The following is a 567,645-nucleotide window of genomic DNA, read 5'->3' on the forward strand; positions in this document are numbered from 1 at the left end:
GTGATCCCAATGTGGCCCCTGCTGTGGCCCCGCCTGCCTACTATCAGCAGGCAGGGGACCCCCATCCTGAGCCCCTCTCCCAGAAGGGCTGGTGTTCAGGACAGGTGGGGCAGCTTCACCTTCTGGCTGTGAGATGGTGTCCTCCCTACCCATTCCTCCACGGCTCTGCTCTGGGAGGCCTGGGGTCTGGGTTTGAGTGCTGGTTCTGCTGCAAATCCCCTGCACAGCCTTAGGCACGTTTACAACTCAGTCCCTTCACTTGCACAGTGAGAGGTTGGGCAGATGTCTCTGCATTTCTTCCAGGTTCATGGGGGTGGAGGAGGGCATGATGAGTCCACCCCACTTTAGATCAGTCTTCAAACCTAGGAGGTGCAGGGATTGAAGGGCTCTCAGCCTCCCCAAGCCACTCTGAGAAGGCACAGCTCCCACCAGCTCCCACAAGCCTCTCTTCAGGACCCTCCTATACCTCTGAGCCTCCTGAGACCTGCTTCCTAGAGAACAGCCAAGTGCAGGCCACCCACGCCCAGGGCGGGAGGAGATGGGGTGAGAAGCCTTTTTTTAAAGAGAGCAATCCACCCTCCAGAACTGTGAAACATTAAATTTCTGTTGTTCAAGAAGAAAAAAAGGTGAGCATGTTGGGGAGACAGGACGACACAGGTCTCTTTTTGGGGGTATGAAAATGTTGTAAACTTGAATTTGGTGGGTTGCACAATTCTGAATATACGAGTACTTCAAAAACTTCATGGGAAGATTGTATTATCTTTTAATTCTATTTTCCATGAACATTTTGAAGTACCCTCATTTTAAAAACTGGTGTACTTTAAATGGGAAAATTGTGGCTGGCCAGTTAGCTCAGGTGGTTAGAGTGCAGCCTTATAACACCAAGGTCACAGGTTCAGATCCCCATATCAGGTGCCGGCTGCCAAAAAAAGAAACAGGTATGCTGTATGCTATGTGAATATCTCAGTGAAGCTGTTACCACAAAAGATTGGGGGAGAGGTCTGCCTGGCTTGGAGCAGCAGTTGTCAAATTCAGTGCCTAGCACAAGCTCTACAGAAGATTCTGATGTCAAGTTGTGGGAGCCCAGCTGAGGGTTGGGGGCAGGGGCAGGAGGTGGAGCTCTGGGGAGCCCTCAGGGAGTGGCTCAGACCTACTTGCTCGAGGCTTTGGGTACTCCAGGCACACAACATGGATTGTGCACAGGGGTTGTCCTGGCAAGGCTGGGGGTTGTCCTGGCAAGGCTAGGGGCTGCTCAGGCAGCCTGCACAGTGGGGGACTGGGGTGAGGTGCTTAAAGAAGGTGGTCAGACCTGTCAGGCCCTTTAGACAGTCACAGCCAACTTGACATCACACGGGAATGTTTTGTTCAATTATTTATTTACTGTGGAGTTTTTTACATGCAAGAACCCAAACTAGAGAGATGGTACTGGAAGGAGAGCCAGTGGGGTGGTTGGGTGCTCTGGTGTCATTCTGAGTCGTGTATGCTTTGACCTGCCCTCCAGAACCAGCTCTGCCCACAGAAACACGTGACAGTGACAACACCAGACTTCTGGGACAAGTGGACAACGAACCAAACACATTCTTCTTTTCAATAGCGCCCCCAGAATCCTGAGAACCCTCACAAATTAAGTGCAAACTTCAGAAAATAAATATCCATTCCCCCTTCTCCAGGAGAGCCTGGAGGTTTTGTACACAAGAGAAGCAGTTAAGACTCAGGGGTTGACAGCTGCTCCTGGGAGCTGGGGACTACAGGAAAAGCCTGGCTTGGCCCCCCATGGATATGAAGGGCTGGAGATGGGCACTGGGAGCAGCAGGGGCCATAGGTGGATACACACTTCTCCATGGGTGGGGAAGCTTGGCTGTAGCCTACATGAGTGAGCTGGCCCGGCCTGGCAGTGCAAAGCTGAGGCCAGGCTGAGGGCAAGCATTCCTCACGTTGCTCTTCCCAGGCTGCCCGGGGGCTGGCCTGGCCCCAGGAAGGCCCATGGTCCACCCCAAGCCATCCAGAAGGCTGGCCCGACTGAGTTGGAAATGTGCTCAGGGATCCAGGGGAGGCAGGAAGGAACAGGAGGGGCAAGAGCACGGGAACCGAGCACGGCCGCCCTGTGCGTGCCTGTGGCCACTGGGTCATGCAGAACCCTTGCTACCACTCTCCCAGCTGGGGGCCTCAAGGCAGAGGAATACTGCTGCAGCAAAGGGTTCTTTCCTCCTGAGGCATGGTGACAGCACAGGCCCTGAGACCACTGGGTGGGGAAGGGAAGGGCAGTGAACCAAGGCACAGTCACTCCACTGAGGGGGCTGACAGACAGGAGGACAGACAGAGGTCACCTTTCTCTCTGGCCCAGGACAGCAACAAGCCCTTTTGGTTCCAAAACCCCTTGTCCCATGCACACTGATAAGCAAGTTGGTCATTCTCTTAGCCTGGCCACAGCTGGCCTGCTTGGTGCCTGGGGACGCCTGGGCAGGACCACTCTGTGGCAGGCTGGCCAAGGCCCACCATGCCCTGTCTGTATGTAGTGCCATTACCTGCTGCCCACTGGCCAAAAAGGCAGGCAGGAGGAAATGGTTAGTTTTCACATAGTAGCACACAATGAACACAGAAAAGGTTAAACACATCCCCAAGAAAATATTTTGACAAAATAAATATTTTAACCTATAATCAGGTATAATTAGTGCTTATAAGGAATCCCAGCAATAATTTAGTATAATTAAGTACATACTGTATCTGTGATTTCTAACACTTGTGGAGAGGCTGGTGGCTTGCGAGAGTCCAGCTTTCCTGCCAGGGCTCTGCTCCCTTCCCTAATCAGGAGGCCTGAGGACTGTGCTCCCCAGATGGTGACAGCCAGGGGGAGGGGAGTAGCGGGGAGGTAGAGCTTCAGGACAGGATGTCCCTGCACGGGCTGAGTGGCACCCCCACGGCGCCTGACCTGTACTTGCTTCCAGTGCAAGCCTCAAGCTTGTGTCAGCTCAGCCTACAGGTAGGGGCAGGTGGCCTCTGGATAGGATGTGTAAGCAGGAGGTGCTTGAAAGTCAGACCAGAGGGGCCGCTCCTGGTCAGGAAGGCAGGTGACACCTGTCTGCATGGTCAATGGCCTTTTGCCAGTCCACAGTAGTCCACCACCACCTGCTGCTCATGGGGCAGCTAGGCCTCTCCAAGCCCCCTGCCTGGCCGACAAGCTGGGGTTGAGTGGGGAAAGTTCTGGACATGGGTATTAAAAATAGATTTGCTGGGGGCTCCAACCTCAACTTCATGCACTGCAGGAGCCCCCTCTTTGTCTCAGAGCCCTCAGGCTCTTGGCCTTGAGGATGTTCCCTTGCCTCTGTTCCCTCAGAGGACGCCCAGCTCTGACCCTCACAGATACAGCTCCTCCAGACCATGCCAAAAGGCTAGGGTCTCTGGCTACACCTTGGCCATCCCAGCCACCTTCTCCGTAGCTCGAGTCAAGCCACAGGCTTCAGAAATCTTGCCATCTGAGCTGACCTCAGGGGGCTCTGCCCTTGAGAAGCGCTGAGTGGGGAGGCGCAGCCTGACCAAGGGTCAGGGAGCAGAAGTGGAGGCGTGGCACGTGCTGTCAGAGAGGGCAGGGCTGGAATCAGGCTAGCCAAGCTCCAAGGAGGAATCTGAATGTCCTCTGAGGAACCTGAATGTGACATCCCCAGCTGGTCCTGCCAGATGGGCCCCAGGTAAACCAAGCTGGAGGGGAGCTAAACTGAGTATGGGGCTCCGGGCCAGGCAGTGCCCCACTCCCCACTGGAACTGCTGCTGTTGCAGCTCAGCATGGCCCCACCTGTAGTCCCAGTCACAAATGTTTCCTGGTGCCTTCTTGCGAGAAGCCAAGCATCTTCTACCTGCTCAGGCTGGCACTCCTACCAGGTGGAAAGGGCTGACCTCACCATGGGTCGGGAACATGTGGTGGCCTGGGCAGTGCAAGCTGGAGGAGACAGGAGCAGACTCAGACCCAGCAAGTGGGGTCCCAAGACTCACAGGTGGTGTGATGCAGCTGCAGCAGCAGCAGCATTTTCCTTCTGGGCAACAGCAGAATGGGGGGACAGTCGCTGGCTGAACCAGGGCTTGGGTAGAGCCATAAGTCCCTTGCCCACAGCCAGGAGACACATCAGTGAGGATATGTGACAGGAGCAGGTGTCACCAACCACCACCTGGGCCCCAGGCTCTTCAGCCTTCAAGGTCGGCTTGTGGAGAGGGTGCAAATTGGTGGCCAGGGGACATCTGAAGTAGGAAGAGGTCAGGCGGTCTGGACAGTCTGTGTGAGGAGGCTGAGGCCCATGCCAGGGAGCAGTGCAGGAGCCTTAGTGTTGCTCTGGCAACTTAGTCATCTGGAACCTCCAAGCATGGCGCAAAGCTGTCTGCTGCTGGGCCCTGGAGGTAGAGTTGCAGAGGCTACCACAGGCCAGGCCAAGCCCCAAGTGTGGCATGCTCTCAAACCTGCAGTGCCTTCCCAAGCAAGCCCCCTCCACAAGCCAGGGCCAAATGTACGTGGTGTGAGTGTGCAGTGTGGTTTACGGTAGTGTTATCCCACCAGAGTGCTACGTGCCCGCTGTCCCCAGGTTGCATGCTGCCCTCCCAACTGCCCATGGCTCTCTCCCCACACCAGAAGTGGGCAGGTCCACCTGGGGCCCCTTGGTCCCAGGCTCAGCACTGGGTCAGCTCAGGCACAGGGCCTGGGCTGGCAACTGAGTGAAAGAGAGAAGGTCAAAAAGGTGAGAGGCCCACACATGGGCACCCTACTGAGCCTTCCAAAGTGCCGACATGCCAAGTGCCACAAGATGACACAAGGAGACCAAGCCTGTGGGAGCAACCAAGCCCTGCTCTTCCAGAGGCGGCAGTACAAGGCCCTTTCTGGAAGAGAGGGGCATAGGAGGGCAGGCACGCCCAAGCAGCTCTGCTGAGCCAGGAAGAGGCAGTGCACATGTGGAGGGGCCGGGCCTGCCCCACTTCTCCATGGGCGGGTGACTGGAGGGAAGGCAGTTGAGGGGGACTGCTCAGCAAACAGTGCCAAGGAGGCTGTCCTGCCTGGGGCTGCCCACTCTGCTGCTCTTCCTGGGAGGAAACACAGGCACAGGGAGCCTGTGGGGGAGGGGAGGAAGGGCCTCTGGCTGCAGCCACACTGTCCCATCACCCAGAGAAAAGAAGGTGGCTAAAGCTGGTCCTGACTAGTGGGAGACCTGGGAGCAAACACAGTGGCATTTCCACGGAGACACAGGTGTGCAGGCCGCATGGGGCTTGGGGATAGGAGGAGTGGCCAGTGCCTGGTGTCCACCGGGGGAGTGAGTGGTGACTGCCATCTGGGAAGGCAAACCACAGACACCTCACAAGGCGAAGAGGGCATCCTCCGACCGTTCTGGCTTCTTCCGGCCAGAGGGGTTTGAGGCTGGGGAGGGGGCTTCAACCGGGGGTGAGGGCAGGTCAGGAACCATTTCAGCAGCTTTGGCTCTTTCTTCAAGGAATTTGTCAAACTCTGCAACACAAACCAAGGCAAGGGCCAGGGTTGGTGGGGGGGCATGGCCTACCTGCTCCCCAAAGGGCACTTCACTTGTCCCCACAGGGGTCACCCCAGCATGAGCCCCCACCCCTCCCAGCTCAGGACTGCACCACATTGCCCTGGCCACCCGCCAGAGGGAAGCAGGGGTGGCAGTGCCAGCAGTTAGACCCAGAGCCAGGGGTGCTTCTGGACCCTTGCTGCCCGGGGACTAGCCTCAGGGGAGTCACCCCCCTACTCCCCAGCCTCAGTTTCTTCCTCTGCCACCTCCAGAGCAAGAAGAAAGCCCAACTAGGAGGGGGTGGGTGGGGAGGGCCCATAAGCTACTCTGTGGGAAGGGTGGCCCTACTTCCCAGTGAGTGGGGAAAAAGTTGGCTATGCCCAGCCTGAAGGCCCTGCAGGGGAAGGCTCTGGAAAATCCAGAGCACAGAGCACCTTGCCCCACTGCTGACCCGCAGCTTTGTCCATTTTCCAGATCAGCACTGGGGACAGAGCAGGGAGAGCCAGAGGGGCCAGCTCCTAATTAGACTTGGCAGGCACATCCCACCTACCCCACTCTCGACCACCAAGAACTGCTAAGGAAGGAGGTGGGAGGGGAGGGGGAGCGCTCTACTTCCACATGGCCACCCAGAACTAGAAAGCCAAGTTCTCTGAAGGTTCTCTACCTGCAGATCGGTCTGACCATGGGGTCTGGCAGGCTAGGAGGAGGGGGCAAGGTGGAGCAAGATGAGGTGGGGAGACAGGATGGGAGAGGCGGGGTATGTGAAAGGGTAAGGGGGTGGTGGGGTGGAGTGAGGGGGGCCCTAGGGGATAACAAAGCCCCCACTGTTCCCACCAACCCATCAACTGAGGCCCAGGCGTGGCACCCTGCCCTCTCCAGCTCAGCAGCCTGAGGGTGCGCCCGCACACACCTGTGAACTGCATAGTATGTGTCTGAGCTGGACTGAGCATCTGGGGGACCTGGGAGGGCAATCTGCACCCACTATTCACTAGCTCCATGACCTTCTGAAAGCCACATGTTCTTCCCAATCTACATTTCCAAACAAGAGAAATGGGAGAAATGACACTTCCACATCAGCACAAGGCCTGGAAGGAACTGAGCCACCCGTGAAGTCCATAGCTCAGGGCCTGGTCCCAGCAGATGCTTTGGCAGCAGTGGCTCCATGGTAATCGGGGGCCAGCCCCAATGCAGCCCCCAGAGCCAAGGGCAGGAGCAGCAAAGGGGGACTGTAAGGACACCGGCCAGGCCATACCTTCACTCGTGACGCCCTCCTCCAAGTCATCGCCCTTCTGTGGGAGGAGCAGAGAGAGCAGGATTAGGGTCCGGTCCCAGCCCCACCCACCCAGCCACCTCTGCCCACCCACAGCCACCCCAGGGAGGCACTACCCATGACAGCCCGAGCACCACTTCCTACTTTTCCCCATTTCCAGATTTCTGTAATATCAAAGTATTGCTGTTACTAGAGAAACAGAAATTTTGTTTTTAAAAAACAAAAGGAAACGTAAAAAACCAAATAGGTTGTAGATTTTGATCCTCCCGAACGGCTAGAAAGAAAAATGGAAAAATGGTACAGCCTGGTTTTCTGGCCTGGGCTGCAGAGGGCAGGACCCCACTCATTGACACTCTTGAGGCTTTGGGGAGAGGCAAGAAGTCTGAGCTTGAGGTACCCCCAGGGTCTCCATGGGCATTGCTCTATGCAATGTCCACTTGCTGCCAGCTGCAGGGGCTCTGGGAGGACACTCTCCACACCAACGGCTGGGAACTGCACAAATCCTGGACAGACCACAGCCAGGAAGCTCATGGCACAGGGCCTTCCCCTTTGGCATAGAGGCTCTGTCCCTCTGGAAGCTATGTCCCACAGCCTCCTGGGATCTGCCCCGGCTTCTTCCTGTAGCCCAGATTCTGTCATTGCTGCCAGCTTCTGAAGAAGCCACAAGGTTCTGTGCACCCTTAAAAAAATTAAAATGGATCACACTTGATTTTATTTGGAGAATGCAGTGGTCTCTTGATTCACGTGAAAACGGCCAGCTGGGGAAGTAACAAAGCCCTGGGCTGGACAAGGAGGCCTGAGCTCCTTCCTGGCTCCACAGCTGACCTGCTGTACAGACTTGCTGGAAAGGTACTGGGGTGTCCCTTGTAAGGTGAGGATTTGGCCCTTCTTGCTTCGTTTCTGTGAGAGAAACTACTTCTTTTCGAGGCATCCCTTTGTGAAAGAAATCTTGGGGTGTGTTCTTCCTCCCCTGACACCTGGGTGGCTGCCTCACCTGGCAACGAGCATCTTTGGAAAGCCTGGCCTTCTGAGGAGGTGGCCCAGAGCAGTGAGAGGGCCTGAATTGAGGTGTGCTGTCCCAGTGTGGGAGGTGCCTAAGTCACCAGCCCACTGACAGCCAGGCTGACCCTATGTTTAAACAACCCAAGAGGCTATTCTGCTTGAGGGACAGGGCCTCCAGAAGAGGAGGCAGCTAAGAGCAAGAGATGAGTTGTCTCCAGTCTGGGGGAGAATCCAAATAGCCCACAACCTTGGGGCCAGCCACTTCCCCTCCCAGAGTGCACTTCTTCATCAGCCACCTGCCAAACCCCACCCTGCCCCACCTGCCTCCAGGGCCGCTGAGAATGAAAGTGCCTTGTAAGGAACAAAGGAAGGGACCCGCATCCTGACCAGTGACTGCAGTTCTCCTTTCTTGGGACCTGTTGCCATTTTCAGATTCATAATATCCTGATCTCTTACAATGGAGACAATGGTGTTTGGGGCAGGGATTCTTTTAAATAAAAAATAGAAGATATCAGGAAGGGGAATGATAGCGAATTAAAAACAAAACCAAACACCCAACTCATCTGTGAGTATATTTCACAATTTACAGAAACAAAAACACAAAAACAAAAACTCCATTTCCCCCCACCCCCCAAAAAAGCCAAGCACACACATACATTGGAAATTGAAAAGAAACTGGGGAGAAGGCAAGTGTGTGTTTTGGAGACAGCTAGAGCTAGGTTCAAATAGCAGCTCTGCTCACACTGGCATGGACGTCACCGCAGGGCTGTGAGGGGGAGAGAGGCTGTGCCCAGAGCTGGCCCCCATCACAGCTGGCCTCCACAGGTAGCCATGGGCTGAGCTGGAGAGGAGGGTGAGCTGTGATGAGCTGCTGGCTGCAGAAGCTGTGCCTGCCCCAAACTCCCTCCTCCAGTGGGGGCGTGACCGTTGCCAAAGTCCCTGGAGGCCTGTCCTCAGAAGAGCCTCTGCCTGGCCTCTCCACACCCCACACACAAAATATAAAAGTCAAGTCTCACCAGGTCCGTCCTGAGCCACACCTCAATGTCGTCCATGACAGAGGGCTGCGCAACGGGGATCTATGGAGCGGCAAGCAGCGGGCCAGGCAGCCCCACACAGCCAGCAAGAGAAGATAGAACACCGGAACAAAGGAAATCGTCAAAAGCAACCCAAACAAAACCAAAATGTACACAGAGCAAAAACACAATGGGCAGGGCACACATGGGCAACACAGGGCAGCCACGTATGAACAGCAGGTGAGAAAAGCAATGGGGTGCAAATTATAAGCAGCAGACTGCCCGTGGGGCCACAGAGGGAGGGGCAGTACGTGTTCTTGAGATGGATAACTTTTTGACTACATGTGCCTGCCCTCTCATGGGGTCCCTCAGCCCAGGGCCGTGAAGCACCTTCTAGTCTCAGGGATGTACTGGTCCTGCCAGCTGACTTGAATTCGTCAGCTGTGACAGATGGAGGAGAACTGACTGCCTGCAGTCAAGCCCAGCACAATGTGTGACTTGGAGGACCAAGAGGGGGGCCCTAATGTCCACGGGAGGCCAAGGGGCAGCCTGCCCAGAGCAGGTGCAGTGCTCAGGATGGCAGCATAGTGCCAGCCCTGGGAGACGTCGGGGGCTCTGTCTGCTCAGTTGAAAGTATTTCAAAATGTCCTAGGGCACGTCTGAGTGGAAGAGAGGGACACCCAGGGAGACACGTGCTCCATGGGCCTGGGTGTGGCCTGGTGGACAGAAGGCAGCCACATTTTGCCACCAGCAGAAATAGCAAAAATAAGGGCTTTGATGACAAAATGGACTGCAGGCTTTAGTTTTCTTTGTGTCTCTTTAGGGGAAAAGAATCACGAAGCAACCCTGAATGCAACAGCTTCCTTTAGTCTCATCTTTTCTTCCCGGCTTTCATGGCTGTCTGTGTCTCAGTAGTCAAAGAGAAGTTGCTCCACTGAGAACCAGGGAGAAGCAGCCAGGGTGCAAGGAAGGTGACTGGGCTCCTGAGCAACGGAAGACATGCCTCAGGGATGCCTGCGCAGTTGCCACGCCTGGGCCACCAATGCCAAGGACCTCGGGGGCAGAGATTCTGAAAAAGGCACATGGCTAAAAATATTTCAGTTGCTGTGTAATATGACGTGATAAGAAGTAATGGTAACTTTTAACTGCCTAGAACCCACATTAATGAAATGTTGGCTCCCAGCCTAAAGAAATGAGGTGATGGCCCTTAATGAAGGTGACCTGCCTCCTCGCCTACTCTGCATCTGGGAGGCACCTTCCAAGGGTTCACTTGCAAGCCCACCATTTCTAGAAAAAATGTCATGATCTAGAGTAAGAATAAAATTAAAATAGGCAGTAAAAGGATTGCCTCAATGTTTACCAAATCTAAAAAAAAACATGACCTTAACAAAGGAAAAGGGCCAGCCCATGGCTCACTTGGGAGAGTGTGGTGCTGACAACACCAAGGCCATGGGTTCGGATCCCTATATAGGGATGGCTGGTTAGCTCACTTGGGAGAGCGTGGTGCTGACAACACCAAGTCAAGGGTTAAGATCCCCTTACCAGTCATCTTTAAAAAAAAAAAAAACAAAGGAAATTGACATCTGTTGCCAGTGGGTTTGGAGGTGGGGCACCATGTGGAGCCCGAGAGCATTGAGCAGGTGTCTGTGGTCCACCGCAGCGCCTCTCTCCCTCCCTCAGCGAGCTCAGCCACCCCCTCACTCTGAGGAGCATGCTCTGTGCCCTAACTTCAGACTTAACATGGGCGACCTGCACGGGCATTTTCAGAAAGGCTCAAGCCAACCACTGATCAGATTAGGAAGAGTCTGCCTATGCTGCTATTTTATTTCTTTGACTTAAGAATGCTGAATTGAAAAAACATCAGGGAGTTCTTACCCTGACATGGATCCTAGGGACAAAGAGCACGTGATTACTCATGGGGAGAGAGATATGAATGCCCAATGGATGTGCCAACATGCCTGAGGCTGGCACCAACTTTCCCCATCAGAAAGCAGCAGGGCACACAGGGGCAACCTGTTATTCTGCACTTGTCAGCAGGCCTTCTGCCTTGACACGTTCCTGTAACAGGAGATGCCAGTTTGCATGATCTTGTGCCTGTAAGTCAGAATGCCTGGCCTCTGGGAGAATGCGTGTCACACCAAATCCCCAGAACTGAAGCTTAGAAAGTCAGCCGCATCTCCAAAGAGAAAATAAACCCTACAACAGCTGTTGCCGTATACACTGGTCCATTCTGCATACCTATCTCGCTTTGGTCTGCCCAGGAGAAACAGAAACTAGATGCACTGAGTTTTTCAATGTGTTCCAAAAGCTTGAAAAAAAGACATTAAGGAGTCATGGGGCCTTAAATCTTCAGATTTTCTTATAATTTTTTGTTACTGTTAATAAAATAAATCCTTTGAGGCCTGGGATCATGTTCCAATTTTCTTCTTTGAGGATTAATCTTGAGAGCCAGCATGCTCAGAAAATAAACGTTGACATTTGAGAAAAATGTCGAAAAAAATTCCCCAAAAGCTGGATCATGGGAACACTGCTCTTCCCTCCCCTAGAGTTTTCCAAACAAGCGGTATGCTTATGGGATGGCATGCTGCAGACGCCACGCTAGCAGCCAGGCTGAGGAGGGAACGCTGGTGAGGAGTTGTGCCGGGCTCGCGGGCAGTGTAACCTGGGGCAGGCCGCTTCTCTTTGGACTCCAGTTTCTTCATTGGCTAGCTCCCGAGCCTCTTCTGTCTTAAGAAGCCTCAGCGATTTGGGTGGAGAGGCAGGAGCAGGGGGCAGGGGCTTGGGCAACAATTGGCCTCGGTTTCCTCATCTATGAAATAAGGTGATCGCTAGGTTGTATTTAGCTCTCAACACTCATGACTCAGAATCCGTTAACTTACAGGTTGCTGCTTCTGTTTTCTAATTCAGAAGCCCAGGGATGTCAGAAATTATTAGAATTGACTCATTACAATATAGAAGGCACTTGGCCTCAGGGCCTGAACCACTGTGGACCAGGGTGTTAGTTAACAGTTAAGCTTCTATAAGGCAAGGCAGGGGTCAACTTTCTTGTGTGCATACACAAAACCTCAGCTATTTCAACCTCCTGCCCTTGTAAATAAATGCCTGGAGTATTACAATAGGGTAAAGTTCCTCCTAGTAGTGAAAGTGCTCTCAGATACAAACTGAACATGCACACTGCTATGAAAACATGAATAGAAGCTGGGAGGGAGGAAGAGGAAGCTCCCCTCTCCAGGCTGGTGGGCGGGAAGGGAAGGGCCCTGGCTAGAGAAGACGGCACTGAACTGAGGCTTTGGGACGCTGTCTCTGCCCTGTGGCTGTGGGCAAGACACCAGGCCCCTGGGAGGCCTCAGCGTCCTCATCTGTCAAGCACAGAGCTGGCCCGGCAGATCCCTCAGAAGAGTGAGGCTCTGCCATGCCATGGTTTTCACACTTCCTGGGCAAAGATCCAAGTTAAAGGCTGGTCCAAGGGGTCTGAAGAGGAATGTGAGTTGGAGGAGGGAGACAGAAAAGAAGGTGTGAAGAGAGAAAAAGAAAGGGAGCTAGCATGGAACACCCTCCAGTAGAGATCAACGCCTAGAGCTAACTCCCCCTGAAGACAGGCAGGCAGGCTGGCTCAGCTGAGGCAAGGATAAGACCAGCCCCGCCCATCTTGGGTGTCTGAGGAGAAACAAGCATCTTGGATGTCAGCAGCGGTGGATTTTGATCTGAGGGGTGGGTGAGCTGCCCTGCTGTCAGCTGACTCTCACTTGGAACTGCAAGCAGGGCAGCTCTGCCTTATGGGTCAGTAGGGTTGCCTGCCCATGGGGAGAGGTGCTCCCACTGGCTCGGCCATAGCCAGCACTCTTTGTGACCCTGGGCTTGCTGTGTCTGGGGGTACTCCCAGGGTTACTGATCATCCGTCCTGAGCAGGAGGGGCCTTGGGGGTCTCCAGGTCTGAGTAGGGCATCCCACCTCCAACCTCAGGCCTGGGCTTTGGCAGCAGCACTCTTTTTACTAACCTACTTCTGTTCTTGTTTTGACATACATTTGTTCACATCAGGATGTCTTCCTGGCTGCATCCTGCACATGGGAGACAGCCCTGGCTGATCAACAGCCAGGAGAGGCCAGAGAGGGAGAGCACAGCCTAGCAGTCTTCCTGAGAGTCTGGCTCCCTGGCGCTGACTCAGGACAGATCATATTCCTCTTCAGCTGGCTGTGAACCTGGTGCTGTTAGTTAACTTTTGTGTTGGGATTTCCAAACACCTGAAGTCCCAGGAGAGTTAAGGTCCCCGTCAGATGCTCCTCTGCAGCTTCCCACAGCTCCAAGCCCACAAGGAAACCTACCTGTCTGGTTTTAATGCAAGAGGAGTAATTGCTGTAGCTCAGGTATGCTATTTCCAGAGAAGGTGTAAAACTCCCCCTAACCAATGGGAGGAATAATCTAAAAGCTTTTGGTCTCACTCAATAGTACAAAAAGTTTCCAAATAAAGAATTTGTACTCAGGAGGTTTGGAAAGACTCAGGGTTTCTACACTATGGGAAATAAGGCAAAGCAATTAATATACGTTGTTTTAATGACAAAAATATAAAAAATAAAAAATAAAAAACTGCAGTCAGGCAAGCAGACGCTGGGTTAGAGGTTAGTTGGGTTTGTTTCTGCGAAGTTGGAGACTGGAGCTCTACGTGGGGACAGGGCAGTGGGGAGGCAGCCTGTGTGGGCGGAGCCAGGCGCTGCCACCAGCTGCCAAGGCCACACTCAGGGTAGTTTGTGTGGGCAGTATCCTTTTTTGCAGGATTAATAAGCACAGGACACACAGGCTGGATCTTCCCAATTTGGACAATGGAATGGACAGGGTCTCCAAGATTCCTGCTCTAAGGTCACCCACAGATGTGGGCAAGGGTCCAGCCTGTCCCTGAAGAAGCAAATGAGGGACCAGGGCCAGCCCATCTCTCTAAGAACGGCCTTGGGATCTGGTGCAAGAACTGCCTTCTCATCCAGAGCAGGAGTGTGCTGTTGCTGTGACAGGTAGAGGGAGACCTGCCTGGCCTGAGCCTGGCTGTGCAGAGGGCACCAGCGCAAGCTGGGTGGCAGGCATACAGTCTCACCTCGATGGTTCTAGGTGGTCCCTCTGGCCCAAGTCCTTGCTTGCTGCTCAAGCAGGTGGCTCCTATGTTGCCTGCAATCTGGGACCTGCTGGCCCCTCCCTTGGCCATAGCCTGGCACCATATCCAGGCATGGCTACATGTCTCCCCCACCCTACCCCACTGGTTTCCTCATCTTTCCTTCTCTGCATTCTCTCCTGCTCTGGCCCCACCACACTTCTACATAGCTTTGGGCTCTGTTAGAGGTGAAAAGGCCATCCCAAGGCAAGTGGACTGGGAGGCGGTCACCCTTTCTCCCTGCAACAGGCTCAGGGCCACCTGAACAGACAGGCAGGAGAGACCCTCTAAGGTCTCTGAGCCAGAAAGCTCTATTACACGAAAATTAACTGTGTTTATGACATTGAATTCCCCTGACTTTGTTTTCTTTTTCTTCTGTTCCTATTGTATTTGTGTATTTCTTTAAGAGGTTTCACAACCTTTTGGGGGACTTAGTGGACACAAATAAGTACATTACAAAAACCCATTGAGCCTCAGACTGCCAAATTCACAGCCACTGGGCTAGAGAGGGCTTCTCTGACTGGTCAGATGCTTTGAGTCTGTTCTCTTAGAAATGTCCCCTCTCAAGCAAAAGCCACAGTAACTGGTGCTCATCCTGGAAAAGTGAATGCTGCTGAGAGCTCCAGAAACAGGAAAAGGAGAGAAGGGGCCCTCCCCTCACCCTCGCTAATGCTGCAGACCCTTAAGGCCCAGGGGCATGGACCTCAGCAGAAAACCAGAGGAGGTGTTTCTGTGACTTAAGGAGATTACACAAAGATAGGATGGGAATTTTGGCACCCCCATCAGCAAGAGAGAGTGTGGCCTTGTACTGTCTGATTCACAAGGGCTCAGCAGTCGCAAAAGGAAGGCGTGCACTGTTACACAGATGAGAGGCTGGGGTGGACAGTGGGGCTCGGCTTGGCTGGTGATTCCTCACCATTCCTTGGGTTATGAGCCAGCTGTCTATAGGCTCCAGGTCAGAGTTCCCACCTCTACCTCTCTTCCGGGCCGAGGACAGAAGAGTCCCAGAAAGAAAAGTCACAGCAAGACCCATGATAAAAAAGTCAATAGTGTATACTGTGGTAATAGAAAAGTCACTGTTCAGACTTGGTTGTTTGTCATGTAAGGAAATGTGACTCGATATCCCTACTCTCAACGCCCAACCCCCCCCCCCCCCCGGCATGTCCCTCTTACCTGCCTGGAAAAGAGAAGTTTAGTAACCAGAATCCCAACAGGATAACATATACCGTGCCGACTACTCCTGCATACCTGGAAAACCTCCATGAGATCACAGAAGGTTGACCAGGGCTGCCTCTCTTGATTAGGGCTACCAGGAACGGCAGGGGTCAACTTTTCATCTTTTCCTAAGCTCTTTATTGCCTTTTCTTAAATGATAAAAGTATCAAAAGCTAAGATGACTAATTTATTTGGATTTGATTTGTGGAGATGCAGCTACAGAATTCTCTCCCCTTCTATCATGTGTCCTTAATTTCTCCCTTGGCCCAGTTTTCACTTCCAGGTCAGAAAAACTTGGGATGGGACAGGTAACCTGAAGCAATGCACATGCCAAAGTATATGTGTGCACACATGGACGCACACAGCCAGCGTGTGCCCTGACGCCCTGAATTGCTGAGGCTGTGGCCACGGCATCGCCCACTGAGCAGCACATATGAAAAGCAATTTGCCTACCACCATATGGAAAACCTGCTAGAGTCACAAAGACCTTTAAAAACAGGGAGGCAGTCCAAGCCATATACCAAAAGGGTGAAGGATGGGAAGTCACCCACATCTTCTGGACTCGGACCCAGGCCTGGACACTCCTTGGCATGGACAGGGCAGGCACTGGAGCCAGAGTGGGGAGCAAATGAGGTCAGCCTGGCTGAGGGACAGGGATGCTCCTAGGCCAGGCCAGGGCCAGCCAGGAGAAGAAGAGTTCCTCATCAGGCAGTGTGCTGCCAAGCCCCCAGCCTGGCTCTCTAATGCCCTCCCTGCATTAGATCGGAAGACATTCGAGGAAATGGGAGAAATAGAAGCATGGCCATTCCATAGATTTTGGCCATCCCAGTCTCAGGGGTTCGGGTGACACTGCCCACCCGATGTGTGGAAAGACAGGATGCCGAGAACCCAAGGCCAAAGCAGGGGTTGGCCCAGCCAGCTGGCTCTTTTGTGCCCCCTGGCGGCCAGTGAAGAGGGACACATGCCCTCAGATCAAGTTGGCTGGGCCAGCGGAGAAATAAGGAGTCCCTTCCCCCAAGGGTGACCTTTCCCACGGAAACCAGGCCTCAGCACTGCTGCCTGCCTGGACCCATTTGGACAGGGGCTGCAGGAGGCCAAGAACTGATATTTGGGAAGCAAACAACCCTTTGCAGACCTCCCTGTCCAATGTACAGATGAGTACTGCCCCCTGCTAGCCCAGCAGAAGGACCCTGACAGGAGTTCCAGTTGTTGTGGGCAGCTGTCCCAAGAGCCCTACTCCCTTCCCCTGCAAACTGACGTGTTCACACACATTTCTTAGTTGGGCAGAAAAGGGGAAAATCTCATGAGAAGCTTTAAGACACAAATCCTTTCCCCTTCAGTACTCAAATCTCACAGAAACAATGGCTGCACCTGGGGGCTCAAACAAGCACCATCCTCCACTTCAAAGTGCTCCTTCTCTGGCTTTACTCCCTCCAGACACGGAGCTTCCCAGAACACCTTCCTAGCTACCACCCAACTGCTCCAGCTCCCCAAACAAATCTGACCCCCAACTGCCCTCTAAGAGGTTGGTACTGTTTTGCTAGGCCAGCTACAAATGCTCACCAGAGATGTGGCTTAATCAGCATTTTCCTTCCTTGTGAGGGTCATGATTTTGTCAAAGTGCTGCCCACCCCCAGGGCACTGTACCATGTGAAGACAGATCCTGTCTGGCCGTAGGAGAGTGCTCAGGGCCACCAGGGTAGGAAGAGAAGTGGAGCTGAAGTCGGACACTCCTCGGATCAGGTCCCTGCTTGCTGTCTGCTCTCTGGGTGTCCCCCAAACCATCTCCCACCTCTCTGGATCTGTTTCCTCTTGGGCATCATGGTAAAGCTCACATAGGGTGTCACTTCACAGGGTGGGGTGAAGATTCCATGAAGCACTAACAGATGGCACACCAGGTCTCTCCCCCAGCATGTTCTGTCTGCTCTGTGCAAGCCACCTTCTGCAGAATTATCCAGCCAGTTTTACCAAACTGCCTGACTTTCCCTCCAGAAGACTCCAGGCAGAAAAACAGAGTTAAAGACCTACCATTTCTGAGCTCTGTTTTCGACTGTCTAGTGCAGTAGTGAGTCCTCCTACAGCCTGGGGATCCTCGTAGGTTACTCTGGAGATGAAGCAGCATAAGCAGAGTTAGTTCTCCCCCAGTGGTCACCAGGGGTGGGACGGGACAGTGACCTGTAATCACTTTCTATCCCATCGTACCTTCCTTAGACATCTTTGGAAAAATGTTTCCTGTGAACTTGTCTTTGGGCAGAGGCTAGGGGCTCATGCTATCTGTTTTCCTGTAGCTAAAGCTACAAGACCTGGGTTCTAGCAAGCTCAGCTGCTAATCTTCTCTGAGATCTGGTATGTTGTGCACCTCAACATCCCTGTCTTGAGTAACAGCACTGGTGCATCTCTGAAGCTCAAGTACAGGATGTCAAAAGTGCCCTGGAACTCCTGAAAGGGAGGGGCTAGATAAAGGCAAAGTATTACTAATTCTTATTTTATAAGCAACAGCCTCAACAGCATTGGGAAAGGAAGGTAGTCTCTAGGATTGAGGACTGTCACTGATTATGGAGGGTGTCTTCCTCTGCTTTAGCTATATATTTTACAAGCAACTAACTTTTGCTGGTGAAGGGTGCATAGGGCCTTGGGTTTCTGGTCATCCTGTTGAGTCCTGAGCAGGATGCAGGGAGCTGAAAGCACCAAGATGCTGGATCCCTGGGAAAGGTGGGGAAAAGTGTTTCTCACTCCTCACTCCTCTCTAGGCTGAACAGAAAGCTCAAAGCATGTTCATTGCCTCCCTGAGATGCCGGAGGTGTCTATTTTGGAATAAACTCCCCCAGTTCCATATGGTTCATCCTTGCCAGGGCTGCTGTCAGAGAAGTCTCTGCCCTGAACAGTTTTTAGGCAGGAAAATCTTGCTGCTAGGAACCTATTTCAGTCCCTGCCTCTGAGCTCCTCTGGCAGATGAGGGGATGGACGACTCAGTGTCTGCAGCAGCAGTGTGGGGAGGAAAGAGAAGAGAAAATAGTCTCTTGTGACTGACAGGAGAAATCACACCACAATCAACCTCAAGGTCGTGGGTAAGGTAGCATTCATTCAACATATACATCTAATGCCAAGTCCTCTCAGCCATATTTTAAAGTTCCTGGCAGTAAAGTTCCTGGTAAATAAAAGGCCTATCTGTGTTGGCCTGTGACCTCTTTGTGTTGGCTTCTTTAGGTTGGTCAATCACTCCCCGCCCCCCAATATCTTTAGACAGCTACTGGAAGGGGCCCCACATACGTCTTGCGCTGCTCAGCCAAGGAGTTCCCTCTCGTCTGGGCAAACATGTCAAAGCCATCACGGGGATTACATTGCTGGAGTGAACTGAGGGTGCCACTGACGCTCTCTGTCCCCAAGTCTGTGGCAACAAAACAAATGAGCAGCAGATGAGAACAAAATGTGGACTGTGGACTTGATGGAGGGCTCCAAAGCTAGGATGCCGGCAAGTAGGTTAAGGTTCTTTGGGGGTTGGGGTGAGGCTTTCATCAGAATTCTCAGTGTACAACATGCAGGAGGAGCCAGGGCAGCCCCAGATGGAGGACAGAACAGCTACTGCCCCCCAAGCTGCTCTAAGAGGGGAGAGTCATCATGGACAAAAAGGAGATTGCTGGTGGCAAGAAGGCAGGGACCAAGGCCACTGCATCTGCAGACTTCCCACAATGCCCTTCTCAGGTGGGCCCTTCATGAACTCAATCACAATGTCTAAGGACCTGGGTCATTAATTATTTAGCAAATATTTCTTAGATACCCACCATATTCAGAGGTAGATCTCAAGTGGACCAAATTGAATCTAATGTGGTCCTTGGCCTCAAGAAGTTCACTGAGTGGGTGGGAGACAGACAAACAGCAGCAGGGCTTGGCTTGCGAAATCGGGAAAGACCGGAAACCACCACAAGAGGGGTCTTTAAGGATGAGTGGGAGTATGCTGGGAGGAGACGGGGAAAGGCAGGTACAAAGGCACAGGTCTGGAAGTCCAGGATGTGTGAAGTGAGCAGTGCTTATGGGGAGAAATGAATGGAGGAGGTGCCTGGAGAAGCAGGTGGGAGATAGCTGGCAAAGAGCCTCAAATGCCAGGAGTTGGTGGGGAAAACACAAAAAGTTTTTAAGAAGGGAGGCAGCAGAATCAAATTTGAATTTTAGATATTAAATCTGGTGGCCATATGCTGGATGGACTGAAGGCAGAGAATCTGTTCCAATAGAGAAACACTGGCTACAGATATGAGATATTGAGAAGCTGGAATTACAGCAACCAACAGGCCACTAAATAAAAGCTTAATTCAACTGAAATGAAATTAAGGTAGAAAGAGAAATATCAAGAAAAAAAGAAAACAGAAAAGCAAGATAGAAGAAAGAATTCTGAGGGCCATGCTTATTAATTATTTCAATATTATAATTTTATTTGTTATCAACTGGTATCATCCAGAATAACTGAAGCATGTAGAGTCATATACACACTTTCAAATTGAACAGACTATGGAAAAGTGGAGTTTCCTCTAAGTTTCAGACAATGGGCCATTTTAGGTTGATTTGATAGTGTATGTAGAGGAGAGCAAATATGTCAGTGCAACCCCTTTCTGTTTCTAAGCTCACTGCAGACATCACCAATCAATCAAGACTCGGCTTCTAAGCCCTGATGTGGCTTCACTATCCTTCTCGAACCTGTGTTCCAAGCAGCCAATGAACTGAAACCTATTGGCCATACTTGGTCTCATTAATATTGAAAAGGAAATCACTTCAACCATAAGGAATATTCCAGATAAAACACGGCAGGTTACCTTTCTTTACAAAGGAAATGACTTTCAATTCCTTGGAACTTCCCCCACCCCTGATTTCCAACACAGGTTTGAACTTCAAACTTAGAAAACGAAGTTATGAACTAAAGTTGGGACAACTGGCCAGGACTCAGGAATAAACTTTCATGTGGATTCCCCAAAAGGCTTTCTTTCAGGGCTTCCAACAAAGAGAGAGAAGTGGCCTGCAAAGGAGGCTAGTGGTAGGGAGGCCCTTTCTGCCACTATGAGACACTCACCCAAGCCTGCAAGCTGGGAGGAGAGGGAGGATGGGGGCGCCGTGTTCCCCACCATCGGGCTCACCACAGCTGGAGAGCCCGGCCCCAAGTCTATTAAGTTGTCTTCAGTCACTTCACTCAGTACCTGTCAGAACACAAGATTGGCAGTAAGCCCCAGAACATTGTGTCAGGCTCTGAGGTGGAAGTCAGCAGGCAACCGCAGTGTTCTGAGTGGAAAAGCGTCAATGCTGCCCCAGTACAGTGTGCTGAAGCACACTCCCTCCCCCACCGGGCGCGAGAAGGCCTTGGCTGTCCATGAGCCCTTGCCCACTGGCCTCCTCCCCCTCCTCACCTGAAGGAGGCAGTGCTGAGTCACCAGTGACTGTCCTGGGAGCTGTAGACTTGGGGCTTCCTTGCCACCCTCCTGTTAGGGTGCCTGCTAGCTCTTCCCTAGTATCCCATCAACCAGAGCTTACTCTTCAATCACCCAAATATTTTAACCCCAGTAGAAAAACTGGAGGTGAGGCCAAACTGAGGCAGGTCTCCTAGCCTCCATAATGTGGAGGGGGAGGCCTGGCCTCAGGAGATGAGAAAATTCCGGAGGAATACTTACTCCATTACTGGCATTTTGAACTGATCGGCCCGACCTGTATCGTTCGAATCTAACAGGGGAAGAGAAAGCAGAAGTAAGGAGGGAGGGATGCCCATGCCGTGTCCCTGCGGTGCTGCTCACTGGTCCTGTGAAGAGCTCCTGGACTGAGCAGAGTCAGAGGCTCCTGGGGAGGAGGAGGCAACCGGGGGGAGTGGGCCCACACACGCACAATTCTGCCATGCCTTCCTCTGCATGGGGCTCCCCTAGACGATCAACCTTCCTGCCTCTCACACAGCACCCCAAGTTGGTTGTCAGGGAGGGGGAGTTGGTTGGCACAGTGAGGAGGCCACCATAAGCACCCTCAGCTGTCTTCTCACATACCTGGGCCGAGAGATCTCCTCTTGCCCCGAGAGGGGAGGCTGGTCAACCACTTTACCTTGGGTCATCTCAAATGTCTATCTTCAAAGCTGGGCAATAACTGCAGACCCCTCCCCATTTCACAGAGCTGTGCTGGGGAGCAATTAGTTAGTGCTGCCAAAATGCCCCCAACTCAACCTTTGAAGGAAAGGGGGCAGGGCACACATGGGACAGGCACCAAGAGGAGGAAGACAGGCACAGGGCCCTTGCTTTGGCCTAATAGCTGCAAAGAAGTTTGGGCCAACCATGGAGGGGCTGTTGGGAGGGCAAGGTAGGCCTGTCTGCAAGGCTCCTCTGTACCCATCTGCTGGCTGCAGATGGGACTTAGCTTTGAGCAAGTGCAGGAAGCCTCTCCTCTCCCATACCCAAGTCATCCTCATCTAGGCAGGTGAGAGCAATGGTGAAGTGTGTGTAGGGGTGCAGGAGATAGATCATACTCTGCATATTAAAACACTTCAAAACACCATGGGCAAGGAGGTAGCTAAGATACTTTTTCCAGATGAAGTCGGAGAAACCAGCTTTAGTGAGGCACGTGGCTCCACATTGTCTCCCAACTTGCTGAAGTCAATGCCTGGTGACAAGGGATCCCCAGAAGGGATGATCTGGTTAAGCAGTGTGTCTCCACTGTGGTTTTAAGAAAGACTTATGTGGTTTTTCAACAGTGGTTTAGAAGGAGAATAGGAATATTAATATATCTGAAAAAATTTTAATACTGGGTACTTATCTCATACTCTCTTTGAGAGACAGTTAGTCTTATCAAAGGCACTCTAACCAGGACGGCACCTCAAGGCAGCTGGCCCCAAGGTTTGTAATGTTGGGACTGTAGACTCTTGGGTGAAAATGCCCACATTAGCCACTATAATCCTATAGGTTTGTTTGTTTGTTTCTTTCTTTGTTTTTGTCAGCTAGCCAGTACAGCTCCTATTATCCTCTTCTAGCAAGGGCTTAAATGGGCTTAACAGGTTAAAATCCAAGCCCATTTAATATTGAGAAAATGGAACCACATGGTAAGACAAAGGGGCCTCAGGCTGGGAGTCAAGGCTCTCAGATCTGCTTCTGTTCTCCAACTGACACACTGGGGGCCCCTGGGTGACTACACACTCTTACTGCAGAGGTTTCTTCATCTGTCAGAATGACACAGAGCCACCCATCCCTACTTCTATAGTTAAAAGCTGAGACAAAGCCTGGGGTTGTGACAGCCACATCAAAATCACCCTTTAAGCCCTCAAAAAGTAATGCAGATGCAAGTATCTGCCCCACTGACCCTAACTGACTCCCAATCAATCCACACAGTAAGCTGTGAGTCAGCTGGTGTGCCAGTGGGGGCCAGGACCTCAAGTCTCCAGGAAAGTCAGGCCACTGTCCCACCCTCTCAGGCAGTATCGCAGTATCTTTAAGGGGAGATGGTTGGCCTGCACAAGGTCCTTTCTGGTTCCAACATTGGGTCACTCATTGGGAAAGCCTGAGGTGCACTCGTGAGGATGACGAGATAAGAACTGTTTTTGCCTTTCTTATACCTCCTATTTAAAACTAGGTCTAAATAAGACTTCGTCCTGAGAGAAGGATTTGGGAAAGGAAAAGAATTTGCAAATTTATTACCTCAAACCCAAAAATGATTTGGCTGCAGAAGGAACTGAACTGAATGTGTGTATGTTTCCCTAAGCAGCAGCATTCCAGCACTTATGCTCTGCCTGCTTCTCCTGAATGCCCTAGGCACACTGGCATTTGCAAAGGGCAAAGCTTTTTTTTCTTTTTTTAAAGATGGAAAAGAGGAAATCATTTTTCTTCAGAGATTTTTTTTCCCTTTAATTCTTTTCAAATTGAAACGATCATCAAAGGAGCAGGTGCAGAAGCTCCTAACCCAGACCCCCCAGTCCTACCCCTCCCTATGGCTGGGGGTGGTAGGGGCAGTGGGAGAAAGACAGATAGAGGCTTACAAAGGGCAGAGCCTCATTCTGCATGTCAACTTCCTGCTGCTTGCTCTCAACAAGTAACCAGCATTTCCCTGTTTTTCTGATGAGTATTTTCCAACTCCTCCCCCCCCCCCCCCCCCCGTTTATGAAAGAAGCCACTCTGTTATGGCAATAATCTTTTCAAGGGAAAAAAAGAACTCTGGCTCCTACCTCTCATATCGGAGGAAAACATTGTTGAGGTCATCATTGACGTGCAGCAGCTCCTCGGTGACCTCTTCATTGGACACACGGGAGATGAGCTCCACGATGCGCTGCTGCATGGCCCGGCAGGTCCTGTTCAGCTCCTAGAGAACACATGCACAGCTGCAGAGCCTACTGGGTATGTTCTGGTCACATTCTACTTCCTTTGAAAAACTGTACTGATTCTTAAAAGTCACAAAAGGAGTACATGCTTGCTCATAAAACCAGATGTGTGCAGAATGCAAAGCAGAAGGCCCCTCCTCAGGCCTCCGAGGAAACAAGTACTTTTTTAGTGCAATAGACAAATGTCCATACATACATACATACAGCTGGATGTACATCAGTACATGTTTGTACAAATCATTTTTAAAAATACAGAAATGTAATTCTTTACAGCCTGCTTTTTCTCTTCAACAAAATATTCCAGACACCTTTCCCCCTTACTTTGTATAGACTGCCTTGTTCCTTCGTGTATGTATCATAACATATTTTACTATTCTTCTATTGTTGTGTATTTAGGTTGTGGTCTCTCTTTTTTTGGCCAACCCAAATAATGCAGCAATGAACATTTGTATGCACACATGCTTATACACTTGGGCAAGCACTTCCATAGGAAGAGTTCCTCAGAAGCAGAATTTCTGGGTGAAGGGGTATAGTCATTTAGAATATTGACTGGTAATAGTAAACGGCTCTCCAAAAAGACAGTATCAGTTTACTTATACTCCCAGGACCAGCATGATTGCATTAGGTACATGTTGGTGGCATGGCTGTCACCTTGTGAGAGCTCAGAAGCTCAGCAAGCTCCCACAGAGTTCCATGGCTAGCCAAAGATGATATTTGTGCATCCCAGTCACCACTGGAGCCCTCTCTACCCTTAGAAGTGATGTCCCCCTGAAGACAGAGTCTAGTCACATTATGGCCTGGCCTCCATGAGCCTCACCTCCTCCACAATGCAGCCCTACTGATGCTCTTGTTTAAACTGCTTGTGAACTTCCTCAAATATCTGCCAGGCTCCTTGCCATCCTGAGGAGGGGACTGGCAGCCCTGCCAGGCTGGCCGCTCAGTATCCCTGACCACAGGAGCTGCCTAGGAACAAAGTGCCAAGTCCCAGGACCATACAGGGTAAAAGCAGAGGCAAAATGCTGTCCCCACCTACATGGACACTGGAGGGAGCTGAGGAGCCAGTGAGTTAAGGGGCTAAGGCATAAAGAAGTCCTCACAGCTCAACCTCAATACCACCTCTTTTGAAAATGTTTCTGGTGGAAGTAACTATCTATTCACAGCAGACACAGGCAATCGCTGTTTAAGTTCCTCATTTTGTGTCACAATCTGACTAGCTTGGCTGGAAGGTCTTCCCTCCTACAAAGTCATAAACTCCTTGAGGGGGTGTTGTCACTCATCCACTGTGGATGCCCTTCAGCCCTGCACCGAGCCACACACAGTGAAAAAGCCCAGTAATCATCTGCCAAATCGGATCACCAAGGTGGTGAAACAACAAAGTAGATAATGGAGGGTGCCCCTTCCACATGTTCCTGGGTACTCTGCCCCACAACACGCTCTAGAGAAGATCTCTCTCCTCCCTGTTTCCCCAGTACCCATGCCTGACACATAGGAGGCACTCCCCAAGTGCTTTTGAGAGAATTAATTAATGAAGGTAAGTTGCATTCCTTCCATCTGTACTCATCCAAGGAATCAAGATGGTGTTCCCTTACACACACACACACACACACACACACACACACACACACACACACACACACACACACACACACACACACACACACACACACACACACACACACACACACCACTTCATTGCCAAAAGGACATGTGTGGACTGATCCTGCAGGTAGGAGCAAGGTGAGGACTCAAAAGACCTGTCCATCATAGAGCAAATCAACTCACAGCCAGGCAAATGCCAGGCCTGGCTAGCCGGCTTCTGTTGTTTCTCCTGCCACGGCTGCTCAGCCCTCATTGGCTCCTGCCCTGAAAGTGGGGGCAGCAGATGAAAGAAGCCTGGTGCATGTGGCTCAGACCAGAATCATCCTTCCTACCCGACTAGGTGCTTCGGGTGACTGCTTCCAGGAATCAGCCCAAGTCACAGCAGCCCAGCTGGGTAACATTCCTACCAGCAGGAGAGATGCAGAAAGGAGTAGGGATCAGAAGGCTAGGGCTGGAGGGGGCAGGAGAGGTCAAAGATAGTTGATGTAGGGTTTCCATTCAGGCAGTCTTGGGAACCTTGACTCTGAACCCTTGGTCCCCCCAAGCCACCAGCTCCTCACCAATGTTCTGTCTCAGTTATCCACATAAGCTCAGTTTTCTTGCCAGCACTCTCAGAGGATGGGGAATTCTTGTTCATCTAAAATCTAATTTTCCCTCTCTAGGACTCATCCCAGGCCCCAGTGAACCAGAAGTAAGCATTTACAAACATACAGACAAGTGTTAGAATTGATAATAAGAGAGGAACACTGGAAATTAATTGCAGAGGACACTAATATCCAGTAGACAAGGTGCACATTGTCTTTCACTGTGAATGGCTCCTGTCCCAGACCAGCCAGAAGAGAGGCGCTAGGGAACCTGGGCCTTGGAACCTGCCTGGTCTCGGTTAGTGAGGGACTGCTGCACAGTCACTGCCACGGGTGCTGGGGACGCTCAACAGATTAAACCCAGTCACCACTGAGACAATCACAGTACACATCCTAATACAGAAATGAAGTGTGCTCGTGAGTGATACTAAACGGTAAGCCAGGCCCTCAACACTAAAACAAACACGAAAATTTAAATGTCCAAACTCCCAAAAGAAGCAATCACATTAGATCATGGGAAGGATTCAAGCAGCCAGGACTGAAATGCACGATGTAAAACAACCATAGTACTTCTAATACATTGTTAAAGTGCAGTGAGCATCTACTTAGGGCTGACAAAGGAGCATGGATTTAAGTTAACTTGAAAAGACCACCCTCCTCTGCTACCTGAAAGAACAAAAGACACTTGGCCGACACTTGGGCAGCAGATTTACCCAGTGCTTTGGAAAAAACGCTAGAAGGAGACCTGGCCAAAGAGCACAGGATGGAAAAGTGGGAAAGCTGGAGCCATGGGCAGGGGAGGCTGGGCAATGGGACAGAGGAAAGAGTTGAGTATCTGCCTCTCTGCTGTCTGCCACAGACCCTTCCGGGGCCCCTGAGCATGTCTCCTCCCTCCCTGGATGTGCGTATGCCTGGGTACATGAGGACTGGCCAGGCAGTGTCAGAGCTCCTTCTCCCTCCAGTACTCCAGGTGTCTGTGGAAAATCTCTGAGCAAAAGAATCTAGAGACCCAGCTCAGGGTCCACTCCCTCTAGCAAAGGCAGACCCCACCAAATAGGCCCAGTACAGAAAAGTGGGGCCTCTGTCTGGTGCTTGTGGCCAAGCAGCAAGCTCTGGCTGCCCTTGGGTGGGTATGGAGAAGGAAAAAAGTTAGTCACTTCCCATCCAAACTGCAGGCCAATTACAAAGCACAGGACCTGCAAGTCAGGGGAGCGTGCAAGCACGTTGTGGGAAACAGGTGTACGGTCTCCCCACCTAGAGCCCTTGGGCAATCTTCAAACATACCTCAGACTTTCCAGGATAGCAGGTGGCCTCAGGCGCTTGCCACACTGCTCAGGGGCTCCTGAGAAGTCAGCCCTCTGCCTGCAACATCCCTTACCTTCTTTTCCATAAAACAAACTCCTACTCATCCATCAAGACTTCAAGGTATTTCCCCACCCCAGTATTTCATCATAAAAATTTTCAAACACATAGCAAAGTAGAAAGAATTTTACAGTGGACACTCTATACCCATCACTTAGATTCTACCATTAACATTTTACAGTGCCAGCTTTACCTCATGTCTCCCATTTATCCATCTCCCTGTCCACCCAGCATGTTTTCTGGGAACCCCCAACAGCCTCTCCCTCCTCAAGACTCCAGATAGAAGAGGGCAAGGGCTAAGCTCAGTCTCCCCCACAGAGCCCTAGCCCCAGCTGGGTGCTGGTGACCAAGCACGGGCAGCAAGAAGCCCATGACTAGATACGCTCTCCAAGCCCCCAGTACTCTCTGGGCCTGCTTCTCCCTATGTAAAATAAGGGGTTGGACACACAAGGAAGTTCTGCAGAGTGCCATCGAGGGGACTCAGCAGCCTTAACAGCATGGGGGCACCCCCTTCCCGCTGTAGCAGCCAGGGAAGCGCTGCTTTTATCTATTCTAAACATTGCCGTTCACTGTAGAACTCTATTTGTGGAGGAAAGGTTCCATTGCTTTCAAAAAATGTTTGGGAAGTGCTAGGTGATTTCTGAGGCTCTAACACTATGATCTTGGCTTGAAGGAAGAATGAGACCTAAGGACATACATAGAAAGTAGCAATCTCATGGACTCTCAGCACCAGAAACACCTGCTTTGGCCCTGCACTTGCTGCCTCTCTCCCCACTGTCCCCAGCCCCTCAGCTCCAATCCTGGAGGAGCATCCCAGTGGCTTTCCAAAGAGCTATGCCTAAAGATAGACCCAAAGACTCTGGCCTGTGGCTACTGCATCAGAGATCTCCAGGGGTCTCTGCACAGACAATGTTTCCACCTCCTGACTTCAACCTTTTAAGTTACTGTCTCAAAAAGAAGAAAAAAGAAGAGACAAAAGGCAAGAGGAGGATCAGTCATTCAGATTTCTGCCACCACCACACCAGCTGGCTGCTCACGTGGCAGACTCAGCTGGGAAACTGTCCTTTGCTTCCCTCTCCTATCTCCAAACCACTCAGAGCGACTCTCTTCTGGAGTCTCAGACACAAGAGCCTACAGCTTGCCTCGGTCACTCTTTCCACTGTGCAACAGCTGGAAGACTGGGACAGGAATTTCCTAAACGTTAAAGATTTCAGCTTTGGCCTCCTATCTCTAGCTCTCAATAGAGGGGAAGAACAGCTGGTCACTCTGTGCAAAATCCCTCCATCTATCAGAACACCTTATCAAATATCCTCTCTTTTCTGTCTCATTAATTCCAATGCCTTTATCTTTTCCTCAAGAGATATTCTCATCCCAACTTCATAAAACAGTCTTTTAATCATCTTTACGGGTTTCCCCCGAACCCTCTCCAAGTTTGAAGGAACACAGAATAATGTCCTGAAGATCTGTTTTTCTGTTGCTGCAAAGGAAATGGGAGGAAGAAGAAAGTCCTTGTTGACTAGAAAGGGGTAATAATGAAGTTAAACATGTAAAATAAACTAGATTTCTCTAGAGAAATGGCCTTAGTCATTCTGTCTTTGTTGAAGTGAGAGGCAAGAAGCAACAGGGGATGCACCATCTTCTACTTGAAGAAACAGTGAGCAGAACAGCTTCTTCTATTATCTGATAACTGCTCATATAAGAACATCCATTTTTGGCATCATTGGATTAATTAAAAGTTATTATCGATTGAAGGCAAAGCTCAAAAGGCTAAATTGGGAGAGACAGAGGGCACTGGGAGACAGAATCAGGATCTTAAAGATCCCAGAAAGCTGGACTCAGGCTGCAGCCAAGGGCATGCACTATAGCAGGGACAGATGCAGAGTCTCGTACTTCAGGTCCAGACTCAAGTGTTCATGTACAAGATGAGGAAGATATGGCTTAACAGCCACACAGGAGATGGAGCAGGGTTTTCCATTTCACAGAGTCAGCCTCTTATGAAGAAATGCCTCTTCATCTACAAGGTGGGCTACATTCAAGGACCTACTCATGTGAAAGAGGAATTAGTTTTGTTCTGTTGTCTAAGGAGACAGACCAGGGTCAAAGTTACAGGGAAACAGACTTTACTTTTCTTTTTTCTTTTGGCAGCTGGCCAGTATGGGGATCGAAATCTATGATCTTAGTGTTGTAAGGCTGCGGTCTAACCAACTGAACTAACCGGCCAGCCCCGAGACAGACTTTAGCTCAGTGCATGAAAGGCCTTTCCAACAGTAGTCACGGAAGCTGCGATATACAGGGGACTCACCTGTGCCCTGCTCTGTGCCAGGACTTCCAAGATGAGAGTGACCAATGGAGGAGAAGCAAGCTCAGAGGGGGCCAGTGACTTGCCTGGCATCACCCAGCCAGTTGGTCAGGGGGAGGGCCAGGATGTGAACCCAGTGATTCATAAGCCTGCACTCTCTCTACCTGCTGTGCTGTTTCCCAAAGTCTGAGACATTGGTTTGAAAACAGAAGTACTTCCCTGAGCTGCCGTGAACAGCTGGTCATTGGGGCTGTGAAGATACATCAAGTAGGCACTAGACAAGATGCTGTAGAGGAATCTGAGCATGGCTGTGGAGCTGGACTAGCTGCACAATGGTCTCTCCCCGCTCAGACAGTGAAGGATGTGACACTTGGCCCGTGAGGAGGAGCTGCTGTGCTCACTCAGGGCACCCTGCCTCCATTTTCCTCGGGGGCTCCAGCTAAGCTGACAGCACAGGGTGTTGAGAGTGGCCTAAGCCTTTCCTCTAATACCAGCCACCTACCCACATGCCCTCAGGCAAATGGCTCCACTACCAAGCTTCCTGTTTTTCCCACCTGCTACTCCAGCCAGGCTGTAGGAGCCTTCGCCTGGAAGTGCTTTGCAACATGCAGGAAGCAATCAGGACATAACCTGCCCACAATTATGATGAGCCACATCAGTGGATCCCGGGGCTGACACCTCCAATGACCTCTCTCCCCATCCCCTCCACCTTCTACCCAGCTATTTACACTCAAGTCGGGAACAGCTTCTGTTGGCGGGGACACTTGGGTTGGTGACAAATGTGTTTAATTTCGCAACCCTGGCCAGCACACAGAGCTCTGGACTGCTTCCGCCCTGAGCACTCTGGCTGCCCTCCAGCTCGATTGTGAGGTCCTGGGGATGCATTCTGATCCCAGCACTTTCCAAGCAGACTGTGGCCTTTTTCCATGTGGAAGGCTCACTGTTTAGTGCAGCTCTAACCCTTGGGAGACCCTGCCTGCTGGCTTCTGACTGCCAGGGAAGGAGAGGAGGGGAGATGTCAGGGATGGCTGAGGCATGAGACCACCAGTCAGGAAGCCCAGTGTGGCCCAACTCCCAAATCTCCCATGCTTGAAAGGACAGCCTCCCACTGACACCCAGAATCATTCTTTTTCTGTTTGATTTATAAGATAGCAGTGAGGGCTGGTAGGCTTGGAGCTGGAAGAAAACAGAGGGAAGGAAAATGTCATGGGAAGCAACCTATTTTTGAAAACTGTGAGCTGACGCCAGGAGATTAGGTTCTGTTTGTCTTGGCTGATAGGATTGTTTAAAAAAAAAAAAAAAAAAACTCCAGTGTCTCTCTCTCTCTCTCTCTCTCTCTCTCTCTCTCTCTCTCTCTCTCTCTCTCACACACACACACACACACACACACACACACACACACACACACACACACACACACACACACACACACACACACACAGTATTGCTGCTGTCTGGCTCTGCTCTGGCTGTCTGGAAGCATCCTGGCTTTGTTCAACCCACCCCCTGCTGCCAGGAGCTCAGCTCCGTCCAGAGCAAACCCCCCATCAGCAGGAATTTCAACGCTGACACAGCACAAAGCTGCCTCAAGAGGCCTTTTCAGTTTCTGGACTGACCTCAAATTCCTATGCATCTGGATAATGCCTGGCAGAACCCCGCCCGCAAGCCAGGAATGGAGCCCAATGACGATGCATTAAAGGGAGGCTGGGTCCCATGGAGTGTGGCACATGGACAGTTGGACCCACTGAGCTGAGGCAAGCTTGGTCTGAGGCTGGTGTCAGCAGTGAGGCCTAGGGACTGGCGGGAAGCCACTCAGGGATACTCCCTGGGGCTGGGCAAGGGTACCTTGTCTCAGCTGCAAGCAGCTGACACTGTGGTTACATGGAGACAGCTGTTCCGCTTCCCATCTCCTGCACTAAGCTGTGAGCTCCTCCCGAGCAGGAACCTCAGCTCATGCATCTCTGTGCCCCTAGGGATGTGCTCTGTGTTAGGCCCAATGCAGGCCTCCATCTATCCTCATCCCCATAGGAGCTGACAGCTTTGGAGTAGCAAGGGGGCACTACAAGAAGCAGCCTGGGACCAGGCCGAGCCACCCTGGGTGTGCATACTCCTGAAGGGTGGGGCCATTAGAGCCGAGCCTTCACAGCAGGCAAGTGTGTGCCAATAGCAGGGTAGGAGGTATGGCATTCAGAGGGCCAGGACTGACAACTGGGTGCTGAACAAAAACAGCAGCAGCAGCAGCAGCAGACACATGGAGAGGCATCACACCGGACTGCCCAACCAGCACCCTGTGCACCCAAGCAGCAGAATATCTGGCACCTGCAGTTCACAGCATCTTTCTTCTACCCCTCCAAAAAGTCGCCATTTCTACGGGCAGTGCCACTGCCATTTTCTGCAAATGCCAGAGTTGTCTGAGGCTGGGTCAATGGCTCTGGACATGGCTGGCCTGGGAAATGGGCCTGAGGTCGGGTACCTGACTCTAGTCTGAGGGTGGGACAGCAGGCTGGCCTGTTCCCGGACCCTTTTCTGCTACGCTTCCAAAATTTGGAGTAAGAACAGGAGCTTCAAACTTTATCTCAGGCTCAGGAATATCACAGGGGTAAGGCTCTACTAGAAGGGTGCCTAAGTGCAATCAAGGCTGAAAAGGCCTGCTTCAGAATGTTTATGACCTAACATTGAGGGACCAAAGCGATACACAAAATTGTACACATAGTATGAACTCAACTACATTTAAAATAAACAGAAGAAAGTATAAAAGAAAAGACATCAAAATGTCGACAGTGGTTATTTGTGGATGCTTGGGTTAAAGAAAATTATCATTTTCTTCTCTGTCCTTTCTTTTTCTTTTGATGGTCATGTATTCTACAGCTGGCATTTTATAATCAGGAAAAAAATATTATGAAGGAAGATAAAAAAGAGAGACGGAAACATGAGGCTGAGCAAGAGCCCATGTGGACTCGGTGCCTTTTGACAAGAGGGCCACTGGACCTGTCCTGCCTCACTGCTGCGCCTAAGTGGGGTCCTGCCACAGTGTGCAGCAGGTAAGCTGATCTGTGCTCAGGCCCAGCGCTTCCACAAGATGGGGTCCTCCTAACCTGCAGCAGCTCCAGATCAGACGAGTCCTCTTGCCCAGGGACCATTTCTGTTAACATTTCGGACATAACTTTCGTGTTTCCTCGGACAACGTCCAGTTCGCTCCGCAGCCTGGCAATCTATTGGGGGCCACAGGGAGGAAAGCAGGAAGGAGAGGTCAGTCACCCTGTACCTGGAATATCAGAACCAGCTAGCTCCTCAGGTTGGTGACAGTCCCACTCACTGAGATCTAGGTCACCTTTCCAAATGTGTGCCATAAAAGTCTTCTTATCTCCCTCCTGCCTGTGAGGGTGATGGCAGCTCTGAGAACTCAACGGGGAAGCAAGGCCACCACAAAGGGCCCTGGTCACCAGAAGCCTGTCATTGGTGTTGTGCTACCCATGACACTGGGGCAGCACTGTGCAGTGAGAAGCGCTGGGTCAGGAGTGAACTGAGCTGGTTTTCGATCTCGGCTCTCCCACAACAGGACCTTGAGTAAAAAAGAACTTAACCTTTCAGGGCCTCCGTTTCTGCTCTTTAAAATCCAAGTGTAGGAATACAAGAGCTCTAAGGTCCCTTCATGGCTGAGATCCTTTTCCATGAACCTCATAGTTACAGATTCTGTCCCTAGGAGTTTTATAATCTAAATACTCTGATTCTCTGAGAGGTTGGCCAGTGTGCAAGAATGAGGGAGGGGGACTGAGAGAAGACCACAGGGGAGACTCCCTCCTCCCCAGTTCCCTAGCTGGTAACACGACCCCTTGAAAACTACCCAGTCTGCCTACTTATCAGCGCTCCCCAAAGCGCAGACCTGAGCCAAGGCCTGAGCCTTCTCTCCTGCAACAGCAACACTGTAAACCCTCTGCCCTCTGTCTCCAGCCCTGTGCTTCGGATCACCTCCTTCATTCTCTAAACCCCTCGAGACATCCCTGTGGAGGCCACAGGGACCTTCAATGCACAGTGAGGCATCATAGAAGAATCTGCACAGGAATGCCTCTTCATCCCAATACATGTTGGAAGGAAATCCAAGAACTGCCACAGGACACTGGAAGGGGCCCTAGAAAACCCTGTGAGCATGGGGCCTCTACAGCAGTGGCAACGCCCAGAGCTTCTCTGAGCCTCCGTCTCCTCTCCTATGCGAAGGCAGGAATAATAGCCCACATCACAGGGTGGCTGAAAGTGCCTGAAGGGCACTGGCATGTGCACGCTCTTTACTGCACATGTGTGGTTCCCGTTCCTGCTCAAATGTCCAGAGAGCCGGACTGTGAAGTTGTTCTTCCTGCACTGTGACCCAGCTCAAGCAACACCTCCTCTCCTCAGTGAAGCCTTTTCTGATTCTCTCTCGCCCTTCCTGAGGTAGAAGCGACCATTCCCACCTCCTCTTTCAGGCCCACTCCCTGCACAGTTTCCATCGCAGCAGCAACGGCAGCCTTTCCTGGGCTGATGAGTCCTCTCAGCAGACCCTTCACTATTTAGTGCAGAAAGCCTGCTGGGTTGAGTTCTGTACCTGCAGCATAGAGATAGGGACAAGAGACCTCAACCAATGGTCAACCAGGAAAATAGTCCAGGTCCTGTGAGGCTCTGCCTGGCTCTGCTTGGTGGATGGCCCATGGACCTCCTCCAAAGTTCTGGCTGAGAAGAGGTTTCTGGCCAGGGAGGCCCAGGACTGCTACAGTTAGCAACCACGTGGGCTCTGAAGTGCTGGTCCCCTAAGCCTGGCTGGGTACCTACCTGCCTGCCTCTGTGTCCATTCTCCCCCAGGGGCAACAGGCATAAGGGCAACATATCATCTTCTCGACTGTGCTGGCTGCTGGGAGGGCCTTTCCTGAGCACCCAACGCACTGACAGCGACTCAGTGAAGTGCTCATGACTGTCTAACTTCAAACAATTTCTGCCTTCCCTCAGAGCAGAAAGGGCACAGTTCTGCCCACAGATACAGCTGGAGACTTTCTAAGGGAAGGCCCTGGCCAGTGTGGGTAACGAGGAGGGGCAGGGATCAGTGACACAGGCCCACAGGTAATGTAAACCTACACTTAGCTGTGGGTTTGGACCTCCTCCCCCAGAGGTGCACATAGCACTGAGGTGGCCACCATGAGAGCCTCTTCCAGCTGTCCATCATGCCCACGGCTGCCCTGTGGGATAAGAGGGAAGGACTGTCACCGTTCTACTTAAAGGAAACTAAGGCTAAATGTTCTGACAGAAGCCTCATGGTGAGCAGCAGAGTGGCTCAGGCCCAGGCCTGTATGACTAGCAGTTCACTCCTCCTGCCTGCATCATGCTGCCTCCTCAGAGCTGGGAGAGAAGCTAACAGAACGCAGGCCTGGCACAGTGCTGCCCTCCCCTGCACTCAATCGCTTGGCCCCTCTGTTTCTTTCTTTTTTTAAAATTATTATTAGCATATTCATTATTACAAATCATACTTATTCTTTATACCCCTTATCCAACCTCTCCCCTTCTCTCTCCCCCTCCCTGTTGGCCCCTCTGTTTCAATGAGTTTCCGAATGACATTGTCACAAACAGTAAATAAGGATTTCAAAACATAAACATTGAATAGATTTTTTTTCAAGTCTGACCATTTCTCAAATTTTAACTAATGGGAATTCTATAAATCCATCTAAAGACCAGTCACCACAATTCATCTAAAAAAAATCCAGTTTTAGGTTAAAACTGCATTAGCTTATTGGGAAGTAGCCCAGGAAGGTAGGCAGGCACCCTGCTGATCCGGTCACTGGCTTCTGATGATGTCGTTTCTTACAGGACAGATCTAAACCTGTGTGATAGACAAGCCCATTCACAACTCAACTGCATTCCTATGCTTTTCGCCTCTCTTTCTGCCACTGTTTCCTCCGCCACCTGGGCTCCACACAGGACCTACTCTCCAGTCAAGCTACCAGCAGTTCCCTGAGAGAGTCCTGCTCCTCTGCGCCTCCACCCATGCTGATGCCACTCCTTGCATGAGACCTCAGCTGACAAAGCCCCACTCCTGTCTCAGGACCCTCAGTGTGTCAGCTCCCTGAACTGCCTTCCATGCACTGCTCAACCCTGGGCTCACAGAGCACTTGGCTCTGCTCCCCACCACAGTGTGACCACATTCTAGCATGACTGTCCTGGCATCATCTGTCTTCCCAAGGGACTGAGCTCTTCCATCTTTGTAATTCTGACACCCAGCACAGCGTCTGGTCTGGGGAGGCCTCTGTATGTGTCTCCTGGAAAGGTGAATGAGGATGGTCAGCTGAAGCCCGGAAGTATACAGCTACCTGTTCGGAACTGGCCGTGATGGGGCCAGTCACACTCAGAGCCGGGGCCTGCGGAGATGAGTAGGGAGCAGGAGGAGGCGAGGAATAGGAGCTGGTTCTTGTCCTCTGCTGCGACTGGGACCTGGGCATGGTTGCAGCTGGATCCACTTCAGGGACGCTCTGGCACAGCAAAAACAAAGTCCACTGTTCACTTGGGCTGCCTGTGCGGCTGGGCCTGACAGCTCTCCTCCCCCGCCCCCTGCCCAGTGGCACTTCCCAGCAGAGCTGCCTGCAGAAAAGCTGAGGCCCAGCTCCACTGCTGCCCCAGTGAGGCTCACAGAACCCCTCTGAGCCTAGCCTCCCCATCCATGAGGTGGGGCCACCACCGACTCCTCCCTCTACTTACCTCACAAGGTGTGTGTGACAGACAACCAAAGCAACTCAAAGTGCTCTGTGAGCATTCTGGTCATGGTTCCCATTATGAAGACCACCTCAGGATCCGAGTGGAGGGGGGGCTTGTTATTAAGTTTTGGTAATCATGAATCCTTATTTGGTACCAAAAGATTATATTTTGGTCTTTACAAGTAGACTAATATAAATAGTAATTATGCAATTTACCAAATGTTCTTTGTAATTATAGGAACAACACCACTGTTCTGTCATTATTAGAATAATAAAACAGGTTATGTTTACTCCACTAAGCATCGTGAGTGGTTTGGAGGGATCATGATGAGAATAATGCTTTGGAAAGTACAATTCCTGTGCCTTTCCTCCGAGCCTCTCAGATCGCCTCAGGAACTCTGACTCATGTGCTCAAACGAGACATGCACAGGCACGCTGTCCTTCTTGAGGTCCCCATTTCAGAGATGGGCAGATGGGGTCAGCGAGGCAAAGTGTACGGGGACAAGGTGCCTCTTGCGGATCCTGGAGCTTTCCTGGCTGTCTTCTGGGCTAGGAGCTGATTCCCATCCCTTAGAGAGACTAGCTCCCCTGCAAAACCACGAATGGCATCACCAGTGTGCTTTCAATTCTGAAGCACAGAGCTGCCCTGTCCACAATGTTCCACTTACTGTTGACATCATAAGAGCTTCAGCGGGATGTCCCTAAATGGGCCGTTTTTGGGCCTTGAGTCCCAAGGTTGACGGAATTCAGGACTGGATTGATGTTGAATGCTCATAGCTCAAAAAAAAATTTAGATCCATTTGACTCGTACAGTTGAAAAAACAGAAAGCTTTTCTTTGCCCCATGCTGAGTAACATCCATCCCTCTGTACTGCTCTAAGATGCTCTGGTGCTCTCAGGCAATGAGAATGGGATTCCCACACCAGATTCTATGGGCCTCTGAAGAGCAGGTGCTAATGTCCCTCACAGGATGGCTCCGCCCAAGCAGCCATTTCCATGAAACCGCCTGAACTGATCCCTCTATTATACTCTTCCTTAGTCAGTGTGAAAAGCAGGGAGGGAGGTGGGGGAGACACTGCTGCCACTTAATCACCAGTCAACCAGCTGTCTCACTCTGCATTCCCCTTGTTATTAAAAGAAATGCCCTCGAGCTTTAAGAAAGCATGATGACAAGCTGAATAATTCAAAGGGAGCAGCAGAAGGATGGTGGCAGCAGCTTGGCTCACCCATTCTGCAGTAGGTCTTTCTAGAAAATGCCAGCTGGAAGCTTACCCGCTGTGGTGTGTGAATGGGAGACAGAGCGTCCAAGTCTGCCATGGGAAATTCAACCCCTTTCCTCTTCAACTCCTCATATATGTGCACAACGCCGGTAAGATCAGGACTGCTTCGAAAGGCATCAGCCCACGCCTGAGAGGACAGAAGAAGGACTGTTAGGAGCGTTTCTCACTATGTCTAAAAATCCAAAGCAGCTCATGTCCTCTCTGAGGCCAACACTCTCCTGCACTCAAATGTAAATTGCACTGGAAAACCTACTCTGTTCCTCTCCTCCTGCAATCGCTGCCACAACATGGCTGGTGAATTCCCGGTTTTCAATGGTGCTGCTGAGCGTGAACAAAAACACAAAACTTAATTCAGCTTGTATTTCCTTGGAGAGGAGACAGAGAACACCCCATGCACTCTGGCACATCTTGAAATGCCAGCATTTCCCTAATCACAAGGAAATCAATTGTGGGGGTGGTTTAGCTGAAGGGATGGAAGGCTCAGCTAGTGGCCTCACGGTAGGACACGAGCCCTCAGTGCAGGAGCGCAGTGGTGGGTCCTCATGCACGTTCATCATCACACTCTGCCCTGACAGCTTATGCTGGTGGAGGCGGGGACCATGGGCAAATTGAGCAGAAAGGAAAAGAGAAATTTATGTGTGACATGCAATAAAGGCTAACTCCAGGTTTCCTCATAGATCAGAGACTGCTAAAGCTGGAATTGCCTAGCCCAGTCCCGTTGCTGGCAGGTGAGATGACTGCAGCTCAGGGGCAGAAGAGCTCGGAGGGATCCACACATGGGCCCATGGCTGGAGTGCTCCCAGCCCCAAGCTTCTTCTATTATGTCATGCTGCCAACAGTGGCAACATACCTGGGCCCAACTCAAAAAACCCACTGGAAAGCACAACCATTAGATTCCCCTAAGTGAAAACACAACACGGATAGGAAAGAGCCCCATTTCTATTAATTCATAAAACTCTTAAAAGTTAAAAAAAAAAAAAAAAAAAAATTCTGTTCTTTGGAAGTTAACAGAATGTATCAAAAAAAGAAGTATACCCAAAGGGCTCCCCAGAAACAAGGCCAACCAATCCCATGCTGCCCTGGTCACCATACGTACCCAGAGGAGGCAGCAGAGCCTCCAGTGCTCATGGCTCCATGACCAAGTCGTAATCGTCACAGCACTTAACTGCCTCCCTGGCTCCAGTAATGCCTTCCAACCAATCCCGAGGCAGCCACAGAAACTCTATCTCTAACCAACAGACCCATGCAAAGTTAAAAGGTCAGTTTCCAAAAACCTTCCTTAATTAAGACCAATGCATCTCACTTACTACAAAGAGTACTGTCAGCCTGGCTTTCCGTCATCCACTTATTTAATTTGCATACTTGGGGTTTTAACACCGTCGCACCAGGGCACCCCTCTTGGCCACAACTTCCTTCTGGATTCTGAGGGGGGCTGTAGGTGCCTGCAGAGGCCCAGTTAGAGAACAATGCTGCCTGGCCCACCCTACATGTCCCCCCAAGGATGCCCCAGAGCCCAGCCCCCACCAGCTGCCTGGCTGACTCCACCTGACTCAAAACCCAGCGGAGCCCTGTGACTCTAGCTTCAAAATGTTCTAGCATGTTAGTTTAGGGTCTCAACTTTAGAGTCTGAAGACCAGTTTTTCAGGCCACAGTGGGGGGCTGGGGAAGAAACAGCACAGCAGTTCTTCCTGGTGCCACTTCATGCTTGTTTCTGTGGGAGTACAAACAGCTCCAGGGCTCCTTTCAGTTCATCTGGCCCTCTACCTACCCACGCCAAACTGGAGATAATAAGAATGACAATTAAGGAACCCCACTCTCTTCAACTAGTGGATACTTCCTGGGGTCACTGCCCTTCCTGCACGCCCACAGAGATGCCCAATAGCTGTGTCTGCACCGTGGGGTGAGGAGAGGAGGGAAATGTATGTCCTAAAGTGAGCCAATCAGATTCTCCTCCTCCCATGAGCTTGGCCTGGGAGGTGGGTTGTTCTCACTGGGTAGGAGAAACTGTCCTCTATAAATGTGGGCCCTGGGAGGCAGCCATGTGCCAGCCCAGGAGCAGGGGGCAGAGACAGCCTGTGTTCTCAAAAAGGAGCAGCTGGTGTGTTGAGAGGTGCAGACATATAAGTAGAGGATTAAGAGGGCCTTCCTGATCCCTTCTGTTGCTTCTCAGGCCCAGTCTCACCTCTGGCCTGGGTGACCTGGGCTTCTGGGAGGCCCTGCCTTGTCATGACAAACTATCCTCTTTGCCTAGGCAGGCTGGAGATGGCATCTGTTATTTGCAACCAAGCAGTATTGGCTCATGCACCCCTTTCCCTCCTGCCACAATCCCAACCTCTGTCTGGGACCCCTGTGCAGTCTGGGTGAGGTGGCTGCTAACAGAGCATATGTTCATGACAGTAATCTCTATTGAACGAGATTCTGATGCCAGCAGAGGAACAAATGGCGGGGGGGGAGGAGCTTTAAAAGGACAGTCATATGTGAAAATGCTGAGGTGAGAGAAATCCAGAGATGCTATGTGTCCCAGAATCTTCTTGGGTCTTGCCTAAATAACTGTGCTCCTGTCTCCCTCTACACCAGGTCAGACACCTTTAGGAGGCACACACTGAGTCCTACCCTTGCGCAGAGAAGGCAGTCAGTCAGCATTTGTCGGGGTAAATTGAATTCCGTTCTCACGGTTACTAAGCATCTTTATTTTCCTACTTCAGAGACCAGAGGAAAGATGGCCACTTAGGCTGTCAACAGACTGAAGTGACAGTGACAAAGGAGGGGCCCCTCTGGAAGCCTGACCCAGCTGAGAGTCTTCCCCAGGGGAGATGTGGCCAACCTCAGGAGGTCTGGTCCACTCTCAGAGTCCCTAATCTGAAGCCCAGGGGTGGCAGAGAGGATAGGAGCAGGCTGTCCTCCCCAACAGCTGCCAAATCAGAAAGTAAAGGGATGTGGAAGCACTGGTACCCTCTGAAGGGCCCCTGTCATGGAAGCTGGTTAATGACCGACTGGCCACCTCACTGGAAGCCATGCTCTTTATAAATTCCCTCTTGTCTTGCCTGTGGCTACAGTTATTAGGGGGCTGAAAGACCCAGAGGGATGTCTAATGGAGGGAGAAAAGAAAGAGATCAATCCATGCTTTTATCTGCTTCATTCCTTTAGATTGTACACGAAACCCCAGACTAAAACCTTACACAAACACGAAGCATATGCTATTCATTTCTGTATCCCTCAAAGTTTTAACAAAGTATTGAATCATCAAATTTCAGATCAATAAACAATTGCTGATTTAAGCTATGGATTCTGAGGTGCCTTTGGACAAAAGGAGGCTTCTGTCATCTTCTGCTTATGCCCCCAGACCAGAATTCCTGCTTCCAGTGACAGGGAAGCCTGAGAGCCTGCCATCCACACAGAATCTGGCCAGAGGCCCAGCCGCCAGGCCTCTGACACCTCTAAAGAACACAGTACCTCAGCTCCTTCTGGCCTTCCTGCCCCCACTCCCATCCCCACCCCAATCAGCTCACTTTCTTCGGAAAGAAAAACCTTCAGTGGAAAGAGAATATTTTTAGATTCTATTGCTGGGGCATTGGGGAAGAGGGGCAGGGCAGGGGAGGCGTGACCACACTGAGGTTACACTACCAGGATGACACCATTCTCTTCTTGAAAACAATGTCAAGGGAAAGGCTGAGGGATGGCATAGAGCAGGAGCACCCTTCTTATCTTCTCAACAAATGGGACAACGTGAAGAAATAAAAAGGAACACATGCCAAAGACCAGCCAAGGGCTCTGTGAAAACTTAGGGGTGAAAACTAAAGGTTGCCTGAAGCAAAGCCTCAGGTAGTCAAGGGGTTGGAAGTGAGCATTGGCAAGTCACTAACCAGACTGCTCTGCTCTCAATGTGTCTACCAGGGAAGCCGGCTCTATTCCAGAAGAGCAGACGCCCATGGTAGGGGGAAGCCAACCAAGCCCTCGCTCCCGTGTCAGGTAAATAGCCCCAGAACCATACTGCATAGGGTCCACACCCTGGGCTCAGTCTTGCAAAAAACAGAGGGTGCACTTCTTCGGGCATTCTGAAGAGGAGGGTCCTCTGGAGTACACGAGCCTGAGGGGCTGTCTTTTTGGGGGGGGCTGAGGTGGCTTTGGATGACTACAAGGCAGCCAGAAGACACAGAAAGCCTCGATGAGAGGAAGATGGAGTGCAGAGGGGAAGGAGGGACAGGCATCAGCTGGATTCTCGTTACAGCAGGCCCAAGGGGCAGCAGAGACAAACACATACCACTGGAAATGCCACTTCTGTGGCCAGTCCTAGACTGCCCACGCCTGTGGTCAGCACCGAAGGAAGGGAATCGGAGGGATGGTGGGCCAGGTGGGCAAATGCGCAAAGACAAGCTCTGTCACCCCCTTCCCGACAGCCACAGGGAGAGTTTAGAAAAGCTGGTTTGGAACCCGACCTCCTCCTGCCCCTCAACATGCCGGCAGCGCTGCTTCCATCCTCAGGAGCAACCAAAGGGCAATGGACTCAAGCCAGAGGCTGGTAATCAGAGTCATGGGTTCCACCTCGGCTGGGAGTCCCAGCCATGCTTCATGGGCTAGAGGGGCTGGTGGGCTTGGCTGTGTCGCCCCTTCACCTTAAAATCTTTTCAAATGCCAACACTCAATCTACTTTTCTGGAATGAAAAGTTTAGAGCTGCACCTCCCCCACCACCCCCTTAACATTCAAAAGCCGGTTCAAGTGCCTCCCAGCTAGGGCCTGACCCTCTATCATCTTCAGACCTTCGTCTCTCCCGTTAAACTGTGGGGTCCCTGAGGGCCCCACAGGGCCAGGACTGACCTGGCCCCACTGCCTGGGCAGCTGGGTTCCAAAGGACTCCGAGAAGCATCCTGATAACAAGGATGGTGAGGAAGATTCTCAATGCTCCAGCACCCACACTTTTAGCTGAACCTTTTTTCAGTCTAGCCATATTTATATTATAGCCTACTACCTACTCATGCATTGGCAAGAGAGCCAATGATCTGTCATCCCCCAATTCTTGTCTCATGGTGGGAGCAGCATGTTCTCTCCCAGGGGGAATTATCAGACTCTGGGGAGCTTGTGCAGTTTTAAAAGTATATTCAAGGGCCGAGCCCGTGGCGCACTCGGAAGAGTGCGGCGCTGGGAGCGCAGCAACGCTCCCGCCGCGGGTTCGGATCCTATAGGAATGGCCGGTGCACTCACTGGCTGAGTGCCGGTCACGAAAAAGACCCAAAAAAAAAAAAGTATATTCAACATTCAAATAAATCTTTTTTTTCTTAAAGGAATTTAAAAAAGTTTGACCTGATGCAATACCACTCCACACTCATCAGATGGGCTGGAATGAAGACAAAAGGCAGGGCATGTTGGTGAGGATGTGAAGCAACTGAAGCTCCTGCCTCTTGGTGGGAGAGAACACAGGAGAGCTAGGCCAGCCCATGCCCACACCCGAGCGACTTCACTCCAAGGTATTGGGGTACAACACGAGATTGGATCATTTCTGACCAATGAAAATGACAGTTTCATGTATTCGACTTAACGTATACTCAATAAAAATGAATACATATGTTCACCAAAAGACGTGCTAGATGCGCATAACAGCGTTTTTGGTAACAGCTCCAAACTGCGAACACCAAGTGCCCATCAACAGTGAGAAGGATAAACACACGCAGGACCTAGCACAGCAATGGGGGCACAGGGAACGAAAGACCCACAATCACAGGCAGCCACTTGTGCTGCCCACAAACGCAGCAGAGCCAGTCTCAACAGAAGAGACAGCACCGTTGTAGGAGCATGTGTGGATAAAGTTCAGGAACAGGGAAAACTCATCTATGCTGTGAGGAGTTAGGTGAGGGGTCATGCAGGAATGTGAACTTTTTGGGGGGCTGGTCATATTTTGCTTCACAGTGTAGGGGCTGGCTACATGGATATGTTCAGTTTGCAGAAATTTATCAAATTGTACACACTTTTATGTGTACATATATTATAATTCTGTATTATATATATTATAACCCTGTATATATTTTATAATTCAATAAAAAGTTAAAAAAGAAAAAGAAAGAAAAGAAAAGGCTGAAGACCCTATTTATTCATTCGGTGTACCCCATTACAGAAACCAAGCCATCCACCAGCTCTGAATGCTGCCTGCTTTTCTCTGTGTGGGCTGGCCATGACCAAAGCTGAGGCTCTTCATGAACACTGCAAAACCCAAATAGAAGGAACGCTCCCCAGTTAGGTCATCCACCCCCCACATGGGAGTACCTTTACCTAAAGCCCCTTGCGTTTCGCAGCTGGACCGGGGAGAATGTGTCCAGGCCAGATGGGAGCCTGCAAGGTGCCTCAAGGCCCTGTTCTGCTCAGGCTCCATGGGCCAGGTGCACCCTGCTACTGCCAAGCCAGCAGGGGGAGGCCTCGGAACATGTGTATGTGCCACTACACTGCATGGGCTGATGTCTTGGGCTCAGGGCTGAGAGCAGGAAGGCAGGAAACCTGGCTCCATTTTACAGATTAGGAGGTAGATGCCCAGAATAGTTACCATACCTGCCTGAAGTTAGAAGCAGTGCTGAGTAGAAGTTGGGAGGAGCTGGAATGTGGGGAGGTTGTGATCCCCATGGGAAAGCTTCAAGGTCAGGATGAGTATGGGGGATTGGGTATCCTCCAGGGAACAGCTGGGGGCCATAGCCAGTGCAGACACTCTGTCTGCCCTTAGACAGGGTCCCCACAAGGTTAGCAAGGGCAGTGCAGACAACAACCCTCATGATTGCTGTTCTTGCTATGGGGCAGGCCAACCCCCGCACCAGGCCTCAGCCAGGCCTCAGGTAAGGATGCTCTCACCCCAGAAGTGTTCCTTCCAGGTCTGCAGCCACTGTGGGCTCTGTGGAGAGCTATCTCCGCATAAGGGGTTTGGGCTGGAGTGCCCCATCTTTAGTGAGAAAAAGCCACCATTAGTTTCCCTGAGATAAATTCTTGGAGGTGTTAAGGAAGGGGAGCATAGTCCCAGAAGGAGGGATTGGGGGGGATTGGAGGTAGGAAGGGTGGAGGGGAGGTAAAGTGCATGTGTGTGCATGTGTGTGTGTGAGAGAGAGAGAGAGAGCGCGCACAAGCGTGAGCATGCAAGATGCCAGGTGGGCACGAGGTGACAGGGACACTTCAGCAGAAGCATGGGGGGGGCTCTGCTGTCACCCACACTCCTCTTCCTCAGAGCTTCAGCGAAATACACTCATTCACTAATTAAAAATAAATAAATAAAAACTTATCAACACCCACTCCATACATTAATTGCTCTAGACCCTGGGGACACCATGTCCCAGGCACCGGAGAGTAAGGCAGACAATAGAAGTTAGCAAGGCTGGTGCTCGAAGACCATAACAGAGGGTGATGTGAGAGAGAGCTCATCTGAAAGATGGACAAGAGTCAACTGCTGCAAGAGCTGGGGAAGGACTTTTCAGGCACAGAGAGCAGACAGAGGGAACGGGCTCCTCGGCTCAGGCCTCTCGCTCCTCCCCAGCTTCACATCCCAACACCCCTCTATCGCACTGCCTCCTGCCTTCCAGCCCCACCCCCTGCCTGGTGGCCTTCCTTGTCCTTGCTGGAGCCCCACTCCAGCCCTGGGTTGGTCTCCCCTCTCCTCTCGATTCCTGCAGGACCTCGTCTTACCTCTACCACAGCATTAATTCCCCGTGTTGGATGTGCTTGTAGATTATATGCCTTTTGCCCTGTCACCAGGGTGCTCTAAGATTCAGGTCTGAGTACACCCCAGCTCAGAACCCTTCAGTGGCTTCCCACTGCCTACAGGACCCAGCACCAACTCCTCAGAACATGCAGCCACAGCCCCTGACCATCCTCTGGCCTCATCTCCTGCCTTCTCCCCTTCCCCACTCATGAGCCTGGCCCAGACATTATTCATTATGTTCTGTTCCCCACGTGATGGTTTTAAAATATGTCCACAAATTCTTTGACCCTCCTCTCTTCAAGAGGTGGAATCTAATTCCTTCACTCTTAAGGTTGGACCTGGTGACTCCCTTCTAACAAACAGAATATGACAGAAAAGATGGCATGTGACTTCCAAGACTAGGACATCAAGACCTAGCCTTGATGTCCATGTGGTAAGAAACTCAGGCCTCCTGCCACCACTCAGCAAGGAACCATAAGCCTTCTGCCAACAGCCAGGTGAGTGCATCATCTTGGAAGTGGAGCCCCAGCCCCAGCTGAGCCTTCTGAGGACTGCGGCCTCATGAGCCCCCAGGCCAGAATCACCCAGCTAAGCCGCTCCTGAATCCTGGCCCATGGAAAGCATGAGATAATAAACGTTTGTTGTTTTAAGCTGCTAAGTTTTGCGGTAACGTATTACAGAGCAACTAACAATGAAGACATACCAAATGTGTCAACTGCTCTCTGATGAACATGCTATTCTCTGCCTTTGATAGCTCTTGCACTCTGACCTTTCCCCCAAGCTCTTCATCATTTTTCAGAGTCCAACAGAAGTGTCATCTCCTCAATGAAACATCCCTTAACACCATTTCCACCTCTTCACCCCACCCCACTTCACCTGCCCCACGGTTGGCTCCTGCCCTGCAACCTCACCAATGCTGCGCATGGCTCTGACATGGCCCTTCCTACTCCACATCGTCTTAGTGGCCTGTTGAGGCCCCCTACCTGCCTTGGTGGGCAGCAGAGGCCCAGGTACCCAGAAAGCTACATGCAGGCTCTGTCAAACGGTTGAAGAGCCACTGATCAGGGTTTCATTTCAGTGAGATAAGTGTATTGCAACAAATATTTAAAACCAGAAGCCTCCATTTTTTCCTCCAAATGGTGGGAGAGCATAAGGACTAATTCATAAGAGGTCCCATCTTACTCCGTTCCAAAAATTGGGCAAGAGAAGCTGACCCACCTGGATCAGAGCAAGCACTTTGTCCTGTACAATGGTGGGAGGGTTGTTCCTGGGAGAGATGATTTTGACCAGAACACTGTCGATGAAATCTCGGTTCGCCACAAGGATGTGGAAGCGGTGGCCACAGTTCTTCACACACGTCTCCAGCACCTGATGTGGAGAGGGAAGGAGAGAGGGCAACACTGTGGGAGCTGGAGATGCCAGGCATTGAGAAGGGCACCACCCCATGTGACTTGCTCCTAGATATCTTTCTGACATGTCACCTCTACAGCCAAACCTAGATGGCACACGCATTCCCACACGCTAATTCAGTCATACCTCTGGGGATGACAGCAGTCCCTTGCTGACTGAAGTCTCCTGTCCCTGCACAATAATCAGCCAATTAGTTGGTAATTGAGGCACCAGTCTTGCACAAGAAGGATGCTGGTGTTTTAATGGGATCAAAATGACTGAGCAGTCCCTGAAAATTAGCATTTTAACTCCTCTCTCCGGGCCTCTGGGTGTGAGGCATTAGCCAATGGGACACAGTCTCTGTCACAAGAGGAGGCTGCTGTGACAGCTTAAATCACCTAGTGAATGACTGAGCCTTGTATGTGAGGAAGTGCGTGTACATGCACACACACCTCACATATACAACCTGCTTCTGCAACCCCACCAACCCTGCACATGGCTCTGGCATGGCCCTTCCTACTCCACACTCAAATTGGCAATTACAAAGGATTTTCTACCCTTGACAGTTTGTGGGCCTCAGCCGCCAGTTGGCTTTAAGGTCCATGTTCAATTTAAACCCTGCCTGTTTCTCCCTTGTCCTGGAAAAGGAGTTACACAGAAAAGCAAGATGCATGGGTTCTGGCCAGACGGCCAGTGTGGGCTTAAATCTTAGCTCTACCACTTTCTCCATGAATGGCCCAGGCCTAGTCTCTGAGCCTCAGTTTCCTCATCTGTAAAGTGAGGACAATGAATCCTCCCTTGCAGGATAGTTGGGAAAATTGGAGAGAATATGCTTAAAGCACCTAGCAAAGTACCCTGCATAGGGTAGGGGACAATAAATGATGACTGTCATTATATGACTACTATTCAGAAGGCCACTGTACACACTCAAGTAAAGGACAGCTTCTTATTCCCCCCCAGGACAGGTGAGAGGCAACTTGGAATTCAGAGGTACCAACCAGGAGGGCCTCTCCAATCTTGAACAAAGCCCTCTGAACCTCCCAGCCCTCTGTATACTGATCCACAGGATCACCTGGCCCTTCCCCTGCCCCCCGCCCCCTGCTGTGCCACCATTGACTGGCTGGGGAATGTCGTCAGCAACAGGGACCATTTCTGATTGCCTCGGTTATTCTCATTTGCCCAAACTAATCTAACCACAGGCTAAATTATGCAGCCATTCCACAGGGTTGAGTTCACACAATTGGGCTTCACCTTGACAAAGCACGGCTGTAAAGGCATAACCATAACATTGACTAATGCTGACTACATGCCAGCACTATGAGAGATCTCTCCATATAATACGTAATCTCACTCAATTCTCACAACTAATTAATTCTCCTTAAGTGGACCTTATTATCCCATTTTTTAAAGTTAAGAGGCTTAGGGAGATGAAGAACTAGTCTAGATACAAATTGGTGGTCAGTGCCAGAAGCAGGAAGGGAATTCTGATCAGCCTTCTCTGGAGATCTGCTCTCCTCACCCACTTCAAGGCCATGAGGCCACTCCTTCCTCACAGCTTTGCCCCCCACAGAGCCACATCAGCTGAGAGTCCCTCAGAACACAGGCAACATGTGCTAGACTTCTTGTTCCCTCATTTGGTCCTTGAAATAACCCTGTAAGCTGGGTATTATCCCATTTTAGGATGAGGAAGCTGAGGCTCAGAGATGCCATGTAACTTGATCGAGGCAGGGAAGGAGAGGGCGTGGAAGTTGGGGGCAGCAGGTATGGGTGGGAAAGAGAACTGGAAGGAGAGGAGCAGGGCTGATGCGGCAGGGCAGACCATGGCTCTGCCTCCACTCTCAGGACAGCAGTGGACAGGACACACTTCTCACCTTTAGGGAGCACATCCTACATTTTCCTAGACAGCAGACCTCAAGGTCAGTGTGTTTTGCCTGGCCTTGCAAGTGCCCTGGACAGAGAAGCATGTGCTACAGAGCAGCCCCAAAGCCTGTCTGAGCTGGACTTCTTTCTTCCCTGAGCTGGCAAGGCCATTTCGGGCCAACCTGCCAAAAGGACCTCTGATAGATCTGTCCCTGGGGGTTGTAGGGCATGAAAAACACAGTGGCAATTTCCCAGAACGTAACCAAAACCCATGGAGTAAGCAAAAGGGGCCTCTGAGCAATCAGAAATAGATGTTTTGGGCTGACCCCGTGGCTCACTCGGGAGAGTGCGGTGATGGGAGCGCAGCAGTGCTCCCGCTGCGGGTTCGGATCCTATATAGGGATGGTCGGTGTGCTCCCTGGCTGAGTGCGGTGCGGACGACACCAAGCCAAGGGTTGCAATCCCCTTACCGGTCACAAAAACGACAAAAAAAAAAAAAAAAAGGAAAGAAAGAAAGAAATAGATGTTTTGAGTCCATACACAAAAGCCCAAGCAGAAAGTCCCTCAGGACCTCTTACTAACTTCTATTTTGGGTAAATATTAACAATCTTGGAGGGTACAGATATGAAGTTAGAAAAGGGCCACAAGAAGCAGGAGGACTAAGAGCCACTAACAGGGTAAGTAAAGCAATAAAGGCAGACAGGAGACCATGCAAAGTGGCCAGGCTGGGCCTTCAGTGCAGGTACAACAGAGAGACTTGTGCACAGTGCACAAGTCTCTCAAAGGCATCGCTGGATTTGCAGTGAAGATCTGACCATCAGGAAAAGTCAAACAATGTATAACATACCCTGCTGTAGGAAAGCAAGTAAAGGCAGTCTACTTTAGAAAGATTTCCATCCAGTATGGTTACCATGACGTTGGGTGTGTAAAGGGAGAAGTTTTATATAACAGGAAAATGCACTGATGGCTTAGGGCTTATTCCCTGGTGAAAACTCAAATTCATTTTGGACATCGTTCTGGGTATAGTGAATGCTGTGGCTCAAATTCTGAGAAAAAAAATAAAAGCTTTCAACTCCCTGTTTCCCAACTGGTCTTTTCTCCTTTATTATCCAAATCTCAATTCCCTAGCAGAGAAAACTCTCCTAATAAGTCTTGGGTTTTTACTTGGGCAAAAAATCCAACAGTTTCCCTGTTTTAAAAGGAAACATGTTCTGTTTGGATAAATAACCCACTATTTCAAACCTACAGAGAAGGCGACATGCTGACCTGTTATAGTTTCTATTTTAAGAACTCACTGTGGCCCAGATTTTGCCACATCTGAAAAACTGTTAGCTTTCAAGCCAGAAATAACACCTGTGAAGTCATCCTTTTTAATTCTCTGACATCTTAAGGAAGGGCAAAAATCTAGTCTGTTTCTTTCTGAAATGAGTTGCTTGGTTGACTTTTTCAACAACCTTCGCAACTATTTTCAGTTTTTACCCCATACAAAAGACCATGTTACAATGGCAATCCACAGCTCAGTACCTCACTAGCTGTGAAGGTTACCTCTCGGAGCCTGAGTTTTCTCACCTTTATGAGGGGCTGGGGGATAATAAAATCTATTTTGGAAGGTGATTGTAAACATCTGAAATAATATCTGAAAACTCTGCAGTCTCAGGCAGGTACTTGTTAGATGGAAGTTAACATTTTTACAAAGAAGAAATTGACACCTAGAGAAGCAGCAGGCCCCCAGTCTCAGAGCAGGCTGGCGGCAGAAAGGGACCCAGGTTTTCAGTCTCTCCACTCTGGGCTTCTCTACCTGACAGAGAAGATAAAGTGTTGCCCATACCTTATCTTCTGCTGCTCTACATTTACCAAATTGAAGCTCACCACCTGTTTCAGAAGAGGGCAGGAAAACCCAAGGGCACTACCAGAAGGCTCTGCTGAAATCCAGCAGCACAGGCACCAAGCCACTTGGAGGCTGTGCTGAGTGGGCAGAGGGAAGGCCTGTGAGTGGGACAAGGCTGGGAGCACAGAGTTTCCCAGATGCTTTCCCTCCCCCAGGAGCACAGCACTCACTGTTAACGCCAGCATCACTTCTCTGTAGTTCCTGTTTCCGTTGAGCCGCTTCTTCAGAGCTCGAATGGCATCCTTTGGCCTAGAGAAAAGGACAGATATATTAAGATCTTCGTAAATCCCATTCTGAGGCACTGTCCTACAGATTCACTCCCATTTGCATGAAGTAGCATGTATACAAGGTTGTATGCTGCAGCAACCTTTTACATTTATAAACATAAAAGAATAGAAACAAATTGAATGTCCATCAATAAGAAACAGGTTAAATTAAATCATGGCTCATCTGCACAATGGAATACTATGCAGCTGCAAAAAAGAGTAAACACTTTATACACCAATAAGGACCAAACTCAAAAGATGTGCATAAAGTCATTCGCAGAACAGTGCATGCGGCATGCTACTATTTGAGTTACAAAAAAACAGCAAACACATACATAACACACATGCCAATATAAGGAAGAGAATATCTGGAAAAAGCCATAAGAACCTGGTTACTGTGGCTGCCCCTGTGAAGGGAAACCTGTGGCAGAGGCGGAGAGAGGTTTCTGCAGGCCTTCTAAATTTTGTATCACATGCAAGTATTATTTATTCAAAACAGTAACTAACCCTTTGTTGTATGGATATACTGAAGAGAGTTTTTCCAGAGAAACCACAAGGCAGACATAGAAAAGAAAGTGGCCAGGTCCTGTCTTAGGTCTGCATGTTTGGTTCCTCCTAGATTTCATGGAACTCCTTTTCCCAGAGAAAACTTAAGTGAGTTTCCTCAAAACCCAAGGAATCATGTGCTTTTAGGTAATAGATCTCATGTGGATTCCCAGAGGGAATATTATAGAATCATAGGCAAGTCCCAGTTTACAAATGGGCCATGTTCAAAAGCTTGTTCATAAATTGTCGGGAACATGGAATGAGTTCTTCCTTAAATTACTGTTAAACCTGAGAGTTAAGATCCCCACCACCCTCTAAGCACACCTATTACATGCAGGTCTTGTGTCTAACATGTTATTTAATTTATTCTATCCCAGGATTCAACAGAGTTGTGGGACTAAGAGCTGCCCCTGGCATGAAGTCCCTGCCCCCTGAGCTCCATCACCCTGTGCTCTGGGGAGCTGCTGCCCTTTGCTATCACAAGTGGGCTCTCCCCTTCCACTAAATGATGTGTCAATATACATCAGTCGTTCCTAGATTGTATGCCAGGGACCTCTTATTCCCACAGTTCTAAAATATTTATATTCAATTTACCAAATGAAAAGTCCTTTCAGAAGTGTGTGAGGAAGTCAGGGGAGGGGAGGATGAAAGCTCTGCTAATTGGCCTAGCTTAGAGAGAAAGACACAGTAGCAAGGCAAGCAAGTCTTCTGGAAGAAATTTTAAAAACATCCTGAATCACCTATTTCCCATTCCCAATGTGAAACATGGCTGCCATGCAGAAAATTTGGGGTCCTGAGTGAAAGGGCTGATGGGAGGAGGAATGGGCCCTAGTCAAGTGTGTTTGAAGCATGGCTGCTGTTTCCAAACAGGGATTCTGATTTCTGAAAATATGACTTGACCAGCTCTCTGCTTTGAGGACTGTTTGTGGTCTGAGCTAGTGAAAGTCAGCCTCCACTGGCCAGGAGCATGCACTGATTTCCTCTCTCAAAGGCTCTGCCAAACCACGGTTATCCCTGACCCACATCTGCCATCCCTCTCAGTCCAGTCTCTTTCCTCTCCTCTTGAACCTCCATGGAGCAGAAAAATGGGAACAGCTTCTGAGGGCTGTGGTCACTCTGGCTGGCAGAGTACCAGCACACTCAGAGCTCTTCTGGTGTGGGGGCCTCGGTGGTGGGAAATCAGACAGTCAGAAGGCTCCTGGGTTAGATTTAAAATGAAAACTCATCCACAGGCTGTGGAAAGTGCTGCCTCAGAGTGACTGGGTGAGCACAAAAGCAAGTATTTATCTCTCTCCCCAGGGGAGAAGCTTCAGAGAGGAAGATCAAAGTCTTGTCAGAGGAACTGCGAAGTTTCGAGGAGCTGCAGCAGCTTAGACAGTGTGGAGCTGGAAACCAGGAGAAGGGAGAGAAGCTCGAGTCAAGAGCCAAGATGGAGCCGGAGAAAAGGGTCAGGAAGAAAGAGTGTGGGATGGCACCAAACCCCGGCAGCTTTCAGCAGAAAGGTCGAGCTGTTCGGCAGTCCCCAGGGCCTCATGACCTGGCCTCTGGCCCATATTCACCCTCCCCAAAGTCTCCTCCAACCCCAGACTCCTCAGAGCCCTTCTCTCCAGTCATGTGAACTCTTCACTGTTTTCCAAACAAGCCACGTGCTCCAGCCACAGCCTTTACACCTCTTTGTCCTTCAGCTCCAGAACCGCACTTCTGAGAAGGTTTCTCCTCTTTACCCTCCAAGAGGACATGGCTGCCCCTCCGCCATCACGCTGCATACTTCCCCCCAAGCCCTGGCTATTATCTTGCTCTGCCGCATTTATTGGTTCCTCCTGTGTGCTCTCTCCAGCTTAGAGGCTGGAGCACAGACAAAGACTCAGTGAGATGGGGAAGGTCCAGAGATGGTCCTGAAAATGACCTAGGTCAGTGGATTCTCATAAGAGCCACATATCAGAATGGTCTGGGGAGCAATTCCCAAATCCACATGCTTATGCCCTAATTAGGTAGGTCTGGGGTAATGCCTGACAAACAGGGTCTAAAGCATTCCCAGGTGGGTTATTCAGCCAGGCAGTCCTGGTTAATGACTGAGGGACTGCCACGGAAGGCCTCAAGCATCAGCACTCCTCAGGCTGGGGGTGACCTCAGCCCTGGACATTAGGGAAAGCCCAGGGAGAGGCCTGTGGGGCAGTTCACCAATCAGCAGCCACCAGGACCACAGCCTCCTAGAGGGAAAGCTCTGCATAACTACAAGAAGTGCAGGCAGAGCATGAGTGGCTGGTGCCAGGTGAACCTGGGCTTCTATCCTAGCTGTGCTGTGAGGCTTTAACAAGTGACCAAACCACTTGGGGTCTCAGTTTTCTTAACATTAAAACATACCATCCCTACTTTGTAGGGTTGTTGGGGGGCTGCATGAGATGATGCAATCCAGGGCTGGGCCCAAGGCCTGGCACATGGCGAGTGCTCAGAGAACGGCAGACAGGGTAAGGGCAATGAACCCACAAAGATCTTTACCAAGGACTAGCCAGATAACCAACACCACAAAAATAAAAGTGATGATGAAAGTCATGGGTAATGGAAATCTTTAAGGGATTAATAGCAAATCCATATATATAGCATAGATATGGGGATATATTTGCATAGCCAGATACTTTATATGCGAGAGTGCTTAAAAAAGTTCATGGAAAAATAGAATGAAAAGATAATGAACTTTTTCAGGAATTTTTTGAAGACCCCTTGTATACTTATTCTTTAATCCTTATAACAACACTACTAGATAGATACTTTTATAAGTGAGTGAACTGAGACACAGGGAGATGAAGTAACTCAGCCAGGGCCGCACAGAAAAGTGAGTGGTGACCTAGGATTCCACCTGGGGGAATGGCTCCAGGCTCACACCCCTAATTCCACTACAGTATGCTTCCCATGTGTATGTCACAAGCATCACCCTCCAGCCTGGGGGTGTCCACCTTCCTCCCCTGTCATCCACCTGTCTCACCTGGCTGATGCCCTGGGATCTGTAAGACTCCACTCATGTGTCACCTCCTCCAAGAAGCCTTTGCTGCCGACAGCCCCAAGGCTGGCCGGCTGCCACTGCGCTGGTCTCTCTCGCTAGCTATGTAACTTCTCTCTCTCTCTCTCTCAGCACTTGTCGCACTGATATGACTGTTTTCATGCCTGCGTTCCTCATGAGACTGAGTGCCCTAGGGACCTCATTCATTCATTCATTTATTTAACAAATATTTATCAAGAGCCACTTACGTGTGTACTGTGCTAGCTGCTAGGGATAAAACGGTGAGTAAAGCAGATGAAATTCTGCCCTAATGGGGCTCATAGTCTAGTGGGGGTTGTGGGGCAAGACAGACACTAACAAACACCACACAGATATAGAAGTTTAAAATGTCAGGAGCGGGCCGGCCCGTGGCTCACTCGGTAGAGTGCGGTGCTGATAACACCAAGGCCACGGGTTCGGATCCTATATAGGGATGACCGGTTCGCTCACTGGCTGAGCGTGGTGCTGACAACACCAAGCCAAGGGTTGAGATCCCCTTACCGGTCATCTTTTTTAAAAAAAAAAAAAAAAAAAAAAAAAAAAAAAAATGTGAGGAGCATAAGTATAATACAGGACATTATGAAATCCTATCATGGAGACCTGTCCAACCTGGGAGGGAAGGGTGTCAGGAGAATGAGATTCAAACCAGGCTCCAGTGAATGATGTTAACTACTCAGACAAAGAGAGAGTGAGAGGGAACAGAAGGAACAGTGGGACAGAGGCCCTACAGTGAAAGGCACAAAGGAGCGAAGGAGCGGATGGGGCACATTACCAACAGCCAATTTATGGGGGTTTTAGGAAGACATTTTGACAGTCACCTCACGTCAGAGGCAAGGACAGGAAATCCTCAGCAATCACTGAGGTGCTCTCACTCAAAAATGCAGAACAGGAGTTTAGGCCACTTCAGAAGGAAGGTGTGACCAGGCCTTCTGTGAGGTGAGGATTTGAAAAAGGACCAACCCCCTCGCAGACTTTGGAAGGCGGCTTTAGCCCCTTTGGAATGAAAAAGCTCCTGGGTTGCTGGGCTTCCTACCCTGAAGCCATATAAGATTTGAGCAATTCACTGGAAACTAAGTTGCAAACATATTGGTATACAACTCAAATTTTTGGAGAATTTCAAACTGGGTATAGGAATGTGGAAAATTCAAGAAGCTGAAAGATCAGTGGGACTGAAGGGCCCTAAGTGGAGCTGCAGAGGGGCCCAGGTCTCCTCATCAGGGTTCTTAAGGGTTTTATCCCTAAGAGCCTGAGAAGGCCCAGAAAGCTTATTAGCAAGGGAGTTACTTGATGAATTCTACTGAGGGGAATGGATGGCGGGAAAGGGCCAAGGCAGATGTCTACCTCCAGAGTAAAGCACAGACCTTAGAGAATGATGCAGCTGACCTTCACTACCTTTCCAGCCTGATTCCATACAACACCCCCCACCCCTACCCACCACCCCCCCCACCCCCATGTCTCGCTATTTAACACGCTGGCCCTTTTCATCCTACACTCAGCAACAGGGTACACTTCTCCACCTGCCACCTTGAAGCCCCAGACCAAAGCCAGCTCATCCAGGAGGCATATGCACCTGCCTCTCCCCTGAGTCCATGGCACTCTGCCACAGCCCCAGCAAGTCTTCCCAGGTGACCCTCAAGGGCAGGCTGGCACGTTCACCTTGGCATCCCAGAGCCATTACAACGCCACCAGTAGAGGTCAATAAACACAGCTGGATGGCTGGATAAACAAGTGAATGAGTGGCGTCAAAGGATGTGAGCAGGAAAGGAGCCCAAGTGGATCTAAAGGAAGACACTGGTTCTCAACAACTATTTGTGTCACATCTGTGTGCCAGGCACCTACATTTAGCTGGTGAAAATATGCTACCTTTCACCAAACACTCCCACTGCCCCCAACTCCAGAGTCACGTGTGCAGTCACCCTGTCAGCAGTCCCCAGGAGCTTGGCCAGCAGCTGGGATCTGCTCCTGATCTCTGCTCCCCAGCCTGCTCCACCTCAGGAAACAGCGGTGCCACCCTGTGGCTGTTCAGGCCCCAAACCCTGCAGTTATCCTTGACTCTTCACTCATATCCCACCTCAGCAAATTCCACTGGCTCTACCTTCTAAATATATTCAGAATGGAATCATTTCTCATTTCCTTCTCTGCCATCACCCTGTCCAGCCAGCCATCACCTCACACCAGGATTACTGTGAGAGCCTCCTAACTGGGTTTTTGCTCTGCCTTGGCCTGCCCCAGCCAAGACATTCTGAAGACAGTAGACAGTGATCTCTTTACGATGAAAGTTAGACCAGACCACTCCTCTGCTCAAATCCTCTGATGGATTCCCCTCTCACCTGAGTGAAAGCCAGTGTTGCTTTGCTGCTTACGTACCGGCCCTGCATTTCTGGATCCCCACCACATCAATGCTCTCATTTCTGGGCACCCTCTTCCTCGATCATTCTGCTCCAGCCTCACTAGCCATCTTGCTATTCCTCAAACACACCAGACACTCTCTGTCCCAGCTCTTCTGTGCCTGCTGTTCCCTCTACGTGGACAGTTCTTCCCTTGTATAATCCTCACCCCTCACTCCTTCGTCTCCTTTAAATTTTTGTTTAATGTCACCTTCTCAGTGAGACTTTCTTTGATTGCTCTATTTAAAATTGCTAAGTCCCAGTCTTCTCTCTCCCCATCTTCCTTCCATAGTCTTGTCCCATCTGACCAGGTTACATGTTTTTTTTTTGTTTGTTAGTTTGTTTTGTCTTTTTCGTGACCAGTACTCAGCCAGTGAGCACACTGGCCATTCCTATATAGGATCCGAACCTGTGGCGGGAGCATCGCATGGGGTTGGCCCAGGTTACATGTTTTAATTATCCTTCCCACTCCAGACTGCAGCTCCCCAAGGGGAGGGAGACTGTCTTGTCCACTGCTGTGTCCTCAGTACTTACAATAGGGCCCGGCACCGGATAGTCACTCAATGAATGGTTGTTGAATAAAAGCAGGACCAACCTGACAGGCTTAAGGGTGGTAGGTGGCTTAAGGGTGAACACCAAGAACTGAGAAAGGCTTCCCAGGACGATGGGTGATGGGGGCACACGTACCCTTCCTCTGTTTCATTGATGATGTCGCAGATCTCCATGTTCAATGTCCAGTCCTCACTTTGCAGGGAGCCATCTGTTGCCTTTTCTGTGAAATCAGAGAGAAAACTGATTTACATTTCTCCTGGAATAAGGAGGACCTGGCAGGATATGGGAAGAGATCAGACCACCACATTTTCTTTCCAAGCAAATGGACTGAGCCCACAGAGCCTTCTGAGGGTACTGCCTTCACAACAGAACACCTGGGGACAGAGCTGAGCCTGAGGGCTGGTTTCATAACACGGTCCTCCATTCTCCACAAACTCCAAATTGAAAAGCTTATGACACCTAAAACATGAGGATGCTGGGCCGGCCCGTGGCTCACTTGGGAGAGTGTGGTGCTGATAACACCAAGGCCACGGGTTCGGATCCCTATATAGGGATGGCCAGTTAGCTCACTTGGGAGAGCGTGGTGCTGACAACACCAAGTCAAGGGTTAAGATCCCCTTACCGGTCATTGTCTAAAAAAAAATAAAATAAAAAACATGAGGATGCTAAGTTGATGAACCGACGGATTCTGGAGTCAAACTACCTGGGTTCAAATACAGGCTCTACCACTTGCCAATCATGTGATCTTGTACAAATTACTTAACCTCTAGGTGCCAAACAACAGTATCTATCCCATCAGGCTGTTATGAAAATTAAATGGGTTAATATATAAAAAACACTGAGAATGCAGCCTGGCACACAATCAGTCTTATGTAAGTATTTGCTATTATAACTGTTAAAAATCAACTGCAGTTGTTAGAAACTACATCTCAGAAAAGGGGGAGGAAGAAGGAACCATCATTTAGTAAACCACTGTAGGCATAGTATTGGGTGCTTCATATACATTGCTCTATTTCATCTACAAAACAACCTTCTGACCATTCAATGGGGGAAAGGAAAACCTTTTCAATAAATGGTGCTGGAAAAACTGGATCTCCACATGCAAAAGAATGAGGTTGGACCCTTGTCTTATACCATATACAAAAATTAACTCCAAAAGGATCAAAGACATAAACATAAGAGTGAAAACTATAAAACTCTTAGAAGAAAACATAAAGTTTTCATGACATTGGATTTGGCAATGATTCCATAGATATGACACCAAAGACACAAAGAAAAAACAGACCAATTGAACTACATTCATCCCTTGGTATCTGAGGAGGATTGGTTCCAGAACTCCCCTTGGATACCAAAACCTGTGGATGCCTAAGTCTCTCATATAAAATGGCATAGTATTTGTATATAACCTACACACATCCTCCTGAATGCTTTAAATAATCTCTAGATTTCTCATAATACCTAATACAATGTAAATGTTATGTAAATAGGTAAAATACTACATTGTTTTTTATTTGTATTATTTTTTATTGTTGTAGTGTTATTTTTCCCCCCATGGTTTGTTGAATCCATGGATACAGAACCCACAGATATGGAGGATCAACTGTGCATAAAAACTAAAAACTTCTGTGCCTAAAAGGACACAACAAAGTGAAAAGGAGACCTATGGAATTGGAGAAAATATCTGCAAATCATATATATAATAAAGGGTAAATATCCAGAATATAGAAAGAACTCCTACAACTCAACAACAAAAACTATCCAATTAAAAAATGGGGAAAGGACTTGACCAGACATTTCTCCAAAGAAGATATACAAGTGGTCAACAAATATATGAAAAGATGTTGGACATCACTAAGAATTAGGGAAATGTAAATCAAAATTACAATGAGATATTATCTCATACCCATTAGGATGGCTGTTATAGAAAAAACAGAAAATAACAAGTGTTGGTGAGGATGTGTAGAAATTGGAACTCGTGTGCACTGTTGGTGGGAATGTAAAATGGTGCAGCCGCTGTGGAAAACAGTATGGTGGGTCCTCAAAAAATTAAATATAAAGTTACCATATGATCTAGATCTGGGAATATACCCAGAAGAACTGAAAGTAGGGTATCAAAGAGCTATCTGTACATCCATGTTCATAGCAGCATTGTTCACAATAGCCAAAAGGTAAAAACAACCCAAGTATCCATTGACAGATGAAGGGATAAACAAAATGTGGTATATACCACACATATAATTGTTACATACATACTATGGAATATCATTCAGCCTTAAAAATGAAGGCAATTCTGGCCAGCCTCCAAAAGAAAAAAAAAAAAAAGGAAGACAATTCTGACACACACTACAACACGGATGAACCTCGAGGACAGTATGCTAAGTGAAATAAGCCAGACACAAAAGGACAGATACTGTGTGATTCCACTTATATGAGGTACCTAGCCAAATTCATAGAGACAGAAAGCTGAATGGTGGTTGCCAGGGGCTGGGGGAAGAAAGAATGGAAAGTTAGTGTCTAATGATGTACAGAGTTTCAGTTTAGGAAGATGAGAAGGTTCTGGAGATGAATAGCGGTAATGGTTGTACAACAATGTAAACGTACTTAATGTCACTGAACTATACACTTAAAAATTGTTAAAATGGTAAATTTTATGTTATGTACATTTTAGCACAATAAAAAAGTCACCCTAAAAGAAAGAAAAAGTATACAGGTACATAAGCCAACGGACTGTGGGGTTGGTAGGAATAAGGAAGTGAGGATCAGAGATCATTCAGGCCTGTTGCCTCATTTGACAAGAAACCTAAGGCCCCAAGAAGAAAAGGGAATAGTCCAAGAGCTCAGGATCATCAGTGGCAGAGCCAGGACTAGAACTAGGGTCTCTTGACTCCCTGCCCCCTCTGGGCTGTGAGCTCCCTGAGGACAGGGACGAGGTGTGTCTTGCCTTCCACTGTGATCCCAGTGTCCAGCACTTGGTAGCTGTGCAATACATTTATGTCCGATGAATGATCTCTAAGTTAGTGGTTCTCAGCCCTGGCTGCACATGAGAACCACCTGAGGAGCTTCTGGAGCGTACCAATACTTGAGCCTCATGCCCCAGAAGTTCTGATTTGAGTGGTACGGGGTGGGACCCAGGCATTAATAATTTTCAGAAGCTTCCTGGGGATCTAATATGCAGTCAAGGTTGGTAACTACTGTTCTGCATCATGCTCTCTCTAGCTGGCGAGTGAGAGACAGAGACTTGGTAGTTTTCTCTGGGAGTTCACACAGTCTCTGGCTGGTTCTCTCCGGCTTATCTTATCATCCTGCCTGCTCTGCTTAAACAGGCATCACGTCTGTTACAGTGCAGTGGGGTGCCATTAATTCTCTCTGCAGGTCCTTGGCACCAGGGTACAGGTATTAAAGCACCAAGAGTGCTGTGGTTGTCTTCTGTTACAGCTCAGGCTGGACTGCATCATGAATGTCCGCCTATCTGCCTCCCTCATGATAATGACCTCTGAAGGCAGGGCCTTAACCATCTCCCTCTCCTCAGCTGCAAGGATGGTGCATGGCACATCTGAGGCTCTTGTCCATCTTCAGTAAATGACATTGGGACTGTGTGGCTTTACTTCACCTTAAAGTTACAGAAAGAGCTGCTTCAGAGTAGTCTGCAGGCTGCCTGATCTACTTTGTTTCCTTCTGGCCCTGTTATCTTCTTTTTAAAAGGGGTGAGGAAAGAGTGGGACAGCTGTCATAGAAAAGAACATCTGACCAAGTGGGGAAGAGTACTTGGAATTCATTCTCTTGTCTCTCCAGCAGAAGGGGAGCACCCACAATTAACATTCACAAAGCATGTTAGGATTCTGAAGCAACAGGCAATAATGGTTCTGTGGAGAATGCTGGGATTGATTTTTCTTTCCACCTGCTTTGCAGATGCCAATCTGCCTCACTAGGCATAGAGTCATCCGGAAGATTCATTTCATATTATTGAGGAATATTATCTGATGAGCTTCCTAACCATCTAAACCCCTTTTTCTTCTTTCCCCACACCCAGCATGGAGCACCCCTAAATGCCAGGCCTTTGTGCTGGCACCTCTGGGCCCCTACCCACACTCTTGATTTGGGGGGAAAGAGATAATTTGGCCGTTTTCTTCTTCATTCTTACCAAAAGGATGTTGCTGAATGCAAAATGATAAAACCAGCCCTCTATTGCCTTCTGGTGCTGGCTGCCTCTGAAGTCACTATATTTAACATCAAAGTATGGAAAGCAGCAGCCAAGAAACCAAGCCACTGGATTGTGGATTGTGAGGCTCCTCCCAGCAGGACTGTCTTAGTTTTCAGACTGCATGGGAGGAAGGGTAGGCAGAAATACCATGTTCATCATTGCTGTCAGGGTCAAGGCTTTAGGGCATCCTGGCCCAGGTCCTCCACCAAGCAGAAGGTGGCCTTTTCTGAATGGATATTATGCCATGGCAACAGCATCAGGATGGTATGCTCCTCAGGATGGTATGCTCCTCTTGTATTGAAGGTTTAGTGGGAGCTATATCTGATTGCTCCAGCACTGCCCCAGCCCCTGGTCATATCACCAGAGAGGTCAGCAGTTTGCCACCAGAGTCACTAGTGTCTTGATCTTTACCCCTGAGGGCTGGCTGATGGGAATGACTTGTCCCATTGCTCCCCAGAGCATTCTGCTGTTGCACCAGGTTTTAATTTAGGGTTTTTTTGTTTGTTTGTTTTTGCTTTTTAAATGATGACCAGTAAGGGGATCTTAACCCTTGACTTAGTGTTGTCAGCACCACGCTCTCCCAAGTGAGCTAACTGGCCATCCCTATATAGGGATCCAAACCCATGGCCTTGGTGCCATCAGCACCACACTCTCCCAAGTGAGCCACGGGCCGGCCCTTTAATTTAGGTTTTGATGATTTACGTGACAAAAGAAATGAGAGTGGACTTTCCTTTCCTCTGGCCTGGGGACAGGACCAAATTAGGGAACCCACATTGAATGGCCTAAGTTCCAGAGGCAATCAGATACAACTTTGTTCCCATTTGCTGGGAATTCTTTAATGAAGCGAAAAATAAGAACTGATTTGAGCTCCTTTGCCAGCCTTACACCCCTCATCTGTTTCAGCAGAGCCAAATACCCACAGTTGTGTTTGTATAGCATTTCCAGCAAAGTGAAAAGAAAGAAGCATTCTTTTGGGTTGGTTCTTTATAACCAAAATTAATACATACCTTTTAGCTTGAAAACTCAGAATTCCAGTTATTGAATAGAAGGCGCTGACCCCACGGATAAGTTATCATGCCTTTGAGCCCCTTCCTGGTATTATTAGAGGAAGGGAGAGGGTGAATATAAGGCTAATGGATTCTGCTTCTAAGCTGAACTTGGAAGTGAGGTTTCATTGATTTAACATTTCCTCTATTAAGCCTCCCAAGTCTGTGTCCCTTGTGGCCCTACCAAGGTGCAACCTTGGTACTTTCTTCCCCCTGAGTGTCTGTTCCACAGCCTGAGTTGTGAAGAGGACCAATGACTAGTGCTCGATGGCCCCCTTACCAGCTGGCCCTTCCCCTTGCTGGCTCAGAAGGGTCACAAGCCCAGGCCTGCAGGCAGAGCTGCTTCCTTCAGGATAAGCCTCCTCCTGGGGAAGCTGCTAGATTTTTCGCCATGGACATGCCCCTTCTGTGACTCCGGTAATGAGTCACCCCCCCTAGGAGTGGACACCTCAAAGGGAAGAAAAGAGGAGGGGGGTATTCAGAGTGTGGCAGGAAGAACAGGGACAGGAGGTGCAGATCATTTCATTGCTGCGGCCTCCAACACAGATGGGTCTTTTCCTGCCTCAGGGTGAAGCTGTCTGGAGCACACTGCTGTCCCAGTGGCTACACTGTGCCTGCCCTTCTCAGCCTTGCCACTTACCACCCTGGCTTGCCTTCTCCTGGGTTGCTCTGATTTCCCTTATAGTCCCAGGGGTGCTGCTTACTTTGTGACTTGGAAGCTTTTTTCCATATTCATGAATGGGCGGGGAGGGGGCGGGCCTCTCTGGGGCCTATCTGGCTCTTAACCCTAGCTGATGTACTTTCTCACCCTTCCTCTCCCTCTCCACATGCACTTGCCTCATCTTGTAGGCCACAGTCAAGTACTGCCTCTGTACCTGCCAGACTGGTGCCATCTAAGGATTTTGATTAAGATTTTCCCAACTCTGCCCACTCCTCTGCATCACATTCATCTGAAGGCAGATTCTCACAAGTTGTGTGTGTGTGGCGGGGGTTGCCTTTTCAAAGGTGTTTGAGTGCCAAGTGTGACGAATAAAGAGGGTAAAAAAGTCAGGATATATCCTTTCTGGTAAAAAATGAGCGATAATTAAAACAATTAGGCTTTTTTATGCAGACTGATGGCTGTCGCACAAACATTTTGAGCAGTAGCTATATTTTTGGAGTGTGTAGTCACTGCTTTTCAGTACAGCTTTTGTTTGGATGTGTGAGATCTAGCACATTATGTAAAAAGCAAGTTTCACTTCTCCATAGCTGCATCCGGTAAAACAAGGACACTTCCAGTTTCTACAGAGGTCATCTATTTCATTAAGTATCAGTGGAAGTGTGGGTTGTACTTAGCTTTTGTTAAAATGGTGGTGATGGCATCCCTCTCATCAATTCAGAGTTAGGATGCGGCAGTTTCCAAATTCATCTAAGATATCAACTTCAGCTCTAAACTGAGGCTTTGCTAGCAGGTGGGGCAATATCATGCAAATGATCAGGCTTTAGAGAGACAGACAGACCTGAGATCAAATATTGGTATCATCAATTCAACTACAGGATCCTGGCGTGAAGTTTTTATTTCATTGTAAGTTCTATTTGCATTTCCCTAATGACTAGTGAGGTTGAGCATCTTTTCACATGCTTATTGGACATCTGTATATCTTCTTTGAAGAAATGTCTATTGAAGTCCTTTGCTCATTTTTCATTTTTTATTTTTTTCATTTTTTTATTTTTATTTTTTTTTAATTTTTTTTCTTAATTTTATTTTGTCAATATACAATGTGGTTGATTATTGTGGCCCATTACCGAGACCTCCCTCCCTCCTCCCTCTCCCCCCTCCCTCCCAACAATGTCCTTTCTGTTTGCTTGTCGTATCAACTTCAAGGAATTATAGTTGTTATGTCTCCCCCCCGCCCCCGGTTTTTGTGGGTGTGTGGGTGTGTGTGTGTGTGTGAATTTATTTATTTATTTTTAGCTCCCACCAATAAGTGAGAACATGTGGTATTTCTCTTTCTGTGCCTGACTTGTTTCACTTAATATAATTCTCTCAAGGTCCATCCATGTTGTTGCAAACGGCAGTATTTCATTCTTTTTTATAGCTGAGTAGTATTCCATTGTGTAGATATACCACATTTTCCGTATCCACTCATCCGATGATGGACATTTGGGCTGGTTCCAACTCTTGGCTATGGTAAAGAGTGCTGCGATGAACATTGGGGAACAGGTATACCTTCGACTTGATGATTTCCATTCCTCTGGGTATATTCCCAGCAGTGGGATAGCTGGGTCATATGGCAGATCTATCTGCAATTGTTTGAGGAACCTCCATACCATTTTCCATAGAGGCTGCACCATTTTGCAGTCCCACCAACAATGTATGAGAGTTCCTTTTTCTCCACAACCTCGCCAGCATTTATTGTTCAGAGTCTTTTCGATTTTAGCCGTCCTAACTGGGGTGAGATGGTATCTCAGTGTAGTTTTGATTTGCATTTCCCGGATGCTGAGTGATGTTGAGCATTTTTTCATATGTCTATTGGCCATTTGTATATCTTCCTTAGAGAAATGCCTACTTAGCTCTTTTGCCCATTTTTTAATTGGGTTGCTTGTTTTTTTTGTTGTAAAGTTGTTTGAGTTCCTTGTATAGTCTGGATATTAATCCTTTGTCAGATGTATATTTTGCAAATATTTTCTCCCATTCTGTTGGTTGTCTTTTAACTCTGTTAATTGTTTCTTTTGCTGTGCAGAAGCTCTTTAGTTCGATATAATCCCATTTGTTTATTTTTCCTTTGGTTGCCTGTGCTTTTGGGGTCGTATTCATGAAGTCTGTGTCCAGTCCTATTTCCTGAAGTGTCTCTCCTATGTTTTCTTTAAGAAGTTTTATTGTTTCAGGGTTTATATTTAATTTTTTAATCCATTTTGAGTTGACTTTAGTGTATGGTGAAAGGTGTGGGTCTAGTTTCATTCTCCTGCATATTGATATCCAGTTCTCCCAGCACCATTTGCTAAAGAGGCAGTCTCTTCCCCAGTGTATAGGCCTGGTGCCTTTGTCAAAGATCAGATGGCTGTAGGTGTGTGGGTTGATTTCTGGATTCTCTATTCTATTCCACTGATCAGTGTGTCTGTTTTTATGCCAGTACCATACTGTTTTGGTTATTATAGCTTTGTAGTATAGTTTAAAGTCAGGTAGTGTTATGCCTCCAGCTTTATTTTTTTGCTCAGCATTGCTTTGGCTATGCATGGTCTTTTGTTATTCCACATAAATGTCTGGATAGTTCTTTCCATTTCTGAGAAAAATGTCATTGGAATTTTGATGGGGATTGCATTAAATTTGTATATTACTTTGGGTAGTATGGACATTTTCACTATGTTGATTCTTCCAATCCAAGAGCATGGGATATCTTTCCATCTTCTTGTATCCTCTCTAATTTCTCTCAGCCGTGGTTTGTAGTTCTCATTATAGAGATTTTTCACATCCTTGGTTAACTCAATTCCTAAGTATTTTATGTTTTTGGTGACTATTGTAAATGGGCAGGCTTTCTTGATTTCTCTTTCTGCATGTTCACTATTGGAGAATAGAAATGCTACTGATTTTTGTGTGTTGATTTTGTATCCTGCTACTGTGCTGAAGTCATTTATCACCTCCAAGAGTTTTTTTGTAGAGGCTTTAGGCTGTTCGATATATAGGATCATGTCATCTGCAAACAGGGACAGTTTGACTTCATCTTTTCCAATCTGGATGCCCTTTATTTCCTTCTCTTCTCTGATTGCTCTGGCTAGTACTTCCAACACTATGCTGAATAGGAGTGGTGAGGATGGGCATCCTTGTCTAGTTCCTGTTCTTAAAGGAAAAGCTTTCAGCTTTTCCCCATTCAGGATGATATTGGCGGTGGGTTTATCACATATGGCTTTAATTATGTTGAGATACTTTCCGTCTATACCTAACTTATAGAGGGTCTTTGTCATGAATGAGTGTTGAATTTTATCAAATGCTTTTTCAGCATCTATAGAGATGATCATATGGTCCTTGTGTTTGATTTTATTAATATGGTGTATCACATTTATTGATTTGCATATGCTGAACCAACCTTGCATCCCTGTGATGAATCCCACTTGATCGTGGTGAATAATTTTACGTGTGTGTTGCTGTGCTCTGTTTGCTAGTATTTTAGTGAGGATTTTTGCATCTATATTCATCAAGGATATCAGCCTGTAGTTTTCTTTTTTGGTTATATCTTTACCTGGTTTTGGTATCAGGATGATGTTTGCTTCATAGAAAGAGTTTGGGAGACTTGCGTCTGTTTCAATCTTTTGGAATAGTTTGTAAAGAATTGGTGTCAATTCCTCTTTGAATGTTTGGTAAAAGTCTGCTGTGAATCCATCTGGTCCTGGGCTTTTCTTTGTTGGGAGCTATCTCATAACAGCTTCAATCTCCTTTATTGTTATTGGTCTGTTCAGGTTTTCTATATCTTCATGGCTCAGTTTTGGGAGCTTGTGTGTGTCCAGAAATTTATCCATTTCCTCAGATTTTCAAACTTGTTGGCGTATAGTTGTTTATAGTAGTCTCGAATGATTCCTTGTATTTCAGATGAATCAGTTGTAATGTCACCTTTTTCATTTCTAATTTTTGTTATTTGAATCTTCTCTCTTCCTTTTTTTGTTAGCCATGCTAATGGTTTGTCAATTTTATTTATCTTTTCAAAAAACCAACTTTTTGATTCATTGATCTTTTGTATTGTTCTTTGGGTTTCAATTTCATTAAGTTCTGCTCTGATCTTAATGATTTCTTTCCATCTGCTAACTTTAGGTTTGGATTGTTCTTGTTTTTCTAGATCTTTAAGGTGAAGTGTTAGGTTGTTCACTTGCCATCTTTCCATTCTTCTGAGGTGAGCATTTAATGCAATAAATTTCCCCCTTAATACTGCTTTTGCAGTATCCCACAGGTTTTGGTATGATGTATCATTATTTTCATTAGTTTCAATAAAGTTTTTGATTTCCTGCTTGATTTCTTCTTGGACCCATATGTCATTTATGTAGAATGCTGTTTAACTTCCATGTGTTTGTATAGTTTCCAGAATTTTGTTTGTTATTGATTTCTAGTTTTAATCCATTATGGTCTGAGAAAATACATGGGATAATTCCAATTTTTTTGAATTTGTTGAGACTTGATTTATGACCTAATATGTGATCTATCCTGGAGAATGATCCATGTGCTGATGAGAAGAATGAATATTCTGAGGTTGTTGGGTGGAATGTTCTGAAGATATCTGCCAAGTCCAGTTGGTCTAGAGTATTGTTTAGATTTCTCTGCTGATTCTTTGCCTAGATGATCTGTCCAATATTGACAGTGGGGTGTTCAGGTCCCCTGCTATTATGGTTTTAGTGTCTATTTCCTTCTTTAGGTCTAATAGAGTTTGTTTTATAAATCTGGCTGCTCCAACATTGGGTGCGTACATATTTATGATTGTTATGTCTTCTTGATGGGTCAGTCCTTTTATCATTATGTAGTGTCCCTCGTTGTCTCTTTTTATGGTTTTTAGTTTAAAGTCTACTTTGTCAGATATAAGAATAGCTACTCCAGCTCGTTTTTCTTTTCTGTTTGCATGGTAAATCTTTCTCCATCCTTTCACTCTTAGTCTATGTGAGTCTTTATGGGTGAGGTGGGTCTCTTGAAGGCAGCATATAGTTGGGTCCTCCTTTTTAATCCAGTCATCCAGTCTGTGTCTTTTGATTGGGGAATTTAAGCCTTTTACATTAAGAGTTGTTATTGAATAGTGTTGATTTATTCCTAGCATTTTTTTTATTGTTGTTTGGTTGTCTTAGGTGTCTTTTGTTCCTTGCTTTCTGATTTACTGTTTGTTTTCTGTGTTTGTTGGTTCCTTAGGTTGTAGATAGCCTTTTTGTTTGTTTGTTTTCTCTTCATGAATGCCATTTTTATTATACTAGTGGGTTTAGATTTTTCTTGGGTTTTTATGGCAGTGGTAGCTATTTTTCAGGAACCAAACCCAGTACTCCCTTGAGAATTTCTTGTAAGGGTGGTCATGTGGTGGTGAACTCCCGCAATTTTTATCTGAGAAATAAACTATTTGCCCTTCATTTCGGAAGGATAGCCTTGCAGGGTAGAGTATTCTTGGCTGGCAATCTCTGTCTTTTAGTATTTTGAATATATCATCCCATTCCTTTCTGGCTTTTAGGGTTTGTGATGAAAAGTCTGATGTTAGTCTGATTGGGGCTCCCTTATAGGTGATTTGATGCTTCTCTCTTGCAGCTTTTAAGATTCTCTCTTTGTCTTTGAGTTTTGCCAATTTGACTATAACATGTCTTGGAGAAGACCTTTTTGGGTTGAATACATTTGGAGATCGTTGAGCTTCCTCGATCTGAAGATCTGTGATTTTTCCTATACCTGGGAAGTTTTCTGCCACTATTTTGTTGAATATGTTTTCAATGCAATCTCCTTTTTCCTCCCCTTCTGGAATACCCATGACTCAGATATTTGAGCGCTTAAGGTTATCTGACATCTCTCTCAGATTTTCTTCAATGCCTTTGATTCTTTTTTCTTTTTTTTTGGTCTGCTTGTGTTATTTCAAACAGCCCATCTTCAAGTTCAGAGGTTCTCTCTTCAACTTCCACAAGCCTGTTGGTTAAGCTCTCCGTTGTGTTTTTTATTTCAATGAATAACTTCTTCAGTTCGGCAAGTTCTGCTACATTTTTTTTCAGGGCATTGATTTCCTTGTACATTTCCTCTTTCAGGTCCTGTATACTTTTCCTCATTTCATCATGATGTCTAGCTGAGTTTTCTTGTATCTCATTCAGTTTCCTTAGAATTATCACTCGAAATTCCTTGTGGTCATTTCAAGGGCTTCTTGTTCTATAGGATCTAGAGCTTGAGATTTATTATCTTTTGGTGGTGTACTTTCTTGATTTTTCATATTTCTGGTATCTTTTCTTTGATGTTTATTCATTGTGGCAGGGGGTTTCACAGTCCACAGGTTTGACACTATTGACTGACTAAGATGTTGCTGTGGTTGCCAATTTGGTATGGCTACCTCAGTGACTCCCTGTTCCGTGCGCTCTGGTCCGGGCTGCTAGGATGCGCCGAGGCACCGCAGAGCGTGTGGTCTCTGCAGAGCTTCCCCTTCCCCTGCAGAATGTCTCCCTGCTCTGTGCTCGCTAGGCTGGGCTTGGGATGGAGCCGGGTGGCGGTGGTGAAGCCTACCTGCTGCTGGATTGCGCGGCAGCAGCGTGGACCCTGTGGAGTTCCCGCCTCCCCTGCTGGACGTCTCCCCGCTCTGTGTGCACTGAGCTGGGCTAGGAATGAAGCTGGGTGGCGGCAGTGAAGCCTACCTGTTGGATCACGCAGTGGCGGCCCCGCAGGGCGTGTGGTCTCCGTAGAACTTCTGCTTCTCCTGCTGGACGTCTCCCTGTCTTGGCTGCGGGTTGATTCACTTCTAGCTCCAGGGACAGGCGGGTGGGAGTGGGGGTCAGAAGCTGTGGTCACCACTGCAGCCTGGGGTGACACACGCTGGCTCAGGCCTCCATGTTTCCACGGCTGCGGCTGCGGCTGCGACGCAGGCTGCTGCACACTGGTGGGTCGTGGTCACGGGTTGGGGGAAGATTCCCGGTTCTCAGCAGGGTAAAGACACCCTTTCGAAGCTGTTCCTTTGCGCTGATTCTGCTACAGCTGCATCTGGCGCGGGCCTCACGCTGCTTCTACTAGTGGCGGAAAAGCGGCAGGCAGCTCTCCTCTTCCGCCATCTTGACCTCCACTCTCGAGACTTTGAATTTTATACTTTAGAGTTGATGCTGGAATGAGTTAAGATCTTTGAAGTTCCTGCCGCCCGTCGTGCGGACACGGTCACCGGCCCTAGGAAGATGAGTTTGGTAGGTTGGGAAGTCCAAGGTCGAGGGCGTGCATCTGGTGAGGGCCTTTTTCTTGGTGGGGACTGTCTTCAGAGGCGGCCTGTTCCACATGCAGCAGCGGCGGCGGCAGATGCTCTCCCTTTGCTAAATGATCATGGCACTGCTGAAAATCAACTGACGATATATGGGAGGGTTTATTTCTGGGCTATTTTATTCCATTAGAATACATGTCTGTTCTATTGCTTCTCAGCCTTTTGGCTAAGATCAAGTATAGAGTACATGTCTGTTCTTATGCCACTACCACACTGTTTTGATTATTGTAGTTTTGTGGTAAGTTTTAAAATCAGAAAGTGTGGGTCCTCCAACTTTGTTCTTTTTCAAAGTTGTTTTGGCTATTTAGGGTACCTTGAAATTTCGTGTGAATTTTAAGATGGATTTTTCTATTTCTGCAAAAAATGCCATTAGAGTTTTGATTGGGATTGTATTGCATCTATACACCACTTTGTGTAGTACTGCCATCTTAACAATATTGTCTTCCCACCCATGAATACAAGATGCCTTTCCATTGATTTATGTCTTAATTTCTTCCAGCAATGTTTTATAGTTTTCAGTGAGCAAGTTTTTTGCCACCTTGGTTAATTCCTAAGTATTTTATTCTTTTTGATGCTACTGTAAATGGAATTGTTTTCTTAATTTCCTTTTTGGATTGTTCATTGTTAGTGTACAGAATCACAACTGAGTATTGACTTTGTATCCTGCAACTCTGTTAAATTCATTCATTAGCTCTAACAGTTTTTTGTGATATTTTTAGGGTTTTCTACATATAAAGTCATGCCATCTGCAAACAGAGATAATTTTACTTCTTCCTTTCCCGTTTGGATGCCTTTTATTTCTTTTTTCTTCCCTAACTGCTCTGGCTAGAATTTCCAATACTATGTTGAAGAGAAGCGGTAGAAGCGGACATCCAAGGGCCTACATATACTTTTATAAAACCTGATCATACACTGGGAGAGCAAACAAAGATGGAGAAGATGCATTTGAGTCCTCATTCCAGAAAAGTAGGATATCTGTTGGAGGGTGAAAACAGGAACCACATAAGGTCCAGAGGACTTTGCAAGCCTGGTGGAAGTCACCTCAGACTTCTCTGGTCTGGAAAGGCTTCACTCTGGCCTACCTGCCTGTGTTTAAATACTGTCCAATGTCCTCTCCAGGGCCTCCTTTGCTACCACCTCCAAGAGATGTCCTCTGACAGGTTCTAGCACCTCATGGTATAGTCCACTCATGAGTACATTCTTGGCCCCCAACTAAACTTGAAGCTGCTCCGAGGCAGGGCATCTTCATGTCCTCAAGAGGATCTGACCTCAGCTGATAAGGACCCTTCAGAAATAAGATGGTTGCTGTAAACCCTTCGGAGGCTCCTGGGTGACAGGCACAGGACAGTTTCACAAGATTAGAGCTGGGCTCTCAGCCATTCCTGCATTCTTCCCTTAGACTTAGAAGCAGGAGAAATGAGTATCATAGTGGAGGCTATGAGTGGGGTGTGAACTCAGGCTTTGTTGTGTCCTAGTTCTGTCAGTTACTGTGCGACCCTAGGGCAGTCACCTAACCTCTACAAGCTTTTCCGACATCTGTAAAATGAAGCAATAATAGCAGTCTCTCACATGGTTGCCATGAGAGTAAACTAAATAACACAAGGAAATACCTGACAGAGCTTCTAATACACAGTACCTCTCCTCCACAGGCTGCAGTGGCCATTGCTATCACTTCCACTATCATTACACTTCATCTGATAGGGGCTCTGCCAGCACCCTCCCCTCTCAGACCCCTCCTTCAGCATTCCCGTGTCACCACTGCCACCTACAGGTAAACAGCCATCACAAGCTGTGCTTACCAGATTCAACGCCATTGGAGCCTTTCAGATTTCTGGGTTTCTGAGCTGAGACAGCTCCATGTCTAGAAGCCACAAGGGGCTCCCATTCCAGAAGGAAGCCCCCAAACTTGGTCTGGCCCACCTGTAGGGTGAAGGAGCAGCCACAGGATAATTTCCTTAAGAATCCAAATGTTAAAACTCTAAGAGGTCTTAGAGACTATCTAGTAAAAAGATTTCCCACGAGTCACATTTCCTGGACCTCAAGAAGTGGGGTGTGTGGGGGAGGAGGGGCGCAGTGTTGCTGCTAGCTCCCCATGGGCAGCTTCTTGCCCTCAAAGCTACCACTGAACCACTGATCCCAAGTCTTCAAGGAAAGAGCACTCAACCCTTTCACAAAAAAATGGAGAAAGGAGAAGGAAAACCACTGCTTACCAAGCATACCACATCCAGTTTGGGCCAGGTTCTGTACATACTCATTTATCCATCCCTTTCCCCTCCAGGCAGGTTTGTTCTTTCTAACAGGTGAAGAAAATGAAGCCTAGTGGGAGAACTAGCCCCATAGAGCACAGCTGGGAGGTAGCACAACCACATGATCCAGTCTTCCTGGAAGACCTGGCCTTGGATCCCAGCCTGTCTCCAGACAGAGGGCAGTGGCAGCAAAGAAGACCCTGGCCTCTACAGCATACTGGATGCAGCCTACCTTCCTGATTTTGCAGGTGAAGGCTAAAGACCCTTGGCTAAGAAGTATAAAAGAGAGTGCTGGTGAAAGGGTCAAGTTAAATTAGATGCTGGATCAATCTTTTCCCCTTGTTCTTCTTTTTTTATTAATAAAATTTTTATTTTGGAATAATTTTAGATTTACTGAAAAGTTGCAAAGATAGTACAGAGAGCTCCCATTTTCTCTAATGTTCCTTCTCCCAGTTTCCTCTAATGTTAGCATCTATAACCATTGTACATTTGTCAAAACTAAAAAATGAACACTGGTACAGTATTATTATTATTTTATTATTATGATTTCTTAAAAGACAACCAGTAAGGGGATCTTAACCCTTGACTTTAAAGAATGACAAACTTACAAACTCTCCAACCTATTCTCCTGTCTGGAGAGCTCAGTTCTGAAGGGCAGCTCTGTGTGAGCCCCAACTCCACACCCTGCCTCATTAGGGTGCCACATCCTCCCACTCCCCAAACAAAGGAGCCCTTCAGGCCAGCCAAACAACAGAGAACAGTAGCTTATTAGCCACACAGGCCAGAGGCTGCTGACCAAAGTTCTTTTTTAACTGGAATTCCCTTGAGGGGGATCCACAGATTTAAAAAGCATTTTGGGTATCTTCTCTAGAATCCAAGCCACTGATTTGATATATTCTCTTCTTTGTACTTAATGGAATATCTTGTGTGTGGAGTAAATGAGAATGCAGAAATGAGCTCGGGAAGAGGTTGAGCTAGGGCTGGAATGGAAATCGGCCACTGAGGGAGGAGGATGGTGCCAGAGGGTGGTCCCAGCCTAGCAGGCTACTCACTAATGTCAGGCAGGTGGACCAGTTGACTGAGATCAAAGGTCCCCTGGGACCTGGTACTCAGATGAGAGCTTCTGCATTAAAGCAGAACAGATAAGTGTGAGTGGGGGGGGAATCACATGCCTTGTCTTCCTCTTCTCCATGCAGGATACTTTGCCGCCAGTTTCTTTTCTTCCCTAGAGTGCCTCTCAGGGCTGCTCATCTTGCCTCCAAGCCCACCAGTCACCACCAGCACTCTGAGAGGCCAGATGAGGTGTGCCTTGTTCTAGCTGCTCCTGAATACAGATGCACACCCAGAGGAGATGTGAATGCCACTCCTTGGGGAGAGAGAATGTGCAAGGCCATCTAAAGCCTTCCCAGTTCAATTCAAACTTTAACTGAGAGGTCTCTCCCTGCCTCATACTGGGCTGGGCTGGGACAGAAATAAGCAAGATAGAGCCTCTGACCCTGGGGTCACCAGGCAAGAGACCTGCAAACAAACAGCTAGTACACAGTGTGATGAGTGTTGTTATCACAGGGGTGTGTTTAAAAAGAAAGACAGGTGGGCCAACAGATGAAGAAGGATTCACAATGCTGGGGGGGCTGTGAAAGCTAAGAAAAGGACCTGGCAAGACGGAAGACCAGGATTTGGAGGAGAGGGGATTGCTGCGGCAGTGTGGATGGTTGGTAGGGCTGGGCCATGGTGAAGGGGGTGGTGAGGGGTGAGTCCTTTCATTTTCTGTAAGGAGTCTGGGCTTTTGGAAGTAGGCAATAGATGAGGCTTTTCAACAGGACTGACAAGAATATGTGCATTTGAGACGGGTCACTTTGGTAACAGCATGGGGGTTGTACTGGAGTGGAGAGATGGCAGAACAGGAAGCAGGGGCAGGTTAGCTATCATAACAGCTCAGTGAAAAAAGGAGATAGGACAGTATGTTGGTCAAGGGCATCGTTTTGAATTTGACGGATTAGGGGTCAGTCCTGGTTCTCTGTGATCCGGGGCACATTTCCTATAGTCTCTGAACTTCAGTTTAGTCATCCATAAAATGCGCAAAACAGTCATACCTCCACACAGGGTGTAGTAAGATTAAGTGAGTTTGCGGTGTGAAGCATGAAACCTGGAACCTAGAACATAGGGAGCAAAAAATATGAACTACACTTCTTAACATATGCATTAGGTGTACTGGACCTTGGGAAAGACAGAATTCCAGTGGGAAAGGCAGAAAGGGAGGGTGACTTGTCTCCAAGGCTTTTACTGCAGGCTCCAGGCAGAATAGTGAGGTGACCACCCGAACTCCCTCCTGGAGTGTGGGCAGAGAGGACCATGACAGGGCTGCATTCTGTTGGCCAGGCACCAACCAGCCTATGAGGCCAGCCAGAGACTGCAGGCATCACCACGAACAAGGCTTTCTGCCTCAAAGAGCAATTACTAAATTCCAAACCAAGGGAAAGATTCTCAAAAGTTCCCCAGGGTTCATATCTGCTGTGCTCATTAAAGCCTGAGTGCTTTGACTAACTCCTGCAAAGAGCTGTTCTTCAGATCTAGGTAAAGAGAAACACTCTCCTTACCACCATCACAGCATTTGCAGTATTCAAGGGCATTTGTGGAGAAATATTAGCTGTTTTCCCCATCCAGAGGCCTAGTCTTAGGAGGAATAGCAGCCAATGATAATAATAATAACAATAATAAAAACTCACGTTAAAATAATGAAATTAAACTTTTACACTTAAATTAACTTTTTTTTTTAAGGCTAGTCAAATGAAGCAGTGGGAGTGGAGAAGGAACAAAGAAATCTGTAACTGCTTGTGGTCAATTAGTTGTAAACACCACTGCACTCAGACCAGCAGACCAGCTGATGTGTTTTTAAAAGAATAATACCCACTGGTAGGAAGGTTACGGTGAAACCAGAATATTACATTATTGAAGGTAGCATACATTTTAGAAAAAAACAATTTGAGCAACAGACTCAGAGACAAACCATAAAAGGTTCTTATCCTTTGACCTAATAATCTCTTTAGGACTCTTAGCAGAAAGAAACATATCACAGAAAAAAGCCTGAAATCCCACTACTAGGTATACACTCAAGAGAAACGAGAATATACGCCCACACAAAAACTTGCTCACAAATGTTCACGACAGCATTATTCCTATCAGTGAATAAGCGTAAACAACCCAAATGCCCATCAACCGATTGATGAATGGATAAACAAAATGTAATACATCCATAGAATGGAATATTATCCGACAATAGAAAGGAATGAAATTCTGATACATGCTACAACATGGATGAACGTTGAGGACATTATGCTAAGTGAAATAAGCTAGTCACAAAAGGACAAATACTGTGTGGTTCCACTTGTATGAGGTGGCTTGAGTAGTTAAATTCATAGGGACCAAAAGTAGGATGGTGGCTGCCAGGGGCTAGGGGGAGGGGGTTATATCTAATGTACAGAGTTTCAGTTTGGGAAGATGAAACAGTTCTGGAGATGAGTGGTAGTGACAGTCGCACAACAGTGTGAGTGTACTTAATGTCATAGAACTGTACACTTAAACATGGTTAAAATAGTAAGTTTATGTTATGTACATCTTACCACAATTTATAAAATAGGAAAAAAGACCACATATTGTATGATTCCATTTATAAGAAATGTCCAGAATAGGCAAATATATAGAGGAAGAAAGTACATTAAGTGATTGCCTAAGGTTGGGAGGGGTGGGGAAAATGGGTTGTGATTGCTATTGGGCACAGAATGATGAAAATGTTCTAAAATTGATTGTGGTAATGGTCACACAATTCTGTGAAGATACTAAAAAACACTGAATTGTACATTTTTAAATGGATGAATTGCATGGTATGTGAATTATATCTCAAAGTTGCTGAAAAGGGGGAAAAAGGCTACCAGGAACACACTCAGTATAGTATCATTTGAAGTTCTTAAAACTTCTCAAACATAAAATACCAAAGTGATGGTTAAATAAATTATGGTATATGGACTCAGCTAAATATTACATAGCCATTATAAATAATAATAATAATAATTATTATTATTATTAAAATCATATAGAAACATTTAAAAGTGTAAAGAAATCAAGACATGAAATTGCTTTAAAAAAAAAAAAAAGGATGCATCTGGATAATGCCTGGAAAAGGAAAAAAGTGAAAATAATGTGTTGAAGTACTTGGCTTAGAGGCAAATCTTTTAAAAATTTTTCTGTTAGCATAGGCTGTCCTGAACACAAGCAGACTTTTTTCCTGAATACACAGACTGTTTTTTCTAAGGATAAAAGCCCTCCAACCCAGGTATGTCTCAAAAGGCATTTCATCCTGACCAGGCCTCTCTGCTAACTCACCCTTGTCCCAGAGGGCGTTAACCAGGGCACCCAGCCAGTAAAGGAGGACCAAACAGAGCCAGTCTGGGCTGGCACAGGGGGAGACGCAGACATAATATACACATGTGATTTACATTCCAAAGCCAAATACAACAGGGTTCTGAATCATCTGGGAAATTGCTCCTATTCATCAACAAAGAAAAATCAGGAATATCAACAGTGAGAACAAACAGGAGAGATTACATTTAAATATAACCATATTTAAATATGAAGAGACCCAACACAAGCATGTATTCCTGCTTGTGTAATATTCAGAGCTAACAGAACTATCACACACAGGTTGTGTAACTTATTAACGACAATGTGACTTTAAAGACTAGTTCTAACTGGGTCACCTTGAATAATACAAAACAAAGCTTGCCAAGGGAAACATGTAAATAAGATGATCAAAATCCGGCAGGGAATAACCATTTCCTAGCTATCTGGAAATTTTATTGCAGAAAAAGAAACATAATTATCTCTGTAGCTTCTTCACCACTGAAAAAAACAGCAGCATGATAGTGCATTCTTCAATGGGGTGGAGTCCAGAGAGAAAGACCTGAAATTGTTTTCTGCACATCACCAAGTCAAGTTGGTATATGGAAAAAGTTTACCACAGGAGTAATGAGCAGAATACCCACCACCCCGTGAAGCACAAACCGCACAGGACAAGCAGCAGGGCCTTGGACAGAGACTTCTCTCTCTCCCTCCTTCCTTCCCTCCACCCCTCTCTGAGGCCAGGACAGATCCGGTTTTGACAAAGAATTCCCAGCACAGCATAATGTGTCAAGTGAAACCTTCCCGAGAGAACATGCTGGAGCAAACAACCATTTGGCCTCATGGAAAGCCATAGAAAACACTGTGAAACCTTAAACTCAGTTGGATGACTAGATATTTTATGATATTGAGAATTATGGTTAATTTATTTTAGATGTGATAATAAGCTGTTGATTATACTTCTTTTAAAAAATTATTATTGAATCAAAATTGATTATACATATTTTGGGGGTTCAACATTGAGATATGTTGATCAAATCAATATTACTAGCATATATATTGGTACAAATCGTAATTATTCTTTATGCCCTTTGTCCAATCTCTCCTCATCCACCCTCCCTCCCCCCTCCCCCCCTAATTACCCTAGATTTCTTCTCTCCTTCTGAAAGAATAATGGTTACTCTATTGATTTGTTGCCTAGATGATCTGTCCAATGCTGAGAGGTGTGATCAGGTCCCCCAATATTATCATAGAGCAGCTGCTTCTTCTGTCACTCTGAAATGGGCTTTGCGGAGAGAGACATCCTCTTCTTTTCTTTATCTCTGCTGCTGACCCTCTTTGTGTCAATGCACTCCAGTGGCTGGCGGACCTCGGTGTGGTGGTTGTGGTGTCTAGACACTTTCATGGCAGCCATGGTTATTGTGATGGCTGTGGTGGGTCACCCAGATGGAGGTGATGTTTTTAGCATGCTCCTTGGTGCTGGCAGTGTGCCTGGTTGTGGGGAGTATCTGATGCCCAGCTCCAGACCTCAGGTCCCTGGGTAGGCCCCAAGGAACAGGCATGATGTACCTGTTTGTGGGAGGGGGGTCGAGTCCCCTTACCTGTGCCTCAGGTCCCCAGGCAGGCCCTGGGGCACTGACATGGTGTGCCTGGTTGTGGGAGGGGGGGTCTGGTCCCCTTCTCTGTGTCTTGGGTCCCTGGGCAGGCCCCAAGGTGCTGGCACAGTGTGCCTGGTTGTGGGCAGGGGGTCTGGTCCCCACTCCAACCCCAGGTGCCTGGGCGGGCCCCGAGGCACCAGTGGTGTGAGTGGTTGTGGGCAGAGGTTCTGGTCCCTCGCTGCATGCCTCCAGCCCCCTGGCGGGCCCCAAGGCACTGGTGGTGTGCCTGGGCCAGAACTAATTTTTTGTCCTTTGCTTACTTCTAATACAGGGGAACTTCCTGTGGGAAACAGTACTTGAGCTCTGTGGTTGAGCTACATTGCTGCTTTGCTGCTGTTTCCCTATGGAAGGCTTTTTGTGCAGCTCAAGGTTTAATGGTTGACCTTATAGGTACTTCTGGCTCTCCAGGACTCAGTGTATCTGGGTTGTGTAGAAACTATGATCCAGGCCTGAGTTTTTTCATCAAACTGCATCCCATGCAATTCTGCATTCCCAACCAGTTTCCTCTCAGTGGTCCTGTGCTGATTTGGGGCAGATCGGCTGTCCTTGCTGTGTCCCAGTGTTCTCCCAGTGGGCCCGTCTCCCCCACCACCCATGCTCCAAACACTTCCCATGGGACGGGCCCTGCACCAGTCCCTTGCGTTGACTCACTGGCCTCTGCGTGGCTCCCCTTTTTCAGCTGTTCTGGCTCCTCGCTCCTGAGTGGGTCCACAGGAACCCTATTAGTGGTCTTGCTGTCCTGGGGGCCACCAAAGCCCTCTTCTCCCCTGCCTCCTCCAAGTAACTCCATCTGAAGGGCACAGCTGCAGCTTCTGCCAGCTCCTGCTCCATGCACTCAGGAGCTCCAGCATTAAAGCGGCCGCAGCCTGAAATGTTCAGAGCAGTGTTTTCTTTCTCTCATCGTGGTTTCTCCCCCTTCATGAACTCCACAGGTCTCTTCTCCTCTTCCCCTCAGCTCCAGCAGCCCCAGCTTGGCTGATGTTACATTTTTATAGTTGTAAATTGGTTGATTTGTGGGAGAGAGTGATGCTGGGGACCATCTATTCCACCATCTTGACCAGAATTCTGTTGATTATACTTTTAAAAAAATTCCTTATCATAGGGCTGGCTGATTAGCTTAGTTGGCTTGAGCACAGTGTTGATAACACTAAAGTCCAGGGATCGACTCCTGTACCAGCTATTAAAAAAAAAAAATTCCTTATCTTTTAGAAATACATACTTAGATATTTATAGATGAAATTAAATGAGGTGTGGGACTTACTGCAAAATAATCCAGGGTAGGAGAAGTGTGTGGGGTTATAGATGAACCAAAACTGCCATGAGTTAATAATTGTTTAAGCTCAGTGATAAGTACATGGGGGTTCATTCTAACAGCCTCTTTCCTTTTGTATATATTTGAAATTTTCCATAATAAAAGGGGAAAAATCAGTAGGAAAAGGCATAAAAGCATTCATAAGTCTGACCCAGCAATATGCCCCTAAGGAAATATTAAGGGGAAGGGGAGAGCTGATTCTGCAAAGATGCCTAATTGAGAAAACCTCCGCTGTTCCCAACAAATGAGAGGATGGTTAAACAACAAGGGTACATCAATAAGGCAAAAATGCTACGTGGCTTTTAAAAATGATAAATACTTCAGCCTGGTCGCTAAGTGGAAATCGGTATGGGAATGCTAAGTGGAAAACGGGCAGCATAAAATATTACGTGCATACTCATCACCACAAGGTAAGAATGCATGCTCACATAATAGAAAGGGTCAAAGAGAACACAGAAGGCCACATCCTCCCTTTAACACTCAGCTCCATTGCCTCCTCTCAGTAAAGGCCCCAGCCTGCACAAACACACACCAGCTGAATTAACTGTGCTCTTCTGGGATCCCACAACCCTCGTTTGCTGACTCTCCTACGGCCCCTTATGCTTGCGTAATGGCTCCTCATGGACCTGCCTTCCCTGATAGACTGTGAATTCTACCAGCACACACTAGGTATTCAGTAATGTTTGTCGAACAGAATAGAACATAAAATAGCTGCTGTCTGTGTCTCAGGTTTTGGGGTTTTGTTTTGTTTTTTTTCTGTAGAGCTATTCCCACCCATAGTAACCACTCAGGAAAGGCATTCCTCAGTGATTATCAGAGAACAAACAATGCTTCCATTTCTGATTCATGAAATGCTTCTGCTACCGTGGGTGTGTGAAGCCAGCAAAGCAAAGCAAAATCAAGCAAATTTCCTGTCCAGATCCTTGCTGGACCACAGAAAAATCCCATTTTGTTTCCCAAGCTTGTAAAAAGACTCATTGCTATGGTTCCTCATACCAAGTCTGAAGGTATTTCCCAAGTACGGCTCAGAGAATGGGCCTTGCCTCAGCCACTTGAAAGCGGAACGCTACATGGCTGCTCTCTGTGGCTGGCACAGCGGTGAAGGGTCAGAGCAAGAACACAGCCTGGACCGTCGCCTCTCAGCACCTTTGGGCTGGGAGTTGCTCCATCCAGACTGGGGATTGCACTTGACTTTAAAGGGCTTCTATGGGCAGGGTCCTCCATGCCATGCCCCCTGGTTCTTAACCACCCAGTCTGGATGTTCTCCATCCCTTCTACTTAGAACTGCTTTGAGCAGCAGGCACTGGAGGTGGTGGTTTGATAAGGATATTCAAGAACGCAGGGGAAAAAAATCCATAGATGATCATTTTCAGAGCAGTAGTTTTTAACTTTTTGGATAAGATGTTAAAGGAAGAATATAATCCCTTTGAGAATCTAGTAAGAACTTTCAGAAAAAGTGGACACACATGCACAATTTTGCACACTTTCAACAGGTTCTTCATCAACCCCTGGCCCCAATCAGATATCACTCCTGCCCTAGAGCACCTCAGGAGCTTTAGCTATAGCTGTCAATATGAACACTGAAAGACACGGCATGAAGTTCCACAACAGCAAGGCAGCTGTAACATGTGAGGTCCCTACAGAAATGAAGTGTGGCCACTCTCTGGGAAGGGGCTCTGTCCCTGTGTCTTCATGAAGACCACCAGCAGAGATGCACAGAGCCCATGCCCTGGGCACATAGACACTCAATTCCAGATCTCCAGAAATGAGACCACCAAGCCTGACATCCTCAAGGCCATCAGACCATGAGACAGTCTCTTTTTGTAGCATCAGGATGCTGACTCTCTGCAGGGAAAGTGAAGGTAAATGGTCAGGCTCCCTCGGGTGGTTTGGGATCTTGCCAGGTATGACCTAGCCTGTTTGATGTAAGTGTTAACTGTGCGTGTGCGCCCAGGTGTTCCTTGGCTATTGTCTGATGTGGATGCGCGTAGGCACCCAGTTATTCCTGGGTTGTCTGGCTCACACCCAGATGTTCCTGGATTGTCGGACTTGGGTATAGGGGACTAACAGCTCTGATCCACAGGCCGCCCCTCGCTCCCACCCCTGGGACACCCCCAGGGGGGCCATAAGGGGGCCACTACTGCTTCTGGAGGCTGTTGTAAGTTGCTGCTGCTGCTGCTGTGGAAGCTGAGGACTGAGCTTGCATTGGAATGAATCTGTCAACTCTGTCAATGGCTCCCAGGATCTTTTTCCAATTACCTAACTCGTGACCTGTAGGTGAGGGGTCTGTGACCCAGACTGGTGACCTAGCCTGGCATGTGAGATGTCTGTGACCCAGCCTGGCATCTGAGGAATCTGTGACCCAGTCTGTACAAGGGTTTGAAGGGTCTGAGCCCTAGCCTGACACCCTCTATACATTATGCACAGTCATTTTACCGAGGATTTCCTTAAATGCTCCAGAAAGTACAGTACAGAGACCTGCCAACACAAACTTTAGCTCATTTTCCTAACAGAAGCCAAAAAATTGGTCCTGTTGAACTACCAAATCAGATACTCTTGTGAATATGGCAGAAAAGGGGATCCAGCATGTGTAGGACATGATTTCAAACTTGGCAAGGGCAAGGAAGGACACAGAGAGCCCCCATGACAGACATACATCTGGCAGGTCCTTCCCAAAACTCTGAGACTACTGAGGTTCCCATGTCTGACCAATTCCATCCCTTGTCCAAGAGATAGAATGTCCTTCCCAGCAGCCTCCTGCAAGCAGCTCTTAAACATGCCACAAGCGTTCTGAAGCAAGCTTGATCACATTACCCCCCTGGGTCCAGCCCTTCACTGCCTCTCCTGTGATGGTGTAAGAACGTGGATGTCCTACTTATTTCCAAAAGGAATTTAAGGTAGTTTTAAACAATAGTTTATACCCAAGGCAAGGAAAAGAAAATAAAGGGAAGACTGGAAACTGCATGAAATAAAATGAGAAATTTTTACCAAGAACCAGAGAGAAGATATTTACTGCAATTAGACACTAAATCAGGTCTGGACTTCCACTGACTGAGCAAAGGGGAAAGACAATGAGTTTTACAGTCCTGACTTTCTGAGTAAAGGCAGAATAAAACGTATTCCATTAGGAGGGGGGTAATTTTCTCCCTGACACTATGTTTTGAGATTAATTTATTGCAGTCATTCTTATGTTAAGGAATAAATAACAGCATAATATATAATGTATTCAACATGTTTTACATAAAATACAAAATGTTCTTCCACTTGCAATTCGTCCCAGTTACTTTTATACACATTCAATCAAACCTGACTTCACATCCCCAGAACACACCCCAACCTTCTCGTTACTTATCTTTACTCAGCCTGTCCTCTTTTAAGCCTGCCTCTTCTACAAAGATTTTCTCCAGTTCTCCTAGTCAAAAGAGGTCTTGTCCCACCACACTTCCCATGCCACTGTATTGCCAAGCAGGGCAGCGCACCACTGAAGCAAAGTCATGCAGAGATGGGGGCAGGATCTTTGGAGTCAGACAGACCTGAGCTCAAATCTGATTCTGCTGGTTAATGGCTGTGTGACACTGGGCAAGTACCTAAATCTTTCTAAGCCTCCATTTCCACATCTCTAGAAAAGGAATAATAATACCTACACTTTGCAAAGCTTTTGTAAGAATTAAGTGAACACCTGTAAAGGTCTAACGCAGGGCCTGGCGCATAGGAGCCCTCAATAGAAGGACTGGTGGCAATAGCTGCCATAGAGACTTGGGTATCTGTCTTTTCTCGCCTACCAGAAAAGGAGCTCCTTGAAAGGCAATATAGTGAAGTATCTTCCAGAAGATCTTACACATAGGGAGACTTCAACAGCAGTTTCAGAGTTGTCTGAAAATCCGACTATTTGGAATTACATCAGGGATTCTGACACATAGTCGATCCATACCAGACGTAGGTCCAGATACAAAGCTCCTAACTCCCAAGCCATGTTTTATCCACATAATGTTGCTAGCCCTTTGGGGCTCAAGTACACTGACCTTCTCTTCCCTATCGGAAAATCATTCTTATCATAAAGGTCTCCAACTAACCATGCAAATCACATTACTACAACCTGAGGTAGCCACCTTACCCAAAGATCCCATTCAAGGGGAGCTAGTGTGTATTTAATTGTTATGAATGTATATCACTGACCAATGCCTTGATGAACTACATATAAAAATCTGTCAGCCCTTGATGGCTAATTTGGTATAACTCGAATACTGTGAGTTCTAATAACTCACAGGAGACTACTCTAGTACTTACCAGCTACATGTCTTCCACACTCATAAAACAACCATAATTACCTTTCATGGGTGAGATGTTCCAGTAATTCTTAAGTGACTTAACCCTAGAAAGCCTATGGAAAAAGCTAATTTTAAAGAATTTTTGTTTTAAAAGTAGGAGACAAGACAAAGAACTTATGAACCTGCTTTTTAACAAATATGCCAGAAAACATACATCCCTTCATTTCCTGGGGATATATGCATTGCAATGATGCTGTCCCTGGACAGTGTGTAAAACTGTTCCACAAACAGTTGAATCTTCTATTTAGGAAGCTCCCTCTAGAACTAGCGTGGCTATATTGTGGGGGGAAAGCCAGTCCTCCCTGGGGCAGGCAGAGGGTGGGGGGTACACTTTGGAACCAGACATAAGATGAGAGTCTCACTCTGAAATATTGGGATAAGTTGTTTAACCTCCTTGGGCCTCAATGTTCTCATCTATAAAATGGGGATAATACTATTAATGAATATAGAAATGATTCTCCCATTTATCGTGCATCAGAATCATCTGAAGAATTTGTTAAAAATACAGATACATGCTAGGCAACAAATCAACAGAGTAACCATTACTCTTTCAGAGGGAGAGAAGAAATCTAGGGTTATCAGTGGTGGGAGGGGGAGGGAGGAGGATGGGGAGAGATTGGACAAGGGGCATAAAGAATAAGTACAATTTGTAACAATATACACACTAGTAATATTGATTTGATCAACATATGTCAACGCTGAATCCCCAAAATATGTATAATCAATTATGATTCAATTAAAAAAAAAAATACAGATACATGAGTCCCATCCCCAAAGATTCTCTTTCAGTGCATCTGATATGGGGCCAGAAATCTGTGGGGATTTAAATTATTTTTCATTTTTAATTACATAATATGTAAATACATTTCCCCCTTGTAAAATATTAAAACATTACCTTATCAGTTATGATTGCATTCAGCTGCAAGCAATTAAAAAGAAACGAACAGTTGCTTAAACAGAAGACGGCTTATTTTTCTTATGGAACAAGAAGAAATCTAGAAGCAGGCAGTACAGAGCTGGAGGAGCCACTCAAGATTACATGAAGGACTCAGGATCTTTTTTCGTCTTGCTCTGCCACCACTGGCCCGAGCCTTCCCTCCTTAGAGCTGCAAGGCGGCTGCTGCTGTACCTGGCAGAGCCTGTGAAGCATGTGCAAGGCCAAAGGACTTTGCCTTTTCATTTATGAAGGGGTGCTCTCCCTAGAAGCTTCTGCCTCCAGCTCATAGGCCAGAATTGGGTCATACAGCCACCCCCAGCTGTAAGGGAGACTGGGGAAGAGAATTTTTTAGCTGGGCACGTAGCCACCCTGTCTTGCTACACAACTATTGCTAAGTGACTACGCCAATTTTACTGTCAAAGCAATTCATAACTAAAGCCAAAACATTTCATTATTTTAGTCATACTAAGTTTCCATTTGTATTGTCAGGGCTAGGGCTCAGACCCTTCAAACCCGTTGTACAGACTGGATCACCAGACCCCTCACATGCAGGTCCATGCTAGTAACTGGGAAAGACAACACGAGCTCAGTCCCCAGCAGTAGCAGCAGCAGCTTATAGCAGAGGTGGTGGCCACTTGGGGCATCCTTGGGGCACTGGCAGCAACAGCCTCCAGCAGCAATAACAGTCATCCTGGGGGTAGGGTGCACTGTGGATCAGAGCCACTCGTCCTTTATACTTAAGTCCATAACCCAGGACTCCTGGGTGCACATACACAATTACATTAGACAATAACCAAGGAACACCTGAGCTCACGTGCATATTTACATCAAATGCTCAGCAAGATTCTGAACATCTAAGGGAACCCTGACCATTTTCCTGTATTTTCCCTACGCACCCCAAACAAAATCAAGGTTCTGTCAGTAAAGAAGAAATGAGGAACAGGTATTGGGTACCTGTTGAGCAGTGTCTTCTCCAAGTACAGATAAGGATTGTGTTCCCTTTGACCCTCTTTCCCTCTGATCCCCATCAATCCTGACCTCATGGCACTCATAATAAGCTCCCCAGGAGATTCTGATGGCCCCCAAGCATCATTTTGAGGACCACAGCCACATTTACAGGACTTATGCAGAAGTTTAGATCTGGCTTTAAAGTGTTCAGCCTAGTGGAGCTATATAGGTGTCCAATGAATATTTACTCTCATTTTCTTTCATCCCCTACAAGTCACCCAGAAAACCTAATCTCATTTGTTACAGCCACATCTCAAGTTTGGCCCCAAATGGCCTCACTCAGCAATATGACACTGGGATGTGGAAAATTATTGGCTTGTTTTAAAAATCAAATCCATCCTTCAAAGGATGATGATCTGCCAGCCTTGACAATATTTAAAGAATGTGACTTGGGCTCAAAATATGGATGAAGCATGAGACCATAACTGAGATGACAGCATTGTCCCACAAAGTACTCACTGACAGGAAAGGCTTGCTCTCATTCCCTGGACACATTCAACTACTGAGTTAGGAAAAAAATCTGAGAAGCAGGTAAGTGTGCATCGTACATTAAGCGGGAAAAAAAAAAATCAAGATACAAGTTATATGTGCAGTTTTATATTAAAAGTGCAAAATTCCTTTCCTCTGAAAAGGAAAAAAGCCTGGAAGGCTAACCTCTAATAAGGTAACAGTAGAAAATATCTTAGTGGTAAGAGTAATTAGGTCTTATTCTATTTTGTTTAGGGGGGATACTTTCCAAAATTTTCTACAAAAAATATGTATTTCTTTTGTAACCAGATTTATGATTTTTCAAAAATCTATCAACCTGTACAGTCATCAGGAACAAAAGAATAATTTTTGGAAAGCATTCAGTAGGTCGGCTCATCTAGCTCTATGCCATATATCTCATCTTAGCTGGGTTTTGTGTAAAATTAAGTGGCAAATAAGGAGGACCGCAGCTAAAGCAAGGGCATGACCGTCTATGTAGGGCACCACGACAAGACTGCCGGCTACAATGGTAGCATTTTAACTATCTGAACCCATTCAGATTTAACAGGGGAAAACATTCCAGAACGAAACACAGGCTCAAGGTCCCTGTGATTTCCTAATGGAGAAGCTGCAAAGAGAAATGTGGGTTCATTACTCAGCTACCGTGCTGCACTCAGCTACTGCACACAGCAATTAGGGTAGAACTCGGGGCACCATGTGCACAGCATACAAAGCCAGCCACCCTCTGGAGGAACCAAAATGCACAAGACCCTGCAACATGGCAAGCAGCCAGCTATGAAGAAAAGTTTTTCCAATCAGGGTACATTCTCTGCAAACCCCTGCCTGCAATTTCCTCAGAAAGCCTCTGTGGCTATCAAACAAGCAAACTAAAAAATATATTAACAGGCAAGATCTACGAGTTGGATGTTGTTAACTTTGGAGAGGCAGCTGAACTGTGAGTAGGGTCTGGAGAGTTAACTCCAAACCTAAGGCTCCATTCTCTATACATCCTTCCCACTTTAGCAAATGTCTACAATCTGATAGCAACTAACAGCCTTGGCTGAGCTTCTTCTAAAACAAAGCGGCTCCCAATTATTAATGACTCCCTGATTTAAACTGAGTCTGCTGCATTCTGAGCCTCTTTTTCCATATCTAAATGGCAGAAATGTGGCCTCCACATCCACCTTACTGCTTTTTCCAGTCAGTAGATCCTGAGCTTGCTGAGCTGTGCTTTACAAGGCTCAGTCATGGTGCCTGCTTTAAAGGCTTATAGGACTGAGAGAGCAAAGGATGGCGTGTCTGGAAGCCTCCTGGTCCAGGGACCCAGGGAGGGTCACCTCCCTTCCCTGGGTCTCTATGGGCTCTAACACACTGCGGAACTATGTGTCTGACCACACCATCTCTAAAGTCTGTAGTGATGGTGCCATAATGCTCCAAGAGACTTTAGGACGTAAGGCGTCAAGTCACAAGTGATCAAATATAGTTGGCAAATCAACATAAAAAAATTCAACCTCAGCAGAAATTAAAGAAAGGAAAATTTAAGTGAAATGCACTTTCACCCATTAATTTAGCTGAGTTCTGAGGAATGATTCAGCACTAGTAGAACCTATCTTGTGCAACAGTCCTACCTAACTGGTCTCCGAGGAGGAAGACCATCCCCTCCTGCCCTGCCCAATCCATCTCCACCCAGCAGCTAGAGTGACTCTTCTAGAATGCAAATCTCATTATGTCACTGGTCTGCTTAAAATTCCTTTACGGTTTCCCACTGCTGTGAGGACCAAGTTTACATTCTGTTGCCAGGCCTTGCTTGCTCCTGCTCTGCCTTCCTCTCTAGTCCATCTTGCTCCACCTTTCCCATTGTCCCCATTGGCCTCAGCTCCCCCAGGTCCCTGCTCTTTAGCAGCTTTGGGCATTTGCATATTCTGTTCTCTCTGCTTAGATATATCAAGGACAGTCTCTCCCCACCCTCCCATCTGCTTCTGCTCTAGTTAACATTTAATACTTTCATTTTCTTTCTTTCTTTTTTTTTTTTTTTGGTGGCTGGCCAGATGGGGATCCAAACCCTTGACCTCGGTGTTACAATACCATGCTCTATCCAACTGAGCTAACTGGCCAGCCTACATTTAACACCTTCAGAATGTGGCCTGAAACCTTTCTTCAATTGGAAGCCTTCCCCAACCCTGTCCCACATACTAGTGCCCCTATCCCAACCTAGGCCAGGTTAGATTGGGTCCCGATAAAGGCTGAGCAAATGTAAAGCGGTATAATTTTTTTGGAGAGTAAAAACCTTAAAAATGAGTGTTACATTTGACATGGTAATTCTATTTAAAGGAATTTACTATAAGTAAATAATCTAAAACACAGGCAAAGATTTAAGCCCTAAGATGTTTATCACTGCATTAATTGTTACAGAAAGGGGGAAAGAAACAGTCTGAATGTCCAACATTAAGGGAATGATAAAGTAAATTGCAATATATCCACATGATGGAACATTATGTAGTCATTTAAAATGATATTCATAAGCTTTAAAAATTTTTTTAAATGCTTATTACATATTAAATGCTAAAACAGGGTGTAAAATTGTATCTACAGCATCATCTCTGTAAAGAAAAATGCATTAATAATACAGGAAGGAAATATGCCAAGATGTTTATAGTGGTGAGCTTTGGGTAGTAGGATGATGAATATTTTTCTCTACTTCTCTGTATTTCTCCATGCTTTCAAGGGGGAAAAAAGGCTTCTTGAGAGCCTAAGTTCAACCTCTTCCATTCTTCCACCTTGCTCTGAAGCTGCCTCATACAACAAAGGGTCAGAGTTGAAATGGCGTCTCCTGCCCCTGCAGCACTGACCTCCCATGATCCTTCTACTCAGGGTTTCCTGAATCATATCACATTGTGACAAATGCCAAGGAGAAGAAAGGACTGAGGCAATCTGTCCCTGTAGCCCCAAAGGATAAAGGAGAACACTGCCTGGCAAACTGTCCCTACTCCAGTGCTGCATATTCCCAGAGTTATCTGGCCACCCCAAAGCAGGCTGTTCCACATGAGCCCTTCCTCCCACACAAGTGTCATAAAAGCCTGATAAATTCATTCCCCTGGGTTTGTAACAGGTATTCCACTATAGTCCCATTAGAGGAACACTAACATTTTCACTTTTATCTTTGGTAGGAATCAGCCAATGAGGAAATGGCAGCCTGTATGTCAAAAATCCACCCCCAATGAATAACCAGCTACATCGATCCCATCAGGCTCAGATTAGGGGAATTTCACAGGTATGTATGGTGAGGGCTAAAGATCTGTAGCAAATGAGGGCAACTACACACCAGCCTGATGAAACAAAGGTTCGTTCCTGCTTCTCTGTGTCACCACCGGGGGAGAGCCTTTCCCAGTGATTGAGGACCCCATGTCACGCAGGCTCTGCATCGCCTGCTGGTATCATGCGCTCTCAGCTCACTAACAGCTTTCTAAGGCTGACAAATGGCCCAGCGTTGACACATAGTGCACATGTTACAGTCTCTTTCCTGCGGGCTGTAGGAATGAGAAAGTGCAAGGATAAATGGCACTAAATAATGCAGGGTTGAACACCACTCATGCAGGAGCATCACAAAGGACATTTAAGAGAGCTGCACAGTGGAGGAGGGCATATGGAAAGGTTAACGCTCCACACTGGGCTCCAAATCATAGCTCTTAAGCTTAAAGGCAGCTCCTGCATTGGTCTCCTTCATGTCTCACCAGTCCACCTGCATCTGACACTGCTTAATAGAGAATTCCACTCTAATCCTGCCACTCACAGAAAAGTCCCAACTGAGGTCCACACAAAGGCAGTGCCACATGCTTGGCTGGGATATTGCCATATGGCAGGTCTGCGTCAGAGGGCTGAACACACTGCCACTGAGAGCAGAGACCTCATTCTGTGTTACTCCCTCATACCCAGTATGGTACAGTAGAAAGAGCATCCAGGACAGGCAGGTAGAAATGAGAGGGAGGCAGATTTCCGACAAAATTAAGAAAGACCTTTCTGTTTAACTGGAGAAGAGGCCAGCAGTGGGATGTGCTGCCTGTGAGATGATGAATTTCCCATCACTGGAGATATACAAGTCTGGGATGGTAGCCACCTGGCAGGACACTACATGGGATGACTGCTGTGCCAGAGATATTGCTCTTGGCAACTCACAGGGCTCCTTCCACCTCTGAGACCTTGGGTGCCTTTGATTTCAACTGGAGTGGCCCAGAGCTACTTTCCTCATTGGTAACATAAGGCTGACCACAGTTCTGCCCCTGACTAGGACTCTACACAATAAATGACAGCCAGGAGAGGCACTGGGGAATAAGGGAGCCATTCAACCCTCCACTGGAAGAGTGATAGAGTACTCTCGAAGAAGCCAGTGAGACTCAAGATAGCCACAAGGTTGCGAATCTCTACAGATTCCACTTCTACCTGCATACACATAAATGCACAGGGACACATTCCAGCAAACAGATAACCATAAACCAACATCATCTAACCTTTAGTGAGCCCTTATAATATCCTAGATGCCTTGCCCGATTATTTAATCCTTACCATAAGGTTAAAGTACAAATCTTTCATTCTCATTTTTACATACTAGGGAAGCGAGGCTCAGAGAAGCTAAATGACTTGCTCAGACTCACACACATGGCAAGCAGTAGGATCTGGGCTAGAATCCAGTTCTGTCTGACGTACAAATCCAAGTGCTTTACCAAAAAGTTATAATGTAGCTATTCAGTAATGGGATGAAAGTGATAAAATTAAGACCCTGATATGCAGACAGCCTCTAAATGATGTTTCAACCCAATACTGAAGTATCTTTCATCTAAACTAAACCTTTCACGAGGCTTGCAAAGTGAGGCCAGTCCTGTGGTGTGACTTTTCTCTCCCTAACATTCCCTACCTTTTGGTGTCGAGACTAATACCAGGCAAAAAGCTAGCAGCTGGCTTTTAGAGCTAAAAAGAACCCTAACTTTCATCTGGTTCAAGGCCTCCCAGACAGGCTGTGGCCAGTTGCTGCCTGCAGTCACCTCACTGCACGTGTGGCACACCACAGTCTGCCGCCCAGGCTGCCTGATGCCCCCTCAGTGCTCTTCCCATCATGCCACACACTAAGTGTCCTAAAAATCCACAACTAAAGGTTGAACTTCTGCATAATGGAGTGTTTAAGAAAAAAAAAAACACAAAGGGCACTGAGCCACTAAGTCAAAGGACAATTTAATTCCTCTTCCAAAGTGCTGGCCAGTTAGCTCAGTTAGTTAGAGCACAGTGTCATAAGACCAGGGTAAAGGGTTTGGATCCCCATACCAGCCAGCTGCTTAAAAAAAAAAAAAAAATCCTCTTCCCAGGGAGGACTAGTTTTCAATGACTAATCATTCAGCAAGCATTTTTAAGAGAAGACAAGTATGTACTAATTAGTACTAATACTTATTCAAGCCTTTTTTGTGCCTAGCACTGGGCATCATGAAAAACAGGCCCCCAAAGTAATTAAAATCTAGTTTGGAAACCATTTTACAATCCCTAAAGAATCAATGGATCCAGGCGCTGACCATCAATGCTGCTAACATTGCAAGGAGAAAAACAACCAGACATTATGTGCCACCTGTGAAGTCGTCTTGTCAAAAAATTTAACCTGAATTTGATCTAGATCCAACTTATGATTTACACGAAATATAGAAGACAGAAGAACAAGTGAACATGTTAAACAATACTGCAAACATAAAATCAGCAAAATCCAGACTACCGGAAATACTATAGGGTAAATGATCTGGTTTCTTCAACAAATAAATTGCAAGGAAAAAAAATGTGGAGGCGGAGCCTATAGATTAAAAGAGATGTAAGAGACATATCAACCAATTATAATATTAGATCTTCGGAGATCCTAATCAAACAACGAACCTTAAAAAATATATGACATTATGTGACAACTACAAATTTTGAATAACTGAATATGTGATACTAGGGAGTAAGTTTTTTTTTTTTAGTACAACCATAGTATTATTATGACTGTTTTTTAAAATAGCTATTCTCTTTTAGAGATATATCCTGAAAAAATATAATTTGGGGGACTTACTTAAAAATAACACGGGCAGGGGGAGGGAGTAGGTAGGCATATTGACAAAATATAGTAGGCCATGAGTTGAAGATTGTTGAAGTTATATAAAGGGTATAGAGAGATTTATCATACTATTGTCTCTATTTTTAAATATGCTTAAACTTTTCCATACAGAAAGCTTAGAAAATAAATCCAGATTTGAAGGTAAGATTGATACAGTCAATACTCTCAGAGAAAAGTTAAAGTAAAAACTACAGAGCACAGATTATAAATGTAACAGAAGAATAGGTAAAGAAGAGATTCAAACACAATAAACACATTTATTGACAGCTTACTACATATTGGGCTCTGGAGCTGGCTCTGTACCTCAACTTCTTCATCTGCAAAATAGGAGTGTTAAGAATTCTGCTTCATATGGTTGTTACTCAGGTGAGATGAGCTTATACACATCAAGCACGTGAAAGAGTGGCTGTCATACAGCAAAAGTACTCAATAAGTGGTAGCTTTATACAACCCTATGCAATAATTATTATTAGAACCATTTTATAGATGAGAAAACTGAGGCTCAGAAAAGTAAGGTAACTTGTCCAAAATGTCATGCTACCAGCAAGAGGCAGAGCTTGAATTCTAGAACCAGTCCCCCTACCCTCAGGACTGAACTCCACTTAGTATCACGGCCTATGACTGGAGAGAAGGCTTTAAGGGAAAAAATGAGTTGTGACTCTCTGAACAAAGCGTAGAAATAAGGTAAAGCTGGAAGAACTAAGGAAGAAAAGCACTCAAGACCCTCAGAAAAGCCATTCCGATGAAGTTCAAGGCAAATTCTTCTAATTAGAGACTGGTCTCCACAGCTGTCATTAATGTGACCTCACTAATTCAAATAAATAGCCACAGGGTTTCAGAGGGAACAATTTTAACTCTGCTTTCCATAATAAGGATTCTGGATTACAGCCCAAAGCTTTAGCTAGTTAAGTGTGCAGGTCAGTCTCATAAATTGTTTTCTTGGCTGGATCCCAAGAAAGCCAGGCTGTCATTCCAGCAACAAGGTGATCGGTTTTGCATTCCTACCCAAAAGGGAGCCTTCTCCACAGAGCTTGCAAATCATACTCATAAGATCTATAACACCAGGGTTCTCAATCTTCCACTAAAATCTGTACTAGTGTTTTATTTAGGGAAAACTATACCATTTAAGATGCCTGTCCAAAGAAGGCACCCCAGAACATATCCACAGAGATCATTTCTCCAGTAAGCAGGTAGCAAAGGTCACTTCAGTAGCAAAGCCTTCTATGTTTCCTAACTGCCCCTTCTCTGTACACCTTGTGGAGGGGCTACCAGCCCCCTGAAGTTCCTGTTCCAACTCAGAAATTCTGCTCTTCACATAATGGATGGGGCACCACTGAATGCAAGTTTCAGAGGCTTTTGTGGAGATAAAGAGAGAGGACTGGTCACAGTCGAAAGATGCTATTCATGTCTTTGCTCTGCCACAGATAACTAACTCCCCTGTGGCTTCCCTGTTTATAACGGTGGATAACAAGGAACCTCATTGCACCATGAAAATGAAACACACATGAAAAAGCTAGACAGAGAGCTGAGTATTGGTAAGATTATGCTGACTCCCCTTAAGCCAGAACTGGATCACATCTTTCAGGATAGGGATTCTAAGCCAGTTAGGTTATACCCACAGGTAGCTCTCCACGCCTTCTCCTGTGGGTCTCTAACCTGTCCACCCCCAGAGGCAGTAGGGAACAATGGAACCAGCATAGGCAGGGGGCTGGTCAGGCCCGGGTATGATTTCCAGCTCTGTCACGTTATCTTCAAGTTTTCCATTCCTAGCAATTTTACAGTTGAAATGGATAAATAAACCCTGTCCACTCACTATCTCAGCTGACTGGAAAACAAAAACCCACATATAACCTATGAACCGCATTTTGCCTTAAAAATTTCAGCTTCTTTCCCACAAAAACTTAGCACAAAAGAGTTTATATGAACTTTTTCTAATTTGAATTTTCTTCCTCATCCTGCTCTCTTTACTTCTCTCTATTACAGGTGCTAAAGAACATCAACAAGCTCCTAAAATGAGAGGCAGAGAGAAGGCAGGAGATGTGGACAAAGGAGTCTAAGGAAAATTTGTAATCCTGATCGCTAGCTTCTTAAAAACCAGCACTGCCTTAAAACAGCAGACAGAGAGGTAAGGACCAGATGACCCTAGTATGGCTGATCCAAGATCTGCATGTTCTTTTTCATGAGGCCACATAGCAAGGTTCAATAAATAACAGCAGTAATAAAAGTGGGGGTCTTGGGGTCAGGCAGACTTGGGCCTAAAGTTCTGACTCTGCAATTTATTAGTCTCAAGACCTTAGGCAAGTTCATCAATTTTGGTTTTAAGTCTAAGTCATTTCATATGTAAAATGGGGATAGTAACTACCTACTTTGCAGGATTGCTATAAGAATCAGGAATAATATATATTTAAAGGATGTTTATAATAATAGCTACCATGTATTAAAAGCTGACACTTACACTGTCCCATTTAAATCTTAAAATAACCCTATGAGGGAGCCATTATGACCCTAATTTTTTCTTTAATTTTAATTTATTTATTGAATCAAAATTGATTATACATATTTTGGGGTTTCAACATTGAGATATGTTGATCAAATCAATATTACTAGCATATATATTGGTACAAATCGTAATTATTCTTTATGCCTCTTGTCCAATCTCTCCTCATCCCTTTTCCTCCCCCTCCCCCCTCTAATTACCCTAGATTTCTTCTCTCCTTCTGAAAGAATAATGATTACTCTGTTGATTTGTTGCCTAGATGATCTGTCCAATGCTGAGAGGTGTGGTCAGGCCCCCCAGTATTATCATAGAGCAGATGCTTCTTCTGTAACTCTGAAATGGGCTTTGTGGAAAGAGACATCCTCTTCTTTTCTTTATCTGTGCTGCTGACTCTCTTTGTGTCAACGCACTCCAGTGGTTGGTGGACCATCTGCGTGGTGGTTGTGGTGTCTAGCTGCTTTCGTGGCAGCCATGGTTATTGTGGTGGCTGTGGTGGATCATCCACATGGAGGTGATGTTTTTGGCATGCTCCTTGGCGCTGGTGGTGTGCCTGGTTGTGGGAGGGGGGTCCAGTCCCCTTCTCCATGCCCTGAGTCACCAAGCAGGCCCAAGGCGCTGGTGCGGTGTGCCTGGTTGTTGGAAGAGGGTCCAGTCCCCTTCTCCATGCCTCAGGTCCCCGTGTGGGCCCCAAGGTGCGCGGTGTGCCTGATTGTGGGAGGAGGGTCTGGTCCCCGACTCCATGCCTCGGGTCACTGGGTGGGCCCCGAGGCACTGGCATGGTGTGCTTGCTTGTGGGGCAGGGGTATGACCCTCATTTTTAAAGATGAGACTATGGAGGCTCAGACTAAGTAATCTGTCCCAAAAGACACAGTGTTGGTAAGCACTGGGGTTTGAGAATAGGACTTGGGTTTGTCTGCTACAAAGGTCGTGTTCTTAGTGCCATTACAGTGCCTGCTGCCCAGCAGGTAATAAAGAAAAGGTAAAATTCCGGGCCAACTCCGTGGCGCACTCGGGAGAGTGCAGTGCTGGGAGCGCAGCAGTGCTCCCGCCGTGGGTTCAGATCCTACATAAGGATGGCCGGTGCACTCACTGGCTGAGTGTGGTGCGGCCAGTCACAAATAGACAAAAAAAAAAAAAAAAAAAGAAAAGGTAAAATTCCAGCAAAGGCTTTCACCAGCTTTACTCACAACAGCCCTGGGATGGGGGCATCATCATTCCCATTTTACAGGTGAGAACCTGAGGCTCAGACAGATTAATACTCCTAGAGTTAAACAAACAAACAAACAAAACCCTTATCTTTTAGAGACATATATTTAAGTATTTATGGATAAAATTATACAGTGTCTGGAATCTGCTTCAAAATAATGCAGGGTGAGAAGGGAAGGTGATTAGATGGAACAAGACTGGATGAGCCAGATGTTGAGAATTATTGAAGCTGAGTCACGGGTACATAGAGGTTCACTGTACTGTTGTTCATATTCATGTTTATCTTTGAAACTTTCCATAACAAAAAGATAAAAAGCAAAAACAAAAAATCACCTCATCTCCTGGAGAATGCATAAGGCAGAAGTGGGTCTCCAACTGACTAGGGTATGTTCTGTCCCCAAATTCTGAGTCTCCTCCAACCCACTGTAATAATCCCTTTAAAGCACCCCTCCTTTTTACCTTTCTTCCAATAGGGTCCAAAGCGCTGCTGATCTGAGGTGGGGAGTTAGGAGAGCAAGGAAGTCTCCATTAAGGGCCAAATGATGGCAGACCAGCCTGCTGTAGGAATGTGGGGGAGGGCCGGCCCACACTGCCCTGTCGGGGCAATCCAGGAAAGGCCTCGAAAAGGCAGCAGAACTTGGGTGTGGAGAGGATGTGGGTGATCCATCTGAAGGAGAATGTAAGAATACGAAGATGGAAGGAGGGAAGGGGAGCACCAAGGCTGAGCTGCCTCCAGGCCTCTCTCCCTCATCTTTCTTCCCACAGCCTACCCTCCACATTGCCCAAGGATGGTCTTCCCCCAAAAGAAATCTGAGTACATCTTCCCCCTTCACGTTAAAAACCTCCCAGAGCTCTCCACTTAACTCCAGATAAAGTCTATACTCCTTAAGCTGATCCTCAGGGTGACTGTCTCTAACCAGCCCTCACTTCCACCTCTCACCCCTTGCAGGGTCCCCCGATGAATACCCAGAGCCTGAGACATCTAGCTGCCTCAAGTACACAGTTCCCTTTTTTCTAAAGTCCTCTCTTTCTAGTATGCCCCTCCTCCTCCTGATGAATTCCTTCAGGAGGCCAGCTCAGATGTCGCCTCCTTTGTGAAGGCAGTCCTCACTCTGCCCCAGCTTGGCGCACATCCCTCTGTTATCAGAGCACCCCACACTGCATTTGTGGGTCTGCCTCCCGATGAGAAGGTGGGCTCTAGAGCAGGGAGAGGCAGTGGACAAGGTGATCAGTACGAGGTGGCTATTATCACTATTAGTGACATAAATAATGTGGCCCCTAGGCAGACAGGCAGGGGCTGAGCTAGCCATCACAGTGCCTGGCATGAAGCGGCTGCTGGAGGAGACTGCCTGGTGAGTGGACAGGTGACAATGGCAGGACTCTCAGCAGAGGGCTCCTTCCCGACCTTGGCTGAGGCAACCTTGCTGCAGTGCCCTTCATGTGTCTGTAAAGCCCACACTGCAAGAGGCTAATTTAGTGCCTAAAAATGCTGTAACAGTTTCCTTCAAAGGTTCCAGACAAATGGAAAATGATACCGACAGCTTGAAGCTCCCCTCACCTCCATGGCTGAAAACCTAAAGAATATTTATGATCTGTGGGATCAGAGATTTGGTGTCTTAGAAGCAAAGAAAGGTCACAAGATGAACTAACGCAGACCATCTGCTCTTGGGCGGGGAAAGAAATTCCTGTATTCAGAGTTAGTCTCCCCAGTGCACCAGGCACCTGCTTCTCTTGCGAAAATCTACAAGCCAACACAACGATTTTTATTTAACTTAGAATAAAACCAACATCTCCTACAAGGAGGGGTGAAAAGCTGAACACAAACATGCAAACTAACAGGCAGCTAAGGAAGCCTTCTGGTGGGGAAACAGGAGGCCCTGAAAACACAGCCCACAGCTCTCTCTGGAAAGGGGCACTTGTGCTCTCCATATTAAATGCTTAGCGACACGGCTTAACAGAGGAGAACAAATGCTCCTGGAGATATTTGCATGATGGTAGTGGAGAAAAACTCATCAGGGGATAACGCTGGAGGAGCTCCCCTCCTCCTCCATTTTTCATAGCCCTCCTGCTCCTGCAATTCCCAACACCACGATTCTGACATTCCAGCAGATGTTGCCCACTGCCACTGCAGACACCACACCAATCTTTCATCCTTGGGGGCCAATGGAAGTGTAGGATTTCCCATTAATCAGGGTCATGGACACCAAAATAGCTCATTTGACCTTTGCAAATACCAAAGGGTGTGTTCAAAGCAGAGACTGGCAAAAGGTAATGCAAAAGTCTTTAGCTTTCCTTTCAGAGATAATTTTATACAGTCTTTAGCCAAGAAACAGACTGCCAATAGGAACAACAAGATTAAAAATTAGGTAAAAACAGTCAAATTGGAAGCGAGGTAGTCACCAACATTTCAACACACATTCGTGCGTGCGCACACACACGCACACACATTCCTTGATGACTTATTTAAACATACATTAAAAAAATATACAGCTCAGGCTCTCCCGGCATTGGATTGAAAACAGTGTCAAACTGGGAGCTAGCAGTTCTCTAAGAGAACACTTATACTTCAAAATAAACATGGATTTCAATGTGGAATACCAGTTGGACTCCATCAGACAATAAAGAGCTAATAGCGTCACAGACCACAGATCTGTTATTTGATGAGAAGACAGACCCTCTCTTAGGAGACCCACGGTACATGGGGGCAAACTCACTATTAAGCTTCATCACATATATACCCATTTTTTCTCCATAGCCTGTAAATCTTCGTCAATCGTTGATATTTTGGAAGCAAAAGTGACCCCTTAATATTTCATGGAGATTTTCTTTGCCTGGCTATAATTCAGCACCACACAAAACCAGATCCTAAGTAATACCAATGAAATGCAGGACTCTGGGTTTTTTTCCATTTAAAAAAATAAATTACTGAAAACTTGAGGAACAGAGAAAAGAAAAAAAGCTATTCACATAAGCCTGCCATCACCCTAATTCAATTTACTATAACATCTTTATTGAGATATAATTTACATACCATAAAATTCACCCTTTTGAAGTGTACAATCAGTAAATTTTAGTATATTCACAGAGTCGTACAACCATCACCACTATCAAACTCCAGAGTATTTTCATCATCCCAAAGAGAAAAACTGTACCCATTAGTAGTCACTTCCCATTTCACCGTCTTCTTAGCCTCCTACAACAACTAATCTGCTTTTTCTCTCTATATAGATTTGCCTATTCTGGATATTCCGTATAAATACAATCATACAATATATAGCCTTTTGTGTCTGGCTTCTTTCACTGAGCATAATGTTTCACCTATCTCAATTTTTATTAGCACTTAGGTTTCCTTCCCATCTTGATTTTGTATATTTAAAACCTAATCCTTTGCTAACATTATAAAGCCAAGCCTAGTATTTGCTGAACAATGAGTTACTGACCCTAACCCGGGATTGTGGGTCCAGAGACTGAAGGAGGCTTGTTTTGCTTTCTAAACGTCAGTCTATTATATTGGTCTAATTTTAACAGAAAGTGCCAAGGGGTTAGAAAGGTGCTAAATATTACTACCCGCTCTCAGGACAACCCCATACACTAAACACAGTCTTCAGCAAGGAACAGGAAAGAACTCAAGAACAACAGTTTGGCTGGCCTATTAGCTCAGTTGGTTAGAGTGCAGCCTAAAAAAAAAACAACAAAAAAACCACACTGATTTAAATAGGAAGAGCTACCTACCATCCATTAAGCTCTCTGTTTTGCAAATGTTATGGGCCATATTGTGCACCCCCAACCCCAAGCCCTAACCACCAGTACCTTACAATATGACTCTATTTGGAGGTAAGCTGTTTAAAGAGGTGATTAATTTAAAATGGGGCCATCGGAGTGGGTCCTAATCCAATCACACATGTGAGGAACAACCTTATGAGGACACAGCAAGAAGGTAGGCATCTGCAAGGAGAGAGGCCTCAGAAGCAGCCAAACCTGCTGACACCTTGATCTTGGAATTCTAGCCTCCAGAACTGTGAGAAAATAAATAGGTAAGTCTGTGGTATTTTGTTATGGCAGCCCTAGCAAACATCTCATTTAATGTCCACATACACACTTTTAAAAGCAGGACTTTTATCGCCACTTTACAGATGGGGAAGCTTAGGCTCAAATGGGTTAGTGTAGCTGGGACTCAAAGTAAAATCTGTCTGATATCAAGGCTTTTGTTTTTTCAGAAAGTACAACATGCTGTAATTTAATTTTAATCATTTTTGTAGCATGAAGGGTCATACTGTTAAAATAAATAAAATTTTTGTTGTTTTTGAAAGACCAATATATACTTTTTCCAGAATATAACTAGATAGAGTCCAAATTCAGAATTCATTCATTTCAGAAACATTTTTAAGAAAGGAAAAAAACACATTTAATGAGTCAAATGCTTTACATATATTATCCAAATTGAATTTGAAAACAATCCTAAGAGATATGTGTTAGTCATAATTGAGGAAACTGAGGCTCAGAGACATTAAGTGACTATATCATGACACTGTATTTGTTTCAGTAAGTTCCCCAGTCTAACAGTTTCATTTTGAAAGACCAACTGAACTAAATTCTATTCATCAACCTTTCACTGAGACTTGCAATGTTGGATGTTCTGGAGAGCAACATGAATGAGCCCTAGCCCCACCTTGGAGGGAGTGTGCAGCCCATCTAGGAAAGGCGACAGCCCTTCAGGGCCACTGACAGCCCCTACAGAGCTTCTGTGCAAATCAGGAAAAGGCGCCCTCTTCTCAGAGTAGAAGCAGTCCCTGAGCCCAGCCTGCTGAGAAGCCCTGCAGCTCTGCTGCTCTGCCTTCAGTCCACACTCCCTCTTGCTAAGACTGAGATCAGCAGAGTGCACAGAGAGAGACAGAAGCCCCAGGGAGTGTTCATTTCTTGCTTCCCTACCAGCCACCTCTCCTTGCATACCCAACCTCCCTCCTATACTCCTATGGACCAAAGCAATCCATGATCTGTGGTCATGCTGACTCTGGAGAGAGGAGTTGGAATACAGAGACAGGCCTGCTCACAGTCGGTAGTGGGCAAAGACAAAAAGTGAGAGTGCCAAGCAGGGGTCAAAATGCCAGAGGGGGCCACATGAGGAGTAGACTGTCCCACAGACCAGGTGAGCCAGGAGTCCAAAGTGGGTCAAAGCCAAGGGAACATCAGGGCCTCAGAGACACCTTGCTTTAAATGCTCTTGGGGACCCACCATGGGGGGTTTCATGCCATGCATTTCTCAAACAGAGGTGCCTTCTACCCCAGACAGCTGCTCTTACCACCTGCCACTAAGGGTCCCCAGCTTCACCTCTCCCCAGTACTAGGTGATACTCGAGATTGGGGAGCAGCAGTTGTGGAACTCCTGGCCCACTCTCCTCAAAAAAAGAAGCGCACAAAACGTTGGAACAAAAGGTGCTGCAGGCTCTAGCACCAAATGAGCAGGAGCAGGAGAATCAAAAGAGAACAGATTCAGTGTTATTTAACACCATTGTCCTGGCCCACATAAAGTCACCCACTTGTGGCCCATGGCCCACTTGGGGAGTATTCTTCTAGTTTCTGGCCACCCTGGACTATGCACCTTTTCAGGCGCACCACTGGCCCCTGGACCTTTGCTTCTGTCCTTCCCACCCCAGGATGACTCTCTCCTCTACCTTTTGCTCACCTAGGGAGATATTGCTCCATGTGCAAGGCGAGGCTCAGATGCCACACTTACTGAAATGTTCTCTGATCACAGAGCCACTGTCCTCACCACAGGTGTCCCAATCACTCCCTGTGAACTTCTTCCAAAAAAACTATCCTGGCACAGATCAGATTGTAGAGTTGGAGGGGTGTGTGTTTATTCTGTGAGACTCTGAGCTGCTGTAGGGGGTGCTTTGTAGTGTTTATTCTTCTGATCCAGTTGGGAGCCCTTGGGGGCTGGGACAAGCTCTTGTCAGAGATGAAGCCTCGTGATGTGACATTCCCTGCACTGGGTCCTATGTTCTGCTAGAATAACCTTGCTTTGATTTTATTGTATCTGTTTATTTTTATTATTTTTATGTTACTTTGGATTAATGCTAAGTGACACTAGTTTTCAATTTACAGTAGCGACAGAGGTCCTTTAAAAGTAAATTTGGCCTAGTTAAAAAAAAAAAAAGTGAGTCCATATAAAGAGAATAATCTATAAATGACAGCACAGGTGGCTCATGGAGAAGGGAAAACCACAAAGGTGGTCCCCAGGAGTGAGTGGAAACTGGGAGATATGGGAAACCCCAGGCCAGAGTACAGGGAAGAGAAGTCAGATGGGGAAAAAAAATGAATTGATATACACTTGATATACTTCATAAGAAAACCAAAAGGAAAATGGTGACCAAAAGGGTTCTTAGAAAAAACTTTTCAAAGCAAGTAAAGGTCCTGGAGAGCCCAAGGATATAGGAAGAACAGTCTTGGCACCTGCACCAGCAGGCATATTCCACCTCTGCATTTCCATGGGAATGTGGTGTTTAGGAAGGAAGTTAGCCAATGGCAATGAGCTTTGATCCACAGGTCTCAGACGGTTTTCCCTAAAATAGCATAGCCCAACAACAACCAAATGCCTCTTCCTCTCTCAGACGTGTGGAAATGTACAAGATATCCAGCACTGATGAGGGTGTAGGGAAAACAGGCGATTTTGGGCTCTGATGGTAAGAAGCTAATTTTTAAGAATACATTTTTGGAGGGCAATTTGGCAGTAACTATCAAAATTTCAAATGCTGACACAGGTATTTTACTGAAAAACAAAACATACCACCTATGATACTGATGCTCTTCCCTCCTCCAGATACACATCCTTAACTTAGGTTCTACTTGTGTGCTTCATAACACATCCCCAAAAGGTATGTACCCACCTCACACCCAGTAGATGACTACTATCAAAAAAATAGAAAATAACAAGTGTCGGCAAAGATGTGGAGAAATTGGAACCCCTGTGCACTGTGGGAGGGAATATAAAACGATGCAACTGCTATGGAGAAAGTATGGCAGTTCCTCAAAAAGTTAAAAATTGAATACCACATGATCCAGCAATTCCACTTCTAGGTATGTACCAAAACAACTGAAAGCAGAGACTCAAACAGATGTTTGTATATCCATGTTCATAGCAGTACTATTCACAATATTATTCACAAAAGGTGGAAACAATCCAAGTGTCCATCAACGGATGAATGGATAAATAAACTGTGGTATATACGTACAATGGGACATTATTCTGCCTTATAAAGGAAGGAAATTCTGACATATACTACAACATGGATGAACCTTGAGTATATTATGCTGAGCGAAATAAGACAGACACAAAAAGACAAATATTGTATGATTCCATTTATATGAGTTATCTAGAGTAGTCAAATTCATAGAGACAGAATAATGGTTGCCAGGTGCTGGGGGAGGGGAAAGGGTATTTAGTGTATAGAACGGGTATAAAATTTCAGTTGGGGAAGATGAAAAAGTCTGGAGTTGGATGGTGTTGATGGCTGCCAAACAGTGTGAATGTACTTAATGCTACAGAACTGTACACTTAAAAATGGTTAAGACGGTAAATTTTATGTTATATGTATTTTACCACAATACAAACAAGTCTGAAGAGAGTCATTCTGTGCCCTTGAATGTGAATTAATCAGGAAGTAGGAATCTGGTTTTATCAGTCTTCCTTAAAGGTGCTGGAGACGAGCAGGAGTGCCCCAGGTCACTTTCCAAGGAGGACAGAGAAACACAGTCTCCCCAAAGGGGCTTATGATCTACTTGGGGAGTAAAGCCCAAAGTGTCATGTGGCCCCTGATCTAGGAGGAAACCTGTGCCCAGAAGCATGAACACAGATGGGATATGGAAATAGTCCAAACCTGATCTCACTGACCTGTCCCCAGCCCAGCACCACACAAAGCCAAGTGGGATGGGGGAAAGCATGCAGGCTATGTGTGGGCCTCATTGGACTTCAATCCTGTTGGTTGTATGATTCTGAGAAAATCACCACAGAGATAAAAATGCCCAGCTCACAAGGTTGAGGGTTAAATGAGACAAAACTTTAAAAGGACACAGCACAGGATGGCTGGTTTGCTCACTGGCTGAGCGTGGTGCTGACACAGCACAGTTCCTGGCACAAGCAGGTGCTCTATAAATGTTAGTTCCCTTCCTTCCATCCCACACAAGGGCACCTCCTCTTGTGCCCTGCATGGTTAGCTGCCCTTAGGGCAGGCATAGGACATTATTCATCTTCGAATTCAAAAATCCCACCCCACCCTACACGATACATTTAAATAAACATTCAGATAATTATTAAATACATATAGAATATAAGTGCCACTGCAGTTCAGGGGCTTATGGACCAGCTTTGAGGCAGTGGGAGGATCTGAGCTAGGTCTCGAAGGATATATGGATCTCATGGGCATGAAAGAAAAAGGAAGGCCATGCAGGGGCAAAGACCATGCTCGGCAAGAGGGGAGCAGGAATGACAGAGTGCCTGTAGAGGTCTGCAAGAAAAGCGACAGGAAGAAGCACAATTAGTGAGGGCCTGGAATGACAAGCTATGTTAATAAGTCATTCTAAAGGAGATGCGGAGTTCCAGAAGGTTTCTGGTATCTCCGTCCGAAGTCACAGAGTATGGAAAGAGACGGAGAATGGGAGAAAAGAAACCAGCTGGATGGTACCCGCCATGGCCCAGGCATGACCAGGGCTGGACTAAGTGAGAGGAAGTACGAACTAAGAAGAAGAAACAAATGCTAAAGACAATATGAAGAAAAACAAACAAGAAACCTTCACACCAATACTGAGCTCTATAGCCAAGAGAGGCCCACAGAACCTCCACGGCACAAGGCAGCCTCTCCATCCACCTGCTCAGTCCCTTCCTGACCTTCTTTTCTTTTGCCATTGCTCACCCTTGGAGCAATCTGTCCTTGTGTTCAAAAAGTATTCATGAAACTAAAATGAGTGCATCTCATGGTCACCTTGTCAGAAATGTGCCACTACAAGTGACATTTTCGGGTGTCAGAGCATCTGCTGGTGGATTTGATTTGCCCAGTTGACAAGTGAGAAGACTTTGACACGAACAATTATAGAAACAAACTCAACCTAGAATCTGGAAATCAAGCTGTTCTCCCATCTCTTCCATCACACTCAGCAGACAACATGGTGGCCCACTGGCAGAGGGCCCTCACTTCTCACACCACAGCAGCTCAGGGGGACCAGCAGGACCCCAGACTACATGACCTGTCAGGATGGCAGGTGGAGAAAATAATATACATAATTTCTCAAGACTAGAGGAAGAAAGCAGGAAACCTCCTCAAAATATCACTGGGAATCAACACAAAAGAACACTACTCTATGACTCCACTTACATGAACTTCTATAGCAGGCAGAACTAACCTAAGGCAATTGAGGTAAGATCAGTAGTGGCTTCTGCAGGTGTGTTAGAGGGGAGGACTGACTAGGAAGGGGCATGAGGGAACTTTCCGGGGTGAGGTTCACAGTCCGGTCTGTGTATTGATGGGGGTGGGTTACAATATGCATGCATTTGTCAAAACCATAACAATTAAGATTGGGGGGGGGCGGATTTGTGAATTTCACTGTAAGTAAATAATACCTCGATGAAAAACATTAGAAGGTATATATGAGTATATTAGGGCACTTCAAAAAGTTCGGGGAAGGGCCGGCCCATAGCTCACTTGGGAGAGTGTGGTGCTGATAACACCAAGGCCAAGGGTTCAGATCCCTATATAGAGACGGCCGGTTAGCTCACTTGGGAGAGCGTGGTGCTGACAACAACAAGTCAAGGGTTAAGATCCCCTTACCGGTCATCTTTAAAAAAAAAAAAGTTTGGGGAAAAACAGAATTAAAAGATAATACATGGGCTGGCCAGTTAGCTCAGGTGATTAAAGCATGGTATTGAGAACACTGACGTCCAGGGTTCAATCCCTGTACTGGCTAGCAGCCACAAAAGAAAAAAAAAATACTGAGAAAAGATAATACAAATCTTTCCATGAACTTTTTGAAGACTGAAGACCCCTCATGTGTGTGTATACACACACAAAAAAATATATACACAAGTATATTATATATAGCATGCATGCATATATGCAGATACATACATACACATATACACATATATATATGCATGTATTTATGCATTACATATAATACACACATAAATATTTGTATATACATATATGTGTATATGTGTATGAATATGTGTGTGTATATGTGTATATACTGGAATCATAAGAAAGTAGACTCTCCTATGGAGGGCTAAAGGATTCAGAAAAACTAAAAGCCACTTTGATTTGGGCCTTAAGCGTTAGGCCTGGGAATGAACTTGGAGAGCCTGTTGTTCAAACTGTGCTCTTCAAATGAGTAACAGGAGATATGACCTACGTAAAGTCACATAGCAAATCAGCAGCAGAGCAGTGACCAATCCCAGCCTTCCCAGGTCCTAGCCTGGGATTAATTTCTTTGTTCTGGATTGGTGCCAGAAAAAGCAGATAAAACAGAAGACCAAGGTGATTCTATCACCTAATTTCATTTAAGCCATTAAACCTAGAGCTAAATGGCAACCCCCACCAAGCCCAGTCTAAATCAGGAGATTAACTTTCAAACAATAAAAAAGTATTTACTTTCATGAGGCTGAGTAAAGAAACGCCCCTCCATTAAATGGCAAATTTACTGCTACCTTGCTTAACCTCCCTGCCCACAAACAAATATCCAAATGACTGGCAGGAAGCTAGGAGCTAAGTAGAAAGACATGGGGGATGGAGAAAATATTTGCAAAATATACATCTGACAAAGGATTAATATCCAGAATATATAAGGAACTCAAACAACTGTACAAGAAGAAAACAAGCAACCCAATTAAAAAATGGGCAAAAGAGCTAAGTAGGCATTTCTCTAAGGAAGATATACAAATGGCCAACAGACATATGAAAAAATGCTCAACATCACTCAGCATCCGGGAAATGCAAATCAAAACCACATTGAGATACCATCTAACCCCAGTTAGGATGGCTAAAATCCAAAAGACTATGAACGATAAATGCTGGCGAGGCTGCGGAGAAAAAGGAACTCTCATACATTGTTGGTGGGACTGCAAAATGGTGCAGCCTCTATGGAAAATGGTATGGAGGTTCCTCAAACAATTGCAGATAGATCTACCATACAACCCAGCTATTCCACTGTTGGGAATATACCCAGAGGAATGGAAATCATCAAGTCGAAGGTATACCTGTTTCCCAATGTTCATCGCAGCCCTCTTTACAATAGCCAAGAGTTGGAACCAGCCCAAATGCCCATCATCGGATGAGTGGATACGGAAAATGTGGTACATCTACACAATGGAATACTACTCAGCTATAAAAACGAATGAAATACTGCCATTTGCAACAACATGGATGGACCTTGAGAGAATTATATTAAGTGAAACAAGTCAGGCACAGAAAGAGAAATACCACATGTTCTCACTTATTGGTGGGAGCTAAAAATTAATATATAAATTCACACACACACACACCCACACACAGACACACACACACACGCACACGCACACAAACCGGGGGGGGGAAGAAGATATAACAACCACAATTATTTGAAGTTGATATGACAAGCAAACAGAAAGGACATTGTTGGGGGGGAGGGGGGGAGGGAGAAGGGAGGGAGGTTTTGGTGATGGGGAGCAATAATCAGCCACAATGTATATCGACAAAATAAAATTTTTAAAAAAAAAAATAATAAATAAATAAAGAAAGAAAGAAAGAAAGAAAGAAAGACATGGGGGACTCACTGTGGAACCTCTGCAAGTCTCCTACTGTGATTCAATAAGAAATATATATTTGGTCTTTATCCCTGGTTCCTGGTACACAGCTCCTAAGATTCTTAAGAGTCCCCAGAGTGATAAGAGTGTTTTTTTATATACTAATGAAATGGCTGGTGTTTGGGAGCCCTTAGATAGCCTCAAGATGAGGACTGGTTGCCAGAAAGACCAAGGCAAGTTTAGAGGGTTGGAACTTTTAGCCCCCCACCCCATCTCCAGAGAGGGGAGAGGGGCTAGAAGTTGAGTGAATCACCAATGGCCAATTATTTAATCAATCACGCCCATTTAATAAAACCTCCATTAAAATCCCTAAACTACGAGGTTTAGAGAGCTTCCAAGCTGGTGAACACATGAGGTGCTAGGGAGGCAGCAGGCCCAGAAAGGTCATGGAAGCTCTGTGACCCTTCCCTCATACCTTGTCCTATGCATCTCTTCCATCGGCTGTTCCTGAGCTGTATCCTTTACAATGTAAATGTAAGTAAAGTGTTTTCCTGAGTTTTGTGAGCAGTTCTAGCATGTTCTCAAACATGAGGAAGGCATCATAAGAATCTCCAATTAATAGCCGGTAGGTCAGAAGTACAGGTGGTAACCAGGAACTTGTGACTGGCATGTGAAGTAGAGGCAGTCTTGTGGTACTGAGCCTGTGGGGTCTGTACCAACTCCGGGTAGTTAGTGTCACAACTGAATTGAACTGTAGGACACCAGGTGGTGTCATGAAAACATTTGGTGTCAGAAGTGTTGTTAGGGTAAAAACAGCACAGACTTACCCTCTCCGAGCCTGTTTCCCCACCTGTAAAAATAAGAGGGTTGGACCAAATGCTGCTACAGCCCTTCTAGCTAGAATCCTGTGATTCTCTGAATTGCTGGTTTAAGAATTTCCAGGGTTAACATAAGGGATTCTCACTCTCTGGAAGCAAATTCAGCTTTTGAACCCAAAACAATCTCTCAGGCCTCATTTCCTATTTTGACTAATGATGTGCCAGAATTCTGTTTGATTTCTCCTTTGAGAAGCAGCAAAAAAACTCAAGAGTGTCCTATTACAGGGCCCTGTTCTTGTCCCCAGCTCTCAAAGCCCAATTCTCTGAGATAAAAGAATCAGTCTCTCTCCATTACACTCAATTTTAAACCAAACTCCGAAAGAGAATTTTTGACGTGCCTCCCAGACTACAAGGCTTGTGCTTCATTAACGATTAAAACAGCAGCTGGTAATGTCTTAAAAGCAAGTTGGTCAGTTAGACAACTTAGCATCTGTTTAAATTCCCTCTCTTCCTCCACCCAACACTGTAGTTCTAAAGCAAATCCAAAGAAAAAGTAAAATATACAGTCTTCCTTTACAAAGAAGAACCTCGATGAGGTTTTAAAAAAGCATAACCTTTGACTAGATTCTCAGAAAACTTGCTGGGATGAAGAAGACACTTATACACTGAATTATACAAGAAGGACTGAAAGTGGGTGAATAATTTATAATACTAAGGCAGATCTGAATTTAAGACAACTACTACCAGATTTTCAGCCACCAAGTAATTGAAGTTATTAATTCCACAAATAATTACTGAGCTCTCCAGTTTAGTGGTTAAGAGCACCGGCTCTGGAGTCCACAGACCTGAGTTCAAGTCCCTCCTCTGCCATTTATAAAACACACACCTTGAGGAAAGTACTTCACTTCTAAGCCTCAGTTTCCCAGTCTATAAAATATGAATAGAGCACCTGCCTCACAGAGATGTTGTGGGAAACGAAGGAAATGATGCACATAAGGTACTTAACCCAGCGCCTGGTGAGGGGTCATGCTGACTAGTACTAACAGAATCATCCTTCTTATCCTTAGGGCATTTTACACCAAAGGCACAGGCAACAGAAGAAAAAATACAGACATTGGGCTTAAAATTAAAAACTTTTGTGTATCAAAAGACAATATCAACAGAGTAAAAAGGCAATGCACAGAATGGGAGAAAATATTTGCAAATCACATATCTGATAAGGGATTAAAGTCCAGAAAAAATACAGAACTTCTAAAACTGAATAACAACAACAACAACAACAAACAAAACAATTAAAAACCGGACAAAGGACTTGAATAAGACATTTCATCAAAGAAGATATACAAATGGCCAATAAGCACATGAAAAGATGCTCAACATCATTAGTCTTCAGGGAAATGCAAATCAAAGTCACAATGAGACCGCTTCATACCCATCAGGATGGCCACTATAAAGAACAAAACAAAACAAAACAGAAAACGACAAGTGCTGGAGAGGATGTGGAAAAACTGGAACCCTCATGCACTGCTGGTAGAAATGTAAAATGCTGTAGCAGCTATGAAAAACAGTGTGGTGGTTCCTCAAAAAATTAAAAATTGAATTACCACATGATCCAGCAATTCCATTTCTGGGTATGCATCCAAAAGAATTGAAAACAGGAACACAAACCGATATTTGTACACCCATATTCAGAGCAGCAGTACTAACAAAGCCAAAAAATAGAAGCAACCCAAGTGTCCATCAGTAGGTGGATGGATAAAATGTGGTATATACATGCAATAAAATATTATACAGCCTGATGGAGTTTGGATGTGCTGTCCCCACCAAAACTCATGTGGAAATCATATCCCCAATGTGGCAGTGCTGGCAGTTGTTTGAGCCATGGGGGAGGATCCCTCATAAATGGATTAATGCTCGTCCTAGGTGGGTGGATTAATGAGTGAGTTCTCGCTCTATTAGTTCCTGCAAGAGCTGGTTGTTTAAAAAGACCCTGGCACCTCTTCTCTCTCTCTTGCTACCTCTCACTATGTGATCTGCTTGTACCCTCCAGCTGCCTGCCGCTTTGTGCCATGAGTAGAAGCAGCCTGAGGTCCATGCCAGATGCAGCTGTCCCAGAATCATAAGCCAAATAAACCTGTTCTTTATAAATTACCCAGTCTCAGGTATACTGTTACAGCAACACAAAACGGACTAATACACAGCCTTAAACAGGAAGGAAATTTTAACATGCTCCAACATGAATGAAACTTGAAGACATTATGCCAAATGAAAAAAGTCAGTCACAAAAGGATAAATACTTTATGATTCCACTCATGTGAGGTTCCTAGAGTAGTCAAATTCATAGAGTCAGAAAGTAGAATGGAGGGTGCCAGGAGCTGGTGGGAGGGGTAAGGGAGAAATGTTTTAGTTTTGCAAGACAGAAAGAGTTCTGGAGATGGATGGTGGTTGGTGATGGCTGTACAACAATGTGAATGTGTTTAATGCCACCAAACTGTACACTCAAATATAGTTAAAATGGTAAATTTTGTTATGTATATCTCACCGTAATTTTTTTTTAAAGTAAGAGAAAGAAGAAATAGAAACAGATGCCCTCATGGAACATTCCATCTCTCATAGGAGCTCACATGGAGTGTCCCCACCCCTGACCTTGGAAGAAGTGGCATTGCTCGCTGCTGACTTCCTTGTAGGACACAGATGGGGCTTTGACGGTAAGAGAAGAATGATCTTTTGGTCACTGCCAAGGGGAAACCTCCCTGTCTCTGTAAAGATACCCATGCCATTCTCCTCCCTAGAAATATTTCATGGCTTCCCAGTGCCACAAAGGAAAGAGTTCAAACTACTTGGCTACATGTGAAGCAAGCCCTCCACAATCAGGCCTTATCCTCCCTCTCCAGTCTCGCCTCCTACCACTTCCCTTTGCCAGGTAAATAGAACCAATCCCATCACATCCACCTACTCCTTAACATCCAGCACTTGCTCAAGTTGTCTCTGCCAAGACAGCCCTCCAAGCCTGTTTTCCATTTCCACATGAGCCAAATCCTGCCCGTTCATCAAAACCCTGCTCAGCAACCACCACCTCTTTAGAGTCTGCCTGAGTTCCTCCTTCCCTCCTACAATGTTCTTTCTCACCTCTCTCTTGCTGAGGGCAGCACAGCATAACAGGACATCAACTCTGGAGTAACTACTTTAGTATCTGGCAAATAGTAATACAATACTGAGCATTAAAAAAAACAAACCTTTAGCTACTATTATTACTACTAGAGGTGACCCCTCCCCTCCTCCATTCCCTTACTGCATTTATATGTCCAATTTTGCACAACCACTTTCTATCTTATCTGATTTAGATACCTGTCTTAGCTCCCTTACTAGACTGAACATCCTGTTAAATGCTTAGCTTGATATATACACATAGTCAATATAGAATAACTGAAAGAATGAATGATAAATAATCACACTTACAGTCTGTCCACAAGAAAACCCACATATGATGTTCAGAGAAAGATAAAGCAGAGAGTAAAGAAGCAGAACTTTTCATCTAGAGCAACAATTCTCAAAGTGGACCAGCACCAGCATTGCTAGGGCACTTATTAGAAATGTGGAATGCTAGGCCCCACCCCAGACCTACTGAATCAGAAACTCTGAGAATAAGGCCCAGCATTTCATTTTAAAAAATCCTCCAGGTGATTCCATTGAGACTGAGTCATGAGACCTGACAGCAAGAAGTAACAAACTTGGCAGTGCATAACAAGCACTTAGATCAGGAGTGGACTGTAGGCTTAACTCTGGCATTGACCTTGTACAAGTCTCTTAACTAGTCAGAGCTTCGATTTCCTTGTAAGTGATACAGGGACAATAACACCAAAATAATTAAACGTTGTGAGGATTAAATGAGATTCCATGTACAGAGTTTGCATATAGCAGGTGCTTAATGATTATAAATTCCTCCCAGTTCTCTTCCTGAGTATCTCACAAGGTTGAGAAGACTAAATAAAATAATTAAAGCAAAACAGCCTTGCAAATTGCCAACTGCCATAGCAACCTGAGGGATGAGTAACTGTTCTTGGTACAAAAGGCCAGGCTAAACACCTAGCATTCATAGGGCATTATGAAATAGTTTATGTCCAGCACCCTTCAATCTACAAACTTTGCAAAAGAAGATCTGCTTTTTACTTGTTTATTAAAGCAAAACTATGAAAATAATAGATCCCCTCCCCAAATATTCTAGTCAGAATTAACTAACTACTCTCTGATCTTTGAATCTAAATGAATCTAAATTTTCTAAACTTTATTCTTGGAAAACGATTATCTGAAAACTTTTCCCAGCCAACACAAGGAAAACTGCAAACACCTGCAGAGCACCATAGACCCGACTGGGGGAACTCTCGATATATAATATCTAACTCCAACTGTTTGTGGAAGGTTAAAATCAAGACAGTAACATTTCGAAATTTGTTTCAGAAGAGAAAATCAAGAAATAAAAGTAAGTACTTTTTCTTCCTCCACATTTCTTGGCCGCTCACTCTCTCTCTGAACCACGCATTCTACTCAAGAACCACCTTCCAGAACGCAGGGCCAGATGGATGCAAGAAATGCACAGATAGCTATGTCAGACCGTGGTCTTGGCCACTACCTTGAGACAGGTGGATTCAGTGTTTGACTAAATAGCACCAGGTTAGAACATCCACATGAAGCCCAGGCATGAGACAGAGTAATAATTACTCCACCAACCACTCAGACCCAGGACACCTTTTGTGAGTGTGTTACCTCTACAGAAAGCTACCTAAGAAAAGCTTTTTAATATTTGTATCCTCAGAGCCTGGCACAGGCCTGGCACTCACCAGGCACTCATAAATGCCTACTGAATTAAGCAGGCCGAATTATTTAGGTTGGAGCCCCATGCAGCTATTGAAAGGTATTATTTTTTGAGTGGGGAAATGAGGTCCAGAAAGACTAAAAGTTGTATTGATGTTGCCTCCCCAGAGCAGGGCTTCATCCTGTGACCCAAATCCTACTTGCAACTATTCCCCACAGCCATGTCTGCTCCACTCAGACTGGTGCTCGCAGATGTGCCCATGCCCCACTCCCTGCCTCATTTAGCTGTCCCCAGGCCCAGCAGATCCTCTTCTCTGCCTGCAGAACTTCCACCCATCCTTCATGAACAGCCCTCAGACTCAAAGAAGCTAGTCCCCACCACCACAGCCTCTTCTGAATTCTTTTGACTCCGAAGGCGCTGACAATCTGCTCTACTCATCACTGTTTCATGCATCTGTTTCCTCTCCTGAAACTGTACATTCCTTGAGGACAGGGACCAGTATGACATCCCAGCTTCCCTGTTACCAGCTGGGCAGTCACTTCACTCCTCTGAGCCTTGGTTTCCTCATCTCTAAAGCAGGAAGGACAATAAAAACTTATTCACAGAACAGCTGTATGGAGCAAATGATTGCTGTAGAATTGTGTTGTGCAAGCTATAGCTGCTGGGGTTTGTTTGTTTGTTTTTAAAGATGACCGGTAAGGGGATCTTAACCCTTAACTTGGTGTTGTCAGCACCACACTTTCCCAAGTGAACTAACTGGCCATCCCTATATAGGGATCCAAACTCTTGGCCTTGGTGTTATCAGCACAACACTCTCCCAAGTGAGCCATGGGTGGCTATAATCATTAGCTTTCTTGTTACTCCAAGGCACATACTTTTAAAAGAATATCAACAATACTAAATGTCATGAAAATCACTTTTATGCTCTGTCACGACAGTACAGACTATACATTAGAACCTCATTCTGTCTGCCAATCATTTATCTGAACTCAACTGAATTGAAATTACCAAGGCCTTGCACATTGGCTACCTGGCAATGGGAAACCTTCACTGTCTTCATGGTCAAGTGTCTTTTATAAGTAATGGTGGACACTGGGGCCTGGAATTGCATTTTATTTCACAGGTCACAGATGAGCCAGTTGTCTTACATTACCCTCTCCGGATAGAAAAATCTGTTATTAACAGTGATAGCTACAATTTACTAAGCCTCTGCTATGTTCCAGGCACTATGTTAAGTGTTTTACAAACATCATCTCATTTAAATTCATTCTGAGTATGAATTTCTCTCTCTCTCTCAGCAGATAGACAAAGTAAGGCCCAGAAGGGTTACACAATTTTCTGGAGTCACACAGCCAAGCAATGGGCAGAGCCAAAATTCAACTCAGGTCTTCATGACAGAAGTACCATGCTCTTTCTACTCACTATATATCCCTACATCCCTTATATTTGTATTTAAAAACCCCTTTAATTTCTACCCCTCATCAGCTACCTTGGCATTTTAAAGGTGTAGAGGTTCCTAGTATAAAGGGGACAGAAAAGAAAAAAATCCTCACAAGTTTACTGGCTTCCTCCATTAACTCCATTAACTGGCTGGAATTCAATCTCTAACTGAGAAATGAGCTTTTGGAATATGGCTGCAGTGAAAGAGCATATTGTAAAAGTGGGAAAAGACTATTTCAGGAACTAGTATTCATTATCCCTTACAAAAAATACTACACCAGAAAGGAAAGAAAGGCTCCTAAATGCCACTTAGCCATAGGAAAGGCCTCAATAATTTCACGGACCCCCACTAAAGGCTGAAGAGTAAGCTGGAAATTCATAAGCAAGCAGGAAATAAATCACTAATGCCTAAACCAGTCAGGCCCATAAGAACACCAAAAGTCTTTGCCCATAAAAGAAGTTTTACCAGTCCTTCAACCAACGAGGAAGAACCCCACTTTAAAAGAAACTAATCAGCATTCTTGACTGATCATTTGGCCTCAGCTCCTGCCTTGGGTGAAAAGGCAAGGTGCTTTTTTACTAAAGAAATCCCATATGGTGGCCACTTCAGTATTACTTCACCTATGCTTTGGGCCTTCCTTATCTGGGATTCTGGTCATCTCCAGTGCACTTTTCCAGGTGCCCAAAGACCCCCTATAGGATTAACAGGTACTGCCAAGTACACTCTCTCTACACTGCCACCAAAAGATTTCAGCTCTGGCAAATTTAATATAGCCAGGGGAGCAGCAGTCAATGTGCAGAGACTTCTATAAGGAATACCAAAACTTTAGAACTTGAAGGGACCTGACACATCTCACCTCCAAGCACCTCATTTGACAGGGGAACTTCAACCAGAAAGGGCACAAGGTCATAGAGTCACTGGCAAAGCCACTACTGGAGTCCAGGCTCTTATCATTAAACGACACTTCTTTCCTTCTTTCCTGGGAGGCACTGCAGGCATGCCAATCCCCCTGCCAAGATAATCACCCTTGAAGAACCCCTCCCCCAATCCCAGTCCCTCCTACAGCCTAGCTGAGCTGCAGCTCAAATTGGCGAGACCTGGAGCAGGGGGCATTTTCTGGGAGGGTGCCCAGTGCGAGGGCTGCTGGTACTGAAGAGGAGGGACAAGGGTGGAGGGAGAAGGAGGTGACATCGTATGAAGGGTCTGGGAGAACTGAGTCCTGGGGTAAGTGGCAGCGAGACCGAAGGGCTGGATAAGGGTGCACGCGGTGGCGTCTCCCGACAAGGCGAGGGGTAAGCAGACCATCAGCTGGCACCACCTCTAGGAGAGACAGGAAGGGCTGGGCCCTGAGAAGTAGGGACGCCCGCGGAACGCCTCCGAATCCAAGCTGGGCCACAGGGGCTCCTCTCGCAGGGTGGCACTGGCGCCCCTGAGGCGGCACCGGCGCGTGGCAGCGGCCCGACGACCAGGACGGCCGGCCTCGAGCGAGGTGGCACCGGCGCCCGGCTGAGGCCCGCGGCCCTCACAAGCCCGGTCAGCCGCCGCCGTCGCCCACCCAGCCGCCCGCCCCACGCGCGGCCTTACCGAGGCACTGCCCCACTGGGGTGCTGAACGGGTTCCCCAGGAGGAACTCCATCTTGGGAGGACAACACCGCAGCGGCCCGGGCCCCTGCCTGCCGGTGCGGTCTCGGCGGGCCCCAGCCGCCCTCCCGACCTGACTGACACTTGCCCCCGCCCCACCCTCAGGAACGCCGAGCGCCGGGCCGTGACCCCGCCCCCTTGACGCGTCTCTATTGGGTTACGCCCGCACAGCCCTTCTCCGATTGGCCTTTACAACCCCCTTGGCGAAGCCCCACCCACCTCTCGGCGTTCGATTGGAAGAGGAGAGAGCTAGATCACCGGAGGCCCCGTCAGGCGTAGCGACACCGCCCCTGGCCCGCCCCGAGCGAGAGGCTATGCATTTTGATTCATCTGTCTATCGGTCAATCTAGAGAGTCCTTACTGTTATTGGACAAAAGATGAGTCAATCACTCAAATAGTGGGGATGGAGGAGGGAAAGATCCCCGCCCACAGAAAGCGCAGATTGGAGAAACGTTGTTTTCTCTACGGCTGGTTGGTGTTAGGAGTATTTCCCCACCCGAGATGTGGTCACGTGGTCCGTCACCTTTCACCCAGGATGTTTATCTCCAGACTTCCCCTTAGCAACCGAGTGGCTGTTCTCGGTTCCCCAGCAACTGGGCGACGCGTCTGCTGCGCGGAACCAGCCAGGCAGCAGGTGCTTGAGAAGGTGAGACGCAGGAGCTGAGGCTCGGGAGGACTCGCAGGGGCACCGGGCGCGCGACTTCACTCTTTCCTGCGACTTTTTTCTTGGAGGAGTCCCGCCCGGCTCTTTTCATTTGTAAAGTGAACACACAGGTCATTTTACAGTCGCTCTGAGACAGTCAAGTCACTTGAATCCTGGACTTTACAGGCCTCTGGACGAGAAAGAAATGCTAAGGGAGCATTTCCTCAGGGAGCAGGACCAGAAGGAATTTTAAAGGGCTTCTATCCCCCAGCCTAGTGGCCTGGTCCCTTTCATAGAAAGAGAGGTACCCCGTCTACGGATAACTTTTTCCAGAATTTAGCCATCATATCCGACCTCTTCATTCTCACTAAATTATTTCATCTGGGTGCTGTATAAAGTGCTTTGGCTGGGAAGATGAGGACTCAGGTTCCGTGTCTGTCTCTGTCAGTAATTCATTGTATGATTTTGGACAAGTTCCTTCCCCTCTCCAGGGCTCAGTTTTCCTCTCTGGAAAATAAGGGCGTCAGGACTCCTTTCTTCAGTGGCCTCCAGAGCTGACATGTAATTAAATAACGCATGTGCACTGAGTACATAGTAAGCACTCAGTGTTTGATTTTCTTCCTATTATTCATGGCCAATAAGGACTATATTTTTCAGATCCAGTTGACCCCAGCTTGTGGTTTCCCAGGAAAATTCTGGATCTGTTTCTCCATGAAGAGGCTACTCTGCTGACCGTTGTGTAAAACTCTCTGCTGCTTTCCACACCTCCTACCTCTGGTCTTCACCAACAACACTATCGTCAGGCAAGTCAATGGGGACCCAAGTTGAGGGGTAAATTACTGATAAAATATCCATAGGGAAGAATTGTTTGGGCCTTGGCCCTGACACAGAACAGCTGTGAGAAACATTGTGAGCTGTAACAATGATAGTCCCTAGTACCCTGGGTACAGTTGAGTCATGATTAGGAAAATGGGATCTGCCATATGCTAGGTGTGTAAACTTGGGCATGTTAATTAACCTTTCTAACTAGCTTCTGTCTTCTTATCTGGAAATAGGGGATGATTAATCCTACATATAAATTAAGTTCCGGGCCGAGCCCGTGGTGCACTCGGGAGAGTGCGGCACTGGGAGCGCAGCGACGCTCCCGCCGCGGGTTCGGATCCTATATAGGACTGGCCGGTGCACTCACTGGCTGAGTACTGGTCACGTAAAAGACAAAAAAATAAATAAATAAATAAAATAAATTAAGTTCCTAGAGATGGCTCAAATCCACATCACCACCTCAGTCATCTCTCGCTTCACTACTTTTGCAGTTCTCAGTTCTGCAGCTAGAGTCAGTTTATTAAAATTGAAATCTGATCATGTCACTATCCTTATTAAGCCATAGGAGCTTCCCAGCTATTCTGAGCTAATAATAAAACTCCTGCAGGCCTCTCCAACCTTGCATCACTTCAGCCAAAGTAGAACATGTCAGTTTTCTCCCACCTCAGCACCACTGCAATGCAGTCCCTCTTCCTTCTTCTTTCCTTGTCCTTCATATCTCAGCCCCGACTCCCCTGGCCACACCAGGTGCCCCTAATGTACGCTTTCATAGTTTCCTACACCTACAAACTTGTCATGGTTTATAATTAAATATTTGTATGATTATTTGATTCATGGCTGAAACAGAGGTTAGGAGATCTGTTTTATTCTCGGTATGTTGTAGTTACTCAGTACACATGTGTGGACTAAACACATGATCTTACACAAATGCAAAAGAGAGGAATTACCTGCCTTTTAGAGATGGGAAAGCGAAGACTTACACAGGTGAAGTGAGTTACCAAAAGATGTACAGTCAAGATCCAAATCCTGCCCATGTGCTTAACAAATAGTGTGTGTGACAGTGATTCCACATTGCACAGCAAGTGCTGGGCTTGACTGAAAGCAAGCCTGATCTGTCATAGGTACCAGGCATTGATGAAGTGGGAGAGAGGAGAAATCAGAACTGAGTCGTTTCCCAAAGTATAGCACCTTTTTTTGAAAAAGCCCAAACATTTTGTAGATAACTTCTGCCAGATAGAACACATTAAAATTTCCCCCAAGGCAGGTTGGTGGCAAGTTAGGGGAAAGTTTAGGGAAAACCATTTCAGGAGAGTGGGGAGCTGGGGAGAGGTCAAGGACTGGAAACGTCTTTGGGGGTTGAATCAGCTACCTTAAGAAGGTGGAACCACTGTGGAGAGGTTAGAGAGAGTGGGAAGAAAAGGGCTAAGGTCTTAGAGGATGGAAGGCCCAGGTGGAGAGGGGGTTGCAGGGGGTGTTTGGAGGCTGTACCTCCTCTAGAGGCAGAGGGAAGGACCCATGAGAGGGGGTTGCAGGGGGTGTTTGGAAGCTGTACCTCCTCTAGAGACAGAGGGAAGGACCCATGAGAGTTAAAGGCATTGGGGGATAGCTGGTTATCTCAGTTGATTAGAACGTGGTGCTTATAACACCAAGGTCTAGGGTTGATACCCTGTACCAGCCACCAAAAAAAAAAAAAAAAAAAAAGGCACTGGGAATTTGATCAGGGACAGTCCAGGAATGGAGAATGCATATTTCTACAAGCTGCACCCAAGTGGATGGTGGGAGAGGAAGGAAGGAGGGAAGTCTTCGAGGGAAGTCTCTAAGATCAGGTGACGGGATTGTCCAGCCCAACTGTGATGGACACCATCATCAGCCCAACATTAGGATTCTCTCTGGCAGTGCTCAGTAGAATGAAAGACAGCACACAGGGCGGCCCAGCACCGGGGAACAGCAGGGCAGGGAGGACAGGAGGTTCAGGGAGGCCTGGATGTTGGGGAGACATGTGGGCAAAGATAGCAGGTGAGGCCGGCAGGGAGGTGAGCAGCAGGGGTGCAAAGCAGAAATGGGACTGAGTTTCCGGAGGGTTCAGGAGGCAGAATCCCAGTAGACTGACAGGAGAGTATAGCTGCCTTCAGGGTCCAGCTCTTCTGGATGTTCTCACCAAGAAGGTTGGTCTTGATGAGAACAAGATTGGGCGCCCAGGCTTCCCAGGGCTGTGGCTCTGTCCAGCCAGAAATAGCAGTCCTGGGTCTGTCTCGCAGTGTGACTGACCAAATCCACAGATCTCTCCCTTTGCCTATGGCATCTCAGCCAAATCCCTTTGAACCATTAACAACATAAACCTACCAGAGTTAGCTAAAGTAAAAGAGGATTTAATGTGAGAAATCAAGACACTCTTATGGAAAGAGACACAGAAACTCCCACGGGGCCTGGATTTAGGGGCATTAGGGATTGGAAAGCCAGCAAGAAGAGGCAGTCTCTGTCTGTGTCAGTCTGTCCTTTGTCTTTTTTCCCCGGATCACCCAGTTTCCCATCTCTACTTCTCTCTGTCCACCTGCCTCACGTGCCTCTTGGCTCTCTGTGTAGCCATGAGCCTGGCCAGCCCATGGCTTCCTAGTTCCTCCCTACCCCAGGCAGCCAGCTCTGATGGGCACTCTCATCCTGCAGCCCCAAGCTCCCATTTCTCCGGGGGAGAACATGAGTGACTAGCTTGGGCCAGTGCCTCCTACCCACTGGGCCAAGTTGTGATGTGGCGGGGGGAGTACACACGCTGACTGCCTGGAGGGGAGGGGAGGGGAACTGCAGGCTGGCACGCCTGGCCGGGGCTGCCAGGGGAGTCAGTGGCTGGCACCAGGACATCTGCATGAGTATGGGCACAGAAAGTCAGAGGCCTGACACAGGGCCCTGGCCTTCAGAGGAGCTGAGATCCACCAGTGTGCACGCTAAGGAGACCAGTGTGCACGCTAGTCTAGGGGGTCCACGTAGGGTTTGAGCTGTGGTCATGGGGTCAAGGGATGAACCCCACGGATGGGCCCAGATGGTGGCAGGAAGCCCTGGAGCACCCTTGGTGCAAATGCACTAACCTCAAGGCGCAGTGGGCCAAGGGGTGGGAGTGGCACAGCCCTCAGAGTGTTGGTGGCTGCCATGACATTCCACGCCACCTTGAGAGGAGAACTCAGCCAGACCCTGTCCTCAAACAAACAATAGAAGCAGGCTGTGAAAGAGGAATGTGGTGTTTTGTAGGGAAGCCTGGGGAAGATGAACCACCTGCATGACTCGATGGAGCCAAGAGTGATGGACGATGACATGCTTAAGCTGGCTGTAGGGGAGCAGGGCCCCCGGGAGGAGGCTGGGCAGCTGGCCAAGCAGGAGGGCATCCTCTTCAAAGACGTCCTGTCCCTGCGGCTGGACTTCCAGAGTGCGTATCCCAGTTACAGTGGGGGAGGCCTGGGTGGGGCGGGGACACAAGGCAGGCTGCCCTGGCTTTCTCTGCTCCACCTTCTAGACCCAGAATTCCATACAAAGTCTGCAGTCGAGGGACCTACATCAGCATTGGAGCGCACCAAGGCAGAGGAGCAGTATAGATGTTTTTAAAGCTTTATAGTTAATGTCATCATCATTTGAAGTTTCCACAACACCCCTGATTCTGAATAAGGGCAGAAGAAAATATAAAATTGTTCCACTCCAAATATAAGTGAACCCCAGAGACTACGCTGTTTCCATCACACGACTCCACATTGGTGTACTTGGAGTGGGAGTCCCTGGCAGGCAGAACCTAGGAGGTCCCATGTAGTCAGGAGCTGGGGGTGGGAAGCTTGGGGAAAAGGGGGAGGAGGTGGCACAGGGTTGGGGGAGCAGTTTCAGGGGAGAGGTGACCAAAGAGGGGCTGGAAACAGGAGAGGCACAGGGCCATGAGGCAGGGAGGCACCTCAGGAGTGGCAGGACAGCCCAGTGGGAAGGTATGGCTTGAGACAGGCAGATCCTTACTGCCTCAGTGTCCCCATCTGTGAAATAGGATGACTGCAGTTCCTGTCCCAAGCACTGGTTGGGAGGACAAGGTGAGGCAACCTATGTACAATGCCAGGTTCACACAGGAAGGCCAGGGAGGCATGCACAGTGAGTTGGGGAAGAGGGGGTGCAAGAGGAAGTGAGAAAGGCTGGCAGGCATCCTGAGACCCCTCGTGTATTGTGCAGGCAAGGCCACAGCAGAGTGACCTGGTCTGATTGACGTTCCTGCTCCGTCTTGGGGGCCCTAGACTGGCCAGTCAATAACAAGGAGTTATTGAGACCCTGCCTCAGCCCAGCCCTGTGTCAGACCCTGGGGACACTGCCATGGGCAAGACAGGTATGACCCTGGCTGCAGCCTCTCGAAGCCCACAGGCTTCCCAAAGTGTGGCTTCCAGGGCTGACCACGCAGAGCAGGGAGGGCCCTAAGCCTCAGTACCCTCAGCCTCAGTACCTTCAGCCCAGAGAGGATAAAGGGGTGCCAAATGGCCGTCCCAGGAGGGGCTGTAGCAGCTGACCACTTTCCTTCCCCCCACACACAAGGTTCATGTTTGTTCTAGGCACTAGGGATTCAACAAAAAAGAAGCCCTGTTCTCACGGGGCTGAAATTTGAGTCAGGGAAACAAACAAATAAAGAGGGAAAATAAAACTGTATGCTAAAGATAATATGTGCTATGGAGAAAAATAAAGCAAGGAGAGAAGAAAAGGAGTTGGGATGGGGTGCAGCATTTTTGAGGTAGCCAGAGGTGACAAGGTGACAATTGAGCAAATGCTTGCAGAAGGTGAGGGAGGGAACTGCATGGAAATCCATGAAGAAAAGCACGCGAGGCAGAGGGGACAGGCAATGCAAGGCCCTGAGGCAGGCTGGACCTAGCCTCATCAGGCCTGCTGCGGACGCCAGTGTGGAGATAGTCAGAGAGGCCATGGGTCAGCTGGTGTTGGCCTTGGGGCCAGTGGAAGGTGTTTGGGTTTTATAGAGAGTGAGCTGGGAGCCCTGGGAGAATCCTGAGCAGAAGTGGTACCAGATGGGGCTTAGGTTTTCACAGGACCCCACTGGCTGTGGGAGGATAGACTGGGGGTACAGGGGTCAAAGCAGGGATCTACTGAGACAGCCACTGCTATGGCCCAGGGAACAATGACAATGGACTGGGTGAAGGTTGTGGCCACAGAGGCAGATTCAGTGTCTGGATTGAACTTTTTTTTTTGCAGTGCTGTCATGCTGGTAATTCATTTGGAGCTCACTGCCAAATACATCCTGGTTTGTTGTCTTGTTTTGGCTTTTCCACATGAACTGCTGATGCCTAGGAAAAAGCCAGCCCTGCAGGTGTGTGTGGCAGAGCACCCAGGTGTACAGGAGCCACCCAGGGGGTGGCTGGCCACAGCCAAGGGCGAAGTGGGGCTGAAGGGCTGCCCATCTAAGATGAGGGCCAGAGAAGGCACCTGGAAAATCCAGACCAGGGGTGGGAGGTGGCCAAAACCTGGGGCAGAACTGGGCCCTGCCAGACCAGGGATAAGAGGTGGGCCTGACAGCAAATATCACTCTGGGAAATCTGGCCATGAACAGGGAGCTGGAGAACAGGCACTCAGGAGAGGCAGAGTGAGCAGCCCAGCTGTAGGGGCTGGGCAATGGGCCCCAGAGTTTGGTCAGAGAACCCTGTCCACCCCCCACCAAGACCCTGTCTCCCCTCAGGCACCCCACGGACTTCACTTCCACAGCCTCACAAGTAGGCCCTGCCTGAATATTGAAATTGCCACCCCAATGAGTGGTTTATTAACCACGTTCTTTTAAAAAATCCCTTTTACTTCTATTATTTCCATTCTTTTAATGAGCATTTTTGAATTTTATAAGTTTTGGAAATCATTACAAAAGCAAACACAGAAAAAAGGCATGTAAACAACAGCTGTATGTGGCTTCTAGGAAAGCTGGGGTGCAGGTTCAGTCTCTAGAATATTACATATACATATAAATTTATTTACACTTCTGTGTCATTCAGGACTCTTCTGGCTGCCAGTGACAGAAACCAAACTCTGCCAAGCTTTTGGAGCAGTGGGAAGAAGCTGGCTGTGTAGCTGGGGTGGGTGGTCTTCAAGGGGCATCGGGTCCAGGTGCTCCGGTGATATCAGGAACCTGCCTCTCTATTGTACAATTTATCCCATCCACTGTATATGGATGTGTGGGGGTTCTCCCCAGTTTTTCTGCCCCTCACATGCCTGTAGGTATTTCTCCAGACACATACACAAGTGTGTCTTTGGAGACAGATTCCAAGCAGAGAAATTACAAGTTAAATGGCACAGACATTAAATATTTCAGTAAATGTTGCTAAACTACCCTCCAAAATGCAGAACTAGTTGTTTGGCCCTCCCACCAACTGAGACACTTGCTTTGATTCTGTTTGTCACACTGTGGAAGGAAAGCCTCTGTGTGCCCTTTGCCATAAGGTGTACCAGGTTCCTAAGGAGCCCTCAGCCTGGCCCCAGAAGCAGTATGAGTGAGTCTCCTGCCCTGGGCAGGTCCAGCTCACCCCCACACGGGCCCTCTTGAATTTCCCCCCTCCCCCCAGTAGACCTATTAGGCCCTCCTGCAGCCCTGGGTGACATCACTGATCCCCGCCCACCCAGCTCACTATAGGGACGTGGCAGCTCCTCAATGCCCCGCCGGGCAGAGTAGTCATGGGGCCTTTTATACAGTTACATCTCAGTCCCAAATACACTGGTACAAAACTCTAATCCTAACCCAAGGCTGGAATCTCCTCCAATTATTTCAGACATCCTCCGCATAGACAACCTCTGGCAGTTTGAGAACTTGAGGAAGCTGCAGCTGGACAATAACATCATTGAGAGGATCGAGGGCCTGGAGAACCTCATACACCTGGTTTGGTTGGGTAAGGGCTTTTTCCTGTATGTGTCAATCCTAATCGAAGGTGACGCCCTGCCACAGTCAGTGCCTCCCCAGGAGACAGTAATCACATGTGACACTCAGCTACCAGCCCGTCATTAGCCCAGCTATAGCAGAAGCTCTGTCTGCTGGGAGCAAGAAAGCTGCTATTTTTTAAAAGCCTGAGGCTTATGCAGGGCAAAGCACAGCAAAGATGTGCTTGGGCACACCAGGACAGAATATTCTGCTCCCACCTGCCCAACTTCTCTGTCTGAGTGGGGCACAAAGGAGCACCTATTGACTCCTTTTTTTTTTTTTTTTTTTGAAGGCTGGCCAGTACGGGTTGACTCCTATTTAATCCAGACTCAGGATGACAGATAACCATTGACTGGTGGGGCTCAGATTAAACCAGAAGTAGGGCTGGCTGGTTAGCTCAGTTGGTTAGACTGCAGCTTTATAACCTCAAGATCATGGGTTCTGATCCGCATACTAGCGAGCTGCCAAACAAATAAAATAAACCAGAAATAATTCTTGCAGAAGTTAGTGTGCATTGAGCACTTAACTACATGCTAGGTGTGGGCTGAGATCTTTTAGTCCATACAGCATGCCCATCGCCATTGCAGACATGAACAAACCAAGGCCACAATAAGTAAGTGGGGACATCAGGCTCCCAGCCCAGCTCTGTCTGACTCTAGAGCCCTGGCCTTCACTGCTAAGGCCACAGGGGATTTTGATGAACTGTGTCCATCTGCTGACCTCTTAGGAGCACACTCACATCTGGTGAGTGGCAGGTGGGCACCCAACAGGGAAAAGGGGACAGGCCTGATAGGTCTTTACACATGTTGTCCTATATAGCCCCCACAACAGTACTAAGAGATGGCGTCTGTCATCCCAGTCTATAGAAGATGAACCAAGGCTTAGAGAGGCAAGGCACCTACCCAAAGCCACATGACCGAGAAGCAACAGAGCTGAGACTCCCACCCCTCCTGTCTCACCCCAAAGCTCACATTCCCTGTATCCTGTGAGGCTGCTTCCCAGTAACAAGGGCAACCTGGGGCATCAGTGTACCTCTCAGTTTGCAAAACTCTCAATTGTGTTTGTGTTGATGATTGCAAGCCCACAGCAACTGCATGGACAGGGTTATGCTGCCATTTCACAGATGTAGCAAGTGAGACTCAGAGAGGCTAACCAGCCTGATGGAGTTACACACTGCAGATGGAAAAAGCAGACCCACAGCCAGGTCTTCTGACTCCCAGGCCCAGGTCACTCACCCTAGCACCCACTAATACTGATTCCTGGGCTCAGTGGCCCATCTGCATTGCCAGGAGTCTTCTGTCTCTGTAAGAGATGAAGACAGTGGTCTGACAGTCCTGAAGGTGCCTGGGCCAGCCCATCCCCTGAGCCAAGCCCCCACTTTGGGAAGGTCTGCCATGCACAGGCTGTCTGAATGCCGTGTTTTTAGGCCCTTCTCTCTCTCAAACATAAAGAAAGTGCACGGCTCCCCATGAGAGCCCCCTGTTTGCCTGCTCACCCAGAGAAACTTGAATAATGGTCTTGGTTCCTTCCCTAACAAAAGCTTGTCTCCCCACTAGTGGAGCCCCTGTGCACACAAACAGGAAGGTGGCTTGTTCCCAGACCCCTTGCAGTGGCCATCCCCTCTTCTAAGGGTAGTGTGGACTGATGCCCAGCGCTCTCTGGGATGGGGGTGCGAAAGCAGAGAGGGAAAGTTCTGGTATCACACTACCGCCTCAGAAAACAGTCAGAAGCCCACCTTTGTCCAGCCATAGCACTAGTTGCCCAGGGACCCAACCACAGCAGGAAGAGCTGGGTCCTTGCAGTACCAGGGCAGATGGTGGAGGCAGGGCACTGAGATGGTTCAGCACAGCCCCCACACCTACATGCGCAGGCCCTGCTGCTGACCCATGGCAGTCAGCTGCCACAGGGCCAAGGGGTGCTGGGGCTCTTAAAGCTGCTTGTGCCTCTCTTCCCAACTGTGCTTCCAGGGATGCCATGCTGGTAGCTTGAAATTGGCCATGGTGGGAGTGTCTGCATCACAGAAATCAGCAAGTGCTACAGATCCAGACTTCCCCTGCCCCTGTTGTTAAACATTTACTAGCACACCAGTAGTTCCAGGGAGTGGGCCAGGCCGGCCGCTAAGAACAGAACCTGCTGGCATGGTGGGAAGGGAAGTGCACAAGCTTGGCACTGGGTGGACCCCAGCTCAAATCCAGCACTGCCAGCCACTGACCGACTGTGCATAAGTGCTGTCGGCTCTCCGAACCTCAGTTGCTTTATGTGCTGCACCACCTTGAGCATGTTACCGTGAGGCCCCTGTGAATCTCGGTTTCCTCATCTATAAAATGGGGATGTTGATGCCCATGCTATGCGGATCAAGTAAGGTAATGCACTTAAAGGGTCTGGTGTAGAGAAAGGGACCGTAAGTTATCATTAGTCTCAACTGGCAGCAATTAAGATTGGTTAACTAATTTCCCAAATCACCTTTTAAATGTGATTGTTTGTGGTTATCATAGTCATATTTCCAAGCTCAGGAAAAAATTACCAGTTTGGGCCTCTGGGCCACTGGTTGGTATTCCAGGACAGAATTACAGCCCGAATCACCAACTAACCCTGAAAACCTGTGGTGGGGAAAAAGTGCTTCTATTCCTAAAGATGTAGAACTTGGGCTGTGGAGAATTCTGAGGTCTCAGTGGGGGTTGGGGTTGAGGAGGGAGCCTGAGTCATCTGTGATGTAGCTGGAAGGACCTGACCTGCCCTACATTCAGGGAGAAGCCCCAATGCACCCAGGCCCCACTGCAGTAAGCTACGTGGCTTTGGACAAATCACTGAGCCTTTCTGAGCCTACACTTGCCAATTGCTCAAACAGGGAGAGAATTCCAAACTATCACTAAGGGCTGTAGCGGGAGGACGTACACACAAGCACCTGATAAACTGGTAAATGCCAAGCAGCCGGGAAGTGGTCTTGTTAAAGTGCCCCCAGGTGTGAGGGAAGGAGTCGCTCCTCAACTGCCTGCCCCTGATCCCCACGGTGCACTGCTTCAGACCTGTTCATGAGCATTTCCGTCTCAGAACAATGACAGAGCACAGACATGAGTATTTGCCCACCGCCCCCAGTCAGCAGGATGATTGGCAGAACTGGAGAGTGTGCTGAACGCTTGAGACTGCAAGAAAGAATCCACACCAGGCTTCCAGAAAACAGGAAGCTGTTAGACAGAGAGTCAGTTCCTGGCCCCAACACCTTGATGCTGGCTCACAGAGCCTGACGGTTTTAGTTGAGGACAGCCCATCCCCTAACCCAGGCAGCGGACCCTCACAGACCTCTCCCTTCCCAGATCTGTCCTTCAACAACATTGAGGCCATCGAGGGGCTGGACACGCTGGTGAACCTGGAGGACCTGAGTTTGTTCAACAACCGGATCTCCAAGATCGACTCTCTGGATGCCCTTGTCAAGCTGCAAGTGTTGTCACTGGGCAACAACCAGATCAGCAACATGATGAACGTGAGTGGCCAGGGTGGGGCAGGGCAGCCAGCTGTCACACATATCTGCAGGGACTCAGACAGAGGGTGGGGCTGAGCGCAATGGGTTGAGGTGGGGGTCTGCAGAGAGGGGAAGTGCAGGCTGAGTGTTCCAGATTTTCTCCTTTTCCTGGAAAAGCCAGAAATCTAGATTATTCCTCAAGGGATTTCGTAATGTTTAAATACCACATTTAACCCAACAAAATCCATCTGTGGATACCATCTCCGCCTTGGTGGAGTCACTTTCTTTCCTGAGTCTCATGCTCATTTAACAAACATTTGTTGAGGCAAAGACCTTTGGATGTGGGGCATTTGTCCTGTGCTCAGTGGGTTCAGAGACAGACAAGATGTGGTCCCTACAAGGGTGACCAACACATACCAACATAAGACCCAAGGTGAAAAGAAGCCGGTGTCCCAAGGAGCAATAAAACAAAGCCCGTGGATGGTAGGAGGGTACCCTGAGGCACTGGGATGTATGTGTGTGACAGTGGACACTGGTCACCTTGGGGCAGGGAGATGCCCCATTGCACACCCCACAGTGGGCTCCCAGCAGTGGGCTGGGTCCTGTGTCAGAGAAGACCCAGCAGTGACCTTAACAGACAGCTCCTGGTCTGCTTCTCCAGCCTGCCCACCAATCCAGAGGGCTGCTCCCTTTCTGCTTATGTCAGTCAGATGGCTGGGATCACAACCCAGCTGCATGCCAGGATGTTTTAGATGAATGGCCTGGGGTGAGTCAGGAGCTGAGTTGTCACCTCTACTTAAGTGTTTCCAGTAGGGCCAAACCTCAGAGGCAGTGTAGTCTTGGAAGTTTGCCCCACACACCAGACAGGAGGATCTAAACCTGACAGAGGCGTGAGCTTCCGACGCCTTGGTTTCATCGTCCGTTAGGTGGAGGTGATGGCCATAACTCACTTGCCCAGGCTCTCGCAGGAATTTAGTGAGGTAATGAAGGGAAAGCACTTGGTTTAGTGTCAGGCTGGAGTACGTTCTAACAAGTGGAGGATTGTCGTAGGTGAGACCCTTCCTGCACGTGTCAGGGATGAGAGGTGACTTGATTTAGACTCACTAAGAGATGATTAGAATTTTGCCATCCAGCAGAAGGAAAAGGCTTCCTAGGAGGAGGGAATGATGTGAGCAGAGGCCTGGAGGTGCACTTGGGAATGCCTGTCTGCACGGCACCGTTGCAGAACCTGGGTCCCAGGAAGAGGTCAAGAGTGTGTGGTGCAGGGTGTGAGCTGGAGCCTCGCCACAGACAGTCAGGAACAGCCAGAGAAGCAGTGAGAGCCATGGAGGGCTTTTGGCCGTGGCATGTTCGGGGCAGGTCTGCATTTAGGAAGGAAACACACCACCATGATGCATTTGAGGGGGATCCTGCAAATGGGTTAACCCAGGATGGTGCAGCTAGAAAGGATGCTTTGCCTGCAAGTAGCAGAAAAGCTCATCCAAAGTGGCTGGAGGCAAGGGTGAGGCAGGGACTTGGGTACAGGTGGTTTGTTTGGGAGGTGACTTCAGGAAGCTGCAGCGAGTGAGGAGAAGGACCAACAAGCAGGTGTGTCACTGAGGTTACTACTGCAGGGGACGAGGGCTTCATTCCCCTGTGCCTCAGAAATATCTAGAATGCCTCCCAGAAGTGACCACCTAAGGACCGGAGCCTGGGGCACTGATCCCCCCAACAGCTGAGGGACATCCCAAGGGGATTAACTCCCTTCTGCCTGGCTTCTGGGCTGCGTAGGCTTCTGTGGCTTCAGAGACCTCTCTGAGGCAGGCGCAAGTGGTGAGAGGGACGTTGTCAGTGAGCATCCTCGCAGCTGCGGCTGAAATCAGAGGTAAGCCGAGCACCTGCCACAAACAACAAGGGCATTTGGTGCCATGACTGTTGATGCTTCAAGGAGGGTCTTATCAACAGGGCTTCAGAGACACAGGTTCCTTCCACCTCTGGGCTCTGCTGTCTTCAGCATCTCCCCAAGGCTGATTCTCTTCCTGGTTGCAGTCAAGGCCAAGGCTTTGTTCTGTACATCTAGCAGGACACAGAGAGTGAGAAATCCACCCCCCAACAGTGGCTCTTTTCTGATCAGTCCATCTTAGGACCTACACCTACCCTCAGACCAATATCATGGCTGGGGGGCAGCCAGGCTGGTCAGCTTAGGTGAATGGCCTGGGGTGGGTCAGGTGCTGAGTTGCTACCTGTGTTTAAGTCTATGCAGCAGGGCCAAACCCTGGAGGCAGTGTAGTCTTAGAAATTTTCCCTGGATGCCAGACAGGAGGATCTAAACCCAACTAGCATTCTTTCCAGGGTTCAAGTCCTGATTGTCCAGCCTGCCCTCTGCTCTGTGGGGAAACCACATGCTGGCCTGTGCGACACTGAGCGAGGTATAGTGGATGCAGGTAAACAGAATCAAAAGCTGAGATTTACTCAGCCTGTGTTCAAATCTCAGGGCTGCCACCCACCAGCTGTCTGACCTTGGGTGCCTATTTGCCCATCTGTAAAATGGGATTAATAGTAGTTTTTACCCCATACGGTTGTTGTGAGTATTAAATCAATTAGAGAGCATTATGTGTCTAATACAGGACTTGGCACATAGTAGGTACATGGAAAGTGATCTTTATTCAGTAATGTTCAGATGAAGGGTTAACCCCAAACACTCCAAACCTTGCTGCTTAAAAATATTTCTGAGCATTTAGCAGACGTTTCTGCCTTGATAGGTCCTATACCCCAGGGCCAACATGTGAATGAATTTCTTCTGATTTGTTATCCCTTGGACTTTTGGAGACTTTGGTGGAGCTGAGTCCCTGTCCTTCGGAAGGCCCAGGCCTGGGCTTGAGAGGGTGTGGATGTGGACATTTCCCTGGCCTTGCTGTGGATGCCCCACTCCCCTTCCTTGGCCTTGGCTTATTCTCCCATCCTGCCCCTGCAGGAACTGGGCAGGAAGAAATCCCATCACCCTTTCCCAGTGGGGTGCTGGGTATCAGGTGGCCCCTCATGAATATGCAAAAAGCTGGTAAAGCCAGTCCCCAGAAAGGAGGAGGAAAGAAAGCCCATGCAAAGACGCTGCCAGGGAATGCTGAGGTATCTGGGCCAGTTGTTCCTAAGTCCTGGCCACATCCCAGAAACCCTGAGGACCCTGGATCCTCTTCACCTCATCAGGTCTTATCTGCACTGTTTACCTGTCATCTAATATATGCTTTCTCGTCATTTACTTATTTACGAGGCTAATTCTAGTACCCGCTCAATGCATTAAACACACACAAACATTCAAGTAGAGCTGAGGGCCTGCAGGGAAGGGCCTCTCACTCCTGGCTTCCACGCCGGCATCCACTTCCAGAGGCCATGTCTGCTTCTAAGTTGCATGTGTGTCTTTCCAGGAGTCTTGTGTGTAAACGTTGTGTGTGATTGTCATGTCTGTGCAGCTACCCTCTAAGCACCTGCCTTTGGTGTCCCCTCTCCTCCCAAATCATCAGTTCCTCCTCTCTGCTGGATTATTTAATCACTCAGAGGCAGTGTGATTTATTTTTCCGGTCCCAGGTAGGTGGACATCGAGGTTGTTTCCAACAGGATGCCAATACACACAGGCTGTAGTGGGCATCCTTGAACAGGGGTTATTTTGCACCTGTGCACCTGGATCAGTCCATCTGTAAGATAAACTCCTAGAGGGGAATTGTAGATCAGAGGGCATGTGCATTTTTTATATTGGTGGATCTTTGCCAAATTGACCTCTATAGAAGTGGAACTGTTTACAAACCCACCAGCAACGATGTGGTGGCCTGTTCCCTCACCTTCTGCAGCATGTTTATCCTCAAACTTTGCTCTCTTGGCCAATCTAAAAAATGAAAAATGAAATCTCATTGGGAGATCTTTTAAAAATTAAGTCAGGGCTGAGCCCGTGGCGCACTTGGGAGAGTGTGGCGCTGGGAGCGCGGTGGCGCTCCCGCCGCGGGTTCGGATCCTATGTAGGAATGGCCGGTGCACTCACTGGCTGAGTGCCGGTCACGAAAAAGACAAAAAAAAAAAAAAAAAAAAAAAAATTAAGTCAGATCCTATCTGCCCCTCATACACCCTTAAAACTCCAATGGCTTCATTTGTACTTAGAATAAAATCCAAACTCTTGACTGCAGACTGAATGGTCTTACAAGTACTAGCCCTGACCTTGTCTCCAATCTTGTCTCAAGTTCTTCGCCCCCAGCTCCCTCACCACCATGCTGCAGCCACCCTGGCCTTTGCTCAGTTCCTGGTAGTGACAAGTTCTTTGTTGCCTCAGGCCTTTGCTTGTGCTGTTTTGGCTTCTGGGAATGGGCTGTCCTCTGCTCTTCCATGGCTGGTTCCCTCAGGTCTCAGATTAAATGTCACCTTCCAGAGAGACCTCTGAGCCCCCTAACTGAAAAAGGCCTCCCTGTTATTTTCTCGCATGGTACCATCTTTATAGATATGTTCTTTATAGCACTTACCCCAAACTGTAATAATTCTATTTATTTTTAAAAACATTTTCAGGGCTGGCCAGATAGCTCAGTTGGTTAGAGTGCTGCCTTATAACACCAAGGTCAACAGTTTGGATCCCAGTACCTGCCAGCCAACCAAACAAGCAAATGAACAAAAAAAACCCATTTTCCCCCTGCCCCTAGAATGTAAGCTCTTGCTATAAGGGCAGGGACTGTGTGGGCCTTGTTCTCCACTATATCTCCAAGGCATGGTGTGTGCCTGAATCCTGCTAGATGCTTAATTATGTTTGTTGAACAAATGAATGACTGAAAGAAATTCATTTAGAAAAGCATGCTAGGTTTCTTTTCTACCTTTTACATAGCACAGTGTCTAGGTGTTCAGAAGATGCTATCAAATGAAGTATTAGCTATCTGGTTGACTTTTTCTCCATTTTACTAAAAATAGAATATTGGAAGTTTGTAGAATGTTCCACTAGCTGTTATTCAGTGAATCCAAGGTCAACCATAAATTGGGTTCCATTTAATTTAAAAGATTTGGGGCTGGCCAGTTAGCTCAGCTGGTTAGTTGTAACACCAAGGTCAAGGGTTCAGATACCCATACCAGCCAGCTGCCAAAAAAATAATAATAATAATTTTAGAGATTTGGACCTTCACAAGGCTTTATGGTCTAAAAATGTACACCTATTCTGATGACCACTAATAATAACAATAACAACAGCTACAACTACCATTTATTGAGTAGGTGTCCAGCCCTCTTCTAAATGTTTTTCAAAGCTTATTTCATTTGGTCTTTACAACGCCTGTAACACACATAATATCCTTGTACCCATTTTAGAGATGAGGACATTGAGGCTCACAGATGTTAGGTGACTTGTCCAAGATCCAGCTAGGATTTGAACCCTGGTCTGCTGATTCTTTGGAAAACACATGCCTGACTGGAGGTCTCAGTACAACCATCGAGCTGGAACACTCCACCCCCTCCTCATCTGTGCACCCCCACCCTCTTCACCCCACCCCCGTGCTAAAGGTGCTGTGGCCAGGCTGCAAACTCTGGAATTCTGGAAGCGTGCTGAGGAGAGAGGCTGCCAGGTGTGTTCTCAGCTCTGTGGCAGCCAAGAAAAGGGGTCTTTTCTGCTCTTCTCCCCAGATCATCTACCTGCGGCAGTTCAAGTGCCTGCGGATGCTCAGCCTCTCTGGGAACCCCATGGCTGAGGCAGAGGACTACAAGATGTTCATCTGTGCCTACCTTCCTGACCTCGTGTACCTGGACTTCCAGCGCATAGATGACCACATGGCAAGTGTCTCCCTCTCGGTCTCCCAGACCTGTGAGATGGAGTCTTCAGGCCCTCAGTTTCATGGAGAAGGAGCGTTGAGGGTTAGCTTCCCCACCCACAACTAGGAGGAGAGAAAGGGGGCTCCCTCCTCCCAAGTCCCTTCCCTGCCTCTGTCAGAGGATTCCAGCAGCACCCTCAGGGCTACTGTTTCCTGCCTGCTCCCTGCTGCTGGCCCCTCCTGTGCCTTGTCTCAAGGCCACTTCACAACCATTGTCTGCTTTTCCAGATGAAATTGAGAAGGCTAAAGGAGGGACAACAGTAAGCCAGGATCACTGGCACATGGCAAGCCACATTCACCCCAAGTCTGTGTGACCCCAGGAGCAATGTTAGCAGCTAACTGTTGCCGAGAATTTACGTGCCAGGCACGCGCACTGCTTCACACTGTCTTCACACACACCATGAGGCAGGCCCTGCCCTCATCCCCGGCCTTCCAGTGGAGAAACCGACACACAAGGGAGATGACTTGCCTGGGGGCTCACAGCCAATGGTGGTCAGGCTGGGAGCTGGACCAGGAGTCCAGCAGCAGAGCTTGTGCTTCCAGCCTGGTGCTGGGCTAGCCTGGCAGAGAGGGTCTTTCCTCTGTCCACTGCTGCCTCTGTCCCCACTCCCCTGCCATGAGTTGGTCCCCTTTCACCTTCCACTCACTCTTTGCAGTGTGATCAGTTAGTGGGTACTTTTGCCTTTGGAGAAGAAGAGAAAGAGAATCTGGCCCGATTTGTGAGGCTTTTAGTGGCAGGATTGGGGCATCCCTGCATGTTAGGTGCTGGGGAGACCAAAGGCTGTTTGAGCTACCCACTATATCTCCCAGAAGCTGGTGTCTTTCCTGGGAGAAAGGAACCTGTGTTTGGGAACACTCAGGTGATTTAGCACCCAGGAGAGGCCATCACAAGCAGGGAGGAGGACTAGGTGCCACGTCTCAACCCTGACCTCCCATGGCCTGGACCACCAAGCAGAGCCCAGCCCCAGATGGACCAAGTGCAGAGTCTTCCCCTTGCCACCCTCTTTGGAGACTCACAGAGGCGATGTGGGGCCAGAGAATTGACCCCCTCTGACCAGGGGCTTCCTCTCATCCTATAACCGTACAAGAATCTGAGATTTTGAATTCTACGACTTTCAAGTCTTATTTTTTATTTTTATTTTTTCTTCATTTAGACAATAGTTTGCAAGGCAACATGGGCTCAAATGCTTAGACTAGGCCAAAGGCCTGTTTGGGTGTGTTCTGCTCGTTACAGTCCCAAAGCATCTTACCAGGCGTTCTCTCCTGGGTCCTCAGGAATTCCTGTCCAGGGCAGGTAGCACAGCCTGGGCATCCCCACTGCACTGCGAGCAAAGGAGGATACTTTCATGATTCAGAGACTTGCCTAGCATTATCAAGATAAATAATAAGCCTAAGATCGTAAAAACAGAGTTCTGCATAGCAGGGGCACCTGAAACTCCTATGTCCACATGACTGTCTGACCTGGGTCCAGCCACAGCCTACCCCTGGCCTCTTGGTACTGAAGGAATTGGGCAGCAGGACAGCAGGCCCAGCACAGGCTGACCAGGGGCTGAGGGCAGGCTCTTGGGGTGTCCCAGCTCCGTGAATTCCCAGCTCCCTAATTTCACTTAGACTCAATACCTGGAAAGGGTTGTAAGGAGATGGGCCATTCTCATCCACAAGACCTCACAGCTTTCCCAGCCTTCATGAAGGGGACCCATCTAACACCCTTGCCCATGCTTAGAAGGCTTCAGGATGGCAGGGGTCAATGTGGCCTGGAGGGACTGAATGTCCTCTGGTAACAATGCCACTTCCCATTCTCTGGTCAGAAAGAGCTGGCAGAGATGAAGCACCAGTACAGCATTGATGAGCTGAAGCACCGGGAGGACCTGTTGCAGGTCCAGCTGGAGGACAAGCAGGCCCGGCGGGAGGAGCTGGAGGCGCACAAGGTACTCCTTGAGGGAGGCTGGCACATCCCCAGCCCCCGAGATGCCCATGAGAGGGTACCAATTGAATTAAACAAAGGTCTGCAGGGACCCCCAGGCCCCCAAAACACATAAATCATGATCTACCCAGAGGGCCTGACACACCCTCCTGCCTTGCTCTGCCCTGCTACCTGCCCCCAGGGTTGGCTCCCTCTAAGTCCAGACCCTGGCCCCCCAGCTCCTCACTGGCATCCCTGCCTCCAGTTCACAGGGCTGGAGAGATCATTTTAAAAACAGCCTGCCAGAGTGGCTCCTTTTCTTAAAACCCTTAGGCGGATCCCCATGGCACACCCGGAGCAGTTCAAGTCCCTTAGTCCAGCATGGGCCTGAATTCATGACCGGGCCCCCACCCACCATCCTGCAGCCAGACTGAGCTACATGTAACTTTCTGGAAGCAGCCTACAGTTTTATGCCTCTGCACCTCCTCACATGCCATTTCCTTTGTCTGGAACACCCCGCCCCCACCTGCCTTCCTCAGAAAATACCGAGCACAGCTCCCCTCCTCCATGAAGCCTTCACCAGCCCCAGTGCCCAGTGCAGGGCCCCCTGCCTCGTGTGCCCTCCCAGGGGCCTGCGAGATGAAGCAGGGGCCCGGCTCCAGTGGCCACAACTGGGTGTGTCTCTGCCTGCAGAGTGCGTTCATCGAGCACCTGAATGGCTCCTTCCTGTTTGACAGCATGTGCGCTGAGGACGTGGAGGGCAGCAAGCTGTCCCACCTGCCTGGTGTCAGCGAGCTCCTTGAGGCATATCCTTCAGAGTTCATGGTGGCCTCCTCAGGCAGAGCCTGGTCCCTGTGCCACTAACCTGCCTTGGACATGTCCCTTGCTGCCCTGGGCCTCGGTTTCCCCATCTCTCTTGTGAGACCCTGGGGGATAAAATCCCACTTGAGAGCAGTGTACCCAAGAGGCAGCTCATTGCCAGGTCAGCTGAGCTTCATGGGGGAAATACTGTCTAGATTTCAGAGACACATGGTGGACGTGTCGCCTCAGCAGTGCTTGGAAAGCCAGGTTTTCAGGTGTGGGGAAATTGTTTAAAATGTACATCTGTGGCAGTAATCCTCAGTAGCCGTACTTACTTGTTCCTGAGAGCAGTTGCATACACTATAATTTTCTCCACCACCCCACCCGATGGGTGCCGTTACTAACCCATCCTATAGTCGGGGAAGCCAAGCTTGGAGAGGCTAAGGTGGCTTACCCGAGGCCAGGCTGTTAGAAGCCGGGATTTGAACTCTCGTCTGTGGGGCCTGAGAGCCTGCATTCTTCCCCCCACAGGATGTGGGTGGCACTTGTCAACATGTCTGTGACTGTGACAGCCAATCCATGGGCTTAAATTGTGAGCTGAGGCGTTCCTGGATCTGAGTGCTCTGGGATGGGTCTGTGGAGCCGCTGTCTCGGAAATGCAGGATGAGCAGCGAGGGACAGTGAAGAGGAGGGGCTCTGGGCCCCACGGACAGGGCTCCCGGCCTGGCCTGGCCACCCGTCAGCTGGGTCACCTGCTTTGCCTTGCAGCTGTAGCACCGTATGGCCATATGACTTTGGGCAAGTCATTGCATCTCCCTGAGCATTGGTTTCTATCCCCACAGGATCACCCAAAGCCCTGTGGGCTTTTCCTGCCTGACCCCAAGGACTCCTCCCAAGGACTCCATGCAGCAGGTTCTGTTGTACCCTAAACTGCAAACGAGGAAAATGAGGCAGGAGAGGGGGCTTGCCAGGGTGGAGTGAGACAGAGCCAGGACTTGACCTGGGATCTGTCTGCTTCAACCCTGTCAGCGCAGCTTCACCTGCAGCTTCTGAGTACCAAGACAGGCCTTCAACATAGGTGCCCTTCTAGACCCACCAGAGACAAAACCACACACTCCCTGGGCTCCCAGCCCCTCCCTGGCCCTTCCAGGACGCCCAGAAGTCTCCTCTGTGGCCTTTCGTGTTAGCATGTCTCTCCTCTGCTCTGTACACTCTTCCCATGGCCCCGCCTCCTTCCCCCTTGCAGGCCACAGTCCTAAATCTCTCAGGCTGAGGGTGGAAAGCCACCACATTATACTCCAGATGTCACATCCCAGCTCTCCGGGCCCTCCACACACAGAATCGAGCACGCAGTCTGCGCTCTGCACTGAGAGGTACCAGCACCTTTGTCGTGACCTCCTAGCAGCCTGTTCCCAAGACAGCCGAAAGTTTCCTTAACAGCCACTCACCTACAAAGACAAATTTGTCATCATCTGCCTGAACATTTTTGAGTATGGCCTGAAACAGCAGGAGAAGCGGAAAACAGAGCTTGACACCTTAAATGAGTGCATCCATGAGGCCATCCAGGAAAACCAAGAGCAGGGCAAACAGAAGATTGCCAAATTTGAGGAGAAGCACCTGCTGGTAGGCCTGCACCTCCCAAGTTTTTCCCCTGCCTCCTGCTCTAGAGTGCTGAACCCCACAGAGGAGGGTCTCTGAGGTGGTAGTCATTGTCCCATTGGCCAGGGATCACACAGCTAATAACTACAGAGCCAAGGTCCACCTTATCCCAGCACAACCTCTGCTTTGCCCCCCACGGTTTGTCACCCCACTTCCCCTGGGTGACAGAGCCACAAAGGATTACTCAAAGCCCATCTCTTCTGAGCAGTGAGAGACCCCAAAGTGGTTAATCTCCCCCACAACCTTCAAGCGAGAGGCATCCCTTCCTTGGGAAATTAACCCCGAATTGGGGTTCTCTTCCTGCATTTATTTTCCAGACCAGGAAGTTACAGGAAGAGAACATAGGTGGGGTTATAGGTTAACAATATAGGCTGGTAACTTGCAGTGAAGCAAGCCAGATGACATTCCAGTAAGGCAATTAAGTGGCCCTATCAACAAAAGCTTGATCTTAGCAAACATTCCTTCTCCCTCCAGAAATTTCCAGTATCTACACATATCAATCAGTAACCTGTCTGTCCTTAAGCCAGCAACCTTGCTGTGCCACAAATCTTTAGCTTCCACCAGAGACTTTATAGCCTGAGGAAAATTTCCAGTCCTCCACAAGGTCAATATTTGAAACTGCAAGGCTTTGGAAAACCAGGCCCTGTGAAGTACATTTGCTTTAAGAATCCTCTACAACCACCAACCACAGTCCCCCATTCACAGTCCTTTCACAGTCCTTCATGAGGACTGAGCCAAGCATGGGGCCTGTGGATCTCTGTCATATAAAATGCCCCTGCGGTTCAAGGTCATCCCCATCCCCACTACCTTATCATCACCATTACTATGAGTAATCGTATTAGTACTATCACTACTATTACAGTGATGATGACAGCTTCCACTGTTTTCTTTTGTTGGTTCATTCAACTTTTTCTGAGTCCCCACTCTGCCCAGCCCTGGCTGCACGTTGTTCCTGCCCTTGTGGGGCTCAGACCCAGGCCCTCCCCACCTGAGTAAGCAGAGTGCTCAGTGCTGTTCTGCAGGGAAGGTTCCCTGGGGGCTCCTTAACTCAGGCTGAGGAGTTTTGGGAAGGCTGAGGCTTACAAGACAAAGAAGAGTTGGCCGGGGATGGTGGGGTAGGACATTGCAGCCGAGGGAGCAGCAAAGGTAAAGGCCTGGCATTTGGGACCCAGCTAACCAGGCCACTGGGCCCAGCCCAAGCAGGGGCCATTGGAAAGGGTACCCGTCTTTGTACTTGGTGGGAATTGTTTCTTTCAGTTAGCATTACTTTTAGAGACAGGATTCTTAACCTGTTCTATACTATAGATCTTGTGAGACTCTAAGGAATGCTGTAGGCTTTCTTTCTTCTCAAACACTGTTCACACACACCAAGTTTGTCTTCAGCCTCAGCAGCCTCAAGGAGCCCGTAAAGCCATTCCTAGTTGAGAACTTAGTTTAAAAGTAGAGCAGAATCCCCTGATAATGCAATGTGTAGGACTTGCATGTGCTTCCCAGCTCCCCATGCCCCCAGCCTCATTCTGTCTCACTAGCGGGCCCTCACCTTCTGTGCGATTCAATTCTTGAGCCCCTCCGTATTATGTTATAGGGAGGGGTGTCACTGCATTCAACCAGAAGTTCGAAACTGTCAGCAGAGGAACACGCTTGGCCCACATCTGTGTTTTATTTGGCCCACAGAGGGTTTAAAAACATTCAAACATCCTGCTGACATTAGAAACAGGAAGATTTCACAGAAAAATTCTGGTTGCCAGCTTCTCTGGAGGCACTTATCATCAGAGCCTGAGGGTGGGTGTTCCCTCTGGACAGGCCATGTCTCCAGTCTCCTAATGCCTGTCCAGCCACTCCCACCCTGACATTTCTTACCTGATCTCTGTAGCCATTGGGTTTGGAATGCCTGGACATCAGCCATCTGGCTCCTCCTGAAGCCTGGCATGGGGGTCCGGCCCCCTCAGCGACAGGAGAAGCAGGACATGGGCCTGGCCAAGCCTGACTTCCCGGGTTGGGGTGTATGCCTTCAGATCGGGTGGTTCCTCCAAGGCCACCTCGAGGGCTGACTAGCCCAAGCACTCCCCTGCTAGAGTGGAAAGCAGTGGATCTCCCCTCTTAGTCTGTGTGGCCTGGAAACATGCCCACGGGCACCTACTGAGGTAGTGTGAGGTGTGACCTGGCACTGGGATTTCTCCGAGTTCTCCAGGTGCTTCCAATGTTCAGCTTAAGTTGAGGCTACTGTCTTGGAAGTTCTCAACACCCTGTGGGCCTTGAGGGCCCCCCGTTTCCTCCCCTCCCAGGCCCTCTCCTATGGCTTTGTCTCGTACTCCTCCCACCCACTCCCACTAGGCCTCGACATCGCACACAGCGCCCTGCTCCTGGTGCCCAGAGGGGCACATCTGGGGTTACACTACAAGGTAAGGCAGACCCCTCACTGGTGACCCAGAGACACATCATTGGCCCTCTCCTAGCCTCCATTTTTCTCATTTGCAAAACAGAGATAACCATGATGCAGAGTGCTGGTGAGGAACCAGTGAGGCCTAGAGCAGAGTCAGCGCAGAACAATGACGGATGGGCCAGGCTGACTTCTGAATAGGTGGCACATGCCCATGGCACAGAACAAAAAGTGTCTACAAGGGGATACCATCAGTCTCCCTCCCACCCCTGCTTCATGTTTTTTTTTTTTTAATAGCTGTAAAATATCTCATTGCACTGATGAGCCACACTTTATTTAGCCAGTCCCTGTTGATGGACAGTTAAGTTTTTTCCCATCCTTTTGCTCTTTCAGTGTTGGAATGAACAAGTTGTTGCACATTTGACCTGTAGGATGAAGTCCTAGAAGGTGGAACTGTACGCTGGTACTTTTGATGGTTGTTACCCAGCTGCATCCCACACAGCCTGTACCTCCCACAGCCCTTGTCAGGCCAGCGTCACAGGCTTTCCCATCTTTGCAGTCTGGGGAACCCTGGGTATGTGTTTATTTTCTCCGAAGTAGGGAGAGCAGCAACGTTTTACAACTATCTACATTTCTTTCTATGTGAACTATTTGTCTTCCTATCTTGCCCTTGCCCATTTTTGTATTTGGTTTTTTGGCCTTTCTTTCTTTCTTTCAAGTTATTATTTTGTAGGAGCTCTTTATAGGTGGAAATATTAGCTTGTGTTAGTAAAGTGAATGCAAATATTTCCCCCAGTATATTGTTTATCCTGCCATTTTGTCTATGGTGCTTTTGTCATTCAGAATTAAAATTTTTTTATGTAGTAGAATTTATCAATCTTTTTTTCTGGTTATACTTGGAAAGGACAACCTCCACTCTGAGATTTTTTAAATTCCCCATGTTTTCTTATAGCACTTTCATCGTTTTATTTTTTACATTTGACTCTTCACTCCATTGGGAATTTGCTTTCACATAGAGCTTGAGACAGGGATCAAGCCTGGCAGCCCTTGTTATTAATATCAATCCCACTGAATCATGCTTCTTCCTCCTTCATGACTAATACCAAGTATTGACAAAAACAGGTTGAAATTGCATCAGCTGTTGGTCATCCTGCCAGGCCCTTGCTGGTGCCCAGCTGGTGTTCAGTACCCAGGCTGCTGGCCAGCCCGTGAGCACCCTTTCTTTCTGAATGGTTAGCATCTGTTCACCACCGGCTTCCACTTGCTCACTGGGGTTCTGTGTGGGTTCAATGGGTTTCCTTAAAGACTACAACTCTCGGGCCGGCCCGTGGCTCACTCGGGAGAGTGCGGTGCTGATAACACCAAGGCCCCGGGTTCGGATCCCATATACGGATGGCCAGTTCGCTCACTGGCTGAGCGTGGTGCTGACAACACCAAGTCAAGGGTTAAGATCCGCTTACCGGTCATCTTTAAAAAAAAAAAAAAAGACTACAACTCTCTTTCCTTTCCAGTGACTCTCCCAACCTGTGCCTTGTTCCAGGCCTTTTATTGGAGCCTCCATGAACCGAGCCCCCACTGTGTGCAGGCGCCTTACGTGCATGGCCTCTGATCCCCGAGACTTGCGGAAGCACAGATTCTTCTCCCCCTTTACAGTGAGGAAAGCAAAGCTTAGAGAACAAAAGTTGCTCTTTCAAGGTCACACTGCCAGTAAGTGAGCCAGGCAGGATCCAAACTCAGCTCCACCTGACTCTGAAGTTGTAGGGCAGGAAAAACTTCTCCTCTACACTATTAGGGTCTCCAAATAGGACCAAGAATTAAACTGACATAGGACGGATTAATAGGAGAAAATCATACAAATTTCATTTAGTGATTTTTACATGTACCTGGGAGCACTCACAAGGGAAATGAAGACCCAAAGAAGCAGTTAGGGGCAAAGACTTATGAGACTGGACAAAGAACTGGAAATTGATACATTGTGGAAATATGACCAAACAAAGGGGTTGGGCTAGTTCACTGTGGAGAAGTGACTGGGTCAATTGTTTAAACAAGGCTTGTTTGTACAGATTTCCCTCGGCCCTGACTCCCCATCTCTGGTGATAAGAACGTCCTCCTTCCTCCTGGCACAGGGAGGGCACTTTTCACATGCGAGCTTCATCTCCTGCTTTCAGGAAGAAAAGGGGGACATGTCAGAGTGCCCTTCTTGCATCTGCTGTTTTTAAGTGTCCTTAACTCAATCAGTATGCCAACATGGCATATTTTGGGGTGGCATGCTCTGCACCTGTCACAGCCATTGCTCCTTCTACCTGGCTGGCAGCCACTAATAAAAACCTAAGCTAACAGGGACTGAGCACTTGCTAATGCTCTAAGAGCCTCCTCACATGTGTTTTCTTACCTGCAGTGAGGCAGGGGCTATCATCCTCACTTTACAGACCAGGACGCTGAGGCCTGGAGAGGGTAAGTAGCTTCTACAAGCTCACAGAGCCGGCAAATGGCAGAGCTGGACTCGAACTTGAGCACTTTGACTCAGAGTCCAAGTTCTGACCCATAAAACTAGATTGCCGCCTGCCATTAACTAACTACACTTAGATGTTGATTTCTAAAGCTAAGGCTTTTGCTTCCAGAATTTAAGTGCTATTCGAGAGGAGTCCGAACTGCCCAATGTTGAGAAGAAGATCAGAGAGTGCAGCGAAGACATCACTGAGCTGTCCAACACGCTCATGATGCTGGAGATGCAGTTGGTGGAGCAGCTGGAGGTGAGGCCGGCCGCAGGGCGCAGAGGCGAGAACCCGGTGATGCAGCTGCAGCCTTCACGGTGCGCCTGTTGGAAACGTCCAGTGAGGCTCAGCGTGTCAGACTGAAGCGTTCTCGCTCATCGGTCCTGGGTTTGCTTTTAGTACATTTTAATAATTTAGATTGGAAGTGATTCTTGTGGAGATTGAGAGGTGAGCTCTCTTCTCTGGAATGTTCCCCCATCCTGGGAGAGTCCAGAACCTCAGCAGGGAGAGGTTTTTGATTAGGCTCCAGGAGCTTTCGGGGTGCTCACAAGACAAAGTGGACCCCCACTCGGGGACCAAACAAAGGCTCCTCTGCATTGCCACCTGTAGTTGCCACCTCTTGGGCGACGTGAGGAGCTGCAACTCAGCACTACGCAGTGGAATGAAAAGCACTGCTGTCTCAAATTCCTTAGCAGCTGGGGTGCAAGTGTGTTCACAAGGCAGCGAGGCCCACCCGGAGTGTGAAGTGGCGTGATGAGTCAAACCTCATCGAATGCTGCAGCGGCTGGGCCAAGAGATAGCATCTAATCAATTCCTCACATGTAAAGGGACACCTCAGACGTGGGATAGATTGCCCCTCCCATCACACGTCAGGTGCTCACTCCCTGATGGGGAGTGCTCAAGCCCTGCAGAGGCAGTGCGCAGTGCCAGGGGAGAGCCGGGCAGCAGCTCCTGACCTTTTCAGGCAGGGACATCACTTTTCAACATCCCAACAGTTCCCAGAAACCACGCACTCATATTTCTATTACCAGCAGCCCAAAAGCTGCAAGGGCAGTCATGCTTTTCAGTGACCCTATTTTTATTCACTACAACAGTGCTTACACACATTTGAAAAATGTACGATTCGTTTGGCCTGCAGACAGTCCCTGGGCTCCTGCAGCTCCCCTGCACCCTTGGCCCACCTTGCAGCCCCTGGAGTCTATGGCAGATTGGGGTGTAGGGGTGTCCCAGAGCAGCAGGCCTCATAATTGCACCTTCCATTGCTTCTCAATCAACACTAAGTCCCATTTAGGCCTTAGGTGCCTCACTAAGCACCGGAAACAGCAACTAACAGTGAGAGGTCTGGGGTAACAGCCAGAATTTACTGAGGGTCTCCTCTCTGCCTGGCACCTTGCAAAGCATTTTGTGTGAAGTAACTTGTTTAACCCCCCCACGATTCCATGGGACAGGTACTGTGCAGGAAACCCATTTCACAGATGAGGAAGTTGAGGCCCAGGGAGATTAAATGATTTTTCCCAGAGTTACACATACTGGAGAAGCTGAGATACTGACCCAGGCAGTCTGGCTCTTGACAATTCCCGCTACCGATTCTCTAGAGGTGATGGATGGATGCCACTGAGAAGCCCACGGGTGGTGGGGGGCAGCGAGGGGAGTCAGATCAGGATAGGCATTACCGGCAGAGAGACCAGATCTGGCTAAGGCCGGGGGACAGCATTAAACATTCAGGGGATGGTGAGTGAGCTGATATGGCTGGAGAGCAGCAGAGCTCTGGAGAGAGAAGAGGCAAGTCAGTTCTCAGCCATCTGCCAGGGAAGGTCAAGGTGGGTGGTCTTTACCCTGGTCTGTGATTAGAGGAGGCACCTGCCAAGTTCTAAGGAGCACCTTTTACTCTAGTGCTCTAGTGTCTAAATATACATTAACTGTGTTCTTTATCATTTCTAGGAGACTATAAACATGTTTGAAAGGAACATCATTGACTTGGTGGGGCTCCTTATTGAAAATGTCCAAAGCCTATATCCTTTCTGTAGTAACCCCCCATGGGGAGGCACTAATGGGCCCCTGGGTTTTCCTGGCCTCCAGGGGAGCTAGAGGAGAGGCATCTGCATTTTTAACAAAATGCAGGGAAAGGTAAAGCTTCTTCGAAAACTAAGCAGGATGCAAATAAGTGGCGGCCATCTGCAGGGTCGTGCCCCTGCTTCCCCCCCCTCACTGCCACCAGTGCCCTAAACACATTGGCAGAGATGGTAAAAAGTCAACACTTTATAATCATACTTTTTTTTTCTTTTTTACCAGAAATACCTACTCCCGTTTGATTTACAGAAAGATCTACACCCCCACCAAGATGCTATTTCAGTTCATCATAGGATCCCATTTAGTGGGAATCTCCACCTTTGAAATTAGAGGAACATAAAACCTCGTTTTTCATCAGGGAAAAAACTCAACCTTCAAAGGATGTAGATTTGGCAACCACTTAGAATGTTCAAATGATTGTTCTATGGGACCTGAGGGGTTTTCCCTGACCCTCAGAACAATGGCCTTGTTAGAGTGGGCTTGGATGCCCAGAGGGGACTGCTGTGCAGGGACCTGCTGTGGAAGTACAGTAGAGTCCCAGCATGTTTGTTCTCAAATGGACGAAGATATCTCAGAATCCTCAGCTCTGGGGGGTGAAGCAACCTCCATGTTGACAACACTGACAAATTGTTTATAATGAGCTCTCAGGTTAAATGTTCAGGTTAGGAGCCAACATTTGGAGCATGAACACACTTCTCCCCCTGAATTCGGGGCCCTGCCACATGGGGGGCAAACTGCTGTGCTCCACCCCAGCAGAAACCCCCTGGTCCTGTCCTCCTGGGGTGCACAGTCAGGCAGGGAGACAGAAGTTATGGAGGTGTCTGGCTAGGCTAAGGCCTGGAATCCTACTCACTGTGCCAATTGTCTAGCACTTAATCCTGTTCGTGACGCCGATTGTAAAGGTAGGCAACCATGCCAGTTGTTGGGCTCTTTTACCTGCTGGTAATCCTGCACCAACTGGGCCGATGGTTGAGCTAGGGCTGGGTCTGTAGCTCCCAGACCCCTCAAGCTCATTCACAGACTGGGTCACAAACCCTCCACATGCCAGGCTGGGTCACCAGACCCCTTCACGCAGGTCTATAAGCTAGGCACAGCCACACGGTACTTGGAAGCTACAGGTCTGGAGAAACATGGCAGCACAGGGTGGGCACCCGAGGCAGTAAAACAGCCAAAGTGGCACTGCCTTGAAGGGCACTTACTCCACCCACACAATGTTTACAGAACCGCCCCTATCCGGCTCCAAGGTGTGGGGAGCCTGACCAAATTGTTCCATTTTCCCAACAGAGGTAATAAAGTGGTACCTTTGTATAGGGTGCATGGCAGCCAACACCAGGCCAGGGCCAGGAGCCTCCCTGAGGGAGGGTCCACTAAGTGAGGACCTAAGAGTGGCCAGAGGGACCAGGTGGAAGGGTAGGAAGGACATTCCTGGCAGAGAAGGTAGTCTGTGCAAAGGCCCTGAGGACAGGCCAGAGAAATCCGGTTCCAAGAGGAGGCCTTTAGGCCAAGTTAGAAGCAGGAAGTTCCTGGGAACTTTAAGCAGAGGTGGAGTTCCAGATACCTGCACCTGCTTCCACTGCTGTGGAGAAAAAGGGGACAGTCTACTGCAATGTCCAGTCGGGAAGCAGTGGTGATGGAGAGAAGTGGATGATGGAAGGGCAAGTTTCAGTGATGACCAGGTGTAGGCACAGGCGTGGGAAGAGATGGGGAGAGAGGATGGCCCCAGTGTTTTGTGCTTGTGGGTGGACGGCTGTGAAGGCGATGATGCCACCTGGCATCTTAGAGTTCGCCTTTAAAGTCTGTTCTCCTCTAGTGGAACTGGCCCCTGGCGCTCGGAACGCTGTTCAGAGGCCCCAGCCACAGGTTAGGAACGCGCGGGCCTGCTACACCCCCGGCCTTTTCTTAACTCACCGCTGCACGATGGCGCAGTGCAGGGACCTGGAGAATCACTACCACGAGAAGCTCCTGGAGATCTCCATCAACACCCTCGAGAAGATCGCCAAGGGCGAGCTCGAAGAGGACCTGCCTGACGACGTGCGCGCGGTGAGTGCATGGGGGCGGGGCTCGGTGAGCGCGGGGGCGGGGCTCGGTGCGCGCGGGGGGCGGGGCGGGGCTCGGTGAGTGCAGGGGCGGGGGCGGGGCTCGGTGAGTGGAGGGGGCGGGGCGGGGCTCGGTGCGCTCGGGGGGCGGGGCGTGCACGGGGCCAGACGGAGCTAGCGCTGAGGCTCCTGTGAGCCTGACAACCTCCCGGAGCCTCGATTTCCTCATCTGCAAAAGGGCAGAAGAACCCGCTTTGCAGGGGTGTTGGCAGGTGAAATAGGCTGACAAATATAGTACCTGGCGGGGCACCCAGCAGGGCCCAATTAAAGAGGAGCTCATGATGATTAGATGGTTTCAACTTTCCAACAGGTTGGTTTCCAAAAGTTCAATTCTGTGGAGGCTTCTGGCGCTTTCTAAGAGAGGCAGTTACAAATAGAGGTTAAGGTCTGAGATATCCCCTGAATGTCTTCTTAACCTTAGAGTCTCTGTGATGAGAAGTACTACGGGGGTGTGGAAACCACTCCCAAGCACCATTTCTGACCCAGCATAAGGCCGTGCCAGTTTCCACCAGCGCACTCAGTGATGAACTGTCATGGAATCAGCGGGGTCAGCCCGGGGCTCCCGGCTCTGTCCTTGGGTCTCCAGCGTTGGGGTCCAGCAGGAGAGTGTGTATGTCTCTGGGCAGGGGTGCAGGCATTGAGGGGGGGCCCAGACCCAGACACTTTCTTGCCAGGGGCCTGCTTTCATTCATGCATCATTCATTCCACTGCCGATTCCTCAGTTTCTCTGCATGTTCATGTTACCCCCTATTCAAGCCATCACCGTCCTTGCCTGGATGCTGGCCTCCCTACTGCTCTCCTACATGCTTGTTCTCCATGGGCAGCCAGAGGCCACCTCTGAAAACCCAAGCCACATCACTGCATTTCTGCACAGCACCCTCCAATGGCTGCCCGTGACTCTTTCCTGTAGTCCGTCAGACCCTGGCAGGTGGGCCTGCCTGCCTCTGCGGCCCCTCCCCCCCCTCCTGATGCTCACCACCCTAGCCTCTGAGCTGTTCTCTAATCTCCCAGGCTTGCTCCCTTCAGCTGATAGTCCATCTGGCAGACGTGCTGTTCCCTCAGGTCTCCATGTGCCTGGCTCGTCCTTGTCATTTAGATCTCCACTAAAATGTCAGCTTCTTGAGAGGCTTTCCCTCAACACCTTCCTGAAAAACCATTGTCTCTATCACACCCCATTTATCAGGTCAAAGCTTTATCACAATTTCTTTTTTTTTAATTTCTTTTTTTATTTTAATTTTAATTGAATCAAAGTTGATTATACATGCTTTTGGGTTTCAACATTGAAATATGTAGATCAAATCAATATTACTAGCATATATATTGTTACAAATCATAATTATTCTTCATGCCGCTTGTCCAATCTTCCCCATCCCCTTCTCCCTCCCCCTCCCCCCTCTAATCACCCTAGATTTCTTCTCTCCCTCTGAAAGAATAATGGTTACTCTGTTGATTTGTTGCCTAGATGATCTGTGCAATGCTGAGAGGCATGATCAGGTCCCCCAGTACTATCATACAGCAGATGTCTCTTCCATCACTATGAAATAGGCTCTGTGGAGACTGACATCCTCCTCCTTTCTTTATCTCTGCTGGTGACTCTCCTTGTGTCAACTCACTCCAGTGGCTGGCGGATCATCTGCACGGTGGTTGTGACATCTAGCTACCTTTGCAGCAGCCACGGTTATCGTGGTAGCTGTGGTGGGCCACACACATGGAGATGTTTTGGGCCTGGCAGTGTGCCCGGTTGTGGAGAGTGTCTGATCCCCAGTTCCATGCCCTGGGTTGCCGAGTGGGTCCCAAGGCACTGGCATGGTGTGCCTGGTTGTGGGAGGGGGATCCTGTCCCCTTCTCCACGCCCCGGGTCCCAGGGCAGGCCCCGAAGCACTGGCACGGGGTACCTGCTTGTGGGAAGGGGACTGGGGTCCCAGGCTCCATATCCCGGATTCCTGGGTAGGCCCTGAGGTGCTGGCATAGGGTGCCTGGTTGTGGGATGGGAGTCCAGTCCCCTTCTCCATGGCTCAGGTCCACGGGCAGACCTGAGGCACAGATGTGGTGTGCCTGGTGGTAGGAGGGGGATCTGGTCCCCTTCTCCATGCCCCGGGTCTCAGGGAAGGCCCCAAGGCACTGGCATGGGGTGCCTGGTTGTGGGAGGGGGGTCTGTTCCCCTTCTCCATGCCTCAGGCCCATGGGCAGGGCCCTGATGTGCTGTCCCAGACTGCCTGGTTGTGTGTGGGGGGGTCCAGTCCCCAGCTCCTTACCCCGGGTTCACAGGTGGTCCCTGAGGTGCTGGCACAGTGTGCCCCTGGTTGTAGGAAGGGGGTCCAGTCCCCTTTTCCATGCCCTGGGTCCCAGCGCAGGCCCCAAGGTGCTGGCACGATGTACCTGGTTTGGGAGGGGGGGTCCAGTCCCCTTCTGCAGGCCCCAGGTCCCAGGGCAGGCCCTGAGGAGCTGGCACAGGGTGCCTGGTTGTTGGAGAGGAATCTGGTCCCCTTCTCCATGCCTCGGGTCCTTGGGCGGACACTGAGTTACTGGCATGTTGTGCCTGGTTGTGGGAGGGAGGTCCAGTCCCTGGCTGCTAGCCCTGGGTCCCCAGGTGGGCCCCTAGGCATTGGTGGTGTGCCGGTATGTGGAAGTGGAAGTGGAGTCCGGTCCTTGACTCCAATCGTGGGGTTCTGGATGGGGCCCTGAGGTGCTGGCAGTGTTAGTGGTTGTGGGCGGGGGGTCCTGCCCCTGGCTCCATGCCTCAAGTCCCCTGGTGGGCCCCAAGGTATTCATGGTGTGCCTGGGCTGGAACTAAGTTTTTGTTCTTTGCTTGCTTCTAAAACGGGAACTTCCTGTGGGAACCAGTACTTGAGTATGTGGTTGAGCTAAATTGCTACTTTGCTGCTGTTTCCCTAGGGAAGGCTTTTTGTGCAGCTCAGGGTTTAATGGTTGACCTTCTAGGTACTTCCGGCTCTCCAGATACTCGGTGCACCTGGGTTGTGTAGAATCTCTGATCTGGACTTCAGTTTTTTCATCAAACTGCACCCCATGCAGTTCTGCATTCCTGACCAGTCTACTCTGAGTGGTCCCGTGCTGATTTGGGGCAGATCGGCTGTCCTTGCTGTGTCCCAGTGTTCCCCCGGTGGGCCCGTCTCCCCGACCACCCATGCTCCAAACACTTCCCATGGGACGGGCCCTGCGCCAGTCCCCTGTGATGACTCACTGGCCTCTGAATGGCTCCCCTTTTTCAGCTGTTCTGGCTCCTCGCTCCTGCGTGGGCCCACAGGAACTCTGTTAGTGGTCTTGCTGTCCTGGGGGCCACCAAAGTCCTCTTCTCCCCTGCCACCTCCAAGTAACTCCATCTAAAGGGCACAGCTGTGGCTTCTGCCAGCTCCTGCTCCATGTGCTCCAGCATTAAAGTGGCCTCAGCCCAAAACGCTAAGAGCAGTTTTTTCTTTCTCTCTTCGTGGTTTCTCCCACCTTCATGAGTTCCATAGGTCTCTCCTCCTCTTCACCTGAGCTCCAGCGGCCCCAGCTTGGCTGATGTTACATTTTTATAGTTGTAAATTCGTTGTTTTGTTGGAGAGAGTGACGCTGGGGACTGTCTATTCCGCCATCTTGACCAGAAGTCTTTATCACAATTTCAAATGATTTGCTTTATGTTGATTTTCTTATATGACTATTCACACTACATATAAGCTCACCAGGGAGGGCAGGGAGAGCCTTTTCGCCACCATATACCCCAGTGCCAGCAACAGTATACAGAGTACAGGGTAGATGCCAGGAGCCGTCTGTGGAATGAGTGAATGACAGTGTGCGTTCAGCAAGCCTCCACTCTGTCAGGTGCTGGGCTTAGTCCTGCAGACATATGGGACCAGCAGTCCCTGACTCCCACAGCCTCTGTGCTGGGGTCAAGACAGATACCCAACATAGCAGCATGGTGGCAGGGCCACTGTGATATAAGTTTCCCCTCTCTAAGCTGCTAAGTGGGGCTAATTTATATTGATCAGACACAGGAAAATGCCACCTTCCCTGAGCCGGGCAGTAAGGCTACCCCTGAGAGTCCACTCTGGAATTCCCCAGACACACCATTGTGGGGTGGGTGGAGTTCCTTCATGGCATGGCTCTCAGGTCTGTGATGGCCAGTGGGCACAGGACTGAAATGTGCTCACTCTCTAAAGACTGAGACAGGGATCCTAGAGGCCAATGGCAGAGAAGCAAGCCAGACTGGTGCTTCCAGTGGCAAGCTCCCTCCTGCCCGGCTGGCTGTGCGTGGCACCATCTGACACCCATTCCTGTGGCTCTAGGAACACTCAGCACCTGCCAGCAATGCAGAGTTCCACTCCCTGAGGGCTCACCACTGGCCAGGCCTGATGATCACACATAATCTCATTTACTTCACCAAAGGACCCTACAAGGAGGTGCCATGACCATTCCCAGCGTACAGATGAGAAACCCGGGAAAGACGGGGGCTCAGAGAAGTTTGGGAAACTGCCCAAGGTGACACAGCTTGTGAGCTTGTGAGCTTGTGAATCACAGTCTGGATTCAGACTCGAGTCTCACAGATGCAGAACCTGGGCTGTTAACAGCAGAGCCGCACTGTGCCCCTTGCTAGAGACAAGTGGGCGGGCATTCTGGGTGTGCTCATGGCCCCAGAAACTGGCCATGGGGCTCTCTCCTTGAGCTAAGGGGCTGCCTTGGGCTCGCTGGCAGACTGGTATGGAGTACTGCCCTCGAGGCCTCATAGGGGACAGCCAGCTATGCCCACTGGAGAACCTTCCCTCCACGGACCAGTGGGAGCCTCTATCCTCTTGGGAAGGTCCAAAGTTGCAGCAAGAGACATCGCCAGGACATGATACTGTTGCCTAAGTCTCTTTACATTTAAGCAACAAAACCTGGCCTATTGTCCTCAGGGGGAAAAAAAGCATGCCCTGCCTGTAAGAAGTAATAACAAGTATGTGACATTTACTGGGGGCCAGCCTTCTGAGAAGCACTGGACAAATATTTGCTCTTTGGGGATCAGAACCCTTGATCTTGATGTTACGAACAGCGCGCTCTAACCAACTGAGCTAATTGGCCAGCCCCCAACTCTTTTAATCTTCATATCAACATGATAAAGTAGGTACCATTAAGATTCCCTGTTACAGATGAGAAAACTGAGGCACAGAGATTAATCTGCCGAAGGACACATAGCTTATAAGTGATAGAGTTGTGACTTGAACCCAGGCAGTTTGACTTAAAGCCTTTGATGAAATGTCTGCTAATCCTATAGCAAGATGGGGGTATTCGGAGGAGGGAATAGGGCCTTGTGTAAAAAAAATCTTGGCTTCTATAACCTAATTCTCAATAAGCTCATCATGATAGAAAGTCACACTGATGAGGATACCTCTAAAACTCTTCTCAAACGGTTGAGTGATATTCAGATCATGCCATATTTAGGCTCGCAGTGAGGCAGGATCTCTGAGTGGCACTGGCCTGGGTAGCAGGCAGTGGGGAGGTCCTATGTGTCCCTGGGTGCTCTGAACATCCATGTAGGTGTCCAGCTGTGAGGGCAGGACAAGTGCTCAGGCCCTGGCTCTGGGAGGACTTTTAAGTCCCCAGAGAGTCTGCCAAAGTGACAGTGGGTCTGACCCAGGCCAGCAGTCCGTGGATAGGGTGACTGTGATGAGGTTCTGGCTGGGACCAGGAGGCTCCCCCTCAACATAAGTCCCTGCCCCATTAGGCTAAGGGGTCTGCAGGGTTGTTGGGTACCCTGGGTGGGTGGGACAGAATGATCTGTTCCCAATGCCAGGGGGTAGCAAATCCTCAAGCCACCAGCATGGTGGTGGTCCTGGGAGGGGCACCAGCTGTGCTCTTCTGAAAAGCCCCCCACAAGTTGCTTTGAGGGCCGGCCTGTGGCTCACTTGGGAGAGTGTGGTGCTAGTGACACCAAGGCCATGGGTTCGGATCCTATATAGGGATGGCTGGTTCGCTCACTGGCTGGGCATGGTGCTGACAACACCAAGCCAAGGGTTAGGATCCCCTTACCGGTCATCTTTTTCTTAAAAAAAAAAAAAAAAAAAGAAGTTGCTTTGAAAGAAATGTGACTTTACAGCTGCAAGAGCCACCTCTGTGAAGTCCTTTGAGGACCAGAGAACAGGGTGGGACAGCTAGGGAGGCAGGAGCAGCCGTTGCTCAAGGGCTTTGTACAGTCCCTCCTTCCACCTAGTGCTTTCAAACTGGAGGAATCCAGAATATTCTACCTGTAAGTACCATCCTAAGAGAAAAACTGAAGTAGCCACCACTCTAGGCCACCTGAAGTCCAGAAACAACTTGCAACTGCATTTTTATATAATTTCTTTAAACCAGATCCCTTTTGTTTGTATTTGACAAATGTCAGTTTTTCATAACCAATTCTACCTCATATGTTTCTATGCAAACTTCAGTTTCTCTTGCGTCTCACAGCTTCCGAAGCTCTTTACTATATATTAAAATGCTGAGGGGAGGGCCGAGCCCGTGGCGCACTTGGTAGAGTGCTGCGCTGGCAGCGCGGCGACGCTCCCACCGCGGCGACGCTCCCACCGCGGGTTCAGATCCTATATAGGACTGACCGGTGCACTCACTGGCTGAGTGCCAGTCACGAAAAAACGACAAAAAAAAAAAAAAATGCTGAGGGGGATGATTTCTCTGCCTGGCTTAAGAGATCAGCAACAACCCACTTTTTAGAATGAAGAGTGAGAACCTTCTCACGACGGGTTGATGTCATGGTCGTGGCTATTTGTAAAATAACTGGGATGCTCACTCCTGAGCATGCTGCCCGAGGCTCACTGTGGGCACGTTTTACATCGTCTTTGAACCCTTCCCAGAGGCTGGCCTGAGACCTTGTACACACAGAGAAAGAACCTAATAACTTCTTGTCATTTCTCCCATGTGACTGTGTTAACTGGTCCCCTAGACACCCCATTCCACGTATCAGCGAACCTGGCTTTTCCCACATGGGATTCTGTGGAAGAGCAGCATCCCACAAGACATTAACAGGCATTAGTCTGGAAAGGAGTCTGTGGTGGAATAAACTGGAAAACCAAGGGAGACAAAGTTTGAAAGGTTTATTTTCCACAGGACTTTGCAGAACCTTCAGAATACTTCGTGCCCTGTGAATCTTCGGAAGGGTCCTGGGGTGTGCCAGCTTTCCCAAATGTATTTAACCAAAGAATACTCTCTTTTTTTGCAGAAATATTAACTTCTCAAGATTCTACAGAACATATTTTAGACACTATTAAGTTAACTGCTACTATAGAAAAGAAAAAAAAATGAAAAACAAGTATACCTTCCACTTGCAGTTCCCTTTACTATATAGAAAGTCTAGGTCCTCTGCCGTCCTTGGCATCACAAAGTACCTCCGCTTCAAAGCAGAAGCAGCTGCTTCCTGAGTGCTTCGGCGGCCTTCCTCCGCTTGATTTTCAAGCATTCCAGGCACATAACAGCCACAGTGCCAATACCCAGAACCAGCCAGGCCTATTCGAGGGTGTTTTTAACAGCTTCTTACAAGGCAGCAAACAAGGTCCGGAACAAGAGAAGGCCAGAGGAGACCCCAAATGGAACCCAAGGTTTGATTTTGTTGACGTGAGAGTGGGGAGACAACTGTGGGAGAACACCCTCAGTTTGCAGGGCTCACTGTCTCGAAACCCTCAGCCGGCCTCACACTTCCCACCGCCTGGTGGAGGTTGTGGGCAAGTCAGATGTGACAGCAACTGAGAGAGCAGCACTGTGAGAACAGATGTCCTGTGTGAGGTCACCCCTGGGCAGCCACCTGCCTTCTCCCTGGAGAAAACATGCTCCCAGCAAGGACTGCAAAGAGACACCCTGGTTGGCCATTTCCCCATAACACCTGCCACTGCTCAGGCCAGGGAGGCAGTTGTCAACTGAGGATAAGCTGGCACAAAGTGCACTTGTCACACAGGTGGGCCCTCCACTGGGTGCGGTCTGCACAGCAGGGGACTCTAACATGCAGGTGTTCCTTTTCTATTCAGCTCTCTAACTCTGTGCTCAGTGTGTAATGACACACACATTCTCATAGGGTACTTCTCACCCATCCACCAGCTTTTTGTTGACAAAGACACGATTGTTAATGCTGTCGGGGCATCACATGACATCCACCTGCTGAAGATTGACAACCGAGAAGATGAGCTGGTGACCAGGATCAACTCTTGGTGTACACATTTAGTAGACAAGGTGAGTAATGGCTAACCCACTCTAGCAGGCTGTATCACTTTTTCTCAGCCAGAGAGGACATGGAAATCTCCCCTAGGCAGAGTACACTATTTTCAATAAGGAATGAAATGAAGAAAGAAAATTAGACTGTAGACTGCACACTGAAGACAATGTTGCCCAGAGACAATAAAACCTACACGCTTCATCGTTTTTCTAACTCCTACCCCAAATATATAGAGAACAGCAGAACACAGGGAGGCTCTGAAGAGGTTGAGGGATATGCACTATGCCGATTTCAAAGAACTGTTTTCCTTTCCCTCAAACTGGAGTCAGTAGAAGACACTATCCAATTACCTGATCTAAGATGTTGGGCTTTGGTTTCCCTCCTCAGATCCACAACGATGAGATCATGAGGAACCGCAAGCGCGTGAAGGAGATCAGTCAATACATCGACCACATACAGAGCGAACTGGACAACCTGGAATGTGGCGATATCATTGATTAGTGTGGATAAGCCACAGCAGCCCCTTCACAGCACAGCACAGCCCACCAGGAGGACCGTGCGTTCACACCTCCCGGCCGCCTAGGACAGCGACTGGGAGTTTCTCAGCCCCCCACTCCCTCAACACCACTCTTCCCCCACCCCTGGAAACACTCCCAAATGTACAGAAAAATAAAGGACTTATGTTACTTTTCCCCTATTCCAAAAAAAAAAAAATCAGAATTCATGTTCATATATGAATAGGAGAAAAAGACTGAGATGGTCCTTGGCCAGTCTACAAGAACAGTCTACAAGAGGGGCCGGCCATTGACGAGACTCCTGGCTGTGGCATAACGTCAGCTGTGCCCTGAGCAGGCTGCCACCACAGGCAAAGGGAGCCAAGGGGGGCTGAGCCTTCTCTCCTCCGGGTGCTGAGGAGCAGGGAAGCAGGAGGAGACAGTGGCTCCCACCACAGCGCTGGCTGCAGCTTATGCAAGCTGTCACAGCCTGGCTGCAGGGACCTGAGGACGGTCCAGAAGTGAACAGTGCAGGCTGGCATCCCAGCTCCACCACATCACCTCTGCAGCCTGGGCTTCATCTGTGACAGTACCTGTTCAGAGTGCCCTTGAGGGGTTCAGGGGACAGGGTGTGAGAAGCGTGGAGAGGCACCCAGCATGTAGTCAGTGCCCGGTACATGGGGGTGATGACATTTTGTACTCAGGCATGTGAGGCCACGGGGCTCAGAAAGCCTTTACTGCCCAAGACCCACACTCTCCCTACTGCACTTTCACTGGGCCTGGCACCAGAAAGCAGCACCTGCCTGCCTCCTAGGACCGTGGAGGTGGCCATGTCAAGAGGATTCTCAGGACTCCCACGTGGGAAATGAGTAGAAACTTGCATGTCAGGTGACCTTTCCAGGCCTGCCCGGGCTTTTAACACAGAAACAATTTATATTTTCTAATTTCAAGAGTAAATCATTCTTTCTAGAACAGTAAGAATAGAAACAACCAGTTTAGTCCTACAAGGACTCACTTTCAAAAGAAAGTTTTGATTAAAAACCAGGGAAAAAAAGCCTCAAGCTAAGGGCTGAAGAACACAAATAGAGTTGTCCTGTTGATGACATGACTGTTTCCCCAGCGTGAGGTTCCCAACCATGGGCAGCAGATATCAAGATGTGCCATAGGAGATAAGCCGTTTGACCTTGGTGACACCTAGAGAAACAAGAAGAATGGAGAAAAGCGGAGGCGCACGTGAAAACAGAGCTTCACATATTTCCAGGATGGAGAAATATTTAATAAAATTAGGGTCAAGAGAAAGTCACTGGTACAGCTCGTCCCCCTCATTTGCTGCTGGCCTGGCCAGTGGCACCCGGGTTGGAATCAGGCTGAATTCTGGACAACCACACTGTGTCTCGAGGGCATCTTGGCATCGCTGAGCAAGGCTGAGCTCCACAGGCCAGGGAGCCCCATAGGCCAGGAAAGCTGTGGCTGTGCAGCCTCTGTCCTGCTGGGCATACACTGCCAGGGCCTCACTCCTGCAGGAGCTTGTGCTTGACCGTGGTGCTCTCAGAGCAGAGGTGGACAAAAAGGGTGCCAGCAGCAGTGCGGGCCCGCAGCTCCTGCAGCTCGTAGTCGTGGGCCCACTCAATGTTGCCCCACTTCTGGATCTGAGGGGAGGGTAAGAAGCTGCTGGGCCAGTGGCCAGAGACTGGTTGCCAGAGCCACAGTCCATTCTAGTGGCTGGCCTGAGAGCAACAGGCTTCAATCTTGCCAAAACACGTGAAACACACAGGAATGGGAGGGCAGCAGGTGAGAACACATGGTGGACAGAACAGGTACCTGTGCTCTCTGGGGTGTGGATGGTCTGGGAGGGGTGCAGTCTTGGCCAAGGCCAGTGGCCACCCACTGCTGGGCAGGCTGAGCCCCAAAACCATACATGTGTCTCCTTGGAGGGGGCCTGACCCTTGGTCCATCCCTTCTCCCACACTTCTTGCTACCAGAAGGCCAGCATGCAACAGCCTGTAAACTGTCACCCTCTATAAGCTGCCTTGCCATGCAGGGTTGCAAGTGCCTCATGTGGGGGAATAAATAAATTGAGCAAGGCCACACAGTGGCTTCACTTTTGACTCCAAGCGGAGCTGCAGCACCGCAGAGGCCTCTGATCTGTACACCGGAAGCAAGTTGCAGATTTTCTCTCTGGGACTCTAAAAACAAGGAGGAACTCCTGGACACACAGGAGCTGTCTACACATCAGTGTGACTCCAACCTGATTCTGCTGGCTCCTCCCTGGCCAAGGGCCCAGGAGGCCTGGCCTGGCTGCCCCAGCTCATTCAAGAACTGAGACTCTACCACGCCACACAAGCTATCTGCATTTCCAGGCTGCCAGTCTCAATCTGGAGAACTCTAATATGTCTCTGAAGAGCATTTTATACTTTCATTTTATATCATCACATTCATAATCCAGGTTATTACTCACTCTGTGGAGGACTGAAACCAAAGTTCAGAGAATGGTAGCCTAGCTTTGGTCCCACAGTCAGAAGCAGAGCCCAGACCGGAAGCCAGGTTTCCACAATCCCCACAAGTCACCCCCTTCCCATGTCATTAATTGGTTCTGACAGCCAGAGAATAGCCAGTCTCCTTTGCTGTAGAGAAAGCTTTTTCCCTGGCATTTTCCTGAGCAGAAGACTAGAGAGACTTGGGAACTACTGACATTATAAAAAGTTTTTATCATACTAGGAACTAACTCATAACAGCAATTAACCTGAGGCTGGAGGAATAACAACAGCAGCAAAGACTGCCATAATTTTCAGAGTTGAAAAATGCAAATGACAGTGCAGCACAACCTTGATTCTGAGGCCACTAAATCAAAACCTGTGCACAAACAGCAGCTGCCTTCTGCTCCTCTGCCAGCCAGATGAAAAGTCAGGGAGTGAAGGCACAAACGGGTTCTCAGTGATCTCAGCAGGGCCTGTTCTGCAGTGCACATCAGGCCCTAACGGTCTTTATCTGCCCGTGAACCTCCATGTGCAGAGGGGGGCTGAAGAGCTGGGCCCTACAGTCACCCAGACTTGGCTACAGACCCTGGCTGGAACATCTTCTGGAGGTGTGACCCTGTGCTTCAGTTTACTTCTTTGTAAAATGGGGATCACCACAGCCCCCACCTGACTAGGCTGTTGAGACGGTGAATGGAGTGCTGTGCATCGTGCTGGAACGCATCGTGCTGGAATGCAGTGGTAGCACTTAGCATTGTTATATTTTTTGATTATTAATTGACAATGCTTTCATTGGTCCTTAGTTTACATAAAAATATTTCAGATGGGTTGGCCATCCCCTTGACCCCTACACTGGTGTGAATTAGGAAGGGGTGGGGCAGGGACCTGAGGTGCCTCACCTGGTACTCCTCCTCCAAGCGTGACAGCAGCACAGCCTGCTCTACTGTCAGGCGCAGGTCAATCAGACCCAAGGTCAGCACCATGGACTTGAGCTGGGTCACTACAAACTCAATCCCTGTAGGTACACAAGCCAAGTCAGGACCCCAAACAGGGCAGCTGCTACAACCCACCCCCTTGTGAGTCCCTGCACCCCCAGCAGAGAACAGGAGTGAGTGGTGCAAAGGCACCAGGAGGAGGAGAATGCCTTAGGGCCCATCTGGCATTCAAACCACTCTTCTGAATGAGCTCTCTGGTCTTCCTTAGGGGTGATCCTCCTCGGCTCTTCCCTGGTGGGCACATGACCTGTACCTAGCCAATCAGAGCATCTCCCCCGACCTGCAACCCAGTGATTGGTTCACAGATGGGTTTGTGACCCAAGAAAGGCCAATGAGACTTGAGCTTGAGACTTCTGCTGGAACAGTGTGTGCCTGGAGTGCTGAGTAAAAGGGTTAGCATTAGAGCCACCAGCCCCATGCTCAGAGCTACCCCTAGAGTGCCCTGGTGACTCTCCACTCAGAGCACCTAGGGGAGAATACAGGTTTCAGATACCCACGTGTATCACACCAAACCCCCAGGCCCACAGGAAGCTCCATACACACCTTGTAGGGCCCACATATTGTAAGATGCCAGGTGGCTGACAAGCACCTCCCGAGTCTTGGCAGGGATGCTGGGTCCCATTATGCTGGTGGAGGAGCCGATGTCCACTCCGTATCTGAAAGGAAAAGGCTTTAGCATGTCCCTGTCGTGCCATGGCCCAAGAGCAGCGTAGCATTTGACTGGAAACAATGACCAAACCTGCTGAGCGTGTGTTTCCCTTCAGGACACACGGACAAGGAGCTAATCTTAGAGACTCTGGAAGGAACTGCCACTGTGAACAGTGGCCTCCTGACCTAGTTTTCTGTCCCCCAAGAGCAAACCTGGAGGACCAAGAAACTGCCCTGAATGAAGGCATGGTTGATGAGTCACGTGAGCAGGGGCTCAGTTACATGCAGCTTCCTAAAATGCTAATTCATTTGCCTGAATCTCCATCAAAATGTGAGCTACCTACTTTTTAAACCTTCTAAAAAAGTTTTTCACATTTGAGGCCATAAAAGATTTCTCTTAAATGAAATGTTTTCCTTAAAACAATGTTTGTATAGGTCTTATATAATCCATTTCTTCAAATGTTTATCAAGCCTCTACAATATACAAGGCATTGTTTTGGTCTGTGATCTATGGGACACAAGCTAGCTTCAAAGAGAAGATACATTTTCAAGAACAATCATAACTACAGAAAACACAGGAAAAACAATGGGGCAAAAATTTTTGCAATTTTCTTTCATAAGTCACTGATATTTTCTATTATTTTAAAAATATTCTTGCTGAAATTTCTAATAGTACAAATTGAACATAGGAAGTGGCCTAGTTTTTCTGTAAACTATTAAGGACAGGATATCTCAACTGCCACAAAAACCTGACAATTTTATACCATAGCAAAGATCTCCAGACACCTTAATTATTGCTGTATTTCATTAGAATCCAAACTGACATTGTATCTTCATATTTCTCATACAGCATTATAGTTGTTACATTTTATTTGATCCTTAGAGCACTGGCCATGCTTTTTTCTTTAAAACCCAAAGATGTGAGCACAATGTGAGCACTCAGGAAACATGTAGCAAATAAATAGGACAGAATGTACTCCATCCCAACCCAAGGGAAAAAAAAGGAAAGAAGCCAACCCAAATAAAAGATTAATTAATTAATTAATTAACAGATGAGATGGATTGATGGATGTCACTTTTGTGAAAAGTGCTATACCAAAAATACTCCTTATAAGCTTACAAAATACTGTGGTCAAGGTTGTATTATGAAAGCCAGTCCTTCCAAATTTCCCTTAGAATAAAATGAAATTGAATTTATTTTGCCACCACATTAATAGTCTGTTCAGTGTCTCAAAAGAGTCTTCCTGTTAAGGAAACATATTGGGAATCATCAGTTCCTAGAAGCTACACATCCATAGGACACTACCTATAATTTTTCAGGAAGCTATCCAGGCTTTTCTCCATGTGAGTACGTAGCACACATGCTGTTCTGTGATTTTATTTCATAGCACAGTAATTGTGATGAAGATAAAAATAACTGCCAAATTTGAGCATTTACTGTTGCTAAGCAGGATGCTAAGCACTTTCCATACATCCATTCATTTACTCCTTCCAGCACCCTGAGAGGTAGGGATTATTAACCCCATTTACAGACAAGGAAACTGAAGCTCAGAGACATCAACTCATTAGCCCAAAGTCACACAGCTAATAATGGAAGATCTGGGACTCAATCCAATACTGCTGCACTGACCCGCTGGAGGAGGGTAGCCTAGGAATGCTGGTGCTTTCCTAAGGACACAGAGCTGCCCCTACACTCATCACAGTGTGTACTGATAGCAGGTGCTAAGTGCATGGTGGCTGAAATGAATTTGAGGAGCACTTTTTCCAACATCTGAGGGGAGTCAAATCCCAAGGGTGCCCTGAATTCAGAGAGCTGACTGGCTTAGGGCTTTGGTTGTCCAGAGGGGTCCCTTGACCCCAACATCCTGCCCAACACTGCCCAGTCAATGTTTTCTGCAGGGCTGTACATCTTACCTTTTCTCGGCCCATTCTATGATTGGATCCCACTCATTCTTTTGAAGTTCCACTAATGTCTCTGGCTCTTCCACCCTGTAGCTAATTTATTGTAAAAATCAACCAAAAAACCTTCATTAATAAAAAAATGCAATTCCTTTATTCAGTGACCGAAAAGGGAAAACACAAAAGGCAATGGCAAACACTTTACCACCATCCCAGCCTCACAAGCCTTTTGTCCTAAAGCAGTGGCCCGGGGCCAGCAGCCTCAGCATTACCCGGGAACTTATTAGAAATACACATTCTTAGGCCACATCCCACACCTGTATAAATCAGAGCCTCTGGAGGTAGGGCCCAGAGATCTGTGTTTTAACAGACTCTCCAGGGGACTCTAAGCTTGAGTTTGAGGACCACTGCCCTAAATTCCCCCCAATATTTGACAGATCCAAGCTTGCAGCACTATGTCAGTGCCGTTCTAAAGCAGATGCAGTCAAATACCTGCACCCCCGTATCCATACCCACTGGATGCTAGGATGCTGAGTGTGAATGCTGTGCCAGAAGCTCAGTCATTGCACTCCTACCCTCACCCCTTCCAAGAGACAGTGCCCCTGGCCACAGACAAAATTGCCTGTTTACTCCTCAGGAGCCCAACCCACTTCTTGGCTATAGATGCGGCTGCTAGCTTGGACACCTGACCTGAGGGGACCAACCTAGAGGCCAGACTGTGCCACTTGTTTTGACCAAGAGACACAGGGACAAGTCAGTTGAGGGGAACTGAGCTGTAAGGTTTCATGGGACAGAAACCCAGGTGGGCACCATGGAAAGCCACCGTCTGGTGTAAGGAGAGGGCAGAAGAGAGGTCATGAGCATGCAGGAAAAGCTGGGCTGGTGGGAGGAGCAGACAAGTGGATGGACTTTCCTCCCCGCCTTCCTCCACTCCTGTGTCATCTGTGAGATGACTCAGGATCTAGAACACTCTTGAGGCAATAGGCATGGTGCTGCTCAAACACTTCAGCTGTTTCCTTAACTTCCCTTCACTATCACTGACCAATTAGCCAAAGAGCACAGACACGAAAGGAGAATCCAGAACTGGAGGAGGCCAGTTCCTGAATATCAACATCTGTAATGAAAAGGATGCCTCGGTGAGAATGTGCCAGTGGAGGAAGTACAGGGTATGAGGCCCCACTGGGGTTTGGCAAGTGACCCCTGTGGTCCTGGAGCCTGCAAGAGCTGCATATCGGCACCCCTTTCCCCAGCCCACCCCAGTCCAAGGGACAGCTGCTGGGCTGGAGAAGAGGAGAACCCAGTGATCTGACACTGCTGCAGCCTGAGAAGTCGTCCTCCCTGGGATCTGCAGAGCGACTGACTGCCCATGTAAGTAGGCTGCCTTCCCTTCCTGTGAGTTAATGGCAAAGGCTCTGCCTCTTCTTCCACCGATAACCATCTGGGCAAATGAGGCAAAATAGCCCAAGGGACTCACTCAGTCCAAGGGGAATGCCCATCCCAATGTGAATTACCAGATGGTGTCAGTGTCCAGAAACTTCACAGTCGCCCGGATTAGCTGATCCTTGTTTCTCTGGGTTGGATTGTCCAAGGATGTGTTGCACAATGTGGTCTGAATCAAAAGGCAGAAAGCACCCTGTCACCACCTGCTGTGCTCAGGCAAAAGCCCAGCTTTCCTGAGGACACTGCATCTAACACACAGCAACAGGGTGAGACCCAGACAACACCACACCGAAGCCCTTGACCCAGGGTGTCTTCACAACTACAGCAGCACACTACTGAGAGTACACTACATCCAGCTCCATGTGAAATGCTGTGCGCACATGCATGCAGGGCTCATGGGAGTCTCACCATAGCCCTAGGATTACTGAACTTCCCTAGAGTCTCATGCTTTTTATTACCAGGCTCTGCCATGTTTAATTTAATCCTCACAATAACACTTTAGAGTAGGTGCTACTATTACACCCATCTCAGAGATGTGGAAACTGAGGCCCAGAGAGGTTCAATACATCATCAAATTACAGAAAATAAGACAGGTAAACAGTAATGGAACTCGAATCTGACTGAAAAGTTTTTACCATCTGGCTCCCTTAACACCTAAGCAAGGAAACAAATCATCCATACTGGGCTCAGGATTCTTTTTCCAGATTTGCCTTGTCAGTAACAGGTTGCATAGGTTACTCTAGCTATTAACTTGTAAGCTAGTCACTCAAATTTCATCAGATAGTCAAGGGGCAGGCCGGCACCTCAGCAGGCTATGATGTTGAAAGGAAGCCCACCTGGGTCTGTGCGTCAAGGTTGAGTGCAGCAACAACCATGATGACAGCAACTAAGTCCCTTATTGACTGAGTGCCCACCCTGTGGGGGACCACACTAAGGGCTTTCTGTGCACTGTCTCACCTAATCCTGACTGCAGCTCCCTAAGGTGCATTCTATTTTCACTCAGTTTTTACAGATGGGCCACACGGGGCCAAGAAAGGGGCAGCAACTCACCCAAGGTTACAGACTGGGAGCCACAGAGGCTGGACCTGAAGAGTCCTTCCTTCCCCTTCCTTCCCACATCTGCCCAAGAGCCGCAGTGAGCCACCTCTGTGTGGATGAGGAGGTGGACTCTGTGGGGAGTCTTCCCCACCTCACCCACCTGCCTCCACTGCTCCTGCATTCAACCGACACTTACTGAGTGCCAACTGAACTTCCTGCTAGGGCTGTCTAGACACTGGCGAGTAAAAGAGACAGGGCCCCTTCCTTTCTGATGCTTAGCAGGCAACGGAGGAGACAGACAATAAACGTGCAAACATAAAACAGACAATTACAAACTAAGTGCTGACAAAACACGTGGCCAGCTGCTGTAACAGAAAATAAGAAAGCCAGGCAGTCAGCAAAGGCAACATCTGTCCTGAGACCAGAGGCAGAACCGGCCATCCAGTATGGTATTCCTGGCAGAGGAAAAAGCAGGTGACCAGGCCAGATGGTCAAGAGTTTGGCACACCCACTGACTGAGAGGAGGCGAGTGGGGCTGGAGCCCACCCCCAGGGCCTTGTCAGAATTTGGAAAGGATTCTAAATTTTTGCCAGGTACCCTAGGAAGCCCAGCTGGGTATCAGGGTGTAGGTCTGCACTGTGAACTTGTTACCAGATGCATGGTGTAGAACTTGATGGTATCCTGCTGGGAGTCCCATTCAGTGGCCACCGCGATGGCCAGGGCCTCGCTGGGGACGGTAAAGAGCTTGGCTTGGGGAGTTTTCAACTTCCTGTGGTCGAGGTTTATCTCAAAGCCTCCTTGAAAGATCAAATGAAAAACTCTCAGGGATTGTTAAGTGGAATTGAGTGACCATACCTATATTTAGCCACTTGAATTGGTGCAAAGACAACTCTGAGTCCCTCACAGAAACATGTCTGACAAAAGTGGGAAGGCTAATCTCACCACTGAAGTGGCTGGAGGTGAAAAATGTTTCCAAGCATTCACAAAAAAAAAAAACAAAACAGGCAGTCAAAATTTCAGACACTTACCTTCACTCTGTGTGATGCTGACATTCTGATAAAACCTCTTCCTTTCTGTAAGAAAGATTTTTCAAACAGGCAGTTTAAAATAATGTTGAGATGGAGGGTGCAGGAAGTGACAAGACCAGCTTATATCATTACTGCTAATGCTGACTGATTGTCTTGATTTTCCTATCACCATTCAAGGTCTGCCTTTCTCTACATTGTATAATCAACAGCTTTGATTAAAGCTGGGCAGGAGAGCAGCTGATCTCCAGGGGTGAGGGAGGAACAGGACATGCTGGCCATGCCTCCACCAGTCCCCAAGCCCAGGGACATGTCTGATCAGGCGTATCACAGAACTGCAGACTGTGTGACCTGACATGATTTCCCAGTACCTCCTGCTTTAACATGTAAGCATGCTCCCTCATGCCACCCCTATCACCAGTGCCACCCCCATGCCAGCACAATGTACCCATATCTAAAGTTGGTGTCTGAACCAGATAAGGCCAGAGACCCATTTCAAGCAAGACTCTGATGCCTTTAAGAAGGGGTGTGGGTGCGTGTGCATGTGCATATGTGGTGAGCAGGCAGGCCACAGAGCTCCCGGGAGCATTTCCATCCCTCTTTCCAATTAATTAACCTAATTAACCAGCTTGCTGTTTATTCAATGGAACTCCAAACATTTCCTTTAAGAGGGGAAAAATCTGTGTCCTGTGTTTTCTTTTGAAAATAACTTGAATAAAATCTTACATGAAACGGTAAACATATTCTCCTTCTTTTATCCTGGAGGGATTAAAAGCCAATAGCACTTCTTAAGGAATTATGCAAATTCCTTCAACTAATAAAGAATAGGTCACACTTTGGAAGCTATAAACTGTAACTCAAGTCCCTCACCTCTGTGACAAATACAAACTTTCATTCATTCATTCGTTCATTGTTTCACACATTCATTGGGTAGTAAAACCCTTCAGACTCTGACTGAAGTTACTTACTGGAAATAGTGACTCAGCACATGGAGGAAAAGGAGATTCATTAAATAGTTTGATCTTAAAAAACAAAAAACAAAAAAACCCTAAGCTTAAGTTAAAATTTCATTTATTCAAATACACTATGAAATTTCAGGAGAACTTGGTGTATCTGCACAGAGTGGGGAAGGGTAACAGAGAGACAGCATCTAGTTTTATTCCAAATATATTATTTTTATGTTTTCCACATCATATCAGTTTTCTCCATAAATCACATTTGCTATCATTCATACTTAAAGATGGAGGGCCCAAAATCGCACTCCATAGTTGCACTTACTAAACTAAGGCCCAAATGGTTTTCCCACAAAAATATTTGTTTGTCTACCATATGCCAGGCACTGTTCTAGGCACTTGGGATACAACAGTGAATAAAACATACAAACATCTCTGTTTTCATGGATTTTAAATATTTTTAGAAAAAAGCAATCAGATCTGACCACCAAGATGATGCTGTCTTATGGCACGGTTTTACCACCTTCCTCTGAAATCATAACACTGATTCAAACATTCAACACCAAAATAAGAGGTTTATACCACCCTCATACTTTTTAATTTCCCTACTTTACATGCTGTCCTAGTCATGTTGAAACAGCAGGTTAGACAGGGGTCTGGAGGCATCCTTTCCTATCTCTGGTCTGGACCTAGGTATCTAGACTACATCCATTGGGTTTTCCAATGCAGGAGCTGGGCAGCATGTCTACAAGCCAGGCCCTGCAAGAAGCTAAGAAAACCTCTGAGAGCTCTGACTCAGTGTTGGGGGAAGGGTCTTCCCACGTCAGCAGGAAGTGCCAGCAGAGGACAACGATGTGACGTGCCTGGTGAGTGCTCTAACACACGGCCCAACCAGAGAGCTGGGGCAGAAGAACCGACTTGGGGCAGAAACTGACAGCCCAGGGCTGAACTTTCACAACTACTGGGACAGCTGGGTTTCCTTCGAGGGAAATCCTTTTTTGTGCTTTGCTGGCCAGGCCCACCTCTGTATCTGAATAAGAAAAAACTAGAAGGGAGTGGGATGAATGAAGGGGCAGAGCAGGAACCACCAAAATTGCTCATAACAGGAGAAAACTATGCAGAAAAAGAGACAGGAGAAGGACAAAAGGAGCCCAGGGGCTGTCAGGCCTCAGATTAGATATGGGGGGCATGTTTTAGATAGGGGCTCTCCTGAAGGAAGGGTTGACACCTAGACAGGAAACTTCAGTCTTAGAAGAAACTTTGGTGACTACTGATCATGTTCCAGCATGTGTGATAAGTCCTGGGGATGGGATTGCATAAAGCTCTTCTCTGCCCTCGAGGCACTTACTGTCTAGTGGGAAGACAGACACTAAGCCAGTTACTAAACGACAGAGTGACATCTGCAGTGATGAAAGCGCACGGATGATGGAAACACATAGTCAGATTTCATCTGTGACCTGAGGAAGAGGCAGAAATTACCAAATTTTATCAACTGATTTGTTTTTTCTTTTTTGGTGGGGGTGGGGGTGGGGTCGAAGTAGTTTCCAGAAGAAGAAACAGCTTACATGAAGGGCCAGGGCTTCAAGAGAGCAGAATTTTGGAGAACTAGAAAGACATTCAGAAGGAGAAGGCTGTACCTATCTAGCAAAGAACAGTTAGAGATGCTGGGCGGGAGTGGGCGGGGGACGGGTAAGGGCCAGAGCTGGGGGACTGGGGGACATGAAGGTCACAGTAAGGAGGGCAAGGGGAGCCAAGTAAGGGGTTCGCATAGGCAAACAAGAACATGGTCTGGGCAATTCATTTAGTGGGATCCATGTCCCCAATAACGTCAAAGACAAGAGGTTCTTTGCTTGGGCCCTCATCTTCTCAATGGATACAGAGCCAGCCAGCACCAATGGGAACACTACCTTTGAAAATGAAAGAAACAGTCTAGCTCTGTAGGATCATGCAGAACTGGGATCTATTTTGAGTATAAATTACTCCCTTTACAGAACATCTGTGACAAAAACAGTGCTTTTCAAGAGACAATTTTGTAGACTACGCAGATGCAAAGAAATGGATATATAAAAAAGTGTTGAATTTTCAAAGCTGGCCACAAGAAAACGGACTATGTAAGCAGAGAATAACTTTAAAAAACTGCTCCTGTGAAAAGTGCTGAATTGGAAATTAATGTCCTTTGGGTCCCTTTTTCCTTTGAGGTTGCTTCAATCCATATAAAGAAACAAGCAATTTTCTGTGTCACTTCCCCCTACAATCCTGCCATCTCTGTCTTTATGGACTGGCGAGTGATCTCTCCACCAGTCACAACTGCCAGGCAATACTTCTCTTCGGAAAGACTCAAAGCCTCAGGAACTACGACTCCCACAGTGCACCAAGAAGAGGAAGTGCCAGTCTCAGAGCTGTCTCAACACTTTTATCTTTTAAAACAGTGCCATCTGGCGGGCCTAAAACCTTAAACTAAAATTCTAACTCGGGGCATTCCTCTATCCATAATCCTAGTGTGGCTCTAACCAACTGTTTTCAGGTATCAAAATTCTTCAGCCCAAATATATAAAGAACTCTTACAAATCAATAATAAAAAGACAAATAACCCAATTAAAGATGGTCAAAGGCTGGTTAGCTCATTTGGTTAGAGCGTGGTGTTATAACACCAAGGTCAAAGGTTCGGATCCCAGTACTGGCTATCCACACACACACACACAAAAGGACCTGAGTAGACATTTCTTCAAAGAAAATATACAAATGGCCAGTAAACACGAGGAGATGCCCAACATTTCATCATCAGGGAAATGCAAGTCAAAACAACAAGATAACCACCTTCACACCCTTTAGTTTGGCTATAATCAAAAAGACAGTGACAAGTGTTGGTAAGGATGTGGAGAAATTGGAGCCTTCATGCACTGCTAGTGGAAATGTAAAATGCTGTGGTCACCTTGGAAAAACAGTCTGGCAGTTCCTCCAAAAGTTAAACAGAGTTACCATTTGACCCAGCAATTTTACCCTTAAGTATATATCTAAGAAAAATGAAGACATATGCCCACACAAAAACTTGTACATAAATGTTTATAGCAGCATTATTCTTAATAGCCAGAAGGTGGAAACAACCCAAATGTCTATCAGTGGATGAAAAGATAAGTAAAATGTGGTATGTGTATACACAGGAATATTATTCGGCAATAATAAAGAATGGAGTACTGATACACGATACAAGATGGATAAACCTTAAAAACATTGCATTAAGTAAAAAAAGCCAGTCAAATAAGACCACATTCTATTTATATGAAGTGTCCAAACAGGAAAATCTATAAATGAAGAAAGTAAAGTAGTAGTTGCCTAGGACTGGAGGGATGAAAGGGGTAAGGGTGGATGATAGCCAAAGGGTATGGGTTTCTTTTGGGAATGATAAAAATGTTCTATAACTGATTGCAGTGATGGTTGTACAACTCTGTGAATATACTAAACTACTGAATTTACACACTTTTTTTTTTTTTTTTTTTTGGCAGCTGACCGATATGGGGATCTGAACCTGTGACCTTGATGTTACAAGGCTGCACTCTAACTGAATTTACACTTTAAGTGAATGAATTGCATGGTAAATGAATTGTATCTTAATAAAGCTGTTTAAAAATTCTTCAAGCCAAATGTATAAATGCACTATTTTCTAAATTGCTCTTGCATCTAGAGCAGAGGTTGGCAAACTCTTTCTGTAAAGAGCCAGAGAGTAAATACTTTAGGCTTTTTAGGCCATAAGGTCTCTGTTACAACTGCTCAACTCCACAGACAATATGTAAATAAATGAGTGTGGCTGTGTTCCAATATCATATTATTTACCAAAAGAGGTGGCAGGCTGGACCCCTGATCTACAGACTACATAACGCCCCTCAGTCCACAATGCCACCCTATGAGGAAGACTGGGTAGGTAATGTTTCTGAGGTGGTAGAGACTCTGAGAAGCTAAGTGTCTTGTCCAGGTGACAGTCTGTGAATGGTAGAGACAAGATTTCCAGCCTTGGCTTCACTGGTGTTTGCACTCAGCCAGATATGCTGCTCCTCCAGAAGCATATATCCCCTTCTGGGTAGTTGCTAGACGTCTGACAAGCTGGTACAGAACTGGACTGCCACAACACCTTCACATAGGTCTCCTTGTTGCCACATCTCCTCCATCACCTTCGTGACCCTTTCCTAAACTCTTCCTCTCCTTTTGATAATCTTCAATAGCATGGCAGTTCCTATGGGGTCAAGTTCAATCAGCTTGCCAACTGAAATCTTCATCAAGAAGGACCCACTTGGGCTTAATCTTCCACCACTCCAAAGATGCACAAAAATCTCACAACTGGAAAGGTTTTTGTAGAGCACACATAGGTCTGATTTTATACCTCCTTCCCACTATGCCTCATCCATTCATGCATGCATGCATTCATTCCTATTTTCTTTCACATTTTACTATCTACCATGTGCTGGGTACTTCCAAGAGCCTAAACTAGTAAGTCTGCACTAGAAAGGAAAAGAAGATGGTAGATCAATGCTACCATAATGCAAAGTGACCATCCAGTAACCTAAATTAACCCCCTGCTCTTGCCAACTTGGTGAACTCTTGAATGTGTCCCCTTTGCTTGTGCTATGCCTCCCTGAAATGCCCTTCCTTCCTCATTACTGGCTCTTCATGACCCACCCCCAGGCCCTTCACCTGGGCCCTGATAAGTGCAGCCCCCTGCTGCATTTAACCCCTGCTGGAGTTTGGATGTGTTGTCCCCTCCAAAACTCATGTGGAAATTTGATCCCCAATGTGGCACTGTTGGAAACTGATTTGAGTCATGCAGGCGGATCACTCATGGATGGATTAATGCTCTCCCTCAGGGATGGGGGAGTGAGTGAGTTCTCGCTCTATTAGTTCCCATGAGAGCTTGTTGTTTAAAAGACCCTGGCACCTTCTCTCTCTCTTGCTTCCTCTCGCCATGTGATCTCCTCGTACCCACTGGCAGCCTGCTACTTTCCACCATGAGTAGAAGCAGCCTGAGGCCTGTGCCAGATGCAACCATCCCAGAATCGTAAGCCAAATAAACCTCTTTTCATATAAATTACTCAGTCTCAGGTATTCTGTTATAGCAACACAAAACTGACTAAAACAACCCCCTTCTCTATTTGTATAAAATTATGGAACTTGACAGCCAGAAGGCCCATCAGAGGCAACCTAGTCGTTCAACTCACACATGTCCAAGATCACACAGTTCCTTAGAAGTTCAGCCAACATCAGACCCCAGATTTGTACTCCTGCCACAATGCCAAACTGCCTGTGGAGTTCTGGATTTCCTAAAGCAGGCAGTGTTACGGTAAGGTCCCTCGCACCTCACTGTCAACCTCTGATGTTCTAGATACCCAACATCCCTCCATCTCTTCTTTGAATTCCTACTTATCTATCAAGGCTCAGCTTAAATGCCTTTCACCTAAGACCCTTCCTAGACCTTGAACACTACCCAAATGGAAATAGGCGCTCACACAGCTTTTTTTTACTTCCCTTATCACAGGATATTACAACCATTTGCACTTGGCAGTGAACATCACTCAGGTAGGGCCATGCCTGTCTTGAAGACCACTGTGCCTCCTGCTCCCAGCACAGAAAAACTAACTGAAGGGAAAGAGAGTATTACTACTCTTCATTCATTGACGTGAGTCACTACCACTCTTACCCTAAGACCTCTCTCCAACAGCAATGAAAGAGTCACTACCTTCTTCTAGGCCTCATCAGAGTCAGGGGTGAAGAGAGGAGGCATGTCGTCAACTCCAGTTTAGTAGAGAAGACTAGAGATGGCAGGGCTTGTGGTCGGAGGGTCAGGAAACCTGCAGAGAAAGTTTCCAGGATGGAGGACTGAGGACCTGGGTTCAAGGCCCCTTTTGTGCCAGGTCTAGTGCTGGGAGCTGGGGACACAGAAATCAGTCATACAGGCCTGTCTTTGCCCTCTACAAACCACTCACAGTCCTTAAAGTACTGTTTGAAAATACGGTTGATACCTGCATCCCTTATTAAAGAAAGAAGAGCCATACGCTTTAAGAAAAGCTGCACAAGACAAATATCAATTACCGTCTCGTGCCATCATGCACTGTGCCTCCTCGGGTCGTCCCTGCCCTCGTCTGGGCTTCACTTTCCTATCTCTAACAGGAACCCGTCTGGCCTGCGTAACCCTGCCTCGGTCACCCCGCCCTGCACCGCTCATCCCGCCTTGCAAAGACGAAGCCCTCAGCCCACCTTACCCCGGCTCGGCTCCTCGCCAAAAGGAAACGTGTCCTGGCCTCACCTGTCGGGGGTGCATAGGCCCGGGCTGGGGACTGCGGGGATAGCCCTGGCCCCACGGAGGCGGTGCGGCCACCCGGCGCCCGGTCCAGGAGGCGGCGACCCCCGTCCCGCAGCCGGAGGCAGCTCCTCCACATCGCACCCGAGGGCCTCGGAAGATGCGCGGCGCGAAACCTGTGAACAGTGAACACAGAGCGAAAGGACCCCCAGGCCGCACGCTCTAGCTGTACGGAAACCTCGCACTCCTCCCCAAGCCTTCAGGCTCCCCCGGACGCCGCCATCTTGCACATGACACCAACGGCGCGCCGTCGCCGCCGCGCGCCTCTCGCGCACACACCCCGTCAATTAGCGTCATAATCGCACCTCGCCCCGCCCCTCCGCGCCGCGCCTCGGAAGAAGACTACGAGTCCCAGAGGGCTTCTCGCGCAGCCCGCCACGTGTTTTCTCCGCCCGCCAATGGGCGGAGGCGCCGCGTGAGCCTGCTCCCGCCCTCCCCGGCGCGGCCGAGCCAATCGGAAGGGGCGGTGTGTGTGTGTGCGAGAGCAAGTGGGGAGGGGGACCCAGCTCAGGACGGGGAGGCCCGGCTCGCAGGTCCCGGGGTCCCGGTGGCGGCCGGAGCGCTTGGTCCGCAGGCAGCGGGCGGGTGGTCACCGCTCCCGCCCCCGCCCCCGCCCCGCGCGTGCGTGCCCCGGCCCCTCCCTCCCCGCCACCCTCCTCGGCTCCCGCGCGGCGGCGGCGGCGGTTCCTCTCCCCCTCCCCCCAGCCCTGGCTCCGGGGGACCCCGCGATGCCGGTCCGCACCGAGTGTCCCCCGCCGGCCGGTGCCTCGGCCGCTTCGGCGGCCTCGCTCATCCCGCCGCCGCCCATCAACACCCAGCAGCCCGGCGTGGCCACCAGCCTCCTCTACAGCGGCTCCAAGTTCCGCGGCCACCAGAAGAGCAAGGGGAACTCGTACGACGTAGAGGTGGTGCTGCAGGTGAGCGCCGGGCCGGGCCGGGGCCCGAGGGCCTCCTCGCGGCGCTCACGGGCCATGCCCGCCCTCGGCTCCTCGAGCCCGCAGCTGCGGACCAGGCCCTCGCCGCCGGGGCCTCCTGCACCCGGCGCTTCCCACCCGGGACCTACCGAGCTGTGTCTTACACTCCGCGCCCCCGACCCTGACCTGTCCCCTCGGACCCGAGGCCTGTCGTGAGCAGTTCCTGGCAGACCCCGAACACTCTCCCAGACTTGAAGCCCGTGACCGGCCCGCCTAGGATCCGGAAGCCTCCCCCATGACTGGCCCCTCTCTGGCCTGGGTTCTTCCTTCCCGTGACCTGTCGCCCCTAGATCAGCCCTCCCACCAGTCCCTCTCAGGCCCTGAAGGACTCTCCATTGGTTTCTCCAGACTCGGGACCCTCCCCATGGCTGGGCCCGGGTCGGATTCTTAGACTCTCCCAGACCTGAGACATGCTCCCCTTTCCTCAGTTCCAGGAATCTGCAGACCCTGGGGCCTTCCTCCTCCTGGGGCCTTCCTCCTCCTGGGGAAGGCTCGATCAGCCCTCTCAGAGGTGGGGAGCACCCTCCCTCCACTGGCTGAGAGTCCCCAACTCACAACTGGTTCCTCAGATCCTGACATCCTCCCCTCAAGACCAGGCATTCACATGCTGGATGCCCCTTGGTGGGGCTCCTCACAGACTGTTAGGATCCTGCCTCCTGGGGACGCCCCCCATCACCACCACCACTGACTGCTTCATGCTCTTCATGGTCCAGTCACCCAGCTCCTCCCTGCTGCCCCCACCTTCAGGCTTCCTACCCCAAGCTTCTCACACCCCCTACCCCTGCTCTGTGGCCACTTCCAGCCTGCTCTCAGTCTCCCCAGCCTCCCCACCCATACCTTCATCTTGTTCATTCCTGGTTCCAAGGGACCCTCTTTTTTGTGTGTGTGTTCTAAACTTTTATCTACACAGGCACAGGGCTTCCTCCCCATCTCTGATACCCATGTACTAGGAAATCTAACTCACCCAGTTTTATTTGATGTCCACTCACCTCCTCCCGTGTGACCTGGATTTCTGAGTACTTGCTGCCAGTCCCTGATCAGCTTTGGAACCACAGCTTCACCTGCCCCAGCTCTTTCCCGTACCTCAGCCCTCTCTTGCTTGACACTTTCTCCCAGCCGAAGGAGGTTGGCGGTGGTGAATACTACTTTTTATCTCTCTTCCCCACAGAACTGTTCCTCCTCTCTACCTACCCCTGCCTGCCTGAGGACCCACTTTCCCCTTCTTTGCCCTTTTTCCTTAGTCTGACACCCACCTCCTAGATTGTTCCCAAACCCCTCCCAACACGTGTCCCCTTGAAAGCCCTTCCAGAAGCGTTGAAGCTCTGTGTGCTGCCTCGCCACTCCCGGGTGTGAGGCAGGAACGTACAGTGTGTCTGTTCCTCATGCTGGCCTTTTGCCCTTTTTCTGTTTTAAATCTTAGCCTCTCCTGGTCAAGTAGGTCTCCCAGCCAAAAGACGTTGGGTCTTGGAAAGTTAGTTCTTTCTACTAACTGCAGTGCACTCATCAGTCTCTCTTTTTCTTACTGTTTTGTGACAATAAATCGTTTTCTGTGTTTTTGATTTTGAAAACTACATCTTCAGGTTAATCATATCTTGCAATTGTATAAACTTGCAATTGTATCATGAGCCATGGTATTTATTGAATTGAAAAACTGTTGTGGCTGAGGTATTTGTCTTCATAACTATATACCTAATGTGGTGATCCTCTTCTTTTTAGCTTATAATGTGAGAATCTAGTATGAAGGTGCAGGCTTTCTTTTCCCCAACTAATCATAAAATTTTCTGGGAGTAAGATCCCTGGGTGGGTCGTGTTTGGAATGGTCTTGAATTGGTGCACATTTTTTAGTTTGAGGTTTCAGATGTGGTGGGGGAGAACTGGCAGGGTTGCTAGGTGTCACAGAGAAGTCTGCTTTGGTTACTGCAGCAACTCTTCCCTTCTGTCACTAGTGTGTCATTTCTCAATTCCTGTCAGGTGTCAATCTCCTTGTGAACTGGAAGAAGCCTCAGGTGGCCCAGAGCAGAAGCCTGGCCAGTGGCTGGAAGCCACTTGAGTAGGATGTCTGACAGTGGGGGCGGTGGTCATGCCAAGTAACACCGCCCTGCATGTGCACTGGTGAGCTGCTTGTTCTCAATCATGACTAGTCAGCGGCATGTGAATTGCCCCATCATCTGGTTTTTCAGCCAGGACTAGTTTCTCCAACTTGGGCTTCTTAGAATACTTCTCCTGCCTTATGTCCATAACTCAGCTTTTTTCCTGCTTTCTTTCTTCCTTTTTTTTTCCTAGCACCTTCATTGAGATATAATTCACATATTGTACAGTTCACCTGTTTAAGAAGTACAATTCAAAAGTTTTTAGTATATTCACAGAGTTGTGCAACCATCACTACAACCTAATTTTAGAACATTTTCATCACCCCAAAAAGAAACTTCATATCCCGTAGCCATCACTCCCCTCCAGTCCTAGGCAACTGCTGATCTTTTTTTTTTTCTGGTTTGCTTATTCTGGACATTTCATATAAATGGAATCATATGGTGTGTGTCCTTTCGTGACTGGCTTCCTTCCCTTAGCATCATGTTTTCTTTTTTTTTATAAAGATGACCGGTAAAGGGCTCTTAACCCTTGATTTGATGTTTTCAGCACCACTCTCACCCAGTGAGCCAACCAGCCATCCCTATATGGGATCCGAACCCATGGCTTTGGTGCCATCAGCACCACACTCTCCCAAGTGAGCCACAGGCCAGCCCCAGCATCATGTTTTCAAGGTTCGTCCATGTCACAGCATGTGTCAGCACTTCATTCTTTTTAGAGCTGCTCTGCCCGTTGTGCAGATAAACATTATGTTTGTCCACTGATGAGCTGATGGATATTTGGGTTGTTTCCACCTTTTGGCTATTATGAATAAGGCTGGTGTGAACGTTGGCGTACAAGTTTTTATGTGGACATATGTTTCATTTCTCTTGGGTAGATAAAAAGCTGAGTGGAATTGCTGGGTCATGTGGTAACTCTGTTTAACATTTTGAGGAACTGCCAGCGGTTTCCAAAGTGGGTGCACCATTTTATGTTTCAATCAGCCATGTATGAAGGGTTCCAACTTCACATCCTCTCCAACACTTGCCGTCATTCATCTTTTTGATCATAGCCATATTCTAGTGGGTTTGAAGTGATATCTTATTGTGGTCTTGAGGTGAATTTCCCTGATGACTAATGATGTTGTGCACCTTTTCATATGCTTTTTGAAGTACTTCTTTGAGATTCCAGTTTAAAGAGTTCCTCAAACCTTTGCGAAGTTCTGACTGGGTCTCTTTTTTTCCTATCCTACTATAATTACTCTTTCTTCCTCTGCCATCCAAGAAACCAACAGTAGAGCAAAGCCCGGGGCACTGTGAAGGGAATATTAAAAAGAGCAGCTGTTGGACACAGCTGTGCTGTGAGACCTTCTTGCTAAACATTTGCCTTGTTATCTTTCTCATTGAGATGCTGGCCTGTCATTTGGTTAAAGCTGTACACATTGTGGTGTATTTGAGTTTACCAGTTATCATCAAGATCAGTCTGGGCAGAATGGGAGAGACACATGGTGGAATTGAGGCCACTGAAATTCTGATTCTTGAGCATGTGATAATCCATACAAAATGTTAGCCAATTTGCAGTTCAATTTTTAATCTTATTAGCAAGTATCCTTGCCACCTGATACCCTTTCTGGCAGCTGTGAAACCCCAAACTATATTGAATTCAATGAGAATTGAATACATGAAATTTAAGGCCTCAGGTTAGAGCTCTGTGTCCTTTAATAAAAGTTCTTTCCTGAACCATGTTAGTGTAGATCAGCTGTTTTAGATAATGTCCAATGCCAAGGTCAGCAGATGAGGATATTTAAAATGCTTTGACAGTTTTCACATGGAATACCTTTGTTACCAGCACCAAACTGTGAAGGCATTTTAGCTTCATTGAATCTCTTTTGCTTTGGTGCTGACATCATCTGGCTGACTAAGTTCAGTACAGTTTTTAAGGATTGCCTTAGTCTTTGATCTATGGTATAATTGGAAGTAGTCAAGTTCCCAAATCTGGTAACTGCCACAAAGCCTTTCTAGTTTCTTGAAATGAGACCCCACTTAGCATTAAAATCTCACCACACTGCATCTACGTTTTACCTCATTCTGCTTTAATTCAGGGGTTTACTGTAAGTGAATCAAATTGTAGTGAAGTCTGGAGCTCTGTCTATTCAGGGTGAGTCTGTATAGATTTGGATGAAATGTACTAGTTGGTATGCTTTTAGCTACAAGTAACCATGTTTTGCATTTCAAAATAGCTTAAAGAATAAGTAAACCTATTATCTAACATTACAAGGAGTTTGGAGGTGACGTGGTGCCAGGTTGATTAATTTGGGGACCCATGATGGGCCCAATTCCTTCCATCTTTCTGTGCTGCTATCCTTGGTATTTCCTGGCCTATTTCTTCTCCTGATCTCTAGATAGCTGCCCCAGGACTGGAGACCGTGTGGAGATACTACCCCCACCAGGGGAAGAAAAGCCATTTCTTCCTCGTGTGCATCTTCAAAATCCAGTGATCTTTCCCAAACATACCTAGGAGGCTTACATATACATCTGATTGGCCAGAACTTGGTCACTCACCCCTAAACTGATGACTCGCAAGGGGACAGGGGCACATGTTTGCCTTAGATCCATCAAGGTCAACCAGGTCTTATGGGGCCAGGGTAGGTGCCAGCACAAAATCTGGGCCCCACCAGCGTGGAAAAAGAGGAAATTGGTTGTTGGAGAGGCATCCATCAGTGTCTCAGCAAACAGTAATTGGTGGCTGCTAAACCTCAAAATCTACTGTGCCTGGGCCGGCCCGTGGCTCACTCAGGAGAGTGCGGTGTTGAGAATACCAAGGCCCCGCGTTCGGATCCCATATAGGGATGGCTGGTTAGCTCGCTGGCTGAGCGTGGTGCTGACAACACCAAGTCAAGGGTTAAGATCCCCTTACCGGTCATCTTTAAAAAAAAAATAAATAAATCTACTGTGCCTATTAATCCTCTTTATTGTAGGCTCCTGACTCTTTTCATTAAGAAACACAAGCATCCGTATATGAGATGGACAGAGCAGGCATGCATACTATCTTCAGTCTTTGGTTGGCATTTTGGTTCATAACTGAAATTTTTACTGCATTAGTCTTCAGAAGAGACTGTTCCTGAATAATCTGTTCATGTCATAAAGAAGTAATATAGGACAGTGCTCAGTGTGAATGATAGGGGAGACGTAGACTTCTAGACCAGTGATTGAGCAACATGGAAATAGAAATAGAAAGACTTCAGGAAGAAAGTGCAGCTGGAGTTGGGGTGACACCACACGTACAGCTACAGATACAGACCTTGTGCCCAGCAGTGCACGAGGTCTGTAGATCAATGGGAGACTTGTGTTGAAGACAGTGCAGAAAGTGAGGTTTGAGCGGGCTCACTGTTCCAGAAAGGCATGTCAGTCTTGAGATAATTGGCTGAAGGAAGTTGAGAGGGTCCTGGGATCAGTTTGCTTCATCAGAAGAGTCATGTGTGTAGGGAGGAGTCGTGAAGATCCCAAAGGCTAGGTAAGCCTTAAGCAGTGCTGGGCGTACACTGACTCCCAGGCCTCCTTTACCTGGTCTGGCCTCCCAGGATTTCCTAAGTACCCTCCGGTGTGTCCCCTAGTGAGTTCATCCATTTGTAACAGGCTGTGTGTCCTTTTTTTCTAGCACGTCGACACGGGGAACTCTTACCTTTGTGGGTACCTGAAGATTAAAGGCCTTACTGAGGTAAGCACTTGCCGTACAAACTAGACCTGGAAGGTCTGTGATATGCTCAGCAGATTTGTAGGGCTAAGCACAGCTCTTTGAGACCTAAAAAGTACACTATCCCTAAGTGTTGTTACTGTATGGGGAACATAAAGCAGGCAGTTTTGATGTATCCTGTTGGGAAGTATACAGATTCACAAATCTTTTAAAGAAAGTTTATAGATATGTCACAATGCAACCAACACTATTGATTTTATTTTTAATCCTTTTTTGGGGAAAAAAAAATTGTAAGAACACAACCACCACCCTCTGAGATAAGCATCACTCATACAAGAACGGAGGTTTTAAGTTCTTTGAATACCTTAGTTCATCAAAACCTCAGAACTCCTCGGAATTTCGAAAGTAAGAAGGAGCATCCTTTTCCATCAGTGAGTAAACAGGAAGAGGAAGGAGGTGACTGAACTGGCCACTGAACTCCACCGTGAGTGCCTGGGCTTGGCCCGGGCTGCAGTGTCCTTTGGCCTTTTATCAGTTCTCCTGGTCTTGATGATCCAGCAGTATTTTGCTGTGCTGGACAGAGGAGGGAAAGGGGCTGGGGTGACATTCTCACTCTGCCCCTTATGGTTCTCTGACCTTTAATTTCTCATTTCAGTTTCCTCATGTGTAAAGTGAGAATTAAAAATCGCTGCTCTGGGGCCGGCCTGTGGCTCACTCGGGAGAGTGTGGTGCTGATAACACCAAGGCCACGGGTTCGGATCCCATATAGGGATGGCCAGTTTGCTTACTGGGTGAGCATGGTGCTGACAACAGCAAGTCAAGGGTTAAGATCCTCTTATCGGTCATCTTTTTTAAAAAATATAAATAAATAAATAAAAATAAAAATCCCTGCTCTGTCTACTCAGTCCTGGGGGGAGGAAACAAAGTAAATGGTCAACCAGCATGTGATACAAATGTGGGATACTGTTGTAAAGCCCTGATTAGCTTCGGTCTTGAAACAATTGTTTTGGCCTCCTTGATTACATCTGGTTCTCCTACTTTTCTATAAAGTATTAGAAGTTTGAGGATTTCCTATGAAGTCTGTTGAGACAAAAGGTATCTCTACCTTCAGGAAAGTATCCAACTGGCCAGTTAGCGCAGTTGGTTAGAATGCTGCTTTGTAACGCCAAGGTCAAGGGTAGGGATCCCCATACCCGCCAGCTGCACCCCTCCAAAAAAAATCCCTGTACTGGTCAGCCGCCCAGAAGAAATCCAATTAAGTATGAGTAGAAAATGATAACAAAAAAATGGGTTCTAACCTTTGAGTTTGTGGTGAGAGAAAACATTGTAACACAGAATACACTCAACTGTTAGGCAGTCAAATGTATTTGTTAATTGGGTGCAGAGTATAACCTTGAGAATACCAAGGCCCCGGGTTCGGATCCCATATAGGGATGGCCGGTTTGCTCGCTGGCTGAGCGTGGTGCTGACAACACTAAGTCAAGGGTTAATATCCCCTTACCAGTCATCTTTTAAAAATAAATGAATGAATGAATTAATGAATGGTTCAGGTCTTAGTTGTAGTAGTTGTCTTCCCCGTGTACACGGCATGGAAAATTAATTATTAAATTGGAGATAATTTGCCTCTTAGCTACTTGACATTCACAAACAAAAAGCACAACTTTTTTTTTTTTTTTTTAAAGACGACCAGTAAGGGGATCTTAACCCTTGACTTGGTGTTGTCAGCACCACGCTCTCCCAAGTGAGATAACCGGCCATCCCTATGTAGGGATCTGAACCTGTGGCCTTGGTGTTATCAGCACCACACTCTACCAAGTGAGCCACGGGCTGGCCCCTTAAAAAAACACAACTTTAAAGTTTGTGTGCCTTCTAGAAATAAAATCCCAGAATCATAAAAAATGGGTATTAAATAACATTCTCTTTGCATTTTTGAGCCAGCTGCCGGTAGGGAGAGGGGACCTTTCCCCAAGAGCCCAGCCTTGGGGGTTGGGAGGGTCACAGTTAGGCCCTCCACTCACTCATTAGATGGGTTTGGAAGGGTTTAGAAGCTCCAGCTGAGGTTGTGCTAGACTTGCTTAGAACCAGGGAGACAGGTCACAGTAACCAGACTCACAAGAGACTAATGTGTAAACAGACATGCCAGTCTACTCACAGAATGAGGTACATGCATGTTCCAGAAGTTCTCATTGACTTACTGGCTAGTTGAATGTTAATCCCCTAGAAGACATGGCAAGTCAGGGTACCCATCATCAGACAGTTTTGGGTGAGCCTGGAGTCAGTGAGAGGAGTGGGTTGGATGACTTAAATGGTCGACCACAGCTAGACCCGCTGGAGGAAGGCCACTCCTGCTTTGTGAGGCGGGTGCTGCTACAGCTCACTTACTCTGACTTGTTTTTCTGATATCCCTCTTTATATTAACATGGTTTTTTTCTTTGGCTCTGTAAATTACCCCAAATTTGGCTGTTGTCAGGTGCTTGAATTTCTTGTTCCTGCCCTGAGAAATATTTTATCTTTTTGCTGACTTCTGTACTTATTGAATCTCATTCACTCGGTATTTATTTTGTTTAATTCTCAGAGTTTGGGGGTAGCTTGTAAACAATCAGATGTACTGTCTAAAGGGTTTTTAGAGAAAAGCCGGTGCAGAATCATTCTTTAGGGAAACCTGTGGATTTAAACCATAAATATTTTAATTGTCTAATACAGTTAGATATCTTATCATTTTGTTCTTTTATCTCTTTTGTGGAAGTTCTGAAAAAATATTAAAGATCAAAACTTAGAAAACTATATATACAGCTTCTAGTTTAAAATTTCATCAGGTGCTGACCTACATGGAACTTTTCCCTCAGTAGTCCTTCCTAAAGCAGATTAGTATAGTTTCATTTATACCTTAAAAATTAAGTTTCCATTCAGGAAAGTTTCTCCTTTTTAATTTCTTCCGTGTATATATGAACATCTGTGTGAGGAACCCAGCAACAGTGTTTGGGTAAGGGGGTTGTGGTTTGGGGGGAATATTAGATTTATAATATTTTGAAGTTCACTGTTAAGAAAACAGTGCCTCAGCAGTGTCGCCATAAAGCAGGCATCTTCAGTCACCTAAAACAGTGGTGGCAACTGTTTCCCAGGAGCCTCTGAAACAGTGGCATGTGCTGTGGCAGCATCCCAGGAAGGTCCTGAGCTCCATTCAGGCCAAGTGGGCAGAAGTGGCAAAACCACCAGAACTAATTTCTTTTATTTATTTATTTATTTTTTCTTTATGTCTCTCGCCCTGTGTTTATTACTTTTTATTATGGAAATTTTTAACTTGCAAATGTGGAGAGTAGAGTGTAATGAATCTCCATGTGCCATATTTTTGTTTCACAGCTGATCTTATGTCTTTTATAACCCCTCTTCACTCCCCTCTCCCCCAAGATCATTTTGAAGCAAATTCCAGACATTTCATCCCAAAGTATTTTAGTATCCCTAAAAGATAGAGCTCTTAAAAAAAGAAAACTACAATGTCATTATCACACCTAAAAAAAATTCATCAAATGTCCATTGTTTAATTTCTCTGATTGTCTCATAAACGTTTTGTTTTGTTTTACAGTATGTGTATTTGTGTAAAGTTCAAGACAAAGACTATATACTAAAATAGTTATGTCTTTTGAGTCCCTTTCCCCCCATATTCTGTTACCATTATTGCACCAAAACAATATATGCTTTATATGCCTTCTTCTTAAACTTCATTTTCATTATGTCAGCAATTCAAATACATAATATTTTATCTTGAGAATACAATGAACACAACATGGAGGAAGATTGTGAACATAGGTTCCCAGTACTTAGTCACTAGTGATAGTAGAGATTTTCCTTTTAGTGTTTTCTGTTGGAATTTAAAGATGCCCTGCCATTGTTCTGTGAGAATAGAGCTGCTAATTTATTTTAAATATATGCAGATGTCTGAGGGGCTTTCTGAAGAAAAAAAATGGGAACTCTAGTCCTGGGGATATTAGGACTGTAATCTGTAGGTTGCCAGGCCAGTGGCTATCATGACCGTACTCCCAAGAAATACCAGGGTCTTGGCAAGCCAGGCTGAGGGTGGGTTGCTTGGTCGGTTGGTTTTTACAAATGCAGAGAAATAGTAGACTTTTTTACTGTTTCAATTTTTCATTGTTTTTTCCCTAAATCTTTGGTGCCTACCTATTAGCACATAAACAAATAGCAAGTAAAATTAACAGAGCATTCTAAGCAGCATGTGACAGCTTCCTTATTTTTTTCAGTGGCATGTTTTTTAATGGTTGTGATTTTACTTTGTAGACATAATGTACATATATTTTCCCTCATATAAATTGTTTTCAGTTCATATGATAGAATTAAATGTAACCACATTATATCAAGGTATTCTACCAAAAAATCCACCCCTAGAAACTTGAAGAATTTTTTTTTATAAAAAAACAAACAACTGAGCCAGTGTGAGCACCAGTGGAACGGTCCATGGTTTGGGGGAGACTTAGTTGTAAACATTGTGATTTTGGAGCCTCTTAGGGTGTATACATTGGAAAGCAAAATCTACTAAGTCATAATCTTCTTTGTATGATAGAATATTCAGAATTTACTTGTAGTGGAAATCATCCAGATTCTTTTCTGAGAGACCAACACATAACAAATGAAGTCAGAGAAGGGTTCTCTGCTTCTGGCAAAGTCCGCAAAGTCCGAGAGACCCTCCACTACCTGGACAGTCCAAATTGAGATTCGTTTCCACAGCTGTTGGTAAATCAGCTGGGTCTAACTCTGGTTTGGATTGTCAGTTAGCGATGACAAGGTACTGGGAAGAAGTTAAAGCAGGGTCGATTCCTCCTTTGTAAAAAGTTGAAACTCGCATTCAGCATCTTGTTTTGATATTTGGGCTTTTATCATAGGAGTATCCAACCCTTACGACCTTCTTTGAAGGAGAAATAATCAGCAAAAAACACCCTTTCTTAACTCGCAAGTGGGACGCGGATGAAGATGTCGATCGGAAACACTGGGTGAGTAAATCTCTGATCTGCGCTGGGTCGTCCGGGGACTGCTGGAGGACTGATGAAACGCCTGGCACCAGAGGCCTCATTTTCTATTAGGAGTGATCGGGGGCTTTGCAGCCAAACGGAAGCCTGCTCCTACATACAAATCTTGTGGTTCTGTCTCCTTCGGAGGAGAGTTTAGATACCGTCTGACCCACCTTTAAATAGCAAATGGTTGTCTGATGATAGCAGTCCCCAGAGTTCCAGCCAAAACTTTGTTTAGCAGTCAGAATCTTCACAGTATCCCCCATCCTTCCCACCATCTGTCCATCTGCTATCCACTGTTCCTTTCTGATCACCTCTGCTTGGAGAAAACCCTGTGAAGCATCCAGCAGTCGGCTCTGGCAGCAGGGCAGGCCCGAGACAGAGATGCCGTTTGTGGGGCCCACCTCCCACTGGCTGGTCCGTGGGGGCAGGACCACATTGTCACTTTTCATCCTGGCTCCCAGCAGACACAGGACCGTGTTAACTTAAGTACCATCAGGACATCACTGGAAAATCCAGGCTCCTTCCCTTCTTAACCGTCAAGTGTGGAGCATTCTCATTTACCAGTAGTGAACACTCCATGGCAACTTAGAGGTATTGTCCTGGGGTCTTTCCATTGGTTGTCACACAAGTCTCGTGTCTTCAGAAATCTGCTGCTCAACCTGTCATAATGGACTTTTGGCTTAGTTGACCATGGCGATGATGAATTTTTGTTTAGTGCTGAGGAATTCCAATGTGTTTACCCTCTGTAAACCAACCAGAGATGATTTTGTCACTACTGAAGATTCTAGAACTAGTTCTCCCCATTGCTACTCATTCCTGGCTGTCTAAACTCTCCTGATTCTGGCACAGCAGTCTGTGGAGAGAACTCCTGCAGACATTGTCTGAGTTACCCTCAACATAAATCAGCTGCTTTGCTTATTAACGTTTTTCACTTTAGTTAGGAAAGGAGCATCTATCAAATGCTGAAGTTTGTTAAATTTATTTATTTACTTATTTTTAAATGATGACTGGTAAGGGGATCTTAACCCTTGACTTGGTCTTGTCAGCACCACGCTCTCTCAAGTGAACAAACCGGCCATTCCTATGTAGGATCCAAATCCATGGCCTTGGTGTCATCAGCACCGCACTCTCCCGAGTTAGCCACGGGCCGGCCCTGAAGTTTGTTAAATTTAAATTTAAGCTCGAGCTTTTTAAAATTCTTTTTGAAATCTACATTTTGTGACTATTGTAGCAAATGGACACTAAACGCTGGAGAGTCATTTGTGTCTTTATAATAGCAAGAGAATGAGCAAAATCCAAGCACCTAGAAGGCTGGGGGAGCCCAGGTGATGTGTGATGGTGCCGGCATCAGAAAGCAGAGTTGGAGGGCTCCCCAGTGCCAGCTGTGCCCACCCCTGCCAATGCCAGGCTCTTCCTGCATGGCCTCCTGCCTCATGGGGTGGCTTCTTCCCTTCCTGGACAGCCCCAGTGTAGAAAGTTCTTCCTTGCAGTAAACCACAGCCTGTCTCCATTCAACTTTGTTTTCCATTTCAAATTGGTCCTGCAAAAAACAAAGTCTTTGAGGCCCAGTGACAACTCAGTTTTAGGCTAGTTTGGCAAGAAATGAAATACCTAGAAAGCAACTCTGAATTTTCCCATTGACCTCCATTGGAATATTGGAAAATATCTAGGACTATAGCCTTTGCTAGATTGGATTGAAATGTTTTGGGTGAAAGAGGGACCAAGAAGGTCACCCTGGGCACTAGCATGCTAAGTTGGTAGGATGCAGGAGCTGGGCCTGTGGAATTTTTCCTCTTCCAGCAGTTCTGGCCACTTTTGCAGTCTTCAGCATTTCCCATAACTTTCCCAGCTCACGGAGGATTCCCATATCCCCACATGGGACTCCTGGAGCTCTATACTGAGCCTGTATTTGTCTGGGATTTATAATGTCTAATATACTTCACCTGTGGTATCATTTTTCCATTGTAAAGTAGAACCAGAGGCATTGTATTGCATCCTCAAATGTTCCTGAGTGGTATTTAAAGTTGGTATTGTGGTGGTCCTATAAAGTCAAGATATAGGGGCCAGCCCATGGCTCACTCAGGAGAATGTGGTGCTGATAACACCAAGGCCATGGGTTCAGATCCTATATAGGGATGGCTGGTTAGCTCACTGGCTGAGTGTGGTGCTGACAACACCAAGTCAAGGGTTAAGATCCCCTTACCGGTCATCTTTTTTAAAAAAATAAAAAAATAAAGTCAAGATATATTTAATCTACTTAGAATAAAAATATCTGTGTGACAAAATCTATAATTTAATATCTCTATATCTTGTTTTCTTATTTAAGATGTTTTCTTATAAAATTAATACATGCTTAATGTAAAAAATTTGATTAGCAGGGCTGGCCAATTGCTCAGTTGGTTAGAGCATGGTGACCCCACCAAGGTCCAGGGTTCCGATCCCTATACCAGCCAGCCGTCAAAATAAATGAACAAATAAGTGAATGAATAAGTAAGTAAGTAATTGGAAAAAAACAAGTTGGGGGGAAAAAATCATCTGTAATAACAACACCTAAAAGTAAAACAGCTGTTAACCTTTTCCTGAATCTTTTTTGGGTATATATACTTTTCTGTCTTTTTACAAAAATGAGATCATAAGATACAGTTTTGTAAACTATTCCTAGTCTCCTTTTAAACTTAATCATACATTACACATTTCTAGTGTCTACTTAACTAGCTGGCCCAAACCCCAACAGTGTCAGAGGACTACACTAACTCTCTCTCCTTTGCAGCTAGACAGGCTATTACTAAGTGGTTCTGCCTGACTCTTTCTGTTCCTGTGGATTTAGTTACAGATATCTGCTCATTGATTTTTCTTAGCTTTCGTCTGTCTGTGGTAAGGTGTTCTGAGAAAAGGCCCCTGGAAGTGTGTTTGTTCGCGTGTTCTGGCCTTTTCTGTGGGCCTGCTACTAGGCAGGGTCGTCTAGGGGGCCTCAGCTGGAGTCCAGGTGTCTGTCCCAGAGTCCAGGTCTGCATTCAGTGGGGGCGGCCACAGGCTCCCTGTTCAGTACTTGGGAACTGCATCTACTAGATGTCATGCCTTTGAAAAGATGATTGCCCCTGGGCACATAAGGGTAGTTCTGACACCTGCCTCTCCCTCTGCTGGTCAATTATCATACTCTGCTTTTTGCTTTCAGGGCAAGTTTCTGGCTTTTTACCAGTATGCAAAATCGTTTAATTCAGATGACTTTGATTATGAAGAGCTGAAGAATGGGGATTACGTCTTCATGAGGTGGAAGGTAAGCTCCCTCCCAGGCATTTTTCTGAGACTCGCTGCGTGCCCCAGCTGTAAGGCACCCCACACGTCTCCTCTGAGATGCGCCTTCTAACCAGGGGCTGCTTATGTCCAGTGCTTGTCACAGTTTGTCTTCATGGCAGGGTCTTTGCACACCTGTAGAAAGCAGGCAGGGCTCCAGAGCACGCACTGGTTAACTAACTGCTGACATCCCAGACAGCTCCCTTTGGTTACACTGTTTAGTAGTTAGCAGGTAAATTCATGCCCAGGTGGTGATCACCCTCTGACGTTGTTGTTTGTGTCTTCTCCCTTTCCTTTCTCCCACCCACTAATCCCTTTGAACCTCCAAGTTGAATCATTCCAAGTGTTCTGTGGATTCAGGGCATAGCCAAGCTGTCTCTGAACTTAGTCATCCCACTACTCCCACCACAGGCTTAAGCTCTGTTGGAGTGACTGGTCTCTGCCACTACGTCCTTACTCTGGGGCTCGGCACAGTCTCAGCTACTCAGCTCAGGAAATGAGGGACCAGGAATGGAATGTGGGTTTTCGACTCATCAGCCCTCGGAGAGTGCCATCTGGCTGACTCGATGAATTGGCTTTTAGCTGAGAAGTCGTTTGTGCTCCCTGCTTTAACAGCCACAGGATAGCAAAAGCATGAAGCAAGTTTGTTAAGTGACTTTGTGAACATACACCCACCTTCAACCCCTAGTTCCTGATCTGTAGGAAAAAGTTGTTTTATCTTGAAATTTTGCCAGCTTTCATAAGGACGAACCATTCAGTAGTTATTCTCAATCTTTACTTCATACGGCTAACATCTGGTGGGGGAATCACCATTGTTCAGTGTCAGATGCTAGGTGTAGAGAGTAAACGGTGAGCCCCACCCTTGTGAGCTTGTTCTAATTTTATTAAAGACTACAATTTCAAAGATTGAACAAGGGGGAGGAGAGTGTCTTTAAAAAAAAGCAATAGAAGCATTTTGTCTCCAAAGAATTTTTCGGGGCAACTCACCTGTGGGCCTTTAGTAGACCTCCTGAGGCGCTGGGGCTTCTGACCGTCTCTCCCAGAGAGTAGGTGCTAGGACTCGGCCTTTCAACTCTTGGCTGTACTACAGGTAGCAAGCTTGCCTCTTCCATAAGGTGCCTGATCAAGAACAGGCCTGTTCTGTTTGCTGTTGACAAGGTGTAGAGCTCTTGGAGGGGGTATCACGGTAATTGACTGTGGCTGCTGGTAATTGATCTGCCCTCAGAATGATTCACAGACCAACAGAAGTTACTCAGTCTTCTAGACATCATCAAGAGCCTAGTGACAGTTCCTGGGAGCTGGAGCAGAAACTTACTCTCCCCGGTTGTTCTGTCTGTGGTCTCTGAAAGGTAGCTAGGCAGGTAGGCAGACAGGTAAGTAGGTACTGATTTATTGATTAGATGTTTGGACCATGGTACCTTCTTAGTTTCTGATCCCAGTGAGCATTTTCCTCTTTAGTATATAGAACATTCCAGGAGCACTCTTCGGAAGTCAGGATGAACCCAGTCACCCAGTAAGTCTGGGTTAGACTGTGGGAATGTGTCTTTTCTTAAGTGGTCCTTAGAACCCCCGGATGCTTAACAGAGAGGCCCAGAGGGTGACAGGTGGTGCTGTGTTACTGACCTCTTCATCTGCATGCAGGAACAGTTTCTGGTTCCAGATCACACGATCAAAGACATCAGCGGTGCCTCCTTTGCTGGCTTCTACTACATCTGCTTTCAGAAGTCAGCAGCCTCCATAGAGGGCTACTACTACCACAGGAGTTCAGAATGGTAAGGACCCCAGAGGCCACAGGCCACAGGCCACAGCGGAGGCTTGCTGCCCGCCCCCCTGCCTTGGCTCACCACGCCCAAAAGAGAATCTCTCTGCCTATCTCTGTATAGATTTCATGCTTTATTTGGATGCTGAGGGTCTGCTGAAATGATCTCAGTTGCTCATAGTAGGGGCTTATCCCTATCCACAGAGCAGAGTAAATGAGATGAAAAATGAAGTATTAGGTGAAGGAACTCATTTCTAAATACTTTTAAGCAGTACTGTATTTTTGGCATTGTTTATCTCAGTCTTGCTGGTTTTGTCCTCCCAAATTTAATCAGAAACTAAAATGTAATTTAATTCACTGTGAAGAGTGTAAATTTTGCTATCAGCAGCCTTTGTCATTTTGTGGCTGTATTCCTTAGACGTTGGTCCCACATGCACTAAATTTCAGTCTGATGAGCTAGTGGCCAGGTGAGTTACAGTCCTACTCTGTGTCTCGTCCAAGGTGAAGGACAGAACACCACCTCAAGTGCAAGCTTTTATCACCTTTTGGGGGCTCTCATGCCTCTTTGCTGCTTTTTTAAGCACCCGGAGGGTCAACCATACCATAAAATACCTGGTTTCCTTTCTGAATATAGAAACACTTTATTTCCTTTCAAATTTTTCACACTTCTGTGACTTGCAAGTGATCCTACCTAGATTGACCCAAATTCCTTGTTCAGTGGCCACAAAATTATATCTGCAAATAAATGCCAACACTGTAGCTATAACTATTAGGCTTTCAGTAATTGTTCCGTTTCCAAGTAAGTTTTTTTAAACTTTGCATAATTTTTTAAAAATAACAGTTTTATTGACATATTATTTGCGCACCATACAATTCACTCATTTAAAGTACACAAGTCAATGGTCTTTCATATATCAACAGAGTTGTGCAGCCATCAATTTCAGAACATTTTCATCACAAGAGGAAACCCTGTACCCTGTAGCCATCACCTCCAAACCCCCTCCCAGCTCTAGGCAACCACTAATCTACTTTCTCTCAATATAGATTTGCCTGTTCTGAATACTTTATACAAATGAAATCCTACAACATGTAGCATTTGTGCCTGGCTTCTTTCACTTGGCATAATGCTTTGAAGGTTTATCCATGTTGTAGCATATATCAGAACTTCAGTTTTATTGTCAGGTAATTTTCTGTTGCATGTGCATACCACATTTTCTTTGTCCGTTCATCAGTTAATGGACACTGGAGTTGTCTCCACCTTTGGCCATTGTGAATAACACTGCCGTGAACACTGATGTGCACATATCTGAGTTCCTGCTTTCAATTCCTTTGGGCAGATACCTAGGAGTGAAATTGCTGGGTCATACGGTAACTCTATTTTTAACTTTTCAAGGAACTGCCAAACTGTTTGACAATGTCTGTACTATTTTACATTCCAACCAGCAGTGTATGAGGGTTCCAGTTTCTCCCCACCAACACCCACTATGGTGGGTATAAAGTAGTACTTATTGTAATTGTGATCTGCTTATTCCTGATGGCTAATTCCCATCCCTTTCTTTATTTTTTTTATGGTAAGATATAAACTGTTTTTACCTGTGTTCTTCCTCTCTTCTATGTGAAACAAGTAGAAAAGAACTAACACTCCAGTCACCGACTCCAGATGTGTCCAGGGTTGTTGTCCCAGAGTGTGGTTGTCCACCTCTGTTTCTCCGTCCTCTGTGTGACACCTCAGATCTCTACTATTCCGCAAGCCTAGTGCCATACTTAGGGAAATGAGAGAACAGCAATGAATGGTGAGGGCTGGCTGGTTAGCTCTGCTGGTTAGAGCGTGGTGTTATAACACCAAGGTCAAGGGTTCGGATCCTTGTACCCCACCAGAAAAGAAAAAAAAGATGGTGAAATAAGGTTAGGGGTAGCTGCGAAATCGCTATTTACACGCTCTCTTTGGGGACCATGAGAAGTAGGACATGCCTGTGTCGTTTGTGCGGTTCTTTAAGATGTTATAGCCTGACGTTCCGTGAACGGAGCTGAACTGCTGCTAGGAGAGAGGGAGGGTGGAAGGTGGAGGTGAGGCCAGGGCTTCCGCCTGTAGCCGCTCCCAGAACTTACCAGGTTCTTGTTCTTGTAAAACGTACTATAGTTGCTTCATACTTAGGGCGGAATGCCTGAAGACAATTTAACTTATGTGTGGTTCAGGAGGATTAACCGAAAAGAAAGAAAAAATCAAACTAGGTTCAGGTTGAGAAGTATAGGATGACTTTGTGTTCAGTCCAAGCATGTGAGTCGTCAGGTGCTCTGGTCGGGGGGTTCTTCCGACAACATTTGCTCAGTGTGCGATAGACGACTACCTCGCATTTCTGTCTCTCCCTCCTTTGCAGGTATCAGTCCCTCAATCTAACCCATGTTCCTGAACACAGTGCACCCATCTACGAATTCCGGTGACAGCGGTTCAGAACAGCAACCAAATAAAACTGAACTTGGCAAAAAAGAACTTTGCCAAGAAAATTGTGTACCTGCCAGAACCAGGAGAACGTGTGTTCCTGTTTCTTCATGAGCAGACTCGCATCAGAAAGCATGAATGTTAACCCACAGAATCCAAGGAGCAAGGCCGACTGGCGGGGCACGTGGAGGGGGCGGTCTCTGTTCTCCATCCCTCTCTGTGGCAATTTGGGCTTCATCTGTTTTTAAGCTACCTTAAGCGCACTTTCCCTTCCTGCACAGCTAACTTCCATGTCACTGGAATGTCCGCTCCTTTCTCTGTTCCCACCTGCAGCTGATTAGAAGGTCAGCTCCCGGATCACCTTCAGCCTTGGTGCTCAGTGGTCCCCACCCAGGCCTCCTCCCCTCCCCCAGTTGCTTTGTCTGGTAGCTTAAGAGAAGGCAGAGCCCCAGCATGTCTGTGCCCCCAGAGCTCTGCACAGGGAGTAGGTGAGCTGCTGCAGCATCTGCCACCAACGAGGCGAGGGATGGAGGCCAAGCCGGTCTCTACTGGGCCTCCTCAGTGTTCAGATCTGATGGCTTCGTGGGGTCAGCAGGCACTGCGGAGCCCTGTGCTGATAAAAACACAGAGCTAGTAAGTGGCTGTGAGGTTCCCTGGGCCTGCTGTCGGGGACCGCTAAATGTAAGGCTTCCAGATCCCTGTCAGGAACAGATTCCAGTCCTGCTTATTACTCAGTACATTTGCTCCAAACTTTTGAACTTGAGGGCAATACTAAACTTAAAAATAAGAGTTTTTTTATTACAAAATTATTTTTATGGTCCCTTTAACAAGGACCCTATGGCAAATGCACAATTATTCAGAATTACATTTTATCGTTTTCACATTGAAAACAGCAAATGTTGACTTAGTAATTTTTATATCTATATCTATATGTATATGTATATTTAATCAACCAGCAGTTTTGAAACTAGGCATCCTGGTACAAAAGTTTTGCAGCATTGCGTAAATTATAGTGCTAAACACAAGAACTGTTTTTGGGGCCAGTTTAGCATTTGTACCTTCTCCTTTTGCTACTTAAAACAACAGTGCTTCATGGCGACCTTTTCCATGAGGCAGAAGGGGTCGTCATTCTCCGAAAACAGTGACTCAAATGTTGGGACGGGGGGGTGGGGCGGGAAACGTGAACATGCTCAAATAACTCAAGGCTCACGTGCCAAAGTGTGTGTGTGGTTTTTCTGTTTTGTTTTTGTTTTTTTAAATGTTTAAAAAGCTTCATAGGTTGACATCAGTTGTAGCCTGCAAATAATGGGCAGGGCTTTAGGGAATTGGCATTTTCTGGTGGTTTACAAGACTTACTTGGAATACAAGAGGAAAAGCTTTAAAAACAAGAGAGCATTATAACCCACAGGCGCAAAGCAACCTGCAGGTTGTGCATCCATGGGCAGTGTAAGAGACCAGAAAGCCCTTCAGTAAGATGAGAGGTGGGGGGAACTTTTTACTCTTAAGTGACTTTCCTTTTAATGACATATGTACTGTATGTTACTGAGATTGAATGTTAGGGGAAGCCTTAAAGTAGAAGTATTTGGGAAGGTAGCCAGTGGGCACTTGTGATATCTAAAATTTGTAGTCCCAGGACTTTGTACAGAGGTGTGACCCAACCATTCAGTAAGGTCAGGGCCTCGGAACCGTAACAAGTCACCCCGGTGACTTAACGTGGAAAAATGATACATATCCGTTCCCAGAGATGAGTCAGAAGTTTCTTGGATCTGAAAATTCAACAAGGCATCAGAGTAGCAGGCTCTAGTCAAACCCTGCTGATTTCATATTGAGAGGAGGTGCTCGCCATCGCGTCAATGAAGCTGACAGATGTCACTGAAGAGCAGAGGAGGCTGTTGGGCTGTGCTGGCTCTCGTGCAGCTTGTGGCCGTCTCGACATCACCTCGGCTCTGCGCAGCATGTTGCTCTATACCTTCTGCGTTCTGCGAGCCTCCTGGAAGGATGCAGGCCCCACTCAGAGCACTGAGGGGTGAGGTCATTCCCGGAGCCTGTGGGGGGGTTCATGTGTGTGGCCCTGAGTAGTGGGTCAAGTGGGCAGGGGGGGATGTTTGCAAGCACTGCTGGTGTTCTAGCCAGACAGGCCACGTCCCAGTGTAGGATTTCTTTCTTCCTTTTTTTAGCGAGGTAATGGAATGCTGGTTTACTGGGAAAAATGAAGAAGTAATACCTTTACTGGATCCTTCAGGCACAGCCATGATGAAGATTTATTTGATTAAAAGTCTGCCTACTGAGGATAGGGAAGGGGTTCTTTTTCCACCACTTCTTAGTAACTCCCAAATGACTGACATCAACTCCTCTCTGTTCCTGAAGGAAATTTGGGGAATCTTCTCCACCTGTAGTTATTCTTTCCAGAACCTTCTCAGTGGTTTACATGCCTCTGATACTATGTGCAATATTTTCGGTTGACACTTGTATCCATCATTAAGAAATGAGTGCAGATTGCAGATTTTCTACTGTCTTCCTCCACCCCAAACAAGCCTGCGTGAGGTTGGGTCTTAGGGGTCCGGCTGTTACTGCTCCACTGCTTCAGAAGCTTCTGTTCTGTGGCCCCAGCTGCGGTCCTCGTATGTGCTGGACTCATCCCTTCCTCTCACCCGTCATTGTGAAGTTTCTTTAGCGTTTCAGCTGCAGTCCAAAAGTAACTGAGCAATGTCTAATATTAAGTAGAAAATCAATCTGTGTGCTGGTTCTGTTGGTAATGTTAAAATCACAAACTCCAGGGGAGCAAAGGGGTTTTTCAATGTCTTTGCTTTCAGAAACAGGGAATTTATATTCTCTAAGGCCTTGAAATGATTTTTTTTCCCTCGTAAAATAGTCTGATAAGCTAATTTTTAAAAAGAAATGCCATTAAGTATGTTGCATTGTGATTTAAAATTACTAACGAGTTCCGGGAAAGAAAAGTAGTATTTGATTTTGAATCTTAAATGTTTTGAAAAATTAGATTTGAATGGGAGCAAAGTATGAATATTTTGTTTCTTTATGGAGGACATGTGGAAAGAGTTTGAGGGTTTGGAATGGGAGAAGTATTTTGCAGAGCTATCAATGTCCAAATAATTTTTTAAAAAATAATAAAGGTATTTAAGCGGTGAGTTGTCCTATTTCTAAATCAAAATGGTTGCACTAGAAGAAACCGGTCATTTTCTGGCCTGGGCTACATAGCTCTCTCCAGGGTGGCCAGAGACCTCTGTGGGCTGAGAACAGGCTGTTGCAGTGGTTGGTTGCTCCTTCTCATTTTGAAAGTTTTCAGCCTCTCAACACTTCTATTTGAGCTCCATTTTGTTGATTTTTGTACTTCTTCAGAAATGTAGAAGCTTTTTTTTTTTTTTTCTTCGCATATGTGCATGATTTTTCTTTTTATTTAACACACAGAAAATATGCAGTCTGGTGCCGGGACAGGCGATATGAGGGGGGACGATCTGTAGGCTGCTTTCACCACTGTGACTGCGACCCTCAGAGGAATGCCTGAACCCCAAAGCACAGGCCCTTCAGCTCCCAAATGCGTGTCCAGCAGTATCCTGAAGCCAGACGCTGGCGGCAGGTTCTAACCCTTGAATTCTCTGCAGCCTGTGCCCGAGGCCCCTAACTTGGCCATCACACTTGATTCTGACAAACCATCCTGTCAGGGTTTAGGAAGTAGTAGCTGAACCTGAACTGGTACCACCTTCTGAAACCTAACAGGGAGGTTTGTCAGAATCAAGTCTGACAGGTCACCAAGGAACGCAGCTGGAAACATCATTCGAGTTTTTGAGGGAATGTTTAGTGTTGAAGAGGTTTAAATTTTAAGCAAGTTGAAATGCTAAGGGAGTTTACATCAGTGGCAGGGCAGAGTCCCCCTGTGTGTGTAAAATATCATCTGATCTTATATTGTTTAAACAATAACAATATTTTTCTCCCATGGGATGTATCAGGAAAGGAATAGACAATTGATAATGCCAGACTCATAATTTAAGATGCCATTTATTGGTTACTTTTTACAGTGGAAAAGCCATGGAGGCGTCATTCTCCACATCTATCTCCGGGTCCTCACATGCCCTCATGTGCACCAGCCACCTCTGAGCCCAAGCTCCCTCACCAGAAGGTGAGGAGGCACAGCCTCTGCTGGGTCAAAGAATTGCGGAGGATTCAAGGAGATGTTTCAGAAAGTACTTTGGAAATTGTAAAAATGTTGTCCTTGTTTAATAACAGTGCTACAAGATATTCACGGAGGCTTGCTGCATGCAACACCCCACTCCAAGTACTGGGGACAATACAGAAATAAAACATGCTCCCTGCCCTCGAGGAACGAATAGTCTAGAACAGCTAACAAAACCCTCTCTCATGTCTTAGATCCCCAATTTTTAACCTTTAGTTTGCTTTGTTTTTAGCCACCCACAGGAATAGTAGAAACAGAAAATGTGTACATTTTAAGTATGAAACCAACTGCAAGACAAGAAAAAGGAAAATCATAAACATGAATGCCGTCTCCACTGATCTGAACTGCACCTGAGAAGGAAAGCATTAAAATTGCTCAGTGATGAAATAGGCAGCTGGCTTTGATTTTTTAAAAAAATAAAATAATATGTGTCTGAAAATTGGATTGCAGTTGAGCAGCTTTTCCCTCCAGATTTTTCTTCACAAACATCTAAAGATTGAAACTCCCTATTTGTACATAGGGGGAAAAACATGTGAGGCTTTTCATTTGTAGAGAAGCATATGCTGACTTCAAGTTTATTTTTGGCCATTTTTTTCCTCCTGATTTTTCAGCTTGCTTTATTTTTCAGTGCATTAGTCATCGTTCCTCTCCTCCACACTTGCTCACCAGCCCCTCTGTCTCTCTGCCTTCTCTGGCTGGCACAGCTTGGAACAGTGCTTCTCAAACATGTCTGCACATTAGAATCACCTGGGAGCTGATTTAAAATTCAGATGTCCAGCAGCACCCAGGCTAGTCCTTTCACAGCCTGCTGATGTTCGTGACGTTCCCAGTGCACAGGGAAGTTTGAGAGTGATGGACTGCACCTCCCCTACTGAAGGGACAGACAGACTCAGCTCGTGATGTTGGTGGACTGCGTGTGGTCCCCTGGGCAGAGGCCATGCAAGTTTTCAGCAGCGTGACCTCAGAATAGCAAATGGCAAACCCCAGACTGGTGTTCTTGCCTTGGGTGTGGCTGGAGCCAGTGAGAACTTCCATCCCTTCTAGAATTGGAGCCCTTGGAGAATAAAGAAGGGATGGTGCTACTGTCTTTTCACACTTCGGTGCTTGTCTTCATGGGCTCTCGTTTCTTCAGCAAACACTTCGGAGCGCTCGCCACGTGTTACCCACTGCTCAGTGTGCTTGGGGTGCATCGGTGAGCACAACAGATAAAAGGTCCCAAGGACGGTTTGCGTTCTTGCCAAGAGATACACAGCAATAGACAAAAAAGTTACGTCAGATGCGATGCTGACTGATCACTACAGGAAAAGAGAAAGCAGGGCAAGGAGGACTGGGAGTGCCAGACTGGGTCAGGGTGCAGGCTGTGGCTTTTTAAACAGACAGTCAGGCTGGGTCTCCCTGGGCAGGTCATGTTTAAGCAAAGACCCAGAGGAGAGGGGTGAGCCGAGCAGCTGTATGGGGAAGAGCGTTCCAGGCAGGAGACTCCCGGTGCAGAGGTCCTGAGGCAGGAGTGCGCCAGCTGTGTTAGAGCAACGGCGAGTGCGTGTGTAGCAGGGTGTGGGCAGAGGGGACAATAGCACGGTGTGTATGGGAGAGGCAGATCCAGTGGGATCTTGCTGGGTGTTGTCATGATGAACACTGACTTTGGCTTTTCCTCAGAGAGAGATGAGAGCTGCAGGAGGATTTCAGCAGAGGAGGTTTTAAGGGATCCTCCTGGCTGAGGGGCAGTGGATTGACTGTCGGGGTGCAAGAGCTTAAGCACGAAGACAGCCAGGAGGCTGCAGCCAAACCCGGGAGAGGCAGCAGCCATGATGGTGAGGGGTACTTGTTTCACTGGCAGATGCAGACCTGTTGACAGTGGAGCCAAAGGGATTTGCTCAGAGGCTGGACATGAAGTGTAGTAGCGAGACTAGCCAAGGGCAAGGCCAAGGTTTTTGGCTGGGGCAACTGGAAGGATGGAGTTTCCATTGTATTAAGGTTACTGTCTCTCTTGTATCCTCAGGATTTTAATTTGTGGAGATGACATGGAGAAGCCAGTGCCATGGAAAAGGAAGTCTTATGAACAGAAGAGTTACATCTGCCATCTGCTGGGGAGATAGACCCTTACTTTAAGTAGCTTAATGGAAGTTTACTTCTCATTTACAACATATCCAGTTGGCACAGGTTGGGGAGGGGGCTCTGCTCCATCAGTCTGTCATGAGCTCTGCGACCATTAACCTGTGCCTGCCATCCTCAGTTGCCCTAGGTGTGTGGAAGACCAAGCTGTGGGCCAAGCTGGGGGTGGGAGGGTGGTGCACGGCCACACCCAGCTATTTGGGGGCTGGAAAATGGGGCATAGCTGGGTGCCCAGAGGAAAGGGAAATAGATGTGGTGAACGACAGGTCAGTCTCTGAGGCGCAAAAGTTGTGGCTGGAAGGGGTGTGCGACAGGAGCAGGAGGTCTGCTCTGGACATGTTGAGTCTGAGATAAATATACATCAGATTTCCAAGTGGTGGTGGACCTACGAATTCAGGAGGAATTCATGAGAAAGGTGTGAGCTGGAGATAATGATCTGGGATTTGTCAGCCTCTAGATGGAGTATTTAAAACTGCAAGACAGGATGAGATCCCTAAGGGGGTGAGTGTGGGTAGAGGGGCCCAGGAATCAAGCTCTGGGGCCCTCCAACATTAAATGCTTATGGGTGGGTGGGTGGCCGGGCCAGCTAGCTCAGCTGGTTAGAGCATAGTATTATAACACCAAGGCCAAGGGTTCAGATTCCTGTACCAGCCAGCCACCAAAAAAAAAGAAAGCTCATGGACAGGAGGAGGAATCTGCAAAGGAGACAGAAGGAACAGCCAACAAGGTAGAAGGTGAGCTGGCATCCTGGAAGCCACTTGAGGCAGTGCTTTCAGGAGGAGGGTGATGCACTGTGCAGACTCTGCCAACAGAGGTTTTTTTTTTTTTTTGTCCTTTTCGTGACCGGCACTCAGTCAGTGAGTGCACCGGCCAGTCCTATATAGGATCCGAACCCGCGGCGGGAGCGTCGCAGCGCTCCCAGCGCCGCGCTCTACCAAGTGCGCCACGGGCTCGGCCCAACAGAGGTTAATAATGATTTCTGACCTTGACAATACCAGCTTCCATGGGATGGTAGGGGCAGAAAGGGGTCAGAGGGTATTTAGGAGAGAAAGCAGAGTGAGAATAGGTAACTTGCAGAGGTTTGCTTGCTGCATTAGAAAAGCAGATTAATTGGGAGTAGCCGTGGGGGAAGTGCTCTAGAAGAGGGTTGTTAGTTTCGTATTTGGAGAAGGGGTGGTGGTTTTCTGCAAATTATATGTAATTAGTCTTTTTTTATTGTGGTATAATATACACTACATAAAATTTATGACTTCGACAATTTTTAAATGTACAGTTCAGTGGCATTAAGTACAATGTGTCACAATGTTATGTTACCATCACCACTATTTCCAGAATTTTTTCATCCCAAACTAAAACTGCATACCTGCTAAACATTATCAACTCCCTGTTATGCACCCCCACCCCCTAACAACCACCATTCTACTTTTCATCTCTCTGAATTTGTCTAAATACCTCATAGAGATGGAATTATACAGCATTGGTCTTTTTGTGAGTGGCTTATTTCACTTAGTATAATGCCTTCAGGGTTCATTCATGTTGTAGAATGTGTCAGAATTTCCTTCCATTTTATGGCTGAATAATATTCCATTGCATGTATATACTACATTTTGTTTATCTAATCATCCACAAGTGATTGGATTGTGGAAACAACCCACGTGTCCATCAATGGATGAATAGGTAAACAAAATTCAAATCCTTTACCTGTTTTTCAACTTGGGTTGCTTGCTTTGTTGTTGTTTAGTTGTAGGTCATCTTTTTATATTCTGGATATTAACCCTTTATCAGATATATGATTTACAAATATTTTCTCCCATTCTGTGGGTTGTCTTTTCATTCTGTTGATAGTGTCTTGATGCACACATCAAACGTTTCTAGAGTTCCAGTAGCAGCCTCTCCAGAAGTGTATAAACTCCATTTCAAGGGTTCCCCAGGCAGCATGAACAACAAGGTTCATAGTTGGCCTCCCAGGTTAGGGTTTGGGAGACCCAGAACTTCCAAGCAGGAAAACCAGTTGCCTAGAGAAAGCTTGATGTGTGGTCATCTCCCTTGACCCTTGAAGTAGACATGTTACTTGTGAAGAAACTGAGGCCCGACAGGGATTGTCACAGAAACAGACACAGCAGCAAAGATGCCAGGACTCTTGGAAGGTGAGTGCTGTGGTTTTGAATGTTCCCTGCAGGCTCATATTAGAACTTAACCCCTGTACTGGTTAGCTACCAAAAAGAAAAGAACTTAACTTCCAGTATGGTGGTGGAAGGTGGGGCTTTTGAGAGGCGATTGGATCATGAAGACTGTGCCCTTGTGAATGATTCATCCATTGATGGTTTAATGGGTTGTCATGGGCCTGATTCTGATGGCTTTATAAGGAGAGCAAGTGAGAAGGTTAGCGCTCTTGCTCGTGCCATTTTCTCACCATGTGACACCCTACATTGCTGGAGAGAGTCACCACCCAGAAGAAGACCCTCACCAGATGTGTTCCCTGGACCTTGGACTTTCCAGCCTCCAAAACTCTGAGAAACAAATTTCATTTACTTCATACATTACCCAGCTTCAGGTATTCTGTTATTAGCAACAGAAATGAACTCATACAATGAGTCATTTTCCAAAACTCTTCAATTTCCCCAGCTGTAAACTGGAAGTGAACATGCTTCTGTGGGCACAAGGGTAGCAGTAAAGGAGGCCCTAAGAGCCACAACATGTAGAAGTTGAAGGCAGAGAGGACTTAGAGACCTACTCCTGGGCCAGGGCCCTTCAGGACTCCACATCTTCACAGATTTCCCCAGTTCCTGCAGTGCTCCCATCTCTATCATCTTTATTTTTTTCTTTTCTTTATTTATTTGTGGCTGTCCAGTGTGGGGATCCAAACCCTTGACCTTGGTGTTACAACACCTGGCTCTACCCAACTGAGCTAACTGGCCAGCCTTTATTTTCTTCCTTTAAAATTTTTTATTTATTAAGAAAATGTTCAATTTCCCAGTTATACATAAGAAATCTAAATTAAAGCGCACCTAATGACTTTAAAATATATAAAACACAAACCACCTGGACTACAAGAAAAAGTTGACAATTTTTACATGACAGCAGGAAAAATAATGCATCTCTTTTGGTAAATGATAAATCAATCAGACAAAACATCAAAAAGGATATAGATTTTTTTGACACATAATTGTACATGTGTACAATGTGTGATGATCAAATCAGATTAATTAACATCATTTTCTTTAAGCCTTACAGAAACATTATACATATATATTTCACCTAGAATCTATCACGTTACCTTGGAATCACTGGACTTGGAATTGAAAGCCCTGGGTTCGGATCTCAACTCTTGCCGTTAAACAGCCTGAGCACTGGGCCAGGCTCTTTGAATGGCTTACGACCCTGATCTGAATAATGCAGATGAGAATGGCAAGCTCAAGGCTTGCAAAAACCCCTACCTAGCCCAGAGCCTGGCGCACAGTAGGTGCTCAATAAATATGGGTTGAATCTGAGGAGGGACATATGACTCAACGAGAATACATGTCTTCCAATGGCTCTGGCATTCAAGGAGAACTTATGAGCAAGCAGACTATATGCCAGCTGCTCTACAGCCATTCTCTTCATTCATTTTTACAGCAACCACATTCTTCCCATCTTGGTGATGTAGAAACAGACTTAGTTTAAAGGTTACACAGTTATGAACCGTGGATCTGAACACAGGTAAAAGATTTCTAAGGACCTGTTCCCCTCCACCCCCCAACTTTTTATTGAAGACATAGAAAAATAAGGGCTGGCTGGTTAGCTCAGTTGGTTAGAGCATGGTGCCAACTGAACTAACGCCAAGGTCAACAGGTTGGATCCCCATTCCAGCCAGCCTCCCCCCCAAAACTGAAAGAATAATTCAGTAAACACCCACATATCCTTCCCCCAGGTTCAACATATTGCCACATTTACTTTAGCCTGCTCTCTCTAAATATATACATATTTTGAACTACTTGAGAGTAAGGTACAGACATGATGACCTTTCACCCCTGTTATGAACTAAATGTGTCCCCCCAAATTCATATGTTCAGGCCTAACCCCCCATGTGATGGTATTTGGATATGAGGTCTATGGGGGTAATTAGGGATGAGTTTATGAGGATAGGGTACTACTAATGATGGGATTAGTGTCCTTATGAGAAGAAACACTACAGAGCTTGATTTCTTTGAAAGGATGCGCTGGGCCGGCCCGTGGCTCACTCGGTAGAGTTCGGTGCTGATAACACCAAGGCCACGGGTTCGGATCCTATATAGGGATGGCCGGTTGGCTCACTGGCTGAGCGTGGTGCTGACAACACCAAGTCAAGGGTTAAGATCCCCTTACCGGTCATCTTTTTAAAAAAAAAAAAAAAAAAAGGATGCGCTGAGGAAAGGCCAAGTGAGGACGCAGCAAGAAAGGGGCCCTCTGCAAGGCAGGAAGAGAGACCTTCCCAGAACCTGACCGTGTGGTGCCCTGATCTCAGACTTCAGGTGTCCAGACCTGTGAGAAAATTAATTTCTGTTGTTTAAGCCACAAAATCTATGGTATTTTATGGCAGCCCAAGCAGATACTCCTCAATACAGTATGTGTGTCTGCTAAGAAGACATTCTCCTACATAATCACACCCAAGAAAAACAGCAATAGCTCCATAATATTCAATATCCAATCCATAGTTAAAATTTTCCCCAATTGTCCTTGTAATGTCTTTTTATAGCTGCTTTTTAAATTTTTCAGCCAGAATCCAGGCAAGGTGCACACATTGTACTTAACATCTTTTAATCCAGAACGATCTGCCTGCCTTTGATCCCCTCAGTCATTGACAATTTTGAAGAGCCCAGGCCACTTGCCTTATAAAATGTCCCACTTTCTACATTTGTCTGATGTTTCCTCGTGTCTACACTCAGGTACAGTATTTTCCGGCAAGAGTTCCACATAGGAGGTGCTGTCTACACCGCATCACAGCAGGAGGCATCTGATGGCAGCTAGTGTTAAGTTGGACCACTTGGTTTAGGTGGAAACGGGGACCCGCTTTTAACCTCTGTACAAAAGGAGAGCCACCGGCACTTTTTATGTACACTGTCAAAGTCAGCGGCGTCCGGGGACCCGCAATTCAGGCCTCATCATTAGAGATCCCCCCTCTCTCTTCCTTGCCGGGCTCCTGCGAGTCTTAGCCTTGGTCCAGTACGGCCTGGCCCCGCCCCGCCCCGCCCTAGCCACGCCCCTCCGTCCCAGCAGGCGGAACCGATAGCGTCTGGCACGCCGCGCGACGTCGCCCGCCCGGACTCTGAATCCCGAAGCACCGGGCGCCCACGAGGACGCTGTTCTCCGTGGGCTTCCGGGAGCCTGCTGCTCCGGCGCCGACGTAGCGGTCGGTGCGTTCCAGCTCTGCCGCCGCCATGGGGATCTTGGAGAAGATCTCGGAGATCGAGAAAGAGATCGCTCGGACGCAGAAGAACAAGGGTGAGGGCCGGCCCGGTTCTGTCCGCCTCAGTTTTCCTGTCTGTAAAATGGGCTAACAGCTCCCGTGGTAGAGCTGGAGCGGGCTCGGAGGCCGCGGAGGAGTGCCAGAGAAGTGCCGAGGCCGCCCAGCGCTCCCGAGGCAGGCCCAGGCGGGAGCGGGTCCCACGCCCCGTTCTGACTGCAGAGTCCCCCAAGAGATCTGATCAATGCTAGACCGGTTGACCAAGGAGAGAACTCCCAGCTCACAGTGCAAGCATCTGATCCAGAGAGGCAGGGCCGGGTTTCAAACCCCGGTCTCCTGATGGCCCGGCCTGGGAAGTTCGTGCTGTCCCCTCTTGTGCTGGTAAGTGCAAGAGGGGACCTCACGGTGGTCACCCTCGTTTGTCTTCATAGCATTTATTGCTGGCCGAAGTTATTTTGTTTATTTGGTTACTAATTTATAGCTTGGCCAGGCCAGTGCTGTGGGGTTCATGCTTGCAGGAGCAGTTGCAAGAAATGCTAGGTGGCTGGTCTCAGTGTTTGCCCTCCCTTGGTTCCATTTAGGTCTGAAGGCTGAGGAATTGGGGGTCTTCTATGATAATTCATTCTGTAAATCTCTCCTAAGCCTCTACTGTGTGCTAGGTTTTGTGGTTAAAGTCGTGAACACAGCAGGCATATCCTTGTCCTCATGGAGCTGACCTTCTAGACAATAGTCTACAAACTAGTAACCAAATAAACAAGATCATTTCAGCCAGCAATAAATGCTATGAAGACAAATCAGGGTGGTAAAGCAGAGTGTTGGGGGTGGGATGTGGGCTGGGGATTGGGCCTACTTAGGTGGAATGATAGAAAAGACCACCATGAGGATGGGGCATTGCAGAAAGAACAGCTGTGCAAAGACCCTGAGGCAGGAAGGAACTTGGCATCAAGTTCAATGATCAAGGGCCGAGCCCGTGGCGCACTCGGGAGAGTGTGGCACTGGGAGCGCAGCGACGCTCCTGCCGCGGGTTCGGATCCTATATAGGAATGGCCGGTGCACTCACTGGCTGAGTACGGGTCACGAAAAAGACAAAAAAAAAAAAAAAAAAAGTTCAATGATCAAAAGGTCTGGGGCTGGGGTGCAGTGATGGGAGAGACGGAGGCCAATCATGCAGGGCCTTGTAGGTCATGGGAAAGACTTTGGGTTTAGTGTACTAAGGGCAGTGGAAGTTAGTGGAGGGTGTTAAGCAGGGGGGAGACTAGTCTGATTTCTCTTCTAAAAGTCCCCTGTGGCTGTGTGGATTATCATCTATAAGACCCCAAGAAAGTAGCGGGGAGGCTAGAGATGCTGCTGCTTTAGCAGTGGTGAAGGTAGGGAAGACCTAGTCCTTCCCCTCAGAGATGCTGAGAATATTATGAGCTGGGCTGGCAGGAAGGACCCTGTGAACCTGACTTGCTAAACCCATTCTTGACCCTTCCTCACTGCCATCAATTTTTTCATTCACTTGCTAAAATATTTCCTGGGCGCTGGGGAATCTGGGAATTCAGATATGACAGTCCCAGTTCCTGCCCTATTGGAGTCAGAGAAATAAAGAGACAAGATAGTTTCAAATGGTGGTAAGAGCCATTAAGACAATAAACAGGATCATGAGGCAGAGAGGGCCTGGGGAGGCGCTGAGTTTACTGTAGATAATAATAGCCAACTTTTGTTGGGAGCTTACTATGTGCTAAGCAATGTTCTTAGTGCTTTCTTCAAGCCTTACAGAAATCTGATGAAATAATTATTACTGTTAGTATCCCTATTTTGCAGTTTAAGAAACTGATGCACAAGAAGATTAAGTAACTTTTCCAATGTAAAACAGCTAGTAATGGCAGGATGGGATTCTGACATAGACTTTCAACCTCTGTGTGACACTGCCCCCCTGAGGCTGGGCAGGAGAGGTCTCTTTGAGGAGGTGGCATTTGAGCTGGGCCTTGAATGGTGAGAAGGAGCCAGATCTGGGAAGATCTAGTTGAATTGGAGGGAACAGCAAGTGCAAAGGTCCTGAGGCAGGAAGAGGTCAGCATGTTCTGAAAAAAAAGAAGCCACTGTGTCTCTGGAATGTAGTGGACAAGGGAGAGTGGTAGGAGATGTGTTGGAGAAGTAGGCAGGGGCCAGGTCATGTAAGATCCTGGTTCTCAGTCTCAACCACAGCCCCCTTTATAGCAAAGATTTTGTAACACCCCCCTTTCTTTTCCTGAAATGAAATTCCCCATCAATAATATAACTTTTGTACCCAAAGAATTTGAAAAAATTAATATAATGCCCTAATAGTAATTAATATAAAGGAGAAAAAGGAAAATAATTTATAATGAAAATAGGGTTTATTCCAGCATGTAAATGCTAGGACTCTGCCAAGATATAATGAGGTTATAAGGAAGCAGCGAGATGTTCACACCTCTGGGTAGAATCACTGGGCATGTGGCAACCACAATGCAGACCAATAAAGGTGTGTTGTGTTGGCCACTGAGATCTCCTGCAAGAGTCATGCAGACCAATACAGGTGTGTTGTGTTGGCCACTGAGATCTCCTGCAAGAGTAATTGCTGTGGCAGCATGGTATCCCAAAATGGTGAGCAGTTGTAGGTAAGGATTCTAATAAAGTATGCTGTCGTCTTCCCTAATGTACACAGTAGTTGCATACCTGGGAATTTCAGTGTATATTAAGACTGCAAAAAACACCCTGTGTTTATATGTAAACAGCTGGGTTCTGTGCCCCAGTGATCCTGACCAGGTTTTCCCTCTGTGGCTGTCTTTGGGACATGTCAAGTCATATGGGACTTGGGACAGCTCTTGGCTGGGCACGATTAGCTCACACTTTGTAGGGCAGCTGGCTTCCCTGGACCCAGCCCAATAGATGCCACGAGGACTTCACTATCAAGAGGGAATAGAAAGCATCTCCCAGAATTTCTAGAACACCTCCCAGGGAGTGGTGCTGCCTCCATTGAGAACCACTGACATAGAGCGGGGAGGCTTCAACACAGGGACTAGATTTTGTTCTAAATGAAGTGAGAAGCCAAATGGGGCATTTTAAGCAGAAGGGCAGTTTTCCTTCCTGATCTCCCTGACAGGGAGTACTGTGTGGTTTTGATGTTCCCAGCCAGCACTGGGTCATGTGTAGAGCCCCTCCTGACCCACCAGGCTCAGACCCTGGACATTTACCTTCTGTCATGCTTTATGTCTTTTAGCCACCGAGTATCACCTAGGTCTGCTGAAAGCAAAACTCGCCAAGTATCGGGCCCAGCTCCTGGAACCATCCAAATCTGCCTCGTCCAAAGGAGAGGGCTTTGATGTCATGAAGTCAGGCGATGCCCGTGTCGCACTGATTGGATTTCCTTCTGTGGGTAAGGTCAGTGATGGTCAGTGTGGGCCTTGGGGAGAAAGGCAGGAGGTCATCTTCCAAGCAGATGACTGTCGGCACCTCCCTGCACAGCTAACCCCAGGCCCCCCACAGGATCAGTTTCCACCCCTTTATCTTCCTAACACAGAGGATGTTCCTGCCTCTTCCAAGCAGAAGTCGCTGCACGTGGTCTCCCAACTCAGCCATCACACACAAATGTTTATGGAGTTGTGTACTATGTGCTGGTACTGACAGGTACTGGAGACACAGCAGGAATGAATGTTCCTGCCCACACAGAACTCCCATTCTCAGGGTGTATTAAGCGGTGAGGAGTGGGAGGGTGGCGAGTGATGGGGTGGAGGTCCTGCTAGTTATGTCAGGGGGTCTGGGAAGGCTTCTCTGGCCAGGGGATATTTGAGCAGAGGCCTAAAGGAGGTGAGGGAGCTTGCAGAGCCCTGGACAGAAGTAAAAGTGAGTGCAGAGGCCCTTAGGTGGGAGCTCACTTGGTGTGTTAGGGGTGGGGTTGGCCAGGGCGGATGGGGCTGAGTGAGCGGCAGGGAGAGCAGTAAGAGAAGAGTCAGAGGATGGGGGAGCTTGTGGGCCGCTGTAAGGACTTTGGATTGGAGTGAAGAGTGAAGCGGAAGGCACTCTAGAGTTTTCTCAGTTTCTTTTGAAAGCTTCTCAGTTTAGCACAAAATCTATATTGATTTACTTTTTATGTGGGGAGTAAGATAAGTATCATTGCAGGGTTTTGAGCAGAAAAGAGACATGAGCTGACTTTTTCTTAAATGAGCCTTTTTTTTTTTGGCAACTTTCCTATACAGGGATCCAAACCCTTGACCTTGGTGTTACAACACCGCACTCTTAGCAACTGACCTAACCGGCCTGCCCTAAACTTTTAATTTTTGAATAGTCTTGGTTTGGGCTGGCTGGTTAGCTCACTTGGTTAGAGTGTGGTGCTGGTAACACCAAGGTCAAGGGTTCAGATCCCGTACTGGCCAGCCACCAAAAAAAGAGTAGCCTTGGATTTACAGAAAAATTGCAAAAATAGTGCAGAGTTCTCATATACCCCACATCCAGTTTGCCTAATGTTAACATTCTACACTAGTGTAGTACACTTGTCACAACTAATGAATCAGTGTTGGTTTGTGATTATTAACTCAAGTCCATATTTAATTCAGATTTTCTTAGTTTTTCCCTACTGTCTTTTTTCTGTTCCAGTGTCTCACATCACATTCAGTTCTTATGTCTCCTTAGGCTCTTCTAGACAGCTTCCTTGACTTGATTTGATGACCTGGACAGTTTTAAGAAGTACTGATCAGGTTTTTTGTAGGAAGTTCCTCAATTGGGGATTGTCCAATGTTTTTCTTGTGGTTAGACTAGGGTTATGGGTTTGCGGGGGTAGGGGGTAGACCACGGAGGTAAAGTGCCTTCTCATCACATCATATCAAGGGTCCAGAACCCTGTTGATGTTGACCTTGACCCCTTGTCTGAGGAAGTGAGTGTCAGGTTCCTGCACTGTAGAGTTGCTGTGTACTTACCCTCCTGAGAGTTCAGGAGTGCCCACGTCGGGTAAGTGCCATCCTGTACTCTCAGGAGGGAAGTCACTATGCACAGCCCCTATGTAAATTATTTGGAATTCTTCTGCATGGGAGATTTGTCTCTTCTCTTTCATTTATTTGTTTTATTCAATCATTTACTGATGTCAGTATGGACTTGTGGGTATTTGTGTTATATATTGGAGTCTAATTCCACACTGTGATCTTTTGTTGCTCAGATTGTTCTAGCTTTGGAGCTTTGAGGTACTCCTGTCATTGCGTTTTTCCATCACTTCCTGCCCATGACACTGCAAGATGCTTAATCTGTTCCCCAGCCTAGAATCAGCCTTTCTCCAAGGAGCCCTGTTTCCTTCTATTAGAGAGTCGTGTTAGAAACCAAGATCGGGGCACTGACTTACTTTTTAACATCATCGCTCTGGCTGTTGTAGAGGTAACAGGCTAAAGCTGGGCCAGGGTGGAAGTAGTGAGGCCAGCAAAGAGGTACTAATATAAAGACCAAATGAGCAATGACCAGGGTGCTTGGACAAGGTGCTGGCGGGGAGTAGCTTCTAAATCAATTCAGCTAAACAGTGTATTGAGCCCATTAGTCTGGACCAAGCACAGGGGAAGTTGGTAACAGCTGCCACTTCTTGAGTGCTTGCTGCAGGCCGAGCAGTGTTTTGTTTTGTTTTGTTTTTTCCCTCTGCCTGTGTAATTGGTATGTGTATCAGCAAGCAAGAGAGAGTGGGATTGATAGAAGCCACTATAGTTACCAAGGGCCATGCCCTGTGGGATCTGCGCCTTGTGGCAGATCCCACCTGTCCTGTTGGCAATATGGGTTCTCCTACTGTGGAAAGTCCCAGGCCTGTCACTCACAGAGGTCAGACAGGATCAGGAGGTGTCCCCAAGGTTGGCCTCCAGTGTCTCGGCAGCCATTACTCCCGGGGCCACTCTGTCTATCCATACCTGTCTGTTCTTACTGTCTACCCCACCAGTTTTTCCTCTTAACTTGAGTTTCTGGGAGGTCCCCAAGGCTTAGAGATTCTAGATTTGAGGACTCAGTCTGTTCTTCAGAGCCCCATTGTGGGTTTCAGAGATCTGAGGGTACGTAAGGGAGATGTGCCCCAGCCTTCCTGCCTGCCAGCAAGGAGGCCAGCACCATGGCAACTGAGTCTTGGGTGTCTTGTTCTCAGGCCCCTGCTGATTAGGAGGGGTGGGAGACATGTGTCTGGGTTTCTTTTCTTTCTGGCTCTGTCCACTGCCTTTCTGGGCCTGTTGGCTGCAACATCCATCACTGAGATGTTACTGAGTTCCAACCTAGATGCGTCTGGGCCTTATCTCCTTAACCTCGGAGAGTCCTGTGAGGCAGGGACAGGGCTGGTGCTCATTCTACATGTGAGGACCCTGAAGCTCAGAGGATGGACTTTGTTACCCAGGGTCTCCCAGCAGGGGCGGGATCCAGAGCCAGGCCTCTCCAGTTCTCGGCCACAGTGAACCCAAGTGGTCACACCCGTCCTTTCGCAGCTCCCTCCTCCCTACCCTACCCCCACCACCACCACCGCAGCACCTCTCTCCCACCTCTGTCCTCTCTCCCACATCTCCTCGCACATCTCACGTCCTCCCTGGGTGGATGGCAAGTTCTGGTACTGGTTTCAGGAGTGCTATGGGGCCATCGCCTACTCAAAGTTCTCTGGAGCCAGAAGCTTCTGGAGAGTTGTGAGGGGCTAGGAAAGGTCTCCTGATTTATGTGGGGAAGCCCTTAGAAACCAGGTCCCTACGTCCACCCAAGGCCTGAGGCCTCTGAGGAATGTAAGGTCTGTGGTGCCCAACCACTCCCAGGTAGGGCCAGAGGCAACTCTCTCAGCTGGGCAGTTCTCTTCACACCCACCCACATCTTGGAGGTACTCCTGTTATTGTGAGGGCCCTTCCTGCTGCTGGCACCCAGCAGGCTTCCAGCCCCACGGGGACCCTCCCAGGAGGCTGGGACACGATTCCTCAGTGCAGTGATGTCCTTTTTCTCCTAGTCCACCTTCTTGAGTCTGATGACCTCCACAGCCAGCGAAGCTGCATCCTATGAGTTCACCACGTTGACATGCATCCCTGGGGTCATTGAAGTAAGGGGGTTGCTGGCCCCAGAAGGGGCAAGGGGTGTGCTTGTGCTTGCACTGTGTGTATGCACTGTGTGCATGCAGGGGTCTGCGGGTGGGCATCCCTGTGCGGGGGTAGGCTCTGGACTGAGTGCTTTGCCCTCAAGCACTGGCACTTATGGGGATCCTCCAGAGATGCCCAGCCGGGCCTGGAGTCCTGATGCATTACAAGAGGCCAGCATGTGGCAGCTCTGCCTAGTGTCCTTTGTGCTCCACTCCCCCACCACCCTGGCTCTGTCACTCATAGCCTGTTGGCTGCATCCTTTCTGCGTAAAGCTTCAGAGCCTTAGGCTGTGTGTGCCTTGGCCATCCGGGTGCTGTGGCCTTGAGTCTCATGGTGAAGCGATTTATTTGTGAGGAGCTATTACCAGCAGCATTGAGTGTTATGGGAATGGAAGATCTCAAAAGCCCTCCTCAGGTGGCTCTTCAGCTCATAGGCTTGTGGTCTGCACTGGGTTGGGGTGGTGACAAGGTCATGGGTTGTCACCAGAGTTTCCCACAGCCCCTGAGCTGTGGCGCCACTATAGGTGTCCCCCATCCAGACAGGCCCTTCCCAGCAGCGGCCCAGCTGTGCCTCACCCTTCTTTTCTGTGTCCTAGTACAAAGGCGCCAACATCCAGCTCCTGGATCTTCCCGGAATTATTGAAGGTGCAGCACAAGGTGAGAGGCAGGGACAGGTGGGTGACAGGCAACTGGAGCTCTGTCACTGATTGTTGAAATTGGGTGTGGTTGTCATGGAAATCACCCTGGATTCCTGGATCTATTAGCCTGTTTTCAAAAAAGACAGGCTCAAGTTCAAATGCTGGCAGCTCACTAGCTTTGTTATCTTGTGCAAGTGATTGGGTATGTGTAAGCCAAGCCTCAGTTTCCTTATCTGTAAAATGGGCATAATAATACTCAATTTACAGCATAGCTTTGAGTATTCAGTGAGGAAATGTTCATGAAGCATTTGGCCCATGGCCTGACACATAGCAAGGGAGGGATGACGGCCATTATTATCTTGTTCCACTTGAGGTGGTGATGGTGGATTTCCTTCTGAAATAAGTCTCCAAGAGTAAAATAGCATGTGGATTAAAGAAAAATGTGAAGGAAATCACAGCCTAGGGGTGGCATGTGGCTGAGACTGTGGGGTTCTGTAAAGGACAGGTGTCCAAGGCACCGTGGGCTGGGTGCAGGTCATATGGGTCCTGCCTGTGTCACTTTTCCTTGCCAAGATGTAACCGCATCCCTTCCACCTGTCCAGGGAAAGGCCGTGGCCGGCAGGTGATCGCTGTGGCACGCACGGCCGATGTTGTCATAATGATGTTGGACGCCACCAAGGGAGAAGTGCAGAGGTCTGCAGGGTGGGGCACAGGGGCAGGCTGACATGTCTGGGGAGGGCAGATGTGTCCCTGAGCTCATGGTGGGCCAGTCTGATGGTTACTTGTTCCTCTCGCATGTAGCAGTAGGGGCAGGACTTTTCACAGGCTAACCCCAATGCAACCCAGCCTGGGATGTCCTCTCCTTGAGGCTGTGTCCAGCCAGCACAGGGGTGTCTTGGGGCTGGGGCTAAGGAGGGTGGCCTGGCTCTGGCTCCTGCCCTCATAGGCCCAGGTACCCCGGTCACTGCCCAGAATCCACAAGGACCCCAGCCCCAGACAGCAGAAGCCTTTCTCCCCACGCCCTGCCAGCTGAGGGGCACACCAGGCCTGCCTCTACATGTTGGCTGTGAGCCAGACATGGTGGGGAGTAGAACTCCCTGCAGCTTTGGGGTGGTGGGAGGAGATACTCCCTAGGTTGCTAGGGAATGGGGCAGAGGAGGGAGTTTCTTCTAGGTGGACAGGGGAAGCTGCACGTCATGCTTCTGGGCAGCCTTGGAAAGGCTCATGGGGCACTCTGCCTAGGTCTCTGCTGGAGAAGGAGCTGGAGTCAGTGGGCATCCGCCTCAACAAGCACAAGCCCAACATCTACTTCAAGGTGAGGCCCCTCTTGGCCCACGGGCCAGGGCATGGCAGGTTGGGATTGCACTGGCCCGCAGCTGAGGCCGTGGGACCACTGCTGTTGCCCCTTCGTCAGCAGCTCTCCCTTTCCCTGTCTCTTCCTCCAGCCCAAGAAAGGTGGTGGCATCTCCTTTAACTCAACAGTCATGCTGACCCAGTGCTCAGAAAAGCTGGTGCAGCTTATCCTGCACGAGTACAGTATCCTTCCCTGACAGAGAGGCGAGGGGAGGGCAGCCACAGCTGTCAGGAGAGGGGGAGGGCCAACTAACACAGGAGGCCTTGTGGCCTTGGGTGGCAGCAGATCACCCCCAGTGATCCCCCAATTCATTTGAGTAGCCTCCAGAGAGGTCCAGCCCAATGACACAGGCAGTTCCTGTCTCCCGCTGCCTGTGTGTTCACCAGGCTCCAGACTGCCAGGGCTGCAACCACGCACTTAACAATGGCCTCCTGGCTCTTCAACAAGGACTAGGCACTGTGATGGCCAGGTGACATCTAGAAGAAAGACAAGATGTTGTGAGAAACAGCTCCTGAGGACCTGGGGTTGGCCTGGAGAAGCCTCAGGGAGAACCGGGGCTATGTGTATACCTCTAAAATATTGTTTTGGGGCTGGTTGGGTTCTAGGGCTCTGGAGGACAGGCCAGGTCTTCAGAGGCAGAGTTGTGCTCAGCGTACAGAGAACTCAGAGTCAGACCTGTCTCATGGTGGGATAGGCTGCCTAGTGAGGTGGTGAGCCCCTCGTCGCCAGAGTGTGCAGGCAGAGGCAGGGCAGTCCCCCACGGGAGAGCCTGCATAGGGAGAAGCTGACTTAGACCAGCTTCCACATGATGCTCCTGGCACTGGAACATGTTGTTCTATTGAGGTGCTTTGGGGATTCTGGCAAGTATGTTTTTTCCCCTGCCTAACTAAAGATTTAAATTGTTATTGAATTTTTTATATATTGTGGCTCCTTTTGGGAAAAAAGATGAGGGGGTCTTCCCAAGCTTTAAAATCTTTTTTTTGGGGGGGGGGGCAGCTGGCCAGTGCAGGGTTTGAACCCTGGATGTTGGTGTTATCACCATCACACTCTAACCAACTGAGCCAACTGGCCAGCCCCAAGCTTTAAAATCTTGTAAAACCTTGCAAGCAGATGACCATGAGACACTTGCAGCCAGTGTGTCTCCTGCTCAGCTCTTTGGGCACTCCACTCTGGGGGCACAAGGGGCTGTTGGCGCACAAGTTGCCCTTAATCGGAGCCCCTTAGAGATCTTCAATGCAGAAGTGCTCTTCCGAGAAGACTGCTCCCCAGACGAGTTCATCGATGTGATCGTGGGCAACCGGGTGTACATGCCCTGTCTGTATGTAAGTGTTGCCCCAGACCATATGGCCTTTCCTCTGAAAGCATTTCCTGAGCTCCTGGGACCCAGATGGCTGACCCCTCTGCTTTCCCAGCCAGGCCAGCCTCTAACGAGAGCAGAAGGAAGTGGGGCTCTCCCTGTCCCTCACCTCACCTACACCTCAGGGGCTGCTTGAATCTTGCAGACATGGAGAGCTGGAAACCAGGGCTCCAGCCCAGCCTTGGCTTCTGTGGGACACTTAGAATCCGCTCCCCATGCTTCAGTGAGCGAGGGGGAACCATGGTCAGGGGCAGCACCATCTAAGGGCCTTTTCCTGGGCTGCCTTGCTCCTTTCCTTCCCCAGCACTCACCACCACCTTTTCAATCTCAGGTTTATAACAAGATCGACCAGATCTCGATGGAAGAAGTGGACCGCCTGGCCCGGAAACCCAACAGTGTGGTTATTAGGTGAGGCTGCTGGCATCCTGCTACTCTGGTGTCCCTTCTCTGTGTTCTGATCCCAGCAGTCTGGTTTCCCAGTCACCTCAGCTGCAGGGGGAGAAGAAGCCAGCCACAGCCTCCAGCAGCGCATGACCCTCACTGAGCCCAGCATTTCCTCCCGGGCAGAGCAGTTTGTTCATGAGGCCAAGGAAATGCTGCAGGAGGGTCCCCTTACTATGGCTGCCGGGGTATTGGCTTTTTCCAGACCCAAACTGGCATGGACAGGGTGGGTGATGTGTGATGGGCTCTGATTAAGAAAACAGAGAAGGATGTTATTAACAGAGGTGTAATGTTTAAGAGGCTTCTCAGCTTAATGAACTGCAGGCTTCCAGAAAGCCCAGGTGTGAGCCTGTCTCTCCTTGTGCTCTGGAAGGCATGGCTTCTGTCAGACCACACACAGCTCAGGGGAAAAAGGGAACTAAAGTTCTCAGGTGGGCTTCCTGCCCATTACAGGGTGGGTGCCTGGGGTGCTGCCTGCACTCGGGCTAAGGGCTGTTTATTCACTTCCTACCTCTGTCCATGGTCTCCATGTTACTAGTTTCCCTGCAGTTTCACAGTGAGGCTTGGCTTATGGGGGGCAAGACGCTCAGAGACCAAGTGGGGGTGGCTGGTTCAACTGATGGGTGAGGATCCTAGTCCATGCTGGGGACATAGCCTGGGCACTGCAGCCACTTCAAAGAGCAGCATCCCTCCCGCAGGACAGCCTCAGCTCCTCCTCCCTCCTGCTGCATCCCAGGCCTTTCAGGGGCTGCCTGAGGACATGCTGACCTTGGGGCATGAGAGCAGCTACACCTTTATCCATTCATGCTCACACAGCTCTACACAGGTCAGGACACCAGTCAGTGCCACACTGCCGCAAACGGTCAGGCCAGTATCCATCCCTGGTCTGGGCATTTTCAGAGCCTGGGTTCTTCCTGCTCATGCTGAAATCCCTGCTGGGCTGCTCTGGGCCTCTTGGAAGCCTCTCTTCTCAGGGAGGGCTGAGCTCTGGATGTCAGAGTTCCTGGACTCTGTGCATGATCCCGTCACTGCCCCAGGCCAGCCTCCCCGCAGCAGGCCCCATGTCCATTGCAGACACCTGGGCCCTCCATAGGTCCATGCAGCTGTGCCGACACCCAGGAGAGAGCTGAGCTCTGTTGGGCATGACAGCGATTGGTGCCCAGAGGGACTGGTAACTGAAGCAACAAGCTGTGATTAGAATAATGGGCGTGTTTCCCCATGGGCACCTGCAGGCCTATAGTGGCTTTGGTGCCTGTGCCCAGCCTCTGAGCTCCAGGGCCCTGTCTGGCCATCTTCCTTCCTACAGCTGCGGCATGAAGCTCAACCTGGACTACCTGCTGGAGATGCTTTGGGAGTACTTGGCCCTGACCTGCATCTACACCAAGAAAAGAGGACGTGAGTCAGGTGGCCCACAGCCTGGAAAACTGGCTGAGTCTCTCCCTCCCCAGAAGGCTGCCAGGCCTGCCTGTGGCATGCAGAGACCCTGGTGCCAGCCCCACTCAGCTTGTCTGGACATGTCTCAGCTCTTGTCAAAGCCGGGAACTGCTCTCTACCCGAGACTGGTATAGACCTCGGCCTGGGCCCATATGGCAGAATGCAGAGTTCTGGAGCTGCTGGTCTTGAGGGGTCCTGGGAGGCCCAGGGACAGCAGTGGGCTAGCCCTGGAGTCCCTACCAACTGTAGCAGTCACTGCTCTCCTGATCTCCCCCACAGGTGGCAGGCCCCACATCAGAAGCTTTAGGCAGCTGAAGCCACAGGAGCCACCCCGTGTCCCCATCCCCGGCACACACACACTCATGTGCCCTGGGGACTCAGCAGCTGAGTTCTGGGCAGTTTGCATCAACTCTGATCTTGTTGGTAGGGGAGAGCTACAGCTTCCTCCCCCAGACTCCAGCAGCTTCTCACTTCCTGCCTGTTCAGTCCACATGCTCCGAGTGGTTTCATTGGTGCTGTCGCAGCTTATGGGGTGGCAGGCAGTATGAATCCTGGGCTTTGATCTATTAGGGTCAAGGTGGTAGAGGACGGCACAGGGATCTATACTGAGGGTGTATCAGATAGCAGGGGTTGGTTAGGCCATGGCTTGGAAGACCAGAAGGGCCTCTGCAGCCAGCTCTCCTTAGGGAGAGGAGTCACAAAGGAGTGTGACCGGGAGGTTGACAAGCTCTCCCCCACCTCTCCCTGCAGAGAGGCCAGACTTCACGGATGCCATCATTCTCCGGAAAGGGGCCTCTGTGGAGCATGTGGTGAGTTGACGGGACCCGCCCAGACAAGGGGATGAGAGGTTCGTGGGCTCCTCAGGCCCTGTTCTGCCTGGGGCACTACCGATGGGGGGGTTCCTTGCCTCACTCTTAGATGTCGCAGCAGGCTCTGGAATTAGACAGGCCTGGGGTTACACCCGCACCACCCCTTCCCAGGTGCAGATCGGGCCTCTGTCCCTCTCCTGCAAGATGGGGTGATGCTGCCTTCCTCCCTGGGTGGTTAGGAGGGTTGCATGGGATGAGGTCAAGTGCACAAGGTGCTCAGCATGCTGCCTGGCACTGGGTAGATGCCAATGAGCAGTTCCGTGTCCCCCGGCTCCCAGTGCTGCAGGCTCCCCGGCTGCCGCCGTGCACGTGTTCAGTCCAGGACAGCTACTAGCCTGGCTGTTTCTGTATTGTTATTCCAAGTCGTGGTTCTCCCAGTGGGGCTGGAGCTGTGAGAGTAGGAGAGGCCTCCAGACCCCCTTCCTCCCTCACTCCTGGTGGCAGATCTGACTAGGGCCTCCTATGCCTGTCCCCACCTCACCCCCAACTCAGCCCCCAGCCTGCCTGCCCCTCCTACTCCCACCTCCGGCCCCCCAGCTGGGATGGCTTTGAATGCTTCCTGCACTCATCACAAGCTTGTTGAGCATCAGCACTGAACAAAGCAGCCCCGACTCCCACCAGAAGTAGGGTCCTTTGGAGTCAGCAGATGCCAGGCACCCAATCCCAGAGCTAAATGTCACATACAGGTGGGGAAGGGGAGCCACCCAGTCTACACTAGGCGGGAAGGCCACTTGGGGGAGGAGACCTGAGCTGGCCTATGGAATGAGCGGGTCTGACAGTGGAGAGTTGGGGGTGGGGAGTGTTCCCGGCAGGGGAGCCGGCATGCAGAGGCCCCCAGGGGGGACGCTCTGGGCTCAGGGAACATAAGGGTGCATTTCCATGTACAGAACTCTGTGGCCTAAATGTGACCCTGCAGGAGCAGGTGATGGTCTAGAGCCTGGGACAAGGCCTCAAGTCACACAGTCATCTTCCTTGGCTTTTATTCCTTAGGTTTTGTTTTCCTTGAACTCATTTCTTCCCAGGATCTATATTGTGGAGACAGGGGACACTGTGAGACCCAGCTGTCCCTGCAGGCCCTTAGGACAGCGATGGGTGGGCCTGCAGTCTGGTCTCAGGTGTTTGTTCATTCAACAAGCCCAGCCCAAGGCCTCTGGGTGCCAGCCTTGAGGTACTGATACAGTTGAGGCCAGGCAAAGTCACATCTTCCTCAGGGCCTGGGCTTGCAAGTTAGTGTGCCAGGTATGAGCCAAGGAAACCCGGGATTACCCTCCCAAATCCCTTCAGTCACTCACAAGGAGCTCCGTGTTGGAAGCTCTGTCCCACAGGTCTGTTTTGGAGCCTATGGCTGCAGTGTCTACTGCCAGGAACCCAGCAGGCTGTAGACAGGTGTCTGCATGTGCTGGCCCTTCCTGGAATCACCCTGCACCTGCTCGGGGCAGTTTCTTTAGCCCTCTCATGCCCTCAGCTGCTTGCCCCACAAGATGTGGAGCTTCAGCCATGCCTGGGAAGAACAGGAGACACCAGGAGGAGAAGGGTGTCCCAGGCAGCGGGAATAACAGGTGCAAAGGCCCAGAGGCAGGAGCGAAGGTGGGGAACAGAGGGGCAAAGGCTGCAGGTGCTGGACCCAAGGGTGAGAAGAGGCTGGTGGGATGGGGAGGGGCTTTGGGAGCCTTGCTTTAGAGCCTGGACTTTGTCCCAGAGAGGCCTGCCCTTCAGTGGTCACTTCTCTCCCAGCTTGCCCTCCCCATAGGGGCCTCCCTCAGCAGAGGACACTCAACTGTCCCAGCGCCACGGAGTGTAAGTGAAAGTCCTGCCCTTGCCCAGGGAGATCATCACAGCCTGAATACTGACAACAGGGACCCAAAGTAGATGAACCAGGTAGACATCAGCTAGCGAGACTGGGGGTCATGCCCCAGCTCCCCCATCCTATGCCTCAGCTTCCTCATCTGGGGTAAATGACCTCCAGGGTATTGTAGAGCGCCCAGGCCCTGGCCCTCTGCCACTGCTGGTGAGAGCTGACTAAGGCCTTGCCTATGAAGGGGTCATGGCGAAAAGGCCTGAGGCAGGGAACACACTTGAGCTCTCAGGAATGAGACACAGCAGACTTCAAGGAGTAATCGTCTTCCCCCAAATACACTCTCCCATTTTTCTTAAAGTGATGGTGTTCTTGGATGACCTTCCATTCTTCCCTTGTTGCTAGAGACATGAGTACAGGAAAATACTTCTCTCCCACAAGAAGAACCAGAGAGCGAGTGGTAAATGGCTCCTGCTGAAAAGGCTTGACTTTTGTGTTGGGGACACTAGGGCATGGTGGGGCCTGTGGCAAAGTGCAGAGCTCACACTTCATCTGCCTCAGGAGTGAGGATCAGGCCAGTGCTCCTAAAGCTCTCAGAGATTCAAATGAATCCAGTGACTACATAACCTTGCCTTTTAAACTTTGCCAGTGAGTTTATTTTCTTTTATTTTTAATGATGAGCAAGCCGAATAAAACCTAAAACTCTTTCATAGGCCAGAGCTGACTCTACCTCTAGGCCATCAGTTTTCATTCTCTGGTCCAGAAAAAAACTGAGCATTGGAGTTGATTGCTGTGGGTATGCATCCTTGTCACTGGCAGCAACACTCTATCCTCTGCGGCTGTGGCTTCCTTGGTCACATAGAGGAGACCGGAATCAGTTAGATTCCTGTATATGCTTGGGAAGTATTCTTGCAGGCCTGACAGCTTCCCATGGAAGCTGGGCTGAGGCATGTGGTTTCCAGCCAGGGCCTGTAAGGCTTGTAGGCACAAGGGGGGAGGAGCCACACTGCACAGTCTCCTCCCTTCCCTACCTCCACTGTGCCTACCATCACCATGGCAACAAGGGGTCCCCGTTTTCGGGCAATTGCTGGTTGCCCCTTCCAGGGTTTCCTACCACCTTCCTGAGAGCACTGGGAGGGATTCCTATGACCTTCATCCCTACCCAGGAGCTCTGAGGGATATAGACTGTTGTGGGGGTGGAGGTGATTTGGTTTGCTGGAGGTTCCAGGCCACAGCTGGGGCCAGGAGAAATGAGAGTGACCAAGTGTCTTGAAAAGCCACCCTGGCCCATTGCAAAGGAGCAGCTGTCAGGTTATCATTTAGGCATGGTAGGCAGAAGGCCACAAACAGCCAAGTCCCCAGCCTTTCTCTAACGGCTGTGGGAACAATCCTAACTGGGCATCGTAGCTCTTTGGCAAACCCAGGAGTGGGAACTACAGAACTGCTTGCAGTCTTCAATAGGAGGCTGCTTGCAAATCGAGCACGTGACGTTCCTTGACACAAGGCCTGGACTGTTTGAGCATGTGCTATGGGAACTGCTGCTTCTCGTCATGTGCCCTGGGCTTTGGGTATGTGGCTGTGCTTGGGATGGAGTTGGGCAGAGCCTCATTTCCCTGATTCTCTCCTGTCCTCCAGTGCCACCGCATCCACCGGTCACTTGCCAGCCAGTTCAAGTATGCTCTGGTGTGGGTGAGTCTTGGAGGGGGGGCGGGGGTTAGACCCAACATAGCCTCTGGGTTAAGTGCAGAGCAAGACATTTGTGCTCCTCTGTGCAGTGTCCCTGTCCTTCTGCGTGGGGACTGGAGTATCTGTGTCTGTCCCACTCCATGGAGTATGCATGCTCACCTAGGCTGGACATAGGCCTCCACCACCTCTGAGATGCAGGGATGAAGAGATCACTGGGGACATCCTGCCATCTGACGCCCCCACTTTACACTCTGGCATTCACCCCCAACACACACACACCCACCTTCCTCCAGTGATAGCTCCCTCAGCCTTGGCCAGTCCAGAGGCTGACGTGGCCCCTTTGCCTCCATTCCCTGCCTAGGGCACCAGCACCAAGTACAGCCCGCAGCGGGTGGGCCTGACCCACACTATGGAGCACGAGGATGTCATCCAGATCGTGAAGAAGTAGCGGCTCCTACGGGCCTCCTGCCCACCGGCCTTGTCTCCCTGGGGAGTCAGACCCACTGGCACATACAAATGCCCAAACAGGAAAAATACAAATACACACACCCCAGGAAGGGGTTCCTCAAATCTCTGCTGTTTCCAGAAGTTTCTTCAGTAGGCAGATGATGAAGAGTGTGTCGAGACAGAGGGGGCAAGCTTGGGGGACTTGGGCTTGGCTGGAAGCATTTCCTATGAGACTGATCCCTCCGATGGGGGTTCCGAGTTTGGAGCCCTGAGCCTGCATCTCTACCGCCTGCCCCTGTGGGCACTGAGGGAGCAAGCTGCCTACCTAAACCCCTACCAGGGCCTAAAGCAGATGGTGGCCTAATGCTGGGGCAGGGAGCTGGGCCTGCCTAGGCCCCTAGAGGCAGTGGTTACTGTCAGGGCACCTCGTTCCCTCAGCTGCCACCTCCTCTGGCACTTGGAGAGGGGGTCTCCCAGGATGAAACCCCCTCAGTCTCCTCACACACAGGGCTGTCCTGTGGTAGAAACCAGAAATTAGTTGCTTCAAGGCCCAGCTCGCACCCTCCACAGCCTGAGTGGTGTCCTAAAGTGCCTCCCCTCTTAGCCCCTCCCAGGGTAGCCCCTGCCCAGCACAAAACCCCAGGACCCTGGCCCTGCACACCAGGATGAGAGTTTTGAGTTTGGTTCTGTATTTTTCTAAGCCCCTTGATCTGTCCGCTCTCCTTTCTGAAATAAAGGATTGAAAATGATTCCTGTTCAAACAGGAAACTTGTAAACTTGCTGAACTCTGTTGCCAGGTCGGGATAGAGGGCAGTGATGAGCCTGGTGGTGAGAAAGAGGGTGCAGCCTGGCTCACAGGGGCAGGCCCAGCTTGGGGTGGCATGGAGAACACGGGGTCTTCCTCAGGGTGGGCTCTTCCTGGGGGGTTGGCCAGGGGTTGCAGTGGAGACTTGGCCCAGTGGAGGCTGAGGTTGGCATCCCCAGGGGGCCCTTGCAACCATTTTTTAAATTTATTTCTTAAAAGATGACCAGTAAGGGGATCTTAACCCTTGACTTGGTGTTGTCAGCACCACGCCCTCCCAAGTGAGCCACGGGCCAGCCCCAGCAACCATTTTAGAGTGGAAGGGAAGCTCCCTTTGAGAGTGAGGTAGCTGGGTGCATTTCCTGTTGCCTCAAAAGCCAGGGTGGGGGACCCAACAGCTGCTTGCTAAGCACCTACCTCATGCCAGGGACTGTGCTGGCCATCGCAGCAGCCTGTTCTCCAGGGGGAGTGACTCACCCTAGGCTACACAGCCTGTGAATGCAGAGCCAGGATTTGAGACCTCTGAGCAGCAGGGAAGGCTTCCTGGAGGTGGTACACTTTTAGGGGTGGATGGAACAGGTTCTGTGAGGCTGTCAGGAGGGGAAGAGAGCTCCCCAGGGTCCTTGATCAGGCTGGAGAGTGGGCAGGCCCACTGCCCAGCTGTCCAGGCTGTTCTGGCTCCCCTGTCATCTGCTCGCTCCTTTCCAGAGACAAAACAAGAATAATAGACATCATTAAATATACATGAGGCCCCAGGCGGTTGGCGTGGTGGGCTGGGCCTCCCAACACTGAGCTGCTCTGCTGGATCAGCCATGCTCCAGGGGCCAGCCACAGGACCCCCATCAGGCGGCATGCAGGCAGGGAGCAGGCTACGGGACCCAGGTAAGGGAATCCTGGCCCCCCATCAGGTTGCAAGGGAGAACAAGAAAGGAGGTGGTGGCAGAGCTGGGGCCTTGCCCCTCATTCAAAGGCCCTTCTCTGAGCCTCACTTTCTTCATCTATAAAGTGGGCATGATAATGCCCATGCGGCCCCCTTCTTGGTGACAATGGGATGTCAAGATAGGTAAGTGTGGGCCGAGCCTGTGGCGCACTCGGGAGAGTGCGGCGCTTGGGAGCGCGGCGACGCTACCGCCGCGGGTTCGGATCCTATATAGTAATGGCCGGTGCACTCACTTGCTGAGTGCCGGTCACGAAAAAGACAAAAAAAAAAAGATAGGTAAGTGCTAGCTGGCTTAGCTTGGCCCCTCTCCCAACTGCCCTGAGGCCTGGCCGTGAGGTCCTAAGTGAGGATTTCTGCCTGGGTGATGGTCGTTCCCACTCCCTGCTGTACAAGTGGGGTCTCTAGACCCAGGGAGAGGCAGTGAAGGCCCTAAGATTAAGGGCCTCAGGCTGAGTCCAGGCCTTGTATTGATCCAGGCTTTTCTGTGCCCCCAAGCTGGCTGGGAAAAGTCGGAGATGAGGCCAGAGGTCTGGGGGTCTTCAGGCAGTGAGGGCTCAGGATGGGCAGGTCAGAGACTCCAGTCTCTGGGCCATGCATGTTCCTCTTCGTGAATGGGCTTCTTTCCTGGGCTGGGTCTGTGTGTCCATAGATCAGGGCAGTCTCTCTCTGACTCTGTGTTGTGTCCTGGGCTTGCTTTCTGTGATCAACATAATTGTACTGTCTAAGCCTGTGTGTGAGAGAGAGAGAGATCTGGGCTGTGATTCCAGGTCAGTGTGAAGTGGCAGGTCATAGTGGCCTTAGGGCTGGAGAAGCCCCCTAAGAACCCCCAAGGTCCTTGACCCACCCCACCAGGGTAAACTCCAGGATTGGGCCCTGCCCCTGTCAGCCACCCTGTTCCTATCACTCGCCCTCCCTGGTGATCACAGGAGGGGACTTCACCCTCACTCAGGCCTGTCCCCAGGCTGCAGATCCTGGAGATGGCTCCCTATCAGGACACAGTGACCTTCCACATTCATTTCCACAGCCGTGTAGTGCTCAACCCTGATGTGTTGTAGCAGTGAGGAGCTTTGTGTACACCATTCCCCTTGTGCACACAGGATGTGTAGGACAGATTCCCAGTGATGGATTCCTTCCTCCCATCTTTCCCCCCTCCTTCCCTCCCTTCTTTTTTGTAACAGCTTTTTAGAGATATAATACACACCACGAACAATTCACCCACTCAAGTGTATAATGCAGTGGTTGTAGTGTGTCTGCAGGTAGGCACACCCTGTGACCACCACAGTTCTGTTTTTCAGGTTATGACCTCTCCCATCAGGTTATGACCACTCTTGCTCCCCCCATCCACTGGGGCCACCTTGGTCACAGTCACCCCTGTAGCTCTAAGTGGCTACACCCAGTGGCCAGCTCTCTGTCCTTCACTAACCCAACCTTTGTGTCCATCTGCGTGGCTGCCCTGCCCTCCTCCTTGAAACACTCTTCTCTGTAGCCCCCAGGAGCCTACTCCCTCCTGGTTCTCACCACCTCCTCTGGCTGGCTTTGTGGTGGTCAAGCACAGCCTCCTTGGCCCCCAAACATGGCAGCCCCAGGCCTTTTTCCCTGGGCCTCTCCTCCCTTTGTTGTCATTTCCTGGTGTCGTCCTCCAGAACTGTGGCCTCAACACCATCTAGACGCTGATGACTCCCTAACTGATGTGGCCAGCCCCCTTGTCTGCAATGGCCTCCTGGCAACTCTGAAACTACCAGGGCAAAGCTGACTCTGGTCTCACCACCTCAGCCGGCTCTGCCTGCATCCTTCCTCACCACAGCTGCTGGCCTCTCCATGCCCCTGCTGTTCAGTAAGGAAACCTCAGAGCCACACCTGCTGCCCCCGCCCCATATAGCAAATCCTGTTGGCTCTGCCTGCCACATACACCCAGCACCCCACCACATCCCCACATATCCACTGCCAGCAGCCTGGTGCAGTCCCTGACACTGCTTGCCTGGGTCATCACAGAAGCCTCTACCCTGGCCTCCTGGCATTAGCCAGAAGGATTCTGTGAAGACTGAGGCAGCCCTTCTCTGCCAAAACCCTCCCAACAGTGCCTACCTTGATGGCAGTCAAAGCCAAGTCCTCACTGTGGCCCTGCACATCTGCCCCCCAACCTCCAGCCTCACCTCCCACCTGCTCTCCTCACTGCCCTCTGGCTGCCCTGGTCTCTCTGCCCCTCTCTCCCCTCGAGAACCATCTCCCATCCTCACCTCCCACAATTCTGGGCCCCACTGTCACCACGCAGCAAGGCCCTCCCCAACCTCCTATTTAATGCTATACCCCCCCTCCCAACTCCCTGGTGCCCTTCCCTGATGAATTTTAACACACAGCACTTATCACCATCTGACCCATTATATATGTTATTTTTCTTGTTTATTGACTATCTCCCCACCTCCGTATGTAACTCCAGGAGAGCAGGATTTTTGTCTGTTTGCTTCACAGCTGCATCCCCAGTGCTTAGACAGGACCTGGCAAATGACATGCTTTCCAGAGACTTTGAATGAATGAATGAGTGACTCTGGCTACAGGACCCTCAGGGCCAAGGGCCAGGCTGCCTGAGGAATCCAGTGGGGGCCCTGAGCAGGGACGTGGCCTGGGCAACCTGCATCGATATATCAGAAATGAGCGCCAGGGAGACCTTGGTGCCTGGCCTCTGGCTTGTCCAGTGGCTCGATCAGGACCCTCCACCTGCAGAACTCCCTGCAGGGGCAGGCTCAGGGTCAACTTGGCTAAGTCCCAGCCTCCGCGCAGTTTCTGAAGCTTCTCCCTCTTGTGTGAGGGCCCAAGCACCCAGGAGCTCAGTGGGCAGGAGGGTCTAGCGAGGAAGTTAGGCCCGGGTTCCACCCTCCCAAGCTGAATGACCTTGAACAAGTCACTTCACCTCTCTGAGTCTGAGTTTCCTCATCTGGAAAATGGAGATAATAATAGTTCCTACTTCACAGGTCTGTTGTGAAAATCCCATGAAATCACTGTGTGACATACCTGGCTGGGACCTCACTCTGGAAACTGGCTCCAGGAAAGGCAGGGGCAGGTGTCAGCATCTCTGGGCTCAGAAAGAACAACTCCACAGCACGGAGTTTGTTTTCCCTCCAGCGGGCAGCAACTACAGCCCAGAAAGAAGAGGGAGAGTGGACAGCATAGGAGGTGATAGAAATTGTGGCTGTCCCCACAAAATTCCACATTGCAGGGCTGGCCAGTTAGCTCAGTTTGTTACGGTGCAGCCTTATAACACCAAGGTCACGCGTTCAGATCCCCATACTGGCCAGCCACCCCCCCCCCAAAATCTCCACACTGCTGGAGACCCACTTCCTGCACGCTCCCACAACACCCCTCCTCCCCCCAGGAAGCCACCTGATTGCTCTGGCTTCCATCAAGCACCCCATCCCCTCCCCATGGTTGCCTGCAGCAGGTACCAGCAGCCCCTAGCATGACCCCTTCGAATGGCTGGAGCACAGCTGGCTCTCGGTGAACAGAGGGGCAGACAGGGAGAGAGAGAGGAGATCTCGCCTGCTGGCATGTTCCCCGCTCAGTGCCTCTCCATTTGCCTGAGAGGCCTCTTGCTGTCCCCACTTCACAGCCAAGCAAGCCAAGACTCTGAGGGCACTCACCTGAGAGCACGGAGTTAGCAAGTGGCAGAACCAGGGCCAGAACCCTGCTACTCTGCGGCATTCTATACTAAACCTTAAATAACCAAAGAATTAGCTTTTGCATCCAAAGACTAAGCAGAAGTTCAGTGTATAGAGAGCCTGACTTTATTAGAAATCTCTTCAGGCCTGGCTGGTTAGCTCAGTTGGATAGAGTGTGGTGCCAATAACACCAAGGCCCAGGGTTCAATCCCTCAACCAGCCAGCACCCAAAAGAAATAATTTCGTCTTCACTCACCCTGGCCCCCACACATCCTGGATCCTTGAGCAGACGGATGAGGGGGAGGAGAAAGAGGAGGAGGAAAAGGAGCAGGAGCAGGAGAGATGGTTCTGAGGCTCCGGGTTCCACAGTCACTACCCTGCAAGTTCTTGCCTGCCTCCTTCCTCTGACAACTCACAGATTCTCAAAAGTGAGTCAGACTGGTCACCAACCAGACAGTAGGCACATAGCCTAGGGTCAGGTGTCCAACCTCAAGCAATAAGCTGCAGCCTGAGATGGTAAGAGCTATATGGCCACAGCCTACTCAGCCAGGGCAGTAACTATAAGGAGCAAAACGGCTAGGCAGGGAACTCAGACAGAAGCCACCAGGGGGCATCTCCAGGCTCTTGCACTACTCAGCAGCTCCATCAGGTCTTGTTTCGTCCTGGTGAAGGAGACAGGGCATAGCCTATCATTCCCATTCTACAGATGAGGAGACTGAGGCCCAGAGAGGGCAAAGGGCTTTCCTGAGGCCACCCAGCCACAGTGGAAGGGCTAGGGATCAGAGCCAGGCCTGACCCCCCTCCGTTTCTGCTCCTCTGCCCTGCCCATCTCCAGTATGGTGTCACAGTGCCCCGATGGAGTTCCGCTGAGACGCCTCCACCTTGCCTTGCCTCCCAAGCTGGCAGCCTGGCTCTCCCTGATGCATTATTCAGCTCCCAAGAGCCAGCCAGCTCCTGTTTCACTGTCTACAGCCCTGGGCAACTGCCCTGCCCATTTCCCTCCTCCCTTGCCCAGAACCTGGAGGGTCCAAGGTTCTCCTCCAAGGTGACTTGGTGTGGGCTTTGACCACCCCACTCTGGGCTCAAGACCCAGTTCCACTTCCGGCCCAATGCAGGGGTGATGGGTGGTTTAAGACAATGTCTTCCTCTGTGAAGCTGCAGTGGCCCAAGCACTCCCTTTGGGGGTTGAGCCAGGGAGGCACAGGGAGGGCCTGACCAGAGTCAGCATGGCTGTCACCATGGCAACTCTAAGGCCAGGATGTCCCCAACACAGGCCTCAGCAGGCTTCCCCATCCCCCTAAACAACACCCACTCACTTTCCACCACTGCTGAGGGTGAAACCCAAGGCGGCTCTAGAGGAGATGAATTATGGATCGGCCCTCCCCGAACCCTGGCCCCGTCCCTCCCCACACCACCCAGGTCAGTCCCGAGCTGCTCTAAAACCAGGGAGGCCGTGAGCCCAGCCACGGGCAGGAGACCAAGCAGGTCCCCCATCTCCCAAGTCGCCGAGCTTGTGACACCGGCACCGGGCCGGCTGGGAGCAGGAAGCCACCATGGCAAAGGAGGAAGATGAAGAGAAGAAAGGCAAGAAAGGGAAAAAGGGGAAGAAGGCGCTGGAGCCGGAGAAGCCCAAACGGAGCCTGAAGGGGACGTCGCGGCTGTTCATGGGCTTCCGCGACCGCACGCCTAAGATCTCCAAGAAGGGCCAGTTCCGGAGCGCGTCGGCCTTCTTCTGGGGCCTCCACACTGGTCCCCAGAAGACCAAACGCAAGAAGAAGGCCCGCACGGTGCTCAAATCCACGTCGAAGCTCATGACGCAGATGCGCATGGGCAAGAAGAAGCGGGCGATGAAGGGCAAGAAGCCGTCCTTCATGGTGATCCGCTTCCCGGGCCGGCGAGGCTACGGCCGCCTCCGGCCGCGCGCCCAGTCGCTCAGCAAGGCGTCCACGGCCATCAACTGGCTCACCAAGAAGTTCCTCCTCAAGAAGGCCGAGGAGTCGGGCGGCGAGCAGGCCACGGTGGACGCCTGGCTGCAGCGCTTGGGCTCCCGTGTGGGCTCCCGCAAGCTGCCCTTCCCGTCGGGCGCCGAGATCCTGCGGCCCGGAGGCCGGCTCCGGAGGTTCCCCCGCAGCCGCAGCATCTACGCGGCGGGCGAGCCGGTGGGCTTCCTGCCCTTCGAGGACGAGGCCCCGTTCCGGCACTCGGGCTCGCGCAGGTCGCTGTACGGGCTCGAGGGCTTCCAAGACCTGGGCGAGTATTACGACTACCACCGTGAGGGCGACGACTACTACGACCGGCAGTCGCTCTACCACTACGAGGCGCAGGAGCCCTACCTGGCCGGCTACGGCCCCTACGGCCCGGCCCGGCCGCCGGACGGCGACTACCACTATGGGTACCCGCCCGAAGACCCCTACGACGACTACCACGCTGACTACTACGGCGGCTCCTTCTACCCGGGGTACACCTACGGGTACGGCTACCACGATTATGAACCCCTGTATGCGCCCCCGTCGGCGTCCCCGTCGGGGTACGAACCCTTGTACGCGCCCCCTTCTGGGTACGAACCTCCGTATGCACCCCCGTCGGGGTACTCGTCTCCCTACAACTACCCTGATGGGTACCAGGGCGAGGGGAACCCATACGGCTACTACCTGGACCCCTACGCACCTTATGACATGCCATACCCGCCCTACGAGCTCGCGCACGACACTCCCTACGACCTACCCTACTTGGATCCCTACGGGGTCCCCTACACCACCCCCTATGCCGAAGGCATCTGTGGCGGGGAGGGTGAGGCCATTTACCCCCCTGAAGTGCCCTATCTCTCCCCGGAGGAGTCGGCCTTTGCGTACCCCTGGGTGCCACCACCCATACTATCGCCCCACAACCCATACGCCCACCCCATGGATGACATTGCGGAGCTGGAGGAGCCGGAGGCGGCGGGCGGAGAGCGGCAGAACACCTCCTTCCGCCTGCCCAGCGCCGCCTTCTTCGAGCAGCAAGGCATGGACAAGCCGGCCAGGTCCAAGCTGTCGCTCATCCGCAAGTTCCGCCTCTTCCCGCGGCCCCAGGTGAAGCTGTTTGGGAAGGAGAAGTTGGAGGTGTCCCTGCCACCCTCCCTGGACATCCCGCTGCCCTTGGGGGATGCAGACGACGAGGAGGAAGAGGAGGAGATGCCCCGGCTGCCCACGGTGCCCTACGGCCACCCTTTCTGGGGCTTCCTCACGCCGCGACAGCGCAACCTCCAGCGCGCCCTGTCGGCCTTCGGCGCCCACCGGGGCCTGGGCTTCAGCCCCGAGTTTGGCCGCCCCCCGCCTCGCCCGGCCACCTCTCTGGCGCGGTTCCTCAAAAAGACGCTGTCCGAGAAAAAGCCCGTCCCGAGGCTCAGGGGCAGCCAGACGGCCCGGGCGGGAGGCCCCGCCGTCAGGGAGGCGGCCTACAAACGCTTCGGCTACAGGCTGGCCGGCATGGACCCCGACCGGCCCAACACGCCCATCGTGCTGAGGAGGGCCCAGCCGCGGGCCCGCAATACCAGCAGCTCCCGCCGCCCGCCCGCGCCCGGGACGCAGGCCCACTGGAGCGCGCTGCTCTCCCCGCCGCCGCCGCCACCACCGCCGCCGCCGCCGCGGCCCCCCAGCCCCGGCCCTCCACCCGCGCCGCCCCTCTCGGGCCTGCCCCGTCCCGCCTCGCCCTACGGCTCCCTCCGCCGCCGCCCGCCGCCCTGGGCCGCCCCAGCGCACGTGCCCCTGGCACCCCAGGCAAGCTGGTGGGCCTTCGTGGAGCCGCCTCCCGTGGGCCCAGAGGGGCCCCCCGACCTGCTGGCCTTCTCCGGAGCCCGGCCCTCTTTCAGGGGCTCCCGCCGGCGAGGGGCGGCCTTCGGCTTCCCGGGGGCCTCCCCACAGGCGTCGCGGAGGTGGGCCTGGCCGCCCCAGCCCTCCCTGAGGAGCATGCCGGGCCCAGGCTACCGCTCGCCCTTCGGGCCCCTGTCCCCTCAGCTGTCGGCCCGCAGGGGCCCCTTCCAGCCGCCCTTCCCGCCCCCGGCCCCCCGGCCCCGCTCGCTGCAGGAGCCCCACGCTCCACGCCGAGCCTCAAGCCGCTCGTCGCCGGCGCTGGGCTCTCTGCGGCCGCCCTCGCCGCCCCCTCTGCTGGGCCGCAGCCCGCGGCACCGCTCCCTCAACCTGCCCTCGCGCCTCCCGCGCGCGTGGCGGCGCCTCAGCGAGCCGCCCACGCGGGCCGTGAAGCCGCGCGTGCGCCAGTCCTTCGGCTGGCCGGCAGGCGCTGGGTCCTGGCTCGCCGCTGCGTCGCTCCTGCAGCACCCCGAGAACGTGCAAGAACCCGAGGACTCGGAGACACCCTGGACGGTGCCTCCACTGGACCCCAGCTGGGACGGGGACGTGCCTCCCACCCAACGTCCACCCTCTCCTTGGCCGGGAGGTGCAGGCAGCCGCCGAGGCTTTTCCAGGCCATCCCCAGTACCCGAAAACCCTTTCCTTCAGCACCTGGGCCCTGTGCCAGCCTCCATTCCCCAACCTGAGGACCCAGCTGCCAACTCAACCAGAGTCTTCCTGAGTAGATATCATGACCCGGGGCCTGGACAGCTCACCAAATCTGCTGGCGCGAGCCCTGAGAAGCCTGACGAAGAGGCTGCCTTGGGGGATCCTCAGCCACCAGCAGAGCCTGAGCTCCCTGCCTTGACATCCCCCAAGGATGCCCCCACAAAGCAGAAGGAGTTAACACTCAGCCTCTCGCACCCACTGGCTGCACGTAACCAGACAAGGGCCACGTGGCCACCATGGCGCCTTTGGGGGACAACACCGAGAACTCCAGCCCCCTTGGCGCCCTCTGGGGTCCCGGCGCCCCTGCCCAAGGCGGGCGAGCAGCGTCAGGCAGGCCCTGGGCGTTTTGCTGTGGTTATGCCTCGGGTGCAGAAACTGAGTTCCTTCCAGCACATTGGGCCTGCTACCTTGCAGCCCCCTGTCCAGATGACCCAGGACCCCGAGCCCAGTCCCGAGCCGCGAGCCTGGAGCCTGAGCTGGTCCCACCTCTGGCTGTCAGCCCATGCCCACCGTCCAGGGCCACGAGTACACACCCGCCCCCAGTCCTGCCGTCTGGGTCCCGGAGCCACCTGCCTGTCCCTCAGGGGCCCTTGGGAAGAGTTTGTCCCCAAAAGCTGGCAGAAAAAGGTATGGGGACACAAGTCAGAGGGAGGGCTTGAGGGTTCTGGCTTAAGAAGCAAGGCAGGAGATGGCCTGAGGAGCCCTGTCAACCGGGTCAAGCTGCTGCCTGCTTGGGTCTCAGTCTCCCTATCTGTAAGTTGGGGAGAATAATAGCTTGGGCCTCCCAGAGTCTCTGGAGGGCAGAACAAGGGGATGCCCAGCACAAGCAGGCACAGGATAGAGATGTGAAAAGCTGCTCCTAGGTCACTTTTGGGAAGGGATCTTTGTCAGTCTCAACCTGGACCCCAGCTAGCCCTGCCATGGTCTGATCTGGATGGCTTGGCTTGTCTGGCCCCAGCAGCCCCTAGAGATTCTGGCAAAGCAGAGTGCAAACCTGCAGAACTTGTCTCTCTGCCCTGTTCCACCCCCACATCTATGTCCCTGCTGTTCCTCTTGACTCCTACTGACTTTCCCCCAAATTGGAGTCATCTCTCTCTCCTCAGGGCTCCTGCTCCTCTTTACAGTTCCCTGAGCTGCAGGGTTCTGGATTAGATGAGGGTGAGGGGCTCAGGACCCAACCTTCTGGCCTCCTCATCACAGAGTGGGGAGACTGAGGCCCAGAGGTCACACAGTGGATGGGAGCTGAGCCAGGAATCTGGGCTCCCTGTGGGGCGGGCAGGGCAGGCAGCCTGTCTGATGGAGGTCCAGCTCATGCCTGGCTGCCACATTTATGGCGGAATGCGAGCCTGATGCTGGGTGGCCCTCAGCAGAGGTGGATGGTCACCGGAGCCTCCCACCGGAAGCCCAGGGTGGGCGGGGCAAGCAGGGGTGGCAGGTGCTTCTCAGCCTCTGCAGACGGTGCCCGGTGGAGCAGGCAGCCAGCCGGGCCCAGCAATGGCAACAGGAGCGGCCTGGCTGCTGGGAGGGCCCTGGCCTCGGCGGCGGGTGCCCCGCTCTGTGTGGGCTGCAGCATTGCGGGAGCGCTGTGCAGGACGCCCAGGGGTGAGGGGCAAGGATGCCTGGGCTCTCCTCACGCTGGAATACGTGAGTGGCTGAATTATTCAGGGTCTGTGGCCGCTGGTGAGCACATGGGCAGATGGGTGGGCTGGAGGCCAGAGCTGAAAGGGTGATACTCGCTGTGCCCTACTTAGCAGCCCAGCCATGGGCACGCGGCTCCCAACTGGTGTCCCCTTTCCTCACCTTCTCAAGGAGGGGTGTGGCTGGGATTAGAAAGGCTGAGGGTATATACTTGTGTAGTCACAGTCATGTGGATCCCATACAGGCCTGTGTGCCCAGACGTGTGTACAAACATGTACCACAACCAAACAAATGAAGCGTGTGTGTGCATGAGCCAAGGTCTGAGCAGATGGGATATCTGTGGGGGTCAGAATTATTTGCCCACCCTCTGCATGTGTGCACACATGCATGTGTACATAGACAGGAACAGGGGAGACCCTGTAGCCCAAAGGTAGCATTGTGACTTCCATTCTCGAGATCCCCAGGGTGAGGAGGGCCCCAGCTTTTTGCCTGCACATATCCCTTCTGCCAAGTGGATGTTGAGGGTGTGTGCTTACTAATGTCTATGCCCCCTGCCAGACTCCACAGGTGTGCATGTGTGTTCACAGGCATCCTGCAAGATCATGGGTGTGCGTGGGAGTTGTATGAACTGCACATGCCCTTGTGTGTGGGTTCATGCAAGTGTGACCACATGCTTGCCCCAGGATGGGTGCAGGGGTGCAGTGCTGAGATGGTCTACTGGAGGCCCCAAGCACCAGGAAATGAGTGTTCATTAAGTCATCATACAAGCCAACTCATGGGGTCTACTGGGAAGAAGAGTGTGGCACTGGGAGAGCTGAGGTTGGGAGGGAGCAGGCACACATGTGCATGTGTGTGTATGTGTGTGCATGCATACACTCCTCCCCCAGAGCAGGACACTTGGGAGCTCATGGGCATACCCACCCCAGGAATGCTCAGTCACTGAAGTCAGGTGTGTGTCCATGTGCGTGAGGGTTGCGTGTACTTCTGTGGGCCATGGCGTTCTGTGGCTAGGAGGCCTGTCAGACCCACCAGACTGGCCTTGGGGTTCCCTCCCTGACATCAGGAGCAGGTCCCAGGTGTGCCCAAACCAGGGGCTACTTGTGGGATACCCTCCAACCTGCCGACCACAGCCTTTCTCTCTCTCTCTCTCTCTCTCTCTCTCTCACAGATGCACTCCATCCGCAACCTGCCATCCGTGCGATTCTGCGAGCAACGCAGGGAGGATGGTGTGGAAGACATGACGCAGCTGGAGTGAGTATGCAGGGCCGGCGGGGTCCCCACACTCCCAGCCAGGGTGCTTACTCCTACCAGAGGTACCTCTCACCTCACAGAACATTTTTAGAGCCTCAGTTTCCCCATCTGCAAAGTGGGTGTCATGAAGGCCGAATGTGTGCACATCAAAGCTCTGTGAGTCAGATGGGCCTTGGTTCAGATCCCAGCACTACCACATACCAGCTGGGGGACCTTGGGCAAATCACTTCACCTCTCTGTGCCTCAGTTCTCATCCACAAGATGGGCAGGTGTGGCTCTTGTTGTTAGGGTGCTGGCACATTGGAGGTGCCCCAAACGTGAGGGCTGTGCTGATCAACATCGTTATCCAACTGCAGTGACTCAGCTCTCACATCTGCTAGCTAAGAGCATCTTCCAAACACCCAGTGAAGTAGGCACAATGGTTATCATACTCATTGGACAGATGAAGAAACTGAGGCTCAGAGAGGTAAAGTAACTTGCCCAAGTTCTCAAGACTGGCTGGTGTCAGAGACGGGACTTGAACTCAGGCCTGTCTGACCAAGCCACTAGCTCTGGTCCCGGGGGTGCTGATAGCCCCTCTCCATGCCCTTCCAGAGACCTCCAGGAGACCACTGTGCTGTCAAACCTCAAGACCAGATTTGACCGAAACCTCATCTATGTAAGTCCAGGGGCTGGGCCAGGGTAGACTCCTCCGGGAGTCGGGTGGGAAGCACATTTCTCCTGCTAGGCCCAAGACCTGTGGCCTTTGGCTTGAATTCTGGGATTCTACCATTTCAGCCTAGAATGCTAGAGCCTGCAAACTCTGAAATCTGAAGTTCTAAACACAATGGTGTCTTACAATGGTACATGCCAGAGACAGAGACCTGGAGACAGGGAATCCAGAAATGTGTGACCCCCACCGGGGACAATAGATAATGCTTTCCAGAGTCCTAGAATTCATAGACCTGCATCCCAGAGTGGGGATGGCCAGAGGGGTGGAAGGGAGCCCCTGACCCCAGAATAACAAAACAGAGGGCCAGAGACCCAGAGCCACAGTGCTGAAGGCAGGAATACCCAGAAGGGCTCTGGCCACTTCAGGATCCCCTGGGCTCCCCACTCCAGGCAGTGGAGGTTTGACCTCAACGTGGTGCAAAAGCTCCTGGAGGCTGGGCTCGACTATGAATAAATGAAGGAGGCAGCAACCTGCATGGCTGCCTTTGCAGGATCATGGCTATGCCTGGTGTAGTACCTGAGATCCCCCTGTTAGGAGACATGACCCACCAATTGTTAGAGGGCAGTAGGTGGGAATACTGAGGCCAGGCAGCCAGCCAGACACCTGTCCTGATGGAAATGGGGATCCAGACTCCCAGAGTAGGGGAGGAAGAGACACAGAGGGCTGTGAGGAGCCACAGTGCTGACGCCGCATCTGCCCAGCAGACATACATCGGCAGCATCCTGGTGTCAGTGAACCCGTACCGAATGTTCGGAATCTATGGGCCAGAGCAGGTGCAGCAGTACAGTGGACGGGCCCTGGGAGAGAATCCCCCGTGAGTGTCTCCAAGGCTGGGGGAGGGGCTTCTTGGGGTCTCCTGGGTCCCTCTCTGAACTTGGTGAGTGCCTGGGTGCCCTCAGCTTTGGGTCAGAGCTGATGGCACTGGGCAACCTATTTGTTTAGCCTAAGGGTCTCTCTCCAGGCCTGGCCATGGCGCTCTTTGGAGGCTCAGAATAGGGGTGGGAGCACTTCCCTGAGAGGGTGAGGGGTGGAGCAGGATTGGCTGCTCAGCTGCACAGTGATTCCCCCACCACCACCACTTCCCAACCCCTGGAAGGCTTGGGAGCACAGAGGCAAGAGATGGCCCTGATGACGCCTAGCGGCCTGTCTCCCCAGGCACCTCTTTGCAATTGCAAATCTCGCCTTCGCCAAAATGCTCGATGCCAAACAGAACCAGTGCATAATCATCAGGTGAGCCAGGCTGCATATATGTGGCAGATGAATGGGGGAGACCTCAGGCAGCAGGTCTACATCCAGCTGGTCTGCTCTGGGACCTAGGGAGATCACTCGCATTTCTGGGCTGGGCCACCACCCATGTCCCCTTGCTTCATGGGATGGTCAGGGCAGATCCAGAAGAATAAGTGAAAGGTTGAAGCTCATTCTGCCCCTTTGCCTGGTCAGTGGAGAGAGCGGCTCTGGCAAAACTGAGACCACAAAGCTGATTCTGCGCTACCTGGCTGCCATGAACCAGAAACGGGATGTCATGCAGCAGGTGAGTCTATCTGAGCCATTGCTTGGTGGATCTGTCTCCTCAGGACCCGTGGCCAGGTGACCTTGCCTAGCACACCCCACGGGCTCCCCAAGAGGCAAGGCTCCCTAGCCTCACTTGAAGGTGGGAGGCTGAGTTCCAGGGGGGTTGGGTCTTGTTCAGGGCTGCCCTTTCTGCCTACTCCCCACTACCCAGGGAAGCACTTGGGGAGGGGGCAGATCCCTCCTGCCTGTGTTTCTGCAGCAGCTCTGGATTCCAGCCCTGCCAGGCCACATAGGCAAGTGGAGTCACCCATCTTGCTTGCCTGGCCTCACCTTCCTGGTTATGGCCCCAGGGCCACCAGATTCTAGCACCCAGAGGCTATGCAGCTCCACAGCCCCTAAGCTGGTGAAGAGTCAGGACAGGCCTGAGCATGGAGATGGGGTGGGGTGTGGAGGGATGGGGCGTCAGAGGACACTGAACCAGGGTCTCTGCAGGATTGGAGGCTTGCTGAACCTCAGAGTGCTAAGTCCTCCAAACCTGAGAATGTTAGAACCTCATCCGTTTCCTCAGTAAAGGTTTACTGAGGACCTGCGATGGGCCAGGCCCAGGCTAGGCACTGGGGAGGAAGCAGGAGCAAATTGCATAGACTCCCTCATGGGAATTTCATTCTCATGGAGAAGGCAGGAAGAAAAAAATATGTATACACACAAACATGTGTATATAGATGTATACAGTATTTGGGTGTGTGTGAAAGGGTGGTTAAGTTGTGGAGAAAAAAAGCAGGGAGGGGATGGGGAGTGTAAGGTGTAGTTGTAGGCGTTGTGGGTCAGGTAGGCTGGACTGAGAAGGGAGAGAGTGGGCTCTGAGGTGGGGAGGGGAGCATGTGCAAAGGCCCTGGGGTGTGAGCGGGTTTTGTGTGTGGGCTGCTTGGGCTGGTAATGTGGCAGCGTGGAGTCCAGGCAAGGGAGGGCAGGACTCAGGCCAAGGGAGGTGGCGATATGCCAGGTCAAACCCCACCAGTGACTTGCAGGACAAAACTGGGATATGAGAGACGGGGATGGTCCAAGGGCGACCCCAGGTGTTTGGTCCAAGCTGCAGGCAGCATGGAGGCAGGCAGGTCTGTGGAGGAGCGGGGCTAAGAAGAGGTGTCTGCTGGGTGTGCACACAGAGAGCACGGGTAACTGGTGGAAGTGCCGGGAGTCTGGAGCTCAGGAGAAGACAGGGCTGGCTCGCCAGCTCAAACTCCAGAACCACGGACTTCCCCAACCCTGGGGCCCATGAAGGTCTGCAAGTGGTGACAATGTCCCAGCCAATAGCGATCTTGGCAGGGCGATCCTGGGGGCATTGAGCAGGGGCTGCTCATCCCTCTGGGGAGTGGGTCAGCCCAGGCTGTGCAGTCAGGAGAGGCCCAGCCTGGCCCAGCCCTTCTGATGCCTGCTTTCACCTGCCAGCTCCTCCCGTCCTAGACTGGGCCCCCGGGGGGCCAACAAGATCATTCCTTTGCTCCAGGCAGGGTTTTCAAAGTCTTTCAAGTCAGACTTCTGGAAGGACAGGATAGGTAGGCAGTGAAAGAGATAAATGTGCCTCAAGCACCTTTTCCGTGCCAGGCGCAAAGCGCCAAGCGCCTTCAGTCGTCATCATACCAGAGCTTCACAGCAGCACTGGCGGGTAGGTATGTTTGTGTCCATTTACAGATGGGGAAACTGAGGCCTGGGAGGGGTGATGACTTGCCCAATGTCTCAAAGTGGAGAAGCTGGGATTTGCAGCCCATGGCAGAAAGCTGTCAGGGAGAATGGGCAGAGCCATGGTGCGTGGCTGGGCCTGGGAGATTCAGTGCCAGGCACACAGTAGATGGGAGGACATGCCTGCCAGCTGTGATGACTATGGGGCTCCTTTCCTAGCCACGGCTCTGCCTTCTTCTGTAATCAGACGGTCCAGATCTAGAGTCATTTTAGGTATGGCTGGATTCAGGGTCTTAAACAATGTCCCTCATCTTGTGGCTTCATCCTCCCCTGTGTATGGGCATCATCTTCAGCCTGTCTCCCATTGGACAGCAGGATGCCTCACGCCTCCAGCACGGTCTCAGGGATCCTTCTCATTGGACAGGTTTTGGTCATGTGTTCTGAGTGGAACAAATCGTGTAGCACAGGGAATGCTGTGCCCTGACTGGTTGATACCTGGGCCACAGGCTCCACCCCTTCCACGTTCACCCTCTCTGGCCAGTCAGTCATGCCCTTGGTTGCATGCCCTACCCTTCGCTTGGCTCTAGGAGCAGAGAAGCAGCCAACCTGCCTTCCGGTGCCCTCAAGGGGCTCCTTGACTAAGGGGCAGTACAGGGGAAAGCCCAGGCAGACCTTGACTCGTTGAGCAACCACAGGGCAGCCCGTCCCTTTCCATACAGTGGTGAGTAGGAAAAAACAAACTCAGTTTCTCCCCCTATACTCTCACAACATGCTTCTGACACCAGTTGTGTGGGGATTTCTCCCTACCAGCAAGCAAGCAAGCAAGCAATGAGTTTTGCAGCAGACACCAGCTGGGTGTCCTCCAATTCAATTCCAATGCTATCAACCTAGAGATAGTGTCAGATCACACAGGTTGAGGGCTTAGTCCCACAAGACTGAGCCCCACTTCCAGTGCTGATCGCAAGTCCGAGTATATTTCACCTGTACTTCTGACCAATCCTCTACAAATTAAGTTTCCTATGACCGTCTCCTGGGGTTTGATTAATTTGCTAGAGCAAGGCTGACCAGTTAGCTCACTTGGAAGAGTGTGGTGCTGGTAACACCAAGGTCACAGATTCGGATCAGCATACCAGCCAGTTTTCAAAAATAAATAAATAAATTGCTAGACCAGCACACAGAACTCAGGGAAACACTTAATTTACATTACTGGTTTATTATAAATAAAAGATACAAATAAACAGCCAGATGAAAAGATACACAGGGCAAGGTCTGGAAGGGACCCAAGCACAGGAGCTTCTGTACCCGTGCTGGGCATGTGGATGTGTTTTTGTTCACCTTCCTGGAAGCTCCTGTTCTTTGGCTATCAGCAAACTCCCCTAACCCAGTCCTTTTGGGTTTTTATAGAAGCTTCCTTATATAGGCATTGGCCATTGATCAAGTTAACCTTCAGCTCCTCTCCCCTCCCCAGAGGTTGGGAGATGGGGCCGAAAATCCCAACCCTCCAGTCCTGCCTTGGTCTTTCCCGAGACCAGCTCCCATCTTGAAGTTACCTAGGGGTGACCAACCATCAGCCAACTCACCAGTGAACAGAAAGGCACTTATCACTTTGGAGATTCCAAGGAATTTAGGACTTGTATGCCAGGAGACTGGGACAAGACCGCATATATATTTCACAATATCACAAATGGACACAGTATTTCCTGAACTAAATGGGACGGTGAGTGTGAACAAATGGTGGGAACTGGTACCATCCCCAAGATTACAGGTATTATTTCTGCAGTGACTGGGCCTCTGCTGCTCCTCCCCTGAGAATTTATCCTGAGGAAATGATTCAGCCAAAGAAAAGGCCAAGTACACAACAAGTACACACTGGGCACTGTGCTGCTCGTGATCCCACTGTCACAGGCTCTGGAGTCCCTGGGCATGTAACTTCACCTGTCTGAGCCTCAGTTTCTAATCTGTAAAACGGGCAATATTAGTACCCACCTCACAGGATCATTAACAATAGTGTAATGAAGGCGATGTGTCTGACGCACAGTGGGAGCTGTGATCGGTGATGGTCACCTGTGGGCAGCACTGCTCGTGAGATGCTATTCCTTTTTTCATCCATTCAGCAGATATTTTTTAGAGGGCCTGCTATGCGACACAGGACTTAAAGGTGCACAAACACTAGCTTCCTGCCTTTGGGGCTGACACTCTAGTGGGGGAGACAGACGATACCCAAGAAAATAGACAAGGAGACAAGAGTTTGTCAGTGGTGCTGGGGGCTACAGAGGGAGAGAATTCCAATGGTCCCGGGTGTGGGGGCAGATGGTGCAGATGCTGAGAGCATCAGCTTCCCGGCAGAAGGGATGGTAGGTGCAAATGCCCAGAGGCAGGAGTGTGCCTGGGTGTGGAGGGTACAGCAGCGAGAGCCAGACAGTGCAAAACAGAAGAGGAGGAGGTGAGGCCAGCCGGGGCTGGGCCATGCAAGACCTTGGGGGTCACAGCGAGGACTTGGCTTTGAGCCTGAGTGAGGTGGGAGCCATGAGTGGAACGTGACCTAAAGGACCTCTTTGTTGGCTGCATTGAGAACCCCTGGAGGGATCAAGAGCAGGGGCAGGCAGGAGGCTCAGGGGATCAGTGGCTGGTGGTGGCCTTGGGGGTAGGGGAAGAGGACACCCCTTTAGCCTTTTGGTAGGTAGACCCAGCAGACTCCTGAGGGTCACACTGCAGTTTCCAAGCCCAGATACCTGGGGTCTCTGAAGCTTATGAATTTGCACTTCAGGGGTCAGGGTCAGGGGACAAAAGGGGTCCACCAATTTCTCCGTGGTCTGAGGCTCCTGGTCTCCTGGGGAGAGGTGGCCAGTCCTGCTGGTGACCTGCTTCTGTTCTTGTCCCTTTCTCCTTTTCCTCCCTCCTGGGTACTCCTAAAGATAAAGGTACTTGGAATGAGTGTGCGTGTGTATGCATGCTCCTGTGTGGACGGCAGGATGGGAAGGAAAACGCATCCAAAGGCCTGTCCTTGTGGCCAGGGGCTTGTGGTCAGGGGCTGCTGTGTGAGGGGCCCCTGGGACTGTGGGAGGCCGGAGGGCTAGGTGGGGGTAGCATGGGTCTTGCAGTGTGGGAGTTGGGCAGCATGGGGTAGGGACTATTGGGGAGACCCCCGGGTTCTACAGGGAGCCCACATCCAATCGCCCCTCACAAAGTGGGGTCCGTGGGGAGGCCTGTGTCTGAGAATCCCCAGCCGTGCCCCTTGCCCAGGTCCCTAGAACAGTGCCCAGCTCCCCAGTTCCCACATCTTCTTCTGGGGTCCAGATCCTAGAGGCAACACCCCTCTTGGAGTCCTTTGGTAACGCCAAAACCGTCAGGAATGACAACTCCAGCCGCTTTGGGAAGTTCATGGAGATCTTTCTGGAAGGGTGAGTGGGACAGTGGAGGGGCTCCCAAAGGCCTTGCAGTGTCCTCCATGTCCCACCACAGCCCCTCAGGGCCACCTGCCCCCCACCCCCACCCCATGAGCTGACTGTGCTTCCCACCCCAGGGGCGTGATCTCTGGTGCCATAACCTCCCAGTACCTGCTTGAGAAATCCAGGATTGTGTTTCAGGTGGGCCATCCCCTCCCAGACCTGTGTGTTTGGGTGGGGCAGAGTTGGAGTGGTACAGATGCTCAGAGCTTAGCACCTGGTGGGGGCTGGGTAGATGTGGAATTAGTGAGCGAGTACACGCATAGGTGTGTACATGTGCCTTGTCACCTCCCTCCACCCCCTACAGCCACCTTGGCTCCTCCTGCCCCAGAGTACACCATGCATGTTCCCATTTCAGGGCCTTTGCACCTGCTATTCCTTCCCCCAGCACTCATCTCCCAGACACCTGCATGGCCAAACCCTTGACTCCTCCATGTCTTCTCTGCAATGTCACTTGCTCAGGGAAGCTGCCCCATTTAAACACAGCCCCTCTCCACCCCACCAGAACTCCCTCCCCCACCCCTACTGCTTTCTTTCTCTCTAGAGTACTTTTCAACATCTGATATATTTTGTTTTAACCGGTGATTTTCTGAGTGTGTCTCCCCAGCTAACAGGTGGTTTTATGAGGTCTGGGGCTTTTGAATGCCTTGTTCCCTGCTGTGTCCCGAGGGCCTAGGACAGGGCCTGGTGCAAGGGAAGTGCTTGGCCAAGCTGCTGAGCCTACCATCAGGAGGCCTGTGTGTCCTTGTACTGGCCATCTGCCAAAAAAGAGGAGGCCTTGAGTGTGCACATCTGGGCTACAGACACATGTGTATATAGGCATGTGTGACTGGTGCACATGAGAGAAGACGGCTGTGTTTCTCTTATTTCTCCAAACAAAGTAAAATCCCACCTGGAGCCCCTCAACTACCAGTCATGCCAGGGCCGCTCTGCTCCTGCTCCCACCCTCAGCTGGTGCCAGGCTGGGAGCCTCACTCAACACAGGTGCCCAGTCTCAGCTGCAGGCCTTTGTGTGTGTATGTGTGTATTTGTGGGCATGCCTGGGCCTTGTGTGTGTCTTGGGGTCACCTAGGAGGCGGCTCCCTTTTATACACCCACACACCCACCCTGTAGGCCAAAAATGAGAGGAATTACCATATCTTCTACGAGCTGCTGGCTGGCCTGCCTGCCCAGCTCCGGCAGGCCTTCAGCCTGCAGGAGGCCGAGACCTACTACTATCTGAACCAGGTGAGTACCAGCAGTCATCCAAGGGACCCCAGTCCTGGTGCTCCTTCCCCATCACTCCTGGGTGGGCCAAGGGAGCCAAGTTGTGGTGTCTGAATGGTCAGCAAAGGTGATGGAGGTTTGAGTAGGCAAGTTTGAGTTTAAGGTGTTTTATCACAACAAGGAAGGCAGGAGTCTTCAAGATTCAGAGTGGGGGTAGGAGAGATCTATCTGACTGTTCATTTCTCTGAAGCCTAGAACAGGACCAGTCAGCCTGGGGCTACTACATGTTCTCTCTCTGTGCCTCAGTTTCCTCATCTTTAAAATGGGGACAACATAGTACCACTTTGCAGGGATGTAGTGGGGCTTAAATGAGGAAATGCGTATAAAGAACTTAGCTCAGGGTCCGTGTGTAGTATATGGTCAGTAACCATCAGCTACTGTTCTCATTTTTGTCATCACTGGGCTGTGGCAAAGTTTAACAGGTAATAAACCCCTGCCACATGCTGCACTTAGTCTAGGATGCCTGTCCTCAGCCCTGCTCAGAGGTTCCTGGCCCATGACAGCAGAACCAGAGCTTGAGTGATCAGCTCAGGCCACACCACCGGTCAGGGCAGAGCAGAGACCTTGAGGGCTCCCAGCCCCCACCCAGGGTCCCTACCCCCATCCCCTGCCTTCACCCAGGGTGGGAACTGTGAGATCACCGGGAAGAGTGACACAGATGACTTCCGCCGGCTTCTGGCTGCCATGGAGGTTCTGGGCTTCAGCAGCGAGGACCAGGACAGCATCTTCCGCATCTTGGCCTCCATCCTGCACCTGGGCAACGTCTACTTTGAGAAATATGAGGTGAGGGGACGCCACAGCCTTCCATAAGCCCTGGCACCCTCTGGACATGAGCCACCTTTTCAGAGGCTTGAGATGCCCCTTTGAGGGCTCTTTCAGGTTTCACTGTACACATATCATTTGTTCTTTTTTTTTTTTCCCTCTGGGATTATTCATCTTTTTCTTATTGATATATCAGAATTTTTTATGTATGCTAATGAATCAGTCCTTTGTCTCTGATATGAATTTTAAATACAGTCATGTGCTACATAGTGATATTTTAGTCAACAATGGACCACATACGTAATGGATGTTGGAGTGATAGGCTGTGCCATACAGTGTAGGTGCGTAGCAGGTTGTGCCATCTAGGTTTAAGTGCACTCTATGAGGTTTGCACAAGGAGACTGCCTGACAACACATTTCTCAGAACATATCCCTGTTAGGTGACACATGACTATGTTTTCCAGGTTGTCATTTATATTTCAACTTTGTTTATAAGTTTTTTGGTGGTTTTTTTGTTTGTTTTTTTGTGGTTTTTTTGCTGTGCAGTTTTTTATGTTGGTTTGGTTTTAGGCAGTTCATTTATCAATCTTTTCCTGCATAAATTTTGGAATTTTGTCATATTTAGAGAAACCTATTTCTCTAAAATTATAACAGCCTTCTCCCACAATTTTTTCCCAAGAACTTTTATGGTTTTTGTAGGTTCTTTTTTTAACATTTAAGTCTTTGATTCATTGGGAATTTATCTTACTAACATGTGAGGTAGGAATATACTTTTTCTTCCAGATGCTTACTCAGTTGTCCTAATCCCTTGATCTGAAAAATATGTATCACATACGAAATTGCTGTATACATTAATGTCTAATTCCAGGCTTTCTATTGTGCTTTGTTTATCTATCTGTTTATGCACTATGTCTATGACCACACCGTTTTAATTATTATAACTTTATAGTATGTGTGTGCTACCTTGTAAGGCCTCCTTCACTCTTCTTTTTCAGAATTTTCCTGGCTATTTTAGCTTGTTGCTGTTTTTATGTGAACTTAAACTTGGCTTATCTATTTCAAGACACACTCCTGTTGGTATTTTCACAGACAGATGCGCAGGAGGTGGCCTCAGTGGTGAGTGCCCGAGAGATACAGGCTGTGGCAGAGCTGCTGCAGATCTCACCTGAGGGCCTGCAGAAGGCCGTCACCTTCAAAGTGACTGTGAGTCTGTGAGCACCTGGGATTCTAACAAAGCTTCCTGCCAGGGCCTGGACAGAGCTGCTTTGAGCCCCATCCTTTGTGGGCTGCCCCTCTCTCTCCTCTCTCTGTCCCTGTCCATCTCTGGGTCAGGCCCCAAGGGCATTAAGCTGCAATCTCCAGGCCTTTGCATAGGCTGTTCCCTCTGTCTGGAATGTTCCTCCTTTTTTCACACCTACTCATCCTGCAAGACCCAATGCAGGTATCCCTCCCTCGGGAAATCTTCTCTGACCCCTGGCTGGGTCAGTGCCTCATCTGCACTTTCACAACCCAGCTCTTCCCCACTTCCCAGGGCTGATCTCATTGTTGCTGTGTCTGCTTATGCCTCTGTCTCCCTCATTAGACCAGCAGCCCCCACCCCCACCAGCATCACCAGGCAGAAGGGAGAAGGGTGTTCTGTCTGGTCTCTGGCCACCTGTGTGCCTAAGACAAGTCATACAATTTCTCTGGCCTCCCGACCCCACCCCCCCATCCCCCCCACCCCCCCAATCCTCTGGGGGTTTCCTGGAGGTCATGGCTAGCCTGATGCCACTCAAGGGGCATGTCTCTCCCCAGGAGACAATGCGAGAGAAGATCTTCACACCCTTGACTGTGGAGAGTGCCGTGGATGCCAGGTGAGGCCGTGCCCCTCCCTGCCTGAGCCCGCAGGCCCCCAGCACTCCCCCATGGTGCCCCACCCACCCCAGCACCACCTCTGCTCCAGGGATGCCATCGCCAAGGTCTTGTACGCACTGCTGTTCAGCTGGCTCATCGCCAGGGTCAACGCACTGGTGTCCCCACAGAAGGACACACTGTCCATCGCCATCCTGGACATCTATGGCTTTGAGGTGGGGCTGTGTGGGTGGGTGATAGTTGGGGGGCTGTAAGTGTGGTGGGCTGCCCTTCCCATCCGTCTCTCTGCCTACAGCACACACCATTCTCCATCTGGGGATCCCTCCCTTATCTTTGTCTCCCTGTCCCCTTCCATTTCTTTCACTTCCACATGAGCACTCCGAGGCTCCAGGGGCCAGGCCCTATGCTGCTCAATACCAAGGACCCCAGAAAAGATGAGACCAGGCTTTGCCCTTGGGGAACTTCCAGGTGGGGCTGGGTGGGGGTAGAGCACAGACTGAAAAACCCACGTGACCAGAGCCATAACAGAGGCAGCCTAGCGCTGGGGGAATCCAGAGGGGACCCTTAACTCAACTAGGCAGGGGTCAGGGAAGGCTTCCTGGAGTGGGAGGAAACATTCCTGAAAACCAGTAAAGACATTCTACATGGAGGGAACAGCATATGCAAAGGCTGGGAGGCGTGGCGGTGCATGGTGTCTGGGGAACCGGACATCCGCTTGTGGGGGTGACTGCTGTGTTGCATGCACAGTGGGGTAAATGGTGAGAGGCAGGGCAAGATCATAATGATAAAAGCAACAGCAAGTACTCTTATGGCACCTATTATGTGCAGGTGCTGTTCTAAGCACTTTGTGTTTGTTAATTCACTTTTTCCTTACAACAGCCCTTTGAGGTGGTTACTGTCAGTATCCCCATTTTACAGATGGGAAAACTGAGGCACAGAGCAGTTGCCCAAGGTCGCACAACTAAAAGTGGAAGAGCCAGGATTTGTACCCAGGCTAAAGCCACTACCTGTGCTGACAGGACCAAGACTGTCGGGCTCTATCCTCTGCAGCGGGATCTATGGAGGGTTCTGAGGAGGGGGGTTTGTGGTTGGACTCCATTTTCTGAGGCTGCAGCCATGGAAGGGCAGGAAGGGCACTGGGCCTGGGCTGGGGGAGATGGGCAGGGTCCAAGACGGGGACAGATGGGCTGCTGGCCAAGGAGGGATCAGGTCCAGCCTCACCATCCTCCTGGCAGGACCTGAGCTTCAACAGCTTTGAACAGCTGTGTATTAACTATGCAAACGAGAACCTTCAGTACCTTTTCAACAAGATCGTCTTCCAGGAGGAGCAGGTGTGTGGACCCCCATTAACACCCCCATCCCTATCTTGACTGGCCTATGGGTCTCCTTGGGGACAGATGATGATACACTGGTTCTTTAAGGGCAAGTGCAGGGTTGTCAGTAGACAAATGGAGGGAAAGGCATTCTAAACTGGGGGAAGCGGGGGGATCAGGACGTATGAAAGCCTGTGACCTGGAGGGGAAGGTGCTGGGATACTGAGCCTAGGAAGGAGTCCTCTTGGAGGCCCTTCTTGTCCTCTGCTGGCCCATCCCAGGGAGAGGGAGCAGCAGGGCCCTGAGATGGTTCATGTTACCTTAGGGGGTGAGATCCCTGTTCTATGCAAGCAGGGCTGCCCCTGGCCAGGCTCCTTCAGACAGATGCCGCCTGGGATGTAGGTTGGGCAGGCCCTGGGCAGGGCTAGGAGGCTGAGCCCCTACTGCGTGCTGCACAGGAGGAGTACATCCGGGAGCAGATTGATTGGCGGGAGATCACCTTTGCCGACAATCAGCCCTGCATCAACCTCATCTCACTGAAGCCCTATGGCATCCTGCGCATCCTTGATGATCAGTGTTGCTTTCCCCAGGTGAGCCTGAGGCACTCTATGAGTCTAGTTAGGTCACTAAGATCTCTGAGCCTCATCCCACCCTTAGTCCTTCATTCCTCTGTTTTGGCCTGGTGTCAGGACACCCAACCTACCATTCGCAACCTGGGATGACTGAGGCTGGAGAGGGGGCTGTGGGTGTCCAGAGGAGGGGCTGCACCAGCCTGGGAAGTCACAGAAGCCTTCCTGGATGAAATGACCTTGGGATTGAGCCTCAAATCCTGATTGCAAAACACAAGTGTAGAATGGCAGTGGGACTACCAAGTGCAGAGGCAGCTGGGAGCTGAGTCAGCCACACCTGCCTGCAGGGTCCACTTAGACCTCCAGTGCCTGGCTAAGGTGCTTTCCCCCGCTCCCATTCAGGAAGATGGGCAGCCATGGGAATCTGTGAGTTGTTTCTCTCTGGTGCCTACCGGGGAGCAGTCAGGGCTGGAGAATTTGCCAGACCAGGAATGGGGTACCCAGGCTCCCTGCCCACCCACTGACCCCTGCCTGCCCCCAGGCCACAGACCACACATTCCTGCAGAAGTGCCACTACCACCACGGCGCCAACCCACTCTACTCCAAACCCAAGATGCCACTGCCCGAGTTCACCATCAAGCACTACGCAGGCAAGGTCACCTACCAGGTGAGACATAAGACAGCCGGCATGGCCACTGGTGCTGTGGTTCCCCCAGCTGTTGGAGATATAGAAGCACAGTGTGGGCCCTAGACACTCACACCTGGTTTCAGTCTGGCTCTGCCACTTCCCAGCTGTGTGACTACAGATAAATTGCTTAACCTCTCTGAGCCTCTGAACAGAGGAGGAGGAGTAGGGAACCAGCAAGCTGATGCACACTGAGGTAGATTATCCCTCTACCCTGCCCCGCAGGCTGCACGGGATGGGGTGGGTGGAGTCCAGCCCAAGCTGCCATGCTGTTTCCCTTCTTTAGGTGCACAAATTCCTGGACAAGAACCACGACCAAGTGCGCCAGGACGTGCTGGACCTGTTTGTGCGCAGCCGTACGCAGGTGAGCAAGCTTCACTTCAGCTGCTGAGGCCCTGCCCCGCAGCACGCAGCCCACGGTCTGGCCTTGGAGTTACCCTATCTTGGCTTCACGTAGCTTTGGCCATCTGCGTTCCCACCTAGCTTGGCTCCGCCCCAAACCTGGTTCCGCTCCCACCCTGTCCAGGAAATGGGAAGGTACCCTAGCCCTGCTCCTGCCCTCTGGCTCACCTGAGCCACGCCCTGTACTTTCCCCCCATCCCCTGGCCCCGCCTCCTCACGGGCCACGCCCGACTGGCCTGGGACGTTTGTCCCACCCCAGCCCCACCTCCCCGTTCTTGATTCCGGACTGGCTTCCTGCTAGGCAGTTCCCCCAACCCCAGTCTCCGGTATTCTCAGCCCTCCCCGCCAACTGAGTTCTGTTTTGTTTGCCCAGAGCCCTCCTGAGAGCTGCCATGGAGCGCTGGAGAGAGATTGGGGGACCTGATTTGGGTTTCTTGAACACTTTGGGAGGCCCCAGCCCCACTACTGGCCAGCAGATGGCCCTGTGACAGCTCAGGCCTACTGCATCTCCCCGCTATCTGGTCCTACACTTCCTTCTCTGTCAAATGGGCACTCTCCTCCTAAGGTCGTTGCCAGAGTCAGTGACCTGTGTACAGCAGGCTACCTGGGGCCAGTTAGGGCCTGTGAGTTCCCCAGACTAAAGTTAAAAAAGCCAGGCCAGTCGTAGGACGGCCCCTTGTAAGGTGCTGAGCCCCCATTGTGAGAGGTGCACAGCAGGAGTACAGGGCTTTGCAGAGTGGATGGGGTCTGGTTAGCTTGTAGACCCCTCTGGTCCGGTGGCTTGACTCCTTTTGTTCTCTCTTTCCCTCCTCATTTCTGTCTCTCGGCTCCTCCCTGTCTGTTTTCCATACCTGCCGACCCACTTCTCACTGCCTTGGCCACTGCACCCACCGGCTGCCTACCCTGCCCAGGTGGTAGCACACCTCTTCTCCAGCCACGCTCCGCAGACTACCCCTCAGCGCCTGGGCAAGAGCAGCTCCGTTACCCGGCTCTATAAGGCGCATACCGTGGCTGCCAAGTTCCAGCAGTCACTCCTGGATCTGGTGGAAAAGATGGAGAGGTGGGGGTGGGGGCAGGTGGGCGGAGCACCCAGCCTCACCTTTAACGCATTCCAGCACCCTCCTTCTCTGAGGCTTCACACTTCCCTCCTCCTGCCCCTGCCCAGGTGTAACCCTTTGTTCGTGCGTTGCCTGAAGCCCAACCACAAGAAGGTGAGAGCTGAGGCCCCTGGGAGAGCCAAATCCTCCTCCCCATGCCGTATGGTTTTGGACAAGTGGCTTGGCCTCTCTGGAGCTCCACTGTGGGGCCTAAATACCCTTTGATAGTGCCCTTTGCACATGGGTGGGTCAATGAGCAGACTCCCTCTCTGTGCATCCCTACAGGAGCCAGGTCTCTTTGAGCTGGATGTGGTGATGACCCAGTTACGCTATTCCGGGGTGCTGGAGACTGTGAGGATCCGCAAGGAGGGCTTTCCAGTGCGGCTGCCCTTCCAGGTGTTCATACACAGGTACCTCGAACAGGGTAGTTCCTGAGCTCCACAGAACCCACACACACACACACCCCATGACCCCAGGAACACAAGCCCACAGCACAGGGCTTGCCGTGCACAGTTGCTCAGGCTGTACACTGCAGAAGACCACCACCATGGTAGACAAATTTATTGTTTTGCCTTTTTTCATAGTTTTTTTTTTTTTTTTTTTTTTTTTTTTTTTTTTAAAGATGACTGGTAAGGGGATCTTAACCCTTGACTTGGTGTTGTCAGCACCACACTCAGCCAGTGAGCGAACCGGCCATCCCTATATGGGATCCGAACCTGGGGCCTTGGTGTTATCAGCACCACACTCTCCCGAGTGAGCCACGGGCTGGCCGTTTTTTCATAGTTTTATTGTATCTGTGTTGGTTGCAGAGAGGGGTGATTTTAATAATTATGACAAGTTTCCAGCAGATGGCAGTTAAGTGTCTTGTTCTACTGGAATCACCTGTAACAATTTTGACCCCTTTTTCTGATTAGAAGACATTATGAGTGGAGCCAGCACTGGGGCAGGGTCTCCTGGACACAGGGTCTGGGGGTGGTAACCCATGGCATAGCAGGCACCTGGGGTAGGTCTCATAGCCCTAGGCTGAGTTTGGACCCCCGCAGGTACCGCTGTCTAGTGGCCCTCAAGCATGACCTGCCAGCTAATGGGGACATGTGTGTCTCAGTGCTGAGTCGCCTGTGCACAGTCATGCCAAACATGTACCGCGTTGGGGTCAGCAAGGTGAGTCCTACCCCCCAATCAGCCCTTGGACACCCCAAGTACAGGGGCTCTAGAACTGCAGCCTATGTAGTCAGAAATGTCCAAGCTAAAGACTACTGTCTGAGAAGCAATCCACATGAGCCTGGTACATGGAATGCTAATCCCACCTCCAGACCCCGCTGCCTGATTCAGCATTGCCCTTCCTTCCACCTCTCCAAACCCAACCCATCCTTTCAGCCCAGCTCCAGGAGGCTGTCCCATCCATTTTGTCTCTGCAGATTTCTAGAGAGGGAGGGGCCCCCAGTCCAGCTTCCTAGCTCTTACCCGCCTCAGTACCTGCCTCCTATCCACAGCTGTTTCTTAAGGAACACCTACACCAGCTGCTGGAGAGCATGCGGGAGCGCATCCTGAATCTGGCAGCCCTCACGCTGCAGCGCTGCTTCCGTGGCTTCCTCATCCAGCAGCGTTTCCGCTCTCTGCGCCACAAGATCATCCTGCTGCAAAGCCGGGCCCGTGGCTACCTTGCCAGGTGTGATCCAAAGAAGGCAGGACTTCTTGGGGCCCTGTGGTCAGGCTTGAGAGAGGCTGTGCCTGAACTCAGGTAGCGAGCTCCCTGTCCCTGGAGGCATGCAAGCTGAGGGTGGGGGCCTCTGCAGAGAGTATGATGAGGTGCTCTGCATCTCTGCTTTTGGATGCCCTTCCCACCCACACTGAGGACCTTGTGACTGGTGAGTGGGAATTTATACAGCTGAGAGGGACCGCACCCTGTATCTCAGGGACCCTGAGACTATAATTTCATGGGAGGTACATGGTCCAGGCAGGTTTAATCCAGACCCTTCCACTTAATTTGCTGTGTGACCTTGGCCAAGTCACTGCCCCTCCCTGAGCTGCAGTTTCTTTTTGGACCAAAGGGCCCCACAGTGAAGTGTGAGCACTGGCTCCCAGGCCAGGCTGGCATGAGCATCTCTGCTCCTTGGTCACCCTGTCATCCTGTGACCCCGATTCCTGACCTCTCTCCCCCCCAGACAACGCTATCAGCAGATGAGGAGGAGTCTGGTGAAATTCCAGTCCCTGGTACACACGTACATGAGCCGCCAACGCTACCTCAAGGTACAGGCCCTGCCCCATCTGTATCCATGGGCAGCAGGGAGGGGGAAGAGACACTTAGCACCCAAGAAGAGACTGTGGGGGCCTCAGACAGTCTTGGGTTCAAATCCCCCCTAGCACCACTCACTAGCTCTGTGACCTTAGCCACTCTCTGGCCTGTCTCCTACCCCTTGGGATTGTGGAGGGGGTTAAATGAGATGTTGCACATGATGGCTTTGGCCCGGTGCTGGGTCCACAGTGGGTCTTCAGTAACTGGGTACGATTAAAATTTGGCAACCTGAACATCACTGGACGTGGTTCTGTTGCTACCTTCATGCCAGTCGTGGTCCAGTCATATAAACCAACCACCAGAAAGACAAACGTAATTCCCAACGTGTTGAAAAATGACGTAGCTTTTACTGAAGGTTTCGTGGAGCTGCAGAGGGCTTTCCATCATCTGTCGCTCAGCCACTCCTAGAAATCCTCCTGTGTGCGCCACTCTCTTTCCTCAAAGTGTTCTTCCCTCCGCCCTCGGCCTCTGTCTCTCTCTTGCTCTGTCTTTCTCCTTTTCCCTCCCTGCTTCTTGGCCACGCTTCTGTGCCCCCTCTCCATCTGTGAAGTGGGACAGTAGCCTCCAGGTCACAGGCAAGCTGCCCCCCTTTCTTCTCCTGTTGTCACCTCTGCCCGCCATTGCCCACCTTGACCATCTGCTCTCCTGCAGCTGAGGGCAGAAAGGAGGCACCGGGTGGAGGAGGCGTGGCTGCGGGAGCAGGAGGTGGGTGTGGGGTCTGGGTGGCAGCAGGGGACAGGGAGGAAGGCCAACAGGTGGGGGTGTGGCAGGCTGTCCCCTCACCATGCACTGTCCCTCCAGGAGCTGAGCAAGCGGGAGGTGGTGGCTGTGGGGCACCTGGAGGTACCAGCTGAGCTGGTGGGGCTCTTGCAAGCAGTGGCAGGTGAGTCAGTGCTGGGTGGCAGGGGAGAGTATAGGTAGACAAGGAGCAGGTGCCTCATGCCCTCCACTCTCCACAGGCCTCAGGGTGCCCCGTGTGGCCCCCGTGAGGACCCCCCGGCTCCAGGCTGAGCCCCGTGTCACCTTGCCCCTGGATATCAACAACTACCCCATGGCCAAGTTTGTCCGGTGCCACTTCAAGGTAAGGGCTGGCATAGGCCCAAAGGGCCCTAGCGAAGGGCACCAGCCAAATAGAGTTGATACTGTCATCACCCTGGGGCAGGCTCCTGGCCATGCCCTGTGGTGTCAGATATACGCCCTTCAGTTGCTGTATTGTAGGTAATCTGGGGGGCTCCCAGGGGCCCCAGAGAGCAGTGGAGGGCCCTCAGGGGTTTGGGCAGGACTTTACCAACCAGTCTGGAAATATTTCAGGATGTGAACAACTTGTGGAACCACGGCCCATCGGCCCTGATCAAATTTCCTGTCCTCCAGGAAGGGCCCAGATGGGGGCTCATTCTGTCTCTACCACCGACTAGCCCCTCGCCGACCCTCAGTTTCCCCAACCATACATTAGGGACAGGATCCCCTGCCTCATGGACTCTTGCACCCCCACCTGGCACAGGGCAGTGGATCCAGATGTGCCTTTCAGTCCCAGCTCATGTGCCTGCCCTGTACCCCCAGGAACCTGCCTTTGGGATGCTGACAGTGCCCCTGAGGATGCCCCTCACACGGCTGCCGGCTGAGCACCATGTGGAAGCCGTGAGCATCTTCAAACTGGTATGGGGTCTTCCCTAGCCCACCTTCAAATTTATAATTCCTGCCCATGAGGCCAGGCCATGAAGTCCCCAGTACTTCCCTCCTGGGCCCTCCACAAGCCCAATGCATGAGCTCCAGGCCTCTTCCTTGGAGGAGGACTTTTATGTCAACGGAGGGGATCTGGCCGCCTCTCTGGGGACGGGTGGCCTTTGTTCTCCCAGCCATCTTCCTGGCAAAAGGTTGCCTTGGAGCCTCTCTGGAGTCTCCCAGGGACACCCAGAAAAGACGCAAGTCCTCTCCTCAAGGACTTCCCAGTTTGAGGGGGAGGCAGGGTAGCCCTGGCCAGTAACAACCAGCATGGACAAAGGGAAGCACAGAGGGTGGTGAGTCCAGATGGGGCCACTAATTGAGCACTGGGCAGGGTCAGAGAGGGCTTCCTGGAGGAGGGGGCATTTGAGCTGGAGGTGAATTTGCAGGCAGGGAGAGTGGAGAGCCACAGAGAGAAGAGGAAATCAAGGTGGTCAGAACAGAGAGTCAGAAGGGCAAGGGTGGGAGTGGTCAGCAAGGCCTCGATTGCAGACCCAGAGCTTGGGTGTCATCCAAGGGCCTTGGGGAGCCATGGGAGGTGCATCCGTGGGAGGGATGTGGTCATATCTAAAAGTTAGAAAGAACTCTCTGGGTCTAGATGGAGCCAGAAGTGAGGGGCTGGCTAGAGGCCAGGGATGCAGAGAGAGGATTGGGGTGCATGGAGAGCTATAGAAGGTTCCTGAGCAGGAGAGAAAGTCAACGTGTACTTTGGACCTTGATGTTTCCACAATCGGGTTGAACTGCCTGGTCATTGGGCAGGGAATATGGCAGTTATGTTGTAGTATGAGGTACTTTTATATGGGCAGGGGGATGCATGGGAGGGACATTGGAGGTATGCATGTTACAGTGGGGACTGGCAGGAACAGCTTCTGAGAGGCCCAGGAGAATCTGTTTGTGGCCTAGATCCTGCGTTTCATGGGCGACCCCCACCTGCATGGTGCCCAGGAGAACGTCTTCGGGAACTACATTGTGCAGAAGGGGCTGGAGGTGCCTGAGATGCGGGATGAGATCCTGGCACAGCTGGTCAACCAGGTGTGGCACAATCACAACGCCCACAACACCGAGCGGGGCTGGCTGCTGCTGGCTGCCTGTCTCAGCAGCTTTACACCTTCCTCATGCTTCAATAAGTACCTCCTCAAGTGAGTGGGATGGGTGGGGCCAGGGCATTGTGTGGGGACACCAGCAGCAAGGCCCGAGGCGGGAACTTAAAGGTCAGGCCAAGAGTGAATCCTCTAGGCTGGAAAGCTCAGGCGTGGAGGCTGGCCAGGGCTGTTCTCCATCTCTTCTGAGCCTGGAGCAAGAAAGAAGGGTAGGCCTTTACTGCAGAGGGTAAGAGTCAGGTCAGACTAGACGAAGGACTTCCAGAGCCCAGAGGGTGCCAAGACCAGGTGGTGGGGGATTTGGAAAAAAGCACTGACCACTCATGTCACGGGAGTATAGTGGGGTATTAAGAACATGGATGCTAGACTCAGTCTAGGTTTAAATTCCAGATTAGCCACATATGAGCTCTGTGACCTTGGGCAAGTTACTTAACCTCTCTGGGCCTCAGTTTCCTTGCCTATAAGATGGAACAATGATAGTACCTACTTTATAGTCTGTTGTGAGGATGAAATATAACAAACAGGCACATGATGAGTGCTATGTGGGTGTAACCATCATGATGGTGATGATGATGTCACCCTGCTGCATGAGAAGAATGATTCACAAGTGAGAGAGCTAAGGAAGACCCTGGATGTGAATCCCAGCTATGATAGTTACCTGCTGTGTGGCCTGGGGCAAGTCACTGCCCTTCTCTGAACCCATGACAGGGTAGCTGTAAGCTCTTGGGCCAGCGTGCAGTAGGTGGGCATCACTTGGCCAGTCTTGTGACTCTGTGGCAGCTGCTGCCTGCCTGGGGCCTTCCTGTGGGCATGGCTCCAGGTTCCCTCTCGTAGCTGCTGTGAGCCTGCATTGCTGCTGCTCCTGTCCAGAGCTAGCAGCAGTGGGAGGGGCAGGGAGGCATGAGGAGTGCCACCCCTGGTAGGGATTGGGCTCGTTGGTGCTGGGTCGAGTTGAACCCTCACCACCATCTTTTCTGTAGATGAGAACCTGGAGGCGAGGCTCAGGTAGGAGAGATAATCACCCAGCATTGGCTGGTGGAAGAAGGAGGGCAGAGTCCTCCAGAGTCTGGGTTCTTGCCCACCCCAGCTGCAGGCCATACCCTGTTAATGCCCTTTTGCTCCAACAAGCTGGTACCTCTTTGGGCTATCCTTGGACCCCAGTCCTGGCCTGAAAGACTTCCCAGCTAGCCTGGGACCCTTTCAGCTTAGCCATGGAACTCTGGGCTGACCTGAGATTCTTTTTAGGTTAGCCTAAGAACTCTGGGCTAGCCTGGGACCCCTTCAGTATAGTCCCTGAGCTCTGGACTATAACCTGGGACCCTTCTGAACTAGCCATGGAGTTTGAGGCTTACCTTTGAGCTCTGGGCTAGTCTGGACCTCTCTCATACTAGAGTCAGACCCCCCTAGCCCTCCCTCAGCTAGCCTCAGATCCCTCTTGATCCTGGTTGCAACTCCTACCCATCAGGTTCGTGTCTGATTATGGGCAGAATGGCTTCCAGGCTGTGTGTCAGCACCATCTCATGCAGGCCATGGGCCGGGCCCAACAGCAGGGCCCAGGGGCTGCCCGCACCTTCCCCCCAACCCAGCTCGAGTGGATAGCAATCCATGAGAGGGCCAGCATGGCACTGGACGTGACCTGCTTCAATGGTAAGCTGCCCTATTCCCACCCCATGCTGCTTTCTCTCCCTCCCTCATGAGGGGCAGCTGGAATCAGCAGTATGTCCTGGGGTCGGCAGAAACCACGGGAGGTTCTGGAGCTGGGGAGGGGCCTGCTCAGATGTGGCTCAGCACCAGTGTCAGTGTTGGGGGGCTGGACCTGGACCAGGAGACGGGGGGCTGGGGCAGCAAGGATGCAGATACAGGGGCCCAGGACAAAATTGGGGAAGCCTGAGAGGAGGATGGGGCAGGAAAACACAGCAAGGCTGGAGTGCAGATGCCCCACGCTGAGCCCAGCACCCACTGCCGCCCAGGTGACCAGTTCTCCTGCCCGGTGCACTCCTGGAGTACGGGGGAAGAGGTGGCTGGAGACATTCTGAGGCACAGGTTGGCTCCTAGAATGCCTCGCCCAGTGTACCCTGGTACACCCGGAGGGAGGGAGGGAGGGTAGGAGGAAGAGAGGGACAGAAGGCCAGATCCCCTAGAGGATCCCCTAGGGTCCATTCTCATTGCTTGGGGTCTGGCTTATATCCCAGGGTCTACCTAGGTAGTGCCTGATAACTCCATCCTTCATTTCCATCCCTCTGCATGCTATCACCAGGGGGCTGGCAGATGGCTGGAGGGGCTGGACGGTGGCCATGAAGAATGGGGTCCAGTGGGCAGAGCTGGCTGGCCATGACTATGTGCTGGACCTGGTGTCAGACCTGGAGCTGCTCAGGGACTTCCCACGACAGAAGTCCTACTTCATTGTGGGCACAGAAGGGCCTGTGGCTGGCAGAGGAGGCCCCAGAGTGTAAGTAGCTACCTGCTCCTCACACAGGTGGCCTCCCCCAGGCAGAAGCTCTGCCCCTCCCAGCTGCTGGGTGAGGCTGAGTTCTGACCTTCAGCGACAGGTTCTTAAAAAGGTGGAACTCACCAAAGAGCCCTTCCTTTTAAAGGGAGAAAGTCACCCAATTTCAGGGCCTCTCTAGGGGTCAGCTGCTCCATGTTCCCCTTCCCCACAGGGTGTTTGGGAACAGCTGGGACTCAGATGAGGACACGCCCCAGGGGCACATGCCCAAAGTGCCTGACTCCGATGGGTACTGCAGCCACAATGAAGATGGTACAAATGGAGAGACTGAGGCCAGCAGAGAGACAGCAACCCACCAAGGTCAACCAGCAATGGCCACTGTCTCTGGTGGGGTAGGAGCCTAGGGGGCTGTGGGGGTAGAAATCAGTAGGAGAAAACCTGAGTTTTTTGTGCCCCCGCCTGCTCCAGACTTGGACAGCCTTGGAGAGCCTGCTGTGCCCAAGGGGCTGGACTGCTACCTGGACAGCCTCTTCGACCCCGTGCTGTCCTGTGGGGATGCGGTAGGGATGGGGTGGGGCATTTGCAGACAGCAAATGTACTCCCCAGGTCACACACACACACAGGGTGATGTGGGAGCCTCTCACAGCCAGGGCCATGGGTGGTGTGTCCTCTCTGGGTCTCTGCAGGGGTCTGGGCCGAGGATGAGTGTCTCCTCTCAGCTAGAGATGTTCCTGGCCGACCCCGGAAGGACCACAGCTAGAGGTGCAGGAGTCTTCCCACCACCTCTAGTGGGAGCCAGCCCCCACTAAGAACTCTCTATTTGGGTGGGAGTGGATGACCTTGGTCCGTGGGTCCTCTGGCCCCAGATCTTACATAGCCCCCTCAGGCACCCTTGCTTATTCTGAGGACTCCCCAGAGCCCCTCCATGGCCCCTGGCATGATATGCAGCCCCGAACAAGGCACAATCCTTCTTTGAGCCTCAGTTTACTCTGTGAGATGGGGGATGGGTTAGGAGCTCACGTGGTTGTGGGGAGGACTGATAGGGATGCCTCCTAGGTAAAGGCTGGGCATAGAGCAGACACGTGGCCAGAGGGAGGCCCCCTAGGGGCGGAGGAAGTGGCCAGTATCAGGTGCCTGTTTCCATGGGACTTCAGGAGTGTAGCATTGAGGCGGTCACTTGAGCTGCCTGTTGCCCCCAGGACCTTGAGAAGCCAACAGCCATTGCCTACCGCATGAAAGGGGGAGGCCAGCCTGCTGGAAGCGGCAGTAGCAATACTGAAGACACCCCCAGGAGACCCCCAGAGCCAAAGCCAAGTCAGTGCCTCCCTCTGGTGGTTCCAGGGTTGGGCAGGGCTGGGGCCACTAGCTGGTCCTCAGGCACCTTTATGTGCTAGGATGGAGGCAGCCACAGGCATGGTGGGGTGAGAGGACCTGGGGATGGGATATGGTAGGGAATTCCTGTTTCCCTCCATCTCTGTGCCCATCTGTGCCCTCTGACCTGGCTCCCCTCAGTCCCAGGCCTGGATGCCTCCACGTTGGCTCTGCAGCAAGCCTTCATCCACAAACAGGCCATGCTGCTGGTGAGTGAGGGAGGGACTTCCAGGGTTGTGGGGGTGGAGAATGGACCTGCCTGGTCACCATCTCTCCCTCTCCCCAGGCCCGGGAGATGACCTTGCAGGCCATGGCACTTCAGCAGCAGCCCCTGAGCCCCACCCCAAGATCCTTGCCCCCAGAGGTAAGCCTGGGCTGCTCAGGGTGAAGAGGTTTCTTAGAGACGCAAGCTGTACAGAGATGTGCTATGCTGCCCCAGGGCACAATTGTGCCTCTCTGAGCTCAGAAGCCCCACAGCCCACCTTGGCCAGAGATGGGGTCCCTGAGAGCAGGCTGGTGTGTCATAGGCAGCCCACCTCACACCCTGCTCTCCACAGAAACCCCTTGCATCAGAGGCATGGCCGAAGTCTGTAGGCACTGGTCCCCCAGCCAAACCTGTGCTCCTGTGCTCCGCCTCAAAGCCCTTGGCTTCAACCCCTCTGGCCAAGGCCCCAAGGCCCCCCACCAAGCCCGTGGCTGCCCCCATTCTAGCTCAGGACCAGGCTTCTCCAGAAACCAGTGAGTGCCCTACCCAGCCTTGGGGGTGCCCCAGGACAAGACTGGGTGTGTGGTTGTGGCCCCTGTGGCCTCACCCTGTCCCCTACCTCCTCTCCTGCCCACAGCTTCGCCCTCCCCTGAGCTAGTCCGGTACTCGACGCTCAACTCAGAACACTTTCCACAACCCACGCAGCAGATCAAGAACATTGTCAGGCAGTACCAGCAGCCACCTCGGGGAGGCCGGCCTGAGGCCCTCAGGTCAGTGCTGCCCCACCCCCAGCCCTCCAGCCCACCACCGAGTGGCCTCATCACTGCCCGAGTGTCCACCATCATTGTGCCTGCCCACTGGGTTAAACAGTGCCCTGCCCAACCCCTGTTAGGGAGTGAGTTTGTTTATGCCAGTGGGTCTAGAGGAACCTCTGGGGCAAAGGTCAGGCTGCTGTTGTGTGGGTTGAGCTGTGTGACCTCAGGGGCTCTCTGCTTCTGTACCCCTTGGTTCTCATTTATAATGGTGGAGGGTAGGGAGGAGGAAGTGCCCTGTTGTAGGAATTGGTGGTGGAAAAGGGGAGACTTAGTGTCCAACCCACCATGGTTCACCAATGTCTACCAGGAAGGATGGTGGGAAGGTGTTCATGAAGCGGCCAGACCCCCATGAGGAGGCTTTGATGATCCTGAAGGAGCAGATGACTCACATGGCAACAGCGCCTGGCACCCAGGTGAGGGCGCAGGGTGGGGCTGGGCCCAGGTGGAACAGAAGACAAAGCGGGTCCTCTGGGAAAATCTCAGAAATCAGCTACCCCTGTAAGCCCTGGCCCTGCTGCTGCCCCCTCCACAGGGCCTGCCTGTTGCCCCCTGAGCACTCTGTTTGGGGTGGGACAGGTGTCCAGAGAGGCTGTGGCCATGGTGAAGCCAGTGGCCAGTGCACCAAGACCATCCATGGGGCCCACTGCAGGTGAGAAGACCAGGAGGGAGGGAAGAGCTATGGGCAGGGTGCCCAAGTGTATGAGTAAGACTGTGAGCACAGAGAGTCTCAGTCTGCCTGTTGGTGGTGTGTGTGTGTCTGTGTCCCTGAGCCCTTGTGTAGGTCTCATGTGGAAATTTCTGTGATTATATCAACACTTAAATAACACTGATTTCAGGCCAGGCACCACCCACCCTGGCCTCACCTAATCTTACTAAAATGCTTCGAGTCAGTACCATTTGTTCCAGCATGTTACAGATGGAGAAATGGAGGCGCAGAGAGGTTAAGTGGCCTGCCCAAGGTCACACAGCTCAAAAGTGTCAGACCGGGGATATAAACCCAGGCCTCTTGGCATCACGGTTGAGCCCTAACCTCTATACCCTCTGTCTAACAGCAGCAACAGTGATCTTACAAGATATAGATTGGTTCATACCGTATCCTTGATGAAAACCCTCTGATGGCTCCTATGATAAACTCCAAACTCCTCACTGTAGCCTCTGAGACCCTGCGTGATCTGCCCACCTCCCTCCGCAGCCTCATCTCCTCCCCCCTCCCCTTGGCACGTTCTGCTCCCCTCTGTTCCTGGAACACACCAGGCTGGCCCCTGCCTTAAGGCCTTCACACTTGCTGTTCCCTCTGCCTAGAATGCTCTTCCCCAGGGTCTTTGTATGCCTGGCCCCTTCTCACCATTCAGGTCTCAGCTCAAATGTCACCTCCTCAGAGAGGTCTGCCTAGACCATCTGGACTGAAGGACCCTTACAAGGCAGCCCCCCAGACTCTTTCCTAAATCACCTCTTTACTTCCACCCCAGACCCTAGCCCTAAGAGCTTTGTTGTTTCTGAATTGTCTGTTCCACCCACACCTGCCATGAGACTAAACTCAAAGGCTGGGGTCTTCTCTATCTTGTTCATTGGGGCATCCTCAGCCTCTAGCACAGGCCTGTATACAACTGGTGCTCTGTACATGTGTTGAATGAAGGGCTGGGTCGTGTGCATGTGTCCACTTGAGTGGGCTTGTCTACAGACAGCCCCAACCCCTTCCTTGATACTAGGTTGACCCCCCATCCCCTCCTCTCCCACTTTGACTTGAGAGGTGCCTCCTCATGCCTCCCCAACCCCTTGCGCTCTCTAGCGCTGCCTTCGCGGTCACTGGAGCTCCCAGAAGAACCCGTGCAAACACGGCTGCACCGCCTCATCAACCCCAACTTCTATGGCTACCAGGACACCCCCTGGCGGATCTTCCTGCGCAAAGAGGTACCTGGCCGGGCCTGGGCCAGAACCAGGAGGAGGGCTGAATGGGGACAGGGGATTCCAGAAGTTGCGGGGCACGCCCAGGAGAACAGAGTCAGACAGGGCTGGAGCTAGGGGTGGAGCCCGAGTCAGGGGCGGGGCTGGTATAGAACATGGCTGTATCTGGGGGCAGGGAGGGCAGCATGAATCAAAATGAGGAGGCAGTCTGAAGGTACCTGAGGCTTCCCCCCACCAGGTGTTTTATCCCAAGGACAGCTACAGCCACCCTGTGCTTCTAGATCTCCTGTTCCGGCAGGTGAGGTCCTCTTTTCCCTTTCCACATAGACTAGCTGTCTGCAAATTTTTTTGTGTGTGTGGCTAGCTGGTATGGGGAACTGAACCCTTGGTATTACAAGGCCGTGCTCTAACCAACTGAGCTAACCGGCCAGTAAGCTGTCTGCAAATTCTCCTTGTGCAGTCTGAGATCTGGGGTCCTCGACCTGGGTGAGGATGGGAAGCTGTTCTACTGTATCCCCTACTCCCATGGACAGGGTCAGTGAGCTCACAATTTGATCTAATCAGAGTCACAGTTTGTTTGTGCTAGACAGGGTCCCAGAGATCAAATACAACCTCACCATATGGATTAAGACACTAAAACCTGGGAAGGGCAGCATGGGCTGCAGAGGTGAGCAGAAAGGAGAGGTCGTATAAATGGAATCTGATTTACACAGATGGCCCAGTTTATGGGTGACCCCATTGCTGCAAAATGGGACTCCCCACATTTCCAGTCATCCTAGAACAGTCCAGCTTGGGTTCTCAGCTCGGGGAGTCCCACCTGCCACTCACATTATGGCTCATTCCGCAGATCCTGCATGACACACTCTCCGAGGCTTGCCTGCGCATCTCCGAGGATGAGAGGCTCAGGATGAAGGCCCTGTTTGGTATTGGGGGGTGGGAGTGGGTATTGAGGGGACAGCCAGCCAGAGCCACAGCCAGCCTCTTCCTGGAGGGAGACTGAGGCTGACAAGCCCAGCCCATTTGCCTCCCAGACATACCTTGCCCCACTCTGCTGCTGCCCCTCTCACGGCCAGGCTGCGTATTTGACGTGGGCAATGCCTGGCAAGCTGTGTGGCCTTGGCCATCCCGTTCTGCTCTGGGTTTCAGCTTACCAGTGTAGACACTGATCAGATAGCTTCCTTCTGGGTGTCGGCCTCCTTCCCTAACCTCCCTGAGCTGTGGGCAGGAAGGGGCAGGGGGATCAAGTTCTGACCAGACCTGGCCTCCCCAGCCCAGAGCCAGCTGGACATGCAGCGGCCCCTGGCAACAGAGAATGTGAAGCGGGCCGTGGTTACCACTGCACGAGACAGCTGGGAGGTCTACTTCTCCCGCCTCTTCCCTGCCATGGTGCGAGCTCCACCTGTCCCCTTCCTGCCTGGGGATTCAGGGATGAGGCTAGAAGGTCCTCACATGCCCCTCATCCCCGCCCCAGGGCAGTGTGGGCACTGGTGTGCAGATCCTAGCTGTGTCCCACATGGGCATCAAACTCCTGCGGATGGTCAAGGGCAGCCGGGAGGCTGGCGGGCAGCTGCGGGTCCTGCGTGCATACAGGTAACCAGCTGGCGGGTAGGAGTGGGGCTGGCTGGAGACTGGAGCACAGATGGTCACCAACATTTCTTTACTCTTTCTACAGCTGCTTAGCAAGTACCTATGATGTGCCAGGCTCTGTACAGAGCCCTTTAATCAAGCCCATTTTAGAGAAGGGGAAACTGAGGCTCAGAGAGAGACATTGCTTGTCTGAGGTCACACAGCCAGGAAATGGTTGAGCTAGGAGCCCACTTCCCCATCCTGCCTCTTGGACCCCACACCAGCCCTGCCCTCGGAGATCTCACTGTGCAGTGGGGCAGCTGTGCTGTGAACAACCAAATCCTCATGCAGCTGGGAAAGGACACGGTGCTCTGTCCATGAGACCTTACCGAGTCCTCAGACTCCCTCCCTCTCTTGCTAGAAATCCCTTTTGTCCTTTATAACATGAGGACAGGAATAGCGCCTTGCTCACTGGTTGGGTCAAATCTCCTTGCTTTGAGAGATGGAGAGAATTTGGTCAATAGGTGAAAAAGATTTGTGTGGGCATAATCTGGGAGGTTGGACCAAGAGCAAAGGGTGGGGAGTGGCTGGAGTGTTGGTCCAAAGGTGGTAGGAAATGAGCTGAAGCCACAGGTGGGGTTGGCAGCGGGGGCAGAAAGTTCTTTGGGTCTCTGATGCAGTTTGCGTGGTGCAGCAGGGCTGAGGTGGGGCTGGGCTTCAGGAGTGGGGCTAGGCAGGAACAGAAGGCGCACCATCAGTGGGGTAGGGCACCCTGCTGCCTGTGAGGTCTTGCCCTCATGCCACTGTCCCATCCTCCAGCTTTGCAGATATCCTGTTTGTGACCATGCCCTCTCAGAACATGCTGGAGTTCAACTTGGCCAGTGAGAAGGTCATCCTCTTCTCAGCCCGAGCTCACCAGGTCAAGACGCTGGTGGATGATTTCATTCTGGAGTTGAAGAAGGTCAGGATCCTTCTGTAGGTGACCCCCACTAGCTGGGGCCGAGGGCCCAAGAGCAGGGCTCTCCCACCCCAGAAACATGCCAGCTACGCTGCTTGGGAAGCATGAATACATGTGTGTCCACGCCAGCGACAGTGTGCCCACTGTGTGCCTCAGGCCTTTCCACAGGCTGTGCCTGCCACTTGGGATGCCCTTTCCACCTTTGGCCTGCTCCTTCAGAAAACCTTTACTGATGCCCTCAGCAGGATGGCATCACATCTCCTCTGAGCCCCACAGCAGTTATACTCCTCACCCTCCTGCTGTGACTCCCCTGCCTTCCCACTGCATTCTCTGTCTCTGGGCCGCCCTGGCCTAGAGCAGCTCACCTCTGTGTCCCAGGCCCAGCACCTGGCCCGGGGAAGGCTTCAGTGGGAAGGCCTGGTGACGGGTTGAGTGGGGAAGGTACATCTGCATACCCTGACGTCCATCTGCGCTCATCAGACTCAGGCCTCCACCCTTCGCAAGGCTCTTCCTTGTACCTGAACACCCTTCCCTCCTGTCACCTGATGGACGCTCCCTTCCCTGAGGAGTTGGGGGACATGAGCAGCAGGGGGGTGGCCCTAGGCCTCTTGGAGGAGGGCAACAGGAACACAGCCCTCACCCTGCCCCTGGCTGACCCAGGACTCTGACTATGTGGTCGCTGTGAGAAACTTCCTGCCTGAGGACCCGGCACTGCTGGCCTTCCACAAGGGTGACATCATCCACCTGCAGCCCCTGGAGCCACCTCGAGTGGGTCAGCGCCATGGGGTGGGGAAGGGTGGAGATAGGAGGGGAGGCTAGGCAGGGGGCTTCCTGGCAGATGCTGACACAAGCCCAGCCCACAGGCTATAGCGCCGGCTGTGTGGTCCGCAAGAAGGTTGTGTACCTGGAGGAGCTGCGGTGTAGAGGCCCTGATTTCGGTGGGTACCCTCGATACCCCAAACCTGGAAACCCCAAACAGGGTTCACCCTAGTCTCACACACTTGCACCACAGATGCAGTGAGGGTTTCTTGGTGCCCCAAAGGGGTCCTGCCTGGCCAGGTCTCCTAAGGTCCCTGCCATGCCCTGTCAGTGCCTGTCATGCTCTGGTGGCCCCACAGCCCAGCCCTCTACCTCTGCGTGTGGGTGTCAGTGTTTCCATGTTTGTGGCCTGAGCCTCTCTGTGTCTCAGTGCACCTTGAGGGGCCTCAGCGCTGCTTCGTCTTTTTGCCACACCTGCCAGTACAGTCTTGTGGCCCTGCAGGAGTCCCTTCCCTTCCCCAAGCCTGTTTCCTCCTCTGTAAAATGGGCTCCGTGGCCTGGCCTGCCTCATGGAGCTCTAGGGAGGGGTCGAGGAGGTACCTGAGTGTCCCTAAAGAGCCCCCTTAGTCCCAAAACAAGACTTTCCTGTTTGCCTCAGACCCTTTACTGGCCCTGTAGGCTGGAGGTTCGGGACCATCCATGGGCGTGTGGGCTGCTTCCCTTCGGAGCTGGTGCAGCCTGCTGCTGCCCCCGACTTCCTGCAGCTGCCAGCCGAGCCGGGCAGGGGCCAAGCTGCTGCCGTGGCTGCTGCTGTGGCCTCTACAGCCGCTGCCCGGGAGGTGGGCCACAGGAGAGAGGTGAGGCAGGCATGGCTGGGGAGGGGCAAGGAGTGCAAGGGGTGAGGCTGGAGGTGTGTGGACCAAGGTCAGCCAAGGGCATGGCCCATCCTGGGATAGGGCAGAGCCAGGTAGAGCGAGCCAGATGTGTGGCTCATGGGATGTGACCAGAGGTGGTTGGAGGTGTGACCAAATGGCATAGGGAGGTCATAGTGGGGGTCAGCTGGCTGTGACCAGGACAGTGGGGCTGGACCGGCCTGGGCCCGCCAGTAGGTAAAGTCAACCTGGGATGGGGCAGGGCCAGGTGAGTGGGGTGGGGGCAGGCTTGTGGAGTGGAGCTAGTGAGGGGTGGAGCCAAGTCAAACCAGTAGGATGGGCAGGGTCAGCCAGGACAAGGTAGCTGGTGACTGGCCTGGTGGTGGGGCATGGCCAAGTAGGGCAGGGGGCAGGATCATCCCAGCAAGTGGCGGGTGTGGGCTGGCTGAGAGGGCGAGGCCACTGGACAGGAGTGGGTCCACATGGGTGGGTGGGCAGCTGGAGAGAGTCTGGGCCCAGTTAGCAAGGGGCTGTGTTGAGTCAGCTTTGACTGGAAGGCTAGGTGGTGTGGAGCCAGACCCGGCCTTCCTAACTCTGCCTCTCCTGCAGGGTCCCCCAGTCAGGGTCTGCTCTGCTGACCGTGGAGAGGACGCCCTGGCTTTTCCACTGTCTGCCATGCTCGAGTTTGCCCAGAAGTATTTCCGAGATCCTCAGAGGAGACCCCAGTGAGTGGTGGCCCCAACCCCTGTTCTTCTGGGCTTCTTGCAGCCATCCAATCGGCTGGCTCTCAGGCTGGGAGGCCCACCCAGGTGTGAGGTCTACCTTCAGTTTCAGTCTCTGGAGACCTTCCTGCCTGGTAGACTGACCTCCCTCCTGGTAGAGAGGGAGTCAAGAACATTTCCACATGGGAAAAGGATGCAGCCAAAGACTTGGAGGCAGGACTGCTCAGTAGAGCCCACCTCCTGTTGCAGGGATGGCCTCAGGCTGAAGTCCAAGGAGGGTCAGGAGTCCAGAACCTTGGAGGACATGCTTTGCTTCACCAAGGTGTCCAGACCTGGGCCTCAGTTTCCCCACCTGTAAAATGGTGATGCAAGAGCCCCCTCCCAGGCCCCTGGGGCAAACAAGCTTGTCCCCAGTGAGACCCTCCAGCTCTTAGCACCCTGAGGGGCCTGGATTCCTTCCAGGGGCAGCATCTGTCCCCAGTATTGGGCGTGGCTCCCCTTTTGTGACATGGGCCCTCTTGCCATAATATGGCCTCAAAACACGATGTGTCCTTCTTCTGACATGTTCTTCTTCATCATGACACAGGATCCCCCCTCACCCCCCAACAGATGCCGCTCCAGGAATCCCTCATCGAACTCAGTGACAGCAGCCTCAACAAGATGGCCACCGACATGTTCCTAGGTGTGGGGGTGGGACTGCAGCCACCCTCCAGTGGAACCCAGTGCTGTGTGATCCATGCTGGTCATCACTCCTCTGTGGTCCTCAGATTCTTTCCTTCCCCCCACCTCAGACATGGGACACCTTTAAGAGAATAGAAGCCCCCAGTTGCCCATAGCTACAGCCTCCCAGGGAGGGGCTCAACCCTGGGGCCCCTGGGGTAGGTGGGCGGCTGGGGGTTTGGTGGGCCTGAGTGGGATAGGTCTTTCCTACAGCTGTGATGAGGTTCATGGGGGATGCCCCACTGAAGGGCCAGAGTGAACTGGACGTACTTTGCACACTCCTGAAGGTCAGTCCAGCTGACTTTTTCAGATGCTCCCTTTCGTGCTATATAGCTTGTTGCCCCTTCTGCCAACCGGGGTTGCAGGACATTTGGGTGGGAAGCTTTTCCTGTGGCTCAAAGAAGAATTCATTCCACTGGTGGGGAGGGTGCTAGGGAAGGGACGCCAGACCTGTCTCTAAGTGCCCACCCTGTTCTGTGTACCTGGTATGTGGCCTGACCCCTGGCATGTCTGGCATGTGACCTGACCTGTCCTTTTTCAGCTGTGTGAGGACCATGAGGTCATGCGGGATGAGTGTTACTGCCAAGTCGTGAAGCAGATCACAGACAACACCAGCTCCAAGCAGTGAGTGAGCTGGGCCTCCCCTCCACACTGTGTACATGCTGCAGGAGGGTCCGGTTCAGCCTCTCACCTCTCCAGGCCTGTCCTCCCCACAATTCTGTCCCCCTCACCCTCTTCCCCACTCAATAGACAGAGTACAAGTTCTCAGAATTGACTGGACACACCATTTCTGCTCTCTGAGTTTCAGTTTCCTCATCTGTAAAATGGCAGTGATAATGTATAATGTCCAAATTCTTGGTTGCAAGTGACAGAAACCCAATTCAAGCTAGTTTAAGCAGAAGAGGGAGCTTATTGTTTCAGGTAACTGAAAAGTCAATGAACACATGGCTTCAGGCATATCAGGATCCAGGTGTCATTAAGAAGCAGGCTTTCAGGGCTGGCCCGTGGCTCACTCGGGAGAGCGTGGTGCTGACAACACCAAGTCAAGGGTTGAGATCCCCTGACTGGTCATCTTAAAAAAAAAAAAGAAGAAGAAGAAGAAGAAGCAGGCTTTCTCCATCTCTTGGCCCTGCTTTTCTCTGTGTTAATATCATTCCCAAGCAGTCTCTCTCACAGACGGGCAAAGTGGCAGCTCTGGGGAGACATTTCCCCTGTTTAACATTTCCCCAGGGAAAGCAAGACTGACCCAATATTTGCTGCAAAAAGTTGCAAATCCAGTGTTACTGGCCTGAGTTGGTCACATGTTCATCCCTGAACCAACCACAATGCCTGGAAGATACAGAGAGCTAGCTAATTGGTTATACCTGGACCACATGCCTGTCCTCAAACCAATCACCACAGCCAAAGGGAGGCTTTCCTCTAACTGGCAAGTCCTGGATTATACGCCCATCCCTAAGTCAATCACTGTGTCTAGGGAGCTACAGTGTTCTAACTGGCCAGACCTGACTCCCTTGCCCATCTCCAAACCACAGGGATCCAGAGAGGGGTGGGTGGTTTCCCAAAGGAGCCCCAGTCGCTAACCCCAGACACCAGAGGTCCCCACATTTGAAACCCTCATACCCAGGGCAGTGTAAAGATGAATTACCGTGTTTTGCTCATGCAGGATCAGCACACAGTAGGTGCCCAATATGTGTGCTGTTCTTGTTACCACTGGGCCCACCCTCCTGTCTCCACCTACTCCACTCACTTGCTTTCCATCTCCAGGGATTTTAGAACACCTCAGCACGTTCTGCTGCTCCCAGCCCCAGCCCTTACCTGCCACTACCTCTGTATAGCCCCAGCAGGTTCTCCCTTGCCCAGAAGCTTCCCCAGAGAGATCCCCTACCTGGAAAGATATCTGGGGCCTCTTCCTCTTCCTCCCCTTTCTCCCACTCTGACTTCCCAAGCAGAATATATTTTCTGCTTGGTTTTGGGGCCTACCCACCCTACTGTCACGGTGCAGGAAGGAGCATCCTCAGAGGACAAGAGCTGCCTGAGAGCTGGAAGCCTCCAGCCCAATCCCAGGAGACTCCTGGCACACATACTAGTGCTATGGCCACCTGTGATGTGTCCCCACATGTGTGTCCTTGCAGAGACAGCTGCCAACGAGGCTGGAGGCTGCTGTATATTGTGGCCGCTTATCACAGCTGCTCCAAGGTCCTCCACCCACACCTCACTCGCTTCCTCCAAGATGTGAACCGGACCCCGGGCGTGCCCTTCCAGGGTGAGGGCCAGTGAGTGGGACCCAGAGCTGAAGCCTCTTGGGTGCGGACTGCATGGGCAGCTGGTAGGAAGGGAACTCAGAGGGCCTGACCCTTCACAGGTGCCTGGGCAATGTTTACTAATATTAATTTATTCCCCAAACATTTGCAGAGGTCCCATAGGGGCTGGTGCAGTGGGTTGTCTGATCTAATGGCGGGACTGGCCAGGAAAGGCTTCCTGGAGGAGGTATTGCCCTAGGTGGTGAGCACATAGGAGGGATTTCCAGGTGGGCTGAGTGGCAGGAGCAAAGGTCCAGAGGTGGGAATGTGTGGCTTGTGGGAGAAGAGGAGAAGGGAGTGGGCAAGAACCCAGGGCACAAAGCTTCTCTGCTTCTCTGGCCATTGGGACTCAGCAGGGATCTTGAAAGGATGCAGGCAAGGGTGGGCCCAAAGCTGCTGCCCTTTCCTGCTTGGAATATGAAGGGAGGGGCTGCTTCTCGGCCTTGTTTCCATAGCAACCTCTGGGGCCCTCTAGGAAAGAAGCTAGGGCTCCTTTAGTCACATGGCAGCTATCAAGGAGATAAGAGACCACACTGTCCCTGCCTCTGAATCCTCCTCTTTGATTCAATTAACAAACATTCTCAAACCCAGAGAAGAATTGACCCAGCTCCCCAGGGAAGGACTCCCAGTTGTGTGAAGGCAGCAGAATGTACCCTAGAACTCTTGACTCCCTCCCTGGAGCAGGGCGAGGGCACTGCTTAACCCAGAGAATGGAGCACTGATGCTGGGTCTTGTGCACTGGGATGCCTAGGTGAGGCGGGGCAGTTGGCAAGGGGGTCCCAGCTGGTGGTGGCAGAGTTGCATCGCCCTAGCCACAGAACCTGTTAGGGGCAAGCTCCCCAATCAATAGCTCAGTGACAGCTGTTTCCAGGCTCATAGACAACCAAGGGGACTGTGGGCCAGACAAAAAGCCTTAACTACATGAGATGTGGGTTAAATCCTGCGCTTAAACTCCAGCTCCCGACCTTGGGCAAATCACTGTCCCTCTCTGAACTCAGTTTCTTCAGCTGTCAAATGGGGGAGTAAATGCCTGCCCCACAGGTTGCCAAGAAAATACAGTGGGTTCATAGCTGGTGGCAAGAGGAGCCCCTTTCTCCACTGCCTACCCTGGGCCAGGCCTTGACACGCTGCCTTTGCAGGGATCGCCAAGGCCTGTGAGCAGAACCTGCAGAAAACCTTGCTCTTTGGGGGCCGTCTGGAGCTCCCCAGCAGCATGGAGCTTCGGGCCATGTTGGTGAGTGTGTGGTGGGGGAGGGCGAACAGGATGAGTGGGAGACAGGAGCCCTGTCCAGAGACCCCTCTGTCAGGTGCACATGTGCTGCTCACGGGCATGCAGATGGGTCCTGTTAGGTCCAGGTGCACAAGTGTTCCTGCACATGCATGCCCAGGGCCCCTGGGCTTGGAGACTCCCATGGCAGGGGACAACGGCTGTCCCAGAACCCAGGACCCAGCCTCTCATCTCTCTCCTACGTACCCACCCCAGGCAGGCCGCAGTTCTAAGAGGCAGCTCTTTCTTCTTCCTGGAGGTCTTGAACGCCATCTCAAAATCAAAACGTGCACCGTAAGTGAGGGAATGTCTCTGGCAGGCAGGCACTGGAAGGACAGGGACACTCCAGTCTCCCAGATGGGGGTGGGGTGAGCCCCCAAGGCTGCTGGGTCCCTCCCAGGCTCTCCCCACAGCCCCTCAAGGCAGGACTTATTCCTCAGAAGAGCAAACTGAGCCTCAGAGAGGTTAAACCTCCACCTCAGGGTCATACTGCAAATAAGGGACAAAGACGGAATTTGAACCTAAGTCCCAGACTCCAAAAGCTGTGTTCTTTCCCTACATGAGGCTGACTTAGAAACTCAGAGGATCCTGTGCTTCTGTGAAGAGGGCTGAAGAACTCTGCACTTGGCCTCCTTGGCCTGGGTGGGGCGGAAGGACAGAGGTCAGTCCCAGCTAGCACAGGCTCACCCTCCTGCCCCACCCAGGTGGCCCTGGATGTGGTGGAGGAGATCTGTGCTGAGATGGCTCTAACCCTCCCCAAGGCCTTCGATGAGTATGTCATCTTCGTTGTCACCAACCGAGGTGGGTGCATGAGCATGCTGGGCTCATTCTCACCAGTGGGCCTTTGGCCATGTGGGGCCCTCCACCCAACCTTTAAGGCCCAGGTTGGGTGCCACTTCCTCCAGGAAGCCACATGGCCCCCATGTGGAAGGACCTCTGTGTGTTCTGAGCACTCCCAGCCCTTCATCTGTCCCTCTCTGCTTTGTTTTGCATAAGTTTGTCTCACCTACCAGACTGGAGTCATGGAGGACAGGGCCTTCTCTGACTCCTTTTTGGCCTGCTCAGGGGAAGGGTGTGGGCCTTGCCTTCAAGGATCTTCCATCCTGGGAAGGTTTCCATGAATAGGCCTGGACTCCAGGAACCCAAAGGTGCAAGTACTTCTTCCTGCCTCTCATACCTTAATAGCAGCCATAGGAGCCCTTTTCCTAGGTCTCACTAGACCCTTCTTTCTAGGGCTCCTGGGACCCTAGGGGACCTTCACACAGCCCAAAGCCCCTTCCATCTGCTGCCATCAACTCTAGACCATGGTCTTGCCTCCTGCCACCAGCTGGTCAGCTTCATCCAGCTCTCCCCACTACTACCTTGGCTCTAAACCTTGTACCCTCAAGCCCTGCCTGGCTAAGTCCAGCTGAGATGTAGGGGGAGGGGCTGGTGGGTAACAAAGTGTCCTAATAACCGACATTTATTGAGCAGATAGTATGTCCCAGGCACAGTTCAAGGCATTTAATTCTATAAACTCTTTGAATCCCGACAACAATCCTATGAAGTGGAGACTATCATTCCCATTTACAGATGGGGAAACTGAGGCCCAGGGCGGCTGTAGTAGTTTCCTATCACTGCTATAACAAATTACCACAAACCTAGTAGCTTAAAACAACACAGATTTATTATCCTACAGTTCTGAAAGGCAGAAGTCCTAAAGCAGGAGTGTCGTCAGGGCTGTCGTGGGACTCCTGTCTGGAGGCTCTAGGGGAGAATATTTTTTCTGGCCTTTTCCAGCTTCTAGATGTTGCCCACATTCCTTGGCTCATGGCCCCTTCCTCCATCTCTAAGGCCAGCAGTAGAAAATCTTCAAATCTCTCTCTCCTCCTCCCAACCTCTGCTTCTGTTGTCATGTCTCCTTCTCTGACTGTGACTTTCCTGCCTCCCTCTTATAAGGAGGCTGGTGCTTACATTGGGACCACCTTGATAATCCAGGACCGTCTCCCCTTCCCAAGATCCTTAACTTAATCACATCTGCAAGGTCTCTTTCCCCAGGAAGCTAACATATGCATAAATTCTGGGGATTAGGACATGGACATCTTTGGAGGGGCCATCACTGAGAGCACCATAGAGGTTAGGTGACTCCTCCGAGGTCACATAGTGGGGATCAGAACCCGGGTAGTTTGGCTTCAGGAGTCTGTACTCTCGTCATCATGCCAAACCCCCTCTCTGTGGTAAAATGTTGCTGAAGGTGTGAGATGGTGGGTGGAAGTATGTTTGCAGGAGAGAAAGGCTCAGACCCCAGTCCTCCTTACCCCACCCCCACCAGGTACCCAGCCAGGAGGTGCTCCTCTCCTGAAAGAGGTCTGCAGAAAGGCATCAACTGGGTCTCGTGGTCTGAGGCCTGTTGTGCTTCTCCCTGTCCCCAGCCTTTCTCTGAGCATAACCCAGCACTCTCCCCGACCCAGGCAGGCTGCCCTCAAGGTGCTCTCCAGGCCCGCCCCTCCCCCAGGAGAAATGGAACATTTCTTGTAACTTTGAATTCCCATCTGTGGTCACCAGCATTTCAGTAAAACATAGGGCACCCTGTTCCATAAACATGCTCTCCTTTGATGAGGAAGCCATGTCCCAGAGCAGAGAGGTGGATTGTTCAAGGTGATGCCTTGCCTGGGTAGCAGGTTGGGGTCTATACACATGCTCAGTACAGGTGCACACATGTGCACACGTGTGCCCCCACCCAGCCCTGCCTCCCTGCTCTCTACAGGCCAACATGTGTGCCCGCTCAGTCGCCGTGCCTACATCCTGGATGTGTCCTCAAAGATGGAGCAGGTGGATGGTGGCTACATGCTCTGGTTCCGGCGTGTGCTCTGGGATCAACCACTCAAGTTTGAGAATGAGCTATACGTGACCATGCACTACAACCAGGTTAGCACATGTGGGCCACTCTGCTGCTCTGGGACCTCCTGGGCTTCCACAGGCCTATGAGCTCAGACTCCACAGCCTTGGCATTTGAGGCTTTCATGTTTCAGGCCCCACCAGTGTTTCTAACCCTGATACCTCTGCTCCCCTACGTGGTTTCCTTGGAGCAGTCAAAACAGTGTCACCCTCACTCCCTGATTCATGGGCCTTTGCACATACTATCACTCTGAACTGCTCCTTCCTACCTCTGCTTATTTAAGTCCTCCCTGGCAAGGCAACCACCAAGCAGCACCTCTTCCACAAAGCCTTCTCTGAGTTCCCCTTTCCTTCTGATTTCTTCCTCCTTGGCCTGTCCCTCATTCAAAGGCCTGAGCGGGTCTTTGCTAGTATTGTTACTTTTGCCTTGTGTTATTCTCCTTTGAGACTTAGAAGTCCTCTAAGACAGCATCATGGAGTTTACAAAATCTGGGTTTTCCCCTACTGTGCCAACATTGGTGGAAGTGCTTGGACAGAAAGCCTATGTTTTTGTGGAACTGGTGCCAAAGCTTCAGCAATTCCACACACAAAGTATGGTCATTTGGCTTTTGTGGCCACATGGTGTCGCTGCTGAAGCCTAGGCTTGTGTGGTCTAGTACTGTGCTACTCAAGGTGAGCCTTGTGGACTGGAAAACGTTGATTGCAAATTCTCGAGTCCAACCCCAGATCTACTGGATCAGAATCTCTGGGGGTACAGCCCAGCACCCTGATTTAGCAAGCCCCTCATCCTTGTACGCCCCACAGGTCCTGCCCGACTACCTGAAGGGCCTCTTCAGCAGCGTGCCATCCAGCCGGCCCAGTGAGCAACAGCTGCAACAGGTGTCCAAGCTGGCTTCTCTGCAGCACCGTGCCAGGGACCACTTCTACCTACCCAGTGTGTGAGCGCCTGACCTCCTGTCTTATCTGGGTTGACAGGCTACCTGGATCTTTCACCCACCCCACCTTCCTCAGAGCTGGCATACACAGGCACCCAGCCTCCGCTCTTGCACCAGGGAGGCTGTCTGGGAAGGGGCTGTCCTGGCCTTGGGGCTCAAGTCCTCCAAGTCACCATAAGAGGTGGGACCCTGCCTCTCTTCCACAACAAGTTGCTTCTGAGTTATTAATAACTCAGAGCAAACTTAATGATAAAAATTTTTCAGGACACACATACCCTTGTTGTCCAAGATATGCACATGGCATACAGAAAGATTTAGCCACAAAAATGTTACAGTGGTGATGCCCGCAACAGCAAAAGACTGGAAACAACCTCAATATCCAACAACAAGGGATTTGTGACGTAAATTCTGGGGCCTTATCCTTTAAACTGATGTTCTCAAAGGTGTGATTAATGCTCACAGTGTGAATCAGTCATTTTGAAATTTTTGGTCTCAGGACCTTTTTACTCTCTTGAAAGTGAGACCCCAAAGAGCTTTTGATTATATGGGTTCTATCTATTTACACATTCACCCTATTCAAAATTAAAACTGCAAAAAAATTTGATATCAATTTATTAATTTATTTAAAAATAAGAATGACAAACCATTACATATTAATATAAATAACATTTTATGAAAAATAACTATTTTCAAAGAACAATTTAGTGAGGAGAGTAGCCCTGTTTTACATTTTGCAAAGCTCTTTACTGTGTGAGTTAATAGAAGACAGCTGGATTCTCAGAGCTGCTTCTGCAGTCACTCTGCTGTGGTCTCACACAACAGGGATCCTAGAGGCACTGGTCCTGGTGGTGATTGAGCACCTGCTGTGTTCCAAGGCACCGTGTGAGCCTTTACACGTATCCGCAACCTGTTTACACTCCCCAGCATTTAGTCCTCTAGGGAGGTGTAGAAGTCATGTCTGCTTCACATACTTCCTGCTGTGGAGTGAGGATATGAATGAGGCTGCATGGGCAGAGCACACTGTGGTGGGCACTGAGGCCCTCTTTCCCCTCCACGTGCAGGCGGGAGGTCCAGGAGTACATCCCGGCCCAGATCTACCGCACAATGGCTGGCTCAGCCTGGCTCAACTTGGTCAGCCAGCACCGGCAGCAGACGCAAGCACTCAGCCCCCACCAGGCCCGAGCGCAGTTTCTGGGTAAGAGCTGGGGCTGGGAGTGGTAGTCATGGCTAGGGAAGGGGGTCTTGGAGAATGAGGATGGAGGCACCTTTTTCTTTGCATAGAAGCATTTTCAAGGGCTGGCCTGTGGCTCACTCGGGAGAGTGCAGTGCTGATAACACCAAGGCTGTACGCTCCGATCCTACATAGGGATGGCCTGTTCGCTCACTGGCAGAGTGTGGTGCTGACAACACCAAGTCAAGGGTTAAGATCCCCTTACCGGTCATCTTTTTTTTTTTTTTTTTAAAAAAAAAAAGCATTTTCAGTGCCAACCAAGCTGAGCACCTATCTAGAGAGAGCACCTTTTTAAAATTTTCATGAAGATGTCACCTAGGCTCAGGGTGGCCCTGGGCAGAGAGTGCTAGAAGTTAGGGGGAAGAGCTCTGAGCAGGGATAGAGGAAGAGGCCATGAGATGGGGAGGCCAGAGAGGTGGGAGGAGACCCAGAGTGAGGCTCCTGTGCTGGACACAGCAGAGGGAAGATGCGGGCTGCAGGCTGGCCATACTGTTCAGGGCCATGGCCATCACGATGACCCCTGCCCATCAGGCTTACAGCCCATCTCCCCACCCTAGGCCTCCTCAGTGCCTTTCCTATGTTCGGCTCCTCCTTCTTCTTCGTCCAGAGCTGCAGCAACGTCGCTGTGCCAGCCCCGTGCATCCTTGCCATCAACCATAATGGCCTCAACTTCCTCAGCACCGAGAGCCACGTGAGTGGCCTCTTCCAGGCACCGCCCAGCACCACCCTCTGTCCCCTGACCCCCCACCCCCTCCAGGGGCCAAGATCTCCAGCTGTGGACAGCCCAGCTCCACCACTAACCACCTCTGAGCTTCACTTTCCTCATCTGGAAAATTGAGATTATAGTAGAACCCACTACTAGGGCTGTGGTGAGGGCACAGTGAGGTAAAACACACATGAAGCATTCACGTAGTGCCCTGGTTTGCTCACGCTGCCATAACAAAATACCACAGATTGGACATCAAAAACAATAGAAGTTTATTTCTCACAGTTCTGCAGGCTGAAAGTCCAAGATCGAGGTGTAGGCATGTTTGGTTTCTCCAGATGTCTCTCTCCCTGGCTTGCAGACAGTCACCTGCCTGCTGTGTTCTCACATGGCCTTTCCTCTATGTGTACACGTCCTGGTGTCTCTGTGTGTTTCCTCTATGTGTACACGTCCTGGTGTCTCTGTGTGTGTCCACATTTCCCCTGTTTAGGGCTGGCCGGTTAGCTCAGTTGGTTAGAGTGTGGTGCTGAGAACACCAAGGTCCAGGGTTTGGATCTCCTTACTGGCCAGCCACCAAAAAAAAAAACAGAAACAAAAACAAATTTCCTCTTAGGACACCAGTCAGATTGGATCAGGGCCCACCCTAACAGCCTCATTTTAACTTGATCACATCTTGAAAGCCTCTACCTCCAAATACAGTCACATTCTGAGGTACTGGGGTTTCGGGCTTTAACATATGAATGTGGGAGTATATTAGTCAGGGTTCTCCAGAGAGACAGAGTCAATAGGATATGTTATATGAGAGGGATTATTAGGGGAATTAGCTCACGTGGCTATAAAGAAAAGTCCCACGATAGGCCGTCTATAAACTGGATGCCAGTAGCATGGCTCAGTCCAAGTCCAAAGGCCTCAAAACCAGGGAAGCTGATGGTGTCCTTGGTGTAAGTTCTGGAACCCAAAAGCTGAAGAGTCTCGAGCTCTGATGTCTACAGACAGGAGAGAAGAGTGCATCCCAGCTCCAGAGGATCGAGAGAGCTTCACCTCTTTCCTCTGTCTTTTGTTCTCTCCGGACCCCCAGCAGATTGGATGGTTCCAACCCACATTGAGGGTGGGTCTTTCACACCCAGGCCACTCAGACTCTCATACTAATCTCTGCTGGAAACACCCTCATGGACACACCTGAAAAGATTGCTTTACCAGGTTTCCCAGCATTCCTTCATCTAACCAAGTTGACATCTAGAATTAACCTTCGTGGGGGGACACAATTCAGCCCATAACAAGTAAGACCAGTTGCCCCTTTTCTTAGTTTTGCTGCCTGAGATGAGGATTCCAGGGCAAATGGTTTATTTGGAGGTGAGTCTAGGAAACACTAGAGTGAAGCAGGAAGACGGTAGGGACAGAGCCAATAAAGGGTGTGTTACTAAGTCAGTTGCCTCCAGCTGGAGAACCCTGGGAGACAGTGCAGAACATTCCTTCTCTCCTAGGCATGAGGGAGCTGGAGTGTCTATCCACCCCTCTCCATCTGTCATTAGTCAAGGGCATCTTTCTGAGGCATTAACTTTCTATCACTCTGACTTTTCCTGCAAGTGGTCCAAGTTTGCTCCTCAGGCCAGAAATAAAGCCCGCAAAAAGGTGCAGGTGTTCACAAGAAGCAGCTTTGATGTGAAGGTCAAGGTACCAACGGCATCCGCTACACTGCTGTTTCCCAAGCATTTAGAGCAGTGCTTGGCCCACTGGAGATACGTTATCAGTATTTGTCGAATCAGTTTCACAGGTCCAGAGAGGTCAAGTGACTTGCTTAAGGTTGCACGGCAAGTCACTGGGGAACTGGTACTTGAATTGGGATCTCTTGCCTTCTACTACTCTGATTTGCAGGGGAGGGGTAAGGGTGATTGAAACTATCTCCACCTACAAGCCTGACCCCTCTTCCCCCACCCTCAGGAACTAATGGTGAAGTTCCCCCTGAAAGAGATCCAGTCAATGTGGACCCAGCGGCCCACAGCCAACTCCAGCTACCCATATGTGGAGATCGTGCTGGGGGATATGGCGGCCCAGCGTACCATGCAGCTGCAGCTGGAGCAGGTGGGCCCAGTCTCCCCATCCCACCCTACCACCAGCCAGGCCTTGTAGCCCAGCCCCTCACTCCCTCATTCCACTCACCAGTCTCTTCTCTGGGCCTGGCTTCAAGGTAGGTCAGGTCCTGGCCATGCCCCAAGGGGCATCCAGCTCAGTTCAGGGGACAGGACTATGAGTCATTAAGTCATTACAGTAGTCTTCCAGGGAAGCAACTTGGTAGTGGAACCATGGGAAAGGCCCAGGTTGTTTGCAAAATAGTGAGGTGTTTGATGGGGCACCAGGGAGACATGACCAGGGGAAGGTCGGTCTTGGAGCTCCTTGAATATCAAGCTAAGAACTTGGGGCTTTCTCCTGAGGGCACTAGGGAGCCATAGAAGGTTGGTTGGTGAGAGGGCAGGGACAAAGGAGATTTGAGGAAGTTCACCTGGGGTGAGGCATGGAAGCTGGATTATGGGCCCTGGGACTGAGGGTGGGGAAAGTGGGCTCTCCATGTGACATACAGGGAAACTGAGACCCACCTGCCCTGTGCCTTATGTTTGTAGCAACTGTGGATTCTACTTAAAAGGTATGAGTGACCTCTAGGCTCCTGTCCAAGTCTCATAGCCTGTTGGGGGCAGGTTAGGACCAGAGCTTTCACCCACTGGAGAGATAGGACTGAGGCCAAGAGAAGGGACAGACTCAAGGCTGGGGCCCACACATCTGCCCTTTCCAGCCTGCCACATCTCCCCTTGAGATCTAGGTTCAGCACCACCCCCATGATAGGGCACCTTGGAGGAGCTGATTTTCCCGGGCAAAAGAGAGACTGCTCCAACCCTGCCTCTGAGGCACAGGACCAGAACAAAGTCCCCTTGGCCCCCCTGTGCCCCTTGGAGACCTGTGACTTTGGACTAGGCTCCCCAATCCACTTCCCATCTTATGTCAGTCAGATCCTGCCAGGGTCACCCTGATCCTTGCCTTTTAGCCTTGGGCTCCAGGCCTGCCCTGCTTCCCAGAACCCACCTCTCTGAGCTCCTACAACAATGCTCATGTCCTACCTCCTCATCCCTGCCTGACCACTTTTCTTTGGCTCTTTTTCTGGTGCTTCCTCCCCTAGACAATGTCTAAATGTTGCTGAGTCTGGGCCCCTACCCCTGAGCACCCTACCTGGTCCTAAGGTATTCAAAACTATCTCTACTATGGCCTCTTCTCCCACCCCTCTCTCCTCTGCTCACTCAGGCCATCCTGGCTTCTTCCAGCTCCCTTATGCTGAGCTTTCCCTCCCCTCCCTACCTACCCCAGGCCCTTTGCACTCACTGTTCCCTCTACCTGGAATGCTTTTCCCTGATTCATCACAGGGCTTACTCCTCCCTTTTTTGGGGTTTCAGCACAAAAATCACCTCTTTCTAGAGTCCTTTCCTGACTCTCCTTGCTAAGAAGTCACTATCCCTACCTTGGTAGCCCCCATTTTGGCTTGCAAATCATTTAGTTATTTAGCTATTTAGACATTGTCTGTTTCCCCCAGAAGAATGTCAGCTCCAAGAGGGCAGGGCTGCATGTCTCTCTTGTTCACACTGTATCCATGGTACAGTGTCTGGCATGTAGTTGATGCTCAATACATATTTGTTGAATGGATCAATGGATGAAGGCCTTTTTGGCTTCTCTGCTTCCTTGCAGACCTGTTTATGGTGCCATTGGGGGGATGCATTCATTCATTCATTCAACACATAACCTTATAACACCAAAGTCAAGGGTTCGGATCCCCTACCAACCAGCTGCCAAAAACCTCCACAAATAAAAAAGCACAAAACCATTGAGCATCTCTGTATAGCAGGCTCTGATGAGGCCACTGAGGCTCAGAGAGATGTAGTAACTGGCCCCGGGTCACACAGTTCACATGCAGCAAAGCCATCAGATGCACTTGGTTTCCTGCTTGCTAGCCCTTCTTGCCTGCAGCCCACCATTCTGCCTTCCTGTTCCTTACTCTCCTCCCAGGGCTCTGGGGGAGGTGGGGAGAGGGTCTCTGTGTGGATCATGGTCTCCACCTCTCTCCCAACCACATCTCCATGCATGTCCCACCCCAAGGTGAGAGCTAGGGAAGTGTTGAGTGGACATGGACTCTCATTTGTCACCTGCAGGGCCTGGAGCTGTGTCGTGTGGTGGCTGTGCACGTGGAGAACCTGCTTAGTGCCCGCGAGAAGCGGCTCACACTGCCCCCCAGTGAGATCACCTTGCTTTGACCCAGTCTCCAGCCCTCCAGCTGCCTTCTGCTAGAAGACATACTGTGCAGCCTCTGGGGTGTCACTGGACCTCTCTGAGCCTGTCACCACTGTAAGAGGCCAGAACCTTGGGGAAGACTGAGAGGAGATAGGAGAAGCAACCCAAGAAGCCAAGAGGACCCATTCAGAGTTGTGATGGAATTCCAGCATGCAGACTTGGGTTAGACAGCAGGAGGAAATTTCAAAGGCTAGCCCATGGTACAGTGGAACAGAAGATGGGACCATGGGACCTCCTCCCATGTACCCACTGCAGAACCTGTCCCTGACTCCCACTTATGGCAGGGAAGCCCCACACCAGTGGCCTAGATGAATTGGACTCTGCCTTTGATTTACTCAGGGTTTGATGTTCAAATCTGCTCCAGCTCCACATCCCAGCCCCCCACGTCCTCCTCCTCCTCAGGTGCCCCACCTTGTGCTGCCTCTCAGCCTGGATATGTGGCCTTAGTCATTTCTGTGCAAATAAAAGTTGCGCCTGGCAGCCATCTCCTCCATGGAGTTGCTAAATGGCTGGAAAATAAGCCTGAGGAGACAGGAGTTGGAGGCATAGTTGTGCCCTTGACTCACTGCCTATGAGCAGAGCTTCCAGCAGAGATGTCTCCCCTTATGTCTTCTTTCAGACCCCTGTCCCCCTACTCTATGCTCCTTGGGTAGCCCCATTCCCAGGCCACCATCACCTGATGGCCCACACAAGATTTGAGAGTGGTGTAGTGGAGCGAGGGAGAAGTTCCGTCTTGGGCCGGGGAGGGAGAAGCCTGGGAAAGGGCTTCTCAGAGAATGGTACATCAGGGTTGGGTTTTGAAGAATTAGTAGGAGTATGCTAAGAATAGATAGATGGAAGGCAGGGGGATAAACATTCCAAACAGAGAAAACCATGTTTGTTCCCTGCTGTGTCCCCCAGAGCCTAGGATGGTGCCTAACACAGAATAGGCACTTAAAAAATACTTGTCACGTGAATGAAAGAATAAATGAATGAATGAATGTTGATGGAAAGTGCTGGTGCTTTGGGGACCTGGGGGGGCGGGACACTGGGCTTGGGAGTGGGAGGCTGAATAGGCAAGTGGGGCATAACTGCAGGAGCCGTGGCACCAGAGGATTTATTCATTCAGCCATTTAATACCTATTAAGTATCTACTTACTGTGTACCAGCAAATGTCAGACACGGGAAGTTGCTCACAGTCAAATAGCTACAAACCAGGACAAGATCTGCAAATAGGAGGTAGCCAGGTGACGAGGGGAGAAAACAGCATATGCAGGGACCCTGAGGTGGACATTACCAGAGCAGACATTACTAGTGGCAGGACCTGAGACTGAAGAGGTTGGCATTAAGGATTTAGGATTTCATCACAAGAGCCATGAGGAGCCCTAGAAGGTTTTCTATTGGGGGGGATTGAGCAACCCGCTTAGATTGTATTTTGAAAAAGCCATTCTGACCACTGAGCAACAGCGAATGTAGAAGGCAGGGAGACCAGAGGGAAGGCTGCTGCAGCATTAGCTGGAAAACTCTTCGGCATGGATACTTGTGGTGGTAACAGGAGTGGGAAGAAGTTAACAGCAGAGATTTAGAAGCTCCAGATGGCAGGACTGAGAGTCAACTGGATCACACTGGGATGGAAAGGATCAAGGAAGAGCCCTTGATACAAATGCCACAGGGTTGTTTCACTTTTCACCACAGCCTTGGGTTGGCTTACCCCAGAAGCAGACCTCAAGATGAGGGAAGTAGGGAAGGAGCCAGAAAGAGAGCAGGGGATGTGCCTTGAGGGGCTCATCTGGCTGGCCCCTCGGGTTCTGTCCACAGCCCTGGTCTGCTTGGTGCAGGAATCCAATAACAGAGTGCACTGGGCTCCAACATGGCACAGACCTAAGGCTTTCCTTCTGCTTCTGCTTTTTTGTCAGTACCACGCTCACTCAGTGAGCTAACCAGCCATCCCTATATGGGATCTGAACCCGTGGCCTTGGTGTTATCAGCACCGCACTCTCCCGAGTGAGCCACGGGCCGGCCCTGCTTCTGCTTTTTTATTTTTATTTTTTGGTGGCTGGCCAGTATAGAGATTGGACCCCTCGACCTTGGTGTTTTTAGCACCATATTCTAACCAACTAAGCTAACCAGCCAGCCCACGTGGAGGGGTTTTCAGGCTCACTGTTTACTTTGGCTGTGAAACACCTTCCCCAGTCACGCTAAACTATGAGGCTCAAGGATGATATGGCAAAGAAGGAAAACAAGAGAGGCCTTTTGGGTTTTAGAATGCTAGCAAGCTGCCATGTGACAGAGGCCACTTGGAAGTGGATTCTCCACGTTGAGCTGCCCTAGCTGATGCTGCATGGAGCTGAGGAGAACATTCCAGGCCAAACCCTGGGCAGGCTGTAAACTTGTGAGCTAAATAAGTGATTGAAGTCCAAATTTGGGGGTGGTTTGTATGGATAACCAGACATTAGTGTTTTTGGATTTCAGGACCCTGGGCCTTAAGGCATAGCTTCATGTTTTACAGCCTTTCTGTTGACTCTTTGGTGGCATCAGTGAGGTCAAGCCCTTCTAAGAGGAGGGAACAATCCCAACAAGGCAGAGAGTGGGAAGAGTAATGAGTGGCAGGAGAGTCAGACCCTGTGAGCTCCTTGGACATTCTAGAGGTACTACATTGGGACCCCTACCTGGGCCAAGACCTGGAAAGACAGGAACTTCAGGTAGATGTGGGGAAATCCAGAGCAGAGGAGACCAGACTCCAGGGTTCCCAGTTCAACACAGGATGAGAACAATAGAGGAGAAATGTCTGCGAGACATGCGACACTGAGACAGTCAGCTTATGAAGGCTTGGGGGTCTCAGATGGTTATGGCAGAATGCACCATGATTTGGGGGCACTAAAAAGTAACTGAAATGACATCATTGCTACCCCCAGGTGGGACAGAGGGCTAGGCTTGACCAGATTCCAGTGTCCACATACTCACCACCCAGCGTTCCTGTGCCCAGGGGTGCCTCCTCCAGCCCAGGACACATAAGCCTCTTAAGGGAATCTTGGCCTGGTGGTTGAAGGCCCAGACTGTGGAGCCAGAGAGGCCTATGTTCACATTCCACTTCTGTTTGCTGATTAGCTGTGTGGCCTTGGGCAAGCTGCTTGCCTTCTCTAAGCCTCTGCTTCCTTCTTTGTAAACTGAACGCACTGACAGAGGCTTTAGGGCAAGTGCTTTCTAAGTAGTCATTGTTATGTCTAGAATAGGATGCCAATGGATGTCTTGGATGGACACACATTTAAAAGCGAATTTTTTTTTTTTTTTAAAGATGACCAGTAAGGTGATCTTAACCCTTGACTTGGTGTTGTCAGCACCATGCTCATCCGGTGAGCTAACCAGCCATCCCTATATGGGATCCAAACCCGTGGCCTTGGTGTTATCACCACCATACTCTCCCGAGTAAGCCACAGGTTGGCCCTAAAAGCGAATTTTACCAAGTTTTTACTATGTGCCAGTCACTGTACATTTACTAATCCATTTAATCCTCAAAACACTCCAATGAGGTGGGTACTATTATCATCATCATTGTATACATGTGGAAACTGACTCCCAGCGAGTAGAAATGACTTGCCCAAGGCCACACGTTCAGCATGTGGCCTATTGAAGATTCAAACCCAGAGGGCCGGCCCGTGGCTCACTTGGGAGAGTGTGGTGCTGATAACACCAAGGCCATGTGTTCAGATTCCTATATAGGGATGGCTGGTTAGCTCACTTGGGAGAGCGTGGTGCTATCAACACTAAGTCAAGGGTTAAGATCGCCTTACCTGTCATCTTTAAAAAAAAAAAATTCAAACCCTGGCAGCCTGGCTCTGGAATCCACGCTGTTCCTCACAGACACTCAGAGAGGGGAGGGCCCTGGCTCAAGAGCACACAGTCAGGCAAGAACACATGGAAGCTTCCTATGTGGTATCTTGGATGGGAGGGTCTCAACCTAGAGAGGAGATGATTCACATTTTTGCCTGAATGAGTGGAGGTGGCTCCATAGGGTAAGTCTCCAGGAGGACTGATTGAGGGGGTAGTGAGCTCCTGGTCAATGAGGTGTGTGAAGAAAGTCTGATGCCACCCTATGGGAGGGCAGTTTACAGGTTAGAGGGCACTGGGCTTCTGAAGAGTCTGAGCCCTCACAGTCAAAACTGCCCATCATACAGGTAAGGGGGTCCTCACCAGATGTTCACATAATATGGCTTAGGCGGGACTGGGGCTAGAGCCCAGGCTACCTAACCTTGGCCTTGCCCACTGGCTACTTTCTCACTGCCTGCAGCTGCCTTCCTACCACCACCACCTGCACCCCATTATGCTGAGCCAGGAAAGGGTAGGAGACAAATTTACTGTAGGCTTCCTACCTGCCCTATTTTCCCCTCATACATGCTGCTGCTGCTTTTTGGGAGAGAGAATGGCCAAGCAAGGAGCTTGGGGACAGTGGCCAGGGTCCCAGGTGTTTGGGCTTTTCCACTGCACAGGCCCTGCTGGCCTGGCCTTGCAAGTTACCGTACAACAAACCCCACTTTCCAACAGAGACTGATGGACCTTCAGTTTACAGACGGGTAAACCGAGGCCCATACTGGAGGCAATCCCCCTGCTTAACATAGATGACTTCATTTCACCCTCATGACAACCATATGAAGTGGTTCCTAATGCTATCCCCCTTTTACAGACCAGAAGACAGGTTCAGAGAGGGGAAGCAATTTGCCCAGCGTCACACAGCTTGTCATGATGTTAAGACTCAAACCCGTGTTTGTCACATTCCGGAGTACCATGCTTTTGGCCTGGCAAGCTGGGGGATGGCGAGCACTAGCCGCGAGCAAAATGGACAGGAAGGTGAGGCTGAAGGCAGCCGCTGAGGCCAGGTCATGACGATGCATTTCACTTCGGTGGAAATTTGGGAAGGCTGCTAGACGGAGGAGAGCTGAGCCTCGAAAAAAATCAAAATGAAGATGGGGGTAGGGAACTGGCGCTTCAGAGTGCAGAAACAGCCCGGGCAAAGACCAGGGGTGGCACAGGGCATGTCTGTAGACCTGGCAGAGCAAGGGCGAGGCTGGAGCTCAGTGGATGCGGAGTGGAGAAGAGGCAAGGCCGGAAGGATCTTAACCCTTGACTTGTTGTCAGCACCACGCTCTCCCAAAGGAGCCAACCGGCCATCCCTATAAAGGATCCGAACCCTTGACTTGGTGTTGTCAGCACCACGCTCTCCCAAGTGAGCCAACCGGCCATCCCTATAAGGGATCCAAACCCTTGACTTGGTGTTGTCAGCACCACGCTCTCCCAAATGAGCCAACCGGCCATCCCTATAAGGGATCCGAACCCTTGACTTGGTGTTGTCAGCACCACGCTCTCCCAAGTGAGCCAACCGGCCATCCCTATAAGGGATCTGAACCCTTGACTTGGTGTTGTCAGTACCACGCTCTCCCAAGTGAGCCACGGGCCGGCCCTCCGGAAGGGTCTTGAACACGGGAGAGCGATGGAACTCTATCCTGGGAAGCCATGGGAGGTTGTGGGGCAGAAACCCGTTTGTTGGAGCCGCCCAGCGCATCACGCACGGCCACGCCCTTGCTCCCGCCGGGCCCACCGCTTCAAAACTTTTGAATTGCCTCTCATCATTGTCTATAGGCGCCTTATGCCCGCGCCTATTCGTCTCAAGTTTTTTTCTGTCACTCCCGGTAAAGATGCTCCCATACCCACCGCCAACCTCCAGGCGGAGCGACGCCAACCCCCGGCGCGCCCCCGCGGCTGCGCACGCTCCCGCCTACACCGGGACGTGACTCGCCCAACGTCCGCTTCGGGCAGCAGCGGCGGCGCCTGGCAGGGAGGTGCCCCGACAATGCGCGTCCAGCTTCGGCGGCCATCGCCGTCTGGGTTTAGAGCCGGGGCTCGGTGCTCTCGGTCCCTCAGTATGAGAAGTTTCCGTTGGTTTCAGAAGTTTCCTCAGAGGCCCGAGGTGTTTCCTCCGATTGGTTATCCATTCAGGCACTTATTTAGCCACCCATTCACCCTTTAGGGGTCCTCGCTGCCTCTACGCCGCTAATTAAGTGATGGAAGCAGTAGTCAAGGAGACTGCCCGATTGACACACATGATTACCAACCGACTTCCGGAAACTCCGGTCTGGGCCCACCCGGCGTCTGACCAGCCGCCCAATTAAAGAAGTGGAAGGGCCAAAGGGGGCGGTAACGGGGCGGCCTGGGTTGTGGCGGTTCCCCGGTGATTGCGCGCTGGGCGACTGAGGTGTCGATGGACATTCGGACGATGCCGTGATGCGGCCGAGCGACAGTGTTGATAGCGTGAGCGCACCCCTGAGGAGGAAGCCCTTCCGTCCCGGAGGCGGCGCGGCGTGGAGGCAGGTTGCTATTTGAGAGAGCTCCCTTGAAGCTCTTCAGTGAGTGGGGGAGGGGCGGCAGACGACGGGCGTCCGCGTCTGCGCTTGCGCCGGTCCCTCCGCCGACCCGGCCCTCACGCACGCGCATGCCCGGAGCTCGCGAGCCGCGGTGGCCGGCAGCACTGCGCGTGCGCGGTGAGGGGCCTGCTGAGGAGCAGCGCTGGCGGACGTCGGGCGGGCGGCCCGTGACGTCGTGAGGAGCGCTTTAAAGTGCGGGCCGGGCCCGGCGTCCGAGGGTCTGGTGGGGAGTCGGGCGGAGCCTCTGCAGCAGCCCTCCGCGGCATGAGGCGCTGCTGGCGCCCTTGCCCCGCGGGACGTGGAGAAAGTGGAGGAGGAGGAAGCCCCGTTGTCGCCACCGCCGCATGACCCGCCGTCCCTGAGGCCCGACCCCGCGCCCTGCTCTTCGAAGCCCCCCGCCGGGTCCTGCCGCCACGGATGGGGACCGGGCGGTGAGGACCTCCTAACCTCCGGGAGCCCCGGGGCACGTCTCCCGAGAGCCATGCCCGCCCGCCCCGGAGGACCCTAGAGCAGCGTCGCGGGGGCCATGGCTGCCGCCAGCGGCTACACGGACCTGCGTGAAAAGCTCAAGTCCATGACGTCCCGGGATAACTATAAGGCGGGTAGTCGGGAGGCCGCCGCCGCCGCCGCCGCCGCTGTGGCCGCCGCCGCCGCGGCTGCCGCCGAACCTTACCCCTTGTCCGGGGCCAAGCGCAAGTACCAGGAAGACTCGGACCCGGAGCGCAGCGACTATGAGGAGCAACAGCTGCAGAAAGAGGAGGAGGCGCGTAAGGTGAAGAGCGGCATCCGTCAGATGCGCCTCTTCAGCCAGGACGAGTGCTCTAAGATCGAGGCCCGCATCGACGAGGTGGTGTCCCGCGCCGAGAAGGGCCTGTACAACGAGCACACGGTGGACCGGGCCCCGCTGCGCAACAAGTACTTTTTCGGCGAGGGCTACACGTACGGCGCCCAGCTGCAGAAGCGCGGACCCGGCCAGGAGCGCCTTTACCCTCCGGGCGACGTGGACGAGATCCCCGAGTGGGTGCACCAGCTGGTGATCCAGAAGCTCGTGGAGCACCGCGTCATCCCCGAGGGCTTCGTTAACAGCGCCGTCATCAACGACTATCAGCCCGGCGGCTGCATCGTGTCTCACGTGGACCCCATCCACATCTTCGAGCGCCCCATCGTGTCCGTGTCCTTCTTTAGCGACTCCGCGCTCTGCTTCGGCTGCAAGTTCCAGTTCAAGCCTATCCGGGTGTCGGAACCTGTGCTTTCTCTGCCGGTGCGCAGGGGGAGCGTGACTGTGCTCAGGTAACTCACCTGGGAAGAGGGGGTGGCCTTGCACCCTGCTGCCTTAGCTATCCATTCTAGCCCAGGAGGCAGCAGCCATTAGGAGCCCGTGGTTTTTTTACAGTTCTGACTCATTCTTTTGTTTGTAGGTTGTGGGAACAAGGTAAAGGGCCTGAGTCTAAAACACGTGTAGCAAGAAAACGGGTCAGGAACCTATGTGGAATTCTGTATGCGAAAGCAGGTTTGACGCAATCACGGATTTTTACTGAGAATTAACCTAAAGGCGCCTTTCCAGAAGGCTGAGATGTTAGGGGTCTGTTTCCCTTTGCGATTTTAAGCAAGTCACTTTTAAATTCTGGGCCTCCCACTTCTAAATCCATGCTTAAAAAAAAAAATGTTTAACTTACTGTTTAAAAGTCTTTATTGCTTTGCCATTCTTAGATTCTTTAACAGAGAAAATACTCACGGGCAAAGGCTCCTGAGAGTATTTAATTGATACCTGTTCTCCGTTCCCAGGAGGGAGAATGACTTACCTGGAGTTGAACAGATTAGTGTTTGGGCCAGGAGTAGAGTGCAACACACTCTTAAAATTCTCCCTTTTTGCTGCAGAAGATCCCACCCATCCTTTGTAATGACGTGTTACTTCTTATCAGGACCAAATAAAACAAAATACAGCTGGTCTCTTGACCTCGTATTTGGCCTTGTACTTAGGTGAGCAGCAGGACCTAGGCTCCTGGCCTATTTTGAGTCCCAGATCCTGCTGAGAATTAGCTCAGTACCCTTGCCCCAAGAGAAGATTGCTTTCTGGAACATCTTTGCTGTTTATATGAAGTGAAGATTTATTTGGAAGCTGCTTTCTTCCAGTCGTGAAAAAGGTAAACCTGGTAACTCAGAAATACCCAAAACCTCTTAGGAGATCTAGACTGCAGCTGTTTAGAGCAGCTTCCTTGACCACCACAAGTACAGGATCAGGACACACTGGGGTTTTGTTATGAGCAGCTTAACCTCTGAAGTGAGTGAATGGGGCTTCTGAAGTGAGTCATGGGGAGAAGCAGGGTCCCTGGAGCCCTCTTAATGTCATGAGGGCAGGTCATCTATCTCATCTGAGTTGAACAGCTGAGGCTGCTTCCATGTTGGGGATGGCACCAGAGCTTTGTGTCCAAGGCCTCCTTATGGGAAAGTCTAGGAAGTCAGTGGCAGCGGAAGCCTTACTTAGGCTCGCTTATGCCTCTGAAACCAAAAGAACTACCTGTAAGATGCCTCTTTGTCATTTGGGCTTCTGAGCTACTCCTCAGATCTGTGCTCCCAGATGGGTGTCTTTACAAAGCCTTTTAAGATGGGATTTCCATGGTTAGAGTATGGTGCTGATAATACCAAGGTCCAGGGTTCGATCCCTGTGCTGGCTAGCTGCCAGAAAAAGGGGAGGTGGGATTTCCAGGGCAGACTTCCCAGGGGGCTTGCTGAACAAGGTGGGTTAGGGTCTGACTGTGTTGAAGGGCTCTCAGTATTAAAAAGACCTCACACAAGGACCATTTGGCCTAATGGGATATTAATTTTCTGAGCTATCATAGGCCCTCAGGGTTGTTGTCAGGAGGTCTAGCAGTGGTCTGGTGCTTAATGGAGAGATTACAAGGCATTTTGTAACTTTGAAACTCCCCCTCCCCCCAACACATACACACTCCTAGGCTGAAGAGCAGAAGTTTTAAGTTCTTAATATGAAGTCCTGTTAGTGATCAGCAACAGGATTGCATCATCAGGAAAATTCTCTTCATCTTTTCCTTAGAATAGTAAAGTCCTAAATCTTTCCCAGTCCCTTTCAACCTCTCCTAGATTCAAACTTGGCTTTGGAGTTTGTGTGGGAGGCTCAGCCATGTCCTGAAAAGTGCTGCCCCAGGCTTTGAATCCAGCTCTCCTCTCATCTGCTTTGGGATCTTGTGGGCGTTCTCTGAGTTGGCTTTCTCTGAACTGGCTTTCCCATCTGTAGGGTGGGGATGATGCCAACTTCCGAAGCCTATTAGAATTAAATGTGGTGATTTCGTGTCTGATGTAAGACCTGGCACAGGGTAGGCACTGAAATAGGTGCTTGCTTTTGTACACAATCACTTCATTATCTCCTGCTCTCTTGGTGGGGAAGGGGCTAAGGGTTCGGTGGAGCCTGAAACATGGCTCTTTTCTTCATGGAGTTCAAGACCAGTGAAGGCCTCAGGTGGATAGTTACAGCCCAGGGGAGTAATGCAGGAGCACACTGAGGGGGACATCTTACCCACTGTGGAGTGTTGGAAGTTTTGGGGAGGAAGTAAGCTGGAATTTGAAGGGTGACTAGGAATTAATCAAACAAAGAATGTAACAGTAGCCGCTTTAACTGTAGCAGGGACAGCCATAGGTAAAGGGAGAGTGGGAGTGGATACTGAAATAAGGCAGATTGAGTTCATTGTTAGTCTCTTATAAGAGACTCTGGTGAGGGAGGTCCTGCTGAAGTTATAGATTAGAGCTTCTCAATAGTGCTACTGTGGGTATTTGGGGCTCACTAATTCTTGGTTGTGTGGGGCTGTCTGTGCATTGTAGAATGTTTAGCAGCATCCTTGGGCTTTCCCTGCTAGATGCCAATAACACTTTTTATGACAACAAAAAAATGTTTCTAGACATTGCCAAATGTTCTGGGGTGGGTGTGGGGACAGAATCATCCCCAGTTGAAAGCCACTGCTCCACGGTTCTAGACACTCCACTAATTTAAGTCTTCTGGCACATGCTCAGTTAGTACTCTCTGCTTACTTGGCAAGCAGACGGGTGAACACCTGCCTGTTAGTAGTGCCCCTCATCAAACCCTGCATATAAACTAGTAAGAGAGGTGGTGCTTTCTCTCACATCCTGGTACAGAACCCAGCCGAGAGGTGATAAGCAGTAAAGCTGCAGATTGGAAGGGAAAGGCTGATGAAAACAGTGGTACCCTGCAGATGGGGAGGGATTCTAGTAATTGTCATCTGACTCAGACTTCAGTTGGTGGCGCCAATGATGTCTACCCATCAAGGCAACGTGGCAGGAATACAATTTTAATATTTAAAAGTGGTTGGCATGGATGTTGGTGCGTGGCAAACATTGACTCAGCAGTGTCTAAACCTGGGCATTTGGAACAAGGCCTTACAGACACTTCTGGAAGTATTTCAAACTCCTTTCCAAACCCAGTTGGCAATTGTTTTTTGTAAACTTCCCATGTTGGGCCTACGTGGGTCCCTTCTTAATGCTGTTCTCCAGGGAAATATCTTTTATCTCATCTTCAACAGATTCCCCTGTTCCCTGTAGGGTGAATAGGGCAGACTAAAATAGATTCCATTTGGATTAATTAGAATAATTACTTTAAGGCTAATTGCTTACTTGTTGCTACCTTTAATGCATGGTCTGTGGTGTGGTGGCCACATGCCCAGAGACCCAGGCCTTGGCCACCCATCTGGAAATGACTGTGTATTGCCCAGCCGTGGGGCACACACTGGTGATCTCAGCCTGTGATCCTTCCAGTTAACAGTTGGTATTGGGTGGAGAGGGCACCCTTGTCAGTTCTGGCCTAACGCTAATCTTATTTAGTTGGTTGAAAGCAAAATTTAGCTTTCTGGCTTAAAATAGTTGGGAAAAGTAGGGCAGTTATGTTGTGGGCCACATCTCTCGTGTGGAGTCTTCTGATTCCATGGAAGGAGGAGAAACCAAAGGATGAAGTCAGGGGTGTGCACTTTCAGGAACAACTCTGGGCCAGGGGTTTGGCTGCCCCTAGTGCTGCCAGGCCTGACAAGAAGACAGAGTCCAGCAAAGAAAGGGAAGCTAGCAGGGAGCCAAGGTCTTGATCATGAAGCTCAGAGCAAGCAGAGAATAAGTAGGTGATAACAATTTCAGGGCTGGCTGGGCATTTTAGGCTGAGCAGTGGTGTGCAGCTGTCGCTGAGATATGGTGCTAGCTTCTGGGGCTCATATTTGCACACCTCTTCCATGGGGCCGGGGGTTACATGTGTGTCTTTTGGTGAGGCCAGCAAGGCAGGACAGATTAGACCTTGTCACCAGGAAACAGATAGGCTTTTCTTTCTACTCTCATTACCTACCTACCCCCCCCCCCCCAAAAAAAAAATGCAGAACATTTGATGGGGCAAAGTTGGTTGAAGTTCGAGTGCCATCACTTCAGCTGTTTGACCTTGGGCCGGTTACTTAGCCTTTCTGGGCCTCAGTTTTCCTCATCTGCAAAATGTGGTTAATGATACCATAGAGTTGTTATAGAAGATTTATTTAGTCTCTGTCACATTACTAAACCCTTGAAGTTTAGCTAAAAGTGTCTCAGGAGATGAGTTGCCTCCTGAGTTTAGCTACTGTTTGTACTTTGATGTGTACAGAGTTGGGACTCAGCAGGTTGAACTCCTTCTCTCTGGATCCAGAAAGCCCCAGGACTTCTCATAAAGTTAGGCCAGGACTTCTCATAAAGTTAGGCCATGTGTCTTCTTGGAGGCTTGTGTCTACTATATAATTTGAGGTCACCCCTGTGTCCAGGTGCCTGGCCTACTGCCCCCAAAAGCCTGAACTTCTCGGTCCTCTGGGCCTATTATGATGAGGCAGGCTCAAGGGAGAAGCCCAGGGCAGGTGGGCCCAGCTGGAGGGAGGCTGTCACCAGGCCAGGACCTTGGCCAGTCCCTCCATCTCTGGTCCATCCTGGCCTAGGCAGGGCATGGAGGAGATGGGGAAAGGTGGCCATTTTGGAAATGTGCCTTAACAACTTGATCTCCAAACTCTGTCCCCTAGAGGAGAGATATATGGTCCTGCACAGTTCTTCATAAAGAGTCTTTCAGACTCCCCATTTAACCTGCACCTAATCCTCTGAGGAAGGGCTTGCTGCAATCTGTTTTACAGATGTAGAAACTGAGGTTCCAAAGTGGTGAATAGTTCAGCTCAACACACGTTTCACTTAGTGTCCACTATGTGCAGAGATGAGTAAGGCCTTTGAAGAGTTTTGTCTTGTAGGGAAAACACAATTTCCACAAGGCCAAATGTAGTTAGTAGAGAGACATGGGAGGGTGTGGTTTAGCGGTGTAGGGGAAACCCAGCCTAGGGTGGTCAGGAAAGCCTCCCAGAGGGAGAGAGAGAGACATGTCAACTCCTTACAGAGTCACTCTAAGGTAGAGGACTGGGGGCATACTAGTCGTTGTTGCTGAGGGTGGGGGCTCAGCCCAGAGACGGGGCAGGCAGACTGGACAGCCCAAGGTATTTCCTCCTCTCCTTTCCCTGTGGAAACAAAAGAGCAGGAGGCACTGGAACTTTTCTTCTTGTCAAGAGTAGGGCTAGACCCAGGGTATATTAAGTTTTAAACTGGCAGACTGGGACTTTTAAATACTTTTTCTCATAGCAAGTAGGTTTCTCAGCAGTAAATAATGCTCTTGTGGTCTCTGCTGGACACTTTCTGCTGAAGTTTGGCCAGGAGAGCTTCCCTTGGTCAGGACTTGGAGCACCCACTCCCAGAAGAGCCTGATACTCTGAATAAGGGTCAGTGGGCTGTGTCACAGCTGCCAGGAAGTTCTAGACTCTAGTGCTAATGAGCCCTCCAGGTGGGGTCAATGCCAAGGTTTTTTCTGTGGGGCTGTGCAGTCCTACCTCCACACCAGTTTTTAAGAAGCCTAGGCTCAGTGGCAGGAACCTGGCATGGCTTGTTGTTTGTTCTAGAGCCCTTTGGGAGGTGGGGGCAGGAAGTATGGGGGCAGTCAGGCTTTGACAAACATCTGGATTTGCTCCAGAACTGCATTAAGAGAAGTGGTTCCTTGTTGGAGATGGGAAGTCAGGGCACTTGGTCATGCCTATAGCCAAGTCAAACAGATTGATAGCACTTGTTAACAGCCTGTAGCCAGCACTGCAGATTCAGGCCTTAGAAATGTGCCTTTGGGAGCTTGGGGTTGGCTCTTTGGAGAAGTTCTATGTGCATGTGTATATACGGTACTGTCTTGGAGCCCAGACTCCCACTTTCCCAATGTGGAGTGACAAGAGCATGGGGTGAGACCGAGAGTTCCTAACCCTGGGAATTGGGCCCAGGAGGCCTCTGCTGCTGGTGGATCCCTGCAGGGGAAGCCCTGGATCATGTCTCCTTGGCAGCTGCTGAACCCAAGGCTCTGGCTTGCCCCATGGTGGTCCAGGTCCCTCTTGCTTGTGTCAAGTGCTTAGTAAATGGTAGCAGGGTGGCAGGCACCCTGCATTATCTAACTTAATTCTCACAATAGCCCTGCAGTTAGGCTTCTCACCACCTCTCTCCAGGGGTGTCAACTGTGGTCATATAACTCTGTGATTCTGCCTGGAAGGGAGGAGGCACTGTCCCCCTTTTTAAAATCTCATAAGAATACCTAAGTTATAAAGCATAACAAAGAGAATACCCAAGAACCTATTGCTATCCTTATTACAGATAAAGAAACTGAGGTTTAGGCTGAGCATGTGACTTAACTAAGGTCATGAAGCTGGTAGGTGACAAAGCTGAGGTTTGAACCCAGATTCTTCAACTCCCCAACTCCTGTGTGGCACTTTTCATTGTGGGCTGACTGATATTAATAGGTGTTATTTGAAAGAAGTTTCTTTGGTCTGTGCTCAGTTAAAGTCAGCAGATTCTTTTGCTGTAGAAATTCTCAGATCCTTTGACATACTAATGCTCTTTGAAACTCTAATTAGTATATTCCAAATTGATTTGACTGTGCATAAGTGTCTATCATCTCTTGTGAGACTGGTGTTCAGATGAAAAACTGAAAAATGCTGGTCTAGGACCGGCTTGGAGCAGAGGGGTTCTGTAAAATAAAGGTTCTTTCTTTTCTTCTACCACCAGTATAGCTTCAAATCAGATATCCAAATCAGAGGGACTTCTCTCTCTGGGTTGAGCCTGAAACAGCCTGGCTTTTTATCTTACTTGCACTTGCATCCAGTTCTTTGCCGTGGTTGGGCCAGCCTGGCCATTTCAAGGAGTCCCTTCAAGGCCTGTGGTGTTTTGAGTAGTTAAGCATGTGTCTGTACAACTGCCTATGAGGAGGGTGTGTGACCCAGGGGCAGATGGGAATCCTGAGCAGGTGAGGAAGCTGAGAAGGCATACTCTTCCCACTACGCCTTGGCCTAGTGAGTTTCTGGCTGCGAGGAACTCCTGCAACTCATCTGAGGAACTTGCGGAGGGGGTATCTTATGGGTCCTGTGAGCCCAGTGAGGGCTCAGGAAGCGGAGCTTGCTTCCAGAGTTTCAAATCAGAAGGGTGCTAGCTGAGAAGAGGACAGTTATCTACCCACATTTGTTGGCCTGTGAGAAGTTTTAAAAATCATGTAACTCATTGAAAATAAATAGATATTTGAGTATGTTGGAAATTCTTAAAGTATCTCGAACAGCTGTCTTTAAATTTTGTATCTCCCCCCAGATGGAGGGTTTTGAAAGCTTTTTTTCTTTTTATCTTTTCTTTTGAAAAGAAAGAAGCAAAGGGATCTTAACCCTTGACTTGGTGGTGTCAGCACCACACTCTCCCAAGTGTGAGCTAACCAGCCATCCCTATATAGGGATCCGAACTCATGGCCTTGGTGTTATCAGCACCGCACTCTCCCAAGTGAGCCAAGGGGCCAGCCCTGAAAACTTTTTTTCAAGTTGACAAATTCTCTTTTGGAACCTGGCAGTCCTAGTTCTCCCTGGTGACAGTCAGCAGGATTCCTGTCACTGGCTGCCTTTGCTTCCTCTGCATGCCAAAGGGTGGGGGAAGGGGAGGAAGAATGAAGACATGGGTTTTTTTGTCTTCTCACCAGGGTCTGTCCTGAGTCACTCCAGTGACTCCAAAGCCACTGAAGGTGCGCCTTCTGAGGGCTCTTTGAGAGAAGGGCTTCCAGCCTGTGCAGGGAAAGTCCTGCTTTGGCTTTTGCCTGACAAGGCTAATAGGTTCTCCTTTGCCTCATGGCGGGTTTTTCCTTGGTGGTTTCTGGGCAAAAGCTTCCTGGAGCTTAACGTGGTATTTCTCTTCCCTGTAGATACTTGTACCTCTTAAACAACAGGCAGAGGGTGGCCATAAAGCCTGAGCCGTATTCCTGTCCCCTGTTCCCCAGGAACTTTGGTTTTGTGTTCCCTCTTCATGGTCTTATGTTCTGTGTTTCTTTTCAGTGGATATGCTGCTGATGAAATCACTCACTGCATACGGCCTCAGGACATCAAGGAGCGCCGAGCTGTCATCATACTCAGGAAGTAAGTGTCCTGATGTCTGGTACCTTCTGCCCCGCCTGCAGGCTGTCTGGAGATGTAAGTCTGGATCCCTTTAGAATTGGGCTTCTCTGTATCAGTGGCATAGCATGGTGAAGCCTAGGAGAGCAGAAAGCAGTAAGTTCTCTTTTTATTTGAATTCTGTGAGGATAAAGCTGTTTTGTATTTTCATCAGGAAATTAAGTTTTGTGGCTGTTTTTGTTAAAAAACGGGTTTAGGACTGAACAGAGCACATGCTTCTGATACTTATGGGTGCATTCTTGAGACAAGATTTGGGGAACTCTCTTCTAAACCCTCTCCCACCTTGCAACCTGTTTTCCTCCTTGGTTCTGATCTGTCATGTGTGTTCTTGGTGATTATTTTTAGACTGCCTTAGCAGCCTGCAAAATACCTAGGTTTTCAGTTCTGGGATGAGCAGGGAGTAAGGAGAGGAGATGAAGGTGGGAGGTTAGGATTCAGTGTTCAGCAGGGTCACAGCTTGTGACTGTTCCTTCCTGGGGAACGGTCAAAGTTTGTGACTGTTCCTCCCTGGGGAAGGGGATCAGGGGTGTACTAACATCAACAAACCTGGCCTCACCAGTGTTTTCCTTTCTCTTCGCGGAGTGAAGGACTGAGATTTGTCAGAGGCCACAGCCACACAGACATTGGGTCAAGACAAGCCTTCTTTTGAATGGAGACCCAGAGAGGATAGGTGATTGCCCAGGGTCATATAGAAGTCAGTGAGCAGAGCAAAACCTAGGCTTCATTAGAATGTTGTATAGCTTGCCATCTTTTTTTTTTTTTTTTTTTTTTTTATAAATTATAGGTTTTAGAATAGTCTTAGATTTATAGAAAATTATGAAAATAGTATAGAGTTCCCATATACCCTGTACCCCCATTTACCATATTAATATCTTATATTAGTATGAAATGTTTGTTGCAATCAAGAAACCAGGGGCTGGTCAGTTAGCTCAGATAGTTAGAGTACAGCCTTTTAACACCAAGGTCACAGGTTCGGATCCCTGTACAGGCCAGCACCCTCCCCTCCAACAACCAAAAAGAAACCAATATTGATACTTTGGTAACTAAAGTGCATACTTTCTTTAGATTTCCTTAGTTTTTTCTTAATGTCCTTTTTCTGTCCCGAGAGTCCATATTACATTTAGTTGTCATGTCACCTTAGGTTCCTCTTGGCTGTGACAGTTTCTCAATCTTGCTTTGTTGATGATATTAACTGGTCAGGTATTTTACAGAACATTCCTCAATTGGGGCTTGTCTGATTTTCTCATGGTCAGACTGAGGTTGTGGGTTTCAGGAGGAAGACCACAGAGGTAAAGTGCCACTTTCACTGTATACCAAAGGTACATACTATCAACACGACTTATCACTGTTGATGTTGGTATTAATTACCGGGCCAGTGCAGCCAGCATTTGTCAGGTTTTCCACTGTAAAGTTACTATTTTTCCCCTGTCCGTATTGTATTCTTAGGAAGGAACTCACTATGCACAGCTCACATTTAAAGAGTGGGAGCAGGAGAGAAGAAATCTAGGGTTGTCAGCGGTGGGACGGGGGAGGGAGAGGGGGATGGGGAGAGATTGGACTATGGGCATAAAGAATAAGTACAATTTGTAACAATATATACACAAGTAATATTGATTTGATCAACATATGTCAACGTTGAACCCCAAAAATATGTATAACCAATTATGATTCAATAAAAATTTTTAACAATTAAAAAAAACATAGAATGGGAGTTAGCTCCACCTCCTTGAGGGGGAGTTTCTACATAAATTCTTTAGAATTCTTCTGCAAGGGAGACTTGTCTATTTTCACAATTTATTCAATTATTTATTTATATGAGTATGGACTCATGAGTATTTATTTTATGTTCAAATTGTTCTAGCTTTGTGAAGCTCTTTTTTTTTTAAAAGTTTCATGGTTCTCTGTCTTTTTAACTTAAGTCATGAACTTTGAGATCCTGGCCCTTCGGGCCCACAGCTCAATAATAATGTGGTGGTGAAGTCTCTCTGGCATGGCTCTGTCTCTTTGTCAAGTAAAAACTTTACATCTCTGTTTTAGCATCAGTAAAATGGATAGGATCCAGACCTGTGGGACAGTTCTGTGGTGCAGGCAGATCACTGGGCACAAATGGGAGCTCCAGACATGGGTCAACTTGGCGGTTGGCAGCCTCTCTAGCCCAAGAATATTCCCAGAATTGATCAGAGGAAGGGATTTTTTCTTTTCATGTGGTTCCCAGCAGAGGTCAAAACCCAGCATCCGGAGGGCCGGCCGTGGCTCACTTGGGAGAGTATGGTGCTGGTAACACCAAGGCCAAGGGTTCGGATCCCTATATAGGGATGGCTGGTTAGCTCACTTGGGAGAGTGTGGTGCTGACAACAGCAAGTCAAGGGTCAAGATCCCCTTACTGGTCATCTTTAAAAAAAAAAACACAAAAAACCCGGAATCCGGAAGTAATGGAGTCCAGAATATAGCACTCTTACGGCCTCTCTTCTTCCCCAGTCATTGCTTCTCAGGGTATACCTGGCATGTCCAACTGCAACCAGGGACCTGGAGAGGAACTCCTAGGGTTATATAGAACCAAAGTAGGAATTTCCCAGGTGTTCCCTCCCAGCCTCTCACAGTAGCTTATCTTGGAGAATGTATGCTGGAGGTGATCATAGCTGGAGTATCAGATCTGTCTTCCACCTGCTTCCTTACTCTTGAATGGTGGCTCCCATAACTGGCTGCCCAGACTGGGTAAGTAAGATGCTCCTCAGCATAGTTAGGAATCTGCTTTGTTAATCAGCTCCCCTGGAAGCCCTTGGCTAACTTGGCCCCTAGCAGTGATCAACCTCAAGAATGACTATTGTGGGTGACTGAGGCTCTTAGACTTTCTGACTTGAGTGGACCGAGGAGCCATCTAGGGACTGGGCTGCAAGGCAGAAGCACAGAGCTTTGGTGCAGCGGGGCTGGAGAGGGGTGGGAAGATGTCACAAAGCTTCTCCAGGCAGCTGAGTTGGGGAAGTGCCCTGCTGTAGGGAGCCAACCCAGGGGGCCGGCGGAGAGGCACAGGTGTTTCTGTTGCCTACAGAATAAAATCCCATTATCCAGCCTAGTCTCTGTGTTTTTCCTTTCGTCTTCTACTCCTCACTTACCTTAAAGTACCCCCAGTTCCTAGTGTAGTCCATAGACTTGTTTCCTGGGCTCTTGGGGCAGTATGGCCTCTGTTGAGAATGCCTTTCCATCTAACATTGTTTGTTTGATCCACGTCTCTATTCCCCAGATGACACATATATACACACTGAAAGTTGGTTAACCTAGACATTCTTCAAGGTTCAAGTGTTGACCTTTTTTTTATTTTTTATTTATTTTTTTAAAGATGACCGGTAAGGGGATCTTAACCCTTGGCTTGGTGTTGTCAGCACCTCACTCTCCCAAGTGAGCCACGGGTCGGCCCAAGTGTTGACCATTTTACAGTCAGGAAGCATATACACACCTGTCACCCTCTCAATGTGCACACACCCCTTTTTAGACTGTCATAGCCCATACATTTTGCCATTGTGAATTTCCAAATCTGCGTTCTGTCGGGCAAGGAGATCCCTGTTCATCTGGGGCCTAGTGTCAGGCCCAACCCAAAGGAGACATCAGTTAGTGTATGGAGAATGATTCAGGCAGGTGAGGAGCAGCTCCAGAGTAGCTACAAGGGCTTTTCTTGCAAAAGGACAAGCTGTGACAAGTTGAAAAGGGAGCATTCTGTCCCAGGCACTACTCAGAGCAGCAGGATGTGGCCTTGGGGAGTACCTGGCTGATTTGATGTCTCTTGGTGAGGCCATGTTCCAGTGGGTCCAGTGGGTTGAATCTAAGCATTGGGCCTGGCCCTGCTTCTCATAGGCTTGGGGAATGGAACTAGTCCTGCCTTCTCTTAAGTTCAGATAAAGATTGTACAAGCTGCCCAGGGAGGGCCTGAGGGTTCTATCACTGGCTCAAGTCACTCAGAGCTGACAAGGTCTTTCTAAGGGTCTCACGGAAGGAAATGGGTGGACGGCTGCCAAGTGCTTTTTTTAAAAAAACTTGGTTTGCCAAGTGCTTTTTGGTTCAACAAAATGTGGCTTTGGGGTGGGCCCCGTGACTCACACCGTGCCGAGGGTTGCGATCCTCTTACCGGTCAAAAAAAAAAAATGTGGCTTTGAATATGGGTGATGCTGAGTCTTCATGCACATGGTACCCTTGTTTTCTCACTGGGAGGCTGGAATTGACCTTTTTTTTTTTTTTAAAAAAAAAAAGATGACCAGTAAGGGGATCCTAAGCCTTGGCTTGGTGTTGTCAGCATCATGCTCTCCCAAGTGAGCCACGGGCCAGCCCTGGAATTGACCTTTTGAGAGCTTTCCCAGGAGTGGAATCCTCAGGCTGCAGCTTGGTGTTACAATGTGTTTGGGGTCACAATCAATAAATGGTTGAGTGAGACCTTGAACTTGGGTCTCCTGGTGCAGGGTCTTGTGGTCCTGTGGTAGTTTGCAGAATGGAGCACCACAGGTCCCACCCTTGCCCCCTCAGTGTGTTATTGGGGTGGATGTTTTAAGTTTAAGAAACTGGAGCTCTGATAGAGAAGGCCTTTTTTGCTTCTGCTGTGCAAGTAGAGAGCGGATTGGTGAGAGTGTTTTAAGTATGGAGGGGGCTACTCTGCAGAGAGTGGAGTGAGGCAGCAGCTGCAGGCTGTTCAGCTCCTTGAGGCCCCTCAGCTTCCCCCATCTGCCCTGAAAGTTGCTGTCTCCCAGCCAGCCTACCCAGGGCAGACTGCCCAACATGCAACTCTTCTTGTCATTGGTACCCTGGCAGGGAAGCTGGACCTAACCTTTTTTTGTAGTGTGGTTAAGGTTTTGAATTACTGGTTAGATAACCAAGAGGCTGACCAACTTCTAGGGTGTAGCAGTTCATCTGAGGGGGTTGGTGTTCCAGTTTTTTCCTGATTCCCTGGTGTGTACCCTGTGTTGCTCTTCCTGGAGGACCTTGCTAGCTGTCCTATGCCAAACATCCACGTGTTAACCCTGAGAGGGATGTGAGAACTTCGTTTGGAAAGGGGCTCAGGTAGGAATTGAGTTGCCTCAGGTCATCCAGCTAGTTTGGAATGATCTTTGAGCAGGGACTTCTGACTTGGAAATATCAAGTATCTTCTATGGTCAAAAACACCGGAGGTAGACACCACAGGAAACTTAATGCTCCCTTGTGTTTCATATATAATAGGTTTGCACTTTGCACGTCATTACAACATAAAGCTAAATGAACACTGGTTTAAAAGCAGAGTGTATCCCCTGGGGGTCCAGCAAAAACAAAAACAATTATATCCAGCCTAGGGGGAGGGTCAGGGCAGGCTTGATAGATCTGGCTCCTGAGCTAGAAACTGCTGGCCAGGCAGTAACAGTACACTCAAAGGCTGGAAGGCAGGGAAGTATAGGAGACCTCTGTAGATGAGGGACGGAGAGAGGCCTTGGGTCAACACTTGATCCTCAAGAAATAGATTGTAGGCTCTTAGGGCCTTCTAGTTGGTGGCAGGGCATCCTAATCCCTTGCTCTTCACTAGGCCCCCAGGGCTGCACCGGGTCTGCCTACAAGAATTGTAATCCTGAGGTCAGCACTCTCCAGTTAACCAGATAATGTGGCTTAAGACAGTGTAAATAGCCTGCTTCTTTGCTTTTGGTCAAGGTGAACTCATCTCAGAGTGGTCTGAAGCTGGGAAAAGCAGCTAGATATTCATTTGCCAAATGTTAACCAAGGCTGGTGTGTTCTGGGCTGTGTGCTAGTGCCAGGAATGTGGTTAGTGTGGGCACTCTTATTCCGTTTGTCCTTTGGGAGAAGGCAGATGTTTAGCAACTCATCAGGGACTGGTCAAGGAAGGCTTTCCAGAGAACTGCCACCTGAAGGTGTGGTCTAGGATGCTTGGACCTCAGTCAGGCATGGAGGAGCTCAAGGGTGGATATAGTTCACTCACAAGAGATGCACTTTACAGAGGCTTGGAGTCCAAAATTCTGAGGTTGTCTATTATTCTGGAACACAGTAGAGATAGGGCAGAGCACTTGATGGAAACTAAGACAGAAAAGACTTCATGCTGTGTGGAGAAATGAGCTGTTGAGGCATGTGAGCAGTGGAGTGAGGGATTTGCATGTGACAGTTTGTTTGTAGGAGGCTGAGCTCAATGGCTTATTTGATTATTTGAGCCAAAGGGTCCCAGGGGTCAGGAGGAGACCCTCCCCAAAAGCAGAGCAGCCCAAATGTGAGGCTGAGTGTATGGATACATGGAGGATGGAAACAGGGTGCACTCTGGGCTCTGCTGCAGCAGAGCAGCTCTTGGTTTCCCTCACCCTGGCCAGGCCTGAGGCAGTGCCCCCACTGAGCTTGGTGTTGCTTTTGTCTTCCATGATGCTTGTCCCCTGTGGCAGGATTTAGCCCACATTTGTTCTCTGGTCTGGTGGGTGGGTGCCCACATGCATGTACCCTGCCCATTTGGCAGCCTAACCATTCTAATGTGTCTACAACCTACCCAAGGAATATGGGGGTAATGAGACTACCAGGGGAGGTAATTGGCTTGGGCTTCTGGTCTGGCTCTGCCGCTTTCTCTCCAAATGCAATCTCACTGTTGTCTGGCTGGCATCCATGGAGTCCTGGCTCCTGGGGCTCAGGTACATGCTGTAGTATGATTGGTGGTAACCAGGTTGAGTGATTTGGAGAGGCGCTCCCCGTGGGACCTGGGTATCTTGCAGACCTGGGGTATGGGGGAGATGTGCTTGGAACCCAGGACCATGTGGTAGGGGTGCCTCCTCTTTAGGAGTTACCCCTCATGTACTTTTAGGCTCTTCTGACCATAGTAAGCTGCTACACCTTAGAACTGCTCTGTGAGAGAACAGGGTAGGAGTTCGTAGCATGATGTTGGAAGGAGGTTGGTGGAAGATGGGTGGAGGGATCCCAGGAGGGGGATGGGTACTATTGTAGGAGAGACAGTAGGGTACAAGTCTGGGCTTTGTGGGAGTCTGATATTTAACGGTGCTGGAGCTTAGACCTAGACCTAGGGGCCCAGGTTACTAAATAGACAAGGGGAGGCCAGCTGGTTAGCTCACTTGGTTAGAGCATGGTGTTATAACACCAAGGTCAGGGGTTTGGATACCTATACTGGCCAGGTGCAAAAAAATAAAAAGGGGTGGGGGTGTGCTTAGACCTTCCTCACTGGTCCCTGTCTCCTCACTCCATTGGAAGGCCAGGCCTTGGAGCACAGGCTGCTTAGTGAGGGTGGAGCCAGAAGTTGGGATAGCAGTTGGCAGTGGGCCAGGGAGCCACACTCCCTCCAGGGTCACTGTGGCCTGAAAGCAGGCTGGTTCCTCATCTCCCAGAAACGGTGGTCCTGTGCTCTGCTGCAGTGAAGAGAGCCCCCCTGTGCTTTAGAGGCCATCACAAGGTGGTAGCTGTGTGACCCAGGCCAGTGAGTTGCTCTCTGATTTGGTCTTGCTCCCCACCCTCACAGTGGGAATACTCTCCCCCAGCAGCTACTCTGGAGGGTTGCATGAGTGACAAAGCCAACTCCCTCTCTTCCCTTAGTTCATGTGTCTGTGCATTACATTAATGCTGCGGTCATCCTCCCTTAAGGCCTCACCTGTACTTGTACCCACCCAATCTCTGCTTTGTCCTGATGCCTTGGGTGACCCCTCTGGGTGTGGTGGCTTGCTGGTTAACCCTTACTTCACGTACCTGGAGTGCCTTGCTCTGACCCCTAGATACTGACTCAGACTGTAAGGTATCTCTTTGTTTCTCTTGTCACCTGAGGAGGCCCAGGTCCAGACCTTACTACTAGAACTGGGCCTTCTAACTCCAAATTTGTGGCTCTCTGCTAAACCCTGAGGGGCCTGGTCTGTTCCATGGTAGTTGGTTGCTTTTTGTTTTTTGGGCAGCTGGCCAGTAAAGGTATCAAACACTGGACCTTGGTGTTATTTATCAGCACCACACTCTAACCAACTGAGCCAACCGGCCAACCCTTGGTTTCCTTTTAAGAGGGCCATGTTCTGAAGTTAGGCTCTGGGCAAGATGTGCCCCACTGGTATGTGGGTCAGATTGAGGCACAAGCTGTCATCTTAATGGCTCTGTTCTTCTCTTGCCATTTGTCAGTCACCTGAGGAAACAACTTTAGAGTGCTCCACCAGGGCTTCACTGGAGCTTTTGGGCACCTGGAGGCCTTCCTGCCCTGAGCATGGGCTCCTGGCACCTACAAGTTCTTAGCTCTGTGGGTGCCAGAGGAGGGACTTTTCTCCAGGAGGCTACAGACCCTTGGAGTCCTCTAAGTCAAGCTTAATAGACAGCCCCTCGTTTGGTCTGATCACTGTCACCTGGACCTCTCAACTCAGGGGATTGAGGCCTAGTAGAGAGGTCATCAGGGCTAAGGGGATTCTAATTTGCATCTGCAAGTCTGGGTGTTGCCCAGTACCACCTCTACCCAAAGAATCCTAGCCTTGAAGGAGGCAACTTGTCTTTGATTCCTAGATCCTCTGAACTGAAAAAAGCTTTAGAGTCAGTCACATTTCTCCTTCCTTTGCTCATAAGGGGAAAGTAAGGCCTGAAGAAGCATGGTGGCTAGCCTAGACTCTGAGTGGCAGCACCAGGACTAGATCTTCCTTCTTTTGCTGCTAGGTCCTGCTTCCCTGAGCATGGAGCAGCCCAGAGTGGAGGCTGAAACTGGTGGGCCAGTTGGTGCAGCTGGGCCCCTCTGGCCCCCCCATCTATGAGGCCAAAGCAAAGAGGCAGGGATGGCTGCCATGCCTGCCTGCCCACCCACCCATCAGTTTGGGCCTGAGGGCATCAGGACATTGGTTCCCAGCTGGAAGGAAGGAGACGCCCCCTGCTGGCCTCAGGAGAGAGACCCCTGCCTAGGTTCAGAGTGGCTCCTGCCTATCAGGCTTGAAGCCTCACTGAGGCTTTAGCCTTTCTCCCACCACTTCCAGGATGCATTATAGCCTTTCTGAGCCAGTTTTTCCCGTCTATTTACAGCAGGAGGGTGGTGGCAGCAGCCATGGGGAATGGGGGAGCTGTGAGGATCAGAGACGGTTGTTACCAAAAACACCAAGTAGGCTAGTCAAAAGCAGCTCTTGGATTTTTCCTCCTGCTCTCTTCCCTTCCGCATCCTTGTGAGCAGTGTCCTTTGAGTCTTGCTCTGACTGTAGCCCCTACTTCTTCAGAAACAAGTTACTTCTTTGTGCCCAGCAGGCTCTGGAAAGGGTGCCCTCAGGGCCTTCTGCCAGCTGTGCCCCCATTATTCCCCACCCACTCTGTTACACAGGCCTCTCTTCTTCCCCTTGCTCCCACCTGCCTGACTTGCCAGCCTTCTCTGTACCATACAGGAAGCATCAGGGCTTCTTTGAAGTTTCACAGGCCAGCTTCTTCTGGTCTGGCTTTATAAAAGCCTCAGATCACTGTCCCAAACTATCTCCCCAGCTCCTCCATTCCCCCCACTCCCGCTCCCTTGTCTGTACTTGCATGTTTTCCCTTTACTAGGTGATGTGTTCCTTGAAACTTGCACCCAGTGGTGGATAGGGACTTTGCCCTCAAAAGCGCTCTGGCCTTTGCCTGGTTAGCATCCTTGAATGAGCAGAAGCTGGCAGGTGGCTGTGGTGGGATCAGAGCCAAGCTCATGATTATGGAATAGGCCTGGGTTTCCCTCCTTACACTCCACCTCAGTTTGAGCCTCAGTATCCCTGTCTGCACAGTGAGAAAGTAGAGTAGCTCTGGTTCTGTTTCCCTCCAGCCCTGCTACAGGCCTGTACCCAGGGATCCTTCCTGTGTTGGTATTTTGGCAAGGATGAAGGCCTCTGTTAATGTGTTGGTACCCACCAGTGGGGCTTTCAGTCCTCTGACAAGTGGAGTAGATGCCTCCATGGGATGAGGTGGGGCTACCTTGTTCAGCTGAGAGCAAGCCCTGGGGTCTTTCCCTAGGGCAGCAGATTCCTGTCATTGGAGACCTCCAAACAGAAGTGTTCCTGTTCTCTACTCCTAACCCTGACTGAAAAGGAGGGTCTTTGGACGTCAGCTAGACCAATCTCTAGTTGCACGCAACACTGAAGCACAGTGCAGAGACTGCTGGCTTCTAGGCCCAGCTGGCCTCTACTTGGCTTGGCCAGAGAGAGAATTGGTCTGATGGGGCCCACATCCTGACCAGAGGCCCGTTGGTGATCCCATGTATGTTTCCTCTGCAGGACGAGATTAGATGCACCCCGGTTGGAAACAAAGTCCCTGAGCAGCTCCATGTTACCACCCAGCTATGCTTCAGATCGCCTGTCAGGAAACAATAGGGACCCTGCTCTGAAACCCAAGCGGTCCCACCGCAAAGCAGACCCTGATGCTGCTCACAGGTACTCAGCTTAGGACCCTCAACAAAAGCCAGCACAGCAGCCCCATGTCCTGGCTGGAGGGTGAAATAGGTGGGGAAGCCTGAGGGGTAGGCTGCTTAGGAGCCTGGGATTGCCCACCTTTTCAGAGCCTTATGTCTAGTTCCTCTGGGTTGGTGGCATTGTTGGCATTCCCTTCTTACCTTTAGCCAGCTGCCTGTAATCCCAGAGAGAAGGGGTCGGGCAGAGACTCTGACAAATGGACATGTTTGGTAGCCTTTCCATGACTTCCGTTATTCAGTTAAACCCAGACAAATACTCTGATGGGTTGATACTTAGATGTTAGGAAGGAATCTTGGAACTTGGAAAATAATAGACCAGGGACGTATTTCAGAAGAGATGGGGAGGTAATGTTTAAGCTGAGACCAAAAGGGTGAGGGAGACATACGGGAAAGGCGTTCCGTGCCGGAAGTGCTGTATGGGCTGAGCCTCTGAGCCAGAAGAGAGCTTGGTGGCTTCAGGGGCTAGTGAGGTTGGCAGAGAAGGGGGTATTGGGGACGGGGGGGAGAAAGTGGGGAGAGTTGGGAAGTAGAGGTATATGGCAGGATCATGCAGGATCTCAAGGCTGTGATAGGGAAAGCCCCCTTCTGTCCAGCAGCCTTTGTAGCATCCTGGGGTACCAGACTCAAAAGTCAAGCAGACCCCACTGGGTAATTGAGAAATGTCCCAAAGACTAGGGGTGGCCACTGCCACTTAGTGGAGAAGAACCTCTAATGCCAGTGCATCTGGCAATACTATCATTTGAGAACCACTGGGCTGGAGTGACCCAGTGCAAGGACCAGGAACTGTGAGATCAGGCACAAGGGAGAGGTGGTGAGGCCAGGTCCCTCCTGTTAAACTCCCAGATGACACCCCTCTCCCTTTCCTTGCAGGCCCCGTATCCTGGAGATGGACAAGGAAGAGAACCGGCGCTCAGTGCTACTACCCACACACCGGCGGCGGGGTAGCTTCAGCTCTGAGAACTACTGGCGCAAGTCCTACGAGTCTGCGGAGGACTGCTCGGAGGCGGCAGGCAGCCCTGCCCGAAAGGTGAAGATGCGGAGGCACTGAGGCCTGCCTGCCACCCTCCTGGGACCTCTGGCTAATCCTCATGTAGCTGCCCCTTCTTTTGTTTTGAGGGTTTTGTTTTTGTTTGTTTTTTGTTTCATTTTTGGGTTTTTTGTTTGTTTTTGTTTTTTTATCCTATATATTTTTTCCTTGGTCTGTTGCCTGTTGAAGCTGAAGAACAGAATTGGCCGGGACCTGGCTTCTCATCTTTTTGGTTTTCCTCCTGGATGGAAAGGCTGTTGGTGTTTGTAGGGGACAGAAACTCACACTGGAGTGGCCAGTAGAGGTGTGGGGGCAGCTGTCTTAAGGTGGTGCTGTGTCAGGCTGGGTTTATTTAAAAGCAACAAAATGTTTTGGTTAAGAAATTCTTGTTTTGCTTTAAATGTCAATCTTTGCAGTGTTCTAAACAAAGTTCAGTCTCCTGCCCACCTTCCTCCACTGACATCAGTGCTTGGTTGAGGTCTCTTGGAGCCCTACCAGCTGTGCATGGAGCCTGCTGTCCTCCACCTCTCACCTGCTCCCCAGGCCCTGGAAGCTCATACAACACCCTTTCTTCCTCCTGCATCAGAGTCGTTCAGGTTGGCTGGGCAGAGGCTTAAACAATGCCAGCCCCTGCCACTCCAAAGCTATTGCTGAGGCTTCCTTCATGCCCACTGGCCTGCTCTGCCCACAGTTCCTTAGGCTGCCAAGGGGCTAGCACAGTGGTCCTGACTTCTCTTGCCAAGAGCATGCCTCTTTGCTGGGTTGCTCCTTTCAAGCATATGCGTGTGATTGTATGGAACAGTTAGACTTGCTCTGTTGGGTCAGTTTTAGCCGTTTCTACCTAGAGGGACTGGTGTCCTTCCAAATCTAGCATTTGAGGTATGGAAAATTTTGTGGTGTGTGGTAGGGTTATTGTTTTCTTTTGTTTTGAGTTTTTATTTTTCCTTCAGTCTCTTGGCTTTTTCCTTTCCCTTTCCTTTCCCCTACATTGGCCAGACTGGGCCTTCTCCCCATGTCACCCCTCTAGGAAGGTGCCCGCCCCCTCTGTCCGCCTGCAGCATGCATCCAGGGCCAGAGCTCAGGCCTGCAGACTGGGTTGGTGACTCCTCTGCCCCAGGGGCATGGGAGCTGGGGAAGAGGCTTTTAAAAAATCATAATAATAAAAGGAAAAAAAGGCAAAGTCTTTGGCAGTTTCCCACTCAGATCCTGGAAGGCTGCAAGTTTTGCTGATCTAGATTAATTAGGAATGTCTTCTTGCCAGCCAGGCCAGGACCTGGGCCTGCCGAAAGTAGAGCCCCTCTCGGCAACCAGGCTACCACCGCTCCAGGGGGCTTTGTGTATAGAGGCCCAGGCTGGAGGCCTCGGAGGCTGCACAAGTCTGGCGCAGCCACCATCAAGAAGGCCCTTCTCAGGGGCCAGAACTCCTTTGCCAGCGTGGATTCCTCAAGTTGGGACTGCGTAACTAAAGCAGTTGCAGTTTTATTTTTTTTACAGCTTTTTTCCCAAAAATGATTTGTAGTTGTGTGTTCAGCACTTTGCCCTGATATGTGTGCTCTACAATAAAAACCAAATCTAATATATTTTGAAACAGTTGTCTGATGCTGTCATAAGACAGGGCTTGCCTTTGGTACTTTCTTAATCCCTTTATTTTCTTAATCTTTGAACAGGGGTTGGGGAGGCAGAGCTCATTGCCTACCAGGGCCCTAGAGGAGACAACAGGTTGCTGACACTATGTGCCCAGCCTTGGGCTGATGGCCAAGGTGGACTTTCCCTCTGTCCACTGCCTTCTCTCCCACTCCAAGGAGGATGGACTTCATAAGCCATGGCGTCCAGGTGCCCAGGGATCACACCTTGCTGAGTTTTGGAAGCCCCTCTTCCTCGGTGTAATCACAGAGAGGCTGCATGCCAGTGAAAGGGGAAACTGCACAAAGGCAAGGAGAACCTGGCTTTTGTAGAGATGTGCAAGTGGTTTTTCTCATTAAACACATTATTGAGTTCCCACTATATGCTGACCAACACCTCATTGGAACTACAGTGGTGAGCAACTTTTTCTGATCTCTGCTTTCAAGATGCTCACAATAGAGTGAGGGATATGGGTACAGGTGTGAAGCAGACATTTTTTGGGTGGGTTGATGCCAGGGTCCAGAAAGCTTTTATTCCCTCCAGATCCCAGGTCTGGCTCCTGGGGCCTGGCCCAGTGCTTCTGTCTGGAGTCTCCCTCACTCTATTCCAGTGCTGAGAGCCAGTCTGCTTGGCCAAATTCTTGCTGTGGAAACCTGGGCAAGCTTCTTAACTGACCATTTAACAGAAAGGAGTTCAGAGGGGGGCAGGTGACTGGCTAGGATTCAGAGTGCCAGGAGGAGCCAGAGCCTTTGTATGGTCTGTGGCCAGCTGGGCCTACAGGGGTAGCCACTGGGGTGGGCAGAGAGTGGACCCTGGATCCCCTGGAGAGGAGACACTGGAGCTGACAGGAAAATTACTTGCCAAATGTCATCCAGACTGTATGTGGTAGAGGTGGGTAACCCCTACTCCATGCCCAGGCCCCTAACTCTTGGGGCTTGGGATAGGAGATCAGTGAAGGGCTAGGAGGGACCCTCTTTTGTAGCTTTGAAAAAGACCTAGGCTCTTCCCAGCTGCTGGGTAAAAGAGGTCCTTCACCCTGCAGGAGTGCAGGATAGGAAGAGCTTAGAGGAGGGGGCTGTGGCCCTAGCAGTTCCTGTCATGTCACTGGCTTCAGTCTCTGTACAGTGGCTCTGTGGCACTCCATCTCTGTGACATGATGATCCTCTGGGTAGTCTCCAGAGCCCTATGCGTGACTTCTTGAATCTGCCTGTTCCCAACCATCTCCTGGGAACCAGGCCAGGTGCTGAGTCCTATCAACCCCTGCCCCCAGCCCAGTCTTGTACACAGTAGGTGCTCTCACAACAGCTGGCAGCAGTCCTACCCACCTGGGAGCCCATTGCATTCTTCTAGCCCTGTTGTGTGGAGAGGTAAAGTGAGGTCCAGAGAGGTCAGGGACTGGCCCAAAGTCATATTCATTTATTCAAAAAATATTTGAGTGTCCTATGTGCCAAGCTCAGTGCTGGAGATAAACAGGCCTGGTATGTAATGTCATATACACACATACATGTAAGTTCATTATAAATTGTACTGATATAAAAGAAGTATAGCACATAAATTGTAAATAATAAGATATACAATATCATCTATATTCCATATAGCCAATTGTTTCTCAAAGAATGCTGTAGCTGATATTTTGCTGAGTCTGCCTGTGGTTGTAATTCAACCGTGATGGCAACAGGAGTTGCATTTACCTGCTTGTGTTAGTTTTTTGTGGCTGCCAAAACAAATCAACACAGACTTGGTGGCTTAAAATAACAGAATTTATTCTCTTACAGTTCTGGAGGTCAGAGATCCAAAATCACTATCATTGGGCTGAAATCAGGGTGTTAACAGGGCCGTACTCCCTCTGGAGGCTCAGTGGAAAACCTGATTCTTGCCTCTAACAGCCTCTGGTGGCTGTTAGCATCCCTTGACTTGTAGCCACAACTCCAGTCTCTGCCTCTGTGGTTACATTGCCTCCTCTTCTGTGTGTTCCACATCTCCCTTTGCCTCTTTTTTTTTTTTGTTTTTTTTTCTTTTTATGGTGGCTGGCCGGTATGGGGATCTGAACCTGTGTCCTTGGTGTTACAAGGCTGTGCTCTAACCAACTGAGCCTAGCCTTCTACATCTCTCTTGATAGGACGTTTGTGATTAGATTTAGGGCCCACCTGGATAATTCAAAGTAACCTCCCAATGTAGAGAATTTTTTTTCCCTGCTACCTGGCTCAAGATGTTGTGCGTGTAGAGATCTTTATTTATATCTGCAAAGATCCTTTTTCCTTGTGAGGTAACATTTACAGGTTTCAGGGATTAAGACCTTATATTTCGGGGACACTGTTCGGCCTACTACACTGCACTTTTTCCAGTAAGTATATTGTCACTAACTATGATATATTATCTACTGATTTTTCATCCTCATACAAATTATGTTGATTGAAATTTCTCAACCTCAGCACTACTTTTAAATTTAATCTGAATCATTCATTTTTTTCTCCATTGCTTTCTTAAATCTAGACCTGTGCTGTCCAATACATAGCCACTGGACACTTTGGCTGTTGAGTTCTTGAAATAGGACTAGTTTGAATGGAGATGTGATTTAAGTGTAAAATATACACCAGAATTTGAAGTTAGTATGCAGAAAGAATGTAAAATATATCATTTAGTAACTTTATATTGATACTATACGTGTTGAAATACTATTTTGGACATACTGGGTTAAATAAAATATGCTATTTAAATTAATCTTCCCTGTTTTCCTGTTACTTTAAGTCTGGCTACTTGAGAATTTAAAATTACATGTGGCTTGCATTATTTTTCTATTGGATGGCACTGGTCTAGAAAATCAATAAATCAAGCCCTATCTGTGGTGTTTGCTAATATCCATGGTGTAAATACACCCATCATGGCTGATTTCAGGCTGTCAGTGTAAGGTCACTGAGCATGGAGTTGTGAAGAGATGTGCAGCAGCACACCATTATACAGCGTTGTCAACGTGCAGATAGAATAGGTGGAATTGACTTACAGAGTATAGATAACAGTAATGTGTAGTAAAATAAGTAGAAAATGCTTAGTGTCGAGTATTATCTTAGTTTAAAATATAATTTTAATTTTTTTAGCTCTCCATGCAGCTCTCATCATTTTAATCTTATACAACTTAATTTATAATAATGACTGTGTTTAACAACTGGCTCACAAAAGTTCCTGAAAATTTGACATTTGGCTCTTGCATGCGGCTCTATCATACCACTGGGTTCCCATGGGGGGGGTTTGAGCAGAGGAGGGATGTGATCAGACTTAGGATCCCATAGGCTGATGTGTAGAGGTCAAACTCAGTGAGAAAGCTACTGCTTTGGCAAGAGACCAAGGGGTTCAAAACCTATGAGTTGGGACCCCAGGTGTGTGTGGGGGGAGTGAAGCCCTGGAGCCACGTCAGGGCTGAGGTCCAGCTAGGTGTTGGGTGCTCGTTGCTGCAGATCCCCCTGTGTCCACAGTGTGGCAGCAGAGCCTGAGCGGTAGTGCTTCAGAGTGGAGGCAAGGGACACCTGTCCCTTGGTTCGGATGGGTAACTGAGTTCCCCTGAGGCCCCAGAACTTGCTGGAGGCTACCCAGAAGCAAGAGCTTAGGTTCTCCACTGCTTTTGCCCTACTCAGTCAGATCCCTCAGGGTTAGTGGGTGTGGAGGGGCACTGGGATCTAAGGGACAAGCAGAGGTCCAGATGCCATCAGATGTCCCTCAAGCCCACCCGCAGAACTGGGCAGAGCTCCCAGCCAGGGCCCCACACTCTACCTCTTTTGGCCCCAACTCCTTGGGGAACCCCTATGTGCCTTTGCATGTTCCAGTTCTTCCTCAGGCAGCTCTGCTCAAAGTCACCTTCTCTAGTCCCCACCATGCTCCTCAGGGTTGCCTCTAAGCTCCCCCGGACCTTCTGTACACTCTGGGCTGTGCTGGGTTTTCCTCAGCACAACCCAGAGTGTATTGTGTGGTCTCGGTTCTTCCACTCCTGGCTGGGAGACTGTGACCTAACTTCCACCTTTTCCTTTACTCAGTGTCACTGCAAGTGAGGCCCTTTACTTATTGTCTTATTTAATTTTCACCGCAATCTCTAAGACTTCATTTGGGGCCTGGGTTCAAATCCTGACTCTGCAGTGTACTAGCTGTGTGACTTTGGGCAAATTACTTATCCTCTTCTGGCCTCAGTTTCTTCCTTTGTAAAATGGGCATAGGACTAAAGGAAAGACCCTGGTGTCTGGCACAGACTAAGTACTCTGTTAATAAATGGTAGCAATATTGGCCCCCATTTTACAGAACAGAAAGCTGAAGCCCAGAGAGGTGAAATTGCAGAAGCAAGATTAGAACTTGGGGCCACACAGAGGAATGAAGCACAGAGCCCCCACCTTCCAACAGGCCTGTGGCAGTGCCCACATGCCCAGCCCCCAGAGCCTCAAACCTAACACTCCCTGCGGGACCAGGTGCACCCAAGTTCCCAGGTCCTATAGCCCATCACGAACCAAGAAAAGCACAGCTCGGAATCCAGGCTCAAGTCAAGTGTCAGGGCTGAGAGTATTGCCTCTGGAGATCCAGTTACCCATGTATTATTCACCTGTGACCTTGGGCAGGTTGCTTTTTTGAGCCTCAATTTCCTCCTTTGTAAAATGAGGACAGAGTTGGTCAGCCCCAACACTCCCCCTGCCTGCCTGGTCTTTCACTGAGGCATAGAACACTACTCACTTTCTGTGGATTGATGAGGCCCCAAATCAACTGCCCTCTCCCTTCTGGGCCTAAAGAACTCCGGCCCTTACAGCCAACTTCATTTGGCATACCATGCAGGATGAGGTGTTTACTCCTTCACCCTGGCTTGGGCTGGCCCACTGACCCCTGTCCTGGAGTTCCAGTCAGCCCCTCAACTCCTCTTTCTCCCTCATCTCTCTCCTTCCACCCTAGGCCCCACCTCCCCCGTCCACAGCCTGGCGTTTACCCCAGGAATTCTCAGGCCACCAGGAAGAAGCTGCATTTGTGGTTTGGGCAGCTCAAGGAGGGTCATGGCCTAGGCTGGGATCTGAGCCAGCTCCTGGATGACAGGGCCCACCTCCTTCAGCCAGGATCTTCTGGTTTTCCTCCCACTCCCTTGCTGCCCCCCTACTCTGCCTCCCCTTGGGGCTTACCCCCTTGTCACTCCCCTGGGATCACTACATCTTTCCCTTCTTCCTTCTTCAGGGAAGTGACCAAATGACCTTGGGTAAGTCACTTCTCTACCTTTAGCTTCTGTTTACTGTCCGTAAAATGGGATCATCCTTGTATCTATGAGGGAGGACTCAAGGAGATAAAGCACAGATATAGCATTTTGGGGGTGCCTTTTCTGAGGACAACCTCAACATGTGCCAGTCTGGTTCAGGGACACCCCTATTCACCTACCTGGCCACCCACATCCTATCAACCACCACTGCCTGTGGACTCGACTCAAACAGTGTGGATTATTGTTACTTCTGTTGTATTTTTGTTGTATTATTTTTAATGAAATATTTCAAGCAAACTGAAAAATACTTAAAATAACAGAGGAGCCACACAAACACCCACAACCAACACATTAACGTTTTGTCCTATCTGCTTAAGATCTTTTTTAAAAAATCTATTTTAAAAAATGTGCTGAGCATCTACTATGTGCCAGACACTGTTCTAGGCACTGAGGACACAGCGATGAAGAATGGCATTAAAAACCCAGCACTCAAGGAGCTCATTTTCAAGTTGGAGAGACAAGCAGTATACACATGAAGCAGTCAAGTAGGTGGTGGGTGAGAAGAGGTAGTCAGAGGAACCGGGGAGGGGAGGGCAGTAGGAGTGTGAGGAGGGCTGCAATTTTAAACAGAGATCAAGGAGGTTTCCTTGAGCAAGTGCCATTTACGTCAAACCAAAAGGAGGTGAGGGGTTTGGCTAAGTGGAGACCTGGGGGTAGAATGTTCTAGGCAAGGAAACAGCAAGTGCAAAGGTCCTAAGGCAAGAACTTGCCTGGTATGTTTGAGAAATGGTGAGGGGGCCAGGGTGTCCTGGAGTGATAGTCCTAAAAACAGCTGGTTCACTAGGCACTGTACACAACTACTGTTTCGAATCATCTCATTTAGTCCTTATTACATTTTACAGATTAGGAAACTGAGGCCCAGGGTGAGGTTACCCAGCTAGCAAGGGGATGTCTTGGGATTTTAAGCCAAACCTGGGTCCCATCCCAGAACTGGGCCAGAACCATGGGGTGGCCTAGAAAGGAAGAGGGAGGGGCCACCCCACCCAGGAAATGCCAAGAAGGCAGTAGCCCGTCCCTGGCGTGAGGTTGCCTGAGGTTGGGAGGCTGAAAGAGAAACCAGCTTTCCTTTGCAGTGCTGCTGACTCAGGCACCCTCCTGAGATTGGGGGTGCCTGAGATTACTGAGGACCCTGTGTTCATGTCCTTGCCTAGGTGCCCCTGAGCCTCAGTTTCTGGCTTCAAGTAATGAGCTGACTTGGCCTGGCAGCCTGGCCCTGTCCTCTAGGGCTGCCATGGTAATCATGGTCTGGGCTGCCCTGGCTCGCTGGGGAGGGGACAGTCATTAGTGCTCCAGATCCTCCCAGCCTGGGAGATAGTGCCTTCCTCAATGCCATTCCTGAACCCTGCCTGCCAAGGCCTCAGTTTATTTTTATTTTTATTTTTTTAATTAAAAAAAATTTTTGCTGTAGGCTACACAGGCCTCAGTTTTTTACCCATTTGTATCTCAGTGTACCCATTTAAACCCTCTTAATCACATGGGGCTAAAGCTGGGCCTCAGAATCATTTGAGAAAGGGGCTGTTTTAAAATCCAGATTCTGGGGCTCCACTCCACAGACATTTACATTTGGGAGACTTAGGATCTGCACTGTTAAATACGGGAGGGGGGGTTCTGACACTTTGAGAACCCCTGCTTGTCATGGGACTCATCCTTGCTTATCCCCCAGCCACCTCTACCTAGTCAGTTCTTCACCCATTCCAGCCCAGCTTGAATGGTCCTCTCCCTGCCAGGACACCTACCCCATGTCAGATACCTCTTCTGGGCTCCCACAGCCCTCGTGCATCCCCCATTACAGTGCAGGGTGGTTGTGGTCGTCACTCAGCTCTACTCTCCTGCCTCCTCCCCTGACGACTGTGAGCTGGGGTGTTGGGGATAAGCATGGCTGCTTACTGCCTGATGACCAAGTCCCATTTCAAAATGGAGACTGACGAAGGGCAGGGACTTGCTCAGAGTGTTAGAGGGGAAGAACACAGACAGAGATTAACAAGAACCATAATGACAGCTAACATTTCCGTGGCTCTTTCTGTCTGCCCAGCATGTTCAAAGGACTTTACAAGCATTAATCCATTTGATCTTCACAACTCCTTGAGGTATCAGTATTATCACCATTTTTACAGGTGAGGAAACTGAGGCACAAAAAGCATAAGGTAAGTTGCTCCAGGTCACACAGCTTCTAAATGGTGAAGTAGGAATGTGAATTAACAACTTCCCAACACTTGGCTGTGTGAGGCCAGGTGGTGGGGCAGGGACCAGAACCCAGGCCTCTGAGCTGCCTAAGCTGAGCACGGGGTGGACAGTGTCCAGAGGGTTCTGATCCTCCTCAATCCAGCAAGCTGTGCCCTCCACCAAAGACCTTGCCTTTCCCATCTGCGTCTCAGCTCCTCATCTGTAAAACTGAGATAATGTTGCTTCCCTCACAGAATTGTCAAGAGCATTAATCAGCTGAAACCAGGAAAGTGGCTTTGAATAGTGCCCGCCACACACAGTGGGCACTCTTAAACGTTGCTGACACCATCTTCCCGCCTCGCACCTCCTGGCTCCTCCACCCGCCTCTCTTCCTGCTCCAGCCCCGCCTGCTCTCCCAACTCTGCAAGGGCTAAGCAGTGCTAGGCGTGGATGGAGGGGGCAGTCGGGTCCCTGTTGCTTGGCAGCTGCCTCGGGGTCAGAGGGACGCCTCTCCTCCCCTGACAGAGCTGGCGGGGTTGGGGCCTGGCCTACCTGCCCCACCTAAGCTTCTGGGACCTCGGCCAGCCCTGAGCCCAAGGCAGCCGCCTATCTTCAGCCTGGAAAGAAAGGTTCAGGCTCGAGGCCATTGTCCAGATGAGAAAAGAGGCCTTGGAGGTGGGTGGAGACAGGCAGAAGGTCCCTCAAAGAGTGGGGGCGGGGCGCAGCTTTGTTTACACAGTCTTCCCTGTGTAGGGGAGGCCCTACCCCCGACTCAGAAAAGCTCAAATCCAGTCTCAGGACAGTCCCAGCTGCCACCTCTTGCGGAAGGGCCCCCGTCTCTTTCTGTGGCTGATGCCATTCATAAGACTCCCCTGTTCTGTGACACAGAGCCTTCCGCGGGGGGTCCTGAAGGATGCGTAGGAGTTCCCCCGGGACTGTGGGCTGAGAGGGAATTCCTGACTGACCACACAGCCAAGGCGAAAGCATGGCGGCGGGAGGTGCTACGGCACAATGGGGAACAAAGCTATGTCCCGTGAAACTGGTAAAATACAAAGTTGCCAATCGTCAGGACAGTGGCGTAAATGGGGAAACCAAGGCTCACAGGGGCCAGGGAGTTGTCCCAGTCAGAGCTCTTCTGGCTTTCGGGACAGGGCTGTCCCATTACGTGACTGTGCACGTTGCCCGCTGGTTTGGGGAAAGAAAAAGCCTTTTCTAAGCCCGGAAACACGCGCCAAGCCCCTCGAAGCGCGCGCCCCGCCGTCCACGCTGGAGCCCGGCTCGCGGACTACGAGTCCCGGCAGACTCCGCGCCGCGGCGCATGCTCGGCGGGCGTCCTTCGCAAGGCCGGCAGTCCAGGGGCCTTGTCCGCCCCATTGTCTGGCCGGCAGGGGCGGGGCGGGTGGCACGGCGGGCTCACTCATTGGTCGGGCGGAGCGTCCGTCGCACCCCGCGCCCGCCCCTTGCAGGCCCCGCCCCGCGCGCCCGCCCCCGGCCGCCCGGCGCCCCGCCCGCGCCTCAGGACCCGCGGGGCCGCGCGGTGCATCCTGCGGGCGGCGGCGGCGGCGGCTGCGGCGGCGGGCGCGGCGCCGGCAGCCGGGCGCAAGATGATGAAGTTTCGGTTCCGGCGGCAGGGCGCCGACCCGCAGCGCGAGAAGCTCAAGCAGGAGCTCTTCGCCTTCAACAAGGTGCGGCGGCGGCTCGGGCTGGGGCGGGAGGGGGCGGGCCGGGGGCCCGGACTGGGGGTCGGGGGCCGGAGCCACGTCGGACTCGGGGGGAGGGGGCACCCCGCTGGCGCGCGTCAGGGCGGGGGCCGGGCCGGGCGCCCCTCGGCGGGCCCCAGCCCTCGCGTCCTCCCCTCCTCCGCTCTAGGACTCTGGGTGGGTTGGGGTCTCGCCGACTTTCCGTGTCTGTCCCTCCGCCGGGTCTCGGCGGGCCTCGCTGGCCCTGGCTTTGCACGTCTCTGCCTATCCGGATCTCTAGGTCTTTCTGTCTCTGTGCGATTCTTTGCGTCTCTCCGGGTCTCTGTCCCTCTGTCTGTCTTTCGCCGTCTCCCACTCCTCAGTCTGTGCGTGTGTGTTACTGGAGGGGTCTCTGCCTCTGTCCCTATGTATCTCTCCTCTCTCTCTGTCTCTGCGTCTCTGAGTCTTTGCCTGTCTCTCCGTCTTTGTGGGTGGTCTCTCGATCTCTCACTCTCTGTCCCTTTATCTTTCTTCTTTGAGACCCTTCTGCGTCCTTCCTCGGCCCTTGGGACAGCCCAGCACCCTGGTTTGTTTTGCTTTTGCACCCAGGCAGGTGGGAGGGGTGAGGAGTGGAGGCAGATGTGGGGGTGGGGCTGGGAAATCCCTCCCTTCCCCCACCACTCCAGGCTCTGCCTTGCCCTGCTCTGCCCTGCGAGGGGCTCCGAGTCCAGGGGACATGCCTGGCTATGTACCCAACTGCACTTTAAGTCATGGGGCCTCAGTTTCCCTAGCTATGAAATGGGGCCACTTTCCTCCCTGCGGTGGGCTCTGACTCCTTATGCCACTGGGGCCAGCTGACCTGACACTGCACCAAGGTAGAGAGAGGCAGGAGGAGGCATGGGAAAGGGGCTGCCTCAGCCGCCACCTCCCCCTGCACTAATGTGTGGTAATGCCAGGCCCCAGACTTGCTAATTCCTACAGTGGCCGGTTTTGGCCTCAGTTTTACCCTAGAGGCCTCTGATTGCAGAGCCTCTCACTGTTCTTTGGGATTAGAGTTGTTATCTTTACCATGACTGTGAGAAAATTGAGGTTTGGAGAGAGGTGGCAGAGAGGAGGTGATGACTTGCCCACAGTCACAGAGCCAGCTGGGACACTTTGTCTTAAGTTCCTCTGTAGGTGGGATTGGACTTTGGCCTTGAGGGGCAGGGATTTTCAGAGTGGCTGCTGTAGTTGTGAGCTGATGCCAGGCGCCCTGGGCTGTTGCATGGAGACTCTTCTCATAGAGGAAGCTCTGGGACATCTCTTGGGGCAGGCAGGGTTTCCCTGCTGATGTCCCAGGTGGTGGCTGAGAACTTACCAGGGCCCTGAGAAGGGCCTAGAGGGGAGGCTTGTGCTCGGGTTCCCCGCTGGTGCCTCTTCCTTTGCACGGATAGCTCTGAGGTGAGCCCCCATGAGGTGAGAGGAGACTGGCTCTTTCCAGGAAGCTGGGGACAGGCACTGGGCTAAATGTCACTTCCTCATCCAGTGAGTTGGAGTGTGCAGTGGGGACCTGAGACAGATGGGGGTAAAGCTCAGCTCACTGTGGCTGGCCCTGGGGTGGCAGAAGCTGAGGGCCTTCCACTGAGGAGCAGAGGCCCTATTCCCTATTCTTAGTGAACAGCAATGGTGGGAGGGAAGTGGTCTTGGGGAAGGGGCTTGGTCACCAAAGGGGGTGATAGGTGATCCCTAGGCAATAGGCCCCAGATTTCTGAATTGGTGGGGCAGGTAAGGGGTGAGCATGGATTTTGGAGTCTGAGTCTTGGATTCGAATCTCAGCCCAGCCCAGGAGCTCTCTGTGGAATATGTGCTGTGTGTCAATGTAACAGGTACTGTGTCAGCACCGTGCTCTGAGCGAGCTGACAGGCCAGCCCTGAGCCCCTACTGTGTGTGAGGTCTCAGGTGCTGGAGACACAGCAGTGACCAAAAGGGACAAATAGCTCTTCATTCAGGAGGCTGATGTACTGGTGGGAGAGAGAGTGAAAATCCAAACCAAAAAAGTAAAATATGCAGTAGTTCTCTGGAGAAAAAGCAGGGTGGGGACATGGGGAGTGTGGACTGAGATGGTGGCCCCAGCCTCCTGGAGACCTCTCTGATAGTTGATTCCTGGGCCACGGGAAGGAGCCCGCCATGGGAAGTGCTGGGGGAAGAGTGTTCCAGGCAGAGGGACAGTAGATACAGAGGCCCTGATGGGGGATGGCCTGGAATTGGAGGGGAGCGGAAGGGCATTGGGGCTGGAGGCACGTGAGCCAGGAGGAAGGTGGGAGATGAGGACAGAGAGGGTCCAGCTGGTGAGGACTTGGCTTTGACTCTGGGTGAGCTGAGGACCCTGGAGGGTTCTGAGCAGATGGGTGGGGATCTGTGGTTTTCACAGGATCCTTCTGGCCTCTGCGTGGGGAACAGACCATAGTGAGCACTTCTCTGGGCGGGCGATGTGGGGCCTGGAGCAGGGTGGGGCCTGTAGAGTGTGAGAAGGGGGTGACTTCTGTGTGTGTTTTGAAAGCCGAGCTCATGGGGCTCAGAAATAGATTAGATGTGGGGTGTGAGGGAAGCAGACGCTGGACAGATGACCTGAGCTTGTCTCCTCTAACTCCTCTGTAAAGCGGGGAGCCTGGTGGGGCCCACATCGAAGTTGTGGGGATTGGCGATAACAGTTGTCATATGTCCCATCTCTGGACACCAGGCCATAGCCAGGGCCTGGCAGTGCTGGTGGGAAGTGAAAGCACTCTCCAACCCCTGCCAGCTCCCCAGCCAAATGGTCAACTCTGTCCTCACGTGGGTTCACTGTGCCCAGTGTCCAGGTGAGAAACTGAGGCTTGGAGAGTACTGTGACTAGCGGGGCAGTGGAGTGTTTCTGACATCCCTGATGCACAAGCCCCCTTACACCATCCCCACCACTGGTGAGGGTGAGGATCACATTGCCTAGCTGTTTCCAGGTGGGGAGGTGGGATGACACCTTCAGGGGCTGAACGGGAAACTACCTCTCTCTCTGTTCCTCAGTGTCCCTGTCTCTGGGATCTGCCTACTTTGTCCTGGGTGTTGACCTGTCACCTGTGGCCTCCATATGGTGGCTGTGTTTGGAGAGCACCATGGACTTCACATGGGACCCCTGGTAGCTTGGCTCCTCACCAAGCTTCAGTCTGTGCCTCTAAGAATGGGGTGCAGAGCCCTCCACAGGGCAGGTGGGGTTCTCTTCAGTGCCTGCCCCTCTGTTAGCCTTGTTCTCTCTGTTTGTTGTTAGAACCTTGTACGCAGTGGGGTGGACACTGGCGTTGATGAGAACGGGGACTTGGCAAAGGTTGGGTTCTGTAGGCCACACACGTGGTAGAGTCATGGAAGAGCCCAGGGGCTCAGCCACCTCCCCACTGGCAGGAGGTGCAGTCACCCGTTTCATAGCTGAGGACACTGAAGTGCGAAGAGCACCCCAGTTTGTCAGTGGCAGGGCCTGGAGGATGCTTTGGGGTGGCCCTCGGGGTGGGGCAGGGGCAGCTGTGCCTGGGTGTGTGGCCCCCAGCAGCCTTTCCCTTCCTGCAGACTGTGGAACATGGCTTCCCCAACCAGCCCAGCGCCCTCGCCTTTGACCCCCAGCTTCGCATCATGGCCATTGGCACCAGGTCTGGGGCTGTCAAGATGTATCCTTTGCAGCTGCAGTGGGCAGGGCCCAGCTCTGGAGTGAGAATGGGGCTCTGATGGAGGCCGCAGTGGGTGCTGGAGTCTCATAGGAGGTTGGCATGGCCTCTGCGCCTGGGACAACACCTCACAGTGATGATGGGGTCCTTTTGCTGGGAGATGGGGTAATGGGGGTGTCAGTTTGCAGTGGCCACAGATGTCCCTTGCTACATTTCAGCCAGCCAGTTACCTAGGCGACCCTGCCTGGTCCAAGCAACTGGGACCGGGAGGCTGGGCCAAGGGGCTGGGCCATGGTACCCGGTGAGAGTGGCAGGTGGGCTGGGGGCCCTGGTGAGTGAGTGCACACCTGTATGCGAATGTGGAGACGCATGTGTTCAGCTGCAGGGGCTGGGGGCAGTGCCAGGCTCAGCATGGTGAGCGTGGCACAGCCCCCACCTGGATCCTGGCGGCCGCACAATGGGCCGTGTGAGCTGCACAAAGCGGGCATTTTCCCTGCAGGCACAGGGTGGGGGTGGGGGACAAGCAGGCAGCTGAATGCCTCCTTGCTTGTCCTGGAGAATCCCACCCTGACTGCTCTTGGGGAAACTGAGGTGCAGGATCTGGCTGGCAGCTGCTTGGTGAGGGGTGCCCACCCCTCCCCCTTCCTGTGTGGCCCTCTAGGTCTCAGTACCCTGGTTAGGGGCATCATTTGGCAAAACATGAGTCAGTGCCTGGAAAGTCGAGGGTGTGGAGTGGGGGTGTTTCCTCACCCTAGGGCTGGAGAAACTGGCCAGGCAGGGGTGGGCATCTAGGCCTGTGGTTAGTGAGTTTCCTGCCTACTCCAGGGATGCCTCCTCCTCTCCCATGGGCCCCTGAGGTACTGGTGGGGGTGGGGACAGTGCCCTGGCCCCCACCTGGCCTTAGGCACCCACCTCCTGGCCTGCTGTCCCCACCCCTCGTGGGTGTTGTGCTGCCTCTACACACGTGTCCCTGCAGCCTTGTTCTCCCTGTCACGAAGGTCAGTGTCTCGTGCCATGCTTTGCTGTTGTCAGGGTCTCTTGTGTACTCCTCATGGTCACAAAGGACCTGAAGTACAGACGAGGGCACTGAGCCTCAGAGAGGGCCAGAGCCTGGGGTCCTCCTTCCCTTCCCTCCTACCACCACAGCCTGGAGTCCCTGGGGTTGGGAAACTGAGGCTGGAGAAGGCCAGTCCTGGTCACCAAAAACTGCCCCTCCCCCCGCAAGGCTGGCCCCATCTCCTTGGCGACCCTGGTTCCCGCCCAGCTGCTCCTGCCCCCTCTTTTGTCCCCTCCTCTGTGTTCCTCACCAGGCTCCTGCAGGGAATCCCAGCTCAAGCTCCAGGCAACAGCTCCTGTGCTGTCACCAGGGCAACGTTGCTGACCTCTCCCTAAACCATCCTTCCTCGGGCCCCCTCAGGCCCCGCCACCTACCATCCACCCTGGATTTGCTGGGACTCTAGCACTGACACAGGCACATCAAGCAGGTCGCCCATCCTCCCCAAGTCTCTGTGTGTTCATCTATACAATGGGCAGGCTGGGGTCTGTCCTCCCTCGCAGTGGGGGCTGTTGGCTTCCTGCCCTGGGGAAAGGTTGGTTTCCTTGCCCACAGCTGGAGTTTGGCCTGGAGCTGTGGGAACAGGCGGCCTGGACTCTGCTCTGTCCTCAGACTTTGCTGTCCGGGCCTGGCCTGGCGTTTCTGGCCCGCCTGATCACAACCTACCAGGTCTTGGCTCTCAGAGCCCACACAGGCACACACAACAGGCTGAAAAGGCGTGGAGCCCCAGCTGTGCGTCAGGCCTGGGCCGAGGGTGCTGGGCTTGTTTTTGCTCTCATTTGATCTGCAATAGCTCTACGAGGTAGGAGTCACTTGCCACTTTACAGATGAGAAAGTGAAGGTCCCATAGCAGCTCTTGCCTTTCAGGAACTGATGGAGCCTGCACTCTGATCCTGGGGATACATTGGGGGTGCAGGACAGAAGCTTCTTCAGGGAGCTCCAATGGGCCTTGAAGGACTCCTGGAATGGGCAGGCCTGGGACAGGGCCCATCCAAATAGCCCTGGAGAAGGAGGCTTGGGTGTCTCCTGGGCCATGGTTTTCTGGTGTATGCCAGCTTGTTTCTGCCCTTGACCCGTCAACTGCAGCTATGGTGCACCCGGCGTGGAGTTTACGGGCCTACACCGTGATGCGGCCACTGTCACCCAGATGCACTTCCTGCCCGGCCAGGTGAGCCTCTGCTCCCACTGCCCAGCTTCCTGTGGCCCCAAAGTCTCCCACCCCCCAAGCTAGCCCAGTCTTGGTCTTTGCTCACCCCCCAGGGCCGCCTCCTGACCCTGCTGGACGACAGCAGCCTGCATCTGTGGGAGATTGTCCACCATAATGGCTGTGCCCACCTGGAGGAAGCTCTCGGCTTCCAGCTGCCCAGCCGGCCAGGCTTTGATGGTGCCAGGTACTACAGAACTTGGGCGGGGCCAGCTTCAGGGCAGGGAGACCCAGGACAGGCTGTGGGAGCCAGCCGTGCACAGGCGTGGTGGGGACGAAGCACGAGTGGGGGCTGCGGTTCAAAGCTCAGGGTACATGGCCAGGCCTGGGTCCCAGGCTGCTGTAGGTGCACCCTGCTTGACTGAGGTGTACTCTGTGGACTTTTCAAGTTTGATGGGAGGTTCCGGCTGAGTTCGAGGTGAGCGGGTAGTGTCTGTGCTACCTAACTGTGAGAGCCTCGAATGGCTGTGAGACCCTTCAGTGGCGCTAGGATATACATGTGTCATATGCCACATTCCTCAGGCCTGAGGCCTGGTGCTGCTCTCCTGCATTGATGGGGGGGTCTGGGGACTTGGGGCAGGGTCTAAGCCAAGCTGACAGCAGTAGCGATCCCCTGACTGCTTCAGTTGGGAGTGGAAGATGTGCCATAAAGTGTATAGGTGAAAGGGCAGGTGTGGGGGGCAGGAGGATCCCATAGGCTGTGCCTGGTGAGGTGCTGGCAGGGTGCCCCAGGGTTAATGCAGTGGTCTGGACCCCCAGGGGAGGTATAGGGGCTGCTTCCTCCCCAGCCCTGCATGAAATGGCTGGAGTGGGGGCGTCCTCACCCAGCGGTGGATTCCTGGGGCTCTCCTGCAGTCAGGAGATGCCAGAGGACTGGTGGTGGGATTCCTGGGTAGGGGTCAGGGAGGGCCTGTCTGTCCAGGAGCCCCTGGTTCTGATTTGGGTGTTGCCTTGGTTCTTGCCTTCCTTGCCCGGTGGATGGGAGGAGCCAGTAGCCTGTCTCTAACCTGGGGATCCTATTTTTATCCCTTTCCCTGCTGACATCCTGATGAATAATTGAGCAGGCTAATTACACTGCACCATAGCCTTCCCGGGGCGCCAGCCTGTTCCTTAAGTAGGCTCTAGCGAGTGCAGAGGGGCTGGTAATGAGCTAACAGTAGTGGCTTAGCTGCCTCCACGCCCCTCCACAGCAGGCGGATGGGGTCCCACCCTTACCCCTTCCCCTCCTCCCCTGCAGTGCCCCTTCTAGCCTCACCCGTGTCACGGTGGTCCTGCTGGTGGCTGCGGGCGATACTGCCGTCCTGGGCACTGAGGGCGGCAGTGTCTTCTTCCTGAACGTTACTACCTTGACGCTGCTTGAGGGGCAGACCCTCAGCCCAGACGAGGTTCTGCGAAGGTGAGGGACAGGCGGGTTTTCCAGCACCCCCTCTGTTCCCGGGAAGTCCTGCTGGTTCACCTGAGTTCCTCTACAGTGTGCCAGACGAGTGCCGGTGCGGAAAGGCACTGGGCCCCGTGGAGTCGCTCCAAGGACACCTGCAGGAGCCCACCAAGATCCTCGTTGGCTACAGCCGGGGTCTGCTGGTTATCTGGAACCAGGCCACACAGTGTGTGGACCATGTCTTCCTGGGTAACCAGGTACATGGGTGAGGCCCCCACCCCTCAGCCTGGGTCCCCTACGTAGGCCCACGTGGCTCACGCCCACTTGCCCCTGCCCACAGCAGCTGGAGAGCCTGTGCTGGGGGCGTGGTGGAGGCACCATTGTCAGTTCGCACAGTGATGGCAGCTATGCCATCTGGTCCATGGATGCTGGCAGCTCCCTGACGCTGCAGCCCACGGTAGCCACCACGCCCTACGGTGAGTGCTAGAGAGGCCTGAGCTGGAGGGTGGTGATGGGAGGGCTGCCTGGCCTTGCTGGGGGTCACTGCCCTGCAGAGCCATATCTGTAAAGGGGGGGCTCCCCTGGGGGACATGGTCAGGGGTAGGGGACCTTCCCCTGGGGGATGCAGGAGGCAGTTGCAAGGTAGAGCACAGTGGAGGGCAGATCAGGCTGGGAGAAGTAGTGAGAGATGCAAGTGAGTTGGTTCTGACTCTGTCCCACCTCCTAGGCCCCTTTCCCTGCAAGGCCATCAACAAGATTCTGTGGCGGAACTGTGAATCTGGGTAGGTTGGGGAGCGGTGTCTGGCGTGGGTCAGGGCTGGAAGGGCGGGGTCTGGGTGCCACGGGCAAAGCTCTCCTTGGGTCATGTAGTGTGTGTTGCGGGCCAGGTGGCTCCTGGCTCACTGCCCCCGCCCCCCATACAGGGGCCACTTTATCATCTTTAGTGGTGGCATGCCCCGTGCCAGCTATGGCGACCGCCACTGTGTGAGTGTGCTGCAGGCTGAGACACTGGTGACTCTGGACTTCACCTCCCGCATCATTGACTTCTTCACGGTGCACAGCACGCGGCCTGAAGATGGTGCGTGCCTGGCCACCCCCCACCCCCGCCTTGTGTCCTGTGCTGCCTGTGGCCATGCTCACCCCATCCTGCTGTCCCACAGAATTCGATAACCCCCAGGCCCTGGCTGTGCTGCTGGAAGAGGAGCTGGTGGTGCTTGACCTGCAGACGCCTGGCTGGCCGGCTGTGCCTGCCCCGTACCTGGCCCCGCTGCACTCGTCTGCTATTACCTGCTCAGCCCATGTTGCCAATGTCCCCGCCAAGCTGTGGGCCCGCATTGTGAGCGCTGGAGAGCAGCAGAGCCCCCAGCCTGGCTCCAGCACCTCGGTGTGTGTTGGGGGGCATTCTGCAGGGTGGGTTTTGGGGTGGGAGGGTGTTCCTGGTACAGGCCCAGGCCTAGAGGTGGGAATGTGCTGGGTGTGTGTGGGGAACTCTGAGGCATTTGGTGTCCTGGATGCCATGCCCAGGGTGAGAGGGAGAAGACATTTGTCCTAACTTTGTGTTCACATCTCCACTGCCCTTTCCCAGAGCTGGCCCATCACTGGGGGCCGGAACCTGGCACAGGAACCATCGCAGCGAGGGCTGCTGCTGACCGGGTAGGGCAGATGCAGCTGTGACGTGCGTGCATGTGTGCTTGTGTGCATATGTAGGCAAGGAGACCCTGCACCTAGCAGGCCTGGTATGCCCATTGCAGTGTGGGAGAGCCTGTCCTGGGTCTGGCAGGCTCTCATGTGCTGAGTGACTGAGGCCTGGCCCCTGGCGGGACTGGATCACCCCACTTCGCCTGGGATGGATTGAGATGAGCCTCCCTAGACCCTGGTTCAAGGCCCCGCCCTGCTTTGCCTCCAGCAAACTGAGCTCCAGCAAACCCCAGGGCTCCACCCACCCAGCCTGCCTGCCCTGGGACCCTGCCTGCCCTGGGACCGGAAAATCTGGGCTGGCCCACGCCAAGCTGCCCAAGGCAGGTGCTGGAGAGCCCGACCTGGGCCTGACGGGCGCTGACATGCCCGGTGACTCAGGCCCCAGCTTCCTGCCCTGCCCCTCCCTCCCGCCTGTGCTGGGACCCTCGGGCCTCTGACTCCAGCATGCCCTCCCCTGCTTAAGAACTTGCCGTGGCTTTTTAAGTCTGCTGGAGTGAGTCTTAGCCCCACAGACTCATACACCTCATGCCCTCTCTGTGGGCTCCCAGCACTGCCAGGGGCCACCACTTGGGCTCTGCAGCTGGGTCCTAGGGCTATGCCCTAGATTTGTCTACTTCCCTCTTCTCTCACTTCCTCCCTGCCTCCCTAGTCTTCCTGCTGCTCCCCCAACAGGGCCTCAGGCCCCAGCTGGTCCCTGCTGGCATGCCCTGCTTTCTGCTCTGTGACTACCTAGCTCCTGGTCACTTTGCTGGGTGCTCCCAATGGGGACAGACCTCCACAGTGCTCTGTTCCCTGTGTTTCCCCCTCTACCATCTCCTGTTCACCAGGGTGGTCATTTTTACACCTTCCCACCCTGTTTGAAGGGCCCTGGTGCATGTGGTGCATGTGGCCTGGCACGTAGTAGATGCTCATTACGTGTGTCCTGTACAGTAGGTGCTTGCTGGTTGTTGTATGCAGTAGGATCTAAGTCAGTATTTGGCATATGCAGTAGGTGCTCAGTAAGTGGCCAGTGGATGGGTGGACAGAGGGGTGTGCAGGCCTCCCAGGAACCCAGGGGTGGACCTGATGTCCACCCTCCCTGCAGCCACGAGGATGGCACCGTACGGTTCTGGGATGCCTCGGGTGTGGCGCTGCGACCGCTCTATAAGCTGAACACGGCTGGCCTCTTCCAGACAGACTGTGAGCATGCCGACAGCCTAGCCCAGGCTGCTGAGGACGACTGGCCACCCTTCCGCAAGGTGGGCCCCCCTCCCCTGGCCCCGAGGAGCCCATCCTGGCTCCGCCTAAAATCATCACTCTGTCCCATCCCCCCAGGTGGGCTGCTTCGACCCCTACAGTGATGATCCCCGGCTTGGAGTGCAGAAGGTTGCCCTCTGCAAGTACACAGCCCAGATGGTGGTGGCTGGCACTGCAGGCCAGGTAGGGCTGGGTGTTCCCCAGGTTGGGAATGTCAGGGAGGGCTTTCTGGAGGAGATGAGCTGAAATGGAGGATCTGCTGGAAGGGTAGAGGGACTGGCACAGGCAAAAGCCCAGAGATGGGAATGGGGCTCCAGGGGAGGCTGGCTGGGGTGAGGACAGATGGGAAGTGGGCCTGTCGCTGGAAGTCTGAAATCAGGCTCGGGCTGGGGGAACCATGGGAGTTGGGGGCCAGGGGCAGGAACACAGATGTTAGATGAGCTCTAGGAGGGCAAGGACCAGCGGGTCTTGGTCACTGCCATGCCCCTGGCACTTGCACAGTACACAGAAGGTGCTCAATGTGTGCTGAGTGCTAAGTGGAAGACAGAGGCTCAGGAAAGGTGGGTTCTTTGCTCCAGAAGGGCAGGGGCCAGCAGGGCTTGGTAACCACCATATTCCTTGGTGCTCATCGAGGGCCTTGATATACAGTAGGCATTTGGTAAGTGCTTATTCAGTAGATGAACTGATAACAATTATGAGGCCACCCTGGCAGTGGCTGGGGGGTTTATCAGAGGCTGCAGGCTGAGGTGGGGCCCAGGGCCGGCCTCTTCTCCGCACTGACCCTCCCCCATCCCCCGGGGGCTCAGGTGCTGGTGCTGGAGCTTAGCGACGTGCCGGAGGAGCAAGCGGTCAGCGTGGCCAGCGTGGACCTCCTCCAGGACCGCGAGGGCTTCACGTGGAAGGGCCATGAGCGGCTGAGCCCGCGCACAGGGCCACTGCTGTGGCCTGTTGGCTTCCAGCCCCGCGTGCTGGTGCAGTGCCTGCCACCAGCTGCTGTCACAGCTGTCACACTCCACACCGAGTGGAGCCTTGTGGCCTTTGGCACCAGTCATGGTTTTGGCCTCTTTGACTACCAGCGCAAGAGCCCTGTGCTGGCCAGGTGCGTGGGGTTGGCGGGCAGCTAGAGCCCCAGTGAGATGGGGTCTGGGCCTCAGTTTCCCCTTCTAAAGTATGGAGGGGCAAAGGTGGGGTGATTTTAAAAGTCTTTTTAACCTCTATTGCCCTGTAAGAAATAACCTGGCTCTTCATGAAGGACGTTCTAAGCACTGCCAGCTACCAAGTCCACGGGGCAGCACCAGAGGGGCTGTGGCTTCCTTACCTGAGCCCCTCGATGCCTGGCCTCTGGGGCCAGCAGGAGTGCGGTGGCTACTCCAGGAGGCTGCCCCATAATGTAACCAGCCCCTGCTGCCCCCAGGTGCACTCTTCACCCCAATGACTCCCTGGCCATGGAGGGTCCGCTGTCCCGGGTGAAGTCACTCAAGAAGTCACTGCGCCAGTCTTTCCGGCGCATCCGTAAGAGCCGTGTCTCAGGCAAGAAGCGGGCTGCTAATGCCAACAGCAAGGTGAGCTGGGGCAGGCTGCCTGGGCGCTGGGCTCTGGCCCTGACCCCGGCCCCTGGCAGTGTTCACCTCATGGCAGTGGGCCCTCTGTATGAGCTGGGCAAGTCAGGAGAGTGAGGGATGGATGGTGATGGGACAGTGGCCCCTGGCAGAATGCAAGCAGCTGGGGTGCTGGGAAGATGGTGTTTAGGACACCCACCTCAACAGTTGCAGGAAGCCAATGCACAGCTGGCGGAGCAGGCCTGTCCCCATGACGTGGAGATGACGCCTGTGCAGCGCCGTATTGAGCCCCGCTCTGCCGATGACTCCCTCTCAGGTGTCGTGCGCTGCCTCTATTTCGCAGACACCTTCCTTCGAGATGGTGAGGCCAGGGCAGGCACGGGGTGGGGAGGTCGCCTCCGTTGGCCATCCAAAAAATGGGTGGTGGGGGGGGAGGTGGTGGGACTGTTCCCTCCAAGAGGTTTGCAAGTGTTACTGAGCACCCAACCCACTGTGTGCCAGCTCTGGTGACCAGGCTTCCCTGGCTCCCAGGCGGAAGGATGCTGAGGGGTTGGTGAGTGAGTTGCGGCCTCAGACCTGAGCAAGGAGAAGGGACCAAGGCCTAGTAGATGATCAGGAGTGACAGTGGCCAGTGCCTTGGTCTTGAGGTGGGCATGGGGCCTGGCTTTGACCCTGGGTGGCTTGGGAGCCTCGAAAAGGTCCTGGGTGGGGCCGAGCCCGTGGCACACTCGGGAGAGTGCAGCGCTGGGATAGGAATGGCCGGTGCACTCACTGGCTGAGTGCCGGTCACGAAAAAAAAAAAGAAAAGAAAAGGTCCTGGGTGTATTGATTGGTTCGTTGATCAGTTTTTAACTTGTATGATGAAGAATTCGAACGCGAAAATAGAGGGGCATACAGTTGACCCATGCATCTTACTGCTGCCACCAGCCATCTGCTGCCACGAGCCTGTTCCCACCCCACACTGCTGTTTTTTATCTTGCCGGAGTATCTTGAATGAAAGCCACACTGCCCACATGGCACCTAATTCCTGAGTCTCATCTTAGGCTGAGTTGTGGGCCCTCCTTCCTGATGACATTTATTTATGGAGGGGCTTTGTTGGGTAGATTTTCCCACTGCCCAGAGGTGGCTGATGCAACCAGGGGTGGTTCAGCTTGTTCTGCCATCCCTGTGAGGAGGCTGGTGGGGTTCAGGGTCACAGCCGGCTGGGGCTCCTGCCTCAGCCTTGTCAAGCTTTGAGTGGCTCAGTCACTTTTCACCTTGGGGCTGTTGCTTAGGTCCATTGATTCATCAAGGGTGCAAAGTGGTGAATGCCTGAGTCCTTGTTTAGCTCTGATCCTGTTCCCCAGAGGTTTGGTTCACACAGGCAGAGCAGCACTGATGGGTGGGCGTCAGGCGAGCCTCAGTTCATTTCACCACAGGCCCAGGGCTTCCATGTTGAAAGGCTCCCTCTGGCTGCCCCATGGGGTTCACTGAAGAGGGTGGGGGTAAGGCAGGGGCTGGAACCAGGGCACAGCTGTGGGGTGAGGCCTGATTGCCAGTCTGTCCACAGGACTAGTGACAGCACATCGGGGGTGAGAGAGGAGTCGGGGGCTTGCCGGTTTGGGGCTGAGTGATGGGAAGTTGTGGTTGAGTGACAGGAAGTTGGAGCTGCAGTGACAGGGTGGGGCTGGAGGGGTCAGGGTCCGGTGGGTGCCCACTTACCTCCCGTGCAGATGCCCTCCAGGCCGTGCCTGCTTCTGCAGAAGGCCTGCATCCAGTCTCGAACTGGAGCCGGTAGCAAAGAGCAGCGTTGCAGGCCATGAGGCTACTCAATCACTGGGGAGGCCTGAGTGAGCCACAGTGAACAAGTGGAGAGGCAGGAGAGGCAGAGAGACTGCGGGGGCCTGCAGGGAGCACCTGCCTCACCGAGCCTGCCCCCCGCAGCAGCCCACCACGGGCCCACCATGTGGGCAGGTACCAACTCGGGCTCCGTGTTTGCCTATGCACTGGAGGTGCCGGTAGCAGCAACTGGCGTTGAGAAGCGGCCCGAGCGGCCAGTGGAGGCCGTGCTGGGCAAGGAGGTGCAGCTGATGCACCGGGCACCTGTGGTGGCCATCGCCGTGCTGGACGGGCGTGGCCGGCCACTGCCTGAGCCCTACGAGGCTTCGCGGGACCTGGCTCAGGCACCTGACATGCAGGGCGGTCACGCTGTGCTCATCGCCTCTGAGGAGCAGTTCAAGGTGAGCTGCTGTGCCCTGCTCCCACTTCATGGATGCTGTGGACCCTCCAGAAGCCCTGCCCTGCTTACATTCCCTACCTGCTTAGTCTGTTCATGACCCTCCTGCCCAGTTGAAATGCTCCCAGCCAACAGAGTCTACCCCTACCCCCTCCAGAACCCCCATTCCCCGTCAGTTTCCCCAAGACCCTCCTACCTCATTTCCCCACCATGGGGCTCCTGTATCCCACCAGGACTTCTTGCATTCCTGTCCTGCAGGAACTCGTGGTTTGGTGGGGATACCAGACCACATAATATAAGGACCCTGTGTGGTTGATTTTGCCACAGATGGAGAGAGGCCTAGGAGGTCTCCAGGTTGAGTGCAGAGGATGACGGGGGGACAGCCAGCTAAGAGGGGGGTGGCATGGTGCACAGAGAGAGGAGGCAGTGAGGGCGTAGGTTGGGGCAGAGTCCTATGGGACAATGTGGGCCTTGTGGCTGGGGCTGGCAGTCAGCAGTCGTGAGGCTGAGGGGCCCTGGGGTGAGGACAGGGCCAGGCTCTGTGCTCATTGTCTGCCTGTCGCCAGGTATTCACACTGCCCAAAGTGAGTGCCAAGACCAAGTTCAAGCTGACGGCCCATGAGGGCTGTCGTGTGCGCAAGGTGGCACTGGCCACATTTGCCAGCGTGGCCTGTGAGGACTATGCCGAGACCTGCCTGGCCTGCCTCACTAACCTGGGTGACGTCCATGTCTTCTCCGTGCCTGGCCTGCGGCCGCAGGTGCACTACTCCTGTATCCGGAAGGAGGACATCAGCGGCATCGCCTCGTGTGTCTTTACACGCCACGGCCAGGGTGAGGCAGCAGGGGCGTTTAGGAAGGCTTCCCCAGGCAAGGGATCTAAGTGGGGCCAGAAGAATTGCCTGGGGGTGGTCAGCAGAAAGGCCATTCCAGGTGGGACACAGTCCCAGCCAGCACATGCCATGGAGGGGACCGCTGAGGGGCTGTGGTTGGTATCGTCTCCTGACCACATTTCTCACTTCTCTCCTGCCAACCCACCCAGGCTTTTATCTGATTTCTCCGTCGGAATTTGAACGCTTCTCTCTAAGTGCCCGGAACATCACAGAGCCACTTTGCTCTCTGGACATCAGCTGGCCCCGTGATGACACCCAGGCCAGGTGTGTGGAGGGGCAAGTCACTGGCCTGGGGGCCCTGTGACTGGGGCCAGGTCTCATCCCACCCCAGGGTCTGCCCTCACTGGTGTAGCTCCTGTCTGTTCTCTGGACTTGGGAGTGGGAAGGCGGAGATTGAGCCCTCCAGCCTCAAGGTACCTGCCTGTGGTCCCCATCACATCCCCATATCTGCAGCTACAGGCTCCAAGAGTCGCCCAAGCTGAGCCAGGCTAATGGGACCCCGAGCATCATCCTGGCCCCGCAGAGCCACGATGGAAGCCCCGATCCTGCCCACAGCAAGGGAGCTGGTGAGGGGTCGCAAAATGGGGGCTGGCTCCGGCCCAGTAGTATCCTAGGGGCGGAGTCAGGACATGATACCAACACAGCTCAGTGTGGGGACCTCTGCAGGAGGTCACAGCTTAGCCAGGGCTGGAAGCCAGGCATAAGGATGGGTGTGTGTGTGCCTGTTGGTCTGTGTCCCAGGTCCCCAGGTGCAGAGGGTGTGCCAAGTGGTCCTGGTAGAGGCTGATTACTTCCTCCCTGCAGACACCCTGGAGCCATCTGAGGCCATACTCTCACCCACATCTATCGACTCGGCCACAAGTGCTGACACCACGCTGGACACAACAGGGGACGTCACGGTGGAGGATGTGAAGGATTTCCTGGGGTGAGGCTGGTGGGCAGGTCTACGGAGGGACTGCCCATCTTCCTGGCCTCCCTCCCCAGGGCTGCCAGGGGCTCCCCGCGTCTCTCCCCTTCTGATCAGCCATTCCATCCTCCAGCTCTTCTGAGGAATCTGAGAAGAATCTGAGGAACCTTGCAGAAGACGAGGCCCGGGCCTGCACCATCCTGATCAAATGAGGTGCTGCAGGGTGGGCCCCTGGCTGTACCTGGTCTTCACCACTCTGCAGCGCCAACCCCTTGGGCCCCCTGTCTGGGCCCCACAGGACCTCCCCCTGCCCTGGTCTTGCACATGGAACCCTGGCAGGCCTCTGTGATGGTGGCACACCCTGAAGCCTGGCTGCCTTTCATGGAGTGTCCCCATGAGGGGCTTCAGGGGCTCATATAGGCATAGTTTTCATAATTATTAGAAAGGCAGACCAGCCCATCAGCCTTTGGATGTCAAGGGTGGTGTTTGGAACAAGACCAGATCAAACCATTTAGAGGTGGCAGCAGTTTGGGGCTCAGGTGCTGGTTTGGCCAGCCCATTTCATAGGTGAGGTCGCTGAGATGCAGGTTGAGCCCAGCACATTGAGTGTGGCCAAGGCTGACTGGCCCCTGCCCGTCTCAGTGTGGACCTCTGCGTAGATCTGGGGTATGTCTGGGGCCTGTGGATCTGCCCAGCATGTTTGTCCCCTAGTGCCTCCAGTCCCCTAAATGTAGGCTACAGCCCTACTCTACACTGGACAGACACCCCCAACTCACTATTTGTCTGGTGCTGGGTCACCACTGCCCGGCTCTGGCTTTAGTAGGTCATATGTGGTCCAGCACTTGGGTACCCGGCCTACAGACTCAGCAAACCCATCTAAGGCTGTCAGTTAAGGGCCCTTGCCTGCTCTGCAGAGGAGGCTGAGTGGTGGCAGCTGTGTGGCCTAGTCTGGACTACTGGGCTGCCTTGGACAGTCCACCTGTCTGGGCCTCTCTCACCTTCTGCTCATCCCTCTTTTCTCCCTCTACCAGGAAGGCCAGAACTCCCAACCACCGCTTGTCCTGCTTGCAGCTGGGGTCCTGGATCCCTGGCTCCTGCCTGGCCCCTTAACACAGACCGACACCTGCTAACCTGTGGGCTCCGGTGGGCCCTGCCGTCCTCTCCATGCCAACCCTGGGCCCCGGAGTAGTGCCGGTCCCAGGGTGTGGGCACAGCACTTGGCCCAGGCAGCTTGAGTCCTCCAGGCAGTTAGCTACACTGGGGGCTTGCTGCCCAGGGAAGGTGACAGGTGGGGCTGGGTGGCCCATGCCACCTCCCATTCCACACACCATCCTTTCCCCTCCCTTTGCAAAGAGTATTTTTCTAATGCTGGGGCTGGACAGTCATTTCTAGAACTATTTTGGTATTTGCTCCTGGACCAGCTCCTCCCTACCCCCAGCCTGTGCATGAGTGCACACGTGAGAGTGTGTGTAACTGGGATCTCCACTGCACACCCGCAATTGGGGCTCAGTCAGGTGTGTGTATGGGAGGGGGGTTCAGGATGGGTTTCCCTATAGATTGTACCTTGGGGTTCTTTTCTGTCATTTTGTTAAAATTAGCGCTGTTTTAATATTAAAATGCTAATTTTTAATATTGAAAATAAAAGCATTTAATATCTCTTAAAGGGCAACTATATCTGCTTTATCCCTGGCAGGAGAGGGGGCTTCACACGTGTGCACACACTGTGGAGGGAGTCCAACTTTGCAGACCCCCTGAGGGTACCCATCAGGGTCACCCCCATCGGTGCTGCTTGGGGCTGTGTGCTGCTGGGGACTGTGGCACTGAGGTTGGCCGGAGCAGGGACTGTTTCCTGCACACATTCTCTGCTTGCAGGTGGTGGACAGAGGGCCCCTTCCTCTTCCTCACTTGGGGCTTGGGGCCGCGACAGGGGCGCTACCCTAGGCCAGGGCCTTGCGGAAGGCACCCCAGGCGTGGAAGCAGCGTGTGAAGGCATGTTGCTCATTGCCCTTGCGGACCAGGCGCAGGCGGCGGGGCTGCTCATGCTCTTTAGATCGCAGGTGCTGGATGTACACCTGGTGGGCAAGGACAGTGAGCAGCGGGTGACTTTCCACACCTGGTGGCCCAGCCTCAGCCTCAGCCTCCCCTCCCGGCTCACCTGGCAGGCCTTCAGACTTAGTTTGATCTCCACCTGGCTTGTCTGGGTTCCCACCCACATGTAGACCTGTGGGGACACGGGAAATGGCAACATGGGTGACTCAAGAACACTCCCCTTCTTCTGGTCCCAGAACTCCCATTTACAAATGGGAGCGCTCCTCCTTGAATAGGCAGGATCAGTGTGTGTGTGGAGGGAGGGGTTTACCTCTCGGCCATTGTCTAGCAACATGATGTCATCATCTGCCAGGTCATCTTGGCAAAAGTCACAGCACTTCTCAGTCACTGCGAAGTAGCCCTTTTCGTTGGAGCACCTGGGGGTCAAGATGAGGCTAAGAGTCACAAGCTGCAAGGCCAGGACTGAGGAGGAAGCTGGGGGAGGGGTCAGGGCCCTGGCCCTCACCGGAAGAGCCGAGTGTGCTTCATGTATTCGGCGTCATCGTCATAAGGCTTCTGTGCTCCGATGCCCACCCAGAAGAAGTTCTCCGGCTCCTCGCCTTCGTTGATGACCTGAGGGAAAAGGGCCAGTCCAGCCCCAGGCCCCTGCCTGCCCTGGCTCACCTACCAGTTCACCCACCCACCACGGTCACCTGCTTGCTGTAGGAGGCATCAAACATGGTGTTCAGGATGTCTTCTGCCAGCTTGGCTTCATCAGGGTCTGATGCCCGGCCCACCCAGGCATACACAATGCCTTGGTTGTCCTCACTCTCAAAAGGAACCTAGAGAGCATGCAGGGGGTTCGGATCAGCTCCAGCCCTATCCCACCACCGTGATCCACCCTTCCAGCTTGCACCCACACCCCACCTTGAGGATGAAGCAGAACTCAGAGTTCAGGAGGCTGGAGTCAGTGTTGATCTGGATGCACCTAGGGGAGGGGTGGGGTGTCAGCAGGGAGTCAGGACCTGCTCCCTGACCCTGCCTGCCACCGCATACCCCCCAGCCAGGCACCGGGTGCAGAAGGCACTGCCGTTGGTACGAATCTGGTAGAGGCTCGGTTGCAAGGTGCCCTGGGCCACCTTCCTCTTGCCTCGGTGGATGATAAACTTTCTCTTGAAATGGGACAGAAACTTGGGGTTCTCCTGCTGCTGCGTCATGCGTACCACCTGGAGGCGTGGAAGGGTCAGAGTCTGAGGGCCCAGTCTTTCCTGGGTCCCCACCACACCCCTGCACTGCTTCGGGGGTGTGGCCTGAGCTCGCGGGGCGTGGCCAGCGCACCTCCAGCTTGCCGGGGAAGAGGCTCTCGAACTTCTTCTGCAGGCTGAAGGTGAAGGTGAGCCAGCCCATGTTGGAGGCCTCGCGGCCTTGCCAGAAGTACACGATGCACTGGAAGTCCTCCTCGGGCTGCTTCTCCTCCGCCTCGGCCGCTGCCTCCTCGCATTCTTTACCCTCGGCCCCGGTCTTCTCCTTGTCTTCCTTTTTCTCCTCCTCCTCGTACTCCACGGGTACCCAGTACCTGCGGGGTTGGAGGGCTGTGAGCAGGGAAGGCGGGGCAGCCCCAGGGTTGGGGCCCTGGAGGGGAGGCGTGCTGGCAGCACCTGCAGAGGAAGACGTAGCAGTCCTGCGTGTAGAAGTGGCCGAACTCCTCCTCGGGCAGCCGCGCGAACTTCTTGCCCTCCAGCACGAAGCCCTCCATACCGTCCAGGTCCTCGTTCCATTCCTCCATCAGCTGCTCCGCCTGCAGGCGGCAGGGATGCGCCGGCTCAGCGCACAGGCTCCACCCCACCCAGACCCCGCCCCGTGCCCGGGCTCCACCCTGCCCCGGGCCCCGCCCCCAACCCCAAGCCCCGCCCCACCTCGGCCAGCGCCATGGGCGGCTGCCGCGGCAGGAAGAGCGCGGTGAGGTCCGCCTTCATCTGGTCTTTCTTCTCGGCGTCGCGCTTCACCTTCCCCGACAGGCCCGGGCTCTGCAGCACGGCCTCCGCGTTGCGCGTGTAGTCCACCGTCAACACGTCGTCCCAGTTCTTGAACTTGGCCTTGAACACCTGCAGGGGAGGGGGAAGCCATGAACTAGACAGGGGTCACGCAAGGTGAAGGTTAGGGTCCGAGGAGGTGGAGCCAAGCCTGAGGTAGAGGGGCGGGGCCTGGGGGGCGTGGTGTGGGGCGGGGCCCGGGGCGGGCCTAGGAAGCAGAAGTGGGGAGGGAGGTTGCAGAGGGGGCGGTTCGTTCCTCAGAGAGGCAGCAGGCTTGGGCCCAGCCCTGTAGGGCAGGAACCGAACCAGAGGATCAGGGCACAACAGGGTCTGCAGATCCGTGGGGAAGCGGCTCCGGAGCAGGGATCGCACCTGCGCCTCGGTGCCTTCCAGGCATCGGCTGACCGTGGCGTGGCGTGGCCGGTGCATCATTCCGCACAGCTCCTGGCCCAGCTTGAGCGCGGCGGCGCGCACCAGGCGCGGAGACTTGCGGCCGAGCCAGATGAACACGTCGGACCAACAGTCTAGGATGTACACGCACCGCGTGTCCAGCAGGCTCTGCAGCTGCCGGACCGGAAGCTGGGAGTCAAGGCCTGGCCATCGGGGAGGGACCCTGGCTCCCGCGCCCTCCTCCCGCGCATCTCACCAGCCGCATGCCTGGCATCAGCTCCACCTTGGGCCGCTTCTTATGTTCCACGGACAGCCTGTAGTTGATCTGCGGCAGCTCCAGGTAGCCCAGGCCCAGGCCCACCTGGCAGGAAGAAGAGATAGATAGGCATGACAGGGGTGAGGTCTGGGGACAGCAGCCTCACCCACAAGAGCCACCTGATTTGGAGTCTGGCCCCTGCCCTAGTGAGGCTCACTGCCCGCTCCTCTCTGGAACTGTTTCCCCCTTTCATCCTGAGGTCGTTTTAAGGACATCCTAACAGTGCAAAGGCTCTTAAATGGTGCTTTCCCTGCCTGCCTTCTCCAGGTCCTTAATGTCATTTCTAATTCTCTAATTTGTTCCTTTCCTGCTCACAAGACCCCAAGGCTTCAGGTCACCCACAGAATTAAGGCCAGGTTCCCAGCCCTGGCACCCAGGCACTTCTGAGACCCCCTCCAGCTGCACCTTCCTGGAAACACGTGCACTCACACTATTTCTCAAAGCCAGCCTCCAGACCTTTGCTGAGGCTGTTCCTTGCCCAGAAGGTGGCACCATCTCCACACCAAAGTCCAGATGGAGCCCACAGCCACCACAGTGCTGCCTAACCCATCCCCCAACAGGCTGGTAAAGTCAGGCTGGCCCTGCACCTCGACATCACCGCTCACCTTGTACAGCTTGGGCTGGGGTGGCCAGAAGTCATCAGGCACGTGCCTCTTGATCTCAGAGGGCTCCCCACCCATCACCTCCCAGAACTCTGGGGGCTCCTGGCCCTGCACCAGCAGCGTGATCTCCGCCTTCCCTTTGCGATCGTTCTTATTAATTTTCTCTGCAAAGAGCCTGAGGGCAGGATACAAAGTCCGCATAAAGGCCTGCACTCCTTCTTAGGTGACGACTTTCCCTTGCACAAAACCCCCCATGACATCCTTGTACCTGGCTTTGGTGGTGCTACTCAGCGTGGCCTGGGCCCCTCGCCACACATAGATATCCAGTCCTCGGTCCAGCAGGAAAACAAACCTGGACAGCAGGGGGCAGGAAGGAGCTGTGATGGGCATGGGGCAACGACTGACCTCACCAAAAAAAAAAAAAACCTCATTATGGGATTTTTGCTCCCCTTTCTGGGTAGGCCTCAGGGACTTTCCACCAAACTCTGTGAGACCGGAGTTTAAAGGGTTGCTAGAGTGCCTCATGCACGAGGCCCAAACCTGCTCCACTGGTGGGGAGCAGGCTGAGGGTCAGGTACCCCCACCTCATATCACAGGAACTCACCCTGGGTCCAGGGAGGCCCCCTTGAGGGGCACAGGCTCCAACTTGATGTTCTTTTTCCCATACACGCGGTACATCCTGGGGGCCAGGGCAGAGTGGCTCAGTGTGAGCATCAAAGGGTGGATTTACCCCGAATAGCCTCCCTCCAACCCTTCCCAGCAGAGTCCAGGTCAGTGCCACCCACCCCACACACACCCTCACCTGGTGACGTAGTGCGTATCCTCTACAGTGTAGAAGCCACTGGCTGTGCCACCCTCAATGTAGGAGATGTCGTTGTCAAACACCTGTGTGAGGGTGTGGCTCTTCATCATTGAGCTGCCCCCCCCCCCAAACCACTTGTCGGGCATGGTACACAGTTGCTACAGGTGAATCGCGTGCTACAAATCCTTGATGATGTCAAAAAAAAAAATTAAGACCTCTGCCTATAATACAAGGGTAAGCACACATGGGGCGTTGGAACATACAAAAATTGGAATACGTTCACTCGGGTGCACGGAGATGCGTGCAGCGTGTTTAGACGTGTGTGTATCGGTACAGGAGCAAGCGAGTTTATGGAAGAACGCAAACGGGTGAATCTGGGTAAAATCGCAGAGGGCATATGTGTCTATGCATAACCCGCTGGCAGGGCAGGCTGCTTGCTAACCCAGCTCAGGGGTTTATTCAAGACTGTACCCCATCCCCACCTCCTGGGCACCCAGTTTTTGTCCCTGCTCCCTAACCGCTATTAGCCCCAGCTGCCCACCTCTCTAGGCCACACCCCTTTGGCACAGCTTCCGGTTGGTCCAACTCTCCACCCTAACCTGCCCCTTTATCCTCCAGCCCCACATTCCAGACCTGTCCTCCAATGACTAGGCTTTGGTGACCTTTGGCCTAACCAGTCTCCCCGAGCTGGCCCTGCCTCCTGCCTGAGGTCCCACTCATCATCCTTGACCCTACCACCTCTGGCCTCAGCTCCCCCCCAAGCCCCCCAGACCCATCTGCCTGCCTTGGGGCACGCCCCTCTCTGCCTACCCTCCTCCCCCTCCATGGGCTGGCACCTGCAGGAACTCCTGGCTCTCATCACCCATCTCCTCTCGCACAGTGCGACACTCGGCACCCAGGTAGTTGCGCAGGTTGACGGCGTGGATGGCAGAGCAAGCCTTCTTGTCAAGTGTGGCCTCCCCACCGATCCAATAGTAGATCTCCCAGCTCAGGGAGCCGCTGTCGTCTAGAAAGGTCTGGGAGCCAAGCCACAGGCCACATCAGCCTTTGCTGGGCCCATCCTGGCTTCCTGGCTGCCCCTGAGAGTCATAGGCATCGACCCTGGACGGGTGGCACTGCCACCTGGTCCACCTCCACCCAGCCTGCCCACCTCCCACCCTGCCTCACTGAACAAAACTATGGAACTGGGGACTCTGAGCCACCTAAGATGGGGACAGTGGGGCCACGTGGCCCCTTCACAGTGTCGGCCCTCACCTTGAGCACGATGTAGCAGTCGGCCTCATAGAACTTGCCATGGAACGCTTCCTCCACCAGCACAGGCATGAAGTTCTCAATCTGCCAAATGGTCAGGCCGGGCAGCTGGCCCACGTCTTCCGTGAAGAACTCAGAGTAGTCAAGGCGTGGTTTCTCCAGGCCCTGGTCCCAGCGCCGCACCTTCCCCACGGGGGCCCGGGCGTCTATGCTTTCCTGGGGCACAGTCACAGTGCACAGCTTGACTCTGCAAAGCCACTCAGGCTGCTCTTTTTACTTGCCACCCACCTCAGGGCCTTTACACGGGCCACTCTCTCAGGCCGGGGCCCCTGCCCTCCTGGCCTGGCTTACCTCCTGCTTTTTGTTCTTTTCCTGAGCCACATCTGACATGCCCTTCAGCACCTGCTTGGCCTGGTCATCCTGCGCTGAGTCCTTCCGCCTCCGTAGCCGCATCTTGCGAGCCAGAGGGTCTTTGGGCCCACTCCCTGCTTAGGGGAGGGGCAAACAGCTGCGGCCCGGCTGGGCCCCCAGCTCAGGCATCCAGCCAGTGAGGGGCCAACCTCATTACCCAGGGTCCAGAGAGCTGAATCCCTCCCAATTTATAGATGAGTAAGTTGAGGCCCAGAGGAGCCCCAGCTCCGAGGCCATACCTGCCCCTACTCACCAGCTGCTGCCGCAGCCACTGTGGCAGGGGAGGCTCCCGCCAGCCGCAGCTGGTTCTGCAGTGAGAAGTCAATGTTGTACCACTCGGCAGTTCGGTCAGCGGGCTTGGGTGGCATGACCAGGCTGGGGTTCTCTCGGACATCCAGGACCTGCCTCGTGGGGTGAGCAAAGCTGGCACTGAGGCTGGGTCCCAACCCCTGGCCACACCAAACCTGGTTTCTTACTCTTGTCTATAACTGCCAGGGCTGAGAGGCCCAGAACTGGGGCCAGGGACATGGGTTACTGTCCCACCCCCTCTGCAGCTGGTTGTGAGGCTCAAATGACACTGTCAAGTATGCTGTGTTTGCAGGCACCCGACACTGGCCACCCCTCACTCCAGGGCATGCTCCTTTGCTTGGTCTTTCTGAGGGTCTGTCCGCATGCGCCCAGCCCTCCCCGCACAGCACCGGCCCAGCTGCTCTGACCTCAATCTCCGTCAGGAAGTGGATGGCCTCCGGGAGGGTAACCAGGCGGTTCTTGTTCAGGACGAGTTTCCTTAGCTTTGGGCACCTGAAAGGACAGGGCCAGCCAGGGCCTTAGGTAGGGCCAGAGAAACGGTGGGGGAGGGAGAACAAAGGGTCCTTTGTTCTCTGCCTAAAAGACTCCTCAGAGTCAGGAGGCGTCACTAGCGGGCACTGTGACCTCTGGAAGGGTATGGACACTGCATTTCATCCTAAACTCATGTGGCACTGGGACCCTCCTGGCCTTATCCCTGGTAGTGTCCTCCCAAAGCGTGCTCTGGGGGATCTAAATTGAAAGTAGCTGGCATAGGACTAGTATCTTCACCCACAAAGGCAAATTAATCCACCTGCATTTTATACGACACACACTTGGGTTCTGGCTACAATTCTGCGATTTTCTGTGCTGTGAGCCCCCCGCTAGTCCCAGCCCTGCCATCGCACCTGCAGAGACTTTCAGGGATCAGCTCCAGGTTGTTGTTGGCAGCCATGAACTCCTCCAGGCTGGTCAGCTTGCCAATGCCCGAGGGCAGCCCATCGAAATCCAGCTTGTTGGAGTTCAGGTACAGCTTCTTCAGCTTGGTTAGCTTGCAAATGGCTGACTAGAGGGGAGCCGTGCAGCGGGCATGGTCAGGGTCAGAGCCAAGGTCAGCGGCCTACCCCCACCATTCCCCCAGGGCCCCAGACGCACAGGCAGCGAGGTGAGCTGGTTGCGGGACAGGTTCAAGGTCTCCACGTGCACCCACTGATCAATGCACAGGGACAACTCTGTGATCTGGTTGCTGCTGAGGTTGAGGCGGCGCAGGCTCGGGAGAGTGTACAGGCACTCAGGCACCCGCGTCAGGTCGTTGCAAGACAGGTCCACATCTGGGGTTTGGGGTGGAGCCCATCAGCTGGGCCCACACAGTGGGTGCCAGGGGCAGCCAGCCCAGCTCTGTCACCTCTAGGCTGTGTGGCCTCGGCAAGTGACCACCTTTGAGCTATAATTTCTCCGTTTGGAGAAACTCCTTCACATCAGGTGGGTGCAGGCATAAAGTCAGTGCTCACAATTTGACATTATTAATAGTCATCATAATAATGACAGAAATAATCATAACTTAACCATTTCGTCTTCCCTCTGAGAAGTGGTCCAAGAAGCAGGGTTCAACCTCCTTCATTCATGAGGAAGCCAGGGAGCCCAGAGGGAAGCCGGAACTAAGGGGGTCACCCAGGGACTGCTCCCACCTGCAAGGTTGCTCAGGCCCTCCAGGCTGGTGGGGAGGTTGCTCTGGGTGCGCTGGGTGTTCCGCAGGTGCAGGGTCTGCAGAGCCGTCATAGCTGGGAGCTGCCTGCCAGGGGACATGAGTGGTCAGGGCCAGGATCAGGGCTCACCTAGGGGGTGTCAAGGGTGGGGCTTGGAGGGGCAGGCCCAAGAACATGGGGCCCAGAGGGCAGGCTTATGGCCATGTCTGCACGAGGGAAAGCCAAGGGCGGCTGCAAGGGCAGGATAGATGGGAGGACAGGACAGAGTGGGGTATGGCAGGCCAGGGCCTGAGAGGCGCAGCCTACACAGGAGGGATGGGGTGTGGCTGGGCCTAAGGCTCTAGGCGGGATTCCCCGGGATTGGCACCCACCGGAGCTGTGCATGCAGCAGAGGGTTCCCATTGAGCACGAGTGTCTGCAGGTGCACCAGGCGGCGCAGCTGTGGGGGCAAGCTCTCTAGGCGGTTCTCGCTGAGGTCCAGGTATAGTAGGTCGGTGAGGTTGATGAAGAGCTGGTTGGGGATGGTGTCAATGCTGCAGGCAGATGAGAGGTGGGGACTGCCTGAGTCAGTGCCAGACACCCGCCCCAGGACCTGCTGGTCCCTGCTGTGGGCCCCCACCCCCACCCTGAGCCCTGCCCAGCTGGAGCAGCACCTGTTGTGGCTGAGGTTCAGCACCAGCATGTTCTTGGCATTCTCCAGCTCCCGTGGGCACTCCGTCAGCTGGTTGTAGCTCAAGTCCTGGGCAGAAAGGGCAAAGCCCAGGTCAGGGGTGTCCCCACCCCCCTAGGCCTCTGCCAGGCTCAGGGATCAGGTGGGGCACTAAGGAGGAAGTGAGTGAGGGGATTTCAAGGCCAAACGGAGACAGCTGGAACCCTGGAAGGGTGCCTGGGTTAGTGACCTCAGGCAAGGCACTGCCCACTCTAAGCCTCAGTTTCCCTATCTGTAAAGTGGAATAACAATGGCGCCAGGGACTGTTGTAGTGAGTGGGCACTGAGTGGTTGGGCCAGCATAGGGACCAGGTGGGTGGGTAACCACTGACCAGGACTGAGAGGTCATCCAGCTTGAAGATGTTATCAGGGACTCCGGAATTCTTCAGGCTATTAGCTCGAGCCACGATGGCCTGAGGATAAACCATAAGAGTCCATGATTCTTGGCTGCTACCCCCAGGAAGAAAGAGAGGCCAGGGATGGACACCTCCTCAGGAAGCCCACCCGAGGCCTGAGTGCTCTCCCACCCCTGCCTTTTGCTCACACGGTCCTTCCGCCTGGTGGGCTCTTCGTATCCTTCAGGTGAACTCCTATTCACACCTCAAAGCCCAGCTCAAATGCGCCCCAGGGTCCAGAACAGGGCCCTCAAGGAATCTTTCTGATCAAACAATCCCTCTTCTTAATTCCAGAAGGCAAGATAGGGATGTAGCTGAGTCAGGGTTTTCAGAACAGAGGGAGAGGGTTGGATCGAACAGAAATCAGAGTGTGGACGGAGAGAAAGCATGCTTTCTCTCCCATTAGGGCTGAAACCTCCTCAGGCTACAGACATACGTGAAGTTCAGGGGGGAGAGAGGACAGGGCCAGGGAATGGTGCCGTCACTGCAAGTGACAATCACAGAAGCAGGAGCCTGATGCTTCTCCAGCCCTGATGTCTGTGCGGTGCCATACTGCTGCTCTGCGGGGTCATTGTCGACCCTCCCAACCACCCTATTTGCAGATGAGGCCCAGGAAGAGGCAGGGACTTGTCCCAGATTTGAACTCGATGAACCCAAGTCCAGAGGCTGTGCCCTTAACACCTCAGGACCCCAGCCTTGGATGGGACAACTCTCGCTGATGCCCATAGGGTCTAACCAGGGGCCTAGTGTTCTGGTATGTCAGACCACCCTCCCAGCCAAATCCCACCCAACGCCAGCTGTGCTGCTGCCTGCCTGTGTGACCTTGGGCAAGTGACCTGACTCTGTGGCCAAGTTTCCTCATCTGTAAGGTCAGGAGCATATGAAAAAGTTCACAAAGAGTAGTTGGAACAGAGCTCAGCCTGTATTGGCTCCTATCATAGTTGTTGTGCAAAATAGGTGGTGGGACTTTAAGTGTTTTTTTACCTTTTTCCCCACAGAATTCTCTGGTCCACATGGGTTACTGTACACAGTGTTGTATCCTCTTGCAACAAGAGGGCCTTTTCTGTGACACCTGGGACCCTGAGCCTGACACAGAGGTGGGCAGATGCTGGCCCAGCCTGGGGTCTGGTCTTACCATCATGTCCCCAGCCAGACTCCGGTCCCCACCACAAGCCTAGTGACCTCCTGGCCAGCACTTACCCGCAGAGATGGCAGGCTGGACAGCTCCCCATGAAGCGTGGTCAGGCTGTTGTGGCTCACAGACAAGTGCTCCTGGCCGGGATAGGAGAGCAGAGACTCAGCGGGGTGGGTGGGGTGTCCACAGTGCACCTGCCACCACAGCTGTGCACCATCCAGGAGGACCCTTGGCCACACCAGCCCAGGCCACCTCTGCAGCCTCCCTCCCTCACAGACCTGGCCTCTTCTTGCACACCTCCCAGGACAGGTGCTTACCCCCTTTGCCTTCTTTCTCTTCATCATCTGCCGTCTGCACAGGCATGCCACCTGGCCCAGCCCCAAACATAGGGACCCTCCCTGCCTGCCCAAAGCCCCTTACCAGCTTCTGCAGGGCGGCCAGCTCCTCCGGCAGGTAGCAGAGGCCTGTGCGGTTCAGCTTCAGCCATCGCAGGCTGGTCATGGCCTTGATGTTCTCAGGGAAGTAGCCACCCTGGGGAGAGGTCATGGTGAGGCTGGTCTGGGAGAGCAGCGTCCTTGCTCTATGGCCCCCACTGCCCACAGCAGCCTTTGGGGAGCAACAGGGCTGACTCTCGCTGGAGTGAGGCGCTGAACGGGGCACTTCGTCACTCTGTACCTCAATTTCTTCACCCATAAAACAAGACTGATAAAAGCTCCCATGCAACAAAAGTGTTGGCCTAAGATTGTCTCTCCTGGACTCCGAGCACCAAGAGGGCCAGGACAAAACTGGCTTGTTTCAGGTGACATCCCAGCATCCGCTTTGTGTTGGCTCAGCTCAATTCCTTCTGCTGGAATTCCAGGCCCTGTTGGACTGCCAGCGTTGGGGGTTCCCCCCTGAACCTCTGCTAAGGCCCCCAGTGCCCCTACCCTGACATCAGCATACAAGCTGTTCCTGGCTGGGTCCAAACCCCACAGTGCAGCAGCCCCAGCTCCCCACCTTGCATGGACATAGTCCCCTTCACTCAATCCCCATACTCAGTGACCACCTCACCACCCAGCCTGGTGGCACGCAACCTGGGGCAGCATGTGCCTTCAGTGCCCTCAGCTGGTGTCCCTTTCCCTCTATGGTCACATTCCTGGCTGGTGACTCAGACTCAGTCCAGAGAAGACACATGGAGACCCCAGGTAAGGGGTGGGGATGGGGGCAAGGGAAAGGGTGTGGCATCTGTGCATGGGGTCAGTGTAGGAGGAACCTGCCTGCCTCCTCAGCCTAAAGTGACCCCAGCCAGAGTCTGCCCATCACCCACCCCTGCCACCTGACTCTCCAGCCCACTCTCCCCTGCCCTCCGCCTCTGCCTCCCCTTTGGTCCCAGCTCTGCCACCTCACCCTCATTCTTTTTTTTGGCAGCTGGCTGGTATAGGGACCCGAATTGGTGACCTTGGTGTTAGAAGGCTGCGCTCTAACCAACTGAGCTAACCTGCCAGCCCTGCCCACCTCATTCTTGACTCCCTAGACCCGTCCCCCTTCCCCACCAACTGGTAGCGTGGGGTGGGCTGGGCTCCGGCTCCTTGTCTCCCAGGTCTATCAGTTCTGCAGCTGCTCAGACAGCTGCCCCCGGAGTCGCCCACCTGCCTGACACTCTCCGTGCCAACACATGTCACTACATCCCGTGCATCCAGGAGGGCTATTTTTAAGCCTCTCACCGGTTGAGAAAACCCAGGCTCCGCGAGGGGAAATGACTTGCCCCAAACCACACAGGGCGGAGGTGGAGGTGGCGGGGCCAGGGCAGCGATGAGTCGGCTGCAGGCCCGCCCCTGGGCAGCAGGGCGGCGCGGCCAGCCCTGAGTCAGGGGCCGGCTTGTGCGTGTGACCTCACAGGGGCGGGGAGGCTCGCCGACCCCCCGGCCACCCTCCGGCCGAGCGGAGCACGGGGACACAGGGGAGGGGCTCCCAGCCGGGCCCCCCGCGCGACCCCGAGCCCACGCGTCCGCTCCGGGCCCGCCAGCCTCCGTCTTGCCGTCCGTCCGGGCAGCGGAGGCCCGGGAGGAGCCGCGCCCGCCCCGCCCGCACCCCCGGCGGCGCGCGGGGCCCGGCGCGGGCGCGGCAGGAAGGGCGGGCGTGGAGGGGGCTCGGCGGCCGCCCGGTCGGCTCACCTTGAAGTCGTTGCCGCTGAGGTCCACGCCGCGCACGAACGGCAGCACCCCGGTGGCCTCCATGGCGCCGCGCTCGCTGCCGGCTCGGGCCGGGCGCGGGGGCGGTCCCGGGAGCCGCGGGCTGGGCCAGCGCCGGCCCCGCCCCTTTAACCCGCCCGCGCCCGCCCCGCTCCGGTAGGCGCCGGCCGCCGCGCCGCGGTGGGGGCCGGGGGCCTCTCGCGGGCCTCGGTTTCGCCGCCTGCTCGGTGACCGCAGAGGCCTCGAGGAGTCCGAGCACCCTCCGTGCTCGCGCGGGAGGCTTCCGCAGCCTCCGGGCTGAAGTCCCAGCGTCCCCAGGGCAGCCCCGACCCTGCTGCTGCAGGGGGAGTGACCCCGGGAGTGGTTCTGGAGCCGGGTCCGCGGGCGCAAGGGCCCCGGGACTGTGTGCGTGGCGGGTGGTGGCCGCGAGACGTGGGTCCTCGCGCTCCTGCTGCTGGCCTCAGTTTTCTCATATGTGAGATGCGTCCTAAGGCTGTCGCCGGAGCAAATGCACATGGCAGGCGCTCAGGAGCTGGCAGATCTCACACTGAGCCCTCCGTATCCGCAGGTTCCCGAAGATACTAGGGACTGCGCTGGCCGCCAGACTCGGTGGGTCAGAACCGGTGTGATAATACCAAGGTCCGGGGTTCAATCCCCGTACCGGCCAGGCGCCCCCAAAAAACAACTTTGGGAAAAAGCAATAAAAAATAATACAATAAAAGATGATACGAATTAAAACAACACCATGCAACAACCGCCTACGTAGCGTTCACACCGCGTTAGGCACCGTCAGTACAGCAATGGAGACGTGATTTGAAGTCTGTGGCAGGGTGTGCCTGAGTTCTTTGCAAATGCTGCAGCCGCTTTATCTACCAAAGCGGAGCTTTTGGCACCCACGGAAGTGCTGGAGCCACGGACGACTGTGCACTTCCGCTTAGTGTCAACTCTCCCTGGTCTGTTCATTTATTTGTTTGGTCGTGCTCCCCCTGCCCCCAAGGAAAGCTCCAGAAGAGACGCGTCCATCCGTTTCAGCCCATACTGTTCAGGGCTGTCCCACCCTGGCCGGCGCACACTAGGTCGCACGGATGTCATATGCACAACCATCCCTAGTAGAGGTGGAGGAGGTCTCGTGTCCCCATTTTACAGGAGAGAAGACTGAGGACTGGGTGGAGAATGACCCGTACAAAGTCTTACGGAGCAGGTGGCAGGGGAAAGCTCTTTCGCCACACTGTGTTCTCCGGGGCCACCAAGGAACTCTCACACCGGTGACCTAAGGTGTCGGACGTACAGGCCTTTGGGCCAGATGCCGCCTGTCAGCCCAGTCCCCGGAAGGAACGTGGGCCCGGCCCGCTTTCTCTACACCGGAGGCTCATATTACAAGCGCACACGCGTCACCACCAGCCCTGGAGGACGGCCAGTCACCGCCCGTCTCGGGTTCGGAATGCAGCGCTGCGCCTTTAAAGCCGCAGCGCCGAGGCGGGTCCCGCCCACGAGGACGCGACAGTGGCGGGGCGCGCAGTGGGCGGGGCGTGGGCGGGACGACGAGCACCGATTGGCGCCCGGCCCTGCCTGTCTGCGTGCCGCCGGGGTCAGCGCCGTCGGCGTCTGGATCTCGGGTTCTGCACGTTCCATTCCCAGGCGGGTCCGGGCTCCGGGTCCCGGCGGACCCGTTGAGTGCTCGGGTCGGGCGCTGACGCTGCGACGCAGGTACCGCTGGAGCGCGGCGGGGACCCCGGGGACACCCACCCGGACTTGGCGCGCGTTCCGGACGCAGACCGGGGGCGTGGCCCACGGTCATGGCGGGGAAGGAGGGGAAGGCTTGGGGCTCCAAGGCCGGAGTTCGAATCCCGACCCTGCTTCTCCAGTCTTGGGGACTTCACTTGGTCAGGTCCTCGGTGTCCCGTCGCCTGTGAGCCGGGCCGTAACAGGCCCACCTAGCGGCTGCCGTGCGGCCTGCTCAGCCCTGGCCCAGGGCAGGCGGGTGGGGCGGAGGAAGGAAGGACAGGCGGCACCCAGGGCCTGGCTGGAGAGTCCTCTCCCTTCCCTGAGTTGGGAGGCCATGGGTTGGAGCCTTCGCCACCCTGCCAGAGTCGGAGCCGAGTCCCAGTGTAGACAGGTGGGAGGTATTTAAAACCCTTTACACTTTGCAAAGTGGATTTATGGTCCCGCTGGGGGCGGGGCCAGTGGCAGTATTGAGTCCCATGTCACTGATGAGGAAGCTGAAACTGCTCTGGGGCCACGGTGGGTCACCCGCTGGCCTATGAACCTCCCCAGGCCAGAGCCCGGTCTTATTTTTAGTCTGGGGCGGATGGGCAGGTGTCCTGGGCTGAGTCACACAGTGCTTCAGGGTTCAGCTACTATAGGCATCTTGTCATCAGGCAACTTGGCTGTGGCAGGCGCAGCCAAGCAGGGAGGACAGAAGTCCTTGATTGCCCCGGCAGGCTGCGACCTCGTGGTCATCTGCTCTGGCCTCCCCAGCAAGGGCTCTGCCTAGTGTCTGCAAGGTGCTCTAAGCTTGTCCCGTGGTCACTCATCCCCTTCTGCTGTCAGAGCCTGAGGGCAGCCATCCACCTTGCAGAACCTGAGGCTGAGGCAGAGGCTGAGGCTTGGTGGACTGGATCCTGGTAAATACCTGCCTCCACTTCCCAAGTGCCAGTCCCCCTCAGCCGCCCACTTCAGAGCTGCTCGCTTTTTTCTTTTTTTTGCTCTGGTTGGTAATGGGATCCGAACCCTTGACCTTAGTGTTACGGGGCTGATCTTTTTTTTTTTTTTTTTTTTTTTTAAAGATGACTGGTAAGGGGATCTTAACCCTTGACTTTGTGTTGTCAGCACCACACTCTGCCGAGTGAGCCACAGGCCGGGCCGGCCCGGGGGCTGATCATTTTTAACCCTTCCTTGCCACTCCTTGTGGCATCTCATAGATGAGCAACAGGCTGGGGCTGCAGCCCCCATCTGACCTTCTCTGTTGCTTGGCCACCTGGCAGCTGAGGACACTCCTCCCACCCCCATTGTCCAGAGAGCCTTCTATTTGGGGTCTTCGTCTTTAGGGTCACCTCGCTTACTGCCCCAGCAACAGGGCTTTCACCCTCAGTTGCACACCCCACTGATGGGCGCTCCCGGCCTCCTTGGGCAGGCTGAGCCCACGCACTCTGCCTGTCCTCTGACTTTGTAGCTCTGCTTCTGGGGGCTGCTCTATCAAGATTTGGGGGGTAACTAGTCCTCTAAGCTTCACTGAGGTGCCCACTGAAGGTCCATGAGGCCCCTTGGGTGGACTGTTTGGGACCCCAAGTTGCTGGTCTTCTCTGGGCTTTAGGTTCTTCCTGAGGGGTTATCAGAGAGTGCTGTTGGGGCTGGCCAGTTAGCTCAGTTGGTTAGAGCACAGTGTTGTAACCCAAAGCCAGGGGTTTGGATCCCTGTACCAGCCAGCCACCATAAAAAAAAGAGAATGCTGCTGTGCCTGGCCCTGGTTAGAAACCGAGGGACAAGGCATCCTCTGATGACCTGGCCACGGGGCATGGGGAGGATTGATTGGACTCTCGGGGTGGATGAGAGTCTGGAAGCTTTGCAGTCGAGGATTCGAGACCTCACCACTTAACTGTATGGTTTGGCAACCTGTATATAGGGGTTAAGATGATAAGACCCCCCTCACAGGATCCTTGAGGGTGGGATTAGGGGAGATAGAGCCCCTTCTCTGACCTGCCACAGCCCTTAGGCCTTTCTGTGTGAGTTCCCCTTTTCTGGGGGTGGGTTGTTTGCAGGCTCGGGGAGGGGGCTTGGCAGCTCCCTCACCTGCTCACAAGAAACCCTGCAGATGGCCCCTTTCTCATGTGAAATTCTCAGGAAGCCCCCCTTGTGGGCTCGACTCTGTTACCCCAGCACGATTGCAGCCAGGGCCCCCTGCAAGCCTGGCTGCCCCACTCTAAGCTGTCCCCGCACCCTGGCTCTCTTACAGGCAGACCATGGCAGAATTCTCACAGAAACAGGGGAAGCGGCGTGGCGATGAGGGCCTGGGCAGCGTTGTGGACTTCCTCTTGGCTAACGCCCGCCTGGTGCTGGGCGTGGGCGGGGCTGCTGTGCTGGGCATTGCCACCCTGGCCGTGAAGCGGGTGAGGCTGGGCTGGGTCGGTCACACCTGAGGCTCCCAGAGAAATGTGACAGGGCTGGGACCCTGGGAGGGAGCGGTGGGGACTTCCCGGGCTGGCACTGGAGCCCAGGGCACCTGCTTCTTCACCCCAGCAACCTGGTTTGCTCTGCCCCTGGGCTTTTTGCTGTGGCTGTCCAGGCTTTGGATGCTCTGATCTGTGTCACTTTGCCTGCAGTTCATCGACAGAGCCACTAGCCCACGGGACGAGGATGATGCCAAGAGGGACAGCTGGAAGGAGCTGAGTCTGCTGAAGCCCACACCGCACCGACAGCCCCGGCCGCCACCGCCGCCTGCGGCTCTCAGCCAGCCCGTGTTGCCCCTGGCCCCCTCGCTCTCTGCCCCAGGGGAGTGGCACTCCTGTCCCTCTGACATGGGTAGGTCTCTCTTTGGTGGTCACATTTGGGAGCGACAGCCCAGGCTCTGCCACTGACTGACTATGTGACCCTACGCAAGTCCCTGCTGCTCTTGGGGCTCTGGACTTCTCAGATGTTTAATGGAAATCCTGTTTCTTTGCTCGCCTGCTGGAGCAAGGTGGCACTGTTATGGTGGAGAGCCTCAAATGGGGAAACTGAGGCCTGGAGAGGGGCAGGACCTGTCTCCCCACTCTGCATGAAGCTGTTTTAGCTGTAGGGCCAGGGTGTTGGGACTCTGAGACAATGAGAATTTGTCATCAAGTGCTCACTTCATGTGAGGACTTGAACTAAGTGCTTTCTCAGGTAGCCATTACAGGTGAGGAAAGTGAGGCCCAGGGATGTCACACAGCTGGTAACTGGGTAGAGTTCCCTTAACATGCTGGGGTGTTCTGACATGGCCCCTTCACTCTGCAGAGGGGCCTGCAGACGGTGCTTCTCAGACGCCAGCTCAGCTCAGCTCCCCAGCACCATTGTGCCTGACGTTCCAGGAGAAGCTGCTGGCATTCGAACGGGACCACGTAACCATCCCAGTAGCTCACGTGGCTTTGGCCAAGCAGCTGGCTGGCGACATTGCCCTTGAGCTGCAGGCCTACATGCAGAGCAAGTTCTCAGAACTGCCCTTCGGGGCGCTGGTGCCTGGCGGGCCGCTCTATGATGGGCTGCAGGCGGGGGCTGCCGACCACGTGCGTCTGCTGGTTCCGCTGGTGCTGGAGCCGGGCCTGTGGAGCCTACTGCCTGGCGTGGACACCGTGGCGAGGGACCCGCGCTGCTGGGCCGTGCGCAGGACTCAGCTTGAGTTCCGCCCCCGCGGGAGCAGCCCCTGGGACCGCTTCCTGGTGGGGGGCTACCTCTCCTCCCGCAGCCTGCTGGAGCTGCTCCGCAAGGCGCTGACTGCCTCCGTCAACTGGCCAGCCATCGGCAGCCTTCTTGGGTGCCTAATCCGGCCCAACGTGGCCTCGGCGGAGCTGCTGCTCGAGGTGCAGCATGAATACCTGGAGCTCACTTTGGCCGTGCTCGTGGTGGTCACTGGTACTGACTTCTACGACCACCACCTACTGGCCTGGCCCCTAGAGGGGCTGGCTGGGAACCTCTGGCTGCAGGACTTGTATTTGGCAGAGGCCGCCAGGCTGCGTGACCTGGATGACCGTGATGCTGGGACCCGCCGGCGGCTGCTGCTGCTGCTCTGTGCTGTCTGTCGTGGCCACCCAGCCCTGGAGAGGCTGGATCGGGGCCATCTGACCCAGGTAGTTCTGCATCTGGGGGAGGAGGATGTGGACTGGGCCGAGGAGGCCTTGGGCGAGCGCTTCCTGCAGGCCCTGGAACTGCTCATTGGCAGCCTGGAGCAGGCCAGCCTACCCTGCCACTTCAACCCCAGCATGAACCTCCTCAGCAGCTGGAGCGAAGAGGACATTGACAACATTGGCTACATGTTGTACAGTGGTCTACAGGCTCCCGAGAGCCTTCTCCAGGTGGATGGGGATAGGTGGCCAGCACGTTTCTGATTGGTATATGTGTGGGCTATGGTCACCAGTATCCCTGAGCCCAAAGATCTTGGGTTACTGCCACCTGAGCATGGCTGGGCTGTCTTGGCAGCTTGAAGGACCAGCCACTCTCACCGGCGTCCCCTCAGCACTTCGGGGCCAACCCAGGACCCTGGGCTCAGTCCATCATCACCAGCAGTGACTCCACTGATAGAATGTGGCTTTGCCGTCCTAGACAGGTTGAAGGCCAGCTCCGTGTTTCTGCCAAGAGAGTGACTCACACTTTCCTCGGGCTCCAGCTCCAGGCACCTTGAGGCAGCTAGTGCCTGGTAAGGGTCATGCGTGTTCTGTTGCCAGGGCTGGAGTCACCTGGTTTGTGTCTTGGCTGTTGAGGGATGGCGTCGTCCCGCTGTCTGCTATGTGTGTGGTCTTCTTGTTGAGCTCTCCTTGAGCACTGGCTCAGGAATCTGTCTTACTGCCCACCTGATACCTCAGGGGAAGGCCTCTTTCCCTCCAGCTGGGTGAGTTTTGTCTTCAGGCAGCAGAGGCCCTGGGAGAGCCCCTTCCTCACTGGGGGACCTGAGGCTCTCTGCTGCCTGCCTTGCCTCAGCCAAGGGCATACCATGTGGCTTCTTCTAGGCCCTGCTGGAGAGTGGAGGACGTGTCCCTCCTGGAGAGGCTGGTGCACAGACCTGGCCTCTGCAGCATGCTAAAATGAGCTGCTCTCAGCTGATGTCTGTACTCTGACTTTGAAGCCTGGAAGTAGTAACGGGGTTAGGGGAGGGAGAGTCCGCCTCCCCTCACAGGGGCCCTCCTGTCTTTGGTATCTTTCCCGCTGAAACAAAGCTATGACTTGAAGAATGAATGGGAATAAAAGGAAAAAATTCTCACATCTGTGTAACTCATGCTGGGTAAGAGTCTTGGTGCTCTCAGACGCAGCTGTTGAGAGTTTTCTGAAAGTCCTGCGGCTCGGCCTGGCACCTTGGCAAGAGGGCTGGAGATCAACTTGGAGGTGGAAGAATTTATTTTAAAAAGTAGTGTTTTAGGGGCCGGCCTGTGGCTCACTCGGGAGAGTGCGGTGCTGATAACACCAAGGCCACGGGTTCGGATCCCATATAGGGATGGCCGGTTCGCTCACTGGGTGAACGTGGTGCTGACAACACCAAGTCAAGGGTTAAGATCCCCTTACCGGTCATCTTTTATTTATTTATTTTTTTAATTTATTTTTTTTTTAAAAGGGCAGTTTTTTATTTATTTATTTATTATTTATTATTTATTTTTGAAAGATGACCGGTAAAAAAAAAGTAGTGTTTTAGTCTGTTCAGGCTGCTATAACAAAATAACAAAGACTGGGTAGCTAATAAACAACAGAAGTTTATTTCTCATAGGGCTGGCTGATTAGCTCATTTAGAGCGCTGTGTTATAACACCAAGGTCAAGAGTTCAGATCCCTGCACCAGTCAGCTGCCAAAAAAAAAAAAAAAAAAAAAATTTTTTTCTCAGTTTTAGAGGCTGCAAGTCCAAGATCAAGGCACCATCAGATTCTGCATCTAGTGAGGGCCTACATTCTGGTTAATAGATGTCACTGTCTAGCTGTGTCCTCACATAGTGGGAGGGGAGAAGGCATATCCCCAGGGTCTCCTTTTTAAGGGCACTAAGCCCAGCCATGCGGGCTCCACCCTCATGACGTAATCACCCTCCAAAGGCCTCACTTCCTGATGACATCACATTGGGGTTAGGATTTCAACATGAGTTTTATGGGGACACAAACATTCAATCCATAACAGGTAGGTTATGTGGAAGGAGAATATTAAAAAATTCTGTGTGAGGTCTTGCTTTCATGAAGGGAACCCCAACTAGTTAGGGTTTTGTTTCTTCCTGCAAGGCTGCACTGCCAAGCCCCGAGGTGTGCCCACCCTCCTTCTGGCATCAGACTTCAGCCGTGCACCATCAGTTTTCAGAGAACTGTTTTCTCCACCCTCCTTGCCTGTCCTTGTGGTCCCACAAGTGGCAGCAGTCTCAGCCCCCTTGTACAGGTGTGAAGTAAGGGCATCTCAGTGTCTCCCAGGAGCCAAAGCCGGGGCTCACTACCTTTGTCACCACAGAGGGCAGACGAGGCCTGGGGAGGGCTTTGGGCTGTGTTCAGGGGCTGTAGCCACCCCAGCTGTGCTGTTCACATCCTGCTTCTGTCCTTCCCATGCCACTGTAGTTCTTAAGGGGACTCCTCTACCAAGAGGAGCAGGATGTGGGGCAGGTAGGATGGTGGCATAGGCCTTTAGGTGCAGGATGGGGGGGCCTCTTCCACGGAGGTGTTCACACGGGCTAGAAGGCTCCACAGAGGCTATAGCAGGGGTCAAAGGGCAGGAGACTGGCTTAGCTGAGGCCCACCCAATCTCTCGGTCTGGAGCTGCCCTTGGGCCTTGATGCATGGAGGCCTTTGAGCAATTCTGGTGGTACAGGGCTGGCAAAGGAGCAGCCTGGGGAAGAGCCTGTGTCGTCTGTCCTTGTGTTTGTAAAATGGGAGTCACTTGATACCTACTTCTGGTGGCTGAGGGTTCAATGAGCCGGAGGCGGGAGGAGGGGGGCAGGCCATGCTAAGCCAGGGCCTGGCACAGAGGAAACTGCCCCACAATGAGAGATTGTTGGGCCTTGCTGCCTCCCTCCTCCTCCCAACATCACCAAGACCCTTCCTGCTGCCAGGCAAGCCCACTGGTCACGAGGCCTTTCTTGCCTTTTTTGGAAAGGCTGGCCTGAGAGGCTGGGGGTGGCTGTCCAGGAAGTGAGCTCGGTTTAGAGCCCCTCTTAGACTAGACCCTAATGTGGGCTGCTCCGTGGAGGCCACCTGCTTCGGGTATCTCTGAATTTCCTTTCTCATATACCACGGTTTCAGTGGGAAAATACCAGGATGAGTTAGAAGGGAGAGAAACGTTCATGGTTGTAGCACCAGCTAGCTAGCCAAGGCTCATGTCCGGGACTTTGGTTTCTAGCCAGAGAACTGGAAACATACCACCGTTTTGCTAGGAGGCTTCTCAGAGACCAGGTGTCAAGGTCAGCTTAGCTGCTTGGTAGGGGAAGGCACTTAACCCTTAAAGCCTAGGTTTCCTCCAAAAAATGGACAGCAGAAACTGATAGCTTCAGTAGAAGACACACAGCTCCCCAAGCAGCTGGGAGGCTGAAGCCACCCTATGTGGACATCTAGCCCGTGCAGTCATAGGACCATTTACTTTTCCTGAGCCTTGTGTTGCACAGCTGTAGATGGTGTTCAATACAGAGGTTTAAAAGCCTTCCCAATCAGCTGGGGGGAGAGGGATCAATCTCTTGTTGCACTGAGCGCTGTTCACCAAGTGGGCCACGAAGAGACTTTCCAAGTCCCTAACGGGTTTTATCTGGGGAGTTTTCACTGCAGTCGGGCCCAACTGTAACCTCCCACCACAGCGCCTCAGGCTGAACAAGAGTACCCGCTTCCAGCTGAGGGAACTGAGGCTCAGGGGGCAGAGCGGACTGAGGGGGAACTGAGGCCCGGGGGCAGAGCGGACTGGGGGGTCCGGAGCCCAGCCCAGGTCTGTGTGACCTCAAATGCCTGACCCTTTCCTTGGTGCAGTCCAGTCTAGCAGTTTGTGGTTTTGACACACACAGGAGTTACAGGGGAAAGATTTAAAAACCAAAAATGCATCTGGTGTCCAGAATCTATGATGAACTCTTACAACTCAACAACAAAGACAAAACAACATAATTTAAAAATAAAGGACTTAGACATTTTCCCAAAGAATATATACAAATGGCCAGCAAGCACATAAAAACATGATCAACATCATTAGTTACTAGGAAGACGCAAATCAAAACCACAGTGAGGACTGGCCAGTTGGCTTAGTCAGGACAACGTGAGGTTGATAACACCCAGATCAAGGGTTCAGATCCCCTTGCTGGCCAGCCACCGAAAAACCCCACGAGATGTCACTGCACACCCACTCAGCTGGCTAGAATACAAAAAAAGAAAACAAGTGCTGAAGAGGATGTGGAGGAAAAGTAACCCTCATGAGTTGTGGTGAGAACACACAATGGTAGGGCCGGCCCGGGGCCCAGGGCTCACTCGGGAGAGCGCGGTGCTGACAAGTCAAGGGTTAAGACCCCCTTACCAGTCATCTTTAAAAAAAAAGAACACAAAATGGTGAAGCCACTATGGAAAATTTTGGCAGTTCCTTAAAAAGTTAAAACATGGAAGTACCACGTGACCCAGCAACCCCACTCCTAGGCATATGCCCCAAATAACTGAAAACAGATAATTGAACCAATACTTGTACAGAAATGTTCACAGCGCTACTCACAATAAAGAAAAGGTGGAAACAACCCAAACGTCCACAACAGAATAACGGGTAAACATACTGTGGTATATGCATACAACAGAGCGCCTCAGCCATAAAACGAACTGCTGATCTGTGCTGCAATGTGGATAAGCCTTGCAAGCATTATGCTAAGTAAAAGAAGCCGGATACAGATCACATATTGTACGATTCCATTTACACAAAATATCCAGACTAGGTAAACCCTGAGACAAGAAGTAGATTGGTGGTTTCCAGGGGCTGGGAGGAGGGGGAAAATCACAAATTCACAGCCATAACTCACCCTCACTAAGATGTGTCAGGAACAATTCCAGGAATCCACATCTGTAAAAACCCTCCCCTCTGACGCCCAGCCAGGGCACAGAGCCATTGGTCTAGCTGAAGAGTATGAGCCAGCAGTCCCGACCTGAGAACAGTTCGTTTCTTCACCAACCACTAATGTAACCGGGCAATCCACACCCCAGTTCCACTTATTTTCTAAACTATAAGATGAAGCCAGCACAGCTGTACACTATTCACAGTGTTTGTGAAGGCAAACAAGGAACGTGGCCACCTCTGGGAAGTCCAGGAGGTGCAAAGTTAGTGTTCTGAGTCTTGCATCAGGCATCTTCTCTGCTCCGAGGGACACGCTGTTGGGTGGGTAGAAGTTGGGCACAGTGCTCACCACGTGGACAGGAAGGAAGGGCTGGGGCTGGGAAGGGGACTGCAAGGGGCCATGGACAGTGAGAGCCCCAGAGTGAGAGCTCCCTCTGGCACTGGCAGGCGCCTGTGCCCCCTGCTCCTGCAAACGTTCCCCAGACACCTCACTATCACTTGTCAGAATAAAAGGGGTTGAATTCTTTATTAAGGCACATGAGCTACGGGTGTCCTGGGTTCTAGCTAAATAGAGAATGGAGATGCTTCTGCAGATAGTGTTAGAACAAGAGCCACTTCTTTGCGTGACATCGTCCTTCTCAGAAGGGCGGTGGAGAGAAGCCCCATCCAGGCTGCCCAGTGCCAGTTCCACACCCACGGGCTTTCTGGTGGTGAAGGAAGCTCTGGTTGCTTCTTGGTTTGCAACACTGTAGGCTACGGCTGGGGACCATGCCAACGCCTATTGTTAAATCTGCCCATTGCTAACAGCAACCATCTTTATAGGGCACAGGGCCAGCCACTGTCCAGCAGAGCTGGCCTTCTGCTATTTAACACAGGAAGGCCCGACTCCAAAAGCCAACACTTTCCTCCAAGTTTCCAGGACAGCAAATGGCCACCTGGTCCTAGTTCATTCATTTCCAGGTATGAGAAAGTGGCCATCTCTACCATCCCCACTCTCATCTGTTCTGAGGACAGAAGGGACGGGTATGTCCAGGCTGGTGGCAAAGGCTGCATTTCCGAGGTTTCTTTGCTGTGGACCCCATGTCCGAGGATCTGGCTCGGGGTCTTTTGCTTCTGGCCTCTGCCCCCTGGATTTTTCCTCTGCCTCCTGGCCAGGGTGGGGCTCCAAATGTCCCTGTGGGAAGTCGGGGGAAGGCTGTTTAGAACTGACACAGTTAAGTGGCAAGTATAGGTTACAGTGATGGGCAGAGGGAGTCCCAACTTTTAGTCATGCCCACCCCATGGGTCAGGCTCCCCTCCCTATGGAGGATGACTCCACAACATCAAATGTGACATGTCCCTTACCTCTTGCTAAAGAATCCTAAGCTCTTGGAGACATTGTCCTGGTAAGGGACTACTGGTGTCACTTTGCCTTTTTTTACAGAGGCAGAAACCCAAGCAAGCAGCTGGCCTGTGGTGAGGTGTGAAGATGAGCAGCCCGTGTCCAGCAACCTGCCCCCACCTCCCATGCGAAGAAACCCACGCTCTGGATCCCTCTGCTCCCTAAACATGCCTCTTGGTACTGGCTGCCCGATTATCCAGGACAATTGATCAGCTGGCCTAGGTCAGACACCACTTCTTTCCAACTGGGGAAACATGTGGCCCTGGCAAGTCTGAAGTACGTGCAAAGCCAGACTGCCCATCCCACACTTCAAATGTGGGTTGGTCCCCGCAGTGCCATCTCTGGGCCCCTCCAACACTGGGAGCCAGCTCCAAGTCCTACACATTTTTTTTTTGTTGTTTTTTGTTTTTTTAAAGGATGACTGGTAAGGGGATCTTAACCCTTGACTTGGTGTCAGCACCACGCGCAGCCAATGAGCAACCGGCCATCCCTATATAGGATCCGAACCTGTAGCCTTGGTGTTATCAGCACCACACTCTCCTGAGTGAGCCACAGGCTGGCCCTAAAGTCCTACACTTCTTGCCAAGTGTCCCAGATTATTCCCATACATGCAGAGCTGGTGATGTGTGTGTTAGAATCACAGTCTGGGACTAACTCCTTTAAAAAACAGAAGCCCTGTTTTCAGTTTCAGGAGGAAACTGAGGCAGAAAGGCTAACTCGTTTGTTCAAGGTTACACAGCTAGGCTTTGAAACCAGATCTACACAACTCCAAAGCTCCCATTAGGCCTCTTGGTCATTCTCAGATATTTAATTAAGCTCTGCTGTGCACTGGAGCAACAGGGACCATCTCAAGGTGCACGTACAGCATCTACCTGATCCCGTGTCTAGGTGCCAGTTCTCACAGTACCCATTTCTGGGACACAAGCCCAAGCTGCGTTACCCTGAGCAGGTTCCTAGACATCATCAGGGTCAGTGTGTTCACCTGAAGAAACAACGGTGATGCTAATGATCTCGCAAGGGTTACAAGGCTATGAGGAGCACAGGGCTATGAGATCAGGCAGACCTATGTTCAAGTCTTGGGCTCTGTCACTGTGTGACCCTGAGCAAAGCTGCTTCATTTGTCTGGGCCTCACCTTCCTCATCTGTGAGACCAGGACGGGAATGCTTACATGATGAAGATGAAAGAAGATGCATATCAAGTATATTTAGCATTGTGCCCGGCGCACAGCTAGCTACCCAACTGATGGCAGCTGCCCTTCAATTTGGACCAAAGACTGTGCAGTTCATTGCTTCACTGAAAGGGGAGCAAGTGAGGAAACGGAAGGCAGCCCATTGCCGCTCCCGATCCCACCACTACACTCACTGCTCGCCTTCTTTCTGCTGCCTGTCTCTGAGGTGGAGACCACCGGGAAAACCTAAGGCAGGAAACTACGTGCCTCTCCTGGCCTCACCTGGGGCCATGTTCTCATCGACCCACTGGAAGAAGCCACACTGCTGCTCTCTTGGCTTGGCGCATGTGTGGAACTGGCGGCCCTTGTTGGGCCCGTCCTTCTGCACGGTCCGTGTGACGGTGGGCTGGCTGCACAGGCAGGATGTGCCACCACCACCAGCATCAGCAGTGCTACCAAATCCACCCAGGTGGCCTCCCGAGCCTGGTGGGCGTCCCTGGGAGCCGCCTGGGGGTCTTGACACTGAGGCGGCAGGCCCTCCCGCTCCAGGATGGCTGCTGTCGGCCCACAGGAAGAAGTTGCAGCTGCCACCATTGCACTTATAGAACTGCCGGCCCTGGTTGGGTCCCTCCTTACGGACGGTGAGCAGCACGGCCTCCTGCCCACAGTTGCAGGTCACGGAGTTGCTTTCACCAGCAGTAGTGGGTGGTAGGAGGGTCCGGGCCACAGCCTTAGAGGGCCCAGTCTGTCTGCTGTCAGGATGCAGGGAGTGGCTGTGATGGCTGCTGTCCATCCTGTTGAAGGACTGGCTAGCCTGCAGGTGGCCAGAGGGCTGGCTGGCAGGCTGGCAAGCTCTAGGGGGACCCCGAGAAACTCTCAGGTCCAGGATCTCCCTCAGGGTCTCATCACATCCGCCGATGCAGCCAACAAACTCCAGAGGCATGGTTGGGGGAAGGCTACCACGCTTAAACTTTAACTTCAACCTAGTGAGGCCAGAAGATGAGAAAAAACATGAACAACCATGTGCCAGCATCTTCTCCTTGGCCCACAGAGGGTTTATGAGCCCAGGCCTCCCTCACTGTCCCTCATGTCCCAGGAGACCCATGCAGAGCACCTATAATGCCCCCAAACTTCCCCCCAGATTCCCCTCCAGTTGTCACAGGAGTGCAGAGTGGGAAGCAGTACAGAAGAAATCTAAGACCCCAGTTAATATCCAAATATACAGACACCTCTGAAAGGCCCCATTTCTCTATACCAGCAGCTCTCTGAATGTGGTTCCGGGGCCTTTGGAGGTTCCTGGGAACTTTCAAGGTGAGGTCAAAACTATTTTATAATAATGCTAAAGAGCTACGTCTATTTTGCTCTCATTCTTCCGTGTGCATTCACTGGAGTTTTCCAGAGATTAGAACACATGCAAAAACCCAACAGACTGAAAGGAGAAGCAGATAAGGAAATCTGTTTTCTATTAAGACAGACATTAGTCTTGCAAAAATGTTAAACAATGTCATTCTCTTCATTATTATTATTTTTGCTTTGGAAAACAGGTATTTTATACCTAAAAAACGTTATTTATGTTAGGATGCAATGCACTTACTATAAATGAATTATTAAATATCGTAAAAGATGTTTCCACTTTAATTTCAAATATGGTATATATTGATAAACAACCCACAACAAAAGCTCTTTGGGCTGTTCAATGATTTTTCAGAGTGTGAGGGATCTGGTGACCAAGAGGTTTGAGAACCACTGGCCAGCAGAGGGGCTCCAGGCTTGTAAGAGGGGCTTGGATGCCATATTTAATACATGAATAATTTCCTGCGCACAATGCAGCAATGATCTATCTGCAGAGGTCAGGGAAAGGGCAGCTTCGTGGTTCCTCATGATACAGGAGGCCTCTTCCTTGGATGCCTGGAGCTCACTCCATTCTGGGCTTCCATCCCTGCCATGGCAGTGACAGCCACCAAACACAGCAGAACCGGATCAGGCTTGCTGTCCTGGCTGCTGCCAAGCACAGCTAAAACCCCACAGTACCTAAGAACAGATTTCAGGATACTCTCCTCTGGGTTCCAGCAGGAGGAAGGGAAAGCTGCATGCTTCAGCACACGTGTCGAGGGCATACCTGACTCTGGTGCCCAGCTCACCTGTACACAGGCTGCGGATGACACAATGGACACACACTCTCATCCCTGCTGGCCTCCAGCACTGAGTCGGGAAACCACATGGCCGATCGACATTCTGGGAAACCCGTGCAGCTGAGGTAGAACCTGGGGAGACCATGGGGAATATGGGAGACATGCTTAGGCTGTCACTGTCTGCCAGCGAAACTTTTAGCTGATTGAAGAGGACATTCATGTTTCTGGAGGACACTTAATTGGATACAGTCACTGATACTGAATGACTTAGAGAAACTTATTTCCCACATCCCTAAACAATGACGCAGCTATTGCCGAGCCTGCTTTAATGCCAGCAGTATGTGCCTTGTACTGCGCGTCCTCGCACATTCTCACGTTTCTTCCTCATGACAATCCCGGGTGGTGCAGTAGCACCCTCAGTTTGCATGAGAGTAAACCGCGGCTTGGAGCATTCTGGAAACCTGCCCAGGGACATGCATGTAGTTAGCTAGAGCTAGGACTGGAAACCCATCTGTCTGATGGAAGAGCCTTTATTCCCAACATCTATGCTACTTGTCTTTCTTGGCCAATGTTTCTTGACACCTTCTACTTACAAAGCTTTAGGGTTTGATTAGCCAACACGCATATGGATTTACAAATTCCTTTGAGAGTGCCTGAGTATGACTAGGCAGGAAAAAAACCCAACCCTAAACACCAATTATTTAAGCAGAAAATTCACAAACTCAGAAATAGAAATTATCAGATAAACTCTGGATGTGGTAAATCCCATAAGAGAATCTCCAGACCGCCCTGGGTGCTCTGAGAAGCATTCCTTTGATCAAGAACTTGAGAATTCAAAGCTAAAACAAAAGTATTCTCTCCCCTTAGATTCCAGCGACTACTAATCTAGTTACCTAGTGGTGGCAAAGAAAAAACCCATCGATAGCATTTATTAAGCACTAAACTACTTGCCCCAGGTACTGGGCTAAGCCTTGAGCAGCACTGGCTTCCATATCTGTGGGTAACACAAGCCCTGCCCCTTGCTTCCAGCTGTGGGTGTGGCCTACTGACCTCTGGTTTCTGAGAGCCGAGTGACCTTTTCTCCACCAGGCCAGCCAGGCTGGTGGTGAGGAGTTTGGGAAACCACAGTAGTCATTCAGCAGCAGAAGGCAGCACAAAGCTGCAGCCTGAGGCAGGCTGGGTAGAATGGAGAAAGACTAAGAAGACCTGGGTTCAGCTTCTGCCTTCACTGCTCACTAGGGCTGCCTGACTCTTAACAAGCCCCTCAGCCCTCTAAGACTGTTTTCACTCTTTAGAATATTGGAGGGTGGCACAAAGACCAAACAAAGGTGTTTATGGGGCACCTCGCATCGTGCCAGCCAGCAGGACAGCAGGCGATTGGCACTGCGGCCACTACTCCTCAACGCTTCTTTCCCCAAACTTCCTCCAGTGGCCAGCTGCTAGCTCGGAGAACTAGGCCAGATGTGCAACCTGACTCTGGGGGTAAACTGCCCAGTCTGATCTAGTGCCCTGAAAATGAAAAGGGAGTTTTTCAGGCCTGGCTGAGAACTAAAACCAGAGGAGAAGAAATGTAGTATTTGTTGAGTTATCTACAGTGTATCAGGCAATGTGCTATATAGTCTTGATGCTTTCAGCAGATCCTTACCCTTAACACAGCTCATGAGGTAGATACTATTGACCTTATTTTATGGAAGATATTGGGGCTCAGAGTAGTTAAGTAACTTGCTTTGCGTCACATAGCTTATATGTGGCAGAAATGGGATTGGAACTCAGACCCATTTGGATCTGAAGCTCATGCTCCTGCAATCGTCATGAATTGGGTAAATACTGTTCTACCCACAGGGGACAAAACCCCCACTATGACTCAGTCCTCACCTGTTCTGAATTCCCACAGCACTTCCCACCTCAAAGGCCAGACCCACCCTGCTATCCTAGCTCCAACAGCTTGTCTACTGGTTGGCAGCAGCAGGACTGCCTTTAAGCAATTACATGGAAATGGAATGACAGGGCATTTCAGAGAGATGTGCGGCCAACACAGTGGGTGCCAGGGCCAGCAGAGGTGGGGCACTGACCCGCCACTCTTCTTGGTCTTGAGGACCATGTCCTTGTTGCACTGTGGGCACTTCTTGATGGGCTCTGGCATGGCTGGGTAGATCTCTTCTTGCTGGCCTACTTCTGCCCCTTCCCCGAAATACTGGGACAAGGCCTCGTCCAATCTGAAGAAAAGGCAAAGAAATACACCAGCCAGCAATCACTGCAAATGCATTTACAACACTGTTGTGTGTACACAACATGCATGACCCAGGGAGCCAGCTGGGCAGTGAGCCACTGGCCTGATGAACAGAACAGGGGACAGAGAGAGGACTCACAAACAGGTCCTGGCTCCTCTCTGACTCCTGGCCAGCTCCTGGGAGGAATCAGCTACGGGCAGACACTTCTGTCTTGTCACTGGCACCACGTTAAATAAATAAAACTGCACAGGGTTCATGCATAAACTCCTGAAGTGTCTGTCTACATTTAAGTTTAAACTAGGTCACATACTTCTTTTGAAAATTGGCATGGTATGGTCTGAAGGATAGGAAAAAACAAACCTACTATACTCTCACAACACACTTCTGACATCAGATGTGTAGGAGTTTTCCCCCCACACACCAAGAAGTTCTCCAGTGGACACCACTTCAGTATCCTCCAATTCAATTCAATTCTGACACTATCTACCTAGAGATAAATCCCACAGGTGCCAATCCCACAAGACTGCCCCACTTCAGATGCCAGTTGCAAATTCCAGGTTGTGGCATGTGCTTCTGACTGACCAGCTATAAAACACAGTTCCGATGACGCCCTCTTTGGGTTTGATTAATTTGCTAGAGCAGCTCACAGAACTCAGGGGAACACTTTATTTATGTTTACCCTTTTATTATGAAGGATATTACAAAGCATACAGATGAACAGCCAGATAGAAGTGATGCACAGGGTGAGCTATAGGAGAAGGGGCGTGGAGTTTCCATAACCCCTCTGGGTACCACCGTCCAGTGACCCCCATGTGTTCAACTATAAGGAAGCTCTCTGTTCTTCTGAGTTTTTGTGGAGGGTTCATTATTTAGGCATGACTGATTAAATCATTGGCCATTGGTGATCAACTCAACCTTCAGCCTTTCTCCCCTCCCCAGAATTGGGGGTTGGGGGTAGGGTGGGACTGAAAGTTCCAACCCTGTAATCACATGGTTGGTTTCCCTGGCAACCAGCCCCCATCCTGAGGCTATTCAGAGCCCTCAGCCTCCAATCATCTTATTACTATACAAAAGACATATAACTTTGGTGACTCTAAGAGTTTTAGGAGCTGTGTGCCAGGAAACAAAGACCAAATATATATGTATCTTATAAATTACAATATCATAGAAAACACGTTTCTAACAAAATGCACACATGCTGCTTGCTAAACGACCACCTCCAAATGCTCCAGAGAACAAATAGATCCTACACCAGCACTTGGGTTTACCAACTTTAAAAGACTCTGCTGCCTAATTCAAGACAGAATTAAAATCAAGAGAATGGCATTTCTAAAGCCAATATCCCAGATAAGTGGAGCAGATCATTCTGATTATTGCTTCTACACTGACAAAACTCTATGGAAAGAAAGAAATTAAACTCAGCGGAGGAAAACCCAAAGGGGAGGAGCTGTGTGTGGAGAATGCCCCCCACAGGTAATGAGGCCACTGGTGAAGATGAACCTGGCAGGGTTAACAACCCAAAGGGCACAGCTTATGAGGAGCTACCTTACCTCAATTCTGCTGAATCACTCCCAAGAGCCCCCACTTCTTATACTGGGAAACGGCATTGCCCTGACCATAGAGCTAAAGGATCTCCTGGGCAGGAGAACAGGCTCTGGCACTCACTTCTTTGCTTTAGCCAGTGCTTCAATGAAAACCTGCTTGTATTTCTGCACTTGCTGCCTTAGCACCACAAACTTGTCCTTCTTGCCCTCACAGATCAGCTTCAGATCAGCTTCCAGCTCAGCTCGGAGGTCAGGCTTGGACATCTCATAGCCCATGGAATCATAACCTGCAGGGAAAGACTGGTGAGCTGTGACGCCCCACATGACCCCCTTGGGGACTTCGGCAACAAGGCTGCCCTGCTATCCACTGAACTCCCCCCTTCTCTTTACCTTCCACAAGTCCCATGCCCAGGTGCCCCGGGAGGAACCGCTTGTCTGGGGTGAGCCCAACGTACATCCGGGATTTGATGGTCTCGATGTGCTCCGCGTGAGTGGCATCAGTACCTGGAAGACATTTCCTGTTACTCTGAAGTAATACAGACCACTGCACCCAGAGGGCCCGGGGCTGCCTCCATCACCCTGGGACCCCTCCTCTGCCTGGATGCTCCATGCAACTAAGATGCTTCCATTCACATCTGGCTCATACTAGAAATCACAATGGCAATATCAACTCTCCTGCTCCCCTACATCCAATTACCCATCAAAGCTATCAATTCCAGCTTGAAAACTCCTTCTTTAAATCTTTCTCCTCCCCTCCATGTGTCAGAGCCATGGCTGGAGCCCAGATTACCACATCTGCATCATTACAACATCCTCAGTCTCCCCATTTCTGGTCTCTTCCTTCACCCAACCCATTCTCTAAGTTGTCCAAAAGGGACCTTTTAAAATGTTGCTCTTGGGGCCGACCCCATGGCTCACTTGGGAGAGTGTGGCACTGGGAGCACCGAGGCCACAGGTTCGGATCCTATATAGGGATGGCCGGTGTGCTCACCGGCTGAGCGTGGTGCGGACGACACCGAGCCAAGGGTTGCGATTCCCTTACCCGTCCAAAAAACAACGTTGTACTCACCAGCCACCCCCCCCCACACACACAGTCACCCTCAGGCTGACACACACACACACACACACACACACACACACACACACACACACACACTCTCTCTCTCTCTCTCTCTCTCTCTCTCTCTCTCTCTCTCTCTCAGGCTGACACACACACACACACACACACACACACACACACACTCTCTCTCTCTCTCTCTCTCTCTCTCTCTCTCTCTCTCTCTCTCTCTCTCCCCCCCCCCCCCCCCTCAGGCTGGCCAGTTAGCTCAGTTGGTTAAAGCTTGGTGTTATCACACCAAAGTCAAAGGTTCGGATCCCCATACAGTCCAACAGCCAATAAAAAAAAAGTCCCTCTGCCATTAGGGAAATGCAAATCGAAACCACAGTGAAATACCACCTCACATCCACTAGCATGGGTATAGTCAAGAAGATAGATGATTACAAGTGTGGAGAAATAGGAACCCTTGTACGTTGCCGGTGGGTATGTAAAATGGTGCTGCCTCAGAAAACAGTCTGGTGGTTCCTCAGAAGTTAACCGTACAGTTGCCATGTAACCCAGCAATCCCACTCCTATGTATATACCCCAGAGAACTGAAAACACATGTCCACACAAACCTTACACACCACTGTTCACAGCAGCATTACTTACAATAGCCCAAAAGTAGAAACAACCCAAATGTCCATCAACTGATGAACAGATGAAGAAAATGTGGTATATCCACACAACGGAATATTATTTGGTAATAAAAAGGGATGAAGTTCTGACACACACTACAACATGGATGAAACTTGAGGACATTATGCCAAGTGAAAGTTACAAAATGCCATATATTATATGATTCTACTTACAGAAATATATAAAATAGGCAAATCTACTGAGTCATAAATATCAGGAGTTGTCTAGGGCTGAACGGGGGAACAGGGAGAGACTGCTACAGGGTACGAGGTTTCTTTCTAAGGTGATGAAAATGCTCTAAAACTGAGTGTAGTGACAGGTGCACAGTTTTGAGAATATACTAAAAAACACTGAACTGTACATTTTAAATGGGTGAATTGTATGTGAATCATGTCTCAATAAAGCTGATAATATTATTTTATAAAAACATACCTCCTCTATGTGGCTCCTTTCTTTAGAGATCTTAAATGGCTCCCCACTGACCCGGTGCCAACATCTAAGCACCTCAGCATGGCACACAGGCCATGCACGGCCCCGCAAAGTCAGGTCCACATCATCTCTCTGGCCTCACCTTCTGTGATGTCCCCACACCCCCACTGCAGCCACAGTAGGCATGTGCTCTCCTGTTCCTGGCTTTCCTCAGGCCCTGCCCTGGCTGGGCTTGCCTCCGCTGGTCAGGTAGTTTTACTATGAGATTTTTAGGTCCAGCTCAAATGCCAGCGCCCCTATGAAGTTTTCTTCCCTGCCTGTTTCCTGCAGAACCCATTGCATATATTCAAAGTATTGGTCTGGTTTGGTTCTTCTGCTGGACTGCACCCTTGAAGGGAAAGGTTAGGTCTAATTCCCTTTTGTGTCCCCAGTGCTTGGGCCAAGGTCTAGCTCTGGCAGGCTTCATACATTTTTAATGAATAAATCATGACGGGCAGACTCCCTCTAATTTCATAAACGTGCATGCTTTCTCTATATCCCAGTTACAGTCATGGGCTCCAGGTTGGAGCATTTCTTCCTATGTCACAGGACTACGAAACTGCCTTTGTAGGTGAGGCAGCTGTACCCTGGATGGAATGATCTGCTCCTAACACACCTAGGGAGCTCCATTTCCCCTCCACTAAGCCGCTGGCCTTTCTGGACTAGGTCTGCCAGAGACATCCTCAAGAGCTGTGATGAACAAATGAAGGGGCAGCAGATTAGTCACAAGGACCTGCCTGCAAAGCTTGAGCCATAGGACTTATTGGGGGAAAATGCAATTCTCAAACAGTGTTTTTTTTTTAAACCTCATTCTGATTCCACAGCAATTATGGAAAACACTTTAACAAAAAGCTGAGAATATGGCCACCCATGGCTAACAGGAGGGTTCTGCCATGTACATGAAGATGTGTGAAGCCAGTGTGAGCAGTGTGAGTGAGCAGTGAGTAGTGTGAGCATAAGTAGTGTGAGCACGAGTGGTATGAGCCATGTTAATGTAAGTGGTATGAACATGAGCATGAGTGGTGTGAGCAGTATGAATGTGAGCAGTGTGAGCAATTTGAGTGGTGTGAGCAGTGTGAATGTGAGTGTTGTGAGCAGTATGAGCAGTGAATGTGAGTGGTGTGAACAGTGTGAGTGGTGTGAGCAGTATGTGAGTGGTGTGAATGTGAGCAGTGTGAGCTGTATGAATGTGAGTGTTGTGAGCAATGTGAGCTGTGTGAGCAGTGTGAGCAATGTGAGTGTTGTGAGCAGTGTGAATGTGAATGTTGTGCAGTGTGAGCAGTGTGAATGAGTGGTGTGAACAGTGTGTGAGTGGTGTGAGCAATGTGAGTGGTGTAAGTGCAAGTGTTGTGAACATGAGTGGTGTGAGTGTACAGCCACTGTTCCACATGGGAACGAGGCTCAAGGCTGCTATACCTGATACTTCAAAGATGAAGACAGAGTTGCACAATGACTCTCCCAAGTTTTAATTCTTGGCAACCTGTTTGCTGTCCTTATTCAGAACAACAGCAAACCTACATGTGGGCCAAAGGGTACTCCCTGCGGAGCCCTCTGAGTCCTGGAAATCTCTGTCATTACATGCATGATGAAGTGCAGGGTTTGAGCATTGACTGTGGAGTGATTCGGATGAGGTTTTAATAACTCACACACTTTGTAACCTTTGTAAGTTCTTAACCTCTCTCTCCCTTGCTTCAATATAAAATGGAGATAAGAATACAGCTCTTGCATTAGAGAGTCACTGTGAGGATTAGAGGAGATTCAGGGCCTGGGAATTAGTAAGTGTTCAAGAGCTACCTGGACAAGCTACTGACCAATGCCGTGCTTCTCCATGAGGGCAATGAGGTCAGCCTCAGTGAGCAGTTGGGGCGGACTGGTCTCCCCATCCACCATCTCCACAGTGCTCGGCTGGAAGCAGGAACCTTGCTCATAGATGGGGAGGATCTACAGGGAGGAGCAGGCATGGAAGTCAGATCAGTCTGTCATGAACTCCTGCAAAAGACAACCTCCATTTCAAGGAACACAGTCCTGCTCCCTCAGATGGCTCAGGGCTGGGAGCACGGCTGTCCTCTCTCTCCCTGGGGCCCACCTCTTTATCACCTTGTCACTCCAGTGATCATATGGATACACGTCCAGATAGTTTCGTGCCAGAATCATGAGGCCATGGGCCACGAAGCGTTCCTGAGCAATGTCAATCTCCACTGTGGTCTCCTGCCCCTGAGCATCCTGGGAGCAGCAAGCCAGGAAATGGCGAACAATAAACTCGTACAGTCGCTGTTCATCTCCCTAGGAAGAAAGAAGAGTGTGAAACTCCCTCCAGAATATCACCTCTTAAGGACAGTAGCATCACCAGTAGTTTAAACCTGGTTTATGCCACCTTTCAGATTCAAGTTCTGCACAGAACAGGCCACATCACTCCTCAGGTCCTGCACTAAAGTGGAGTGCCAGACATGTCCTGAGGAGCTAAGAGTTTATACTGATACATCTCACAACTCTACTCAGATGTGGTCAGCCAGGGAGTCATCTTCCCTCCAAAGTGGGAAATGGTTCTTTGATGTAAACATCAATCTAAGCGGAAAACAAGACGAAAGCATAAGAAGGTAGCAAGAGACTCCCTGAATACAAGACAGGCAGAATAACACAGGACCCGACAGCCTTAGGCCAACTCCATGCACACACTCAAGCAGCAATTTCTTAGGGTGATTTCCAATCAATCACGTGATCAGGATTTAGTGAGACTCAATCTATCAAAAGCCCATAAGACACTCATAATCACATCCAATAATTCCCCTTCTAAGGATTTATTCAAAGGAAATGATTGGAGATTCACACAAATATTTATGTATACAAACATTAACTATAGTATATCATCTATCAAAAAGTTGGAAATAACTTAATCTTCCAAAAACAGATGTGGCAAAATAAATTATGGTACATCTATACAATGTTAAATATCATACTTTAAAAAACTATAGTATATGAGAAAATGCTTATGATAAAAAATGTTAAAATGTTTTTACAAAATCATTTGAGATTATAATTTTATCATAAGAACACTATATACATGCATAAGAATGTGGTTCTTGGTAGGGGTAGGATTACAGTCAATTTTTTTCTTCCTTATAATCTTTTGTATTTTCTAAATTATCTAAAATGAACATGTATTACTTTTTTTTTTTTAAATAAAAAGACGACCGGTAAGGGGATCTTGACCCTTGACTTGGTGTTGTCAGCACCACGCTCAGCCAGTGAGTGAACCGGCCATCCCTACATGGGATCTGAACCCGTGGCCTTGGTGTTATCAGCACCGCACTCTCTCCAGTGAGCCACAGGCCAGCCCCAACATGTATTACTTTTAAATCAGAAAGAATATGTTATTAAAAGAAGAAAAGACTGGGCCGGCCCGTGGCTCACTCGGGAGAGTGCGGTGTTGATAACACCAAGGCCCCGGGTTCGGATCCCATATATGGATGGCTGGTTCGCTCACTGGCTGAGCGTGGTGCTGACAACACCAAGTCAAGGGTTGAGATCCCCTTACCGGTCATCTTTAAAAAAAAAAAAAAAAAAAAAAGAAGAAGAAAAGACTAAAATTCACTCAATTTTGTGATAAGCCTGCAGATGTCAAATAACCCTTACCAGCTCATGCCCTCCCAGCACTTACTCCCTGCTGAGGAAGTGACTAAAACACAGACACAGTCAGGCAGAGCTGAATGGGAAGGCCACAGTGACTGCGGCGTGACAGGAGGGTTGCAGTAAAGGTTCAGGAAGGCAAAGGAAGCTGATCCCGTTCTTGGGAGGATGGACTGGATTCTTCCAGCTGACAAGGGACCACAAAGGCCATAAGGTTCGTGAGGTTCGCTGTAGGTGTGGGGGCTGTGCAAAAGCCCAGGCAGGTGTGTGAGAGGCCAGTGGAGAAGCTGTGGGAACTGACAGAGTGGGGAAGTGGGGCTGGAGAGAGGGTGGAGCCCACCATGGGGAGTCTTTCATGAAAGCCAGGCAGAAGATTATGAAACAGGAAAATCCTGACACTGATTTCTCTTTTCTGAAATGGAAAAGATATTTCAAAACCACTTATTTCCTAAAGTCAGAGTCTGTAGAGCAAATTCAAATCCTACCACTGACCCTTCAGCACCTCCCTCTGTGTTCCAACAGGCAGCACCTTCAGAAAGACCAACCTGCAAGTGGCTGGCATATTTGGTGGGGTGAATGGGAGGGTGGGCTTGGTCAGTCTTGTTCCCATTGCGTGGGGTAGGGCCACCCTGCTCTAGAATGCTCTGGGCAAAGGCCCCCCAGCGGGGATCCCGGGTTTGCTGTTCCACCAACACAGTCAGGTTTAAATCTCTGGGGAAAATGTTTGTTTCCGTTCGGGGATAGCTGATGTACCTAAAACAAAGGCAAACAAACAGAAAAAGAAATTGCTAGGCTCTTTAATTGGTCTATAAAGAAATGAAAGCAGTTGGTAACACCTGCAATTGCCCACCTGACATAGCCAACTCAACTGAAAACAGCCTTGGTTACCTACATTGAGGAAAGTTCTGAGATGTGACTCCCTCACAGGGTGAAAAGCACTAGGTTCTCCTGTTAGGACACTCAAGCCAAAGGTGAAATGGAAGCGGCCACAGAGCAGGATAAGGGCTCAGGGCTCTGCCAGCAGACTCGCAGCCTGGTACACTTCACTGGCTTCTCTTAGGCTTAGTATGACAGAATGGCCCTGGTGCAGTGCACAAGCCTCATTGGCCCTGACAGCTTCAACATTATGTGTCTCTGTAACTTCTTAAAGTATACAAAGTATAATGCTATCCAATACAACTATAAAGTGGACTCTATATGCAATTTAAAAGTTTCTATTAGCTGGGGCTGGCCTGTGGCTCACTTGGGAGAGTGTGGTGCTGATAACACCAAGTCCACGGGTTCGGATCCCCTCACCAATCATCTTTAAAAAAAAAAAGTTTCTATTAGCTGCTTAAAAATCATTGAGATAGGATACATTCTATTTTCATACAAATATTCAAAATCCAGTGTATATTTTATATTTTCAGCACATCCAAATGCAGACAACCCAAATTTCAAGTGTTCAACAGTCACATGTTAGACAGCATATAAGAGGATTTCAGTGCCTGGCATTCATGACCCCTGAGGTAGGGATGATTTTCACAGGCAAACAACTCCTAAAGGTACCACTTGCTGTTCGCCACTTGCCAGGGCCCTAGAGAGAGTTGTTGAGGGGCCAAGAACAGGATTTGAATCTATTCTACGGGTTCCTAGCTAACCTTTTCCTACTGAAACGTCAATGTCAAAAATCCTTCTATTTCAGAGCCCAGGTGATATCTAGACAGTCTGTGTTTCCCCACAACTCTATTTCTAAAACATTTTATCCTGATAAAGATGCACCAAATTCTACTCCCAAATCCAGAATATTTACCCTTGAGTATAGAGCTTTTCGGCAATCCTCATGGTTTCTTTAGCATTTATTCTCAACTTGCGAGAAGCCAGCTTTTCAAGCTCCTGTTGAATGGGTCGACAGGAACATTAGGTATGGTGGGTGAGTCGGTGGGCACCACACGACCACACAACTCATCTTCAGACAGGTCTGGCCCCTGTTACTCCAGTTGCTGCTTTCATATAGAGGAGGAAAGACTGTGCCCGAGAAAGATTTCTGGGCCAGCCAGGGAGAGCCAGATCCCAGCCCAGTGTTCAGACTCTGACAAGCAGCAGTTAGACTCACCAGGGAAGGCAGCAGATTTCTGGGCCCTGACCACTAGGAAATCTGACAGAGTAGGGGGACAGAGGCCAGAATCAGCATTTTTTAACAAGCAGTCTAACACACTGATTCTAACACAGGTAATCTGAGATCCACACATTGGAAACACCACCAAAGCCCCAGCAGACTCCTCTGGATGATAAAAACCATCTTTGAGGTCCTCAGGGGGATAATCAGCTATTCTTTCCCCTACATGACACTTCAACAATGTTATTGACTATACGTCAAAGCATATTTAACATGTAAGGAATAAAACATATGTGCCTAATATATAAAATCAATCCACAACTTTTCCCTTGGAATACCATATTGGAATACCATACACACAATACATTATGGATACCCGAGACAGAGAAGGCACTGCCCACCAGCCTCTGCAGGTTTCTTAGGCTGCACATCCTGCATGTTCAACCTCCAGAGTTAACTCTGACTATAACTCTACCCTGCATTTTCCTGCTAAGTAGTGGCTGGGGAGGTGCATCCCTAATGGGATTTTTTCAGAATTGTGTCCCATGGGGGTGGCTCTTCGCGGGATCAAAAAATTTGAGAAGTCCTGTTTTAAGGTAAGTTCATATAGCAGATATTTAAAATTATGTTTACACAGATTAGGCAGCAACATGAAAAATTGCTTGGGTAGAAAAAACAAGTTACTCCAATTATGATGCTGTAAAACTATGTATATGAAAAAATTAGGAAGAGAAGATACCAGAACTATATCAGTGATTATGTAAGGATGGTGAGATTACTGGTCGTTTGTCTTCCTGCTTTTGTTTCCCAAACCTCACATAATGCAGTTATAATGCATTTGCTAACTTAAAAAAATAGCATGAAGAGGTCAAGTGAGCCATGTCTTTTCCAAGCGCTCTGCTGTGTGGCTCTGCAACAGGCAACATTTCCTTCCTCTGAACCACAGTCCATCAGTAGAACCCCAGACCCAACAACAGGAAGTAACTGATCCTCAGTGCTTGAAATAGGCCACCTGGAACATACCACAGTGTCCAAAGCTTGAGGCCTCCACTTGCTCTTTGGCTTAGACCTGACCTCCATCACAGTTGCCATGGGATCCTAGAAAGCCAGGAAAGCAAGGACCACATTAAAGTGTTGGTGCATCATCTCCCGCCTTGCTGTGGACTGCCCCTGCTCACCATTCCAGATTACCCTGCCTGACAGCTGAGGCCACAGCTACAGTCCAAGACACTGCCACACTGAAGACCGCTTGCAGCCAACAGTGTGGTGAATGTCATCACCCCTTTTTCACTCAAACCAAGATTTTGAAGGGCAGTTTCGTAAGCCTTAGAGTGTCCCCTCCGGAGCCTATAAAATCAACAGTCTGCATCTCCTGGGTACAGCTGCCTACCCACACATGTACAGTATTACTATTTTTTTTTTTTTTTTTTTAATTCAGGTAAAGACAGCATTAGAAATAGGAGAAATTACACAATACAAGCTGGAGAATTTTAATCTTAAAACCAACTTCACATTTTTAAGACCGTGTAAATGAACAAAAAACTCAGCTTAAATAATTTGCTAGTAAGGATATCTGTATATCAAAATTTGAATTTCTCCTTCCCAATAGACTAGGGACTACGTGCTCTTTCCAAGGAGCTCAAAGTACACCACATGCCATTGATTCTTGAACCACATCCTGGTGGAGAAGCAGGGCAGGTCTTTCTATTTAACAGACAAATGTGCAGGGTCACAGGGCAGAGTGGTGGACAAACAGGCTGTCTCCCTGGATCAGTGTGGTCTGTAGAGGAGCAAGAATACACAGGACTCCAATGTGTGCTCTGCCACTTAAGAGCTCTGGTGTGTCTGTGAGCAAGTTACTTCCCTTCCTCCAGCTTTCTCTTCTATAAAATGGAGATGGTATCACCGCCCTCACAGGCCGTTATTAGGATTAAACAAAATGACACGTAACAGTGTGCCTGGCACACAGCAGGTGCTTAATAGTTATCACTCCCTTACCAAATTAATAATAAATCTGCCAGCAGGCTATAGCCAAGAAGCACACCACAAATTACCAAACCTAGATACCTATGAACGTTCCTCAGGCACCCCTGTGTGCAGCCCCTAAGTTAAATCAGGCAATGATGCACTGACTGATGGGAAGTGGCACCACAAAGTGAACCATCAGTCTGAGAGTCAGGACCCAGGAAGGCAGTGTCCCAACTCTGCCACTCACTGCCTGTGGCCTGAGCTGGTTGGGGCCCTCTGCAGGTGCTGCTCTATGACACATACTCCCCCCAGGTCCTGCCCTCGCGGTGTCCTAATCACTCCTGCCTCCACTCACTTGTCAACCCTCAGAAAAGCCTTTCATGACCACATCTAGAACAGTTCTCTATTCCTAGAACATTCTCTATTCCTTTACCCGGCTTTATTTTCTTCCAGACATTTATCACTATACGAAATGAACTTATTCATTTGTTTGTGATTTTCATCTCTCCAGATTGTCTCATGTGACCAATGGAAGAGAGGGTTGGAGCAGATGCTGCCGAAACTCCCTCCCAACTCCAGGAGTCTATGGTCTAGACTGGTCTAGCTGATCCTTCCTAATCTCTGGAGACAGTATATGCCTCAGGGACAGACTTCAACTGCACATTTCTCAAAATTACTGGTTTTATCTAAAAGCTTTGCAGATCCTTCCCTTTCATATTTTTAGTGCTGTTTTCATGAAGTTCTAGTGTCACTGGTCCCCAAAAAGTGATGCTCTGAGGTGCAAACAAAACTAATACAGTTCAGTGGGAGAATGGACAGGACCACTTCTACCAACAGAGAGGGAGTGTCTTGGAGGGCGTGCAGAACGTTTCCTAGACCATAAAGATTTCAAAGGACTTCTTACCTCCATACACAACTGATAGAGGACAAGACAAGCCGTGTGGTTAAAGAGACGATGCCTTTTCCAGTTGAAATCTACAGTACCATCTTTGTGGTCATGAGTTACTATATCGGGAAGAGATAAACAGAAAGGCTGTGTCTCACAGAAGCCACATGCTATGACAGATAGAAAATGGTATATTATAGTGAAAGTTAAAGGAATATGAAAAAGGAAAGCATTTCTGGAGAACAAAGAAGACTTTAAGTGAATTCTGAATATTGCAATGGGGCAAGGTAAAGGGCAGCAACACTAAAAAAATCATCACACATTTATAATTAGTGCTATTAACACTCCATGATCCCCCTTGTTATTCCTGGGCAAACCTGCCACCTGCCTTACCTTTAATTCTGTGGAAAATTTCTGGCACAAAAGCCTGAATGGCTTTAAACCTCTCCACCACAAACCCCAGTGTAGGGAACTGGCAGCTGCCATAGCTGATGAGCTGCTCTGCCAGCACCTCGGGAAAAATCCTCTGAAGCCGCAAGGTCTGGAACCTAGTGAAGGCAGCGCCTGGAAAGTTAGGTTGGAAGAAAGGAGAACTGACAAATGATGAGGTCAAAGCCGGATACACACATCCACACAGGAGCCTCATGTGTGTTTCCATAACCCAACATCAGTGTACCACGGGGGCCATAGGAAAGGTCCACCTAGCTCCTCACCAATCCTCAGGTCCAGCTCCTGCCGCACATCCACAGCATCGCTTACTCTCTGATCAGGTTCAGCCAGGTTTTCACAGGCCATCCTGACAGCGCGCGATGTGATCTCAGAGAAACGGGCTCTCAGCACCTGCAGACTGGGCTTCACTACAGAACACAAGGAGTGACTAAGGTCAAAGTCACATCACACTGTCCTCTCATCATAAAGGACTCACTTCTCTTAAACCACCTTAAAATAAAGGCAAACCAGTTCAAGAAACTGTGAGGCATCCATTTACCTATCAGGTTAAATTAATAACAATGTCTAAGAGGGAAACATCTATAAACTGAGGGTTGTCAGAAATAATGGGGGAGGAAATTTCAGCTATGAACTAAACTTTCTTGATGAGTCTTTTGAGACTTTAATCTGTCTTGCTCTCTCATTCTTTTATGGAAAAGAAAAACGCTGTCAATTAGAGGGCCCTGTGGGGGAATTTCATGCTCTTTCAGGAAAGAATACGAGACATATAAACTGTCCTTGAAAGTTAATGCACTTAAATTCCCAGGAGTTACACAGCTTCCAAAACAAAACCCCACCTTCTCAACCAGAGAATGGCCCATTCATCCCTTCCTCTAAGTTACCTGAAACCATTAACCCTGTTACAGCCATTCAAATTCATCTCAACAATTATTTATTAATCATCAGGCACTGTACAAAGAATATGGGAGATTAAAAAAAAAAAAAGAACATTTTAGAACTGTTCTTTGTACTTTACTTATGGTATAAACGTTCTTTTGCATATATTCAATATACAACTTTTAAAAACAGAATATAAAGTCCCTGTTCTCAAGAAGATAGTGTTCTCCTGGTACCTAAAAAGGAACAAGCCTTGAGCTAAATGGTCTACACCACTCAACTCATTTAATCCACAGGCAGCCCCAGGAAACATGTCGGACAGGCCTGATGTTACAGATAAGGAAGTCTAGGTACCCAGGGTTCAGTGACTTGCTCCAGAACCCACAGCTGGTGAGACTCGGGAGGGAGAGCATGTGTGGAAGAACTCAGCCATGGCCCACCTGTGTGTATCTTGCTCTATGTATGGGGCCCCAAGGTAAAGAAACTCAGCAGTGCAACACTTACCAGCCTTGCACACATGGATAATCTCAAACCCGATGTTTTCCCCTTCTCTGTCACAGTCAGTCCAGATCACCAGAGCCTGGCACTGCTGGGTCTCTCGTTCCAGAGTTTTCTAAAGTTCATGGTGGGGAAAGAGCAGTGAGAGCAGAATCACAGAGCAATTACTTGACACCTTTACACTAGAGAGACCTGAGTGGGATTAATGCTGTTCTTGCACTGTGCCAACTAGATGAGGGAGAAAAGATAAGACAAAACTGCTCTTACCAGCACTAATGATGGCCACTAGCACAATCCTCCAGACCCATAAAGCTTCAGACCATAAAGCTCAGACCCATGAGCTTCCAGGAGACTGAGGGTTTAATACAACTTCATCACCGATATGATGGAACCTAAAACTCAGCTTTCACACATACTTACAACTCTAGTGGTTCTGATACATTCTGGTTAAAAAAAGTTAAACCCAATTGAAAAAAAATTAAACTCAATTGAGTTTCATCCCAAGAAGCTTCCTAATAAGCAGTGAACAACCTATAGGTGCCCTGACTGCTTGAAAACTGACAATTTACTATCAAACAACCATCTACACTTTGTTGCCTCTTCAGTCTAACTAAGGGTGGGATGCAGACTAGAATTAATAATTTAACAATGCTTATTCCCAGGATTTCCTTAAACAACTACTATTCACAAAAAAGGCTTTACTTCAGTCACTTGACCACTTAGCCTCATTTATACAATGGGTGGGAATAATTTTTTAATCACGATATTAAGCTTGATGGAAAACCTTACCTCTAAATTTCAATGCATTAAAAATACAGAAATTACTCAGTTTGACTATTTGTGGTTGTCCCCATTTCAGTGCCATATGTCTTCCAAAACCTACCTTGATGTCCACAAAATTCTCTGGGCAGTACTTTTCGATTTCTGCTTCAAAGAGGACAAGGGGGTTGCAGCTCTGCCTAAAAAAGAATGAAAACAGAGTCCCACCTCAGAGCGTGATGGAGAGCCCTCTATTCTAATAAGAATGAACTGCTCCAGTAGGCTCATGGGTGGATCCCCAACAGAAAAAGTCCCAGAGGATTAAAACCAAGGCTATGACCCTCTACACAATGCACCATCTGCTTCCCGAAGAAGTTAAAAGGAGCTGCTAATAAGACATTTTGGAACCCTTTCATGCATATCTGCAGTAGTATAAATGCAGTGCAATGACTACACGAAAAAGGTCTGGCTATTTTAGGGGAACACCAAAAAAAGGCTGTTTATTCTAAAGACATGATAAAAATTCACAATGAACCAGATAATCCTAGGTCATCTCAGTATTATAAATTACAGGGTAAGATCAACACGCCTCAAAATTCCTGTACTATTTCACGACTTACTGTAATAATCAGCAAGTCCTTCCCCCAGGAATTGTACTGACCATTTTCGAAACTGCATCTGGAAATCATGAGCCAGCAAATGTCCAGAAACCGAAGTCATTATCATGGTAACATTCTGAATAATAACAAAATTCAAGTTAGTATTTTGCAGTTATATTGTGCCAAATCATTCAAATAAAAGGGAAGAACTTCTATTAAAGAAAAAAAAATTGGGAAGAAAAAAACACAAATATAGATCTTCAAAGCCAAAAGCCATAGTACAGTAGCTCCCCTTATCTGCAGGGGATATGTTGCAAGACCCTGAGTGGATTCCTGAAACCATGGATAGTATCAAACCCTATATACAGAGAACTATGTTTTTTCCTATACCTATGTACACACCTATGATAAAGTTTAATTGACAAATTAGGCACAGTAAGAGATTAATAATTACTAATAATAAAATAGAACAATTATAACAAGATACTGCAGTAAAAGTGATGGGAACGCAGTGTGTCTCTCTCAGCATCTCTTATACTGCACTCACCTTCTCCTTGTGCTGATGATGCAGGGCCTACATAATGAGAGGAAGCGAGGGGAATGGCGCAGGCATTCTGATGCGGCGTTAGGCTAGTACTGACCTTCTGACAATACTCAGAAGGATGATCATCTGCTTTCCATATAATATTTTCAGACCACAGTTGACAGTGGTTAATTGAAACCGAAGATAAGGGGGTACTTCCATAATACAGTCAACATTCTAACTGTAGTACCACAGTGCCTTTTGTATCATTTAAAATTTCCTCAAACTATTGTGTATTAGCATCTTTCTCGTTATTAAAGAGGTGAGATGGGGGCTGCCCCGTGGCGCACTCGGGAGAGTGTGGCACTTGGGAGCGCAGGGGCGCTCCCGCCGCGGGTTCGGATCCTATATAGGAATGGCCGGTGCACTCACTGGCTGAGCGCGGTGAGGGCGACACCACGCCAAGGGTTGCAATCACCTTACCGGTCACAGAAAGACAAAAAAAAAAAAAAAAAGAGGTGAGATGGGACCACATTTTATTAAAAAGAGGTTCCTTTGTAAATTATAAAACGATCACCTGTAACAAGGGACCTTTAGTTCATAACAAGTTATTCTCAACAGAGTAACATATTCTACATATGACCAGGATGACATTATTCTTAATACTAAGTACAAGCAATTCAGGAAGGATTTATAGTAAACAGCTGCACTTTTTAGCTAAAGCTAAAAACCCAACGAATGTATACCAAAATGGCACATGCATCTGAAAGCACACTTCAGCTTTATGATGGAAATTAATTTGAGCACCTACCTGGCCATAGAGATGATAGTCAAATTCATAGATCTTGTTGAATTTAGAAAGTCCTTCTCTCTATAAAACAAAACATAAATAAATTTAAAACATATATAAATTACATTAAAAAACAAATGACTCCTCAACAAAAAGATCAAGCAAAACCCTGATAAGAATATTAAAAATGTAATAGTATTTCCGATAGATAAAAACTAGGCTAGGGCTGGCCATTTAGCTCAGTTGGTTAGAGCATAGTGCTGACAACACCTAGGTCCAGGGTTTGATCCCTGTACCGGCCAGCCGCCAAAAAACAAAAAACAAAAAACAAAAACACAAGAAAACTAGGCTAAATTAGTAAGACCATTTATTAAGTGGCCCCACAAAACATAGTTACCAAGTACGTATTTGACAGAACCCATAGAGTTTGTATGCTCAAAGGTAACCTTCAGATTAGCTTACATAACATCTTTTTATAGATGAGAATGGTCTTGTCTGAGGCACATGACAAATTATGGCAGAGAAAGAATTAGGACATAAGTCTCTTGACGATTTTCTCCTTCCTCCCCACATATCTCTGCTACTTCCTAGCTCTACAACTGCACCAATAAAGTAGTGACCACGGGTAAGTCAGTCACTTTTCCTGAGCCTCAATTTATTCCTGAATAAAGTTATCTCTGAAGTTCCTCCTGGCTCTGAAATCCAAAGACACTGGGAGCCCCAGCCATAACTGGAATCCAGTCTTCAAAACACTTCTTCAAGTGCAACCATGGAAGAACAAGACCCTCTGAATAGATCCCACCTTCTTCCACCAAGGCATTACAAGCAGTTATGCTGTGAGTTTCACACCAACAGTAAACAGAAGGCAAGAGAAAGGCTGACTGGGAACTGGGGAAAACATTCAAGGGCCAAGAAGGACCAGTATCAGAAGATTCTTCCTCAGCCTCAAAAAGATAAAATTTCTGTGTGGAAAGTTGATTGAGGTACTCTTTGAGGTATAATAGCAAATTTTAAGAGGGAAATGATTATTTTTATTTTTTTATTAGTATATTCATTGTTACAAATCATACTTATTCTTTATGCCCCTTATCCATTTACAATCACATCTAAAATAATAAAATATTTAAGAATAAATTTTACCAAGGAGGTACAAGACTCACACACTGAAAATTACAACACACTGCTGAAAGAAATTAAAGAAAGCCTAAATAAATGGAAGGACAATCTGTATCCACTTATTGGGAGATTTATTATTGTTAAGGTGGCAATACTTTCCAAAAATGACCTACACTTGATCTGCAATCCTTATCAAAATCCCAATGGCCTTTTTTGCGGAAGTGGAAAAGCTGATCCTACAATTCATTAGGAACTGCAAGGGGCCCGGCATAGCCAAGACAATCTTGGAAAAGAAGAACAAAGTTGGAAGACTCACATTTCCCAATTTCAAAACTTACTACACAGGTACAGTAATCAAAACACTGCTGTATTGGCATAAAGATAGACATATGGAACAAAGAAATATAATTGACAGTCCAGAAATAAACTCAAACATCCATGGCCAACTGATTTTTGACAAAGATGCCAAGTCCATCCAATGGGCATCCAAAGGACAGTCTTTTCAATGAACAATGCTGGGACAACTGGATATCCACATGTAAAAGTTGGATCCTTACCTCACACCATATAGAAAAGTGAACTCAAAATGAATCTAAGACCTAAATGTAAGAGCTAAAACCATGAAACTCTTAGAAGAAAACAAACGGGAAAATCTTTCTGACCTTAGATTTAGTAATGATTTATTGAATACAACACCAAAAGCATAACCAACATTTCTCCAAAGATAAACAAATAACCAACAAGAATACAGAAGATGCTCAATGCCACTAGTCATTAGGAAATTACAAATCTCTGCTCTCTCTGCTTCCACCATCTTGCAAAGTGAGACCCCTGGGTCGCTGTTGCCACCGCCAGATGGACTTTGGACTTCCCAGCCTCAGAAACTGAGTGAGCTGCCAGGAAGGAAGCGGCTGGATGAAATGAGCTTTGAACAGACTCTGTGATTAAGGGCCCTTATATGGAGAAACCGAGGCAGATGCTAAGTCAACTGAGCACAGTGTACCTGTGGCCCTGGCAGTTCTAGGAAGCAAGTCCAGATGCCATAGCTGCTGGCGATATCCTTGTGATTGTCATCCCCCTGAATAACATCTGTGCTGCATGCATGGAGCTGATGGCTTGTGTGAAGTCTGGAGCCTTTGATATCTCCTTCACCAAGCCTGGGACTTCCGGTCAAGATGGCGGAAGAGACGGTCCCTAGCATCACTCTCTCCCACAAATCGACCGATTTAAACTATAAAAACATAACATCAAGTGCATACGGAACGGGGAGATGTCCAGCAGGGGAGGCAGAAGCTCTGCGGAAACAACATGCCCTGCGGGGCCGCCGTTGCACAATCCGGCAGATAGGCTTCACCGCCACCACCAGGCTCTATTCCCACCCCAGCCCAGTGCGCACAGAGTGGGGAGATGTCCGGCAGGGGAGGCGGAGGCTCCGCAGAAACCACACACCCTGTGGGGCAGCCACTGCGTGATCCAGCAGCCTGGCCCAGAGCACACGGAACAGGGAGAAGTCCAGCACGGGAGGTGGAAGCTCAGCAGAGACCACACACCCTGCGGTACCACCCCATGATCCAGAAGCCCAGTCAAGATCAACCTGACCAGAGAGGTGGCTCCCCGGAGAGGCCCAAGACCCAAGGCAACCACACACACAAGGCACTAGGGGCCAACTGAGCAGTCACTGAGGTAACCATACCAAATTGGCAACCAGAGCAACATCTTAGTCAGTCAATAGTGTCAAACCAGTGGACTGTGAAACCCCCTGCCACAATGAATAAACATCGAAGAAAAGATACCAGAAATACGAAAAATCAAGAAAGTACACCACCAAAGGATAATAACTCTCAAGCTCTAGATCCTATAGAACAAGAAGCCCTTGAAATGACTGACAAGGAACTTCGAGTGATAATTCTAAGGAAACTGAATGAGATACAAGAAAATTCAGCTAGAATTTTCCTCGTTTCATCAAATTCCATGATGAAACGAGGAAAAGTATACAGGACCTGAAAAAAGAAATGTACAAGGAAATCAATGCCCTGAAAAAAAATGTAGCAGAACTTGCTGAACTGAAGAAGTTATTCAGCGAAATGAAAAACACAATGGAGAGTTTAACCAGCAGGCTTGCGGAAGTTGAAGAGAGAACCTATGAACTTGAAGATGGGCTGTTTGAAATAACACAAGCAGACAAAAAAAAAAAAAAAGAAAAAAGAATCAAAGGCATTGAAGAAAATCTGAGAGAGATATCAGACAACCTTAAGCGCTCAAATATCCAAGTCATGGGTATTCCAGAAGGGGAGGTAAAAAGAGATTGTATTGAAAACATATTCAACAAAGTAGTGGCAGAAAACTTCCCAAGTATAGGAAAAATCATAGATCTTCAGATCCAGGAAGCTCAATGATCTCCAATGTATTCAACCCAAAAAGGTCTTCTCCAAGACATGTTACAGTCAAATTGGCAAAACTCAAAGACAAAGAGGGAATCTTAAAAGCTGCAAGAGAGAAGAGTCAAATCACCTATAAGGGAGCCCCAATCAGACTAACATCAGACTTTTCATCACAAACCCTAAAAGCCAGAAAGGAATGGGATGATATATTCAAAATACTTAAAGACAGAGATTGCCAGCCAAGAATACTCTACCCTGCAAGGCTATCGTTCCGAAATGAAGGGCAAATAGTATATTTCTCAGACAAACAAAAACTGTGGGAGTTCACCACCACAAAGAAATTCTCAAGGGAGTACTGGGTTTGGTTCCTGAAAAATAACTACCACTGCCATAAAAACCCAAGAAAAATCTAAACCCACTAGGAAAATAAAAATGGCATTCATGAAGAGAAAACAAACAAACAAAAAGGCTATCTACAACCTAAGGAACCAACAAACACAGAAAACAAACAGTAAATCAGAAAGCAAGGAACAAAAGACACCTAAGACAACCAAACAATAATCAATAAAATGCTAGGAATAAATCAACACTTTTCAATAACAACTTTTAATGTAAAAGGCTTAAATCCCCCAATCAAAAGACACAGACTGGCTGACTGGATTAAAAAGGAGGACTCAACTGTATGCTGCCTTCAAGAGACCCACCTCACCCATAAAAACTCACATAGACTAAGAATGAAAGGATGGAAAAAGATTTACCATGCAAACAGAAAAGAAAAACGAGCTGGAGTAGCTATTCTTATATCTGATAAAATAGACTTTAAACTAAAAACCATAAAAAGAGACAACGAGGGACACTACGTAATGATAAAAGGACTGATCCATCAAGAACACATAACAATCATAAATATGTACGCACCCAATGTTGGAGCAGCCAGATTTATAAAACAAACTCTATTAGACCTAAAGAAGGAAATAGACACTAATACCATAATAGCAGGGGACCTGAACACCCTACTCTCAATATTGGACAGATCATCTAGGCAAAGAATCAGCAGAGAAACACAAGATCTAACAATACTCTAGACCAATTGGACTTGGCAGATATCTACAGAACATTCCATCCAACAACCTTAGAATATTCATTCTTCTCTTCAGCACATGGATCATTCTCCAGGATAGATCACATATTAGGTCACAAATCAAGTCTCAACAAATTCAAAAAAATTGGAATTATCCCATGAATTTTCTCAGACCACAATGGATTAAAATTAGAAATCAATAACAAACGAAACTCTGGAAACTATACAAACACATGGAAATTAAACAGCATTCTACTTAATGACACATGGGTCCAAGAGGAAATCAAGCAGGAAATCAAAAAATTTATTGAAACTAATGAAAATAATGATACATCATACCAAAACCTGTGGGATACTGCAAAAGCAGTACTAAGGGGGAAATTTATTGCATTAAATGCTCACCTCAGAAGAATGGAAAGATGGCAAGTGAACAACCTAACACTTCACCTTAAAGAATTAGAAAAACAAGAACAATCCAAACCTAAAGTTAGCAGACGGAAAGAAATCATTAAGATCAGAGCAGAACTGAATGAAATTGAAACCCAAAAAACAGTACAAAAGATCAATGAATCAAAAAGCTGTTTTTTTTAAAAGATAAATAAAATTGACAAACCATTAGCATGGCTAACAAAAAAAAAGAAGAGAGAAAATTCAAATAACAAAAATTGGAAATGAAAAACGTGATATTACAACTGATTCATCTGAAATACAAGGAATCATTCGAGACTACTATAAACAACTATATGCCAACAAATATCAAAATCTGGAGGAAATGGATAAATTTCTGGACACACACAAGCTCCCAAAACTGAGTTATGAAGACATAGAAAATCTGAACAGACCAATAACAATAAAGGAGATTGAAGCTGTTATCAGAAGGCTCCCAACAAAGAAAAGCCCAGGACCAGATGGATTCACAGCAGAATTTTACCAAACATTCAAAGAGGAATTGACACTGATTCTCTACAAACTATTCCAAAAGACTGAAACAGGGCCAACACCACGGCGCACTCGGGAGAGTGCGGTGCTGGGGGCACAGCAGCGCTCCCGCCGTGGGTTTGGATCCTATATTGGGATGGCCAGTGCGCTCACTGGCTGAGCGCAGTGTGGACGACACCAAGCCAAGGGTTGTGATCCCCTTACTGGTCACATAAAAGACAAAAAAAAAAAAAAAAAGATTGAAACAGACGCAAATCTCCCAAATCATTCTATGAAGCAAACATCATCCTGATACCAAAACCAGGTAAAGATATAACCAAAAAAGAAAACTACAGGCTGATATCCTTGATGAATATAGATGCAAAAATCCTCACTAAAATACGAGCAAACAGAATACAGCAACACACACGTAAAATTATTCACCACGATCAAGTGGGATTCATCACAGGGATGCAAGGTTGGTTCAACATACGCAAATCAATAAATGTGATACACCATATTAATAAACTCAAACACAAGGACCATATGATCATCTCTATAGATGCTGAAAAAGCATCTGATAAAATTCAACATTCATTCATGACAAAGACCTTCTATAAGTTAGGTATAGATGGAAAGTATCTCAACATAATTAAAGCCATATATGATAAACCCACTGCCAATGTCATCCTGAATGGGGAAAAGCTGAAAGCTTTTCCTTTAAGAACAGGAACTAGACAAGGATGCCCACTCTCACCACTCCTATTCAACATAGTGTTGGAAGTACTAGCCAGAGCAAGCAGAGAAGAGAAGGAAATAAAGGGCATCCAGATTGGAGAAGATGAAGTCAAACTGTCCCTGTTTGCAGATGACATGTTCCTATATATTGAACAGCCTAAAACCTCTACAAAAAACTCTTGGAGTTGATAAATGATTTCAGCACAGTAGCAGGATACAAAATCAACACACAAAAATCGGTAGCATTTCTATTCTCCAATAGTGAACATGCAGAAAGAGAAATCAAGAAAGCCTGCCCATTTACAATAGCCACCAAAAAAATAAAATACTTAGGAATTGAGTTAACCAAGGATGTGAAAAATCTCTATAATGAGAACTACAAACCACGGCTGAGAGAAATTAGAGAGGATACAAGAAGATGGAAAGATATCTCATGCTCTTCGATTGGAAGAATCAACATTGTGAAAATGTCCATACTACCCAAAGTGATATACAAATTCAATGCAATCCCCATCAAAATTCCAATGATATTTTTCTCAGAAATGGAAAGAATTATCCAGACATTTATATGGAATAACAAAAGACCACGCATAGCCAAAGCAACGCTGAGCAAAAAAATAAAGCTGGAGGCATAACACTACCTGACTTTAAACTATACTACAAAGCTATAATAACCAAAACAGTATGGTACTGGCATAAAAACAGACACACTGATCAATGGAATAGAATACAGAATCCAGAAATCAACCCACACACCTACAGCCATCTGATCTTTGACAAAGGCACGAAGCCTATACACTGGGGAAGTGACTGCCTCTTTAGCAAATGGTGGTGGGAGAACTGGATATCAATATGCAGGAGAATGAAACTAGACCCATACCTTTCACCATACACTAAACTCAACTCAAAGTGGATTAAAGAATTAAATACACACCCTGAAACAATAAAACTTCTTAAAGAAAACATAGGAGAAACACTTCAGGAAGTAGGACTGGACACAGACTTCATGAATACGACCCCAAAAGCATGGGCAACCAAAGGAAAAATAAACAAATAGGCTTATATCAAACTAAAGAGCTTCGGCACAGCAAAAGAAACAATTAACAGAGTTAAAAGACAACCAACAGAGTGGAGAAAATATTTGCAAAATATACATCCAACAAAGGATTAATATCCAGAATATACAAGGAACTCAAACAACTTTACAAGAAAAAAAACAAGCAACCCAATTTTAAAAATGGGCAAAAGAGCTAAGTAGGCATTTCTCTAAGGAAGATATACAAACAGCCAACAGACATATGAAAAAATGCTCAACATCACTCAGCATCCAGGAAATGCAAATCAAAACTACACTGAGATACCATCTCACCCCAGTTAGGATGGCTAAAATCCAAAAGACTCTGAACGATAAATGCTGGCGAGGTTGCGGAGAAAAAGGAACTCTCATACATTGTTGGTGGGACTGCAAAATGGTGCAGCCTCTATGGAAAATGGTATGGAGGTTCCTCAAACAATTGCAGATAGATCTGCCATATGACCCAGCTATCCCACTGCTGGGAATATACCCAGAGGAATGGAAATCATCAAGTCAAAGGTTTACCTGTTCCCCAATGTTCATTGCAGCACTGTTTACAATAGCCAAGAGTTGGAACCAGCCCAAATGTCCATCGGATGAGTGGATACGGAAAATGTGGTATATGTATACAATGGAATACTACTCAGCTATAAAAAAGAATGAAATACTGCCATTTGCAACAACATGGATCGACCTTGAGAGAATTATATTAAGTGAAACAAGTCAGGCACAGAAAGAGAAATACCACATGTTCTCACTTATTGGTGGGAGCTAAAAATAAATAAATAAATTCACACACACACACACACACACACACACACACACACACACACACACACACACACACACACAAAACGGGGGGGGGGGGAGAAGATATAACAACTACAATTCCTTGAAGTTGATACAACAAGCAAACAGAAAGGACATTGTTGGGTGGGAGGGAGGAGAGGGAGGAGGGAGGGAGGTTTCGGTAATGGGCCAAAATAATCAACCACATTGTATATTGACAAAATAAAATTAAAATAAATAAATAAATAGATAGATGAATAGATAAATAGATAAATAAATAAAAGGAAATCGCAAATCAAAACCACAATGAGATACTACTTCACACCCTCTAGAATGACAATTTAAAAAAAAGGGTTGGCCAGTTAGCTCAGTTGGTTAGAGAGCAGCCTTATAACACCAAGGTCACAGGTCTGGATCTGCTTACCAGCCAGTGCCCAAAACAACAACAAGAAAAATAACAAGTGTTGTTGAGGATGTGGAGAAATTTGAACACTGCTGGTGGGAAAGTAAAACGTTTCAGCCACTGTAGAAAAGTTTGGTGGTTCCTCAAAAAGTTACACTGAGTTATTTGTCCCAGCACTTCTACTCTTAGGAATCTACCAAAAAGAACTGAAAACAGGTATTCAAACAAAAATGAATGAATGTTTATAGCAGTTCTATTCACAAGAGCCAAAAAGTGGAAAAAACCCAAATGTCCATCAATTGATGGATGGAGAAACAAGTTGTGATGTATCCATACAATGGAATGTTATTCAGCCATAAAAAGGAATGAAGTACTAATATTAAGCTACATGGATGGACTTCAAAAACATTATGCTAAGTGAAAGAAGCCTGACACAAAAGGCCAAGTATTGTATAATTCCACTTATAGGAAATGTCCTATACAAAAGGCCAAGTATTGTATGGTTCCACATATAGGAAATGTCCAGAATAGGCAAATCCATGGGGACAGAAAGCAGACTAGTGGTTGCCAGGGCCTGGGAGAAGGGGGTAAGGGAGAGTGACTGCTTAATGGATATGGGGCTTCCTTTTGGGGTGGTAAAAATCTTCTGGGACTAGATAGTGGTGATGGATGCATAATATTGTGAATGTACTAAATGCCACTGAATTGTAAACTTCAAAATGGTTAAAATGGTAACTTTTATGTATATTTTACCACACTCAGCCACCTCCTTGGCTCTCTAATACTCTCCTGACCTCTTGCTTAACTCACTGGCTCCTCCTCCCACTATACCATACTACTAACTTCTCATTGTTTTTGAATTTGAACATGTCAAGTTGTGTCAGGCTATTGGGTTGTTCTTTAGTTTCCACTTCCTGGTAAAATTTTCAAGACTCAGCTTACACATTCATCCAACAAATATTTATTGAAATTCTCCTGTATTTCAGACACTATAATAGGTTTTAAGATACAGCAATTGACAAAATATAGTCTCTGCCCTTTGGAGCTTAGAGTCCAAGGAGGGGTGGTGACAGAAATAAAAAAAAATATCTGAGCATTGCATTATTGAACTGTAACTGCTAAATGCCTTCCAAGTAGAATAGAGTGCCATGATAGCATATATATCACTGAGGGTCCCTGAACTAGTCGGGGGGGCGGGGGGAGTGGATGTGTGAGAAAGGTTCCTTGAAGAGACATTTAAGCAGAGTCCTGAAGGGTGAAGAATTTAACTAGGTACAGAGAGGCCATTCTCAAAAGGCCCAGATCCCTAGAAGTTGGCAATCTTTAAGACTGGTCACCAGGACTTTAAGCACTGGAAAGAGGTGAGGCTCTCAGGGCTCACAACCTTGGCTCCACTCAGACTATCCCCCAGATTTTCAGTCCCAGTCTAGGGACCCTGGGATCGGGGGTGGGGGGTAAAGCAGGGAACTTCTGCTCCATGCTTTTAGAAATGTTCGCAAGCAAACTATTTCAGGACCTACTTTTGTTATTTGAGAGTTTCTTGGACAGATCTTAAGGTCCCCGTGTCACCTCCTTTATGAAGCCTTTTCTCATCTTCCTTTCTCCTTTGTGCCTCCAGTGTGTGTATTTCGGAATCAGTTTGCAGAAGTAGGAACAGGGCTTACTTTACCTCTAATCCCCAAATCTTATAGTGTTTCCCCGTCAGTGTGCACTTAAGAGACTGGAAAGTCACAGAGGCTGCAGAATGCAGGGGATGTGGCACAGGACGGGGTGGGCTTTAACACCAAGTTTAAGGAGTATGGTCAGTTGATTCCGAACTGAATTTCAGAATCAAGAAAATATGTGAACATACAGGACTTCCCCAGTCTCACCCCAGACTCACAGAGTATACCAGGCAGTTCCGAGGATCAGACAAGTTTGGGAACGCTGCAGTGGGCAAGGAAGAAAAAAGGATTTCTAGCAAATGAAAGAAAGGTCTTATCTACACTTGAAAATGCCCATCATTCCGAGGAGAGCCTGGGGCCCGGGAGGGCAGACGGGCAGCTACTGCCATAGTTCGGACGAGAGGCAGCGACGCCTCAGAAGCGGGAGAAACTGTCTTTATCTCGACTCCGGGCACCCACCACGCTGTGGCGCTCCGTGGGCCTCCCTCAAGGAGCGCAGCCGATCGGAAAGGCGCTTCCTTACCCGCCTCATGCGACCGTTGGACAACAGGTCGGCGATCCCCTTGGCCGCGTCGTTCTTCTCGGCCACACAGAGGACTTTCCGCACGCCTCGAAAGGCCACCTCCATGGCGGCGCGGGACAAGGTACGGCCGCCAGGCCGTCGCAGCCACCGGAGCGCGCAGCGGGCGACCGTGAAGATCATCCCTAGGCCCCGCGCCCGCAGCCGCCCCCCGGGAGCCCGCGCATGCTGGGGGAGCCAGAGGTGAGGCCCGCCCGGCGCCCTCCGTGAGGGAAGAGAGCCTCCGGGAGCCGCCTGCGCTCCAGTCACCTCCCCACCAGCCCGTGGGCCTTCGGAGCTGCGGTCACTGCGCCTTCTCCCGGCCGCCGCCGCCGCCTCTGCACCGAACCCGCTCTCGGCGTTCCACTTCCGCCTGCCTCTCGGGCCACTTCCGCCAGGAGCGCGCCCCACAGCGACCGCGAATCACAACTCCCAGACTGCCCCGCGCTCCAGCAACGCCCCTCTGTCCTTTCACGACAGTGTTGGTTAATCGGACTCGTCCTCGGCGGGGCCCGCTGCACAGTCCCGCCCAAGGCGCGCTCTCACGATCTTCTCCCTTGCTCGGAAGTGTGCGCGGACGCTTCCGGGTCACGCGGCGCGATCGCGCGAGTCATGTGATGTCAAGATGGCGGTGCCGCGGTAGCTGGCTCCGGCTTGTGGCGTCCAAGGGAGCACGACGGTTTCTGCCCTCGGGCCGTGGGGGCGGCAACGCTGGGCTGACTCCTGCGGCGGCCCGTCGCCCCGCGTTAGGCACCAGTTCAGGGAGGCGCTGTTGCTGTAGCCGCGGGTTCCGGGTAGTGCCGGTGACCTCGCTGCAGGTACTTTGCGCCGGCCGCGCTCGCCGGAGGAAGAGGAGGAGGAGGGCGGCCACCAGCCTCACGGGTCTTCTGGGTCTGCGGCCTTGGAGTTCATGAGGGCTCCGGGGTAGCTCCGTCTCTAAGGAGGCTGCGGGAGTTCGAGTCATCGGGTTTGGGAGAAGCAGCCTAGGACACCTGGGGGCACGAAGAAGGCCGCAAGGACTTCACGTTCTTCCCCAGAGGACCGGCTTCTCCGCGTTGATTAACCCCTCTTTCTTTACCACTTCCTCTCAATGTTCTCCCCATACATCTGGAAATATGATCAGCGCCCCTGACGTGGTGGCTTTCACCAAAGAGGACGACTACGAGGAAGAGCCTTACAATGAGCCGGCCCTGCCCGAGGAGTACTCGGTGCCACTCTTCCCCTTCGCCAGCCAGGGAGCCAACCCGTGGTCCAAACTTTCCGGGGCCAAGTTCTCGAGGGACTTCATTCTTATTTCCGAGTTCTCTGAGCAGGTGGGACCCCAACCCTTGCTGACCATCCCCAATGACACCAAGGTTTTTGGCACTTTTGATCTCAATTACTTCTCCCTGCGGATCATGTCTGTGGATTACCAGGCTTCCTTCGTGGGTCATCCTCCTGGTTCTGCCTACCCCAAGTTGAACTTTGTGGAGGACTCCAAGGTGGTACTGGGCGATTCCAAGGAGGGAGCCTTTGCATATGTGCACCACCTTACTCTGTACGACCTGGAGGCCCGTGGTTTCGTGAGACCCTTTTGCATGGCTTATATCTCAGCAGACCAGCATAAAATCATGCAGCAGTTCCAGGAACTTTCGGCTGAATTTTCCAAAGCTTCTGAGTGCTTGAAGACAGGCAACAGGAAGGCATTTGCTGGGGAACTTGAGAAAAAACTGAAAGACCTGGATTACACCAGGACAGTGCTGCACACAGAAACAGAGATCCAGAAGAAAGCCAACGACAGAGGCTTTTACTCATCTCAGGCAATTGAGAAAGCCAATGAACTGGCCAGCGTGGAGAAGTCCATCATTGAACATCAAGACCTGCTGAAGCAGATCCGCTCATACCCTCATCGGAAGTTGAAGGGGTCTGATTTGTGTTCTGGTGAGATGGAGCACTCCCGGGATCAGGTCGACCAGGCATCCACTACCTCTAACCCTGATGAGCCTGCTGACACAGACCTTTACACCCGCAGACCAGCCTACACCCCAAAACTCATCAAAGCAAAGCCCACCAAGTGCTTTGACAAGAAATTGAAGACTTTGGAGGAGCTCTGTGACACTGAATATTTCACCCAGACCTTGGCTCAGCTCAGCCACATTGAGCACATGTTCAGAGGAGACCTGTGCTATCTCCTGACCAGTCACATTGACAGAGCACTTTTAAAGCAACAGCACATAACAAACTTCCTCTTTGAAGACTTTGTGGAAGTGGATGACAGGGTGGTGGAGAAACAAGAGAGTATACCGTCTAAGCCCAGTCAAGACAGGCCACCTTCCAGGTCTCTGGAAGAATGCCCCATTCCTAAAGTGTTAATTAGTGTTGGTTCTTACAAGTCCAGTGTAGAGTCTGTGCTGATCAAGATGGAGCAGGAACTTGGGGATGAGGAGTACAAGGAAGTGGAGGTGACAGAATCAGGCAGTTTTGACCCCCAGGAAAACTTGGACTATTTGGATATGGACATGAAAGGGAGTATCAGCAGTGGTGAGAGCATCGAGGTTTTGGGCACAGAGAAGTCCACGTCCCTGCTGTCTAAGTCTGACAGCCAGTCCAGCCTCACGGTACCTTTGAGCCCCCAGGTGGTCCGTAGCAAAGCCGTCAGCCACAGGACCATCAGCGAGGACAGTATTGAAGTCCTCAGCACCTGCCCCTCTGAGGCCCTCATCCCTGATGACTTTAAGGCCAGCTACCCAAGTGCCATTAATGAAGAAGAATCATATGCAGATGATAACGAGGGAGCCATCCACTTCCGGGCAAGCATCAGCCCGCCGGAGCTGGGTGAGGCTGAGGAGGGCAGCTTGGAAAACACCCCATCACAAATAGACTCCTCCTGCTGTATTGGGAAGGAGAGTGACGGTCAGTTGGTGCCACTGTCTACTCCAGCCCACACCGAGGACAGTGTGGTGAGCATTCCCCCACAGCGCTATAGGCAGGACCAGGAATTCCATGTGGACTTTGCAGTGGAAAACACCAACCCTTCTTCTCGAGACAACAGTTGTGAAGGATTCCCCACTTATGAGCTGGACCCAAGCCACCTGCTGGCTAGCCGGGATGTCAGTAAGACCAGCCTGGACAACTACTCAGACAGCACCAGCTACATGAGCAGCATCGCCTCCACCAGCTCGGACAGGGCCCTCTCCTCTGCTCATTCTGCCAGCCTGTCTTCTGAGAGGCATAAAAAAAGGGCTGGCCAGAACGCCTTAAAATTCATCCGCCAGTACCCCTTTGCTCACCCAGCCATCTATTCCCTGCTCAGTGGGAGGACGCTTGTGGTCCTGGGGGAAGACGAGGCCATAGTCAGGAAGCTTGTAACAGCACTGTCCATTTTTGTCCCCAATTATGGCCGCTATGCCAAACCTGTGAAGCACTGGGTCTCCTCACCTTTGCACATTATGGATTTTCAGAAGTGGAAGCTTATTGGCCTGCAGAGGTAACTGAATCCAGGTGGTGGGGAAGGGCCCTGGCCAGTTAGAGATGAGGCAGGTTGGTGTGGTGGACTCAGAATCAGGAGGGATGGCTTCTAGATGGGGTCCAACACCAACTCGCTGTGTTACTTTTGGCAAATCATTCCCCTTCTCTGGCTTACATTTCCTTATCTGTCATGTGACATGGTTGCAGTTCCTCAGTAGTTGCCGACACCTTCTCTGTCCCCTTGCTGTTTCAGAATTATTTGAGAGAACAACTGGCCAGTTGGCTCAATTGGTTAGAGCGTGGTGTTATAACATCAAGATCAAAGGGTTTGGATTCCTGTACCAGCCAGTCACCAAACAAACAAAAAAGAATTATTTGGGAGAATGTTTAAAATCATGGATTCCTGGGCCCCATCCCCAGAGATTCTGATTCACTTGGTCTGGGGTAAAACATGGAATTTATCTGGTGTACAGTGAGGTTTGGGAATGACTGGACTTCATGATCTCACATCCTTGCCGGCTCTCAAATTCACATGGTGGTGTAAGTGACTGAGCAGAGAGCTGCTCCTGAGAAAAGGCTGTGATGGTGATGGGGGCTGTGCCATCAGGGGTGAGAGGAACATCAGGGGGCTCCAGTGGCTTTCACTCCACTGTGCTGTTTGCTTTGGAAGCCTGACTTAATGAGGAAGTGCTAGAGCCAGTCCCTTCTCCCTCACTTTGAATGCTCTGTCTCATTTCCCTGTATCACTGGCTTATGTGTCAGTAGATTCTTTTGCTTTTCCAAACACTGCTTAACAAATCTGGCTGGAGGGACTCTCCCTCAGTGAGGCCCTGTGTTCACGTTCCTCATTTTGTGACTAGGCAAGTCATTTTTCTTCTCTGCACCCTGCTATGCTCATTTGTAAAACAAAGTTACCGAGCTAGGTGATCATCAGAGTCCTTTCTGACAGACGCAGGCAGTCTGTACTTCCCACACCACATAGAAATGGCAAAAGGAATTTCTTCCACACTGTAGCTAGCAACTGTCTGTTCTCATTTTCTGACTTTCTCTTTACATGGGTCCCAATGTCAGTGAGGTCACCATCTCTCGAGTCTCCTTGTGTTTGCCTGGGGTCAGTCACCTGTTTAGCATCCACTCCAGGCCGTGTTGGCAGGTGTACCACCTGAAGGTACCAGAACAAGGCCACTGCTCTGGAAAAGTTGATAGCCCAGTAGAGGTGACAGACAGGTTACTAGAGCCTTACCATTGAGAGAGATAAGAGTACTAATACTGGGGTGCTTTCTGTGTTCTAAGAAAACAAGGGGAGTAATTGAGTGACACCTTGGGAGGCAGGGAGGAGTGTCCAGAGAAGGTCTTGGGGCTTTGGCCTGAGTGGCAGGGGGTGAGGTGGCTAGCCACCGAGCAGGAAGCACAGTAGGGCCGGGCATGGCAGGAGTGCCAAGCTGAGGCTGGGATGGAGTGCCTGGAGACAGCCGGGCATCACAGCAGACCTTGCAGTCCTTGCTCCCTGTTGTGGCTCTGAAGCGTGTGAAGTGACTGCACTGGGCCACCTTGCAAGCCCTGTCCTTCCTCTCAGGACCCTCTTCTGTACGCGTGCCACCCACTTCTGCTCTCAGGTTTAACTAGTCTGTCCCCAGAAGGGAAGGCTTTTCTGGATTGTTTTTGCTTCTGTTTTGTGGAATGATGGGTTGGTATCCCTTATACACACACATCTCCCCTCACCCCAACTCTTGATGTTTGACTTTGTTTTTTCCCTCAAAAGGAGGAGAATCTGAGAGGTACAAGTAGGGGTACCTCCTCAATCTGTCAACGTGAGATGGCTTATCCAGGATCAGACTTATCCAGGAGGGGCTTGCCCTATCCTGAATTTCCCTGTGTAGAATGCGCTGGAATAGCAGAGGCTGCCAGCTTCGTTCTGCTAGATAGCTGACTGGAGGGCTTTGGTGAGAAGGGTTCTGAGGATCAGGCTGGGCTGAGTTGGAAAGACTGGCTATGATTGATTAGTGGGGGCAGGGGGTAGCTGGCATGTGTGCAGTTTGTCTGGCCCCTGGAGGGGAAGAGGAGGTCTGAGTTCTGGGGCCAGCCCAACCACTGGCTCATTCACAGTGGGCACCTGGGAAGTCACTCCTCCACTCTAAGAGAATGTAAGGGAGCTGGATCACTGAACGATCATTTGCCAAATGTTTATTGAGGGCTGCTAAGTGCCAGACACTACCCAGTTCCAGAATTTTAAGGTGAGCCAGTTGTGGTGCATCCCATGACAGGGGCGCGAGTCACCATGCTGTCAGCTTGACTTCTCTGAGGCTGTTTCCTCATCTGCAGATGGAAGTGCTGAGACCTACCTTGTGACAGCCAATGTCAGAGGGCCCACGGCATCTAACCAGTGCCTAGTCAGTGTGAGCTCTCCTCTGACACCAGCAGACTGTGAGGAAGGCAGACCAGGGCAATAGGGGCTCAGTGTGGCTCTCGCCAGCCAGACTTCAGGGAGCATCCCTCCGTAAAAGCCAGAGGCCCATCAGAAGGGATGGTTGCAATCTTTGCATAGACTCCCAAGTGGGAAAGTGACAACTTCTTCCACTAAACTCTCCTCAAACCTGAGTGTGCAGATGTTGGCCATTGGAAGCTTCTGCCTCCAGTGTCCTATGCAGGCATGTGGTGTGGCAAGCAGGGGTTGGAAGGCCTGTGTCTCAGGGACGGATCACTGGGTGGTCAGCTGAGGGGCCAGAAGAGGAATGGGAGCAGGATTGGCTACAGCTCACCCACAGAAACCCTGGGGGAGGTGAGCAGTGGACACGCTGTCGGAGTGTCATGAGATGGAAGGCGTGGGGAGGGCTGTGGTGGCTGCAGAGGGAACAGCGGGGGTCTGGGTCAGGCCCCCGTGCTGCCAGCACTCACTGGGTGCATTTGAACTAGCCATCTCCTCACCTTCGTTCCTTCACGCCATGTTGGACGCCTCCATGAAGGGGGACACAGCACCCACCTTCCGGAGCTGGTTGGCACAGCACCTGGCCCTGAGAAGTGCTCAGAGACAGGGACAGATGGCGGGTCCCTCCAGCAGGCAGAACTGGCACTGACACAGGGAGGCAGACTGAGGCCCATCTGAGGATCAGCTTTAAAATGCGAGGAGTAGGAGAGGTGCCTTTGTGGGGTTGTGACCTTCCTGTCCATGGAGCGTTGAGCTGTAGAGGGGCCAGTCCTATGTGCTGGGTTAGTCTGGACTCAGAACCGGGACCCAAGAGTGTCGCTCTGTCCTCAGGGCCTTTGACTCCACCTACAAACAGCTCTGCTGATGAACTGTTTTTAAGGACTGTAACCTCAAACCACCAGTCTCATGGGTCCTTGATTTTTTTCTACTAACGTAGGCCTGGAAATGCTTATCAGATGGCTCAGCCACTGGTGGGTGTGAGAGGGATAAACCACCAGGTTGCTCTCCCATCATTTCAGATCAATACCAGGGATGACTGTATTGTTTCCTAAGCAGCAGTAACAAGCCCCAGACTGTGTGAAGAACAGGGTTCAGTTCTGGTGGGAGAAAGTGCTAGTGTGGGTCAGAGGCCCTGGGTTGAGTCCTGGCTTGGCCACTTACTAGCTGGTAACCTTGGACAAGCCCTGGCCCTACTTGTTCTTCAATGTCCTCGTCGGTACAGAGGTTGTCCTCCCTGGCATTGGGATGGGCTGCAGCAGTCCAAGACACGGGGGGAAGGTGAGGTGTGAGGCGCTCGGTCGCGGGTGCTGTGCAGATGAGAGACAGAGGCCTAGGGCTTGCCTCTCCGACATCTGGCCTGCTGAGGAGGAGCTTTGTGAGAAACAGAAATGGAGGAAGAGTTAGGAGTAGCCAGCATCTCCCAAAAGAGAAAGTGCTGCCAGGGGAGTGTCAGAGCTGCAGCACAGGGGCTGGGCCCATGACCGGGTGTCTCAGCAGATGTGGAGGGGCAGGAAGATGGGTGGTGAGCCTGGCGTGCTGCTGCGGCAGAGCCTGGGGAGAGGGGCTGGCCCTGCTGACTCTGGGAGGTGTGCGGGGAGCCGAGGGTGCCTCAGAAGCAGACGAGTGTGAGGGAGAAGCCTCCTGGAGGTGGGACCATTGAGGCACAGGGGCCCATGGTAGCGCAGGCTAGGGAGTCCCTATCGCAGACCTCTCACGGCCCTCATAAACTTCCTTAGCTGTTAGCTGCCCACAGACGCCGATTCCTCCTCGCCCGTGGGCTGTGTGTGGTTGGTCCACAGCCTGCTGTCTCCTTAGGGATCAGGACACGTGGACTGTGGGGGTCTCAGTTGTCCCATCTCTGTGACCTGGCTGTTGTCATGGGATGCCATGCCTTCTGCAGTTTCCATGGAAGACACAACTCTGAGGCCACTCCTTCATGACCACTCCGCCCACACACATCTTCCCAACCACAGGCCTCTCCTGTGGGGACCAAGACCATATCTCCCTTCACCTCACTGTACTTGTGTGCATGTCTTTTCCTCCCTGTCAAACCGAGCTCATACAGGACAAGATTTCCAGGTCGTTCTTCATTACAGTCTCAGCTCCCAGGCCAGTGACAGGTATATGGTAGATGCTCAATAAATGATTGTTAAATACACAAGGAGAGAGCAAAACGCAGGAAGGAAAAGATACCGTGAGCTTACCTTGATCCCAAGTGACTGTCAGTCCTTTTTACATAGTACCTATGTCTAACACAAGCCCTGAATGTCAGAGGTATGTCTGTAGCGCCACTAGTCAGCCAGCCATTTGCCAGGCTTCTCTGGGAAGACTGCTCTAGAGGAGGGTTGTAAGGAGCAGCTTCCCTCACCGAACAGACACTTCCTGCCTCTGATGTGCTGGGCAGCGGGGGTGTGAGAACAAACCAGAAGCAGTCCTGGGTCTCTAGGATCTTGAGGCTCCTTGTCCACTGGGAGAAATGAGTAAACAAAGAGCAGTCACCACACTGGCCAGTGCTAGGCTGGAAGTAGTGATAATGGTGGTGGCAGCACGCACCGAGGGCTGGCTCCGCCCTGAGCACAGCTCGGTCCCCGCAGAGGCCCCCGGAGGAGCATAATAGCAGAACTGTTGTCACCATCCACAGGTGAGGCTCGGAGAGGTGAAGGAGCTTGACCACGGCCACAGCACGCAGGCAGAAGAGGGGGACCGGGAAGGCTGAATGAAGTTTACATTGGTGTGAGCCAAGTCCAAAAGGGAGAGACGGGTATTCCAGGCCAAGCAACAGGTTGGGAATTTTGAGGCCCCACTGGAAGCTTGGCATGCGCCAGAGAGGCCATTCAGGGGAGTAATAGATGAGACTTCCGAGGAATCCAGAGGGCCTCGGAGCCAAGCCAAGGCATTTGAATTTGGTCATGAGGGTGGTGGCCCTTCAAAGATCATGATGATCAGATTCGCCCTCCAGAGAGAGCCAGTACATGCTGGCTGGTGGGAGCTGGCCCAGGGACAGGAAGCCCCTCTGCCAAGCTTCTGCCTCTGTCTTCTTGACCTTTGCCCTTCCTCCTGACCTTGCCCTGTCTCTTTCAGAGTGGCCTCCCCTGCCAATGCCAGCACCCTCCATGCCCTGGGCCGCTATAGCCGCTACACGAGCATCCTGGACCTGGACAACAAAACCCTGCGCTGCCCCCTCTACAGAGGCACTCTCGTGCCCCGCCTGGCTGACCACCGCACTCAGATCAAGCGGGGCAGCACCTACTATCTGCACGTCCAGAGCATGCTCACCCAGCTCTGCTCCAAGGCCTTCCTCTACACCTTTTGCCACCACCTGCACCTGCCTCCCCATGATAAGGAGGCAGAGGAACTGCTTGCCAGTCGCCAAGCGAGCTTCCTGAAGCTGAATCTGGGTCTGGTGAATGAGGATATCAGGGTGGTCCAGTACCTGGCTGAGCTGCTGAAGCTGCACTACATGCAGGAGTCTCCTGGGACCAGCCGCCCCATGCTCAGGTTTGACTATGTCCCCAGCTTTTTATACAAAATCTGAGGTTGGTCCCAGCCACTGTGAACAAGACCTGTGACTCAGGGTACAGGGAGGGGAGGGACTGGCATGACCCAACATTTGCCTGAGCTGGACTGTTTAGGCTTCTGTTGCCAGTGGGAAGAAAACCAAAGTGGTGGTTGTGGTCCCGATATGGCTCCAGGCAGCTTGCTGGTTGGACTTGGACAGAGGTGGGAGCCTGGCTCTCTCTGAAGGTGCCTGGAAGTACAGTCCCAGCTGCTGTCAGCTTTCTGGTGAAGTGTGGTCCCTGGATATGGGAGGTAGGGGGTCTAGACTTTCCAAAGACTGGCAGCCAGGGTAGAAGCCACCAGTCCCTCAGTGCGGTGGTGTGAGGGGTGGGAAGGCCAAAACCCGAATGGGAGGAGCACACTGGCCACCTTCGGCCTTGCCAGATACGCGAGTGGCAAAATCAGCAAGGAAGACAGCCATTACCTGTGATGACTTGGTGGAAGACAGGGACAACAGGACATCCATTGCTCATTCAGACCCCAGCTGTGGCCCTTTATTTGGCCTCCTGGAGCCCATTATCCCACAGAAGGCCCCTGAACAAGTGAGGTGGAGGGAGCAAGCACTGCTGCGGCTGGGGAGTGGAAACACACCATCTTCTAGGTGCCAGGGCAGCGTAGAGCAGGAGCAGCGCCCTGTCCCCGTCCTCGCCGCCTCACCAGGGAGAGCCATGCCTGTGAACAGGCCTTGGAAGCCACTCCCCACAGTTGGCAGGGATGAGCAGTGTGGTCATTTGTCCCAGATGAGAAGTGGGCACCATACGGCCAACACCAGTGGCGAGGACCACCATGGAGCTGGAGAGCTCAGCAGAGAGCAGGGCCGTGGGCCGTGAGGCCATCTCCACTGTGCAGGAGGGGAGTCCCAGCAGCTGTCCTGGGGCTGCCCAACAACTCTGTCCCCTTGGGGAAGGTGTGCAGACAGGCTGGGACGTGGCAGAGGTCACACTCCAGTCTTCACTCACAGCAGAGCTTTGCAACCACCTCACTACCTCTCACAGGGTCTCATGGGCATGGCGACAGGGGGCTGTCTCCGTGGATCTGCCCCGGGAGGTTGTGCATGCCTCTGTCACCACAGCTCACAGCTGTCCCCGGGTGAGCCCCCCTTTGAGGAATGAGTTCAAGACTGGAAAGGAGGTGCAGTCTGGTCACCTACTGCCTGTCCCACTGATGGTGATCCCCCAGCCTCCCTGAGGCTCCTTACACAGTTGCCAGTGGTTGGAGGGTTTCTCGCAACCTTGAAAATTTTATACCTTTATTTTTAATGCTGTTTTGTTTCCTAGGTGGGGAAAACTCTGGGTATTACTGCTTGTTATATGAATATTGTGATAAAGTGGACCTGAATCAGCCACGTGTGTGTGCATCTGTTGGGTCCTGCTACTGAGGCCTGGTCTGCCTGTTAACTTGTGGCACGCCATTGGAGACATGTGGGGAGGGAGCCAGCTTCCCTTCTCGTGGAAGGGGCAGAGACCCCTGGTGGAAGCTGAAAGTGTCCAAAGAGGGCTGGCATCACATCACTCCTGTGGGCCTTTCCTTGGCACAAGGATCTGGCCCCTTGGCTCTGGTCATTGGCTTCCAGTTGGGGTCCTTGTCCTGTCAGAGGGTGCATGATTTTGCTCCTGAGGCTGTGACCAAGAACCTTATGTGGCAGGTGGCACTGCCTGCATCTCATCAGTTGTCTTTATACCTGTGCCTGTTGCACGTGTTTACAGATGGAAGAGTCGCCAGGAAAGCCTTGTTAGCTTTTAAATGCAAAATGTTCTTTTGTGTGCGACACAGGCTGCCTGGGAAGCCTGTTTCCTTGGGCTGCCACATTCGTTACCACTCCCTTCATGTTCTAGATGCTGCTTTGTTTTCCAGCTGGGTGGCTAATTGCTACCTACTTATGCCTCCAAGGACATGACTGCAACATTTTGTCTTAAAGGGAAGGAAGGCCTGTAGAGCCGAATGACAGCTGGAAGGTGGTCCTTGGCACTACCACTATTGCCTTGCTGTGTGTAACACCAGCATGGAAGCTCACAGCTAATACTGTCTTCACCTAGGAAACTGAGAGGGGAAAGATGAGTATTGGGCAGATGCTGAACTGCAGCCATACTTGGCCTTCAAGAAGCTAAAGCTGTGCACTCCCTTGGTCTTAAGTGGAAGTCTGCTTAGGGGTATTTGCCTGGTGCTTGGTCTCCAGGGCAGTTCAGAAGATCCTGAGGACTCAGGCAAGAGACCAGTAGGGATTGAACAGAGCAGACTGGCCCATGGGACAGCACAGAAATGGCAAATGGGCACATCTCCCCCGAGGTAGTAAAGATGGCCTCAATGACTAGGGTTTGAACTCCAGGATTTAGATTTTGGTTAAGAACTGACTTTTCAATATGGCAGTTTCAAAGGATTACTTGATGCAAGGTATGTGTCCTTTCAAAGGGATCTTAAATTGGTTCTGGGTTTGAGTCATAGTTTAGGCAGAGGCAGGTAACACTGTGAAGCTCTGCCCCTCCTTAGTCCCCTCTCCACTTTTGGGAACTCGAACCTCCTAGAAGTCTCACATGTATAAACCTCAGTGGTGGGGAGATCTATGCAGTGGGACTAAACTACTCAAGAATTTTCACTTGAAATATTCCACTAGTAAAAGGTTAATAGTTTTAATAAAATATTTAAAAACAACACTTCCCAGAAAATAGATTAATTACTTCTTCAGTTTTAACTATCACTTCGAGGGCCCAGGTACTGAAACTTTGGTTGTTTGAGGTTTGTTTCAACTTCACTGCCTGTCCATTATCCTCTCCCACTTAAAGCAGTCTAAGTGAAGCAGCAGCAGCTGGCCAGGACCGCAGCTGCCGCCTCACGCCTCACCATTTCCCTAGGAACCTCGCTCCTCCAGTGGAACCTTTGGATTTTAGAAGTTGTGACTTTTTCGTAATTGACTACAATGGCTGAAGTTACACTTGTTGCTCCAGAACTTGGAGATGGACCACGATGGCTTACTTGTCATTCCCCATCTAGCTTTAACTACTTTGCTTCAGATCAGTTGCTGTATTCAAAGTATAGTAGATTTCAAACCCCACACAAATAAGCCCCATTTCAAAGTCCTAGGAAGGCCAATCAATTCCACCCCAAGTGCTGGGGCTGCTTCAGTGGAGCCATGTGGTTCTGGAGGCCGAGAGCAGCCCCTTGCACACTGACCATCCGTCATGTGTGCTGCTGCACCCCAGCATACCAGCAGCTGACCCCGCCCCCCATACCCACGCCTACTGCGTGTGGGTCCTGTTCCATGCTGCTCTGTCTTGTCTTCATCTGCACAGCTGGTAACAGTTTCACTCAGTGGGGCACTTATCAGTAGGTGTGCAAGGCCTTCACAAGAACAGCTCCCACAGTGGGCAGTCAGGTTTCTCCCAGTCTCCTTTACCTCCCCCACCTCCCTAAAAAGCTCAGAAGACAGTCCCTTGGTTTGTGCTCTGAAGCATACCAGCCAGCTTTCTGGCTTTGCCCCAATACTGTGATAGAAAGTGAAAAACTGGAAATCTTTAAAGCATCAAGTTTCTACTTTGGTTTGGAAAGCAAACCAATCTCAGCTGATAAGGTTGGTAACTAAGTTTTCCTGAGCCCATTCTCCAAGCACTGACCTAATCTGGCCTTAACTTATTAAGGCTTGGTTGAAGCTTTGGAAAGGGGGAGGTAGGAGTGGGTGAGGTAGGGGAGGGGAGTGAGCACTGCCACAGATTAATCTGCAGGTGTGGGGCCCAGTGTCCTGGGAGTTCAGCTCTGAAGTGGATGCCACACACAGGGTCTTGGAGATGTCTGTCTTCAGCTGGTAGAGTCACTCCCCTGAACTTAAGACCACTTTGTCACCATAACAGCTCCCAAATTGGAGGCAGAGATGGGACTGTTGCATAGCCCACATGCCATGGAGACTGCAGCTGTCCCCACCCACAACAGAGTAAACAATGTGCTGGACCCCAGGCTGTAGGAGCCGCAGCCTGGACCACAGGGTGCCTCGCTCAGACTGTCCAACAGTGGTACCTGGAGTCACGGGTTGGATTGAGATATTTGCAGTGAAAAGCATAGTCTGTGAAGAATTCGTACTTGTTATTTTTTAAAAAGCTATTTTATTACTGCATGTTCCTGTCCATGTCTGTGAATGTGACCCTGACCACCATGTGGGCTGCAATCTTGGTGGATGGTGCAGGAGTGCAGCCCACACAGGTGGTGTCCTCGCACGGGGATTGCTGCACAAGAGTTTAACCAGAGTAAATGCCAAACAAATAGTATGAGAAGTGTACTTTTTAAGAAATTAATTTATTTGAGTTCAGATATTTTTGAAATATAAGAGTTGGTTGTATTTTTTAAAGCTATGATTCTTGTAGACATTCTGTGGTTTAAAACTTGATTGTGCTTATTAAAAATGGTCACTTGTTTTGCACTTCAGCTATGTGAGAAATAAAGTTTCTTTGGGAAGGCGACATTTGGTGTCCTGATTGCAGAAGGGAGCTGGTTGTCTTAGAGCAGGAACGCCCCTGGCTGACTCTAGGCACTCCTTGGGGGGAGGCAGGAGGGGACCATTTCTACAACATACTTTGACCTGCGCATAGCAAAACACTCCCACCATACTGGGTACGCTTGTATACACTTGTCTGATTTCTAATTCTGATTCAGAAGCACATGGCAGAAACTTCAGAACTTCCCTCTTCGATTCCAGTGGTCGCAACCCATTCTCCTCTGGCATCCCACTGGGTAACAAACTAGTAAGAATGGGCAGCATTTACAAGCTATGTATTTGGGTATTTCTTATGTGTTCCAGCAAGTCAGGGGAAAGCCCAGTAACTCTGAGAAGTAGGAGTAAAATGATGGAATCTTTCTAGTCGTTTTGCCCTACACCACTGTCTAAATGATGTTTTAACTTTATCTTTCTAGAATAACTATATGTAGCTGAGAAAGAGGTTCAAATTTAAATTCTTTAAGAACTTGTCCCAGAATTACTAGCAATAGGACTTAAATTTTGATTTGTAAAAACTTGTAAGCCCAAAAGAAAGCCTCTCAAAGGGCACAAAGAAGCTAAGAAGGTCCCCGTGGGGCAGCTTGCTGGCGGCTTCCTTGGCAGTCCCCACATCTGGTGGCGCGGTGGTACAGTCTGGCTTCGTCAGCAGTCGGGCAGGCCAGGCAGAGGGAAGAGACTGGCGAAACTCTCAACCTCCTCCCGGAGAGCGCGCACAGCCCGCTGGTACTTCTCATCCCCTGCCAGCTTCTCCTTGAACTCCTTCAGGGTGGCCTTGAGGCTGATGTCATTCTGAATCTGCAGGGTCAGGTCGATCCCTGTACCACCAAGATGCCAAGACACAATGAGTTCTTGCTGGTAGACACCCCCCGTGCTAGACACCCAAGGGGAACAAGGCTTGGGAGCCAGACACAATTACCAAAATGCCCCCACAACTGGGGAGTGTGACAGAGCCTGAGGCATCAACGCTCAGCTCGGAAGTGACTCTCCTGCATACCCTTCCTTGGGCAGATGTCGCCAGCAGCACAAATGTACCAACCTCTCAGACAAGACGATGTGCTAAAGTGATTTTTGCTGTCTCCGCCCCCCAGCACTCAGCCTGGACACACAAATGTCCTTCAGTGGCAGGGCTTCAACCACTCGGTCACAATCAGAAACTTCATGCACATGATAAAATGTGGCAAACTTCCAAAATGTCATCCTTACCTCTGTGAATAAAGTGAGCTACTTTTCGGAAGTCTTTTTCCAAAAGTCCTCGGGATGTCAGTGCTGGGGTCCCAAGTCGCAGTCCACCGGGCCGCAGTGCACTTCTGTCCCCTTCAAGACAAGAAGGGCTCTGTCCCTAAGCTGCACCCAACTCACCACTGTGACCACTTGTGCATTTAAAAACGGACACTTGGGGGAAAAAGAATTGGCCTGAGGATACTGGGTGTATTTAACAAGAAGAGTATAAGGGTATTTCAAAAAGTTCTTGGAAACACAAAATTAAAGATAATATGAATCTTTCCATGAACTTTTTGAAGTACCCTTGTACAAGTGGTTTACAAACTACAGGTAGACCCAAAGGCACAAAGAGGGAGGGTCATGTTTTGGCCACTCTGTTTCAACAGTATGCAAAGTGGTGGCCTCGCTTCTGAAAATGAGGCTAACATCTGTCTAGGTTTGAGAGGTGTTGTCAACACCCACTGAGAAACGCAGCCTCTGGTTTTCAGAGCCCCCCTCCAAAGGCTCACTTCAGTCTTTATCTGCTTCTGGCAGGGTCAGAACCAAGTCCGAAGAAGTGGGCAGGGAGAAAGCCACGGTTTAGTTTCCCCCAATCATTTGAGCTCTCTCCCTAGAGCCAAATATCTTCATCAGCTGCAACTCTGGCCAGAAGAAATGCAGATGAGAGAGGTGTGGAAGAGAAGCCCAAGGAGCATTCTCACCTGGGCAGGTATTCTTGTTACAGGCAATAGAACAGGCTTCTAGCACCTTCTCAGCCCTTCCACCATCTGTGCCTTTGGAACGGAGATCCACGAGGATCAGATGATTGTCAGAACCACCTGGAAACAAAGTCGGACATGTAGAAATGCAGAGGCTGGTTCTAAACCAAGTGAAGGAAACTCTCTCTTCCTAAGAAGCAAGGGGGTGAAGGGGCTGAAGCAGATGAGGTCAGGAAAGCAAGCATGCCACCACGTGGCGGAGAGCTTTAACCACCCACTAGACGAGGATGGAGCATTTTTAAAAGGGTAACTGATCATACAGGAGGGAAGTAAAGCTGACAGGCAAAAGGTCCAGCAGCTTTTGCAGCCCAGAAAAGCCCACACCTAGGACAGCCTGCCAGGGGCTGGCACAGGGCCTGCAGCTCATCTGGGGATGACAGCTTGCTCAGGCCACTCATGCCTTCTGTTTTCCAACAAATTGCCTGGGAATTTCCCAGGTGTCTCTTATGCCGATCTTAAAGGCTCCCTCTAAGTAGTGGGTAGTGATTCAATTTGCCATCTCAGGGAATAACAACTACGTTCACTAAGTACCTATTAGGTGCCAGACACGTGCTAGCCTGTTGCACATTTTCTCCTAAATCCCATGAGGTTGATAGGGTTATCAGAGAGTTATAGATGAGGACAGCAAGGCTAACAGAGCACTCTGGACCTGGCCCACGGTCACGCAGGAGTCTTCAGTACCTCTGGATCTCTCTACTTTGAACCTTTGTTAAATCAGGGTGTCAACATGGATGACAACAGTGTTCTCATCACCACCACTGGGCTATGACGTAGGGATGATTTCAAAGATGTAGGTGAACCAAGTGGACAGCTTAGTGTTGGGGCTCCACAGCGAGTCCACGTATGTGCTGTGTGGCTTTAGTCAGGCAGCTCGACATTTTGGAAACTCAGCTGTCCATTTGTTTAAAAAAAGACCAATACTTCACTAGGCTACTATTAGGTTAAATAAGATATTTTATATATAGTGCTCGGCACGGTGCCAGGCACAAAACATTAACTGCTGCACCCATCTGCATCACATCCGCAGATAGCGGAGGGAACAAAGACGAAGTCCCCAGGGTGAGGGCAGCCCTGGGAGTATGGGGCCTCAATGCCAGCTTCCATGTGGCTCCTGTGTGGGGAGGCAGAACGGCTTACATCCCTGCAGCTCCCATGGTGGTTCCTGGACCAGTACCCCTGGAGCTGGTTGGAAGTGTAGCCCCTGCCCCAGACCTGCTGAGCTGGAATCTACACTGTCACGGGGTCCCCAGGGGATCTGTGGGCACATCTGAGTTTGAGAAACAGGGACCTAAGGGACCTTGAAGGTCATAGTCCACATTGAGATTTGTAGGGCTTTATTATCTGACAATGTGGAGGGCAAAGGAGAAAGAAAAGAAAGGAAGTAGAACACCAAAGAGGGCACAGCCCAGGACTGTGAGAAGCCGGTGATTGCCCAGCCTTTGCAAGCCTGGCCACTCCCGGACACTCCTCAGAATGGGGGGCCTGTAATCCCTGTAGAGGGCAAAGGACAGGGGGCAGGGTGTTGGGACCCACGTCTGGAGGACAGCAAGACTGATCTGCCTGGACCAGCCCACTTTCTTCCGCTCACATACAGCAGCCTTGTGAGCGGAAGAAAGCCACCCTTCTCCAAGATAACCAAGGACACTGTCTGCCAGAAAACCGCTGTCCTCCTAGGGAACCTGCAGTGACTGTGAGGTGGATGGCACCCCGGGGTGGGGCCCCACCTGGAAAGTCCATGTCACACAGAGTCAGTCAGCTTCAGGACTGTGTGTACTAAAGCACACCTGGTCACAGCCAGCCAGCTCCCCAGGAAAATGTGCAAACCGAGGAGCCGCCCTCCCAGCGGGGAGAACCTGCTGCGCCCTGACCCCCGCGGGGCAAAGGAAACTTCTGTGGGATGGTGCGGACATCACTGTAGAGGAAGGCGCTGAGTCCTGCCAGTGTCAAGTCTTGGCTCCGCCACCCACCAGCTGTGTGACCGCTGCAGCCCACCCTCCCTCAGGTACTCCTGCAACAAAGCTGTTCTGAGGACATGCAGTCCTGATGCTGGGGGAGGAGTGGCCACAAGTACTGCCATCATCTCTGGCCCACCAGAGGGGTCCGCTGATACGGCCTGAGGGAGGGGGAGGCCACAAAGAAGGCCTCCAGCCCAAAGGTGTGCCCACTCCTCTCGTGGCTGTCCCAAGTGCTCGCAGCTGCAGCGCCATCCTGATGTGGTGAACCGGGAGCAAGGCTTCATGCACCCCCGGACAGCGGGCCTGCCCACCGCCGCACAGGCTCGTACCTGTGACTATGTTGTAGCCCAGCTCCATGAGGGCCTCAGACAGAGCCCTGCAGTTGGCCACTACCTGGTGCTGATAAAGTTTAAATTCTGGAGTCATGGCTTGTTTCAGGGCCACAGCAACTCCTGGACAAGGAGAGACAACGGGTCAGGAAGGCAGGACAGACAAAAAACAAGACGAGTAAACACTATGTTTCCACACAAGCTTTCTTGCTTTTTAATGTCACCCAAGGGGGCAGCGAGTAGATTACAATTACCTGGCTCAACTTCTAGATCTTTATTAAAGATAAAGATCCTCTTCTCATTGAGGAACTGCTTTTGAGGTAACCTTTCTTTGGGCATGGTGGTTTAGAGCTAATAAATTACCACGGAAAGCTGTTCTTAAGCAAGATGGGTTTTACAGTCCTTTTTAAGCTTGATGTATGAAAATGACTATACAGCAACCCAAAAAGCTGATGCTTTGATGCCAGGTTATGCAGATCTCTCAGATCAGAGTCCAGATGGGAGTGCAGTTCTGTTCTACCCTGCACCGTGCAGATGCATCTGGTACCTTGTGAGGGCTCTTTAAAGGGACATCAAAAAATGGAGGATAACGCAAAATCCAAGCCCCTGAGTCCTGGCACAGAGCCTCTAATCAGTGCTTGTGGGAACACCGGAAAAGGCCCAGCATGGCTGGGGTCTGAGTGACCCCCCATCTCAAAGCTGAAGAGACTGCGGGTGCTGAGTGTGTAGGTATAAAGGGAGAACATGAAAATACTCCCAGGACCCCAACATCTCCCACCCCCTTATGCTCAAGACTCTGCCATTCGCTGCTTTCTCGTTTCCTCATGGGAAATGCCAGCACTTCTCCTGACTGATAAGTTACACCTTCGTCCCAACTTCCTTAGCACAAGTGAGTTCTACTAATAGCCTTGCTCCAGGAAGACAGTGGGTTAGCTCTGAGATCATCGCAACCTTCCTAAGCCATTTGTACAAACGGAGAAGGGATAAGTCAACAAAAGCCTGCTATGTGGTCATGGAGTCAGACCCTGGAGTTCCCGATGTGGCCCCAGGGTGAAGGGTGCAAGGGTCAGACACAGGGGCCTGCGCCCCCAGGCTGGGGTGCATCGGGGGGAGGCAGCTCACCCTTGCTGTGCCCTCTTCCAGTGGTCACATTCCTTCCCTGTTGTTCCTCAGAGATGCCTCCACATTCTTTACAAAACTTGGCCCAACCCAGTTTTGACTCGGGGTGGCCACGTGTGTGCAGTGGACAACTTCTTTCCTCTCCCCACCTTCCACTAATATCAACTGTCTCCCTTTTCTTCTGTGTTAGCATCTCCCGGACAGACACAGTCTTCTAGGTCCTTCCCTAGCATGGAAGTCCTGGCACACACTTTTGGAGGACAGGTGAGATGGGAGAATCACCAGACTGCACGGGGGCTGCCGCGACTGGGGGGGCAGCCCCAGGTGCCACCTGAGGGCTCCAAGTTGGGCTGGGTGAGGTTTTTACCAGCAATGGCATGGTTGTGGGGACCTCCCTGCAGGCCTGGGAACACGGCGGAGTTGATGAGTGACTCCAGGTTGTACTCCTTGCCAGTCTTGGGATCCACACTGTGAAGTCCTGGATGAAGAGAAACACCAGGTAGGTCCCCAAGGCCATCCCCTCTGTTTCCTCCCATTTTGGAGTCAACCCACACTGGCTACAGGGACATTAAACACAGCCTGACCCTTACTGCTGGTGGCAAGGAGTACTGGTCTGTAATGCAGTCGGGTGCAGGGGGTCCTTGCTTCCTGAGGACAGACCAGTGGACAACCGTGGCTGGAACGCTGGTTTCAGCACCTCAGTGTGCACCTGCCTCCTCTGGTGGCTTCTCTTCTTAATAACATGTGACTACAAGGAGGCCTTAAAAATGAAAGGAGAGCAATTTTCCCTCTGCTGAGATTGTAACAAACAACACGTCTGGGGCATGTTTCCTTACAGAAGTGTCCAAGATGACTACTTTGAAGGGGAAGTACTCATTTGGCTACATACAGGGAATAAGGTTCCTTTCAGAGAAAAAGTTAATGATTGTAAAAGTAATAAAAACTACTATTCAATAGTAATCAGTAATAGTAACTAATAACATCTACATGGAGCTTCTTGTGAGCCAAGAACTGCTCTAAGCACTGCTTTAGGTAAATTCATTCATTTATGGAGCCCAGAATAAATACATGCACCTACAGCCAGCTAATCTTTGATAAAGGTGCCAAGAATACCTACTGGGGAAAACACAGTCTCTTCAATAACTGGTGCTGGGAAAACTGGACATCACATGCAGAAGGAGACTAGACCCCTACTTTTCACGATATACAATAATGAACTCAAAATGGATTAGAGATTCAAATGTAAAGCCTGAAACTGTGAAACTACTAGAAGAAAACATAGGGGAAACAATCCACAACGTGGGGCTGGGCAAGGAATTTTTATTTTTTTCTTTTTTTTTTACTTTTGACAGATTTATTTTTTATTTATTTTCCTTTTTTTTAAAATTTTATTTTGTCGATATACATTGTGGCTGCTTATTGCTCCCCATCACCAAAACCTCCCTTCCTTCTCCCTCCCCCCCGCCCCCCCAAGAATGTCCTTTCTGTTCGCTTGTCCTATCAACTTCAAGGAATTCTGGTTGTTATATCTTCTTCCCCCCCCCCCCCCGGTTGTGTGTGTGTGTGTGTGTGTGTGTGTGTGAATTTATATATATTAATTTTTAGCTCCCACCAATAAGGGAGAACATGTGGTATTTCTCTTTCTGTGCCTGACTTGTTTCACTTAATATAATTCTCTCAAGGTCCATCCATGTTGTTGCAAATGGCAGTATTTCATTCGTTTTTATAGCTGAGTAGTATTCCATTGTGTAGATGTACCGCATTTTCCGTATCCACTCATCTGATGATGGACATTTGGGCTGGTTCCAACTCTTGGCTATTGTAAAGAGTGCTGCGATGAACATTGGGGAACAGGTATACCTTCGACTTGATGATTTCCATTCCTCTGGGTATATTCCCAACAGTGGGATAGCTGGGTCGTATGGTAGATCTATCTGCAATTGTTTGAGGAACCTCCATACCATTTTCCATAGAGGCTGCACCGTTTTGCAGTCCCACCAACAATGTATGAGAGTTCCTTTTTCTCCGCAACCTCGCCAGCATTTATCGTTCAGAGTCTTTTGGATTTTAGCCATCCTAACTGGGGTTAGGTGGTATCTCAGTGTGGTTTTGATTTGCATTTCCCGGATGCTGAGTGCTGTTGAGCATTTTTTCATATGTCTGTTGGCCATTTGTATATCTTCCTTAGAGAAATGCCTGCTTAGCTCTTTTGCCCATTTTTTAATTGGGTTGCTTGTTTTCTTCTTGTAAAGTTGTTTGAGTTCCTTGTATATTCTGGATATTAATCCTTTGTCAGATGTATATTTTGCAAATATTTTCTCCCACTCTGTTGGTTGTCTTTTAACTCTGTTAATTGTTTCTTTTGCTGTGCAGAAGCTCTTTAGTTTGATATAAGCCCATTTGTTTATTTTTCCTTTGGTTGCCCGTGCTTTTGGGGTCGTATTCACGAAGTCTGTGTCCAGTCCTATTTCCTGAAGTGTTTCTCCTATGTTTTCTTTAAGAAGTTTTATTGTTTCAGGGTGTATATTTAAATCCTTAATCCATTTTGAGTTGATTTTAGTATACGGTGAGAGGTATGGATCTAGTTTCATTCTCCTGCATATGGATATCCAGTTATCCCAGCACCATTTGCTGAAGAGGCAGTCCCTTCCCCAGTGAATAGGCTTGGTGCCTTTGTCAAAGATCAGATGGCAGTAAGTGTGTGGGTTGATTTCTGGATTCTCTATTCTATTCCATTGGTCAGTGTGTCTGTTTTTATGCCAGTACCATACTGTTTTGGTTATTATAGCTTTGTAGTATAGCTTAAAGTCAGGTAGTGTTATGCCTCCAGCTTTATTTTTTTTGCTCAGCATTGCTTTGGCTATGCGTGGTCTTTTATTGTTCCATATAAATGACTGGATAGTTTTTTCCATTTCTGAGAAAAATGTCTTTGGAATTTTGATGGGGATTGCATTGAATTTGTATATCACTTTGGGTAGTATGGACATTTTCACTATGTTGATTCTTCCAATCCAAGAGCATGGGATATCTTTCCATCTTCTTGTATCCTCTCTAATTTCTCTCAGCAGTGGTTTGTAGTTCTCATTATAGAGATTTTTCACCTCCTTGGTTAACTCAATTCCTAAGTATTTTATTTTTTTGGTGGGTATTGTAAATGGGCAGGCTTTCTTGATTTCTCGTTCTGCATGTTCACTATTGGAGAAAAGAAATGCTACTGATTTTTGTGTGTTGATTTTGTATCCTGCTACTGTGCTGAAATCATTTATCAATTCCAAGAGGTTTTTTGTAGAGGTTTTAGGCTGTTCGATATATAGGATCATGTCATCTGCAAACAGGGACAGTTTGACTTCATCTTTTCCAATCTGGATGCCCTTTATTTCCTTCTCTTCTCTGCTTGCTCTGGCTAGTACTTCCAACACTATGTTGAATAGGAGTGGTGAGAGTGGACATCCTTGTCTAGTTCCTGTTCTTAAAGGAAAAGCTTTCAGCTTTTCCCCATTCAGGATGATATTGGCAGTGGGTTTGGCATATATGGCTTTAATTATGTTGAGATACTTCCCCTCTATACCTAACTTATAGAGGGTCTTTGTCATGAATGAGTGCTGAACTTTATCAGTTGCTTTTTCAGCATCTATAGAGATGATCATATGGTCCTTGTGTTTGATTTTATTAATATGGTGTATCACATTTATTGATTTGCGTATGTTGAACCAACCTTGCATCCCTGGGATGAATCCCACTTGATGGTGATGAATAATTTTACGTATGTGTTGCTGTATTCTGTTTGCTAGTATTTTAGTGAGGATTTCTGCATCTATATTCATGAAGGATATCGGCCTGTAGTTTTTTTGGGGGGGTTATATCTTTACCTGGTTTTGGTATCAGGATGATGTTTGCTTCATAGAATGAGTTTGGGAGATTTGCGTCCGTTTCAATCTTTTGGAATAGTTTGTAAAGAATCGGTGTCAATTCCTGTTTGAATGTTTGGTAAAATTCTGCTGTGAATCCATCTGGTCCTGGGCTTTTCTTTGTTGGGAGCCTTCTGATAACAGCTTCAATCTCCTTTATTGTTATTGGTCTGTTCAAATTTTCTACGTTTTCATGGTTCAGTTTTGGGAGCTTGTGTGTGTCCAGAAATTTATCCATTTCCTCCAGATTTTCAAATTTGTTGGTGTATAGTTGTTTATAGTAGTCTCGAATGATTCCTTGTATTTCAGATGAATCAGTTGTAATATCGCCTTTTTCATTTCTAATTTTTGTTATTTGAGTCTTCTCTCTTCTTTTTTTTGTTAGCCATGCTAATGGTTTGTCAATTTTATTAATCTTTTCAAAAAACCAACTTTTTGATTCATTGATCTTTTGTACTGTTTTTTGGTTTTCAATTTCATTCAGTTCTGCTCTGATCTTAATGATTTCTTTCCGTCTGCTAACTTTAGGTTTGGATTGTTCTTGTTTTTCTAATTCTTTAAGGTGAAGTGTTAGGTTGTTCACTTGCCATCTTTCCATTCTTCTGAAGTGAGCGTTTAATGCAATAAATTTCCCCCTCAATACTGCTTTTGCAGTATCCCACAGGTTTTGGTATGATGTATCATTGTTTTCATTAGTTTCAATAAATTTTTTGATTTCCTGCTTGATTTCTTCTTGGACCCATATGTCATTAAGTAGAATGCTGTTTAATTTCCATGTGTTTGTATAGTTTCCAGAGTTTCGTTTGTTATTAATTTCTAGTTTTAATCCATTGTGGTCTGAGAAGATACATGGGATAATTCCAATTTTTTTGAGTTTATTGAGACTTGATTTGTGACCTAATATGTGATCTATCCTGGAGAATGATCCATGTGCTGATGAGAAGAATGAATATTCTGAGGTTGTTGGGTGGAATGTTCTGTAGATATCTGCCAATTCCAATTGGTCTAGAGTCTTGTTTAGATCTTGTGTTTCTCTACTGATTCTTTGCCTAGATGATCTGTCTAATATTGACAGTGGGGTGTTCAGGTCCCCTGCTATTATAGTATTAGTGTCTATTTCCTTCTTTAGGTCTAATAGAGTTTGTTTTATAAATCTGGCTGCTCCAACATTGGGTGCATACATATTTATGATTGTTATGTGTTCTTGATGGATCAGTCCTTTTATCATTAAGTAGTGTCCCTCATTGTCTCTTTTTATGGTTTTTAGTTTAAAGTCTGTTTTGTCAGATATAAGAATAGCTACTCCAGCTCGTTTTTCTTTTTTGTTTGCATGGTAAATCTTTTTCCATCCTTTCACTCTTAGTCTGTGTGAATCTTTATGGGTGAGGTGGGTCTCTTGTAGGCAGCATATAGTTGGTTCCTCCTTTTTGATCCAGTCAGCCAGTCTGTGTCTTTTGATTGGGGAATTTAAGCCTTTTACATTAAGAGTTGTTATTGAAAGGTGTTGATTTATTCCTAGCATTTTGTTGGTTGTTTGGTTGTCTTAGGTGTCTTTTGTTCCTTGCTTTCTGTGTTTGTTGGTTCCTTAGGTTGTAGACAGCGTTTTTGTTTGCTTGTTTTCTCTTCATGAATGCCATTTTTATTATACTAGTGGGTATTGATTTTTCTTGGGTTTTTATGGCAGTGGTAGTTATTTTTCAGGAACCAAACCCAGTACTCCCTTGAGGATTTCTTGTAAGGGTGGTCGTGTGGTAGTGAACTCCCGCAGTTTTTGTTTGTCTGAGAAATATACTATTTGCCCTTCATTTCGGAAGGATAACCTTGCAGGGTAAAGTATTCTTGGCTGGCAATCTTTGTCTTTTAGTATTTTGAAAATATCATCCCATTCCTTTCTAGCTTTTAGGGTTTGTGATGAAAAGTCTGATGTTAGTCTGATTGGGGCTCCCTTTATAGGTGATTTGACTCTTCTCTCTTGCAGCTTTTAAGATTCTCTCTTTGTCTTTGAGTATTGCCAGTTTGACTATAACATGTCTTGGAGAAGACCTTTTTGGGTTGAATACGTTTGGAGATCGTTGAGCTTCCTGGATCTGAAGATCTGTGACTTTTCCTATACCTGGGAAGTTTTCTGCCACTATTTTTTTGAATATGTTTTCAATGGAATCTCCATTTTCCTCCCCTTCTGGAATACCCATGACTCGGATATTTGAGCGCTTAAGGTTGTCTGATATCTCTCTCAGATTTTCTTCCATGTCCTTGATTCTTTTTTCTTTCTTTTTGTCTGCTTGTGTTATTTGAAACAGCCCATCTTCAAGTTCAGAGGTTCTCTCTTCAACTTCGACAAGCCTGCTGGTTAAACCCTCCGTTGTGTTTTTTATTTCACTGAATAACTTCTTCAGTTCAGCAAGTTCTGCTACATTTTTTTTCAGGGCATTGATTTCTTTGTACATTTCCTCTTTCAGGTCCTGTATATTTTTCCTCAATTCATCATGATGTCTAGCTGTGTTTTCTTGTATCTCATTCAGTTTCCTTAGAATTATCACTCGAAATTCCTTGTCAGTCATTTCAAGGGCTTCTTGTTCTATAGGATCTAGAGTTTGAGATTTATTAACTTTTGGTGGTGTACTTTCTTGATTTTTTGTATTTCTGGTATCTTTTTTTTGATGTTTATTCATTGTGGCAGGGGGTTTCACAGTCTACCGGTTTGAGACTAATGAATAACTAGGATGTTGCTGTGGTTGCCAATTTCGTATGGCTACCTCCGTGTCTGCTCAGTTGGCCTCTAGTGCCTTGTGTGTGTGGTTGCCTCGGGTCTTGGGCTTCTCCGGGGAGCCACGTTTCTGGTCAGCTTGGACTCTGCTGGGCTGGTGGATCACGTACCACAGGGTGTGTGATCGCTGTTGAGCTTTCACTTCCTGTGCAGGGTTTCTCCCTGTTCCATGTGCTCTGGCCCAGGTTGTTGGATCATCCAGTGGCGACCCCACAGGGTGTGTGGTTTCTGTCGAGTCTCTGCCTCCCTGGCCGCACGTCTCCCCACTCTGTGCGCACTGTGCTGGGCTGGGGCATGTCTTCTGCAACCCTCGTCTATCAGCTGGGCCTTCAAGACCGTGCTCGGCACCGCCTCGCCCAGGAAGTCTACCAGGTTTCTGCTAGGCACAGATGACTGGTCGCTCTGGGTGCCTTTGTAGCACTGTGTAGATCTTTCTCGGGACTTGTTCACCTTTGTATCCCCCCGGTATAAACCGAGTGTAGCACCCGCCTGCAGCCAGCTCTCCGGCAGGTTCAAGCGGACCTGGGAACTCTCCTACCACACTATTCCCAACCAGAAATTGGTTAGGCTTTTTTTCCAAACTGGTGGCCGCAGAGATGGTATCAGCCTCCCAGTAACAGGAAGTTTACCGGGGGCTGGAGTCCAGGGTGTGGTGGAGTGACAGTCGGCCCGCCCGTACTTCCTTGCCCTCCCAACACTGGCCGGGGACGCCCCATGCCACCAACCCGCCAGAGAACCGCGGAGGGAGTGGGAGGGGAGGCCGGTCCGCAGGCTCTGGAAAGCCCCGCGCCGGGCCAAGCAAGTGGGAAGGCTCAGTGGCAGCCGAGCCAGGTGGAGCTGCCCGGACCTGGGAAAATGGAGGCAGCCCCGGGGCGGTGAGTGGCCTGGTGATGTAGGCGGGAGCCGGGTGGGCGTCTGCCACCCACAGGACTGGTCCAGGGGTCACTCACAGGGTTGTGCCAGGTCGGGTGCTCACTCTCTGTCTCTGGTTTGTCGCCTTCCGTGTTCTCGGCCGCTGCCGCCTCGGGCTGTTCAGTCGCGGCGCGGCTCGGGCGCTCCCAGGAATCTTCTTTAATGCCGGCCTGAAACCTCGAATCCTGAATAGGGCAGCTGGCCGCCTTCAGTGCGGCCCCGGCCTCCGGGGTCCTGTCTGCATCCACAGCAGCCCTGGCGCCGTGTTCCCTGTTTCGAGACTCGCTTTTGCAGCTAAGAAACAGTTCTTTTCCTGCTCCACACTTCAAAGCTGTTGCCTGTAAATGAGGCAGCCTCTCCTGCCGGGGGCAAAGTGGCGGTCACCCCCCACGACCGGCCACCAGCAGCGGTCCTCCCTTAAGAGATGGCAAGAGGAAGGTCCACAAGTTTCCCGGCTGTCTGAGGCCCAGTGGCCGCCTTTTCCACCTCAGCTACTCCGCGCCAGCCGCCGCAGCCACCACCATCTTGAAAGTCTAAATCTTATATTTTAAATAAACAAACACTACAAAGAAACTCTGAACTCCGGACACTTTTCTGCATCTCCTCTGCATTTCCCAAGTCCATACTATGACCTCTTGCTGGGATGGTAGTAATAGCCTCCTAAAGGGTTCAACAGCATCTTCCTTGGCTGCCTCTATTCTCTTCTCCAGGAGATTAACCTTTCGCAGCCACAAAGAAACGCCCTAACCGACTGGGCAAGGAATTTTTAAATAAAACTTCAAAAGCACAAGCAATAAAAACAAAAATAGACAAGTGTGATTACATCAAACTAAAAAGCTTTTGCATATCAAAGGAAACTTAACAGAGTGAAGACAAATTACAGAATGGGAGAAAACATTTGCAAACTCTACATCTGACAAGGGCTTAACATCAAGAATATATAAAGAACTTAAACAACAGCAAAACAAACAATTGAGAAGTGGGCAAAGGATTTTTGTTTTTTTTTTGTCTTTTTCGTGACCTGCACTCAGCCAGTGAGTGCACCGGCCATTCCTATATAGGATCCGAACCCACGGCGGGAGCGTCGCCGCGCTCCCAGCGTTGCACTCTCCTGAGTGCGCCACAGGCTCGGCCTGGGCAAAAGATCTTAATAGACATTTCTCAAAAGAAGACATGCAAATGGCCAACAGGCACATGAAAAGATGCTCAACATCACCAATCATCCAGGGAAATGCAAATTAAAACAACAAGAACCACCTCACTCCACTTGGAAAGGCTATTATCAAAAAGACAAAAGAAAACAAGTGTTGGCGAGGACGTGGAGAAAAGGGAACACACACACTATAATTATAATGCATTGATTAAAAATTAAAATAAAAATAGTTTAAAAATCAATTCATTTAATCCTCAGAACAGCAGCCCAAAAGGAAAGGAACTATTGTCACAGTCCGCACTCTGGATGCGGGGAAACGGACAGAGGCTGCACAACTAGCCCAAGATGGCACAGTGGTGCGTGGCACAGCCAAGGCTCGCTCTGGCCACTGGCTCCAGTCAGCACTGGGCCAACGGATCACATAACATACAGTGGGGAGAAAACAACGTATCCTAGGCAGGTGGGAACAACTACTGCCTCAGAAAGGTCCACAAAGCTGAAGAGGGTCCTCGGAGGAGCACAGGCAGCAGGGCACTGAGAGGCCGAGCAGGCAGCCAGCTATGTCCAGCCCTGCACCGGGGATAAGAGCAGTGCAAGCACTAGGGGCTGCTTCCTCTGCTGAGGCAAGGTTAGGGAATCAGGTCTCACCGCAGGCTGTGTGACCATCGGACCACCAATGTGGCTTTCCCAGGTATGGGGAATCCCAAAACAAGGAGAGTGACTAGAGGTGAATTGTGAGGTACTGAAAAGAGAAAGTCCTCCTAAAATGACTAAACTATTAAGGTTTATACATCAGTGTCTTATAGTTCGATTACTGCAAGTTGTTCTCTTTGAGAAACATGGTAGACTACAGTAAGATCACCAAATTAATGCTGCACTGAAGCTCCTGTAGCCCTGGCCAGCCATGCACACCTTCCTTCCACTCAGGCACCTGCCTCTTGTGGGAGTATTAGTTGAGCAGAAGGACATTGGCATGCTGCTCCATTCCAACCCATAGTGGCTGCTAATCCCCTTCCTGCGGTCTGTGGCTCAGGGCTTCCTTTTAGATCCTTTCTGTAAAACTGTCATTGCTCCTTCCTAAGTAGCTCTTCAAGAGACTGGGATCCTAATATTTTCAAGGGATCCCAGATCAGAGTTTTTCCCAGCTTCCCCCCAAGAAAAATGTAAAGCACGGTACCCGTCTGTACCCAACACTGGTAGCACACCTCTCCTGTAGAAGATCATGCCAGCTCGGCAGCCTCGCAGGGTCTTGTGGGTCGTGGTGGTCACCACATGGCAGTGTTCAAAAGGAGAGGGCACCACGCCGGCCGCCACCAGCCCGCTGATGTGTGCCATGTCTGCCATAAGAAACGCCCCATTCTCATCTGCAATCTTCCGCAATCGTGCATAGTCTAGATTTCGGGAGTAGCAGCTGGTTCCTGAGACAAGAAAGGTGACAATCAAGTCAGAGATGTCCACAGGCCAGCTCAGTCAGCTTCAGTGCAGACCTGCCAAGTGGACTCTAGATGTGCAGATCTGAAAGCCTAGAGATTTCTCCCCCTAAAATGTCTAGAACAGAAATGGAGAATGCCCTCGAAAAATGTCTTTGTGCTACAGGCAACCACTCTCATCTGCCTCTTCAATGTCATGGTGGTCTGGATGGCCCCCAATTGTCACTACCAACCCCAATTAGTCAGGGGTTAACATTTCTCAATGCTTCTCTGAGAACAGCCTCAGCTCTTACTCCACCTAGCATTAAAAGTGGTAAACACAGACATATGTCTGGAAAGAAAAGAATATACTTTGACCCAAGAAGCTCAGCTATCCACGGCAGAAAGTGGCAGTGAGCTGACAAGGCAGGAACATCTTTACGTCCTCATTCTGTAAGAGGGACGGGCACTGCTGACAAACAAGGTCGCTTTCTACCGGCTCATCACCTGCAATGATCAGCTTCGGGTGGAAGAGGCGGGCGTTCTCCTCCAGCTGGTCATAGTTGATGTAGCCAGTGTCTGGGTTCACCTGTGGGATGTCAAGGAGACAGGCTCAGGCCCCCTTGTCCTGCCACGCTGTGCCTCTGCCCTCCCGTGCAAACTAGCTCGGCCCACCATGACAACAGGAAAGATGAGATGGGATACCAGTGTATTTAGTCTGCACGAGTGGTGTAGACAGCCAAGTATCGCTCACACACCCAGGATGCCCTGAGGGGTCCCAGGGGGAAAAGTGAACCCTTCCCCCTGGGGCACTACCCCTTGATGATGAAGAACCGAAAAGCCCCTGCGGAATGGAACAGATGCAACAGACAGGCACCACGCAATGCACAGACTAACACACTGTCACCTTCAGGAAGCGACAAGAATGCCCGCTGACACCATTTCTATTCCAAGTATAATGAGGCAAGAAAAAGAAATAAAAGGATAAGAATTAGGGAAGAAGAATTGTAAAAACTAGCATTATTCAGAGACAAGATTGTTGTACCTAGAAAATCCAAAAGAATTTAGAGGCAACTATTAGGTCTCATAAGTGAATTTAACAAGGTCACTGGATATAACATTGAAAAATAAAAACCAGTTTTATATGTGTATATAAGCAACAAAATAGAAAATGAAACTTTCGTAACTATATCATTATATTAGTGTCCAAAAACATAAAATATTTAATGAAGACATACAAGACACAAAACATTATTGGGAGAAATTTTAAAATACTTTAAAAGTATTGATAGCAATAGGGAGCCTGTATTTGTGGAAGGACAGACAATCTGATTGACGGAGCAGAAGAGAGCCCAGAAACCGAGCCCCATGTGACACCAGTCATCCAATCAATGGCAAGAGTGACACTGCAGTGCAGCAGGAGAGGATGGTCCTTTCAATAACGGGCTCTAGTTCAAGTGCGTACCCATGTGAAAATGCCCACCTCTCACTGTACACAGAAACTAGTTCCAGAACCAGCAATCTCACCTCTGGGTGTATATCCCAAGAGGTTGAAATGAGTGTGTTGAAGGGACACGTACACCCCATGGACACTGCAAAACTGTTCACAATGACCAAGATATGGGATCACCCTAAATGCCCATCAGAGATGAATGGACAGAGAAAATGTGGTGTATATAAACAACGGAATACTATTCAGCCATAAAAAAGAAGGAAAATGTCATTTGTGGCATGGATGAACCTGAAGGACACTACGCTAAGTGAAATAAGCGAGGCGTGATACTGCATGATGTCACTTACACATGGAATCTAAAACCACTGAAGTCATAGAAGGGGCTGGGGAGGTGGGGAGGAGGATTAGGAGTTACTGGTCAAAGGGTACAAAGTTGCAGTTGGACAAGAAAAGATATGATAAGTATTTAAGGAGATGATGTTATTGACTTGATTCAATCATTACACACTACATACTTATATCATTAACATTGCTGAATACCCCATAATTACAAGATTATAATTTGTCAAAAAAATAAAATTAAATAAAGTTAAAAAAAAATCAATTGCAGATGGATTGTATATCTAAATATGAAATGTAAAACAATCTTTTCTTCATTTTTGGCAACACATTTTTTAGTAATTTCAGTTTGCTGTAAAGTTTTATTAAAATATGTAGATCGGGCAGAAGTAAATGTAATCAAAGGGGATCACTGTATGAAAAGCTCTGGGGCCTGGAACAGGGGAGGCTTCGGGGAAGGCGGTGGTGAGAGAAACTTCCTGTTCTGAGGCCCCAACCCCGAGCCTTCCTTCCTCTCACCAGCTTGGCCCCATCAGAAACTACCAGCGTATGTGGAGTGAAAGGTTTTAGGTATGATAGTCACCCTTTCCAAATAAGAAAAGCATTGCAACCCAACACAATCACAGACGCTTGCGTGCAGGCAAGAGGAGCTGAGACCTCGTCTAGAAGGTCAGGGTGAAAGAGGATTTGGGGTTTTGTTTTGTGTGTTTTGTTTCAAGGGTGTGATTCCTTCAGTCACATGAATTCAACAAGGAAATAGTTACCCTGATGAAAATCAACAGCTGATCCCTGGTTAAAAAAAAAAAACTGGGTATAATTCTAAAAAAAATCTGTTCGTGCTCTCTCCCTCCTCATTTTGCTTTTCATACATGTGGTTTTTTAAAAGTTTTTATTTTCTTTTTAATCTTGAAAATGAGACAATAAAACAGCTCCTGGAAGAATCTGCTGGCATTCTTCCAGGAGCTGTTTCATAACAAGCTGTGGCCGGGCCAGAACAGTGCAGAGGCGGGCGGACAGGCAGAGAGTCCCCCTCTGTCACTTCGGACCAGGGAGAGGGAGGGACCCTTTAGTCACAGAGGACGATGAGGGGGCAGGCTGGAAACACCAGAGAGAAGGCTGGTGTTGCTGTTGCTCCACAAAGAGCTGAATGCCCGGACCTGAGTGGGGCAGCTGCTGGAGGGTACACAGGACTCTTGTGGAGAGGGGCAGTGCTGAAGGCGGAGGCAGGAGGTCTGGGGAAGGCCGGGCAGGGAGGCAGCCCTGGGATGCCCCCTGACCTCTGGCCCTGCAGCCCAGGGGGGGCAGAGGCAGGGCTGTGATGGTTGCCAGTGGAGGCCAGTCAGGTCTGTCTCCTAGCCGCCCCCCATGGGCAGTGCCACAGCATCCCTCCAGCGGGCACTCACTGCTGCCCAAGCCGGCCAGGGTCCCCGCCCTGCCCTTCCAGGCCCTGCAGGCCTGCCCCGGCGTGGGTCTGCCATGGCACCCATGGGCCGCGGCCTACCCAGTGCACCTCAAAAATGGGGGCAGCTGGAAAGAACCAGGGTGCAGGACCGTGCTTTCTAATGCCCAGAACAGACTCTTCAGAAACAAGACATCGACCTGAAAAGCATGCGGCTGCCCAAGGCCTCATCTAAGGCTCCGGAAAGCAAGTCAGTGACTTCTTTCTGCCACAATTCTTTCAATGGTGAAAGAAACTAGAAGCCAGCTTTTATGTTCTAAGTTCAAAGACAAAGTATTTTGTTATGACTGTCACACATTTTAAACTTTAGCTTCAAGGCCAGCCCTGGCCAATGAGAGCTGTGACTGGAAACATGTAGGCTTGCCATGAAATGAAATGAAAGTCACTTGCACAAAAAAAGCACATGTGCAATTACTAGAAAAAGGCTGGGTAAATACAGAATGATCAATAATATGCAACCAAGACAACTGAATGCCAAAACGGACACTGGCTTGATTTTCTTTATTTCTTTTTTTTTTGTGACCGGCCACACTGCGCTCAGCCAGTGAGCGCACCCGCCATCCCTATATAGGATCCGAACCCGCGGCGGGAGCGCTGCTGCGCTCCCAGCGCCGCACCCTCCCAAGTGCACCACGGGGTCGGCCCTGGCTTGATTTTCTTAAAAGCGTAAAGTTGTGTTTGATATTTAGCTGAGCATAAAGATGCACTGCTACCTTCTTGTGGTACCAGATATGAAACTAACCAGGAAGGGCACATTTGTATAAAGAACATGAAAAAATGGTTCCTGAACACTAGGAAGGACCACCAACGCCAGATAATAAAATATGTAAGTCACTATCTATGCCTAACATGAGTCCATACATCCATCTACACGTTTTTTGGGCACCACTCTCTAACCAACTGAGCTAATCTGCAAGCCATCCAGTTTTTTTGGCAACTGGCTGGTACAAGGATCAAACTCTGGACCCTGGCATTATTAGCACCATGGTCTAACCAGCTGAGCTAACTGGCCAGCCCCTGGCGTGATTATAGACGCCGGGGGCTGGCTGGCTAGCTCAGTTGGTTAGAGTGCTGCCTTATAACAATCAAGATCATGGGTTTGGATCCCCGTACCCGCCAGCCACAAAAAATATATAGACTGGGGCCCCCACACCCTAGAGGCAGCCCTGGCACTGATACTGACGGTACTGGTCACTGCTGGGCATTCTGCTGATACTGGCTATGACTAGCTGTTAGGCCTGTACAGTAGGTGCAGCGACAGGGTGTAGGGCTGTACCTGTTACAGCCATACACATAGGCAGGGGCTGACTCTAACACAGCTATCGAAGTCTGTGGCTGTCAACGGTGGGGCTGTTGGAGCTAGGGATGGTGCTGTCCTTGCTGGAGCTGCTGGCCCCCAGGGGTTCCGAGCAGGGATGTCACTAGGTGAGGGTACAGCTGCTGTGGCAGTGGCTGTTGCTGGGGGTCCAGCTGTAGCTCTCCTGGTTGCTGGGAGTTGCTGTTGCAGTTGATGCTGCCCCACAGCTCCGGGGTGGCCACCACCCTGCTGCGTCTCAGCCGTCCTCAGCAGCTGCCTCCCAAACTCGTCTCCCTGTAGCCTCGGCTCAGACCCTTGTCTTTCCTTCCCAGCTGTCCCCAGTGGGCCCTGAAAGCCTGAGGAGTCCCCAGGGCAGGGAAATGAAAAGTGGTGCAAGGAGGGACTTCCTACAGTACCACATGAACAAAACCACTTACCCTGTGGGTGTGGCCAAACACCGGAGGTTTTCTAGGAAATGAGCACAATGGAGAGAGACACACTCTTACCTTATAGGGCATAGATTCAAAGAAGATGGATGTAGCAGAGATTTTCTTCTTGCCCGTCATGAACCCGTGGGTCAGGTGGCCCCCATCAGGTAGGTCCAGGCCCATGATACGCCCATGGGGTTCCACCAAGGCAGTGTACACTGCAAAGTTTGCAGGGGAGCCTGAAATAGGTAGACCAGAGGAGACATGATGACTGCCACTGATGAGGTGCCAAGTGGCCCCAGGAACATGGCCACTAGGCATTCTGCCAGGAGTAGCAAGAGCAGTCCTGGCTACCACTATGACTTTCCTGAGCCCAAGAGGTGCCCCTGCGCCAGTCCCCTTGCGAGAAAGTAGAAGGGAAGCTCTGGGAAGGGGCACTGCCTGGGAGGACGCAGAGCTGGAGGCCCGAGGGTGTAGAGAACATGCACATACCCAGGAGGGCGTGGCTCGTTTTGTACTCTTAGCTGTGGGCAGTCCTTCTTAGGGCTCCTGGTGCAGGTCAGCCCTGGGAGACTAGCAGGAAGGGGCAGTGCTGGCCTATCTGGATGTGGCAGTCACCTGAGTAGGGCTGGACGTTGACCCCCCAGCACTGTGGGTCCAGATGATAGGCCTGCAGTGCTCGCTTCTGGCAAAGTGTCTCCAGCTCATCGATAAACTCAGTCCCACCGTAATATCTGTGGGAGAAAAGCAGGAGACCTCCATCCACTCTGCCCCAAACCTCTGTGCTCAGCAGAGGCCGAGGCTTAGGGTTGGACAGAAGAACAAGAGTGGAGGGAAGCGAGGAAAAGAACTCGTTGGAATGTAGATCCTGAACCCAGCATGACTGACCTTTCCACTGATGCCGCTGGTATCTAGAATCAGACCGAGTCACCCTCCGCTCCACAGAGGCTGCGCCATTTTACATTCCCACCCACAGCGCACAGGGCCCACAGTTCTCCACAGCTTTGGCAACTTACACTTTACAGATAAAAACTGTATAAAATACTGGCAGAACAGTGTACAACATGATGTTTTGATATACATATACATTGTGAAATGACTAAATCAAGCTAACTAACATATCCATCCCCTCACACACTCAATTGTTTTGTGGTGAGAACACTTGAAATCTACTCAGCAATTTTCCAGTATATATTAACTAGTCACCAGGCTGTAAAACAGATCTGCAGAACTTCTCCTAACTGAAACTCTACCTGCTCACCAACACCTCCTAATCCCCACCCTCCCTCGCCAGTCCCTGGCAACCACCATCCCACCCTCTGCTGCTGAGTTCACCTTTTAGATTCCACATGAGTGAGATCATGCAGTGTTTGTCTTTCTGTGTACAGCTTATTACACTTAACATAATGTCCTCCATGTCAGAAAATAATCTAAGTGATGCATTTTCAGAAATAATTCAGGCCCAGCCCAAAAGTTGTCTGACTGGTCCAGCCCATTCCTGGGGGGTCGCTGAATAGATAAAGTTCTCCTTGAGATAGTAATGGGTTACCAGCCCTTATTGTTTACTTAAGTAGGTAAAGTTATTCTTGAGATGGTAAAGAGCGCTTAACTGCTTACTTCAAATAGATAAAGTTCTCTTTGAGATCATGAGTTACTAGCCCTTTACTATCCTCTTCATTCCCTAGTGTTTCTCCTTTCACAGGGTTTCACTGGGCCTTTTTCCCCGGCTCGTCCTGAGCCCTCAGACAAAGAAATCTCTTACAAGGGGGTAATAAATCAGGGTAATCTTAGGCATCACCTGGGAAGATTGCGCACCCCACAGTACTCTCAGCCAATGGGGAGGAGGGGCAGGGACTTGTGCACTAGGGAATAAATTGCTTGCTACAGCCCTTTTCCATGTGCCTGCCCTTCAGACACCCGAACCTTGCAAGGCCATAATTCAAGTCTCACTTCACTGTACTTCGTGTCTCCGTGTCCATCCTTTAGCATTGGATGGGTGAGGGTATTTCTCACACTCCAGGTTCATCCATGTTGTCACAAATGACAGGATTTCCTTCCTTTTTTAAGGCTGAATAGTATTGTGTTGTGTATATACACCACAATTTCTTTATCCATCCATGGGCTGATGGACACTCAGGTTAATTCCACATCTTGGCTATTGTGAATAGTTCCGCGAAGAACATGGGGGTGCAGACATCTCTTAACATACTGATTTCATTTTCTTAGACATACACCCAGAAGTGGGATTGCTGGATCATACGGCAGTTCTACAGCAGTCTCCCCTTATCCATGGTTTTTACTCACCTTGGCTTGAGTTATCTGCAGTCAACTGTGATCTGAAAATATTAAGTGGGAAACTGGAGAAATAAACAACTTGTAAGTTTCAAATTGTGTGTCATTGTGAGTGGCAGGAAGAAACCTTGCGCCGTCCCACCCCGTCCAGCCTGGGATGTGAGTCATCCCTTTGTCCGGTGTATCCACGCTGTCTACACTACACACCTGTTAGTCACTTAGGAGCCATCTCGGTTATCAGAGGAAAAAACATGGCATATATACGGTTCAGAACTATCTGTAGTTTCAGGCATCCACTGGGCGTCTTGGAAGATATGCCCCACAGATAAGGAGGAACTGCTGAATTTCTAATTTTTTGAGGAGACACTATCCTATTTTCTACAATGGATCTACTTATTTACATTCCCACCAACAGTATATAAGGGTTCCCTTTTCCCCACATTCTCATCAAAACTAGTTATCTTTTGCCTTTGAGGTTTTAATTTGCATTTCCCTGATGACTACTGATGCTAAGCATTTTTGCATGTACCTGCTGGCCATCTCAATGTCTTCTTTTGAGAAATGTCTATTCAGATCCTTGGCCCATTTTTTAAGCCACTTACTTGTTTTCTTGCTGTAGTTGTCTGAGTTCCTTACACATTTTAAATATTAACCCCTTATCAGATATGTGATTTGCAAATACTTTTCTCCCATTCTGTGGGTCATCTCTTCACTCTGTTGACTGTTTCCTTCACTGGGCAGCTTTTTAGTTTAATGCAATCCTACTTTTTTTGGTGCATGGGGGGTCCTATCCAAAAACTCACTGCCCAGAATTTTGTGGGGTTTCTTTCTTTCTTTTTTTTTTTTTTGTCTTTTTGTGACGGGTAAGGGGATCGCAACCCTTGGTGTGGTGTCGCCCGCACCACACTCAGCCAGTGAGCGCACCGGCCATTCCTATATAGGATCCGAACCCACGGCGGGAGCGCTGCACTCTCCTGAGTGCGCCACGGGGCCGGCCCAGAATTTTGTGGTTTTGATAGTGGCCTTCCTCACAGGTGTGAGGTGGCATCTCATCAGGGTTTTGATCTGCACTTCTCTAATGGCTGGTGATGTTGAGCACCTTTTCCTATGCTTGTTGGCAGGGAGTTATTGTTTAATGGGTAGAGTTTTGTTTCTTCGAGATGAAAAAGTTCTGGAGGTGAATGATGGTGACAATTGTACAACACTGAATATACTTAATGCCACTGAACTGTACACTTAAAAATGGCTAAATTGGTACATTTTGTTATGTATATTTTACCAAAATAAAAAAGGGGAGTTTTCATTGAACTGTACACTTTAAATGGGTGAATTATACAGCATGTACACAAAATCAAAGCTATTAGTAAAATATAAAAAACAAAGAAACCAGAACTTTGTTTTTAGATTTGTGTCAGGCAAAGTCATTAATGTTAAACCAATATTGTTTTCTAATATTAACTTTGGTCATTAATGTTACAAAAGATTAAATTCACATTACTAAGATAACATGATAATGAAAATGGGTTATAATCACCTTTTATAAGAGTCTTTTAACATGAATAAATGATTTAATTATCTAAATAATGGGGGACCTGAACTCACCTCTCTCAGCACTGGACCGATCAGCTAGGCAACAGATCAATAGAGTAACCATTACTCATTCAGAGGGAGAGAAGAAATCTAGGGTTATCAGAGGTAGTGGGGGAAGCGAGAGGGGGGATGGGGAGAGATTAGATAAGGGGTGTAAAGAATAAGTACAATTTGTAATAATATATATGCTAATAATATTGATTTAATCAACATACGTCAATGTTGAACCCCCAAAGTATGTATAATCAATTATGATTCAATTTTTTAAAAAAAGATTTAGTTACCTACACTTCTATTTAAGATTTTTTTTTTTTTTTTCCCTTAAAGATGGCCGGTAAGGGGATCTTAACCCTTGACTTGGTGTTGTCAGCACCACGCTCTCCCAAGTGAGCAAACCGGCCATCCCTATATAGGGATCTGAACCCATGGCCTTGGTGTTGTCAGCACCGCACTCTCCCAAGTGAGCCACTGGCCGGCCCTCTAAGTTTTTAATGACAGTTTTATTTGGTTCAGCTAATTTATGAAAAATCACAGAATGAGTCTTAAAGACAGAGAGAGGCTTCACCAAATGACCTGTGAGGTGCCTTCTAGCCTCACATTCTCTACTCTGTGACCAGGAAGGAGGAAAAAGCCACAAGACTGAATGACAGTGGCCCATGCCTAGGGACCACACAATCATGGGCCATCAGGGCTGCAAGAGATCTTAGCGGTTACCATCTTCCAGGGCAGCAAACACTGTGGTGCTCCACTGTCACAAGGCTCCAGCGTCCTGCTTACTCAAAGTGAGCCAGCTGCCTGGACACCATGGAAAGACCAGACGGCGCCCGGCCGGACCATGGTTCTGCTATTTGCCAGCTGTGCGGCTTGAGGCTGCCTCTTTCACCTCTCCATGTCTACTTCCTTATCTTTAACAGTGGTGATACCATTGACTTCACAGTGAGGCTGTGGAATAAATACAAACGGGATGTGTATGGTCGCGCTCAGTCCAATCCAACACATCTTCAGTTATACCACGCCCTTCATTTTATTAGTTGCTGAGAAAGAAAAAGCATTTTCAATTAAATCATGACTTGCCATCAATCAGATTTATCTCAGTTACAGAGGTGTTAAATTGTGAAAAGAAAAAGAGTTCTCAGGATTGATGATATTCAGCAAGTACTCAACAAACGCTGGGACAGCTCCCCAGCTGACAGTGGAGGCCACATCCAGTTCTAAGCAAGAGACTTAGAGCCGTTTTGTCCAAGCCATGTTCTTCAGACCAACTCACATCAATGGATACTCCTCGTCTCTGTCATTTCCCATCCAGAAGTCACAAAGGACAAATGCTACTGGTTGCCAATGAGCACTCTCAAACTGCAGGCATAAAGACACTGACCTTTTTAACACTTCAAGGGGGCCAGAAACCACCTACTTCGCCTCTTTATAGATTTAGGAATCCTTATATTCTCTGTGTGGGGAAAAAAACCCAGAAGCTGTCAAAGAACTCTCCGTCAGGTCAACTTAGAAATGTTGGAAACTCTCAGCCAGCTTGGGATTTGGGGTGTAAGTGTTTTTTCCCAACACCTAAAACCAATTCTCAGATACCAACTGGGTCTCCAACAATCCCATTCAGTTCTGACACGGATTACCCAGTTAGCGCAGACTCCACAGGCTAAGGGTTCAGTCCCACAAGCCTGTCCTCACTTCAGATACCAACTGCAAGTCCTGGCTCCCCAGCTTAACCACATTCCGTCCAACTTGGCTACAAATTCAGGAGTTCCCACAACCCTCTCCTCAGGTTTAACAGTTTGTTACGACTCACGGAACTCAGGAAAACACTTATTACCAGTGTATTAAAAAGGACACAACTCAGGAACAGCTAGATGGAAGAGATGCATAGGGCAAGGTACTAGGGGAGTGCGGCGCGTAGCTCCCAGGCCCTCAGGGGCGCACCACCTTCCCAGCACATCAGTGAGTTCACAAAACGTTGAGCTCTCCAGAGCTCTCTAAAAGCCCCTCTCCTCCGCCGAGGCTGGCAGGGGTGGGTGGCTGAAAGTTCTAACCCTCTCACCGTGTGTTTGGTTGTTCCAGTGACCAGCCTCCATCCTGAAGCTATCCAGGAGCCCCATCCCGAGTCACCTAGTTAGCACAGACTCCGGTGTGGTCAAAGAGGCTTGCTATAAACAGAAGACACACCCATCACTCAGCAAACTCCAAGGGCTTTAGGAGCTCTGTGCCAAGAAACAGAGCAGGGACCAAATAGTTACTTCTTATTAAACCACAGTGTTAGAACATCTGGATTCGAGTTCCGCCTGAGGCACCTGTGTGCAACCTGGAGAAGTCTCTGAACCTAAGTGAGTCTCAGCCTCTGCCTCTTTAAATAATATGAGGGGTCTTCAAAAAGTCCATGGAAAGATTGGTATTATCTCTTAATTCTATTTTTCCATAAACTTTTTGAAGTGTGTGTGTGTGTGTGTGTGTGTGTGTGTGTGTAAGGATCAAAGGAAACATAGTTGTGAAAACACCTGGTGAACTCTTCGCAAACGCGAGCCATTCACAGCAGAAGAAAGAGAAGGCGTTTCACCCGATTCTCACTCTTCCACAGAAAGCTTCAGGGGCATCTCAGCAGAGTGGCAATCATTCTCCAAAGGTGACCCTTCTTTTTCTGTGTCCTTTGGGACACAAATTTGTAAAAATCATGTCAAATTCTGTCATTTATTTTCTTTGACTGGTGATGACTGCAAAAAACAAAAATGAATTTAGCCTATTATGGTTCTCAGGGCGAAAGAGTTGACCGAAAACCACTGCATATGTAAATCCAACATTTATAATGCAGAATCAGTTTCCAGTAGTCTAGGTTCAGCTTTCACTTCCTGGCCACTTCCAGTACAGACTCAATGACACACAGCAACAGCCACCTTCAGTGGTATCCCTCGAGGACACGGACCTTTTCTAGACAGAGGCCAGACAGCCCCCAAAAGGCCTGTTAAACATGACCGAGTACACCTGCTCCAAGAGCGTCAGCAGTATCCCATGCTGGGAGTCATAAAAGAGTCATGGAGAAAGCAGGAGGGAAGGGAGAGCCCACATTGATTCTACAGTGACTCAGTACTTCACATCACTGTGTCAGGATCAGGCCTTTGAAGACGTTCACATACCTCTGGCCCGGGTACCCCTCAGAGTATTTGTTATTTAAGCAGGAACCCAGGGCCTCCAAAACTGCTCGGCTGGCGAAATTCTCTGAGGCGATCAACTCCAGTCCGACTCTCTGCCGGTTACTCTCCTTCTTAATGATGTTGTAAACCTTATGAGAAGAAAACAGACACTAGACACTTGGACGTTCTAGTTTAAAATTTTGCTCTGATCAAAGCCGTAACATCCTAAAGAAAAAAGACACTAGTACAGATTCATATTGTGCCCTCAGAAGCTGACTGTAACCCAAATAACCAAATTAAGAAGACTCCCTGAGTGAGTGCGAAAAACACACTGTCTTTCTTCTGCTCTCACAGCACAATCATGGAAGGCTGACTTCTGTGGCCAAATGTGTGGGGATTTCTCCCCACTAGCAAGCCAGCAATTCTCCAGTGGCAGACACCAGCCTGGTGGCCTCTAACTCAATTGTGACACTATCTACTTGGAGATAGCATCAGATCCCACAGTGGGGCTCAGTCCCACAAGACTCCCCCCTGCTTCAGATGTCAGTCACAAGTCCAAGCCTCTGGAACTTCTGACCAACCAGCTATAAATCAGGGTTTCCACTGACGCAGGACAGAATAGGGACATGCCCCAGGGAGGCTGCTCATGAATATTCAGACTGGATGGCACTAGCCACTTCCTTGTTTTGCAGTTAATGAACCCATAATGAGCTGACAACAGCTTAGCCACCCTACCAATAAGTACACTACACCTGGAACTTTGCTGTTTTTGAACAGAAACTTAAAACAACAAAACCCACATTGCCTGTGCACTAGGAGGAACAAAAGCATAGACTAGACCAAGAAGGGCAAAGTTAAGGGGAAAGTGACCCCACTTCAGAAGACCAAAAACTTCAGAAACTCAGGGACACGTGACAGGAAGCTGATGCAATCTCGTATCAGCCTGTTCTGTCTTAATTACCCTAGATCCTCCCCCACAGACAAATATTCCTCCCCTTAACCTCCGTCCCAAAACAACATATAAACCCTCCCCTTAAGGTTAACGGGCATTCCTCCCTCAAGAAGACACCCTCGCACTCTCCTGTGTGTACTTTCGCTTGCAATAAGGTCCTATTGTTTGAATGTTTCGACTGTCCCTCTTCCTCTCCTTTCATTCCACCATGATGTGGACCCGTCTCGGTCCCCTGAAAGATTTTTATTCATGGTTTGACCAAGAACCTAGAACTGCTGTCCAGTAACACCGCAACCCCCTCCTTGGATTTGAATAGTTTGCTTGAGTGGCTCACAGAACTCAGAGAAACACATACTTATGTTTACCAGTTTATAGTAAAGGACATTACAAAGGATACAGATGAAGAGACATACAGGGCAAGGTACGGGGAAGGGGCACGGAGTTCCTATGTCCAGCCTGGGCCCAACACCATCCAGGAGCTCTCTAAACCCAGGCCTCTCAGGTTTCTGTGGAGGCTTCATTACACAGGCATGATAGATTAAATCACTAGACACTGGTGATCAACTTAACTTTCAGCCCCCTCTCCCTTCCCTGGAGGATGGAGGGTGGGACTGAGAGTCCCAACTTGGTATTTCCTGCCCCCATCCTGAAGCTATCCAGGGGCTGCCAGCCATCATTAGCATACAAAAATCTCTTAACACCTTGGAGATTGTAAGGATTTTAGGAGTCTATGTCAGGAGACTGGGAATGAAGACCAAATACACATGTTCACAGTATCACACTCCCCTAACACTTAGGAATAGAACAAATCTTCCTCAAAGGTTTTGGGAACAAACAGAAGACAACGAATTAAGGAAAACAAAATTATTTAAGAGAAAATTATCTTTAAAATAAGTATCTGTAAGGTAAATGCTGGACATAGGCCTATTACCCCTCCCCAAGCATACCAGAGATGCCCCTTCCCCTGGGAAGCTACCCCTGGCCAAGGTAGTTTACCCCAGGAAAGGCACATCTCCTTCAAGACAAATGGAAGACAGTAGGAAGCAGGAGGCCTGAGTAAATAAATCAGCATGTAAATGGAGTTAGAACACTGGCGTTAATAACTCTGGAGCCAGGGGGTAACAAGTTAAGTTAACTTATCTACTCAGCCAGATCTCCCGAGTGCTCTGAGTTGGTGAGGGTCTACACATAAGCACGCAAATGACTTACACCTCTCCTTTGATCTATTCACTATATAACTGTTGTATGTAACCCATGGTGGTGTGGATTTCCAGCTGGCCAGCTGCCACCAGCACCTCCCGATGTCTCTACCTATTGTAACAGTGGGTGAGTTCTTTGGAACAGGCAAACACTATGCGAGCGCCCTCTCAGATCTGGGGCTCCTGCAATACAGTATACCACCTAATTTTTAATTTTACACCATCATGTTATTTTTATACCTACATTTAACCAAGGTTTCCCCCCTGCAACCATATTTCTTGCTCCACTTCCTTAAAAGAAAAGATGCTTTAGCAAAGCCATAGAGACAGAAAGTAGATTAGCAGTTTCCCAGGGTTGGGGAGGATGCGGGGGGGTTGCTAATGAGTTTAAGGTTTCTTTTTTTGGGGGGGGATAAAAATATTCTAAAATTGATTGTGAATATACTAAAAACAACAGAATCATGCACTTTAAATGGGTGAATTACATGGTAAGTAAATGATATTTCAATAAAACTGTTATAATAATAAATAAATAAAGGTGCTTCTAGGTGTCTAGATAGATTGCTGTGGTTTGGATGTTCCCTCCAAAACTCATGCTGAAATTTAACATTGTAACAGTGTTGAGGTGCACTTTAAGAGGTGATTAGGTCATGAAGGTTCTGCCCTCATGAATGGATTAATGCTGTTATCACTAGAGTGAGTTACCCTGGGAGTGGGCTCCTCATAAAAAGATCAGTTCAGCCCTATTTTTCTCTCTCACATCCGAGCTCCCTTGCCCTTCCCCCCTTACACCATGGGATGATCCTAGCCAGATGCTGGCGTCATGCTCTTGGACTTCCAAGCCACCAGAACTGTGAGCCAAATAAACTTCAATTGTTTACAAATTACCCAATCTATGGTATATTGCTGTAGAAGCAGAAAACAGATTAAGAAAGATATACTGTCTGGGAACTGTAAGGAAAGGATCAAATCTCAGTGACCTCTCCCCTTCCCCACATTCCTCCAGACCACCCAGCACAGTGCTCTGTACTTTGCAGAAACTCAGAAATATTTAAATTTATCCTCAAGGGACTTTGAGCCTTTTTGTCAGCCACTGCCTCTAGATCAGCATGCTTATACTAATTGCAAGTCTGTCCATAATAAAGTTAACTAATGATTAGAACCAGACATTTAAACAAAGGCCTCTGATTTAAAAACATTTATAAAGACCCCACAAATCTCACCTCAATGTCGCTGTCCTTGAGGGGCTGCACCAACATCTTATCATGTGAGGACCATAGGTTCACATCCTTCTGCGAACCATTGACCGAAGTCGCCATCACACTGGTTCAAATTTTCCTAAAAAATGGGGAAAATGTTTGTGGTTTCCAACATTAGATTTAATCAAAGCTCATTGCAATCTATTAGCTCTCCCAAGTTGCTAAAGTAGTGACATATTTTGTAGCCTTTCCTTCAGAACTGCTTGGTAAACACAAGCATATTCCATTGCAAAACCACTATGAAACTTCTGGTTCCTTTCTGAACTGCAAATGTCAGTCTATCTTGGTCAGTGACAACAACTGACTCTCCTCTCTCCAACCCTGTCCATCCCAAAACCCTCATGACAAGAGGACTTCACAGGCAGCCCAGCAGCACCACCTCCTCTCAATCAGACTTTTCATGGGTACATGGGTTCAGGGAGTCAAAATCCTGAAGCACACACTCTAGGTACCCTACAGGGTTCCTATAAAGCTGCTAGTGAAAACACACACTTGCTTGAGTATACAGTTGGCCCTTGAACAACGCAGGGATTAGGGGCACAACCCCTCCACACAGTTGAAAATCCACGTATAACTTTTGACTCCCCCAAAACTTAACTAGTATTTAAGTATTTAACTTAAGCCTACTTAACAGTCTACTAGTAGGTAGGCTTCTTAACTGTTTGGTTAGGCATATCACGCATTCATGACATACCTACCAAAAATTTTGCAATATATTTATCGAAAAACATCCACACATAAAGTGGATCCTTGTGGTTTAAATCCACGTTGTTCAAGGGTTGAGGGTAAGTCTTCCCGGAAGAATTAAATCAGATTTGCATGTTTATATTTCTATCAGAAAACGATATTCCATTAAAATACAGCTGACTGGAAAATATATGTATCTTAAAACATGCTCCTACAAAGAACTAGGATTTGTGATCAGTGGCATTTCCCACTGTAAGTTTAAACATGGACAGGAACTACTCTCTCTTAATCAATAGTTGGCAACTTTTCAATGTTTTCCATTAATTTGGTAAGTTTTCACTTAAAATTCATTAATTTGATAACTATTTCTTGAAGGCCTTCGGTGTGCCACCACTGTGATGCAGGGAATGCAGAACACTGACAGGAGCCCTGCCTCCATGGGGCTCCTGGGGGGCGGGGAGGTGACACCAAAGCAAGTGCACTAAATGCACAAAGCAAGTGCACTAAATGCACGAGCCAAGTGCTGGGGGTGGCAGGGCAGAGAGGAAGGGGCTCCCTTTAGGTAGCTGGAACAGGAGGCCTATGTAAGGAGAGGATGTCTAGACTGAAAAGGAGCCGATCATGAGGAGAGAGCCCATTTTCCAAGAGTACACATACAATATAGTTTGCTAAACAAATGTAACTGTTAAACAAATAGCCTGGTAGTCCCAAATCACAGCGATCCTCCTTTGTCTCTGGCAGAGCTAGTATGAAGAAACTGTCAAAAATCTTTAACCAGGAAATTCCTCTTGGGGCTTTCAAAGCAGCCATTCTTTTAACCCCAGCACGACATTGTTAGAAATATACAGCCACACCTGCTCAGCAGCACCACCTGCAGAGGCTATGCCATGCATGCCACATGCTCCCGCCCAGGTGCTGAGAGCACAGTGGAAATGGTGTGGGTACTTGGCTGCTCTGCACCCAAGTACGGCCAGCATAACCCAACAGCCTCTGCATGGCCACCACGTGCTGGCGCCAGGTGGAAACCCACAGAAAAACAGGCACAAGAGCCAAATGGGCCCTTGGTCCCAGAATCCCAGAGAGAAAAATGTCTTTTAAATATTAACTACTCAAAGTTAAAAAGGATTCAAAGGTGGCCAGCAACACCTTTGAATGGGTATTTCTTAACCACCAAATAACTAAAGTCCATTTGGAAGCTTCCCTCTAAGAGGGTCAGATCTACAATCTTTCTGTGAAAGGCATTCGGGTCGACTCTCCTCAGGAGAACCACAAGGTCTCCACTTTCACCCCTAGACTTGCTGACTCCGCTTCAGCATAACAACTTTGCTGCCCTTTTGCCCCTACTGCAAACCTTCTTCTGATCCAAGATCCAAGTTCCGAGCCACAGTTACTTCCTCACCGCTGGTGACAAGTGTCAGTGTGGGGTCCTTGGCCCTGCAGCCAGCCGTCCCATCCCTGCACTCTTACCCACCCACCTGGAGTTTTCTACCTTGTATCCTATCACCATTTATGATCAAGTAATTCCCCAAATCCAAGTACTTAATCCATACCTTTATCACACCAATTCTTTCCATGAGTCCTAAATAAGCTTGTTTTTCTTAACCGCAAAAAAGTTTAGCTAACAATAATCATTTTTAGCTAATGATATATTTAGGGAAGACATACTTAGCATATTTTCTTGAGGTCTGCAGGTTGGCAAACATACCTTGAATTTCTCTCGCTTGTTGAACAGCCACCACCACTGTCCATCTCAAGAACTTCCATCATCCCAAACCGGAACTCGTGCTTACTAGACTGTAACTCTCCCCTCCCCCTCCCCCCAGCCCCTGGAAACCACCATTCTACTTTGTCTCTATGACTCTGACTACTCCCAAGTACCTCACATAAGCGGAATCACACAATATTTGTCCCTTTGTGTCTGGCCCACTTCACTTAGCAGAGTGCTTTCAAGGTTCATTCATGTTGTAGCATGTGTCGGGATTTAATTCCTTTTCAAGGCTGAATAATTTTCCATCGTACGTCTGCGCATACATCACACTTTGTTTATCCATTCATTTGTGGATGAATATTTGGGCTGTTTCCACCTTTTAGTTATTGTGAGTTACGGTGCTATGAACATTGGTATACAAATAACTGCTTGAGTCTCTGCTTTTAATTCTTTTACCCAAAAGTGAAATTGCTGGATCATATGGTAATTCAATGTTTTCAAAATAGGTTTTTGATATCTAAGAGCTCTATGCCACTGCTATTAGCCTACAATGAATTCATTCATTCATTTAACAAGCATTTTTTGAGCAATTCCTATGTTCCAGGCAGAGCTAGGAATTAAGGACACAGGGGTCAATAAGACAGAGTCCCTGCTCTTAAGAAAAACAAATTATAAACAAGTGAACAAGTACAAACGAGATCATTTCAGGTGGTGTTGACTGCTATGAGGACAATAAATGGGTGGGGGGCTATTTTTACTTTAGACTGGGCCATGGAAAGTGCCTGAGCTGAAATCTGAACGGTGGAAAGGAGCCAAGCATATAAGATCTGGGGGCAGAGCAAACACCAAGTGCAAAGCCCTAAGATAGGAGGGAGTTGTCTTGCCAAGGGACAGAAATCAGGCTCATGTGGCTGAACTGGGGAAGAAAGCAGAGTCACAGGAGATGAGATCCAAAGGCCCCAAGGATAAGTGCAAAGACAGGAAAACAGATTTTGACCTTGACATTATATATTTTACAAGTTTCTGTTTTCTAGAAACTCTGGTCTTAAGCTGTTTCTTAACCCATCTGTGAAATTTGAAACTAAAACAACTAGAGAAATCCAATCGGAGAAGTCCAAATTTCCTTATGTAAAAGAGCAGTTCTCACAGGCTGGACACCTCCAGTTCTCCCACTTCCCAACAGCGAAGGGCCACACCTGAGGATGTGCATGCTGAAGCTCATTACAGGAAGGGTGGTGAGTTCTAATCTCGCTCTGCCACTTACTACTGAGTGACCCCGGTTCCTGACATCTCTGTGTGTCAGTTGCCTCACATCTAACATAGGGATAATGACAGTTCTGAAGCTGGCTGTGACATCAGGGGTAAAGCATTCAGAACAGTGCCAGGCACAAAGTACTCAAAAAAAAAAAAAAAAAAAGTTTAGTGATTATCGTTATTAAAGAAACCTGAGGGGCTGGCCGGTTAGCTCGGTTGGTTAGAGTGCAGCCTTATGACATCAAGAGCATGGGTTCAGATCCCTGCACCAGCCAGCCACAAAAAATAAAAAATAAATAAATAAACCTGGGGATCTTAGGGACATCTTCATTAGCATTCAGTAACACCTGCTGGTCACCCAGCCCAACAGAGCTCACTGCAGCATCACTGTCTTTAGAGTGTTGGATATTTCTGCAGAGAAACTGTTGCTCAGGTGTGCCAAGATCCTCACAACCCCACGGAAAGAGACCTAGTAAGACCTAGTAAGAGACCTAATAAAGTCACTTGCAAGGCAGTCCCCATTACTCCAAATCTTACCCGGGGGCCTTTGTCACAGAAGTGGATCCAGCCAGGGGTCTATTAAGGGAACTACCTTGTTGAATGCCTTCTGTCTCACAGAGATCTTTTCTTTTCTTTTTTGGCAACTGGCCAGCACAGGGATCACACAGATTTGGGGTTCTCCACCTGTCTGAGGTCATATGATAATAAGAGTCAGAATCTGAACTCTGAACTCTGGTTTACCTTTAGTTCCAAAGCCTTTTCCGTTGCACATTAACTCAAGAAAGAAATTTAAAATGAGATTTTATAAGAATTTAAGCTGGTGTTTCCGGTTAAGCAACTGCCTGATTAAAGGCACGCATCTGTGCTGGCCTGAGCTGACCAAAGGTTACTTAACTTCCAGAACCTCGAAGTATAGGAACCGGGCCAAGAACCCTACAGTGCGACGTTTGCCTCCTTGAACTGGAGGCAACAGATGGCACATTGCTGAGAGCGGGCGCAGCCGCTCCCCCTCATAACCTGGCAGCACGCGCCAAAAGCAGAGACCGTGCACTTAGCGGTTGGAGGCGCAGGCTCCAAGAATCGGGTTCGATTCCGATTCTCCGAGCCTCACCTTCCTCATCTGTAAAATGCAGAAAAGCGCTCGGGAGAAAGCGGCCACTTACATCCCCAATAAGCCCGACCATCTGTGCCAGAGGCCGCAGGCCACCGCCCGGCTACACCGAATGTGCGCAGGCACTGGGCGCAGCGCTGGCCGCCGCCCGGCCCCGGTTCCGGCCGAGCGCCCGCCTCCCGCGATTCCCGCCTCACAGAGGCGCGGGAAAGCACGGCGGGACGGCGAGGACTCCGGGGCGCCCCCGGACCCGACGCTGCCCACCTACGGGAACGCGGGCCCCACGCGTGCTTAGAGACATCTCGGTCCCACCGGACCCCGAGACCCGCCGACACACTTACCCGCCGACTCGCATCCGGCCGCGCGCCCGCCACATGAACCGCCGCGCCAGCCCAGTACCGTGAACTTGGCGCGCCGGGGTTCCAGCTCCAGCAGAGCGCACGGAGCGCACCGCCCCGGCCTGGGCCCGCCCCCGGAGGCGCCCAATCAGAGCGCGCGACCACGCATGGCCACGCCCCCAAGCTCGCCGGCGCTATTGGCTGCGGCGGGGCGGTGGGCGGGGCTGGCTCCGCGCGGGCCGGGGAGAAGCCACGTGGTGCACCCGCTCACCTAGAGACCGGGACTGGTGACCTTGAGCTGCCCTGGCAGAGCTCCTTCCCGGTTTAACTCCCGCTTGGGCAGTGGGATTATGGGTGAGCCTTGTGATTCATATTTAATTTTTCCATGGTCCTACTTCCGGTCAGCACAGCGGTTGTTTAAATACGACAAACGTGGGTTCGAAACAAAGCACTGTTACTTTGTAGATATGGAGCCCTAGACCAGTCACTTCGCTTTTGGGGTTTCGTGTTTGTTATTACAGAGCTGGAGACAATTATATCTGCCTGACTGGGCTATTGGGAATAAACATATGTTTATCCTCCAAATAACATATGTTTATATGTTATTGGGATAAATATATCTGAAGCACTGAGCTTTGCGCCTGGCACGTAATAAGGACTCAGTGAATAGTAGCTGTTGTTAAGAATTATAAAAACCAAGGGACTTCCCAATATAGGGAAAGAGCCCAGGTTCACGGCCCTGCTCTCCCTCATAGTGTGATCTTGGGTAAATTGCCTTCGAGTGTCATCTTCCCCATGTAGAGGATGGGCTCTTAATCTTTCAGTCCTCAGCACTTTGTGCCCCTCTAACAATATCCAGCAATTTAAAAAATGTCATAACAAAAGTGGCTAGTGCAACAGTTCATACATGGATTCAAAACTGATTCAGAAAAGTCTAAGGAAAGACTGAGAGTAGGGATCCTTCAGAAGTTGGAAAGGAAGCACTGTTATTTCCATCAGTCACATAGCTACAGTACTTAGGATTTTGTTGTCAAATAGCTTTTCTGCCAGTGACACCCTCTCCCACCACACCACCTGTGGATTTCTGGAATTTAGAGCATCAAGCTGGAGGTAGATTGTAAGGACAAACACAAATTAAACATAAGAGGTTTAATTTTCCCAGTTGAAAATAAGAGATTTCCCTCTCCTCCTTTTTCTTTGAGCATTTACATTAGAAAACTTGTCATTATTAAGTACTTTTTTCTCTCTTTGAAATGTGTGTCAATACTTTTGAAGACTTTGTGGGCCTTTGGTCCTGGGAATATCTTTCTCAAGGGCCTGAAATGTAAACATCAGGAAGATAGCACACATGTCTCCCAGTTTCTGTGGGATTGTGAAGTCTAACTTCGAAGTTGTAAAATTATCTTTCATAAGAATATGAGAAGTTTGTTTTTCCTTCAAATATAGCCAAATAGCTAACACAGATGTTCACCCCAATTACCAGGTAGTTAGGAAGAACTATGTGTGACAAATGGTACTGTCAAGTCCTCCTACTTCAGGGCTAATTATTGTTAATCATGGAAAATATGTGCGTTCTGTGTTGTATCTGCTTGGCTATGTAAGAGGGTAAGATTTCTTTCTGTCTCTGCAATCTCTCAGAAGATTACCTGTGATGGGTATCAACTTTCTTGCGTAATGCTAATTCAATAATAAAAGTGCTAGGCCGGCCCGTGGCTCACTCGGTAGAGTGTGGTGCTGATAACACCAAGGCCACGGGTTCGGATCCTATATAGGGATGGCTGGTTTACTCACTGGCTGAGCGTGGTGCTGACAACACCAAGCCAAGGGTTGAGATCCCCTTACCAGTCATCTTTAAATAAATAAATAAATAAATAAATAATAATAATAATAAAAGTGTTTTCTTTTTTTATTACCTTTGTGAAGAGGAGTTCTTTTTTTTTTTTTTTTTTTTTTTTAAAGATGACCGGTAAGGGGGTCTCAACCCTTGGCTCTGTGTTGTCAGCACCACGCTCAGCCAGTTGGCGGACGAGCCTAGGATCCGAACCTACGGCCTCGGTGTTATCAGCACCGCGCTCTCCCAAGTAAGCCACCGGCCGGCCCTGTGAAGAGGACTTCTGATTGGGAGAAGATTTTGTTTCTCATTTTATTTTCCAAAGAAGATATATCATTATCTTCATTTACAGATGAGGAAATTGAGACTAGAACAACCCATAACCACATAGCTAGTGTGATGGAGCCCAGATTCAAATTTAGGTCTCTTTGTTTCTGAAGCTAGAGTGGTGTCCACATGCTGTATGACAGATGATGCCAGGAGCTTAGCATGACATGGAGCAGATTCAGAAGAAAGATGGTCTGAATATTAGAGATGGGAGTGTAGTGGGTATGAATCTCAAAAACCAAATTCAAGTGTACAAGAAATATAGCTTTACTTTTTTCCTGTACCTGAACTTAATTTTAAGCCCTTATTTTGACAAGCATCTTGTGCTTGCGCTCAGCAAAGTTGTGGTCTTCCCCCACTATTCCTGGTGTTGCATCTAAGTTCCAAGGGTCAAGTGGTACCAAGGCATAGACTGGGGTGAGGGGCCTCTGCGTCAACTTCTATGCACATTAGCATCCATGGTGCATCTGTGGTTCCTGTGGTCTTGTCACCCGTCCGCTAATGTGGACCGTTCCACCTCCTAGCCTCTTCTGCTTTGTAGTGCACCCTGTCTTAGTTATGCTTAGTTATGGGTGTTGGGGAAGTCTTCTGTGCCTACCCTCTCAGTGTCAGTCTCCAGGTTAAGAAGATTTCTACTGCACTGTGTCAGGCCACGTGACTGTTTCCAATTCACAGGCTTGACACAGAGAACCCTGGGTCCTGCCCTTTCCCAAGGTCAGGTCCTCTCCACTCCCATATTGTCCAAACCCATCTGGGGTTTCTATTTATCCCACATGCCTGTCAGCCACTCAGAGCAGCAAGAAACAGACCCCTTCTCAGGAGCTCAAACCTACCCCTATGAGTAATTTATCCCCCTCGCCCCCTCTTCTTCTTCCAGTCTAGAGATTTCTCTCATTTCAGAGGCTTCGGTGGGATGGGAAATCAGCTCTGACTCACCAGATATTCTCTCTGCCCCAAATCTTTTCAGGGCAAAGGCCTTTGTAAGCACAAGTGCCTCCACTTTTGCAACTCAAAACCTTTTTCTCACAAGCCTTCTGCTCTGTGAAGAGGTTTCCAGATGGCTAAAAAATCAAGAATCAACACCTTTCTCTTTGCTTTCTTTTGTGTGTGAGTGAGTGTGTGTGTGTGTGTGTGTGTGTGTGTGTGTGTGTGTGTGTGTGTGTGTGTGTGTGTGGCTGGTAACAGATCAAACCCTGGACCTTGGTGTTGTCAGCCCTGTCTCTCTGCCTTCTGCTCTGTCATCTCTTTCCTGAGGCTGTAGTGGGGGAAGGGGAATAGAAGTGGCAGCAGATTTTGGATGGGGGGAATACACATCAGTAAATAGACCAAAATATTATCCTGCCCAGGAGTGATATTCTAAATATTTAACCACTTGAATGGAGTGGGTGCTAACCAATTAGAAGAGGCCAGATTAGACAGCAGCTAGAAACAAAAATGGCCAAACCAGTGCAGACCAGCTCAATATCAGACTTGATTTTAGCACAAAGGTATGTACAAGCAACAGAAACGAACGCACTGTGTGGCCTTAAATAAGTCACTTGACCCATCCGAGCCCTCGTCAAGTGCACTCTGGTCTCCTCTGGCTCTTCCTCTTTCTTCCCTTGGGCTTTGGGGCTTCCCAGACTCCATATACAGTCTTTGTTCTCTTTTTACGCACTGTCCCCAGACCAGCTCATCCACTCCCAAGACCAAGTCTGTCACCTTGGCTAAGTGTCACATGTGTGGGAAGAGAAGTAGAGTCAAATCCTGGGTTGGGGCTGGATGAACCATAGCGGGAGGCAATCGTGAGAGCATAATGGGCTTTCTATCCATTGTTTCGTAGACCCAGGCTTCCTCTTTGTCTTTTCACTATTCAGCAAAACTTAAAGAGAAACTTAAAACTCCACTGTTATTACTGCCCCAGGTTACTGTTAAATAAAAAACATCAGAAGCCATTGTTTTGGACTAAGTTCCTGCACTAGGCCCCAACAGACCAGACTAAGAAAACCAAAATGGAGCCACCCCTGCTGAGTTCCATGTCAGTTAGGCTGTGGTCTGACCTTCCAAGAAGTCAGGAGAAAGCAATGACTGCCAATTCCCCTGAGCAGGCCAAGTTAAATCATCAATAGGTATGATGATGAAGTTCCTGAAGTAACCTGGTGTTAACTAATCAGACATTTTCCCACTATTCTATCTCCCTGTCCCCACCTTCCAAGGAAAGTAGCTTTGAAATGACCAACAACCCAATAAAGCTAATTGAGATCTTTAACTAAAAAAAAAAAAGGAGAAAGAAATGACCAATCTGTTTTTTGTTCTTTGTTTCTGCTTTCTGCAGCCTTTTCTGTCTACAAAGCCTTTGCTATTTGTGATAAACTTTGGAGCACTTCTCTGACTATTGGATGGTGTTTCCCGGGTCCATCCTCACATTTGACTCCCAGTTAAACTTTACAGAATTATTTCTGCCTTAATTTTGGTCGACATTACCATGTAAAAGTATTTTTCTCAGGTATTAAAAATATGTGGCTGGCCAGTTAGCTTGCTTGGTTAGGTAGAGTGCAGTGTTATAACACCAAGGTCAAGGGTTCAGATTCCATACTAGCCAGCTGCCAAAGAGAAAAAATAAATAAATAAAATAATAGATACCTGTTTCTACTCATGATATAGTAGAAAGGACCGGACTTAATCTACATTGATAGACAGCTAGGAAACTGGACAAAACGTATAAGATCACAGTGCTCAGACACCAGACAAGAAGCAGCAGAGGACTAGGACTTATGAGCAAAGCAAACAAACTAGGTGAATCTTAGGACCACCCTGGCTTGATGCTTGGAGAGGGACCGGGGTGCAGGGACGGGGGTGACCCAGAGCCTGGTGGTCTCAGTAAGACGAGAAGGTGGACACCAGGGCTGGGAAGTCTGTGGCAGCTAGGAGTGTGGGACATCGTTCCAGAAAGGAAGGAGCTTTAGAAATCTGTGTGGAGTTCCTCTGAGTTTTTCCTTAATATGTGCAAAACTTAACATGTGCAACTGTGTGTGTGTGTCTTCTAAAACTCCACCAACTTGGACATAGAACAACCAGAGAATTATAAGCTCAGACATTCTCAGCATCCCCCCGCGGTGGCAGGAAGACCTCCCATCTCTGCAGATTGGTCAGCGATGGCCGGGATGTGCAGTGGAGACCCTAGAGGGGCGCGCCTTGGCAGTGACCCTCAGTCCCCTGGGCACCCAGTGCTGGCTCCCCTTCCTCAGGCTGCCACTTACTCCAGGGTCTGTGGAGGGAATGGAAGGCCCCTCACCCTGGCTCATTAACAGAGCAGCCGAGCAGACCGTATATTAGCTGCGGGGAAACACCAAGAGCCTATTTCTTGTTGCAAAAAGGCTGCGGCATATCTTTCTGCAAGCCATGAAGCCGAGGCAGTCTGAGCAAGTTCATTTATCATTGGAATTGCAGAGGGAGAGCCACATGCAGCAGCTCCTCGTCATCCAGGAGAGGTGGCAGCGGCAAAGCACCAGGAAGGAAGCCCAGCAGGACACGGATGGGCATGGAGCTCCCACCTCCAGGCATCTCACACACCCTCTGCTGAGGACGCAGAGGCCCAGGTCCCCTTTCTTGGAAGTACAGCCCTTCCACAGAGAATCACTTGCCTCAAGTCCAGGGTGTCTTTGACAGGGATCCAGATACACTACTAGTCTTACTTCAGCAAAAGAGTGAGCCAACAGAGCCATGTATTGGAAGGAAAGCTCCAAAAGATGATAAAACAATTACAGAGGAGCAGGCAACCAAGATGGTGAATTTGAGGAGGCGTGTGGCTGAGAATGGAAGATTCAGGAAAGAAAATAAACTACTAAAGCCTGAAAAGACCAGACTTCTAAAAGGCCCCGTAGAAAAGGTGCTGGGTATAGATGCTGATTTTTTAGAAAAGTCAGGGTTATGGAACTTGCCACCACGTTCAGAAACTGCTACAGCCTCTTCAACCTGGCAGAAGTTTGCAGCAAATACCAGGAAAGGCAGGAACATTCTAATACCCAATATTCCTCTCTTGGATTTTCCATCTCCAGAACTTCCCCTTATAGAGCTCGCTGAGGATATTCTGAAAGGACTTTTGAATAATTAAAATGAAAACCTATAGAAGAGATGAGAAGAGGAAATAATATAGTAATACAGTTAATCCAGGGGGAAAAAAATAGAGAAAGCCACATACAAGGGTAATCCCAGAAATGTTTCATCATCTGGAGTACTGTGAGAGAAGAGGCATTGCTAGGATGTGGGAAACAGTCACTGTGAAATATGTTGTATATCTGATTCTGACTCAAGCTAATGATTCCGACTTGGCAGACACTAAACTCTTAGAGATTCACTTTCTCCTGATAACGAACGAAATGGCTAACTAGAACAATTTTTTCAAACAACAATTATTTTTCTTATCTTCAGGGTTAAGATGTATAAAAGTATGTTATGTGTAATTAATCTATAATGCCATAAATAATAATGCAAAATCTAAATAATATGGTAGGCTGAGGGGCTGCCTTGTATTTGAAACAAGCTTTCTATCACACATTGACTATGCATTTTTTTAATGCACATTTTGTTTGTTTAAATAAAGTGTGTAAGATACACGCCTTTCTAGATGAAACTGCATGTGCCACACTTGGCACTGCTCATAACGTAACAATAACTGCAAGACTATCAGGAGAAATATTTAAATTTCCATTTTATGAAGAAAGGAACCAAATTATTAGTTGTGCTTTGTTTAAAAAAATTACTAGTTTACATAATTAATCAGAGTGCATTTTAAGTTATAACTTTGTTTATTTTATAATGCATCATTTGAAAATACCAAATAATTGCCTTTGTTTTTAATGATGCATGAGTGGAAGTAATGCTAGTTGGCACTGTTTGATCGTAAGAAATCAATAAAGTAATTATGTTTTTAAGTAGAATAAAATAAATAAACTACAGTGTGGAGGGTACTAACATTAATAAAGCACATGTATTTCACCGGGCCTTAATCTTTAGCCTAGTAGGGCCAGAGCCCTTAGATTAGTAGGACCACAGTCCTTAGATCAGGCTGTAGATTAATAGGACCACAGTCCTTAGTTTTAGAAGGGCCAAAGCCCTTTAGTATAGGCTGTAGCATAGTGGGGCCACAGCCCTGTAGTTTTTTTTTTTTTAAAGATGACTGGTAAGGGGATCCTAACCCTTGGCTTGGTGTTGTCAGCACCACGCTCACCCAGTGAGCCAACCGGCCATCTCTATATGGGATCCAAACCCGTGGCCTTGGTGTATCAGCACCACACTCTCCCAAGTGAGCTATGTGCCAGTCCTAGAGCACTGTAGTTTTAGCAAGGCCAAAGCCTTGTAGCTTAGGAATAGCCTAACCTTTTGGTATTACACATAGAAATGCTAAGCTAGGGAAAAGACAGAAAACTTTCACAGGACTAAAAAGTCTCTGGTGTGGATATGAAAATTGTAACACAGCAAAAGTGCTTGCTCTAAGAGCAGATGTCTTTGGTGCATCTAAACCTAATGATGGGAAAAATATGTGAGTTAAAATCTTCAAGCCTACTCTGCCAATTAGTGGTTGGTTCCACATTTCACTTTCAACTGTTTCTCTACGTTTCCTAGGGAACTAAGTGTTGCCATAATGATTATCTTATTGGTTCTTTTGTACGTCACATAGCTTAGTGTAATGACTCCTTTGATGGTAAATTGCTTAAACTATTTTTAAGTTGCACCTGCTTTAATGAAAATTGTCATGTAGCCAGTTTGTTTATGTTTTCATTATGACTGATTAACCACCTATTTTCTTTTCTGTAACTTTTTGCCTGGACAATAAAAACCAAGAGAAAACCTAGTTTGGGGTTATTTCCCAGGAATTCTTCTTGTTTGAAGAAGTCATCTCCTGGAATTAACCCCTTCTGGGCCTCTCATTGCTCTGAAGAAAAGGGCTCTGAGTAATCCTTTGCATCTCTGTCACCCTGGGGGAGAGGTGACACCCCAGGAGTGAAGGCTACCCTACATCTACCTTAGCAAAACTTTAAAACAAGCCCCAGGCAGAAAACAGCAAGGATATAGAACTCAACCCTAGCATCCACCTACAGGATCTAATCAACATTTATAGAACACGCCATCCAACAACAGCAGAACACACATACGTATCAAGTGACCAAGGAACATATACCAGGATAGACCCTATCCTGGGCCATAAAATGAACTTCAACAAATTTCAAAGACTTGAAGTCATACAAAGCGTGTTCTCTGACTACAGTGGAACCAAACTAAAAATCAGTAACAGGAAAATAATAAGAAAATCTCCAAACGTTTATTTTTTATTTTTTTTTTAATCTTAACTCATTAAAAAAAATTTTTTTTTATTGAATCATAACTGATTATACATATTTTTGGAGTTCAACGTTGACATATGTTGAACAAGTCAATATTACTAGCATATATATTGTTACAAATCTTACTTATTCTTTATGCTTCCTATCCAATCTCTTCTCATCCCCCTCTCCCTCCCTCCTCCCCCTCTAATTACCCTAGATTTCTTCTCTCCTTCTGAAAGAATAATGGTTACTCTGTTGATTTGTTGCCTAGATGATCTGTCCAATGCTGAGGGATGTGATCAGGTCCCCCAATATTATCATAGAGTAGATGCTGCTTCTGTCACTCTGGAATGGGCTTTGTGGAGAGAGAGATCCTCTTCTTTTCTTTGGTCTCTGCTGGTGACTCTCCTTGTGTCAATGCACTCCAGTGGCTGGAAGACCATCTCCATGGTTGTTGTGGCATCTATCTACTTTTGCAGCAGCCATGGTTATTGTGGTGGCTGTGTTGGGCCACCCACATGGAGGTGATGTTTTTGGCATGCTCCTTGGCGCTGGTGGTGTGCCTGGTTGTGGGAGGAGGATCTGGTCCCTGGCTCCATGATTTGGGTCCCTGGGTGGGCCCTGAGGTGCTGGCAGTGTGCCCAGTTGTGGGAGGGGGGTCTGGTCCCTGGATCCATGCCTCAGGTCCCTGGGTAGGGCCCGAGGCACTGGCAGTATGCCTGAGCCAGAACTAATTTTTTGTCCTTTGCTTACTTCTAAAACAGGGGAACTTCCTGTGGGGACCAGTATTTGAGCTGTGTGGTTTAGCTAAATTGCTGCTTTGCTGCTAATTCCCTAGGGAAGGCTTTTTGTGCAGCTCAGGTTTTAATGGCTGACTTTACAGGTACTTCCATCCCTCCAGAGACCCGGTGCACCTGAGTTGTGTAGAAACTCTCATCTGGGCCTGAGACTTTTCATCAAACTGCACCCCATGCAATTCTATATTCCAGACCAGTCTCCTCTGAGTGGTCCTACACTGATTGGGGTGCCAGTCAAGTGTCCTTGTTGTGCCCCAGTGTTCCCTCAGTAGATCCATCTCCCCCACCGCCCATGCTCCAAACACTTCCCGTGGGACAGGCAATGTGCCAGTCCTTTGTGATGACTCACCAGCCTGTGAGTGGCTCCTTTTTTTCAGTTGTGCCTCCTTGCTCCTATGTGGGTCCACAGGAACCCTATTAGTGGTCTTGCTGGCCTGGGGGCCACCAAGGTCCTCTTCTCCCCTGCTGCCTCCAAGCAACTGCATCCAAAGGGCACAGCTGCGGCTATTGCCAACTCCTGCTCCGTGCACTCAGCAGCTCCAGCCTTAAAGTGGCTGTGGTGTGAAATGGTCAAAGTGGTTTTTTCTTTCTCTCATTGTGGCTTCTCCTGCCTTCATGCACTCCATAGGTCTCTCCTCCTCTTCCCCTGAGCTCTAGTGGCCCCAGCTTGGCTGTTGTTGCTTTTTTATAGTTGTAAATTGGTTGATTTGTGGGAGAGAGTGATGCCGGGGACTGTCTATTCCACCATCTTGACCCGAAGCCCCTTCCAAACATTTAGAAACTGAATAACACACCTCTAAACAATACGCGTTAAAAGAGGATGCCTTGAGAGAAATTTAAAAAATGCATTGGAATGAATGAAAATGAAAACAAAGCATTTAAAAAATTTGCAAGGGCCGAGCCTGTGGCGCACTCGGTAGCGTGCGGCGCTGGGAGCGCGGCGACGCTCCCGCCGCAGGTTCGGATCCTATATAGGAATGACCGGTGCACTCACTGGCTGAGTGCCGGTCATGAAAACGACACACACAAAAAATAAATAAATAAATAAATGAAAAATAAAATGAAAAAAAAAAATTAAAAAAAATTAAAAAATTAAAAAATAAAAAATTTGCAAGACACAACTAAAGACACATAGGGGCCTAATGCAGGAATTTAGCCTAAAACAATGACCTCCTATAATTTTTTTTTGACACACTTAAAAAGATGCTCCAGATTCTCTTTTCTTTTTCACCTTTTCTTGCTTAGTCATTGCATCAAAACTGTACCTGTTTAGGAAACTACGTACATTTGAAGTCCTTGGGTTTTCATGTTCTACAGATGGAAGTTCATGTCCTTCAATGGCTTTCCCTGGTCTGGCTGGATTAAAATGTCTGACAGGAGTCAAGACAGACAAATGGAGGAAGACTCTGAAGTGTTACTTACTCATTTAGTTATCAAACTGAGCTTCAACCTGACTTTGGGGCCAGAATCTTCTGCTACCCGGGTAAACCCATCTCCTCTGCCATCCCCGTGGCGCAGTTGTTTTGTTTTACTAATCTGTACTTTGTTAAAAAGAAAAGCCAGCAGTGTCCATAAGGACAACTGTGTTCAATGCCCAGGCTATGCTAATTTCCATTTCGTCATCCAAGTCAAATGACACTTGAAAAATCAGTGCATGTGGGTGTGATAGGTGGAAAAGTGGGGACCCAGCAAAGTCCACATCCTAATCCCTGGAAGCTGTGACTATGTGGCCTCCCATGCAAAGGGGGATTAAAGTGCAAAGGAATTAGGTTTGTTCATTAATTGACCTGTGAGTGGGGAGATTGTTTTTCATTATCTGGGTGGGCCCAGTATAATCACAGGGCTTCTTAAGAGTGAGAGGGGGACGTGGAGGAGGAGGTCAGAGGGAAGCGACATGAGGACTGCTGGCCTCGCTGGCTCTGAGGAGGGGAAGGCGCCACACGCCATTTCTGACCTTGAGAACTGTAAGAAAACAAATTTGCATTGTTTTAAGCCACAAAGTTCATGGTGACTTGTTATAGCAGCAATAGGAAATGTAGAGAGTGGACCGTGGAGCCTGGGTGTGGAGGGAGGACAGGAAAGGGGGTGGCTTGGTTAGGTTTGCACGTTTATGAAAATTATTATTACTCTCATTCAAATTTAAACTGGCATTCTATTGCTGGATCACCCCAGCTGCAGGGCATTGCAAACTGGAGTGTCATTCTAACAATTCTGCTCATTTTATAAAACACTCCAATATATTGTGTTGTGTATTATGTGTTAAAGGTGTCAGTTTAGTACATGTAAAAAATTGAAATAATCTTTTTCATCTTAAAAAAAGAAACACCCATTTATTATTTTATAGTTCTGGCTGTCAGAGGTCCAAAATGCGTTTCATGGGGCTAAAATTTAAAGGTGTCAGTAGGATTGCATTCATTCCGGGAGCTCTAGGGAAGAATCTATTTCCTTGCCTTTTCCAGACTTTAAAGGCCACCTGCTCTCCTTGGCTTGTGGCCGTATCCTGTCTTCAAAGTCAGCTAGTGTATCACTCTAATCTCTGTTTCCATGATCATAGCTCCTTCTCTGACCCTGTCAGACCCTTCTCTCTCCCATCTTTTTAGGATCCTTGTCCTAACTTTGGGCCCACCTGGCTAATCCGGGATACTCTTCTTATTTTAAGATTCTTAACTTAGGCACATCTTCAAAGTCCCTTTTGCCGTATAAGGTAACATATTCATAGGTTCTTGGGATTAGGATGTTTACATTTTAGGGAGGCCATTATTCAACTACCAAATCCATTTTGTAAAGTTGGGTTTTTTATTGTCTCATTATTGAGCTTTTGAGAATTCTTTATGTATTCTAGATACAAACCCCTTATTATTTGAAGATATTTCTCCCAGTTTGCAACTTGTCTTTTCATTCTCTTAACATTGTCTTTGGTAGAGAAAAAGCTTTTAATTTAGATGTAGCCCAATTTTTCATTTTTTTTCAGTTATGGATGGTGTTTTTTGTGTTGTGTCTAAAATCTGTTTGCCCAGGGCCGGCCTGTGGCTCACTCAGGAGAGTGTGGTGCTGATAACACCAAGGCGATGGGTTTGGATCCCATATAGGGATGGCCGGTTCACTCACTTGGGAGAGCGTGGTGTTGACGACACCAAGTCAAGGGTTAAGATCCCCTTACCGGTCATCTTTAAAAAATAAATAAATAAATAAAATAAAATAAAATCTGTTTGCCCAACATAAGGTAATGTAGTTTTTCTCCTGTTTTCTTCTAGAAAAGATCTATATCAAGTTAAATTTTGAATAAGGTGTGCTCTGTATGTCAAGATTTCTTTAAAAATTTTTTTACATATGAATGTCCATATTTACTGTTTGTTGAAAGACCCCCTTTCCCACTGAACTGCCTTTGCATCTTTGTCAGATATCAACTGACTATATTTGAGTGCTCAAAAATTGGAAATAGCCTATTTGTCCTTCAGTAGGTGAATGGATAAATAAACTGTGGTACATCCACACAACAGAATGCTACTCAGCACCAAAGAGAAACAGCCTGTCGATTTATCCAACGTAGATCTTTTGGGGTTTGGGGTTTTTTTTTACAATTCAATGGCATTTAGGACATACACATGTATGTACAACTATCACTCCTGCCGACTTTAGCACGTTTCCAGCACCCCAACACGGAGCCATGTGCTCTGTATTCACCCTATCCCCCCTCCTCACTAAGCATTAAGCAACCATTAATCTACTTTTTGTCTCTATAGGTCTGTCTATTCTGGATATTTCCTAAAAATTAAATCATATAATATGTGGTCTTTTGTGACTTGCTTCTTTCACTTAGCATAAACTTTTCAAGGTTCATCCCTGTTATAGCACATATCAGAATTTCTTTCCTACTTTTAGTTGAATAATATTTCACTTTATAGCACATTGTTTATCTGCTCATCAGCTGATGAACATCTGTTTTTTCCCACCTTTTTTTTTTTTTTTTTGTCTTTTTCGTGACCGGCACTCAGCCAGTGACTGCACCAGTCATTCCTATATAGGATCCGAACCCGCGGCGAGAGCATCGCCACGCTCCCAGCGCCGCACTCTCCCGAGTGCGCCACGGGCTCGGCCCTTCCCACCTTTTTACTATTGTGAGTAATGCTGCTACAAACATTTCTGTGTGAACATATGTTTTTTGTGTCTCTTGGGTAGATACAGATACTGAGGAGTGGAATTCTGAGTCATATGGTAACATTATGTTTAAACTTTTGAGGAACTTCCAGATTGTTTTCCAAAGCAGCTGAACCATTTTGCATTTCCACCACTAATACATGAGGCTTCCTAGTTCTCCACAGTCTCCACTTCTTACCTGGCTTTTTTTATTATATCCATTCTAGTGAGTGTGAAGTGGTATTTCATTGTGGGCTTTTTTTTTTAAAGATGACCGGTAAGGCCGGCCCGTGGCTCACTCGGTAGAGTGCGGTGCTGACAACACCAAGGTCACGGGTTCGGATCCTATATAGGGATGGCTGATTGGCTCACTGGCTGGGTGTGGTGCTGACAACACCAAGCCAAGGATTGAGATCCCCTTATGGTCATCTTTAAAAAAAAAAAAAAAAAAAAGATGACCGGTAAGGGGATCTCAACCCTTGGCTTGGTGTTGTCAGCACCACACCCAGCCAGTGAGCCAATCAGCCATCCCTATATAGGATCCGAACCCGTGACCTTGGTGTTATCAGCACAACACTCTCCACAGGCTGGCCCTTCATTGTGGTTTTGATTTGCATTTCCCTAATGACTAATGATGCCAAACATCCTTTCATGTGTTTATTGGCCATTTGTATATCTTCCTTGGACAAATGTCTGTTCAGATCTTTTGTCTTTTTTTTTTTTTTGCAGCTATCTGGTACGGGATCCAAACCTTTGACCCTGGTGTTATCAACACCATGCTCTAACCCAAAGAGTAACTGGCCAGCCCCTCTTTATATATTCAGTATACAAGTCCCGTGTCACATATGTGATTCACACATATTTTCTCTCATTCGTAGATTGTCTTTTCACTTTCTTGAGGGTATCCAATGAAGGAGAAATATTTTTGATTATGATTCAGTCCAGTTTATGTATTTTTTCTTTTGTTGCTTGTGTTTTAACAATTATATGTAAGAATCCGTCATCAAACCTGAGGTCAGAAGATTTACCTCTGTTTTCTTCTAAGAGTTTTATAGTTTTAGCCATTGCATTCAGGTCTTGGATGCAGTCACCCCGGGAGAATAGTGGTTTTGGTCGGGCTCTCTCTGGCTATCTCTTTTTGTAACCACTCTCTGAGGTTAAACTGCACTTATCACTGAGTGATTACTCTGTTGTTTCAACAATGCCCTGGGGGGGGGGGGGAGAGAAAGAGAGAAAAATATTAAAACAACTCATACACACACATACATACAAAGAAAAACATGCCCTGGGGTATAGATTATTCTGCAAAATGTCCTAAACAAATTTGAAGGAATAGTTCCCGAGGTCAGTGTTTAAGATTTGTTCTGACACCAGGAGGGCTTCTCCCAGATGTCTCTTTCCCCCATTTCTCTCCAGCAGACTAGCATTACTACAGTTTAGTCTATAATTCCAATAAACCATCCGTGTCCTCCCACTTGCCTTTCAGCAGAACCCCAACTGTTTTTGAGAGGGCTTAGCTTACACTTGCACTTCTACATACTCTGTTGCAAATGAAGTCAGTTCCTTTGGAGAAAGATTTGGAACTTTCTCTTCTATATTCTGCCTCTTCCCTTGGGCAAAATCTCTTAGGCACAACTGTGGCAGTGACAATGGTAGGCTTCTCTCTGAGTGACACTCCCACTTTAAGAGCTTAGTACTTGGTGGAGGGAGACACAGCCCTAGATTTCCTTGCCTTTCCCAGCATGGAACCCCAGCCCCATTAGCCAGGGCAAGGACAATGGGGGCCCAATATTCTCAGCAGTGTTACATCCAAGGCAGAGCCTTGGTCCCATAGATGGGGCTGGGAGGAAGAAGGGAGCCCCTACCTTTTGGCTGTGCTCACCCAGAACTTAGCCTCAGCAACTGGTACTTGAGAACAAGATGAGAAATTCAGACCTTCCGCCCCTCCTGGAAAGACAGCCCCCTGAGTGGGAGCTGGGGGTGGAGGAATCCGTGCGATCTTGGCTGTGCCAATCTGGAGTGGAATCTCTGTTTCACTGAGTGGGGAAGTGGGGAAGTTGGTTCAAGTATCACAAACTCTTGTTTCCCCCCCCCCTTTTTTTTTAAAGAGATGACTAGTGAGGGGATCTTAACCCTTGGCTTGGTGTTGTCAACACCACGCTCAACCACTGAGCTAACCAGTCATCCCTATATAGGGTCCGAACCCGTGGCCTTGGTGTTATCAGCACCGCACTCTCCCAAGTGAGCCACAGGCCGGCCCTTGTTTTTTCCCCTTGTATTTAGTAGTTTCTTGAGTAAGTGTTTCTTCACTTGCTGTATGCCCTTAGGACCATTACCAGAGCCTTTTTTTTTTTTTTTTTTTGGTGGCTGGCAGATACAGGGATTGAACCCTGAACCCATCTAACCAATGGAGCTAACCATATTTCCAGAGACTTTAACTTTTTAGAAAATAATTTTCACAAGTTTTCCTGGGGAGCACATTCACAGAGCCTTTCACATTGTCATGCAAGAAGTGGGACTCAACAAATTTAAATCTTAAGTGCATTTTACTGTGTGAAAGAAGCCAGACACAAAATGCTACATTTAAGAAATTCCATTTACACAGCATACTGGAAAAGGGAGAAGTATAGGAATAGAAGAATAGTTAAGTGGTTGTCAGGGATATTGAGAGGAGGAGGTGTTGACTACAAAGGGGCAGCATGAGGGAATTTTGGAACTGTTCTTTTTGTTTTAATGGCTGGCCGGTACAAGGATTGAACCCAGGACCTTGGTGTTATCAGCACCGCATCCTAACTAACTGAGCTACCAGGCCAGCACCTTGGAACTATTCTGTACACAAAACTCTATACATTTTGTTATGGACTGAAATGTGTCCTCCCCAAATTCATATATTGAATACCTGACTCCCAATGTGACTGTATTTAGAGGTAGGGTCTGTAAGGAGATAATTAAGGTTAAATGAGATCGTAATGGTGGAAACCTAATCTGATAGGTCTGGTGTCCTTATCAGATGAAGCTCTCTGTCCATGTGCACAGAGGAAAGGCCATGTGAGGATACAGTAAACAGGCGGCTGGCTATCTGCAAATCAGGAAGAGAGTCCTCACCAGATACCGACTCTGATGGCATGTTGATCTTGGACTTCTGGCCTCCAGAACTGTGAAAAAATAAATTTCTGGGTTTAAGCCACCTAGTGTGTGGTATTCTGTTGTTGCAGACCAAATAGACTAATACACATTTATCAAAACCCATAGACTGTATACCACAAAGAGTAAGCTTTATAAATGCAAATTTTATTTTATTTTTAAATTTTTGTTTATTTGTTTGTTTGTTTATATATTTATTGGCAGCTGCCTGGTACAGGGATCTAACCCTGGACCTTGGTGTTAAAAGCACCACACTCCAACCAACTGAGCTAACCCACCAGCCCTAAATTTAGAAATTTTTTTAAAAAACCAACCAGGCTGTGGAGGCAACTCAAAATAGAATGCAGACTGTGACGAACAAATGTAACTGTGTGACAAATGAATCACAGAACCACACTGACGGAAATGAGGAGGAAAGGAGCTGACCTAATTAAACTGGAAAACAGTGTCTTGTCTTGACTGCATAGTGTTTGCAAAAAGAGCTGTGCACAGACATTGTACTCTGCTGGTAAATTTGTTCCTCACAGGGTCACAGTTTAGCAATTCTGAAACTACTTTAGATGTTCACTAGGGCCGAAGAAATTTATTGTAGATAGTGAGAGCTGCAATTTGTTGCTGTTGGAGAGGGAAATTACAACAGAGGAAGGCTAGAATGAACCCTATGGTGCTTTAAAACGTATGTACAGAGACATACAGAAATGTGTGTCCCCATAGGGGAGTATACCTAGGTATAATTCTAAGCTCTGTCCACCGGGAGGAAGCACAATCCAGTAGCAATGAGCACAACTATTACCTGGATCTTGGATTCTTGGATCTTGATTCCAAGGCTGGGAGAAATGAAATACGAGGTGATCCTGGAGCATCTTGTGGTGCCAAAAAGTAAGGGGAAAAAAAGTAATAAAATACTCTTTAAAAAAAGGTTGGGGGCTGGGCCAGCCTGGGAGAGCGTGGTGCTGACAACACCAAGTCAAGGGTTAAGATCCCCTTACCGGTCATCTTTAAAAACAAAAAAAAAGGTTGGGGGCACTGGAAGGATAGGAGCTAAACTCAAAGAGTTCCCAATGATCAAAGTTGGAACAATTTGAGCCATAGAATAAATAATGATAACATTGGATTATAACTTGAAGAATAAAATAAATATCCATGAGTCTATATTGATATAAATTAATAATAGATAAATAAATGGGCAAGGTACAACTATTCCTTTCAAAAGAATTCCAATTAGTAAATACAGAAGGAAAAAAGGAAATAGAAAAATCACCGTTAGAAAATCCTGCTGCAGGCAAGATCCACTAATGAGCGCTAACATAAATTGGGTGAAATTTTAAAGCGAAACAGATATTTGTATAGTCTCAAAATATATACTCTATTATAAAACGTATAATTAATAAATAGGCAATTTAATATAAATATTATATAAAATAAAATACAGTTTAATATGAAATATGTAATTAATAAATACAGAGGGGAAATAGTAACTTTACAGTGGAGAAATGTGGCAGACATTACCCTAACCAAGTGATCCAAGGTTAATATCAGCAATGGTAAGACATATTGATGTCATATGAGGCACCAAGCAAAGCACGTGACCTTTCTGGTATTCTTCCCTAAAATGCATAGTCTTAATCAATTCATGAGAAAACATCAGACAAACCCAAGTTGAGGGACGTTCTGCAAAATATCAGACTGGAACTCTTCAAAACTGCCAAGGTCGTGTAAGACCAGGCAAGAATGGAAGAACTCCCAGACTGCAGAAGACGACGGGTACATGTTAACTTAGTGGAAATGGAACTGGAATTGGATTCCGGATTGGAAATTGGAACAGAGAAAAATAAACTTGAGTGGAAAAACTAGGGAAATCCAAATAAAGTACACACTTTAGTTAATAGTATTGGATCAATCTTAATTTCTTAGTTTTAATAATTGCACTGTGGTTATGCAAGTTGCTATCATTTGAGAAAACTGGGAGAAAGGTATATGGGAACTCTGAACTAATTTTTTTTTTTTTTGGTACTAATTTTTTTTATCTTGGTAAAATACACATAATATAAAATTGACCATTTAAAGCATTTAGTGTACAACTTAGTGGCATTTAGTACATTCACAATGTTGTACAGTCATCACCGCTTTCTAATTCCAGAAGATACTAATTAGCCCAACAGTCTGTAATATTTTTGCAACTTTCATATAGGGTTAAAATCAATTGACCATAAATGCATGGGTTTATTTCTGGGTTTTCTATCCTGTTCCACTGGTTGATGTGTCTGTTTTTGTGCCAGTACCATGCTGTTTTCATTACAATTGCTTAATGATACATTTTGAAACCAGGGAGTGTGATGCCTCCAGCTTTGTGTGTGGTTTTGTTATTGCTGTTGTTTGTTTTTTCTCAAGATCATTTTGGCTATTTGGGGTCTTTAGTGTTTTCATATCACTTCACTCAGGTTAGAATCACTTTTATCAAAAAGATGAAAGATAACAAGCATTGGCAAGGATGCAGAGAAAAGGGAACCCTTGTCTACTGTTGCTGGCAATGTAAATTAGTACAGTCGTATGGAAAATGGTGTGGAGGTTCCTCAAAAAACTAAAAATCGAACTACCATATGATATGACCCAGCAATCCCATTTCTGGGTATTTATCCAAGGGAGTTGATATCAATATGTGGAAGGGTTACCCGCACTCCCATATTCATTGCAGCATTATTCACAATAGCAAGGGTGTAGAGTCGACCTAAGTGTCCATCAGCACGTCTAATCCTGATACACCATTTTCTCTCTCTTGTGACTTCTACATGTCTCAAGGAAGATTTCGCTTCTCCCCTTTACTCTCATCCTCATCATCCTCATGACCTTAAGTGGATTACATTAGGATATTTATAAGGCAGGAAGACTTTCCTTCCAAGTGCCACCTTCTTTCAACCCAGCAGCCCAAAGCCCATGAGCAGCAGAGGATAAATGGGTGGCTCCTTGAGAAGCTGGGAGGGGAGAAATACACTGAGAAGAAAACCAGACCAAGAGCCACCTGCATCCCATAACCCCAATGAACTAGTTTAGGTGTGTAGCGTGTTGTTTAACATCTGCTAGGACATGACATCCCCTGAGGCCAGGACCTGCGTCTGTGCAGTGGAAACCTTAGTGCCTGACACAGTGCCTGGCACTTAGTGTTGTACATGCTCCTAAGACTGATTGAAGAAATAAATAACTAAAACACTCTCAGTGTATACAGACCATTTAAAAAATATTTTATTTGTAAATAATTTCAAATTTACAGAAAAGTTGCAAGCATAAGAATGAATTTGACTCCTCTAAGTTCCTCATGTAAATGGAATCATACAATATTTGTCCTTTTGTGTCTGTCTTACTTCAGTTAGATGAACCTTGAAAACATGCTATGTTTAGCATGTATCAGAATTTCATTCCTGGAAAAAAGAAAAAAAATAATAAAGAATTTCATTCTTTTTTTTTTTTTTTTTTTTTAAGATGACCAGTAAGGGGATATTAACCCTTGGCTTGGTGTTGTCAGCACCACGCTCAGCCAGTGAGCCAACCGGCCATCCCCATATGGGATCCGAACCCGTGGCCCTGGTGCTATCAGCACCACACTCTCCCGAGTGAGCCACGGGCTGGCCCATTCATTTTTAAGGCTAAACAATATTCCACAGTATGGATAAAACAATTTTGCTTATCCCTCCTTTGTTGATGGACATTTGTGTTATTTCCACTTTTGGGTTATTGTGAATAATGCTGTTATGAACACTGGTGTACAAGTATCTGCTCAAGTCCCTTTTAATTTTTTTAGCATATGACTAGGAATGGAATTGCTGGGTCATGTGGTGCCTCTGTGTTCACTCTTCTGAGGAACTGCCACATGATTGTATACCACAGTGGCTGCACCGTTTTACACCCCAACAGCAGTGTACAAGGGATTCCTCTCTCTCCACATTTTCCAATGCTTGTTCTTTTTCTTTTCTTTTAAATCACCATCCCAGTGGGTGTGAAGTGATATCTCTTGGTTTTGGTTTGCATTTTCCTAATGATTAATGATGCTGAGTTATCATTTCATGTGCTTGTTGGCCATTTGTACATCTTCTTTGGAGAAATGTCTATTTGAGTTCTTTGCTCATTTTTTAATTGGGTTGTTTGTCAATTTATTGTTGAGTTATAAGAGCTCTTTAGATATTCCAGATACTAGACCCTGACAGATACATGATTTGCAAATATTTTCTCCCATTCTGTAGGTTGTCTTTTCACTTTATTGATAATGTCCTTTGATGTACAAAGTTTTTAATTTTGATGTAGTCTCACGAATCTATTTTTTCTTTTGTTGCTTATGCTTTTGGTGTCCTATTTAAGAATCCATTGTCGGGCCGAGCCCGTGGTGCACTCGGGAGAGTGCGGCGCTGGGAGTGCAGCCACGCTCCTGCCGCGGGTTCGGATCCTATATAGGAATGGCCGGTGCACTCACTGGCTGAGTGCAGGTCACGAAAAAGACAAAAAAAAAGAATCCATTGTCAAATTCAAGGTCATGAAGATTTATCCCTATGTTTTCCTCTAAGAGTTTTATGGTTTTAGCTCTTATATTTATGTCATCGATCCATTCGAGTTAATTTTTTATATGGTGTGAAAAAGAGTTCAATTTCACTTGTTTGCATGTGCACATCTAGTTATTGGAGAACTACTTGACAAAGAGACTATTCATTTCCCCAGTGAATGGTCTTGGCACCCCTGTGCAAATCAATTGGCTGGTGATGTTTGGATTTAAACTCGGACTTTCAATTCTATTCCATTGGTCTATATGTCTGTCCTTATGCCAGTACCACACTGTTTTCATTATCACAGCCTTTTACTAAGTTTTAAAATTGGGAAATGTGAGTCCTCCACATTTGTTCTTCTTTTTCAAGATTGTTTTGGCTATTTGGGGCTTGCAATTCCATATGAATTTGAGTGTTAATTTTTCTGTTTCTGCAAGAAGGGCTATTGAAATTTTGATAGGGATTACATTGAATCTGTAGATTTCTTTCTGTAGTATCACCATCTTAACAATATTTCATCTTCAAATCCATGAATATTGGTTGTCTTACGATTTATTTAGGTCTTTAATTTTTCAGCAATATTTTAGAGCTTTCAGTGTATGAGTTTTATTTTTTTGTGGTAAATTTGTTCCTAGATATTTTCTTCTTTTGGATGCTATTATAAATGAAATTGTTTAATTTCATTTTTTTTTTTTTTTTTTTTGTCTTTTTCGTGACCAGCACTCAGCCAGTGAGCGCACTGGCCATTCCTATATGGGATCCGAACCCGCGGCGGGAGAGTCGCCACGCTCCCAGCGCAGCACTCTACCAAGTGCACCACGGGCTCGGCCCTTAATTTCATTTTTGAATTGTTCGTTGGTGGTTTATAGAAACAAACTGATTTTTACAAGTTGATCTTGTACTCTGAAACTTTGCTGAATTTGTTCATTAGCTCTGATATTTGGTCATATATATTTATAATTGTTATATCTTTTTGGTGAATTGATCCTTTCATTATTATATAATATCTTTCTTTTTCTCTTGTAGCAATTTTTTATATTTAATTCCATTTGTCTAACATTTGTATAGCCACTTCAGCCGTCTCTTAGTTACTATTTGCATAAAATATCTTATTCCGTCCTTTTACTTTCAACCAATTTGTGTCTTTGGATCTTAAGTGAGTCTCTTATAGACCATATAGTTGGATCATTTTTTAAAACCCATTCTGCCAATCTCTTTTAATTGATTAATTTAATCCATTTACATTTAAAATGATTACTGATAAAGAAGGTCTTACTTTCGCCATTTTGCTATTTTTTGGGTATGTTTTATATGTTTCTGAGGTCACAATTCCTCCAATACTAACTTTTTTGGTTTGATTTATTTTTTTAGTGTACCATTTTTATTTCCTCCTATTTCCTTTTTTGTATGTTTTTTAACTGTTTTTTAAAAATAGTTAATTATTGGGCCGGCCCGTGGCTCACTCGGGAGAGTGCGGTGCTGATAACACCAAGGCCCCGGGTTCGGATCCCATATACGGATGGCCGGTTCGCTCACTGGCTGAGCGTGGTGCTGCCAACACCAAGTCAAGGGTTAAGATCCCCTTACCGGTCATCTTTAAAAAAATAAATAAATAAAAAAATAAATAAATAAATAAATAAAATAAAAATAGTTAATTATTATTTTTTACATTCTAAGATGTTGTGGAGCAGTTGGGGGTAGGGGGTAGGGGAAAGGGCAAGGGGGTAGGATGGGAAGAGGAGGAACGGGGGTGTGGTTGAGGCCCATGGCACCCCCCCATTCCGGCAGGGGAGCCCAGGGGGCTTCCAGCAGTGGCTTGGTTGTGGCTGGGCTACATGTGGATGTCAGGGGACATGGCTGAAGCCCTCAGCCCCCTTCTACTGGCTTGGGAGCCTGGTACGCTTCTGGCAGTGGCCTGGTGGTTGTTGCTGGGCTGGATGCAGATGTCAGGGGTATGTGGCTAAAGCCCTCAGACCTCCCCCACCTCAGCTTGGGAGCCTAGGGGCTTCTGGTCCTTCTAGGTTTTATAGGTGTTCTTTGGTGGTGTTACACCTTTACCAGTTAGTATCAGAACTTTGTCTCTGATCTGTGGGGTTTTTTGTTTTATTCTTTCAGTTCTGTGTTGGATTATTCATTACTCCCACCACTTAAACTCTGCACTGGAACTAATTTGTTGTCTTTTGGTTACTTCTAAAATGGGGAACTTCCTGTGGGGACCAGCACTTGAGTCCTCTTGTTGAGCTAAATTGTTGCTTTGCTGCTGATGCCCTGGGGAAGGCTTTTTGTGCAGCTCAGGTTTTAATTGTTGACCTTGTAAGCACTTCAGGGTCTTGTGAGGTCTGGTACACCTGGGTTGTGTGGAAACTCTGGTCTGGGCCTGAGTCTTTTCAGCAAACTGCACCCCCTGCATTTCTATATTCCTGACCAGTCTACACTGAATGGGCCTGTGCTGATTGGGGGCAGATCAGCTGTCCATACTGTGCCCCAGTGTTCCCCTGGTGGGCCAGTCTTCCCCCATCCCCTGCTCTCCAAACACTTCCCATAGGATGGGCCATGTGCTGTTCCCTTATGATGACTCACCAGCCTCTGAGTGGCTCCTTTTTTCAGTTATCTGTGGCTCCTCACTCCTGTGTGGGTCCACGGGAACCCTGTTAGTGGTCTTGCTGGCCTGGGGGCCACCAAGGTCCTCTTCTCCACTGCTGCCTCCAAACTTCATACAAAGGGCACAGCAGTGGCTTTTGCCAGCTCTTGCTCCATGTACTCACCAGGGCCAGGCTTGAAGTGGTGGGAGCTTGAAACAGTCAGAGCAGTTCTTTCTTTCTCTCATTGCGGCTTCTCCTGCCTTCGTGAACTCTGTATTTCTTTCTTCCTCTTCCCCTGATCTTTAGTCTTAACTGTTTTCTTATTGGTTACACTGGGGATTACAATTAACATCCTTCATTTATAACAATCTAGTTCAAGTTGAGACCAATTTAGCTTTAATAGCATACAAAAACTCTGCTTCTAGGGTTGGCCAGTTAGTTCAGTTGGTTAGAGTGCAGCCTTACAACACCAAGGTCATGGGTTTGGATTCCTTTGCCAGCCAGCTGCCAAAAAAAATCCCCCAAAACAGAAAAAACTGCTTCTATACAGCTGTTTCATTCCTTTTATGTTGTTATTGTCACACATTACATCTTTTTGAGTGGATTTATAATTATATTTTAGGCATTTGTTTTTGAAATAATATGGGATGCACAAAGAGAAGTCACAAACCAAAACACAATAATTCTGGTTTTTTGTATTTCTCTATGTAATTATCCTTACCAGAGTTCCATATTTTATCTGTGGATGTCTTAATATTTCCTTCATTTTTTAGAATAATTTTTCCAGATGTAGAATTCTTGGTTGAAGGTGTTTTTTCCCCCAATACTTTAAGTATATTTTCCCACTTCCTTCTGGCCTCTGTGGTGCTTTACAAGAAATAGCTCTTGCTCTTTTGAGGATTCCCTGTATGGGAAGAGTCATTTCTCTCTTGCACTTTCAAGATTCTCTCTTTGTGTTTGGCTTTTGACCATTTGATTATAATGTTTCTTGGAGTGAATTTCTTTGGGTTTGTCATATCTAGTAGTAATTGAACTTCTTGGATGTGTAGATTTGAGCTTTCATCAAGTATGGGAAGTTTTTGGCCATTATTTCGTCATTATTTTGCATCCTTCTTTCTCTTTTCCCCTTATTGGATTCCCATGATGAAGTTATTGGTGCATTTGATGCTGTCCCGCAGTTCCCTTAGGCTCTGTTCACTTTTCCTAGTTATTTTTTGTCTGCTCTTCAGACTGAATAACTGAAATGGTCGTATCTTTAAGTTTGCTGATCCTTTCATCTCCTCGTTCAAATCTACCATTGACACCTGCTAGCTGAATTTTGAAATTTCATCGATTGTACTTTTCAGCTCCAGGATTTCTATTTGGTTCCTTTTTATAATTTCTATTTTTTTAAAATTAATATTCTCTATTAATTTATTCATCATTCTCCTGGATTCCTTTAGATCTTTGAGTATATTTAAGGCAATTTAAAGTCTTTGTCCGCTAAGTACAACTAGGGACAATTTCTGTTAATTTTTTTTCCTGTGAATGGGTCATACTTTTTGTTTCTTTGCAAGTCTTTGAATTTTCTTTTGTTGAAAATTGGACATTTTGAATATTGTAATATGGTAACTCCAGAATTCAGATTATCTTCCTCAGGGTTTGCTGTTGCTGAACATTGAGGGCTGAAGCTATTCATTTTTGGGGTGTCTTTTCCAAACTATTTTTGCAAAAACTATTCCTTGCTGTGTGTTACCACTGACTTTTTTTGTTTGTTTTTTGTTTTTGTTTTGTCTGTTTGTTTGCTTTTTGGTGGCTGGCCAGTAAGGGGATTCAAACTTTGGCGTTATTAACACCACGCTCTAACCAACTTCACTGGTATATGTGGCAGCCCTTCAAAGTCCTTATTCCCCAGAATAGTTTTTCTCTTGTGCTTCTTCCTTCTCAGACTTTCCAGTCTGTCTGCTGCATTCCTGTCTGCTGTCCCTTGCTGCGGATGTCTAAGAATACTCTATGTCTTTAAATGTTTCAACAGATGCTGCCTAGAATGCTGATACAACCTGAGGGGGCCAAAAAAAGATGAGCCACTGGCACCTAAGGGAACTCCCAGGTGAGTCAAAAAGTACAAGCACGATTTACTTACTTACTTATGAATTTTAGCGGCTGGTTGGTAAAGGATCTGAACCTTTGACCTTGGTGTTATAACACCACACTCTAACCAGCTGAGCTGTCTGGCTAGCCCCACAAGCACACTTTCTGAGAACAAAGTCCATGTTGACCCTTGGCACCAATAAGCCACCAACAAAGTCCATGTTGACCCTTGGCGCCAACATGGGCTGCCATCCCTACAGCCACCACCATGCTGGGGAACTCTGGTAGGTGGGAAAGAAAACACCACGATGCTTTCTTACTGAAATTTAGTAGCCTTTTCTTCATTAAGTACCTCCCTGGTTGCAGTAAGGTCCTGACTGGATTCCTGAGTTCTAACAAAAGTTGATTCTGTTTGTTTTGTCTGCTTGGTGGTTGCTGCAGTGGAGGAATTGGTTTTTTAAGCTCCCTATGTCTCCATTTTCTGTCCCTGTCTTGCTCTCTTTCTGTGCTTTTTCAAGCCTTTTTTTTTTTTTTTTTTTTTTGTGGCTGGCCAGTCTGGGGATCTGAAGCCCTGTTGACCTTGTTGTTACCAACATCAAGCTTTTCTTTTTTATTAGCCAGTTGTTTTGCTTCCAATTACTTCCTCTTGTAAGTAGTGCCATTAAAAACACCTTCAGAGAAATTGCATATTTTCCCCTTGGGAATGATATTACCAGATGAGGAAATTCCAGGCCAAAGGAAAGAACACTTGAACAGCTCTTGTCAAATACTAGCAGTAGCTCTGGAACAATTGGCCTGACTTACCATCCTACCCACACCCCCAATCTTTGTTTTTCTTTTCTGCCTTCCAGCAACCATTTTATTTTTATTTTTTATTCTCTTTATTGAGTGTCAAATGCCTTTATCTGTGATTCCCTAGTGCATCTGTTTTGAGTTACAAATGAAGAAACTCAGAGGTTCAAGTCATCCAAGATCACAGCCAAAAGGGTGATGATGATGCCTACCTGGCCAGAACATTCCTAGTTTCTACAAGCCCAGTGGCTCACAAACAGGGTGATTGCCTGTGTCATTTCAGGAATTAAAGAAAAAAATACAGATCCAAATTAAAACTCAGAGGTGAGAGTCTTGGATGATGGTGGCAGAGGCACTATAGTATTTGACGCCCCCACCCCCAATTTCACCATGAAAACAGAAAGTGCAACCAGAACAGCATGCCACATCCCATAAACGAGATGAGTAACAAAACCAGGTGACAAGGACTCAGCTGCTGTGAAGGTGTGAGAACTCAGGGAGTAGTGTACCTACATGCCTTTCCTGGGGAATCTACCAGAACCTTTGAAATTGCTCTCATCAAGGAGTTATGTTATCGTCCCTTGAACCTCCGTGGGCCCGGTGACTGCCATGACTATGAGAATACTAGAGAAGTGATCATGTGCCCATTTCTGGGCTCAGCATTCAACTTGCAGCTTTCACATCCTGTGTCTGACAAATACTCATTCCAGGGAAGGGTAGCTGCCGGTGTTAGAAGTCAGACCCCCCTGAGGCAGCCCATGCTAGCCATGTGGAAAGGCTGCGTAGAGAGAGATCAAGGCCTGATCAGTCCCAGCCGTTCCAGCCCAGGTGTCAGATAGGTCAGCCAAGGTGTGCAGCCCCAGCGGCATCTGCCTGCAACTGCAGGAGAGACCCTGTGGGAGAAGCACCCAGCTGAGCCCAGTGACCTCACAGAGCCACGACACTAAGTTAAGCCCTTAAGTTTTGGGAAGATTTGCTGCATAGCAATAGATAACCAGAACGACCTTGCTGCAGGAAGTGTGGTCCTAGGACTGGCAGCATCTGCATTACCTGGAGATTATTAGAAGTTCTGATGATCGGGGCCCATGCTAGATCTTTAGCATCAGAATCTGAACTGCCACTTGATCCTGAGACATTGCTCAGATAACAATGACTGGGATACATCACCTGTAGGACTGGTGAGAGCCCCAGCAAAGAGGAGGGGACTGAGATGTCTCGTGTTCTTTGATTTCTTCTGTGTTCCTCAAACACAGCGGGCGCTCTCCTTCACACTGGCTGCGCCCTCTGCTTGGAACATTCTTCCCCAGGTAGCCACATGGTTCTCACCTTTGTCAAGTCTGTGTTCACAGTGAACACTCTCCATGAGACCTCCCTTGACCTCCCTATTTAAGATTGCCTAGAACATGGTAGGCACTCAATACGTATCGGTAAACATTACTTTATTATTATTGAGGGTGTTGAAACCACTCTGAGTGTTTGGTTGTGGTGTTTTTTTGCTGTTACTTATATCTGAGTACATTCCTATTGCTACACATGGGATGGTAGGATCTTTTTCTAATTTAGATACAATTCACATATCATAAAACTCACTGTTTTAATGTACATAATTCAGTGGCTTTTAGTACGTTCACAAGGTTGTGAAATCATCACCATGATCTGATTTCAGAGCATTTTCGTCCCTCCCATAGTTGTTAGTAACCACACCCATTTCCTCCCTATACCTCCCACCCCTGCCTGTGGCAACCACTCATCTACTTTCTGTTTATATGAATTTGCCTATTTTGGACATTTCACGTTGTTTTAGTCCGTTTTGTGTTGCTATAACAGAATACCCGAGACTGGGTAATTTATAAGGAAAAGAGGTTTATTTGGCTCACGATTCTGGGACAGCTGCATCTGGCATGGGCCTCAGGCTGCTTCTACTCATGGCAGAAAGTGGCAGGTACAAGCAGATCACATGGCTAGAGGAAGCAAGAGAGAGAGAGAAGGTGCCAGGGTCTTTTTTAGCAACAAGCTCTCATGGGAACTAATAGAGCGAGAACTCACTCATTAATCCCCCCTCCTCCAGGGAAAGCATTAATCCATTCATGAGGGATCTGCCCCCATGACTCAATCAGTTTCCAACACTGCCACATTGGGGATCAAATTTCCACATGAGTTTTGGAGGGGACAACACATCCAAACTCCATCACATATAAATGAAATTATAAAATGCGTCTGTCTTCTTTCATTTAGCATCATGTTTTCAAGCTAACATGATTGTTAAAATAGCATTATCTATCTTTTTGTCAACCTAAATAGCAGACAGAGAGAGAGGCTCTCTAAAAGAAAATGGTATTTATTTGGGAATGGGCATTGCAATGAGAATATGCGTGCCAGAGAAAACTATGTGCATATTCAGGAAGGTAAAGGAAGACAAAGGTTTTTAAAGGAAAAATGAGGTTTATGTACTTGCTTTGAGATAATTATCCTTGGCTACAAGGTGGCACCAGTCTGAAGTTGGAGAGATGGCTGCTGGATGTCTTTGCAGAAGTATTTTTTCTGTGTGTGTGTGTGTGTGTGTAAGGTTGCAGTTTTTACAATCTTTTGTGATAGTTCTTGTTATCAGGCATATCCGTGTGAGAACCCTCCCTCCCTCCATGGCCTTTCCTGGCTCCATTGGTCTTGGTTTTTAACACAAGTGACTCCATTTTGATACTGGCAACTTTCACAGCTTTATGCATTTTCCTTTTGAAACAGATAGGAAAAAGAGTTACAAACCAAAAATGCAAAAGGAATGGCTTCCATATTTACCTATGTAGTTATCAAGGCACAGGATGCAGGTAAGGGTGGAGACTGATGGCATAGGGTGGGGGAAGGGACAAGGATGGCATCCGGAGAAGAGCTGGCACACAGGTGCGAGTGGAGGTGGTCCACGCAGTGCGAAGCTCAGGACCGTTGTCCCTGGTTGTGGGGAACACCTTGTTGCCCACGTTACTGCTGACGGTCCGGGAGGAAGCAAAGCTGAGAGAACAGCAGAGCCTGACCAACCCACTTCTGAAACCCACCTCCTTTGAGCCACAAAATCCCCTCCAGTGTTAGGATTTCTGTTGCCCGAGCCTGGCAATACCCCGACCGCAACCCCTTCCCTTCCCTTAATCATCTCAGCCTTTGCACGCGGCCTTCCTCCACCTTGAATGTCCTTCCCCTATGTCCAGCTGGTGAGAACCTAGTTATCCTTCAATATCCTTCACAGGGAAGCCCTCCTTGACCTCCCAGGTGGGCGTGACTCCTTCCCCAGCACCATCGGAGGTCTCTGGGCATACCGCTGCTGTGTACACGCTGTGCTGCTATGATTAGTTCTTCATCCGCTTCCCTCACTGGACTCGGGACTCCTACAGGAAAGGACTGGGTCCAATTCACCTCTTGATTCTGAATCCCCAGCACAGAGCTCACTATATACTTTATGTTTTCTTTCATAATTGATTTATCCTTGGGCTAGCCGGTTAGCTCAGTTGTTTAGAGTACCGCCTTTAACACCAAGGCTAAGGGTTCAGATCCCCATGTCAGCCAGCTGCCAAAAACTATAACTGATTTATCCATGTTAATAAATGTAGCAGTCAGTTTACCCGTTTTCACTACTGTATGGGATCTCATGATATCATGATGTAATTTATTTGTCTGTTCTTCTATGCCAACTAATCACTGAGGTCATCTAACAAATAATGCTGCCAGAACATTCAGCACTGTGTAATAGCGGCATCAGTAACATTGGTGTAGTGTAGGTTAGACAGTGTCATTCAAAGACATCAGGTCCTAATCCCTGGATCCTATGACTATTACCTTTGGGGAAAAAGGCCTTTGCAATGTGATTAATCAAGTTAAGGATCTTGTGATGAGGACATTATCCTGGATTACCTGGGTGGGTCCTAACTGCAGTCACATGTATCCTCAGAAGAGGGAAGCAGAGGGAAATTTGACACACCGACAGCAGAAAACGTGAAGAACACAGAGACTGGAGTGATACAGCCTCATCTACGGAAGGCTGGCAGCCACCAGAAGCTGGAAGAGGCAAGGAGCAGATTCTTCCCCAGAGTCAGAGGGAGTGCAACCCTAATGACACCTTAATTTTGGCCTACTCTTAATGATTTCAGATTTCTGGCCTCCAGAACAGTGAGGTAATAAACATCTGTTGCTTTAAACCACCCACTTCACTATAATTTGTTATAGCAGCCAAAGGAGAATAATGCAAGTGGTTTAAACAAGGAAGACGCTCACATCTCTTGCACATAAAAACCTGAATGTAGACAGTCCAGGGCTGCTATGGTATCTCCACAGACAACTACAATTCAGACTTATTTTGCTTTCTTCTCTCCCTTCGCTAGGTTGTGGCCGTGTCCTCACAGTCCAAAAAGGCATTCCAGCACCTCATCCTGTTTCTAAGTAATAGGATGAAGGAAGAAAGGACACAGGGCAGCCATGATCTGTCTTTTGAGAAAACTTCCTAGACACTGTCATGTGACACTTCTGTTTCATCCCATTGGCCAGAACTTAGTCATGTGGCCACCCTAGCTGCAAAGGAAGCTGAGGAATGGGAAGGGTGGTCTCTATTCCAGGTGACCAGTTGACCAGCTGAAAATCAGGGGAGATCAGATACCAAGGGTGGCCACTAGCTCTCTCTTTGTGCTATTTCTTTGTGCTTGTCTTCATTTTATAAGTTAAAAAATATTTTTAAAAAAACATCATGCATTATTTGTGTATTTTTAAAATGTTTGAAATGAACAGGTAAACAAAAGTTTTTTAAAAGTTAAAAAAAAGTGGGTTATCAGAACTTATGAACATTAGTGTCACTAAAGTTGGTATACAACCCCTCACTGCTAAATTTAACTGCCTTAAAAAATGAAGTTTTAAAAAATTAACATGAGTGCCAGCCCATGGCTCACTTGGGAGAGTATGGTGCTGATAACGCCAAGGCCACGGGTTCAGATCCCTATATAGGGATGGCTGGTTCGCTCACTGGCTGAGCGTGGTGCTGACAACACCAAGCCAAGGGTTAAGATCCCCTTACTGGTCATCTTTTAAAAAATTTTTTTTTAAACAAAAAAATTAAAAATTAACATGTATTATTTGTGAATACATAATGAAATTTTTTGAATGAAAAGGAAAACAAAAAGTTTTTTTAAGTTTATAAAAGTCAGGGGGGAGGTGTAAAAAAAAGTTTATAAAAATCACTGCTTTGCTTTGTTTTGTTTTGCTGGCCAGTACAGGATCGAAACCCAGACCTTGGTGTCATCAGCACCACACTCTAACCAACTGAGCTAATATTTATGTCTTTTTTTTTTTTTTTTCTTAAAGATGACCGGTAAGGGGATCTTAACCCTTGACTTGGTGTTGTCAGCACCACGCTCTCCCAAGTGAGCTAACCGGCCATCCCTGTATAGGGATCCGAACCCATGCCCTTGGCATTGTCAGCACCAAACTCTCCCAAGTGAGCCACGAGCCAGCCCTATTTGTGTATTTTAAACAGTTAAAAGGAGAGGGATGCTGGAATATCCATGGCCTTACTCTCCATGGACAGCTGGTCCTGAAATACCTGAGGGGGAGCTGATTCTAGAGAAAACTCAAATTAAACACTCAGGAGAACATTGTGAGCAACAGACACAATCCAACAGATTTCCTGCAGCTCCCACACCTCCCCATCAAAGTGGCTGTCTCACCGAAACCTGCAGCAGGCTCCAGGGCGAGCACCAGCTCATAGCATGGAAAGTGGCAAGCATTTTCCAGCAAGCTCTTGTCGAGCAGTGCACTGCCTTGAACAGCGTTCCCCCAAATTCATGTCCACCTGAAACCTCAGAATGACCTTATTTGGAAATGGTGTCTTTGCAGATGCAATTAGTTAAAATAAGGTTATACTGGGGTAGGGTGGGCCCTAAATCCATTATGACTGATGTCCTTATAAGGAAAAAAGAGACGCAGAGACACAGAAACAAAAGGGGAAGACAGGACTCATTGGGTTAGAGACGGGTGTTGATAACACCAAGGTTGAGGGTTTGGATCCCCATATCGGGCAGCTGCCAGAGAAAAAAAGGGGTGGGAATGCCATGTCACCATGAAAGCAGAGATTGGACTGATGCAGCTGTAAACCAAGGGGCACCAAGGATTTCTGGATTTTTTTTTATTGAAAAATAATTGATTGTATACATTTGTAGGGTGCAGATCTGAATATCAAGACACGTGTACGAAATGTGTTGATCAAATCAGAATGATTAGTATAGTCAGGTTTACAAAATGCAATCAATCCTTGTGACCCTTAACTAATTTCTTGCTAACACCCTTCCCCCTCCCTCTTTCCCACCTCTAATAATCACAGTCCTATTCCCTTTTTTTTGAAAGTTCAATGCATCATTGTGATTCTTTCTTCTCTCTCTCTGTCTGTCCCTCTCTCTCTCTCTCCCCTCCCCCTTTCTTTCTGTTCCCACTTGTATTAGTCCGTCTGTATTGCTATAACAGAATTACCTGAGACTGGGTAATTTATAAAGAACAGAGGTTTACTTGGCTTACGATCTGGGACAGCTGCATCTGGCACAGGCCTCAGGCTGCTTCTACTCATGGCAGAAAGTGGCAGGCAGCCGGCGGGTACAAGCAGATCACATGGTGAGAGGAAGCGAGAGAGAGAGAGAGAGAGAGAGAGAGAGAGAGAGAGAGAGAGAGAGAGAGAGAGAGAGAGAGGGTGCTGCCAGGGTCTATTAAACAATGAGCTCTCACAGGAACTAATAGAGCGAGAACTCACTCGTTAATCTCCCCTCCCCCAGGGAGAGCACTAATCCATTCATGAGGGATCCGCCCCCATGACTCAATCAGTTTCCAACACTGCCACATTGGGGATCAAATTTCCACATGAGTTTTGTAGGGGACAACATGTCCAAACTCCATCACCATTTATGAGTGAGGATGTGCTATTTCTCTTTCTGTGCCTGGCTTATTTCATTTAACATAATTTTCTCTAAGTTCATCCATATTGCTGCAAATGTCAGAATTTCATTTTTTGTGTGTGGCAGAGTAGTATTGCACTGAGTGTATATACCACATTTTCCTTATCCAGTCATCTGTCAATGGACCTTCAGGTTGGTTCGAGTCTTGGCTATTGTAAATAGAGCTGTGATCAACATAGGAGTGCAGATATTCCTTCAACATGATAATTTCCATTTCTTTGGGTATATCCCCAGCGGTGGGATTGCTGGATCATATGGTAGTTCTATGTGTAGTTGTTTGAGGAAACTCCATACTGTTTGCCATAAAGGCTGCACTAATTTACAGTCTCACCAACAGTGTAGGAAGGTTTTCCTATCTTCACATCCTTGCCAGCATTTGTTATTCTCTGACTTTTTGACAATAGCCAGTCTAACTGGGGTGAGATGATACCTCAATGTGGTTTTGAATTGCATTTCTCTGATGCTGAGTAATGTTGAGCATTTTTTCATGTGTCTGTTGGCCATTTGTATATCTTCCTTTGAGAAACATCTATTCAGCTTCTTTGCCCATTTTTCAATTGGGTTACTTGTTTTCTTACTGTTGAGTTGTTTGAGTTCTTTGTATATTCTGGATATTAATCCCTGGTGGATGCATAATTTGCAAATATTTTCTCCCATTCGGTAGGTTATCTTTTCTGTCTCTTGTTTCTTTTGCTGTGCAGAAGCTTTTTAGTTTGATATAATCCCATCTGTTTATTTTTTTTTTTCTGTTGCCTGTGCTTTTAGGATCTTATTCATAAAATCTTTGCCCAGTCCTACATCCTGAAGTGTTTCCACTATGTTTTCTCTTAGGAGTTTTATAGTTTCTTATATTTAATTCTTTAATCCATTTCGAGTTGATTTTGGTATTGGCAAGAGGTGCAGATCTAGTTTCATTCTACGTACAGATGTCCAGTTTTCCCAGCACCATTTACTGAAGAGGCAGTCTTTTTCCCAGTGTTTGTTCTTGTTGCTTTTGTAATAGATCGGTTAGCTGTAAGTATGTGGGTTGATCTCTGGATTCTCTATTCTGTTCTGTTGGTCAGTTTTTATGCCGGTACCATGCTGTTTGAGTTATTATAGCTTTATAGTATAGTTTGAAGTCAGGGAGTGTTATGCCTCTGGCTTTACTTTTTTTGCTCAGGATTGCTTTGGCTATTTGGGGTCTTTTGTTGTTACCTATAAATGTTAGGATTATTTTTTCTATTTCTATGAAGAATGTCATTGGTATTTTGATGAAGATTGCATTGAATTTATACATCACTTTGGGTAGTATGGACATTTTCAAAATGTTAATTCTTCCAGTCCAAAGACATGCAATGTCTTTCCACCTTTTTGTGTCCTCTTTAATTTCTTTCAGCAGTGATTTGTTGTTCTCATTGTAGAGATCTTTCTTCTCCTTGGTTAAACTTGTTCCTAGGTATTTCATTTTTTTGGTGACTATTGTAAATGGGCTTGCTTTCTTGCTTTCTTTTTCTGTTAGCTTGTTGTTGGAGTATGAAAATGCTACTGATTATTGAGTGTTGATTTTGTATCCTACAACTTTACTGAAATTGTTTATCAGCTCTAATTGTTGTTTGGTAAAATCTTTAGGTTTTTATATATATATGATCATGTCATCTATAACAGGGATGGTTGACTTCATTTTTTCCAATCTAGGTACCCTTTGTTTCTTTCTCTTGCCTGATTTCTCTGGCTAGTACCTCCAATACTGTGTTAAATAGGAGTGGTGAGAGTGGGCATCCTTGTCTTTTTCCTGTTCTTATGGAAAAAGCTTTCAGCTTTTTTTTTTTTTTTTTTTTTTTTTACTATTCATGATGATATTGGCAGTGGATTTGTGATATATGGCTTTTATTGTGTTGAGATACTTTTCTTCTATACCTAATTTGCTAAGAGTCTTTATCATGAAGTGATGTTGAATTTTGTCAAATGCTTTTTTGCCCCTGAGATAATCATATGGTTTTTGTCCTTGATTTTGTTGATGTGGTGTATCACATTTATTTATTCGCATGTGTTGAACCATCTTTCCATCCCTGGGATGAATCCCACTTGGTCATAGTGTATAATTTTTTTGATGTGTAAGGGTATTCTGATTGCTAATAATTTGTTGAGGACTTTTATGTCTATATCCATCAAAGATATTGGCCTGTAGTTTTCTTTTTATGTTGTATCTTTGTCTGGTTTGGGTATCAGAGTGATGCTGGTGTCATAGACTGAGTTTGGGAGAGTGACCTCTGTTTCAATTTTTTTGAATAGTTTGAAGAAAATTGGTATTAATTCCTCTTTAAAGGTTTGCTAGAATTCAGTAGTGAAGCCATCTGGTCTGGGCTTTTCTTTGTTGGGAGACTGCTGATTACTGCTTCAATCTTGTTGCTTGTTATTGGTCTGTTCAGATTTTCTGTGTCTTCTTGGTTCATTCTTGGTAGTTTGCATGTGTCCAGAAATTTATCCATTTCCTCCAAATTTTCAAATTTGTTGGCATATAGTTGTTTATAATAGTCTCTAATGATTCTTTGTATTTCAGTGGTATCAGTTGTAATGTCTCCTCTTTCATTTCTAATTTTTGTTAGTTGGGTCTTATCTCTTCTTTTTAGTTAGCCTTGCTAATGGTTTGTCTGTTTTGTTTGTTTTCTCAAAAATTCCTGGATGTTAAAAAAAGAGTCATACCTACATTAATGGCTAAATGTTCACTTCATGAGAACTCATTGAATTAAAGACGTAAGATTTGCTTTTTCATGTATATATTACACTGTGCTAAAAAGTTTTAAAAAGTGCCAAGGATGATGATTGGTTTCTTGCTTCTTCATCTCCACCTGGTGGTTACTCTGTGAACTACAACACCTGACCAGTGCTGGCTCCTGACACCAGTTGGACTGAGTGTGAGGGAAGCAGGTTAAGTAATGCTTTCAGCTACAGACTAAATCCAGCCAACCAGCCAAGCCCTTTCAGTGTGCAAAAAATCACTTTGGGGATTTAGAGTACAAAACAGCCCTGAGAACCAACTAAGACCTGAATGTCCCCCTGAATGGTTGTCATTTCTCACAACTGCCCCAAATCCCACCCTCCAGAATTCAGCCACACCAAGATCCCTCTCCTTGGCCCAGGGTCTCTGTCCAGGCTGACTCCAACCCAGATCCAGATGTGGAGCATATGACTCAGAACAGGCCACATTCAGAACAGTGCTGACATTCCCTGGCTTGAGTGATTGGTTCAGGGGTGGGCATGTGACTAAGCCTGTCCAATGGCAGTGAGCCTTGGGACTTTTGCTGGGAAGACTAGGACAAAAGCTGCCTAATGTCCATCTGGAGCAACACAGCTCCAGAAGCTTCGGGCCACCACCTAATGACCAGTCTACAAATGGAAGCAATGCTGAAGAAGAATAATCAAGGATGGAGAGAGAGAAATGGGAGCCTGATCTCATCCTTTGATCTCCGGATCACTGCTTTCCTGAAACTGAATCCAGGACTATTTAGTTATGCAAAAAAAGTTTTCCTTCTTTCTGCCTCCTCCTCCTCCTCCTCTTCTTCCTCCTCCTCCTCTTTCTCTTTCTGCTTCCTTAAGGTGATTTATGTTGGTTTTCTTCTGCGTCCTGCAACTGAAGGAAGCCCCCAGAGAGAATGTGATGGCACGTGCTTCCAGAAGAATGAGCACTGAGACTAGAGAGAGAGAAGGATCCTATAGTCAGGAGATCAGGGGAGCTGCTTAAAACGAGAGAGATTTGTATTGTGATTTAAACAGGCAGAATGAACTGATCAGTAAACAACATAGGAAATCAAACCAAGAGGTGAACTCCTCCATTTTATTTTATTTTGTTTTTCAGTCTCGTGTAATAAAAAATTTCAAACATAGAAGTGATGGAAAGGGCTGGCCTGTTAGCTCATTTGGTTAGAGCACCGTGTTGATAACACCAAGGTCAAGTGTTCAGATCCCCATACTGGCTAGCCACCAAAAAAAAAAAAAATATGTATTGGAAGAATAGTTGAGAAACATTCACTTTCCTGCTTCTTAGATTCAACAGTCATTAGCATTGTTGACTTCACTTTTTGGTTAAACCACTTGCAAAAGAAGTTGCAGACATCATGTCTGGAGGGGAAGCTGTTGCAGCTGGCCTGTGAGTCCCTCCTCCAGCCCAAAGATTTGATTTTTGCTCTGAATTTGGGTGGGGTTCCTCCTAACCTGTGTGCTGTTAAACTGACCCAGGAATGCTCCTTGCCCTGCTGCGCGTGGCTGTCAGGGTTAGTCATGGTGTAACCTGTGAGTTTTCGACTGTCGTTCTACTGAGGAATGGGAAGCAGCCTCTTATCTTTACGGTGCTACTGACTAGCAGGGGATTTAGGCTGAGGGGCCCCAGACCCATTGGCTTCTCTTTGCTGATGTCCCCTGCAACTAGAATATGCCCCACGTGCAGCGACTGAGGATGCTGGCAGCCATGTGTGAGGGCCCAAGTTCTCCACGAAGCTGCTGCGTGCATCCTGTCCCACACCCTTTCAAGTGCACCCGTGCTGCAGGAGCAACCTGAACGTCATGAGTTTGACCATCAGGCCTAACCCCAAACCCACTGCTGTGGTCTTGTGGTAACCTTTCACCTTTAAATACTTAAGCATGCATCTCCTAAAAATCAGGATATCCTACATAACCCAAAACACATTACCTCATGCACGAAATTTTAAAAATTTTAAAATTCTACGATACCATCTAATATCTGGTCCATTTTCATGTTTCCTCAACTACCACCAAAATATCCTTTAGAGCTGTGTTTAAAAATAAGGATCCAATAAAGATTGTGCATGGGAGACTTTTACGGGCCAAGCTTCCAGGTGGTCTATATCACTTCTGCTCACATTCTATGGTCCCGAACATAGTCACATGGCCCCGACTTCACTGCAAGGAAACTGGGAAATGTAAGTTATCTGTGTGCCCACGAGGAAACACATGTTGTTGAGCCAGGCATTGTTTTAACTATAGGAGGTCACAGGAGGGACCTCAAGAGGAGTATATCACAGGTACGGCTGTTGCTTCCCTAAGTCCCACTTTCTCCCTCTCAATATTATCCCAGTTTTTTGTATCCCAAGGGAAATCGCCATTGCCTTTCTTTTTTGGCAGCTGGCTGGGTCAGGCACTTGACCTTGGTATTCTCAGCACCACACTCTCCCAAGAGAGCTAACTGGCCAGCCCAGCAACGCCTTTTAGTACAGAACAGGGGAGGATGAGCTCCAAGTAGATCCAAAGGGTGTAAGTTGGAAGTCATTGTAGTTTCCTTGGCAGATAAATGACATAGTAAAAATGATTTTTACAAGAGGAACTAATCAAGATTCATGCCTAAAATGCCTGTTAGATAAAATTTATGAGATGCCATTGTTTTGGACTGAGTTCCTGCACTAGGTCCCAAAGTCCCAGTGGACCAGACCAAACCAGAATGGAGTCACTTGTGCTAGATGCCACATAATCAAACTGAACTTTAAAAGGAGCTAGTTTTCCAAAAAATAGGAGATTCACAGTAACCATAAGAGAAGCCCAGTTTACCTGAGCTGGCATGCTAAGGAAGTGCCTTCTGCTTTGACACTACAAGGAAAGTAACTCTGAAATAGCCAGTCTGCTTTTTGTTCCCATTTCTGGTTCTTCAGCCCTTTTCCACCTGTAAAGCCAACCTCGTCTGCTCAGCTCTTCAGAGAGGGCCTTTTCTATTTCATAGAGGAGATGCTGTCAGATTCGTGAGTCCCTAATGGAAGCCAATTAGGTCTTTAAACTAAGTTTGTTGAAATTTTGCTTTTTGACAAACCTTTTGAGTTTGAGGCAGGTGACTTCCTCTTATACAAACAGGGTGCCCCAAGAGAGACTTCACCCCCACCCAAGGACTCCCAGCTAAAGCAGGTGACTTTCCACACTATCTTGAGGAGCAAGTATGTAAGTCAGAACTGACTGTATCCCATGAGGAACTAATGGACGAAGAATTTAAAAGACAGTTAGGGAAAAGGGACTCTGGACTTCCTGGACCTGTCAATTTTTGACTCTGTACCTCAGGCAAGCGACTCGCCTCCTCTTTTTTCAGTATGTGGTCACTCTGAGAATAATGAACAAGACAGCTGTCTTGGGTGGGACTTAGAGGTCAGTGGTGGAGGATTGCATTGTTATCAGAGTGTACACTGTCACTTTCTGGAGGACTATCCTCTCTGTTCCATTAGCATCAGGCTCAGTTCGGATCCCTGTAGCAGCCAGTCATCAACAAAACAAGACAAGACAAAACAAAGCAACAACAACAACACATCAGGCTTGGTCATGCGCCATGGTCTGAATGTGTCCTCCAAAATTAGTGCGTTGGAAATGTAATCCCCAATGCAATCATGTTGACAGGTTGGACCTTTAAGAGATGATTAGGTCATGAGGCTCTGCTCTCATGAATGGGTTAAAGCCGTTATCAAGGGAGTGGGTTCTTTATAAAAGGACAAGTTTGGCCCCATCTTACTCTCTTTCTCACCCTCTCTTCATCCTTCTGCCATGGGGTGACGCAGCAAGAAGGCCCTCTCCTAAGGCTGGCGCCTTGATCTTGGACTCCCAGTCTCCAGAACTGTGAGCCAGTAAATTGCTGTTCATTGTAAATTACCCAGTCTGTGGTATTCTGATATAGCAGCACCTGTGACCTCCTCTGGCCTATATATGTGTTCAAGAAAAAAAAAAAGATTCATTCTGAGACTTGTTAGAGCGTGGTAAGGCAGAAGGGGGCCATCGCCATAGGCATGGGCACCATTACCATGGGGTCTTGAAGTGGGAAAAGAGGTTGGGCTCAACTCCAAATACAACAAGGAAAAGTGGGCATTTATATCCAAGTACCAGGGTTGGGGTTGGTGGATGGAAAAGTACTAAGAGGAAACAGCAGGGGTCAGGGGGAGTCTGGCTAAATCGACCTAACAGGGCTCTCGCTGAAGACAGGCCGGGGTGACCAGACATCCGAAGGTGATCACATATCAAGACGGGGAGTTCTGGCTAAACCGATTAGCAGAATTCTTGCTAAATTGGACTATGCAGAGACAAACACAGATGTTCAAATGTCGAGGCCTCATTGACAGAGCTCAGAGAAGCCAGGGAGAGTTTGGTCAAGGAGAGAATTGTTGTCAGATGTGAACAGAAGTGACATGTGTCACTTCCCAGCAGAAGCCTTAAGGTTGGTGCACTATTAGCAAAGTTCTCTTTTCCCTCTGCTGTGAGAAGGGCAGTGTCCAACTTAGGGGCTGCTCCTCGCAGCTGGGGCACCGAATGTGGGTGTCATGGGTCAGAGACCCCTGCTAACATCATGGACTCAGTATAAGAGGTAATTTTTTTCTTGGCGTGAGCCAACAATGATTTGGGGCTCATTTGTTGCTGCAGCAGAGCCCAGCCTATCCTGACCAAGAGAAATATTTATTGCCATCCACAGTGGTGTCTTCTGTGGGCAGAACAAGCCTTCTGTGGGCAGCTCTGCCAGCTTCCTGAGGCTGAAATGAAGCCTGTTTCTTGCAGCCTCTGCATCGGCCCTGCTCCACCTTGCTGTTGAGCAGGGCCGAGCTGCTTCCTCCTGTGGGACAGTCTCACTGTGATTTGTAGATGAAGGAGCCTCTGCAGGGCCTGTACCCCTGGCTTCCAGGAAAAGCTCTGCTTTATTTGGCAAGCTCTTTAGGCACCAAACCCAGGGCTTATGATTGTTTCAAGGGCCTTCATTTATATTTTGAGACCTAAAAAAATTTTATTACGTCCAAAAATTTTTTTAAAACCTGCAACATCAAAATTCGTAAGTGTTTAGTTAAATGCCCACAAAATGTAACACTATACTCATTGCTTCACTGTTACACCCAGCGCTTAAAAATTTTCAGGGCAGTGGAGAACATGTGGCTTAGATTTTCTCACTTAACAGGAATTCCTCATGAAGCAAGGCAAAAGGTAATTGTGTAGAAACCACAGTCGATCACAACTTGAGTGAACCACTTGATTTCAGAAACAAAATCATAAAATTTTTTTCGAATTTTATTTTACAGCAAAGAGTTCTATTTTCTTCACTAAGGGGGTGTGTTTTCATATATTTTACAGGGGATGTAGAGTGAATGTCCAAAGGAAGTCCTGAAGGAAGGTCTTAGGATGTTTGTGGGTCTTTATGGGACATGGTTGGGGTCCCCTCCCTGACTGTGGTGGAGATGGCCAGTAGCTCCCCAACATACACTCTCTCCTTTATCCTTAGAAACAGAGAAATGAGACTGGTTCTCAAAGCATGAGCTCACAACAACAGCAGCATGCCCTGGGAACTTGTTAGAAATGCAGATTCTGATTCCACTCCAGCCCTACTGAATCAGCAGCTCTGGCATTGGGCCCAGCACTCCGTGTTTTAACAATCCTTCTGATTATGATACCACTTGAGTTTGAGAATGGCTGCTGAGGAGCTGGCCGGTTAGCACAGTTGGTTAGAGCACAAGTGTTACAACACCAAAGTCAAAGGTTCAGATCCCCATACCGGCAGCCACCAAAAAAAAAAAAAAAAAAAAAAAAAAGAATTACCACCTACACTCCTCTCTGGGGGTAGCAATGAACTCAGCAAAAGACTTCATTTCCCAACCTCCTCTGCGTCTAGGTGTGGCCATGGGACTAAATTTTGACCAATGCGATGTAAGTAGAAGTGTTGCGACCACCAAGAATCTCTTTCAAAGAAAGAGGCTCTTCTTTGGACTTGTCCTCCCACAGCTGGCCTGGAATACAGATGTAATGGCTGGAGCTCAGGCAGCCATTCTGAATCACGAGGATGAGGCCTAATCTCTAGGGATGGTGGCTAATCTGTAGGGATGGTGGAATGGTGAGCTAATAAGATCCCAAGTTTTCGAGACTTTGTGGAGCTGTCGTACTTGAGAGAGAGCAGTAAATTTGTCTTATGTAAGCCACTCATTTTGTTTTCTGTTGTACAACAGCGATGTTCTGATACACCATCCCAGTCTCCTTCTCAGACTCAAAGGCTGAACCACAAGGACCCTGTGTTGTGGCTGTTCTGAGCCCCAACACCTAGGCCCATGCCTGTCTTCTCCCCCTCCTCCTGGCTCCATACCTCTTTCCTCACTCTCCTCCCAGGCCCAGGCCCCTGCCCTCACCCTCCTGCAGGACAGTGGGCCCATAAGGCACTGATTGCACTGTCCCTCCATGCCCCCAGCTTACTTCTTCACCTGCCAGCCTCTCCTCAGCTGTGACTGGCTTCGTCTGAGTTGGCTTCCCCAGGCCTTGCCAGGGGTGGCCTGGGCAGCAGGTTATACCTCTAAACGCTGGAAGAGAAGTGAAAGTCATGTGCAGGGAAGTGTGTGGGAGGGGGAGCTGCCCAGAGGCAGCCTCAGCTGGAGCAGAGAAGGGAGGGGGAGCGTAGGCCCAGCCGCAAGAGCAGTCTGCAGAGCCCTGCAGGTGCAGGTGGGAGCTGAAGGGCAGGCCCCGGGGACGGGAAGTGGGACAGGCAAGTCCATAGGAGCAAGGGCAGGTGATGTGTTCCTCGGGCCAGGCAGGCTTTTAATGTGTAGTCTTACTTGTCTGTCTTCTTTCACTCACACAATGTTTTTGAGAGCCATCCATGAGCAGAATTCCATTTTAGGAATATATCATAATTTGTTTCTCCATTTCCAATCTGAGGGACATCTGGGTTGTTTCCAGTTTTTGGAGACTATTTATAGAGCTGCTATGAATATTCATATACTGGACAAAGCTTTTTATTTTTAAAGATGACCGGTAAGGGGATCTTAACCCTTGACTTGGTGTTGTCAGCACCACGCTCAGCCAGTGAGCCAACCGGCCACCCCTATATAGGGATCCAAACCCGTGGCCTTGGTGTTATCAGCACTGCACTCTCCCGAGTGAGCCATGGGCCGGCCCCCCGGACAAAGCTTTTTGATGGACATTTGTTTTTATTTCTCTTGAGTAAACACCTAGAGGAGGGATTGCTAGATTTTATGGTAAGTGTATGTTTAACTTTATAAGAAACTGCCAAACTATTTTCCAAAGTGGCTGTTCCATTTTAGATTCCCACCAGCAGTATATTGAGAGTTCCTGTTCCTCCACATCCTCACCAAAAATATTGTCAGTCTTATTTTCAGTCATTTTGGTGCATGTTTAGTGGTATAGCATTGTGGCTTTGATTTACATTTCTCTGAAGATGAATAATATTGAGCATCTTTTTGTGTGCTTTTTTTTTGTTTTGGCCTCTTATATACCTGCTTTTGTTAAGCCCCTGTTTAAATCTTTTGCCTACTTTGAAAATTGGACTATTTTGTTTTCTTACTCTTGATTTTTTGGGTGAAATTCAAATAATGTTTATTTAATCATTGCCCATTTTGAAGCATACAATTCAGTGGCATTTAGTACATTCACAGTGTTGTGCAACCACTGCCTCTCTCTCTCGAGGTATTTTCATCATCCCCGAAGGAAAACCCTGTGCCCATTATTAGTCACTTTCGTTCTCCCCTCCCCTAAGCCTCTGGTGACCACTAATCTGCTTTCTGTCTCTAAGGATTTGCATATTCTGGATATTTCATATAATCGGAATCATACACTATGTGTATTGTATCATACCATATGTGTATAAAATGGAATCATACAATATTTCATATAAATGGAATCATGCAATATCATACAATTGTGACTAGCTTCTTTCACTCAGCATCACGTTGCTGGGGTTTATCCATGTTGTAGCATGTGTCAGTGTTTCATTCCTTCTTATGTGTGAGTAACATTCTGGTGTATGGATCCACCACAATTTGTTATCCATTCATCTGTCGGTGGACATTTGGGCTGTTTCCAACTTTTGGCTATTGTGAGTGATGCTGCTACGAACATTCCTGTGCAAGTATTTGTTAAGGCATCTCTTTTCAGTTCTTTTGTGTACACACCTAGGAGTGGAATTGATGAGTCATACATGTGAGGACTCTGTTTAATGTTCTGAGCAGCCGCCAGACTGTTTCCCACAGCAGCACAGCAGCTGCCCCGTCTTACGTTCCCACTTACAATGCTCAAGGGTTCCGGTTTCTCCACATCTTCACCAACATTGTTATTTTCTGCTTTTTTAATTATTATTATGACCAACCTGTAAGAAAATAGCTTAAGTGATTCATTTTCAAGAACAGCCTAACAAAAGCTGCTTAACCAGCTTATAGGTATGACAACCCCAGAGAAGGCACGTCCCAGAAAGTCACTGAAACAGCACGTCACCTGTGAAAAGTAACTTCTCCAGATGGTGGCTGGTCACCAGCCTTCATTCTTTTCATTTCCTGGTTCTTCTCCCTGGTCAGGACTTTTTGGTGGGCCTTTTTCGTGGGCTTGTTTTGAGTCCATCCTTTTCTGTCAGCAGGAAGTGAACAATAAATACCTTATAAGGAAATAATGAAACTTAGGTGATGTTCGGGAAGATCGTACATCCCATAGCACTCAGCCAATGAGGAACTGAGGGAGGGACTTGTGTACTAGGGAATAAATTGCTTGATGTAAGCATTTTGGGCTTGCCTGCCCATCAGACACCCAATCTTGCAAGACCACCATCAAAGTCTCGCTTCACTGTACTTCGTGTCTCCATGTCCATCCTTTGGCATTGGACAGGTGAGGGCATTTCTCACAAACCTATGGGTGTGAATTGAACCTTAATATTAATTTTGTGTGTGTGTGGCTGGCTGGATGTGAACCCTTGACCCTGGTGTTATTGGCACCACGCTCTTCCAAGTGAGCTTACCAGCCAGACCTTACTATCGATTTTTAAGAGTTCTTCCTATATTCTGGATATATGTTCTTTGTCAGATATATATGTTGTAATTATGTTCTCTCAGTCTGTGTTTTTTGATGACAGGCAGTTAGTAATAATTGAATGGATTTAGTCCTTTCAAAGACTCTACACTATTTTGGGAGAACAAGAGGACTTCATTCTTTTACACATTGGACTTAAGAGTGATCTGTGACAGAATTACATGGCTTTAGGCAAGAAGCAATGTTTTAGGTAAGAGGTATGTGTGTTCCTGAAAAAAGTGGTATGTAATCCAAATCTGAATGAGTTAGTCCTCTGAGGGTGGGCATTTGAATGGCTGAAACATCCAGATAGGAGAGACCCGAGTGTGTGTGAGATACCTGTGTGAATATTGAGTCACATCTGTGTAAGTGAGAGACAGCTCGGTGGGTATGCAATGTATGAGTGTGTGTGTATAATTCATGAGTGTGTGCGCCATCCACATGGAGGACATTGAGTGTGTGGGATGCCTGCACGTATGTTTGAAACCTGAGGGCATGCATGACACCTATATGTGTGACATCAGAGTCCATCATCAGACATTGAAAATACTCTGGGTGAGGCAGGATTTCTTTCTAACTGAGGACACCAGCATGAAGTACTATGTGAGTCTCCAAGTTCAGGTGGCCCTGTTGCCATTACTGGGTAGATCTTGCCTGAGGATCAAACCACCGAAGAAGAAAGCACAGAACTTCAAGGTGGATAAAGACAAAACCCTGGGCTTAGTTGAGTGCTGGATCTAGCAGTACCTGAAGCTGTACCCCGGGCTTTTCGGGTATGGAAATCAGCCACCCCCCCCTCCTTTCCCAATACCCCCCCTCGCTCTTTATATTTAGATGGTTTGAATTGAGTTTTACTGCAAGAGTTCTAACTAATATAAACACTTATGATAGAATGTGAATGGGGGAAAAAACTTTCTGTTTACTATCAGCTCAAGCAAATATGACATATGAAGGAAATACACCAGCCTTCCTCCCTGGAGGCCCCAGGAAGTGAAGCCACCAAGGCAGGCCTCAGTACCACTAGGCTGCCTGTCCTTAGGCTTCCCTAGGAGGGGCTTCCAGTGAGAGGGGAGGAGAAGTTGCCTGCAGGATGGTGGCAAAGGACCTCTCCAGAGGGGACCCTCAGCCTTAGGGAGGGAATTACAGCGGCTGACACAGAGAAATATGGTTTAGGGAGTGTTTATGGTAACTCTGGGCTCAAGGCCTGGGAGGGACCCCGTAGATTTGAATTAAGGGTGCCTCCTGGGGGATCAACCCTTGACTATGCACTTTTCACTTACAGAAATGAAAAAAAGTCCTGGCAGGTGGGTGCTGCTGTGACTCAGCACAGTGTCGGCCAGTAGTGCCGAGAACGGCTGCCAAGGGCGGATGTCAGCGCAGGGCTCACAGCCCCGGATCTCGGCTGGGTGCTGTCCGCAGGAGGGGGCTGCCGCGGGGGCTGTGTGGAGGCTGTCTCAGCCTCGCAGGGGCTTCAGTGAATTGCCATTACCATAAATCCATGGTTCCACACCATCCTCTCAACAGAGCCATGAGGTAGACGGCATTTCCCCACTTACAGATGAGGATGGGAGGATCAGAGAGAAGTGACTTCTAAGGTCCTATAGCTTGGGCCGGCCTGTGGCTCACTTGGGAGAGTGCGGTGCTGATAACAGCAAGGCCCCAGGTTCGGATCCTATACAGGGATGGCCGGCCAGCTTACTTGGGAGAGCGTGGTGCTGATAACACCAAGGCCACGGGTTCGGATCCTATACAGGGATGGCCGGTCAGCTTACTTGGGAGAGCGTGGTGCTGATAACACCAAGGCCACGGGTTCGGATCCTATACAGGGATGGCCGGTCAGCTCACTTGGGAGAGCGTGGTGCTGATAACACCAAGGCCCCGGGTTCGGATCCTATACAGGGATGGCCGGTCAGCTCACTTGGGAGAGCGTGGTGCTGATAACACCAAGGCCCCGGGTTCGGATCCTATACAGGGATGGCCGGTCAGCTCACTTGGGAGAGTGCGGTGCTGATAACACCAAGGCCACGGGTTCGGATCCTATACAGGGATGGCCGGTCAGCTCACTTGGGAGAGTGTGGTGCTGATAACACCAAGGCCACGGGTTCGGATCCTATACAGGGATGGACGGTCAGCTCACTTGGGTGAGTGTGGTGCTGACAACACCAAGTCAAGGGTTGAGGTCCCCTTACCGGTCATCTTTAAAAAAAAAATAAAAAAGGTCCTATAGCTAAAAATGATGATGGTAATATGTGATATTATCATTACCTGTATAATGATAATGAATGCCATACATGATGATGATAATAATAATAATATTTATATATTTAGAAAATATGCTATGTATTTACTCATAAATATTTAGCTTAGGTGAGGGTACTTCAAAGAGCTTGTAGAAAAATAGAATTAAAAGATAATAGAAGTCTTTCCATGAACTGTTTTCTTTTTCTTTTTTAAAATATTTTTGGCAGCCGGCTGGTAGAGGGATCCAAACCCTTGACCTTGGTGTTATAACACCGTGCTCTAACCAACTGAGCTAACTGGTCAGTCCCCATGAACTATCTGAAGTATCCTTGCATAGCATAGTTTATTGCTGTGGTAAAGCAAGACTTTACTAAACTCTAAGCATGCAGTGGCTCATCTACTGTGGTCACCTTATGAGGTATGTGCTTTGTCATTCCCTGCTGTAGCCCCAGCTCTTGGCACTGGACCTGGCCTGAGGGAAGCACTCAATCAGTATTTGTTGAGGCAATGAGTGGAGATGAAGTCAGTTAGCGAGGTGGCCAGGGTAGCTACCGGCAGCTTGATTTGGACAAATAATTTTAAAAGTCCAGGAAACATTGACCACCTACTCCAACAAGTTAAAAAATGGATATTGCCTGGTGTTGGTGAGGAAGAAGAGACATGGACACTCTTCCACCCTTCTGGTGAAAATGTAAATTGGTACAAAATTTCTGGGGAACAAAATGTGACCAAACAAGCTTACTTCTCAAAATTTAATGCGAGAAAATAACTGGGCAAAAGTGCAAAGACGGGGTTATGTTATATAATAGTAAAAAGTGCCCAGAATTAAGGTTGGTTAAAAAAAATATAATGGTCCATCCATCTCACAATAGCTCATAATAAGTGTGGCTAACAGAAGGTGGTTGCCCAGTAATAATTCACCTGGTCATCAGGACAACCCTATGAGGTCGATGCTGTTATCATTCCCATTTTGTTGATGAGGAAACAGGTGCAGAGAGGTTAAAGGACTTGCTCGAGGTCACAGAGCTGGTGAGCAGAAGAGAAGGAATTCGGATCCAGGTTGCTGGTTCCCACATCTGCATTCATTCATCCATGGCATGACGTAGACCTAAAACCATCATCATAGGACCATGTCCGCAAAAAATTAAGTGGAAAAGGGAGGCTAAAAAATGTAGAGAGTGGTTACCTATCCACGTGGATAATGGCAAATATCTTTCTTATTTGTTCTTCTTGCTTGTTTAAAATTTTTTTACAATGTGTAAATATTGGTGTAATCACAAAAGACAATGAAGTTCTTTTCATTTTGGGGGAAAATAGAAAAAGGAGAAAAGCTGGAGGATGAGAGAAAGGACTCGATGATAAAAATTTCGAAGAACCCTTTGACTGGTGCCCTGGTCTTGGCTTCTTCTGCCTCCCACAGTCAGACTAGCTGCCATCTTTCTCCACTGGGGGAAAGTGGAAGGCTTGTTTTTCATCCCTGATGACCAGAGATGTGAGGGTGGAGAGGCATCTGCAAAACAGCTTCCTCTGCTGGCCTCTTACTCATGGACTCCATGGAAAGGTCATTCCTCATCTGCAGCCCCTTATATGACTGCTAATATTAATTTCTCATTCACATGAGAAAACTGAAACTCAGAGAGATGAAGAGATCTGTCCATGGTCATTTCTGCAATGGGCAGGAGGCAGGATGCAGACCCCTGCCTAGTGACTGACAGTCAAGTCCCTGTTTTTTCAACAATCATTGAAGAAGTTTGTTTTCTTTCTTTCTTTTTTTTTTTACAATTAACTGAATGTTTACTTACCCCCAAAAGTTTATGTTTTCTGTTACACCACACTGCTGACAAATTCTATCAAGTTATAGTAAAGATAATTTTCCTTCCTTTAAAAAATGTTAAAGGGAAATGTCTTAGACTTGAGAGTCTTAATTCATATTCTACATGCATCAATTTAGTCCTCGAATATGGCCAATGATGTGCTGTAGGCAAGCTGAGCACTTCTGTTATATGCAAAGACTCTGATTGTAAACCTCCAAATGGGCGTTATCAAGTTTATCAATGGACTAACTAAAAACTGCAGTAGTGTGGAATTGACCATAGGCTTTAAATTCTGCTTTTTCTCTTTTCTTGCTCCATTACCCATGGTTGTGTAACAAACCATCCCCAAACTCAGTACCTTAATACGAAATTTTATTTTCTCTCAATTTTCTGTGGTTTGACTGGGTTCAGATGGGTGGCTCTTGCTTGGGGTCTTTCATACAGTTGCAGTCAGGTGGTGGCTGGGGCTGCAGTCACTTGTTGGGTCATCTTGGCTAGATATCCACTGTTGCTTCCTCGTATGGTCTAAAGTCCAAGGATAAAGAGAATGGGAGACTTGACATCAGCCTACAGACGACTTCAGTAGTCTGGAATGGCGGATGGAAGAGTAGGATCTGCTGTAACAGAGTAAAGGAAACTACAAGCTAAGTGTCTGCAGCGAGGGACATTGATGAGAAACAGGACAGCTCACTGTGGAACCCTGGAAGCCGTAATATGCTGGAGCCAGCTCCCACCGGCTCACCAGCGTGAATTTTTTTAAATTTCAGGAATATTGTCTTGCATGGTGTGAATTCCATACAAATCTGTGCTACTGCCCACCTCCTTTCCACCAAGGAAGGGCACGCATTCCACAGACATTTCTTGAGCACCACGCTTGTGCCAGGCACTGGGAAACAGTGATCAGCAAGAGAGACGAAGCCCTCATGGGACTTACGGTCTGTAGGGCAGGGGCGGGGTATGTGTCAAATAATCACCCAAATAAACAGTAATCGTGATAAGCTCAATCAAGGAAAAGTACACGAAACAGTTTTATTTGGGGAGGGGGTGGTTTAGGGAAGGCTTGAGAGTGAAAATTGGGCTTAGACATAAAGTTTACGTAGGAGGTAACGGGGAGGGGACCGCAGGAAGAAGTGCACGCCAGGGTGGGGGGCCGGGCTGGCGAGACAGGACAGTGGGGAGTAAGCTGGGCAGGACATGCAGGACCCTGCAGGTGACACAAACCAACCCACACGGCTTCCTTGGGGGAGGGACCCACCGCTTCCATAATTCAAAAGTCCAGGGACCTACCGACTTCCCATTCGGATTCAGCTGGACCTGGTCTACGAGCCCCCCTCGTCTCAGCCTCTTCCACCTGGGGTTTCCCTCCTGGTACCCTAACAGCAAGGGCAGCCCAAGAGCGAGCCCCTCGCCCCAGCTCCAGCACGGCGGCTCGAGATTGTGTCTCCCGGGCTCTGATTGGCTCAGCGGCCTATCCTTGGAGCGAATCAGCGAGCCGAGAGACACGAACTGCTCTGATTGGCCAGATCCAGTCACGCCGACATGTGGAGGGCGGAGTCAAAGCCCCGCCGCGGAGGGGTGGGTGTGTCCTGAGTGAGGTCTGAGCGCTGCAGCGTCGGTCCGTCGGTGCAAGCCCCCTCGCCGGGGCCGGTTTTGTCATGCAGACGTATCAGTGGGCTCTGGGGTCTTGCTTTTCGCCAAGACATGTGTTCCAGTGAAGTTGTCGGCAAAGGAAATGTTTCAAACGACTCTATTTCATGAGGCATCACCTAATTGATAATTCGTAAGTTAAGATGCTTGTCTTCTCCGTGTACACAATTATGGGTCGGACTGTAAAGATGGGTCGCCTCTAACTAGCAGTGCAACCTCCGGCAAACGATTTCATGTTCACTCTTGTGAAAAATCCAAAGCCAAATTGGAGAGGTGCTGCGGTCTGGGGTTAATTCAAGAGCAGACGTTGGTGCAAGCCCCCCTGGGTCGAAATTCTGCCCATAGCTTTGTCACTGGGAAGGTTATTTAACACGGTGTCTCAGTCCCCACAACTATTGCAATGGAGATAATAATAACACCTATGTCACACTCCTGTTAGGACTAAGTGCTACCCTTAGGATATGTAAAGCACTTGAAAGAGGACCTGGCCTGACACCTGGTGAGTGCTACCTACATAGGCGTATGTGTTTGTTATGTTATATATATATGATAAAGAGTAAACATACTTAAGGTGTAAAGAATTCAGGTAGTGGATATCAAAGGCACCGATTCCTTGATAATAAAAGAAGATAGTAACTGAGCATTTACTGTATGTCAGGAACTGTGCTAGGAGCTCTGCAGTGCTGTCTCGTTTAATCCTAACCACCCTATCAGGTGCATGCTTCCATCCTGTTTTTTATTTTATTTTTTCTTGTGAGAACACAGTGGGGAGTGTACTTTCTTAGACAGTAAGGGCGCCGGGACCAACGATCACCAGCTGCCCAACTAGTAAATAATTATGTTTCTGAAATCTCTTGATGTCCATTCCGCACGAAGAGCAATCGAATCGCCCTAGTGTGCCACTCACGACAGAAGCCCTTTTTTAAATCCTCTGTTTTTCAAATGAGGAAATTGAGGCTCAGAGAAGTGAAGTGACTTGCCCAAGTTTACAGCCCAATAAAGTCTTGAACTCAGGCTGTGCGTTCGGCTCAGTTGGGTAGAACGCGGTGCTGTGACACCAAGGTCCAGGGATCCCCAAACCGGCCAGCCGCACCCGCCCTCCCGCCCTGCCAAACACGATGATAACAAAAAGATGGACTCAGACGTCTGTGATTGCAAACCTCATACTCAGTCGTCTCTCAGCGCGCCCCAGGCCCGCAGCGTCCCCGGGGCCCAAACGGGCGTGGCCTCGCCCTGCCCCGCCCCTGGAGCCGCCAGGCCCCACCCCCGGCTGGCCCGGCGTCCCCGCTCCTCACTCTCAGAAGGCCACGCCCCTTTAGCCCGGCTCTGGTCACGCCCCCGACCCCCCGCAGCCCGGCTCTGGCCACGCCCCTGGGCCGCGCCGTCGCCGCGGACGCCGTCTTGCGCATGGAGCCGCCATTTTGCTCCTAGAGACGGCACCTGGAGACTCGGCGCTTTCCTCCTTCGGCCGAGGAGGCTGCGGCGGGGCCGGGCTGGGGTCGGGGCCAGGTAGGCGGGCGGGAGCCAGCGGCGATGGCAGCGCGGCCCGGCGGGCTCCGGCATTGCGGGCGCAGGTGCCGGGGCGCGGAGCCCCGCGGCACCAACCGGCCGATGGGGCGAGTTCTGGGGGAGGTGGCCGGCGGGGGGGAGGCTACGCAGGGGAGGTCCGGCCCCGCGCCAGCAGCCGCCCCTGCCTCCCTCTGCCTTGCTCGGCGGGCTGGGGCGGGCCGGGGCGGGCCGGGGCGGTGGCCTGGCGCGCGGGAGTCGAGCCTCACTGCGGGACCCGCGGCTGAGCAGCCCAGAAAACGAGCCCGGCCCAGCCCGCTCCCAGCCCTGGCCTCGTTTTGATTTGCTCGGCCTTGCTAGTCGCGGACGTTTCTCATGCCCCCAAAAGGGTGATGTTGTTCCACCCCGAGCTCACCCCAGCGAAGGCTGAGGAGGACCGCGATGTAATTTTTAGGTATTATTTTACTTTAAAATGCCTTGCCCCGATATTACATTAATGATATCACATTAGTGACTAATTACATTAATGATTATTTTAATATTGCCGAAATTTAGGTGTTTAGCTTTTGTAAGGAATATGAAAATGCGGGACGGGGCTTTGGAGTGTGAGGAAGTGTGATCTCTAGTGTTTAAAAAATTTAAATGCACAAATAAAAATAATTCATCCGCATTATTGAACCCCACTAAAGCGTACACTTCTTGTCCGTATTTCTTTCCTGTCCTGGTCTGTACCATGATCCAGTTGTGATTAGAAGAGATGCATTTCTGCTCGTTTCAGTTAATATTCATAAGTACTTTTGTATAGTGTTGAATATTATATCGAATGTATATTCTGCATTTTACTTAATTATCCCTTTGTGGAGCCTGTACATATGTCCAGTGTTCTTGCCCTCAAAAAAATCTTGTAGTGACCCATCCTTAGGCATATAGCTTTTTCCTTCTTTCCCTGGGATAAATTCCCAGAAGTGGATCAAAGTTCTGTATTCTTTCTTGGGTAGATATGACAGTAGACAAAATCTGGATGTTTGTTTCTTCTCACTGTAAGTGGGATTCGGTGGGATGTCAAGTCATTTTCTGTGTGGGTTAAGAGACAGGCTGTGCAAACTATTCTGTAAATTAGACTGAGACTGAGCTATGGGGAGGTCATGCAGCCTTGAATTATGACCTGCTTGTCATAAGAATTCAGAGCATCCAGAAAACGTTGCATTAACTGTAAGAAAATGTTCTTTCTGATGGAGAGATGAGAAAAGTGTCTGAGGTCACAGTGAAGAGTAATTCGATTTAGATTTTGCCTTTAAAATTCTCCTCAAGGGCCGGCCCGTGGCTCACTCGGGAGAGTGCGGTGCTGATAACACCAAGGCCCCGGGTTCGGATCCCATATAGGGATGGCCGGTTTGCTCACTGGCTGAGCGTGGTGCTGACAACACCAAGTCAAGGGTTAAGATCCCCTTACCAGTCGTCTTTTTTTAAAAAAATAAAAATAAATAAAAATAAAATTCTCCTCAATATTGATATGAAAAAGGAAATTTTCTTGGAGTGAGGTATATCACTAATAAAAATAATAATCCTTTATGTCTATGCTTTTTAGTTTACAAACGACTTTCAATTCCATTTGTTAATCATTGCAACTCAATGAGGTCAGGCTTTATTTAACAGACATTTGCTGAGCCTCCCATGTGCCAGGTGCCGTTCTGGGCACTGCGTATACAGCAGAGAATATAACAGTAAAAAAAATCTCTGCTGCCTGGACCTTAAATTCTGGTAGGGAAAGTTTTTTTTAGCAAGCTTCTATCTCTGTTGTCTGGAAGGTAAGGCTGAGCCCAGCAAGGCCAAGGGATGTGGCCAAGGCCTGGCAGCTAGAAACTGTGGGAGGCAAACCCAAATCTTCACATACCTACTCCAGCCACCTTTGGATAGAAAGTGTTTACATGGGGGAAGCTGTAGGAGGAAACCAGCACACTTTATTTATTTATTTATTTATTTATTTGGACTGCTGGATCCATATAAGGGGATCCGAACCTGTGACCTTAAGTTTTATAAGGCTGTGCTCCAACCTGCTGAGTAACGTGCCAGCCCCAACAGCACACTTTAATGTGATTCTTCCTCCTCTGAAATACGGATGAGTGGTTTTGAAATGACTGTTAGTCTGTCCAAAGCAAGTGATCTTTTTCAATGTGATTTCATTCATGAGACTTAACTGATTCTCAAATCTCATTTAAAGAGGAGTGTGATTTGCTCTTTAAAAGGTGCTGAGATTCTCTGAAAATGAGTTGTTCTCATATATGTTATAAATGATTCTTCTGCATTCTAGAGGAAATTCAGGATAAGCATAAAAGCACCTGTAGCTCAGGGGGAGGATATGGGAACATTCTCTCTACATTTCACACTAAACTTTGTGCTAATGAGCCTCCTGCCAGCCCCATTCTGATGATATGTTTCTGTGGACTGTGGACGGTCTTTAAAACTCACTTTACAAGGCTGGCTAGTTAGCTCAGTTGGTTAGAGCATGGTGCTGATAACACCATGGTCAAGGGATTCCTACTGGCCAGCTGCCAAAATAACAAAACCCCCTAACTTTCCTTGAAGCTTGTTGAAGCACTTGACGTGAATTTCCAACAGGAGAAAGGAGAACTAAAACTAGTAACGGCCCTTATGTTTGAATAACTTGTGAAATGAATAGTCACAAAACATGACTACAGATTTAATATTCCTTTACTGAAATGCTTGGGACCAGAAGTGTTTTCAGATTTCCGATTCTTTTGGATTTTGGAATATTTGTAGTATACCTATCTGTTGAGCATCTCAAAAATCCGAAAGTCTAAATGCTCCTCCAGTGAGTATTTCCTTTGAGTATCATGTTGGTACTAAAGAAGTTCCAGGTTTTGGAACATTGTGGATTTCGGATTTTCGGATTTGGGATGCTCAACCTGTTGTATTGATAGTCATTTCCAAATGGATGCTCCTCCCCTGCCCCATGTCATTTTGAGGGTCGTTTTAGGTTAGGATTTGATTATAGAAGCCTGGTGTCTGAAGACTGGAGTTTCAGAGACCACAGTCAGGTGATGCAGGGCATTTAAACCATGAGAGATAAGGAAAAGCTTCAGGAAATATCTTGGAGAAAATACACAAAGGCGAGAGAGCTATTTTGAGATAGGTTGAGGACTGTCCTGTGGAAAAGGAATTTGATGTTTTCTATAAATCTTCAAGGGAAGGACAAGAACCAGTGGGTACAGGCTGCAGGGATAGGAATCTCAGCGTGGTTTAAGGAATAATCTGGAATGGTGGGTATGGGGATCAGGCTCTGGGGCTATTCAAGGAATAGCAGGAATCCTTCAGATGGACTTCTAACAACAAATTTAGGAGAGGTGGGCTGAATTACAGCTAAAATCTCTTCCTGCCCCTAAAATGCTTTCATTCTAAGTTTTCCAAGTCCTCTCAAGAACACTGTTGTAATTTAAGGAGCTTCTTATTTGAAGGTTAGGGGATGTAAAAAGATGCCCCCCCTATGCATATTAATGTACTTGTTTGATAGATAACCAAGATAATAGAAGTTGATTCATATGTAGCATGTTCTATATGCAGGGCACTGGGTTAAGTGCAGAAATTTTCCAGTAACCCTGTGAGGTCAGTTTTCACAGTTGCGTGGATGAGAGAATTAAGGCTAGGAGATTTTAAGTAACTTTATTCAAGGCCTCTCGGTGAGTTAAGGGGAAGTAGGAGCCAAGATGCAAGTTTGACTCCCAAGCCTGTGTTTATAACTACAAGGGACTTAGTTTTGTTTGTTTCCCTTCCTGGGTCTGTACCCTCTGTTCCTAAACACAGACATATATTGGTTGAGAGATGGTGTTAAAAGACATCTAAGATCCTTTCCACCTCTGATTGTTGGTGATTAAACAGCCCGATTCTCATTAGCCTTTCTAGATCTGTACTCTCTTGTAAAGCAGGGGCCAGGTAATAAATATTTTGGGCTTTGCAGGCCATACTCAACTGTATCATTGTATCTTTTTTTCCCCCCATGGCTGACAGGGATTGAACACAGGTACAGGGCTTGAACCCGGGACCTTGGTGTTATCAATCCCATGCTCTAACCAACTGAGCTAATCTGCCAGTTGCATATCATTGTATCTAGAGACAGTTTGTAAACAAATGAGTGTGGCTGTGTTGTACAAAAGCAGGCTTTGGAGGGACCTCATTTGGCCCTTGGGTTGTAGTTTGCAGATCCCTGCTCCAAAGCCACTTTCCATGGTAGACTCTGGTGGTCCTCCTTGGTCTGTTTGGGGTCAGTCCTGCGTAGGTTTCTGTTTGTAGTCCATAGGCCTAATAAGGTAAAGTGTGTTGTACTCTGCTGTGTTTCCATTTGTGGAATCTTGGGTTGTCTGAGCTGGAAAGCCCCTTAAGAGGTGCTCTGTGGGAAGTGTGCTGTCCTAGCCTGTTGGCGGGGACTGTGAGCTGCACTACCTGTGACCCAGAAGTTCCACTGCACGTGTGTGCACAAGGAGGCTTGTCGAGGATGGTGACCTGGCCAAAAGCGACATATCCATGCTGTGGAAGACTAGGCAGCGGATAGAAGGGAAAAATAGGTCTGTAATTTTCTAACCCAGATTTTCAAAATATGTTGCTTAGCAAAACAAGTTATAGGTGTGTAAGATGATACCTTTTTATTGGAAACGTATTTTTAAATCTTTTTTTGTTGTTTTCTAGAAACTTTTTTTTTTGTACGTAGTTTTTAGGGAGGTCACGTGTGTGAATTATAGAAAAGGCCTGAAAGAGTCCATATCAAACTAAAGAGAACCCTCACTTCTGGTGAGGAGCCTGGGATTGGGGCTAGTGACTTTAGCCTTAACTATCATGTTTTGGGTTTTTATAAGGAGGATGTGTTTGTGTATTACTCGTGTAATTAACATTTAAGGGTAACAAAAAAGATCAGCTCAATTTCTGCCCAATTATAGTCTCCATCAGCCTTCCCAGAGCCATCACAAGTAAACATATGACTGAGAAAATGCAATAGGCTTGCTGGGATGGTGCCCCACCCCGGCCTGCTCTTCCATCCAGTCCAGCACCCTCCTGGCATGGGGAAGGCACTCAGCACAGAGTGCAGGGGATGAGAACCTTAGCTCTGATGACTTCTGGGCCAGGGTCCTTTTTATTTGTGCCCTGCTGCCTTTCATGTGGGTGGTCACTTAACTTTCCTTAAGGGTAACCTTGTGTTCCAGTTGAGGAAAATGAAGATGACAAGATCAGTTCTAGACATGACACAGGGCATCTGAGAGGCAGCTGAAAGGCCAGGGGGAGGTTTTGTGGTGAACAGGGGTTGCAGGAAAAGCTGGGTGTAGATGGGTCACTCCTTCTTCGTTTAAGGATCGATCAGTCCATACCCTTGCTAATGGCTCTGCCATTTTTCTGTGTGTTAATCCAGGAGGAATTTTGTTGTCAGAGAATAAAAGGAGGTTGCCCATAATTGACATTAAGCAGCAGACAGTAAAACACTGGGCTCTTCAGCTCCGCCTTTCTTGTAAGTTTATTGTTTATTCCCAGTGGTTATGAAAACTGTCATGTGATAACATATTTCCATAAATCTGGAACCCTGAAATCTAAATGACTTTCTATTTGTCTGTGTGAGGGTACTTTAAAAAGTTCGTAGAAAGTTTCGTGTTATCTTTCAATTCTATTTTTCCACAAGCTATTTGAGGTACCCTTGTATATGTCTACGAGTGTATGTGTGTGAATTCATAGAACACATAAAAGACACCATTATGGAGAAAACTAGTTTTCTTCAGCTTAAGTCATTTGCTATTAAAAAAAAAAAAATCCATTCAGGTATATATTACTGTCATATGGCAGTTCTTAATATATATTTTGTATCCTTCTAGGCTCTGAGAATTGGAAAACCAAGAAGGTTTTGATGTTTTGTGTGGCGCCACCTGAATTAGAAACCAAGATGAACATAACCAAAGGAGGTCTGGTGTTGTTTTCAGCAAATTCTAATTCATCTTGTATGGAGCTTTCAAAGAAAATTGCTGAGTAAGTTATAATCGTAGCATTAAAACATATATTTATTATGTGATGTTTTAAATTTGATCATTGGTATATAACTAATTGATTACAACCAGTTACAGATTCCTTTGTTCCTTCTCCACTCCCACTGCTTCACTTGACCCTCCTAAAATAAATAAATAAATAGATAGATAGATAGATAGATAGATAGATAGATAGATAGATAGATAGATAGATAGATAGATAATTGGATTAGCAGTGATTGTTAAATCTGAAAATGGATATTTTATAGTTTATCTGTGTATGATCTGTGTTATTAAGGGCTAATCTCTTTGTAAACTGTCACAACTCCCTACATATTCATTTAGCAGACATTTATTGAATGCCTCGTAAGTACCAGAGGTTGTGTTAGGTGCTACATATATATAGACTTATTTGAGAATGAAGAACAGTGAAGTGTATACTATATGATAATAGTTTTATAGGTTATTGTTCAGTAAAATTTTAGATACTTCTGAAACAAATACCGAGCTCCTACTATGTATGGGGCCTTTATCTACATGTTGGGGGTTGAGCAAACCACTTAAGATCCTTCCTTCTTATGAAATTTTCATTGTAGCATGAGAGCCAGACGAGAACCAAGTCAACAAAACAAGGTAATTTGAGATGGTGATAAATGCTAGAATAAAACAGGATGACAGGAACAATGGGGCAGTTGTTCTGCTTTGGCTGGTGCTCAGGTGCCTTTCAAATTGAAGGGATGGTACATGGATGGAGAAACCCGAGTGAGCCGCCAAGTGAAGGTCTCAGGCAGGGCACTGCAGGCAGAGGGAGCAGCAGGGGCCAAGATCCTCTGGGGTGCAGGAGGCGGCGTTGGTGTGCTTCACAGGCTGTGGCCTAGAGTGCAGGAACCCCAGAACGGTGGTCTGTGGGGCAGGCAGAGCCAGACTAGGTAGGCCTGGGCCGGGGATAAGGGGACCAGGGAATGGACTGACATAACAATATAATGTTGACTTTAAAGTTTATAAGAATAACTTTATTTTATTTTACTTTTATCAATTTATGAGTCATCCTTAAATAGTAAAGATATTGGGTCTATTCTATTACCTTTTCAGCTTTTCCCTCTTTCTCTTCTCTAGGCGGCTGGGGGTGGAGATGGGCAAAGTGCAGGTTTACCAGGAACCTAACAGAGGTGAGCTGTCTTGGACATGCATATCATTGATCTTTTTGTGAAATGTGGTCGGCTCAGTGCTTCATCCTCCACTGTTGGGAGGGTTTGATTCAGTTGTCCAGTTAGTTCCATTAGCAGGAAGTTTGGCAGGCAAGGTGGAAGAGAGTAGTGTTTTAGCTGTCACTAATTCCAACTAGATATGTGAGGGTATCTCAGAAAGTTCATGAAAAAATAGAATGAAAAGATAATATGAATCGTTCTTGAACTTTTTGAAGACTTCTCATATAACCCTGTTGCAAGTCACATCTGGGGGCTTAAACTCCAGTTCGTAGACCTCATTCAATAAAAACTGTGTAAATATATGGGCCAGCTGGTCAACTGAATGAAAACATTGGCTCAGTTGTTGGTCGAATTTGTGTTACCTTAGGCAGTGTGAGTAAATCCTGTGTGGCCACAGTTTTAGTTGATTATTCTTCCACCTAGGCTGCCGTGGGTTAGACTTCATGAAATCTTGTTAGGCAATACTTTTTGCTAACTGATTTATGTCATTACAGTAGTGTCCCCCCTTATCCATGGGGAATACGTCCCAAGACCCCCAGTGGATGCCTGAAACCGTGGATAGTACCGAACCTTATATATACTGTATTTTTTTCCTATATAATTACATTGTATAGGGTGGGTAGCCTACGTTTATAACATTGATGTGCTGGACAAAGGGATGGTTCACATCCTGGGCAGGACTGAGCCAGATGGTATAAGGTTTCATTATGCTACTCAGAATGGTGTATAATTTAAAACTTATGAATTGTTTATTTCTGGAATATACCATTTAATATTTTTGAACCACAGTTGACCATGGGTAACTGAAACCATGGAAAGCTAAACCACGGATAAGGGGGGACTACCACACATAATCATTCCAAGTTGTAAAAATTGTGTTTTTTAATCTTTGTAATTTCTTTAGAAATGGTGGATATTTGAAATTATTCTAGCAAGAGCAATGAACAGCTTGTGTGGGCTACAGAGTCATGCAGCTTATTCTTGGCAAGTTATTAACCTTTCTAAACTGTCAATAATTAGGACTCTTTTGAGGATTAAATGGGACAATTTGTGTGCCTAGTGCAGTTCTTGGCACATAGTAGGTGCTCAGTAAACACATTCCTTCTCATTTTCCACTACAGGACTTTGTCAAGTATTTAAATATTATAAAGCTTACAGGAGGCTTTGCTACAAAGACACAAGTTTGATGTTCCCCTATTTATTTCTCCATTACTGCCTCCTCTTTCCTGTCTCCCAAGATCCCCATGTGGCTTCAGCAGGGAAAAAACAGAATTGAAGAAACTGTGCAGGAAGTGTTTGGAGAAGATTCTGCCTTTAAAGGGAGTTGGATGATGTCCTTTGTCTGGAGTCTGGAAGGGAGGACTTAAGCGGGGAACCAGCTGTGTGAGACTCAGAAGGAACTTGAGTCTCTCCAGGTCTATGAATGAAGGGAGGGAAGATACTTGTGTCTGTTGAGGAGGAAGGCAGGAACTGATGTTTGTGGATTCCTCACCAGCTACTGAAAAACGGAGTTCGGGGATGATGTTAGGTATGAGGTCCAGAAGTAGAACAGTCAGGGTTTGAATCCAGATCTCCTTGACTCTAAAGCTCATTTTCTTAACGTCATATCCCATTCTTTTGTAAACATGCATTCTGTTTTTTTCTAACATTTTTAATGAGAATGTTCAAACATTCAAGAAATTTGAAAGAGTAGTATGTGAATACCCGTATAATATCTACCACCTAGGTTCAGCAGTTAATATTTTGCCATATGAATATGTATGTGTAGAACCAGTTGAAAGCTGCAGATGTCAAGACGCTTAACTCCTGAGTACTTCATGCATCTCCTAAGAGTAAATACTTTCTCCTACATAAATGTGCCATTGTCACATTTAGAGAAATTAACAATAGTTTTTAATTGTCTAATATCCAGTCTATATTCACATTTCCCCAGTTGTCCTATAGGGTCTTATATAGCAATTTTTTTTCCTCCAAATCAAGATTCTTAGTTCAAATAATATTTTCTTAATATCTTTTTAGTCTCTTCTGATCTAGAACAGTCCTCTCACCTGTTCTTTTCTCTTCCTATGACATTGACTATTGAAGAGGTTGTCCTGTAGAATGTCCCATCTTGGATTTGTGCAATTGTTTCCTTGTAGCTGGTCACAAATTTTTTGATAATAAGGATATTGGGTTTTGTTTGTCTTTGCTCTCACAACATAAACATTTTTTGCCTAGTAAGTTCTCAGTTGATGCTGGTGAAATGAATGAGCGTATAATTTTCTGTAAAGATACTGTGCTCAGAGTGGTGCGGCACTCACTGCTTATGTATGTGAGTGTGAGAAGTGTAGATTTACTTATTTGAAGTCAGAGTGTAATTCCATCTTAAGGCCTTCATGTAACTAAATGTGTTTAAAAAGTGCAATTAATGGCAGTATGTTTATCATTCATCATAACATTGAAAGGCTACTGAGTTTTGTAACAGTTCCAGTTTCCATATTTTGTAACATTGAGGAATAATGTAGATTTTTGTATGTATTTTAAAAAATTTGAACTGTATGCCTTCCTCTCCCTGCTTTTTCTTTTCCTTCCAGAAACAAGAGTACAAATTCAAGAGTCCGTGAGAGGAAAAGATGTTTTCATCATCCAAACAGTTTCAAAGTGAGTAGTTGTCTAGCAGAAATGTTGCTTTTTGGGTTTCTGTTTGGGCATGAGTATTTAGAATAATAAGAGTTGACTCAACAGGAAGATTTGTAATAGACTTAAAATTGGTATATCTTAGCTGGTTTTTCTGACATAACTGCTGACTAGTATGTGTTCTTTTTTTTTTTTTTTAATGATGTACCATTTTCTTTTACATATTTATTCATTTATTTATGATTATACATATTTATGGAGTACAGAGTTAACTATAAGTATTTATGTACAGCATGTGGTCAAACCAATATTATTACCATGTTCATCATTACAAATTATAATTACTCTTTGTGTCCCTTACTCAGTCCCCCTTTCCCACTTTCCGTGTTCTTGATGGGTGGAAATACCTAGGTATTGGAGTAGAGGGTCTTAGAGGTAGTAGAACCTATTATGTTTCCTAATAATAGCCAGAATTTTGTAAAATTTGCAGGGTAGCACTTGTAGTCTCTCCCCCTCCAAAGAAGAAGGTTGGGGGAGGGGAGTTTTCTTAGTTGAGGTTCTAAAGCTTTTATTGCAGATGATTTAAAAGTGGTCAGCATTTATTGTTTTGTTGCATAAATTAAATGAGCTGAGGAGATAAAATACTGTACTGAAGGAATGTGTTATTCCTGTCTGGTGTGACATTTGACATACATGTATTCTGGGAATTGTTGTGGTCACAAGTGTGTAAGCTGGGTGTAGAAGATTCAGTTCAGTGAGACTGTCTGCACTACTTTTCAATCAGGTGCCACCCTGAAAGGGAAACCCTGGTTTCCATTGTGCATTGTCCACAGCTGTCTCCAGATGCCTCTGTGTATGAAAATTCTTCACTCAGAGATTTTTAATAATGTCTACAAATTAGTTTGTATAGTGCATCAGTTTTTAGCTCTGAAAGTCTGCAAATTGCTGTCTGCTGAATTTGTATATAAACATGCTGAATTTGTGTTTATATATATCTCTATAAGAAAGGGAAGAAGAGCCAAATTTCAGGGTAGTTTAGTCTTGGAATGCAAATATTTTCACCTAAATTTGGGCATGTCTCTCCTGGTCTTCAGTCATCAGGATGAAATCACAAAACCCTTTGAGGAGGTAGCAGGAGCCTGTCATTACATCCTGTCCCTCTGGAGAGTATGTGTGCCATGAAAGAGGAAGGGTGTGGCTGGCCTTTCCATGGTGCCCTGGCTTTACTTTCTGCAGTGACACTTGGGATCCTCAGGAGAACTGGGCACAGGGGCACTGCATACTGCTGCTCTCCTCTTTCCCAGGCGTGCCACAAGGCCAGGGTGCTCGTGGAGGACTCGCCTGTGCCCGTACCTCACCCTTCACCTCCAGCATCAGGAAGGGAAGGTGCAGGCACAGAAAAACCTAGGCTGCTTGTACTCCTGGGTGTCTTCAGTACTTTTGTTTCCGCAGAGACAGGTGTGATTCCATTGAATAAATGGACAGAGGTTGCGTGGATTGCCAAGGGAATAAGTAGGCACTAAAGGCCCTATTGGACTTAAAATTCAGGACTTCAGAAGGGTGATTCTGCTAATCCCCTCTATTTTCAAGTCCTTCCTTTTTTTTTTTCTTTTTTTGTTTCAATACTGTTATCAGCCCCTACCTTTTGTTAGTTTCTTATTCTTCTAGTCGAAACCACTCAGCATCCCCTTAATTTTCTTTCTGTGTCTCATTTTGTATTGTTCCATATGTGCCATAGGAACTCAGAGGTCCTCAGTCTTGTCCAGGTTGCAGAAAGTCTAGACATCATGGTCTTCTTATGAAATACCATGAAATAGTTAGCATTGAGATTTGGTGTTGTCAGATACATCATATACTTTATTTTAGTAAAAGCTAGGGGTAGACACTAAAAGTATAAGAAAAATGTTAAATTAAGGAAATTCTGTCCATGAACTGAAGTTTCCTGTTATTCAGACAGCTTTCATATTTGAGTTGCGTGGTAGAAAGCTTTGTTTCAGCTCACAGACATTGGTGCTCCTGGGGGCGTGGTTTCAGAGCCTGAGTGACTTGGCACTCACTTTTTTTTTCTGGCAGCTGGCCAGTACAGGGATCCAAACCCCTGACCTTGGGGTTATAAGGCTGCACTTTAAGCAATTGAGCTAACCAGCCAGCCGTACGCTTATCCTTTGTAAAAGTCTATTTAACTCATCAGATGTCAGGCTTATTGTTAGTAACAGAGAATCTCTCTCCCAGGTGTTCTATGTGTTCATTCACTTGTTCTTTCATTAACAAATATTTACTGAACGTCCACTATAGTCTAGTTACTGTGACAGGTGTGTGCGATGCATTAATGATTAACACAGATAAAGATCTTTGTCCTTGTGGAGTTTAGTCTAGTGGAGGAGGACATAGTGAACATAATAAATAGGTTATCTAGTATGTCAAAAGATGAGTGCTTGGAAAAAAAAAACTTGGCATGGCAAGGAATTGGGAGTGATGGTGGTGAGAGGGTGGAGAGAGGTGGACAGATTAAGCCTCATTGCAGAGGTGGTATTTGAGCAAAAACCGGAGAAGGTGAGAGAGTGAGCCAGGTGGCTGGGCAGGGAGGAGAGCGTTCCAGGCAGTGGGAACACCTAGAGTAAGGCCCTCAGTGGCAGTGAGCAGCCCATGGGAGGTGTATTAGTCTGTTTTGTGTTGCTATAACAAAGTACGTGGAACTGGGTAATTTATAAAGAAAAATGAAATTTATTCCTCACATTTTCTGAGGCTGGGAAGTCCAAAGTCCATCTGGCATCAGTGACCCAGGGGTCTCACATTACAAGATGGTGGAAGCAGAGAGAGCAGAGAGAGAGACAGACAGACTCTCCTGTTCTTTAAAGGCCTCAGAACCATGCCCCTGACCACAATTTTTAATCCATTCACCTCTTCAAGGCTCCACCTTTCAACTACCATAATAGGATTTCTCACCCTCTTAACAGTCACAGTGGGGCTAAGTTTCCAATACATAAAACTTGGGGAACAGTTCAAGCTCCAATGAGTTTTGGGGAGACATAATTCAATCCACTACAGGAGGGCTGACCAGGGTCACATTTAGCAGGCTGAGAGGGACGTGGAGCAGGACGGGGATGTTGGGGTGGGTGGGACAGATCATGAAGGGCCCAGGAGTCATTGTGAGGCCTTAGGCTTTTGCTTTGGAAAAAGTCAGATCTTCCACTTCAAGGTCAAGCTGGCTCTGCGTGGAGCTGCTGCACTGTAGGGGATGGCAGGAGGAGCGGGAGCCCTGCGCAGCAAGCCAGCACAGTCACCTAGTGGTGCAGGGAACATGGCTCAGCCCCAGGCACAGCAGTGCGGTGGCGAGACCTGGAAACTTTATGGATAAGAGAGGAGTCAAGGATATCTCTAAGGCTTTTGTTCTGAGAAAAGTGGAGGAAGAGTGTTGACGTCACCTGAGATGGCAAAGGTTTTCTGGTGAAGCAGGCTTTTGAGGGGGAGGAGCAGTTCAGTTTGGAGTATGTTAAGTTTTGAGACATCTTAACAGACATTTGAGTGGTCTTGTCAAGTAGCAGTTGAATTAGATTGTTAGATTGGCATTCAGACGAGAAGCTTGGACTGGAAATATAAATTTGAGAGTCACCAGCATTTGTAAAGCCGAGAAGTTGGTTGAGAAACCTAAGGGATGTGGAGAGACAGAGGGAGAAAAGGACAAGTGAACAAGTTTTAGGGCAGGAGGTTGGGGAGAATAGGGACCAGCTAAAGAAGCCAAGGGAGACAGGAGACCAGAGAGGGGCACCCTGGAAGCCAAGTGAATAGAGTGTATCAGGGATCAGGGGTGAGTACCTGTGTCAAATGCTGCTCAAGAAGAAGGACTGAGAATTGAGTGGTGGATTTCCCCTTGTGGAGGCCACTGATGACCTCGATGAGAACAGCTTTGGTGGTGTTTTGAGGACAAAAGCTTCATTGGAATGTGTTGGGGAGATGATGAGTGTAGATGAATTAGAGATGGCAAGTGTAGACAGCTTTCTTGAGGTATACTACAAAGGGGAGCAAAGAAATGGGGCATAGGGAGGGTGGTTGCAAGTCGTCATTACATCAGTACAACAGAAGAGGTGACAGGTGTTTGTATCAGCCAGGGAGTATCAAATTGATGGTGGAGGTGGAGAGGGAGGATTATTGGAGCAGTGTCTTCAGTGGGTGAGAGGGGGTGGGGATTAGTTTGTGATTTGGAGGGATTAACTTTAGGGTAACTTTTGGCGTCTCTGGCTGATGACTGGGGTGGGCCGATTTGCAGGGTGCAGATACAGAGGCGGAAGCTGTCTTCTGATGGTGTACTTTTCCTGGTGAAAAAGGAAGTAGAGACGTCAGCTGAGAGGGAATGTGGGGGGAGCTAATGGAGACCTGAGAAGAGAAGAATTTATTGTTTTTGTTTTGTTTTTCATTTTTTTGAATTTATTGGTTTTTTTGTGTGTCTTGTGCCTTAAGTGTTGACAGAGGCATGAGTGGCATACTGCTAACACTTCATTGGAACAGGGAAACATCATGAAGTGTCTTATCTGTTCCCTGATGGCGTTTTCTGTGTCTTGGTTTCAGGGATGTGAACACCACCATCATGGAGCTCCTGATTATGGTGTATGCATGTAAGACCTCTTGTGCCAAGAGCATTATTGGTGTGATCCCTTACTTTCCTTACAGCAAGCAGTGCAAGATGAGAAAAAGAGGCTCCATTGTCTCTAAATTGCTGGCCTCCATGATGTGCAAAGCTGGTAAGAAAGAATGGCGATGTGACAGTTGGGAACCTGGGAGTTTTATTTTTATCTTGGACATAGCAAAGCCTTTACTTAACTAAATCAGAATGTTGAGCAGAGTGAAAACAGTGCTGCACCTTCTAAAGACAACTAACTCCCTACAACACAGAGGTAATTAGAATGACTTATGTTTTCCATTTTTTTCCTAAATTCTTTGTTTAAAAATTACATTGAAAGACAATTTACAATCATATTAAAGTTATTACGAAAGAGGAAAAGTCATTCTTAACCCTACTGCTGAACTGTTAACACAGCAACTATTTTTATTTTAGCCTCTTCCCTTTCTTAGGACAGATAGGCATATTTTGTTAACCATATATAGGAGGATATGTCAAAAAGTTTGCGGAAAAAATAGAATTAAAAGATCATATTAATCTTTTCATGAACTTTTTGAAGACCCCTTAATATTATTAGTGTTATGCACTTTCAGGTAGCATCCTAAAACTATTCTCCTTGTTTTTAAGTAATCTTTATAGTTGTTATTGTGTATGTGTATCTGTGTATGTGTGTGCACTTGTACATGTGTGTATATAATTATAGAAGGTACATATCACAGAGCATTGTACATAGAGGAAAGAATAAAAGTCCTCACATCACTGCATTTTAACACAGATACTTACTGTAGAATAAATTTTCTTCTCTTTTTCTTTTTTTTTTTTTTTAAAGATGACCGGTAAGGGGATCTTAACCCTTGACTTGGTGTTGTCAGCACCACGCTCACCCAGTGAGCAACCAGCCATCCCTATATGGGATCCGAACCCATGGCCTTGGTGTTATCAGCACCACACTCTCCTGAGTGAGCCACGGGCCGGCCCTGTAGAATAAATTTTCTAATGTAGCATTCCAAAGTAGTCAAAAACAAAACAAAATTTTGAAAAACCCAACCCCCAGTAACCTCACCAGTATTTCTGGTTGAAAACACTGTGACAGGCAGCTCGTGAAGGGAGCAGGCTGGCTCATAGAGTCTTCTGGAAAGGTTCTGTTCTTTGTCCCAGCCTTGCTACTGGATGGGCCGTTGGGCTCACTTTCTTGCTCTTCTGGGCAAGTATTCTTTCTAAAATTTTTTGTAATGAATTTTCTTTACCCTTTTCTGGTGATCGTTTCAAATATCATTTAAGGATGCAATAGGAGTGAAGGTTCTTCATTTTCTCCAATTTCCAGGCTAGGGGAGAGAGAGAGAGAGAGAGAGGAGAGAGAGAGAGAGAGAGAGAGAGAGAGAGAGAGAGAGAGAGAGAGAGAGAGAGAGAGAGAGAGTGTGTGTGTGTGTGTGTGTGTGTGTGTGTGTGTGTGTGTGTGTGTGTGTTTTCTCTTGGCAGCTGGCTGTTATAGGGATAGAGCCCTGGACTTTGGTGTTATCAGCACCATGCTCTAACCAACTGAGCTAAACGGCCGTGTGTGTGTGTGTGTGTGTGTGTGTGTGTGTGTGTGTGTGTGTGTGTGTGTGTGTGTGTGTGTGTGTGTGTGTGTGTGTGTGTGTGTGTGTGTGTGTGTGTGTGTGTGTGTGTGTGTGTGTGTGTGTGTGTGTGTGTGTGTGTGTGTGTGTGTGTGTGTGTGTGTGTGTGTGTGTGTGTGTGTGTGTGTGTGTGTGTGTGTGTGTGTGTGTGTGTGTGTGTGTGTGTGTGTGTGTTTTCTCTTGGCAGCTGGCTGTTATAGGGATAGAGCCCTGGACTTTGGTGTTATCAGCACCATGCTCTAACCAACTGAGCTAAACGGCCAGACTTCTGTATCTTAAAATTGGGCCCATACCCACTAAGGAAACTTCAAGGAGATATAATCTGCTCTAATAGAATTTTAGAGACATTTCTGTATACATATCATCTTTGCTATTTTGAGACTTTGAATTAAGATGAAAATCATGGATCTCATAGTACTAAAACAAAAATGAAGGTGCTGAGTTTTTTTTTTTTTTTTTGATGGGAGAGCAATTTTAATAGTAATTTATTATATAAGTATATAGTACTCATTTCATACAGCATGACTTGTTTTTAAACTATGTGCTTATGTCGGCTTTATTTTCAAAGGTCTGACTCATCTTATTACTATGGATTTACACCAGAAGGAAATTCAGGGCTTCTTCAATATTCCTGTTGATAATTTAAGAGCATCTCCCTTCTTATTACAGTATATTCAAGAGGAGGTGAGGTCAAACTTTTAACATTCTGATTAAGGTTGAAAAATATTTTTTCAGTTCCTTTCACTGTCCCTAAAGGATTTAAACTTGATGTATCCTCCTTAATGTACTATTGTCCTTTATAAATGCTTTTCAGTATATTTTAAAATTCTTAATCTGCAATTTATTTCTTTTGCTAAGCTCTTAAAATTGCTTTTTTTGTTTTTTTCCTGGACATCAGGTACCTAAAATTGGACTAGTTGTGATCATAACAAATAACTTACTTTCGTCATTGGTCCATGCATAGTCCTGGCCTTTTTTATATATATTCATCTGTCCAGCCTATCTCTCTGTTCATCTGTCTGTAGTAGTCCACACCCATGATCCTACCACCCAAGAAAAAACTAGAATCATCATCATAACTTCACATCTGCACATATAGTTCTTCTCTGTCCCATCCCCCACCCAAGGAAACCACCACGCTGAATCTTGTTTCATCTTTCCCTCGATTTCCTTTTTATATATTTTTAGCTCATCTATGTATGTATTAGTCAAAATTATATAAGTATGTTTTGATTTTTAACTTTGTAGAAGGAAACTGTGTAATCTTTTGGGAATTCTTCATTAGACATTATGTTAGTAAGGTTCATGATGCATGTGTCTGAGATTCATCCATGTTGTCACAGTTCATTAGATTAACTGCTGAGAAGAGCTCACTGTGCAGCTGGATCACAGTTGACCCACCCTTTCTCCATACGGGTTATTTCTAGGTTTTTGCATTATGATAGCGCTATGAACACTCTTGTGTGTGTCTCCTGTGGTACATGAGCAAATGTGTATCTTGGTTTTATACTTAGAATGGAATTGCTGAGTTGTATGGTGTGTGGATGTTTAATTTTCCCAAAGCAGTTATGCCAACTTACGTTCCCAACAGCAGTGAATGAGATATCCTGTGGGTCTGTCTTTGCTTCAATACTTCTATTATCAAATTTTAAAATATTTGTCATTGAATACCTATGATATGATGTCTTGTCACTTTGATGGAGATAGCTCTGATTACTAATGAAGTTGAACATCTCTTCATACATGCTTTCTCTTCTGTGAAGAGGTGTCTAATAACTTTCGTCTGTTCTTCTATGGTTTTGTTTGCGTGTTTATTACTGAGCTAGAGATTCTTTTTCATTCTTTTTTTTGGTGGCTGGTTGGTATGGGGATCTGAACCCTTGACCTTGTTGTTACCAGCACTGTGCTCTCCCAAGTGAGCTAACTGGCTAGCCCCTTCATTCTTGATTGTAGTCATTTTTTGGTATTTGTTTCACATATCTCTCTCGGTTTGTAACTTATGTGTCTTTTAGTTTTCTTTGGGGAATGTTGATATGCAAACATTTAAGTTTTTTTCATAAGGTGAAATTCACATAACATAAAATTAGCCATTTTAACATGAACAATTTGGTGGCATTTCATACATTCACAGTGTTCTGCAACTGCCACCTCTATCTAGTTCCAAAACTTTTTCATACCCCAGAAAAATATCTTGTACTCATTAAGTAATCACTCCTCATTTCTCTTACCCTCCTCACCACCTCCATCTCCTGGCAACCACTAATCTGTTTTCTGTCTCTGTGGATTTGCCTATTCTGGATATTTCATATAACTAGAATCATAATATTACCATTTTGTGTCTGGATTCCTTCACTGAGCATAATGTTTCCATGGTTCATCCATGTTCTAGCATGGATCAGTAATTCATTCCTTTTTATGGCTGAATAATATTCCATTGTGTGTATATACACCACAGTTTATTAGTTTATGTGTTGATGGACACTTTGGATTGTTTCCACCTTTTGGCTATTGTGAATAATGCTGCTGTGAACATTTAGGTGTAAGTTTCTATGTGGGCATTATGTTTTCATTTCTCTTGGATATCTACCTGGGATTAGAATTACTTGCTCATATGGTAGTCCTATGTTTAACTTCTTGAGGAACTGCCAAACTGTTTTCCACAGTGGCTGCACCATTTTACATTCCAGCCAGCAGTGTATGAGGGTTCCAGTTTCTCCATGTTCTCACCAACATTTATTTTCTGATTTTTTATTATAGCCTTCGTAGTGAGTGTGGAGTGGTATCTCATTGTGTGCGTGTGTGGTTTTGATTTGTATTTCCTTAATGACTAGTGATGTTGAGCGTCTTTTTGTGTATTTATTGGCTATTTGTATATCTTCTTATTTGCCCACTTTTAAATTGAGTTGTCTTGGCCGGCCCGTGGCTCACTCGGTAGAGTGCGGTGCTGATAACACCAAGGCCATGGGTTCGGATCCTATATAGGGATGGCCGGTTTGCTCACTGGCTGAGCGTGGTGCTGACAACACCAAGCCAAGGGTTGAGATCCCCTTACTGGTCATCTTTAAATTGAGTTGTCTTTATACTGTTGAGTTGTAGGAGTTATCTGTATATACTGGATACTAGATTCTTCTGAGAGATACAATTTGCAAATATTTCCGCCCAGTCTGTGGGTTGTTTTTTCACTTTCTTCGTACTGTGCTTTGATGTACAAAAGGTTTTAATTTTGATGAAGTCCTATTTATTTATTTTATTTTGTCATTTGTGCTTTTGCAATTTCTAAGAAAAGATGTCATATTCAAGGCCATGAAGATTTACCCGTTTTATTCTGATACTTTTATAGTTACAGTGCTTATATTCAGGTTGTCAAACCATTTTGTGTCACTTCTCCCACAGGGTGACAGAGACACAAAGGATTACTCAAAGCCCATTTCTTCTGAGCAGTGAGAGGCCCCAAAGGGGTTAATTTTCCAGGAACCCTCCAGAGAGAGGCATTCCTCCTTGGAAAATAACACCAACACCGAACTAGAGTCTTCTCTCAGTATTTATTCTCCAGGCAGGAAAGTTACAGAAAAGGAACATAAGGGGTTACAAAGAGAACAGTAAGATTATTGTCATGGCAACAATCATTAGGCTTAGCTGCACCAAAGACATCTGCCCTTAGAGCCAGCAATTTTGCTGTGTTACAATTCTTTATCTACAACAGAGACTTCAGCCCAGGGAAAGTTTCCTGTCTTTTGCAAACTTAACATTTCTATGTGTAATTCTAAAAAGTTAGGCTATACCTGAAACTACAGGGCCTTGGAAGCTAGGCCCTGTGAAATATATTTGCCTTATTAATGTTAGTATACTCCACCATTTTGAATTATTTTTTTGTCTGTGATGTGAAGTAGGGGTCCAACTTCATTCTTTTAGAGATGATTGAAACAGGGTCCATAGAATTGGAGATTTAGTAGGGGCTACTAATGCAGAAGCTTCCTACCCTTTTGGGGTGTGGTGTGTCCTCCAGAAACTCTCCATCAGGAATGATCTCGTTTTTTTTTTTTTTTTTTTTTGGTGGCTGGATGGTACAGGGATCCTAACCCTCAGCCTTGGTGTTGTAAAACCATGCTGTAACCAACTGAGCTAACTGGCCAACCCTCAACTTCATTCTTTTGCATGTGGGTATCTAGCTGTCCAACACCATTTGCTGAAGAGATTATTCTCTCCCTATTGAATAGCTTTGGCACCATATGGTCAAAAATCAATTGACCACAGATGTTTGGGTTTACTTCTGGACACTCTTGGTCTATATATTTATTCTTATGCCAGTACCACACTCAGTTTTGATTGAAATTGGGAAGTATGAGTCCTCTAACTTTGTTTTTTTTCAAGATTGTTTTGGCTGTTTCAGGCTTACAGTTCCATGTGAATTTGAGAATTGGCTTTTCTGTTTCTATAGAAAAGGTCGTTGGAATTTTGATAGGGATCGTATTAAATCTGTAGATCACTTTGGCCAGTATTGCCATCTTAACAATATTAAGTCATCCAACCGTAAACACAAGATGTCTTTCTGTGTATTTAGGTCTTCTTTAATTTATTTCAGCAACGTTTTCTAGTTTTCATGTACAAGTCTTTCACTTCCTTGGTTAAATTTATTCCTAGGTGTTTTGTTCTTTTTGATGTTATTGTAAAAGGAATTTTTTTTTAGTGTCCTTTTTGAAATGTTCATTGCTAGTGTATAGAAACACTACTGATTTTTGCTGTTGTTTTGGCAGCTGGCCAGTGCCACTACTGATTTTTGGGTGGGTATACCCCGCAACTCTTTTGTGGTAGTTTGTTTGTTGTGCATATTGTGTTTTGTAGATTCTTTAGTGAATGGAGTTATTTTGACCTCTTTCTTTCTAATTGGTTTTTTAAAATTTCTTCTTCCTGTCTAACAGCTTTGGATGAAACTTCCAGTACAGTGTTAAATAGCAGCAGTGAAAGCAGGCATCCTGATCTTAGAGGAAAAATGTTTAGTCTTTCACCATTGAGTATGGTGTTTGTGTGGGTTTTTCATAAATACCCTTTATCATATTGAGTAAACTCACTTCTGTTTCTGGTTTTCCGAGTGTTTCTTATCATGAAAAGGTATTGGATTTGTCAGGTGCTTTTTCTGTATCCATTGAGATGACCGTGGGTTTTTTTCCTTCATTCTGTTAATGTGCTGCGTCACATGGATTGATCTTCTCATGTTGAACCACCCTTGCATTCCAGGTGTAAATCAGACTTGTGTAATTTTAATACAGTCATATTTACTATTCTTTGGCATGAGTTAGCAGTTTTGTGGCTTATTATTTAAGAAGTCTTTTTAAATTTTAATTTATATTGAACTTAGCCAATTTGCTTTTAGGAACTGTTTTTCTCACATCAATTGTTTCTCTCTTTACTAACTTTTCCTGACATCTTTTAAATACAGTATTATAAAAAGAAGTTCTCGGGAAAATTTATTCAATTAACTTTTTTCTGGTAAGAGTATGGGCGTTCCCTATCCTCGAGCAATTAATATAGGCAGGCCCTCATAATGAAAATAAACTTAAGTATTTTTAAAAGAGAAAAATGTAAAATACTCTGTTTTCTTTAAAGTTATACATAAGGAACATAAAAACTGTAATAAATTTAGAAAATAATATAGACTGTAGTTTTACCTGAATCTTATTCTCATTTGAGGGAAAGAGAAAGTGAGAGGGAAGATCAGCAAATGTCTTGCTGGGGAAGGAAAAGAGGTCCAGGCAGACAGAAAAGAGTGAGAGGGCAAGAGCTGAGTGTGTAGGAGAATGCAGTCCAGTTAACACCCACCCGGATGGAGAACCTGTTCCTTTGGAAGAAATGCAATAGTCAGTATAGACTAGTGGGCTGGCTGGTTCACTCAGTTGGCTAGAGCCCAGTGTTGTAACACCAAGGTCAGGAGTTCGGATCCCGGTACCAGCCAGCTGCCAAAGCCAAACAAATGAACACAGACTGGTACAGGCTAATGTCCACATCTGTGTTTTTTTGTGATGTTTCCACTCAACACACAGGCATGTTGTATGTCAGAGTCTCAAGATATCAATGTCAATAGCACGTCTTGAGGGGCTCCCTGTAGGCCTGAAGAGTGGAGGCTGGAGCCCCTGCTGCTTGCCAGCGGGTCAGGCTGGGAGCTTGACCCTAGTCATTGCCCATCAGTATAGACTTCTGCTTCAGTACTTGAAAAATCACCAACTTAGGTTTCGTTATTGGAAGAAAGTCAGGATTGAGTTCTCTCCTATGATGTTTGTAGTTCAGCAAACTAGGGAAATGGTTCGTTGTTTTTAATGCTGAGCTAACATTGATACTCCAAACATTGTTTTAAAATTTTTTGTCCTTGGGCCGAGCCCGTGGTGCACTCAGGAGAGTGCGGTGCTGGGAGCGCGGTGACGCTCCCGCCGCGGGTTCGGATCCTATATAGGAATGGCCGGTGCACTCACTGGCTGAGTGCCGGTCACGAAAAAGACAAAAAGTAAAATAAAATAAAATAAAATTTTTTGTCCTTCATTCAAAAAGATTTTAAAAGCTATAAAGAATTAAATACTATGTGGGAGCTCATTGTTAAAAAGGAATTTCTGTTGTATTGCCTTTTAGTAGTATACTTATCTGTGACGCCTTTTGTTTTCCTGTGTTAGAACTTCTTAAGGCAAGGGTAGAAAAATCATATTTCACTAAATCTAAGATGCTGCAGTCAAGGTTTACATTATTTGATGTCACCAAGAAAGAAGGAAACACTGCTGATTATAGTATGACACATGCCTTCATGTCACTTAAGATCTTATTCTGCACATTTTGATGCTGACACTTTCCTATTTGACAACTCATACTTTCTGTTTCTCTTGAGTTTGTCATTGGAATTTATGCACCTTCTGCTAGAGTCAGAAGAAATGTTCCGGTACTAGGATGCTCATTGCCTTGAAATTTTTGTCATGGTCCTCCCTTCAGTTGCATTGCTGGGCATGTGTCAGGCAGCCTTTTTCAGAGCCTTTTCAATTCGTTCCTTTTCACAGCTTCAACCACTGGTAGGGATCTTCCTTTCTAAGGTTTCATAAAGCATTTGATTGTTGCCTTGCAAGAAAATATGGAATTGCAGTCATTCCTCCAGTGATGAGTATTTGATTCATGAATATTAAATTACCCCCTGCTGCTCTCTTCCTGTGTCTTTCTGTACGTAGGAAGAGTGTATATGATAACTTTTCATTTTAATGAAAAGAATGATAGTGAACTCTTTCTGGAGACATTTTGAATGGCAGTTAAACCCAGCCTGAATAGAACCAACAGTGCCCGTGACTCATTCTAAGTGAGGAGCGTAGGAATGCTGTGGCCTCCACGTATGTGAAGGGAGGAGAAAGCATGTCCTGGGTGCTGGGGCTGTAGCAGCTGTGGGAGACCACCAAGTATGAGACATCCCAGTTTCACTGATAATAAAATATGACAAAAACTGGTTTGACATTAAATGTCATGTGTGTTTTTTAAAAATTGTTGAATATTGTGGTAATAGTCCTAGTAATCATTGGTCTGCACCAGCATTTTTTACATAATGTGAGTAGTAAATAAAATAAGGGGTCACAAGTGTTTTTTTATGGTGTGTTTGTATAGATCCCATCCCATCTCACCAGCTTTTTATACAGGAAGTTCTAGAGTTATCCTCTTTCTGGTTCTAGAGTTGTTTGTTTATTTTTCTTCCTGGGTTGTCCCCCTGAGTCTTTATAGCAAGCCACTGTCTTTGTCACAGAAATGAGATATGGCACGGAATGGGACAGGGTAGGGTTGTTGCAAAGGAACATTGTGGTGCAGGGCAATTTGCTTCTTTGTGGTTCCACATTTCCACCAGTAGTACATACGAGGGCACTTCAAAAAGTTCATGGAAAGATTCATATTATCTTTTAATTCTGTTTTTCCACAAACTTTTTGAAGTGCCCTCATATGACACTACATGCTTCCCTGTGTCCTTCCTAATGCTTAACATTACAACTTTGAAAAAAATTTGCCAATTTAATGGGTAAAACAATACTATATTACTTGAATTTGAGCAAAATTTCCCCCACCTGAAGTTCTACTTGTCTTAGTTTATCCTTTTGCATGTGGTTTTGAAGTTTCATTGTGATGTGTCTGCATGGATCTTTTTTCCAGTCCTCTCACTAGTTATTCAGTGGGTCCCTTTTGTTCTCTGGGAATTTTTTTCTGTTTGAATATTTCATCCATTCTATTTTTTATTCTTTTCCTTTGGGACTTGTTAGATCCTGTAAATTTTGGATCTGGTCTCTATAGTTTAAATTTATTATTTTAGTTTTTGCATTCTTGTATATAGCATTTTGGGAAAATTCTTTGGCTTGATTCTTGCAGGTTCTTAAGCTGTGTCCATTCTGCTGTTCAGTCAGCCAGCTACTGAGTTTCTTATCCAAACCATAATAACTTCCTCTTCCTAGATTTCTTTTTCGTTCTTTTTAATAACAACTTTTTATTTCCTTGTATGGTACAATTTGCTGTTTACTCTGAAGAGACAATAGACCTGTTTTTATTATAGAGTCCTTTCTTTTAAGTCTCCTTTCATTGATTTTATTAACTGTTTCCTTGGTTGTTATATCTTCTCTTGGCTGGATTTGGTGCAGTTTGATGAAGTTTGATGAGGTGAGAAATGACATGAAAACAGTTTTAGAAGGACTTCCAGCAAAAATAATGAAAGTGTCTAAATGAACATAGATTTTACTGCCTTACTCCCTGAGAGTGTTGGATGATTTTAGCTTTCCTATAGACATATCTGATCCATGTGATTATGTTGGATGCTTATGTACTAGATCGTTCTTCAATTGAATCCATTTTTTGGGCCGACCTGTGGCTCACTCGGGAGAGTGCGGTGCTGATAACACCAAGGCCACGGGTTCGGATCCCATATAGGGATGGCCGGTTAGCTCACTGGGTGAGCATGGTGCTGACAACACCAAGTCAAGGGTTAAGATCCCCTTACCGGTCATCTATTAAAAAAAAAAAATGCATCTGTTTTTTGTTCATTTACTAAATATTTGTTATTTACTACTTATGTGCTAGGCATTGTACAAGGTGCTAAATGTTGTTAGCTGCTTATATTAAAATTCATTGACATAATTGTGAGAAAAAAAGTAGTAGGAGTATATTTGAATGAAATGGTTAAGGTTCAAGAACATAGCTTGAAAATATTGTCAAGAGTAAGCTGGAAACAACAAACCATTGCTCAGCTTAAAAATAGCTCTATCTTCTACACTCTCAGAGCTTGATAATCTTTGATTATAATCATCATTGGCACAGATTACTAAAATTTTTAACAGTGAAAAGACTCCGAAGCAGCTGATATTTTTATTGATTTGTTTTTAAAGGACCCTTAATATCTTTTAAAAATAGTACTGGGCTGATTGTCCTTTGACAAATTGGTTTCTTTAACACATCATGACTGCAGTATGTTCAGTAGTCATCTGTTTGGACCATGCTAATTTGGAAATTGACAATTAACTTGGATTCAGACTGGATGGATATCATCCTTGTACTATGAAATAACATGTAATTGAGATTCATGAGAGGACTTCCTATTGACTTTATAAAAACAATTTTATACTGTGTTATCAGTATTTTCTGGCACAGAGATATGAGCTAATCACTTATATCCCTACTTTCTTCTTAAAAAAAGTCTGTGGGGCTCACATCTTAGTAATACTTTTTTCCTAGTTAGGGGTTTCTTCATTTTCCAAAGGAGAATTTTACTTTGAACTTCTTCCTTTTTTTGTAGAACTCCCAAGTAACCAGATGACATATTTGAGTCTGTTGGAATGTTCCTTTTTATTTATTGTAGGAATAGCCTCTTAGAACCATGGCAGTAATCTCCAACCTCTTCTCTGTCACAGATCCCAGATTACAGGAATGCGGTCATTGTAGCCAAGTCTCCAGCCTCAGCCAAGAGGTAGGTGGGACCTCATGACTACTCCTTGGATCTGCTTCTAGAGCTGTTACCCCTGATTGAATCACAGGTGTTTAGCTGTGACTGGACTTAGTGTGTAACTAGGATTGCACTTTAGTGGTCCCCAGGGGTTCCCACTGGTATCCCTTATTTTTCTTCCAAGGTCTAATATTTTAAGATTATTCTGCCAGCTCCACTTATTAAGTAAATCTTTTAGTTTTCTCTTTTTTTTCCTCAGTTATAGTCCATGACTGCCAGTCATATGTCTCAACCAAAGCCCTCCAGTTTTGGGAATACTGATCTAGTGCTTCCCTCACTCCCAGATTGGCAATCTGGCATTTAAAATACTGGCGAGTGTACTTTGTAGTTGTTTACTGCCTTGTAGTCAAAGAACTCAGTAATTTATTAACAGAATTGTATCCAGCTGAGAGGCCACTTATCCGTATGTGTTAAAAGGTGACATTTTACAAAACAAAAACACCCTGAGATGTACATATGGGGCAGCCCTGAAAGAGTCAGTAGAGCAAGTTACATGTAACCTGGAGTAATTGATGAGTCAGTAATACAGTACATTAAATTGTATTTTGGCTGAGAGGATTTCATATACCAATGTTTTATGGAGAAGCCATTGGAGAGGGAAAGAATAAAATCACATGTAGGAATAAAGGCTTTTTCTTAAAAAAGCCCTTTTAAAATTGTTTTTCAATTGAATACATTTGCTCACTGGATTGATGTTGAGTCCTCTGGAATGAAAGAAAGCCACCCTGGCCCCTGGCGCTGTTAATTTTGAAAAATGAAGAAGAGCTTGCACACACACAGTAGGCTGTTACTTTAAAAAGTATTACAGATATGTTGTTTGACATTATAAGTTAAGAATAACATTTAGTATATACACTGGGTGTGTTAAATAAAATAAATTGGCATTTGGTACAAAACCATTCCATTGCCGTGTTCTTGTGGCTGACCTTGCAGGGCAGCCAGGACTTTGCCCACCCACGTCCTTCAAGAAGCTGTATCATCAGTCTCCTCTTATCCAGTTGACTAAGTTGTGGGAAACCTTGACTCATTTTGGAATAAGTGTAAACATTCCAAACAGCATTTCAAAACATTTGTTCAAAGGCTGACTTAATTTTAATGTAGTAGTTTATTTTTCTTTGATATACATGCTTTTTCAAAATTAAGGTGAAAAATCACATAATATACAAATAATCATTTTATTTTATTTTGTTTTGTTTGATCGGTAAGGGGATCGCAACCCTCAGCACGGTGTTGTCTGCACCATGCTCAGCCAGTGAGCGCACCGGCCGTCCCTATATAGGATCCGAACCCACGGCCTCGGCACTACCAGCGCCACACTCTCCCGAGTGAGCCATGGGGCTGGCCCTACAAATAATCATTTTGAAGTGTACAGTTCACTGACATTAATTGAATTCACAACGTTGTGCAACTTCCACCTGTCTCTACTTTCGAAACTTTTTTATCATCCCAGAAGAATACCCTGTACCCACTAAGTAATCACTCCTCTCTCTGTTCCCTCTGTCCCTTCGCAGTTACTAATCTGCTTTCCATCTTTGTGGATTTGTCTATCCTGGCATTTCATGTAAATGGAATCACACAGTATGTGGCCTTTTGTGTTTGGTTTCTTTCACTTAGCATGTTTTTAAGGTTCATCCATGTTATAGCGTGTGTCAGTACTTCATTCCTTGTGATGGCTGAGTAATGTCCCATTGTGTGTATATACAACAGTTTGTTTATGTATTCATGTGTTGGTGGACATCATGAATACCACTGCTATGAACGTTCATGTATAAGTTTCTGTGTGGACATACGTTTTCATTTCTTATAGATGTTTAACTAGGATTGGAATTGCTAGGTTGTATGGTAGTTCTGTTTACATATTTTGAGGAAGTATCAAATTGTTTTCCATAGCAGCTGCCCCATTTTACATTCCTACCAGTAGTATATGAGGATTCCAATTTCTTCATATCCTCACAAACACTTATTTTCTGATTTTTTTTATAACCATCCCATTGGGTGTGAGGAGGTTCCTCATTGTGGGTTTGAAATGCATTTCTCTAGTGATTCAAGATGTTGAGCATCTTTTCATGTGCTTGTTGGTCACTTGTATCTCTTTGGAGAAACATCTATTCAAGTCTTTTGCCAATTTTATAATTGAGTTGTGTTTTTGTTGAGTTGTAAGTGTCCCATCCCCAAGCAGCTGGCTGTTATGTGGATCTGAGTGGATCTGAACCCTTGACCTTGGTGTTATCAGCATTATGCTCTCCCAAGTGAGCCACTGGCCAGCCTTTCTGTATATTTTGGATACCAGACCTTTATCACATGTATGATTTACAAATATTTTCTCCCATTTTGTAGGTTATCTTTTTACTTTCTTGATAATTTCCTTTGACCCACAAAAAGTTTTAATTTTGATTAAGTTCAGTTTATCTATTTTATTTTTGTTATTGCTTGTGCTTCCTGTGAATTCATTGCCAAATCCAAGTTCATGAAGTTTTACCCCTATATTTTTTGCTAATAGTTTTAGTTTTTGCTCTTATATTTAGGTCTTTGATCCATTTTCAGTTCATTTTTGTGTGTGGAATAAGGTAGTGGTCCAGCTTTCATTCTTTTGTGTGTGGATATCCAGTTGTCCCAGCACCATTTGTTGAAAAGACTGTCTTTTCTCCGTTTTATTGCCTTTGCTCCATTGTAAAAGATCAGTTGACTGTGTTTACACAGATCTGTTTCTGGGTTTTCTATTCTCTTCCATTGATCTGTTTATCTGTTCTTTTGCCAGTACCACACTGTTGATTACTGTAGCTTTATAGTAAGTCTTAAAGTCAGGTAGTATCAGTCCTCTGACTTTGTTCTTGTCCTTCAATATTATGTTGGCTGTTCTGGGTCTTTTGCTTCTCCCCATAAACTTTAGAATTGGTTTGTTGATATCTACAAAATAACTTGCTGAGATTTTGATTGGAATTGCATTGGATCTGTAGATCGAGTTGGGAAGAACTGACATCTTGACAATATTGAGTCTTCCTATTCCATGAACATGGGATATCTATTTAGTTCCTTGATTTCTGTCATCAGAGTTTTGTAGTTTTCTTCATTTAGATCTTGTCTATATTTTGTTACATTTATACCTGAATATTTTATTTTTTGGTTGTCCTTTAATTTTTCAGATATTGTTTTCTTTAGTTCTTTGAACATATTTATAAGTCAATTTAGTCTGTCTACTAATTCTGACAGTGGGCTTCTTAAGAGACAGTTTCTGTTTACTGTCTTTTTCCTGTGTATGGGCTGTATTTTCATTTTTGTTTGCATGTCTTATAATTTTTGGTTAAAACAAAATTTTTAATTACATGGAGTGAGCTCTGAGTTGGGTCATATTCTCCAGCCCTGAGTCTCAATGAACTACCAGATAGTGACAGTTATCTGAGTATGGGGCTTCTTGGGGAGCTCCAAACCTGTTCTGTCCCCTCCAGTGGTTGCTAGGCTGTTGTTTTTCACAGCTATTATGGCTATCAGGCTTCTAGTTTTTGTCTACCACAGAGCTGGAGAGAGGGGCATGGGAATACAGCAAGTTAAAATTTGCTGTTCTTAGCATGGTTCAGCTGCTTTTCTTAAACACTCCTTAGATTGTTGCAAGCCTCTGGTTAACTTCCAGAGTTCTGAAAAAGTTGATTTTCACAATTTTTGCTACAAATGTCCTTATTTTTGTGGAGTAGATTTTCTGAGGTCCTTATTACCCCATTCCAGAGTGCTTTTTCTCTACAGTGGTCTTTTTTTTTCTTTAAAGATGACCGGTAAGGGGATCTTAACCCTTGACTTGGTGTTGTCAGCACCACGCTCACCCAGTGAGCCAACCGGCCATCCCTATATGGGATCCAAACCTGTAGCCTTGGTGTTATCAGCACCGCACTCTCCTGAGTGAGCCACGGGCCGGCCCTCTACAGTGTTTTTGAGTGTATCTCTTCATATAGCTTTAGGTTGCTTTAAGTATTACATTATATCTGTAATATATTACATTAAATTGGTGTCGTTTTACCAGTTTGAGTGAAATACACAAACCTTATCTCCCTGTATGTCCCTTTATTCTCCCTGTTTATATTTGTCTTAGATATTTTCTGTGCACATTTGGAGCCATATCAGGCTGTTGAAATTTTTGCTTTGACTATCAAACATAATTTAGAAAAGCCTAGAGGAAAGGGAAAGCCTATTGTATTCATTCATATTTTTTTATTCTTTCTTCCTTCCTAGTGTTCCCAAGTTCCCTTTATTATTTTCCTTCCATGTAGAGTACTTCTTTTTGCCTCCCCCAGCCCCCGCCTCTCATCTTTTTTCTCTCTGTTGTCCAGATTGGGTGATTTCTGTTGTTCTGTCTTCCGCTTCACTGATCCTTTCCTCTGTAACTTCCATTCTTGTTTTTGAGCCTATGCAACCTTGCTTTTTAATTTAGTTATTTTATTATTTTAAGTTCTAAAATACTATTTGGTTCTTTTTTATATCTTCTGTTTCTTTGCTGAGACTTTCTATTTCTGGCTTAGGCTTTCTGTTTTTTTCATTTGCTTCAAGAATGTTTGTAATTGCTCCTTGTAGCATTTTTCTGATGGCTGCTCTAAAATCTTTGTCATGCAGTTTTAACATGTCTTGGTGGTGTTGTTGTTGCTTCATTTTTTCATTCATGTTGAGATTTTCCTGGCTCCTGGTGTGGTGAGTGACTTTCAATTGGAATCTGGATGTTTGGGCATTGTGCGTGAAACTCTGGGTCTTATTTGAACCTTCTGTTTCTACTGGCTTCTTGTGACTAGCAGGAAAAGTGGTGGTAGTGAAGGGTTCATTAATGCTCAGTGGGGGTAAAGTCCAGGTCCCCCGCCTGGCGGCCTGTGTTGACCACCCCAGGTAGGAAGGCCTCCTTGTTACGTGTGGGTGGAGAGGGAGTACTGGCTCCTCACGTGTCCTTCACTGCCACTGAGAGAGAGTGGCCTCATTACTGCTGCATGGTGGTGAAAATCTTGACTCCAGTAGGCCTCTTCTGACGCTGCCTCAGTGAGTAGGGGAGGAGAGAGATACCTGTTCACTGCTGAGTTGGGGGCAGAAGCCCATGTTTCTCTCTCCACTCACACTGGCAACTGGGCGCTCATTACTGCTGAATGGAGATGAAAGTCCCAGGTCCCTACTTGGCCTTCTCTGAAATCACCGCATTGATGGGGGGAGGGTACCTCACTACAGCCTGGCAAACGAGGAGGTGCAGACCTCCCACCCAGCCGTTGCTCATGGGGAGAGACCTGGGGCTGCAGTGTTTTCTGCAGTGTCTGGCTAGAGTAGGGTGGCTATTGTTTAAAAGTTTTCTGACTTGCTAGGCTGCCCTTTTCTTTGTCCTTTGGTTAGAGGGAGTAGGCTTTTGTTGGGGTTTTTTTGGTCTGTGCCCATTGCCATTTATGGGTTGCAGACTTCTCCAGCTGCAAATCTGGGATAATGAGGCAAAAAGAAAGCCCACGGAAGGCACTACTGTGTCATTCCATGAGTGCTGAAGTCCCTCACCAGTCTGCCTTCTTTTCCCCACTTTAGGGCCTTTTCATGTTTGTTTTGTATGTAATATCCTGGGTTTTTCCTTGTGCTTAATAGGAGGAATGTTCCATCTTACTGGAAGCAAAAGTGCAACAATGCATTTTGATATATTTTCCTCCTACTAAATACCGGAAGAGCATGATAAATTTTTTTTTGCCCTTCCCATCTGGGTAGGCTTCTGGTAACTGCTAGAATCCTCAGTTTACATCTGACACCCCTGTGTTTACAGATGGATGGGTGTGGGAGCTTTTTGCTGTTTCTTTGGCATTTGTCCATGATTTTTGTCATTCATCCATTCAGACCTGTTGTGTTAGGACTGTTGAAGCCTGGGAAGATGGCTTCTGGGAGTTTATGTGCAGTGTCTACACGATCTTGCTTGGTCTTATTTGTCTCCTGAGTAAGCAGGCCCTAGGAAATGAAGGAACTTTTCCAAGGTGATTCAGCCAAATATTTACTCAAAGGTAGTGGCACAACTGATTACTTCTTAGAGTACTTTCCTCACTGGTGATTGTAGGATTTGGGTGTTGGCCAAATATGATGGAAATTGACTTGCCCCCTCACTCAGTCTTCACTCAGTACACATTTTAGTACTGTGGTGCCAGCATTGCAGATGTGCTGGTGACCAGTGCAGATGCGGCTTCTGCTCCTGTGAAGTTTGCAGACTGCTCTCATGTGGTGTTTGACTAGTAGATCAGTTGGGTAGATTGGGAGAAAGGATCCAACCTCTTTTTTCCCCCAGCTTCTGTATTGGAGTCCACCTAGGTTACACCGCATTAAATAAATGTTTTAGGATGTATATGGGTACTACAGAAGGCTGAGTTTTGTAGGGTTGAGGTAATAAAATAATACAGTTATGGCCTGGGGGTTTAGTATCTTCTTTTTAGGTATTGTGAGCAAGAGCCTATAGATATAACATCTAACATAGTAAAGTTGACTGTGGCTGTCTCCATCTCCCATAGCTATGTGTTGGTGATTTTCTTGTGTTCTAATATCCTAATTTACACATTCACCCAGAGTTAGAGCAGGAGACGGCACTTTCTGGCTCAGCAACATGCCGTTTTTGATCTGGTTGTTTCTAGCTTCTTTCTCCAAGTTTTTCATTGTCACCTAACTTTAGAAAACTGTTGTAGTTGATTTAGAAGAGCCTGAGGCAGCAGGAAGATAGTTAAGCTAGGAGTCAAAAGACGTGGGCTTCCAGGTGTGGCTTAGCCAGTCTTGAGCACCGTGGCCAAGGCAGTCTCTCTAAGCCTTGGTTTCCTCATCAGTGACATGGGGGTACACCTGCTCTGGTTATCAAACAGAGTGGTAATAAGTGACAAAGAACATATGGAAGGACCTTCCAAATTAAATACCACTATGCAGAATGGTGGTGGTTCGGGCCCTTCGAATCCTGAAGTTACTAATGTTGTGGGGTAAGGGATCATCTGAGAATATAATGCTGCCTTAATAAGGAACAGAGCTTGCTTTAATGAGTTGTTTGGGATTGTTTTCTCAGAATAACTTCAGTGAATAGGGGGAAAAAAGGTAGCTAAGACCCTGTATCTTGTTCTTTCTGACCCACGATGTAAATTGACCATCCTCACAGTACAGTCAGGAGCAAGACTGATTTGCTTTGGAATTCCTCTGTGACTGTTGTACATTTGTATAACACCAAATGACATACGGAAACCATCTTGATTCTTTTTGGAATCAGGTGGGAATACAAGGTACATGACTAAATTATACGGTGTCCAGAAACTAACATCACTGTGCAGGTGATGATTTTATTTTATCTTGAAAGTATTGTGCTTTGTAGAGGTTAGCAGTATTAAAACAGCGTTATTCTAGGAAATGGTAGAATTCCATGCATTTCAGGTGGAAAAGATGTCCTTTGAGGATAACTGAGAGGTCATTTAATTTCTTTGACAATAATTTTGTTTGCGAAGCCAATCTTGAATTTGAAGGAGGAATTAATCTATGTTGTACCAAACTCTAGTGAAGACACTGCCATTGTGTTTATCTGAATGTTTTCCTCAGAATTTCTTTAAAAACTATTTTGCATTTTTTATAAGTATGGATTTAAAGTTCAAGTTATGTGAATGCTAAATCTTAAATCTTGGGATCTTTGGCAATTTTGATTAAAATATTCTCCCTGTTTATCACTCTCCCTCTTTTCCCTAAGTACACATATTCTCTCTCATACACACACATACTTTTCTGTGTTTGTGTTGTCCAGTCCTGCTCCTGTGAAGGCTCCTCATCTTTCCCTTGGAAATAAAAATTAGATTCCTCATTAGATAGGACCAGACCAATAAATGTTTATTTACATGGGTTTGAGATTGTTTTTTAGTACCACAGATGAGTAATGATACAATGCTTTCTACTGACAGAAACCAAATGTATCTTGAAATACTCATAGAATGATTTAAGGATGAATTTAAATTTCTTGAAGTAATTCAGAACACTATAGCAAAGCCTTCCTTAGCTGTATAGTGCACATAGGAATCCTGGTGGATGTAAAATCTCTGACAGCTCATAAGAGTCTATATGCTGAATACTGTTTAGTGCTTTCGAGTTTCTGCTCTTCGTATGTCATTTAAGTGCTATGTCTATTACAGACAGTGCTGATGAGACTCAGTATAATCCCTAATTTTTTTGTTTGTTTATAGTGATTCTTGTGAGCTGTTAACTAAGAACTTGTTGTGAGTTTTTGGTGTTGGAAAACCAAGACTGGGAGAGCTTGTTGGATCCTTAGGCACTTACACGTTTACTGTGCATTAGCTGCTGAGCATGGAGGTGCAAGTGAGACTCAGTGTCAGCCCTCGAGAACCTGTTCCATTGGGGAGATGGACATGCTGTGTGGCCAGGGACTTAAAGAGGCAGGTACCAGACAGTGAGGAGGGGAACATGTTAAACGTGAAAAAGTGGAAAAATAATACACTGTGATACAGCTAATTTTTTAAAAGAAAGCTGGAGTGGTTATATTAATAGCAGACAGATCAGAGCACAGAATAGTGCTATGGATAAAGAAAGTTTTTTCATAACAATAAAGGGGTCAGTTCTTCAAGAGGCCATAATAATCCTTAACGTTATGAAGAGAATAACAGAGTTTTGAAATATATGAAACAAACACTGATAACTGCAAGGAAAAATGGATGTATCTGTAAGGATAGTCAGTGATTTCATTGTTCCACTCTTCGTAATTGATAGAACAAGTAGACTGAAAATAAGGATACAGAAGACTTGAACAGCATTTCAGCCAGCGGAGCTACTCAACAGTTGCAGGACACTCCATCCAAGGACAGCAGAGCATCTTTTTGAGTACAAACACATTTACTAAGATAGAGCATATTCTGGGCCGTAAAACCAGCCTTCAATTTAAAATTTATTTAATTCATACAAAATATGTTCTCTGACTACACTGGAATTAAGAATAATTCCAATAACAGAAGTATCTTTGGAAAAGTTCTGAATATTTAGTGACTAAGTAACATGCTTCTAGACTCCATGGATCAAAGAAGAAATCAAAAGGGAAATTGGAAAGTGTTTAGAACTGAGAGGGCCGAGCCGTGGCGCACTCGGTAGCGTGCTGCGCTAGCAGCGCGGCGACGCTCCCGCCGCGGGTTCGGATCCTATATAGGAATGGCCGGTGCACTCACTGGCTGAGTGCCCGTCACGAAAAAGACAAAAAAAAAAAAAAAAAAAAAAAAAAAGAATAGAACTGAGAGAAGATGAAAAACACAACAATCAAAATTTGTGGTATGTTGCTAAAAATAATTACCTAGGGAGAAATTTATAGAACTAAACACTTTTATTAGAAAAGAATATTGTAAATCAGTAACCTCAGCTTCCACCTCAAGACACTAGAAAAAGAAAAGTAAATTAAAACCAAAGTAAACATAAGAAAGGAAATAATAAAGGTGAAAGCATAAATCAGTGAGATAGAAAACAAACAAAAAACCATAGAGAAAAGCAATGAAAGCCAAAAGCTGGTTCTGTGAGAAAATCAATAAAGTTGATAAACCTTTATCTAGACGGACTGGTCAGGAAAAAAAGAAGACACAAATTACCGGTATCAGAATGAGAGAGTGACCTCACCACAAATTCTACGGCTGTTAAAAGGATAACGAGGGAATATTATAACAACTTATGCCAATAAATTCCACAACTTAGATGAAATGGATAACTGCTTTGAAAGACACAAACTAACAAAGCCTACTCAAGAACTAGATATAACCTGAATAGCCTTTTATCTATTGATGAAATTAAATTTAAAATTGAAAATTTTTCCACAAAGTAAATTCTCTGGTTGGTGAATTCTACCAAACATTTAAGAAAGAGTAATCCTAATTCTATATAAACTCTTCTAGAAAATTAAAGAACAAGGGTACGTCAAAAAGTTCATGGAAAAATAAAATTAAAAGATATACAAATCTTTCCAAGAACTTTTTGAGGATCCCTCCTACTTTCCAACTCATTCTGTGAGGCAGTACCTTGATAGCAAAACCAGATACAGATGTACAAGAAAACTATAGACCACTATTCTTCATGAACATAAATGTAAAAATTCTAAGTAATCTTTTAGCAAACTGAATCCAACTACATATAAAAGGATAATACGTCATGACCATTTGGGGTTTATCCCAGGAGTGCAAGGTTGGTTTAACATTTTTTTTTAAATTAAAAAAAAAAAAAAAAAAATCACCAAACTAGAAAAGAAAAACCATATCATTATCTCAGTAGACTCAGACAGCATGTGACAAAATCCAACTTCTATTCCTGATGAAAACTTTAAGGAAACTAGGAATAGAAAGGAAATTCCTCATCTGCTAAAGGGGATCTATGAAAAACCTGCAGCTAACATCACACATAATGGTGAAAGTCTAATTGCTTTCCCCCTAAAATCAGGAACAAGATGACTATGTCTCTTCTTCCTACTTCTATTCAGCATTGTACTGGAGGTTCTAGACAATGCAGTTTAAAAAAAAAAAAAAAGGAAAAGACAGCAGACCTCGTTTGCAGATGAAATCTGGTGAAATCTACAAAAATGCTGTTAGGACTAATCAGTTTAGCAAAGTTGCAGGATACAAAGTTAATATACAAAAATTAATTGTATTTCTTTATTCTATAAACAAACAATTAGAAATTGAAAACAAAACCATTCAAATAGCATCAGATTAAGTGACAATTTAGGAATATATCTAAGAAAAGATTTGTGAGACCTGTACACTGAAAACTACAAAATATGGCTGAGAGAAATTAAGACCTGAATTAATGGACAAAGATAGTATATTCATGGTGTGAAAGACTCATATTGATGACATTATTTGTCCACAAATTGGTTTATAGAATTGACACCATGCCAGTCAGAATCTCAGCTGACTTCTTTAGAAGTGGATAAGCTGATTCTAAAATCATATGGAAATGAAAAGACCCTTAGAACAGCTAAAACAACTTTGAAAAAGAGCAAAATTGTTGATCTAACACTACCTGAATTCAAAGCTTATTATAAAGCTGCAGTGATCATGATAATGTGGTATTGGGATAAAGATACAAAAGTAGATCAGTGGAATGGAATAGAGAGTCCAAAAATAGATCCACATAAATCTGGAGAACTGATTTACAACAAAACTGTAAAGGCAGTAAAACGGAGAAAGGATAGAATAGTCTTTCAACAAATGGTGCTGGAATAATAGGATGTTCATATGACATCAAAAGCACAATTCTTAAGAGAAAAAATTGGTGAGTTGGACTTAATCAAAATTAAAAACTGCTCTTCAGAAGACATTATTAAGAGAATGAAAGGAAGAGGCACAAATTAGAAGAAAGTATTTGTAAACCATATGTCTGATAAAGGTCTTGTACTCAATACAGAAAGAATTATCAAAATTTAACAAACAACCCAGTTAAAAAATTGGCAAAAGATTACAGACCCTTTACCACAGAATATGTATGGATAGCAAATAAGCACATGACAAGATGCTCAACACCATTTGTTATTAGGGAAATACAAGTTAAAACCACCATGAAATACACCTGCACACCTTTTATAATGGATTATCTCAAACTGACTGACAGTACCAAGTGTTGGTGAAAATGTGGGTGAGCTGGAACTCTCATGCACTGCTCGTGGGAATGTCATATGGTGTAATCACTCTGGAAAAGTTTGGCCACTTTTTAAAGGGTTAAACGTATGCCTACTGTATGATCCAGCCATTCCACTCTTGTGTATTTACCAAGAGAAGGCATATGCCTATACAGAGGTCTGTACATGAATATTCATAGCAGCTTTATCTCTGACAGCTAAAAACTGCAAACGACCGGAAGTCCATTAGCTAGTAGAAAGATAAAGTGTAATTTATTCATACAATGGAGTATTACTCTGCAATGAAGGAGAATGGACTATTGATATACAGTATATAACATGGATGAATCTCCAAAACCTTGTGCTGAGCAAAAGAAGTCAGATAAGAAAAGAATACACACTCTTTGATTCCACTTACATGAAATACATAGAAAAGAAGAAACTATGGTGACAGAAAGCAGACAGTGGTTGCATGGAGCTGGAAAGAGAAATTACACAGGGGCACAAGGAAACATTTGGCAGTGGTAAATATGTTCCTTGTCTTGGTTGTGCTAATGCTTATATGGGTTATATGTACATCAGAACTTATGAAATTGCCCACTCTAAATACGTACAGTTTCTTGTATCTCAGTTATACCTCCAAAAAGCTATGAAAAATTTTACTTATGTTCTGTTCATGTTTTCTCCACTAGACGTTAGCAGAAAATAGGGGCTGTATGATTTTTGAATTCACGTCTAATGTATTCCCTCAGGGCACAGTCTTTTGCTGAGCGCCTGCGCCTGGGAATCGCGGTTATTCATGGAGAAGCGCAGGATGCTGAGTCGGACTTGGTGGATGGACGGCATTCCCCGCCCATGGTCAGGAGTGTAGCTGCCATCCACCCCAGCCTGGAGATCCCCAGTAAGTGTGCTGGTGCCTCTTTGCTGCTTTTCTCTGATTTTAAGCCTGACTAAATCATTGTGTTATTTTAAAATGTGAACTCCCTCTTCTTTTTTTAAGTTGGCAAAAGCTGATTAACTGCTTTTCCTGCTTTTCCTGGCCAGATTGTAATGTATGCACTTCTGATGACTTTGAATTGTAGAGCCATTTAGAAGCAGTCAGTCCTGTCACTGTAAGACTTGCAAAAATGTTCAAACTAGACTCAGTTATGTCATTTCAGGGAACTTGATTCATTCATTCTTTCAGAAGTATATCCTAGAGTGTAGTTTAACATTAGCAAAAATCTTTTTTATGCACAAAGTTATTCACTACAGGGTTATTTTTAATGCAAAATGTTGGGAAGGTTTAAATGGTTTACCAGAGGGTAGGGCTTACGTAAATTATGTTGTATCAATACAGCTAATAATGCAGCCTTTTGAAATAATAAAGACTATCTGGAAATGAGAAAAATCTATGAAATATATGTGAATAAGGCAGAATATAAGATTATATACCTACCTACCTTATCAGTTTTGGCTACTATTACAAAATACCTTAAACTGGATAATTTATAAACAACAATAAATTATGAGAAATTTATTGCTCATAGTTCTGGAAGCAGAGAATTGCAAAGTTGAGGCGCCAGCAGATTCATTGTCTGGTGAGGGCCTCTTACTCACAGATGGTACCTTTTTGATGTGTCCTCACATGGTAGAAGAGGGTGGAAGGCTCCCTCAAGCTTCTTTTATAAGGGCATTAATCCTATAAATGAGGGCAGAGCCCTCATCACTTAATCACTTTCTGAAGGCCTCACCTCTTAATACCACCACAATGGTTTCAACATGAATTTGGAGGAATGTAAATATTCGGAACATAGCATCCCACTCTGGCCCCCCAAAATTCATGTCCATCTCATAGACAAAATGTGTTCATTTCATCCCAGTAGCCCCAAAAGTCTTAACTCCAGTGAAGTCTTAATTCCAGCATTAACTCAGGAGTCTAAAGTCGAGAGTCTCATCTGAATATCTTCTGAATCAGATATGGGTGAGACTCAAGGTAGGATTCTTTTTGAGGCAAATTTCTCTCCAGCTGTAAGCCTGTAAAATCAAACTAGTTATGTGCTTTCAAAATACAATGGTGGAACAGGTATAGGATACACATTCTCATTCCAAAAGGGGGAAATAGGAAGGAAGAAAGGACAGGTCCTGACCAAGTTCAAAACCCAACAGGTCAAACAACATTACATCTAAAGGCTCCAGAGTAATCTTCTTTGACTTGAAGTCCCACCTTCCAGATACACTTAGGGCAGGGGTTGGGTCCACAAGGCTGTGGGAAGCCCCACTCCTATGGCTTTGCTGGGTGTAGTTCATGCACCAGCTCTCATGTGTTGGAGTTGCATGTCTGTGTCACTGGCTAGAGTTGTATGCTGGTGGCTCTACTGGTCTGTAGTCTCAGGGTCAACCCAGCCCACATGGCTGTACTGGGCATTGCCCTAGTGGGGGCTTTCTTTGGTGGCCCTGCCTCTGTAGCAGTTCTCTTCTTGGGACCTGAGGCTCTTGGGGCATCCTTTGAAATTTAGGTGGAGATAGCCATGCCCTCACAGCTTGATCACTCTGCACTTGTGAAGATGGCACTGTGCAGATACCACCATGGTTTACTGCCTGTGCTTTCTAGAGATGTGACCCAAGCCACACCTGGGCCTGCTTGAGCCACAGCTGGGGCAGCCAAGGAATGCTGCACTGGAGTGTGGGAAGCACAGCCTTGAAATTATTCTGTCCCCAAGGCCCTGGCATTCTGGGCCTGTGATGGGTGGGGCAGTAGCTGAGGTCTCAGAAATGCCTTCAGGGTCATTCCTCCATTGTCTTGGTGAATAGCATCTGGCTTCCTTATATCCATATTAATCTCCTTATCAAACATTTGCTTGTCCACACTCATGGTGTGAATAGGCTTTTGCGTTCTTTACAACATGCAGGTTGATAATTTTCAAAATCTTTAAGTTCTGCTTCCCTTTTGCTTATAAATTCCATCTTTAATTCATTCATCTCCTCACATTTTACTATAAGCAGTCAAGAGAAGCCACACTGCATCCTCAATGCTTTGCTTATAGATTTCTTCCACTAAGTGTCCTGTTTCATTGCTCTTAAGTTCTGCCTTTCACAAAACACTAGGACACAAACACAATTCAGCCAAACTCTTTGCCACTTTATAACAAGGATCACCTTTCCTCCAGTTTCCAATAACGTGTTCCCTGTTCTCATCAGAATAGCTCATATTTTTACCAATGTTCTCATCATAACCACTTGAGTAATCTCTGAGAAGATTGATGCTTTCTCTACAGCTCTTCTCTTCTTCTGAATCCTCACTAGAATCACCTTTTACGGTCTGTTCATGGTAGTGTAGGCTTTTTCTAGCTTTCTCCTCTTCCAGCCTCTGCCTTTTACCTAGTTCCAAAGCCACTTCCACATTTTGAGATACTTGTTACAGCAATACTCCACTTCTTACTACCACTTTCTGTCTTAGTCCATTCAGGCTGCTCTAGCGAAATACCCTAGACTGGGTAATTTATAAACAACAGAAATTTATTGCTTACAGTTCTGGAGCCTGGGAAGTCCCAAGATCAAGGCTCCACGAGATTTGGTGTCTGGTGAGGGCTCACCCCCAGCTTCTTAATTGTGCCTTGTTGCTGTGTCCTCACATGGCAGAAGAGTCGAGGCAGCTCCCTCCAACCTCTTTATAAGAGCACTAATCTCATTCAGGAGAGCAGAGTCCTTGTGACTTAGTCACCTCCCAAAAGGCTTTGCCTCAGTACTATCACATTGGGTATTAGGTTCCAATTTGGGGGGGACACCAACTTTCAGACAATAGCACTATCTTTGTGCAAGGACCAGGAGAAAATATGAGTAATGAAAGAAGTTGTGATAGAGTTACCATTAATTTGTTTTTACTTTCAAGAAACTTCTCTCTTGCTTTAATAACATCCTTTCAATTAAAAAATATACTGTCTTTGTTTGAATTTGTTGGGGAGGGAAAACTTTCCCTCTACGTTCTTAAGTTCAGTGTTCGGTGGCCGACACATTAAACTGACAAAAGACATATTAGCAAGAGGAAAGACAGATTTTAATCACAGCCATATGAGTTCACAAAAATGTGACTCAAAAAGGTGGCTTGGGGCTGGCCAGTTGGCTCAGTTGGTTAGAGCATGGTGTTACAACACCAGTGTCAAAGCATTCAGATCTCCCCACTGGCCAGCTACCAAAAAAAAAGTGGCTGGAATTTGGGGCTTATGTACCATCTCAGTATGGGAAGGGATGGGCAGAAAGGCACTTAGGGGAACACAGATGGCTTCATAATAGGGGAAGTGGGGAGGAGGGAAAGGACGTTTATGGAAGTGGGCCCTGAGGAGCATAGATGGGAGACTTGATTGTTCTGTGACAGTGTCTGTTTAGGTGTGCTGCCGACTTCTGGTTATTCTTGGTGAGGGGATTTTATGACAATTGAATTCTTTTGATTTCTTTTCAGAGGCTCTGAATTTGGACATATAAGAGATTTTAGGAACTCTAATGCTTTCAGCTCAAAATAATTTTTTGGTTATGGGGTTGTTTTCTGGCCTTGGTTTCACAGATTCTAAATATTATATATTTTTTTGCATATTTGGTGATTTGACACCTTAGATATAATGCTTGTTTTAAGTTAGTAGCAAATGATGTATGAAGGGAAAAGAAGGCATTATTCCTATAGCATCTCAAATGTAAAGATTTTGATATTTAGAATTAGATTTTAAAAATAATTTTGTATCCTCTGATTTTTTTCTTTCTTTAAAAAATTTTTTGGTGGCTGGACAGTATGGCGATCCGAACCCTTGACCTTGGTGGTGTTATAACACCACACTCCAACAAAGTGAGCTAACCAGCCAGCCTGCGTATCTTCTGATTCTTTATAGGTGAAAAAAATGCCAACTAGAAAAGAAAACAATGAAAAATGCTTTTTCAGAATATAAGCACATTATATAATCATTCAAAACATTATAATGCATAAAAGTTAGAAGAAAATAACAATTAATGCTTAATCCCACTGTTGAAAGACAAACCACTTGTATAGTTTGGTGAGCCTCCTTCCATTCGTTTTTTCCATTTTCTCGTAGTGATCCACGCTGAGTACGTAACTGTGCATACTGCTGCCGTCTCCCAGCACTACATGTCTTTTCCCAAGTCATTAAGAACTTTTGTAAACAGCATTTTTATTGGTTGTCTAACATCCCATTTTATGAATGTGACTTAGCTTGTCCAACCACAGCCTAAATTTGGGTTTTTATGGTTTCTTCTGTTCTTTGCCCATATAATATGGCAGTGAACATACTGGGTGAAAAAACCTTTTTCTGTACTTTGGCCTATTTTAGGTTTCTAAAACTGAGATCAGTGAGTTAAAGGTATGAATATTTATAAGGCTTTTCGTCAAATTAATTTCCTAAAGGGCTATCCATTATATTCTTTCACTGGCACTGAGGCCGAATGTCCTGCGAACAAGTGTTAAAAATGTAAAAAATCACTTTAGTTCTGGCATTTATCTTGCTTTGTTCTGTTTTTCTTTTTGTCCCTCTTCCTGACACCAACCTGGGCTCACACATTTCCTTTCATTGTCTTATGTCTCCTTCAGTCTCTCTTAATCTAGAGCAATTTGGAGGGTGGGGTAGATTTTGTCTCCTGGAGGGCATTTGGAAATGTCTGGAGACATTTTTCATTGTCACAATTGAGGGGTTTCTGCTGGCATCTAGTGAACAGAGGCCAAGGGTGCGGCTGAACATCTTAAATTACACAGGACAGCCCCGCAGCAAAACCTGTCTGCCCAGTGTCAGCGATGCAAGGTCTAGAACAGTCCTTCCACTAGTTCTGTTTATTGACATTGACTTTTTTTAAAAAATTGAAGTCAAAGTCACCTAACATAGAATTAACCATTTTAATTCTTTATTTTGTGTGTGTGTGTGTGTGTGTGTGGCTGGCCCGAGTAGGGATCCGAAGAATTAAATATTTTAAAATGTGAAAAATTCAGTGACATTTTATATTTCCATAACATTGTTCAATTCTTTTTAGTTTCAAAAGTTTTCATCACCCTAGAACATCCTGTACCCATTAAGAAATCCCTCCCCACACCCGCTTCCCCCAATCCCTGCCAACCACTAATCTACTTTCTGTCTCTATGAATTTGCCTATTCTGGACATTTCTTAGAAATGAAATAATACACTACGTGAGCTTTTGTGTCTGGCTTCTCTCACTCAGTATAGTGTTTTCGAGGTTCATCCATGTTAGCATGTGGCAGTACTTCATTCCTTTAGATGGCTGAATAATATTGCATTGTGTGGCTATATCACACTTTGTTTATCCATTCATCAGTTGATAGAAATTTGGATTGTTTCCACCTTTTGGCTGTAATGCTGCTTTATGTATTCATGTACAAGTTTCTCTGTGGACACATGATTTCATTTCTCTTGGTATAAACCTAGGATTGGAATTGCTTGGTCCTGTGGTAATTCTGTGTTACCTTTTTGAGGACCTGCTGTATTCTATAGTAGTTGTACCATTTTACATTCCTATCAGTGTACAAAGGTTCCAGTTACTACACATCCTCATCTATACTTATTTTCTGAATTTTTTAAATTGTAGCCCTCTTAGTGGGTATGAAATAGCATCTCATTGTGGTTTTGATTTGCGTTTCCCCGATGACTAAGGATGCTGAGCATTTTTTCATGGGCTTGTGGGCCATTTGTATGTCTTCTTTAGAGAAATGTCCATTTCAAACTGGTTATTTGTCTTTTTATTATTGTGTTGTAAGAGTTCTTCATATATTTTGGGTATCTTATCAAATTCATAATAAGCAAATATATCCTCCCATTCTGTAGGTTGTCTTTTCACTTTCTTTTTTTATTTTTTGGTGGCTGGCCAGTACAGGGATTGAACCTTGAACCCTGGTGATATCAGCATTATGTTCTAACCAGAAGCTAACCATCCAGCCTCACTTTCTTCATAGTGTCTTTTGGCACAAAAGGTTTTACTTTTGATTCAGTACAGTTTTTAATTTGTTGCTTGTCTTTTGGAGTAATATCTAAGAATACTGTTTTCTTTAATTTCTTTTAACAACATTGTAGAGTTTTCACAAGTCTTTCACCTTCTTGGTTAAATTTATTTCTAGGTGTTTTATTTTTTGGATGCTTTTGTAAATGTAGTTGCTTTCTTAACTTCCTCTTTGGATTATTTATTGCTAGTGTGTAGAAAAACCAATTTTTGTGTGTTGACCTTGTACTCTGCAACTTTGCTGAATTCATATATTAGCTTTGGTAGTTTTTTGGTGGATTCTTTGGGATTTTCTATATGTGGGATCGTGTCATCTCCTGATAGAGATAGTTTTACGTCTTTCTTTCTGATCTGGATGCCTTTTCTTTATTTTTCTTTCCTGACTCCCCATGCTAGCACATCAGTGAATAGCAGTGGTACAAGTGGGCACCTTTGTCTTGTTCCTGAAGTTAGGGGAAAGCTCTCAGACTGTCACCGTTAAGTATCATAGTTGCCCTCTATCAGATTGAGGAAGTTCCCTTCTATTCCTAGTTCGTTGGGTGTTTTTATCGTTAGACATTAACTTCCTAAAGGCTTTGTTTTACTTTTTAATACAGAAATTTTGGTGTGTGTTTTTTATTCTAACCAGTGCTGATTCCTAAAGAAAAGCCCCCAATCACAGTTGTTGGCGATGTTGGAGGAAGAATCGCCATCATTGTGGTATGTAGAGTTCTTTATTATTATTAATTTTAGTATTTACCATTGTTATTCTGTTGGCTTATTTGTTATATGGATATAAAAGGCCGAGGGATAGGGATATGGCTAGGTAAGTCTTATTTAAGTTGGTGACTTGCTAAATGTTTACTTTGGCCCACAAATTAAAGAATGCTCTTATTAGTAAAAAATTGCTAACTTCTTAGTTCACTAAATATTGTGTAGCTGTTTATCATAACATGGGAAGTTGTTTTGTTAAAAGTCGGGTATGAAGTTGATTTTACTGTTCAAAACACACATCCTTTCACACGTCATAAAACCAGTGCACAAGAAGAATAAATTTAATGCCTGTATAGTTTAAAGAATAGAAAGAACACCTGGGAACCCACTGCTGCACTTGAGAGAGAGAACGTTGCCAGGTACACTTGAAGCCTCCTCTGGTACCCTTGAAGCTTGCCCTGGTCTCCTTCTCTCTTGCCCCAGAGGTGGTCACTAACCTGAGAGTTGTCTATTCATACCCTTATCTTTACACTCTACCATGAGTATATGTTCCCTTAATTGATGTTTTGTTTTGTTTTCATTGTTTTTGGCATTTGTATAAAGGCATCTTCGTGAACTTCCTGACTTTTTGTTCAGTACTGTTGTTGAGGTCCACCCGTATGGTGACTTGTAGTTGAACGTCACTCTTTCTCACTGCTGTGTGGCATTCTCCAATGTAACCATCACACAACTGATTATCTGTTCTCCAAGCACTGAACATCCAGTTTTTTTCTGTTTCTAAGTCTGCTTTGAATACACATTTATCTTCTGCTGCATCCATGCAAGAGTTTCTAAGAGCCTGGGAGTGGAGTTGTTGTGTCCCCACCCAATCCCCAGCTCCTGGTGTCTTCATCCATTTGTGCTGCTATAACAGAATATCTGAGACCAGGTAATTTATAAAGAACAGAAAATTATTCTCTCACAGTTCTAGAGGCTGGCACTCTAAGATAAAGGTGCCAGCATTCGGTGTGGTGAGAGTCTTCTTGCTGAGTCCTCACGTGGCAGAGGCAGAAGGGCAAAAGGAGACAAACTGCGTCCTCACACGGCAGGAGAGCAGAAGAGAGAGAACCCACTTCCACAGGCCTTTTTATAGTGACATCAATCCACTCATGAAGGCGGTGCCCTCCTGACCCAAACTCTTCCCATCAGGCCCCACCTCCTGACACTGTCCCTCTGGGGAGTAAGTTTCTAACACATGAATTTTGGAGACAGAAAGGCATTCAGACCATAGCACCTGGCAGCCACTGATCTGCCCTCTGTCTCTATAACTGTTATTTCAAGAATGTCGTATAGGGCCGAGACTGTGGCGCACTCGGGAGGGTGCTGCGCTGGGAGCGCGGCGACGCTCCCAGCGGCCGCGGGTTCGGGTCCTATATAGGAATGGCCGGTGCACTCACTGGCTGAGTGCCGGTCACGAAAAAGACAAAAAAAAAAAAAAAAGAATGTCGTATAAATGTAATAGACAGTATGTAACCTTTTGAGATTGATTTTTATTTTGCTTAACATGATTCTCTTGATCCATCCAATTTGTTTTGTATATTAATATTTTATTCCTTTTTATTGCTGAGCGGTATTCCATGGTATGTAGATACCATTTAACTGTTGAAGGACATTTGGATTGTTTTCAGTTTTCAGCTATTACACGTAAAACTGCTATGCACATTCATGTCTGGATTTTTGTGTGAACAAAGTTTTAATTTCTCTGGGATAAATGCCCAAAGTGCAGTTGTTGGTTTGCATGGTAATTGCAAGTTCAATCTTATAAGAAACTGTTAAACTGTTTTCCAAAGTGGCTGTACCATTTTACCAGTAGCACTTTTAAGGTAATGTATGTATCTTTTTATTATAATAATATCAGTGTATATTTGAAGAGTAATATATGTATGTAACGTAAATATGTGAATATTTATTTAACTCTAGACAGTGTTTGATACCATTATGGGTTTAAAATAATTCTGGGAGCCTGGGAATCTGGTCTTTAGGTACAAACCACTGGACTGGATTGTTTTTAATTAAAAATCATTATTAATTAATCATTATTATTAATCATCATTGTTTTTCCCAAAGTAAGAACATGCGTAAAAAGCATATTTCCTGTATGCTCAGTGAAGAAATTTTGGAAAATAAGGAAAAGTAGTAAGAAAAGGGGAAAGAGCCACCCATAGTTCCATTACACAGAGTCAAAAGCATCTTCTTAACAATTTTTCTATGCATTTAAAAAACAATTATTCCTCAAACATTTCTGGATCCACCTGAACTGTGCGGGCACAATTCTGACCAGTTGGGGTACAGAGATGGAAAGAGTGTCTCCCCCAGGGAGCCTGGAGTATGGTGGGAGACAGCCCTGTAAGGCGCAAGTGCTGTGCAGGAGGGACGTGTGGGGGCATGGTGATGGGGACAGGGGACCATGCCATCTGCACATTAAAACTGAACAGCAAATTGGTTACAGTAAATTTAGACAGACCTTTTCTTTTTCGCAGTTGTCTAACCCATCTTTGCAAAAGTGTTCATGAGCCTTTTGCTCCACCTATGATTTGGCAGGATGACATCATTGATGACGTTGACAGCTTTCTTGCTGCAGCAGAGACACTGAAGGAGAGAGGTGCATACAAGATCTTCGTGATGGCAACTCATGGCTTGTTATCTTCCGACGCCCCCCGGCTGATTGAAGAGTCTGCCATTGACGAGGTAACAGGCTTGCCATGTGTGGGCACGTCCTAGTCCTCAATAACAGAGTAGGTGCAAAAGTGAGCTCTTTCGTAGTTAAGAGTGGATTAAGAATGGGTTATATTTGCATTTCGTTGAATATAAGCCTCTATCTCTACCACTTTTTCAAAAATTAAAAGCTGTATTGAGATGTAATTCACATGCTGTACAGTTCACCCACTGAAAGTATGCAATTCAGTGGTTTTTAGAATGTCCAGAGTTGTGCAGTCATTACCACAGTTGATTTTAAAACATCTTTCTCTCCCCCAAAAGAAATCCCATATGTATTAGCAGTCACTGCATTTTCTCTCAGTCCCTGCAGCCCCTGGCAATCACTGATCTCTTTTCTATCTGTATGGATTTACCTATTCTGGACATTTCATATAAATGAGATCATACAATATGTGATCTTTCGTGACTGACTTCTTTCACTTAACCATAGTATTTTCAAGGTTCATTCATGTTGCAGCATGGATCAATACTTTGTTCCTTTTTGTGACCAAATAAAATTCTGCTGTATGGATACACCACATTTTGTCTCTCTCTTCATAAAATTGATGGAAATTCAGGTTGTTTCCACCCTATTATGAATAATGCTGCTGTGAACATTTCATGTATTAGTTTTTGTGTGAACATGTGTTTTCAATTATCTTGGTTATATACCTAGGAATAGAGTTGTTGGGTTATGTAGTAACTCTATGTTTAAGCTTTTGAGAAAATGCCAGACTCTTTTACAACGCAGCTGAACCGTTTTACATTCTTACCAGCAGTGATTGGGGGTTACAGTTTCTACACATTCTCACCAGCACTTGTTATTATCTGTCTTTTTGGCTATAGTTGTCCTAGTGGGTGTGAGCTTATCAAATCTTAACTTAAGAAACACAGGTAGCTAATGTTGTCTGGAAATGTTGAAGGTAGGGTAGACCTGCTGTCCTGTCAGTTAGAACCTTGGAGGTTTGGGAATGTATCACGTTCAGATCAAGCTGTGAAGTTGCTTGGCTTTCTGATGCTCTTAGGGTTTTTTCTGTTGATTCACAGGTGGTGGTCACCAATACAATTCCACATGAAATCCAGAAGCTCCAGTGCCCCAAGATTAAAACCGTGGACATCAGCATGATCCTTTCCGAAGCCATCCGCCGGATTCACAATGGGGAGTCCATGTCCTACCTTTTCAGAAACATAGGTTTAGACGACTGAACAGCTTTCCTGTTTTTTAAACTCCCAAGGGCCAAACTGGAAATGTGGGAGCAAGTGCTGTGAGGGGTCCTGTGCGATCAGATGTGCTGCACAGGAGCTGTGTGTTCTGCTCCTCCTTCCCCACGCCCTCCCTTCTTGATGATTCCTATGAAGATAGACCAACTTTTTATGTCGGTTTGGGTGTTTGTGAGTTTTGGGGACAATTTTTATAAAAGAAAAACTTGGTTCTCAAATAAAATCTGGTTGTTCTTAGTTTAGATATTTAAAAAAACTCTTGGAATAAGATTTTTAAGCTCACAAATAGCCTTTTTCCAAAGTTGCTTGAGCCAAGTGCTTAAAAATTTAATAAAATAAAATGATCTACTGTATGATACCTGCAATTGAAAAGCCAGAAAGATTGTACTGTCAAATCCATTAAATAATGTTTTTAGAAATGCTTTTCTAGACAAGCATATGGAATATGTGGTCCTATTTATTTTCTGCAGCAAAAGAAGGAATGAAAACTTTTGTTTGTGTGTGTTTTTTAAAACTTCGTGTTTGGGCAATTGTTTTATAACTAAAATAAAATGAAAGGTGAATATACATGGTGTGGATGTTGAAGTGTCATCAGCTTGTTAAGTTTTCTCTTCTGCAGCTTTTAGTGGGGACACAGTAGTAGCCTCTTAGGGATGTAATGTTCCCTGTTCTGACAATTTGTCAAAGACCCTGAAAGTGCATGAGGCTTAGTCATTTGACTGGGGCAGCAGTGGGGTTTGAGTCTCGGTGTGAGGGTGAGCAGGTCAGTGAGCAGGTGCAATGGGCCATCCACCTCTGGTGTGGACTTGCTCTCACTTCTTTTTAAATTTATTTTTTAATTGAAATGTAATTGATTATACATATTGGATACAGAGTTGACTGTCAGTATTTATGTACAATATGTGATGATCAAATCAATATTATTAGCATGTTCATTGTTACAAATCGTAATTATTCTTTGTGTCCCTTACCCAGTTTCTCCCTAACTACCGCCACCCCTTTCCCAAATCTAGGAACCATAGGTCCATTCTCTCCTTCTGAAAGTTCACTGTACTATTGTGGTCTTTCTTTCTCTTCCTCCCTCTCTCTCTCTCTCTCTCCCTCCCTCTCTCTCTCTCTCTCTCTCTCTCTCTCTCTCTCTCTCTGTCTTTCTCGCTGTTTCTCTTTCTTTGTTCCCATTTTTGAGTGAGGACATGTGGTATTTTCCCTTTCTCTGCCTGGCTTATTTCACTTAACATAATTTTCTCCAAGCTCATCATGTTGCTGTGAATGGCAGAATTTCATTCTTTTTAATGGCTGAGGAGTATTCCATTGTGTATATATACCACATTTTCCTTATCTGGTTGTCTTTTGATGAACATTTAGATTAGTTCCATATCTTGGCTATTTAAATAGAGCTGTAATAAACATGCGAGTGTAGATATCCCTTTGAGATGAGGATTTCCATTCCAGTGGAATTGCTGGATTGTGTGGCAGTTCTATCTGTAGTTGTTTGAAGAAACTCCATACTGTTTTCCATAGTAGCCGCACTAATTTACAGTCCCAACAACAGTGTAGGAGGGTCCACTTTCTCCACATCCTCACCAGCATTTGTTATTCTATCTTTTTTATAATAGCCAGTCTAGCTGGGGTGAGATGATATCTCAGTGTGGTTTTGATTTGCAGTTTTCTGATGCTTCATGATGTTGAGCATTTTTTCATGTACCTGTTGACCTTTGAAAAATGTCTATTCAGCTCCTTTGCCCATTTTTTAATTGCCATTTGTTTTTTACTGTGAAGTCATTTTGAGTTCCTTGTATATTCTGGATATTAATCCCTTGTTGGATGCATAGTTTGCAAATATTTTCTCCCATTCTGTAGGTTGTCTTTTTACTCTGTTGATTGTTTTCTTTGCTGTGCAGAAGCTTTTTAGTTTGAGATAATGCCACTTATTTTTTCTTTTGTTGGCTATGCTTTTGGAGTCTTATTCATAAAGTCTTTGCCCAGTCCTACATCCTGAAGTGTTTCCCCTGTGTTTTCTAGTTTCAGGTCTTAAATATTTAAGTCTTTAATCCATTTTGAGTTGGTTTTGGTATATTTTGTTATATGGCAAGAGGTATATGTATTTATCCATTCTTCTGTGCATGGATATCTAGTTTCCCAGCACCATTTACTGAAGAGGCTGTCCTTTCCCTAGTGTATGTTCTTGATGCATTTTGTCAAAGATCAGTTGGCTCTAAGTGTTTGGATTGATTTTTGGGTTCTCTATGTTGTTCCATTGGTCCATATGTCTATTTTTATGCTAGTACCATGTTGTTTTGGCTACTATAGCTTTGTAGTATAGTTTGAAGTCAGGGAGTGTTATGCCTCTTGTTTTTTTTTTCTTTTGTTTTGTTTTTGCTCAGGATTGCTTTGGCTCTTTTGGGGTCTTTTGTTACATATGAATTTAAAAATTTTTTTTTTTCTATTTCTGTGCAGAATGTCATTGGTATTTTAATGGGGATTGCATCGAATCTGTATGTAGATTCTTTTGGGTGGTATGAACATTTTCACAGTGTTAATTCTTCAAATCCAAGAGCTTGGAATGTCTTTCCATCTTTTTGTGTCCTCTTTAATTTCTTACAGCAGTGAAAAGTTTTTTGTAGTTCTCATTGTAGAGATCTTTCACTTCTTTGGTTAAATTTATTTCTAGATATTTTATTATTTTGGTAGCTATTGTAAATGGGCTTGCTTTCTTGATTCCTTTTTCTACTTGTTTATTATTGGTGTATAAGAATGCTACTGATTATTGTGTATTGATTTTGTATCCTGCAACTTTACTGAATTTGTTTATGAGCTCTAGGGGGTTTTTGGTAGAGGTTATCAGTTTTTCTATATATAGGATCATGTCATTTGCAAACAGTGACAGTTTGACTTTGTCTTTTCCAATTTGGATGCTGTTTATTTCTTTCTCTTTCCTGATTGCTCTGGCTAGTATTTCTAATACTATGTTGGATAGGTGTGGTGAGAGTGGGCATCCTTGTCTTGTTCCTGTTCTTAATAGAGTCTTTCAGTTTTTCCCCATTCAGGATGCTGTTGGTGGTGGGCTTTATTGTGTTGAGATACTTTCCTTCTATACCTATTGATTTGCATATATTGAACCATCCTTGCTTCCCTAGGATGGATCCCACTTGACCATGGTGTATAATCTTTCTGATGTGTTGTTGTATTCTGTTTGGTAATATCTTGAAGATTTTTGCGTTTATGTTCATCAAGGATATTGGCCTGTAGCTTTCTATTTTTGTTGTGTCTTTGATTTTGGTATCAGGGTGATGCTGGCCACATAGAATGAGTTTGGGAGAATGGCCTCTGTTTCAGTTTTTTGGAATAGTTTGAAAAAGATTGGTGTTAATTCTTCTTTAAGGGCTTGGTAGAATTCAGCAGTGAAGCCAATGGTCCTGGGCTTTTCTTTGTTGAGAGACTGCTGAATTGCTTCGGTCTTGTTGCTTGTTATTGGTCTATTCAGGTTTTGTATTTCTTCTTAGTTTTGGTAGTTTGTATATGTTCAGAAACTTACCCATATCCTCCAGATTTTCAAATTTGTTGGCATATAGTTGTTCGTAATGGTCTTAATGATTCTTTGTATTTCTGTGGTATCGGTTGCAATGTCTTCTTTTTCAGTGTTGATTTTTTTGTTGTTTGTGTCTTCTTTCTTCTTTTTTTAGTTAGTCTGGCCAATGGCTTGTCTACTTTGTTTATTCTTTCAAAAAACCAACTTTTTATTTCATTGATTTTTTTGTATTGTTCTTTTGGTCTCTGTCATTTAGTTCTGTTCTCTCCTCCCACCCCCCATTTAGTTCTGTTCTGATCTTAATTATTTCTTTCCACCTACTAGTTTTGGGTTTAGATTGTTCTTGTTTATTTAATTCTTTGAGATTTAACATTAGGTCATTTATTTGAAGTCTTTCTTTTCTTTTTATGGAAGCACTTACTTCAGTAAACTTCCCTCTTAGTACTGCTTTTCCAGTATTCCATAGGTATTTGGTAAGTTGTGCTTGTATTTTCATTTGTTTCAAGGAATTTTTTTATTTCCAGCTTTATTTCTTCTTTGACCCATTGGTCATTCAGGAGCATTTTGTTTAATTTCCACTAATTTGTATCATTTCCAAAGTTTTGTTTGGTATTAATTTCTAATCTTATTCCATTGTGCTCTGAAAACATACTTGATATGATTTCAATCTTTTAAAATTTGTTGAGATTTAATTTGTGGCCTAATATGTGGTCTGTCTGGGAGAATGTTTTGTGTGTTGATGAGAAGAATGTATATTCTGCCATTGTTGGATGAAATGTTCTATGTATGTCTGTCAAGTCCATTTGGTCTAAGGTGCTGATTAAATCCAATATTTCTCTGCTGATTCTTTGTCTAGGTGATCTGTCCAATTCTGAGAGCAGCTTATGAAAGTCTCCAACTATTACTGTGTTGGGGTCTATCACTCCCCTTAGATCCAGTAACAGTTTCTTTATATATCTAGGTGCTCTGATGTTGGATGCATATGTTTATGATTGTTATATCTTCTTGCTTCATTGATCCTTTTATCATTATATAGAGTCCTTCTTTGTTTCTTTTTATAGTTGTTAGTTTGAAATCTATTTTATCTGGTATAAGTATGGTAGTTCCTGCTTGGTTTTGGTTTCCATTTGCATGAAATGTCTTTTTCCATCCCTTCACTATTAGTGTATTTGTGTCTTTGTTGGTGAAGTGAGTTTCTTGCAGGCAGCATATAGTTGGGTCAAGTTTTTTAATCCGTTCTGCCAGTCTACATCTTTTAAGTGGAGAATTTAGTCCATTTACATTCAGGGTTGTGTTATTGAAAGCTATTGCCTTATTTTTGCCATTTTATTAATTTCTCTGTGGTTTCATATTTCTTATGTTGCTTTTATTCCTTATCTTTGCTGTTGGGTGTTTTTTTGTATTGATAAAATACATCTTTCTCTTTTTTTCTTTTGTTTGTTTCTTTTTTTTTGTTTTTCTTTTTTATTAATATTATTTTTTTACATTCTCTGATGTTGTGGAGCAGTTGGGAGGGAGGGGGAGAAGAGAAAGGGGAAGGAAATGGGATGGAGGAAGGAGGAGGGGTGGGATTGAGGCCTGTGGCACCCCCCTCATTCCCACAGGGGAGACCAGGGGGCTTCCAGAGGTGGCTGAGCCGCACTTTCTGGCTTAGTAGCCCAGGGGACTTTTGATCCTTCTAGGTGTTATAGGTGTTCTTTGGTGAAGGTGGGACCTTTACTAGTTAATATCAAACTTTGTCTCTGATTGTGGGTACTTTTATTCTTTCAGATCTGTGTTGGATTATTTGCTGTTCCCACCACTTAAACTCTGCACTGGAACTAATTTTTTGTCCTTTGCTTCTAAAATGGGGGAACTTCCTGTGGGGACCAGCACTTGAGCCCTGTGATTGAGCAAATTGCTGCTTTGCTGCTGATTCTCTGGGGAAGGATTTTTGTGAAGCTCAGGTTTTAATAATTGACTTTATAGGTACTTCCAGCTCTCATGAGATCCAGTACAACTGGGTTGTGTAGATACTCTGATCTGCGCCTGAGTCATTTCATCAAACTGCACCCCATGCAATTCTGCATTCCTGACCAGTCTCCTCTGAGTGGTCCTACACTGATTGGGGGGCAGATCAGCTGTCCTTGCTGTGCTCCAGTGTTCCGCTGGTGGGCCTGTCTCCCCCTGCCACCTGTACTCCAAACACTTCCCATAGGACGGGCCATGAGTGGGTCCCTTGCAATGACTCACTGGCCTCTGAGTGGCTCCTTTTTTTCAGTTGTTGTAGCTCCTTGCTCCTATGTGGGTCCACGGGTGCCCTGTTAGTGGTCTTGCTGGCCTGGGGGCACCAAGGCCCTATTTTCCCCTGCTGCCTCCAAGTAACTTCATAGGAAGGGCACAGCTGTGGCTTTTGCCAGCTCCCGCTCTGTGTTAAGCAGCTGTAGCCTGGAAGTGGCTGGGATTCGAAATGGTCAAAGCGGTTTTTTGTTTCTCTCATCGTGGCTTCTACCGCCTTCATGAACTCCATAGGTCTCTCCTCCTCTTCCCCTGAGCTCTCTAGTTGTCCCAGCTTGGCTGTTGTTGCTTTTTTAAAGTTGTAAATTGGATGCTTTGTCGGACAGAGTGATGCTGGGGACCATTTATTCCTTCATCTTGACTGTAATTATTCTTCCTTTTTCTCATTTGCATATCTCATCTACTAGCAGTTTTTATTTTTTCTAGGGTTTTTTTTGTTTTTTTGTTTTTGTTTTTTTAAAGGAGATGACTGGTCAGGGGATCTTAACCCTTGACTTGGTGTTGTCAGCACCACGCTCTCCCAAGTGAGCCATGGGCTGGCCCAATTTTTTCTCTTGTGTTTATGGTGACATATAAGCTCTCTTTTGATTCCAGATGTAGGATCGCCTTCAGGATTTGCTGAAGGGCTGGTCTTGTGGTGATGAATTCCTGCAGTTTTTGTTTGTCTGGGGAAGATACTATTTCTCCTTCATTTCTGAAGGGAAGCTTTGCTGGATATAGTGTTCTTGGTTGGCAGTTTTTTTCTTTTAGCACTTTTTTTTTTTTTGGAACGGTAAGGGGATCGCAACCGTCGGCACGGTGTTGTCTACACCACGCTCAGCCAGTGAGCGCACCGGCCATCCCTATATAGGATCTGAACCTGTGGCCTTGGCGCTCCCAGCGCCGCACTCTCCAAGTGAGCCACAGGGCCTCTTTTAGCACTTTGACACTGTCCTGGCCTGTACAGTTTCTTTTGAGAAGTCTGCTTGTTAGCCTGATGGGATCCCCTTAGAGGTAATTTGACAACTTTTCTCTTGCTGTTTTTAGAATTCTTTCTTTGTCTTTGACTTTTGACAATTTGACTATAATGTGTCTTGGGGAGGTCCTTTTTGATTGAAACTGTTTGGGGTTCTTTGAGCTTATTGGATCTGTAAGACCTTGTTTCTCGCAATATTTGGGACTTCCCAAATACTGTGAGCTATTTCATGAAACAGCTTTATTCATTAAACAGCTATTTCATTAAACAGCTTTATTCAGCTGTTATTTTATTAAACAGGCTTTCAAGGCCCTTTCCTTTCTCTTCCCCTTCCTGTACACCTATAATATCCATGTTTATATGTTTAAGGTTATCAGAAAGATTTTGCAGGCTTTCTTCATTCTCTTACATTCTTTTTTCTTTTTTTTTCTCTTTTGGTTCAACTGTGAATTCAAAAAGCCTCTCTTCTAGTTTGGAGATTCTTTGTTTTGCTTGTTCTAGCCTGCTGCTCATGCTCTTTGTTGTATTTTTTTATTTCTTTGAATGAATTCTTCAGTTCCACAATTTCTGCTTGGTTTTTTTTATTGTTTGTGTCATTTTGTTGGATTTCTCATACATGTCCTCAAATTTCTTTCTGACTTTGTTATGATGGATGCATTTTACATTTCCTGAGTGTTACCCTTTGGGATTCCCCCTCAGGCAACTCATCAGTTTCCTGTTGTTTGGAGTCTGGTATTGGAGAATTGTAGTCTTCTGGGGGAGTCATGTTTCCGTTTTTTCATGCTTCTCATATCTCTGCATTGACATCTGGGTGGTGTGACACTTCTTTTAATTCTCGGAGTGGCTTTCGAAGGAGGAGACCCTTTCCTGTAGAAGTATATTCTATATTGACAGTCAGGTTGGGCATTTTAAGTTTGGATCTAGATGCGTGTGGTAGTGCAGCTTTTGTGTGACTTCTTCAACTGTATTCAATCTTAGAGTCGTCTCTGGGTGCCTTCATGGATTAGGTGGTGGGACTCTTGGTAGTTTCTTATGGTGGGTTCCTTGTTGGGCTGAGTGATCCACTGTTGGTGAGTAAGCAGATGTATACTGTCGCAGCAGGTCCTGGTAGCTCTGTAGAGGGCCACTGGCTCAGCTTTTGAGCCTGGAGCAAGCCTGTGTGAATACTGCAGGACCCAGAGGCTTTCTAGAGGGGTGCTATAGGGAGAAAAAGCTGCTACCTGATCAGCTGTTGGCTTGGGAGTAGGTGTACATAGCTGTCCTGGGCCTGGCAGCTCTGCAGGTGGCCACTGTTGAGCCTGATGTAAGCCTGTAAGGGTGCAGCTGAGGCCAGAAGCTCTGCAGAGGTCTGCCTAGGAGCATCAGAGGCCTTACCTGATCTGCTATTGGTCTGGGAGCAGATATACACTGAGGTAACAGGTCCTGGAAGCTCTGCAGAGGGCCATTAGGTCAGCTTTTGAGCCTGGAGAGAGACTATGTGAATGATGTAGGACCCAGCGGCTCTCTGGAGGCATGCTGCAGGAAGGGCAAGCTGCTACCCAGTTGCTGTTGAGCCTGATGCAAGCCTGCAAGGGTGTACCCAAGTCCAGCAGCACTATTGAGACCTGCCTTGGAGAGAGGGTGCTGTGTGAATTCAGACACTGGGGTCTCAGTCTTTCTGTCTGTCCTTCAGTCTGTCTGTCCTATGCTTCAGGCAGCCTGTGCCTTGGTCCCACTGGCACCCATGAGCACGGTAGAATGCAGGCAGGGCCTCCAGACAAAGGGAGTTAGACTCACTGGGTCCAGGGCAGGGTGCACTTCTGCTCCCTGGGGTTTTGGCTCCCTGATGGTGCTGAGACTCAGCCATTCAGGGCAGGAGGGGTTTTAATCTTGAGCTTTCACTATGACACTCAGCTACACTAATTCCCAGACACTCTCCAGCTGGGCCTGGGGGGACTTCCTTGAGGTGGGGATCGCCGGTGTTCGCGGTGGCGGTGGGAATAACTGGGGTCTTTTCCAGCTTACCTTCTCTCTGCCTGTTCCCAGCGGGTCCCTGTGGCATGGCTGAGGCCAGATGCTCTGCTCTGCTGTCTACGGGCCGTTCCCTTCCACGCTTCACAAGGATCTCTTCAGTCTCCATGGTGCTCTGCACCGTGTTGCCTCAGGTTTGAGTCAAAATATATATTTGTTTGGCTGCTGTTTTGGTCTCTCTTTATGGGGAGGGGACTAGTTCCAGACCTCTCTAGTTGGCCATCTTGGGAAGGTCTCCTACTCCCACTTCTATGGCACGGCAGTCCTTGAAACGTGCCACCACGTGTTCTGGGGGATGAGAAGCCCGGGGGGAGCATCACGAGGGCGTGGTGGCATTCCCATCCAAGTCATAGAGGGAAAAATCTAGGCTTTCTCACAAAGATTAATTTTGCTTACAAAAAAAGAAACCCTAAACCTTTGCTTTCTGCATGTCTTAAGAACCTGAAACAAAATAGCAGTTGATTTAGCACAAAATTAAGATTAGTCACTTGTCGTTTGCCCTATTGGGGTTTCTTGGCACTCCAGAGAGAGCAGTGTGACTCTCAGGGCTTGCCTGGAGCAGGCCTGGGAGCCCACATGTGCAGCAGCACCAAGGATGCCTCTTCTGGAAACTTCCCTGACTGATGTCTGCTCACCCATGCTGTGCTCAGCACACACTGCAGTGCCCAGCTCCTGCCAGCCACCTTTTTACTTCTAGGGAAACAGTCTTGGAGAAAGCCATTCCCACCCCCTGGTTTTCAAATCCAGTTAATGACAGAGCTGTTAAAAGGTGTCCTTGCTTTTTGCGAACCTGTTCCTAGAAATGGGAACTCCAGACTTCGGGAATGAACGGGCTTAGGGAATACATGCTGACAGCCGCTCTGGCCAGTGCAGCTCTGGTCTGCAGCAGGTCGCTGCCCTCCAGCCAGTTACCACTTTTGGAAGAAGAGCCTTGGGAACAAGGTGTCACCACACATGAGAGAGGAGCCAGCCTGTGTCATTGGGGCCTCACAGTGTTTCTGTGAAACGGGCTGAGGAAGCCTCAGTGGTGAATCTCACGTGTCCAGACACTGTGGTGTTTGGCTCTTGTCCCACCGTCTGCCCCTCTGGATGCTGTCTTTCCGTTCTCTGTCACATGCACGGCTGAGGAAGTTGCTGTGCGCATTAGCTTTAGGACAAGTGGCACGCACTTTCTGAGTGGCCTTGGGCCACTGCTGTGTGGTGTCTCTTGGCATGCTGGCCCTTCCCTGTCATTTTGGGAGTGGCAGTGTTGCTGCACTAGCAAGGGGAGGAAGGGTTCTGCTCTAGAATTTGTTTGAGGAAAAATTTACCATTGAGCTGAGTCAGAAGACAGCTTCCTCTGGGTGGCTGTGTCCAGTGAGGTTTGGCCTCTGGTTTTTCTCAATGTGTCATCCTTCATGAGGAAAAGTCAAATTTACAGAAGAGGAGGGAATGAAAAAAGGTGTGTGATTGGAGTGTTTTCCTCTGGGTAATGAATTTCTGGTAAAGCTAAGGTCTTCAAACCCACAAAGGTGAAGGAATGCTCTGTGTTAGCTCAGGAGGGATGTGGAGATGAACACTGGAAGGCACCCATCACCCAGTGTGGGGTGCCCAGGCGCCTCCGGTGCAGGGCTCAGCAGGTGGGCACGGAGGGGCTGCCGCTCTTCTGTGGGGGTCGGGGAAGCTGGAGGCAGAGCTTCGGGAGAGGGAAAGGCAGGAAAACGGGCCAAGGCGCGAGTGTGTGGAGCACCATGTCCTCACCAGCTGGGGCAGGGGACAGAGGCCTTGAGGGGTGCATGGGGGAGTTGGACTCTGCTGTGTGGTGGGCAGAGCTGAGGGCCACGGGCATGGACAGTGTGGAGGAAGTCCCCCTTCCACCCGAGCCCCTCGGCCACCACTCCCCACCCAGCGGAAACCTCAGACGCCAGGTTTTCCACGTGTTGTGGGTCCCTCAGCCAGAGAAGCCCTGTTTCCCCTCCAGACTACTGTCTCCACTTAGTGGCCAGAGGTAATGGGGGAGTTGAACCCAGAAATTCTGTAACAGGAAAAAAGCTCCTAATTTTGATTGATTGTGATGTCATTACTTGACAGACAAATGCGTGTTAGAAAAATGCTCTTGGGACAGCAAAAACATGCAGGATGTCACTGAGGGGCATGGATGGACAGATAGAGGGGTCAGCAAGCACCAGTTCACCACCTCTGTGCTGGCGACGTCCGCCATTTGGCTTGTACAACTTTTTTGTTACCTCCATGGCCACCACAGTGACCAGTTGAGCTGAGATTCAGGATGAAGCTCCCTGCTTCCCAGGCCAGTGTTCTCTCCAGTCATCTCAAGCATATCCTGGCTAAAGGCCCCCATGCCCTTTATTGTGGGGTGTCGGCAGAGCTGGGAGAGCCCTTGCAGTCGCTGAGGCTTTGGCTTGGCTCTTTCATCAGCCTGGATCTGAATCTGAATGTAGAGTGGCCAACCTGCCTGCCCAGCCTTTAGGTGGCAATACTTGTGCCCCAAAATTTCAGGTTGGCTGACTGCTGTGATGACTAATAATGGGAGTTGCCACTTATTGAGCACCATTGTGTGCCAGGCATTGTCCTGGCACTTCACTTCATTGTGCCACAGTGTCACAGTATCCCTATTGATGTCCAAGGAGACTGGCCCACAGAGGGGAAGTGCATTTCCCACCGGTCAGTGTCAGGATTTGAACCCAGGGGTGTGAGCCCAGAGCTAATACCTTTCCTTTGATGCATTACTCAACCAAACACCCACGATGGTTGTGCTGCATGAAAGACATACACCTTAATTTTTTTTTTTTTTTTTAACAAAGATGACCGGTAAGGGGATCATAACCCTTGACTTGGTGTTGTCAGCACCACGCTCTCCCAAGTGAGCTAACCGGCCATCCCTATATAGGGATCCGAACCCGTGGCCTTGGTGTTATCAGCACCACACTCTCCCAAATGAGCCACGGGCTGGCCCCCTAATTATGTTTTTTTAATAAACACATTGATGTTAGGGCCTAATCAAAGTTGAAATCTGCATTGTTAGCTTGGCACATCAACTGTTGCTAACTGAATGTGCACTCAAAATAAGCTGTCCCTTTTGTGCCTTGTCTGTGAACATGGTTTTCTTTATATTAGTAAACCCTTGAAAGTAAGTTTTACTTCAAAAATAATAAGATGACAGATGTCAACAAAAATGGCAGAGTAGGGAACTCCAAAGGTCTGTGCCTCCACAAAAGCAGAGAATAAACTGGCAAGAACTGTCAGAATCAACTTTATTGGAACACTGGAAATTAATCAAAAGTTTATAGAAGCCAAGTAAATGCTTAAGAAAAACCAGCTGAATCTCAATAAGAGAGCTTAGTGGCATTTTCACTTTCCCTGGCCTTGTTACCGGCTCCTCAGCTCAGTGGCAGCCCATGTTCCTCCTATAGGTTTCCAGTACTGATGGGAGTAGAATGGACCTCATTCTCAAAGAATTATGGTGGTTCGTTTGGATCTGTTTGGTGGCTCCTTGAAGGACTGGTTCAAAGGACCTGGCCTTTATTTTGCCTAACTTAGAATTCTCCCAGAGCATAGAGGGACTGTTATCGAAAATATTTAAAGGGATATGGGACGGGCCAGTTAGCTTAGCTGGTTAGAGCACAGCTTTATAACCTCAAGGTCACAGGTTCAGTTCCCCATACCAGCCAGCCACCCCCCGCCCCCTCCCCCCAAAAAAGAAAAGAAAGGGATATGTATTAGCCATTGCCTCTTGGGGCAAACAAAATCTAAAAGCTTGGGAGGAAAGGCTGGAGAATGAAATGCTTTGGGGAGAAAGGACTTTGAAAATCTCGACCCATTCCTGGGAATCTAGAAGTTCACATTATTGCATGGGGTTGAATGCCTTCTCAGGAAAGAGCTGAAAAAACTCTAAGTTCTCATTTCTGCCTAACCTCCAGGCTCTGCACAAGCGAGAAGAGAAGGCTAAGGCACAGCTATAACTTGCCTAACTGAGCGTTGAAGGCATGCCCCAAGATACACACAGCCCATCTGCAGACTCGGAGATTTTTTTCTTTTTTGGTTTCAGGCTCTTAAGAAGTTTCTGATGAATCACTAGATGACCATTCACCTAACTGAACAGAGACTTCATTTGCTACCCGTGACAAAGAATACAGACTTTACAAAATCAGAAAATCCACCAAGCAAACAAACAGCTACAATAATAAACAATAAGCCCTACAATAATAAACAGCAATAAACTCTGAGAAGGGGAGAGAGTCTGATTTTCAGACTCCCATTATGTTAACAACGTTCAATTTTCAAGGAAAGATTCTCAGGCATGTGCTCTGGTTTGAATGTCCCCTCTTAATCTCATGTTGGAATTTAATTGCATTGTAACAGTATTGGGAGGTGGGGCCTTTGGGAGGCGATTAGGCCACGAGGGCTCCTCCTTTGTGAGTGGAACTGGTGCCATTATAAAAGGCTGTGTTCATCTCCCTCCCATCTTCTCACCTTCTCACCTCTGCCATGTATTGACACAGCAAGAAGTCCTTCTCCAGATGCTGGCACCTTGATCTTGGACTTCCCAGCCTCCAGAATTGTGAGCCAATAAATTTCTGTTTATTAAAAATTACCCCATCTTTGGTATTCTGTTATAGCAGCACAAAATGGACTAAGACAGTATGTAAAGAAATAAGGTAGGGTTTATACACAGGAAGAAAAGAAATTAATAGAAAGTGCCCTAGAGGAAGCCCAGACATTGGGACATACTGGACAAAGACTTCAAATAACCTAAAAAAAAAAAAAAAAAAAAAAAAAGACTTCAAATAACCTATGTTAAATATGCTCAAAGAGCTAAAGGAGACCATAAGAATGTTGTCTCATCAAACAGAGTATCAGTAAAGAGATAAAAATAATAACCAAGTAGGAATTCTGGAATTGTTAAATACAATAACCTAAATGAAAATTTTACTATGGAGTTTAAACAGAATTGAGCAAGTAGAAGAAAGAATCAGTGTACTTGAAGATAGATCAATTGAGATTATTCAGTCTGAGAAACAGAAAAAAAGGTGAAGAAAATGAACACAGTATAAGAGACCTGTGGAACACCATCAAGTATACCATCATACACATAATAATAGCCCCAGGAAAAAGGAGAGAGAAGGGGCAGAAAGAATATTTGAAGAAATAATGGCTGAAGACTTCCCAAATTTGATGAAAGACATGAATCTATACATCCAAGAAGTTTGAGAAGCTTCAAGTAGGATAAACTCAAAGAGATCCACAATAAGACATGTTATAATTGCACCATTAAAAGACAAAGACAAGGGAAAAGTCCTAGAGCAGCAAGAGAGAAGAGATTTGTCATGTATGAGGACTCCTCAGTAAGATTAACAGCTGATTTCTTAACAGACACCAAAAGACCAGAAACAGTTGGATGACATTCAAAATACTGAAAGAAAAAAAAATTGTCAACAAAGAATTCTATATCCAGCAAAATGATACTTCATTTTAGTAACTTTGGTCTTCTCTCTTTTTTCTTGGTCAGTCTAGATAAAAGTTTACAAATTTTGTTGATCTTTTTAAAGAATCAACTTCTGGTTTTGTTGATTTTTTCTCATTTTTTAATTCCCTGTTTTATATATTTCTGTTGTAATCTTTGTTATTTGCTACTTATATTTGCTATTGGTTTAGTTTGCTCTACTTTTTCTATTTTCTAAACATAGAAGTTTGCATTACTGATTTGAGACTTTTCTTATTAATATAGGTGTTTGTAAGTATAAATCTTCCTCTGAGTGCTGCAAAAAAAAAAAAAAAAGAATTTGGAAGCAATAGCCTTTTAAAATGATAAATCTCTGAATTTCTGTATTCTAACATTTGTAGATTTTTCTTGTATGTTTATAGTCCGTGTATGTTAAGTAGAAGCCAATTTAAAATAGGGGTATTTATTTTGGGAAGTTTTCTTTTTGATTAAATTTTGAGGTAGCATTAGTTAAAATAAAATTTTATCATGAAAGTAAATAAAACTTACATGGAAGACAAAAAAAGTCACTTCAAAAATGAAAGAGAAATTAAGACATTCCAGATAAACTAAACTTAACGGAATTTGTCATGAGTAGACCTGCCTTACAAGGTATGCTAAAGAGTTCCTTCAGGTTGAAATGAAAGGACACTGTACAATAACTTGAATCCATATGAAGAATAGAGAACACCAGTAAAGGTAACTATAGGTAAATAAAAAAGTCAGTATTAATGTATTATAATGGTTTGTAACTACCTTTTTTCTACATGATTTAAAAGACAGTTACATAAAACAATAATTATAAATCTATGTGGATGGGCACACAATGTATAATATGTAATTTCTGAAAATATAACAATAGGGATGGAGTTATACATGAGCAAAGTTTTGTACAAGATTGAAACAGTTAACTAGTTAGAACTATTTGACATAAATTTAGGTGTATTGTGATTCTCCAGGGAATCAGAACCAATAGGAGATCATAAATACATAGACAGATGGAGATAGACACTTAAAATAAGTAACTATTGATTTATTTTAAGGAATTGGCTCCTGATTGTGGGGAGCTGGCAAACCCAAAATCTGCAAGGTGGGCCTGCAAGCTGGAGAACCAGGGAAGAGTTGATGTTGCAGTTTCTAGTCCAAAGGCAGAATTTCTTTCTCCTTTGGGGAACTTAGTCTTTTCTCTTAAGGCCTTCAACTGATTGGATGTGGCCCACCCATATTATGGAGGGTAATCCACTTAAAGTCTACTGATTTAAATGCTAATCACATTTTAAAAATACTTTTACAGGAAAGTCTAGGCTGGTTTGACCAAAAACAGGGTATCTTGGCCTAGCAAAGTTGACCCATAAAATCAATCATTGCATTAGGATATTAATTGTAATCCCGAGGGCAACCACTAAGAAAATAAGTTTAAAACATACTAAAAGAAGGGAGAGGGAATCAAATGGTAGCCTAGAAAAATATCTATATAATACAAAAGAAGGACATAGTGGAAAAATTGAGGAACAAATTAGATATGACATGGAAAACAAATAGCAATATGACAGAAGTTTAATTATGTATTAAACTTTCCAATTAAAAAAGTGTTGGCAGAATGAATTTAAAGAAAACATAGTCCAACTATATACTGTCTACAAGAGATTTGCTTTAGCTCCAAAGACACAAATAGGTTGAAAGTAAAAGGATGGAAAAAGATATTTGATGCAGAGAGTAACAAAAAGCATTGGAGTAGCTATACAAATATCAGACAAAATAGACTTTAAGACATATTGCTACAAAAGACATATTGCTACATATGACATTATGTAATAATAAAAGGGTCAATTCATCAAGAAGATATAATAATTATAAATATAAATGCACTTAATAACAGATTTGAAAATATATGTAGGGAAAACTGACAGAATTGAGGGGACAAATAGTTAAAAAATTATAGCTGGAGAATTCAACACCCCTTTTTAATAGAACAACTAGATGAAAAAACTAGTAAGGAAATAGAGGATTTGAACAACACTATAAATCAATTAGACCTAATGGACATATAAAACACTCCACTCAACAACAGCAGAATACCCAGTTTTCTCGTGTTCACATAAAACATTCTCAAGGATAAACAACATGATAGACCACAAAACATGTCTCAGCAAACTTTAAAAGACTGAAATCATGCAAAGTGTCTTCTCTCACCATGATGGAATGAAATAGAACTCAGAAGGAAATCTCGAAAATTCAACAAATTTGGAAATTTAAAAATATACCCGGAAGAACCAATGGGTCAAAGGAGAAATCAGAAGATGAATTAGAAAATGCTTTGAGATGAACAAAAAATGAAAACATGAACATCAAAGGTTATATGATATAGCAAAAACACTGTTCAGAGGGAAACTTGTAGCTGAAAATGACTACATTAAAAAAGAAGAGGTTGGGATGGAGCTGGAGAAGCTGAACCCAGCTGCAATTAGGCAAGCTGTCACTACCACCCCAGGACCCCGCCCTGGTCCTGAGACATGGAGCTGGGGGAAGCCAAACCCAGTTGCAACTAGGCATGCTGCCACCTCCGCCTTGGGGCGCCACTGGGGTCCTGAGGCATGAAGCCAGGGGAAGCTGAACCCAGCTGCCACCAGGTAAAGAGCACACCAAAAACACCATTCCCATGCGGATAGTCCACCATACCCACCACAATTGCCATGGGTGCCACAAGAGCGGCTAGTCTCTATAGTAGTAGTCACAGCCACCATGCAGATTGCATGCAAAATTCTCAACTGCATTGACACAAGGAGAGGCACCAGTGGAGACGGAAAAAAAAAATAAAGTCTTCTATCTCCACAAAGCACACTCCAGTGTAATAGAAGCATCTGCTTTACAATAATAGGGGAGGACTTGATCACACCTGTCTCGGTACCAAACAGATCATCTACGCAACAAATCAACAGAAGAACAGTTATTCTATCAGATGGAGAGAACAATCTATGGTTATTAGAGGAGGAGGGGGACAGGAGAGGGGAGAGATTTGATAGGGGTCTTAAAGAATAAGTACGATTTGTAATAATGAATTGCTAATAGAAATAAATAAATAAATAATAAATAGAGGTCAGAATCAAGATGGTGGAATAGGTGGTCCCCAGCATCACTCTTTGCCATAATCAGCCAATTTACAACTATTAAAAAGCAATGACAGCTAAGCTGGGGCCATTAGAGCTCAAGGGAAGAGGAGGAGAGACCTACAGAGTTCATGAAGGCAGGAGAAGCCAAAATGAGAGAAGAAAGGATGGCTCTGACCATTTTGAACCCTGACCACTTCAAGGCTGGCCCTGGTGAGCACACAGAGCAAGAGCTGGCAAATGCCGCTGCTGTGCCCTTCGTATGAAGTTGCTTGGTGGTGGCAGGGGAGAAGATGGCCTTGGTGGCCTCCAGGCTAGCAAGACCACTAACAGGGTTCCTGTGGACCCACATAGGAGCCACCCAGAGGCCAGTGAGTCATCGCATGGACTGGCATGTGGCCCATCCCATGGGAAGTGTTTGGAGCTGGGGGGAGGGGAGACAAGCACACTGGGGGAACATTGGGGCACGGAATGGACAGCTGATCTGCCTTCCAGTCAGCACAGGACCACTCAGTGGAGACTGGTTAGGAGTATAGAAATGCAGGGGGTGCAGTTTGCTGAAAAGACTCAGGCCCAGACAGTTTCTACACTACCCAGGTGTACCAGACCTCACAGGACCTGGATGTGCTTACAAGGCCAGCAACTAAAACCTGAGCTGCACAAAAAGCCTTCCGCAGGGAATCAGCAGCAAAGCAGCAATTTAGTTCAACCACAGGGCTCAAGTGCTGGTTCTCACAGGAAGTTCCTCCATTTTAGAAGTAACCAAATGACAACAAATTAGTCCCAGTGCGGACTTTAAGTGGGAATAGCAAATAATCCAACACCAAGCTGAAAGAAAAAACAAAAAACGCACAAATCAGAGACAAAGTTTTGATATTAACAGTAAATATCTAACACCACCAAAGAACACTTATAAAACCTAGAAGGACTGGAAGTCCCCCAGGCTCCCAAGCCAGGGCAGGGGTAGGGCTGAGGGCCTCAGCCATGTGCCCCAACATGCACATACAGCCCAACAATGACCACTGAGCTGTCACTGGAAGTGCAGTGGGAGACCAAGGGCCTCAGCCATGCCCCCTGTAGTGGATTGAATTCCCCCCCCAAACTCATTGAAGCTTGAATTGTGTCCCCCAAGTTTCATGTATTAGAAACAGCCTCCACTGTGACTATTAAGAGGGTGAGAAAACCTATTATGGTAATTGAAAGGTGTGTCCTTGAAGAAGTGATTGGATTGTAGGACCATGCTGTAGTGAATGGATTGAAAATGGTGGTCAGGGTATGGTTTTGAGGGCTTTAAAAGAAGAGGAGAGTCTGCCTTTCTCTCTCTGCTTCCACCATCTTGCAATGCGAGATCCCTGGGTCACTGTCACCACCACCAGATGGACTTTGGACTTCCCAGCCTCAGAAACTGTAAGCAATAAATTTCATTTTTTTAATAAATCACCCGGTTTCAGGTGTTCTGTTATAGCAACACAAAATGGACTAATACACCCCCTGATGTCTGCATCCAGCCCGGCGATGACCACCACGTTGCTGCCAGAAGCTCCCAGGTCTCCCCTGCCAGAATGGCCATGGGCCTCAACCACGCCCCTCATCCTTCTTCCTCCTCCCACCATATTCCCCTCTCCTCTTCCCTCTCCCCCTCCCTCTCAACTGCTCCAGAACAACATCTTAGAATGTAAAAATTAATAATTATAATAAATAAAATAAATTTAACGTAAAATAAATAAAAAGAAGAAATATCTGAAACCAATAACCTAACTGTACTCCTTAAAGAACTAGAAAAAGAAGAACAAACAAAACCAAAAGCTAGCAAAGGGAGGAAATAATAAAAAATTAGGGGAGATAAAAGCAAAAGACAGAATAGAAAAACAATAGAGGAAATTAATGAAACCAAAAGTTGGTTCTTTGAAAAGACCAACAAAACTGACAAACTTTTAGCTAGGCTGACCAATAAAAAATGAGAGAAGATTCAAATTGCTAAAATCAAAATTGAATTTGGGGGGCTGGCCAGTTAGCTCACTTGATTAGAACATAATGCTGATAACACAACGGTCAAGGATTTGGATCCTCTTACTGGTCAGCCACTACAAAAAAAAAGAAAAAAGAAAGAAAAAGAAAGAAAGAAATTGGGGACATTTTTTACTGACATTACAGATGCAAAATGTATTATAAGAAAATACTATGATTAATTACATATCAACAAATTGGATAACTTAGGTAAAATGGACAAATTCCTAGAAAAACACAAACTACTGAATAAACAGAAAATTTGAATAGACTTAAAACAAGTAAGTATTTGTTCATACATTAGTCTCCTGTTTTCCTTTAGTCCCTTTTCCATGATTTCCTTTAGCTTATTGAGCATATTTAAAATAGTTATTTTAATGTCTTAACTAGAAATTCTAATATCTATACTTCTTCAAAGATGGTTTCTGTCAAATTCTTTTTTCCCTGTGAATAGGTCATTAAAAGGTACTTCAAAAATTTATGGAAATATTTGTATTATCTTTTAACAATTTTTTCCACAATTTTTATTTTTTATTTTATTTTTTTAAAAGATGACTGGTAAGGAGATCTTAACACTTGACTTGGTGTTGTCAGCACCATGTTCAGCCAGTGAGCGAACCAGCCATCCCTATATAGTATCCGAATCTGTGGCCTTGGTGTTATCAGCACCACACTCTCTGAGTGAGCCATGGGCCGGCCCCACAATTTTTAAAAGTTACTCTCATACTTTCCTGTTTCTTTGTATGCTTTGTGTTTTTGTTGTTGTTGTTTGTTTTTTTGTAACTGGATATTTCAGGTATTATAATGGGGTAACTCAGGAAATCAGATCTTCCCCCTCCTCAAAAATTTCTCATTTTGCTTGTAGAGGGTTGCAGCCATTCATTTACTTAATAACTTTTTCCAACTATTTTTTGGCAACATGTGTATTACTTGTTGTTTGTGTTCACTGAAGTTTGTTTTATTATATCTAATGTCAGCATTGACCTGACACACATTTCCTTACATTTCTGGCTCCAAATATGAAAAAAAATTGTTCTGTTCCTTTAAATCTTCTGAGAGGTCCACTGAGAGATGCTGCTGCAGTCCAGGAGGGTAGAAACCAAAGCAAGCATCTGTGCTGGTAACTTAGGAAACCACTAGACCAACCAAAACACACACCACCAAATTTGGGGGGACAAAGTCCTTACTCCCTTCCTTGACAATAGTTTCTCAGATATGATACCAGAAGCACAAACAACAACAACAAAAAATAGGTGAACTGGATTTCATCAAAACTTAAAAATTGTGTATCTACACATACTTTCAAGAGAGTGAAAAGACTACCCAAAGAGTGGAAGAAAATATTTGCAAATCATACATCTAAGAATCTAGTATTCAGAATACATAAAGAACTCTTACAACTCAACAACAGGAAGACAAACAATTCAATTTAAAAATGGGCCAGGTGCTTGAATAGACATTTCTTCAAAGAAGATATACAAATGGACAACAAGCTCATGAGACGATGTTCAACGTTATTAGTCATCAGGAAAATGCAAATAGAAACCACAATGGCATACAACCTCATACCCAGTAGGGTGGCTATAATAAAGAAAAAACAAACAAATAAACAAGTGTTGGCCAGAATGTGGAGAAACTAGAACCCTTGTGCATTGCTGGTGGGGATGTAAAGTGGTGCTACCACTGTGGAAAATAGTTTGTGGTTCCTCAAAAATTAAACATAGAATTACCATATTACCTTGCAATTCCCTCCCAGATATACACCTGAAAAAACTGAACCCTCAAGCAAAAATCATGTACACATATTGATAGCAGCACTGTTCACAATCACCAAAAAGTGGAAATGAATTGAATGTTCATTAATGCATGTATGGACAAACAAAATGTTGTGTATCCATATGATGGAAATTATTCAGCCTTAGAAAGGAATGAGTACTGATATATGCTACAACATGGATTAACCTCAAAAACATGATGCAAAGTGAGAGAAGCCAGACACCAGGTTGTATATTGTATGGTTTCATTTATATGGAATGTTCACAATAGGCAAATTCATAGGGACAGAAAGCAGGTTAGTACTTACCAGAGGGTGGGAGAAAAAAAGGAGTGACTGCTGAATAAATGTGAGGTTTCTGTTTGTGATGATAAAATACTTCTAGAGCTAGACAGTGGTGATAATTACAGAATACTGTGATGTACTGGAAGCCACTGAATTGTACACTTTAAAATGGTTGAAATAATAAATTTTATGCCATGTATTCAACATTGTTGAAAAAAATTAAAGACCTAAATGGAGAAACATACCATGTTCATGGATTGGAAGTCTTAATATGTTGTTAGGATGCAATATGACCCAAAGCAATCTATAAATTCAGTGCAACCCCTGTCAAAATCTCAATCTCATTTTTTTTTTTTTGCAGATATAGAAATCCTAATCTAAAATTCATACGGAATCACTAGGGATCTCAAAAAGCCAAAACAATCTTGAAAAGGAAGAACAAAGTTGTAAGACTTGCACGTCTTGATTTCAGAACTTACTACAAAGCTACAGTAATCAAAACAGTGTGGTACTGGAATGAAGAGTGATATTTAAACCAATGGAATAGAAGTAAGAGTTCAAAATTAATCCCATACATCTATGGTGAATTGATTTTCAATAAGGGTGTTAAGACCTTTCAATGGGAAAAAGGGTGGTGTTTTTAACAAATGTTACTTGGACATCGATATTGATACACAAAAGAATGAAGCAGGCACCTTACTTGACACCATTATATAAAACTTAAAACAG

At 48.2% G+C, this 567,645-nt stretch overlaps 14 protein-coding genes, 1 long non-coding RNA gene, 2 other non-coding genes and 1 pseudogene across 36 annotated transcripts; 11 read left to right on the plus strand and 7 right to left on the minus strand.

Annotated features, from left to right (window-relative positions):
- Positions 1–1,357: 1,357 nt before the first annotated feature.
- On the minus strand, positions 1,358–116,788 carry TOM1L2 (target of myb1 like 2 membrane trafficking protein). Of its 5 annotated transcripts, XM_063109376.1 has the most exons (16): positions 116,667–116,788; positions 57,023–57,107; positions 50,270–50,348; positions 46,181–46,330; positions 37,288–37,422; positions 35,636–35,794; positions 32,402–32,518; positions 23,310–23,443; positions 20,791–20,839; positions 20,199–20,322; positions 18,410–18,527; positions 17,168–17,243; positions 14,841–14,903; positions 8,790–8,849; positions 6,754–6,790; positions 1,358–5,479 (listed from the first exon to the last, which is right to left on the minus strand). In XM_063109376.1, exons 1-16 carry the CDS (start codon positions 116,716–116,718, stop codon positions 5,331–5,333), a joined length of 1,587 nt encoding a protein of 528 aa, XP_062965446.1. In that variant the 5' UTR covers positions 116,719–116,788; the 3' UTR covers positions 1,358–5,330. The 5 variants fall into 5 exon arrangements, with proteins under 5 accessions (XP_062965446.1, XP_062965447.1, XP_062965449.1 ...); XM_063109377.1 differs by lacking the exon at positions 14,841–14,903; XM_063109378.1 differs by lacking the exons at positions 1,358–5,479; positions 6,754–6,790 and adding an exon at positions 8,459–8,614.
- A 4,655-nt stretch (positions 116,789–121,443) lies between these two features.
- DRC3 (dynein regulatory complex subunit 3) lies at positions 121,444–156,630 on the plus strand. Of its 2 annotated transcripts, XM_063110973.1 has the most exons (12): positions 121,444–121,603; positions 124,956–125,072; positions 128,416–128,582; positions 134,181–134,331; positions 136,178–136,293; positions 136,962–137,074; positions 138,518–138,692; positions 143,730–143,861; positions 145,545–145,615; positions 147,590–147,713; positions 155,828–155,959; positions 156,330–156,630. In XM_063110973.1, the coding sequence occupies exons 1-12, from the start codon at positions 121,444–121,446 to the stop codon at positions 156,441–156,443; spliced, it is 1,572 nt and encodes a 523-aa protein (XP_062967043.1). In that variant the 3' UTR covers positions 156,444–156,630. The 2 variants fall into 2 exon arrangements, with proteins under 2 accessions (XP_062967043.1, XP_062967044.1); XM_063110974.1 differs by lacking the exons at positions 155,828–155,959; positions 156,330–156,630 and adding an exon at positions 148,080–148,127.
- On the minus strand, positions 154,860–173,483 carry ATPAF2 (ATP synthase mitochondrial F1 complex assembly factor 2). Of its 3 annotated transcripts, XR_010024618.1 has the most exons (10): positions 173,201–173,483; positions 165,959–166,003; positions 165,582–165,727; positions 163,964–164,061; positions 162,468–162,548; positions 160,449–160,561; positions 159,810–159,925; positions 157,452–157,630; positions 156,293–156,416; positions 154,860–155,887 (listed from the first exon to the last, which is right to left on the minus strand). XR_010024618.1 is itself a non-coding variant. In XM_063110976.1 (8 exons), exons 1-8 carry the CDS (start codon positions 173,331–173,333, stop codon positions 157,499–157,501), a joined length of 864 nt encoding a protein of 287 aa, XP_062967046.1. In that variant the 5' UTR covers positions 173,334–173,483; the 3' UTR covers positions 157,428–157,498. The 3 variants fall into 3 exon arrangements, 2 of the variants coding, with proteins under 2 accessions (XP_062967046.1, XP_062967045.1); XM_063110976.1 differs by lacking the exons at positions 154,860–155,887; positions 156,293–156,416 and having other exon boundaries at positions 157,428–157,630; XM_063110975.1 differs by lacking the exons at positions 154,860–155,887; positions 156,293–156,416; positions 157,452–157,630 and adding an exon at positions 157,691–158,085.
- GID4 (GID complex subunit 4 homolog) lies at positions 173,355–193,658 on the plus strand. The gene is made up of 8 exons (XM_063109850.1): positions 173,355–173,379; positions 173,458–173,669; positions 173,716–174,171; positions 179,953–180,012; positions 184,884–184,991; positions 188,188–188,289; positions 189,948–190,078; positions 192,444–193,658. Exons 1-8 carry the CDS (start codon positions 173,355–173,357, stop codon positions 192,505–192,507), a joined length of 1,158 nt encoding a protein of 385 aa, XP_062965920.1. The 3' UTR covers positions 192,508–193,658.
- Positions 193,659–204,112: 10,454 nt separating this feature from the next.
- Positions 204,113–222,088, plus strand: DRG2 (developmentally regulated GTP binding protein 2). Of its 2 annotated transcripts, none has more exons than XM_063110762.1 (13): positions 204,113–204,266; positions 207,452–207,612; positions 211,166–211,255; positions 211,888–211,948; positions 212,532–212,622; positions 213,172–213,244; positions 213,375–213,465; positions 214,508–214,605; positions 214,972–215,048; positions 216,388–216,476; positions 217,266–217,324; positions 220,815–220,868; positions 221,227–222,088. In XM_063110762.1, the coding sequence occupies exons 1-13, from the start codon at positions 204,203–204,205 to the stop codon at positions 221,311–221,313; spliced, it is 1,095 nt and encodes a 364-aa protein (XP_062966832.1). In that variant the 5' UTR covers positions 204,113–204,202; the 3' UTR covers positions 221,314–222,088. The 2 variants fall into 2 exon arrangements, with proteins under 2 accessions (XP_062966832.1, XP_062966833.1); XM_063110763.1 differs by lacking the exon at positions 204,113–204,266 and adding an exon at positions 204,275–204,609.
- Positions 208,531–208,604, plus strand: TRNAT-GGU (transfer RNA threonine (anticodon GGU)). The gene has a single exon. It is a non-coding gene; the product is annotated as a tRNA-Thr (tRNA).
- Positions 222,089–228,260: 6,172 nt separating the features above from the next.
- Positions 228,261–280,512, plus strand: MYO15A (myosin XVA). The gene is made up of 65 exons (XM_063111472.1): positions 228,261–231,890; positions 234,070–234,152; positions 234,747–234,810; positions 235,569–235,678; positions 236,020–236,094; positions 236,305–236,395; positions 240,972–240,977; positions 241,354–241,457; positions 241,580–241,643; positions 242,616–242,729; positions 243,390–243,551; positions 244,620–244,733; positions 245,325–245,383; positions 245,473–245,596; positions 246,617–246,712; positions 247,153–247,284; positions 247,805–247,930; positions 248,235–248,312; positions 249,262–249,410; positions 249,516–249,561; positions 249,733–249,857; positions 250,491–250,608; positions 250,941–251,116; positions 251,613–251,697; positions 252,395–252,448; positions 252,545–252,626; positions 252,703–252,824; positions 253,304–253,399; positions 254,369–254,604; positions 256,031–256,212; positions 256,536–256,608; positions 256,823–257,014; positions 257,226–257,371; positions 257,480–257,571; positions 258,211–258,325; positions 258,524–258,591; positions 258,669–258,746; positions 258,940–259,120; positions 259,225–259,357; positions 259,710–259,815; positions 259,979–260,051; positions 261,192–261,313; positions 261,546–261,605; positions 262,155–262,230; positions 262,578–262,693; positions 262,779–262,897; positions 263,693–263,834; positions 264,492–264,603; positions 264,695–264,769; positions 265,269–265,447; positions 266,072–266,187; positions 266,434–266,506; positions 266,794–266,866; positions 267,118–267,191; positions 267,446–267,528; positions 269,037–269,167; positions 270,344–270,438; positions 270,688–270,765; positions 271,176–271,272; positions 273,218–273,378; positions 274,153–274,286; positions 275,345–275,478; positions 276,072–276,205; positions 278,162–278,302; positions 280,411–280,512. The coding sequence occupies exons 1-65, from the start codon at positions 228,261–228,263 to the stop codon at positions 280,510–280,512; spliced, it is 10,587 nt and encodes a 3,528-aa protein (XP_062967542.1).
- Positions 280,513–286,707: 6,195 nt separating this feature from the next.
- ALKBH5 (alkB homolog 5, RNA demethylase) lies at positions 286,708–309,446 on the plus strand. Of its 2 annotated transcripts, XM_063111087.1 has the most exons (4): positions 286,708–288,234; positions 296,337–296,417; positions 306,638–306,793; positions 307,702–309,446. In XM_063111087.1, exons 1-4 carry the CDS (start codon positions 287,471–287,473, stop codon positions 307,877–307,879), a joined length of 1,179 nt encoding a protein of 392 aa, XP_062967157.1. In that variant the 5' UTR covers positions 286,708–287,470; the 3' UTR covers positions 307,880–309,446. The 2 variants fall into 2 exon arrangements, with proteins under 2 accessions (XP_062967157.1, XP_062967158.1); XM_063111088.1 differs by lacking the exon at positions 306,638–306,793.
- A 9,074-nt stretch (positions 309,447–318,520) lies between these two features.
- LLGL1 (LLGL scribble cell polarity complex component 1) lies at positions 318,521–335,999 on the plus strand. Of its 6 annotated transcripts, none has more exons than XM_063110707.1 (23): positions 318,521–318,601; positions 322,166–322,263; positions 324,401–324,482; positions 324,575–324,705; positions 325,756–325,914; positions 325,991–326,153; positions 326,237–326,372; positions 326,624–326,678; positions 326,820–326,974; positions 327,057–327,280; positions 327,482–327,549; positions 328,679–328,832; positions 328,909–329,013; positions 329,637–329,929; positions 330,245–330,392; positions 330,597–330,750; positions 332,313–332,608; positions 333,171–333,435; positions 333,644–333,758; positions 333,948–334,060; positions 334,299–334,419; positions 334,535–334,614; positions 335,433–335,999. In XM_063110707.1, exons 1-22 carry the CDS (start codon positions 318,521–318,523, stop codon positions 334,611–334,613), a joined length of 3,195 nt encoding a protein of 1,064 aa, XP_062966777.1. In that variant the 3' UTR covers position 334,614; positions 335,433–335,999. The 6 variants fall into 6 exon arrangements, with proteins under 6 accessions (XP_062966777.1, XP_062966779.1, XP_062966778.1 ...); XM_063110709.1 differs by having other exon boundaries at positions 333,954–334,060; XM_063110708.1 differs by having other exon boundaries at positions 332,316–332,608.
- Positions 336,000–336,024: 25 nt separating this feature from the next.
- FLII (FLII actin remodeling protein) lies at positions 336,025–348,727 on the minus strand. 2 transcript variants are annotated; one of them, XM_063110706.1, is made up of 30 exons: positions 348,617–348,727; positions 346,884–346,994; positions 346,529–346,600; positions 345,266–345,346; positions 344,879–344,964; positions 344,597–344,758; positions 344,208–344,311; positions 343,675–343,850; positions 343,428–343,585; positions 342,951–343,035; positions 342,488–342,635; positions 342,175–342,308; positions 341,827–342,039; positions 341,409–341,588; positions 340,573–340,655; positions 340,375–340,449; positions 340,039–340,122; positions 339,774–339,945; positions 339,109–339,213; positions 338,835–339,026; positions 338,346–338,534; positions 338,088–338,227; positions 337,768–338,005; positions 337,501–337,655; positions 337,357–337,417; positions 337,143–337,271; positions 336,956–337,062; positions 336,761–336,866; positions 336,557–336,622; positions 336,025–336,473 (listed from the first exon to the last, which is right to left on the minus strand). In XM_063110706.1, exons 1-30 carry the CDS (start codon positions 348,677–348,679, stop codon positions 336,339–336,341), a joined length of 3,810 nt encoding a protein of 1,269 aa, XP_062966776.1. In that variant the 5' UTR covers positions 348,680–348,727; the 3' UTR covers positions 336,025–336,338. The 2 variants fall into 2 exon arrangements, with proteins under 2 accessions (XP_062966776.1, XP_062966775.1); XM_063110705.1 differs by having other exon boundaries at positions 342,175–342,311.
- A 1,451-nt stretch (positions 348,728–350,178) lies between these two features.
- On the plus strand, positions 350,179–355,562 carry MIEF2 (mitochondrial elongation factor 2). The gene is made up of 4 exons (XM_063110714.1): positions 350,179–350,341; positions 352,587–352,740; positions 352,954–353,152; positions 353,606–355,562. Exons 2-4 carry the CDS (start codon positions 352,594–352,596, stop codon positions 354,691–354,693), a joined length of 1,434 nt encoding a protein of 477 aa, XP_062966784.1. The 5' UTR covers positions 350,179–350,341; positions 352,587–352,593; the 3' UTR covers positions 354,694–355,562.
- A 2,859-nt stretch (positions 355,563–358,421) lies between these two features.
- On the minus strand, positions 358,422–394,143 carry TOP3A (DNA topoisomerase III alpha). Its single transcript, XM_063111562.1, has 19 exons — positions 393,749–394,143; positions 383,082–383,141; positions 381,810–381,883; positions 381,273–381,348; positions 380,396–380,504; positions 379,279–379,422; positions 378,959–379,129; positions 378,584–378,684; positions 376,735–376,809; positions 375,406–375,488; positions 374,159–374,366; positions 372,084–372,269; positions 371,798–371,927; positions 368,174–368,287; positions 367,905–368,070; positions 366,081–366,224; positions 364,018–364,140; positions 362,159–362,859; positions 358,422–360,500 (listed from the first exon to the last, which is right to left on the minus strand). The coding sequence occupies exons 1-19, from the start codon at positions 393,926–393,928 to the stop codon at positions 360,322–360,324; spliced, it is 3,024 nt and encodes a 1,007-aa protein (XP_062967632.1). The 5' UTR covers positions 393,929–394,143; the 3' UTR covers positions 358,422–360,321.
- A 266-nt stretch (positions 394,144–394,409) lies between these two features.
- On the plus strand, positions 394,410–407,659 carry SMCR8 (SMCR8-C9orf72 complex subunit). Its single transcript, XM_063113259.1, has 2 exons — positions 394,410–397,250; positions 402,738–407,659. The coding sequence occupies exons 1-2, from the start codon at positions 394,900–394,902 to the stop codon at positions 403,189–403,191; spliced, it is 2,805 nt and encodes a 934-aa protein (XP_062969329.1). The 5' UTR covers positions 394,410–394,899; the 3' UTR covers positions 403,192–407,659.
- A 293-nt stretch (positions 407,660–407,952) lies between these two features.
- On the minus strand, positions 407,953–443,839 carry SHMT1 (serine hydroxymethyltransferase 1). Of its 2 annotated transcripts, XM_063113260.1 has the most exons (12): positions 443,729–443,839; positions 438,592–438,706; positions 435,221–435,366; positions 428,820–428,935; positions 428,280–428,440; positions 423,733–423,814; positions 423,022–423,234; positions 413,444–413,554; positions 411,958–412,080; positions 409,617–409,733; positions 408,898–409,008; positions 407,953–408,509 (listed from the first exon to the last, which is right to left on the minus strand). In XM_063113260.1, the coding sequence occupies exons 2-12, from the start codon at positions 438,685–438,687 to the stop codon at positions 408,337–408,339; spliced, it is 1,449 nt and encodes a 482-aa protein (XP_062969330.1). In that variant the 5' UTR covers positions 438,688–438,706; positions 443,729–443,839; the 3' UTR covers positions 407,953–408,336. The 2 variants fall into 2 exon arrangements, with proteins under 2 accessions (XP_062969330.1, XP_062969331.1); XM_063113261.1 differs by lacking the exon at positions 435,221–435,366 and having other exon boundaries at positions 443,729–443,837.
- A 5,316-nt stretch (positions 443,840–449,155) lies between these two features.
- Positions 449,156–449,976, plus strand: LOC134389639 (nuclear receptor-binding factor 2-like; annotated as a pseudogene).
- Positions 449,977–491,967: 41,991 nt separating this feature from the next.
- LOC134389243 (uncharacterized) lies at positions 491,968–494,473 on the minus strand. Its single transcript, XR_010024690.1, has 2 exons — positions 494,331–494,473; positions 491,968–493,660 (listed from the first exon to the last, which is right to left on the minus strand). It is a non-coding gene; the product is annotated as an uncharacterized LOC134389243 (long non-coding RNA).
- Positions 494,474–495,480: 1,007 nt separating this feature from the next.
- On the minus strand, positions 495,481–495,613 carry LOC134389850 (U11 spliceosomal RNA). Its single transcript, XR_010024808.1, has one exon. It is a non-coding gene; the product is annotated as a U11 spliceosomal RNA (small nuclear RNA).
- Positions 495,614–496,127: 514 nt separating this feature from the next.
- On the plus strand, positions 496,128–546,015 carry PRPSAP2 (phosphoribosyl pyrophosphate synthetase associated protein 2). 4 transcript variants are annotated; one of them, XM_063110303.1, is made up of 12 exons: positions 496,128–496,199; positions 501,613–501,708; positions 502,067–502,217; positions 503,330–503,382; positions 505,995–506,061; positions 510,604–510,776; positions 512,840–512,955; positions 522,171–522,226; positions 534,611–534,759; positions 541,472–541,542; positions 544,117–544,263; positions 545,320–546,015. In XM_063110303.1, the coding sequence occupies exons 3-12, from the start codon at positions 502,099–502,101 to the stop codon at positions 545,476–545,478; spliced, it is 1,110 nt and encodes a 369-aa protein (XP_062966373.1). In that variant the 5' UTR covers positions 496,128–496,199; positions 501,613–501,708; positions 502,067–502,098; the 3' UTR covers positions 545,479–546,015. The 4 variants fall into 4 exon arrangements, with proteins under 4 accessions (XP_062966373.1, XP_062966374.1, XP_062966376.1 ...); XM_063110304.1 differs by lacking the exon at positions 501,613–501,708 and having other exon boundaries at positions 496,129–496,199; XM_063110306.1 differs by lacking the exons at positions 496,128–496,199; positions 501,613–501,708; positions 502,067–502,217 and adding an exon at positions 504,660–504,836 and having other exon boundaries at positions 503,335–503,382.
- Positions 546,016–567,645: the final 21,630 nt, after the last annotated feature.

This window comes from Cynocephalus volans, chromosome 10 (assembly GCF_027409185.1).
Source record: "Cynocephalus volans isolate mCynVol1 chromosome 10, mCynVol1.pri, whole genome shotgun sequence".
Classification (NCBI taxonomy): Eukaryota; Metazoa; Chordata; class Mammalia; order Dermoptera; family Cynocephalidae; genus Cynocephalus; species Cynocephalus volans.

Bases quoted from the DNA above. Each gene is read 5' to 3' on its own strand.
- TOM1L2 (XM_063109376.1), bottom strand. From the start codon at position 116,718: ATGGAGTTCCTCCTGGGGAACCCGTTCAGCACCCCAGTGGGGCAGTGC. The intron at 37,423-46,180 runs GTGGGTCAGCTT...CTGTCCTCTCAG, and splicing joins AAGTGCTTGCTCTGATCCAG to GCGTGGGCTGATGCCTTTCG. The intron at 35,795-37,287 runs GTAAGCTTCCAG...TTGCTGTGCCAG, and splicing joins CCATTCACACACCACAGCGG to AGCGTCCCTGAAGTGGATCC.
- DRC3 (XM_063110973.1), top strand. From the start codon at position 121,444: ATGAACCACCTGCATGACTCGATGGAGCCAAGAGTGATGGACGATGAC. The intron at 138,693-143,729 runs GTAGGCCTGCAC...TTTTGCTTCCAG, and splicing joins TTGAGGAGAAGCACCTGCTG to AATTTAAGTGCTATTCGAGA. The intron at 143,862-145,544 runs GTGAGGCCGGCC...TATCATTTCTAG, and splicing joins AGTTGGTGGAGCAGCTGGAG to GAGACTATAAACATGTTTGA.
- ATPAF2 (XM_063110975.1), bottom strand. From the start codon at position 173,333: ATGTGGAGGAGCTGCCTCCGGCTGCGGGACGGGGGTCGCCGCCTCCTG. The intron at 164,062-165,581 runs GTAACAAGTTCA...CTTTTGATTCAG, and splicing joins AGTTCTACACCATGCATCTG to ACCACATTGTGCAACACATC. The intron at 158,086-159,809 runs GTGAGGCACCTC...CCCTCCCCTCAG, and splicing joins GCTTGGAGGAGGAGTACCAG to ATCCAGAAGTGGGGCAACAT.
- GID4 (XM_063109850.1), top strand. From the start codon at position 173,355: ATGCGCGGCGCGAAACCTGTGAACA. The intron at 180,013-184,883 runs GTAAGCACTTGC...CTTTTATCATAG, and splicing joins AGATTAAAGGCCTTACTGAG to GAGTATCCAACCCTTACGAC. The intron at 190,079-192,443 runs GTAAGGACCCCA...CCTCCTTTGCAG, and splicing joins TACCACAGGAGTTCAGAATG to GTATCAGTCCCTCAATCTAA.
- DRG2 (XM_063110762.1), top strand. From the start codon at position 204,203: ATGGGGATCTTGGAGAAGATCTCGGAGATCGAGAAAGAGATCGCTCGG. The intron at 211,256-211,887 runs GTAAGGGGGTTG...TCTGTGTCCTAG, and splicing joins GCATCCCTGGGGTCATTGAA to TACAAAGGCGCCAACATCCA. The intron at 213,245-213,374 runs GTGAGGCCCCTC...CTCTTCCTCCAG, and splicing joins AGCCCAACATCTACTTCAAG to CCCAAGAAAGGTGGTGGCAT.
- MYO15A (XM_063111472.1), top strand. From the start codon at position 228,261: ATGGCAAAGGAGGAAGATGAAGAGAAGAAAGGCAAGAAAGGGAAAAAG. The intron at 235,679-236,019 runs GTGAGTGTCTCC...CTGTCTCCCCAG, and splicing joins GCCCTGGGAGAGAATCCCCC to GCACCTCTTTGCAATTGCAA. The intron at 266,507-266,793 runs GTGTCCAGACCT...ACCCCCCAACAG, and splicing joins ACATGCTTTGCTTCACCAAG to ATGCCGCTCCAGGAATCCCT.
- ALKBH5 (XM_063111087.1), top strand. From the start codon at position 287,471: ATGGCTGCCGCCAGCGGCTACACGGACCTGCGTGAAAAGCTCAAGTCC. The intron at 288,235-296,336 runs GTAACTCACCTG...GTTTCTTTTCAG, and splicing joins GGGAGCGTGACTGTGCTCAG to TGGATATGCTGCTGATGAAA. The intron at 296,418-306,637 runs GTAAGTGTCCTG...TTTCCTCTGCAG, and splicing joins GCTGTCATCATACTCAGGAA to GACGAGATTAGATGCACCCC.
- LLGL1 (XM_063110707.1), top strand. From the start codon at position 318,521: ATGATGAAGTTTCGGTTCCGGCGGCAGGGCGCCGACCCGCAGCGCGAG. The intron at 325,915-325,990 runs GTGAGGGACAGG...GTTCCTCTACAG, and splicing joins CCAGACGAGGTTCTGCGAAG to TGTGCCAGACGAGTGCCGGT. The intron at 327,550-328,678 runs GTAGGGCAGATG...CCCTCCCTGCAG, and splicing joins CGAGGGCTGCTGCTGACCGG to CCACGAGGATGGCACCGTAC.
- FLII (XM_063110705.1), bottom strand. From the start codon at position 348,679: ATGGAGGCCACCGGGGTGCTGCCGTTCGTGCGCGGCGTGGACCTCAGC. The intron at 342,636-342,950 runs GTCAGAGCAGCT...CCCACGAGGCAG, and splicing joins ACTTCCTGACGGAGATTGAG to GTCCTGGATGTCCGAGAGAA. The intron at 336,474-336,556 runs GTGAGCCGGGAG...CTTGCCCACCAG, and splicing joins TAAGTCTGAAGGCCTGCCAG to GTGTACATCCAGCACCTGCG.
- MIEF2 (XM_063110714.1), top strand. From the start codon at position 352,594: ATGGCAGAATTCTCACAGAAACAGGGGAAGCGGCGTGGCGATGAGGGC. The intron at 352,741-352,953 runs GTGAGGCTGGGC...CTTTGCCTGCAG, and splicing joins CCACCCTGGCCGTGAAGCGG to TTCATCGACAGAGCCACTAG. The intron at 353,153-353,605 runs GTAGGTCTCTCT...TTCACTCTGCAG, and splicing joins CTCCTGTCCCTCTGACATGG to AGGGGCCTGCAGACGGTGCT.
- TOP3A (XM_063111562.1), bottom strand. From the start codon at position 393,928: ATGATCTTCACGGTCGCCCGCTGCGCGCTCCGGTGGCTGCGACGGCCT. The intron at 379,130-379,278 runs GTGAGGAGCTAG...CTAACTTTCCAG, and splicing joins GGAGCTGGACCTGAGGATTG to GCGCTGCCTTCACTAGGTTC. The intron at 376,810-378,583 runs GTAAGAAGTCCT...CTGGCTTTCTAG, and splicing joins TCTATCAGTTGTGTATGGAG to GATCCCATGGCAACTGTGAT.
- SMCR8 (XM_063113259.1), top strand. From the start codon at position 394,900: ATGATCAGCGCCCCTGACGTGGTGGCTTTCACCAAAGAGGACGACTAC. The intron at 397,251-402,737 runs GTAACTGAATCC...TGTCTCTTTCAG, and splicing joins AAGCTTATTGGCCTGCAGAG to AGTGGCCTCCCCTGCCAATG.
- SHMT1 (XM_063113260.1), bottom strand. From the start codon at position 438,687: ATGGCGACTTCGGTCAATGGTTCGCAGAAGGATGTGAACCTATGGTCC. The intron at 435,367-438,591 runs GTGAGATTTGTG...TCTTCTCATAAG, and splicing joins TCAAGGACAGCGACATTGAG to GTTTACAACATCATTAAGAA. The intron at 428,936-435,220 runs GTATGTGAACGT...TTTCTCCCACAG, and splicing joins GAGGGGTACCCGGGCCAGAG to ATATTACGGTGGGACTGAGT.
- PRPSAP2 (XM_063110303.1), top strand. From the start codon at position 502,099: ATGTTTTGTGTGGCGCCACCTGAATTAGAAACCAAGATGAACATAACC. The intron at 502,218-503,329 runs GTAAGTTATAAT...TCTCTTCTCTAG, and splicing joins CTTTCAAAGAAAATTGCTGA to GCGGCTGGGGGTGGAGATGG. The intron at 503,383-505,994 runs GTGAGCTGTCTT...TTTTCCTTCCAG, and splicing joins TTACCAGGAACCTAACAGAG to AAACAAGAGTACAAATTCAA.